This window comes from Manis pentadactyla, chromosome 15, assembly GCF_030020395.1.
Source record: "Manis pentadactyla isolate mManPen7 chromosome 15, mManPen7.hap1, whole genome shotgun sequence".
In the NCBI taxonomy this organism is placed as follows: domain Eukaryota; kingdom Metazoa; phylum Chordata; class Mammalia; order Pholidota; family Manidae; genus Manis; species Manis pentadactyla.
The window spans coordinates 2,978,683-3,546,467 of NC_080033.1; the positions used below are offsets into that span (position 1 = coordinate 2,978,683).

Consider the following 567,785-nt stretch of genomic DNA (forward strand, 5'->3'; position numbering starts at 1 on the left):
CAAAACTTATCTATCAAACTTTACTTTGTTCCGTATTCCAGTCGTGGGAAATTGTATTTATCATTAAACCCTAGCACCAGACTTGAACCATCTTGTAAGCTTGTTCCTATGACTAACTCTGCATAGATACTTTATTCCACATCCAAAACTCCACTCATAACATGTTCCTACTGCACTGTTAGTAGCAGATGGTAGCGAGCATCTTCCTGTCTGTACCTCCTCTCCTCCCCTCCGTTGCCTTGGTTACTTTTGTACACACAGATCTGTTGATACCTCTACTCAAAAAGTTTTGATTACAACCTATTAATTACCTAATTACGATTAAAAGCCTAGCAGGGAATTCCATTCCCTTCACAGTCTGTATCCTCCAGAAAAACACTCTTTTTCTACTCTCGCCCCTCCTGCTGCACAGGCATATAGCTTCCTGGTTCTGCATACTTCTATCTATTTCATAACCCCAAATTTCCTTATTTTGCTCTTTATTCTACTTGAAATATATTTCTCTGCCTCCTCTCCTTCCTTTTCTCTGAGCATGTGCAGGTTAAATGTCATTCACTAGAGTTTAAATTCCATGAGACTAGGAGCGTTTGGTTTATACATTTCTTTGTGCCTGACACCTAGCAGTATGTCCAGCATCTTGGAATACTTGATTTTCAATGGATGAAAAACTTGGTAATGATTCTTCTCATCCTCCCCTGTCATTTGTTTTTCCTTTCTTTAGTCTCACAACACATGATGCTTCTTTCACGGTTTTTATTGTAATGTACCTGAATTCTGGTTAGTATTATAGGTTCTACTTCCCTACTAGTCTCTGTGTCTGTGGGCAGAGGCTGTGCTCGCCTTATCCTGACATCTGCAGCTACAACAGTACATACACAATGTTGAATGACTAACTTGCCACCGACCGATCATGTGGTTCACCCATCACTGCCCAGGTCATTGACCACCACATGTGGCCAGTTCGAACCCTAATGCTGACCTTCCCCTTGAACCACTAATAAGAAATAAAAATGCATAGTAATAAATACATAAAAATATTAAATGATAGAATTTCACAGAAAGCATTTTTGAGCATATGTTAGAAACAAAAGCTATTTAGCAAAAAAAATCGATGTCAAAATAAAAAAACACATAATGAACAATGTGTGAAATTTTATCTTAGTTTAAGTGAAAATACAAAAATCTTCAACAAAGTATTAGCAAACTAAATTCAAAAATATATCAAAAGGATCATCCATCATGATGAAGTACGATTTATTCCAGGGATGCAAGGTTGGTAGAGTATCCACAAATCAATGTGATATACCACATTCATAGAAAAAAGGGATAATAACCATATGATCATCTCAATATGTGCTTAAAAAGCATTTGACAAAATTCAGTATCTGCTCATAATAAAAACTCTCAAGAAGCGGCAGGCAGGGCCTGCGGCGGGGGCGGCGCGGTCCGGGGCCGGGAGGCGCCGGGCGGTGGCCGCGGCGGCGGGGCTCGGGGCGCGGCGGGCCGGGAGCGCGGTGGGTCCGCAGCTGCCGGGCGGCGCGCGCGCTCTGCCCATCGCCGGCTCCGCGGCCGCCGCGCTGCCGCCGGGCGGGGGGCGGGGAGGGGAGGCGCGCGGCGGGGAGAGAGGGACGGAGCGGGGCGGGAACCGCCCTGGGGGGCGGTGCACGAGCCCCGCGCAGGGTCCGACCCCAAGAGCGCGGGAGGAGAAACTCGGGACGAAGGGACGCGAGCCCCCCGCCCCGCCCGCCCGCCTGCCCCCTTCGCGCCTTTTCCTCCCTCGGCTCGGGCTGTGGGTGTCCCAGGCTCGGCTGCAAGCCCGGCATTCAGGGCGCCGGGGATGGTGCTGACCCGGGGGGCGGCCGCGAGCGCGCCCGGCGCCACCGGCCTGAGGCACCTGTGCGCCCACCGAGCGCCGCCGGCTCCATGGCGGCGGCTCCCCAGTCGGGATCCGCAGGCCCTTGCTCTCTCTCTTTCCCTTTCCGGTCAGATTGTGAACATGCATGTGCATCCATGACATCGGTGGGGTCCCCACTATTGCTGTCTGCTTCCCTGGGCGCTCTTTGGCACACGGTGTCCAGCCAGAAGGCGCTGGCAGGGAGCTCAATGCAGGCAACCACCGCCAGCTCCGTGGAGCGGTTGCCCACATGCGGGTGGTGACGTTTGTTTGCGGCCAGGTTGAGCAACAAACAGGGTAAAAACGAAAAAAAAAGCAGAAAGAAGAAAAAGAAAGGAAAAAAAAATACGTCCTAAGCCTGATTGTCTGGGACCACGTTCTCAGTGATTTAGGAAGGTTTTAAGTGTGAAGGGCACAGTGACAGCCCATCACCTTCTGTCTTGGTTTTCCTTCTCCCGTTTCCCAACATCCTAACAAATTAGAGCACGATTTAACATGTTTAATTCAAATATTTCTCAATCATTTTAATACAGAGCTTTTCGTTTTTACCCAAATTCTCCTAGGATTGGACTTGCTTTCCTGTTGTGGATTTTCTTTGCTTTGTTAGATTGTGAACTCATCCTGTTTATTTGCAAACTACAAAGAGTCACATGAAAATAGATACTGTATTGAGAGCCTGTACACACAAGATAGAGGGGGTGAATCCACACAGTCAGTAAATATAAAAACAATTGGCACATTATTGACTGATTTCCATGAACGATAATTTTGTTTCATAATCTTCACGTGGCAGTTGAGGGTAGGCAGGGAGCAAGTAGACAGGTAACATGTATGAAAGATATAATAGAAAAAAAAACTCTCCTCAAATAACAATATATAAAGTGATTAATTATTCCCTGTGAGCACCTTGGAAAGCAAGAATTTCTGATTTTGTTTGTTTGCATGTGTGTACGTGTGTGCGCATGCATGTGTGTGTGTGTGTGTGTGTGTGTGTGTGTGTAGGGTAATTTTAGTAGTCTTTCAGATAGTTAAGTCACTTTTTAAAAGCTTAAAGGATTTTATCCTTTAGAGAAAAAAGACACTTTATTTTACCTGTTTGTCTTGCATAACACATGTACATAATTAAAATAGGTGCACTCTAAATGGTACTTGCATTATGGAGAAACATTTTAAATGCAAAGGCCTACCCAAATACTGATGAAAAGCTTTTAGCTCTTCCCATATGCATTCAGATGAGGAAAAAATAACATTGGTGATGAAGTATGACTTGATGGTCTGGATTTTTTCATCTTGCTAGAATCTTTCCTGGGGAGTCTGCCAATGAAAGTATTTGTTTTCACGTCTACCTGATAATCTGAATGAGACAGGCATCTCTTCATTAAGAGCAACAGATATCAAACTCCTCTAATACACCTCAGGTTTAAGAGGCATATGCTACTGTTCAGATGTTGGTCATTGCATATGCAAATGAACTGTATGCTACTCATAGGAGGAAAATGGTTGTCGAAGACCTATACGTCATTCGACCGTCTCAGTGGCGTCTATATTATGGGCTTGAGCATTTTTACATACAAGTGGTTACTTGGGCAGGGAGTGGTTGCCAAGAATTAAATCTCCATTTTCTCGTCCCTGTTTAAGATATTCCTCACGCTCTCTTTCCTAAGGTAATCCATCTTTGAGAATTCTTGCTATTTTCCTCCTCTACTTGACTATGAAACTGTAAAAACAATATCTGTATAGTCTTTTTATGATTGCAAAAAGGTAAAGAACAAAATGCAAACTAAACTGCCTTAAAGCAAAGCAAAGAGAAGGGGTGGCATTTAGAGCACAGCAAGACAAGTTTCCAACGCCTTACTCCCCAGCTATTTGGCCGGCCAGAGACAAAAACAGGATGATGAAAGATGAAATGGCATTCCTGTTCTCCAGCTGGACGACCTGGATTTCAGTTTAGGTTCTTAGGTGGGGTGAAAACTTTCTGTCACCTCTACCAGTGTTCTCTCCCTGTTATATTTCCTTGTCCTTCCTTCTACATCTGTATTAGTGTTACACTGTTATGCATTAAAACATGGGAAGCAAAATAAATAAAATTAAAAACTTCCTTTTAAACCCTGACCCTTTAAAAACAAAAAACTCTCAAATAAAATGTGTATTTAGGGAGCATACATTAACATAATAAAGACCAAATGCAATAAACCTTAGCTAACATCATACTCATAATGTAGCTTCATAGTATAGTTCGAAGTCAGAGAGTGTGAAACTACCAGGTTTTTTTTTTTTCTCAAGATTGCTGTGGCTATTCAGGGCCTTTTGTGGTTCCACACAAATTTTAGGATCATTTGCTCTAATTCTGTGAAAAAATGCCATTGGTATTTTGACAGGGATTGCATTGAATATGTAGATCACTCTGGACAGTATGGCCATTTTAACAATATTAATTCTTCCTGTCCATGAGCATGGGATATTTTTCCATTTACTTGTGTTGTTTTCAATTTCTTTCCTAAGTTGCCTTATAGTTTTCAGAGCACAGGCCTTTTACTTCCTTGGTTATATATATTCTGAAGTATTTTATACTTTCTGATGCAATTATAAATTGGATTGTTTTCTTACCCTTTCTTTCTGTTAGTTTGTTACTTGTTTATAGAAATACAGCATATTTTGTATACTTATTTTGTATCCTGTGACTTTACTGAATTCAGTTATTAATTCTAGTTGTTTTTGATGTAGTTTTGGGGGTTTCCTATATATATATAATATCATGTCATCTGCAGAAAGTGATGATTTTACTTCTTCCTCAGCAATTTGGATGCCTTTTATTTCCTTTTCTTGTCTGGTTGCTATGGATAGGACTTACAGTAATATATTGAATACAAGTAGTGAAAGTGGGCATCCTTGTCTAATTCCCTATCTTAGAGGAAAAGTTTTTAGCTTTCTGCCATTGAATATGATGTTAGCTGTGCATTTGTCATATATGGCCTCTATTATGTTAAGATATATTCCCTCTATATCCACTTTGTTGAGAGTATTTATGAGGAATAGATAACTGAATTTTGCCAAATGCTTTTTCAGCATTTACTGAGATGATCATATGCCTTTTATCCTTTTTTTTAATGCAGTGCATCACATTAATTGATTTGTGGATATGAACCATCTTTGCATGCCTGGAATAAGTCCTCCTTGGTCATGCTGGATGATCCTGTCAATGTATTTTTTAATAAGGTTTGCCAACATTTTGTTGAGGCTTTTGCATGTATGTTCACCTGGGATATTAGTATGTATTTTCCTTTTTTTCTGTATTGTCTTTGATTTTGGTCTGAAGGTGATGCTGGCCTCTTAGAATGAATTTGGAAGCTTTCCTTCCTCTTCAATTGTTTGGCATAGTTTGATGATAGGTATTAATTCTTCTTTGAGTGTTTGGTTGTATTCTCCTATGAAGCCGTCTGGTTCTGGCTTTTTGTTGGTTGGGAAATTTTTTTTATTACTGATTCATTTTTATTACTAGTAATGAGTCCATTCAGATATTCTATTTTTTCCTGGTTCAGTCCTGAAAGATTGTATGTTTCTGGGTATTTGTCCATTTCTTCTAGGTTTTCTAGTTTGTTGGCATATAGTTTTTCATAGTAATCTCTTACAGCTGTCGTGGTCTCAACTGTAACTTCTATTTCATTTCTGATGTCATTTATGAGTCCCCTTTCTTTTTTCTTGATAAGTCTAGCTAAAGGTTTAATCATTTTGTTTATCTTTTCAAAGAAATAACCCTTAGTTTCATTGACCTGCTGTATATATATATATATTTTTAGTCTCTATTTCATTTATTTCCAATCTGTTATTTATTATTTTCTTCCTCTTAACTTGGAGCATTTTGTTCTTTTTTTCTACCTCTTTGAGGTGTAGGGTTAGATTGTTCACTTGAGATAGGCCTGTAATGGTATAAACTTCTTTCTTAGAACTGGTTTTGCTTTATCCCAAAGATTTTGAATTGTTGTCTTTCTATGTTCATTATTTTCCAAGTATTTCTTTTTATTCCCTCTTTTGATTTCTTCATTGATCCATTGGTTGTTTAGTTGCATGTTTTTTAGTTTCCATGTGTGTGTGATTTTTCCAGTTTTTTTCTTTGTAATTGATTTCCAGTTTTATACCATTGTGGTCAGAAAAGTTGTTTGGTATGGTTTCAGTCTTCAATTTTGAAACTTTTTTTGTGGCTTAACGTGATCTATCCTGGAAAATGTTCCATGTGCACTTCAAAAGGATATGTACTCTGCAGTTTTGGGGATATAATGTTTTGTATACATCTATTAAGCTCATTTGTTCTAATGTGTCATTTTAAGCCACCCTTTACTTATTGATTTTCTTCTAAATAATATTGCCATTACTGTAAATGGGTGTAAAGCTCTCCTACTGTTATAATTACTATCAATTTCTCTTTTTATACATGTTAACATTTGCCTCACATATTTAGGTGCTCCTCTGTTGGGTGTGTAGATATTGACAATTGTTATGTCTTCTTTCTAGATTGAGCCCTTAATCATTATATAATGTCCTTTTTGTCTCGTTATAGTCCTGTTTTAAAGTTTGTTTTGTTCTATATAAGTACTGCTACTCCAGCTTTATTTTAATTTCTATTTGCATAGAATATCTTTTTGCATCCCTTTAATGTCAGTCTGTGTGTTTTTAGGTATGAAGTGTGTATTTTGTAGACAGCAAGTTGAGGGTCCTGTTCTTCTATCTATTCAATCACCCTGTGTCTTTTGATTGGAGCATTTAGTCCATTTACATTGAAAGTGATTTTTGATAGACTTTTACTATTTTGTTAAATGTTTTATGGTTGTTTTGCCAATCTTCTCTAATCCATTCTTCTTATTCTCTTTTCCTTTGTGTGTGATAACTTTCTTTCTTTTTTTATTGATCTATTGTAGGCTTCTGGTTTGACACAGGGCTTATCTATGACATCTTATGTATATAATAGTCTGTTAAGTTGATGGTAACTTAGATTGGAACACATTCTAACATCAGTCCCCTTTTACTTTGCCTCCTCCACATTTTATGTATATGACATCTTCTTTTGCGCCTTTTTATTTAATGATTCCATTGACTAATTTTTAGAAGTGACTGATTTTACTACTATCATCTTTTATCTGCACACTAGCTTTTAAGTGATTGATCTACAGCCTTTGCTATGTGTTCGCTTTTGCCAGTGACATATTTTTATTAATATGCATGGGAAACATAAATGATGTTCTCACCCTGCTCCTTCTGCACTGTCAGTATGGGTGTGGAACATACACAAGATCACTCAGTCTGCTGCAGTCTACACCAGCTACATGAGGGGGAATGTAAACAACGGTACTCACCCTGCTCCCACCTGCACTGTCAATACGGGTTTAGGACAGAAACAGTATCACTCGTGCTGCTTCAGTCTGCACCAGCAATATGGGGAGGAAATGTAAACACTGGTAAACCCTGCCCCTTCTGCAGTAACAATGTGTGGAGGAACATAAATGAGGGTGTGCACTAGCACCTGTAGTCCCAGAGCAAGTTCTAGCAGGTCCCCCAGTGTTTGGTGGGTGCTTTAGTTCTAAAAACGGTTTCTTACATTGATGGTATGGTTGTTCTTTGACCCACAAACTGTGGCTTTTATTCCATTCCCCAGAGAAGGCTATTCTGTGCTCCAGTCCCTCAGCGATATCCTTTCCTAACACAGAGCTGGGCTGGAGGTGGGGCTTCCTCTGCTACGATGTCTCCATCTCACCTGGATTTTTTATGTGGTCTTTTTTTATTCCCTTATTGTGCACTAGGTGTTCATTCAGGCCTCACTCCTTCCTTAGGATAAATTACTCTGTGTATAAGTGTGGAATTGGTGTGTATGTGGGATGAGGTGGGTTCAGACTTTTTCTACACCACTGGGTAGGATCAGTCCCCAAGTGTTTTCATTTGTATGCATTTTTATTTTGAAATTTGGGGGCAAGTATGATTTTACTGTAATTTTTCAAGTTCATTGGAATCATAGGTTTTATTACCTTAATTATGTTAGAAAAATCATGACCTATTTCAGATGAAAACCTTGACTTCTTTTTCATGTCAGAAAAGCTTTGTATACTTCAATTTATTCTGTGTTCTTTTTCAATGACCATATTTTTAAAGCTTTTTATTGTATTTCTAATTTTCTTGTAATCTAGATTATTGTTTATTGATGCACTCAAAAAGGTTGTGTTTCCCCACATATTAGGAGTTCATCTTGCATAACCCCTGGCCTATAGCCAGTTTCCTTGGCAACCATAGACCTAAAATATGGGTCAGCATACTATGGTCTGCAGGCAAAATCAAATGTACAACTTACTTTTGTAAATAAAGTTTTATTTTAATACAGCCATGCTCATTTGATGTTTTGCTTAAGCTAGGCCTGATCTAACATTGTGTGTGTGTGTGCGTGTGTGTGCATGTGTGCGTGTGTGTGGACTTGTGCCCGTGCATTTGTATGTGAGCTATGACCCTTGATCCAAACCTTGGCTTGGCTCCCTTGCCTCTTAAGAACAGGTTCAATGAGTCTGATACTCTATATGCACATTATGTAAACATAGCAGATTATATATTCTGACAGATTTGACTAGTTAGGTCAACACATGCTTATTCATAATAAATTAATGAAAGACTATAAACTTGTTTGTATATAGACAGCCATCTCTACAATAACCATTAATAAACTACCCGGCCAGATAAAGAATCAGTGTCACCTGAAGTTAACTTTGTCTCTCTTTATCCCTCTTCTCTTCTAAGTTCCCAGGCAACAGTTAGTCCTCTGAGACATACAGAATAATGAAATTACAGGTTTTCTAGAACTTAATGTGTGGCTGTTGATTCATAGGTGGGTTCATCTTTCTTTCATATCCACTTTATGGTATAAAATACATGTTTGAAGTAAACATTCTGGTCAAACTCTTTAACTTTTTTTTCCTAAATAAAGGCTTATATACATTGATCTCTTATTCTTACTATGTTCTATAAATATGTTTTCTGTTTGTGGACATTAGAAGGAAACTCTAAAACATTTCCTGCCATTACTATAATTCTTAAGTGCAAATGTTGTTTATTCATTATTAAGAAAGAATTTTTTTCTGATACATAGCTGTAAAATTCTTGAATTTTGCTCCAATGTTTGAAATTAATTTTCAGCTCCTGACGTGTCACACAGAAATTATGAATGCAGGAGATGGCTGTCATCGATCAAGATATAGGAAACCACTAATATGGCATGATTAATTGTCTTTAATATATACTCTTAGATTTCAATTTATACCAAGTTGCAAATGAAAGTCTGTAATAAATGCAGATTGTGGGTAAAATTCTGATTGAGCTCAGTAAGTAGCTTTTGTGCTTTTAATCTTGTTTACCATGTCATGCTAAATATATTAGAGCCATAAACATGATTGGGTATGACATTATATAAAGAGACTTAATCAAATACTAAACATTTAACTTAATTAATTTTATAATTTTCACATGTATGTATAAATTAATGCTTAAGAAACTAAACAATCAAGCATGTACAATTTAGAGGGTTTTTTTTGTTGAAAAATAATTCTCTCACTACTCTTGAAAACCATTATTATTTGACTGAGAATGCATCCTAAAAAATAGATGACTGTTCACTGTGTGTCCTGCCCAACAATCTATGTTGTAAATTTTTGTAAACTTACACTGGGTATATGCAAAGATGAACTGTATATTATTTAAGTATTGTTAGGATTTTTCCTAATCTTAATCCCTTGTATTTATCTCTGAGACCTAAACTCGTATTTTAGTTATTTCATTTATTCTCATCAGAGCCTCCCTCCTACAGATTCTTTACCATCCATCCAGTTTCTACACATTCTGAAGTCCTAGATCAAACTAAACTGCCTCCAGGAGGCTGTCTACCACTATTCACTGTCCATTCCTGAACACAATTTAGCATAAACTAGCAGACTGTGGTGTTGCAGCCATTATACATACAAATAGTGAGTTAATAAAATCTTGATGGATAATCTGCTGTTTTTTGGTAAGATTTGAGTAGTTGTACAAAAGAGTGATTATAGTGATGATTCCACAAACACAGTCTAATATGGAGAAAAATAATTGATAATACAATTTATTAGAGTTACTTAATTTGAGTTCTAAATGAAGCATAAAGATCATTGCAGAGGGACACTGAGCAAATGAACCAGAAGAATAGAAATGGGTAGTCACATTTTTGGTTGCCATAATTTTGGTTATACTGATATTGAGGATGGGATCACAGGGGTGAGAACCTGAGATGCAGTGGTGGTGATATCTAAGTCAGAGTTCAGAATGGGTCACCCATGAGAATATTGTATTTTTCACGCACCCTACTTGATGACCAAGAGGTTAGCATCTGTTGTCATCCTATCTGGTTTCCGCTTTTCTCTGGTTTTGTTCAGCATCTACTATCTTTCTGAAGCTTGTCTGTACTAGGATTTGGTTATTTCTTTTAAATTCAAACACTAGGAAAAATGTGAATGCTTGATTTTTTTTTCCTTTGAAAATAATCCTTCCCCAACAGATGTCTGTAGCTTTTCACTTCCATTATTTTGTAGAAACTATACCCTCTTTTGTTAAAACCATGATGGATTTGTCTGTTTTCTTGGTCTTGCAACTGTTCTTTCAGCCTGATGAGCTCTTTCCTGTTGTCTTTTTACTATATTAATTCTGAAATGAGCATTCCATTCTTTCTGGTTGGAAGAATTCCTGATTTAGTTAAATTTTAAAAATGCACTTTCTCTATTATAGTAAATCACGACATGTTCTATGTTAACTCCTTTTAATATTCCTTTGGCAGTGATTCAGAGACCTCACCATTTAATTACTTCATTCCTTACGTCATGAGGATTGGACTTGCCCTCCTGAGTGGTTTCACTGTTTCCTCCAAGCAAAACCAAAAATTGCACTGAATTATTTTGGTGCAGTAAGATCTCATCAACTTATTAAATTCTTCATTGCTTTTTGTTATTACTTTCCATAATGCTGGTGCTTTTTGTGGCTTCAATTTGGGGCAACTATCAGGAAACGTTATATTTGATAAAACTAAGATAGTCAAAGACATAAGAAACCAAACTAAGAAAACTTACAAATTAAAAAAAAAAAATGATAGCTGTATTCCCGGTAAAGAAATTAAATATAATGAAAATACAGCTCACAAAATTACCCTTCTGGAAAAACAAATCTGATTGTATTATTTTACTGATTTAAAACATTTATGATCATTCAATTATTCCCTATCACCTGAAGTAGTTGTCTATATACAAATGTATTTTTTGGTCCTATACCCACATTCAAAACATCGTATTGAGCAAGCACTTCCAGTATAGGTATATGCATATGTAATTAAGTTATAATCGAATTATTCTACAAATATATTCTTCACAATAATGTACATATATAACTGGAATTTTTAAGGGTAAGACAAATAAATACAAATTAATGTTCCTCTTATTCCCATATTTCCCCACATATTAGGAGTTAATCTTGCATAACGCCAGGCCGATAGCCAGTTTCCTTAGCAACCATAGACCTACAATAGGGGTCAGCATACTATGGTCGGCAGGTAAAATCAAATGTATCACTTATTTTTGTAAATAAAGTTTTATTTAAATACAGCCATGCTCATTTGATGTTTCGCTTAAGCTAGGCCTGATCTAACATTATTTCTAAATGTGACCATGTCTATCTAGATACTATTTGACATTAGAAATTACCCAAATTCTTGAAAGAAAAATTATTAAAAGTTATTAATAACCGAACAGAATATCTAGCACATTTTGTCACAAAAGTTTATAAAGATAGGACCAAATATAAGTTCAGAAGACTATAAAGGCTTTTCTCCGTGACTTATTTCACTACACTTTGGAAAAGAATTTGGAATGGTCAATAATAGTGTAGTTGTGAAACCCATTTACTTAATATTGGATTGAAAGACTCATTTGTTGCTGAGTAGCTCAGAAAAACTTCAAGTATAGACTATTGAGAGAAAATCTGGCAAAACAAATTATCTATATTTTGCTTAAACAAATTATGCTTAAACAACTCAGATAGACCAGAGTTCAGCAAACTTTTTTTCTGTAAAGGGACAGATAATAAATATTTTCAGCTTTGCAGCCCATATAGTCTGTATGTTACTCAACTCAGCTGTTGCAGCACAAAAGCAGCCATAGATAATATGGAAATGAACAAGCATGGCTGTGTTCCAATAAACTTTATTTACAAGAACAGGCACTTTTCCATAGTTTACTGACCCTTTGTATGAACTGAAGTATGAACATCTATAGGCTTCTGTACCCAAGGTATCAACGGTATGTATGATTTAAATATGATTACAGCTCTTTGATTGATTGATCGATCAAACATCTGTTTTTGAGGTTCTGCATCAGAAATGTGTCCAAACTCAAACCTTCCTATAAGTAGTTCTAGAGGCAAAAGCTTGCGTCCTGAAGCATTATCCAAATTAAAGTACGTCCTCAGAGGAGGCATTGGAGATACGGCTTTTAGATCCCAAATGTATAACAGATGACGTGATGACTATAAAACCTGTGTTCTGATTTTTCTTCTGGAAGTTTGAATGTAGGTGTCCCAGAATCTGTGCTCAGATCCATTCTAATAAATAAGCTCACTGCCACCTTCTCCTTTACTCTTATCTGATGTTTAGTTTGGGTTGTGGTTAGCTTGTCAGCTTTTATGTCTTAACAGAAATATGAACACGTACTCATATTCAGATGTAACAAAATTTCTGTGTGTTATCATCTTGAAATGCACCATTGCTAATAACTCTGTCAAGTTCACATAGTTGATAGTCCTTACTGAGTCAAGAAAAAAGCTAGCAATTGAGCTTTGAGAATTCACTAAACCTTTGGATTTAGCTGATATGCTTTGAGAAACTTCTCCCATTGTAGTTGTTTTTGTGCTTTAATCTCACTGTTCTAATTGTGAATGTAAACAGTCTGAGAGAAAGCTCTATTAGGGGTCAAAATGAAAGAAGGACAAATCGCTTTCATGTTCATTCAGTACCCCTTATCAATAACAATAGTAAACAAAGAGGTTCCTGTATTTAGGTAGTCAAAAACAAAATTTTCTACTTAGGAATGTGGATAAAATTTTCTCTTTTTTGAAGATAACTCTGTGTTTGTGTTTATTTGAGTATGTATTCTTTGTGCTTTCCATGGTCATCATTATCTTCCTGACAAAAAGAGCCCCATCCCTGTTTATTCCTGTGTTGCACCTTATTGATTTGCTGTCCTTAGTATTTGTATGTATAGATTACAAACTCTCAATTCATCATAGTGTCTTGTTGGGCTTATAGCTTTAATATGTTAAAGATAATCCTTGTTTGCAGCAGTGGGTGAGACGAGGAGTTATAAAGATGAGCTACTGGGTTGAAGCCAGCCATCTAAATGTTTATCTGTCTAGCTCATTGTGCACAGAGGTCAGGGTCAATGTTAAAAGAAAAAAAAATGATGTCTTCTCTGGTGAAAAAGGAGCTCAGTGCCTTCCCAAAATTCCTGTCAGGTACATAAAAACAGAATCAACTCAAGAAACGTGGGGAAAAAAAAAATCACAGTAATGTCTGTCCTTTTACAAATGATCTGTTTATGCTTTCGTGTTCTCTTGTTTGTATTCTTTGTATTTCATCTTATTTCTGAATCCTTGATATAAAAACAGCCACAATTAAAATAAAATATTAAAATTTTAGTGCATTTGTAACCTTTCTTTTCACTAGTAAACTCAAAGCAAAAATCCCCTAACCAAAAAAGGAAAAGCAAAGTTCCCTTTATTGTACTTGAAAATAAATTACACAATTACAGTTTATTGCTTTGAAAAGTAAAGCAAATACTAAATTCATTGGAAATAACATATGTAGCCACATTCTAAGTGTCATTTCTTACAGGGGCAGAAATTTAGTTATTATAGATGCCACATGAATCAGTAATTAAAATTTGGTTAAGGAAAACCCTCAGAATGCTTGTAACCAGGCTCATGTAATACTGCAGAGCACCTTCTAACTGCACAGCTTACATTCGGGTTAATTGTGGCCCAGACGTTGCCTTAGCTGTTCTACTGTGAAGCTGACACCCACAGTAAGCATTTCATGGCTCAAGATCAAGTGTTACTTAATATTCACCATAGATTTAAAACTACTCAATACAGGTTAATTAAATGTTTCTGGAGTATAGTAAGCTTCATTGTCATCAAAAAGAATTTTCCTTTTATATGAGATAAATTTTAATGTAATTATTAATGTTTTAATCCAAAAACATCGGTTAGTTAAGGCAAAAATTATAGAAATATTACTTAGGAGATATGTGTGCTTTTTAAAAAGAAAGAAAATCAGTGAAATGTTAGAAATAAAGATCGGACTGTGAAGAAAGTATAGAAAGACTTACTGCAGTTGTTGGACCTAAAGGCTGTACCTGGACGATTAAACGCTGATAACGGAAAGAATGCCGAGGATTTTGCTAGGTGTGGAGTGAAAGATGCCTTTACTAAGAGTGAGGTAATGCCTTCACAGTAGAAATGAAGCGCTAGACTACATTTGTTTTGCTTGTGTTTCAACATTTTGGGAATTTTAAAACTGGAAAGAATATTAGACCCATTTAGTTGACAGAAGATGCATCTCAGGTTAAGTGGCATGTAAGAGTTCAGAGCCGTCATCCAATGGAGGGAGTATCAGTTAATACTTTTTTGACTTTACCCCAGCCCTGTGGACTTTGTCATTATTTTAAGAAGAGCTTATCTAAATATTTAGTAAGTTATTATTGTTTATTGGAGAAATGTGTGTGTTTGTGCAGCAGTAGTTGTGCAGCAGTAGATGTGTTGCTGTTTCCTCTGGGCTCCAGCAGTTCCCTCTTTTCAGGTCTAGATGGCATAACGCGTTTTCCACTCTTGTCAGCCTTAGGTGCTTCGCCATCTATCTACTTGCTGTAATAATCTGTTTATTAGAGTCTCCTCATTTGCGTGGCCCCAGCTGAGTGGTCACCTGTTTCTTTCTGTGATTTGGATTACTCCAGCCACAAGGCAGAACAATAAGAACCCAGGAAGGACATAGAAAGAAATCTTTGGGAAGCAAGGCCTAAGTATAAAGTCTATTTTGAAGGAAAATGGAATTAAGCTAGCCTCGGAATTCTTTAAATTTGTATACCAGAAAATAGAGCAGCAAAGTTATAATATACTCAGAAGAAAGTGATACTATGGATTTCATATACAGGAAAAATACTCCTCAACTGTAAAACCTGAACATACATAAAGACTTGAAAAAATTTTTTTCCTCAAGAGTACTTCTTAAGTAAACTACAAGAACTTTAACTATGGGAAATCTCAAGAGACTATGTACAAGATGAGGTTGTGAGCACTAAATATATGAAACTGTGGAATAAGGTTTAAGATATATTTCACTTATAAGGTGATAGAAAAAAATGTAAAAGTGATACACCTCACTATGCCTAAATGATTAAGTTAAAGGAAAATGTGAGAGAAAAAAAGACAGAAAGTAGAAGAAGTTCACTAATTACCTCATCCAAAGTATCTGGAAATAAATAGCTAACATTGGCAATGCAAAGCTAAGTAATAAAAATAATGCTATTTTCTAAAACCAGATGTAGCTAAGAGGTAAGAGACAAAGCAGTAGAGAAAATACAGTAATAATTTTCATGATATAGAATTAATAAAAGACTAATGGTTTTAAATTAAGATATTATCATAAAGATGCTACTACAACAAAATGCAAACTTTCCTAAATATCAGAAAATCTCCATAAAAGAAGAATTTAAGCAAACACACAGCTTAAAAATCAATACAATTTTTTAAAAGTAAATGTAACATGATGCAATATGAAACCGTAATTGGAATAGCAAGTAAGTTTGAATGGGCTAAAATCAATGGGAAACTAATTTCACATTACTTTACAAAGAAAAATCTGACACGAAAAATTCTCCTAAAACATAATTAAAATCTGTACAAGAAAACATACTTTAATGAATAAAATAAATTCTGCAGCTGTACCAAAAAAAGTAAAAATAAAGTTAAGAAAAACAGTATTATATAATAATAAATAAATATTTAGAATATGAAAGACGAAACAGAATCAAACAATAGTTAATTTCAGTTTTTTCACTCATAGATCAACTGAAAAAATAATAGTACAGAACAAAATGACTTAATGCAGTGCTAACTGGTTCTTATATGCATATAATTTACTATGTATAGATTAATGTATTTGTGTATCTGTATATATCTTGTGTAAATATAAAATTTTATATACATAGTATATATAAATATACAATATGCATATTATATAAAACTTCTCTAAAATTGATGTTATAATTTCTTTTAGAGCACAATAAAAATTGATCATATATTAGATCAAAGATAAAATTTTAATATCTATCAAGAGAATATAGAAACTATACTGTGACCATAGATAAATAAAAATGACAGTAGTATAACCAGAAAATAAAATTTCATGCTAACTGTAAATTTTAATACTATGTTTTTTAATAAGGCATGGTTCATGGAGCAAATGTAAAGTAATGTAATAGGAAATCTACAAAATAGATATAATGAATTTAAAAACACTGTATTTAAGAATTTATGGAATATCGCTAAAGGAACACTTGGGAGAAAATAAATAGTCCTCAATACCTAGAGCACTATACAGAAAATAATCATCATTATTTAACATCGACTTGAATACATAGAAATTTAAAGAACAATTTTTAAATTATTAAAAATACTGAAACAGAGTTCCGTGGGTATGAGAAAAAAAGTAAAGCAAGTCAGTTAAGGAGAGAATCAGTAGAGTGCTGTGTGTATTAGAGGAACAGAAAGGAAACGCATGAGACTGTGGCAGTGAACAGAAAGGAGATCAGAAAACAGGAGGTCTGAGAACTAATAGGAGGTGCAGACCATGCAGGGTCTTGCAGGTGATAATAGTAAATTTGACTGTTGTATTTAGAGTAGGTTTCAGGCAAATAGAAATGGAACCCACATCAAAAGTTTCTGCAGCAGTCCAGGGGAGAAATGGTGGCTTTTACCAATGTCGGTTGGCAAATGGAGATGGTGAGCCGCAGTTGACTTCCGGATACATTTGGAAATGGAGCCAATAGGGTTCGTTGTTGGAACCCGTATGGGAAAGGGGAAAGGGCAAAGGTGACGTCATTTGCCTGAACGTGTAGAATGGAGCTGTCAGTGACTGAGATGAAGAAAGTCAGAGAGAGAACTGTGGAAAGAGAGGCCTCCCGACCTCATTGTGAAACAGCTTCATTTTGAGATGCCAGTTTTTTATCCTAGTGCAGATGTCAATTAGGTGATGAAATATGCGGGTCTAGAATTAAGCAGAGAGGCCTAATCTATACACAGAAACTAGGGAATTACTAGCCCACATGGAAAATGCAGTAAGTAAGGGGGAAATTGTGTAAAGTACATACCTGTTGAGTTAAAAAAAAAAATCAGGTGGGGAAGGGATATATAACCATGTTTACTTGTATATGAACACAATTTTTTATAAATATACCTAATAAATCTACATATGGAAATCCATATAACTGCCATTCATTTGATGAGATGGAACTGGGAATGTGTGAGGGCAGGGTTTGCAGGTAGATAATGATTATATATCTTTTAATAATTTAACAAAAATGTAGACATGTGATTGAAGATAATATTGTTTAAATAATTAAATACAAATTAAAGAAATGTATTTATATGAATATTTATATAAATATAAACATATAATAAAATTGAATATGAATTAAAATACAAAGTATTACAACCAAAAATGATAAAATAAAGCATGCGGTGAACTACTACTTTTGTTATAAATCTACCTTGATTTTATTTCCCTAAAATTGCTTTATATGTAGTAAATCAAGCATCATTTACTATAAATTCATAGTTTAAAGTCACTTCAAAAGCTTCTTGATTTATAATACATTTAATGAGATCACGGTAAGAGATATTTCGTAATGGTGTTTATTCAGCTCTTGATCATAAAAAAACCAAACTTTCTTTAAAAAAAAGAAATTTTCAACTCAGGTAAATGATTTTGGATGCAACTGAGTCCTTCTGCTCAAAATGTCATCAGAAATGTTTTTCATTCCCCTGGCTCTGCTTTTGTTTTTTTGTTTGTTTGTTTTTCTTGTCTCAGGTAAGCTCTTTCCTTTTTGTATGTACATATTGGTGAAATGGCTTCTAGCATCTCCAGGTTTCCATGGTTCTTATTGGCTGTGAACCCAAAAGGAATCTTTTCTATATAATTCTGGCAAATTTGCTAGAGAGGAGTCAAATACCTAACCCTGAGTCAGTGTTTGTGTTCAGAAATATAGTGTACGCTGATTCAAAACCTAGAATTCTGTGCAAAGGATTGAGAGTAGGCGAGCCACTGTTCCCCAAGAAAATAAAATGCAAGAGAAAAAAAGAAAAAGTTGATGATCGCTATTACTACCTTTTTATGATGCAATCTCTACAAGCACACATCCTAGTAAAGCGATAGAGATCATTCCTTGGTGGCAGAGTAGAATGTTCAGTTTTCAATTGCTCCCATTTTTTTTCAGACATCCATATCTAAAATGAAAAAAATGATGAATTTTCTTTTGTCAAGGTCATCACATGCCTAGCTTATGATTTACTTTTTCTCTGCCAAGCTAATAGATATGAATAGAAGTTCATGAGCAAGGGAACTGTGACCACCATGAAATTTAAAAGTGATTATTCTGCTAAATCTGAATACTATGCATGGACGAGGTGCAGAGAACACAAGCAGGGCTTTGTACTAAGAATGTATAGTAGAAAATCCTGGTTCAAGATTATTATACATAGAAATGAACATAAATAACTTTTCTGTTCTCCCTGGAAGAAAGATTTAGCTACACGTTACCAATTTAAATGTGTTCACATAACCTTCTTAAGTGAAATGAAACTGCTTCAATTTCAAAGAGCCAAAGGCAAATGCTTCTATTTGCAACAGTCATAATAACAAAACATTTTCCAGTGGAGCCATACTTTAAAGGTAGACTCATATATTCCTTTTGTAATGGATACTGCTTCTTTAAGTAGCAGAAAACAGCTTTAGAGGATAATAGTTGTCTGTATTATCAGGAAATGACTGTCAATCTATCCCAGATCTGTTATTCTGTATTTTGTCCCTTATAAGATAGTACTTTCAGTGAGAATTCTATTTATCTCAAGCCAGAGTGTCAAATCCCTGATGGATAAGAAAGGAATGGTATCTGAGAAAGATATGGACAGATGGATAGATAGGAAAGGAAGGAAATGGAAAAGGAAAGAAGGAAAAGGAGCTTGATGCCAGGAAATTTATGATATGGACTCCCTGTCAATCCGATAGTATTTGTCTTAGTTAATGTCTTAAAACAGTCAATTAAGTGATAATTTCATTTTATTGCTTCATTAGAAGATATCAAACCATTATGAGAGCACGTACTGGGTAACAGAACGTATCACATCTTTGAAATACTTGTCTTTGTCCCCAGTGTCTTTGGTACATGGAGCTGACTGTGAAGGATTAGCTACTAATTTAATTAATCCGAAACTATCACTGCAGCCTTACATGTGTATCTTTATTAATCTCTCATTAGATTGCTGAGTAAACAACAGTTAAAAGAATCAAAAGATTTTCAATTTATTTGACCCCAAACATGCATGTACTTTTCTTGTGTTGGTTAATCCATCTGTTAAATTTTTCTCCCCATACTTACAAAGTAAACTTTGAGGATGTCCTATATATATGTAAAAAAAAAATGCCATCAAGTATCAGGCTAAATGCAAATTTGCTGTAAAGGAAAAGTCAGTTTATTTTTTATTAAGGATCACTGCTTCATCGGAATAAAATCTTTACCTAATCATTGGTTTGTCATTCAATGATGACAAGTTCTCTGGGTTTCTGGTTTAATTCCTGTAACATTATCAAAGCTGAGATTTTAAGAGCTCAGTATCCACACAGTATTGCTCTGCAAGATGTCATTTCAAAAATAAAATGTCTTTTTGACCACCTTGTTTAGTGAAGGGATATTCATGCAATTGGAAGTAGAAAGAACAGAATACTGCTCAGGAAATAAATAATATAAATGCCTACAAACGTATCTCTTTGATCATAAATTGATAAAGGAAATATATTTGGTGAATGCAAGAGAATACTTAATGACTGAAAGAAATCGGAGCTAGGAAATATCACATAATTAACAAAAAATATGATTATGGAGGATGTGGTAAGAGTTATTCTATAGAAAAATGAGAATGGGCTTTAAAGTGAAAAACATGTTTAGAACCTTTATGCCACTTTACTATCTGCATTACTGGGGGACATTTACTAATCTGAATCTCTGTCTCCGTGACTGAAAATGGAATGAAAGGATACAAGAGGCTCCTTTAAGAGTTAAATATAATAATAAAATAAACAAAATGCTAAGCGCAGTGTCTGGGCATTGTATTCGCTTAATAGTTTATTCTCTTCCCCTACAGAAAAAAAAAAAGAAAGAAACAAGCAAATAACATGAAGAGTGTAGCAAATGGAAAAGCTTTCAAGTTTCAATTTCTTAAATTATTATTATTATTTTTCTGAGGCACACATCTTAGTGTACAGCTCGATGAATTTTGACATATACATATACACTCATGTAATAATCATCCTCATCAAGATATCAGACATTCTAATCTTTATTCCTGCTTGACCTATTTCTTCTGTCTCTCTACCTGCCACCCTTATGGCAGCCAACAGTCTCTTCTCTGTGTCTATAAGTCTATTTCTGTTTTGATTTTTATATTCAACATATAATGGAGATCCTATGGTATTTGTCTTTCTTTGCTTGACTTACTTCACTTAGCATGATACCCTCCAGGAATGATGCCCTCTAGGACTAATTGGTTGTCCCAAAAGGCAAGATTTCATTCTTATGGCTGAATAGTATTCCATTGTATATATGTATCTAGTCTTTTTTAGCTATTCATATATCAATTGATGAACTTCTAAGTAATATTGGATACTGGTTCTAGTTTGAATAATCATTATTAGCAATGCCTTTTGTGACTGTATTCATTAAGAGAATTCTATATTAATTATCTGAACTATTACCACTTTTGGGGAGATTATAGAAATAGCTTTACTCTAGAAAACTGAAGATTTTGATCCTAGTTACAATTTTTTCAGCAATCAGTTTATTATTTTCTCTGGTCTTGGTTTCTTAGTGTATAAATTAAAAAAAAATGTAACCCTTCTAGTTGTGAAATTCTGATGTTTTCTATAAGCAAGTCTTAAAGCTGACTTCTAAAATTAATTTTAGAGGGCTTTAAGTTCCTTCTACACTCTGTCACTATTATTTACACTAATTATAAAAAATTCTGGCCCAATAACTTAATAAACATGGTATTAAGCAAACTTTTCTTTCAGAGGTGTGAATCTTTTCACATGTGACTATGAGTCAGTCCTCATGATTGGAGCTTGTGTAGAAGATACACTACAGAGATAAATATTTCAACTCTCTTTGACCCCTTAGCAAAATAAATGAGAGCAATAAAGTTCACCCCTTCAAGTCTTGCTTTGTTATCAAATATTCCCCAAATCATTAAGCCAATAAAAGTGATATAGTCTGTCAGGGGAAAAACAACAGCAAAAATATTTTGTGGGTTTTTTCCCCTTAGGCATTTTAAGAAAACTTCAATTCTAGATGTATGAATGAAATTACTTCTAAAAATTACAAAATTCTACCAGCTCAGAAATATGTGGCTACCTTTAGCAAGAAGTTAGACCACTACCCTAAAAAAATAGTATTAAGCCATTTCATAGTTTTCTTCCCCTCACTATAAACTGAGAAGAAATGTTGACCTCTTCTCTCATGTTTAGTTCAATTCAATTAGATCCATATATGAAAAAAATAAAAGATTAGGTGGTTCCGGGAGTCAACACTTCCTCTCATCAAGTGTGAGGAGACATTGATTAAGAGCCTTCATCACACTGTTTAGTGTACATATACACAATGGAATACTATTCAGCTATAAGAAAGAAACCAATCCCAACATTTTTGCAACAATGTAAATGGAGCTAGAGAGTATTATGCTCAGGAAATAAGTCAGGCAGAGAAAGACAAATACCAAATGATTCCCCTCATTTGTGGAGTATAACAAGCAAAACTGAAGGAACAATATGAGTGTATATCAATAATACCTTAATAAAAAAAAGGAAAAAAAGCCTATGATCATGTTAAGAGATGGGTTTACATGGATCTACATCTAAAACAAATAAGCTACAGATGTTACCCAACCTGCTGTGACCATAAATGAGTGATCCTAAAGTGGAAAAAATCTATTTTAAGATAATTTGTTCGCCGCTCCTTTCATTCATTAACCCATTCATTCATTCATTCATTCATTCCAGTCCTCTTCAACTAGGCTGTTCCTTGAGTATAAAGATTCTGTTTGATGAATACTCTGCCGCTGATACCCAGATCAATCTTAGATACCCAGCAGATGGTCAGAACATGTTTTTTTTTAATGCAGCATGGTAAACAACACCTCAGAATTTTGACCCCTTGCCTCTAAGGAATAGGGAAAAAAGTTCACTTTAACCTTTTGACTTCTTTTTGCCCTTCACCCAAAACTGGGTCACCTGGTGATATCTCATTGCTGATGCAGGGAAAGTGGCTTTGGGGGGCAGGTGGGAGGACAAACTGAGTTCCTACCCTACCAGACTGTGTGCTCCGTTCCAGCCCTTGACAATGTATTCGGTCTCTGTAACTCTTAAATACTTGTGCCTCTGCGGCTTTCTTCATAAGCCTAAGATTCAGCTTTAAATAGACACTTTTTCCATGTGGCAAAAGTAAAAGAACTTAGGGTATTTTCCCCTAAAAATAGCAGCTTGCTCTTCATTAAGCGGCAGTCTACTGCCTGCTCCTGCATTCAGTCCTTTCCCTGGCGACATGTAATATAACAAAGGAAGAGGCCGGTGGTCACAAGCCAGGACATTGCAGGGCTCATTAATTACTTGGAAAATGGTGCCTGGGTTGCAGCCAGAATCCCAAACAAAGAAGGGAAATAGCTCCTATTCTCCTATTGACAAGTTGATGGGTGAGGTAAGAATAAAAATCATCCGGATAAGGAAAGGAGGGAAGAAATCAAATGGAAGCAGTAGTTTTGTTCAAGACCAAATATACCATTAAGACATCTTCCCAACCTCCAGGGCTTTGATTCATCTCAGTTCGGACCATGGAATATCACGATCTGCTCCTGGCCATGAGGTGAACTCGTTCTCTCTAATACAGGCACTGGGGACACCAGTTTAGGAGAAGCGTTGAGTGTGTGGGAGCCTGGGCCAGCGGTCATGGTGTGTATACAAATGGGTTACCCAGAGGCTTCCAAACTGATCTGGTCCTCAGGGCACTATACTGTAAGTATACAAAGTGTTAAATACTCTTTCCCTAGGAAACAGAATCCATAACTTTGGCAAGGCTAGGAATCCTAAACCATCTTAGCAAATGTGTCATAATTAAATGGGAATAGTTTCAAGCAGGAGGAGTCCATTAAGACAAATGTGGATTTCTTAATGTTGATCTTAACAGAGATGATTGAAGAAAAATACACTCAGTGGGTTCAACAAGTGATCTTGGTGTGATTTTTTTTTTTAGCAATGTTCACAAAACTTAATGTGTGACTTCGAATTCTGAGCTCTGCAAAAGACATAGGGAGGTCTGATCATGGAGTACTGTGCTGAAATGAGGCCGTCAGTAATTCATTTCCCAGGTCTGCTTTAAACGGTTCCCAGGATTGAATGGCCACACTGTTCCTGGGCTATAAAGACTGTTGCATTAGGAAGAAAGGAAAATGAAGCGCGCACACACACACACACACACACACACACGTACACTGTCGCCACTGCCACCACTGCCAACTTGCCAACTCCACTAGCACTACAAAACCCCTATAGAAAGAAGATTTTGTGGCTGTTTCATTGCCTATAAACAATACAAAAAGAACTTATTTATTGAAAGAAATAGATACTTCTGGAGTTTGTAGGCAATCTCACGGGCAAGCCATGTCCTCTGGGAGGAGGTCACCAGAACTGCCCACTAACAGTCAGATGTTTAACGTCCCCGACATGGGAAAGCAAAACGGAAATTCAAGTTGCCCTGTAGTCATGCTGGGAGAAGTGCGGCCCAGTCAGGATGCAGGCATTAAAGGAGAAATAAGTTTGGGGTGGGGTGCATATGGAAGAGATGAGAAATAAAATGGCACTATTTCTAGGAAGAGACATGATTAAGTTAAGTAATGGGAGAGGAAGGAGGAAACATACTCAGTCTGCACGGTTGATTTCTGCTCAGCCCGGACAAGTTGAAGGCTAAGTTGTAAATTGGCTGAGCAGGTTCACGTGTAAAAGGAGCTGCCCTTTTCATTTTACTGAAACAAGTGAGTGAGGCTTTGAAACTCATGTGTGCCTGTGGAGTAAACCATCCAATAGTTCTTAAATAACCTCCGTGGTTGTGATGGAATGCTGGGTCTGAGATATAATCAAAAGGATCACTGGAGAAACAGACTAGGAAGCCTAACTGTGACACGTCACCCTGGGACACACTTGGAAGAGCAGGAAAAATCAGATGCAGCGTAAATAGTGTGTGTATGGAAACCATGCTGCGCGCTGCTCCGTCACGGTGCCCATCGGTCTAAGGTGGACAAGCCGAGCTGGTCAGGGGGTCGGGGGGTGGGGGTGGAGGCAGAGGGATGCCCTGAACACCTCGGGGAGGCTAAAGGGAGAGGTGATGGCCCGAGGTCCTCATCCCGATGATACACTGCCTGGCCCCGGTTCACGGCCCAAATCACCACTGCAAGGGGCCCATGTCAGCCCCCGTCTCCCCTTCCTCCTCCTTCTCCTCCTCTTCAAGCTTAAGGGCCTTCGCTGGCCTCTCCTCCCCGTCAGTTCTTTCAACGGGGTCCTGAAGCCGGTGCCGCTTCATGTGGGCATTTTGACTCTTTATCTTGTCAAACACCCTGCAGAGTCAGCAGAGGACACGGGTCAGAGCAGGGGGAAGGTGGGCTGAGGGCCACGGGGACAGAGGGCAGGCTGTGCGGGTGCATCCGGGGACAGGGCTGGTGCCCACCTCTCACACTCCCCACAGGGAAAAGCGCCTTGGCCCTGGACGCGCTCTGGAGGCTCAGGGGTCCGCTTGGGAGCAGCACTTGGGCTGGCGGTGATGACAGATTCTCCCCTGCCACTCTCCGTCTCTGTCTTCAACTCAAGGGTTGGATGGTGGTTGGGTCTCTTCTTAGGGTTGCAAGTGGCCTGCAGAAGGGGCAGAAATGACATCAGGGTGCCGACCTTCCACCCTTCTGAGGGTGATGCTTTCCTCTGTAGGGTCCCCTTCCCCACCCCGACCTGGGTGGTCAGTAGGTCTTCAGACCAGCACTGAACTCCAGTGAGACACCCTTGCCCCAGAATCCCCTACCTTTGCTTCTGTTGGGTCTGCCTCGGCCAGCTTTCTTTTGACCCTCTTTTTCAGTCCTGGGGCCCGAGAAGAGGTAGTAAACCTGACCCTCTTTTTCCAGGTGTAGTAATACTCTACACACTGGGCCACGGTCTTTGTCTGGACCTGATGAAAGAAAACAGCAGCGGGCTTTGGGCACTGCCTCACACGCCCCCTCGCCGTGGGGCTAGGCACTTTCTGAAAGCTCTCCTGGAATGTCTCTCCCCTTGGGCTTGGCACGCCCCTGGGCTACAAGAAGCACAGAAGCACAGAGTCCTGCTGGTGATGAGGTGCTCAGGGTGAGGGTGACGTCGCTGTAGCCAGCACCGTCCAAGCTCTGCACGCTCTCTGAGCCCCAAGTCAATCCCGGGAGGCCTTCCCTATGGGAAGATGTACACGAGGGCTCCCTACACAGGGGCTCACTGTGACGTCAGGCCTAATGGCTATGCATTTACCAGCTGGGACTCCCTGCAGCAGGACGCCCTCATCAGCAGGTACCACACAGCCTTTGCAACAGCCAGGCAGCGCCCTGCAGTGCAGAGGTAGGCGGCCCACGAGAGGAGGAGGGGGTTTTGAGGGCACAGTCGGATCCTCGGGCATTCAGACTCCAACATGTGCTCTCCCCTCACTAAGAATGGACCCCATTAATAATAACTTCTGTAAAAACAAAGCAGAACAGGAAAGTTTAATTGCTCTAGGAAAGCAATTTCTCAGGAAAATTAAATTGGCCATTTAAGATGTGGGGCTCACTTCAGAAAATACTTTCTCCATGTGAAATTTTTTCAGCTCTGTATATCTTCAAAGACTAGGAGCCAGAGTAGTAAATCCCCTGCCTAAGAAATATCACTACGTTAGAAGAAAAAAAAAGAACTTGGACTTCTGCTTCCAAACAAGATGGAGCAGCAGGAGCTACATTGAGCTTCCCACTGAAAACAATGAGAAGAAACGGTCAAAATGTCTGAAATGATGTTTGGTGAGACGCTAGGCAAGCCAAGAACAAGTCTTTCTGAGAGACAGAAGATAAGCCCCTACTGTCCCTACACACTACACCCTGAGAGAGTTTTCAGGCCATGGTCTGGGGAGAGGGGTCCGGGCAGAGCCCGGTGGGCTTCCTGAGCTGAGATGGGAGGGGGGTTCTGGGAGAACAAGGCGGTGAGAGTTCACAGGACAAGGCAGGACAGGGAAGAGAGCTGCACAGATGAAACTACCACAGCTCTGGGGGGCGCTCCCCTCGAGCGTTCAGCAATGTGCTGACCGGCATGTGCATATGAGGTGACCCAAAACTGGGTAAAGAACCACCTGGAAGAAGTAGATGAAAAGGCACTTTCTTGAAAAAGTTCAGTGTACACCTATCATGTGAGCCACTCATTCCTTTCCTAAGTATTTACCACCCGCCCCGCCACCAACACTACTTGGTCATGTAGAGATTTGAATGTGAATGTTCACAGCAGCTTTTTTTATAATTGCAGATACCTGGAAACCACGCAGATGTCCCTCAGTAGGTGAATGATTAAACGAACTGTGTTACATCCACACAATGGAATACTCCTCAGCAAGAAAAAGGGTCCACACAGTAACATGGATGGACCTCAAAATAGTGATGCTGAGTGTAAGAAGCCACACAAGGCAGACAAGCAGTGCACATGCTGCAGGACAGATAGAAAACACTGGAAAATGCAAACTAACTTATAGTGACAGAAAGAAGATAAGGAGGTGATTAGGGAGGGACAGGGGTGGTAGGAAAAAGGGATTTGTCACGGGGGCAGGAGGAACCTTTTGGGGGTGATGAATGTGTTTCTTATCTTGATCATGGTGATGGTTTTGCGGGTATAAACATCAAATCTTACATTTTGGTTACGTGCAGTTTTGTGTGCATCAAGTTAAAAGAACAAAAAACATCAGCAGAAAAGGATGTTCGCATCCTTTTCTAAATACATGTGTATGTGCATGTAAGATCTGTACGGGCAAATGCCTGAGGTGCCCAACCAAAGTCAGAGGTCATCATTCAGAAGTAGGACGACGGGGATGGGTGTGGAGGGCTTTGAGCACGTGATGGCATTTCTGTACTCTCTGGAGTTGTTCACATCAGTGGCTTTATAAACTAAAAGCAGTTTACAGTGTGAACAGCGTGTCACCCAGATAGGCCCTCCAGCTCTAGCTCAGCTCAGCGCTGTGAGATGAGGCCTTGTCTACACCAGCCCACCCACGCACACCTTACCATCTGGTGTATCAAGGAAAAGTTGTTCTTATGAGCCTGGAATGCCTTATTAAACAGCTCCTTCTCTGTGGGGGTCCAGACGTCTGAACCTATCAGAGAAACAGGAGGGAGAAGGACAGTTCTGCGGCCACAGCCGTGGCTGAAATGCAGCCTGCCCTTTTTAAAGCTGTCATTACCGAGTACCAATGATGTGCCAAGAATTCTGTTTTATCTCATACAATCCTTAGAAAAACCTTAGCAGGTTGGGATCAGTACTATCCCCACTTTACAGATGCAATAACAAGGCTTCCATTGATTAACAGATTGCCAACAGGAGGCAGGGATCCCCAGTTGCCTGACACCCAGGCTGGGGTGCTCAGCCACTGCATCTGAGCCTGCCTTCACCTCTCCCCGGCCAGGGGATCCCTTTCCTGGCTGGGCACAGACGGTGAGGGAACCCCTGGAAGGGGGAAGGGAGGACCCAGCCAGGAGAGAGAGGCACCCCCTGAGGTCCCCTGGAGAGGAAAGGCCCTTCTGGAAAGGCAGGAGAAGGAGGGCCCCAAGAGCACACCCAGGGGCACATGCAGAGCCTGCCCCCGAGACCGACTGGCTCCGGGTACTAGCCGGGCACACCCACCCCCACAGCCTCGCTCCAGTACCTGCGTAGTGATAGTTGGCGAGAGGGTGAGTCGGCGGCTTCTGGGGTCCGCTCAGTAGGAGGGTCTCTAGGGCCACCTGGAGTAGGAAGGAAAGCAGGCTACTTTCTGAGGGAGGGAAGGTGAGGTGGAGGCCTCCCTTCATCCCTTCATTCATTACAAAAGCACTGACAGGCCCCCCTAAAGCCTCCCACGCTCCACGGCTACTCAGCGCGTGGTGGGGCCGTGGACTGGCCGCGGCCTGTGAACTGCAGTGGACATGCCGGCTCTGTCACTACGCATACTGCTGAGTGCAGCTGGGGTTTTTCTCAGTAGGGTTTTCTTGATGAAGGAAGCAGTGTGCGGATTTATTCCGGCACCAGCTCCTTCCTTCGTCAAGGACTGGCATTTGGAGGAGCCCTGCCTGTGCCACGCCCCATTGTATTTTCTTCATAGCACTAACCACTAACAATTTTTGAAAACAGATTTCCCTTTGACTGTCCTAAAATTAAAATGTAAGCCCCACAGAGAAGGATTTTGTCTCGCTCACCAGTGTAAACCCGATCGGGACTGGCCGTTGAACCTGCAGGGCCCAGCACAGAATGAAAACGCAGGCCCCTTTTAGAAAATTTGTTAATTTCAAAAATGGTGGAGGCAGAGCATTAGACCGAGGGGGGCCCCAAAGCCAGCCGTGCCCCAGGGCCACGACACTCATGAGGGCCAACAAACATGTGCTGGTTCCTTGGCTGAGCACCTACTCTGCGCCGCCCACTGCCTTGCAACCTGAGGAAAAGTACAGTTGCCAACGCTGACTCCTGGGGCCCTAACTCAGGTGACTTGACCTCCCTTCCCACTACTCAGAGTGGGACTTTTTATTTTCTAAACTTCAGGATGGTCAAGCGGGTCCTCGGAGGAAGCAGATATTTTTGTTGCATCAGGGGTTTTCGTACATGAGTTTTTAATTAAAAAGATAAAGCTCCATCAATAAACCAGATCAGTGCAGGACCTGAGTCAGTCTACTCGACTCCACTCCCCGTGCCCCTGCGATCTCGGAGGAACCTGGTGCTCTGCTGCTGCTCCAGGAAAATAACTGACAAACTGAGACCCATCTACACACTTGCCCTACAACTGACAAGGACATCAACCCCACAGCCACTGGGGAAAAGGATGGGTGGCCTTTCTCAGTTTTCATGAGCCGCAAAGCCCACAGATGGCACATTACATGCACCAGATTCCCAGCCTCAGCAGGGCAGGGTCTTCCCAGGGACCCACCAATCCCGCCCCTGCCTCTAGCTCACCGGGACGTCACCCTGGGCTTCGTGCAGGCAGTGCAGAGCGAGCTCCAGGTTGGTACCCCCTCCTGGCATCGTGCTGGAGCAGGCCAAGTTGCAGAGTTCAGTCACTATTCCCAGCAAACATCCCCAGCCAAGCGTGAGAGATGGGAGACACAGGGAGTCAGTGAATGCCGGGGAGGTCATGTCCCCAAAAGCACAGGGAGGGGCTCCTTGTCCCTGTCTCCCTCACAGGTCCCTGAAAAGCAGGCGGAGGGAAGGACAGGGGGGAAGGGCAGGAACCCTGCTCCTGGAATCTGCTCAGGATAGCCTATCTGGTTACTGCATGAGGAGAATGAGGGGCGGGAGGAGAAGTCCTGGTCCCAGAGCCTGCTACCCCACCCAGGGATACTGCTTCTTGGTCCAGGTGAGACCCGGCAGGAGGAACTCCTTGGAGATGAGGGAAGGGGGGTTACCCTTGGGAATTTGGCCCCCATGTCTCAGCCACCTCTATCCTGTGTTTCTGTATTGATCGTAATATCGTCCCATGGCTTCCAGACGAGAGAAGCTCCATCTTCACCGGTCTCAGCAGGAGGGCGCTCCAGGAGCTCCGGGATCTCAGCCTGAAACTCGCCTCCTATCCTGATGTGTCTGAAATGAGGCCACACACGACACATACACATGTTACTAAGATGGGAAATAAGACGGAGATGTGTGACGTGCCCTGCTCTCAGGCCACAACCCTGCTCTGTGGAAACCTGTCATCTCGCAGATGCATCTGCTGAGTATTCATCACCCCGGACAGACATGGACAAGTGTTCTAGATACCGTCCAGCTACACCCCCTTCCTCCAATTTTCTTTACCACCAGGCTTCTCCCTCAGGTTCCCCTCTAGGGGTCCAGGACAGGGGAGGTGTATGCTGATGCCTGGCATGCTTCTACACCCATGGCCACATCCCCCTAGTCACATTCCATGGATACTCAAGCCTCACATGTGTCATCACCAGTTCTACCTATATCCCCAGGGTCCTGGGCATTTGTCCCCGTGGGCCCAACTATGGGATGCCCAGATAGAAGGAACATTGGAGGAACTTCCCACATACACCCAGAGAAATCTACCACTTCTCTCCCAGAGAGAAGCTAACACCCCTGTGAGGAAGGAGCTCTGGGGGAACACAAGGAGGGTAAGAATATCCCCACTTTGGTAGGACCCCCAGGTTCTAAGTCTGTTCAAACTCACGGTTCAGTGCTGAGCTCCGTGTCATCCTCGAATGCGCAGATGTCAGAAGCGTCATTCACTAGATCTAGAAAACACGCCACAGAAACCTTCAAGAACACGGACTGGAAGGGATGCATGGGCCCCTTCTGCCTGCCTTTGTAGAGCAGCTGAAAGCAGGGTTTCCAAGCTTGCAAGGTCGGGAGCTCCCTCAGAACACTAACAATAGAACTACCATATGATCCAGCAACCCCCCGTGTGGGAATTGACCCAGAAGGACAGAAATCGGGGTCTCAAAGAGACACCTGCACTCCCATGGTCACTGCAACGTGATTCACAATAGCTAAGATGTGGAAACTCCCAAGATGCCCATCGACATATGAATGGGTAAAGCATATGTGGTTTATACATACAATGAATCCTATTTAGCATTGAAAAAAGGACATTTTGCAACATGCAACAACATGGAAGAACCCCTTGAGAACATTAAATGAAATAAGCCAGTCACAGAAAGAGAAATACTGCATGAATGCACTTAACATGTAGTATCTAAAACAGTCAAATCCATATAAAAAGAGAGGAATGGTGATGTCCAGGTTTAGGGTTGTGGGAAATGGGGTGTTACTAACCAAGGAATGTAAAGTCTCAGTTAAGCAAGATGAATAAACTCTAGAGATCTGCTGTATGGCACTGCCAACAATACTATATTGATCACTTAAAAGATTCGTTAGAGGGTAGGTCTTATGTTCACTCTTCTTGTCACAACAATAATTGTTAAAAAGATCATGTGGAAGAGGACTAGGACTTCTGAAAATACAAAGAGTAAAGAATAAAAAAAATACAGAGAGAAAAATAAATGAATGAAGGAAAACGAAGAGCCACAGAGAAATGTGGGACATCAATAAGTGCAGCAACACATGCAATGGGAATACAAGGAGGAGTGGAGAAAGGAACAGAAAAATAAAGTATTTCATGGCAGAAAATGTGCAAAATGTGACCAAAAAACAGTACATACATCCAAGAAACTCTATAAACTCCATGTAGCATAAACACAAAGAGCTCTCCATCTGGGCACATCATAGGCAAAATACTGAAAGCCAAAGATAAAGGGCTTGAAAACAAAAAGAGAAAAATAACGTGATATACATGTACACTCCAGTGAGATTAACAGCTGACTTCTCATCGGACATGACAGCAGTTGGAAGGCAGTGGGACAACATGATCTCATTGCTGGAAGTAAAAACTCAACCAAGAATCTTATATCCAGCAAATTACCTTTCAAAAATGAAGGTGGAAAAAGACATCCTTAGGTAAATAAAAACTGAGGAAACTTGTTGCTAGCACACATATCTTACAAGGAACATTAAAGGGAGAGAATTATTCAGCCATGAAAGGAAATGAAGTTCTGATATACACAACATGGGTGAAACCCTAAGTTTTCATGCTAACTGGAAGAAAACACAAAGAAGCACACATTGTATGATTCCCACTTATATGAAATGTCTAGAAGAGCCAAGCCTACAGGAGAGAAAGTAGATTTGTGGTTACCTACAGCTGGGGACAGGGTCGAGAGGGGAGGGACAAGAGTGACTACTGAGTACAGGGCTCCCTTGGACATGATGAAAATATCCAAAAATTGATGGTAGCAACGGTTGCACACACAGCTCAGTGAAATACCAACTAACAATGTATAGTTTATTTTAAGGGGATGGATTGTATGACATGTGAATTACACATCCACAATGAAAATAAAAACTACAGGAAGTTCTTCAGACTGAAAGAGAATATGACATGAGATGGTAATCTGAATCCAAACAAAGAAACAAAAAACACTGCTAAAGGTACTTATATAGGTAATTATAAACCTCAGTCTAAATGCATAATTTTTCTCTTTTCTTAATTGAACTAAAAAGTAATTGCATAAAACACTACTGTTACAGGCCTGTAATTTATAAACATATATATGACAACAACAGCACAAGAAAGGGGAGACGCATTGGAGTAAAGAAATAGCACTGCATACAGTAACTCAAATCCACAGGAATAAATGAAGAGATGAGAAACGGGAACTAAAAGTGTTATATAACAAACTGTATAAATAATGCTTGCATCCCCTGATTCTCTCAGTTTTTGTTACATAAAACAAAATTGTATAATATAAGAATTGATGTTTTGCTGGGTTTATATACACACACACTCACATAAACATACATATATAAAGTACATATATGAATAATAAGAGCAAGAGGGTTCGGAGAAATAGAGCTGTATAGTAGTAATGTTTCCGTATTTCACTGTAAGTGATGGGAAGGACAGGGAGGAAGGCAGAAACCCTGCTCCTGGGACCTGCTCAGGATGACCTGGATGGTTACTGCCATGAGAAGAATGGCTGGCAGGAGGAGATATCCCGGTCCCACGGCCTGCTACCCCACCCAGGGATACTGCTTCTTGGTCCAGGTGAGAACTGGGAGGAGGAACTCCTTGGAGATGAGGGAAGGGGGGGTACCCTTGGGAATTTGGCCCCCATGTCTCAGCCACCTCTATCCGGTGTTTCTGGATCGCCCGTCACATCGTCCGATGGCTTCCAGACCAGTGAAGCTCCATGTGCAATGGTCTCGGCTGTAGGGCGCTCCTGGAGCTCCGGGATCTCGGCTTGAAACTTCTTTCCTCTCCTGATGCGTCTGAAATGAGGCCACACACGAGACATACACATGTGACTTAATTGGGAAATAAGACGGAGATGTGTGACGTGCCCTGCTCTCAGGCCACAACCCTGCTCTGTGGAAACCTCTGTCATCTCCCAGTTGCATCTGCTGAGTATTCATCACCCCGGACAGACATGGACAAGTGTTCTAGATACCGTCCAGCTACACTCCCTTCCTCCAATTTTCTTTACCACCAGTCTTCTCCCTCAGGTTCCCCTCTAGGGGTCCAGGACAGGGGAGGTGTATGCTGATGCCTGGCATGCTTCTACACCCATGGCCACATCCCTCTAGTCACATTCCATGGATACTCAAGCCTCACATGTGCCTTCACCAGTTCTACCTATATCCCCAGGGTCCTGGGCATTTGTCCCCATGGGCCCAACTATGGGATGCCCAGACAGAATGAATATTGGAAGAACATCCCACATACACCCAGAGAAATCTACCACTTCTCTCCCAGAGAGGAGCTAACGCCCCTGTGAGGAAGGAGCTCTGAGGGCACACAAGGAGGGTAAGAATATCCCCACTTTGGTAGGACCCCCAGGTTCTAAGTCTGTTCAAACTCACATTCGAATGTGGGGCTTGGTGTCATCCGTGATAACATGGTTGCCAGAAGAGTCATCCAGTTGATCTAGAAAACACGCAACAGAAAGCTTCAAGAACACCGACTGGAAGGGATGCAGGGGCCCCTTCTACCTGCTTTTGTAGAGCAGCTGAAAGCAGGGTTTCCAAGCTTGCAAGGATGGGAGCTCCCTCAGAACACTAACAACAGAACTACCGTTTGATCCAGCAACCCCACTTGTGGGTATTGACCCAAAAGGACTAAAATCTGGCTCTCAACGAGACACCTGCACTCCCATGGTCACTGCAACGTGATTCACAATAGTTAAGATGTGGAAACAACCAAGATGCCCATCGACATATGAATGGGTAAAGATTATGTGTTTTAAATGTACAATGGAATCCTATTTAGCCTTAAAAAGAAATTTTGCAATATGCAACAACATGGATGAAGCCCTTGAGGACATTAAATGAAATAAGCCAGTCACAGAAAGAGAAATACTGCATGAATGCACTTAACATGTAGTATCTAAAATACTCAAATCCATATAATCAAAGGGTGGAATGGTGGTGTCCAGGGTTAGGGTTGTGGGAAATGGGGAGTTACTAACCAAGGAATGTAAAGTCTCAGTTAAGCAAGATGAATAAAGTCTAGAGATCTGCTGTACGGCACTGCCAACAATACTACATTGAACACTTAAAAGATTTGTTAGAGGGTAGGTCTTATGTTCACTCTTCTTGTCACAACAAAAATTGTTAAAAAGATCATGTGGAAGAGGACTAGGACTTCTAGAAAGACAAATTGTAAAACAACAAAGTAACCGGTAAAAATTATTTTTAAAGCAGTTAAAGTCTCCAGAAGTTATCCTGAAGGTATACAGCATTTTAAGAAATATTCATTCAGGACAACTGAGTAAATGTCGGTAAGAATAGTGGGTTTGTGGCACCTGAGCCATGACTTGCTCCCTTACCTACCAACCCCATGCACTGTGTATCAGAAGCTCTACTTGGAGGGCTCCACTCCAGGGAGGGGCAGCCAGGGACACAGGGGGTCCCTCTCCTCCCAGCTCTGATGCCTAAAGAGCTAAAGGAAGGTACAATGAAAAATGCTCATCTAAGAGAGAATACTATTAAGAGGTAGAAATTGTTTTTTTAAAGAAACAAATGGAAATCTTGGAGTTAAGATCCATAACCAAAATGCAGATTGGAGCTGGCAGAGGTAACCAGCAGCCAACTTAAAGCGAGATCCATGGAAATTATGGATTTTGAAGAACAGAGAGAAAAATAAATGAATGAAGGAAAACGAAGAGCCACAGAGTAATGTGGGGCATCAATAAGTGCAGCAACACGTGTAATGGGAATACAAGGAGGAGTGGAGAAAGGAACAGAAAAATATTTAAAGTATTTAATAGCAGAAAATGCCCAAAATGTGACCAAAAAACAATACATACATCCAAGAAACTCTATAAATTCCAAGTAGCATAAACACAAAGGGCTCTCCATCTGGACGCATCGTAGGCAAAATACTGAAAGCCAAAGATAAAGATTTTGAAGGCAAAAAGAGAAAAATAACGTGATATACATGTACACTCCAGTAAGATTAACAGCTGACTTCCATCGGACATGATACCAGTTGGAAGGCACTGGGGACAATATGTTCTCATTGCTGGAAGTAAAAACTCAACCAAGAATCTTATATCCAGCAAATTACCTTTCACAAATTAAGGTGAAAACAGACATTCTTAGGTAAATAAAAACTAGGAAACTTGTTGTTAGCAGACATGTCTTACAAGGAACATTAAAGGGAGAGAATTATTCAGCCATGAAAAGATATGAAGTTCTGATATACACAACATGGGTGAAACCCTAAGTTTTCATGCTAACTGGAGGAAAACACAAGGAATCACACATTGTATGATTCTCACTAATAGGAAATGTCCAGAAGAGCCGAGCCTAGAGGACAGAAAGTAGATTCGTGGTTACCTACGGCTGGGGACAGGGCTCCCTTGGGACATGATGAAAATATCCGAAAATTTATGGTAGCAATGGTAGCACAGCTCTGTGAATATACCAACCACCACCCTATTGTGTATTTTAAGGGGATGAATTGTATGACATGTGAATTACACCTCCACAATGCAAATAAATACTACAGGAAGTTCTTCAGACTGAAAAAGAAAATGACATGAGATAGTAATCTGAATCCAAACAAACAAAACACACTGGTAAATGTACTTCTATAGGTAATTATAAAAGTCAGTATAATTGCATATTTTTTCTCTTTTCTTAATTGACTTATAAAGTAATTGCATAAAACACTACTGTTATAGGCCTGTAATTTATAAACATATATACGACAACAACAGCACAACAAAGGGGAGACGCATTGGAGTAAAGAAATAACACTCCATACAGTAACTCAAATCCACAGGAATAAATGAAGAGATGAGAAATGGTAACTAAAAATGTTATATAACAAACTGTATAAAGAATGCTTGCTTTCCTTTATTCTCTCAGTTTTGGTTCCATAATACAAATTCGTATACTGTAAGAATTAATGTATTGCTGGGTTTATACACCCACAAACATACATATGTAATATACATATATAAATAATAAAAGCCAAATGGTTAGGAGAGATTGAGCTCCATAGGAGTAGTGTCTCTGTATTTCACTGTAAGTTATTATACATCTGAAGAGATTCTGATGACATTAAGATGTAATTTTACATTGTAGAGGAACCACTAAGGAAGGATTAAGAAAAACATGAAAAGCTAAAGGAATTAAAATGTTACAATAGAAAATACTTAATATATAAGTAATCCAGAATAGAGGAACATAAGGAGGAAAAGGCAAGGTACATTCAGAAAAGGAAATGCATAAAGGCAAATGTAAACCTCCCTGTATCAATGTAACATTAAATGACACCAGACTGAATAAACCAATCAAAATGCAGAGTTTGTCACATTAGATAAAAAATATACGATCCAACTAATATTATCTATAGGAAACATGGTTTATTAAAAGAAAACACAAGCAGTTTGAAAATACAAGGTCAGAAAATATATACCAAGTAAACAACCTTAAAAGAGGCAGAATGGTACTGTTAGGCTAATTAGACTTTAAAACAAAAAACATAGAGATTATGATAAAATTATTGCAGTGATGATAAATAACATTGTAGTCATATCATGAGAAAAACAATCACTCCATCAGGATGTTATGACAATTATAAGCATATATGCACCTAAAAACAGAGTCCAAAAATACATGAAGCAGAAACTGACACAATTGAGTATGAAATACACAATTCAAAACAATAGTTGGAGATTTCAGTACTTGCAGTAATGGATCGGACAACTACACAGAATGAAACAAGACATAGGTACATTTTTGGTGTGTTCCACCCAACATCAGTAGAATATATTCTTCTCAAGTGCACATGGGACATTCTTCAGGACAGAACATATTGTAGCTCATAAAACATGTCTCAATAAATTTGAAAGGACCAACTTAATACAAAGCATGTTCTCTGACTGCAGTAGAATTACATTAGAAATCAATAAAAGGAGACAATTTGGAAAATTCACAAATATGTGGAAATAAAACAACACACTCCTCAATAATCAGTGTATTTAAGAAGAAATCAAAAGAGAAATTAGGAAATATTTTGAGATAAAGGAAAGAAGAACATAACATACTAAAACTTATGGAATGTGGCTAATGCAGTGCTCCAAGGGAATTTATAGCTGTAACTGTCTGTATCAAAAAAGAAGAAAAATCTAAAATCACTATGGTCAGTTGATTTCCACAAAGGTGCCACACCAGCTCAATGGGGGAAAGAATAATCTCTTTAACAAGCGGTGCTGCAACAACTGATACCCCCACGCAAAAGAATGAATTTAGACTCCTATCTCACATAATATAGAAAAGGTAAGTTAAAATTGATCCAAGACCTAAATGTAAATGTCAAGATCATAAAGCTCTTAGAAGAAAAAGGAGTAAAAGTCAGCATAATTGCATATTTCTTCTCTTTTCTTAACTGACTTAAAGTGACTTTTGGTCAGGCAAAACCGTAGATACAACACTAAAAGCACAAGTGACAAAAAATAAAATCTCTTGTACCACAAATGCCATAAATAAAATGAAAATACAAGACATGATACAGGAGAGAATTCCCAAATCATATATCTAATAAGGGACTTGCATACAGAATATAAAGGGAGCTCTTACAACTCAGTAATACAAAGATAATAACTCGATTTTACAAAGGGGCAAAGGATCTGAATAGACATTTCTGAGAAAATACACAAATGGACAATAAGCACATGGGAAGATATCAACATCATTAGCCATTGGAGAAATACACATCAAAACCACAATGAGATATCTTATGCCCACTAGGAGAGTTATAATTGAAAAAGGTAAGGATCATTGACAAGGATGTGGAAAATTGGAACTTGCGTGCCATGTGCATGGAAATTTATTCCCATGGCTCAGCCTTTTCGGGAAACAGTCTGGCAGTTCCTTCAACTGTTAAACATATTACCAGTGACCCAGCAATTCCACTCCCCAGCATAAGTTCAAGAGAAATGAAAGCCTTTGTCCAACAAAAACTTGTATGTGAATGTTCATAACAGCATTATTCACAACCATTAAAAGATGGAAACAGCCGAAATACCCATCAGCTATAAATGGATAAAATGTTGTGTATCCACACAACGGAATATTATTCAGCCATAAAAAGGATTGAAGCACTGTATACACTGTACCATGGATGAACTTTGAGAACATTATGCTAAATGAACAAACTAAACACCAAATGTCGCATACTGTATGATTCCAATTACATGCAATGTCCAGAGTAGGTGCGTCCATGATGAATAGAGATGATTAGTGGTTGCTCAGGGCTGGGGAGACGGGGGCAGTAGTGGGTGTATGACTGCTAATGCATACAGTGCTGCTTCTGGGGTGATGAAATTGCTCTAAAATTACATAGTGCAATGGATGCACAACTCTGAATTTACTAAAACACATTGTATACTTTAATGGGTGATTCATATGATATGTGAATTATGTGCCAATAAAGCTGCTAACAAAATTTTTCAAAAGGACAGGCAGAAGGGTGGTCAGGCTGAATGGCCTCTATATTTCCCTTCTGCCTGTAAAATTCTCAGCACCTAGAAGGCTGCTGGTTCCACATGGTCCTGGGATACCTCTGAGCAGCCATGGGACCCTCAAGCCAGACACAGCCACAGGCCAGAGAGAACGCCTGGACCAAATGCTACACGTTGAGGTGGATCTGGCCCATTGCAGGCCTGCCGTGTGATGGTCAGAGATGACGGGCCACAGCCTCACTCACCAAGCTTGCTGCTGATGAGTTTGTCAGGACCAGCCTGAGTGGACATGGAACAGAGAGTGCTGGAATCCAGCCCAGACCCCTCCCGGATGGGGCTGAGCACCAGGGGCGGTGTATCGGGAGAGCGCGGGCACAGTCCCTGCAGGGAGTGGTCCCCCAGGAGCACTGGAGACTGCAGGCAGCTCTGGTGGCCTTCTTCAGGGCCCAGACCCCCAGAGGCAGAAGGGGCAGGAGGCAGGAACGATGCCTTGGGTTGGGGGCACTTTCGCTGCTTTCTGGGCTGGCTGGTCTCCTCCCCATCTCTCTCCTCCTGGTCTCCGTCCTGTCCCTGGAGAAGAGAATTCAAAGCCACAGGGGGGTGACTTGGGGCCACATGTGCACAGCTCAGTCTTCAAGGGGGTGCGAGCACCAGCAAGGGCACTTCCCACAGAGCCAGAGGGAAACGTAACACCCAACACCCCTGTCCGAGCCGGGCTCAGCAAGGGAGCCGAGCATGGCCACCACACCCGAGCCAGACCCCGGATTCTTGGCCTGGATGGATGATGCTGGAAGCTTCCTCATGTGACCACCCCCCCAGGGAGAGGCCCTGATACACAGGGTTTTGGAGATGTACGATGCCAGCGTCAACTTGGTAAAAAGACTGGCACTTAGAGATGGGGCCGGAGATGCAGTGCAACAGCATGACAAAATGAAAAATGACCGCAGCTCCGTGAGATGGATAAACGGATCTATGAACCCTGCTGCCCTGCCTGGAGGGCACTTCTCCAGGTGGGACCCTCCAGTACGGGCTGCAATGGCTGATCCCGTGAACTTAACCACCTCCACACAATCTCCCCTCTTTCTGCCAATCTTACTGCTCCTCATCCCCCAAATCTCAGCTCTGACCCCCTCCTCCAGGAAGTCCTCCTTGTCCTCCTCAGGCAGGGTTTCTGGTGTCCCCTCAGTCCCTCTGCTCCCCCTCCCAGCCCAGCCCAGTCTGAGTCCTCACTGCCTGGCATGGGTTCATCTACTTGCATGGACTGGGAGACCCAGGAGGCCAGGCTGGGGCCATCCCTGTCACCACGGTGTCCCCAGCACTGCCCCCACAGGGCCGGCCCAGAAGGTGAATGAATGAATGAACGTGCAAGCCAAGCTGTTCTGGAGAGATTTTTTGTGGCGTCTGGTTTGGGCTCTGCCTATGGCTTCCACTGGCAGGTTGTGCAGGAAGCAGAGGGAAGAAAGTGGTCCAACCAGCACCCACCTTGGCTGTGCTCCCTGGGGGCCGGCTCACTGGGCCCAGAGGCATCCCCAGAGGAGCTGTGCTCATGCCATCTGGGGGCTTCACGGCTCCTGCGGGGCTCTGTGCCTCCACCTCCACCCTCAGCGCCTGACTCAGAGGCTTGAAAAACTCTGTGCCCGACACCTAAACACAGGAAGAGATGGCAGCGTAAGAGCAACCGTAGGCAGGCGGCAGAGGGGACGCTCCAGGCTCAAGCACCGGCCTGCCCCCCAGAGCAGCGCAGCCTGACCCCTGGTCCCTGCCCAGGCTTCCCTGGGGGAAGCCTCCATCCTGAGACCATGACACCCAGCCACTGACTCCCTCCCTGAAAGCCTGTGAGCACCCTGCGAGCACAGAACCTACTGGTCCTGAAACCTTCACCTGCTGGTCCTGGTTCCCTCGAGGTGGCAGCCACTGGTCGTTGGGAAAACACATATGGCTGATTAGCCCCTCCTCTGTATAAAACATCTGGCTGCAGTTCTTGCAGACATACGCGCTCCTTGGCTCTGCCCAGTCTGCAGGGCCTCCATTTTGCTGGTTACTGTGGAGAGACACGGCACGGGGGAAGAACGGGAGAAGGGGACTCCACCCCTGTATTCTCTGTTTTTTTCTTTTTTTTCTTTTATGTCTAATCCACTGACAACTCTCAATGAATCCCCAGAAATGGAGACGATACCCCCTTCCTTCGTGGCCTGGCATGTACCTCTTCATGGCTGAAGCATCCAGAGCTCACTGGCCCAAAGCCAGCACATAAAAGCCCCCAGAGGACTCCCGAGGGGTTGAGCCCCCAGGCCCGGCAGGGAGGGGTTTCTGAACTTACCATCCGCCTGCCGTGCTCTCCTCCTTCACTGGATCGGGGAGCTGGTAGGTATTTCCATCCTGAAGATGAAAATACATCTGAACCAACATATCAAAAATGAGGCATATGCAAGGACTAAAACTACAAGGTGCCGAGAAGAAAACACAGGAGTGACTCCGTGACCTTGGATTAGGCCATGCTTTCTTGGATGACACAGAGAACAAACTGGACTTACCAAAACTTAAAACTTCCCTGCATCAAGGGACACCATCAATAAAGTAAGAACCCACAGAATGGGAGAAAGTCATTACACGTTATACATCTCATAAGGGCCTTGTATGTACAATACATAAAGAACTCTTACAGCCTAACAAAAGTCAAATAACCCGGTTCAAAAATGGGCAAAGGATATGAACAGACACCAAACCGAAGAAGACATGAATGGCCGATAAGCACATGAAAAGATGCTCAGCACCATCAGCCGTTAGAGCCTCGTGAGTCAGACCATCATGAGGCAGCACCTCACACCCACTAGAATGGCTATGGTAAAAAAAAAAAAATTGGACAATAGCAAGTGCTGATGAGGCTGTGGAGAAATTGGAGCCCTCGTACACCGTGGATGGGGATGTGAAATGGTGCAACTGCTTTGGAAAAGCCTGGCAGCTTCTCAGATGGTTAAGCACAGAGCTACCCCATGAACTGATAATCCCACCCCTAGGTCATTCCCAAGAGAAATGAAAATGTATGTCTCCACAAAAACTTGTATGAATGCTCACAGAAGCACTATTCACGATGGCCAAGAAGTGGAAACAACCCAAATGGCCATCAACTGATGAATAAACAAAATGCGATGTATCCACACAATGGAGTATTATTCATACATAAAAAGGAGTGAAGCGTGGCATATGCTACAACATGAATGGACTTTGAAAACATTATGCTGAGTGGAAGAAGGCAGACATGAAAGGCCACAGTGTATGATTTCAATTATATGAAGTGTCCAGAGTAGGCAAATCCATAGAGACAGGGGTAGATTCATGGTGCCAGGGGCTGGGAGGTTATGGGGAGACCTGGGGGGACAACTAAGGGTGCGGGGTTAATTTCTGGGTTGATGAAAAATGTGGTGGAAAAAGTGGTAATGGTGCACAACCTTTGTTAGTACTACTAAAGATCACCAGATGGTGTGATTTAAAATGGTCAATTAGATGGCATATGAATATTAAAGCTGTTTAAAAACAAAGAGGATACAGCTATCAGGCGCTAGACCTGAGCACGTCGCAAAGAGAAGCGGCTGACTGCCTGGTGCCCAGGTCCTCGTGGCCACCACCTGGGAAGGAACCAGGCTAATGCTGCACAAGTGCTGACACATGTAGGCACCCCTGCCCCACAGCCAGAGATGGCATCTCATGCAGGAATACTGAGGGGGAAGGGACTCTACCTTTATATACTCTGAAGAGTTTGAGGGGCAAACTCAGAAGGAAGAGAAGGACAAGAGGAAAACAGGCAGAAAAAACTCAGTGAGGAAAGGTGACACGGGGCGTCCCAGCGACTTTGTAAAGCCTTCATCCTGGCTTTTTTGCGGGGAAGGTTGGTGGGGGGCCATGATGTCTCTGAACCTTCACTTCCCCTCTGTAAAACTGGGTCTGAGGACTCACGGGCACTAAATAAAATGTCTGGACCTCAGAAATTCGGAAACAAGTGATGAGTGAGTCTCTCATCTCACAGCATAAAGTCAGGTACCTGGATCCTGTTGGATATCGTCAGCTTGGACTTTGAGTCCTGCGGGGTGTCCACTGAAGGCCCGGCCGATGAGAAGGAGGCCATGGCCACCTGGCTGGGAGAGGCCTCACAGCGCGTATCCATTTTCACCTTCTCCTTCTGGAAGTCCAAGAAACATTGGGCCCACATGTTGCCAGAGAAGAGCCTGTGGCCTCTGCCCTGGGAGCAGGCCGGGCCCTTTGCACCTTTCATGGCCCCCAAGGCCAGGCCATTCTCCACCTGGGCCTGCTTCCCTGGGAGCTGGGCTCCGGCAGGATTGTCCCCACATAGCTGGGTCTGGCGTGGGCCCCCTGTGGGGAGGATGTCCCCCAGGTCTAAGGGCCCTTTCGTGGATCTCAGCTGCTTGGCCAGAGAGGAGACATCTGCATTCCCAGGGGGTTCCCATGGTACAGGGGCCACTTTTGGTCCTCCCTTCGTGTCCCGTCTATTGCTGCCGGGCAAGGCCTCTCTGGGGAAGGCGGGCGTGGTTTTTCTCTTGTGGGGCGGGGATCCCTCTGGCTCTGGGTTTGCAGGGCCAGGATGGAAGGAGTCAACTGTGGGTGCCAATGGTGGGGGCTGGTGTGGCCGCAGACCCTGCAGTGGCTTCAGCACAGCCTGCTTGCCCTCAGGCACAGCTTGCTGGGAGGAGACCACAGCCACCTGGGAGCCAGAGATGAACACCTGGGACTTGGTGATCATCTGGAGCACCTGCATCTGCCCTTGACTCACCAGACACTCCTGCGACTTCAGGAACAACTGCCCGGAGAGCGGCGTCGTGTTGTCAGACGACAGCCCACTCGGCTTCAGGGCCTCCTGGAGGCCGGGCTCCTCCACATGCTGCCGTGAGCAGGAGTCGCTGTCAGAATTGCTCTTCTTGGAAGCCCTGGTGTCCCCTTCCTCGCCGGCATATCCAGCGCCATCGGAGGCCTCCCCAGGTGCCTTCAGGTCTGTGGGGGGGAGGGGCGGTGCATCCTCCAGACTGGGGCCACCGCTGGGCGAGGGCTCCCCCATCAGGGAGGTGCTGCTGGGCCTGGGCCCAGACTCGGAGCCCTCCTGAGGGGACACGGAAGTGGGCTTCTGGATGGCAAACTCATCATTCCCTTCGCTCTCGGGGCAGCCTGGCAGGTTCCGGAGCCACTGGAAGTTGTGGTTTGAAGGCTCAGCACTGGCAGGCGCTGCCTGGCCTTGGAACAGAGGCAGGCCGGCCGGCAGGGTCCCACCCTCCTGCCCGCTCTCCAGGGTGGGCGGTAGCTGGGGCGGCCGCTCCGACTCAGCTGGGTGTGGACCACCATCCTCTGCTACCCTGGAGTGAATGGCTGTGAACCCAGCGGCGGGCTCCTTCCACAGGGGGTGACACTCCTCAGGAACATCACTGCCCAGGGTCCCTGGGGCCGCTGGGGTGCAGGGGTAGGGCCCCAGTGAGGGTGGGGAGGGACAGGCTGTGTTTTTCCCTTCCCCGTCATCTGAGGGCCCGGCCAGGACCGGGCTGGAAGAAGAGATCTCCTGGTGGACCATGCTGCTTACAATAGAGCGCAGGGGCTCTCGGTTGGGCAAAAGGGGGCCTGGGGACCTGGCTTCTGGAGGCACCAGGGACCGCAGGCCATCCGCAGCAGGCTGGCCGGCCACCTCGTGGGCAGGAGAGGAGTCCCCACAGGCTTCTTCCTCGGGGGGAGCCTCCTTCAAGATGCACAAGCCGTGCTGGACCTCGTAGTGCCGGCGCAGGGAGCGGTCATCACAGTAGCTCTTGCTGCAGCCCTGCTCCCTGCACGCAAAGGGCTTGGTCTTCTGGTGGGTGAGCATGTGCCTAGTCCTGGAGTCACACAAGAGAAGGGAGTCAGAGGTCACTGGGGCTTAGCCTCCCACTGCAGGGTCCTGAGCCTGAATCCCCCAACAGTGCTCCCAAGGGGCAGTGGAACTCAGAACCACAGTTCAGAACCTGCACTCAGCCCCCGGCTACAGTCAAAGCATCTGGAAGGGGTGCCCCTCTCCCTCACCGTTAAGCATACCCCTTATCTGAGAGAAAAATCACCAGAAGTCAGGCCAGAGTTCCCCAGAATGGGTTCCCCAGGAACACCAGCCCTCCCGAGTGGCTCCCCGAGGACGTGGGCTCAGCTGGCAAGTCAGTCCCGACAGAGCACCAGGTGCTTCTTGGAGGTTCAGGGGAGCAAATGTAACAGCCACATAGCAGGTAGATAGATAGAGGGTCATCTGCTTAACCTGCCATGTCTCTGAAAATAGTTGCCCACAGAACTGTTTTTTGAAATAGTTCCTCTTAGTGCCCTCAAGATCCAATTTTGCAGAATACATTTGAGGAAAAGCTCATTTGGGGAGCATCCTGCCTTTAACAAAGGAGTCTTTCCCCTATCATAGAATTCCTATAAGGAGACAGCTGCCTGAAAACCCCCACAGGAAAAAATACAATTTACAGATGGCCAAACAGAACATTCTAGAAAACAGTCAAATGTGCCTCCTATAAAATAAATGAATACAAATATGTCCTATGTTTATGTCATACTTATATCTACATTAATAACATAAACAGATGAGTAAATACCCTCCGCGTTCCCAGCAGCCCTACTCTGGACAGTCCTAACAATGCGGCACATGGGGCATGCTGATAAATGACAGAGCCCTTCCCCAAAGGGCGGCCCTGGCCTCCAGTTGAGGAGAGTGGCAGAGACCCAATCTCCAGCTCCCCTGTTAATCGGTCTGTGACATGAGCAAATCGCTGCCTTTCCCTGGCGGGCGGGTCTTGGCGAGAGGATGAGTGGGAAGGCGGGTCAGTCAAAGCCCTCTGGGAAGGCCAGGAGCATATAAAATGCAATGGACTGCCGACTCCCACTTGCCAGTCTCTTGGTTTGAGGAAGTCTGTCTGTCCTTCCTCACTAGCAAGAAAAGCTTATCATTTACCAGACATTAGGAACAAAAGGAATTCTGCTCCAGACTCCTTATGGGCTTTCTTTTAAAATCAAGAGCTAAAAAAAAAAAATTAGGAGTTAAAAAAGAGAGACAAGTGTTAATGTGCCATTGCCCCATTCTAGACACAGGGATTTTGGAATCTCTCACGCCCTGTGGAGTCCCGGTACATGTTCCTCAAGTAAACACGGGCTGGTTCTCCTCAGGCACCTATTACTGTCTCCAAGTATTTCTCCATAAAGTTAACCCGATTCCCTCCATGACAAAATTGCCTCAGGACATCCTGTCTGCAAATCAAGGCAATGATTTTCTCATTGGTGTGACTTTGGGAGCTCGCAAGGGTGACCTGTTCAGGGCAGTGGCAGACCTGTCCCCAGACACGGAGTCCTCGTCTAAGCACGGGTCACAGGGACCCAACACTGACAGGGTGTGTCAGGCTCATCTGGGAGGTGATGAGAACGACCTAGGAACATGCCCCCTCCTCCCCAGGCCCCTGCACAGATGTTGGTGACCAGACTCCTACATACAGGTGGTCCTTGCGCTTAAAGGCCTTGCTGCAGATTCCGCAAACGTGTTTCCGTTCCTGGCTGTGCGTCAGGTAGTGCTTGCTAAGAGAGCTGGCGCGGCTGAACACCTTCCTGCAGAGGCTACAATCCAGAAGCAGCTTCTGAGGTGAAGTGTGATGCTGCTCTTCTTTCCCTGCGCTCCCGGAGGTGGCCCTGCCTCCTTCGTCACCATCTCTAGGCACCTGAAGCATGGCCAGCCTCAGGTCTAAACAAACAGAAGGAGAAAGCCCACGTTAGAGACACCTGGGGACATGGAAGAGCTCGGCTAAAGCGCTCCCCGACTCTTAGAACCACAGTAGACGCGGGAAGAGAGACCCAGGAACCCTTTCTCCATCTCCAGTACCTTAATTCACAGAGAAAACAAGACGTAGACCGGGTAGTGGGGAGAGAAAGGACCCTGGTCTGGCCACACTGCAGTACAGTGCCCAGTCAGAGGCTCAACTGTGGTCAGTTGTGGCCTGGAAGGATTCTAAGAACCAGGTTGCCGTGGCTGCAGGGGCCTTATGACATCATGGCCCTCTCACAAGGGCAATCCAGAAATACATCATCCAAAACTTACAGAAGTAGAAATCCTTTCTCCCAGCCACTTTTACCTTTGGGTTTTTAAAGGAAATAATGTACACTTATATGAGGAGTTAACTGCAGGGGAATTACCCGCAGCATTGCCTTTCCTGTTAGCACAGCCTGCTACCTGATCAGAGCATGTAGGTGACACCATCATGGTTTAAATGGTCTAGGACATAAGCATTTAAGGTAAAACTGTGGAAAACTATCTGATGACATGAAAGGACATTCATGCATTAATACTAAGAAAAGAGCAGCCTGTTACAAAACGAAATTATCCTAGTCTTTAAAAAAGAAAAATAAATTTTAATAAGAGAACAGAGAGAATTGAATAGACTGATAGGATTATGAGCCAATTTTATTTTCTTCTTCTTCGGTACTGGAATATGTCTCCATGCTTTCTGTGTCCCTTGGTAAAGTGATAAAAGGTATTTTAACAAGTCATGTCACCTGGGGACCAGACTGGGGGTGTGCAGGTGGCAGAGCGGAGGTCTTCAAATATCCCGAGGGCCAGCTTGTGAAGGAAGGAGCAGATTGCTTCTGTCTTGCAGAGGAATGGCTGTCTGCAGAAGCTCCTGTCTGGGACAGAGATAGCTTGGGGTCCAGGAAGCAAGGGAAACTGACCTCAAATCTCCAGAACCTAAGGTTCTGGGAGCCAGGACTCTGCAGGCTCCCTGCTGGGCTCACAGACACTCAGTAACTGTCTCCGGTATGCATGAATCATGGAAGATTTTTCTACCCCTCAGATTGGTCTTCCAGGTGGAGCACACTGCCTCATGAGAGGGCAAGTTCAGAAATCACCATTTATCTGGGACTCTGCAGAGGTGGGATCCAAGAATCCAACAGGCCAGGTTGTGGGGAGTGGAGGGGGCTCAACTTTAGGAGCCAGAGTGCTCAGCCTCTGAGCCTGAGACCCAGCAGAGAGACCGAGCAGGAAGGAGCCTGGGGTGACTAAGGGATAGGGGTGCAGACTGGTTAAGTGGTCTTTGAATACTTAGAATTAACTTAACACAGGCAATTTCCCGCTCTGATTTATCCCTGGAATACCGGGGTCTGGGTCTGGGAGCAGAGCAAACAGCTTCCTTCCCAGCCCCCAAGGTGGGATGAGGTGTTCTCTGTTTGCTAAAGAATAAGTTAAGAATCCTACATTTTTAACTTCCTGGGTATTAAAATACAATCTTTCAGATGGAATCTTTCCTGCCTTTTACTATGTTGTTTAAGGCTGGGCCTGCATGCTACATTAGTTGCCTAGGTTACAGAACTACTTAATTAGGGACCATATAGGTAAACTAGAATGTTTACCTATAGGTAAAGTAAAGATGAATTAAGCTGGGCCTGGAGAAACCTGGACTGGATCACCAACGGAAGAACCAAGCGGCCCTGGGAAGTCTTGGAGTGTTGAGGGTTTATTTTACACCTGCGGGCTCAGAGGGGAGTAATCTCCCAAGGTCTGAGCCCTGAACAAAGGCAAGGGGAGCAATACATATCTTTGTGCTTTCGCGGCTGCAACATTTCTGCAACATTTCTACGTGCACAGCAAACGAGCAAGCAAGGGGGAGTAAGTGCCTGGCAGAGCCGGGAGTGAAGCTCGGGGGAAGTTGAGTTTCTGTTGTCTTTGCGAAGAAGAGCAGCAGAAGGGAGCCACCTGGGCCAGACCGCTGTCCTTGGAAGGCGTTCCCTGTCAGGTACACTGCTCTGACTGCCAACATCCCGCCTTGCTTTTTCCGGAGGTCCTCCCCCTACTCTGACTACACCCACGCTCCCTGTCTCACAAGGACTGGCGATCTGCATCAGCACATGTCTCCGCCCTCCTTGCCAGGTCTCCTCTCTGGAAAAGTCTTTGAACTCAGCGGAGGGTTGAGCTCTGACTCCAGGACGAATGGAGAAGTGCAAATGTGGTTACTGGGGTGTCAGTGTGAAGAACCCCATTCCCCCCAGGTAGACTTTTCGTTTCACATTCTAGTTTGCATGTCCCTCACACACAATTCCAGGGTTTAATTGCATTGCTTAAATTGATTTTAATTGCAGGCAGGTTCCTGGATCCAACCGTGGCCCCACGGTCCTTCCCCCCACCCCTCAAGGTCCTGGTTCCCGGATTGTCAGTTGCTTCAGCTTCACTGGCAGAACTTGCTTCCACCCCGCTGGAAAAAGCTTTTCACTTCAGCTGTCTTCACTGTGAGGAAGAAAACATCTTTCCCAGAGACAATGGTCCTCGCAACTCTGCAACATTGTATCAATAGTCTGAAACATCCAGATAGGTAGGATGCAGACCTTGACGGAAAAAAGAGAAAAAGTTAGTGAACAAGGGACCTGCCAGCAGGGGGCGGGGCTGACCCAGCCCAACTCAGGGCTCGGCCTCACCCGCCCGCCGTCATGCGCAGTCCGTCCCCGCGCACGCCCCGCCCCCAGGTCGCCCGCCTCTTCTTGCCGCGCGCAGGTCCCCGCTGACCTACAAGCTCCCAGCGTGAGGCGGCGGACGCCCGGAAGAGCGTGAGTCCTCCCGCCGTCCGTCCGCCATACGCGGCCCGGGGTCCCTCCGGTCTGTTCCCCGCCCACCACCGTGTTACCTCCGACGTGGCTGCGGCCGCCCACGCGCACCCCTTGCGGTTCACAGTCCCCGTGAGGCTGGGCCCCACCCCTGGCCTCTCTTCCACTCCCGTCTCCCGTCGTTTTCCTGCCTGAATCCCTTCCCTGGCGTCTCGGGCCTCTCGCGTCTGGTGACCCTCCACCGGGGGCTGTGCGGCTCCCGAAGCACAGCGCCGGCCGCCCAGCTCCAGGAGGAGGCCCACCGCGCCCGCCGGTCTCCTGCTGGCCCCTCCGGCCGACCGCCGCCCCCAACCGCCTACCCGCGGCCTCGGGCCGGACCCTCTGCCCCCCAGGCCGCCCCTGCGAGGCGCCTCTTCCCCAGAGCGCGGTGCGGGAGGCGAGCCGGGACGCCTGGGACGCCCGGACTCGAGCCCTGATTCCGCCGACGGTGAACGTGCTCTCCCGGGAGGCCGGCGCCCGGTGCCTCCGCGCCCCTGGGCTCGCGGGCGACGGCGCTCGGAAGAGGCCGGGCCGGAGCGGCGGGGACAGAAGCGGAACGAGTGCGGAGGCCGGGAGGCTGCGGCAGAGCAGGCGCCCGGAGAGGACGGGCGAGCCCGGGAAGGAGCAGGCGTCGGAGCCGGGGAGGCTTAGAGGCTAGCGGGACCTCCGGGTGGAGGTGAGCCCCCGGGGAGGGAGGCCCTTGGGGGGCGGCGGGGAGGAGCTCGGGGGGAGCCCGGGGAGGGTGCGGGCTGGGAGCCATGGCTGCAGGGCGGCGTGGTGCAGGGCCCGAGAGGCCCGGGGCGGCCCGGAGGGCGGAGGAAGGGAGCAGAGCCGCCGGGGGTGCCGGAGAGGGTCGGAGGGCGCGTGACCGCGCGGGAGGGCAGGGGAGTGACTGCGCTGGACAGTGTAAGAGGGCGGGCATGCGGGGAGAGCGGGGACCGTGAGGAAGGCTGGGGAGAAGGGGCAGCAGGAGGGGAACCAGTTGCAGTGTGGGCGGAACAGGGGTGAGAGAAGGCACCGAAGGGAGAGACGGCAGCAAAGGGGAGGGCAACTGAATGAGAAGCAACCCAGCGGAAAAACACAAAATCAAAGAGAAAAAGAAATAGGGAGGTGGATATACAAGATAAAAGATGGTAACACAACATTAGAGTGGCAGGGGTGGAGGCTGACGGGGCGGTGGTGGTGAGGCTCTGGATCCTGGTGATTGCTCAGTGATTCAGTTGTGATACATTGGTGGCTTTAAAAATACATCTAAAATTCGTTTCAGTGGTAGAGATGAGACTGAGAATTGCAAAACTTCTAATAGGCTTGGGCAATTTATATTGTATGTCAGAAAATAGCTTTAATTTGCAACTTTTAGCCTGAGGGCAGTGACCTGACTTGGTCAGTGGTGGGTCACCCCCTTCCGTTTTCCTGGTGTGGGTTAGAGGTTGGGCAAGACAAGTGTGGACGAAACGACTGGCACTGTACGGTGCTCTTTTTAAGGGTACAGTAAAATGACTGCTTTGTTTTTTAGTTTCTTTATAATGGAATTTTATATATGTGTATATATATATATATATATATATATATAGACACTTAACATTTAATTCATAATTTGGTAGTTTGAGATAAATGTTAGTTCTTTCATTTTCTACTTCCTTATGATTCTCAAATAAGTTTTGGTGGCCTTTAATGAACTCATGTCATTCTTTTATCAGGATGATATATTCTTACATTTATTTTTAACATCAAAATGACTTAGACTTGAAAAACTAGACGTCATTTCCTTTTTAAACTTGTTTGTGGTTTAAGTCAGGCCTGCAGTCTCTGTCCCCTCTATCTTCTGTCTTGGACGTGTTCTTTGGTGACCAGTTAATAATTTTAGACTGTTTGATTGGTAGTTGGTAGGGATGTCAGTGATGTTTTAAGAGTCAAAGACTAATTTCACCAGTTTTGTAGTACTCAGTTTTCTTCCGTTTTATGTGATTTATTAACATAGTGAGCTGTGCCCTCAGAGTAGTTGTTCCCCTCTGGTCTCTCTTGTCTTTTTTCTGCAGTGTTGAAGATGTGCCAGATTGACTTGGAAGCTCTGTGCAACAGAGCCCAACTATGTCTGGTGCAGCAATATTCTCAAAAGAAAAACAAAACCGCACCCATGTGTAAAGCTGAAATGAAAAGGAAGCATGCTCAGAACTTACTTCTACAACTTACTCGTTCAGTGTTGTGCACACCTGTAGTCACTTTTTCACAATTCTGCATTTTAAAAACATTTCACAATGACTTTCTGGAAAGGAATTAAGTGTTGGTATCAGAGTGAGAACCTGGATGTGTAATCCTGACTCGTGGATGTTACTTCGGTCAGCAGCCGCAAATGGTGGTATGTGCATCCGAAACACACAAAGGACCCCCGCACACAAACACAGGTCTTCTATGCACTCTATTCTCCCATCTTTAAAAGCAAACGTTATCGCACACACTGCAGCAGTGGGGACCCTGGCTGTCCCCACATCCCTCTTCAGGTCACAGACCCGGTCTTGATCACACCCCATGGAGGCCTGACAGACCTCCCTGCAGCCACCCCCAGCCTCAGGAGAGAAGCTCAGCGCCCTAGTGCTCACTGCTGCACACAGATGACATACCTTAAGGCTGGTCCCGTCTCACCTCCTGGAAGGAGAACCTCTGGTCAGGTGACACTATATAAAGGTTTTCACACCGATAGTAACACGTAACTCGTTTCCAGGAAATAATTGTAAAATATTTTAGAAATACAGAATTGCAAAAACATAGCTATGCATGTGCAAAATATTGAAAGAGTCAGTTGTAATCTCTGAGCAGATTTCTTTTTAATTCACCTTTATTGATGCATAGGTTTTTGGTTCAGAGTGTGCAAGGGCTTCCCAGGAAGGCGGGATCTGAAGAGATGGTGGAGGAACTCACTGGGTGGCCTAAGGAGGTTATTGTCCGCGAGACCCTCCTGAGCAGTGGGCAGCAGGGGACTGTCCTTTCCACACCGGGAGGTCCCCCCATATGGTTGTGGCAAAGGAAGGGAATGCGATGATGACTCTAAGCATTAAAGGGCATGTTTTCCGCATTCAGGATTGGCTTCTAAGAAAGACTCACGTTCCCTGAGGCCAAAGTCTGGAAAAAGAGGAGGAGGATGGCAGAGAAGGAGCCGGGAATGGCTGTTCCTCAGGTAAAGTCCCTACCCTTTGGGTGACCTTCTGTCTGTCCTTCCTGAAGGGCCCTTCCTGGGTCTCCCTGAGCTCTGACCCTGACGGTATTACCCCTGGTCACTCCACTCACCCCTCAGCACCTCTCATCCCCACTTCAGTTCCATGTCAGCTGACCCAGTGACATGGGGCTTGTGTGGGGGATGGGGCGTCAGGGTGGGTGGGCAGCAGGGACGCATCCAGGGCTGCACCTGGATACACCGTCAGCTCTCTGTAGCCCGGATGAAAGAGGCTGCAGGGGGAAGCCACATACTAATGTTCATAAATATGTGGTAAGTTGTGGGAAAGGAGACCAAAGAGGGGAAATCTTTTCAGCCTGATTTTTAATATATTTGAAGCTGGATACGTGAGTCACTGGCTCAAAATCTTCATGATTGGGAAACACCATCAGAGATAGAGGGTGTGGGATTCTATCATGCATTTTAAATTATGGCGTCCACCTTTCCAGCACTAATGGCTCCTGGTCGTGTGCGTGGTAATGACCTGGCTGGGACTTCGGGTAGTTCAGCACTTTGCACGGTACTCCGGGCCGGGTGCATCCTGGGCCGCTCCCCGGGCCTGAAGGAAAGCTTCCATTCTCACTGTTTTATGTGTGCCTTTCCTATAGGGCCCTTGTGTTTACTATTCCTGGTTCCTTCAGTGTTTATCTTCAGTTTGTCAAACGTTGTCAACGACTTTTTTCCCATTAACTGAGATGATTGTGTGTTTCTTTTCCCTTCCTTCCTATTAATGGAGCGCATTAGCATTGAGTGGTTTTTGTATGTTGAATATTCCTAGCCGTGCAGGAATAATTCCACTTGTGGTCTGTACTGGTTTGAATGTGCTGTTGAGTTTTATTTGCTCGTATATTAAGGATTTCTGCATCAATGTTCTTCAGAAATATCGGTCTCTACTCTTCCTGTCTCTTTTTCTGGGTTTGGTGTCAGAATCGTGATTCCATACAAGTGTTTCTGAAGATTTATAGCAGGATTCGTGTTTATTCTTCTGTAAGTATTTGGTAGGCTCCTGGGGAAGCCTTCTGGTCCTGGGTGTGTGTTGGAGGTTTCTGAGGACTGCTTGACTCTCTCTCTTTGTAACTGTTCACATTTTCTTTATTACTTGTTGATGTGGTCTGCGAGATTGTGTGGTTCTCTGAATGTACCCATATTTTCTAGGATATGTAATTTCTTGGCATATAATTGTTCATAGTACTTTCTTATAGAATATTTGCAACATTTCTGTGACACCTGTTGCAGTGTTCCCCTTTCATTTCTGATTTACTTGAGGGCTTATCGCCCTCTCTCTCTCTCTCTCTCTCTCTCTCTGTGTCTCTCTCTCAGCCTAGCTAAATGTTTGTCAATTTCTAAATCTTTCAGAAAACTTGTTCTTGGTCTCTTGATTTTATGTAGTTTTCCTATTCTGTTTCATTTCTCCCTGCTCTGATCTTATTCCTTCTGCTAAATTTTGGTGCAGTTTGTTATTCTTCTGATTTCTTGAGGTATAAAATCCTATTTCTAAAAAAAAAAAAAAAAAATCCTATTTCTGATTGGAGACCACTCCTTTTCTGAAATGTAAGATTTACCACTGCAGGCATCCTCCTCAGTGGTGCCGCCACTACGTCCCGCGAGTTCGCTGTGTTGTATTTCCATTTTTATCGTGATAGTTTTAAAAATCCATGTGATTTCTTCTTTGACAGAAAATCTAAACTTTCAAGTAATTTCAAGTATACACTGTAGTGTGCCAGCGATATTGTAGATCTCCAGAACTTATTTCTCTTGCATAACTAAAACCTTGTACTTTTTGATTGTTGAATGGCATCTCCCCATTTTCTGCTTCCCGCTCCCCTGGCCAATCATGTTGTACCCTCTGATTCTCTAATTTAGACTATTTTAGATTCCACATAAAAGTGTGATTATACAATATTTCTCTTTCAGTATCTGACTTGTTTTAATTAGCATAGTTTTCTCTAAGGCTATACATACTGTCAAATAATGACAGGATTTAACTCTTTTGTAGAGGTGAATAGGATTATATTGTACATATATATAGCATTTTCTTTATCCATTCTTGTGTCACTATTCATTTAAGTTTCTATACTGGTCTACTGTGAACAGTCTTTCGGGGAAAATTCATGGAGTATTGGTATGTCTTTGAGATCCTGATTTCATTTTCCATGGATATAAACCCAGTACTGGGATTAATGGATCACATGGTAGTTCTGTTTTTAATTTTTTGAGAACCCTCCATTATGTTTTCCATAGTGATCATACCCATTTCCATTCCCACCAACACTGTGACAGTGTTTCCTTTTGTTCCACATCCTTACCAGTTTTCATTATCATTTGTGTTTTAATAACAGCCATTTTAACAAGTGTGAAATGGTATGTCATCGTAGTTTTGATTTGCTTTTCCCTGATGATTAGTGATGTTGTGTAACTTTTCTTATACATGTTGACCATTTGTAGGTCTTCTTTGAGAAATGTCTGTTTAGGTCTTTTGCTGATTACTTTTTATTGAGGTGTCACCGATATACAGTCTTATGTTGGCTTCAAATGTACAGTACAGGGGTGCAACAGTTACCCATATTATTATGATTGTTATCTGTCAATGTGGAAAGATGTTCCAGAAACACTGACTGTATTCTCCATGCTGCACTACTGTCTTACATTCTGATTGTGAATTACTGTGCCTCTGTATCCCTCTCGCCCTTCCTCCCACCATCCCCAATTCCTCTCCCTTGGTAACCACTAGTCACTTCTCAGTACGTTTGAGTCTAATGCTGTTTTGTTCCTTCTGTTTTGCTTTCTTTTCTTTCCACAAGTGACTGAAATCATATGGTGTTTGTTTTCCTCCACCTGGCTTATTTCACTGAGTGTAATTCCCTCTAGCTCCATCCATGGTGTTGCAAATGGCAGGATTTCTTTTCTTTTCATGGCCGAATAATATTCCACTGTGTTTATGTCCCACATTTTCTTTATGCACTCATCTACTGATGGACACTTAGGTTGCTTCCATAGCTTGGCTATTGCAAATAGTGCGGCGATAAACATAGGGGTGCATACGTCTTTTTTTAAACTTTATTTTGGTATCATTAATCCACAATTACATGAAGAACATTACGTTTACTAGGCTCCCCCCTTTGCCAGGTCCCCCACACAAACCCCATTACAGTCACTGTCCATCAGCATAGTAAGATGCTGTAGAAACACTAACTTGTCTTCTCTGTGCTGCACAGCCCTCCCCGTGACGCCCCCAACCCCGACATTACACATGCTAATCGTATGCCCCCTTTCTTTTTCTGCACCCATATCCCTCCCTTCCCACCCATGCTCCCCAGTCCCTTTCCCTTTGGTAACTGTTAGTCCATTCTAGGGTTCTGTGAGTCTGAGGCTGTTTTGTTCCTTCAGTTTTTCTTTGTTCTTATACTCCACATATGAGTGAAATCATTTGGTACTTGTCTTTCTCTGTCTGGCTTATTTCACTGAACTTAAGACCCTCTAGCTCCATCCATGTTGTTGCAAATGGTAGGATCTGTCTTCTTCTTATGGCTGAATAATACTCCATTGTGTATATGTACCACATCTTCTTTTTCCATCCATCTACTGATGGACACTTAGGTTGCTTCTGTTTCTTGGCTATTGTAAATAGTGCTGCTATAAACATGGGGGCGTATCTGTCTTTTTCAAACTGGGCTACTGTGCTATTGTTATTTTGATAGGAATTGCATTGACTGCTTTAGGCAGGATGGCCATTTTGACAGTATTAATTCTTCCTATCCATGAGCACGGGATGTGTTTCCATTTATTAGTATCTTCTTTAATTTCTGTCATGAGTGTCTTGTAGTTTGCAGAGTATAGGTCTTTCACTTCGTTAGGTTGATTCCTAGGTATTTTTTTCTTTTTGATGCAATTGGGAATGGAATTGTTTTCCTGATTTCTCTCTCTGTTACTTCATTGTTAGTGTATGGGAATGCCACAGGTTCTGTGTATTAATTTTGTATCCCACACCTTTGCTGAATTCAGATATTAGATCTAGTAGTTTGGGAGTAGGTTCTTTAGGGTTTTTTAAATGTAGAATATCATGTCAAACTGCCCTTTCTTATTTTAAATTCTGTGAAGACAGAGGCTCAGTGCTGCTGAACACCCAGCAGCAACTGAAAGGAAAAGAATAACTATATTGTGAATACAGCAGGTAGAGTGGCATCTGGATACCCTAGTGTCTGGGCTCATGAAGACAAAGGGGCCGACAGTGGGGAAGCAGGAACGCAAAAATGGAAGAGAGGATGTAGAAAGATAGAAAGCTGCTCCCCAAGGCAGGGTTCTTTGGGAAGCTCTGTTCTCAGAAGAAGATCTGGATGAATGGTTGGTCCTCTGAATATGTGGGAGTTGATGGTTCCATCTGCACAGGATGAACACCGTATCTATCCACTTGGTCATGAGTCCAAAGTACAAAACACAGGAGAGATTATAAAAGCTGTTAGTAGGGGGATGTTATTTTGCCAAGCATGCTGGAGCAGTAGCCCAGATCCTTTTCGTTGTGATGTTTGTCTGGCTTCATTCACTGGACACATATATAAAAACAACTCTATTTATAAGCAAGTGCAAAACCCATGGCAGGTCAGTAGAGAAGCCAGTGGAGCTGGGAGCTTTAACTTTAAGCTCTGTCCACATGGGGTTTCTCGAACTTGTTGTGATGGCCTGGATGAGGCTCAGGAGACATACGGTGCTGAGGGCATAACCCTGGCCACTCTGAGCACGGAGAAGTCGGCCTCCAAAGTCACTGAGGAGATGTCTCCTTGTGTGGGAGAGAGTTTTAGAAAGGAGTGCCGAGATATTGGCAAAGGTCAGGAGCCAAATTTGAGGACTTTAACCTGCATCCTCTGAAGTAAGTGATGAAATCATAATAAAAGAGAAATTCCCTAAAATTCCAGCGATGGTCTGTGATAAGCAGATAACCTTTATTGCTAAATCCCTGGGGGCCATGCTGCGACTTCCCAGATACTGATAGTCAGAGTTAGAATATGATGGCACTGCAGGGAAATCAGAGATTTGTGTTACTGTTAACATAACCATTGATATTCACGACTTTTCATTCACAAACACTCATTAAATATATTTTCTGTTAACAAGTGATTTCATAAGTTTATAGATTATGCTTCATATATGATGAAAGTAGACTCACTTGTTACTGATTTGTATGTCACAACTGATTGTATCTTCAACTCTCTAAGTATTGTTGTTGTTATTTTACATATGACGAGACTCTAGGCACAGCATTTAAAACCGTACAGCATTAGAAGCTGTGTTGCAGCATTAGAAGTCAAACCTGTGTTTTCTGGCTTCAAAGACAAGCCTCTTAATCATGCTGCTACATACAGAAAGGTAGTTTTTCTCTTCAAGTTCTCAACATCTCTACTTACTTTTGCTCATGTCTTTCTCCGTTTTTAAGTAGTTTTATCTTCATGAAAAATTGTGATTGTGGCCAATTTGTAATTATGTCTCTAAATTTATTTTATAGGCCGATATTACTTATGAATAAATATTTAAAGGTGCAAATAAGATGATACTGCATTGACTGCCATGAAACCCTTTAGAAAGATTATCCAAGACCAAGTGTTAGGTTTATATGGGCAAGACTGGCTTGATATTCTGATGGGGACAAAAGATGCAATTGTCCTTTTCCAAGGAACAAGTTTGTAATTGCAGCAACAACCAAAATCTGTATATCGTAAAATGATGGGCTGATCTTTGGATTTTGAAACACGTATAAGAGACGAAACACTGTAAATTAGAGGCTAAATTATTATTGATTATATATCATTGATTAATAATGACTGAAACTCTAGAAATAATGTAACAATTATTGAAATAGACTGCATTCAAGAGAAATATTCAAAATAATATACAGAAGGGATGGACATGAATGTATTGAATAAGTTTAACTGGTTGAATCACTGTGCGATTCACCCACCCTGTAAGAATCACAAACATTATTTTTCAGGATAGTAGAGGTATTGATATAAAACTTCCTTTCATGTGATGATTAATAAATATAACTCATAAAAAATTTGTATTTATTTTTATAAATCGTGTATATATACAAAATTAATTAATAATATATGTCTAGGTATTTCTGTAGAGAAATGATGTTTGAGAGGCAATGGCTACAATATAAACATCTTTTTTTCCCCTTAAACTGGGCATATTATGTGATTAATAGATGTAGTTACTGTATCTACAGTGAGGGAAAATCTCTGGTCTACGGATTTTGGTGGAACTATTGTCCCTCTTGAAATCAGGCAATGACTATCTGGGGAGAAGTTTATATGAATGAGGGTTTCAGACCAAAAAAATCTTGAGACTTGGCGGTTTGTAGCTTCAAATGTGCCCAGTGATATTTTTCTGTTAAAAATAAACATTTTAATGTCTACTGTAATCTTTACGTTCGCCTAACATTTACTGAGCCCGTGCTGTGTGCCAGGACCCATGAAGGACACTTTCACATTCATGATCTAGTTTACATCCCCAGCAACCTCATAAAAGACGTCTTGTTTCCTCCACTTTACCAATGAGGAAACTGGAACTTAGAAGGACTAAGCATTAAGGCCAAATGAGAAGAACACCAGGGGTCCAAAGCAGGCGTTGTAGAGCTGGTGGGATCCATTTCCTTGAGGGCCTCATCTTCACGCATTTTACACCCGCTTGTCACTACTCTGTCTGGAGTTGAAGGACCATCTGAGTCCTAGCAAATACCACAGTCAGAATCAAGCCTTCCTTTTGTTTTGCCACAGGCATCTTCATCGGGGCTTATATTCTCCTCCTTGAATTTCCCTTAGGATGAGGTTTTTCCTTTCTCCCAGAAGGCTTACCTGCTCTTCACACAGGTAGGTTCACAGTAGGGCAGCCCCACTAGCCCAGAGAGTCTGAATTCTACAGTGATCTCCAATGAGGCTTTCAAACTGCATGCCACACAGCCCCCTCCGCCTCCTCCCAATGCACACACATTTGCTTTTTGAATAGACTATCAATCAAGCTACAGACTTGCTTTAGAAAAAGAAAAAAAAAATCCCTTGTCAAAAGATCAGAACGAACTGCTTTTCATTTATCTATGCTACATCTAGTTCAATCAGCTGGTGGGGGAGCGATTAAACCCACCGTTCCTATGATTGGTCTGAATGATTTTGTGACTGGATTCTCTTCATCCTCCCAGCTAAACTTGCTGAAACTGTTCCGATTGGGGACCTTGTTATAAACTCTGACTCAACATTTTGCGAGTGAAACCTGGGATGCATAACGCAGCTAAGGACATGCCCTCCTTCCCCTAACAGCCCATTCGGATGTATCTGGCTTCAGATCCTCCACATCCTTCTCGGACTGCAACCAGATGGCTGTGCCTCTGGGACTGCCTCTTCTTAGGAAAGAAACAGCAAAAGCAGTTTCACCCTCCCACCCCCTGGAGCCCCACCATCTCTACCCTCAACCTGCCGTGCATAGGAAAGTTGACTTTCTCCTTTTTCTCTGTTAAGATTTTTCTTTCCTTTTCTTATTCTCTTCTCCTTTTGTATGCTTGATGTAGCCAGGCCTGTTGGCTCTTGAATAGAAGCCCAACTTCAGTATAATGAGAAGCACTGTCAAATTCTGTTGAGTCTTTTAGGAAACACCAAAACTGGACCTTGTGCTAAAGAGAACATCGCAACAATTTTCTCTCCTCATTTACATCCCCATCTACACGCCTCCTGCTCTAACTCTCCCTGAGCTCTTCAAATTCTCCCAGACTCTCCAACCTTGCCCTTGCTGTCTCATCTTTTGCTTCGACCTTTGCTTGCCTTTCACCTCTATCCTTTCATCTTCCAGGGGTAGATGTTTGCTCTCCCCGAAGCACAGTCATCAAGGTCGTTGGTCTTCTCTGTTGTCCTCTGATACCAGTGTACACAAGGCTGCTGCCGTGCATGGCTGAGAGATGGTTCTCCTTAGCAAGAAGGAAAGACAGAGGTTGAATCACTCGTGCTTCCTACTTACACCTTCAGTGGAGGGGTCATTGTGAGACCAGTGTGCCCTGTGTTGCAATGGGCACTGCAAAGTGGATTTTAAGACAGGACTTTGTCCCCCCTTCTGAGATGCTCACTGTCTATGGGGGAGAGAGCCCAGTGGTGATTCCAGTATTGCCTCCTTCTTAGGCTAATTGCATTTAAATGTTAATGAACTAAAATTGGAAGTTCAGTTCCCCGGTCACACAAGCCACATTTCAAGTGTGCGGTAACCGCATATGGCCAGTGGCCGCCCCATCGGACGGCGCAGACACAGAACGCTCCCACATTGCAGAATGTTCCAGGGGACAATGCTGCTCTAGTCATCGCTCCATTTTTCCTATTGAAACAACTGTTTTATGAAAAATTATTTTTATCAGCAGCAACGATTTAGGATTAGTGTCATGTGATAGCAAAAATGGACCATTCCTCCAAGGGCGCCCTGCCCCTCTGGGTCTCCAGGGAGAAGTCAAGCTAAAACCACTTGGCGCTGTCTGATACGGCCTCTCCCCTCCATGGAGGGGGGCAGGAGGCTGGAGACGTTAGCAGAATAGGCGCAAAGGGCATCCCCATTCCTAAGGGGTATACTCTCCCATGGAGGCCTCCATCCACGATTCCTGCAAGGTGAGGGAGCCCTCTCTGCTAGCCATGACTTTTGTACCACCTCTTGTTGGGGACCAGTGGCATTCCTGAGAGATTCATTTGTTGATCTCTGCATTCCTGGGAAGCAGAGACATCACTGTCATTCTTGTCACCCTGGGTCGGAACCAAGCCCCCGAAACCTTGAAGGATCTGTTGAATGTAAATTGAATTAGATTGAATGTTCTATGTCACCAATCACTGCCAGGCACGTGTTTGAAGTCAGTATCTTGGTGAACACTAACAGGGAGCATAGAAATTTTAACCTTTTCAGAAACCTTCTTAGGAATAAATATCTATTCCTCTCCCAGGGGAAGCTGAGAGTAAATAAATAACGCCAGCTCCAAACACCAAGGGGTTATTCTTGGCATCAAGGGGACCTTGTTTGGGACCCATCGGTAATAGGCTTTTCTGTTTCTATTGAAAACGGGCTCTTGATATTTAGCTACTCAGTGTATCTCCTTGGCCATTTTGTTCTGTGTTTGAAATACTACTGATGTGTGTGTTTTGAATAGTAATTTGGACAAAAGATATATTTCCTTTCTCAGAGGAAATAAAACAGATTTGTACACCTGTAGCCCCAGCTGTATGCCCTCATCACCAGTCCAGTTGTACAGCTAAAGGGATCTGAGTGGGGCGACAATGGCATGATTTGCTTAAGAAATAAAGTGGTAGATTACAAAAAAACACCAGATGTGTCAGAGAATTTCATATGTGTCCTATAGCTGCAGTGGTCTGTTTTTAGTAAAGATAGTGGTTGGAGAGGGCAGGAGGGTCATGTGGAGCCCGACACTGAGGGACAATGTCAGGAGAACCCGAGTACCCACAACACGCGCCTTCCCACCTCTCCCGGAGCGCAGGTGGCCTCTCTCTCCTGAGGTCCACCCAGGACAGTTCTGCTGTTCTGAAGGGAGAGATGCCCTTTGAGATTTGCCTAAAAGCTGTCCTGGCCTAGGACAATGAATGTGTATGTTTGTCTTCCATAGCAGATTTGTATCAGTCTATTCCCTCAGTCTCAAGGTAACAAAATGAGTCCTTAAACAAACCCAAAAAGAAAAAAAAAATTTAATAGCAAGATTTTCTGAGATCAATGCCGATTGTTCTAGGCATTGTCATGTTATCAGCTGAGATGAAGAAACAAAAATGAAAACATCTGGGGAAGTGAGGGAATGGCTCAAACATCTGCTTCTCGGCCACACCGTGGATTTGGAGTGGGATGTTTGGGTGAGCACAGGTAGCAGCCACAAGGCTAGGGCAGGACGAGGAAGGGCACACCTGGTGCTGCTCGGCCCAGAGCAGAGCCTCCCTCCGGGCAGGCCCCCAGCCCCCCTGGCAGGGCTGCCCCGGAAGCTGGCCGTGCCGCTCAGCAAGCGGCGGGAATTGTACCCCGCGCTCTGGGATTCGGCCGTGCTCCCCCGTTGTGGCCGGGTCTCCTCTGGCTTCTGGGATCCCGTACTTCCCGCAGACACGTAGGAAGGGCTGAACCACTTTTCTTCATGGATTTCCCCAAGAGTAGCCAATCCTGCGTGTATTATGACCGTTTGTCTGCCTGTACCCTTTTTCCTTCGGCTCTGTCGCGTCACTGATGTGTTGATCTGTTCAAGTCATCCATTGCCCTTTCCTCTCGTTCTTTCGGGCCCCAATTTAAAGATACCATTCTTTTTTCCGCTTCTCTGAATTATTTATAAGAACCCGTAAGCCTTTCCTCCTTAAAGACCACCACGCTAAGGGGCTCCGTAAATGTCCGCCATCAGTCACAACTGCTCTGTGCCCACAGGGGATTAAAACTCTGAAAAGGAAGATCACACCAGCTCTCTTGTACTGGGTGCTGGGGTCCACCCACCGGGACCCCCTTTGGGGACCCTGGCACTCATTCTCCCCACCACCGGGAGTGATGGCTGCAGACGGCTGGCTCTGTAGCCCTCCTGAGGAATTGCCCTCAGCTGAAGGCAGCCTCTTTGCTCCAGGTTGCACCTGCTCCCTGGGGGCAGCTCTTGTCCCATGACTGGCTGATGTCAGGGTATAAAGGCCCCGTCCCCTTGCCGCGATTCATGATGAATTCAGGGACCATCAGCTATGGAACTTTCTCTGGATAAAATGAGACCCTTTAACTATGACATCAGTGTTCAACTTCTCCTTCTACGCAGTTCAGCTTCCCTCACACCAAAACGGGCGCTGTTCCCTACAGGACTCTTTGTCAGACCTCCCGCACGCAAATCTCACCTCAGAGTCTGCTTCCCAGGGAACCTGACCTGTGACACCTTGGTGTGATGGTGATAACGAGGACGGTGGTGGCGGCAACGATAGCTTATGCTCCCCGAGACTTACTGTGCGCGAGGCACTCTATGTTACATGTACTGTCAATGCAATCCACACCAACTCCCCATAGGGTCAATACGTTACTATCCCCTTTTTGAGAGGAGAAAACTAAGGCTTGAGGAGATGGAGCAACCCACCTGAGGAAGAGCCAGAGAGCTAATGCTAAGGATTTAAATTTAACTTTGATGACTGCAGAGAACCATGAGAACAATTCTTTGGGAAAACCTTTCTGGGGTCATTATTTTGACTGCTTGCTTGTCTGTGTGATTGCACACCTCCCGGTGGTGGTGGGGTGAGCACTCTGCCTGCACTTGTACAGAACCACTCATCACTCCGTAATGTAATCAGCTTTTGTGATTCTGTTTCCCCATGAGAATTTTAAGTCCCCCTTAACTGTGGATATCGGACACTTAGTATACACTCAGCATATAGTAAATGCCCACTGAGACAGATGGTCGAGAAGTCTCCTTTTTGTAACTGGGAAAACGGAGTGACAGTCTCACAAGAGGAGAGCAAAGTAATTAGCTAAGAGCACAGTCTCTGCCATCTCACTTCTTGCTTTCACACCTTGGCTTGTGAATGCCTATGGTCTTGGTTTTGCTCTCTGTAAAATGTGGGTAATGTGGTTTATCTCTTAGCATTGTTATGGTTGTTGTACACATTAAATGGTAACCATGCTCATAAAACACTTGATGCCATGCCTGCCATATAGTAAGCACCCTATAAATGTTAGCTGTTACTGAATGTTACAATTACTAGCTACAAATAATTCCTTTTGTCCCTATGCCCTATCATCAGAGAAATTAGAGTGGAGGATTCTGGATATCTGCTAGCGTCTTGGGGTCCCTTCTGTCACAAAGCCCTATGTGAGAATCATGGAAAAGGTCCTCTCTTGGATATTTTTCTTTGTGGGATCAGAAAGCTGATTTTGGGCTAATGGAGCAGTATTTTCAACCCTAAAGGCACATGAGAATATGTGCCTGGGCTAAAAGAGACTCCTGGAGCTGGGGCCAGGATGTGTACACCATTATCACCCTGACACGCATCCAGAAAGTGATTGTACTAGAAGAAGCTCAATCAGGCAGCACCCTCTATGGTCAGGAATTACTGCAATAGGGGAAGGGAAATTGACTGCCATTCCTCACAAACACAGAGGCCTCATGGACTTACTGAGGACTTGTCACACTTGAATTCAGTGTCTTGGAGATGTTTCCGAGAATTGTAAGAGCTCAGGATTTGAAGAAACCTAAAACATGTCACCCAGTCCTGTGTTTTAAATTCCTTCTCTGACATCTTCACAAACACCCTTAGTAACCAGGAAGGTGAAGCCTACCTATAATTTTTATCAGCAATTTGGACATAGAAGTTAATGGCATGATAACCACATTTTCAGAGGACCCAAATCCAGGAGGAGGAGCCAATTTTTTGGATGAAAAAATTAGGATCCAAGAGCAAGCCAAACAAATCGGAATGATGAACCTGATCTAATAAGGCTGCATTTAACAAGGGTAAATATAATCCTTTGGACTAGGATCAAGAAATTCAACTGCTCTAGAGGACAACGAGAGCACTTTTCATTTTCTTATCTATTTAATCATCTATTAATTTTTACCTTGCCTCATTCCAAAAAGGACTTGAAATAGCTTAAAAAGAAACGATACAGCAACAGCTCCTCAAGTGTGTCCCCAGATCAGCAGCAGCAGGACCTGAAAACTTACTAGAAATGCAAATTCATGCACCTCACCCAGACCCACTAAGTCAGAAGAACTTGGGGATAGGGATCCCGCAATCCGTGTTTTAACAAACCTCCTGGAAATTCTGATGCATGATCAAGTTTGAGATCCACCAGAAAAGAGTTTATGATTTAAAAAAATGGAAACTCTTAAGCATTCAGTAAGTTAAGATGAAGTTGAATTTAGAATCACATAGATAATGAATGCCACAGAGCCCTGCAGCTTGGGAGTTTGGTGTGTGTGTGTGTGTGTGTGTGTTTTACAAATTTGGATCGGAGCTTCCTAATAGCCAATGGAAAGAAAGAAATATAATTAGTTTATCCATAGAACTGGGCCTGTAAGACCCCATACAACCAATCTTTGTGTTGAGATTTGAGGAGAAATACTTCTGTCTTTATAAAGAATCAAACGTCTATTGTAACAAATGATGTGCTCAAAGGAAGAAACACGGTGGCTTTCTGAATGTCATTTCTTTGGCTGTCTATCTCTCAGTGGAACCAGTGATGGGGCAAGACGGGATTCCTATTGAGTATGAGTTCAAAATGTGTGCTTCAGCATCAGTAGAGGCTAAGCTGCTGTTCCTCCTACTGTTCTCTGTATGATGGTCTGGCAGTGTTTGGATTCCCATCGTCAGTACTGGGGATCCTGACAACTTGACGAAGGAACGAGATGGCAAGAGATCGAAACTCCTTTCCTATGGGTGACCCCTACCCTCCTTTCACCCGGAGAATGCAATACGGGGGATATTCTCCTTCTCTGCGTGTCTGCTTTGCTAAACTCCTTTGGGCCAATTTTGTCTCAAATTAGAAAATCAGTAAATTATAGCTGGGCTGGTTCTTCTGTCGTCTACTTAGTGGTGTCCTTTAAGAAATCATTTGTGTCTTCTTTGGTATACTTAGCACATCCGAAAGCAACGAACAGATCCCAGGTCACTGAGATTCAGTGACAAGAAGACACAGCAGGCTACCACAGTCTGTAGATAACAGAACGACACCCTACCAGTCAAACACTCAAGCCTGGAAGTCAGGCGAAAAGGGCTTGTGTCACAGTGCAGGAACCTGCTATATGGCCTTGGACTGGTACTTTATTTCCTCTAGGTCTAGCCCTGCTCTTGCACAAGATGAAGACTAAAATGGCCCAGACTTTAATACCTAACATGTAGCATCATCATCACAGCAACACATAAAATGAAGACAGCCAGACATTTCTCATGATATGTTACAAGGCTGACAACCATCACTTAACAGATAACAGGAAATACAGAGGCCAAGGTGAGCTTGCCTTCCTTTAGCTTCGAGACAAGATCTGAGCATCCCGAGTCAGTGTGTTTCCCCAAGACCATCAAGCATCTCTGCCTCTCTGCCCAAGCTTTGATTTGATACTATTTTAAGCAGAGCCACACGATAAAGGACCCCCAGGTGGTGGCCAGAATATGAGAGCAGGGGAGGGCTGCAGAGACTCAGCCCGGGTCCCGCTGCTCAACGACGGCAGTACAGGAACTGGAACCCATGAGGCCTGCATATGTTTCCTTTCTGCACTTTTTCTTAACCTTCTTGCTCCCAAATCTTGAAATTACTGATTTTTAGCAACATTTGATTTCCTTGCATCTGACATTTCATAGTGCATGGGATATACAATAAGCAAGGAGTGTGAAGACCTTGATTCAAATCTCAGCTCCGCCATGTACCTATTATGTTGTCTTTGACAAGTCAGCTTTCTTATCTAAGGCGTCTCAGTATTCACATCTATTGAATGGGAAGAGCAGTAGGTGTACTTCTTGCCTCTCCGGATTATTACAAGGTTGAGGAAGTGTAAACTGTACTCTGTAGTGCAAATGTAAGAAAGCATCAGTTTTCAAAGAGATTGTTCCCACATTTCCCTGCATCTGCTATCACATCCCTCATCTGTCAAGCTTTTCAGGGTCCCTTTCTCAAATCCCTGCCTTCCTTCCTTCAGGATGTTGTATCTCGGGAAATACCCTTTATACCTAGGCTTTCAGTAATAATTTAGTATGAGAGGAAAAACAAAGGCCTTATTTACTGAAATCACACCAATCATCAAGAAAAATAAAATTCCCTAGCAGAACATGGTGTCCAGCACTTTCCAGCACTATTTTCTTTTGCACTGATCCACATAAATATTAGGTAATGTCTGAAGATCACCCACTCTGTAGGTCTGAGTCATCAGGCATAGTCACTACCACCACCCAAAAATTTCTAAATGAACATCAAATTATCCTACAGAATACTGGAAACTATAATTAAGAAGTTGTATAGCTTGATAAGCCCCTGTTTTTTCCTGTTGTGATGGGAAAAAGAAAAGTTCTAAGCAGTTCCAAGTTTAAGTCCATGGCCTCACCATTCACTGTGTGTGTGGCCTTGGACAAATAACTTAGTATCTCTAAACAGTATTATTGGTTTTGTCTGAAAAAACAAAACAAAACATGAGATCAATGATGTCTGTTCAGTAGGTGATTTAGGGTTATTGGTTTAGTACTTGTTTTGGTTTTGTATCTTTTGGTTTCACGAGGCAGAGACCACACACGTCACCCAAAGAAAGAGGTTCTCTTATCAAGGTGTGTGTGAAATAACAAAGGAGCTCTTGGAAATGAGAGCTCGGGAGGCGTGCCGGGGCCTGGCCCCACCGGGCACAGAGACTGGACCTTCCCATTCTCAGTAACTCGGCAATGACATTTCTAAAGTCCACCGCGGTGCAGGCTGTTGGGTTAAGTCCACCGCTCTGAATGTCTTTTCTTTCAATTCCCTCACCTTCTGACTCTTTCACTTAAAGCTTTCTCAGAGCAAAGGTCAGTAGGTCCCTCTAGCTCAATTTTTTATTTTGACATCCTTTCTGATACTAGGCCGTTTTCTTGCTGCATGTTTCCGAATTCATAATTTTGAAAGAACATCCAGTTCTTAGATCAGCTCAATTATTTCATAGTAAGGAGTGGGTCCCTGCTGAGATTATGAATGGCCGCTCCTCCGGTACCGGGCTCGCTGCTGGTGCTGTCAGCTGTCAAAGAGGTAAGTTATAAACATGGGCCCTTGGATGACCCTTTACCAAAGATGGTGGGAAAAGTCCCCACAAAGAGGTCACAGAATGTCTTCTGTTAGCACTTGGGTTCTCGACATGTTTGAATTTGAATCCTAACTTTGACAGGTTCTAAAGACATGACCTTAAGCAACTTACTTAATTTTGCGGAGTCTCAGTTTCCTCATCTGAGAAATGGGTGTAATAGTTCAGGCCTCGTAGGACTATTATTGAGTCTTAAATAACAAAAGCAAAACACTCAGTACAGTTCCTGCCACAAACTGAACCCACAGTAAACGCCAGCTGTGCCCATCCGTGTCAGGATGAGGTGCGCGGGTCGTGCCATGACACAGAGCAGGGACAACATAAATATACTCCATTAGCAGCTGTTTACCCCCTCTTCCAGCTGAGACAAACAGCAATGACCCATCCCCTGTCCCCTGGGATATACCTGCTTCCTGTTTCCTTCCTGAAGATGGGCGGCTGTCCCCAGGATCCTGACGGGATCGCTGCATGCCTCCCCGAGGAAGGGGATGCTACAGGCTTCTGGGAAGCCAGCCTTAGCCCTTCTCACCGGTGTTGAGTAGCTGCCATCACTGGGCCCACCCCATGCTGGGTGGAGGGTGATGAGTACCCAGGATGCAGCCTTCTCCAGGGGCTGGCACATTTACAGAACTGTCAAGTCATTGCTCCTGGCCTTTACCCATCGGGGTCTTGGGAAATCATAGGTTCATCACACAAAGACAAACACAGTGAGCTACAATATGCGTGAAATGGTAGGGAGCGTTTGACTTGGGACGTGGAAATTCCTCTCCCTGTTACACCGTGATGCTGCATTTGTTCAGTTGTGTTGGAAAACCGGCTGTGTCACAGAAGTGATGCTTACAGATAGCTGAAGTTTTCCCATTTCAGGCCTGAAACTATTTTTAACCTTTGTGTAATGGGTCTTCCTACGATGTCTCATGCACTCCTGCCTTCTTACGAGAAGATGCCGACGTAAAGGCTAGCATTTGTTGTACGCACACAGGTACCTGGCACCGTGCATAAGTGCGTAACTCTCGTTAATTTTCCAGACAACCCTGTGACCCTAAAAACAAAGTAGGGCCCTTGTAAGTCTACACATACATTTCAGAAGTATGTCCATGACTCTGAGCATCCCTTGGCTGCCTTTTAAAAGAAGTTAGTACTCAATCAGGCAGTACATATTTTTAAGTATTCATGAATATTCCTTTATTCAAGAGATGCTACTTCTGTACCTAGTCTGTTCCTGTGGGCCTGATGTATGCCCGGCACTCTGGGAGCGAGGAAATAGGAGGCATGTGGCTGCCTCCAAGGACGCACACGTTAGAGATACTGCAACTGGGACAACGTGTGATGCTTGCCTGATTAGTGGGCCAGAAAACCTTGAGAGGGTGATGACTCTTACACCCACCTTTGAAGGAGTCCTCGTCCTCGTCATTAGTCACTCCCCGGGGATAAGGCTGCTGAGCACAGACCGGAGGATGTAGGCAGAGTTAGACGATTCAGGCTCCAAAGAGTGCACGAGAGGAATGGGCAGGCCGTGCGTGAGAAGTAGCTCAGCCATCTTGCTCGGAGGAGAAGCTGTGGCCAGGGGCTCCTGGACCCTGGGCCGGACCAAGGACTTCGGTTTCTATAACCCGAGTCTTTCTTTAGACGGTGGCTAATGAAAGCAGGAAGTACATGAAAACTACACTTGGTGGAAAAAATACACACTCCGTGGGATGTGTTTTCTCATTTGACTAGTGAATAATGTGCCGCGCAGTTTCCAAGAGTAGCTCTCAAAAAAGTAAGAGCCACTGGGAGCATTGATGGCATTATTAATATCAAATAGATGGTTTTCCAAGATGATGACTTTAGTATATTTTAATGATAACTATTTCAAAAGTAATATGTTAATAGAAAATATCTAATTTCTCTTATCCAGAGATAACCAAGAATTTTGAAACCAGCCCCCCAGTATTCCCATATCCACGGGTCCACCCCTTTGAGCCCTCTTCGAGTCACCCTCCTCCAGCTGGAAAAAAATGGGGTCTCTTGGATCACAGTCACCACTCTGGGTGCTGTTTATGGCACCCTGGGCTGGGTTAAGTCTGCGTGATGATTGAGGCGTGACACTTGTTTAGAGACTTTTTAGTGGGACTGTTTTCTCTTTCTTGCTTTCTCAAAGCCTGGCCGATGGCCATCGTGTCTGGCTGCTTTTCCTGTGTCTCCTTATAACATCTTCCTGGCGTATTTTTCACCCTCTTTTAAGTGCTGGAATGGCTAGTGACCAAGCTAGTCAGTTTGTGTTTTCAAACTAAGAGGAAGCAGGCAGTGAGAGGGGACAAAGGCACTGTCTTTGGAGTTCGTGTAAACTGTGCAACTGCTGTTTGGCCTGCCAGGGGAGCTTTACTTGTCTAGAGAGATCATTGTTCTCCTTTATGGATGGCAACTGGCCAAGTGATTAGGCCCATTTTCCAGAAAGAAAAGACAGTAGAGAGGGATGGGGGAGGAGCAAGGGAGGGAGGGGTCCGGAAGGAGAGAAAAGTCGAGCCAGTGAGATTTTTGGCATCTTGTTTTGAATTTCTCTCTTTTCACGCTTGTGGTTCACAGTGGTTTAAACTTCCTGGACATGATGGTGCAACAAGGGAATATCGACAACCCTCCCAAGACTCCCCTGGTGCCGGGGATCAAGTGCTCCGGGATTGCTGAAGCTCTGGGGGACAGCATGAAAGGATACGAGGTAATATTTTGACTTCTGGCTGAAAGAGTAATATTTATCCAGAATCCATTGAGATTATAAAAGACTATACAACAAATGCTTGAAATAATCTATGATGCATGTTATTGTTTTATTAGCTTTATTAACAATGTTTATAAATGATAGGACTTTCTAAATGTCCCGCACCTCTCTTGTGTACCATCTTGGTTGTTTCCGGCAACCATCTGGTGAAGTAGCCAGGGGAATTCTTTACTCACGTTACATAGCTATTAATAAGAGTATTTAGCCTTGGAGTAACTAAGTGTGCACCCTCCCTCCCCTGGCCCATGCCCACCATTGTCTTATCACATCAGGTTCAAAAATCACTTGCAAAACACAAAAGTTGGGGAGAAATAGCCTCTGTATTTTATGATTCGATTCCTTTACATATATACTTAACGTGATGCATTGAAGTGACCATTTATAAATCATTATTCCAGACACTGGGGACGTACCACTTTGAATGGAGATTTTAAAGCCAGAGGACAGAATTGGCCAATGGGTTGATGACTTCTGGAGTGGCGCAATTGATTCAAAGGGTTATTAAATTACTCTGACTATTTTGTACATGTTCAGAATTTTCCATAATAAAAATTTTTAATTGGTGAAAAGATATATGACCCTTCTTACCATTGTTGTACAAATCGAATAGGATCCAGTCTATAAAAACTGTGGGCAAATCAATTGCACAGAATTGCAGCAGTTCTGAGTGAGAAAAGCCAATAGAAATCAGGTCCAAGAGCTCTTGCTTATAACTAAGTGCTTCCCCGGGGAGCGCTGAGTGGAGCTAGCATTTGAGAATCCACCATAACCAGATATTGGGCAAGTTATCTTTTTGAGCCTCACCATAACCCTACAAGGTTAAGGCTGTTATTACCCGCTCAGAGATGAGGTTCAGGAGGGTTCAGCAAGTAATGAGGTTCAGAAGGTCAGAAAGGAGCTAGTAAGAGTTGGACGTGGATTCAAGTCACCAGTCTCTTTACTCTTCCTGCAATGCCATGATCTTCATCCCTACTCTCAGCCTGCAAATGCTGCCATATTAGATGCCGGGAAGAAAACCCTGCAGCGTGCAATGCCAGGGTGCCCTTGGCATTCAGTGTAGCCAAGACTAGACTGCTGTCTCAGTCCTCGTGCACCTGAGCTTCAGTATACTCTGGGAATATCTATATGCTCCAAATTCACTCTGATGAAGGTCTGGAAATCTCATCCCATGCCCTCAGTCTTTTTGTCAGTGGTTTCCAGGTCAAACAGCAGAAAAATGTTAAGAGGAAATAAATGCACTTTTTTTCTTCCCTTTCCTAAGATGTTTACATTTTCTGTCCCCAGGTAAGCAATATAATCAGAGGCAGCACCGTCTCCCTGAAAGAGCTGTGTATCAGAAATACTCTGTGTTCTTCACTCCTCCACATGGTCCCAGAGGACCGCGAGCTCCTCTGTTAATCCTGAGCATGGATAAATAACCCATTATTGCAGAACATTAGAGTGGATTAAGGATGCTGTTGGCCTTGGTTTAGAGGGAGGACTTACTATACTTGATCATATCTATTTTCCCTTATCGAGGTTCTTCTGCTGAGTAGCCCTGGCTTGCTTATTGTCAACCCCCCCTTCACCCCATTCCCCGCTAATGACTTTCAGCTGCACAAATAAAATACAAGAGGCCATCTACAGGTTTCCAGTCGGTGTGATTTGGAAGAAAATCAATACAATTTTCCTTCTATAGTTTTTACATAAGACCTTCCATCAGGCCGGAGGTGGGATTCTGTGTGGCAGAACCCTAAATAGCTCCCTTGGTTTCATCCATTGCAAGGGAGGCTTGAGAAGGTGCTGCCAGGGGTGCAGCAGTAAAAGAAAAATTTGGGCTCAGTCACCCAGAACTCATTTCTGTTTCTTAAAAGAATCAAATAATGAGGTGAAGTTGGATATGTATTTTTTTAAGTTGCCTCCTCCTGGACTCAGCCTGGGGCCGATGCTGTGGCTTAGCCACTTTTGCCATTTTGATAATGAAATGTTAGAGATGGCGCAAAGCTGAACAAGAGACCAGGTGCGGCAGCTCCGGAGGCAGTCGGCTCCTCTGTGCTGTCACGCATCTTGGGGTTTTCATGATCCTGTGCAGCAGAGGATGTCAGGGTCAGACCTCAGTTATCCTCTGGTCTTAAATATCCTCTAAGATGATATTCCTGACAGTCATCATTTGGTCTTTAACCTTTCCAGGAATTGGGACACTCATTGTGCCAGGAGCACAGCCTCTCCTTCCCATCAGTTCTTTCATTAATTAGCTATTCCTTCTGCTTCATGAAATATAGTGGGTCTGTATTTAGCTTTTGATCAGTAAATTGTGAACTCCATGAGATCAGAAACCAAACTGTTCACTTTAAGAGTAACACTGATTGCTCTCTCCTCCTTTTACATGCAACGGTGCGACATGCACTGCATGCATATTATGTTATTTAATCTTCATAAAGACCCTTTCCTAATATTATTCCCATTTTAGAGTTGAGGAAACTGAGATATGAACACTTAAACTAGTATTTCCAGACTGGGTAGGATCCCCTTTTGTACATCCTTATATAACTCTGTCTTCTTGGCAGCACTTATCTCAGGTGTCATGAATTAATTATTTTTATTTGGAATCAGCCTGCCTAGTTTCAAATCCTGGCCCAGCTACTCTTTAGCTACATGACTTGGAGCATGTGCTGTAATCTCTCTTTGCCTCCTTTTAACTGTCTGTGAAATCTATAGTCATCCATCGGTAAACCGGGACTCTTGTGGGATTCATCTCATAGGAGGCTTCTGTTGTTGTTTGTTGAGTAGGGGTAGAGAGAAATGCTAAGCTAAAAGGAAAATAGAACAGGAGAGTCAATTGTAAAAATATACATAAACTAAAACACACATACAGGAAAGCCATTAATTTATGGAGAACTCACTATGACCACAGCAATTTGAAGATTGCATTTGAAAGTCGTAGCACATGCAATTAACTTCAAATAGCAGAACGGTTCAATTTAACTGGCACTCGGCAGCTCATACAAGCTATTGGTAACAGTTCTTGGGTTTGTATTTCCCTTTAATAGTGATCTGTTAGGAAAATACTTAGCAGACCATCATAACCACTTTAAAGGGAAGACTGTTCTTTCTTTTTGCATGGTGTCTGGCTATCTAAAATACTGATAAAAAGTATTCAGCCATGCCTTCAGAGGGGTTCTGTAAGGATTACATGAGTCTGAACATGTGACACCCTTAGACAATGCCTACCATGTAATATGTATCCAAAACATGTTAAAATGTTGTTGCTCACACCTGGTGGCATGCTCCTATTTTTGCCCTAACCTGGTTACTCTGGTTCAGTCTCCTGCCCTTAGGTTTACATGGCTCTTCCGATGCACCATGTGTCACGTCCCCTGCAATTAGTAGTAACCCAGTGCTAACCTTTGATGTAAATAATACAGTGAGTGAGCCTGGCAGGGAAGCTCCCAGGGTGGCGGGGGACAGAGGAGAGTAGGTGACTCCTGGCCTTGCCCATGCATGTTGTCTGTTTATGCTCAAGAAGAGGGTAGAGAACCTGGCCTCCATGGCCCCTGAGAAGTTTTCCTAGATGGGCTTCAGCGTACCCACCCATGCCTTGCAGTTCAGGGCAGGTAAAGGTGTGCATATTTGAGGGTTTCAATGTTTTGTTTTGTTTTTTCTGGGATGGAATCTATATGTTTCATCAGATTCTTAAAGAGTATTTGAGAAATTCCTCTAAACAGATTAAGAAACCTCCATTGACCTTGTGCTTCCCATGCCCAGATTGGGGACCATGTCATGGCATTCGTCAATTACGATGCCTGGGAAGAGGTGGTCTGCACGCCAGTGGAGTTTGTCTACAAGATCCCAGATGTCATGAGCTTCTCTGAGGCTGCTGCGTTCCCCATGATCTTGATCACAGCCTACAAGATGCTCTTCGAAGTTGCCCGCCTCCGGGAGGGGACGTGCGTGCTCGTGCACTCGGCTGGCGGCGGTGTGGTAAGTTGGTGGTGCCTGTGCGTGTGAGTCGTCTTCCTGGAAGTCGTAGCAGTGAGAGTGGAGCAGCAGCTGCCGATGAGATTCCTGGGTGGCATGTCCGTCAGTACGGATGAGCTGTACTGCTCTGGTGAAGGCCACGTGGATGGCGGGGCTCCTATAGGTGACTGTATTGGAGGCAGGGTGAGCCTAGCGCTGGTTTCTCCGGAGTTTGGGAAGGACTCCAAGATGGCACGTGGGGGCTCAGTGGGTGTCACAGGTGGTTTCTATGGAGAAGGGCTCTAAGTCCTGGTGCTCCGATGAACTGTCATGCCAGTCATTGTGAGACGCCTCATCACTCATGTACTGTAAATACTACCTGAAATACCAGAATGGCGGATGATCTACTTTTTCAATAAATTGCCATGGATTTGAGTTAGTTCCCATATTACTGACATCATTATTCATGTGTTCTGTTATATTTTCTTGAGTGGGAGAGAGGTGACTGGAGACTGTACAAGCACACTAGGAATTACACATAAACCCAAGTACCCCGACGAGAGTGAGTGCAGAGGCGAATGTCACCTGTCACATGTGTCTTTGACTAGGGGAAAAATAATGGAAATAAAAATCACCTCTGTGCAGTTCAGGGATGGCAGAAATTTCTTCCATGGTTTGGATGTACGTCAGTGCCAGTTATTCAGCACATGTTGTATGCCTGCCAGAGGCAAGCACTGAGTTCTCATCATGGTCTATTGGCGTTGGAGAAGAATCCTAGTCTTTCTGAGAGTGAGAGGGATTATTCGTGAATTCATCAAGTATTTATTGAGTACATACTATGGGCACAAAGATTAAAAAGAGAATGTCCTGATAACACCATCTAGTAGGGTTTGAGAGCTTCTCAGTGTTGGTGATTCTGTGGTTTGATGAACTCAGAGATGAATTCTTCTGGCTGGGTCTATCTTGAAGATGTTTTCACTGGATGTTTTGTTAACATTGATTTTTTCAATCTTGAATTTCTATAACTATCGAACCACTGCTTGGTATAAAGCACATCGCTGTCTTGGCTTTCCAAGGAGACCAGCTCACACACAGAAACATGAAGGCAAAAAGACATGCAAGCTTTAGAAATTCTTTGAGAGGAATATCTTCAATCATGTTAGCAAAGTCGCTATTGTCTTTTGACCATGAGTAAAGATAAAATAAAAGCTAAATATCCCTCTGCAAAGAAATAGATTTCAGTGCCAGTGAATCTACAAACAGCAAGCAAGCCATTTGAATTGCTGGTATTTATGATCTGAGCGTGCTCAGCGTACAAGTATTAGAGACAAGTATAGAGAACTAGGACTCATACCCTCATCTGGCTGATGCCAAAACCTGTTCTCTTTCCACTTGACCACCCAGGGTGTTGATGGGAGGACGCCTAGTTCTCGGTAGGAGTCAGATAAGTAACTGACTTATAACTGAGAATATGTGAAGCAGAGTGTGAAGTCCACACTATTAGAAGCAATGAAAATAATTTGGGGGAAAGAATGATGAATTCTTTATGGGGAGCGATAGTCTGTCAGCAGAATTCTTATGGATAAGCAGGAGTTTTCTAGGTTGCCAAGAAAAACGCGCAGCAGCCCAAGGAGAGCATGGGGCTGCGGGGATGGGTTAGGTGACGGCAGGGCGAGAGGTGGGCGCGGGTAAGGCACGCGGACCCCGGCCCACCTGGGAGGCCGGCTGAACCACCCTCCCCTCTCCCTCCTCCAGCTCCACTCACTGAATTTTATTCATAACTCTTTGAAAGGATAAGCTGATGGATGAATGGGACCCAAGGTAATACCTAGTAGCAGTTAAGTTGTTTTCATTGTCAATTGACAATTTTTCAAATTTTGTGGATTTTATGAATATTATATATGTGTAAAATGAAGCATGGGAATTGGTTTTTGCTTAATTTTTCTACAAGCATGATGCCAAGTGCCTTGCACTCATTCTTTCTGTACGCTCACAACAACCCTGTGAGGTATATACTGTTATCATCACCCCATGGTGAGACTGAGGAAACTGAGGCTTGCTGAGGGGAAGGCCGTTATCCACAGCTGCATAGTTGGCCAAGACGGAGGCCTTCCACCCCCAGAGGGCTCTTCCACAAAGCCTGTCTTAAACCGCTAAGGCAGGTCAGGAAGCGTGGAGGGAGACAGCAGGGAGAGGCCCAACCCATCCTGCTCATCGCTTCTGCTGCTCTCCTGTTTTTGGAGCGTCAGAGTGGCCTTGCTGCAAGCTGCCTTTTTTGATGGCCTGTAGTGTCATCTTGGCTTCTGAGAAGCCGGCTGAGCAGCAGGAGGGCAGGGGGAAAGCCGTAGGGCGGGCAAGGTGGTGGGTATGCCCCATGCTGGCTGAGAGGGGTGGGCTTGTTACCCCTCTACTTCCTGTCTCTATCAGAAGGTCAGGCCCAGGACGGCTGCCAGATAAGCAGACGTGGATTTTATCTGTCAATTCTTACTTCCCAGGGACTCCCAAGATCTCCCACAAAAAAGGTGTAACCCTTCTGGGGGATCACTTAGATTAGTGGGGCTGAAATCCTGGATTGGAGGTGATTAGGAGATGCATCCCATCAGGAATGCATTAAGGACAGCACGTACCTTAAGCCTCAAAGAAAGTGAGGCCCTGCTCTCTAGAATTCCTGTGATGAGAAACAGGCTCCAAGTTCAACACCAAGACCAGGACTCCCATTTCCAGGGCCAGGCGCCTGCTGCTCAGGGTTGTTCCTCAGCCACAGCATGGAGAGATGACAGGAACTTGAAGTCTGGTGCTATGGAGGGGGGACAGTGGAAGACGGCCTTCCTCTGCCATAAAGTACATGAGGCTGGTGATGGGCCCTATTCATTCGCCCAGCAGGCACTTACTATGTGCCAGGCAGCATGCTAGGTGTCTATAATGCAGTGGCAAATAAAGGAGATAGGCATATAGCCAAATAATCAGTGTAGGTTCATATGTCCATATATTTGTCTATGTATAAATAATATATGCACAAACATGCATATGTATATGTGTATATATTATATATGCATATGGAAAGGATCAACATGCTATCATAGAGAATAAACAGGGAGAAAGACGCACTGAGTGGGTGACATTTAAGCGGAGACAAGGAGGCAGTTCTGTGAAAAGCAAGAAAGCCCATTGCAGGCTGTGAAAGAGCAAACACCCCGAGCAGGGACTGCTGATGGCATGGAGGCACTGGAAGAGGACTGTCCTCCTTGTCTCATCACAGAGTGGGCTTGCTGAGATCTAGCCTGTCACTGAGATAGCCAGGCTTTGAGGCTGACACCCTGGATGCCCACCCCTACCCTCACCCCGAGGCCAGTGCACAGGCCCGGTCCCTGCCTGCAGATTCCTTCAGCTCTCTGCCCAAGGTCATTTCTGGTTTGCAGCTTGGCCCTTGCTTGGGGCAGGCTGGAAATGTGCAGGAGTTAGAACGTCCAGGAGCACCTGTCAACAGGTGAGGGACGGGAGTCGGGGGCAGCCACCGGCTGTGGGGGAAGAACTGGGAAGTGTGGTCTGCGTGATCTCTCAGGGGGTCCCCACCAGAGCTGAGCTCCGCTGGGCACAGGGTAACACATTTTATAGGCTCTCCTCCCTTGCCTGTCTCACTACCACTGCTTCACCTTACTTGCAGGATCAAGTCCCACATAAACCACCTGCACACAAATCTTCATCTTAGGGTCTGCTTTTGGGGAAACCAAAACCCTTTGAACAAGTCCTTCGTGATCAGCCAAAGGTGAACTCAATCACCTTTCCCCACCATCTCTCTGCCAACCCTTTCAGCTCCAGCCATGCCTGTCTGTCATCTCCCCTTGCGGCCACATACTTTGCAACCTGACAGCCTTTGCTAGATTCCCTTATTTTTCTGCCTGGCAACTCCTATTCATCATTTAAATGCTACTTTCCCTTGGAAGCCTTCCCTGCTTTCTCATCTCTACATGTTTGACATTGTTTTACTGATAAACAATGACTTCACCAGACTTCATCCACCCATCCACCCATCCATCCATCCATCCACCCACCCATCCATCCATCCATCCGTCCACCCATCCATCTAACAGATACGTGTTAACTACCTTCTCCATATGCCAGGCACTAGCAAGCTACAGTCACCCACATCCAGGTCTTCTCATCCAGACGGATCTTCTAGAGGTCACAGTGGGTCTTAGACGTGTCTGTGCTTCCAGCACACAGAGCAGAGTCCCGGAAGGAGTGGGTGTTTGCCAATCGTTTGGTCCATTTAAATTGATGAACTTCACCTGTTCCAGGCAGACAGCATCTGTGTAATGATAATGAGGTTCTTAATTACATACAGGAGAGTACATTTATTACGTATGTGGAATTAATAAATGAGTATGTTATCATCAAAATGTGAACTACAGGTAGACACAATTCCATTACTTAAAGTAGCTTGCAAGCCATTAAGTTAGTGGCCGTGTTTGATTTCCCAAATCCAAAAAGTATTCTTCAAAGCAGAAACAGACGGTCCTCCGCAGGCTTTACTTTATCACTCTTGGACGAGTCTGGAATTCCTGCTTTGCTCCCCACATCTTCTCTTTACAACCGTAGTAAGCCATCTGACCTCACACTGGTGGGGGGGCCATATAAAATATATGATCCAATCCTATCTACTGGTAAGACTGTAAAGAAATAATCAGGGAGTTAGTCAAGCAGGGAGCCAATCTGTGTTCAAACACTGCGCATCTGCAGTTTGTTCAACAATGTGCCAGACACAAAGTACCCAGTAGGAGATAAAATGGATTTAGGCACTGCCTTCTGAAGCTTACAAAGATACAAAAGTACAAAGATGTTCACTGAAATATGGCTTATGATAGTACAGCAGTATGATTTTCTAGAAGGCAGGAATTGGTTAAAAGGAATTGTTGTATATCCACACAATAGAATATTCCCCAGCCATTCTAAATGATGATGTTTAAGAATTTTTCATGATCTGCACAAATGCTCACGATATAAGCTTAGAAAGAAAAAAAATCAAGGATATACTCAGTGTGATTCCAAATCTCTGAACAACCAAATATTGATATATTCGTGTTGGAAAACTGCTGGAAGAAAATAAGCCAAGTTACGTAGGGTCCTTGTCTATGAGATGTGGCATTACTTTTGACACAGTTTTCTGTATTTTCCAACTTCACTCTTTTTTTTTTTTTTTTTTTTTAATTATTGAAGGGTAGTTGACAACAGTATTACATTACATTAGTTTCAGGTGTACAACACAGTGATTCAACATTTATATACATGATAATTCTAGGTACCAGGTATCACCATACCAAGGGGTTACAATATTTTGACTATATTCCTTATGCTATACATTACATCCCGGTTACTTATTTATTTTACAATTGGAAGTGTGTTTATATATATATATATATATATATTTTGTGAGGGCGTCTCTCATATTTATTGATCAAATAGTTGTTAACAACAATAAATTTCTGTATAGGGGGGTCAATACTCAATGCACAATCATTAATCCACCCCAAGCCTAATTTTCGTCAGTCTCCAATCTTCTGATGCATAACGAACAAATTCTTACACGGAGAACAAATTCTTACATAGTGAATAAGTTACATGGTGAACAGTGCAAGGGCAGTCATCACAGAAGCTTTTGGTTTTGTTCATGCATTATGAACTATACACAGTCAGTTCAAATATGAATATTCATTTGATTTTTAAATTTGATTTATATGTGGATACCACATTTCTCTATTATTATTATTTTTAATAAAATGCTGAAGTGGTAGGTAGATACGAGATAAAGGTAGAAAACAGAGTTTAGTGTTGTAAGAGAGCAGGTGTCCAACTTCACTCTTTACAGTTGGCATGAACATGTGTTGCTTTCATAATAATACTTTTTAAAAGAGCTCGGTAGAGATCAGAATAGATCCTTCCCCTGTAAAATGTGGCATTTCATTCTCTCATGTATCAGGAGAGTTTACTAATATGCTCAGTTTGCGCCGTGCTTGGGGAAATAATAGCTTCCGTCCTGACAAGAGCCCTTTGGGAATGAGGAAGCGGCAGGACACTCTGGAACTGTGAGCGGCTCACCTTTAGCTCTTGCGTTAATTATGACCTATAAATAACGTAGGGGCCAAAAGCAGTGGGCGTGTGGGAGGAGGAAGGCAGACAAAAGCCAAGCCACCCACCCCTCCCTCTGCCCCCCACGCTCCTGACACATAAACCTATGGTCCCCCAGCTGGGTGGCCTTAATACTGTTCCAGCGTGTTCCTCAAAAGCTTGGCAATAACTGACCCGTGGGTACACTTGACTTTTGCTATAACTGAGGAGACACATCCTGCCTGCCCGTGGGGACATGAGAGAGCTCTAGAATGCACGGTAGCAGGCAACACACCTTGCTGTGAGTAACGGGAGAAGCTTGTTGTCTAAGGAAGGTCACCTATTTACTGGGCCATGCAAGAAATTTATCTTGTGCATACGTGAGAAGAGAGCCCGGTCAGGCCACTAAGGAGTTCCAAAATCAATTGGCAAAGCCAAGGGATGACTGTGGTTGTGCGTAGCAGTGTAATCCTCCCTGCTTTTTTAGTGTTATTCCGGTCCTTTTGATCTATTCAGCCGCTACTCCAAAACTCTGTCATAAGAAAGCAGGCTGCAAACACAGGAACAACTAGTGCCACTCATGCTTGGGTAGTGGGAGGTGCTCTCACCCTGCCACATTTAAGGGGATTTTCCCTCGACCTGCCATTGCCCACTGGACATAGGTCCATTTGCCAGAAAGAGGAGTTGAAGGGGTTCAACATGGTCAGGCTGGGAAAAAGATTTGGGATGCAGAGCAAGTATAAGGGTACGGGACCCATGAGCCTATTGTTTTGAGTGCTATGCCTCCTAGGAGCAAACTCTACAGGGAGGCCGTACGTAGCACAATACAAATAAGACCTTCGACACAATTAGAGTTTCCCGACAAAACAGAATGAGCCGACTTGGGAGGCAATTAGTTGGCCATCTCCGTCTCATCAGCTTTTGTCCTGGAACTATGCCGGGGGGAGCCGAGTCAGGCCTCCTCCCCCAGGCAGGAGGTTGGAGGGTGTGACCCATGGAATGCTTTTAGGTGTCGCGTCTCCGCATTGATGCTTCCCAAGCTCCTCCTGTGTCTCCCTTCTTGTCCCACCAGGTGTGACTGCCTGGTTGGGGATCTTGTGGGAGACACAGAAGAGAACTTGAAGTCCTTCATCATTAGTATTTGCTGGTACCAGGCAGGGTGCTCAGCCCTTTTAGCGTCACGTGCTTTCCTCCCACCTTGAGGAGGGCACCATGACCACGTGTGTGTGACAGCTGACATTCTGAATGCTCACCTGACTTGCCCAATCCAGATGCCAGTAAGTGCGGTCGGGGTACACCTCAGGTAACCCATGTTCAGAACCTGCCGCTTAGTATTGCTAGAGCCTAGCACCATGTGTGGCTCCAAGTGAATGTGCACAGGGCACACTGGTTAATGTGTGTGGCACGTAAGGTTTCTCTGAATGGAACAATGAACATGCAATTTATGGGACAGTGAAAAGGATACCATGAAAGGAATGGGGTGTTGACTCCTGAGATGTGTCATTGAAGAAAGAAATGCAAAGAGATTTTCATCCATTCTATCCCACATTTCATGAACAACTCCTCTATGCCTGGTGGTACGCAGCAGCAGGGGGCGGGGGTACTCAGATAAAGAGGTGATTAAAGACAGCATTAGCCCTGGTGCTGTCACTGTTTAAGTAGAGGAGATGACTTGATAAATGGTATTAACAGTGAAATAATTGTACACTTGTTACATTTACAAGGCAATTCTGTTTACTTTAAAGTTAGTTGTTCCTATGAAATGTCAGGACGAAGCTTTGGGCGGTGAGCTGCTCTTTAAAGACAGCAGGTCTGAGGAGGGAGCCGTAGACAAGGTCGGGGGACAGGACTAAGGATCGCATGGGAAGCCCCAGCTGGAGGCCCGGCCGCTGCCCTTCCCTCCCCTCCAGGGCGGAATAGCAGCGTGCTCCCACCTGGGAGCACTGGATGCCACCTTCCGGCTGTGAGGGGCTCGGCCCCGCCCGGTTTGGAACATCCTTGGAGGATTTGCAGTCACCGAGTCCGGGCGTCTGGTCTCTGAGGGCTGGCAGGGGACAGCAGCGCTTTGGGAGCTCCACCGTTCCATGCCCAGGGCGGGTGCTTGCCGGTGAAGGTGTTGATCATACGGGGGACACCAACACCAAGGTCAGGCTCGTGGTCCTGTCGAGAGGCCTGGCTGATAAAGCGCCTTCACCTAACAGGGACACTCAGAAAAAGGCAAAAAGGTTTGAAACCTGGAGCCAGGGCCCGTCCTTCCTTTCCGGGAACTGTCACATGTTGGATTCACAAACCCCTGTGCTTAGGGAGCAGGCAGTGTCCAGACGGGGAGAGGCAGGAGCAGGGAAGCCTGCACATACTCCCTACGTCCCCACTGTGTGCTCATCCTGTGCAGAGCTTTCTCCATATGGGTCAACTTCACACTCATGACAATCCTGTCGGGCAGGTGGTATTATCCCAAAGTTAGAGGTGAGGCTGTCAGTTCAGAATAAATGGACCACAGCCCCTGAAGGGATGCATGAACCAAGATCCAGGGACCCAAATCCTAGCCTAATGGACGCCTATGCCTTTGCTCTCATCTCTGGCCACCCTGTGAATTCCTTTCCTTGCTTATTATTAGGATGGCCACACCCTCACAGGTAGGGTGACCCGGTTTGCTGCAGTCACTTCCAGGTTCTGCCTGTTGAGTGGGCAAAGTTACTAAAGGCATCCCCCTGTACTCACACAGTTTCCCAATGTAGACAATAGATTGTATGATTTACCTAACAAGTATTTGGTGAAAATGATGCTCTAAACTGTGGGCACAAATTGTAGTGTGGCTGGAAATGTGGATCCGGCGTCCCACTCTCCAAATGTAATCATCCAGGAAATGTATCCAGATGCACCGCATGGAAGGCAGCCAGCCTGGAAGTGGCTCTTCCCCCCCAGGATCGAGAGCCCTGTGAAGAAGTCTTTGCCCTCCGGTGGGCTGGACTGGCTCCCTCGCTGGGATTCCAGCCGCACGGTTGATGGGTGGAAGGCTGTGGGCTATGGGTTGTCCTGTGGCCACCCACGGTCTCTATCAGCTGGGAAGTGGTACTGATGAGAGACCCGTGACTCGTTATGACCCCAAGAGGGTTGGTTAGTGGAGCTGCCCTGTGCATTGGGGCAAGCTGTACGTTGCACAAAACTGCCCAAGCACTGGGGCAAGAGACGGATGCGCTTCCATATTCTTTTAGGAGCAGGTCAGTCAGATGCAGCCGCAAGGGGACAGCAGGAAAGGCTCAGGAAAACCAAGCATGTGATGCTCACAGCTCCTGGAGACAGGAGGGCCAACATGAGCAGGGCCCTGGGGGAAAGTCAGTAGGGCGATCAGGCGGCTGAAGACAGGTGCTGGAGAGGCACTTAGGCCTTGGCCTTTCCTGGGGTTTCTGCAGAAGGCAGCAGGGCTGGGCAGGGTGGGGAGCTTAGGACTGGCCAGCATGAATATTTCAGAGGGGTTTGGGCTATAGGGGTGGTCTCTGCTTGCCTGGTGTCTAGCCCTGGGTTAATGAAGGCAGAGGAATACCGCTTCCTGCCCAGTATGGACTAGATAGAGGAGGTCTGGCTCTGGATTCGGTTTGTTAGCATATCAAAGACATGATCCCAGTGGAGCCCTTTGTTATTTCTAGGAATTGGCTTGCCCAGGGAGAGACAGCCTCTCCCCAGCCAGAAAGGATTTTTAAGATGGCAAAACACCATATAATACAAAGAAAAATTTAAAAATTTATAATACAGATGGCTACACTCCAGTTGCCAGGGCTCACAGCTGTGCCAGCCAGGAGGTAGGTGGCTGGGGAGGGTGGCCATAAATCAAACCCTTCCACCCAGCTCCCTGTCCTGCAGTTGACAATCCTAAATCCCAGAGGGCCTGAGAAAATAAGCTGCTTAGCCTGGAACCCCAGTAGGCTGAAGATCTTAGCATTGCATGTGCACTGTCTAGTGTAAGAGCGGAAGGGCCCTGACCGTTACTGAGCATCTTCTCTGTGCCTGGCATGTACTCTCGTCCATACTAACCAGCACTTGGCACAGTCAGCCCATTTGCCATTGTATAGATGAGACCACTGAGGCTCAGAGAGAGATGACCTATCTTCCCAAAGTCACACAGCCTGTCAGTGGTATAGCAAGGTGTCAAATTCTGGTTTGCCTGATTCAGAAGGTGCTCAACGTCACTAATCATCAGGGAAATGCAAATCAAAATCACCTTACGCCTATTAGGATGGCCATGATTTAAAAAGAAAGTGTTGGTGAGGATGTGGAGAAAAGAGAACCCTTATGTACTATTGCTGAGAATGTAAGTTGGTACAACCCTTATGGAAAACAGTAGGGAGGTGCCTCGCCTCCAAGAACTAAATGCCGTATGATCCAGCACCCTACTTCTGGGTATCCATCCAGAAGAGTTCAAATAAGAACACGGAGGAGATGCGGATGCTCCTAAGTTCACTGCAGCACTGTTTACAAAAGCAAAGACATAGGAACCACTTAAATGTCCATCAGCAGATGAATGGATGAACAGAACAAAACTGGTACAGAAATACAGTGGGCTGTCATTCAGCCTGAAAAAAGAAGGAAGTTCTGCCCTGCCCTTTGCTGCCACATGGGTGAACCTGGAGGGCATTATATGAACTGAAATAAGCCAGACACAGAAAACACATCTTACATGATCCTACTTACACCAGGAATCTAAAATATTCAAACTCATAGAGGGAAAGTAGAATGATGGTCACCAGGGGCTGCGAGGAGATGGAATCGGGCACGTGCTGGTCAAGGGCACATGGTTTCCGTTGTAGGAGATGAGTAAGTCCTACAGACTCTGCACCCCAGGCTTTAGTTAGCACTGCTGCACTGACTGCTGAAACATTTGTGAAGTGGGTCGATTGTATGTTAAATGCTATCACAAAACGGGGGGAAGGAGGACATTTAGAGGTGATGGTGGTTCAGTTGATAGTACTGTTTGCAGTGATGGGAGTATACTTATCTTTAGATTCATGAAGATGTACATATTACATATATACAGCTTTTTCCTCTATTAATCACACTCAGTTTCCTTGGGGCCCCTCTTCTCTTCCCACGTGCTGAGCTGCCGCGTGTCTGGCTCTGAGAGATGCGGTGCTCCAGCTCTTCCCGTTCGGATGAGCAACTCAAGGTGCGAAGGGCTGAAATGGTAGCAGTCCGACCTCCCTCCTGAGCCATCCCTTCTCTACCCAGCACACATCCCTGGTCCCAGCCCTCGATCACCCTCTGACCTCAGGGGTCCTCTTTGACCACTTTGCTCTTTGTTCCCCAAGCTTTTGTCTTTTCTGCTGTTTCCTCCACTCAACACAGTAACTGAGGTCTTTGCAGTGGGCCCAATACTTTGGATACAGAAGGGAATAAGATGTGGTTCCCCCTTAAGGAACTGAATGCCTAGGGGGAGATACAAAAGGAAGAGGTTTTTAAACAGAGAGGAGTGGGAGAGGAAGAGAAAGGAGAGGGGAAGAGAAAAGGGGGGAGACGAGAGTCACAGCACAGAGATGAAGGTGGCTGAGAAATGCTGCGTGTGAGTTTGGGGGCAAAGCTGGAGATAGTTAGTCTTTTGAGGATCTCCAGGAAGGCTTCCCGGAAGAGGTGGCATTGGGGAGCAACGGGGAAGAAAGCCCTGGTGACTCACACTACATGTTGCCTCCTTTGTCCCACACCTGCCCTTGTGAAGTAGACATCATCCCCGATTAAAGAAGAGGAATCTGAAGCTCAGCCGGGTTGGGTGGCAGCTCCAGGACTCGGTCAAGGATGGGAACCAGGAGCGTCAGCTGGCTCTGCAACCTCTGATGGGCCGCATCCCCATTGGCCAGTTTTGGGGGTCAAGAACAAAGAACTTAGCTTACTGACAAGGAGGCTTGGGTTTAAATCCCATCACTTTGGGTTGCTAAGTACTTAACCTTTCTGAGTCTGTTCCAGTTACTGGGAATTAGCAGGATGACCTTGAGTAAGTTCATCTCATCTTTCTGGACTACGCTTCTGATGGGAATACTTCCTGGGTCTACATCTTGATGGGAATACAATGGCGGGAGTGCTTGACAAAGAGTAACTAGGCAGTAAGAGATGGCTCCCCTTCCTTCTCTCCTGTTAGCCTCCAGACCCCTTCTGGTCCCGCATTATGGGGCAGTGGCTAAGGTGCTGAACTTGAAGCATCTAGAGCTTCAGACCTGACCATAGGGAGAGTGGGGGTGGGTGTTTCCTCTTCCTGCATCTCTGACTCCCAGAAGACTGTGTTAGTCATGCCCTGATCTGCAGGATCCCACATACTAAACCACGGGCTTTGATGTCGACCTCAACTAGGACAAGAGGATTGTCACAATGCCATTATCAACCAAATTAGAGGAAGGAAAACTGTACAGAGTGCTGGATCTCAGCATGAGCCACACATTAAAATAACACAGGGAACTTGCAAAATACATACTAATAATCAGGCCCTACCGTGGTTTTAAATAAAACACCTGATGTTAAGGTATTCTGAGCATCATGGGGCTTTAGCGCCTAAATCACGTGGAGTAGAGTGGTGCCATTAAGGGTGATCTGCATCAGTGGTTCTCACCCTGAGCTGCATGAGAATCTTCTGGAAGGCTTGTTAAAACTTGGCTTTCTAAGCCCCACCTGCAGAGTTGCTGACTCTGTAGGTCTGGGCTGGGGCCTGAGAATCTGCCTTTCTAACACTTCTCCAGATTGGATGCTGCTGGTTCTGGCTCTGCATACTGAGAAGCACTGATCTGTATAGTAAATAAAAGAGAAAAAAATAGAACACAATATCTACTAAGACTTACGCAAAAATGCGTCTGCACCCCTGAAGCTTCTTGCTGTTGAAATTCTTAGTACATGTATGTTATAGGGAGTGTCCTCTGTAGTGACAATCAAGATAAAGAAAAGCTGACTGATTCTTAGTGTACTAGGTGAGAACATAGAATATTCTCTCTGCCTTTGATGGGGGGGTCACATAGATCAGCCCACACAGTGGGATTTGCATTCCCTCTCCTTATAACAATTGAGTCAACTGAATTGTTGAGCAGGTAGATGACAGCATCGATCTAAAAATATATAACTTGTCCCAGAGTATTTCTAAACCTGCGTCTAAATCTCAACGTGGAAATGTGGATTGTCATACAAAAAGCAAAGGGCTCAAGTACCCAATGCACTAGATTTTGTAATAACATTCAGGGATCTTTCCTAGTCCCTGTGCCTCTATGCGGGGAAGCAGATGAAAAAGCATACAGACAATTCTTTAGGAGAAAATAAAAAGTCTTACCTCATCATGCCCACCAGTTCATACATTCATACATTCACAAGTTCATTTTGCTAATTCTTTTCCATTCTTTCACTCCGGGAATGGTCTGTGGTTTCCGTGAGCTGTTTAAAAGTGAAGATAACTTTTGGAAGACAGGAACGTAATTCTATTCTAAAAGTCATCTCGGAAATGGTCAAGTTAGCAATAGAAAGTTCCATTTTTCCCTAAACTTAGGGTAATGAGTCAACTTTCACTCTCTGGGAGACTTCTTCAAGCAGCTTTGGCCTCGCCTGGCTGAAGAACCAACCATTGTGACCGAGAAATCAGAGAGCTGGAGAGAGCACAGAGGTCAAGTCCGAGTTCCCATCATCCAGCCTCCCCCCTACATATCCACACACTTTAGTGCATGCCTCTCATTTTCTGCACATTTCAAAAACTGTACTGCACCCGTGTGGTCTTATCCTGGTCACTCAGTGTCGGGATTGGTGTTCTCACCCCTCTGGTTTATATATATCACTGTGCCCTGAATTGTATACTTACTTTATTAGTATCTGTTGCCTCTGTTAGAATGCAAGCTCCTATATGACAGGGACAATATATAACTTGTCTACATTTATCTTTCCTGCACCTCTCATGTCTAATCTACTAGAGGCACTCATTAAATAGCCCTATATTGATGGAATGAATGACTCAATGAAGTAACAGAGATTCAAAGGATGACTGGGAATTAGCCAGGAGACATGATAGGGAAAAGGATTCCAGGCAGGGGAAACTGCATGTGGAAGGGTCCTGTGGTAGGAGAGGAAAGTGTGTTTCCCTATGGTCAAAGCTAGAGTTGCTGTAGATAAAGAGAAACAAGGCTGAGCCTTTTAAGCCATCCATTCTTTGTCTGAAGGAGCTTCTGATACTGAATCCTGAATGCATTGACAGGATCAGCTATTCTGAATTCTTATTTAGGAGGTAACTAGAATTCCAATCAGGCTCAGCCTTAATTCCAGGGCAGTTACAGCTTAAAAGCTACCATTTATTGAGTGCGTAGTATGTACCAGGCAGTGCACTAGGCCTTTTATATAGCTGCATTTTTTTCCTCTAATTATCTGTCTACTGTGCTTAGCTTTTCTGGAATAGCATCTTGCTTTGAACTGCCAGTCTGTCGATAAGAGTCAGATTTCAGGGACCCAAAACAGCTGTCCTGGAACTACTGTCCCTGTTTCTCACTGTCTGTGTGCTGCTTGAGAGGCCCCGACAGCCCTGGAACTTGGACTGAGCTGGCTGAAATCTGTTCACTTGGATGAACCTGAGACAAAGCTGACTTGTCTCAGATCAGTGAAGCCTTCCAGACTGATACCAAGGACCCATGGTTTTCTCTGAGACTTCAGTTCAAAGTCAGCAACTTGAATGCTTAGCTGGATGGGTAAGACAGCTACTAGCAGAGTGGCCTTGGGACCGGGGAAACCTGAGTTGGATGCCCAGCTTTATTACTTCCAAGCCGCAGAACCTTGGACAAGTTTCTTCCCTCCTCTGAGTTTGCATTTTCAGGTGTAAAAGGAACCAATCGTATTTACTCTAAGAGTGTTTTAAGGATGTAATGAAGCAATTTAGCACAGTACCTGGCCCGTGGTGAGACAAAAGGACCACAGCCCCTCTTCTTGCCGTGCTGGTAGCCACAGGGAAGCGAAGCCCAGGCCTGCTGCAGAATTCTCACATTCTACAGAGGGAAAGGAAAATCAGTTGCAAGTACGTGCAGATCTCCATTTGCTGGGCTTGCTGGAGGATGGATCACCTTGTTCATTTCATGTTTTAGGTCCGCAGGTAAGTTGCAAATCCTTTTTATTGAAAATTCATTCTGTCTTCCACAAATGTTTATTGAGTCTGCACAATTTGCTAGGCATGGGGGGAAACAGGGACATATTAGATGGTGATCCTGTACTCACCTTGGGAGTTGGAATAGGGAGAGTAAAGATTTTCTACAAATGGTGAGGGAAAGCACTTTTTTGCTTAAATACAGAACGTTAAGCATTATTTACTTACAAAAATCATTAAGGATCTTGCAAGGGCCTCTCATTGCCTAAGTGAATTAATAGAGAACTAAAAGGGGAGCAGCTGCTGCAAACAGATATGTACCGAACTTGTGTTTTCCTCCTGTTTTTATATAGCAATATAAATTATATATTATATGCATAACACTTGCCTATGCTAATTCGACAAGAATTATATACTATATATGCATATACAACAATTTTATTGGTATACCAATATATAAGTGAAATATAATATGCTATTCTGAATTGTATAAGCATTTGTTTATATACACTAATTATACTAAATATGCATTTGTTTATATACACTAATTATACATTTACATATAATTATACATTGTTCTAATGATATATGATTTATATGATATATAGTATGTGCATATATTTTATAATAATATAGATATAAAAATAACCCAGTTATTTATATCATGTTATTTCACTACCACATGTATCTTTCTCTTTAAAATGGAAATGGTAAAGTTCTGCTTAGGTCAGATACTACGTATGATACATAAATCCATGCTTTATTCCCACTCTGTAATACTAGTGAACATGGAAATCTGCAAAATGATAAGGGGGATCCCCCATTATATCCCACTCTCCGAGTTTCTCAAGCATCCATTCAGCAAGTTTCACCAAACTCCTGTTATGTGCCGGGCTCTGCCCTGGGCACTGGGGTGTGGAGCCAGATGAGGCCTTGGCCGTGACCTCGTGGGGCTCACAGATGGGGGCAGTTGGCCACCTCAGAAGGCTGTGGGTTTGCTGTCCTGGAGGAAGGAGCCACAGACCCACAGATCCACAAAAGCAGCCAAGTGACTTTGCCTGGGACACTGGGAAGGATTTCTAAAACAGGAGATGTCTACAGGGAAGTGGGAAGGACGTGAAGAAGAGAGTGGAATACGGGCCTGCTGTGGAGGGGAAAGGCACGGAGAAAACCAGCGCTGATGCTCACACAGTGGGACACATTCAGGAGGGGGGACTGCAGATGTGCTCCTGCTGATAGGATAAAATACCAAGAAAAGTAGCAGCTGTATTCATAGCGGTCCTGATGGCAAATACTGAGCATCTACTGCCGTCAGCCCCTGGATGCATTAGATCCACGATCCCGCCACGATCTTAGAATACATATGGAATTACACGCCGCATAGTGAGACAAGTGCCCAGAGGATCTGCTCTGTCACTCGAGGCCACTTGGCTGTGAGCACAGAGCTCAGCTGACCAAGGTCTGCTCTATCTTACCCTGGTGGCCTTGGGCCAGGTGCCTGACTCTGCAAACCTCAGCTCCTTCCTCAGGAAACTAGAGCTAACGGCTTGTTCTGCGGGCGCCATGGAAAGAGGGCCGCACAGGGCCGGGGTCATGGCGTATCAGTCAGCAGTGGCTCAAGTTCTGTGATACCGGCCAAGTGAAAGGATCTCAGGGTAAAGGGGCCCACAGGGCTAGATCTGGAGGGCTAGCCTGGGAACAACTGAAGGGTGTGCACTTCATTCTGAGAGCCATGACAGGGATCCTTTGAAACAAGCAGTGAAACGCTCAGTGTTGTATTAAGGAGCCTCACTGTGCCCGCGGTGTGAAGTGCACAGGGACATAGCCAGGCCCATTTGAAGGGCACTGTCCTGAGCCAGGGGAGGAAGTTTGATCATCAGACTGAGAGGTGACAGAGATGCCGAGAGGGAACGACACACTAGCTAGCTGGATGTGGGAGGACAAAGACAGAGGGGTCAGGGTGACCGCCAGGTTCCCGGCTTTAGGGTGACCAGTGTGGTTCCACCCACTGAAGCAGGAAATACAGTAAGAGTCCCCTCAGTTCACTGTTGAAGTCCTAACCCTCAGTACCTCGGAATGCCACCTTATTTGGAGATAGGGCCTTCACAGAGGTAATCGAGTTAAAATGAGGTCATTAGGGGGGCCCTGATTCAGTAGCCTGGTGTCCTCATAAGAAAGGAAATTTGGACACAGGCTGGTGTAGAGGGAAGACCACGGAAAGAGCCCCAGAGAGAAGATGGTCTGTGAAGCCAAGAAGCCGCATCGGCCCCCACCTTCACAGCCACCGGAAGGAAACAGCACTGCTGACATCTTGGCTTTACACTTCCAGCCTCCAGAACCATGGCAGTACCTTTCTGTTGTTTAAACCACCCAGTCTGTGAAGTAATGTGCTGATAGCCATGAGTTTCATTTTGGATCAGTGTTGTTTTTGGATAGGCTTGCCAATAGATACCCAAATGGTAGTTCAATACACAACTACCTGGCCTCCGTGTGGGGGGCTTGGCACTGGAGAGAGATTAAGGTGTGTCATCATTTCTGACACTCCAGCATCTACAGCAGTGTGACTGTACACAATAGGAGTTTGAAAACTAGTCCGGTGGATAAAGGTTTTATTTCCTTAAGACAGAGAGCAGGACGGACTACACAGATACTGGCACTGGTTCTAATCTCCCATCCCAGTACTAACAAGGTTAGCTGAAGCCCTGTTGAATTTCAGAGGATTGCTGCGTTGATGCTGGTATTTATACCCACTAGGAAGGATAGTCCCTTCTTTATTCTCCATAATCAGGGGATAGAAATATTAAGCAAATATCAAAGCTATTCTTAGAACAGAGAACTATAGCCTCTCTGGAGTCTTAGGTTCATGCCATGTTCTGAAATGTTGACCTCCAAGTGAGCCTGTCAGTAACATGTCTATTGTAGGCAGCAACTTAAAAGTCTGCTTATCTTAAAATGTCAAAGTAAGCAGACAGTACGGCCTAACAGAAAATGGCAACAACCGGAAGTCAGGGGACCTTGTTTGAATCTCAGATCTGCCTCTGAAGACCTGGGTCACCTTACCCTTTCTGAGTCCCCTTTTCCTCATCTATAAAACAGTGATGGGAAGGGGGCAACTGGATAATCTTCCAGCTCTGAGATTCTGTGACTCTTTCAGCATTGCCTTTAATTGCTGATTTAATTGTGACTGTGGGGAAGAGACGTTTCCAGAAATTGACCTGCCAACCTGACTTAGTCCACCAACGTGAAGACATGTACATAAGGTGATAGGCAGAAGCTAATGCCCCAGCTGACTTTGGCAGAATAATTTCCCTCCTTAATAATTTCTGCCTCCTTAAGATGGTAGATGGAGCACTGGAAAGACATAGTACATGCTTTGGGAATGCAGCTTAATTATCAGCAAATTGGGTCTAACAAGGTTTCTGAATGCACATGATCACAGGATTTTGTCAAATGACGTAAATTAGTGACCATGTTGAAAAAGGATATGGAAAAACCACCCATTCCTAACTGCATCTGTGATGTCTCTTAGACCATTTAACATTTAAACCTCATCCATTGGCATTTCCTTTGTATCTGGACATGTAAATGGGCATCTCAGCCCTGGCTATGATAACCCACCAGAGGGTACAGATGATTAAGATTTATAGAGTACCTATGAAATGCCACGTTTTGTGTCAAGTGCTTGACCTGTGTTACATATGCCTCCTGTAACCCCCTGTAGCAGAGGCTGTCAGCCATACCGTATCTTCTCTGCACTTAGCCCAGCCTGCTGAAGGTTGCTTACTTAGGGCTTCTGTCCAGCTGCGGGAGCTTTCTTGGCCCATGAGGATGAGCCAGATGTGCACAAGAAAGACTGCCACAGAAGCAACGCTCAACCTATATCGGATGGACATCTGGTGGATAAATACTCCAGCTTCCTCACCACTTGGCTGGGATAACAGGTGTATTCTGCCCTTGCTCATGGAGTTCCCCAGAGGGATTGAGTTGTAGGAACCCCTGGTGGATATGGACTTGATAAAAAGCCTATAATGGCTGCCATCTTTTTCTATCTTGGTATCCTGGCATTTCCTACAATCATATTCCAAATAAAGCACTCTCAGATCCTTGCCTCAGGGTCTGTTTCTCAGGGACCCAAACTAAGATATTCCCTTAGGCCCCCCAAAGGAGGAGGTACCATTATTGCTAATTTATAGATGAGGAACCGAGGCTCAGTGTGGTTACATGAGTTGTTATCTTGGTGCTCGGTTTCGCTGGCTCACACTCACTTTCCTCTACACTAGTGGTTTGCAACTGAGGGAGATTTTTGTCTCCCAGGGGATGTTTTGAAATGTCTGGAGACATTTTTGCTTGTCACAAACTGCGGGTTGCTACTAGCACCTGGTAGGTGGAGGCTAGGATGCTGCTAGACATCAATGCACAGTTCAGCCCCTACAACAAAGACTAATTGAGCTACAAAAGGTGAAGAGTGGCAAAGGTTGAGAAATCCCGCTCTCCACCCAGCAAGCCTGGTGGTTGGGTGGTAGCACTCCTGTGTGACTTTCCTATTGTGTTTCACTTCCAGGGCCAGGCTGTGGCTCAGCTGTGCTCCACTATCCCCAACATGACTATCTTTGGAACGGCTTCCACTTTCAGGCATGAAGCCATCAAAGACTCTGTGACCCACCTCTGTGACAGAAATGCAGACTATGTGCAAGAACTGAAAAGGCAAGGGTTTGCTCCCGGGTGGTCCTTGCTCTTTCCTCTCCTACAGAGCAGTAGCACCCATTTAGAGGGGGGATGACAACAATAATAATAGTAATAACAGGAAACATATATGTTGGGGGCCTGGCATTCCTAGCTCTGTGATGAACACTTCGCATGTATTAGCTCATGTACTTCTCTCAAAAGATAGAGCTTTGCCTGCCTGAAAAACCCTGTTATCCCTGTTTTGGAGAGGATAAAACCAAGGGACAGAGCAGTCCAATAAATCACGAAGCTAGATTATGACCGCTGCTATAACACTACCTTAGCACGGAGAGGCTTATTTCTCAGTCATTCACATAACAACCCAGGGAAATGTAGATTCCAACCTGACTGTGACTGAGAGCCACCAAGGGACCAAACTAGTGACCCAACCAGCTTTGGGTTTTGAACAGTCACTGGTGGTGTGTAGAGAAGGAATGGGAGGTGGGAAGGGCTGCAGGCAGGGAGAGCAGGTGGCTGGCTGCTGTCGGGGGCTAGCAGACGGGGACCCTGATTTAAACCCAATCCCTATTGCACCTGGGATCCCAAAGCCATTGATCACGGCCACGTGTATGTCAACACAGGGAATCAGATGGAAAACCCAGCTGCCACCCCGTTTTCGGGTGATCTGTGTGTGCCACCCTGCTGCTGCTCAGGGCATGAGGCTGACTCTCGGGTTCTGCTTCACTCGGGGCCCCTGAGGGAATTCGAAGATGTCCCAGAGCCACTGTTTGCTTATTTTCATTTTCCAGCCCTGAGCTGTAAGGTGTGAGGGAATTAAGTTGTCCACGAAGCATCATAATAAAGAAACGACTCTCTCCAAATCACACAATAAGATGAAAACTTAAAGGACTAGAGGATGTGGTTGTTTGAGGTGATAGATTCAGACCAGATTAGCGGACGCTTGGGACATTTCTTGGAGAGTCTTCTGATGGTCTATATTTTCAGATCTGCCTTTAAATTTGAAGGTAGATATTTACAAAGAATTTAAGGTTGCCCCAATATTGACTGTGGGATGTGAAAAGAGAGCTTTGAAGCTAGATATTACAAGTTCACCAGCCGTGTCTCAGATGTCTGGAGATTGCAGGCATATTTTCAAGTCTTCCAGGGTAGACCTTTGCCTGCCTTCCGAGCCCTCAGGCAGCCTGCATCTTGCAGCTACAATGTGGAGGATCCAGAAGGAGCCCAGTGCCGCTGGAGGTGGGAGGTTGTGCGAAGTGGTGAGAGGGGACAGTGAGAGGCTGCTGCTCTTCTGAAAAAGTGACCGTCCATAAGCAGGACACTCCTGTCCTCCCCGTTGTCCATGTAGTGCCTCCATCCCCTGTTCCTCCCATCCTTGGTCTGCTGCCTCTAGCCTTTCAATCCATGATGAATGCTGATGTCAGAAAAGCAAAGGGTAACAGCATCTGAGACCCACCTCACCACCACCTTCTTTCAAATGTGACTTACAACACCTCCTGTGCGTCTAAGCAGAGACCCTGGGATTGGACCAAAAATGACTGGGAAGCTGCAAATATGTTTATGCCCTCTGTGGCACTAATCCTTCCCTCAGGAAAGAATCCAAAAGGAGATCAAAGCAACAGGCACACGTTGCCCGTTGCAGAGCTCAGCACGGCTTCTGCATCCCTGTAGTGCTGAGCAGAAGCTGACAGGGTGAATTGTAGCACTGTCTGTAATAGTAAAAATTCAGAACCAGCCCCTATTATCAAGAAAAGGGAAACAGTTCAGTAGATTATGCTACACACACACAGTTGAGTTTATGCCACCCCGAAAAAATGATAATTATGAAGACTCTGTCAGTAAATGAAAAAAAATGCCCCTGGTAGCATATTGAGTAAAAAGACAGAGTGCCAACTTCTAGCTACACTGTGATCACAGCTTTGTATTAATTCTTGGCACATAAGGACATAAAATGAAAGGAGAGGGGGAAAGATCCAGCCACTAGTATGCAGTGGGAGTGGAATACAGAGTGAATCTTCTTTATTTTTTGATCACAGATATGGTTACACTATCTTGGGTGTGATAAACTAGAAAAAAACAATTACCATAACATTTCTTGAGAGGAAAATTCTTTTATAAGCCAGTCAGTTGGTAAGGTTCTTCTGAACAAGTTCTCGGCCTTGACTCAGGCACAGTAAACGGGAAACGTTTATAATATGGACCCAACCTTGACATCACGTGGCCCTTCTCTGGGAAGGAGGGGTGACTGTGCTTGAAACCAAGCAGAAGAGTTCGAAGCCTTAAATCATGTGCATCTGCACACTGTAAGGTCTTTAAACATAAAGAGGAGAGCGACACCAGAGAGAGTGCCGAGGCAGACGCCCCTAAGGGCGTGCTTGCAGGATGGGATGGTTTGCAGAAGGTAGAGGGAGAAGGGGGCGAATCTCAGGCCAGGTAGGTGGGCAGGGGCCAGGCAGGTGGCAACGCCAGGCCTTGCTGGCCTGGCCTCTCATTCTGCTGAGCACCATGTGTAGGGCATTGCATGTGCACCTCAGACAGTCCTACAAGGTGCACATTCCTTACTGTACCTACAAAGAAACTGAGAATCAGTGGAAATTAATGAATGCCTGATCACCTGGAGAGAACAGAGAGAAGGTGAACCAGAAAGGATTTTCAAGAGGGGGGCAGGGCCAGGTACGTGTGGTGCCGTCAACAGTCAACAAATACTAAGGAGAGCCAGGCACCATGCTCAGCACCCTTTGAAAAGCCTGTTGTATGGGGGATGCTATGTTCAGTCATCTGTGAGAAGCCTACTGTGTGCCAGGAACTGTGCTGGATGCTCTGAAATCACCTCACTCCCTGTTGCGAGCTTGGAAGTGATGGTTAAAGCTATGGCACAGATGAGTTCTCAGAGAAAAGGGAATCGAAATAGAGGAATGGAGTGGAGTGGAGTGGACACTCCCAAATATTGGTGGGGGGTGCTGAGAAATGAGGATGACCCCGTGCTTCTGATGAGCTACCTAGCTCTGCTTGTGGTTTTCATGACTATCCCATTCAAAGAACTGCTAAGGTGTGCCTCAGTGTAGTGTGGTTGAGGGAGGCCCCACCCCAAGGCTACTTACGGGGGCCTGGAGCATTTCAAATGGACCAGCCAGTCCCATTCAGTGTGAGCATTGATTGGCCTTGTGCTGACTGAGTGGGGGTGGAGCACTTCAGTTTCCCACCTCCTACCTTAGACCTGAGGGGCATTTCTAACCTCCAAGGAAGCTAACAGATCAAGCATCCTCATCCTTCAAAAGGATGCAATGACAGCAGCCAGGCAAGGAGCAAATTGGTGGCTTCTTTGACAAGCCCTGTTCATGTGCAAAGGGTATCTTACCTGATTCAGCTCTAAAAGTGCTGGCAAAGCATATCTCTTGGCATCTCTGTTTGAAATAATATGGACTCGCTCAGGATAAATATTTTAAAAGATGAAATTTAAGTCAGAATTCTTCAAAGACTGAATTAAACTGACTGCTGTTTGCTAAAGCAATGCTTCCATAATTACACTGGCTTGAACATTCCTGAAGTGGTAAGTTCAGAATAGCGGAAGGGCCACCCACTTTGGAGTTAACCTAGACCGAGGTTTGAATTTCAGGCGTACCAGTTACACAGTCCTGGGCAACGCACTGCATCTGAGAACCTCCATTTCTTCTTCAAAAAATTAAGTTAAAACGCCTGCCTCACAGACTTGTTGTGAGGACTAATTATGAAATGCCTGGGGTGCAGCAGAACTCAGAAAATGTGTTTCCTTTGAAGGAAGCATACATATAGAGACCGGAACACCAGTCTTCAAATGCTTTCTTCATTCCGTTGCATCCATTCACTTTTCATTCATTTACTCCTTCATTCATCCAATCAGTTACTATGCCAGCAAGATAAAGGCTGAAGATACTACAGTAAGCAGCATAAACATGGCCCCTAGATCATGGGACTTACATTTTGGTGGAAGAGACAGTCCATAAATAAGTAAACAAGTAAGTAGAGTGATTACAGCCATGATAGATAATAACTACAACTCTGATAGATATGAGTATAGATACTGAAGCATAAAGGAAGCTAAAAGAGATACTTTGGAGGTGGGGGTTGCCACTTCAGGTGGGGTAGTTAGTTACAACTTTTCTGGTGAAGTCACACATGAGTGAGACCTGAAAGGGGAAAAGAAATCAGCTCTTAAGGAAAACCGGGGAAAAGCTGTTCAGGCAGAGATTATAGCACATGCGAAGGCCCTGAGGTAGAAAAGTTTTAGGGATAGCTAGAAAGTCAGAACGCCTTGAGAAGTTAGTGGGAAGTGAGGATGCGGAAGTGGACAGGAGCTTACAAGTTACCCTGGCTGTGGCCTGCCCTGCATTGCTACAGAACCAGAGTCCACAGGATAGCTACCAAGACCAGGTAAGCAGCTAATGGAGGCGGTATGATGGGCAGTTTGTGCAAGAAAATGTGGACTCACAAGTAGAATGTAGATATGAGGAGCACCAGGCAAGGAGTGGGCAGTTAGGATGGGCAGGTCCTTCGGGGATGCCCTGCAAGGTGTGCACAGCTTAGAATTTGGGAGGCTTCTCCTGAGCACAGGTGGGCATCCTGCAGGCAAGGAGAGAAGTCTTAGGGAAATGGAGTTCAGAGAGAAGACTTGATGGTCTAGGAGGGCTGGTTCGTAGAAGCAGAGCAAGGTCCTATTTCCATAGGAGTAAACAAACTTGGCATAAAAAGGGCCTGGTAGAGATTAGGAAAACAGGAGTATAGTTACTCAGCCCATGACTAAAGGTGGAGATCCAGTCACTGGTTGTGAAGTACCAGGCTATAACCCACCACCAAAGGCTGTGTACTGCACCTCCCACCTCTTTGGCCTAACCTGGCAGCAAGCTCCCTCTCATTTTCTTTACTCCAGCCAAACTGACTGCTTCCCAGTCTTCCTGCTCATCAGGCATCCTCCCACCAAAGGGCCTTTGCACATGCTGTTCCTCCTTCCTGGAACACTATTCCTGCCATCCTACCTGGATAAATCCTCTACTTTGCACTTCCCCAGGGATCCCTTCTATGGCAGGCCTGATTAGGCAAATTCTAGATTTACCCAATCTCATAGTGTATTTATGGCACTAGATGCCATTCAATTTTAGTGTGTAATTATTGGTTAATGTCTGCCAAATGTAAGTTCCAAAAGGGGAGAAATCAAGTCTGAGTGGGCTCACCACTATATCCCCCAGTGCCTAGTGAAGTGCCAGTGGTAAATATTTAATGAAAAAATTAATTATTAATTTTAAAAAAGCTAGTTTGCATGCTAATTTGGCTCCTGAGTAACTGGCTTAGACCAGTTGTTGTCAAGTGTGGAGCCAGAATCAACAGCATCAGCTTCTCTTGGAAACGTACTAGAAATGCAAATCCTTCAGCCTCACGCCAGATCAACTCAATCAGAAGCTAGGGAGAGCGGGGAAGGGAGAGCAAATTGCAGTCTATGTTTTAATGATCCCCCATGAGATTCCAGTGCACACTTATGTTTGAGATCCACTGGCCCAATTCCCTAGTTCTGAATTTACAGGTGGGACTTGAAAGGACGCACAGGCAGATAAGAGCTCTAGTAGGTAGAAGCTAAGCTGATCATTTCTGATGGGCCTTTGTTCCGGGCTGGATTTCAGACTTGACTTGAGGACTTCTATTTATTTTGCTGAATAGAAGTTTGCAAGTTAAATTAACATGCCTTTTAGCTTCACTGAGGAGGGAGATGGAGAGCAATGAAAAGCTGGGCCCTGCTAAATCAGGAGCCCCATGAAGACAGGAAACTTGTTGGTTATGTTTGCTGCTCTCTCTTCAGCACCTTGGACAGAGCCTGGCTCTGGTTCCCAGAACATGCCTGTGGATTTGACTTTCGGTGTGATGGTTATGTGGCTGGCAATAGGCCAAGCATTTCATTTGTCACCTCATTTCATTCTTGACAAAGCAACTTGCTCACGCCACTTCACAAAGGAGGAAACGAAGGCTCTGAAGTTGAGTGAAATGGCTAGACAGCAATTCAAACTGACCGACTCCCAAGCTTGTTCTCCCAACCAGAGGCCGATTCCTAATTATCAGCCACCAGCCAGATTCTGAGCGGTCTCCAACCTTGTGAAATTATTATAGTTATACCCAGGAGGGTAAATCTACTTCTTGGACTCTGGCCCTCTTAATTGCAATTCTGAGAGCTCCCACTGTGATTCTGGGAGTGAACGACAGGACACAAGAAGGGAAAGGGAATGACAGTTTGGACCCTGACAGGTTACAGAATTTTCCTTTGTGTTCACACCATCTAGAATTCCTGCTGAAGGAGTGGACGTTGTTTTGGATTGCCTCTGTGGGGACAACACTGGGAAAGGTCTCAGCCTTCTCAAAACACTGGCAACCTACATTTTATATAGCAAGTGCTCAAGAGAAGCAAGAGACATGGCCAGTGACAGGGGACGCTGCACGTGTGCTTACAGATGAAGGCTCTGGAAAATGAAATATGTTGATATGTTGGGATAATGAGATTGGGGGATTTAATTTTTACATGTTTTCTCTAATATTACTATTGCTGTTATTTTCAATTATTAGAGTAACATATGTGCCTACTCCCCTGTTACCCCCATGAGTACGCCTCATTCTAAGCAGGACAGAGCAAGGCCAAGCCAGTGTAGTTACTAAGCTGGGACTTGACTACAGAAGGTGCTGATGGGAAATATTAGTGGCTTCAAAGGAGGTTCAAAATGAAGGAATGAAGGACTCACAGCTGGATGGGGAGGAGTGGCTAAGATACGAGGATTTTCAGGGAGGTTCTTTAGTCCTGGAGATGAAGGTGCAAAGTGCAGACCCTCCTCCCTTTGACCTACTCCTGTATGTCTCAGTCAAGAAAGAAGCCCTGGATGGTGGGCGCACACATCTGCTTTTGCAGCCACTTATACGCTCTTGGATTTAGGGGGCTTATGAAAGGTTTTCTCCGGCAGAATGAGGTTCCAGAGCTTCCTCTCCCTCTTCTCTTCTGTCACACGCATGCACACATTAGTCGTCATCAAGTAAAAAAAAGCATATCTGAAGCAAGATGTCACATTCTAAAGCTGAATGATACTAAGATTATATGATGTTTCAGATTTTTGGCACCTCTGTCCCCTGTAGGTACAATAGAAAATTAAGCCTTAGCTCTGAACAACTCAGGAAAAAAATACTCATTTCCTTGCTATAAGCTGAGAAGCTTACAAAAGATATTTGAGAAGTACAGATAGTCCAGCATCTTTTTGTCATCATCTTTATGGCAGGTAGAAGGAATAAGCTTCCCACTGCTGAAATGTTCTGGGATTCTCAATAGTGGCCACACATTTCATAGTCTTTGCAGTTGGACACATAATTTAAAAATCACTGCTATTGATAAAAGAAGCTATGAATGTCAAGGCACAATGTAGGGATGGATACTGGATGTGGCTAACATGTGAGTCAAATGCAGATGGATAATTGATTCATCCTTACTTATTTACCAGTTATCATATTGGCAGAATACAACTAGATCATCTCATAAGTACCTAATAGATTACAATCATTCTTGATTGCTAAGTAATCAAAGTCTGGTACCGTAATGTTTGGTGGGAGTTACCCCATAAAAGCAGGAGGAGCAATTAACTAACTTTTTAACACAGGCCAAATAATTAAGTTTAAAAAATTGTATTTTCACTAAGTAACAGTTCTCTGAGAAGGAGTTGCTCCCAATCTTTGGGGAAAGGCAGAAAACTCCTTGAAAAGCCAGCAATATGGTATCTGATGTGTTAAAAGCTCTCTCATCCCCTCTCACCTCCAGGAATCCCACGAAGGGGTCTTTTCTCTTTGTAAAAGCACCTTAGGGATCTTTCCCGACTCTACCTCTCATCCGCCTTCTGAACACTGTTGTTTCCATTAGCAAATCTGTTTCTCACACATTTGCTTCAAGTGGTTTTCACCTTTATGCCTAGACCTCTTTGGAACTAGTATGTTGGTTACACCATTTCCTTGGCTTCTGAACCTGTTTCACCCTCTCCTACTCTTTTATACCCTATTTTTTCCATCCATCTAAATTCTAGCTCAGCCCTACCTCTCATATCACGCAAGTACCTAGCTCCAGTCAGAGTCCAACCTCCTCACTTCTCAAGGAATCAAATTCAAATCATAAAGGAGAATCACACAGGGATTCACTTCTTAGTCTTGAAGAACAGAGCCAACCATTTCAGCAACTCATCATTTTATTATGACCTACATCACCTACAGTTTTGCAACATACCTGTTTCCAAAGTAATGACATGATCACCTTGAGAAATATCACCTCCCCTTTGAGCCAGTGACACGTGGCTAAAATTAAGTCAACTGGACGCCACCCATCCATTTCCCTTTTTCTTCCAAGGCTGGATTACATTTATTTTCAACTTCTTGACCAAAGAACTGCCATTCTTCCATGTGTAGCAAAAGATACTGATTTTCATTAGCAATAGCTTGACTTGGGAATCTTTCATTTGCAGGTTCATCCAATTTGGTGACTGGAGAGACCAAGAGCTTCTTTAGCTTTGCAAAATCAGTAAGTATCTGCGCACGTCGACCGTGCTCTGGTCATGCAGTGATTTGCATGTTGTGAGCTCTCCCATCCAAGGATTTGACCCGATGAACTAAATCATGTTTGTCCCTCATCTGCACCATCCATTTTCAGTAAAACCCGCATTCCTTCCCTTCTCACTACACATGGGCAAGACTGTATATACACTTGGGTTGCTTTTGTCTAAATGAAGCACAGAGATTGTCAGAGAAATTCAAGAAAGCTTCCTTTTCATTTTAACAGAGATGACTTAAGTGTTGGTGTTTTTAATCATTGGTCAAAAATAAACTTAGTATTAGTGCATTTTATGTGCTCCCTGGAAAGACCGACCATTTGGTTTGGCTACTTTCTGCCCAGGTTTCTGGGGATACTTGAAATTTCTCTGTATCTCCATACTTCTGAAGTGGAGATACAAATGGGATCTTACAATTTTAGCTAGCTCTTGGGGTGATTTTTGGACAAAAGCAAGTTCGTGAATCCCTAGTGTAAATAATCATGCTTTGAACACAGTGCTTATTTTGTCTGCAATGAGAGGTAACATCTCTGGGCTTTCACCCCACTAGGAACCTACTCAGATCTACATTCCCACTGAGAGCAACACTTGCTAGAATTAAACCAGTTGGGGCTTGAACTTCAGTTCTTACCCCCACCCCCACAACAGGGGATCGCTGCTTCTCATAAGAGCTTGCTTTTGTCTTGTCTCCTCTCAGCCTCCTAAAGCAGCCAGCGTGACACTGATTGATTCACTTGCTTCACAAGCATCTTCTGAGCACCTACTGTTTGTGGCATGTGCCAGACACCAGGGTATCACAGTCAATGAAATGGGTACATTTTAGACCCCCTGTAACATATCTAATGAGGGAGACAAATGGAAATAAGTACAACATATTAATAAGATGTATATAAATAGTCATAAAACCTCTGCAAGGGATAGAAACGGGCTCTGAAATAGTAAACAGCAGGATGGAGGCATTGTGAATAGGGTGGCCAGGGAAGGCCATAGGAATGGGTATGGAATTTATTCTTAGAGTGTCCATATGCCCCCACATTGCCAACACTGACTGCCAAAAGCGTCACCCCCCAGACATTCCCTGATTCTGGAATGATTAGTGCTCCCTGCCCTGTGACAAGAATTAGAGGACCTGCCTTTGCATTTGAACTTTGAAGTTCAGGTCAAGGATGAGCCCAAGTACAGAATCTGCAGGGGAGCAAGAATAGAATCTAAGGAAGGATGCCATCAGGAGCGTGTTCCCAGCCATCAGGAGCGTGTTCCCTGCCATCAGGAGCGTGTTCCCTGGAGACAGGCTTTGCGCCGCTCACAGCTGTTTCATTGCTGTGGCTGTGATTAACGTGATGCTGACAGCCTGCTGTGGGTAACCAAATTGATCCCAAATTAAATACAGTTGTAAGAAGTGTTTTCCCTTGCTCCCCTAAATGCACAGTCACAACACACAGTGCTAATGAAGTAATTGCAGCGTGCCCAGGTTCCATGAGGGCGCTCACGGAGCTGCCAGGAAGGAGGCTGAGGTTCTCCTGGCTGAAGAGGGAGTCCTGGTTTCCAGGATGCTCTATGTATACTTGGAGGTCAAGAGTGAACAGTGTTGCCTTTCAGAGGCCTGGTCCGTTTATTGGCTGGTCAGTTAGAAGCCAACTGAAGATAGGGCATGCCAAGGAGTGGAATGGTGACTTTGCTCTGGAAGGTTCTAGAAAGGTACTTCCTTTTATCCATTGGAAAAAGGCTTAGAGATTAAAGACATATTTGGCATGACACAGGAATGTCTCCCTTAACCATGTTCCACCTTAAAACTTGTAGAGCTTGTTAAACTCTTTGTCAAACATGCCACTTGCTTTTAGACCATAGTGATGGTGATAATAACAGGTGAAGTTAATGTTTAGAGAGACTCTGACTCCAAATTCAGAGCTCTTACTCACAAAATCAAAACATTTCTTCCAACTTAAGATGATAATATAACAATTTTATTTTGAGAGAGAACCTACTCTATGTCAGACACTGTTCTAAATACTCTGCATGTATTAACACATTTATTCCTCATGACAACCCCATGAGGTACAGAAGGGAAACTGTGCACAGAAAGGTTACCTTATTTGCCTAAAGTTGCACAGCTAGTAAGTAGCAGAACTGGGATTTCAAAACCAGGCATTCAGCTCTTGAACTCACTTAACCACAACTGGGCAGCAATCGTGGGTTCAGCAAGCATTCCTTTCAGGAGCATTGATTGCAGACACCCTGTGAATCAAATTATTAACCATTTCCCTACCTTTGCTTTTGCATAAGCCATTCATGGCCAAATCCATGTCTCCCCAGCCTCCAGGCTGTGGGGAAATGTACACTGGTAAAGAATTTGTGCATGAAACTTACTCCTGTTTTCAACCTTTCTCACACATATTTTGCTAACGATACAATTTTCCCACTTAAAAATATGTCAAGATCTTTTACTTTTGTGAGTCTCCCAATCCTGGGAAATAGCAAGATACAAATAAAGTAAAAGTGTAAATATTATAAATATTCACAAATGACCATCACATTCCTCTTTGCCTTCTACATTAAGCTGATACTAACCATTTCACCTCTTAGAACCCTCTAGAAACTGGAACTTTGAATTCCTAAATTCTAACCAGCACCCAAGGAAATGCATTAAATCAGAACAAAGCAGTTAAATAACCATTTCTGTAGTTTGTTAATGGATTACCTACTTACTTTCTTGTGGGAGATGAGAGACTTGAAAGAGCAGCCATCTTTGCTACTTAAGTGTGTCCCACCTAGCACTTTGGGGCTAGTGACATTTGGGGCTGGATAATTCTTTGTGTGAGGGGCTTTCCTGTGCCTGTAGGATGTTTAGGAGCATCTCTGGCTTCTACCCACTAGATGCCATTAATTTTCCCTCCGGGCATCTCAGCAAAAGAAGGCCCCCAACATTACCATATGTCCCATGGGGGGTCCAACGTCCCCCAGGTGAGAAGCACTGATACGAGGGCCTGGTGGCCCTGCCGTGCTGCTCCCTCTTCCCTTACCCTGCCTCACTCTGCTTCATCTGACGGACTCCTACCCACCTTTGCAGGCTTGCCGCCACTCCCCGCTAGAAAACCCGCTCCTGTAGTCAGAAGCGTCACTCCCACCGAGTCGCCGCCACACTCTGGAACTTCTCTGCCACTCTGCCCCCTTCACCGACCCTGTCACCACCACCACCACCATTCACTAAGCCTAACGCTTTACACTCAATCCTCCCAGGACACCTCGGAGGCAATATCCTGCCACCGTATGCAGCTGAGAAAAATGAATCACAGCCAGTAACAGGGAGCGTGCTGTCGAGCCAGCATTCAGCCCTACAGCTGATGGTGACACTCATCATATGCCTTCATGTTCCAGTGACATAAGGCCTCGTAGTTGTTCCCACCTAGATTCTTCTCATAAGCATCACCGTGCGCTCACAGTAGTGCCTGGCCAAATGGATGCTTAGGAAGATGCGTCAGCAGTTAGAGCTGCCACGTGGCCAGCGGGAACCTGGTCCCTGCAGCCCTGTTCACCCTGCAGCGCAACAAACCCGGCCTGGCCTCGAGTCCTTGTAACGTGGCACCCTCTCTCCTTCCAGGGGTGGCAGGTTGAGAAAGTGAACCCCATCAAGCGGTACGAAGAGAACAGTCATCGCGGGGTTTTCCCTTGTAAATCTGCTCTTCAAACAGGGCCGTGCAGGCCTCATTCGAGGAGTGGTGGACAAGCTCATCGGGCTCTACAACCAGAAGAAGACCAAGCCCGTGGTGGATTCCATATGGGCCCTGGAGGAGGTGAGCATGGCGTTTTTCCCCAGCAAATAATCTCTTCTTTTCCATCTAGGCAGACCTGGGCAGCCAGATACAGTCTTTTAGCAAATGACTATTCTCCAGGTTTGTCTGTTTTAAATGAGAGTCCTAAGAGTCCCTGTCCTATAGGAGAGTGGATGTAAGGAACACCTTAAGGTCTGTGATGGTTCTCCAGCCATGCGCCTCAATATACCATTTTTGCCTTGAACCCTTCCCAGGCGGGCCAGCAAATTCTAGTGGGTGTGTCCAATACAATTCACGTCGGCTACACGGGAGTGTGAACATTGCTACAGAGCCGTTTCGGTCACCTTGTGGGTATATGAGATCCAGGTCAGGGCCGACAGTGGCTCATGGCTGGAACCGGTCTAAACCCAGATGCTCGGCGCCTCCGTGCGGCCTCGCTGGCCAGCTGCCCCACGGGCACTGTATTTATGAATGAATCGCCGGATCTAGTATTGCACTGAGTCTTTTTGTTCACTGATCTGCCAGGAGTTCTTGCATTTGAAAGCATTTCTCGATCACAAAAAAATCAAGAACCCCTAATGGAACCTTGAAGGACAGCGAAGCGGGAACTGGATGTATTACTGGTTTCCGGCACCACAGGAGCAGCCAGGGTCTAGAAAGCCCTTCAGGACAAAGGACACTTTGAGCTCTTGGGAAGCCAGTCACGGCAGCCCTGCAAGGAGGAAATGAAGGGCTGGGGCGTAGGTTTCAAGAGGCGTTTCCTTAAGAAATCTTCTTGTGTCAGGATTTCATGATGTCAGCTTCAGGGAGCCAGGATGCCCCTGGGAAGTACTTTAAAATACGTGGAATATCCTTTTTGTTTGCTTGGCTGGTTTCTGCATTCTGTGTGGTGAGCACCTTACAGTACAAGTGCTTTTTTGTACTTCTGGGAGGCAGGGACACCTTTGAAAAAGCTGAGGAACTTCTGTGCAGCGGATGGTCGGTATTGTCCTGTCAAGAAAGCTGGGGCTGTTTGCCTAAACAGCAGGATTCCGAAAGTCCAAAAGCTTCAATACATACAGAAACCCCCCCCAAATGTTGTGGGGTCACCCTGTAACCTATTAGGACTGGTCCTGCATCTATGGGCCCAGAGTACGCCTGTATCTATGCCTGAGACTGCGGTGTCATGGTCTTTAAAAAACCCAACCATCGAAAACCTTTGTTTATTATGATAAAAGAAACACACGCTCCTTGTAGGGAAGTCCTAAATTAACCAAGAACACAGGGAGAAAATGAACTGCAAGCCCACATTCCAGAGATGGTCAACATTGTGAACATTTTGGTTTGCTTTCTTAGGGTCTCTTTTTCTATTGCAGATGCTCACCGGGATCAGGTCATTGCTAAACTGAATCACATAATCATGCATTCCCTCTGCTGAGTAATTTCCAAGATGGGTAGCCGATTGTAATGCTCTTCTTGAAAATGCTGATTTAATGAGTCAGATATCCATATCGTATTCACTGTGGTACCTCAGTGGTGTAGAGACAGGCTGGACTGCATGGTTACCGGGTTCTAAGTGGTCAGGGAAAAGGGAACACGGAATAGTCAAGACCAAGGCTGAGAGATTAATGCGGCTGTGGGGCAGATGGGGAGGCTTATCCTTAAACCCTGTGTTAAAAAGGACTCAACAGACCTGGTAATATTTAAGTGAGGGGTTGAAATCCAAGAGGGGTCCAGTTGGGCTAGTGGGTCCTTCTTCTAGTATTTGAAATCATTCCCTGGTCATAGAGGTAATTGAGTATCAGCAAATACGTGTTGACTAACTTCTGTGTGCCTAGACTGTGCAGGTGCTGGGGTACAGCGGTGAACAGAGGGTCACCTGGCCTGGGTTCATGGGGCTTACATTCAGAGGGCTGCAAGGGGCAGCAAATACTGATGAGAACAAAAATAAGCAGGGTATTTGCCAATTGTAGTAAGTTCCTGGAAGGAATTAAATAAGGGAATATGTTGGCAAGTAAGGGGAGGGGCAGGCAGTTTGCAATCTCCTTTTCATTATTACCCCCCAGGGAGACAGACTTCCCCCCCTAATCAAACCCCTCTATGAAACAGAAGTATGCCATCTGTGTATATCTATCACTCTACCTACATATCATCCATCTATGTCTTGTATATATATCTTTATATATCTGCTTGCAGATTTATTTATAAGATTTTTTCCATCCTCCAAGAACCAGTCTTTACCCGTTTGAGGGGGTGTCATTCCCACTGAGAATACATGCGGTACAGTGACTTTAGACTTTACAGAACGGCAGGTGTCACTGAGCTGGGACATGAAAGAGGCAAAACACTGGAAAAAGAGCATCGAGGCAGAGAGACGCTCAAGAGCAAAGGGACGAGGAGAGAGAGATCTTGGTGGAGGTGAGGGACAGTGACGTGGCCCCTTCCCAGGGATTACTGTGAGCAAAGGAAGGAGTGGTGCGCAGAGCCTCCGGGTCCGCAGAGGCCAGACAGACGTCTAAGTTCCCATGAGAGGCTGCTGCAGGGTCAGCGGTGCCACATGGTGGTCCCAAGGGTGTCACCCTCCAGGGAAGCAGCAGAAATTGTCAGGCATGGTTCCAGGCTCCAGCTGCAGAAGTCCAATGTCCAGATTTCAATCCAGATGGGAGGGGGCCCTAAACTAAGCTCAGCTCTGAGTAGAGGGGGACCTGGCCAGCTGCAGCTGAGACACGTAAGGCAGCCAAGGGCACGTCAGTGTGGCTCAGCTGAGGACGCAGACCAGAGGTTCTCAGGACCCACAGAGACCAGGGATGGGGCAGCTACAGCCGGCAGCCGTGGCTGACTGAGTAAGGGGTCAGCTGCAAGCGAGTCCGGGGACTTCATTGCAAGCACTTCCCCAGTTCACCCACTTCCTTTCATCTCTGCTCATGGCAGTGTAGCCGGAGCTGGACGTCCCCCCTCCTGCCCGACCCCACAGCGCGCTCTCTGCCCAGCTGCCCTAGTGGGCTCATCACCGCCTCGCCCAGGTCGCCTCCACCCTGCTTAAATCCTCCCACAGCCTAACACTGCCCTGAAACGGCGTCTACATGCCTTTCCCTGCCTGGTGTAGCCCTGCCCAGTCTTAACTCCCGCCCTCTCACCGGCCTCACTCCCCCCACCTCACCTCCGCTATCCCAGCTTCTGTGGCACGCATCTCTGTTCCTGGCACCCACCCAAGGCTTTCCTGTCTTGGGCTTTTGAACCTGTTGCTTCCTCTAGTTTGCACACTCCTCTAGAGTGTCACAGAGCTGCTTGCTTCTCATGCATGTCTCAGCTTCCATGCCACCAATAGAGAGAGGCCCCCCCAAGGCCCCTCCTGAAGGTAGCATCCCCTACAGCCACGTCTGCCCGGGTCATTTGCTCTCCCTTTACCCTGCCGGATATTCTTCATTGCATTATCACTGGTTGAAATGATCTCGTTCATCTGTTGGTTGACTTGGTTAGATTCTGTCTCCCTTCCAGGGGAATGTAAGACCTAAATGAAGAAAGCCCTTGAATGTGCTGCTCGAGATCCCAGTACTTGGTACAGAATAGCTGCTCATTAAACAGGCATACTTGATTAAGTAGGTGAATACAGGAAGATATGACCACTTTAATATTTTCTGCTTGACAGTCAAGTGTTTGTTGAATGAATGAACAAGCTATACTAAAACAAGGTATTACTACTTTAGACAACTTGGGCACAACTCACGTTGTGGCTGACTAATCCTTTCTCTGCATGGTAGTATGTTTAGTGGCATCTCTGTACTTTACCTGTGAGAAGCCTAGAGCATCTCCACCATCAGCTGTGACAATATAAGGTATGTCTAGACATTATCAAATGCCACCCTACTTGGAATGGGGGTGGCGGTGAGGGGGAAAACCTCCCCTAGTTGAGAACTAGTGGTTTAAAAGAAGCCATATGGGTTAAGACAGTCACCAGGAAAACAAAGGAATCCTAGGTCCCACAGCAGGCGAGTCAATCCACAGGGCAGAGACAGACAACTGTTGCCTGTTTGCCAACACGAACGTCCACAGCCACTCTTCGGTAACACCCACCAACTTCCTGAGGGTTCTCTTCTGAAATATTTACAGGCATCTGTTCAGAACTGCAGTTGGGCCAAACTCAGCTATCTGCCAGGCCCACACAGCTCTTCTGGGCTTGGAGAGCTTGAGCATGTTTATGACTTGTGACCCTCAGAAGGAGGATTATAATGTTCCCTCCCCCTACCCTTTGGTGAACGATTTCACCAACTGCTTTTCAGGCCAGTTCTATAATTTCATCTACAGAATATAAAGCCTATAGAGATTAAAAGAAAACTTTCCTGGGCTCTCTGAGCCCTCCAACTACAAGATTTAATAATATCAGAGATATAAAAAGATATATATCTTTTTAGCCATCTGTCCTGACTTTATTGTAAATTTAATACATGAAGCAGAGCGGATATGCCCCAGACCCAGATTTGCTACCAGATATTAAATGTGCAACTGTACTTTAAGATGGAAAAAAGTTAATCTCTCCAAACAGTTCAGAAGTGAGAAAGGGACAAAAAAATACTTATATTTGTCAACCAAGCAGCAGTGACATTATTGAGCACCTGCTGTGTGCTGTACTATTTTAGGATGTCAAGTCTACAGAAGGAATAAGCTTTGTTTCCTGACCCTGGAGATTATGATCTAGTTTCTGAGCAAGACTAAGACCTATGAAACAATGAGAAGTTTAGCGTTCAGTCATGGGGTGTTGTTTTCAGGTGCCACCAGATTTGAAAATGAGAAAGAATGATATTAAGTGAGAGTGAATGTCCAGAGGCGGTTTCAAGCATAAGGTGGGACTTTGTTGAGATTGGAAGGATACAGAGTCAGAGTGAAAAAAATAAAACGAGGTATTACAAGCAGGAGGGACAGTGCGAACCAAATCCCCGAAGTCGGAGCGAGTCTGGGGTGGGTTAGGGCTGACAGGTGTGACCTAACAAAGCAGAGGCGACTGGCTGAGCGGGAGAGGAAATAGGCTGGTTCTGGTCAATGGAGCCGATTCTTGGAGGGCTTTGCTGCCAAGCACAGGAGTCTGAGTTGATATTGTGGGTGAGGGAGGGGGGCTGAGCATTCACCATGTGATCTTTCCATTCTGGAACGAATTCTGGAACGAATGGAATGGGTTTCCACAGAAACCCACCCTGGTCCCAAGCATGACACTGGGAAGGCCCACAGCTGGGGTGTGTGGCCGTGGCCTCCGATTCAGTGTCTTTTCCCACCGGCCATTGAATAGTATGCAGAGGGCCCTGTTCTGAGTGGAAATGGGCTTCCTAAGTTCATTTGTTGAGGCCCCAACCCTCAGGACCTCAGAATGTGATTGTGTTTAGAGAGAAGGCCTTTAAAGAAGTTAAAATGAGGCCTTTGGGTGCCCCTGATTTAATCTGAGTGGTGTCCCTCTAAAAAAGAGGAGAATTAGGATGTACAGACACTGCTGATGCACAGGGGAAAATCCATGTGAGGACTCATGAAAAAATGGCCACCTGCAGGCACAGGAGAGGCCCCGGAATGGAACCAGCCCTGCTGACCCTTGGCCTTGGCCTTCTGGCCTGGAGACTGTGAGGAAGTCGGCTTCTGCTGTTTGAGCCTCCTGGTCCGGGAGCTTTCATTATGGCAGCCTCAGCAAACTGATACAGGGTTGCATGGAGAGCTTGGTGATATAATAAAATAATGAACAATGATCATATATTAATAAAACAATTATAATTAACAATACAATAATTGATATAATTTATTATAAAATAATATCTTCTATTAAAGGCATTATCTACAGTGTTCTATAACATTATTTACATAAACATCTATGATTGAGCTCTGTGATATGCATGGCACTAGCCACATGTGGCTATTTAAATTTTAGTGAATTAAGATTAAGTCAAATTAAAAATCCAGTTCCCTAATTCTATCAGGCATGTTTCAAAGGCCAGTAGCCACACGTGGCCAGAGGTTCCCCTGTGGGACCACGCAGACATGCAAGACGCTCTCATCTGGGCAGGAGTCTCCTGAAGCTGGTCGGTGAGACGATGTCATCCTTCTGTTTGAAGGTAGGAAAAAGCTCACCTCCCAGCAACCTGGCATGATTCGCCTTTTACTAAACTATGTTACCCACGCCCTTCCCTGTGGATCTCTCCTTACCGACCATTGTGAACACCACTATCCAAATGCACTCACTTATTTGATGTAATTGCCCCTAATTCCTCATTATGTGACCCCTGCATTTTTATCTTCATGTTAATAGTCGTGGTTTAATTATATGGGTATCTTTCATCGTATGCCATCGCAAAACTTACACAGAGATTGGTCTGCTTAAAAGAATAAATGAAGGAAAAATCATGTGATGCTGAGCTTGCCAGGCACCCTTATCTGTGTCAGAGCAAAAGGGTGACTTGATAAAAGGAAGATTAATGTTGAACAGCAGCAGCAGAGAAGGTGGAATGACCCAAGAGGCGAGGCTGAGTGGGGGTGTGATTGTCAGTTTCAAAAAGGCTACAGGCTTCAACTCCAGCGCCAGCCTGGGAAGTCTGGAGAGGATGAAGCCAAGCATCTGAAACCGACGCCCAAACTCGAACTCAGAGAAAGACTTAAGAAGAAACCGTGGACATTCCACTTAACTATGGCAGGTGGCAACTGACTGGCATGCACCTCCTTTAAAGGGTTAGATGCTCCTTAGAGGCACAGCTGGGTGTGGGGAGAGTAATTTAAAAGCATCGCTTCAAAGCAGGCAATGTGTGGTGCCCCTGTGCACATCAGTTTGGAGCACGGACTTGGGGCAGCGGGTCTGGCCAGGGGGCCACGGGACACATTTAGGCACGGGAGGTAAGCCCCAGACAGAAGTGGGGGCAGTGGAATAAGAGAGAAGAGGTGTATCTGAGTCACTAGAAACAAAAGCCAAAGGAGAAGCAAGAGTCAGATGACGGTGGTCTTTTCACCCGGGAGGCCGGGAGAGGGGTTGCCGGCACTACCAGTTTAGTCAGCAGCGGCAAGGGCGGAAGCTGCTGTGCAAAAACTGATACGCTTAGACGTGAGTTTGACTTGAAGTGATGGTAAAACGTGCAGGTAGGGCTGTCCACAGGCGATTCGAGCCCACGGTCACGTGGAGATGAGAGGAGAGGGCTGGGTGCTTGTTCCTACCGCCACTGCTAGAGGATTTACTATGGCCCCTCAAGATGGCCACATCCTAATCCTTGAGGTCTTTCAGTGTGTTGCCTTACATGGCAAAAGGGACCTTGCACATGTGGTCAAAGGTTTCATGATAAGATTGCCCTAGATATTTTGGGTGGGCCTGATACAATCCCAAGAGTCTTCATCAGCAGGAGGCAGGCGAGCCAGAGGCAGAGAAGGGGATGCAGCACAGGAGACAGAGCAACGGCGCTGGGACGCGGGGCCACTAGCCAGAGAACGCAGGCGGCTGACGGAAGCGGGAATGGGCTTCTCCTCTAAAGTCTCCATAAGGAACCTGTCCTGCTGACACCTGACTTGAACACAGAGACCCATTTCAGGCTTCTGACCTGCAGAACTGTAAGACAGTCCGTTTGTGTTGTGTTAAGCCACCGAGTTTGTGGTCCTATGTTACAGCAGCAATTGGAAATTAATATGTCATCCAACCAGCACATTCTTGGAAAGGCTGGGCTTTAAAATCCACTTCACAAGTGAGAACACCAGGGCTTGCACTCCAGGAGCAGCCAGGGTGGTGAAGGTGAAGAGCCAGACAATTCCAGTCGCAGAGAGACAGGGGAGAGAGCTGAGTGCATGTGACCTCGGCGTGCACCAAGCCCGGGCAAGGGCCTGGAGGCTGGGGGGAGAGGGGTTGGCATATCCAAGCACAGAAGAAGCTGCATCCAGCCAAGCATAAAGGGGAGGGGAGGGCAGCAAGGCTGGGCCTTGAGGGCAGGGGGGAGGAAACTGGGCAGGCAGATGCTCCCACTAGCTCCAAATACGTTTCTGTTAAGAAAAAACTGATCGCTCTTGCCTTCAAGCCTGTCATTTGGCTGAAAATACATGGCAGAACTGGATTTCCTTGTGAGCCAAGGACAGAGTCGATGGAGGCTGTTCTTGGCTGTGTTTCTAAAAGACCCAGGCAAGATTCTGCTGCTTCCTTAGGTTGGAAATGCCTGCTCGCGTCTGTTTGCCGCCCAAATTGATGGAGGAACCGCATCCCATGTCTTAGTTGCTAGGTGGCACCTGGACTCTTTTCAGGTATTTTCTGAGGCACCTGTGAATGTGTTCACCTAGGATTCTGACTGTTTTATATTCACTAGACCAGACAAGAGGGATACTGTGCTGCAGACCAAGGTCACTTGACTGCTAGAACATAAGGGATGCAGGAACAAAGGTCACGTCCAGGCAGGCGAACGTGCGGTGGATGCTGCCTAAACTTCCACCTTCGGGAACCCACCCTCCTCCCTCTTTACTTGCCCCCCCCCGAGGATGTGGCTCCTGCCACGTCCCCTGCCATTACCAAAGAGTTCATGGTTATTGTGCGATTGAGTCCATGTGTACTGAACTCCTGTAAACTGTCAAGCACTCTGCAAAATGGGGCGTATCATAAAAAGCAGGAGCAACTCGAATCAAATGCGACAATCATTTGAACAGGAGAACAACACAGAGGGCTTCTTAACCTCTCACCTGCTGGCCGTTTGGCCTCTAACCCTTCACTTCTCTGAGCCTTCCTTTCCCCGCCTATAGATAGAACTGACCCTCTCTCCCAGAGCAGCTGTGTATTAGTTTCCGAGGGCTGCCATAGAAAGTGCCGCCAAGGCTCCGTCTGAGGGTTGAGGGAGAATCTTCCAGGCCTCTCCCTGAGTTTCTGGTGGCTTGCTGGCAAGCATTGGTGTCCCTCGGCTTATAGAAGCGTCACCCCCTTCTCTGCCTTCTGTTTCACAGGGGTTCCCTCTGCGTGTTTGCCTCCGCATTTCCCCTTATACATCGTACTGGATTAAGGTCCACCCTACCCCAGTCTGACCTCATCTTAACTAATTACATTGTCAACATGCTGTTTCCAAATAAACTCACATTGTGAGGTTTGGGGGTTAGGACCTCAGGGCAGGGTGGGTGGCTGGGTGAGGCACACTTCAAACCAGAGGATCAACAAGAGAACAGTATGCTGTGAACTGTAGAGGGCTGAAGACTCAAAGTCTGGCACAGGGTTGAAAGGGCCGCCTCCAGAATGGGTTCAAATCCTCCTTCCTTTGCCTCCTTTCCTCCTGTACAGCTATGAGTTCTTGGGTCACTCCACTTCTTTACTAGGCTTTGCTTTCTTCTTCTGTTGAAGGGTCTTAATGGCAGTGCCTACTCTACGGAGTTGTGCAAATGTCATGGGAAGATGCCGGCGAGGTCTCGGGCGCGCCCTGTATGCCATAAAAGTCAGCCTGTGTGACCGTCTCAGTAGGGTTGGGATGGTGGGCCCTGCCTTTCTCTCTTGCAGTTGAGCCTCCCAGGGCTGCTTTCCTCCCTGATCTGCCACTGTCATGATGCCAGCAGGCTTACCGGTGCTCTCGCCTTATGCTTTTGTTAATTCCCAAAGGCATTTGCGGGAGTTGCGTTACGGAACAGAAGCTCTGAGCAGCACAAATGATAACCACATGCTGGTGTGTGGATCCTCGGGTCCTCCAACCATCTCGTCTCTGATTCTTAAACTGATAGCTTGTTTTGGGATGTGCTGCCAGGGAAGTGCCAGGCTCTGGTTAGTCATTTAGTCGGTTCTGAGCAGCTGCCTGTGGAGCCCTGGAGAAGTGACAAAGTAACAATAGTGGCTAGTTTGATGTTCGCACGGTACCAGGCACTGTCCTTAGCATTTTATAGACATTGTTTCATCAGACTCACCGCAGTCCTGCATCCTGCAGGGTTTATTTCCCCATTTTACAGATGAGGAGATTGAGGCTTGGTGAGAGAGTGAAGCGGCCTGGATGAGGTCACACAGCCAAGAAGCGATGGAGTCAAAACTTGACCCTCAGTCTGGCTCCTTCCCAGAGACATGCTCATCACCAGGGCCTCACCCCCCCGGGACAGGGCTGACTCTGCCGCGGTCCCAGCACCCTGCCGGCCCCCTCTCCCCAGTTGGAGGTGCCCTGGTTGAGGGAAAGAGACTGGTTTCCAAGAGCCTGGCTCATCAGTGCCCACCTGCAGGGTGACTTTGATTGCAGGTAACTTTGAATGGCAAACCTTAGTTTTCTGCATCTGTGAAATGGGGCTGATAACCCTTGCTCTCCCTGCCAGTTTTAAAGCCTGTTGCAAAGCCATGTGTAAGCTGAAAACTCCATGCTGTCTAGAAATGCCACCAAGTGGGCGCCTAATACAACTTCCTATGTTTCTTCCCTTCTGCTTCTCTTCCTAAACAGGCGTCATTTGCAGTTTCTCTAGCACACTCACACACATTATCACTCAGTGAGTTTGCTCACCCAGTATCAGCTGGGTGAGGATGGGAATACGGTGATTAAGCCATGTGATACTCACCTCAGCCCTCCGGGACTAGTGTAGTTACGTCCAAGTTTCGGATGGAAAGACTGAGACCAGGAGAGCTGATAGGACTCCACGTGGCAGCACAGATTCCCCGACTCCAAGGTCAGTCCTTGAGCCATTCCGCCTCCCTCTCTGTCTTGCCCCACTGGCTATAAAGTAGGCAGTAGCTGGGCTAATTTCACTACACTTTTATTCGTTGGCATGTGGGCATACTCCACATGACCCCTTTCACTATCCCAGCCACTGAATGCAAGGATGTGCTGGGAAGTCTAAAGGTGACAATGCAAAGAGGCTACCCATCCATGTACCTTCTGTTTGCACAGCATTCTACTTACCTCATGGGCATTGAGCCCCACAGTAAACCCACAGAGGCAGGCCAGGACAGGTGGCACTATACCCATTGTACAGATCTTTAAAAAGAAGGACTGAGGTGATTTGTACGAGGTAGTAGGACCAGGAACCCAAGCCAGGCTGCCTTTCCCGGGGCTCACGTGGTGTCTGGCGAGTACGTGTGCAGCACGTCTGTGTGCTCCTGGCCTATGTGTTTGCCTCATGTCTTTCTTGCAGTCAAGAGAATAAATTATATAAACATCATGTAGCCACAATATCTGACATTTGGAAAATAGAAACAAAGAAAAGAGATCACCTATAATTGTGACAACCTAAACAGTTAATATTTTAATGTACCCCATTCCTAGCTTTATTCTTACACATTTTACACACACACACACACACACACACACTTTTAATTGTGAGTGCCCCAGGTCTGCTCATGAGCTTACGTGAGCAAATTAGGAGTATGTTACGATCCTTGAGTGAGGAGGCACATGATGTCATGACAAAATGGAGCAAGTATTGCTTTGGATCATTGTGGGGTGGGGCTGCAACCCAGAGGCGTTTTGGAGCGGAGGCACTCAGTCCATAACACTTCTTAAATTCCCTAGAGACTTAGAGCAGTTCTTGACTTTTTAACTAGTATACAAATTTTGGGTAAAGAAGTGTGCTTTCAATATTGTTTGGGCTGCACAGGAATTCCATCCTTGACCCTTTTTTTATTTAAGAAAATACTCTTTTCCATTTCCATGTGGTTGGATGCAATCCTTTTTCCTTCACTTGGAAACCAACTTGCACTGATTGGGCACCTCCTATTTACCAAGCCCAGAAGTAGGCCCTGGAGAGGCAGAAGGCGGCGCACTATGAAGGAGGGACAGCGAGGGGTGCCGCAGACATGGAAGTGGGTGATCCGCACTAGTGCTGCCGGCTCACTAGCGGGAGAGGCTCCTGGGAAATGCTGGGGGCAGACAGGAGGAACCCAGCTCTGCTGGAATAGTTACGTGGCTGCAGACCCCCATAAATCACCCTCTGTCTGTTGGGGGGCTGGACTTTATTTGTACTGGGCTTTATGTTTACAAGTTGCCGACAACTTGTAAAGAGAGTCGAATGCTTAGGGGCTCTGAATCTTGAAATAACTTACATGGGACTGAAAAGGGGAACGTGACATTAAGTGTGTTGGCATGGAGAAAGGAAGAAAATAATCTTGAAGGAAGAAAATAATTTGAGGCAGAGTCAAGACAGCACAAGAACAGCTGAGAGGCGATGCCTGACGTTGCCCTCACTGTCCTTCTCTCCTTGCCAAGGTTCTAACTGTATTTCTTAGTCAAGCTGTATTTCTTCAGGTCTTCCCTGGAGGAAGCTTCTAAGAGCACACATGGGCTGGTCCCTGCTACCCCAGCCGAGATCATTTCTCTGTTCAGATCAATTTTATGTTGTTTTCCTGCTACGATTTTGTAGAATCCTCTGTTGCTCTGTTATTTAAAACTTGATTTTGTTTGCCCTGTTTTCTATGTTGGCAGGCTTCCCCGCATCATCATTCTCTGTTTATATCATTCGATGCAGTTTAGGTTTGTTGTGTTTCTGGATCTTCCCTCAGTGTTTTGTGAGTATGACTCAGCCCCTCTCCTATGTCTGTGCTTCCCCGGACGCGGTCATAAGCTTATGAGAGGCCTGCGGTGCTGAGAAGCATGCCTTTGAAAACCCATTCATTAATAATAGCCAGCTTTGCTCACTGCCATTGCAAGCATGTTCTTGGAGCCAGGAGGCAGGGCCCGACACGGCCAGGTTGCACCTGCACGAAGTTGGTCCTAGCAGCAGTAGCTAGAGTGTGAAGAGGACCCGGAAGATTTAAAGTGCTGTACAAGAGGTGTCTGAAGTAATGGAGAAAAGTTTCTTTAATGGCATAAGACACAAAGACTGGTGAAGTGGTACATCCTGCCCATGGTGTGCTGATAAATGTCTCAACAACTGGCCCTGGAAAAGAAAGCCCTGGTATGTTGCATTTGCCAATTGCTGTGGTGTAAATACCCCCCACTGTGGCCAATATCCAGTCACCAGTGTGACATCAGTCGATGCATGGCTGGGAAGAGATGCGGTCAGCTGTGGAAGCTAGCTCCCCTCTTTGCATTCCCTGGCCCCAAGTTCCACAGGCTCGCTGATGATATGATCACTTGGAGGGCGGATTCTGCCAGGCATAAAGCTCAGCTTTGCTAGTCTCCTGTGTGGAAAAACTACTCTCTGGTGTGGCCGTATGTTGCTTGCCCACCTGGTACAATATAACTGCAAGAAACAATCTCAGAACATTCCAGAATTTCACTGAGACTGTATTTTTAAAAAATCAATAGCCAGGCTTCAGGCCTGCCTTGGGTCTCTTTCTGCACAATGCTCTAAGCTTCCTTTAAGCTCTCATTCCCTGGACCCTCATCCCCCAGCTCATGTCCCTCCCATGCGCTTCCCAGCACCCTGTACTTGCAACACTGAGATCTATTGTGTCATTGTCCATATTCCCCAGCAAATGGTAAGCTTCCTAAGGGCAGGGACAGACATTGTGTTTAGTTTTATATTCCAGGCATTTAATTTACTAGCGCAGTGCCCAAAAACCTCATGAATAATGATTCTCTTCTCGACCTCAAGGAGTAGTGCCAAGAGGTGTTTGCCCTGAGCTGGGCAGTTTCGGTCTATCACGAGCAGAAGCAGCAAGTAGCTGCCTTTCCTTCTCACTATCACTGATGAGAGAGAAGGCCTTTAATCACTGCTTAGTGCCTGATGAGACAGAATGGTAATAAAAGCAGAGAGGAGCAAGGGAAGATTGGAATAACCGCTCTGACAACAGTAGAAAACCCATCACAGGGTTCTCGGTGATGAACTGTCAATCACCCAGATCATAGGCGCTCCTGGAGTTCAGAAAAAGCCAGAGGACGTGCAGAAACTGCAGAAGGGCAGGTGCTCATCATCTGCTAGTGATGATCTTTCAGTGGCTCAAAACAAGAAAAGGAGATTAGGATTGAGAGAGAAGAAAGGGAAACAGGAAGATGTGGGCGAAGGATGGTAACAATAATACAAAACATGCATTGAGCACGTACTGTGAGCCGAGCTCATCCCTAAATATTTTATATGCTCCACATTTAATTCTCACGATAACCACAGGAAATAGTTTATATTTTTTATCCTCATTCCACATGAAAGACCACGAGGCACAGAGGAGCAAAGGAACTTGCTCAAGGTCACACAGTAAGGCATGTAAAATAAGATGCTTATTTTTAAAGGTTTTTTTTTTTTTTTTTGAGAGGGCATCTCTTATATTTATTGATCAGATGGTTGTTAACAACAATAAAATTCTGTATAGGGGACTCAGTGCTCAATGCACAATCATTAATCCACCCCAAGCTTAATTCTCGTCAGTCTCCAATCTTCTGAAGCATAACGAACAAGTTCTTACATGGTGAACAAATTCTTACATAGTGAATAAGTTCTTTACATGGTGAACAGTACAACGGCAGTCATCACAGAAACTTTCAGTTTTGATCACGCATTATGAACTATAAACAGGTCAAATATCAATATTCGTTTGATTTTTATACTTGATTTATATGTGAATCCCACATTTCTCCCTTATTATTATTATTATTAATAATAAAATGCTGAAGTGGTAGGTAGATGCAAGTAAAGGTAGAAAACATAGTTTAGTGCTATAAGAGAGCAAATGTAGATGATCAGGTGTGTGCCTGTAGACTAAGTGTTAATCCAAGCAGGACAAGGGCAACAAAACATCCACAGATGCAGAAGATTTCTCTCAAAACAGCGGGGGAGAGGTTCTAAGCCTCACCTCTGTTGATCCCCAATTTCTCACCTGATGGCCCCCCTGCGACTGTGCCTGTCTTAGGTTGTTCCTCCCTTGAGGAATCTTACCCATCTCTGGCTAACCAGTCATCTTCCGGGGCCATACAGGGAAATGTAAAGTTGGTAAGTGAGAGAGAAGCCATATTGTTTGAAAAGGTTAGCTTTTTACTTCTTTGCAGATTTGTGCCCTGTGGCTTCTATGCCCAGCATTTCTCTTGAGGTGTCTTTATCACTTGGAAGAATTATGATACTCGTTAAGTTCGATTTGAGGCACGAATTCTATTTAAGGGTTGTAATTAGGAAGGAAGAAGAAAAGCTATAGAGGTAGCAGATGGAAGAAAACATGGGAAGATTGATTATTTCTTTGACATATCTTCTTGTAGAGTAACTTCAGCATTTATAGGTTTTAAGCTACTACTTAAATTGCGTGCACATATTAACATAATAGGAATACAGTTACATAACCAAAGCAGACCTATAATTACCAGCCATCTCCAGTGAAAGCAAGAAAACCAGTTAGGCAGCCTAGGCATTTGTGAAAACTTATCTATGATATGGTGGATATTGTCCAACTGAACTTGAACAGTCTGAGAGAAATCAGTCAAATTAAAACAACCCATTCCTGGGGACTGTTCACATCCCATATGTTCTTTTAACAGTAGATAGTCTGTAGTTGTAAGATTTTGGAGCGCTGCAACTTGCACTTCTCCAAATTCTTGGTTGAGTTCCAACAGTATAGATCCAGTCAAATTTGTTGTTTTACTGTATGCACAGGCCAGCTTAGATATCTCCTTCTTAATTCCAATGGCAAGTCCAGGAACCGGTGGGATGAATGCAGCTACAACTGCAGCATCGCCTGGATCTTTGTTGAGGTTTTATGATGATCATCTTCTGGTATGACTCTTCCAGAGAGTGCTGATGTTGGAAGTTCTTCTTCATATCGTATCTTAGTTCATTTTCTGGGTAGCCAAATTAGGCTTTGATACTCTGTATAAACACAAACAGACCCTTTGCCCACACTTTGATAGGCCCTTTATACCATTGTGTAGAACTCATTGGAGGTCACCACACAGGAAATGCTTTTTTTTTATCTTTTAAGATAAAGGAATATTATCAGAAAAGTGTACCTCCATAGCCAATCATCTGACACCCTTTAAGTGATCAAAATTAAGGATATTTAAAGCATGCATTAATCTTGATTTACAGTTAGATTTATCCTATCAGGGAGTAATCCCCCTTTTCTTTCTTTCTTTTTTTTTTTTTTGTTATCTTTAATCTACACCTACATGAAGAGTATTATGTTTACTAGGCCCTCCCCTATACCAGGTCCCCCCTATAAACCCCTTTACAGTCACTATCCATCAGCATAGCAAAATGTTATAGAATCACTACTTGTCTTCTCTGTGTTGTACAGCCCTCCCCTTTCTCCCACCCCCCCATGCATGGTAATCTTAATAACCCCCTTCTTTTTACCCCCCCTTATCCCTCCCTACCCACCCATCCTTCCCAGTCCCTTTCCCTTTGGTACCTCTTAGTCCATTCTTGGGTTCTGTGATTGCGCTGCTGTTTTGTTCCTTCAGTTTTTCCTTTGTTCTTATACTCCACAGATGAGTGAAATCATTTGGCACTTGTCTTTCTCTGCCTGGCTTATTTCACTGAGCATAATACCTTCTAGCCCCATCCATGTTATTGCAAATAGTACGATTTGCCCTCTTCTTATGGCTGAGTAGTATTCCATTGTGTATATGTACCACATCTTCTTTAACCGTTCATCTACTGACGGACATTTAGATTGCTTCAAATTCTTGGTTATTGTAAATAGTGCTGTGATAAACATAGGGGTGCATCTGTCTTTCTCAAACTTCATTGCTTCGTTCTTAGGGTAAATTCCTAGGAGTGCAATTCCTGGGTCAAATGGTAAGTCTGTTTTAAGCATTTTGATGAACCTCCATACTGCTTTCCACAATGGTTGAACTAATTTACATTCCCACCAGCAGTGTAGAAGGGTTCCCCTTTCTCCACACCCTCACCAACATTTGTTGTTGTTTGTCTTTTGGATGGCAGTCATCTTTACTGGTGTGAGGTGATACCTCATTGTAGTTTTAATTTGCATTTCTCTGATAATTAGTGATGTGGAGCATCTTTTCATGTGTCTGTTGGCCATCTGTATTTCTTTTTTGGAGAACTGTCTGTTCAGTTCCTCTGCCCATTTTTTAATTGGATTATTTGTTTTTGTTTGTTGAGGCGTGTGAGCTCTTTATATATTTTGGACATCAAGCCTTTATCGGATCTGTCATTTACAAATATATTCTCCCATACTGTAGGGTTCCTTTTTGTTCTATTGATGGTGTCTTTTGCTGTACAGAAGCTTTTCAGCTTAATATAGTCCCACTTGTTCATTTTTGCTGTTCTTTCCCTTGCCCGGGGAGATATGTTCAAGAAGAGGTCACTCATGTTTATGTCTAAGAGGTTCTTGCCTGTGTTTTTTTCTAAGAGTTTAATGGTTCCATGACTTACATTCAGGTTTTTGATCCATTTTAAATTTAATTTTGTATATGGGGTTAGACAATGGTCCAGTTTCATTCTCCTACATGTAGCTATCCAGTTTTGCCAGCACCATCTGTTGAAGAGACTGTCATTTCGCCACTGTATGTCCATGTCTCCTTTATCAAATATTAATTGACCATATATGTTTGGGTTAATGTCTGGAGTTTCTAGTCTGTTCCACTGGTCTGTGGCTCTGTTCTTGTGCCAGTACCAAATTGTCTTGATTACTATGGCTTTGTAGTAGAACTTGTAGTTGGGGAGTGAGATCCCCCCTACTTTATTCTTCTTTCTCAGGATTGCTTTGGCTATTCGGGGTCTTTTGTGTTTTCCATATGAATTTTTGAATTATTTGTTCCAGTTCATTGAAGAATGTTGCTGGTAATTTGATAGGGATTGCATCAAATCTGTATATTGCTTTGGGCAGGATGGCCATTTTGACGATATTAATTCTTCCTAGCCACGAGCATGGGATGAGTTTCCATCAGTTAGTGTCCCCTTTAATTTCTCTTAAGAGTGACTTGTAGTTTTCAGAGTATAGGTCATTAACTTCTTTGGTTAGATTTATTCCTAGGTATTTTATTCTTTTTGATGCAATTGTGAATGGAATTGTTTTCCTGATTTCTCTTTCTATTGGTTCATTGTTAGTGTATAGGAAAGCTACAGATTTCTGTGTGTTAATTTTGTATCCTGCAACTGCTGTATTCCGATATCAGTTCTAGTAGTTTTGGGGTGGAGTCTTTAGGATTTTTTATGTACAATATCATGTCATCTGCAAATAGTGACAGTTTAACTTCTTCTTTACCAATCTGGATTCTTTGTATTTCTTTGTTTTGTCTGATTGCCGTGGCTAGGACCTCCAGTCCTATGTTAAATAGCAGTGGGGAGAGTGGGCATCCCTGTCTAGTTCCCGATCTCAGAGGAAAAGCTTTCAGCTTCTCACTGTTCAGTATAATGTTGGCTATGGGTTTATGATATATGGCCTTTATTATGTTGAGGTACTTGCCCTCTATTCCCATTTTGCTGAGAGTTTTTATCATGAATGGATGTTGAATTTTGTCGGATGCTTTTTCAGCATCTATGGAGATGATCATGTGGTGTTTGTCTTTCTTTTTGTTGATGTGGTGGATGATGTTGATGGATTTTCAAATGTTGTACCATCCTTGAATCCCTGGGATGAATCCCACTTGGTCATGGTGTATGATTCTTTTGATATACTTTTGAATTCGGTTTGCTAATATTTTATTAAGTATTTTTGCATCTACATTCATCAGGGATATTGGTCTGTAATTTTCTTTCTTGGTGGGGTCTTTGCCTGGTTTTGGTATTAGGGTGATGTTGGCTTCATAGAATGAGTTTGGGAGTATTACCTCCTCTTCTATTTTTTGGAAAACTTTAAGGACAATGGGTATTATGTCTTCTCTGTGTGTCTGATAAAATTCTGAGGTAAATCCGTCCAGCCCGGGCGTTTTGTTCTTGGGTAGTTTTTTGATTACCGTTTCAATTTCTTTGCTTGTAATTGGTTTGTTTAACTTTTGTGTTTCTTCCTTGGTCAGTCTTGGAAGGTTGTATTTTTCTAGGAAGTTGTCCATTTCTTCTAGGTTTTCCAGCTTGTGGGCATATAGGTTTTCATAGTATTATCTAATAATTCTTTGTATTTCTGTGGAGTCTGTCGTGATTTTTCCGTTCTCATTTGTGATTCTGTTGATTTGTGTTGATTCTCTTTTTCTCTAAAAGTTTGGCAAGGGGCTTATCTATTTTGTTTATTTTCTCAAAGAACCAGCTCTTGGTTTCATTTATTTTTGCTATTGTTTTATTCTTCTCAACTTTGTTTATTTCTTCTCTGATCTTTATTATGTCCCTCCTTCTGCTGACATTAGGCCTCATTTGTTCTTCTTTTTCCAATTTCGATAATTGTGATGTTAGACTATTCATTTGGGATTGTTCTTGTTTCTTCAAGTGCGCCTGGATCGCTATATACTTTCCTCTTAAGACTGCTTTCGCTGCGTCCCACAGAAGTTGGGGCTTTGTGTTATTGTTGTCATTTGTTTCTATATATTCCTTGATCTCTACTTTAATTTGTTCGTTGATCCATTGATTATTTAGGAGCATGTTGTTAAGCCTACATGTGTTTGTGAGCCTTTCTGTTTTCTTTGTAGAATTTATTTCTAGTTTTATACCTTTGTGGTCTGAACAGTTGGTTGGTAGAATTTCAATATTTTGGATTTTGCTGAGGCTCTTTTTGTGGGCTAGTATGTGGTCTATTCTGGAGAATGTTCCATGTGCACTTGAGGAGAATGTATATCCTGTTGCTTTTGGATGTAGAGTTCTATAGATGTCTATTAGGTCCATCTGCTCTACTGTGTTGTTCAGTGCTTCCGTGTCCTTACTTATTTTCTGCCCGGTGGATCTATCCTTTGGGGTGAGTGGTGTGTTGAAGTCTCCTAAAATGAATGCATTGCAGTCTATTTCCCCCTTTAGTTCTGTTAGTATTTGTTTCACAAATGCTGGTGCTCCTGTGTTGGGTGCATATATATTTAGAATGGTTATATCCTCTTGTTGGACTGAGCCCTTTATCATTATGTAGTGTCCTTCTTTATCTCTTGTTACTTTCTTTGTTTTGAAGTCTATTTTGTCTGATATTAGTACTGCAACCCCTGCTTTCTTCTCGCTGTTGTTTGTTTGAAATATGTTTTTCCACCCCTTGACTTTTAGTCTGTACATGTCTTTGGGTTTGAGGTGAGTTTCTTGTAAGCAGCATATAGATGGGTCTCGCTTTTTTATCCATTCTGTTACTCTGTGTCTTTTGATTGGTGCATTCAGTCCATTTACATTTAGGGTGACTATTGAAAGATATGTACTTACTGCCATTGCAGGCTTTAAATTCGTGGTTACCAAAGGTTCAAGGTTAGCCTCTTTAGTATCTTACTGCCTAACTTAGCTCGCTTATTGAGCTGTTATATACACTGTCTGGAGATTCTTTTCTTCTCTCCCTTCTTGTTCCTCCTCCTCTATTCTTCATATGTTGGATGTTTTGTGTTGTGCTCTTTCTAGGAGTGCTCCCTTCTAGAGCAGTCCCTGTCAGATGTCCTGTAAAGGTGGTTTGTGGGAAGCAAATTCCCTCAGCTTTTGTTTTTCTGGGAATTGTTTAATCCCACCATCATATTTAAATGATAGTCATGCTGGATACAGTATCCTTGGTTCAAGGCCCTTCTGTTTCATTGCATTAAATATATCATGCCATTCTCTTCTGGCCTGTAGGGTTTCTGTCGAGAAGTCTGATGTTAGCCTGATGGGTTTTCCTTTATAGGTGACCTTTTTCTCTCTAGCTGCCTTTAAAACTCTTTCCTTGTCCTTGATCTTTGCCATTTTAATTATTATGTGTCTTGGGGTTGTCCTCCTTGGATCCTTTCTGTTGGGGGTTCTGTGTATTTCCGTGATCTGTTCGATTATTTCCTCCCCCAGTTTGGGGAAGTTTTCAGCAATTATTTCTTCCAAGATACTTTCCATCTCTTTTCCTCTCTCTTCTTCTTCTGGGACCCCTATAATACGGATATTGTTCCTTTTGGATTGGTCACACATTTCTCTTAATATTGTTTCATTCCTGGAGATCCTTTTATCTCTCTCTATGTCAGCTTGTATGCGTTCCTGTTCTCTGGTTTCAATTCCATCAATGGCCTCTTGCATCCTATCCATTCTGCTTATAAACCCTTCCAGAGTTTGTTTCATTTCTGTGATCTCCTTTCTGGCATCTGTGATCTCCCTCCGGACTTCATCCCATTTCTCTTGCGTATTTCTCTGCATCTCTGTCAGCATGTTTATGATTCTTATTTTGAATTCTTTGTCAGGAAGACTGGTTAGGTCTGTCTCCTTCTCTGGTGTTGTCTCTGTGATCTTTGTCTGCCTGTAGCTTTGCCTTTTCATGGTGATAGGAATAGTTTGCAGAGCTGGGGTGAGTGATGGCTGGAACGAATTCCCTTCTTGTTGGTTTGTGGCCCTCCTCTCCTGGGAGAACAGCGACCTCTAGTGGCTTGTGCTGAGCAGCTGCGCGCAGCCAGGGCTTCTGCTTCCTGCCCTGCTGCTATGGAGTTTATCTCTGCTGTTGCTGTGGGCGTGGCCTGGCTCGGGCAGCTACTCCAAAGTGGTGGAGTTGCGTTGGAGGGGGAGCGGCTGGGAGGGTATTTATCTCCATAAGGGGCCTCCCTGCTCCCTGCAGCCCAGGGGATTAGGGTGCCCAGAGATCCCCGGATTTCCTACCTCTGGATTAAGTGTCCCACCCTGCCCCTTTAAAACTTCCAAAAAGCACCCATCAAAACAAAATAACGAGCACAAAAAAATAAAAAATTTAAAATAATGGCCGCTTGTTTTTCTTTATTCTCCGGCGCCAACCTCAGGCATCTGCTCACTGGTCTGTTTCCCTAGTATTGGGGTCCCTATCCCTTTAAGACTTCCAAAAAGCGCTTGCCAAAACAAAACAGAAAGAAAAAAAAAATGGCCACTCGCTTTTCTTTTGTCCTCTAGCGCCAGGCCTCCAGTGCCCGCTCACTGTTCTTGCTGCCCCGATTCCCTAGTATCCAGGGCCCCCTGCGCACGCACTGTGTTTTTGCTCTGGTCTGGGTGGCTGGGGCTGGGTGTTCAGCAGTCCTGGGCTCCCTCCCGCTCTGCCTATTCTTCTCCCGCTGGGAGCTGGGGGGAGGGGCACTCAGGTCCCGCGGGACCGGAGCTTGTATCTTACCCCCTTCACAAGGCTCTGGGTTCTCGCAGGTGTGGGTGTGGTCTGGATGTTGTCCTGTGTCCTCTGGTCTTTATTCTAGGAAGAGTTGTCTTTGTTATGTGTGCGTAGATATATGTGGTTTTGGGAGATTTCCGCTGCTCTAGTCACACCGCCATCTTTGTTCCACCGGGAAATTTTTTTTATTACTGATTCATTTTTATTACTAGTAATGAGTCCATTCAGATATTCTATTTTTTCCTGGTTCAGTCCTGAAATATTGTATGTTTCTGAGTATTTATCCATTTCTACTAGGTTTTCTAGTTTGTTGGCATATAATTTTTCAGAGTAATCTGTTACAGATGTTGTGGTGTCAATTGTAACTTCTATTTCATTTCTGATATCATTTATGAGTCCCCTTTCTTTTTTTCTTGATAAGTCTAGCTAAAGGTTTAATCATTTTGTTTATCTTTTCAAAGAAATAACCCTTAGTTTCATTGACCTGCTGTATATATATATTTATAGTCTCTATTTCATTTATTTCCAGTCTGATATTTCTTATTTTCTTCTTCCTCTTAACTTGGGGCATTTTGTTCTTTCTTTCTACCTCTTTTAGGTGTAGGGTTAGATTGTTCACTTGAGATAGGCCTGTAATGGTATAAACTTCTTTCTTAGAACTGGTTTTGCTTTATCCCAAAGATTTTGAATTGTTGTCTTTCTATGTTCATTATTTTCCAAGTATTTCTTTTTATTCCCTCTTTTGATTTCTTCATTGATCCATTGGTTGTTTAGTAGCATGTTTTTTAGTTCCCATGTGTGTGTGATTTTCCCAGTTTTTTTCTTTGTAATTGATTAATTGATTTCCAGTTTTATACCATTGTGGTCAGAAAAGTTGTTTGGTATGGTTTCAGCCTTAAATTTTGAAACTTTTTTTTGTGGCTTAACGTGATCTATCCTGGAAAATGTTCCATGTGCACTTCAAAAGGATATGTACTCTGCAGTTTTTGGGATATAATGTTTTGTATACATCTATTAAGCTCATTTGTTCTAATGTGTCATTTTAAGCCACCCTTTACTTATTGATTTTCTTCTAAATGATCTTGCCATTACTGTAAATGGGTGTAAAGCTCTCCTACTGTTATTGTTACTATCAATTTCTCTTTTTATACATGTGAATATTTGCCTCATATATTTAGGTGCTCCTCTGTTGGGTGTGTAGATATTGACAATTGTTATGTCTTCTTTCTAGATTGAGCCCTTAGTCATTATATAATGACCTTTTTGTCTCATTATAGTCCTGTTTTAAAGTCTGTTTTGTTCTATGTAAGTACTGCCACTCCAGCTTTATTTTAATTTCTATTTGCATAGAATATCTTTTTGCATCCCTTTAATGTCAGTCTGTGTGTTTTTAGGTATGAAGTGTGTATTTTGTAGACAGCAAGTTGAGGGTCCTGTTCTTCTATCCATTCAATCACCCTGTGTCTTTTGATTGGAGCATTTAGTCCATTTACATCGAAAGTGATTTTTGATAGACTTTTACTATTTTGTTAAATGTTTTATGGTTGTTTTGCCAATCTTCTCTAATCCATTCTTCTTATTCTCTTTTCCTTTGTGTGTGATAACTTTCTTTAGTGTTATCGGTAGATTCCTTTTTTTTTTTTTTTTATTTATCTATTGTAGGCTTCTGGTTTGACACAGGGCTTATCTATGACATCTATATATATAATTGTCTGTTAAGTTGATGGTAACTTAGATTGGAACACATTCTAACATCAGTCCCCTTTTACTTTGCCTCCTCCACATTTTATGTATATGACATCTTCTTTTGCTCCTTTTTATTTAATGATTCCACTGACTAATTTTTAGAAGTGACTGATTTACTACTGTTGTCTTTTATCTGCACACTAGCTTTTAAGTGATTGATCTACAGCCTTTGCTATGTGTTTGCTTTTGCCAGTGACATATTTTTATTAATATGCATGGGAAACATAAATGATGTTCTCACCCTGCTCCTTCTGCACTGTCAGTATGGGTGTGGAACATACACAAGATCACTCAGTCTGCTGCAGTCTACACCAGCTACATGAGGGGGAATGTAAACAACGGTACTCACCCTGCTCCCACCTGCACTGTCAATACGGGTTTAGGACAGAAACAGTATCACTCGTGCTGCTTCAGTCTGCACCAGCAATATGGGGAGGAAATGTAAACACTGGTACTCACCCTGCCCCTTCTGCAGTAACAATGTGTGGAGGAACATAAATGAGGGTGTGCACTAGCACCTGTAGTCCCAGAGCAAGTTCTAGCAGGTCCCCCGGTGTTTGGTGGGTGCATTAGTTCTAAAAACGGTTTCTTACATTGATGGTATGGTTGTTCTTTGACCCACAAACTGTGGCTTTTATTCCATTCCCCGGAGAAGGTTATTCTGTGCTCCAGTCCCTCAGCGATATCCTTTCCTAACACAGAGCTGGGCTGGAGGTGGGGCTTCCTCTGCTACGATGTCTCCATCTCACCTGGATTTTTTATGTGGTCTTTTTTTATTCCCTTATTGTGCACTAGGTGTTCATTCAGGCCTCTTTCCTTCCTTAGGATAAATTACTCTGTGTATAAGTGTGTAATTGGTGTGTATGTGGGATGAGGTGGGTTCAGACTTTTTCTACACCACTGGGTAGGATCAGTCCCCAAGTGTTCTCATTTGTATGCATTTTTATTTTAAAATTTGGGGGCAAGTATGATTTTACTGTAATTTTTCAAGTTCATTAGAATCATAAGTTTTATTACCTTAATTATGTTAGAAGAATCATGACCTATTTCTGATGAAAAATCTTGATTTCTTTTTCATGTCAGAAAAGGTTTGTATACTTCAATTTATTCTGTGTTCTTTTTCAATGACCATATTTTTAAAGCTTTTTATTGTATTTCTAATTTTCCTGTAATCTAGATTATTGTTTATTGATGCACTCAAAAAGGTTGTGTTTCCCCACATATTAGGAGTTCATCTTGCATAACCCCTGGCCTATAGCCAGTTTCCTTGGCAACCATAGACCTAAAATAGGGGTCAGCATACTATGGTCTGCAGGTAAAATCAAATGTACCACTTATTTTTGTAAATAAAGTTTTATTTAAATACAGCCATGCTCGTTTGATGTTTCGCTTAAGCTAGGCCTGATCTAACATTATTTCTAAATGTGACCATGTCTATCTAGATCCTATTTGACATTAGAAATTACCCAAATTCTTGAAAGAAAAATTATTAAAAGTTATTAATAACCGAAAAGAGTATCTAGCACATTTTGTCACATAAGTCTATAAAGATAGGACCAAATGTAAGTTCAGAAGACTCTAAAGGCTTTTCTCCGTGACTTATTTCACTACACTTTGGAAAAGAATTTGGAATGGTCAATAATAGTGTAGTTGTGAAACCCATTTACTTAATATTGGATTGAAAGACTCATTTGTTGCTGAGTAGCTCAGAAAAACTTCAAGTATAGACTATTGAGAGAAAATCTGGCAAAACAAATTATCTATATTTTGCTTAAACAAATTATGCTTAAACAACTCAGATAGACCAGAGTTCAGCAAACCTTTTTTCTGTAAAGGGACAGATAATAAATATTTTCAGCTTTGCAGCCCATATAGTCTGTATGTTACTCAACTCAGCTGTTGCAGCACAAAAGCAGCCATAGATAATATGGAAATGAACAAGCATGGCTGTGTTCCAATAAACTTTATTTACAAAAACAGGCACTTCTCCATAGTTTACTGACCCCTTTTATGAACTGAAGTATGAACATCTATAGGCTTCTGTACCCAAGGTATCAACGGTATGTATGATTTAAATATGATTACAGCTCTTTGATTGATCGATCAAACATCTGTTTTTGAGGTTCTGCATCAGAAATGTGTCCAAACTCAAACCTTCCTATAAGTAGTTCTAGAGGCAAAAGCTTGCGTCCTGAAGCATTATCCAAATTAAAGTACGTCCTCAGAGGAGGCATTGGAGATACGGCTTTTAGATCCCAAATGTATAACAGATGACGTGATGACTATAAAACCTGTGTTCTGATTTTTCTTCTGGAAGTTTGAATGTACGTGTCCCAGAATCTGTGCTCAGATCCATTCCAATAAATCAGCTCACTGCCACCTTCTCCTTTACTCTTATCTGATGTTTACTTAGCTTGGGTTTTGGTTAGCTTGTCAGCTTTTATGTCTTAACAGAAATATGAACACGTACTCATATTCAGATGTAACAAAATTTCTGTGTGTTGTCATCTTGAAATGCACCATTGCTAATAACTCTGTCAAGTTCACATAGTTGATAGTCCTTACTGAGTCAAGAAAAAAGCTAGCAATTGAGCTTTGAGAATTCAGTAAACCTTTGGATTTAGCTGATATGCTTTGAGAAACTTCTCCCATTGTAGTTGTTTTTGTGCTTTAATCTCACTGTTCTAATTGTGAATGTAAACAGTCTGAGAGAAAGCTCTATTAGGGGTCAAAATGAAAGAAGGACAAATCGCTTTCATGTTCATTCAGTAGTCCTTATCAATAACAATAGTAAACAAAGAGGTTCCCGTATTTAGGTAGTCAAAAACAAAATTTTCTACTTAGGAATGTGGATAAAATTTTCTCTTTTTTGAAGATAACTCTGTGGTTGTGTTTATTTGAGTATGTATTCTTTGTGCTTTCCATGGTCATCATTATCTTCCTGACAAAAAGAGTCCCATCCCTGTTTATTCCTGTGTTGCACCTTATTGATTTGCTGTCCTTAGTATTTGTATGTATAGATTACAAACTCTCAATTCATCATAGTGTCTTGGGCTTATAGCTTTAATATTTTAAAGATAATCCTTGTTTGCAGCAGTGGGTGAGACGAGGAGTTATAAAGATGAGCTACTGGGTTGAAGCCAGCCATCTAAATGTTTATCTGTCTAGCTCATTGTGCACAGAGGTCAGGGTCAATGTTAAAAGAAAAAAAAATGATGTCTTCTCTGGTGAAAAAGGAGCTTAGTGCCTTCCAGAAATTCCTGTCAGGTACATAAAAACAGAATCAACTCAAGAAACGTGGGGAAAAAAAATCACAGGAATGTCTGTCCTTTTACAAATGATCTGTTTATGCTTTCGTGTTCTCTTGTTTGTATTCTTTGTATTTCATCTTATTTCTGAATCCTTGATATAAAAACAGCCACAATTAAAATAAAATATTAAAATTTTAGTGCATTTGTAACCTTTCTTTTCACTAGTAAACTCAAAGCAAAAATCCCCTATAACCAAAAAAGGAAAAGCAAAGTTCCCTTTATTGTACTTGAAAATAAATTACACAATTACAGTTTATTGCTTTGAAAAGTAAAGGAAATGCTAAATTCATTGGAAATAACATATGTAGCCACATTCTAAGTGTCATTTCTTACAGGGGCAGAAATTTAGTTATTATTGATGCCACATGAATCAGTAATTAAAATTTGGTTAAGGAAAACCCTCAGAATGCTTGTAACCAGGCTCATGTAATACTGCAGAGCGCCTTCTAACTGCACAGCTTACATTCGGGTTAATTGTGGCCCAGACGTTGCCTTAGCTGTTCTACTGTGAAGCTGACACCCACAGTAAGCATTTCATGGCTCAAGATCAAGTGTTACTTAATATTCACCATAGATTTAAAACTACTCAATACAGGTTAATTAAATGTTTCTGGAGTATAGTAAGCCTCATTGTCATAAAAAAGAATTTTCCTTTTATAATAGATAAATTTTAATGTAATTATTAATGTTGTTTTAATCCAAAAACATCGGTTAGTTAAGGCAAAAATTATAGAAATATTACTTAGGAGATATGTGTGCTTTTTAAAAAGAAAGAAAATCAGTGAAATGTTGGAAATAAAGATCGGACTGTGAAGAAGGTATAGAAAGACTTACTGCAGTTGTTGGACCTAAAGGCTGTACCTGGACGATTACACGCTGATAACAGAAAGGATGCCGAGGATTTTGCTAGGTGTGGAGTGAAAGATGCCTTTACTAAGAGTGAGGTAATGCCTTCACAGTAGAAATGAAGCGCTAGACTACATTTGTTTTGCTTGTGTTTCAACATTTTGGGAATTTTAAAACTGGAAAGAATATTAGACCCATTTAGTTGACAGAAGATGCATCTCAGGTTAAGTGGCATGTAAGAGTTCAGAGCCGTCATCCAATGGAGGGAGTATCAGTTAATACTTTTTTGACTTTACCCCAGCCCTGTGGACTTTGTCATTATTTTAAGAAGAGCTTATCTAAATATTTAGTAAGTTATTATTGTTTATTGGAGAAATGTGTGTGTTTGTGCAGCAGTAGTTGTGCAGCAGTAGATGTGTTGCTGTTTCCTCTGGGCTCCAGCAGTCCCCTCTTTTCAGGTCTAGATGGCATAACGCGTTTTCCACTCTTGTCAGCCTTAGGTGCTTCACCATCTATCTACTTGCTGTAATAATCTGTTTATTAGAGTCTCCTCATTTGCGTGGCCCCATCTGAGTGGTCACCTGTTTCTTTCTGGGATTTGGATTACTCCAGCCACAAGGCAGAACAATAAGAACCCAGGAAGGACATAGAAAGAAATCTTTGGGAAACAAGGCCTAAGTATAAAGTCTATTTTGAAGGAAAATGGAATTAAGCTAGCCTCGGAATTCTTTAAATTTGTATACCAGAAAATAGAGCAGCAAAGTTATAATATACTCAGAAGAAAGTGATACTATGGATTTCATATACAGGAAAAATACTCCGCAACTGTAAAACCTGAACATACATAAAGACTTGAAAAAATTTTTTCCTCAAGAGTACTTCTTAAGTAAACTACAAAAACTTTAACTATGGGAAATCTCAAGAGACTATGTACAAGATGAGGTTGTGAGCACTAAATATATGAAACTGTGGAATAAGGTTTAAGATATATTTCACTTATAAGGTGATAGAAAAAAATGTAAAAGTGATACACCTCACTATGCCTAAATGATTAAGTTAAAGGAAAATGTGAGAGAAAAAAAGACAGAAAGTAGAAAAAGTTCACTAATTACCTCATCCAAAGTATCTGGAAATAAATAGCTAACATTGGCAATGCAAAGCTAAGTAATAAAAATAATGCTATTTTCTAAAACCAGATGTAGCTAAGAGGTAAGAGACAAAGCAGTAGAGAAAATACAGTAATAATTTTCATGATATAGAATTAATAAAAGACTAATGGTTTTAAACTAAGATATTATCATAAAGATGCTACTACAACAAAATGCAAACTTTCCTAAATATCAGAAAATCTCCATAAAAGAAGAATTTAAGCAAACACACAGCTTAAAAATCAATACAATTTTTTAAAAGTAAATGTAACATGATGCAATATGAAACCATAATTGGAATAGCAAGTAAGTTTGAATGGGCTAAAATCAATGGGAAACTAATTTCACATTACTTTACAAAGAAAAATCTGACATGAAATATTCTCCTAAAACATAATTAAAATCTGTACAAGAAAACATACTTTAATGAATAAAAGAAATTCTGCAGCTGTACCAAAAAAAGTAAAAATAAAGTTAAGAAAAACAGTATTATATAATAATAAATAAATATTTAGAATATAAAAGAAGAAACAGAATCAAACAATAGTTAATTTCAGTTTTTTCACTCAGAGATCAACTGAAAAAATAATAGTACAGAACAAAATGACTTAATGCAGTGCTAACTGGTTCTTATATGCATATAATTTACTATGTATAGATTAATGTATTTGTGTATCTGTATATATCTTGTGTAAATATAAAATTTTATATACATAGTATATATAAATATACAATATGCATATTATATAAAACTTCTCTAAAATTGATGTTATAATTTCTTTTAGAGCACAATAAAAATTGATCATATATTAGATCAAAGATAAAATTTTAATATCTATCAAGAGAATATAGAAACTATACTGTGACCATAGATAAATAAAAATGACAGTAGTATAACCAGAAAATAAAATTTCATGCTAACTGTAAATTTTAATACTATGTTTTTTAATAAGTCATGGTTCATGGAGCAAATGTAAAATAATGTAATAGGAAATCTAAAAAATAATATAATGAATTTAAAAACACTGTATTTAAGAATTTATGGAATATCGCTAAAGGAACACGGGAGAAAATAAATAGTCCTCAATACCTAGAGCACTATACAGAAAATAATCATAATTATTTAACATTGATGTGAAAACATAGAAATGTAAAGAACAATTTTAAAATTATTAAAAATACTGAAACAGAGTTCAGTGGGTATGATGAAAGAAGTAAAGCAAGTCAGTTAAGGAGAGAATCAGTAGAGTGCTGTGTGTATTAGAGGAACAGAAAGAAAACGCATGAGACTGTGGCAGTGAACAGAAAGGAGATCAGAAAACAGGAGGTCTGAGAACTAATAGGAGGTGCAGACCATGCAGGGTCTTGCAGGTAATAAGAGTCAATTTGGCTGTTGTATTTAGAGTAGGTTTCAGGCAAATAGAAATGGAACCCACATCAAAAGTTTCTGCAGCAGTCCAGGGGAGAAATGGTGGCTTTTACCAATGTCGGTTGGCAAATGGAGATGGTGAGCCGCAGTTGACTTCCGGATACATTTGGAAATGGAGCCAATAGGGTTCGTTGTTGGAACCCGGATGAGAAAGGGGAAAGGGCAAAGGTGACGTCATTTGTCTGAACGTGTAGAATGGAGCTGTCAGTGACTGAGATGAAGAAAGTCAGAGAGAGAACTGTGGAAAGAGAGGCCTCCCGACCTCGTTGTGAAACAGCTTCATTTTGAGATGCCAGTTTTTTATCCAAGTGCAGATGTCAATTAGGTGATGAAATATGCGGGTCTCGAATTAAGCAGAGAGGCCTAATCTATACACAGAAACTAGGGAATTACTAGCCCACATGGAAAATGCAATAAGTAAGAGGGAAATAGTGTAAAGTACATACCTGTTGAGTTAAAAAAAAAAAATCACGTGGGGAAGGGATATATAACCATGTTTACTTGTATATGAACACAATTTTTTATAAATATACCTAATAAATCTACATATGGAAATCCATGTAACTGCCATTCATTTGATGAGATGGAACTGGGAATGTGTGAGGGCAGGGTTTGCAGATAGATAATGATTATATATCTTTTAATAATTTAACAGAAATTTAGACATGTGATTGCAGGTAATATTGTTTAAATAATTAAATACAAATTAAAGAAATGTATTTATATGAATATTTATATAAATATAAACATAATAAAATTGAATATGAATTAAAATACAAAGTATTACAACCAAAAATAATAAAATAAAGCATGCGGTGAACTACTACTTTTGTTATAAATCTATATTGATTTTATTTCCCTAAAATTGCTTTATATGTAGTAAATCAAGCATCATTTACTATAAATTCATAGTTTAAAGTCACTTCAAAAGCTTCTTGATTTATAATACATTTAATGAGATCACAGTAAGAGATATTTCGTAATGGTGTTTATTCAGCTCTTGATCATAAAAAAACCAAACTTTCTTTAAAAAAAAGAAATTTTCAACTCAGGTAAATGATTTTGGATGCAACTGAGTCCTTCTGCTCAAAATGTCATCAGAAATGTTTTTCTTTCCCCTGGCTCTGCTTTTGTTTTTTGTTTGTTTGTTTTTCTTGTCTCAGGTAAGCTCTTTCCTTTTTGTATGTACATATTGGTGAAATAGCGTCTAGCATCTTCAGGTTTCCATGGTTCTTATTGGCTGTGAACCCAAAAGGAATCTTTTCTATATAAATCTGGCAAATTTGCTAGAGAGGAGTCGAATACCTAACCCTGAGTCAGTGTTTGTGTTCAGAAATATAGTGTACTCTGATTCAAAACCTAGAATTCTGTGCAAAGGATTGAGAGTAGGCGAGCCACTGTTCCCCAACAAAATAAAATGCAAGACAAAAAAAGTTGATGATCGCTATTACTACCTTTTTATGATGCAATCTCTACAAGCACACATGCTAGTAAAGCGATAGAGATCATTCCTTGGTGGCAGAGTAGAATGTTCAGTTTTCAATTGCTCCCATTTTTTTTCAGACATCCATATATAAAATGAAAGAAATGATGAATTTTCTTTTGTCAAGGCCATCACATGCCTAGCTCATGATTTATTTTTTCTCTGCCAACCTAATAGATAGGAATAGAAGTTCATGAGCAAGGGAACTGTGACCACCATGAAATTTAAAAGTGATTATTCTGCGAAATCTGAATACTATGCATGGATGAGGTGCAGAGAACACAAACAGGGCTTTGTACAAAGAATGTATAGTAGGAAATCCTGGTTCAAGATTATTATACATAGAAATGGACATAAATAACTTTTCTGTTCTCCCTGGAAGAAAGATTTAACTACACGTTACCAATTTAAATGTGTTCACATAACCTTCTCAAGTGAAATGAAACTGCTTGAATTTCAAACAGCCAAAGGCAAATGCTTGTATTTGCAACAATCATAATAACAAAACATTTGCCAGTGAAGCCATACTTTAAAGGTAGACTCATATATTCCTTTTGTATTGGATACTGCTTCTTTAAGTAGCAGAAAACAGCTTTAGAGGATAATAGTTGTCTGTATTATCAGGAAATGACTGTCAATCTATCCCAGATCTGTTATTCTGTATTTTATCCCTTATAAGATAGTACTTTCAGTGAGAATTCTATTTATCTCAAGCCAGAGTGTCAAATCCCTCGTGGATAAGAAAGGAATGGTATCTGAGAAAGATATGGACAGATGGATAGATAGGAAAGGAAGGAAAAGGAAAAGGAAAGAAGGAAAAGGAGCTTGATGCCAGGAAATTTATGATATGGACTCCCTGTCAACCCGATAGTATTGGTCTTAGTTAATGTCTTAAAACAGTCAATTTAATGAAGGGATATTCATGCAATTGGAAGTAGAAAGAACAGAGTACTGCTCAGGAAATAAATAATATAAATGCCTACAAACATATCTCTTTGATCATATATTGATAAAGGAAATATATTTGGTGAATGCAAGAGAATACTTAATGACTGAAAGAAATCGGAGCTAGGAAATGTCACATAATTAACAAAAAGTATGATTATGGAGGATGTGGTAAGAGTTATTCTGTAGAAAAATGAGAATGGGCTTTGAAGTAAAAAACATGTTTAGAACCTTTATGCCACTTTACTATCTGCATTATTGGGGGACATTTACTAATCTGAATCTCTGTCTCCGAGACTGAAAATGGAATGAAAGGATACAAGAGGCTCCTTTAAGAGTTAAATATAATAATAAAATAAACAAAATGCTAAGCGCAGTGTCTGGGCATTGTATTCGCTTAATAAGAGTTTATTCTCTTCCCCTACAGAAAAAAAAAAAAAAACGAAACAAGCAAATAATATGAAGAGTATAGCAAATGGAAAAGCTTTCAAGTTTCAGTTTTTTAAATTATTATTATTATTTTTCTGAGGCACACATCTTAGTGTACAGCTCAATGAATTTTGACATATACATATACACTCATGTAATAATCATCCTCATCAAGATATCAGACATTCTAATTTTTATTCCTGCTTGACCTATTTCTCCTGTTTCTCTACCTGCCACCCTTATGGCAGCCAACAGTCTCTTCTCTGTGTCTATAAGTCTATTTCTGTTTTGATTTTTATATTCAACATATAAGGGGGATCCTATGGTATTTGTCTTTCTTTGTTTGATTTACTTCACTTAGCATGATAGCCTCCAGGAATGATACCCTCTAGGACTAATTGGTTGTCCCAAAAGGCAAGATTTCATTCTTATGACTGAATAGTATTCCATTGTACATATGTATCTAGTCTTTTTTAGCTATTCATATATCAATTGATGAACTTCTAAGTAATATTGGATACTGGTTCTAGTTTGAATAATCATTATTAGCAATGCCTTTTGTGACTTTATTCATTAAGAGAATTCTATATTAATTATCTGAACTATTACCACTTTTGGGGGGATTATAGAAATAGCTTTACTCTAGAAAACTGAAGATTTTGATCCTAGTTACAATTTTTTCAGCAATCAGTTTATTATTTTCTCTGGTCTTGGTTTCTTAGTGTATAAATTTAAAAAAAAATGTAACCCTTCTAGTTGTGAAATTCTGATGTTTTCTATAAGCAAGTCTTAAAGCTGACTTCTAAAATTAATTTTAGAGGGCTCTAAGTTCCTTCTACACTCTGTCACTATTATTTACACTAATTATAAAAAATTCTGGCCCAATAACTTAATAAACATGGTATTAAGCAAACTTTTCTTTCAGAGGTGTGAATCTTTTCACATATGACTATGAGTCAGTCCTCATGATTGGAGCTTGTGTAGAAGATACACTACAGAGATAAATATTTCAACTCTCTTTAACCCCTTAGCAAAATAAATGAGAGCAATAAAGTTCACCCCTTCAAGTCTTGCTTTGTTATCAAATATTCCCCAAATCATTAAGCCAATAAAAGTGATATAGTCTGTCAGGGGAAAAACAACAGCAAAAGTATTTTGTGGGTTTTTTCCCCTCAGGCATTTTAAGAAAACTTCAATTCTAGATGTATGAATGAAATTACTTCTAAAAATTACAAAATTCTACCAGCTCAGAAATATGTGGCTACCTTTAGCAAGAAGTTAGACCACTACCCTAAAAAAATAGTATTAAGCCATTTCATAGTTTTCTTCCCCTCACTATAAACTGAGTAGAAATGTTGACCTCTTCTCTCATGTTTAGTTCAATTCAATTAGATCCATATATGAAAAAAATAAAAGATTAGGTGGTTCCGGGAGTCAACACTTCCTCTCATCAAGTGTGAGGAGACATTGATTAAGAGCCTTCGTCACACTGTTTAGTGTACATATACACAATGGAATACTATTCAGCCATAAGAAAGAAACCAATCCCAACATTTTTGCAACAATGTAAATGGAGCTAGAGAGTATTATGCTCAGGAAATAAGTCAGGCAGAGAAAGACAAATACCAAATGATTCCCCTCATTTGTGGAGTATAACAATGAAGCAAAACTGAAGGAACAATATGAGTGTATATCAATAATACCTTAATAAAAAAAAGGAAAAAAGCCTATGATCATGTTAAGAGATTGGGTTTACATGGATCTACATCTAAAACAAATAAGCTACAGATGTTACCCAACCTGCTGTGACCATAAACGAGTGATCCTAAAGTGGAAAAAATCTATTTTAAGATCATTTGTTCGCCGCTCCTTTCATTCATTCACCCATTCATTCATTCATTCATTCATTCCAGTCCTCTTCAACTAGGCTGTTCCTTGAGTATAAAGATTCTGTTTGATGAATACTCTGCCGCTAATACCCAGATCAATCTGAGATACCCAGCAGATGGTCAGAACATGTTTTTTTTAATGCAGCATGGTAAACAACACCTCAGAATTTTGACCCCTTGCCTCTAAGGAATAGGGAAAAAAGTTCACTTTAACCTTTTGACTTCTTTTTGCCCTTCACCCAAAACTGGGTCACCTGGTGATATCTCATTGCTGATGCAGGGAAAGTGGCTTTGGGGGGCAGGTGGGAGGAGAAACTGAGTTCCTACCCTACCAGACTGTGTGCTCCGTTCCAGCCCTTGACAATGTATTCGGTCTCTGTAACTCTTAAATACTTGTGCCTCTGCGGCTTTCTTCATAAGCCTAAGATTCAGCTTTAAATAGACACTTTTTCCATGTGGCAAAAGTAAAAGAACTTAGGGTATTTTCGCCTAAAAATAGCAGCTTGCTCTTCATTAAGCGGCAGTCTACTGCCTGCTCCTGCGTTCAGTCCTTTCCCTGGCGACATGTAATATAACAAAGGAAGAGGCCGGTGGTCACAAGCCAGGACATTGCAGGGCTCATTAATTACTTGGAAAATGGTGCCTGGGTAGCAGCCAGAATCCCAAACAAAGAAGGGAAATAGCTCCTATTCTCCTATTGACAAGTTGATGGGTGAGGTAAGAATGAAAATCATCCGGATAAGAAAAGGGGGGAAGAAATCAAATGGAAGCAGTAGTTTTGTTCAAGACCAAATATGCCATTAAGACATCTTCCCAACTTCCAGGGTTTTGATTCATCTCGGTTGGGACCATGGAATATCACGATCTGCTCCTGGCCATGAGGTGAACTTGTTCTCTCTAATACAGGCACTGGGGACACCAGTTTAGGAGAAGCGTTGAGTGTGTGGGAGCCTGGGCCAGCGGTCATGGTGTGTATACAAATGGGTTACCCAGAGGCTTCCAAACTGATCTGGTCCTCAGGACACTATACTGTAAATATACAAAGTGTTAAATAAATACTCTTTCCCTAGGAAACAGAATCCATAACTTTGGCAAGGCTAGGAATCCTAAACCATCTTAGCAAATGTGTCATAATTAAATGGGAATAGTTTCAAGCAGGAGGAGTCCGTTAAGACAAATGTGGATTTCTTAATGTTGATCTTAACAGAGATGATTGAAGAAAAATACACTCAGTGGGTTCAACAAGTGATCTTGGTGTGATTTTTTTTTTTTTAGCAATGTTCACGAAACGTAACGTGTGACTTCGAATTCTGAGCTCTGCAAAATACATAGGGAGGTCTGATCATGAAGTACTGTGCTGAAATGAGGCCGTCAGTAATTCATTTCCCAGGTCTGCTTTAAACGGTTCCCAGGATTGAATGGCCACACTGTTCCTGGGCTATAAAGACTGTTGCATTAGGAAGAAAGGAAAATGAAGCGCGCACACACACACACACACGTACACTGTCGCCACTGCCACCACTGCCAACTTCCCAACTCCACTAGCACTACAAAACCCCTATAGAAAGAAGATTCTGTGGCTGTTTCATTGCCTATAAAAAATACAAAAAGAACTTATTTATTGAAAGAAATAGATACTTCTGGAGTTTGTAGGCAATCTCACGGGCAAGCCACGTCCTCTGGGAGGAGGTCACCAGAACTGCCCACTAACAGACAGATGTTTAACGTCCCCGACATGGGAAAGCAAAACGGAAATTCAAGTCGCCCTGTAGTCATGCCGGGAGAAGTGCGGCCCAGTCAGGATGCAGGCATTAAAGGAGAAATAAGTTTGGGGTGGGTTGGTTGACTTTGTTTGGGGTGGGGTGCATATGGAAGAGATGAGAAATAAAATGGCACTATTTCTAGGAAGAGACATAACTAAGTTAAGTAATGGGAGAGGAAGGAGGAAACATACTCAGTCTGCACGGTTGATGTCTGCTCAGCCCGGACAAGTTGAAGGCTAAGTTGTAAATTGGCTGAGCAGGTTCACGTGTAAAAGGAGCTGCCCTTTTCATTTTACTGAAACAAGTGAGTGAGGCTTTGAAACTCATGTGTGCCTGTGGAGTAAACCATCCAATAGTTCTTAAATAACCTCCGTGGTTGTGATGGAATGCTGGGTCTGAGATATAATCAAAAGGATCACTGGAGAAACAGACTAGGAATCCTAACTGTGACACGTGACCCTGGGACACACTTGGAAGAGCAGGAAAAATCAGATGCAGCGTAAAGGGTGTGCGTATAGAAACCATGCTGCGTGCTGCTCCGTAACGGTGCCCATCGGTCTAAGGTGGACAAGCTGAGCTGGTGAGGGGTCGGGGGGTGGGGGTGGAGGCAGAGGGATGCCCTGAACACCTCGGGGAGGCTAAAGGGAGAGGTGATGGCCCGAGGTCCTCATCCCGATGATACGCTGCCTGGCCCCGGTTCACGGCCCAAATCACCACTGAAAGGGGCCCATGTCAGCCCCCGTCTCCCCTTCCTCCTCCTTCTCCTCCTCTTCAAGCTTAAGGGCCTTCGCTGGCCTCTCCTCCCCGTCAGTTCTTTCAACGGGGTCCTGAAGCCGGTGTCGCTTCATGTGGGTATTTCGACTCTTTATCTTGTCAAACACCCTGCAGAGTCAGCAGAGGACACGGGTCAGAGCAGGGGGAAGGTGGGCTGAGGGCCACGGGGACAGAGGGCAGGCTGTGCGGGTGCATCCGGGGACAGGGCTGGTGCCCACCTCTCACACTCTCCACAGGGAAAAGCGCCTTGGCCCTGGACGCGCTCCGGAGGCTCAGGGGTCCGCTTGGGAGCAGCACTTGGGCTGGCGGTGATGACAGATTCTCCCCTGCCACTCTCCGTCTCTGTCTTCAACTCAGGGGATGGATGGTGGTTGGGTCTCTTCTTAGGGTTGCAAGTGGCCTGCAGAAGGCGCAGAAATGACATCAGGGTGCCGACCTTCCACCCTTCTGAGGGTGATGCTTTCCTCTGTAGGGGCCTCTTCCCCACCCCGACCTGGGTGGTCAGTAGGTCTTCAGACCAGCACTGAACTCCAGTGAGACACCCTTGCCCCAGAATCCCCTACCTTTGCTTCTGTTGGGTCTGCCTCGGCCAGCTTTCTTTTGACCCTCTTTTTCAGTCCTGGGGCCCGAGAAGAGGTAGTAAACCTGACCCTCTTTTTCCAGGTGTAGTAGTACTCTACACACTGGGCCACGGTCTTTGTCTGGACCTGGTGAAAGAAAACAGCAGCGGGCTTTGGGCACTGCCTCACACGCCCCCTCGCCGTGGGGCTACGCACTTTCTGAAAGCTCTCCTGGAATGTCTCTCCGCTTGGGCTTGGCACGCCCCTGGGCTACAAGAAGCACAGAAGCACAGAGTCCTGCTCAGGGTAAAGCCACCGTAGCCAGCACCGTCCAAGCTCTGCACGCTCTCTGAGCCCCAAGTCAATCCCGGGAGGCCTTCCATATGGGAAGATGTACACGAGGGCTCCCTACACAGGTGCTCACTGTGACGTCAGGCCTAATGGCTATGCATTTACCAGCTGGGACTCCCTGCAGCAGGACGCCCTCATCAGCAGGTACCACACAGCCTTTGCAACAGCCAGGCAGAGCCCTGCAGTGCAGAGGTAGGCGGCCCACGAGAGGAGGGGGGGGTTTTGAGGGCACAGTCCGATCCTTGGGCATTCAGACTCCAACATGTGCTCTTCCCCCACTAAGAATGGACCCCATTAATAATAACTTCTGTAAAAACAAAGCAGAACAGGAAAGTTTAATTGCTCTAGGAAAGCTATTTCTCAGGAAAATTAAATTGGCCATTTAAGATGTGGGGCTCACTTCAGAAAATACTTTCTCCATGTGAAATTTTTTCAGCTCTGTATATCTTCAAAGACTAGGAGACAGAGTAGTAAATCCTCTGCCTAAGAAATATCACTAAGTTAGAAGAAAAAAAAAGAACTTGGACTTCTGCTTCCAAACAAGATGGAGCAGCAGGAGCTACACTGAGCTTCCCACTGAAAACAATGAGAAGAAACGGTCAAAATGTCTGAAATGATGTTTGGTGAGACGCTAGGCAAGCCAAGAACAAGTCTTCCTGAGAGACAGAAAATAAGCCCCCACTGTCCCTACACACTACACCCTGAGAGAGTTTCCAGGCCATGGTCTGGGGAGAGGGGTCCGGGCAGAGCCTGGTGGGCTTCCTGATCTGAGATGGGAGGGGGGTCCTGGGAGAACAAGGCGGTGAGAGTTCACAGGACAAGGCAGGACAGGGAAGAGAGCTGCACAGACGAAACTTCCACAGATCTGGGGGGCGCTCCCCTCGAGCGTTCAGCAATGTGCTGACCAGCATGTGCATATGAGGTGACCCAAAACTGGGTAAAGAACCACCTGGAAGAAGTAGATGAAAAGGCACTTTCTTGAAAAAGTTCAGTGTACACCTATCATGTGAGCCACTCATTCCTTTCCTAAGTATTTACCACCCGCCCCACCACCAACACTACTTGGTCATGTAGAGATTTGAATGTGAATGTTCACAGCAGCTTTTTTTATAATTGCAGATACCTGGAAACCACGCAGATGTCCCTCAGTAGGTGAATGATTAAACGAACTGTGTTACATCCACACAATGGAATACTCCTCAGCAAGAAAAAGGGTCCACACAATAACATGGATGGACCTCAAAATAGTGATGCTGAGTGTAAGAAGCCACACAAGGCAGACAAGCAGTGCACATGCTGCAGGATAGATAGAAAACACTGGAAAATGCAAACTAACTTATAGTGACAGAAAGAAGATAAGGAGGTGATTAGGGACAGGGGTGGTAGGAAAAAGGGATTTATCACGGGGGCAGGAGGAACCTTTTGGGGGTGATAAATGTGTTTCTTATCTTGATCATCGTGATGGTTTTGCAGGTATAAACATCAAATCTTACATTTTGGTTACGTGCAGTTTTGTGTGTATCAAGTTAAAAGAACAAAAAACATCAGCAGACATTAAGTGTAGTATGTTCGCATCCTTTTCTAAATACATGTGTATGTGCACGTAAGATCTGTACGGGCAAATGCCTGAGGTGCCCAACCAAAGTCAGAGGTCATCATTCAGAAGTAAGACGACGGGGATGGGTGTGGAGGGCTTTGAGCACGTGATGGCATTTCTGTACTGTCTGCAGTTGTTCACATCAGTGGCTTTATAAACTACAAGCAGTTTACAGTGTGAACAGCGTGTCACCCAGATAGGCCCTCCAGCTCTAGCTCGGCTCAGCAGTGTGAGATGAGGCCTTGTCTACACCAGCCCACCCACGTACACCTTACCATCTGGTGTATCAAGGAAAAGTTGTTCTTATGAGCCTGGAATGCCTTATTAAACAGCTCCTTCTCTGTGGGGGTCCAGACGTCTGAACCTATCGGAGCAACAGGAGGGAGAAGGACAGTTCTGCGGCCGCAGCCGTGGCTGAAATGCAGCCTGCCCTTTTTAAAGCTGTCATTACCAAGTACCAATGATGTGCCAAGAATTCTGTTTTATCTCATACAATCCTTAGAAAAACCTTAGCAGGTTGGGATCAGTACTATCCCCACTTTACAGATGCAATAACAAGGCTTCCATTGCTTAACAGACTTGCCAACGGGAGACAGGGACCCCCAGTTGCCTGACTCCCAGGCTGGGGTGCTCAACCACTGCATCTGAGCCCGCCTTCACCTCTCCCTGGCCAGGGGATCCCTTTCCTGGCTGGGCACAGACGGTGAGGGAACCCCTGGAAGGGGGAAGGGAGGACCCAGCCAGGAGAGAGAGGCACCCCCTGAGGTCCCCTGGAGAGGAAAGGCCCTTCTGGAAAGGCAGGAGAAGGAGGGCCCCAAGAGCACGCCCAGGGGCACAAGCAGAGCCTGCCGCCGAGACCGACTGGCTCCCGGGCACTAGCCGGGCACACCCACCCCCGCAGCCTCGCTCCAGTACCTGCGTAGTGATAGTTGGCGAGAGGGTGAGTCGGCGGCTTCTGGGGTCCGCTCAGTAGGAGGGTCTCTAGGGCCACCTGGAGTAGGAAGGAAAGCAGGCTACTTTCTGAGGGAGGGAAGGTGAGGTGGAGTCCTGCCTTCATCCCTTCATTCATTTGAAAAGCACTGACAGGCCCCCCTAAAGCCTCCCACGCTCCACGGCTACTCAGCGCGTGGTTGGGCCGTGGAGTGGCCGTGGCCTGTGAACTGCAGTGGACATGCCGGCTCCGTCACTACGCATACTGCTGAGTGCAGCTGGGGTTTTTCTCAGTAGGGTTTTCTCGATGAAGGAAGCAGTGTGCGGATTTATTCCGGCACCAGCTCCTTCCTTCGTCAAGGACTGGCATTTGGAGGAGCCCTGCCTGTGCCACGCCCCATTGTATTTTCTTCATAGCACTAACCACTAACAATTTTTGAAAACAGATTTCCCTTTATCTGTCCTAAAATTAAAATGTAAGCCCCACAGAGAAGGATTTTGTCTCGCTCACCAGTGTAAACCCAATCGGGACTGGCCGTTGAACCTGCAGGGCCCAGCACAGAATGAAAACGCAGGCCCCTTTTAGAAAATTTGTTAATTTCAAAAATGGTGGAGGCAGAGCATTAGACCGAGGGGGGCCCCAAAGCCAGCCATGCCCCAGGGCCACGACACTCATGAGGGCCAACAAACATGTGCTGGTTCCTTGGCTGAGCACCTACTCTGCGCCGCCCACTGCCTTGCAACCTGAGGAAAAGTACAGTTGCCAACACTGACTCCTGGGGCCCTAACTCAGGTGACTTGACCTCCCTTCCCACTACTCAGAGTGGGACTTTTTATTTTCTAAACTTCAGGATGGTCAAGCGGGTCCTCGGAGGAAGCAGATATTTTTGTTGCATCAGGGGTTTTCGTACATGAGTTTTTAATTAAAAAGATAAAGCTCCATCAATAAACCAGATCAGTGCAGGACCTGAGTCAGTCTACTCGGCTCCACTCCCCGTGCCCCTGCGATCTCGGAGGAACCTGGTGCTCTGCTGCTGCTCCAGGTAAATAACTGACTAACTGAGCCCCATCTGCACACTTGCCCTACAACTTACAAGGACATCAACCCCACAGCCACTGGGGAAAAGGATGGGTGGCCTTTCTCAGTTTTCATGAGCCGCAAAGCCCACAGATGGCACGTTACATGCACCAGATCCCCAGCCTCAGCAGGGCAGGGTCTTCCCAGGGACCCACCAATCCCGCCCCTGCCTGTAGCTCACCGGTACGTCACCCTGGGCTTCGTGCAGGCAGTGCAGAGCGAGCTCCAGGTTGGTACCCCCTCCTGGCATCGTGCTGGAGCAGGCCAAGTTGCAGAGTTCAGTCACTGTTCCCAGCAAACGTCCCCAGCCAAGCGTGAGAGATGGGAGACACAGGGAGTCAGTGAATGCCAGGGAGGTCATGTCCCCAAAAGCACAGGGAGGGGCTCCTTGTCCCTGTCTCCCTCACAGGTCCCTGAAAAGCAGGTGAAGGGAAGGACAGGGGGGAAGGGCAGAAACCCTGCTCCTGGCACCTGCTCAGGATAGCCTATCTGGTTACTGCATGAGGAGAATGAGGGGCGGGAGGAGAAGTCCTTGTCCCACAGCCTGCTACCAAAACCAGGGATACTGCTTCTTGGTCCAGGTGAGACCTGGGAGGACGAACTCCTTGGAGATGAGGGAAGGGGGGTTACCCTGGGGAATTTGGCCCCCATGTCTCAGCCACCTCTATCCTGTGTTTCTGGATTGATCGTAATATCGTCCCATGGCTTCCAGACGAGAGAAGCTCCATCTTCACCGGTCTCAGCAGGAGGGCGCTCCAGGAGCTCCGGGATCTCAGCCTGAAACTCGCCTCCAATCCTGATGTGTCTGAAATGAGGCCACACACGAGACATACACATGTGACTAAATTCGGAAATAAGACGGAGATGTGTGACGTGCCCTGCTCTCAGGCCACAACCCTGCTCTGTGGAAACCTGTCATCTCGCAGATGCATCTGCTGAGTATTCGTCACCCCGACAGACATGGACAAGTGTTCTAGATACCGTCCAGCTACACTCTCTTCCTCCAATTTTCTTTACCACCAGGCTTCTCCCTCAGGGGCCCCTCTAGGGGTCCAGGACAGGGGAGGTGTATGCTGATGCCTGGCATGCTTCTACACCCATGGCCACATCCCCCTAGTCCCATTCCATGGATACTCAAGCCTCACATGTGCCATCACCAGTCCTACCTATATCCCCAGGGTCCTGGGCATTTGTCCCCGTGGGCCCAACTATGGGATGCCCAGAAAGAAGGAACATTGGAGGAACTTCCCACATACACCCAGAGAAATCTACCACTTCTCTCCCAGAGAGAAGCTAACACCCCTGTGAGGAAGGAGCTCTGGGGGAACACAAGGAGGGTAAGAATATCCCCACTTTGGTAGGACCCCCAGGTTCTAAGTCTGTTCCAACTCACGGTTCAGTGCTGAGCTCCGTGTCATCCTCGAATGCGCAGATGCCAGAAGCGTCATTCACTAGATCTAGAAAACACGCAACAGAAAGCTTCAAGAACACGGACTGGAAGGGATGCAGGGGCCCCTTCTGCCTGCCTTTGTAGAGCAGCTGAAAGCAGGGTTTCGAAGCTCGCAAGGTCGGGAGCTCCCTCAGAACCCTAACAGTAGAACTACCATATGATCCAGCAACCCCCAGTGTGGGAATTGACCCAGAAGGACAGAAATCGGGGTCTCAAAGAGACACCTGCACTCCCATGGTCACTGCAACGTGATTCACAATAGCTAAGATGTGGAAACTCCCAAGATGCCCATCAACATATGAATGGGTAAAGAATATGTGGTTTATACATACAATGAATCCTATTTAGCATTGAAAAAAGGACATTTTGCAATATGCAACAACATGGATGAACCCTTGAGAACATTAAATGAAATAAGCCAGTCACAGAAAGAGAAATACTGCATGAATGCACTTAACATGTAGTATCTAAAACAGTCAAATCCATATAAAAAGAGAGGAATGGTGATGTCCAGGTTTAGGGTTGTGGGAAATGGGGTGTTACTAACCAAGGAATGTAAAGTCTCAGTTAAGCAAGATGAATAAACTCTAGAGATCTGCTGTATGGCACTGCCAACAATACTATATTGAACACTTAAAAGATTCGTTAGAGGGTAGGTCTTATGTTCACTCTTCTTGTCACAACAATAATTGTTAAAAAGATCATGTGGAAGAGGACTAGGACTTCTGAAAATACAAAGAGTAAAGAATTAAAAAAAATGCAGAGAGAAAAATAAATGAATGAAGGAAAACGAAGAGCCACAGAGAAATGTGGGGCATCAATAAGTGCAGCAACACGTGTAATGGGAATGCAAGGAGGAGTGGAGAAAGGAACAGAAAAATATTTAAAGTATTTAATGGCAGAAAATGTGCAAAATGTGACCAAAAAACAGTACATACATCCAAGAAACTCTATAAACTCCAAGTAGCATAAACATAAAGAGCTCTCCATCTGGGCACATCATAGGCAAAATACTGAAAGCCAAAGATAAAGAGCTTGAAAACAAAAAGAGAAAAATAACGTGATATACATGTACACTCCAGTAAGATTAACAGCTGACTTCTCATCAGACATGACAGCAGTTGGAAGGCAGTGGGACAACATGATCTCATTGCTGGAAGTAAAAACTCAACCAAGAATCTTATATCCAGCAAATTACCTTTCAAAAATGAAGGTGGAAAAAGACATCCTTAGGTAAATAAAAACTGAGGAAACTTGTTGCTAGCACACATATCTTACAAGGAACATTAAAGGGAGAGAATTATTCAGCCATGAAAGGAAATGAAGTTCTGATATACACAACATGGGTGAAACCCTAAGTTTTCATGCTAACTGGAAGAAAACACAAAGAAGCACACATTGTATGATTCCCACTTATATGAAATGTCTAGAAGAGCCGAGCCTACAGGACAGAAAGTAGATTTGTGGTTACCTACAGCTGGGGACAGGGTCGAGAGGGTGGGGACAAGAGTGACTACTGAGTACAGGGCTCCCTTGGACATGATGAAAATATCCAAAAATTGATGGTAGCAACGGTTGCACACACAGCTCAGTGAAATACCAACTAACAATGTATAGTTTATTTTAAGGGGATGAATTGTATGACATGTGAATTACACATCCACAATGAAAATAAATACTACAGGAAGTTCTTCAGACTGAAAGAGAATATGACATGAGATGGTAATCTGAATCCAAACAAAGAAACAAAAAACACTGCTAAAGGTACTTATATATGTAATTATAAACCTCAGTCTAAATGCATACTTTTTCTCTTTTCTTAATTGAACTAAAAAGTAATTGCATAAAACACTACTGTTACAGGCCTGTAATTTATAAACGTATATATGACAACAAGAGCACAAGAAAGGGGAGATGCATTGGAGTAAAGAAATAGCACTGCATACAGTAACTCAAATCCACAGGAATAAATGAAGAGATGAGAAATGGGAACTAAAAATGTTATATAACAAACTGTGTAAATAATGCTTGCATCCCCTGATTCTCTCAGTTTTTGTTACATAAAACAAAATTGTATAATATAAGAATTGATGTTTTGCTGGGTTTATATACACACACACTCACATAAACATACATATATAAAGTACATATATGAATAATAAGAGCAAGAGGGTTCGGAGAAATAGAGCTGTATAGTAGTAATGTTTCCGTATTTCACTGTAAGTGACGGGAGGGACAGGGTGGAAGGCAGAAACCCTACTCCTGGGACCTGCTCAGGATGACCTGGATGGTTACTTCAAGAGAAGAATGGGGGGCAGGAGGAGAAGTCCCGGTCCCACAGCCTGCTACCCCACCCAAGGATACTGCTTCTTGGTCCAGGTGAGAACTGGGAGGAGGAACTCCTTGGAGATGAGGGAAGGGGGGGTACCCTTGGGAATTTGGCCCCCATGTCTCAGCCACCTCTATCCTGTGTTTCTGGATTGCTCATCACATCGTCCCATGGCTTCCAGACCAGAGTAGCTCCATGTTCACTGGTCTCGGCCGGAGGGCGCTCCTGGAGCTCCGGGATCTCGGCTTGAAACTTCTTTCCTCTCCTGATGCGTCTGAAATGAGGCCACACACGAAACATACACATGTGACTAAATTGGGAAATAAGGCGGAGATGTGTGACGTGCCCAGCTCTCAGGCCACAACCCTGCTCTGTGGAAACGTCTGTCATCTCCCAGTTGCATCTGCTGAGTATTCGTCACCCCGGACAGACATGGCCAAGTGTTCTAGATACCGTCCAGCTCCACTCCCTTCCTCCAATTTTCTTTACCACCAGGCTTCTCCCTCAGGGGCCCCTCTAGGGGTCCAGGACAGGGGAGGTGTATGCTGATGCCTGGCATGCTTCTACACCCATGGCCACATCCCTCTAGTCACATTCCATGGATACTCAAGCCTCACATGTGCCTTCACCAGTTCTACCTATATCCCCAGGGTCCTGGGCATTTGTCCCCGTGGGCCCAACTATGGGATGCCCAGACAGAATGAATATTGGAGGAACATCCCACATACACCCAGAGAAATCTACCACTTCTCTCCCAGAGAGAAGCTAACGACCCTGTGAGGAAGGAGCTCTGAGGGCACACAAGGAGGGTAAGAATATCCCCACTTTGGTAGGACCCCCAGGTTCTAAGTCTGTTCAAACTCACATTCGAATGTGGGGCTTGGTGTCATCCGTCATAACATGGTTGCCAGAAGAGTCATCCAGTTGATCTAGAAAACACGCAACAGAAAGCTTCAAGAACACTGACTGGAAGGGATGCAGGGGCCCCTTCTACCTGCTTTTGTAGATCTGCTGAAAGCAGGGTTTCCAAGCTGCAAGGACGGGAGCTCCCTCAGAACACTAACAACAGAACTACCGTTTGATCCAGCAACCCCACTTGTGGGTATTGACCCAAAAGGACTAAAATCGGGCTCTGAACAAGAAACCTGCACTCCCATGTTCACTGCAACGTGATTCACAATAGCTAAGATGTGGAAACAACCAAGATGCCCATCGACATATGAATGGGTAAAGAATATGTGGTTTATACATACAATGGAATCCTATTTAGCCTTGAAAAAAGGGAATTTTGCAATATGCAACAACACGGATGAACCCCTTGAGAACATTAAATGAAATAAGCCAGTCACAGAAAGAGAAATACTGCATGAATACACTTAACATGTAGTATCTAAAGTAGTCAAATCCATATAACCAAAGGGTGGAATGATGTTGGCCAGGGTTAGGGTCGTGGGAAATGGGGAATTACTAAACAAGGTGTATAAAGTCTCAGTTAAGGAAGATGAATAAACTCTAGAGATCTGCTCTGCGGCACTGCCAACAATACTATATTGAACACTTGAAACATCTGTTAGACATTAGGTCTTACGTTAACTCTTCTAGCCACAACAAAAATTGTTAAAAAGATCATGTGGAAGAGGACTAGGAGTTCTAGAAAGACAAATTGTAAATCAACAAAGTAATAGGTAAAAATTATTTTTAAAGCAGTTAAAGTCTCCAGAAGTTATCCTGAAGGTATACAGCATTTTAAGAAATGTTCATTCAGGACAACTGAGTAAATGTCAGTAGGAATAGTGAGTTTGTGGCATCTGAGCCATGACTTGTTCCCTTACCTACCAACCCCATGCACTGTGTATCAGAACCTCTACTTGGAGGGCGCTACTCCAGGGAGGTGTAGCCGGGGACACAGGGGGTCCCTCTCCTCCCAGCTCTCATGCCTAAAGAGCTGAAGGAAGGTAAAATGAAAAATGCTCAACAAAGAGAGAAAACTATTAAGAGGTAGAAATTGTTTTTTTAAAGAAACATGGAAATCTTGGAGTTAAGATCCATGACCAAAATGCAGATTGGAGCTGGCGGAGGTAACCAGCAGCCAACTTAAAGCGAGATCCATGGAAATTATGGATTTTGAAGAACAGAGAGAAAAATAAATGAATGAAGGAAAACGAAGAGCCACAGAGTAATGTGGGGCATCAATAAGTGCAGCAACACGTGTAATGGGAATACAAGGAGGAGTGGAGAAAGGAACAGAAAAATATTTAAAGTATTTAATAGCAGAAAATGCCCAAAATGTGACCAAAAAACAATACATACATCCAAGAAACTCTATAAATTCCAAGTAGCATAAACACAAAGGGCTCTCCATCTGGGCACATCGTAGGCAAAATACTGAAAGCCAAAGATAAAGATTTTGAAGGCAAAAAGAGAAAAATAACATGATATACATGTACACTCCAGTAAGATTAACAGATGACTTCTCATCGGACATGATACCAGTTGGAAGGCAGTGGGGACAACATGTTCTCATTGCTGGAAGTAAAAACTCAACCAAGAATCTTATATCCAGCAAATTACCTTTCACAAATTAAGGTGAAGACAGACATCCTTAGGTAAATAAAAACTGAGGAAACTTGTTGTTAGCAGACATGTCTTACAAGGAACATTAAAGGGAGAGAACTATTCAGCCATGAAAAGATATGAAGTTCTGATATACACAACATGGGTGAAACCCTAAGTTCTCATGCTAACTGGAAGAAAACACAAGGAATCACACATTGTATGATTCTCACTAATAGGAAATGTCCAGAAGAGCCGAGCCTACAGGACAGAAAGTAGATTCGTGGTTACCTACGGCTGGGGACAGGGCTCCCTTGGGACATGATGAAAATATCCGAAAATTGATGGTAGCAATGGTGGCACAGCTCTGTGAATATACCAACCACCACCCTATTGTGTATTTTAAAGGGATGAATTGTATGACATGTGAATTACACCTCCACAATGTAAATAAATACTACAGGAAGTTCTTCAGACTGAAAAAGGAAATGACATGAGATAGTAATCTGAATCCAAACAAAAAACACTGGTAAATGTACTTCTATAGGTAATTATAAAAGTCAGTATAATTGCATATTTTTTCTCTTTTCTTAATTGACTTATAAAGTAATTGCATAAAACACTACTGTTATAGGCCTGTAATTTATAAACATACATACGACAACAACAGCACAACAAAGCGGAGACGCATTGGAGTAAAGAAATAACACTCCATACAGTAACTCAAATCCACAGGAATAAATGAAGAGATGAGAAATGGTAACTAAAAATGTTATATAACAAACTGTATAAAGAATGCTTGCTTTCTTTTATTCTCTCAGTTTTGGTTCCATAATACAAATTCGTATACTGTAAGAATTAATGTATTGCTGGGTTTATACACCCACACACATACATACATAATGTACATATATAAATAATAAAAGCCAAATGGTTAGGAGAGATTGAGCTCCATAGGAGTAGTGTCTCTGTATTTCACTGTAAGTTATTATACATCTGAAGAGATTCTGATGACATTAAGATGTAATTTTACATTGTAGAGGAACCACTAAGGAAGGATTAAGAAAAACATGAAAAGCTAAAGGAGTTAAAATGTTACAATAGAAAATACTTAATACATAAGTAAGCCAGAATAGACGAACATAAGGAGGAAAAGGCAAGGTACATTCAGAAAAGGAAATGCATAAAGGCAAATGTAAACCTCCCTATATCACTGTAACATTAAATGACACCAGACTGAATAAACCAATCAAAATGCAGAGTTTGTCACATTAGATAAAAAAATGTACGATCCAACTAATATTATCTATAGGAAACATGGTTTATTTTAAAAAAACACAAGCAGTTTGAAAATACAAGGTCAGAAAATATATACCAAGTAAACAACCTTAAAAGAGGCAGAATGGTACTGTTAGGCTAATTAGACTTTAAAACAAAAAACATAGAGATTATGACAAAATTATTGCAGTGATGATAAATAACATTGTAGTCATATCATGAGAAAAACAATCACTCCATCAGGATGTTATGACAATTATAAGCATATATGCACCTAAAAACAGAGTCCAAAAATACATGAAGCAGAAACTGACACAATTGAGTATGAAATACACAATTCAAAACAATAGTTGGAGATTTCAGTACTTGTAGTAATGGATCGGACAACCACACAGAATGAAACAAGACATAGGTACATTTTTGGTGTGTTCCACCCAACATCAGTAGAATATATTCTTCTCAAGTGCACATGGGACATTCTTTAGGACAGAACATATTGTAGCTCATAAAACATGTCTCAATAAATTTGAAAGGACCAACTTAATACAAAGCATGTTCTCTGACTGCAGTAGAATTACATTAGAAATCAATAAAAGGAGACAATTTGGAAAATTCACAAATATGTGGAAATAAAACAACACACTCCTCAATAATCAGTGTATTTAAGAAGAAATCAAAAGAGAAATTAGGAAATATTTTGAGATAAAGGAAAGAAGAACATAACATACTAAAACTTATGGAATGTGGCTAATGCAATGCTCCAAGGGAATTTATAGCTGTAACTGTCTGTATCAAAAAAGAAGAAAAATCTAAAATTACTATGGTCAGTTGATTTCCACAAAGGTGCCACACCAGCTCAATGGGGGAAAGAATAATCTCTTTAACAAGCGGTGCTGCAACAACTGATACCCCCACGCAAAAGAATGAATTTAGACTCCTATCTCACATAATATAGAAAAGGTAAGTTAAAATTGATCCAAGACCTAAATGTAAATGTCAAGATCATAAAGCTCTTAGAAGAAAAAGGAGTAAAAGTCAGCATAATTGCATATTTCTTCTCTTTTCTTAACTGACTTAAAGTGACTTTTGGTCAGGCAAAACCGTAGATACAACACTAAAAGCACAAGTGACAAAAAATAAAATCTCTTGTACCACAAATGCCATAAATAAAATGAAAATACAAGACATGATACAGGAGAGAATTCCCAAATCATATATCTAATAAGGGACTTGCATACAGAATATAAACGGAGCTCTTACAACTCAGTAATACAAAGATAATAACTCGATTTTACAAAGGGGCAAAGGATCTGAATAGACATTTCTGAGAAAATACACAAATGGACAATAAGCACATGGGAAGATATCAACATCATTAGCCATTGGAGAAATACACATCAAAACCACAAATAGATATCTTATGCCCACTAGGAGAGTTATAATTGAAAAAGGTAAGGACCGTTGACAAGGATGTGGAAAATTGGAACTTGCATGCCATGTGCATGGAAATTTATTCCCATGGATCAGCCGTTTCAGGAAACAGTCTGGCAGTTCCTTCAACTGTTAAACACAGTTACCCTGTGACCCAGCAGTTCCACTCCCAGGCATAAGCTCAAGAGAAATGAAAGCCTTTGTCCAACAAAAACTTGTATGTGAATGTTCATAACAGCATTATTCACAACCATTAAAATATGGAAACAGCCGAAATACCCATCAGCTATAAATGGATAAAATGTTGTGTATCCACACAACGGAATATTATTCAGCCATAAAAAGGATTGGAGCACTGTATACACTGTAACATGGATGAACTTTGAGAACATTATGCTAAATGAACAAACTAAACACCAAATGTCGCATACTGTATGATTCCAATTACATGCAATGTCCAGAGTAGGTGCATCCATGATGATTAGAGTGATTAGTGGTTGCTCAGGGCTGGGGAGACGGGGGCAGTAGGGGGTGTATGACTGCTAATGGATACAGTGCTGCTTCTGGGGTGATGAAATTGCTCTAAAATTACATAGTGCGATGGATGCACAACTCTGAATTTACTAAAACATTGTATACCTTAATGGGTGATTCATATGGTATGTGAATTATGTGCCAATAAAGCTGCTAACAAAATTTTTCAAAAGGACAGGCAGAAGGGTGGTCAGGCTAAATGGCCTCTATATTTCCCTTCTGCCTGTAAAATTCTCAGCACCTAGAAGGCTGCTGGTTCCACAGGGTCCTGGGATACCTCTGAGCAGCCATGGGACCCTCAAGCCAGACACAGCCACAGGCCAGAGAGAACGCCTGGACCAAATGCTACACGTTGAGGTGGATCTGGCCCATTGCAGGCCTGCCGTGTGATGGTCAGAGATGACGGGCCACAGCCTCACTCACCAAGCTTGCTGCTGATGAGTTTGTCAGGACCAGCCTGAGTGGACATGGAACAGAGAGTGCTGGAATCCAGCCCAGACCCCTCCCGGATGGGGCTGAGCACCAGGGGCGGTGTATCGGGAGAGCGCGGGCACAGTCCCTGCAGGGAGTGGTCCCCCAGAAGCACTGGAGACTGCAGACAGCTCTGGTGGCCTTCTTCAGGGCCCAGCCCCCCAGAAGCAGACGGGGCAGGAGGCAGGAACGATGCCTTGGGTCGGGGGTGCTTTCGCCGCTTTCTGGGCTGGCTGGTCTCCTCTCCATCTCTCTCCTCCTGGTCTCCGTCCTGTCCCTGGAGAAGAGAATTCAAAGCCACAGGGGGGTGACTTGGGGCCACATGTGCACAGCTCAGTCTTCAAGGGGGTGCGAGCACCAGCAAGGGCACTGCCCACAGAGCCAGAGGGAAACGTAACACCCAACACCCCTGTCCGAGCCGGGCTCAGCAAGGGAGCCGAGCATGGCCACCACACCCGAGCCAGACCCCGGATTCTCGGCCTGAATGGATGATGCCAGAAGCTTCCTCATGTGCCCACCCCCCCAGGGAGAGGCCCTGATACACAGGGTTTTGGAGATGTATGAGGCCAACGTCAAGTTGGTAAAAAGACTGGCGCGTAGAGATGGGGCCGGAGATGCAGTGCAACAGCATGACAAAATGAAAAATGACCGCAGCTTCGTGAGATGGATAAACGGATCTATGCACCCTGCCGCCCTGCCTGGAGGGGGCTTCTCCAGGTGGGACCCTCCAGTACGGGCTGCAATGGCTGATCCCGTGAACTTACCCACCTCCACACAATCTCTCCTCTTTCTGCCAATCTTACTGCTCCTCATCCCCCAAGTCTCAGCTCTGACCCCCTCCTCCAGGAAGTCCTCCTCGACCTCATCAGGCAGGGTCTCTGGTGTCCCCTCAGTCCCTCTGCTCCCCCTCCCAGCCCTGCCCAGTCTGAGTCCTCACTGCCTGGCATGGGTTCATCTACTCGCATGGACTGGGAGCCCCAGGAGGCCAGGCTGGGGCCATCCCTGTCACCACGGTGTCCCCAGCACTGCCCCCACAGGGCCGGCCCAGAAGGTGAATGAGTGAATGAACGTGCAAGCCAAGCTGTTCTGGAGAGAAGATTTTTTGTGGTGTCTGGTTTGTGCTTTGCCTATGGCTTCCACTGGCAGGTTGTGCAGGAAGCAGTGGGAAGAAAGTGGACCAACCAGCACCCACCTTGGCTGTGTTCCCTGGGGGCCGGCTCACTGGGCCCACAGGCTCCAACACAGGCATCCCCAGAGGAGCTGTGCTCGTGCTGTCTGGGGGCTTCCCGGCTCCTGGGGGGCTCTGTGCCTCCACCTCCGGCCTCAGCGCCTGACTCAGAGGCTTGAAAAACTCTGTGCCCGACACCTAAATACAGAGAAGAGATGGCAGCGTAAGAGAAACCGTAGGCACCCGGCAGAGGGGACGCTCCAGGCTCAAGCGCGGGCCTGCCGCCCGGAGCAGCACAGCCTGACTCCTGGTCCCTGCCCAGGCTTCCCCGGGAGGACGCCTCCATCCTGAGACAATGACACCCAGCCACTCACTCCCTCCCCCAAAGCCTGTGAGTGCCCTGCGAGACAGAACCTACTGCACCTGTCCCTTCACCTGCTGGTCCTGGTTCCCTCGAGGTGACAGCCACTGGTCGTTGGGAAAACACATATGGCTGGTCAGCCCTTCCTCTGTATAAAACATCTGGCTGCAGTTCTTGCAGACATACGTGATCCTCGGCTCTGCCCAGTCTGCAGGGCCTCCATTTTGCTGGTTACTGTGGAGAGACACGGCAGGAGGGAAGAATGGGAGAAGGGGACTCCACCCTTGTATATTTTGTTTTTTCCTTTTTTTGCTTTCAAGTCTGATCCACTGACAACTCTCGATTAATCCCCAGAAATGGAGATGATACCCCCTTCCTTGGTGGCCTGGCGGGCACCTCTTCAGGGCTGAAGCATCCAGAGCTCACTCGCCCAAGGCCAGCACATAAAAGCCCCCAGAGGACTCCCGAGGGGTTGAGCCCCCAGGCCCGGCAGGGAACGGCTTCTGAACTTACCATCCGCCTGCCATGCTCTCCTCCTTCACTGGATCGGGGAGCCGGTAGGTATTTCCACTCTGAGGATGAAAATACATCTGAGCTGACATATGAAAAATGGGGCAAATGCAAGGACTAAAACTACAAGGTGCCGAGAAGTAACACAGGGGTGGCTCCGTGACCTTGGATTAGGGAATGCTTTCTTGAATGACACAGAAAGAGAACAAACTGGTCTTATCAAAACTTAAATCTTCTCTGCATCAAGGGACACCATTAGGAAAGTAAGAACCCACAGAATGGGAGAAAGTCATTACTTTCTGGGAAGGGTGAACTGTTCAGGGCAGTGTCAGGCCTGTCCCCAGACACGGAGTCCGCGTCTAAGCCCGGGTCACAGGGACCCAACACCGACAGGGTGTGTCGGGCTCATCTGGGAGGCAATGAGAACGACCTAGGAACTCGCCCCCTCTCCCCCAGGCCCCTGCACAGACGTTGGTGACCAGACTCCTACATACAGTTGGTTGTGGCGCTTCAAGGCCTTGCTGCAGATTCCTCAAGCATGTGTCCGTTCCTGGCTGTGCGTCAGGTAGTGCTTGCTCTGGGAGCTGGCGCTGCTCAACACCTTCCCGGGAGGCTGCAGTCCAGAAGCGGGCTCTCAGGCGAAGTGGGGTTCTGCTTTCTGTTCCTCGGGCTCCCAGAGGTGGCCCTGCCTCCTTCATCAGCCTCTCTAGGCACCTTAAGCTTGCCCAGCCTCAGGTCTAAACAAACAGAAGGAGAAAGCCCAGGTTAGAGACACCTGGGGACATGGAAGAGCTGGGCTGAAGCGCCCCCCTGACTCTTAGAACCGCAGGAGGCTTGGGAAGGGAGGCCCAGGAGCCCTTTCTGCACCTCCAGCACCTTAACTCGCAGAGAAAACAAGGCTTAGACTGAAGATTGGGGAGAGAAAGGACCCTGGTCTGGCCACGCTGCCAGACAGTGTCCAGTCAGTGGCCCAACTGTGGTCAGTTGTGGCCTGGAAGGATTCTAAGTTCCAGGTTGCCGTGGCGGCACGGGCCTTATGACATCATGGCTCTCTCACAAGGGCAAACTGGAAATATGTAATCCAAAACTTACAGAAGGATAAATCCTTTCTCCCAGCCACTTTTACCTTAGGTTTGTTTTTTTTACCTTTGGATTTTTGAAGGAAATAATGTAGACTTATATGAGGAGTTAACTGCAAGGGAATTACCCGCAGCATTGCCTTTCCTGTTAGAAACAACCTGCTATCTGATCAGAGAGCATGTAGGTGACACTGTTATGGTTTAAATGGTCTAGGACATAAGCATTTAAGGTAAAACTGTGGAAAACTATCTGATGACCTGAAAGGATATTCATGCCGTAATACATAGAAAAGAACAGCCTGTTACAAAACAAAATTATCCTAGTCTTTAAAAAAGAAAAATAAATTTTAGTAGAGAACAGAGAGAACAGAATAGACTGATGGGATTATGGGCCAATTTTATTTTCTTCTTCTTCGGTACTGGAATATGTTTCCATGCTTTCTGTGTCCCTTGGTAAAGTGATAAAAGGTATTTTAACAAGTCATGTCACCTGAGGACCAGCGGAAGGGACTGGGGGTGTGCAGATGGCAGAGGGGAGGTCTTCAAATATCCCGAGGGCCAGCTTGTGAAGGAAGGAGCAGATTGCTTCTGTCTTGCAGAGGAATGGCTGTCTGCAGAAGATCCTCTCTGGGACAGAGACAGCTTGGGGACCAGGAAGCAAGGGAAACTGACCTCAAATCTCCAGAACCTAAGGCCCTGGGTGCCAGGACTCTGCAGGCTCCCTGCTGGGCTCACAGACACTCAGCAACTGTCCCCGGTATGCATGAATCATGGGAGATTTTTCTACCCGTCAGATTGGTCTTCCAGGTGGAGCACACTGCCTCATGAGAGGGCAAGTTCAGAAATCACCCTTTATCTGGGACTCTGCAGAAGTTGGGTCCAAGAATCCAAAACGCCAGGTTGTGGGGAGCAGAGGGGGCTCGGCTTTAGGAGCCAGAGTGCTCAGCCTCTGAGCCTGAGACCCAGCAGGAAGGAGCCTGGGCAAGGCTCATATTCCTCAAGCAATTGTGGATTAATGATACCAAAATAAAAAGAAAGTGGAGCAACAGAACCCAAGAATGGACTAACCCCCAGCCCCCAGGTCCTCCCTTTCCCTGCTGCCAGTTCTGCTCGCCCCTACCCCTCCCTGCAGGAGCAACTTCGCGGGGGGTGGGGCTGGGGGGGGTGCCCTGCTGACCGGAGGGCGCCTGACCAATTCTGTACCAGAAAAGGAGCTGTGGAGAGAATTACCATTTCCCGTCCACCCCATGCCCTGACCAGCAGTCCAATTACAGACTGCTGGCTGTGCTGTGCTAATTATCACACTGGTGTGCAAACAGGCCCTTATACGCATCCAGGTGGGGATTCTAGTTGACTCCCATTTACCCAACACCCCCCCATCACATTGTTGGGGGAGCATTGTGTATATCCTCTGTCCTTGTCCCCGCCGCGACAAAGAATTGAAGGGCAGAGACAGTGAAGCAGAGTAAAAGTTTTATTTAAAGTAAATTAAAGAGAGAAGAAGTGCAGCAGGCAACCTCAGTAAAGACAGGCGCCCTGAAAGGTTTGGAGAGAGGAAGTTTAAGATTAAAAGGTTAGGCACTTAGCAAGTGCAGACGACCTCAGAGAGAAGACCGCCCTGAAAGGTTTGGGTTTTCCCCCTTTTAAGGATTCTTTAGGAATGTGACTAAGGGCTCGGGTTGCAGATTAAGTGGTCTTTGAATACTTAGAATTAACTTAACACAAGGAAGTTCCTGCTGTGATTTCTCCCTGGAATGACGGCCTCTGGGTTTGGGAGCAGATCAAACAGCTTCCTTCCCAGCCCCCAAGGTGGGATGAGCTGTTCTCTGTTTGCTACAAAGTAAGTTAAGAATCCTACATTTTTAACTTCCTGGGTATTAAAATACAGTCTTTAAGATGGAATCTTTCCTGCCTTCTACTATGTTGTTTAAGGCTGGGCCTGCATGCTAAATTTGTTGCCTAGGTTACAGAACTACTTAATTAGGGAAGGAAGGAGAAAAAAACAGCATATAGGTAAAGGTAAAGATAAAGTAAACTGGGCCTGGAAAAACCTGGACTGGATCACTGACCGAAGAACAAAGCGGCCCTGGGAAGTCTTGGAGTGTTGAGGGTTTATTTTACACAGGCTGGCTCAGAGGGGAGTTGGCTCCCGAGGTCTGAGCCGCGAACAAAGGCAAGGGGAGCAATACAAAACTTTCTGCTTTAGTATCTGCAACATTTCTACGTGCACAGCAAACGAGCCAGCAAGGGGGAGTAACTGCCTGGCAGAGCCGGGTGGGGGAAGTTAAGAGACTTTGTTGTCTTTGCGAAGAAGAGCAGCAGGAGGCAGCCACCTGGGCCAGACCGCTGTCCTTGCAAGGCGTTCCCTGTCAGTTACACTGCTCTGATTGCAAACATCCTGCCTTGCTTTTTCCGGAGGCCCTCCCCCTACTCTGACTACACCCACGCTCCCTGTCTCACAAGGACTGGCGATCTGCATCAGCACATGCCTCCGCCCTCCTCGCCAGGTCTCCTCTCTGGAAAAGTCTTTGAACTCAGCGGAGGGTTGAGCTCTGAATCCAGGATGAATGGAGAAGTACAAGGGCGGTTACTGGGGTGTCAGTGTGAAGAACCCCATTTCCCCCAGGTAGACTTTTCGTTTCATATTCTAGTTTGCATGTCCATCACATTGAATTCCAGGATTTGATTTCATCGCTTAAATTGATTTTAATTGCAGGGGGTTTCTGGATCCAACCACGGCCCCAACGGCCACCCGACCCCCCCACACCCCAAGGTCCTGGTTCCCGGATTCTCAGTTGCTTCAGCCTCACTGGCATAACTTGGGTACATCCCGCTGGAAGAAGCTTTTCACTTGAACTGTTTTCACTGTGAGGGAGAAACCATCTCTCCCAGCGTCAGTGGTCCTCACGACTCTGTAACATTTTATCTTGAACTGTCAGAAACTTAGATACGTAGGATGCAGCCCTTGACGAAAAATGAAAATAGGCTAGTGAACAAGGGACCTGCCAGCAGGGGGCGGGGCTGACCCGCCCGCCGTCATGCGCAGTTCGTCCCTGCGCACGCCCCGCCCCCAGGCCGCCCGCCTCTTCCTGCCTGGCGCAGGTCCCCGCAGATCCCCGAACCGCCCAGCGCGAGGCGGCAGAGGCCCCGAAGAACGTGAGTCCCGCCGCCTTCCGTCCCCCACTCCGGGTCCGGGGTCTCTTCGGACTGTTCCCCGCCCACTACCGTGGTACCTCCAACGTCGCTGCGGGCGCCCGCGCGTACCCCTCGCGGTTCACAGTTCCCGTGAGGCCGAGCCCCGCCCCTGGCCTCGCTTCCACGCGCCTTTTCTGTCGTTTTCCTGCCTGAAGCCTTTCCCTGGCGTCTCAGGCCTCCCGCACCTGGTGACCCTCCACCACGGGCTCTGCGGCTCCCGAAGCGCAGCGCCGGCCACCCAGCTCCAGGAGGAGGCCCACCGCGCCCTCCGGTCTCCCGGTGGCCCCTCCGGCCGACCGCCGCCCCCAACCGCCTCCCCGCGGCCTCAGCCGGGCCCTCTGCCCCCCAGGCCGCCCCTGCAAGGCGCCTCCTCCCCGGACCGCGTTACGGGAGGTGAGACGGGACGCCTGGGGCGCCCGGGCTCGAGCCCCGGATTCCGCCGACGGGTGAACGTGGTCTCCCGGGAGGCCGCGCCCGGTGCCGCCGCGCCCCTGGGCTCGCGGGCGACGACGCTGGGGAGAGGTCGGGCCGGAGCGGCGGGGACAGAAGTGGGACGAGTGCGGTGGCCGGGAGGTTGCGGGAGAGCAGGCGCCCGGAGAGGACGGGCGAGCCTGGGAAGGAGCAGGCGGCGGAGCCGGGAGGCTTAGAAGCCAGCGGGGCCTCCGGGTGGAGGTGAGCCCCCGGGGAGGGAGGCCCTTGGGGGGCGGCGGGGAGGAGCTCGGGGGGAGTCCGGGGTTGGTGCGGGCTGGGAGCCATGGCCGCAGGGCGGCGTGGTGCAGGGCCTGAGAGGACCGGGGCGGCCCGGAGGGCGGAGGAGGGAGGCAGAGCCGCCGGGGGTGCTGGAGAGGGGACGGGGGGCGCGTGACCGCGCGGGAGGGCAGGGGAGTGACTGCGCTGGAGAGTGTAAGAGGGCGGCCGGAGGGCGGGCGGGAATGCGGGGAGAGTGGGGACCGTGAGGAAGGCCGGGGAGAAGGGGCAGCAGGAGGGGAACCAGTTGCAGTGGGCGGAGCAGGGGTGAGAGAAGGCACCGAAGGGAGAGACGGCAGCAAAGGGGAGGGCACCTGAAAGAGCAGCAACCCAGCGGAAAAACAAAATCAAAGAGAAAAAGAAATAGGTGGATATACAAAATGAGAGATGGAAACAACATAAGAGTGGCAGGGGTGGAGGCTCTGGATCCTGATGATTGTTCAGTGATTCAGTTGTGATACATTGGTAGCTTTAAAAATACATCTAAAATTCGTTTCAGTGGTAAAGATAACATTGAGAATTGCAAAACTTCTAATAGGCTTGGGCAATTTATATTGTATGTCAGAAAACAGCTTACATTTGCAACTTCTTTTAGCCTGAGGGCAGTGACCCGACTTCGTCAGTGGTGGGTCACCCCCTTCCGTTTACCTGGTGTGGGTTAGAAGAGGTTGGGCAAGACAGGTGTGGACGAAACGACTGTCACTATACGGTGCTCTTTTTAAGGATACAGTAAAATGACTGCTTTGTTTTTTAGTTTCTTTGTAATGGAATTTTATATATGTACATATATGATATATATAGACACTTAACATTTAATTCATAATTTTGTAGTTTGAGATAAATTTTAGTTCTTTAATTTTCTACTTACTTATGACTCCCAAATAAGTTTTGGTGGCCTTTAATGAACTCATGTCATTCTTTTATCAGGATGATACATTCTAACATTTACTTTTGACATCAAAATGACTTAGACTTGAAAAACTTAAGACATCATTTCCTTTTTCAACTTGTTTGTGGTTTAAGTCAGGCCTGCAGTCTCTGTCCCCTGTATCTTCTGTCTTGGACGTGTTCTTTGGTGACCAGTTAATAATTTTAGACTGATTGGGTAGTTGGTAGGGATGTCAGTGATGTTTTAAGAGTCAAAGACTAATTTAACCAGTTTTGTAGTACTCAGTTTTCTTCCCTTTTATGTGATTTATTAACATAGTGAGCTGTGACCTCAGAGTAGTTGTTCCCCTCTGGCCTCTCGTCTTTTTTCTGCAGTGTTGAAGATGTGCCGGATTGACTTGAAAGCTCTGTGCAAGAGCCCAACTATGTCTGGTGCAGCAATATTCTCAAAACAAAACCACACCCATCTATAAAGCTGAAATGCAAAGGAAATATGTTCAGAACTTATTTCTACAACTTACTCGTTCAGTGTTGTGCACACCTGCAGTCACTTTTTCACAATTCTGCATTTTAAAAACATTTCACAATAACTTTCTGGAAAGGAATTAAGTGTTGGTATCAGGGTGAGAACCTGGATGTGTAATCCTGACTCGAGGATGTTACTTCAGTCAGCAGCCACAAATGGTAGCATGTGCATCTGAAACACACAAAGGACACACAAACACAGGTCTTCTATGCACTCTATTCTCCCATCTTTAAAAGAAAACTTTGACACACAATCTGCAGCAGTGGGGACCCTGGCTGTCCCCACACCTCTCTTCGGGTCACAGACCCAGCCTTGATCACACCCCATGGAGGCCTGACACCCCTCCCTGCAGCCACCCCCAGCCTCCGGAGAGGAGGCTCAGCGCCCTGGTGCTCACTGCTGCACACAGATGACCTACGTTAAGGCTGGTCTCGTCTCACCTCCTGGAAGGAGAACCTCTGGTCAGGTGACACTATATAAAGGTTTTCACACCGATAGTAACACGTAACTCCATTTCCAGGAAATAACTGTTAAAATATTTTAAAAATACAGAATTGCAAAAACATAGCTATAAGTGTGCAAAATACTGAAAGAGAGTCAGTTGTAAGCTCTGAGCAGATTTCTTTTTAATTCACCTTTATTGATGTGTAGGTTTTTGGTGCAGAGTGTGCGAGGGCTTCCCAGGAAGGTGGGATCTGAAGAGATGGTGGAGGAAGTCACTGGGTAGCCTAAGGAGGTTTCTGTCTGCAAGTCCCTCCTGAGCAGTGGGCAGCAGGGACCGTCCTTACCACACTGGGAGGTCCCCCCATGTGGTTGTGGCGAAGGAAGGGAATGTGATGACTCTAAGCATTAAACGGCATGTTTTCCACCTTCAGGATTGGCTTCTAAGAAAGACTCAAGTTCCCTGAGGCCAGAGTCCGGAAAAAGAGGAGGAGGACGGCAGAGAAGGAGCCGGGAATGGCTGTTCCTCAGGTAAAGTCCCTACCCTTTGGGTGACCTTCTGTCTCTCCCGCCTGAAGGGCCCTTCCTGGGTCTCGCTGAGCCCTGACCCTGACTGTGTGACCCCTGGTCACTCCACTCGCCCCTCAGCACCTCTCATCCCCACTTAGGTTCCATGTCAGCTGACCTAGTGACATGGGGCTTGTGCAGGGCTCGCTGGGCATTGTCCTGGGCAGAGCTTCCCACTGTGTGTGGGGGACGGAGCGTTGGGGTGGGTGGGCAGCAGGGACGCGTCCGGGGCTGCACCTGGATGCACCGTCAGCTCTCCGTAGCCCGGATGAAAGAGGCTGCAGGGGGAAGCCGCGTACTAATGTTCATAAATATGTGGTAAGTTGTGAGAAAGGAGACCAAAGAGGGGCAATCTTTTCAGCCTGATTTTTAATATATTTGAAGGTGGTCACGTGAGTCACTGGCTCAAAATCTTCATGATTGGGAAACACCATCAGAGATAGAGGGTGTGGGATCCTATCATGCATTTTAAACTATGGCGTCCACCTTTCCAGCACAGATGGCTCCTGGTCGTGTGCGTGGTAATGACCTGGCTGGGACTTCGGGTAGTTCAGCACTTTGCACGGTACTCCGGGCCGGGTGCATCCTGGGCCGCTCCCCGGGCCTGAAGGAAAGCTTCCATTCTCACTGTTCTGTGTGTGCCTTTCATATAGGGTCCTCGTGTTTACTATTCCTGGTTCCTTCAGTGTTTATTTTCAGTTTGTCAAACGTTGTCAATGACTTTTTCCCCATTAACTGAGATGATTGTGTGTTTCTTTTCCCTTCCTTCCTATTAATGGGGCGCATTAACATTGAGTGGTTTTTGTATGTTGAATATTCCTAGCCGTGCAGGAATAATTCCACTTGTGGTCTGTACTGGTTTGAATGTGCTGTTGAGTTTTCTTTGCTCATATGTTAAGGATTTCTGCGTCAATGTTCTTCAGGAATATCGGTCTCTACTTTTCTTCCTGTGTCTTTTTCTGGGTTCGGTATCAGAATCATGCGATTCCATAGAAGTGTTTCTGAAGATTTATAGCAGGATTCGTGTTTATTCTTCTGTAAGTATTTGGTAGGCTCCTGGGGAAGCCTTCTGGTCCTGGGTGTGTGTTGGAGGTTTCTGAGGACTGCGTGACTCTCGTTGTAACTGTTCGCATTTTCTTTATTACTCGGTGATGTGGTCTGTGAGGTTGTATGTTTCTCTGAATGTACCCATATTTTCTAGGATATGTAATTTCTTGCCATATAATTGTTCATAGTACTTTCTTGTAGACCTTTTTCAACATTTCTGTGACACCTGTTGCAGCGTCCCCCTTTCATTTCTGATTTACTTGAGGGCTGGTTTTCTCTCCCTCCCTCCCTCTCTCTCTCTCTCTCTCCCCCCCTCCCTCCCTCTCTCTCTCTCCCTCCCTCTCTCTCTCTCCTCCCTCTCCCTCCCAGCCTAGAAACATGGTTGTCAATTTCTACATTTTTAGGTAGTTTTCCTATTCCGTTTCATTTCTCCCTGCTCTGATCTTAGTCCTTCTGCTAAATTTTGGTGCAGTTTGTTATTTTTCTGATTTCTTGAGGTATAAAATCCTATTTCTGATTGGAGACCACTCCTTTTCTGTAATGTAAAACTTACCACTGCAGGCATCCTCCTCAGTGCCGCTGTCACTACGTCCCCCCAGTTTGCTGTGTTGTATTTCCATTTTTATCGTGATAGTTTTAAAAATCCATGTGATTTCTTCTTTGACCCATTTATTGCTTAAATATGAGGTGTATCATTTCCACATGTTGTCGAGTTGTCTGTTTTCCCTCTGCTATCTGTTTCTAGCTTCACTGTGGATAGAGAAGATACATATTATTATTTCAATCTTTGGATATTTCTGCTTTGTTTTGTGTCACAACATGTGGCCTGTCCTGCAGAATGTCCCACGTGTACTTGAGCAGAAGGTGCCCTGCGGCTGCGGGGGGGTGTCCTTCCCGGCTGTCGGGCCCGTAGGGCTGTGGAGCCCTGTGAGTCCTCGGGCTCCTCCTTGCCCGTCTGGCTGGTGGTTCTATCCGTGTTAACACTGGGGTGTTGGCCCTCGTACTGTTTCTGCGATGCTGTCTGTCTCTCCGTCCCCTCCTTCTGTGTTTGCTTCATCGCTGTGAGAGTGCGGGCATGTTCATAATGGCTGCATCTTCCTGGGAATGGTCCTTCTTGCCATTCTCCTGTCCTTTGTCTCTTGTGACATCTCCCGTCTGGCCTCTTTCCTGTGCCCTGATACGGCTGCTGCTGCTGTCTGGAGCATCCCGGTGGCATCGAGGATCTTTCCCTCTTGCCTTTTGAGCCTCTCCCTGTCCTGAGATTTGTGCGTCTGTAGTTTGCCTGGACAGGGGTGAATGGCAGGAGCCCTGCGCAGTGCCCTTTTCTCCACCATCATTTCAGAAGAAAAGCACCCAGTGTTGTAGAGATCATGGCGTTTGTTGAAATTTCTAGTGTAATAGTTTTTTTCCCCAATATCCTTTCTTCATGATTTTTCAATTATCCAATAGTTGCTTCTAGTGTTCATTTTTGCGGTCTTTTATTTTTCTTAATGTGATGTAATGTAATGTGTAAAGCTGGTAACTTCCAAAGCTCGAGTTGTTATTAGTGTCGATTTTTTTCCTTGTACTTTGCCTTTTTCCTCCTATTGAATGATGTTGACAAACTAAAAGAAGTACCATTGATTTATTTTCGTTGTCCCAAAGATGGTGAAATACATACACATAAAAATGATGAAAAAAAAACAATCCAAAAACTTGTCGAGAGACACCTTTTCCCATGGCAGATAATTGGTGTATTTGTAGGTACATGTACAAGTACATAGATGTGTAAGATCATTGTTGTTTTAAAAGACATCTTATGGTAAGCAGTTTATATTTTTAGCAATGGAAATTATATCTTCAGTATGTTCCTTGGCCTTATACCTATTTCTTCCACTGTCCTGTTAATTATTTAAATGTATTTTTTGCATGTGTATGTGTGCACGTATAATTTCCTTTTCTGCAGCCCCATGTAGTTAACCTTGAAGTTATTTCCAGTGTCCTCGTGGAGGACCCTCTGTCCGGTTACTTTAGTGCTCTGTTACTTAGCTGTTGGATTCTTTCCATTTAATTCTGAAGGTCGACCACCTGAGTTCAGGCGCTTGCTGTGTTGTTTCTTAGCTGTTGGACCAGAGGCCAGTTCCTTACAGTGTCTGTGACACAGTTTTACCTCTGTAACATAAGATGGGCACAGAACTTCCTCAGACGAACTATTATTGCTGATCATATGTTAGTACATGTAAAGCATTGAGTAGCGCCCAGCATGATAGAAGTGTTAAAGCCTTAAGCCACTGCTCTTGCCGTCCTCACAATGTTTAGTTTAGGTTCCTACTTTTCTTTAAATGTCTCTTGCTTTACTTCATCTACATATGGGACATCACTCATGTAGAACATACCTTTACACTCCTATATAGAGCATCCACTGCTTAGTTTGTATTTCTGTGTTCAATGTGTGGTCCACCAGATTGAGAAGTGCACAGATTTAGAGCACATTGTGGCCTCTTATGGGAAAGCATAAGATATTAATGTTAGAGGCACATAACTTACTCAGAATTCTTATATGCGGATCTGTCAGAACATACAGTTCATCCACATCTCCCCCGACACCTCTGTCTCCTCATTTCATGTGAAGATCTCTCCTCATGCCCCTTCATGAACTGTGTTTTCATTTCAGGGATGGTTGACCTTAAGGGATGTGGCCGTCAGATCTCCCAGGAGGAGTGGGAATGCCTGGATCCTGCTCAGCGGGCCTCGTACCGGGACGTGATGCTGGAGAACTACAGGAACCTGGTGTCCCTGGGTGAGGATGGCGTTCCTGCAGAAGTGGGGATTGGGTATCTCTGCCTTTTTTCTGGTTTGCCCCCAAGGAACCCTCGCAGTGTGCTGCTGAGGCCAAAGCCCCTTAAGTCAGACATGGAGAGCTTCGTAATGTGGCGTCTGCCCTTCACTTTATTCCTTTTTCAGATGACACGTCTGACATAAATATGTGTAAAGCCCTGTGCTGTGCTTTCCAGTAGCCGCTTTCCTGTTTGCTACCTCTCTGCTTTCCATTCAGTAGTTCCGGGAGACACCAGATACCTCACTGTTCCTGTGCATTTAGGAGGCAGGTGGTTGGAGGGGTTTGTGCAATAGGTTTCTAGACCTGTCTGAAATGTCCTTTCTCTACTCAACTGAACCTGGAGCTAGGATTCTAAAAATGCCACAGCATGTCCCATTCCTTTCCTCATAAACTGATTCATGCTGTGGCAAAGTCCATGGAAGGTGTGAACTTGGAAAATCAGGAAATTATGTGCTTTCGAAAAGGCAGAGGATAGGTATTCCTGTTGGACGAGGGAGAAGCAGAGAAGAGGGACGCATTTATGGCCCCCAGGCAGGTCCGAACCCCAGCATGGAAAAGTCTGTGAGGTTTAAGGCTAGAGAACAATCCTTTTTACTTCGTGCTCTGCCTCCAGACCTGCTGGACAGCAGACCTACTTCCGGACCCAGTGTGTCTGGGGTTCTGCCGCACCCTGGGTTCTCCTGGGCTGGGGATGAAAGCCCACAGTTCTTCGGGGAGGCATCTGGCGTGTTGAGTGTGAGGCAGTGCCCTGCACTTTGAAACTGGCCAGGAAGCCCTGATGGCCGCTGACTTTCCTTTCGGGTCATTCTTTGTGCTGACGAAGAGAGCAAGTTTGCAGGCAAGTATCTCAGTGGTCCCATCTTGTAAAGTTCAGTCTTTCTTTTCTCCTTTCCCTTCAGTTCAAACTGACAGTTTTCCTTTTGGTGTAGTTTATTGAGGCCTGTAGTTCAAACCCCTAGTAACCAAACAGTACCTTGGCCACCGCCTTAGTGTTCTCCTGCACATGCTTCCTCATGTTTTTGCAATACGTTAGGCTGAGAATTTCCAAATCTTGATGTTGCTCTTTGCTTCATAACTATCTTCAAGTTATTTCTCTCATCACATTTAAGCACTAGCAGTTGGAGAAACCAACCTCAACTAAAACCCTTGGCTTAGAAGTCTCCTCAGCTAAATATGCCATTTCATTGCTTATAATTTCTGTCTTTTGCTGAACTCTGGCACATGAACACGAGTCAGCCAGGTTCTTTGCCGCTATATAGCAAGGCTTGCCTTTTCTGCACTGTACAATGAAATACTTCTCATTTCCTTCTGTGAGTGCATCAGAATGGACTTTACCGTATTACCACCATTTGATACACGATTAGATACATTCTCTCTAAGAAGAGGGCTGCTTTCTCCACACCTCTCTCCTCTCTGAGCCATCTCCTGAATCACTTTGACTTTGCCTTCATAGGCCTCACCGTAAAGCATGCACCTCAAACGTCCAGTCTTGGCCAATGACCCCATTTAAAGCCGCTTGCACATTTTCAGTATTTCTTAGAGCAGCACCCCCTCCTCGGTACCAATTTCTGTCTTAGTTCATAATGTTACAGCAAAATACCGAAAACTGGGTGGCTTAGGACATTTGTCACATTTGTTTCTCACCATTCTGGGAAGGGAAATCCAAGATAGGGTGCCAGCAGGGTCAGAGGAGGATCCACCTCCTGATTGGGGCTGCTGACTCCTTGTGTCTTCTCGGGGGACAGAGAGAGAGAGGGGGGAGAGAGAGAGAGAGACAGGGCTGGTGCTCCTCCCCCTCGCTGTGACGGCACTGCTGCCATCTGTGGGGACTCCATCCTCACGCCTCCTTACCTCCCAGATGGCCCACCTCCAGACTGGACGTTTGATCACAGCATGTGAATTTAGGGGGATCCACAGGTACTTCCTTAATTGCATATGCAAATTCCATTTTTAGTTTTCAAGGAACTGCTCTACTGCTTCCCATTGCAGCTGCATTTTACTTTTCTTTCCAGATTAAAGAAGAATTCCTAGTTTTTGACATCCTCCTCAGTATTTCTTTCCTGTTTTTTTTTTTTAATAGTAACCATCCTCATACGTGTGAAATGAGAGATTTCTTTGTGGCTATAGCACTTACATTTCTCTACTGGCTAGTGATACTGAACATCCTTTCCTATGTATGTTTGCCATCTGTAAGTCCTGTGTAGAGAAATGTCTATAGGTCCTTTGTCTTTTAATTAGAATCATTGGGGGTTCGGTTTGATTGAGTTGTAGGAGTCTGTGGTGTTGTGATTTATAATCGGAAATATGTATTCGGTACCCATCACCTTTTCTGCTCAAAACTCCTAAAACCCGTGTTTCTTCCTGAATGATAACAGCAGTGGGAACATCTCTTGTTAATATATTTGTTCTCTTGTCCTCAGTTGCTAAAATTCTTTCAGTCATGAAGGTGAAATGGGTGTCTTAGTCATAACAAGTCCCTTTCAGACACATTTGGTAATGAGGTGCATTTTTGGAAATCTCCTAAGGATGGTGGGCTGCTTGCCAGGGAAGCCAACCCTATGGGTACAGGGATCTTCTGGTCCCACCCCCTGACTTCCCGGGAAGAGAGAGAGAGAGACTGGACATTGAGTCCAGTCAACAATGGCCCATGATTTAATTAGTTACTCCTATGTACTGAAGCCTCCATAAAAACCCAAACAGACCCTTTGGAGAGATTGTGCATCGATCAGCACCTGGAGGTCGGGGAGCGGGGTGTGCGGGGAGAGGTCGCAGATGCCTCACAGCCTTTGCCCCTCTTGTGCCCTATGTGTCTCTTTCATCTGGCCTTTCTGGACTTCCCTGAGGGACTGGTAATTGAGTAAGTAAAACGTTTCTGTGAATTCTAAGAAATAATTGAACCAAAGGAAGAGGTTCATTTCAACCTCTACTATACAGCTGTTTGGTCAGAAGTCCAGGAGTGACACTTAGATATGATTGGAATTTGAAGGTGGCCTGGGTCAGGGGCAGCCGTTTATGACTAAGCCTTTGCTTAACTTGTCGTATCTGACACTGTCTCCAGGTAGTGTCCAAATTGAGTTGAATTGCCAGAATTGAGTTGAATTGTAGGGTACCCAGGTTGGGTCAGAGCCCTGCTTGTTGGTGTGGGAATCCCCCGCCCATGGTGGAGAGACCAGACAGTTTCAGGATTCTTTATTCTCAATATTACCCTGCACATGATTTGTAAAATTTTTCTTCCATCCCATATATTACCCTTATTTAACTCTATTGATTGTGTCCTTTTATGTGCTACACTTTCTGATTTTGATGTAGTTCCACTTAACGTGGTTTTCCTTTGTTGGCTGTGCTTTGTGTATTTGACAAATCTTTGCTGAGTCTAATATGAAGCTTTTCCCATTTTCTTCAGGAATTTTATATTTTTAGCTCTTCAGTCTAGGAGGTTGATGACATTTTGAGTTAATTTTTGTATATGGTGTGAGGTAATACTATAACTTCATTCTTTTTTATGTGGATATACAGTGTTCACAGCACCTTTGTGGAATAGCCTGTTTTTCCCCCTTTGAGTGCCCTTCACCACCTTGGGGGACATCGATTTACCACGCGTACAAGAGTGTGTTTCTGATGTGTCTGTTCTGTTCCACTGGTCTCTGTATCTTGTCTTTATACTAGTACCATGTTGTTTTGGTACAGCTTTTTAATACGTTTGGAACTAAGGAAGTATGAGAACTCCAACTTTGTTCTTTTCAAGGTTGTGTTTGCTATTCAGCGGCCCTTGAAATTTCATACAAATCGAGATGGATGGATAGATTTCTTCAAAAGATGCTGTTGGGATTTTGCAGGGATTGCACTATATCTGTCAGTTTTTTAGGTAGTGTGACGTCTAGACAATTTTGAGTCTTCCATCCGTGAACTTGGGATGTATTTGCGTATTTTTGTCTCTAATTGCTTTCAGTCATCTTTTCAGTTTATAGTGTACAGTCTACATCTTTTCAGTTTATAGGCTAAGGTTATGCCAAACTGTTTTATCCTTTTCACTGCTATTGGAAATGGAATTATTTCTTCATTTCCTTTTGGATATATAGAAACAATTTATTTTTCCGTGTTCATATCTTGATTATTTTTTAACTCATCCAATACTTTCTGCAGGTTTTTTTTTTTGGCTGTTGAATCTTCAGGGTTTTCTCTGTTTCCAGTCATATCAGCTGTGAACAGAGATAATTTGCTTCTCCTCTTTCTAGTTGGTTATCTTTTGTTTCTTTATCTTGATTATTTCTTCTGGCTAGGACTTGTGGTACCATTTTCTAGAAATAGGGCAGGCAGCATAGGCTTGTTCCTGATGTTAGAGAGAAGTTTTCACTCTATCATCATTTACTAGGACGTTAGCTGCAAGCTCTTTATGTGTGGCTTATTATGTCAAGGTTTTTAAAATTTTTTTCTGTTCTTAGTTGACTGTGGGTTTTCATCAAAAGGATTATCTGTTGATGTATTCATGAATTTAAATGAATGACCATGAGGGTGTTTTACTAATTCTGTTAATAGGGAGGGAGCATTACATGGAATGATTGTCATATGTTGAACCATCTTTGCTTACCAGGAATATATACCCTCTGGTCATGCTGTACAGTCCTTTTTATGTGCAGTTAAAGATTGTTTACAGTTGTTTTGTTGTTGATTTTTACATCATCCATCAGACATAGTTGAGTATTCTCTTGGGTTTTCTCATTAATCTTGCTGTGGGTTTCTCAATTTTGTCAGTCTTTTCAGGGTACCAGCACTTGATTTGTTGCCAACTGTTAATGAACTTTCATACATTTTTTTGTCTCACTGTTTTGGGGGTAGTCATTTGAGAGCTGCAGCTTTTGGACTAGTTTTATGTAGATTCCTAAATAATTTTTTCTGTGTATATTATTGTTAATTTAGGGTCTCCATGGGTAGTGAGTGCCTGGGGTTTACTGCTCTCCTTTCCTGATGGCCGCATCTTTTTTATTAAAGAGGTTGTGTGAAGAGACTGAGGGATATGAGTTTAAGTATTTACAGAAGCCCAGCAAAACGGACACTATGTTTTTAACAAAAAATAAGGGATCTACCCCTATCACATGTATATGTGAAATTTAAGCTTCTTTTTAAAAACTAAATTGTGTAATTCGTGCTGAAGTGGGATTCCTTTTTGAACTCATTTGGTCGCGTCCTTGAAATGCTCTGACTTGTAAAAAAACCTCATACTAGCTTTGCTTCCCAAATAAACTCTGCCCACCAAGCCAGGAATGAACATTCAGAACCCATCTCCCTACTTTGTTTTACTGGTTGCAAGATTATATTGTCTATGAATGTGTGTGTGTACAATAAACTCATCCATCATTTTTGATGGGTATTTCTTGGTTTTTCTTCCCCAGTCGTGCTGAAAACATTGCCCATATCTCCTGGAATATCTCTATATCTATATGTTTCTCCTGAATATATTCTTAGAAGTGGAGCTCATGGGATATTAATCTTAAAAAGTTTTCATAGCAAACGTTGCAATAGACAAAATCTTCCTCTGCAGCATCACATACCGTCCCTTTTAAATCTCTTCCATCTTTTCCCATGCTTCTAATTCCAAAAGTCAGAAACGGCATATATTCTGCTACTTTTTAAAACAGTTCTTTTCTAAAAAGAATGGTATTTTAGTTGCCCTTGTGTAATTACATTTGTACAGATGTGCAAGCAGAAGCTCTGCTCCCACATGTCCCTTGTCCCTCTGCTCCTCTCCTGCCCTGCCCCAGTGCAGCCCTTTCCCCACGTGGGAGCTCGATCGGGATGAAATACACTGTCGCTTCCTAACACATTAAGTTTCTACTCCCGAGTTCCCAGTTTCCACAGCACTTCTTTTACCCTCTCTCCTCAACAGTGCAGTAAACACACTATAAAAATGTCTCCCCTTTAAAAAAATTTTTATTAAGGTATTATTGATATACACTCTTAAGAAGATTTCACATGAAAAAAAAACATGGTTACTACATTTACCCATATTATTAGGTCCCCCCCATACCCCAATGCAGTCACTGTCCATCAGTGCAGTAAGACGCCAGATTCACTATTTCCCTTCTCTGTGCTACACTGTTTTCCCTGTGATCCCCCACACCACGTTCCCTAAACATAATACCCCTCAATCCCCGTCTCCCTCCCTCCCCACCTGCCCTCCCCCACCCCTCCCCTTTGGTAACCACTAGTCCCTCCTTGGAGTCTTGAGTCTTGCGTCTTGCTGCTATTTTGTTCCCTCAGTTTTCCTTTGTTGTGATACTCCATCATTTGGCACTTGTCTTTCTCTGCCTGAAAAATGCCCCCTTTTTATCCACTGAACAACTTTCTCGAGACATGATGTAATTGGGTATGCACAGGGGTGATGTCTCAGAAACCCTTCATAGGAGGGATGGCTGAGTAATTGTTACTGACTCAGCTCAACTCTTGTATTTCTTCCCTTCAAGTATTTCTTTCTAAACTGGTGGTATTTGTTGTAATCTTTTGTAACCTGTACTGCCTGGGTGGGCAGTCATTTTTTTGTTTTTTAGACTTTTTTTTAAGGTATTGATATACACCCTTATGAAGGTTTCACAGGAAAAAATGTGGTTACTACATCAAGTCCCCCCGTACCCCAAGGCAGTCACTGTCCATCAGTGTAGTAAGATGCCATAGAGTCACTATTTGCATTCTCTGTGCTACGCTGTTTCCCCTGTGATCCCCCACACCATGTGTACTAAACATAATGCCCCTCAATCCCCTTCTCCTTTCCTCCCCACCCGCCCTCCCACACCCCTCCCCTTTGGTAACCACTAGTCCCTTCTTGGAGTCTGTGAGTCTGCTGCTATTTTTGTTCCTTCAGTTTTGCGTTGTTCTTATACTCCACAAACGAGGGAAGTCATTTGGTATTTGTCTTTGTCTGCTTGACTTATTTCACTGAGCATAATACCCTCCAGCTCCATCCATGTTGCTGCAAATGGTAGGATTTTGTTTCTTTCCTATGGCCGAATAGTATTCCATTGTGTATATGTACCACATTTTCTTTATCCATTTACTGATGGACACTTAGGTTGCTTCCATATCTTGGCCATTGTTAATAGTGCTGCGATAAACATAGGGGTGCATATGTCTTCTTGAATCTGAGAAGTTGTTTTCTTTGGGTAAATTCCTAGGAGTGGAATTCCTGGGTTGAATGGTATTTCTGTTTTTAGTTTTTTGAGGAACCTCCATACTGCTTTCCACAATGGTTGAACTAGCTTACACTCCCACCAGCAGTGTAGGAGGGTCCCCCTTTCTCCACATTCTTGCCAGCATTTGTTGCTCCTAGTCTTTTCTGTGTTGGCCATCCTAACTGGTGTGAGGTGATAGCTCATTGTGGTTTTGATCTGCATTTCCCTAATCATTAGCGATGTGGAGCATCTTTTCATGTGCCTGTTGGCCACCTGAATTTCTTCTTTGGAGAACTGTCTGTTCATATCCTCCACCCATTTTTTAATAGGGTTATTTGGTTTTTGGGTGTTGAGGTGTTTGAGTTCTTTATGTATTTTGGATGTTAACCACTTGGTGAATACTTCATTTACAAATATATTCTCTCATGTGGGATGCCTTTTTGTTCTGCTGATGGTATCCTTGTTGTACAGAAGCTTTTTAGCTTGATATAGACCCATTTGTTCATTTTTTATTTTGTTTCCCTTGCCTGAGGAGATACGTTCAGGAAAAAGTTGCTAATGTATATATTCAAGAGATTTTTGCCTATGTTTTCTTCTAAGAGTTTTATGGTTTCACGACTTACATTCAGGTCTTTGATCAATTTTGAGTTTACTTTTGGATATGGGGTTAGACAGACAATAATGCAGTTTAATTCTCTTGCATGTAGCTGTCCAGTTTTGCCAACACCAGCCAGCTTATTCTTTAACTTAACCTATTTGCTGTTTCTTCCTCTTCTTCCAGCTCCTTTATGGAATAACTTTGTAACCAGGGCAGGAGACAAACCTCCAAAGTGTAAATAAACCTACGTGGACAAAGAATGCTGAAGTCTGAACCAACGCAGTCACCTAAATAACCCTCTTCTTAAGACAAAACTTCGAGGGAATTATGAATCACCTGTGTACATGATGCCTTATGCAGACCCTTACCCAAAAGGCCCTATAAAACCCCAGACCCTAAACCCTTAAGTGCACCTCCTCTCTGAGGTTGAGCACACTCCCCTTTCTTTGAGTGTGTTGCTCTCCCTGTTCTACTCCAGATGAGTAGGGAGGGGCTGCTGAGCTCTGATCCGGGTGGGCTCGCAAGTTCCTGCTGCCTGGGTGACCCAGACAGGACTGCAGCTTTATGATTATGCTCTTTAGTAGCCTGCCTGAAAAATGTCCTTTCTTTGCCTTTGGGAAGTTCTCAGAGCATCATGTCACTCCATCCAGTGCTCTGAGGCTCCCCCAAATCCTGGGATGGTAGGGCTTAGTCCCCACGCTGTGCAGATCCAAGCAGACAGTGGACGTCAGGCCACCCTGGCTTTAGGAGTTGGCAGGGGATCTGCCCTATGCGGAGCAGCAGTTCAAGAGCTTCCCTTTTCTTCGTCTATTTTTCCTTCCTCTCTGCTTTAATCAGGCGCACCTGCCTTTATCTATCTTGACTCTAGCCCACTCTTCCCCCGGAGTGTACGCAAATATACCTGCCTTTGTCTGCCTTGACTCTGGCCTGACCCCCACCCCCACCCCCGCCCCTTGAAGTGCTTTCAAATAAAACTTCCATTCTGCTTCACTCCTGTGTCTCCGCCCTTCAGGTCTTTGTTGCGGTGGGACAAGAACCGAGGGGAATGAACTCAACCCACAAAATAATTAAAAACAATTTTTTAGTTGATTTGAATATGCAACCAAGCTTGAAAATCACAGTACTAGACCCTTATCTCTTAAGGGGTTGTCTGGTAATTGTCTGGCCTGGAACAACTGGGGATTTTGTAAAGGATGCTATTTGCTGCAGAGTGTCCTTGGCTGGGTGAAGGAGCCATAGAGTCAGTCCTTAACTTCCTCCTCCATCTGTCACCCCCTGCCCACCCTCCCACGCCCTGTTGCGCCCAATTCTGACTCAGACTGAAGTGTGGGAACCATTGCACCCAACCAGGGGTTGGCAGGTGTTTTCTGTCAAGGCCCCAGTAGTGAACATTTCACCCTCTGAGCAATCTGGTCTCTGTGGCAACTCTTGCCATCATGACATGAAATGAACTATTTCACAGGTAATTTTGTAAATGAACATGCATGGCCATGTTCCAGTGAACCTTTACTTACGGATACTGAAATTTGAATTTTCTGTAACTTCCATGTGTCAGAAAATACTATTTTCTTTCATGCGCTTTCATCCTGTTTGGGGTCCTCCGGGCTTCGTGGGCATGTCTGTCCCCTTGATTGTGGAGAGGGGTTTGCCTGTGTTCAGACTCACCAGATTGTTCACATTCACCGTGTATGGTTCTTTGTAAATCAATTATCCCCCAATAAAGCTGTAAAAAGAATGATTCCTATTCTGATTTTTTCCAACCATATAAAATGCAGTGGAGATGATGGTTGTACAGTGATGTGAAATGTACTCAACGCCACAGAACTTCACACTTGAGAATGGTTAAGATGGTAGATTTATGTTCTATTTACTTTGCCACTAAGAAAAGAAGCAAACAAAAAAAAAAAGCAAAAAAAATGTCAAAATGCAAAATGTAGGGGCTGTACACAAACAGGCGACTTGCCAGATTGGGCTGACCCTGTACTAGGCGGCCAGCTCTTTGACGATGGTTTTAGGATCTTCGCTGTGCACCGAGTCTACAACATAAAACCTGGCACTTAGAAGGATTTAAAGTATATTTGTTTAATCAACAAATAATGAAACCTTTGCCGTGTGACCCTATCATTCTCCCGATAACTTTGGAGGGTCTCAGGCATCGCTGGGCACTTTATGGTCGTGGTTCTGGAGCTGAATGAGTGACACTGTTGAGGTCTCTAGATTCAGGGGGCAGCGGGGCCTTCTGAGTGACACAGGGCCCATCAGCTTCAACTTCAGGACCAGCAGCTCCAGGGGGGACCTCCCCACAGGCAGCTGGAAGTCCTGCTGGCCGGATGAGACGCTGGGCTGCGGTGCATGACATCTGGGGGCCAGGGTTGCATACTCGCTGGGCTGGGTCTCCCTGGGCACTGAGGAGGGCGTCTCAGCCGTCCCCTGGCTGGGGGTGCTGCGGGTCAGCTGGGAGTAGGTGATGTCCTGTGAGCCTACGGCTTCAGAGGCCTAAGGAAGGAAGGGAGGATACGAAACGGTGCTGTACACGGGGCCCCAAGGGGCTGCTGGGGGTGGGGCAGGGGAGGAAACTTACCTGCCCGCGCAGCGGTGCGGCCGCCTCTGGCTGTCTATCTCTCCGGGCAGCATCTAGAGGGTGGAGGAGGGGAATTCTCACCATGGGGTCAGTGTCCTTGAGGCCGAGGCCAGAGCTCCCTCCCCACTGTGAGGACCCCGCAAGAAGGTGGCCATCTGCAAGGGGACCGTTGCCAGGAACCGGAACGCCTGCACCTCCATCTGGGACCCCCAGCCTCCAGAGTGGGAGGAAGAGCACTATTTGTTGTGTAAGTCCCCAGTCTACTGTATTCTGTTGCAGCTGCCAGAACGGACAAGGACAGGTGGTCACATCTCCAGACAGGGCTGTTGGAGGTGATCCCAGGCCTGGCCTCTGACTTCAGTGGGAGCCTGGGGCAGGGCATTATCAAGAACACAGGGCCAGCCAGCAAACCCCAGACCTCCTGCCCCACACTCCCTCTCCCCTCCTCCGGCAAATGCTGCCTCCCATTCCGGCAGCCCTGCGGCCCTGGGGCTCTGGGCAAGCTTGCCGGGCCGGGACCTACTGCATCTCATGGACTTACTGTTCTTGGCTTTGCGCTGGTGGAGGAAAAAGGAAGACGAGGAGGACCACGAGAAGCATGGTGGCCCCTGGGATGGCAATCAGAAGGTTCTGGTGTCTCTCCTGGAAGGTGTGGTTGGACGGCAGGGCTACAGGGAGGACATAGAAAGGAGAATGCGCAGGAAAGCTGTCCCTCACCACGTCCTGGGCCTGTGTGTCCCCTCAGACCCCGTCCACTCCTCTCCAAGCACAGGGCTGTGGTCCCCACTCCCTAGCCAAGGGAGGGGCTCTGAGCCCCTCATTTGCTTGCTCCATGCCGTCATGGCTACGAAAGAGCACTTGGAAACGCGGCCCCATGTGCATCCACACAGGGTCCACACGTGATGGCCCCGGGCACCCCTAGGCCACGCTGGTTCTGTGGCCGCGAACTCAGAATGGAGTTTACACCTTAAAGCCACCGACGTGGATCAAAAGCACTTTGCCACCTGTACCAACAACCTGAATCCACATTTCAGTGCCTGTTCCAGGTGTTTTGTGGGCATGTGGACCACGTTTGCTCACGGCTGGGTATTGTCTGTGGCTGCTTTTGTTTACAGGGCCAGAGGTGAGGACTGGTGAGAGACCAAGAATCCACGAAGCCGCAACACCCACCAGCTGGCCCATCGCACCCTGACCGCCCACCGGGGCAGAGGGAGAGCAAGTCGGAGCCGAGCCGGTGGAGGGAAGGCGACAGTGTGACCACAGCAAGGCTGACGGAGGAGCTCATTTCAGGAATTAAGAACTGAGCGGCTGTGTGGACATTTGTGGACACAGGATGCCTTTGTATTACACAGACGCAGCTGGATTCTCAAAAACCTTTCACGTTTTCTTTTTAACCAAACAGGCAGGGAGCCGGATTTAGCCCTCGGGCCATGGCTTCCAGATCTCTGTCCTAGATTTTGCAGGTCCATGTTGTCCCTGAGGAGTCCCTTCCGTCCACCACAGTGCCTGGGACGTCCACCACTTCCTCCGCAATCCCAGTGCTCATCAATTCTGCACCCGCGTCTCCAGCCTGCCCTCTTCTAGCCCGAGACTTACACAGCCAACCTCCCGTTGCCCATCTCCCTGGGACTCGGGGCTCCAACTCCAAAGCAAAGTCTGACATGAAAGTCCTCACGTGTCTGCCGCCCCGTGAAATGTTCCCCCCAACCTCAGATGGTCTAAAGACCAGCAGGGCGACATAGTGAATTGGCTGCAGATGCAACCCTCATACTCTTTGTGTCAGGGCAGTGTAGGGACAGAGCCTCTAGAGCACAGGGTGAGCCCAGAGCCACCCCCGCCATGATTCTGAGCTGATCCGAGCCTTCTCCCTTCTGGGGGTAGAGCTCAGTGGCTAAGGGCTTATCAGTCCTGGGAGCTCAGGAATATCGGCAACACAGATGGATGGCAAATGGCTTCTGTGGGTCCCAAGGACATTATCTGTGGTCTGAAGACCCCTACCTGCCACGTCCCTTCTCTCCCTGCCTACAGCTTCTGTCTCTGGTACAGAGCCCTTCTTCTGCTCCAAGTCAGAGAAGAGAAAATGGAAACTCCTAAGTCCTCCATCTAAACTCGGTTACTTACCCGTGGACCAACCTGGTCTTGTGGGATTGGGACGCTCAGGAGCTTCTGCAAATGGGGATGAAACAGGAGGGGTTCTCCTTGACCTCTGCTCAGACTTCTTCGATCCAGATGCCTGAGCTCCATGGCCCTACGCCGAGAGTGGCATGTCCACGCCAGCATGTCCCCCACCCGCCTTCCCCCCGCTGACCTGCTTTCTTGCCGCTGACCTGCCTTCCTCCCCTGCCCGCCTTCCCCCTGCTGAACTGCCTTCCCCCACCATCCGCCCTTCCCCCTGCTGACCCACCTTTCTCCCACCACCCACCTTCCCAATCACTGCCCGCACGGGATAGCGTCGTCTCGGGGTCACACGGGCTGATGGGCAGGGCTTCCTCACCTTTGACCACAAGCTGGAACGGGTCACTCGGGTGAGACCACACGAAGGGGTGGTTGTGGAAGGCGCCGTAGCATCTGTTGGTCCCCCCATGTGCGGAGGAGCTGCGCTTCAAGAGGAAGGTGGCCTGGCGTTCGGAGCCCTTGGGGCTGGAGCTTCTGTTCTGGGTGGGGAGAATGCCTTCTTTGGTGAGAGTAAGTATTTCAAACGTGGCTTTGGAGAAACACCGCAGCTCCATGTCGTCTCCTTGAGGCACCACGGTGCCAGGAGCACACGAGAGGGAGGGCTTGCCGAAAGCCCCTGAGGAGGGCGGGTGTTGGTGGCAGGGGCAGCTGCCTCCCTGCAGCTCCCCTCGGCCCCCTGCCCAGGCCAGGCTCCAGTTCCCACCGTCCTTGTCCTGTCCTGAGGGATCCTGGGTCCCTCCCTGGGGACAGAGGTACAGCTGCTCTGTGCTTCCCAGCTCCACGACCGGATTCTTCCCTTGGCGAGGTCGCTTCTGGCTCTGCGGCCCCTGCGGCCCACTCACCGGTCGTCACCAGCTTCAGAGGCTCGCTGAGCCTGGACCAGCAGCCACGGCTCTTGTAGGAACAGCGGTGCGGCCCTGAGCGGTCTCTGTGATCTCTGTGAGATTGACCTCCCCGGACTCCTGTGCTTTCAATCCATCCGTGGGCTCGGGCCATCCTTCTTGAGAAATCCTGAACATTTCCACATCTGCAGCCGCGTGGCACCGGATGGTGACAGGATGCCTAACTGGAATCATGGACCCAGGCCAAGCTGTGATTTGAGGCTGGGGGAGATTTCCTAGAAGAGAGGGCCAGGTCACGGACCTACAGGCGTGTCTGCCCCTCCGCCAGCCTTCCATGCCACCCCTCGTCTTCCAGCCACTGGCTAAGGGCGCTGATAGCTGGCCCAGCAGAGGGGACCTCAGGAGTTTTGAAAGTCTCGCCACCCTGGGCCTGAGCTCCCTGGGCCGCAGACAAGCCTAGAAGGGAAGCGGGTGAGCAGCGGCCAGCCTAGCAGACCGCCGACCTGCCCTCCTGCCCCCTCCCGTTTGGACCCCGACCCCCCTCCAGGGCTCACCAAGACACAGCAGGGTGGGAAGAACCAGGGCCATCTCTCTGGCAAGCGGCACAGCCTCCTAGGAAGCAGGCTTGGGGTCCTCCAGAGGGACAACCGGCAATGTTTGGAGACATGTTGGTTCTCAAAACTGGAGGGTGCTATTGACATCTAGTGAGTAGAGGCAAAGGATGCTGGGAAACGTCCTGCGGGGACGGCCCCTCAGCAAAGAAGCATCCATCTCAAATGTCCATAGTCCTGAGGTTGGGGACCATGGCACCGGTGGTCCAGGAGACAGATGGCGTGTCAGAATTGCCTGGGGAGCTCTGCAAAGCTCCTGATTCCTTCAAACCCACGCCAGACCAATTCAGGATCGCAAGGACAGAGCCCCGGTGATTTCATCGGGAGTCTCATTGTAAAGGTTGAGAACCAGGCAGTGGTAATCATAGTGGGGGCCATTCCACCCTGCAGAGCGAGACCCGCCGCGTCCCAGGGGCCCCACAGGCCCACCGTGGAGCTGGGCCGGGCAGACAGCATTCTTACTAGATGGATGTTTCTTTTACAGGGAATACACGGGCTGCAGTAAGTGAGTACCTATCTCTGAGCCCTAGTCCTTCATCTGTCATTTGGGATGGTATTCTTGATCCCAAAAAACTTAGGCGAAGGAGTGCAGCGTGCTCATGGAATTTACAGGTTTGTTCTTTTCCCCTCAAATACTTGCAGCGACAGCACCAAGGAAGCGGCTGCTGCTCAGCCTGCTGACTTTACTGCAATCCCGCGGTTCTAGGCTGTGGCCTATCAGCCCCTCTCAGGAGATGTCCCTGCTGTTGATCTGGTATTTGGGGCTTATTTCTGGTTCTTTCACGATGTATTTTCCAGGTGGCTGTAGTCACGATCCCAGCCCCAACTTTCTCTTCTATCCCCAAGAGGCGCTTTGGCTGGGAGCCGGTGACCGTTTCTCCCGCAACACGGCCCGGAGAAACCAAAGGTTCAAGCCGCTCCTGAATCCCAGCACGCGCACAGCTAAGGCGTGGGCGGACCGCCGGCGGTGAGGGGCCCCGCGCACCGGGCTCCCGCGACGCCACCACGGAGGCAGGTCCTCGCGCGCGCGCCAGGCAGGCCCTGCCTGGGGCCGACGGCTCCGAGGAGCTGCGGGGCCCGCGGTCGCGCTCCTCCACCGCGTCTGCGGCGACTGGCGGCAGCGGCGCCCGGGCTCCTCGGGAACCAGCGCGAAGGACAGGCTGCTGAGGCCACGCTGCTCATCACCACGCGCCCGGGGATCTTGCTGGAGCGGCCGCTGCTGCCGGTGGGAGGCGGTCCCGCGGGCGCGCCTACCGCGCCACTTGACCGCGTCTTCTGGGGCGGCCTGGGCGCGGCGCCCGCCGTGCGCTCCTGGCGGCCACCTGCGCGCGGAGGCTGCGGGAGGCGCTGCGGGAGGGCGGCCACGCCCCTGCGCCCGGGGTGCTGCCCCTGCGAGTCGCCTGCACGAGTCTCAGCAGCCGCAGCCGCTGCGGGCGCAGCAGGCGATGCGCACGTCCCGGGCGCGTCTCGCGTCTGAGCGGCGGCCGACCTGCAGCGCGCGGCGCTCTGCCTCCGACGCTGTCCGATCTTGCGGAGCGTCTCGCTGCGGGTGCAAAGGGGGTCTTCAGGAGCGGGTGCTGGCCGCGGGACCACCGCTCAGGCCGACAGGTGAGAACCGTGTGCGCCCCTTCCGTCCCGTTGCGGGACAGCCTCCTGCTCCCTGGGGCTCGGGGTCTGGTGTCCCCTCTGGGGGGCCTTCATTGCACAAACACCATTCAGGGCGGGAGGTGTGGCGCTGTGATTAGGAATGGGGGCCCCCCGGAAGCAGGCCCTGTTCTGGTGTTGCAGGTGTGGCTCTGGGAATGGGCTCACTGGACTTTGGACATTTCATGTATTTTCCCTCCCCACCAACTCTGTCTTTGAGAAAACTGTCTCATCATGCTGTGCGTGACGTCCCCGTAACTGCACCAATTTTCATTTCCACCGACAGTGTGTGAGGGTTCCCTTTCCTCCACACGTTCCCCAATACCTTCCTTTTTTTATTTCATGGCAGCTATTCTAACAGGCGTGAGAGGCAATTTCATTGTGATTTTTTTAAATTGAAATATAGTTCATGCACAATATTATGCTGTTTGAGGTGCACAACATAGTGGCTTGACAATTATAAACATTACTAAATGCTCACCATGACTCACAAGGTTACCATCTGTTATGCTACAAAAATAATGGAATATTCCAGTATCTTAAGCAGACTGTATTCCATAGCAGACTACATTCCCTCTGTTGTCCTTTATCCCCCAAATTTATTTTATAACTGGAATTTTGTACCTCTTTGATTTGTATGTCCCTGATGATCAGTGATGTGGAGCATCTTTCATGTGTCTGTTGACCATCTGTATGTCTTTGGAAAAATGCCTATTCAGATCTTCTTCCCATTTTTTAGTCAGGTTTTTTTTCCTACTGAGCTGTATGTGTTTTTTATGTGTTTCGGTATTAACCCCTTATCAGATATGATTTGCACACATTTCCTCCCATCCTGTAGGTCACGTTTTCATCTTGTTGCTGTTTCCATGCTGTGTCGCTTCCAGTTATATGTCTGCTCGCACGTGTGCTGTTCTGCAGGGGCCCGCGTCTGTCTCCATCTCTTCCTCCTAGGTCACAGGAGGGCCGTCTCTCTGTCTCTGGGTGCATCTCTGCTCTGTATTTGGTTAAAAAAGAACCTGAGCGTTCTGGGTGTGGATCACAGCTTCCTGAGTGTCCTCAGTGAGGAATCTTTGTGAGCGAATAATCTATCACCTGTCACCTCCAGGAAGTGGTATTAGTGCAAGCTGGTCTCGTGACAGTGACCCTGGGTGTCTCTAACGTGAGAGCGGTGTTTGAATACCTGAGCAGGCTCTGACCAGCCAGGTGCTCAGAACACAAAGAAATGAGATGGTTCCTCCCTTCCGTGTGTCTACAGGGCAAACTATACGTCACAGTGAGTTGTCATGAAATCTGGCCAGGAGTCTGGATGTTTCCGTACATCTGCTACGGGCCATATTTGAAACAGACTGGAGGAAATAGAGGTGCCTGCATGTCAGGAGACCTGGGAGGGAATTGGGGAAATATTCTAGAGAGCAGATCCAAATTCATGAATAATAGTGTGTTGGTGAGGCAATGGTGAATTCATGACGGAAAATCTGAGTAAGGCAGGTCGCGGCAGGTGTAAAGCGTGATATGGGCCACCGAGGCAGGGGACGATTAGGACATCCTTTTAAACCAACACGGTCAAGGGATGAACTTTCTAAGTCCTGTTCAAAATTACATACAGAACATTGCTGAAACCTTTCCCCGAACAACATGCCTAGAAGGCTTTAATTAAGCCACTGAAAATATCATGCTGTTTACTTGGAGCAAATAGCTGTGCCGAGCATCAGTTGTACCTGCTGACACAGGTGACAGGCAGCTTGCTTGCCTCCGTGCCACGGGGCTTGTGGGTTTGGGGAGGAGGCTATTTCACAACAGGGGGGTGGACTACAGGTTTAGAAGGACTAGATTAGAACAGATTAAGAAGCTTTAAAGAGAGAAGTGAAAATGAAGATCGGAAATAAGAGTGTAGCAGAGGAGGCGGGAATGTGGGCGTCGATTCTATCTTCCCTTCGGAAGGATTAAGCCTGCTTTAAAGAGTCACTTCCTGCTGTGTACATGGGGTAATTTATGAGCTAGATTCATTATCGTGTAACATGAGGTTGATTCCTTCTCTGAAGAAGGTGACACAGACCAGGTGCTAGGAGAATCTTACCTGTTTTTAAAAATGCTGACCTGTTTCTTGAAGCCCAGAGTTTGATTAGAGAAAATCTGTTATATTCCATTTAAGATTTACTTCAATCCCATTTAAAATTCCACAACCATGCTAGATGACAGGAAAATTAAAGATAAAAAAACAACTCTTATGGTCCATACCTTCAAGGAGTCTGTCATTCGCTTGCTAACATATAGACCGTAACTTACGGCGTAAGTGAGAACTGAGCTGTGAAAGGCAGATGCACCGTGGGCACGTGTGAGATGTGACCTCTCCTGACTAGAAGTCAGGAGCCTGCGGGGAAGGGAGGAAGTGCATGCGCGGAATGTGGGAGGAATTAACGGAGGGGATACCGACATGAGGACAGCGACATTTTGTCTGAACGGCGGCTTGAGCAAAACCGAGGGCGTGCCTGCCCGTGCGCCGCCGTCCCCACCCGCCATCCCCTCTGCTGCTGCCACGAGTAGGCCTCCTCTCCTGCCAGCGACCCCTGCAAGCTGCTCTGTGCCGGTGGGCGAGCTAGAAAGTGAGCGGCCGCCCGGACTGGATTCCGTGCTGAGCCGGGGAACGTGTTCCCAACAGAACACGGAGGAGGCTCCGGCCTCTCTTCCCCAGCCGGCTTGTCTGCGCATTGAGTGCTGAATCCCGATGGGAGAGAATCACCCAGAATTGTGTGTCATCCTCCAGCTTACGAACGTGCTATTTCAGATTCGTGTTGCCTGCCTTTTGTGAGTCAGAGCGGCAGTCCGCCCGCCCGACTGTGGCAGCCGCAGACGCATCCAGCGTGGGGCTCCTGGGACCTCCCCGGCTTCCGGGCTCTCCCGAGGGCGCGGATCAGCATCCGCCCCTGGGCACCGTGTTGCCCCCTCGGCGTAGCTGGATTTGCTGGGTTACCTGCGGGGCACCTCCTGATGTAGACACCTGGCCCCCCCCTTTGATCTCCTGCATTTTGCTCCCCTTCTCTCACCCCTGCCTCTCCAGGCTTTGATCACTAGCGCAAGACGGGGTGGGAATGAACAAGCGAGGTGTCTGCAGGGAGCGCGGGCTTCGGAGGTGTTCTCTCCATCTCTGCTCGGGCGGCACTTTCAGAGGCCGGCGGACTGTCACCTTACCGAAGCCTTTGCGGGGACCTCTCTTTTCTCTGATTGTCAACCAGAGGCCGACACACCTGTGCTTGGCCGATGACAGCCTTGGCGATGGTGGGCTGAAACCTCCGTGTGAGGGCTTGAGTTACCCCGAATGTCAGCCACAGACCCTGGCCTGAGTCTGTGCGCACACACCCGTTTCATGTAGACAGATGTGAGGGCACGTGATAAGTCTGATTGAAACCGGCAAGACCTTGGTACAAACTGAGTCCGTAGGACGCGGCCTCATCGTGCCACAGTTAATGCGTTTATCAGGTTACTTTGTGAGCTTGTCAACCTTGGTGTAAACATTGTCTATGACAAGCGTGTGAATCCGTATTCCACGCTGGAGGACAGCGTTCTCCATGGCCACGCCCTTCCTGTCTGTCTGGCTTCCTCTCTGCTTTCTGCCCACCTGGGGGTGCATCTTCAACCAGCCCCTTTCTCAGGTCCCCGAACACGCCCAGCCTGTCTCCACTGCAAGGCCTTTGTTCTCACTGCTTATTGTTTCCTGACTAGCGTGCTCAGCTCCTGCGATCTGCAGGGCTGTCTGCTAATATTTCCCTTCCCACCTTGGTTATTCTGGGGGAGCAAACTAGTTGTGAGGATTCTGAGGTCTTCCACTCTCCTAGTGCACCACGCTCTGTTCTCTGTAAGAAAGAATATATTGGCCGTAAACATCTTCCTGCCCTACCTAGAATGATACAATTTTTTATTTATTTTTTATGGAGGTGAAATTCACATAATGTAAAGGTAATCACCTTTTTTTTTTTTTAAGTGTACAACTCAGTGGCCTTGTGTATACTTAATTTGCAACTCCTACCCCTGCCTAGTTCTGGAATGTTTTCATCACCCCAGGTGGAAATTCCAGACTCACAGACAGTCACCATCCATTCCCCTCAGCCTCCTGGTGACCACAAATCTGCTTTCTGTCTCTTCGGATCTACTTATGCTGTACATTTCATATAAATGGAGTCTTACAATAGGCTTTTGCTTTGGGTTTCTTCAGTTGATAAGTTTTCAAGAGTAAGTATTTCGTTCCTTACATGGTCAAATAATATCCCATTCTATGGCCATACAATAGTTTGTTAATCCGTTTACCCACTGTGTATTTCATTTTGGCCAGGAATTGAATTGATTTTCTGTATCTCCAGTGCCTCCAGAAGGCACCACACCGGTCGAGGGGTCCGCCTGGGTGGCATCAGCTCGCAAGGCTACAGATCAGCTAATAGGTGCTGCGTCTCCCCTACATGGTACCTGCCTCTCTCCTCCACCGGCCAAGGCATCTTTTAGTCTGGAAGGAGCTCTGGGAAAGGGAGGCGATGACAACACACCATGCCTTACTGAGCATAATTAACCTGCTGTAAAGTCTAAAGGAAAACAATCTAATTCTTCTGTACACTGACCCTGAGGCTTCCGATCTTATTCCTTCATTTCACACCTCACGTGCACGTCATTCTGAGGCATCTTCTTCCAGACCTAGGGCATGTCCAGCGCCTCTCCACTGCTGACGCTCTCACCGGAGCCACCAGCGAGCATGCGGGCTGTCACTGAATCTCTGAGCCGGGCTGCAGGTGTGGTTTTGAACCTCGATTTCTTCGAGTCTGTTGTCAACTCATCATCCTGAGGTACCTTTCAAGTTGCAGGCCAGACCCCAGGACCTTTGTGTCCAAAGACTCAAAAGCTCACATCTAGATATAGATAAAACCCTATGATGTACAATAAGCTACAGGACCCTACGGGGTCCTCTTACCAGTTATGAGCCACTCTTTCTGCTCCCCCTTTGCTTGGTATTTCAGCTGCTCTGGCTTATTTCCCCAGTTACTGTAATGGCCTCCTTTCCACCTTCCTTTAGCTCCTTCCCAGGGAGGAATTCACTGACCACAGTCTGCCGGATCCTTCTCTGTGCGGTCTACGTAATCCTATTTATTTTGTCCCAATACCATTATCCTCTGTCTTCAGCACAACACATCCTGACGTCTGATGTCATTAAAATAAGCTCCATGAAGTATATATATTTACTTCATTTCTTTGCTACTGGGTCCCCAGCAAGGAAGAGTGTCTGCAACATGGTCAGTTCTAAATGAGAACTGCGACCTGCGCAGCGAACCAGCGGGTCTGTGCTCTCTCTCTCCGCAGGCTCTGGGGCCGTCCTCCGTGCTGTCAGCATCTTGCACCTGCTCTCGTCAGCAGCCCACGGCCCCGAAGCTCCGGACAGCACGCCTCGGGGCAGAGTGGAGTATTGGTGCTCTTCCGGCTTTCAAACAAAACAATGGCCCCTTAAAGACACTGAGGTTGAAGTGGGATGAATCTAGCGTGGAAATGCAGAAGCTGTGGACGGGGGTGAAGGACCGAACCCAGACGTGACAGCTGAGTGCAGAGACGGCAGGGCAGCAGATCCCCGTGCCGGGGCCCCCTGGCCTGGGCACCCTGACATCATTCTTTAGTCGTTACTAAAGCGCGGGTGCTCTGATATGGCTAAGACATCTCATCAAGGAGACCGGAGGGTCAGATGTCAATTCCAGGGTCAAATGTAGAGCTTGGACAAATAAATCCCCTTTATTTTTATGCTTTTGTCTGGAGTACAGTAACTTCTGCTCAAGCTGCACACCCACTTGATGTCAAGGTGTCTGTTCTCTCTCCCAGGACATAAGGGCAGCAAAGGCACGGCTCGCTGCCCGGAGCTGGCCTTACTAAGGTTCCCGTGATGTCACGTGAACTCCACTCTGGGCGTACTTAGTCCAGGAAAAATATTACAGAATTCACAGGTGACTATGTTGTTTCTTCTATTTTTTGACCCCACCTCAGGTATTTCCTGGCCTAATTTAATGGCTGTCTGATAATCTACATGATCACTGCGGTTTGTGGCTTCTTTAACCCATTTTGTGATCCTCTAACCCAGGAGTTGGTAAATGCTTTCTATAAAGGGCCTGGTATTTCTATAAAGAGAGCTGGTATTTTAGATTTTGCAGGCCATCCGGTCACCGGCAAAGTGACTCAACTTTGCTGTTTTAGCATGAAAACAGCTAGAGATAACACATAAATGAACATATGAAATGTCATTTATAGCAACAGACGATGTCTGACCGATGGGCTGTAGTTTGCTGAGCCCTGTTCTAATCTATCCTGTTACTTACGCAGCACAGACTGATCATGTAAGAGTTCTCTTTAAACTTTCACTGGTTGAACTCATTTGGTAAGCTCATGGGTAAGATTTATGTTAAAACAAAACAGATACAAACACAGTGGAGGGAGACCCTGATGGGGAATATCTGGATCAGACCCTCTGTTGGAGGCTGGGTATTTTAAACCCATTTAATTGAAACTTGTCAGAGACCCCTATGCGCCTCCCCACTCCCCAAGATCATGTTGTCCTCTTATCTATTTATAAGTAAGGAAACACAGGACTCAATGGCCTGATGTGACACAGCCCCTAAGAAGCAGAGCAAGACTCGAATCCAGTGTTCATCAGACAGTAGAGCCCACAGCTTGTGCTGAAGCTCCCTTTGTGCAGAAATTAGAGTCTTGTGGGCTTGGGGGGCAAACCAGCATAGAGGTTAGGACACTGTGGGTCAGTGTCCCATGGACACTGGGCAATGTTTGGAGATATTTTTATTGTCACAACTGGAGGAGGGGCTCCCCTGACACCTAACGGGTGTAGCCCCGGGAAGTGACTAACCTGTCAGGAGGCAGGGGACAGCTCCACAGCAAAGGACACGTCTGGCTCAAAATCTCAGAAGTGCTGAAATCGAGAAACGCTCCAGGCGATCCATCAACAGAAGGGGACAATGGGCCTGGCCGGGGTGCGATTTGGCCCCCAGGGGACACGAGGCAAATGTCTAGAGACATTTTTTTTTTTACACATAACATCCAGTTTACCATTTTCATCATTTCACCGCATACAATCCAGTGGGCTTTTGTACCTTTACGAGACAGTGCCACTGTCACCCCCATCTAGTTGCAGAGCACGCCACCCCGCCCACATGCGCGCGGCTGCTCTCCACCTCTGTGGAGGTGACGGCCCCAGGGACTTGGGGCCAGAAGTGGTTGTGCTACTAGCTTCTAGTGCGCAGTCCGGGGTGCTGCAAGACACCCCACAACACGTGGCAGCCGTGCAACAAACAGTCCAGCGTCCGGAGGTTGAAAACCAGCCACAGGTGGAGAGCAGGTGAGGCCTCCTGTCTGATCCACGTCTTCAGGATGCTGTGCCCTCCCTCTCGCTCCATGCAGGGTAAACAAAGACCCGAGGAGGAGGCTATTTTTCCTACTCTCTCCCCTGCCAGAGAGCAGGTGTGGAGAACCTCAGCCTGGAGGTGTCGGGTGGCCCCACGCCGCAGCCTGCAGCTCCCCCTGCCCACCCTCAGCTCTGCAGGGGCCTGAGGGCCTCAAGGGCTGCAGACTCACATCTCCTCTTGCCACCCTGCTGAGCCTTGGTGAGTCTCAGAGAGAAGGTGAAGGGCCACACTGAGCCTGGAAAAGGGGGAAAGTGGTGAGTTTGGGGCTGACCTCACCAGTCGCCAGGGCTTCTCTTCTGGGCATGGAAGGGGGCTCCTTGTTGAGTACAAGGTGGTTGGGAACACATATTGGGGTTATCAACTCACTTCCCTTATGAAAAGTCTTAGTAGAGGATGGCTAAGACCCAAATCCTGGGGGACTCAGGGCTTGATACTCTTTTGCCCCCCAAAACACTTGCCAGCCCTTCTCCAGCTCATCCTGATTCCAGGACTCCGAGCCAGGGGCCTGTGGGCGCTACATGTCTGATGTGTGTGACTCGCCTTTCCAGCAGGCAGAATAGGGAAGAGAGCAGGGTGGCCATGAGCGCGCTTGGGGTTGTGCCGAGTTAGAGGAACAGCTTTGGTCCAGGTTGGTTGGACGAAGCTGGTAACATAACCTGAACAGCCAGGAAAAAATAATTAGGGGTTCAGAGAAACAGATGTGGGCGCCCAGCTTAGAGAAACCGAAGCCATGGCATTAGATGAGATTGATCCAGACTTGTGTCCAGAGAGAGATGAGTCTCCCGACAGCCCCCCGACTGCCGCTGGGGAGCCCGTGGCGTGCCCGTGTCTTGGAGGAAGTGGTCGGGTACAACCAACAGAGGAACCGACCTCAGAGGAGGTCTGAGAAGGTCCACTGCGTGTTCCAGGAAGCTAGTTTGCGTTTGTCCCAAAAACAGCTTCAGAGGAAGCCCGGGGTGAGAAACCTGTGGTTAAGGAGTGAGCCTCCGGGGAGCAAAGAGCCGGTGTGGGCGATGCCTCGGGGGGTCGGCGCTCAGGGCCCAGGCCAGGAGAGCAGAAGGGGTGGGCTTTCTCCCACAGGAGGGCCGTGTTCTGAGGCTGAGCTCCTGGCCCGCACCTGGGGCTGGGAGGCACATGGTTAAATGCCCAGCGCAGCATCACTGATCATTGCAAGGCTGTAAGGAGCCTCCCTCCATCCTATCCTGTTGGCAAATGAAGGTGGAAACAGCAGGGACGTGTCTTGCCACAGGGGCGCAGGCTCGGTCTGGTCCTTCCCCTGCCTCCTGGCTCTGCGTAGGTGTGTTGTGCAAAAAGAGATGAAGAAACCAGGGAGGGCAGACTTGAGGTCCCGTCTTTCTGCTGCCACTGGGAATAGGGAAGAACCCGGGGCCAGCGCAGAAGGAAGGGCAGCAGGGCTGAGTAGGGGAGGGAGACGCCACCTTCCCTCGTCCCCGTGGAACTGGGGTGCTGTGGTATCGACCTGCAGAGACACATTCTCCAGCCCAGCACCTTGAGAGGAAGGGAGCCAGGCTGGACCCGCCGTGGGTGGGCCCGCTTTGCCAAAATGCTTCAACATATATGCACAATGTAACATCGTTCAGTCGTGAGAAAGAAGGAGATGCTGCCATCCATGGCAACGTGGATGGGCCTGGAGGCCACTGCCAGGTGAGATAAGGCGGACAGAGAAATACCGCGTGACCTCACTTACACGCGGACACACAGAAACAGAGGGGCACCCATGTTTCCCAGGGGCTCGGGAAGGGGAATGGGGAGATGTGGTTTCAGGGCACAAACTTACAACTAGTAAGTGAATTTGTAATTAAATAAATTAGACCTCATGCACCTCCTTGTGATTGTCAACAGCACTGTGTTATAAAGAACAATGCTGCGTGACTGCTGAGGGGCGAGATCTTAACTGTTCCCACCCCAAGAAAAGGAACGCTAATCATCTCACGGGATGGCGGTGCTGGTGGGCTCGTGCCAAGGCGGCAGCGGTGCTGCGGTGTGCCAGCGCGTCCCATCAGCAGGTGTACATCTTAAACTTACACAGTGCTGTATGTCAGTTACAAAATGGAAAATGCTTCTCAGTTTGGGAAGATGGACCCCTTGTTTGTGTCCCTGACTCTGCCCCAAATGTGCCCTCTGCACCTCTCATGGTTCATCCACAACATCACTACCAACCTGACCAACTCCCTCCCTCCCTCCCCCACATCTCCGCTCCCCATGCTTCATCTTGCTGTCTGGAATATAAGCCGTGTTCAGTATTTCAAAAAGAGGAACGCGGCGCCTGTCCATTTGGCCTCGTCCTGTGGACCAGTTCTGCAAGACTGACCTTGGTGAGGAGGAGAGAAGGACCCCAGAGGCAGAGGCGCCTCCCATCCTCTGAGGGGGCCCCTTTGCCCAGGCCAGGCCCCTGCTTCTGTATCTGGACACCAAGGCCCCTCTACCTTACACACTTTGCCCGTGAGACTCTAGATCTCTTGCAGGAAGTTAGGATATGGAAAACCTGGAATGCCACGACGCTCCACGCAAGTCCATCTTATATTGGGATGGGAACTGTAATTTGATATAAACTTAGAAATTCCCAAATCTCAGAACACCTGGAGGAAGAACAGAAGGAAGAAAATTCAGGACTGGGGCCACTGGTAATGAGGTAATAATTGGTGGGATTTTCAGTCCCCTATAGGACAAGGAATCCCCTGTAGACAAGAAAACTGATGTACAGCTTTACACTACAGATGGTAGGAATTCCAGGCGAATTGCACATGCTAGGAGGCAGGGAGCAGCTTCTGTCAGAGCCCTGTGCTGCTTACTCGGTGTTCTTTATATCATCAAATATCCATGTTATCCCTTTGAGGCTGGAATGCATGTTCTCTGATATTTAACAGAAAACTCAGATTTAGAGAATGGATTTGACCTGGGTGAGGGGTCGGAACACTGGGGCGGGTGGGAGGGGCCCATGTAATGGGTATATTCAAGGGCCGATCACGTAGGAATTCTCAGGAGCACAGAGCTCACGGTGCCCGACGGCATTGCAAGGACCATCGTCGGGAGCCTCGAGTCCTAAGCTGTGCTCTGGCCCTGTTTATATACCCGCTGAGTCAACGACCTTTCCTGAGAGCTCTCTCAGCCGCGGGAGCTGGGACACGGCCATCAGATCCGCCGTGATTTAATGCACGTGAGCGCCTGGCAGAGACAGGAAAACGGACACGAATGCCGTGCTGGAGTTCAAGTACCTGCTAGAGAGAAATGGCAGGCGCTCCAGGGGTATGAACGTGGACTCGTAAGTCAAACTGGAAACTTTTTTGGAGGAGATGATATGTACTTGGAGACACGAAGAACAAGGCAAGGTGTGGATGAAGAAGCGAAGCAGACAGAACCTTGGGGTGGCGTAGGGTAGGGGGTCGGCTCGTGGCTGAGATCCGGCGGGGACAGGCTGCCGTAGCTGTGCATCAGTTTTCTTGTCTGCAGCCTGCATCTCCATGACCTGGAGGTTGCCTGTCTGGCTCCTGTTCCATGTGCTAAGAGCCTATTCTGTAAGGGTTGCTAAACATTTTGAATGACATGTTGCAGAGAAAAGACAGAATACATAGGAATAAGGACCCCAGTAGGAAGGCAATATTCCCGTGGCCACGATGTTAATGAAGGAGGTGATATTAGGGGAGACCAGAGGGGTTGAAACTTTGGTTTGCAGTAAGAAGGCACAAAAACACACAGACTCTAGCAGAGATGATGGGATCTGTCTGCAGAAGAAATTTAGCACCCTCTCTCCTGCCCGCTCCAGCATGCTTCGCCAGCCCCCACGCATCTGTCCCAGTGTCCAGCAGTGGCTCCCTCCTCCGAGGGCTCAGTACAGAGCAAACATAGCCCAAGGTCACCACCCAAGGTCACCATCAGCTCTCAGCTCTACTCGGGGCCACCACGTTTCCCGTCATTCGTTCAGGAGTCTTCGTGTTCTGAACCTTCTCCTGCCTTCCCGGCTGGAAGCGGTGTTGGCTTCCTCTCTAGCCCTCTTCCCGCAAAGCCAGTCTTCAGCCAGGAGGCCCCTGAGGGCCATCAGGACCAGGAAAGCCAGGCCAATCCGCAGGAGATTCTGGGCTGTGTGATTCCAGAGGGCAAGGTCTGGGGTCAGAAGAGCAGAGTGCGCGCTGGCAGGGACCCACGACAGGGTGAGTGGCAGGGCGCCTCACTCACCGTGCCCTTGCTGCCCTCTGACCCGCTCCTGCCCAGCTCCTCCCTGGGAGGCCGGCCACCCACTCTCCTTGCTGGAATCCTGCCTCCGTGGTTAACGAGGGCGGGTCCCCCAAGTCTGCAGATGGTGAGGAGCGTGAAGACGTGAGGAAGAAAGCTGGCGTCGGCCTCTTCCATCCCAGCCTCTCCTTCCCTGGGCTACAGTCCCCCACCCCCCACATCCTACAGCTTTTCGAGGTCCCCACCCCACATCCCAGGTCCTGGGGGCTCCATCAGGCGGCTACAGGCCCTAAACGAGCTGCCCGGTGCCCACCATCACCTCCCTGACGTCATTTCCAGACCCACTTTGCTGTTCTTTCATGAGGCTGGCCATCCCTCCGCCTTAGGGCATAGGCACTGGCCAGTCCCTCTTTCTGGAAACTCCTTTCTCCAGCTGGCCACGGGACTGACGCCCTCAACTCCGTCAGATATTTGCTCTGATGCCCCCTTCTCTGTGAAGCCAGTTCAGACGACCCTTGCCCCCTGCCCTCCCAGTCACCTTATCCCTGTTCTGCCTTTTTTCCATATCATCGCCTCCTCGCGTGCTATGCAATCGGTTCCGTTATCCTGACCTGGACTCATGGTCTGCCTTCTGCTGGGCCACACGGGCCCCAGAGGCAGGGCTGCTTGTCTGCCGGGCCGACGGAGCCGCACCTTTCGGCCCATGCTGTGCGCTCAGTGGGTATCCCGAGGGGACAGCACGTTCGCAGGGCCCCTGGGGGTTCGGTTCCTCCCCCCAGGCTAGAAGTCACTGTCACTCACCAGAAGAGGTGAGCTCTGCGGGCGCAAGGCTGCTGTCCCCAGCATCTCCTGGCAATGGGGACAAGGGAGAGCAAGGGTTTGGGCTTTCTCTGGGCTTCCTCCCCCGCGTGGCCCTGTGGCATGTCCTGTGGACCGCCTGCTGCTCCTGTCCCCAGGGGAGGGGCGGATGCGGGCGGCGGGATGTCCCCTCCTGTCCTCCTCTTGCACCTGCCCCTCCGCTGCCGTCCTCGGCGCTGCTGGGGGTCCCAGAAGGACACGGAGAGCACGGGGGGTTTCCTCACCTGTGACCAGGAGCCTCACAGGCTCACTGGGGAAAGACTAGGCGTGGCTGTTGTAGGAACCGAAGCATCTGTACGTCCCTCTGTGGGCCGTGCTCACAAGGCCCAGGAAGAATGCCACCTGGCCACTCCGGTGTCTGCGCTGTGGTGGCCGGGTCGGCCCTCCTTGAGCAGGAAGGAGGTGCTGGTCGCAGTCTCTAGATGGCAGTAGAAGGTCACATTCTCTCCTGAGACCACCTGCGGCCAGGGATGGACTGAGAGCGTGGGGGTGTCATACATTTCTGTGGGGGAAGGTGGCCGGTGGGTAAGGGGCGTCTGTGTCCTTCTGCAATATCTCCCATCCCCTCGTCCACGAGACCCGATGTCGCTCCCCAGAATCCCGGTCTCTTCTCTTTCCTGGCTGCCATGGTCACGGACACACGCTCCATGCTCTCCCCCGTCAAGACTGAGGCGCTTCCAGGGGTGTTTGGGGTGAACTGCTCCCCGTCAGTGGTCCTTAGAGTCAGGTTCCTGGGGCAGCAATGTCAGTGTTGCCCGGGAGCGTGTTAGGAACGAGGATTCCCAGACTCCACCCCAGACCCACTGCATCCAACGTCGGGGTGCAGCAGCCACCTGCGTTCTTAAAAATTGTTACTATTTTCAATTGCTGTAGAATACAGGTAACACGAAATGTGCCACCTTAACCATTTTTAAGTGCACCACCGAGAGGTGTCTAGCACATTCACACCGATGCTCAGCCACCACCGCCACCACCCGTAAGCCTTCTTCTTGTCTTGCAAAACCGAAACCCTGTCCCATTAACCAGTGCCCGCCCTGTCCCAGCCCCTGGCCAGCGCTATTCTACCTTCTGTCCCTATGCAGCTGACTATTCCAGGGACGCCATCAAAGTGGAATCCCACAGTGTCCGTCCTTTAGCAAATGGCTCTGTAGGAGGGGTTCTCATCTAATCACTGGTTGAAGTTGGGAGGCCCAGAGCCCCCAGCCTCATTTTGAGACTCCCCTGAAGGGCCGTCCCAGGCCTGGAGCTCCACACGTGCTGGGCTGGGGTCTCTGGGACACAGCACCGCAGTCCGCCTGCGCCCTCTGCCCGGCCCGCTGCCCTCGCCCTCCTCAGGGGCTGTCTTTGAGGACATGCCCCAGGAGCCCCCTGCACAGAAACATCCACTTCGACCTCTTAGCAGGAGAACCTGCCCTAAGTCACTAGGCCCCTAGGACACAGACGGCAGTCAGTAGGAGACCCCACAGGTCATCACAGGTTACTCAGTCTCTGCGTGGGGCTTGGAGGGGCCCGGAGGGGCCTAGCAAGCAGTGACGCTGCCCCGGATTCAGGCTGAGATGACTCTACGGCTGCAGAACGGGGCGTTTACCTGTTACCACCAGATCCAGGGGGTCACTAGGCTCGGACCACAGCTCCCCACTTTGGTACGAGCAGCTGTACTGCCCCGCAGTGAGGGAGGTCATGGCCGAGAGGGAGAACTTCACTTTGATCATCACTCCAGTGGTTTCTGTCTCTCCAAGGCCACAAGGCATCCCTCGAAATACAACTGGTACTCAACGGCGCCGCGAGCGCCCTGGCACCAGATGGTCACTGGCCTTCCCTTCAGAACCATGAAATTGGGTTGGGCCCAGATGACGGGTTTCCAGAGAGTCTCTGGAAGGGAATCAGAGCCTGGGGTTGCAGACAAAGTCCCCCCCGCCCACCTCTGCCCAGCAACTGGCCCCACGCCCTAACCGGATCCCAGAAGCCGGAGCCCTGGCCTGGCCCCCAGCTGTTGCTCCCGGGAGGATCTTGAACCTGAACCCCCAGGAGTGACTCTGGGGCTTCGAGGGAGGGGCTCACGTGTCTGCCTGCTGATCCTCTGGCTCAGATACAGCCCTGGAAGACAGGCTAGTGAGCTTCGCTGTCTCGCCCACCCAGACCCCTGGGTTCCGTCTCCCTTCCACGCGAGACCTCACCGAGGCAGAGCAGGGCAGCCAGAGCAGAAGGCACGGCACAGATCCTGGCGCAGGTCCTGCCCAGCTGACGTGGAGCAGCCGGCGGCACTCAGCGACCAGGAGGCACAGGATGTGGGGGCTGAAACTAGCACCTGTGACCATGGGGCTTTTCACCAGTCGCAGCTCTCCCCTCCACCTCTGACCGCGGGGCACCAGGAAAGGACATGATTCTCACCGCACAGCCGGTCATATCCGGGGCCCAACCAGGTCTGCGGACAATGGTCTGCCGCACCTGAAACTCATTTCTGGGTCCACTTTTTGAAATGTGGACATTATGTGCAGGGAAGGCATAGGGCAGGGTACAAAGCAAAAACCTTAGAATCACCAAAAAACTGAGGTTGACCTTGGTTTTCCTGTGTACCATGTGTGTAGGTTTGGATAAGGTAACTGGCTTCATCAGAATGGAAGAGATTTGTCGCGTTTCAACAGAACGCTGCTTTTAAACAGAAATGTTCTATTTCTTACCTAAGCACACTCCTTTAGTCTGTTATAAAGCAGACATTAAATATTAAAATCTCAGATATTTTAATATATTTTAAAACTCAAAATGTGCCCATTGTTCTTCTGTTTTAAAGGGTTTAAACAGTTTGTGAAAATGAAACGTATGTCAATTTATATTCTGCCTCACATCCCATGAAAAAAATCTCTGTCCCCAATCTATTTTCTTTTGTTCTTATTTCTGGATGTTGTCAAACATTCTCCATTTACTTTCTTATTTATTTATTTATTTATTTATTTTTTCTGTTTTATTTTATTTTATTTTATTTATTTTTATTTTTATTTTTATTTTTATTGAAGGGTAGTTGACAACAGTATTGCATTACATTAGTTTCAGGTGTACAACACAGTGATTCAACATTTATATACATGATAATTCTAGGTACCAGGTATCACCATACCAAGTTGTTACAATATTTTGACTATATTCCTTATGCTATACATTACATCCCGGTTACTTATTTATTTTACAATTGGAAGTGTGTTTATATATATATATATATATATATATATATATATATATATATATATATTTTGTGAGGGCATCTCTCATATTTATTGATCAAATAGTTGTTAACCACAATAAATTTCTGTATAGGGGGGTCAATACTCAATGCACAATCGTTAATCCACCCCAAGCCTAATTTTCGTCAGCTACTTTCTTATTTATATACAATAAAATTTACTCCTTTGGTGTCCAGTTATATGAGTTTTGATAAATGCATATAGTCCTGTGACCAACACCTTAATCAAAATATAGAACAGTTTCACCCTCGTGTAAGTGAAACCAGTATTATTTGTCTTTGCGTGTCTGGCCTATTTTCTTTGGCCTCGTGTCCTCTGGATTCAGTCATGTGATTGCAAACAACAGCTTTTTCATTCCGTTCTTTTCTTTTGCCTTCAGTCCTCAGCTCCAAATGCCAGAATGCCCCTTCTCCAGCTGGCCAACAGCCATCCAGTCTGCCTGTCTCGAGACTCCACCAGAATGTCTTTACAATATTTTGAGGGGAGGCTTCGTCCTCGTGTGTGTGACGCCGTGCTCAGAAGCCCCCCTGAGGAGGACAAGCTGCAGTGGATCGCTCCCTCTCGGTCAAGAGGAGAGCGTGGACAGCAAACCCCGAGGCAGGCTCTGACCTCAGATCCGGTGCGCGGCTCCCTTGTGGACAGGGCCACCCACCGGACTGTTGCTGCCTTGTCCTCCTACTGGGGGTGTCCAGTATAGGGCTCAACGGGCATGAAGTTGGGGGCTTCTCCAGCTGACTCTCTGTCTTGTGTGATTTGGAGACTTTAGCCTGGAAAGACTTACAGGAAAGACAGTGTGCAGGAAGTGGGTGACAACTCAGGGCCACCCGTCAGTTTCCATGTTGATCACATACAGAGAGAGCAGACACAGAGCACGCCAGTGAGAAACCTGGCTGAACGCTATGGTTTTTCTTTTTGTTGAAGTGTACTTGATTCAAAAGACTGTATTGGTTTTCAGTGTACAACACAGTGGACAGTTATGTGCATAATTAAATCTCAACCCAACTTGTCTAGTTACTATCTGTCAACATACAAAGATGCTACAGAGCTATTGACTATATTCTCTATGCCATACTTTTATCCTTGTGACTAATTTATAGTATGATTGAGATTTTGAGCCCCTTTATCATCGCCTTCACCTGTTCCGCGCACCCATCCCAACCCCTCCCCCATGTGAGCCTCCGGTCACTTCTCAGTGTCTCCGAGTCTCCTGCTGTTTTGTTCATAGATTCCACCTGTGAGTGACATCGTATGATATTTGTCTTTCTGCCTGCCTTATCTCACTAGGCATATACCCATCTGCGGTTTTTGATTGCACTCGGCCTGAGCGGGAGGCAGGGAGAAGATGTGGGACAAGCCCACCTGGAGGTGAGAGCAATGCCCCTGGGCCGAGAGAGTCCATCTGCTCATCTTGTCCCGCCAGACTCCATCCACAGCCTGAAGGGAAGTCGCTAATCAGTCCCTGTCAGGAGAGGGCTCGTTGTCCTTTGGGGATAAAGCAACCCAGGGCATAGAAATAGCTCCCCTGCAGAAAGCTCCCTAGAGACACTGGGATTCTGTTTAAAAGGCTCATTGATATTATGTTCCTGGGAAATTATTTTGCAAGTTGGGACGGAAGTCCCTGGAGTCTGAATCAACCCCCTGGCACCACCGACGATGAAGTTAATCTCTCCACACGTGGTCCTAACTGGGGTCAGCAGGGACTTTAGAGAATGGGTCAAGCCTCTGTGTCCTTAGGGTTTCCTCTCTTACTATTTTAATAATTAATATAGACAGAAAGCAGTTCTATGTCTCAAGTCCTTTGGGGTTGCTAATTCTTCTGTAATAATTTTGGGGTTCTTTGTTTCCGCATGAGGTTTGCAGTACTTACTGATATTCATTTACAGTGAATTTTCCTACCTAAGGGATTCCAGCACCCATGTTTCTGCGCACTGACAGCAGGTCTTGTCTTCCACTCTCTTCTCTGGGGTTTCTCAGATGTCCAGTGGGCTGTAGACAATTTTACATTCATTTACGGGTCTGTTCCCACACAGCTCAGAAAGGAAATTCAATCTCTCATTCTTGTGAAAAGACATCTGTGTTTTGATTTTTCATAAGTCTGCTTCCAGACTTTCCGGCAAAGGCAAGTTTTCTTGTCATTCTGAGATGGTGATCAGAGCAATTCCAGAAATGCTTTTCCTAAGAGGGAAATCCTTGCCAAGACTGCCTTTACACCAGTGTTTTCTCTGGGCAGTGTTAACTCTATGCAGAGGTCTCTGTTCAAAAGACTTGCATCGTGATGTTTTAAGACCAGGTCTGTTTTCTCTGGAAGGTACTGAAACCATACCCCAGCACTTAGACATCATATTCTACCCAGAAGCCAAAAGTTCAGAACTCCATTTAATCAAGATGGTTTGAAGTTTCCATTCTGGGAGTGGGTGAATTCCCTTTTCACTTCCCCCTATTTAAAAAACTTCCTGGCTTTATTAAGGATAATTGACAAATAGAAAATTGTATATATTTAGGGTATACAACATGATGATTTAATATATTTACACATTGTGAAATGATTAATACAATCAAGTTGTTCAACACATTCATCCCTTTCCCTGTTACGGTTTTGATGAATTTGATAAACATTAATACATTCGAGACAAACTGAAGATAATGAGCTGGAATTTCTACAGAGGAAGGGTGAAAAGCAGTCAGCAAGGAGAACTGAGAATGCCTTGCATTATTTTTATCATAGGGAGTGTGATTAGTTAAGCTAAGACTTCACTGAGAATTTAATCACTGACGTCAGAAAGGTGGGAGGTGCAAGCACATCGGCTACACGAAGGGAAATCCCATTTGACCGGTTTGAAGATGGGCCCACGCTTGGTAGCACCTCTCTCCCTCGCCTTCCACACGCGCTGGGGCACTCCGCAAGGTGTCTGCCTGGGGCGCTGAGGGCTTGGTCCAGATCTCCATTCTCTGACATTTCCATCGACTTCAGCTCAGGCCAGGCCGGTCTTCCTTGCGGGAAGCCTGGCGGCGGAGCCAGTGTTCAGCCAGGATGGCCACGAGAGCCACAGGGACCAGCCCTGCCACACCCATGCGGATCCCGGTCTCCATCATGCAGTCTTGGTTCGTGATACGCAGAGATACAATCCAAAGGAGAGGAGCCATCACTGGTCACGCTCCACTCCTTCCCCAGCCCAGGGCCCTGAAAGGGGAGCTCATCTCCCTGTGTGGGGTCCCATCCGACCCCCTCCTCAACAAGCTCCTGCGTTTGTGAGAACCACATGGAGGCCGCCTGCCTGGGTGCGAGGGTGAGGAACGGCGGCCCCTGGGGGAGTCTTGTGCACGGGGAAGGAGGTGGTTTGGGGGATGCTGTGCTAGCTTTTCCTGGCAGAGCACCTGTTTATGTTCTTGCCTGATACCAAGGCCGTGGGCGGCCTGGAGAACCCCAGGGAGGAGGACACAGGGACGGGCTGGGCTGCACCTACCGGTGACCACAAGCTCCAGGGCCTTGCTGGGGGCCGACCACACGTAGGGGCTGCCACTGTACCAACCGTAGCACCTGTAGTTCCCTGAGAAGCTGGGGTTCACAGGACCCACGATGAAGTTGCCGTGGTGTCCCCCGTTTTGGTACTGGGACAAGGCAACTTCTCCATCCTTGGCCAGTGAAAATCTATCAAATGGGACGTGTGCTGAACCGCACTGGAGGGAAACCCTCTCTCCAAGCCTTGCCACGCGGCCTCGATCAGCAGGGAGGAAGGGCTACCATACAAGCCTAAGAGAGGAGAGGGGGGCCCTTCAGCAGGCTCTCCCTCCTTCCCCCTCATCCCTGCCATGCACGCTGGGTCTGCGCAGAGAAGGGGAAACGCAGATGGTCCCTGCTCCAGAGGGACGGGAGCTGTTAGCGTCCTGTTGCACCAGCACAGGATGCACACTCTGCAAACAGGGCTGTGCACACAAGCAGCCTGCAGGCAAGAAGAGATGCCATCTGCGGGAGATGCTGGTCTCTAAAGCCGGACGACACAGATGATTCTGTTCCCAAGTGTAATGCGCGGGATTTCCCCCACCCCATCGAGCAATTCTAAGACACCAGCGGGGCGTCCTACTATTCAGCTCAATTCTGATACTGTCCACATGGAGATCATGTCAGATCCCACGGTGTGAGGGCTCCGTCCTGTAAGACCACCCCCGCTTCGGACACCAGCTGAAAGTCCAGGTGATCCCCTGGGCTTCTGATGGACAGGCTACAAATCAGAAGTTCCCACGACCCTCTCTGGGTGTAATTAACTTGCTAGAGCAGCTCACAGAACTCAGAGAAGCTTTTTACTAGATCACTGGCTTATTATAAAAAGACATAACTCGGGAACTGCAGGCGGAAGAGATGCCGGTGGCCAGGTGAGGGAGATGCACAGGGCCAGGGGGACAGGGCGAGGGGCTTCCAGGCTCCCTGGGCCCACCGCATTCCCCCAGTCTCCACGTGCTCACCACCCTGGAAGCTCTCTGAACCTACTGTCCTTTGGGGTTTTTACGGAGGCTTCATGAAAGAGGTGTGATGTCATGGCCATTGGCGATTTTGTCAACCTCCAGCCCCTCTCCCCTCATGGGGGTGGGACCGAAAGTTCCAACCCTCCAACCCTCGACTCACCTGGCCAGTTCCCCTGGTGACCATCCCCATCTTTAGGTGCTTACCTAACGCCAGTTCATTAGCCTAACAAAAGACACCTTCAGTGCTCTCATCACAGGAAATTCCGATTCTTAGGAACCCAGTGCCAGGAACAAGATGAAGACCAAATATATACTTCTTATCGTACATCACACTGTCACAAATCATATTTTGGCACAAAAAAGGGGGGGTATGGCATCCAAGAGTTTGAGGAGCTATGTGAGGGGCTGAGAGAGGTGACATTGTGTAAAAAGAATGTCAGGAGACAGAAGCACCTGGAAATTCAGGGCCCACCCTCAGAAACACAGGGTCAGGCCACTCTGAGGACAGAGCTTAACACTGAGGGCTGGACTTGTGCCGGGAACATAAGTCCCACGCCGTGCAGTTTTCCTTCCATATGGAAAAGCAAATTTCTGGAGGAGAAACCCAGTGCACACTACCTCAGCCAGGTACTCAGGGCCAGCATCAGCACCCATGTTCCTGGGTGCACGATGTACCCTTCACACAGAGCGGAGACGATGGCACTGAGCTCCTGTGGTCTTCCTCCCAGGATCCCAGAACCCCTGAGCCATCCCGAGGGAAGCATCGGGTGACTTCCAGGAGCCGGGCCCCCTGCAAGTACCTGACCAGTCCTCAAACTGCCCCGGTCGTCAAGGCCAAGGACAGTCTGGCTGGAGCCTAGAGACAGGACAACGCAGTGCCATGTGGGATGGGATCCTGGGACAGGTGAAGGACACTGGGTGGACCCTTAGAAATCCAAGTAAACCGTAGACTGCAGCTCATAATAATGAGTCGATGCTGGTTCATTAGCAGCAAGGCAGGTACCGTAGTCCTGGCAGATGTCACCGTCCCCCATGCCAGCTGCATAGGCTCTTCTACATTTTTCTGTGAATCTGAAACTGTTCTAAGAATAAAGTCTGTGAAGAGATAAAAAAAGGACAATGCATGAGGGCTGGAGACCCCGGCCACCTGCTCCCCTGTCCCCACCAGCTCCAGGGGGTCACTGCGCTCTGACCAGCTGTGCTGTTTCTCGTACCGGCCCTGATAACGCCCCGCGGTGTCTGCGGTTAATGATACATTCAGCCTTCTTCTGAAATCCCAGTTTCTTCTCCACCACCTTGTATGTGGTTTTCCAGGGTCTCCAGTTGGCACAGGAAAGACTCGGGAGTCCCCAGCACAGGACTGTCACAGACTTGTTCCCTGGGACCACAGAACCAGGAGCAGCAGATATGACAGGGACTGCAGAGTCCCCTGCAAGGGAACAGAGCTGGGACTCGGGCGGACCCCCCGGGGAGAAGCCGTGCTTTCCTTCTCGATGGGGGAACACATATAAATTATGGTGTGAAGGACCTGTAATTCCTTCCTTTTTAAAATAGTTTTTTTGGGTGTTTTCTAATTGTGGTAAAGTATATATAACATAAAATTTACCACTTTAACCAGTTTTTAGGCTGCAGCTCAGTGCTGCTAATTACATTCACCATACTGTGCAGCCATGACCTCTATGTTCAGACATTTTTCATGATTCTCAACAGAAACGCTAAGACATGAAGCAACGACTCTCAGCTCTGTCTCCCCTCGGCCACTGGCAGTCTCTAATCTACCCTCTTTCTCTGGGAAGTTGCCTATTTGAGGTACTTATGTCGGTGGAGGAATACGATGTTTGTCTTTCTGCGTCTGGCATATTTCACTTCACGTAACATCCTCAAGATTCATCCATGTTGTAACACGTGTCAGCCTGTCCTTCCTTTTTACACTGAATAATACTCCATTGCTGTGTCTACCACATTTTGATTATCCCCTCCTATCAGTGGATATTTGGGGGGTCTCCACTTTTTGGCTAATGTGAATAATGCTGCTACAAACATCGGAGTACAAATGTGGGTTCAAGTCCCTGCTTTCCATTCCTTTGCTTTTTCACATGTTGGATTGTATAATGATTCTCTGTTTAGATTTTTGAGGAACTGAGTTCCTTCCTTCGCATTCATTTGTTTTTTGTGGTACAGTTCACATAGCATAAAATTTTAGTGTCCAATTCAGTGGCATGTAGTACATTCACAATGTTGTGCGACCGTCACCTCTCTGTAGTTCCATCTCATCACCCCTAAAGGAGACTGCATGCCCGTGAAAGGGTCACCCCCCGTTCTGCTCTCCCCACAGCCCCCAGCAACCACCAGTCCGCCGTGTTTGGCACCAAGTTTGTTTGGTGTCTGGTCGCCATGGTAATCTTCACCAGCATGCAGTTCTGCTCTTCCCTCTAAAGGGAGGGGCTGAGACTTGGAGAAACCATGCCAGTGGTCCCAGAGCACAGACGGAAGGGTTGTCAGATCTGGTTTGGCGACTAGGAAACTCCCTCCAGGCTCTGTGCTGTGCCCCCTGCCAGGTGGGCAGAGCATGCCGTCCTGAAGCAGGTGGAGGAGGCAGTGGACAGGGGTCTGCTGCATAGGGTGACCCGCTCTGTGAGACGGGGCCAGCAGGCTGGCGCCTGCAACCTGACCACTCCAGGGGCAGGACTGAGGACAGACAGGAGTCTGGAAAGGTTTGGGTGTAGAAGGGGGTGCCGTTCAGCTTTTGGCCCCAGTCCATTTGTGCTGACTGGCTTTGAGCAAGTGACTGTGCATTTGGGAAATTTCTGCTCTCAGCGTCAATCCCCAAGCAGAAACTAGCAAATGGGGGTGGGGGCGGAGAGGGGCTCTCAAAGCCGGTTCCCTGTATCGAGGCGTGTCATCTATTCTAGACCTGATGGCGGGGCGCTCAAATGCGGCTCTGGGAAGGAGGACGAGGGGAGCTATCCGTCCCCGAGAATGTTATCATCAAGCAAGACACACCTGCCCTGGCAGTTGCGGAAGCTGCGGACCAGATTCCCCACAGCTTGCAGGGCTGCCTTACAGTCAGTACCATTACCCACCAGTATGTCCGTGCATTTGTGGCTCCAAAGTGCATGGAGGGATGCCTCCACTAACCCAGGCATACTGTTTACTTACTATCGTGACCTAGACCTTCGGTTCTCAACATGGGGCAATTTTACCTCCAAGGGGACAGTTTGGCAATGTCTGGATACATCTTTGGTTGTTACAACTGGGGTGGGAGATAACATGGGCGTCTACTGGGTAAGGACCAGGGGCCCTACAGTGCACAGAACTGCCCCCAAAACAAAGGATTATCTGGTCCCAAACGTCGGTAGTGCTGAGATTGAGAAACTCTGACCTAAACAGACCTGGTGAATATCTTTAATGAGACGATGATGTGGGGAATGTCAGATAATAATTTTAAAATGCACAAGTATATCGCTGTAGATCATGATGTGTGGTCTGCGGTATAAAGACGTGGAATTTGGAGGCCTGGTAACAGATGTGAGGGTCCTGAGGCATGTGAGGATGAGGCCTGACTGCTCAGGCGAAGTGGGCAGCAGGTTTGGGGGACCACGGATGATAACAGAAGGACCTGAGTTAGTAAAACGGAGCAAGTGAGGGAGAAACTAAATCAAGGTCAGCGTGGATGAAGAGCAAAGACGTGGAGGGACAGTGTAAAGTGTGCCAGAGGAGACACAAGGCCAGGCGATGAGGGCTGGGGGAGCCTGGGGAAGTCAGCAGGCTTATCTGAGGATAGATGACTGAGGAGTTTTAAGGGGAGATAAACATATTTATATTTCAAAGGCTACAGTCTTTAGAGGGAGCTGGTAGAGAGGAGATGTGGAGGCACAGGGGGTCACACCCATTAGGAGGCCAAGCCAGTAGCTCGGTGGCACACCTGGTCCTGGTACCACCTGGTGCTCAGCGCTGGGGTGGTGCACAGGAAAACACTGGCTGCACAGTCGGGCTGCCCCAAGGCGACATCCCTTTAAATGAAGTCAAGTGGATAGTCCGGAGAGAACTGGGCTGTGGAAACACGTAGACTCAAAACAGGAAAGGGTCTTTGGCAATGGCAGCGAGCCCCTGACGTCCTTATCCTTCCCCTTGCGAACACTCAGTGAGACACATGGCTTGAGGGGCAGAGACTGACAGGGGCAGAGATCCGCCTGGGTCTGAGCACGCTGTCTGAGGAGTCGGCAGAGGCAGGCCAGGGGGGCGCAGCTCGGCCAACTGGAAGGCGCTCCAACAGGGACTTATCTGTCCCCTCGGTGGACAGTCCCTCCAACCTTCCTGCCCCAGCACACAGGCAGCTGGGGAGACCAAAGGCCGTCTCTCCACTTAGGAGGCCAGAATGTCCTTGGCAGCCCCCAAAAGCACAGAGTCCTCAAGCTAAGAGGGACACCGACTGTGTGGGGGTCCCCCTTCTTCCTGTCTAGCCCACCTGCGTGTCGGACTCACCAGGACAGAGGACGGTGACAGCTCTGGAGGCCATGGCCCGACACGGCCTCGGCCCAGCCCGCCTCCCGCTGTTGCATGTCCGCAGGGTGACAGACGTGGCAGTGAGACCCACGGGAAGTATGAGATCAGGGAATTTCCTCATCTACTGGCGCCTGAGAAACGGTTCCTTCCAGAGAGGCTAGTTGTGGAGAGCTCCCTGGTGGGGCTGAGGGGAGCCCAGCCTCCCTGCTCAGGTTTCACAGGACAAGTGGGTGTTTCCCCAACCAGCGTCTGACGGGGCTCCAATCCTTCTTGGGACCAGATCCCACATTCAAATGGGAGGGCCTCAAGGAGAAGTCGTCAGAATTATTAAGGTATCTCTGACGTCCTGGTGTAAGTTTCTTATTTCAGCCCATGAGAGCAGGTGGTTGTTTAGCCCATCTGATGAACAAAATTATTTACCAGAGTGTTAGTCCGGATGCCCGTTACTTCATGCCGCTTATCCTGTCTTAACCCAGCAGGTGAGATCACTGGTCCTGGCCCGGGCAAGGGGACACTCGCCTTGTCCTCCCACTTACCTGCACTGTAGCATCAGCTTCCCCAAATTCGTCTTGTCTGCCACCTGCCGTAGGCGGAAGAGACGCCTCCACCGCCAGATGCGCCCCATAATCTGTGATCAGGTCATACTGCACGTCAGGGAGGAACGAGGCTGCCCAACGGCTGGCTTTAAAATGGGGAGGTTATTGTACGTGATCTGGGCGGCCCCAGTGGCGATCCCGGGAGAAGGAGGCAGGCAGGGGAGAGGATCCGGCGGGAGGTGTGGGGAGGGGCGTCAGCGCGGCTCTGCGCGAGGGAGCCCTGGCCGGTCATCAGCCCCGAAGGGGGAGGCGGGAGGCCTCGGGCAGGGAAGGCGGGCAGCTCTGGAGGCTGGGGGACGGGACATGCGCTGTCCCGGAGCCCACGAAGGAGGTGCCGCCTGCTGCTGTCTGATTTTAGCCCAGTGAGACCGGCTTCTGACTTCCGACCTCCAGAACTGAAAGATGACTTGAAAAGAAACTGCAGTTTTGCTCCACTAAGCTTGTGGAGACCTGTTACAGCGGCGGAAGGAAAGAAATGCACATGGCGTTCCCATTCCGTGGGGCAGCCCGGAGCGGCTGCATGAGTGCGGAGTCCTTCCTCCGTGGGGGCGAGAGACTGAGTCCCAGCTCGCTGCGTGTCTGGGCACATGGACCCCCTCTAAGCACGGGGCCTCCCCCCCACAGCCGCGCCCTCCCTCTCTCCCTCTCAAGTCCCCGGGAGGCTCATCTCCAGGCAGGCCCGGGGGCGGAGCACGTGTGCAGCATCCCTGAGGGGTCAGGGGGACTCCCGTCGGCTGCCCCGGAGGGGGTCTCTGCTGCAGGAAGTCAGAGGTGAAGCCTCCTCAGGGGCCCCGCGCCCACCCAGGCCCCTCCTGCCCTCGCAGAGCCCGGGCATCAGAGAGGGAAGGGGACAGGCCCGAGGTCACAGAGCAGGAAGGTGGCAGGGCCAACCCTGGAACCCAAGGACCCCCTCTCCTGGGCGCCCACAGCCAGCAAAGGGGTCCTCAGTCACCCTCTGGAGCTGTGGCGCTTGGCTCTGTGGGTGGAAGGGGACCATGTGAAGGAGAGTGGGGAGAAACGGGGCTCCACCTCCCGCCCCCTGGGGCTCCCTCGTCACCTGCGCTGGCTCCTGGGGGTCCGGCCCCCCTTCCCAGAGTCCAGGGGGACTCGACGCTCCCTCTGGGATGTCCATGCGTACGGGGCCTCTGACCCTTGCGTGGGCTGCCCCTGTGCCGCCGGGGCAATCGCCCTGTGGGCGAGGGGTCAGCAAGGGCCCCCAGGAAGCAGACAGTGGTGACGACCCACACGGCCTCTCATCCCCCGAACTGAGCAGGGCCTGCCCTCCTCCGGGGTCCGCCTGGACCGCCTCCTCGTCCGCCTGGACGTGCAGACGCCAGTGCGGCCTCACGTGGGAGGCGAGGGAGGGTCTTGGGGGTGTGTCCTCAGTGCTTTCCCCCTCCCTTCACGGCTGGCTTCCTTCTCCCCAGAATTCCTGTGCAGGACGCCCCTCAGATACGGCCTGAACAGTGCGAACCTCCACACGCGGGCGGGTTGGGGCTTCCTCACCCGGGACAGGAAGGTGCAGCCGGTCACTCTGGGCGGACCACGCGTGGGGAGACGCTGTCCCCTATCCGTCACCTATCAGGGGGTGCGCTCCTGTGGGCTGGGTCGCAGGGCCCGGGGGGGACGCTGCTGGGAGGCCCCCCCTGCGACTCCGCCCTGCAGCCAGCTGGTCGGTTCTCTGCTGGTCGCCCCAGGGCACCCGGGGGGGGGGCTGGGGGACGCGGGTTCTCGCGTTTTCCTAGCAGGAAAGCCGGCTGCCCGGGTGGGGAGGGCTTCTCTCTGAAGAGCCTGCAGCTGGTGGAGAACCCGCCCTCCGCGCTCCCGGCCTGGCGCCCTTCTCTCCTGGCCCCTCCTCCCTCTGTCTCTGACCTCGCCTCGCTTTTATTTCTCTTCCTATTTGTATTTTTTATTCTCTTTGCCTCTCCTCGGGTTGGTTTGGTTTGCTCTGTCATTTTCTTTCACCCCAACTCTCTCATTTTGTGCTGTCCCCATCTTTCTGCATTGCCTGTCATCTGACGCTGTCACCTACCCATCACCTGTCAGCTCTCAGCTCTCATCTCTCTCTCTCATCTGTGTATCTATCTAATCTTCTATCATCTCCATCTCCGTGACTTTCTCTGCCTCTCTTGGGAATCTCTGTCAACCGCCACCCCCCAGTGCCCTCTTTCTCTGTCTTTGTGGCCCTCACTTAGGGGTCTGCTTTCCCCTCCCATCTTTCTCTCCATCTCTGTATCCTCTTCTCTTTCTCTCCACCGTTGTCTTTCTTGTTCCCTGTCTCTGAGCCAGTGTCTCTCTCCCATCCCTCCGGCTCATTCTGTGTGTGTGCACGCGAGTGTGTGTGGCTCATTCTGTGTGCGTGCAGGCATGTGTTTCTGTGTCTCTGCTTTTCACGGACTGATTTCTCTCTGTTGCATCTCTCTGCGGGCTTTGGACCTCAGGAATCCTATAACTTCTGGAGGGACCTGAGACACAATTTTGGGGGACCCATAAAACATGCCCACATACAGGGGCTGGTGCTTGGCTGGCTCCTCCACCCAGGACCATGGTAACCTGGGACACATCCTGGCTCAATCACGTGGAAGGAAGTCATGCCAGAATAAAAACCAAGCGTCTGTAGCACCACATGGCATGAGGACATGGGGCTCACGGGATCAGCCTGGGATGGGCCAGCCTGACCCTGAAACTTAGGGGTCAGGTACCTGGTGTCTTTGGGCCATCCTGGTGGAGAAGAGAGTGTGGAGCTAAGTGGAAACCAAGCTTCTAAACGGCCCCAGGTCTCTGAACAAACAGAGCAGAGAGGCGCCCTCCCCCTGCCATGTGTGCATCTGCCTGCATCTCTCCCTTCGTCCTTATGCCCACTCTGCCCCCTGCCTTCACCTCTGTGCTGTCCTTCATGTGGTCCTGGATGGTCCCCACCCGGCTGTCTCTCTGGATGGAGCCCTCACCCAGCCTGTCGTCATAAGAACCTCACGTTCATCCCTGTCACCTGCTGGGGCTTCCGATACCTGGGACTTGCCTTCTGTACCCCACAGAGGATGGGGAGAGTGTGGACACTCTCACCTGTGACCACGATGTCCAGGGGACCCCTGGGGGCCGACCACACATGGGGGGCATGGCTGAGAGAGCCAAAGCCTCTGTAGGTCCCCAGAAGGGCAGTTGCCACAGGGCCCGTGGAGAGGCTGGCATGGGAGCCCCCGGCACGGAGCTGCCCACCAAGGCCAGGGGCCCCGGACGCTCCATCTCTGTGAAGAATGAAGCTTTCGTACACAGTCTCTGAGCAACACTGCAGGGTCATCACGTACTCTTCCAGGTTGATCAGGGGACCCGGCTGGGCCAAGAGGGAAGGTTTTCTGCAGAAACCGAAGAACATACATCGCATGAGTTTAGGGAAGCCATCCCTCCTCACCACATTCCAGGGGACCCAAAATGGGAGACCCCTGTGTCAGTCTCTCCTCTTCTCTGCGTCTCTGTGTCCCCCTCTGTCTTCTCCCTCCTTTCCTCTGTTTCTCTGCCTCTGGTGGAGCCCAGCTCCATTCCCACGGTGCTCATCTGAGGCATGTTTGCTCTCGACCCATTTCCCACAGAGCCCTTCCTGAGTTCTCCGGTGGGGTCAGGAGAGAGGCCACCGCATGCTGCGGTCAGCCCCGTGTGCACTGGGGCCTCCCCGGCCGCCTTCCCCCAGGCCCTGCGACCCACCCGCTACAGCCCTTCTGGCTGCTCTTCCAGTGGGACGGCAGGAGCCGCGGGCCCCACGGAAATGCTGGCGAGCTTGAGTAGTCATCGCGTCTGTGCCCTGTTGCCCCTGGCACCGCTTGCTTCCCGCACCACAGCTGACACCAGAGCCTCCCACACCCGCTCTCTGAGCACCACAGTCTCCAGGTGCCCTTAGAGCCTGGCTCAGCCAAGGGGAGAGTGGCTGAGGAGGGTCTCTGGACCAGATTTCCCTGGACCCCCCTTTCTTTTTCACAAGGGATTCACCCACAAGGCTCCCTGTGGTAGACCCACCACTCATATTTGGGGTGGATGGCAACCCAAGGTTGGGAGAAGGGGCTCAGCCACTTGTGCACAGATCCTCTGGACCAATAAGAACCCTGGAAAAAAGACTCATAACGGATGATCCATCGCCATCCAAGACCCAGCCTCCCGCTCACGCCCTTGCTTGGCCCACGAGCCTCGCCAGCCAGGCCCGCGCTCGGCTGAGGATGAACTCGGCCATCAGAGCCCACCTTGCTCCCACGGGCAGGGCTCCCTGCTGGGGGAGGCCCAGACTTCCAGGCCAGCACTTCCGCCCTAGCACCCCCTTCCCTTCCTTCCCTTCCAGAACTCACCAAGCCTCCTTGCCAGGCACTCAGTCGCAGGCAGAAAGGTGCACCTTCTGCTGAGCAGTGACCCAGACAAGTTGCCTTTATATTTCAGATGTTTTTTCATTGGTCCATAGAAATGCAACTGATTCCTGTATGTTGATTTTGTATCCTGCAACTTTACTGAATTCATCAATTAGTTCTAGAGTTCTTTTTGCTGGAGTCTTTAGGATTTTCTATATATAATATCATGTCATCTGCAAGCGGAAAGAGTTTTACATCTTTCTTTCTGATTTGGATGCCTTTTATTTCTTTTTTTGCTCTCTCATTTCTCTAGCTAGGATTTCCAGTACTATGTTGAATAAAAGCAAGAGTGGGCATCTTTGCTTTGTTCCTGATCTTAGAGAAAAAGCTTTTGACCTTTAACTGTTGGACATGCTGTTAGCTGTGGGCTTGTCGTATATGGCCATTATTGTGTTGGGGTATGTCCTTCTGCACCCAATTTGTTGAGCATTTTTTCATGAAAGGGAATTGCATTTTGTCAATGCTTTTTGGCATCTGTTGAGATGATCATAAGTTTTATCTTCCATTTTATTAACATGATATATCATATTAATCAATTTGCCTATGTGGAACCCCAGGAGTAAATCCCACTTGATCCTGGTGTATGACCCTTTGAATGTTTCAATGAGTTTGGTTTACTAATATTTTGTTCAGAATTTTTGCATCTATATGTGTACAGTGGTCTGTAATTTTATTTTCTCGTAGTGTCCTTATCTGGCATTCATATCAGGGACTGGCATCATAAAATTAGGGATTTTGTAGTTTGGGATTATTTCCTCTTCAATTATTTGGAAGAGTTTGAGGATGGAGGTGAGAGGACTGGTATTAGTTCTCTAAACATCTAGTAGAATTCTCCACTGAAACCATCCATTCTTGGGTTTCTGTATACTGGGAAGTTTTTTATTCTGATTCAATTTCTTTACTCATATTGGTCTGTTCAGATTTTCTATTTCTTCTTGACCCTCAGTCTTGATAGGTTGTATGTTTCTAATAATTTATCCACATCTTCTCGGTTGTCCTGTTTCTTCATGTGTAAGTGTTTACGGTAGTTTTTCATGATCCTGTGGGTTCCTGTGGTATCACTTACAAAGTATCCTCTCATTTCTGATTTTATTTATTTGAGTCCTCTCATTTATTTCTGAGAAAACAATTTCTCAGATAAAGGTTTGTCAATTTTGTTTATCTTCCTTTGCTAGCTTGGGGAAGCCTTTCTCCTGTGGGTGAAAGTGACCCTGGGTCTAGTAGGGCACGATTTATATTTTGTTTGGGGGTGATGTCACCAAATTCGGGGGGTGGTGGTGATGTCTCTTTGGCTCACCCACTTGGGTGCATGGCATTAACGACTGTGTGGGCCTTAATCGGGTGAGGCGGGGGCGGTCTGTGGGGGCTGTGAGGGCTCTTGGGGTCTTGAGCAGTGCCCCCGGGTCCGGTAGCTCAGGCCTGGAGCGGGCAGCAGCGGCACCTGGGGCTGGGGGTGCGCTTTCCTCACGCTGCCCTGTCTCAGTGGAGGCCAGAGACGGGAGTCGGGTCCCAGCTGGAGGGGCTGATGCTGAGCGTGGGCACAGTGCAGAGGGTGCCAGGGAGTCTTGGCTGGCCTGATGTGGCTGCTAGCATGGCTCCCGGGCACCAGCAGGGGCAGGGAGAGACTCAGAAAGCTGGTGTCGGTGGATGCGAGCACCTTGGCAAAAGCTGGCAAGACCTGCAGAGGCTGTGGCAGCTGCACTGGGCCTTGTGCTCACTGGAGGCAGAATCTGCTGAGAGCACGTCTGCCCCCAAGAGCTTCTGCTTTTCTTCCTCTTTCCCATAGTATTAGTTTTGCCGGTTTGGGCTGGGTGACGTCTTGGGGTCTGCGCACAGCGCCCCTCCTCTTCCTTCCCCGGTGAGACGGGCTCTTTCTAGCTGTAAAGTTCCTTCTTGGCGGTTCAGTGCTCGCTCAGGGGATGGGATGATGCTGCCAAGGGGTGTTGTTTTCCATCTCTTCTTGTGGAGCAATTCTCAGATTTTTTAGTTCCACAGTTGCCAAAACTTCCTAAGTGGAAGTTAAGGTCTCCCAGAGCTGTTTTGTTCATGATAGCAGTTCACTCGTTGATGTTTTCCGGGGTGTGGGGACTCACCCGAGGACCAGGTCTGGGCAGGTGCCCCAGCAGGCCACACCCCTCCCCTCCGGAAATACAGGTGGGGACCCTGAGGACCCAGGCGGGCCCCAGCCTGCTTGTCCAGCTCTGCACCTGTGAGGCGAACAGAGAGAATCAGACGGACAGATCCATGGCCTGGCAGATGAGGGCCTCTGACACAGGAAAGGGGGGCTGATTCTCTCTTACCGGTGTTCTTGTGAATGGGTCCCGGTGCACATGTACACATTTCCTTTAAAGTATATACTTATGATCATCGCCGGGTGTCTCTTACTTTACTGGGTAAGTCAGTCTTCTCTCTAATTGATTCATGTAATTAACACTCCTACAGGGAGCCTATTGGAATTCTGTGTGTCCACTACTCTCTCCCACGATTGATATTCACGGAAACTGTGCCACACCACTGAGTAGGGAAGATCCCCACACATCAAATGGAAGGAAACTCCAGCACAGGCTGGGACTCTCAGGGTGCAACAAGAGGGGTCCCCCTCTGCTTTACTGGTTTGTGAAAGTCAATTCTGTGCATCACTTCCCGACTGCACCAGGGCCTCACACTGGTCCTTAAACTTGGCCACGAAGGGAGCATATACACCAGAGAAATGGGCAAATGCCACGAGTCAGCATTTTTAACAGCAGGTCAGTCCAGCTCTCCTTTCACAGGATGTCTTGGCTCCAGGAGGTATTTCTGAGCAGACTGCACAGCGGCATCTGATGACAAGTGGAAGGCTTGTGGGGCCCAGAGAGGGTGTTAGGGCATCACTTTGGATTTATCTTTATCAGGCTTGATTGTTGTTATTGTTGTGACAATTTATTCAAAGAGATTGCCTGCTCTGCAGTCGAGAGATGGAGATTCCTTGGTGTCCTTCAAGGTATGTATTAACTAGCAATAAATAAAAATTTATCACACAAACACGTACCAGAGCAGATGTGTCTGGCGATGGCGACCCAATCAGCATGCAGGGGATAAGCAGATTCACGGAAATGGGGAGAGACAGGAGCCAGTCAAGACCCTCAGCTGTGGTCGGGAGGGAACATCCTGCAGCTTAATGGCAGAGGAGTCCAGGCATCGTCGCTGCACGTGAGCACCGCCTCCTCCGCCCCACCGTGGCCTGCACACGGCTCACACAGCCTGCGCCCCAGACGCTTCTCCAGAAGCTCCGGGGCACCCAAGGTCACTTCCCAGGCTCTGCCCCCGGGATCCTTGGCTTGTTCTCCTGCGTGGGCCTCCTGGCTGCACCTTGGCGGTTTGCAGGGCCGTGTCGAGCCTGGAACAGCAGCACCCCGAGGACCACCAGGACCACACCAGCCACGCCCATCCGGATGAGATTCCCCACCGTGTAATCCTGGGGGTGAGAGGCTAAGAATTGTGGGCAAAGAGGTCACAGAGGTCAGCACCGACCGCAATCACCCCAGGATCCTGGATGTATACCCTGAGTACCCACATTCCCCTGACAGGATAGGACCCTCGACCCGGCCCCATGGCTGAGAATAGCTCCTGTTCACCTTTCTTGGGGACCGACTGGTTCTGGGATGTTCTGATGGGGTCAGCTGCCCCTGAGGACAGTAAAAAGCGGGGCTGGATGAGGAGTTGAGGAGCCTGGGCTCCGTGGCCTTCCAACCCCCCCCGTTTCTCGTGAGATGCCCTCAAGCCGTCTGACCAGCCCTCCCTCTGCTGCAGGAGGACCCCCTCTGCTCCCATTGGGTTCCTTCAGTCTCCCTGTCTTTCCAATTCATGCTTTGCTTCTGAGTCTGTTTGGAGCAGATGTGGCCCCGAGAGCTCAGGCCTCAGGGGAAAAACGGTCTCGATACAGAAATAACTGAGCTCTTGTCCTGTTTATTCTTGGGTCGGGCACCATGTGAGCTCTCTCTTCTGGATGTGAGAACTTCCCTTCACTCAGCGGCTGGGGACCCAGATCCTAGGCTGAGGGGCTGGCCTCGGGGTCGCCTGAGTGCAGGAGCACAGAGGGTTAGGCTCTGCCCCGGGTCCCCCCACTGCACTCCCACCCCGTTTCCTCACTCTCAGGGCTACATTTTAATCACCACCTGGAGTTGCCCATCTACTTATTCTGCCATTAAATCATACATCACAGAGTCAGGCCTACTCGCAGGGGACACACAGAGACAGATATGCATTTTCTGATGTGTGGTGTTAATTCAGAGGGACATGCAAAGTGAATTTCTGCTTTGTGAGTGTGGTCCTGTGTGCGTCTACCAAGGCAGGCCTGTTGTGAGCAGTGCCACAGACACAGTCACACTTGACATGACATTTAAGCTGATTCCTGAATAAGAGACGGTGCCCGAGAGGGTCGCATGAAGACCCAGACAAGGCACATCGCAGGCTACAGGAAGAGCGGGTCCCCAGACGGGTCTAAGCATGTTCTTCGGGAAGGAAGGAAGTCGTGTCTGCGGGATGGAGGGAGGGGCCAGAGGAGAGGCGGGCGCTGGGCGCTGGGCGCTTGGGGCACGTGAGTCAGACAAGGGGCGCAGGACAGAGGAGGGAGCCCACCCTCCTCCTCCTCCACCTCACCTCTTTCTCACGCCATGAAACTTTGGAAACTGCTACACATATTCAAGGAGAGAAGACTAATCGCTTGTCTTATATCTTAAAAGACTATCTACCTTTCCCATATATAATGTCCAGAAAGAGGAGGGCGCAGTTCTCGTCTTCAAATCATTAAGGCACAGAGAAAATCAGTGCTGTTGGAAAACTGGGTGGGCACAAAAATATAGGGAATCCTTCAAATTGACTCTACCCTTTTGACATAAAAAAAATATTAGAGGTCAATCTTCTTACAGATCTCCATATGAAGCACTGAAATAGGCTTATACTTTTCAGAAACTATGAATGAGTGACAGACATAACCCTGTAGGGTTAGCATCCTAGGATTTGATACCAAAAGACTTCTAAATGTATTTCACCATGATTATAAATCAGAGAAAATGTAATTATTCAGGAGGCATACAATTGTCTGGAAAAGAAATTCACAATTTAGTTTTTCAAGAAGTTTTTTCCCTAAGAAAACCCTGCTGAAACAGAGAAATGAAGAGAAATGGTAAGTCCATAGTGCTGTTGCAGAAAACAGATTTTCCAGTGTGTTTGCCACAGAGTGACTGGGGCTAACCATGGGGATGTTTCCTTAAAATGACACTGTTACATTTAGCATTTTACATTGTCGTCATTATCAAGAGGTATTTGATGTCAGTGAATTTGGTGCACAATGACAAGTGAAATTTGTTTCCTGTGGTTGGTTAAGTGTTATCAGTAAAGCAGTGATCAATTGGAAAGTGATTGATTTCCGAGGGTTCTGGGCAGATGGCAGAACAGGAGGCCACTGTGACAGCCCCCTCCCAGCACACACGCAGGCAGCAACCACACATCAAGAAACTCATTCAGAAAACGACCTGAGGTCCCGCAGAATGGACGTTCCCCAGCTGATGCCACAGAGGAGGCCACACTGACAGTGTAAAAGGGGCAGAGCTGCTTGGGCTCCAAGCCCAACCCAGCCCAGTACCTGGAGGGAAGGAGGCACAGGGGGAAAAGGGATAAAACCCAGGAAACGCTTTGCCTGGTCCTTGAGAGCGCCGCTGGGAAGATGAGCTCCAACAACTTCAGGCTTCAGCCCGCGGGCTTCCCTGCACCCCAGCCTTCTCCTGTGCAGGCACCTCTACAAGCGACTCCCACCCCGGCACACCCGGGGACCAGCCCCACCCTGATGGAGCCCCCAGAGCATCCCCAGCCCCAAGGAGGGGAGGAGGTGGCCCCACTCAGCAGCACACCTATAGGAGAGCCAACCAGGCCTCCCGGGCACCTGGCCAGGAAGAAACCCTCCTCAAAGTGCAGCTGCAGTGGTCAGGCCGCCAGTGCCACCAGCCGGGCAGAGAGGCGGGCTCCCCCACAGCCCACTCGCAGAGTCAGGGCTCAGACACACAGGAGGGTGGAAAGAGCCTGGCAGGGGATCCCCCTGGGGCACCTGGTCCTCATGACAGGGATATTGCCCTTCTGGGCAACACAGGATGCCTATCACATCAGACCACTGCTCTGAAGTCCGGGTGACACTGCCCACCTCCCTGATACATGGAAACAAATGCAGACAGCCAGACAGCATGAGGAGGCAGAGGAACACGGGCCAAGTGAAAGGAGAAGAAAATGCTAGAAGAACTGCTAAATGAGGTGGAGATAAGCAATCTACCTGATAATGAGCTCAAAGTGCTGGTCACAAAGGTGGGGAGAGGAGTGGATGAGCTCAGACAAGATTTCAGGGAAGGGATAGAAATGTAAAAGTGAGTCGCTCAGAGCTCAAGAATATAACTGAAATGAACAGCACAGAGGAGGGACCCCGCTGCAGGTCCGAAGGTGCAGAAGATCGGGGCAGTGATCTGGGAGATGGGGCAGTGGGAGGCACCCAGGCAGGAGAGCAAATGGACAGAAGCATTCAAAAACCTGAGGGGCACGTAAGGAACACCCATGGGACCACAGCAAGGACACTGACACCGGCATTATGGGTAAGAGGAGAGAAAGGGCAGAGGACGTATTTGATGACGTTATACCTGAAAACTCCCCAACCTGGGGAGAGAAACAGGCATCCAGGTCCAGGAGGCAGAGAGAGCCCCAAACAAGATGAAGCCAAGGATCCTCACCAGGACACAAGAAAACTAAAAAGGCAAAGATTTAAGGATGAAAGAAGCACTTTCAAAGCACCAGAAGGAGAGGAGACAGTTCTGGGCCAGGGGAGCCCCATAAGGCTGTCAGCTTATTATCAGCAGAAACTCCACAGCCAGGGCAGAGGGGCTTGATGCACTCACAGGGCTGGAAGGACAAAACCTACATTCAGGACTCCCCTGCCCGCAAGGTCATCGTTCAGATTGGAAAGTGAGAGAGAGTTTTCCAGACAGGCGACAGTTAGAGGGGTTCACCACCGCTACACCGGCCTTACAGAGATGTTAAATGGACTGTTTAACGCGGGGGGGCATAAGGAGACCTAGGAAAATCAGAAAAGGGAAAAATATCACTGGTGGGAAGAGCACGGAAGGTCGCAGATCCATCAGTTACCAGCTAGGATGAAGTTCCAAAGAAATAGTAAAATCACTTCCATACAGTAGGCAAGGGATAAAGAAAATAAAAAGATGTAAGTCATGGCATCATATAGATAAAGAGGAGGGTGAATAATAACAGGGTAGTGCTTGCAGAACGTGTTCAAATGTAACGACCCTCAGCCTAATATAGACGATTCTGTATATGATACATAAAATATGTAAGATGCAATATATGACACACTGTAAATGGCCATGCCACCCCACAATCTACACACGCAGTGCAATCCCTACCCAGATTCCAACGGCATTGAACACGGAGCTGGGGCACATAGTCCCCACTGTGCTTGCAGCCACAGAGCACCCCCAGGGCAGAGCAATCCTGAGGAGGAGGAGCAGAGCTGGAGGGACCACGCTCCCTGGCACAAACGCTACGAAAGGCCTGTGATGATCAAAACACTGTGTGTGGGACTGACCCCAAATATGTAGAATCAAAGCACAAGACTAATAAGAAAACAAATGAAAGCCCTAAACAGACTTACACGTACAGAGAACGATAGGGGGGTCGCCAGAGGGGAGGAGGGTGTGGGGACGGGTGAAATACATGCAGGGGATAAAGAGGGAGAACCTTCCAGTCATAAAATATGTAAGTCGTGGGGATGAAAGGTACAGGACGGGGAACACAGTCGGTAATCCGGGAATCATTGTGTGTGGTGACGGTGGCAAGTGAGCGTTTATAATGCACACGAATGTCAAATCCCCACACCGTAAACCTGTAACTACTATAATATCACATTAACTACTCTTCAAGTTTTCTTAAATGGAAGAGCCCAACTGATTTCTTATGAAGGTAAAATACAAATAAATTTTATAACAAATAAAAATGTAAAATAAATAAAGTGAGGTAACTGAAAATAAAATTAAGTAAAAACCATAAAGAAATCACACAAGTTGCGAGGTTACCTGGAGAGCCAGCCCCGCCCTCCTCGGTCTCGGGGAGCCCTGAGCTGGGAGGCCCAGGGGCGCAGAGGGAGCCCTGCGGGGAGGGACCCATGGCTGCTTCTCTGTAGGACGGCGTCAGGTCGGGCTGAACACCCAGGGCCTCCCCTTCTGATCTGGACTCTAAGGGGTGAGCAGGGCACCCTGACTTCCCACTGTGTCTGCTCACGACTTCCTGGGTCACCCCCACCTCCCTCTACCTGTCCCCACCCCATCTGTGCTGACACTGTAGGATAGGGACCCAGGGGGATGCCTCTCTTCCATCCCTCCTGGGCTAGGCTTCCTCTGAGGACCCCCTGAGCCCCTCATTCATTCCTGGATTGGGACCAGAGCTGACCCAGCTCAGACAGGACAGGACAGGGGCCCCTCACCTGAGACCCGGAGCTCCAGGGGGTCACTGGGCTCCGACCACACCTGGGGACTCTTCCTGAAATAGCCATAGCATCTGAACGTCCACCTGCGGCTGGGGGTCACGGGACCCACGGGGAACAGGGCCTCATTCTGCCTACTGTGGGGTCGCTGTGCGTCCAGGATCCTGGAGGGCTTGTGTTCTTGTATTTGTGTAGATGTATATATCTTGTATAAATATAAAATTTTATATACATAGTATATATAAATATACAATATGCATATTATATAAAACTTCTCTAAAATTGATGTTATAATTTCTTTTAGAGCACAATAAAAATTGTTCATATATTAGATCAAAGATAAAATTTTAATATCAAGAGAATATAGAAACTATACTATGACCATAGATAATTAAAAATGACAGTAGTATAATCAGAAAATAAAATTTCATGCTACCTGTAAATTTTAATACTATGTTTTTTAATAAGTCATGGTTCATGGAACAAATGTAAAATAATGTATTAGGAAATCTAAAAATAGATATAATTAATTAAAAACACTGTATTTAAGAATTTATGGGATATCGCTAAAGGAACACTTGGAAGAAAATAAATAGTCCTCAATACCTAGAGCACAATACAGAAAATAATCATCATTATTTAACATTGACTTGAATACATAGAAATTTAAAGAACAATTTTTAAATTATTAAAAATACTGAAACAGAGTTCCGTGGGTATGAGAAAAAAAGTAAAGCAAGTCAGTTAAGGAGAGAATCAGTAGAGTGCTGTGTGTATTAGAGGAACAGAAAGGAAACGCATGAGACTGTGGCAGTGAACAAAAAGGAGATCAGAAAACAGGAGGTCCGAGAACTAATAGGAGGTGCAGACCATGCAGGGTCTTGCAGGTAATAAGAGTCAAATTGGCTGTTGTATTTAGAATAGGTTTCAGGCAATAGAAAGGGAACCCAGATCAAAAGTTACTGCAGCAGTCCAGGTGAGAAATGGTGGCTTTTACCAATGTCAGTTGGCAAATGGAGATGGTGAGCCGCAGTTGACTTCCGGATACATTTGGAAATGGAGCCAATAGGGTTCGTTGTTGGAACCCGTATGAGAAAGGGGAAAGGGCAAAGGTGACGTCATTTGCCTGAACGTGTAGAATGGAGCTGTCAGTGACTGAGATGAAAGTCAGAGAGAGAACTGTGGAAAGAGAGGCCTCCTGACCTCATTGTGAAACAGCTTCATTTTGAGATGCCAGTTTTTTATCCTAGTGCAGATGTCAATTAGGTGATTAAATATGCGGGTCTAGAATTAAGCAGAGAGGTCTAATCTATACACAGAAACTAGGGAATTACTAGCCCACATGGAAAATGCAATAAGTAAGGGGGAAATTCTGTAAAGTACATAACTGTTGAGTTAAAAAAAAAATCAGATGGGGAAGGGATAGATAACTATGTTTACTTGTATATGAACACAATGTTTTATAAATATACCTAATAAATCTACATACAGAAATCCATATAACTACCATTCATTTGATGAGATGGAACTGGGAATGTGTGAGGGCAGGGTTTGCAGGTAGATAATGATTATATATTTTTAATAATTTAACAAAAATGTAGACATGTGATTGAAGATAATATTGTTTAAATAATTAAATACAAATTAAAGAAATGTATTTATATGAATATTTATATAAATATAAACATATAATAAAATTGAATATGAATTAAAATACAAAGTATTACAACCAAAAATGATAAAATAAAGCATGCGGTGAACTACTACTTTTGTTATAAATCTAGCTTGATTTTATTTCCCTAAAATTGCTTTATATGTAGTAAATCAGGCATCATTTACTATAAATTCATAGTTTAAAGTCACTTCAAAAGCTTCTTGATTTATAATACATTTAATGAGATCACGGTAAGAGATATTTGGTAATGGTGTTTGTTCAGCTCTTAGTCATAAAAAAACCAAACTTTCTTTAAAAAAAAGAAATTTTCAACTCAGGTAAATGATTTTGGATGCAACTGAGTCCTTCTGCTCAAAATGTCATCAGAAATGTTTTTCTTTCCGCTGGCTCTGCTTTTGTTTTTTTGTTTGTTTGTTTTTCTTGTCTCAGGTAAGCTCTTTCCTTTTTGTATGTACATATTGGTGAAATGGCTTCTAGCATCTCCAGGTTTCCATGGTTCTTATTGGCTGTGAACCCAAAAGGAACCTTTTCTATATAATTCTGGCAAATTTGCTAGAGGAGTCAAATACCTAACCCTGAGTCAGTGTTTGTGTTCAGAAATATAGTGTACTCTGATTCAAAACCTAGAATTCTGTGCAAAGGATTGAGAGCAGGTGAGCCACTGTTCCCTAAGAAAATAAATTGCAAGAGAAAAAAAGTTGATGATCGCTATTACTGCCTTTTTATGATGCAATCTCTACAAGCACACATCCTAGTAAAGCGATAGAGATCATTCCTTGGTGGCAGAGTAAAATGTTCAGTTTTCAATTGCTCCCATTTTTTTTCAGACATCCATATCTAAAATGAAAGAAATGATGAATTTTCTTTTGTCAAGGTCATCACATGCCTAGCTTATGATTTACTTTTTCTCTGCCAACCTAATAGATATGAATAGAAGTTCATGAGCAAGGAACTGTGACCACCATGAAATTTAAAAGTGATTATTCTGCGAAATCTGAATACTATGCATGGACGAGGTGCAGAGAACACAAACAGAGCTTTGTACTAAGAATGTATAGTAGAAAATCCTGGTTCAAGATTATTATACATAGAAATGGACATAAATAACTTTTCTGTTCTCCCTGGAAGAAAGATTTAACTACACATTACCAATTTAAATGTGTACACATAACCTTCTCAAGTGAAATGAAACTGCTTGAATTTCAAACAGCCAAAGGCAAATGCTTCTATTTGAAACAATCATAATAACAAAACATTTTCCAGTGGAGCCATACTTTAAAGGTAGACACATATATTCCTTTTGTAATGGATACTGCTTCTTTAAGTAGCAAAAAAAGAGCTTTAGAGGATAATACTTGTCTGTATTATCAGGAAATGACTGTCAATGTATCCCAGATCTGTTATTCTGTATTTTGTCCCTTATAAGATAGTACTTTCAGTGAGAATTCTATTGATCTCAAGCCAGAGTGTCAAATCCCTCGTGGATAAGAAAGGAATGGTATCTGAGAAAGATATGGACAGATGGATAGATAGGAAAGGAAGGAAATGGAAAAGGAAAGAAGGAAAAGGAGCTTGATGCCAGGAAATTTATGATATGGACTCCCTGTCAATCCGATAGTATTTGTCTTACTTAATGTCTTAAAACAGTCAAGTAAGTGATAATTTCCTTTTATTGCTTCATTAGAAGATATCAAACCATTATGAGAGCACGTACTGGGTAACAGAGCATATCACATCTTTGAAGTACTTGTCTTTGTCCCCAGTGTCTTTGGTACATGGAGCTGACTGTGAAGGATTAGCTACTAATTTAATTAATCCAAAACTATCACTGCAGCCTTACATGTGTATCTTTATTAATCTCTCATTAGATTGCTGAGTAAACAACAGTTAAAAGAATCAAAAGATTTTCAATTTATTTTGACCCCAAACGTGCATGTACTTTTCTTGTGTTGGTTAATCCATCTGTTGGGGGGCGGAAGATGGCGGCGTGAGTAGAGCAGCGGAAATCTCCTCCCAAAACAACATATATCTATGAAAATATAACAAAGACAACCCTTCCTAGAATAAAGACCAGAGGACACAGGACAATATCCAGACCACATCCACACCTGAGAGAACCCAGCGCCTCGCGAAGGGGGTAAGATACAAGCCCGGCCCCGCGGGAGCCGAGCGCCCCTCCCCCCAGCTCCCGGCGGGAGAAGAATAGGCAGAGCGGGAGGGAGACGGAGCCCAGGACTGCCGAGCATCCAGCCCGCGCCATCCGGGCCAGAGTGCAGGGCCCTCGATACTGGGAAAACAGGGCAGCAAGAACAGTGAGCAGGCACTGGAGGCTGGGCGACAGAGGACATAAGAAAAGCGCGCGACCATTTTTTTTTTTTTTTTTGCTTTTTTGCTGCTTTGTTTTGGCGAGCGCTTTTTGGAAGTCTTAAAGGGACAGGGACCCCAATACTAGGGAAACAGGGCAGAAAGACCGGTGAGCAGAGGCCTGAGGCTGGCACCGGAGAATAAAGAAAAACGAACGACCACCTTTTTTTTTTAATTAAAAAAAATTTTTTTTTTCTTTTTCTTGTTTTTTTTGTGGTCGTTGCTTTGTTTTGGCGGTGCTTTTTGGAAGTCTTAAAGGGGCAGGGCGGGTCACTTAATCCAGAGGTAGGGAATCCGGGATCTCTGGGCACCCTAACCCCTGGGCTGCAGGGAGCAGGGAGGCCCCTTACGGAGATAAATAGCCTCCCAGCAGCTCCTGCTCCAACGCGACTCCACCATTTTGGAGTAGCTGCCCGAGCCAGGCCACGCCCACAGCAATAGCGGAGATTAACTCCATAGCTGCCGGGCAGGAAGCAGAAACCCTGTCTGCGCGCAGTTGCGCAGCACAAGCCACTAGAGGCCGCTGTTCTCCCAGGAGAGGAGGGCCACAAACCAACAAGAAAGGAAGTCCTTCCAGCCGTCACTCGTCCCAGTTCTGCAGACTATTCCTATCACCATGAAAAGGCAAAGCTACAGGCAGACAAAGATTACAGAGACAACACCAGAGAAGGAGACAGACCTAACCAGTCTTCCTGACAAAGAATTCAAAATAAGAATCATAAACATGCTGACAGAGATGCAGAGAAATACGCAAGAAAAATGGGATGAAGTCCGGAAAGAGATCACAGATGCCAGAAAGGAGATCGCAGAAATGAAACAAACTCTGGAAGGGTTTATAAGCAGAATGGATAGAATGCAAGAGGCCATTGATGGAATTGAAATCAGAGAACAGGAACGCATAGAAGCTGACATAGAGAGAGACAAAAGGATCTCCAGGAATGAAACAATATTAAGAGAACTGTGTGACCAATCTAAAAGGAACAATATCCGTATTATAGGGGTCCCAGAAGAAGAAGAGAGAGGCAAAGAGATGGAAAGTATCTTAGAAGAAATAATTGCTGAAAACTTCCCCACACTGGGGGAGGAAGTAATCAAACAGACCACGGAAATACACAGAACCCCCAACAGAAAGGATCCAAGAAGGGCAACACCAAGACACATAATGATTAAAATGGCAAAGATCAAGGACAAGGAAAGAGTGTTAAAGGCAGCTAGAGAGAAAAAGGTCACCTATAAAGGGAAACCCATCAGGCTAACGTCAGATTTCTCAACAGAAACCCTACAGGCCAGAAGAGAATGGCATGATATATTTAATACAATGAAACAGAAGGGCCTTGAACCAAGGATACTGTATCCAGCACGACTATCATTCAAATATGACGGTGGGATTAAACAATTCCCAGACAAACAAAAGCTGAGGGAATTTGCTTTCCACAAACCACCTCTACAGAACATCTTACAGGGACTGCTCTAGATGGGAGCACTCCTAGAAGGAGCACAGCACAAAACACCCAACATATGAAGAATCAAGGAGGAGGAACAAGAAGGGAGAGAAGAAAAGAATCTCCAGACAGTGTATATAACAGCTCAATAAGCGAGCTAAGTTAGGCAGTAAGATACTAAAGAGGCTAACCTTGAACCTTTGGTAACCACGAATTTAAAGCCTGCAATGGCAATAAGTACATATCTTTCAATAGTCACCCTAAATGTTAATGGGTTGAATGCACCAATCAAAAGACACAGAGTAACAGAATGGATAAAAAAGCAAGACCCATCTATATGCTGCTTACAAGAAACTCACCTCAAACCCAAAGACATGTACAGACTAAAAGTCAAGGGATGGAAAAACATATTTCAAGCAAACAACAGTGAGAAGAAAGCAGGGGTTGCAGTACTAATATCAGACAAAATAGACTTCAAAACAAAGAAAGTAACAAGAGATAAAGAAGGACACTACATAATGATAAAGGGCTCAGTCAAACAAGAGGATATAACCATTCTAAATATATATGCACCCAACACAGGAGCACCAGCATATGTGAAACAAATACTAACAGAACTAAAGGGGGATATAGACTGCAATGCATTCATTCTAGGAGACTTCAACACACCACTCACCCCAAAGGATAGATCCACTGGGCAGAAAATAAGTAAGGACACGGAAGCACTGAACAACACAGTAGAGCAGATGGACCTAATAGACATCTATAGAACTCTACATCCAAAAGCAGCGGGATATACATTCTTCTCAAGTGCACATGGAACATTCTCCAGAATAGACCACATACTAGTCCATCTGTTAAATTTTTCTCCCCATACTTACAAAGTAAACTTTGAGGATGTCCTATATATATATGTTTAAAAAAATGCCATCAAATATCAGGCTAAATGCAAATTTGCTATAAAGGAAAAGTCAGTTTATTTTTTATTAAGGATCACTGCTTCATCGGAAAAAAATCTTTACCTAATCATTGGTTTGTCATTCAATGATGACAAGTTCTCTGGGTTTCTGGTTTAATTCCTGTAACATTATCAAAGCTGAGATTTTAAGAGCTCCGTATCCACACAGTATTGCTCTGCAAGATGTCATTTCAAAAATAAAATGTCTTTTTGACCACCTTGTTTAATGAAGGGATATTCATGCAATTGGAAGTAGAAAGAACAGAATACTGCTCAGGAAATAAATAATATAAATGCCTACAAACATATCTCTTTGTTCATAAATTGATAAAGGAAATATATTTGGTGAATGCAAGAGAATACTTAATGACTGAAAGAAATCAGAGCTAGGAAATATCACATAATTAACAAAAAATATGATTATGGAGGATGTGGTAAGAGTTATTCTATAGAAAAATGAGAATGGGCTTTGACGTAAAAAACATGTTTAGAACCTTTATGCCACTTTACTATCTGCATTATTGGGGGACATTTACTAATCTGAATCTCTGTCTCCGTGACTGAAAATGGAATGAAAGGATACAAGAGGCTCCTTTAAGAGTTAAATATAATAATAAAATAAACAAAATGCTAAGCGCAGTGTCTGGGCATTGTATTCGCTTAATAAGAGTTTATTCTCTTCCCCTACAGAAAAAAAAAAAAAAAGAAACAAGCAAATAACATGAAGAGTATAGCAAATGGAAAAGCTTTCAAGTTTCAGTTTTTTAAATTATTATTTTTCTGAGGCACACATCTTAGTGTACAGCTCGATGAATTTTGACATATACATATACACTCATGTAATAATCATCCTCATCAAGATATCAGACATCCTAATTTTTATTCCTGCTTGACCTATTTCTCCTGTCTCTCTACCTGCCACCCTTATGGCAGCCAACAGTTTCTTCTCTGTGTCTATAAGTCTATTTCTGTTTTGATTTTTATATTCAACATATAAGGGGGATCCTATGGTATTTGTCTTTCTTTGTTTGATTTACTTCACTTAGCATGATAGCCTCCAGGAATGATGCCCTCTAGGACTAATTGGTTGTCCCAAAAGGCAAGATTTCATTCTTATGGCTGAATAGTATTCCATTGTATATATGTATCTAGTCTTTTTTAGCTATTCATATATCAATTGATGAACTTCTAAGTAATATTGGATACTGGTTCTAGTTTGAATAATCATTATTAGCAATGCCTTTTGTGACTTTATTCATTAAGAGAATTCTATATTAATTATCTGAACTATTACCACTTTTGGGGGGATTATAGAAATAGCTTTACTCTAGAAAACTGAAGATTTTGATCTTGTTACAATTTTTTCAGCAATCAGTTTATTATTTTCTCTGGTCTTGGTTTCTTAGTGTATAAATTTAAAAAAAAATGTAACCCTTCTAGTTGTGAAATTCTGATGTTTTCTATAAGCAAGTCTTAAAGCTGACTTCTAAAATTAATTTTAGAGGGCTCTAAGTTCCTTCTACACTCTGTCACTATTATTTACACTAATTATAAAAAATTCTGGCCCAATAACTTAATAAACATGGTATTAAGCAAACTTTTCTTTCAGAGGTGTGAATCTTTTCACATGTGACTATGAGTCAGTCCTCATGATTGGAGCTTGTGTAGAAGATACACTACAGAGATAAATATTTCAACTCTCTTTAACCCCTTAGCAAAATAAATGAGAGCAATAAAGTTCACCCCTTCAAGTCTTGCTTTGTTATCAAATATTCCCCAAATCATTAAGCCAATAAAAGTGATATAGACTGTCAGGGGAAAAACAACAGCAAAAATATTTTGTGGGTTTTTTCCCCTTAGGCATTTTAAGAAAACTTCAATTCTAGATGTATGAATGAAATTCTAAAAATTACAAAATTCTACCAGCTCAGAAATATGTGGCTACCTTTAGCAAGAAGTTAGACCACTACCCTAAAAAAATAGTATTAAGCCATTTCATAGTTTTCTTCCCCTCACTATAAACTGAGAAGAAATGTTGACCTCTTCTCTCATGTTTAGTTAAATTCAATTAGATCCATATATGAAAAAAATAAAAGATTAGGTGGTTCCGGGAGTCAACACTTCCTCTCATCAAGTGTGAGGAGACATTGATTAAGAGCCTTCGTCACACTGTTTAGTGTACATATACACAATGGAATACTATTCAGCCATAAGAAAGAAACCAATCCCAACATTTTTGCAACAATGTAAATGGAGCTAGAGAGTATTATGCTCAGGAAATAAGTCAAGCAGAGAAAGACAAATACCAAATGATTCCCCTCATTTGTGGAGTATAACAATGAAGCAAAACTGAAGGAACAATATGAGTGTATATCAATAATACCTTAATAAAAAAAAGGAAAAAAGCCTATGATCATGTTAAGAGATTGGGTTTACATGGATCTACATCTAAAACAAATAAGCTACAGATGTTACCCAACCTGCTGTGACCATAAACGAGTGATCCTAAAGTGAAAAAAATCCATTTTAAGCTCATTTGTTCACCGCTCCTTTCATTCATTAACCCATTCATTCATTCATTCATTCATTCCAGTCCTTTTCAACTAGGCTGTTCCTTGAGTATAAAGATTCTGTTTGATGAATACTCTGCCGCTAATACCCAGATCAATCTTAGATACCCAGCAGATGGTCAGAACATGTTTTTTTTTAATGCAGCATGGTAAACAACACCTCAGAATTTTGACCCCTTGCCTCTAAGGAATAGGGAAAAAAGTTCACTTTAACCTTTTGACTTCTTTTTGCCCTTCACCCAAAACTGGGTCACCTGGTGATATCTCATTGCTGATGCAGGGAAAGTGGCTTTGGGGGGCAGGTGGGAGGAGAAACTGAGTTCCTACCCTACCAGACTGTGTGCTCCGTTCCAGCCCTTGACAATGTATTCGGTCTCTGTAACTCTTAAATACTTGTGCCTCTGCGGCTTTCTTCATAAGCCTAAGATTCAGCTTTAAATAGACACTTTTTCCATGTGGCAAAAGTAAAAGAACTTAGGGTATTTTCCCCTAAAAATAGCAGCTTGCTCTTCATTAAGCGGCAGTCTACTGCCTGCTCCTGCGTTCAGTCCTTTCCCTGGCGACATGTAATATAACAAAGGAAGAGGCCGGTGGTCACAAGCCAGGACATTGCAGGGCTCATTAATTACTTGGAAAATGGTGCCTGGGTTGCAGCCAGAATCCCAAACAAAGAAGGGAAATAGCTCCTATTCTCCTATTGACAAGTTGATGGGTGAGGTAAGAATGAAAATCATTCGGATAAGGAAAGGGGGGAAGAAATCAAATGGAAGCAGTAGTTTTGTTCAAGACCAAATATACCATTAAGACATATTCCCAACCTCCAGGGCTTTGATTCATCTCAGTTGGGACCATGGAATATCACGATCTGCTCCTGGCCATGAGGTGAACTCGTTCTCTCTAATACAGGCACTGGGGACACCAGTTTAGGAGAAGCGTTGAGTGTGTGGGAGCCTGGGCCAGCGGTCATGGTGTGTATATAAATGGGTTACCCAGAGGCTTCCAAACTGATCTGCTCCTCAGGGCACTGTACTGTAAGTATACAAAGTGTTAAATACTCTTTCCCTAGGAAACAGAATCCATAACTTTGGCAAGACTAGGAATCCTAAACCATCTTAGCAAATGTGTCATAATTAAATGGGAATAATTTCAAGCAGGAGAAGTCCATTAAGACAAATGTGGATTTCTTAATGTTGATCTTAACAGAGATGATTGAAGAAAAATACACTCAGTGGGTTCAACAAGTGATCTTGGTGTGATTTTTTCTTTTTAGCAATGTTCACGAAACTTAACGTGTGACTTCGAATTCTGAGCTCTGCAAAATACATAGGGAGGTGTGATCATGAAGTACTGTGCTGAAATGAGGCCGTCAGTAATTCATTTCCCAGGTCTGCTTTACACGGTTCCCAGGATTGAATGGCCACACTGTTCCTGGGCTATAAAGACTGTTGCATTAGGAAGAAAGGAAAATGAAGCGCACACACACACACACACACGTACACTGTCGCCACTGCCACCACTGCCAACTTCCCAACTCCACTAGCACTACAAAACCCCTATAGAAAGAAGATTTTGTGGCTGTTTCATTGCCTATAAAAAATACAAAATGAACTTATTTATTGAAAGAAATAGATACTTCTGGAGTTTGTAGGCAATCTCACGGGCAAGCCACGTCCTCTGGGAGGAGGTCATCAGAACTGCCCACTAACAGACAGATGTTTAACGTCCCCGACATGGGAAAGCAAAACGGAAATTCAAGTCGCTCTGTAGTCATGCCGGGAGAAGTGCGGCCCAGTCAGGATGCAGGCATTAAAGGAGAAATAAGCTTGGGTGGGTTGGTTGATTTTGTTTGGGGTGGGGTGCATATGGAAGAGATGAGAAATAAAATGGCACTATTTCTAGGAAGAGACATGACTAAGTTAAGTAATGGGAGAGGAAGGAGGAAACATACTCAGTCTGCACGGTTGATTTCTGCTCAGCCCGGACAAGTTGAAGGCTAAGTTGTAAATTGGCTGAGCAGGTTCACGTGTAAAAGGAGCTGCCCTTTTCATTTTACTGAAACAAGTGAGTGAGGCTTTGAAACTCATGTGTGCCTGTGGAGTAAACCATCCAATAGTTCTTAACCTCCGCGGTTGTGATGGAATGCTGGGTCTGAGATATAATCAAAAGGATCACTGGAGAAACAGACTAGGAAGCCTAACTGTGACACGTGACCCTGGGACACACTTGGAAGAGCAGGAAAAATCAGATGCAGCGTAAATGGTGTGCGTATAGAAACCATGCTGCGCGCTGCTCCGTCACGGTGCCCATCGGTCTAAGGTGGACAAGCCGAGCTGGTCAGGGGGTCGGGGGGTGGGGGTGGAGGCAGAGGGATGCCCTGAACACCTCGGGGAGGCTAAAGGGAGAGGTGATGGCCCGAGGTCCTCATCCCGATGATACGCTGCCTGGCCCCGGTTCACGGCCCAAATCACCACTGCAAGGGGCCCATGTCAGCCCCCGTCTCCCCTTCCTCCTCCTCCTCCTCTTCAAGCTTAAGGGCCTTCGCTGGCCTCTCCTCCCCGTCAGTTCTTTCAACGGGGTCCTGAAGCCGGTGTCGCTTCATGTGGGCATTTCGACTCTTTATCTTGTCAAACACCCTGCAGAGTCAGCAGAGGACACGGGTCAGAGCAGGGGGAAGGTGGGCTGAGGGCCACGGGGACAGAGGGCAGGCTGTGCGGGTGCATCCGGGGACAGGGCTGGTGCCCACCTCTCACACTCCCCACAGGGAAAAGCGCCTTGGCCCTGGACGCGCTCAGGAGGCTCAGGGGTCCGCTTGGGAGCAGCACTTGTGCTGGCGGTGATGACAGATTCTCCCCTGCCACTCTCCATCTCTGTCTTCAACTCAGGGGTTGGGTGGTGGTTGGGTCTCTTCTTAGGGTTGCAAGTGGCCTGCAGAAGGGGCAGAAATGACATCAGGGTGCCGACCTTCCACCCTTCTGAGGGTGATGCTTTCCTCTGTAGGGGCCCCTTCCCCACCCCGACCTGGGTGGTCAGTAGGTCTTCAGACCAGCACTGAACTCCAGTGAGACACCCTTGCCCCAGAATCCCCTACCTTTGCTTCTGTTGGGTCTGCCTCGGCCAGCTTTCTTTTGACCCTCTTTTTCAGTCCTGGGGCCCGAGAAGAGGTAGTAAACCTGACCCTCTTTTTCCAGGTGTAGTAGTACTCAACACACTGGGCCACGGTCTTTGTCTGGACCTGGTGAAAGAAAACAGCAGCGGGCTTTGGGCACTGCCTCACACGCCCCCTCGCCGTGGGGCTAGGCACTTTCTGAAAGCTCTCCTGGAATGTCTCTCCGCTTGGGCTTGGCACGCCCCTGGGCTACAAGGAGCACAGAAGCACAGAGTCCTGCTGGTGATGAGGGGCTCAGGGTGAAGCCACCGTAGCCAGCACCGTCCAAGCTCTGCACGCTCTCTGAGCCCCAAGTCAATCCCGGGAGGCCTTCCCTATGGGAAGATGTACACGAGGGCTCCCTACACAGGCGCTCACTGTGACGTCAGGCCTAATGGCTATGCATTTACCACCTGGGACTCCCTGCAGCAGGACGCCCTCATCAGCAGGTACCACACAGCCTTTGCAACAGCCAGGCAGCGCCCTGCAGTGCAGAGGTAGGCGGCCCACGAGAGGAGGAGGGGGTTTTGAGGACACAGTCGGATCCTTGGGCATTCAGACTCCAACATGTGCTCTCCCCCCACTAAGAATGGACCCCATTAATAATAACTTCTGTAAAAACAAAGCAGAACAGGAAAGTTTAATTGCTCTAGGAAAGCAATTTCTCAGGAAAATTAAATTGGCCATTTAAGATGTGGGGCTCACTTCAGAAAATACTTTCTCCATGTGAAATTTTTTCAGCTCTGTATATCTTCAAAGACTAGGAGCCAGAGTAGTAAATCCTCTGCCTAAGAAATATCACTACATTAGAAGAAAAGAAAAGAACTTGGACTTCTGCTTCCAAACAAGATGGAGCAGCAGGAGCTACACTGAGCTTCCCACTGAAAACAATGAGAAGAAACAGTCAAAATGTCTGAAATGATGTTTGGTGAGACGCTAGGCAAGCCAAGAACAAGTCTTTCTGAGAGACAGAAAATAAGCCCCCACTGTCCCTACACACTACACCCTGAGAGAGTTTCCAGGCCATAGTCTGGGGAGAGGGGTCCGGGCAGAGCCTGGTGGGCTTCCTGAGCTGAGATGGGAGGGGGGATTCTGGGAGAACAAGGCGGTGAGAGTTCACAGGACAAGGCAGGACAGGGAAGGGAGCTGCACAGACGAAACTTCCACAGATCTGGGGGGCGCTCCCCTCGAGCGTTCAGCAATGTGCTGACCAGCATGTGCATATGAGGTGACCCAAAAGTGGGTAAAGAACCACCTGGAAGAAGTAGATGTAAAGGCACTTTCTTGAAAAAGTTCAGTGTACACCTATCATGTGAGCCACTCATTCCTTTCCTAAGTATTTACCACCCGCCCCGCCACCAACACTACTTGGTCATGTAGAGATTTGAATGTGAATGTTCACAGCAGCTTTTTTTATAATTGCAGATACCTGGAAACCACGCAGATGTCCCTCAGTAGGTGAATGATTAAACGAACTGTGTTACATCCACACAATGGAATACTCCTCAGCAAGAAAAAGGGTCCACACAGTAACATGGATGGACCTCAAAATAGTGATGCTGAGTGTAAGAAGCCACACAAGGCAGACAAGCAGTGCACATGCTGCAGGATAGATAGAAAACACTGGAAAATGCAAACTAACTTATAGTGACAGAAAGAAGATAAGGAGGTGATTAGGGACAGGGGTGGTAGGAAAAAGGGATTTATCACGGGGGCAGGAGGAACCTTTTGGGGGTGATAAATGTGTTTCTTATCTTGATCATGGTGATGGTTTTGCAGGTATAAACATCAAATCTTACATTTTGGTTACGTGCAGTTTTGTGTGTATCAAGTTAAAAGAACAAAAAACATCAGCAGACATTAAGTGTAGTATGTTCGCATCCTTTTCTAAATACATGTGTATGTGCACGTAAGATCTGTACGGGCAAATGCCTGAGGTGCCCAACCAAAGTCAGAGGTCATCATTCAGAAGTAAGACGACGGGGATGGGTGTGGAGGGCTTTGAGCACGTGATGGCATTTCTGTACTGTCTGCAGTTGTTCACATCAGTGGCTTTATAAACTACAAGCAGTTTACAGTGTGAACAGCGTGTCACCCAGATAGGCCCTCCAGCTCTAGCTCGGCTCAGCGCTGTGAGATGAGGCCTTGTCTACACCAGCCCACCCACGTACACCTTACCATCTGGTGTATCAAGGAAAAGTTGTTCTTATGAGCCTGGAATGCCTTATTAAACAGCTCCTTCTCTGTGGGGGTCCAGACGTCTGTACCTATCGGAGGAACAGGAGGGAGAAGGACAGTTCTGCGGCCGCAGCCGTGGCTGAAATGCAGCCTGCCCTTTTTAAAGCTGTCATTACCGAGTACCAAAGATGTGCCAAGAATTCTTTTTTATCTCATACAATCCTTAGAAAAACCTTAGCAGGTTGGGATTAGTACTATCCCCACTTTACAGAGGCAATAACAAGGCTTCCATTGGTTAACAGACTTGCCAACGGGAGGCAGGGACCCCCAGTTGCCTGACTCCCAGGCTGCGGAGCTCAGCCACTGCATCTGAGCCCGCCTTCACCTCTCCCTGGCCAGGGGATCCCTTTCCTGGCTGGGCACAGACGGTGAGGGAACCCCTGGAAGGGGGAAGGGAGGACCCAGCCAGGAGAGAGAGGCACCCCCTGAGGTCCCCTGGAGAGGAAAGGCCCTTCTGGAAAGGCAGGAGAAGGAGGGCCCCAAAAGCACGCCCAGGGGCACAAGCAGAGCCTGCCGCCGAGACCGACTGGCTCCCGGGCACTAGCCGGGCACACCCACCCCCGCAGCCTCGCTCCGGTACCTGCGTAGTGATAGTTGGCGAGATGGTGAGTCGGCGGCTTCTGGGGTCCGCTCAGTAGGAGGGTCTCTAGGGCCACCTGGAGTAGGAAGGAAAGCAGGCTACTTTCTGAGGGAGGGAAGGTAAGGTGGAGGCCTGCCTTCATCCCTTCATTCATTTGAAAAGCACTGACAGGCCCCCCTAAAGCCTCCCATTCTCTACGGCTAATCAGCGTGTGGTGGGGCCGTGGACTGGCCGCGGCCTGTGAACTGCAGTGGACATGCCGGCTCCGTCACTACGCATACTGCTGAGTGCAGCTGGGGTTTTTCTCAGTAGGGTTTTCTTGATGAAGGAAGCAGTGTGCGGATTTATTCCGGCACCAGCTCCTTCCTTCGTCAAGGACTGGCATTTGGAGGAGCCCTGCCTGTGCCACGCCCCATTGTATTTTCTTCATAGCACTAACCACTAACAATTTTTGAAAACAGATTTCCCTTTGACTGTCCTCAAATTAAAATGTAAGCCCCACAGAGAAGGATTTTATCTCGATCACCAGTTTAAACCCGATCGGGACTGGCCATGGAACCTGCAGGGCCCAGCACAGAATGAAAACACAGGCCCCTTTTAGAAAATTTGTTAATTTCAAAAATGGTGGAGGCAGAGCATTAGACTGAGTGGGGCCCCAAAGCCAGCCGTGCCCCAGGGCCACGACACTCATGAGGGCCAACAAACATGTGCTGGTTCCTTGGCTGAGCACCTACTCTGCGCCGCCCACTGCCTTGCAACCTGAGGAAAAGTACAGTTGCCAACGCTGACTCCTGGGGCCCTAACTCAGGTGACTTGACCTCCCTTCCCACTACTCAGAGTGGGACTTTTTATTTTCTAAACTTCAGGATGGTCAAGCGGGTCCTCGGAGGAAGCAGATATTTTTGTTGCATCAGGGGTTTTCGTACATGAGTTTTTAATTAAAAAGATAAAGCTCCAGCAATAAACCAGATCAGTGCAGGACCTGAGTCAGTCTACTCGACTCCACTCCCCGTGCCCCTGCGATCTCGGAGGAACCTGGTGCTCTGCTGCTGCTCCAGGTAAATAACTGACTAACTGAGCCCCATCTACACACTTGCCCTACAGCTGACAAGGACATCAACCCCACAGCCACTGGGGAAAAGGATGGGTGGCCTTTCTCAGTTTTCATGAGCCGCGAAGGCCACAGATGGCACGTTACATGCACCAGATCCCCAGCCTCAGCAGGGCAGGGTCTTCCCAGGGACCCACCAATCCCGCCCCTGCCTCTAGCTCACCGGGACGTCACCCTGGGCTTCGTGCAGGCAGTGCAGAGCGAGCTCCAGGTTGGTACCACCTCCTGGCATCGTGCTGGAGCAGGCCAAGTTGCAGAGTTCAGTCACTGTTCCCAGCAAACGTCCCCAGCCAAGTGTGAGAAATGGGAGACACAGGGAGTCAGTGAATGCCAGGGAGGACATGTCCCCAAAAGCACAGGGAGGGGCTCCTTGTCCCTGTCTCCCTCACAGGTCCCTGAAAAGCAGGCGGAGGGAAGGACAGGGGGGAAGGGCAGAAACCCTGCTCCTGGCACCAGCTCAGGATGGCCTGGCTGGTTACTGCATGAGGAGAATGAGGGGCGGGATGAAAAGTCCTGGTCCCACAGCCTGCTACCCCACCCAGGGATACTGCTTCTTGGTCCAGGTGAGACCTGGGAGGAGGAACTCCTTGGAGATGAGGGAAGCGGGGTTACCCTGGGGAATTTGGCCCCCATGTCTCAGCCACCTCTATCCGGTGTTTCTGGATTGAACGTAATATCGTCCCATGGCTTCCAGACGAGAGAAGCTCCATCTTCACCGGTCTCAGCAGGAGGGCGCTCCAGGAGCTCCGGGATCTCAGCCTGAAACTCGCCTCCTATCCTGATGTGTCTGAAATGAAGCCACACACGACACATACACGTGTGACTAAATTCGGAAATAAGACGGAGATGTGTGACGTGCCCTGCTCTCAGGCCACAACCCTGCTCTGTGGAAACCTGTCATCTCCCAGATGCATCTGCTTAGTATTCGTCACCCCGACAGACATGGACAAGTGTTCTAGATACCGTCCAGCTCCACTCCCTTCCTCCAATTTTCTTTACCACCAGGCTTCTCCCTCAGGGGCCCCTCTTGGGGTCCAGGACAGGGGAGGTGTATGCTGATGCCTGGCATGCTTCTCCACCCATGGCCACATCCCCCTAGTCACATTCCATGGATACTCAAGCCTCACATGTGCCATCACCAGTTCTACCTATGTCCCCAGGGTCCTGGGCATTTGTCCCCGTGGGCCCAACTATGGGATGCCCAGAAAGAAGGAACATTGGAGGAACTTCCCACATACACCCAGAGAAATCTACCACTTCTCTCCCAGAGAGGAGCTAACACCCCTGTGAGGAAGGAGCTCTGAGGAACACAAGGAGGGTAAGAATATCCCCACTTTGGTAGAACCCCCCAGGTTCTAAGTCTGTTCCAACTCACGGTTCAGTGCTGAGCTCCGTGTCATCCTCGAATGCGCAGATGTCAGAAGCGTCATTCACTAGATCTAGAAAACACGCAACAGAAAGCTTCAAGAACACGGACTGGAAAGGATGCAGGGGCCCCTTCTGCCTGCCTTTGTAGAGCAGCTTAAAGCAGGGTTTCCAAGCTTGCAAGGTCGGAGCTCCCTCAGAACACTAACAATAGAACTACCGTATGATCCAGCAACCCCCCAGTGTGGGAATTTACACAGAAGGACAGAAATCGGGGTCTCAAAGAGACACCTGCACTCCCATGGTCACTGCAACGTGATTCACAATAGCTAAGATGTGGAAACTCCCAAGATGCCCATCGACATGTGAATGGGTAAAGAATATGTGGTTTATACATACAATGAATCCTATTTAGCATTGAAAAAAGGACATTTTGCAATATGCAACAACATGGATGAACCCCTTGAGAACATTAAATGAAATAAGCCAGTCACAGAAAGAGAAATACTGCATGAATGCACTTAACATATAGTATCTAAAATAGTCAAATCCATATAAAAAGAGAGGAATGGTGATGTCCAGGTTTATTGTTGTGAGAAATGGGGTGTTACTAACCAAGGAATGTAAAGTCTCAGTTAAGCAAGATGAATAAACTCTAGAGATCTGCTGTATGGCACTGCCAACAATACTATATTGAACACTTAAAAGATTCGTTAGAGGGTAGGTCTTATGTTCACTCTTCTTGTCACAACAATAATTGTTAAAAAGATCATGTGGAAGAGGACTAGGACTTCTGAAAATACAAAGAGTAAAGAATAAAAAAAAATACAGAGAGAAAAATAAATGAATGAAAGAAAACGAAGAGCCACAGAGAAATGTGGGACATCAATAAGTGCAGCAACACATGCAATGGGAACACAAGGAGGAGTGGAGAAAGGAACAGAAAAATATTTAAAGTATTTAGTGGCAGAAAGTGTGCAAAATGTGACCAAAAAACAGTACATACATCCAAGAAACTCTGTAAACTCCATGTAGCATAAACACAAAGAGCTCTCCATCTGTGCACATCATAGGCAAAATACTGAAAGCCAAAGTTAAAGGGCTTGAAAACAAAAAGAGAAAAATAACGTGATATACATGTACACTCCAGTGAGATTAACAGCTGACTTCTCATCGGACATGACAGCAGTTGGAAGGCAGTGGGACAACATGATCTCATTGCTGGAAGTAAAAACTCAACCAAGAATCTTATATCCAGCAAATTACCTTTCAAAAATGAAGGTGGAAAAAGACATCCTTAGGTAAATAAAAACTGAGGAAACTTGTTGCTAGCACACATATCTTACAAGGAACATTAAAGGGAGAGAATTATTCAGCCATGAAAGGAAATGAAGTTCTGATATACACAACATGGGTGAAACCCTAAGTTTTCATGCTAACTGGAAGAAAACACAAAGAAGCACACATTGTATGATTCCCACTTATATGAAATGTCTAGAAGAGCCAAGCCTACAGGACAGAAAGTAGATTTGTGGTTACCTACAGCTGGGGACAGGGTCGAGAGGGGAGGGACAAGAGTGACTACTGAGTACAGGGCTCCCTTGGACATGATGAAAATATCCAAAAATTGATGGTAGCAACGGTTGCACACACAGCTCAGTGAAATACCAACTAACAATGTATAGTTTATTTTAAGGGAATGAATTTTATGACATGTGAATTACACATCCACAATGAAAATAAAAACTACAGGAAGTTCTTCAGACTGAAAGAGAATATGACATGAGATGGTAATCTGAATCCAAACAAAGAAACAAAAAACACTGCTAAAGGTACTTATATAGGTAATTATAAACCTCAGTCTAAATGCATACTTTTTCTCTTTTCTTAATTGAACTAAAAAGTAATTGCATAAAACACTACTGTTACAGGCCTGTAATTTATAAACATATATACGACAACAACAGCACAACAAAGGGGAGACGCATTGGAGTAAAGAAATAACACTCCATACAGTAACTCAAATCCACAGGAATAAATGAAGAGATGAGAAATGGTAACTAAAAATGTTATATAACAAACTGTATAAAGAATGCTTGCTTTCTTTTATTCTCTCAGTTTTGGTTCCATAATACAAATTCGTATAATGTAAGAATTAATGAATTGCTGGGTTTATACACCCACACACATACATATATAATATACATATATAAATAATAAAAGCCAAATGGTTAGGAGAGATTGAGCTCCATAGGAGTAGTGTCTCTGTATTTCACTGTAAGTTATTATACATCTGAAGAGATTCTGATGACATTAAGATGTAATTTTACATTGTAGAGGAACCACTAAGGAAGGATTAAGAAAAACATGAAAAGCTAAAGGAATTAAAATGTTACAATAGAAAATACTTAATACATAAGTAAGCCCGAATAGAGGAACATAAGGAGGAAAAGGCAAGGTACATTCAGAAAAGGAAATGCATAAAGGCAAATGTAAACCTCCCTATATCAATGTAACATTAAATGACACCAGACTGAATGAACCAATCAAAATGCAGAGTTTGTCACATTAGATAAAAAATGTATGATCCAACTAATATTATCTATAGGAAACATGGTTTATTTAAAAAAAAACACAAGCAGTTTGAAAATACAAGGTCAGAAAATATATACCAAGTAAACAACCTTAAAAGAGGCAGAATGGTACTGTTAGGCTAATCAGACTTTAAAATAAAAAACATAGAGATTATGATAAAATTATTGCAGTGATGATAAATAACATTGTAGTCAAATCATGAGAAAAACAATCACTCCATCAGGATGTTATGACAATTATAAGCATATATGCACCTAAAAACAGAGTCCAAAAATACATGAAGCAGAAACTGACACAATTGAGTATGAAATACACAATTCAAAACAATAGTTGGAGATTTCAGTACTTGCAGTAATGGATCGGACAACCACACAGAATGAAACAAGACATAGGTACATTTTTGGTGTGTTCCACCCAACATCAGTAGAATATATTCTTCTCAAGTGCACATGGGACATTCTTCAGGACAGAACATATTATAGCTCATAAAACACGTCTCAATAAATTTGAAAGGACCAACTTAATACAAAGCATGTTCTCTGACTGCAGTAGAATTACATTAGAAATCAATAAAAGGAGACAATTTGGAAAATTCACAAATATGTGGAAATAAAACAACACACTCCTCAATAATCAGTGTATTTAAGAAGAAATCAAAAGAGAAATTAGGAAATATTTTGAGATAAAGGAAAGAAGAACATAACATACTAAAACTTATGGAATGTGGCTAATGCAATGCTCCAAGGGAACTTATAGCTGTAACTGTCTGTATGAAAAAAGAAGAAAAATCTAAAATCATTATGGTCAGTTGATTTCCACAAAGGTGCCACACCAGCTCAATGGGGGAAAGAATAATCTCTTTAACAAGCGGTGCTGCAACAACTGATATCCCCATGCAAAAGAATGAATTTAGACTCCTATCTCACATAATATAGAAAAGGTAAGTTAAAATTGATCCAAGACCTAAATGTAAAAGTCAAGATCATAAAGCTCTTAGAAGAAAAAGGAGTAAAAGTCAGCATAATTGCATATTTCTTCTCTTTTCTTAACTGACTTAAAGTGACTTTTGGTCAGGCAAAACCGTAGATACAACACCAAAAGCACAAGTGACAAAAAATAAAATCTCTTGTACCACAAATGCCATAAATAAAATGAAAATACAAGACATGATACAGGAGAGAATTCCCAAATCATATATCTAATAAGGGACTTGCATACAGAATATAAACGGAGCTCTTACAACTCAGTAATACAAAGATAATAACTCGATTTTACAAAGGGGCAAAGGATCTGAATAGACATTTCTGAGAAAACACACAAATGGACAATAAGCACATGGGAAGATATCAACATCATTAGCCATTGGAGAAATACACATCAAAACCACAATGAGATATCTTATGCCCACTAGGAGAGTTATAATTGAAAAAGGTAAGGATCATTGACAAGGATGTGGAAAATTGGAACTTGCGTGCCATGTGCATGGAAATTTATTCCCATGGCTCAGCCTTTTCGGGAAACAGTCTGGCAGTTCCTTCAACTGTTAAACATAGTTACCAGTGACCCAGCAATTCCACTCCCCGGCATAAGTTCAAGAGAAATGAAAGCCTTTGTCCAACAAAAACTTGTATGTGAATGTTCATAACAGCATTATTCACAACCATTAAAAGATGGAAACAGCCGAAATACCCATCAGCTATAAATGGATAAAATGTTGTGTATCCACACAACGGAATATTATTCAGCCATAAAAAGGATTGAAGCACTGTATACACTGTACCATGGATGAACTTTGAGAACATTATGCTAAATGAACAAACTAAACACCAAATGTCGCATACTGTATGATTCCAATTACATGCAATGTCCAGAGTAGGTGCGTCCATGATGAATAGAGATGATTAGTGGTTGCTCAGGGCTGGGGAGACGGGGGCAGTAGTGGGTGTATGACTGCTAATGCATACAGTGCTGCTTCTGGGGTGATGAAATTGCTCTAAAATTACATAGTGCAATGGATGCACAACTCTGAATTTACTAAAACACATTGTATACTTTAATGGGTGATTCATATGATATGTGAATTATGTGCCAATAAAGCTGCTAACAAAATTTTTCAAAAGGACAGGCAGAAGTGTGGTCAGGCTAAATGGCCTCTATATTTCCCTTCTGCCTGTAAAATTCTCAGCACCTAGAAGGCTGCTGGTTCCACATGGTCCTGGGATACCTCTGAGCAGCCATGGGACCCTCAAGCCAGACACAGCCACAGGCCAGAGAGAACGCCTGGACCAAATGCTACACGTTGAGGTGGATCTGGCCCATTGCAGGCCTGCCGTGTGATGGTCAGAGATGACGGGCCACAGCCTCACTCACCAAGCTTGCTGCTGATGAGTTTGTCAGGACCAGCCTGAGTGGACATGGAACAGAGAGTGCTGGAATCCAGCCCAGACCCCTCCCGGATGGGGCTGAGCACCAGGGGCGGTGTATCGGGAGAGCGCGGGCACAGTCCCTGCAGGGAGTGGTCCCCCAGGAGCACTGGAGACTGCAGGCAGCTCTGGTGGCCTTCTTCAGGGCCCAGACCCCCAGAGGCAGAAGGGGCAGGAGGCAGGAACGATGCCTTGGGTTGGGGGCACTTTCGCTGCTTTCTGGGCTGGCTGGTCTCCTCCCCATCTCTCTCCTCCTGGTCTCCGTCCTGTCCCTGGAGAAGAGAATTCAAAGCCACAGGGGGGTGACTTGGGGCCACATGTGCACAGCTCAGTCTTTAAGGGGGTGCGAGCACCAGCAAGGGCACTTCCCACAGAGCCAGAGGGAAACGTAACACCCAACACCCCTGTCCGAGCCGGGCTCAGCAAGGGAGCCGAGCATGGCCACCACACCCGAGCCAGACCCCGGATTCTTGGCCTGGATGGATGATGCTGGAAGCTTCCTCATGTGACCACCCCCCCAGGGAGAGGCCGTGATACACAGGGTTTTGGAGATGTACGATGCCAGCGTCAACTTGGTAAAAAGACTGGCACTTAGAGATGGGGCCGGAGATGCAGTGCAACAGCATGACAAAATGAAAAATGACCTCAGCTCCGTGAGATGGATAAACGGATCTATGAACCCTGCTGCCCTGCCTGGAGGGGGCTTCTCCAGTTGGGACCCTCCAGTACGGGCTGCAATGGCTGATCCTGTGAACTTACCCACCTCCACACAATCTCCCCTCTTTCTGCCAATCTTACTGCTCCTCATCCCCCAAATCTCAGCTCTGACCCCCTCCTCCAGGAAGTCCTCCTTGTCCTCCTCAGGCAGGGTTTCTGGTGTCCCCTCAGTCCCTCTGCTCCCCCTCCCAGCCCAGCCCAGTCTGAGTCCTCACTGCCTGGCATGGGTTCATCTACTCGCATGGACTGGGAGCCCCAGGAGGCCAGGCTGGGGCCATCCCTGTCACCACGGTGTCCCCAGCACTGCCCCCACAGGGCCGGCCCAGAAGGTGAATGAATGAATGAACGTGCAAGCCAAGCTGTTCTGGAGAGACTTTTTTTGTGGCGTCTGGTTTGGGCTCTGCCTATGGATTCCACTGGCAGGTTGTGCAGGAAGCAGAGGGAAGAAAGTGGTCCAACCAGGACCCACCTTGGCTGTGCTCCCCGGGGGCCGGCTCACTGGGCCCAGAGGCATCCCCAGAGGAGCTGTGCTCATGCCATCTGGGGGCTTCACGGCTCCTGCGGGGCTCTGTGCCTCCACCTCCACCCTCAGCGCCTGACTCAGAGGCTTGAAAAACTCTGTGCCCGACACCTAAACACAGGAAGAGATGGCAGCGTAAGAGCAACCGTAGGCAGGCGGCAGAGGGGACGCTCCAGGCTCAAGCACCGGCCTGCCCCCCAGAGCAGCGCAGCCTGACCCCTGGTCCCTGCCCAGGCTTCCCTGGGGGAAGCCTCCATCCTGAGACCATGACACCCAGCCACTGACTCCCTCCCTGAAAGCCTGTGAGCACCCTGCGAGCACAGAACCTACTGGTCCTGAAACCTTCACCTGCTGGTCCTGGTTCCCTCGAGGTGGCAGCCACTGGTCGTTGGGAAAACACATATGGCTGATTAGCCCCTCCTCTGTATAAAACATCTGGCTGCAGTTCTTGCAGACATACGCGCTCCTTGGCTCTGCCCAGTCTGCAGGGCCTCCATTTTGCTGGTTACTGTGGAGAGACACGGCACGGGGGAAGAACGGGAGAAGGGGACTCCACCCCTGTATTCTCTGTTTTTTTCTTTTTTTTCTTTTATGTCTAATCCACTGACAACTCTCAATGAATCCCCAGAAATGGAGACGATACCCCCTTCCTTCGTGGCCTGGCATGTACCTCTTCATGGCTGAAGCATCCAGAGCTCACTGGCCCAAAGCCAGCACATAAAAGCCCCCAGAGGACTCCCGAGGGGTTGAGCCGCCAGGCCCGGCAGGGAGGGGTTTCTGAACTTACCATCCGCCTGCCGTGCTCTCCTCCTTCACTGGATCGGGGAGCTGGTAGGTATTTCCATCCTGAAGATGAAAATACATCTGAACCAACATATCAAAAATGAGGCATATGCAAGGACTAAAACTACAAGGTGCCGAGAAGAAAACACAGGAGTGACTCCGTGACCTTGGATTAGGCCATGCTTTCTTGGATGACACAGAGAACAAACTGGACTTACCAAAACTTAAAACTTCCCTGCATCAAGGGACACCATCAATAAAGTAAGAACCCACAGAATGGGAGAAAGTCATTACACGTTATACATCTCATAAGGGCCTTGTATGTACAATACATAAAGAACTCTTACAGCCTAACAAAAGTCAAATAACCCGGTTCAAAAATGGGCAAAGGATATGAACAGACACCAAACCGAAGAAGACATGAATGGCCGATAAGCACATGAAAAGATGCTCAGCACCATCAGCCGTTAGAGCCTCGTGAGTCAGACCATCATGAGGCAGCACCTCACACCCACTAGAATGGCTATGGTAAAAAAAAAAAAATTGGACAATAGCAAGTGCTGATGAGGCTGTGGAGAAATTGGAGCCCTCGTACACCGTGGATGGGGATGTGAAATGGTGCAACTGCTTTGGAAAAGCCTGGCAGCTTCTCAGATGGTTAAGCACAGAGCTACCCCATGAACTGATAATCCCACCCCTAGGTCATTCCCAAGAGAAATGAAAATGTATGTCTCCACAAAAACTTGTATGAATGCTCACAGAAGCACTATTCACGATGGCCAAGAAGTGGAAACAACCCAAATGGCCATCAACTGATGAATAAACAAAATGCGATGTATCCACACAATGGAGTATTATTCATACATAAAAAGGAGTGAAGCGTGGCATATGCTACAACATGAATGGACTTTGAAAACATTATGCTGAGTGGAAGAAGGCAGACATGAAAGGCCACAGTGTATGATTTCAATTATATGAAGTGTCCAGAGTAGGCAAATCCATAGAGACAGGGGTAGATTCATGGTGCCAGGGGCTGGGAGGTTATGGGGAGACCTGGGGGGACAACTAAGGGTGCGGGGTTAATTTCTGGGTTGATGAAAAATGTGGTGGAAAAAGTGGTAATGGTGCACAACCTTTGTTAGTACTACTAAAGATCACCAGATGGTGTGATTTAAAATGGTCAATTAGATGGCATATGAATATTAAAGCTGTTTAAAAACAAAGAGGATACAGCTATCAGGCGCTAGACCTGAGCACGTCGCAAAGAGAAGCGGCTGACCGCCTGGTGCCCAGGTCCTCGTGGCCACCACCTGGGAAGGAACCAGGCTAATGCTGCACAAGTGCTGACACATGTAGGCACCCCTGCCCCACAGCCAGAGATGGCATCTCATGCAGGAATACTGAGGGGGAAGGGACTCTACCTTTATATACTCTGAAGAGTTTGAGGGGCAAACTCAGAAGGAAGAGAAGGACAAGAGGAAAACAGGCAGAAAAAACTCAGTGAGGAAAGGTGACACGGGGCGTCCCAGCGACTTTGCAAAGCCTTCATCCTGGCTTTTTTGCGGGGAAGGTTGGTGGGGGGCCATGATGTCTCTGAACCTTCACTTCCCCTCTGTAAAACTGGGTCTGAGGACTCACGGGCACTAAATAAAATGTCTGGACCTCAGAAATTCGGAAACAAGTGATGAGTGAGTCTCTCATCTCACAGCATAAAGTCAGGTACCTGGATCCTGTTGGATATCGTCAGCTTGGACTTTGAGTCCTGCGGGGTGTCCACTGAAGGCCCGGCCGATGAGAAGGAGGCCATGGCCACCTGGCTGGGAGAGGCCTCACAGCGCGTATCCATTTTCACCTTCTCCTTCTGGAAGTCCAAGAAACATTGGGCCCACATGTTGCCAGAGAAGAGCCTGTGGCCTCTGCCCTGGGAGCAGGCCGGGCCCTTTGCACCTTTCATGGCCCCCAAGGCCAGGCCATTCTCCACCTGGGCCTGCTTCCCTGGGAGCTGGGCTCCGGCAGGATTGTCCCCACATAGCTGGGTCTGGCGTGGGCCCCCTGTGGGGAGGATGTCCCCCAGGTCTAAGGGCCCTTTCGTGGATCTCAGCTGCTTGGCCAGAGAGGAGACATCTGCATTCCCAGGGGGTTCCCATGGTACAGGGGCCACTTTTGGTCCTCCCTTCGTGTCCCGTCTATTGCTGCCGGGCAAGGCCTCTCTGGGGAAGGCGGGCGTGGTTTTTCTCTTGTGGGGCGGGGATCCCTCTGGCTCTGGGTTTGCAGGGCCAGGATGGAAGGAGTCAACTGTGGGTGCCAGTGGTGGGGGCTGGTGTGGCCGCGGCCCCTGCAGTGGCTTCAGCACAGCCTGCTTGCCCTCAGGCACAGCATGCTGGGAGGAGGCCACAGCCACCTGGGAGCCAGAGATGAACACCTGGGACTTGGTGATCATCTGGAGCACCTGCATCTGCCCTTGACTCACCAGACACTCCTGCGACTTCAGGAACACCTGCCCGGAGAGCGGCGTCGTGTTGTCAGACGACAGCCCACTCGGCTTCAGGGCCTCCTGGAGGCCGGGCTCCTCCACATGCTGCCGTGAGCAGGAGTCGCTGTCAGAATTGCTCTTCTTGGAAGCCCTGGTGTCCCCTTCCTCGCCGGCATATCCAGCGCCATCGGAGGCCTCCCCAGGTGCCTTCAGGTCTGTGGGGGGGAGGGGCGGTGCATCCTCCAGACTGGGGCCACCGCTGGGCGAGGGCTCCCCCATCAGGGAGGTGCTGCTGGGCCTGGGCCCAGACTCGGAGCCCTCCTGAGGGGACACGGAAGTGGGCTTCTGGATGGCAAACGCATCATTCCCTTCGCTCTCGGGGCAGCCTGGCAGGTTCTGGAGCCACTGGAAGTTGTGGTTTGAAGGCTCAGCACTGGCAGGCGCTGCCTGGCCTTGGAACAGAGGCAGGCCGGCCGGCAGGGTCCCACGCTCCTGCCCGCTCTCCAGGGTGGGCGGTAGCTGGGGCGGCCGCTCCGACTCAGCTGGGTGTGGACCACCATCCTCTGCTACCCTGGAGTGAATGGCTGTGAACCCAGCGGCGGGCTCCTTCCACAGGGGGTGACACTCCTCAGGAACATCACTGCCCAGGGTCCCTGGGGCCGCTGGGGTGCAGGGGTAGGGCCCCAGTGAGGGTGGGGAGGGACAGGCTGTGTTTTTCCCTTCCCCGTCATCTGAGGGCCCGGCCAGGACCGGGCCGGAAGAAGAGATCTCCTGGTGGACCATGCTGCTTACAATAGAGCGCAGGGGCTCTCGGTTGGGCAAAAGGGGGCCTGGGGACCTGGCTTCTGGAGGCACCAGGGACCGCAGGCCATCCGCAGCAGGCTGGCCGGCCACCTCGTGGGCAGGAGAGGAGTCCCCACAGGCTTCTTCCTCGGGGGGAGCCTCCTTCAAGATGCACAAGCCGTGCCGGACCTCGTAGTGCCGGCGCAGGGAGCGGTCATCACAGTAGCTCTTGCTGCAGCCCTGCTCCCTGCACGCAAAGGGCTTGGTCTTCTGGTGGGTGAGCATGTGCCTAGTCCTGGAGTCACACAAGAGAAGGGAGTCAGAGGTCACTGGGGCTTAGCCTCCCACTGCAGGGTCCTGAGCCTGAATCCCCCAACAGTGCTCCCAAGGGGCAGTGGAACTCAGAACCACAGTTCAGAACCTGCACTCAGCCCCCGGCTACAGTCAAAGCATCTGGAAGGGGTGCCCCTCTCCCTCACCGTTAAGCATACCCCTTATCTGAGAGAAAAATCACCAGAAGTCAGGCCAGAGTTCCCCAGAATGGGTTCCCCAGGAACACCAGCCCTCCCGAGTGGCTCCCCGAGGACGTGGGCTCAGCTGGCAAGTCAGTCCCGACAGAGCACCAGGTGCTTCTTGGAGGTTCAGGGGAGCAAATGTAACAGCCACATAGCAGGTAGATAGATAGAGGGTCATCTGCTTAACCTGCCATGTCTCTGAAAATAGTTGCCCACAGAACTGTTTTTTGAAATAGTTCCTCTTAGTGCCCTCAAGATCCAATTTTGCAGAATACATTTGAGGAAAAGCTCATTTGGGGAGCATCCTGCCTTTAACAAAGGAGTCTTTCCCCTATCATAGAATTCCTATAAGGAGACAGCTGCCTGAAAACCCCCACAGGAAAAAATACAATTTACAGATGGCCAAACAGAACATTCTAGAAAACAGTCAAATGTGCCTCCTATAAAATAAATGAATACAAATATGTCCTATGTTTATGTCATACTTATATCTACATTAATAACCTAAACAGATGTGTAAATACCCTCCGCGTTCCCAGCATCCCTACTCCGGACAGTCCTAACAATGCGGCACATGGGGCATGCTGATAAATGACAGAGCCCTTCTCCAAAGGGCGGCCCTGGCCTCCAGTTGAGGAGAGTGGCAGAGACCCAATCTCCAGCTCCCCTGTTAATCGGTCTGTGACATGAGCAAATCGCTGCCTTTCCCTGGCGGGCGGGTCTTGGCGAGAGGATGAGTGGGAAGGCGGGTCAGTCAAAGCCCTCTGGGAAGGCCAGGAGCATATAAAATGCAATGGACTGCCGACTCCCACTTGCCAGTCTCTTGGTTTGAGGAAGTCTGTCTGTCCTTCCTCACTAGCAAGAAAAGCTTATCATTTACCAGACATTAGGAACAAAAGGAATTCTGCTCCAGACTCCTTATGGGCTTTCTTTTAAAATCAAGAGCTAAAAAAAAAAAATTAGGAGTTAAAAAAGAGAGACAAGTGTTAATGTGCCATTGCCCCATTCTAGGCACAGGGATTTTGGAATCTCTCACGCCCTGTGGAGTCCCGGTACATGTTCCTCAAGTAAACACGGGCTGGTTCTCCTCAGGCACCTATTACTGTCTCCAAATATTTCTCCATAAAGTTAACCCGATTCCCTCCATGACAAAATTGCCTCAGGACATCCTGTCTGCAAATCAAGGCAATGATTTTCTCATTGGTGTGACTTTGGGAGCTCGCAAGGGTGACCTGTTCAGGGCAGTGGCAGACCTGTCCCCAGACACGGAGTCCTCATCTAAGCACGGGTCACAGGGACCCAACACTGACAGGGTGTGTCAGGCTCATCTGGGAGGTGATGAGAATAACCTAGGAACATGCCCCCTCCTCCCCAGGCCCCTGCACAGATGTTGGTGACCAGACTCCTACATACAGGTGGTCCTTGCGCTTAAAGGCCTTGCTGCAGATTCCGCAAACGTGTTTCCGTTCCTGGCTGTGCGTCAGGTAGTGCTTGCTAAGAGAGCTGGCGCGGCTGAACACCTTCCTGCAGAGGCTACAATCCAGAAGCAGCTTCTGAGGTGAAGTGTGATGCTGCTCTTCTTTCCCTGCGCTCCCGGAGGTGGCCCTGCCTCCTTCGTCACCATCTCTAGGCACCTGAAGCATGGCCAGCCTCAGGTCTAAACAAACAGAAGGAGAAAGCCCACGTTAGAGACACCTGGGGACATGGAAGAGCTCGGCTAAAGCGCTCCCCGACTCTTAGAACCACAGTAGACGCGGGAAGAGAGACCCAGGAACCCTTTCTCCATCTCCAGTACCTTAATTCACAGAGAAAACAAGACGTAGACCGGGTAGTGGGGAGAGAAAGGACCCTGGTCTGGCCACACTGCAGTACAGTGCCCAGTCAGAGGCTCAACTGTGGTCAGTTGTGGCCTGGAAGGATTCTAAGAACCAGGTTGCCGTGGCTGCAGGGGCCTTATGACATCATGGCCCTCTCACAAGGGCAATCCAGAAATACATCATCCAAAACTTACAGAAGTAGAAATCCTTTCTCCCAGCCACTTTTACCTTTGGGTTTTTAAAGGAAATAATGTACACTTATATGAGGAGTTAACTGCAGGGGAATTACCCGCAGCATTGCCTTTCCTGTTAGCACAGCCTGCTACCTGATCAGAGCATGTAGGTGACACCATCATGGTTTAAATGGTCTAGGACATAAGCATTTAAGGTAAAACTGTGGAAAACTATCTGATGACATGAAAGGACATTCATGCATTAATACTAAGAAAAGAGCAGCCTGTTACAAAACGAAATTATCCTAGTCTTTAAAAAAGAAAAATAAATTTTAATAAGAGAACAGAGAGAATTGAATAGACTGATAGGATTATGAGCCAATTTTATTTTCTTCTTCTTCGGTACTGGAATATGTCTCCATGCTTTCTGTGTCCCTTGGTAAAGTGATAAAAGGTATTTTAACAAGTCATGTCACCTGGGGACCAGACTGGGGGTGTGCAGGTGGCAGAGCGGAGGTCTTCAAATATCCCGAGGGCCAGCTTGTGAAGGAAGGAGCAGATTGCTTCTGTCTTGCAGAGGAATGGCTGTCTGCAGAAGCTCCTGTCTGGGACAGAGATAGCTTGGGGTCCAGGAAGCAAGGGAAACTGACCTCAAATCTCCAGAACCTAAGGTTCTGGGAGCCAGGACTCTGCAGGCTCCCTGCTGGGCTCACAGACACTCAGTAACTGTCTCCGGTATGCATGAATCATGGAAGATTTTTCTACCCCTCAGATTGGTCTTCTAGGTGGAGCACACTGCCTCATGAGAGGGCAAGTTCAGAAATCACCATTTATCTGGGACTCTGCAGAGGTGGGATCCAAGAATCCAACAGGCCAGGTTGTGGGGAGTGGAGGGGGCTCAACTTTAGGAGCCAGAGTGCTCAGCCTCTGAGCCTGAGACCCAGCAGAGAGACCGAGCAGGAAGGAGCCTGGGGTGACTAAGGGATAGGGGTGCAGACTGGTTAAGTGGTCTTTGAATACTTAGAATTAACTTAACACAGGCAATTTCCCGCTCTGATTTATCCCTGGAATACCGGGGTCTGGGTCTGGGAGCAGAGCAAACAGCTTCCTTCCCAGCCCCCAAGGTGGGATGAGGTGTTCTCTGTTTGCTAAAGAATAAGTTAAGAATCCTACATTTTTAACTTCCTGGGTATTAAAATACAATCTTTCAGATGGAATCTTTCCTGCCTTTTACTATGTTGTTTAAGGCTGGGCCTGCATGCTACATTAGTTGCCTAGGTTACAGAACTACTTAATTAGGGACCATATAGGTAAACTAGAATGTTTACCTATAGGTAAAGTAAAGATGAATTAAGCTGGGCCTGGAGAAACCTGGACTGGATCACCAACGGAAGAGCCAAGCGGCCCTGGGAAGTCTTGGAGTGTTGAGGGTTTATTTTACACCTGCGGGCTCAGAGGGGAGTAATCTCCCAAGGTCTGAGCCCTGAACAAAGGCAAGGGGAGCAATACATATCTTTGTGCTTTCGCGGCTGCAACATTTCTGCAACATTTCTACGTGCACAGCAAACGAGCAAGCAAGGGGGAGTAAGTGCCTGGCAGAGCCGGGAGTGAAGCTCGGGGGAAGTTGAGTTTCTGTTGTCTTTGCGAAGAAGAGCAGCAGAAGGGAGCCACCTGGGCCAGACCGCTGTCCTTGGAAGGCGTTCCCTGTCAGGTACACTGCTCTGACTGCCAACATCCCGCCTTGCTTTTTCCGGAGGTCCTCCCCCTACTCTGACTACACCCACGCTCCCTGTCTCACAAGGACTGGCGATCTGCATCAGCACATGTCTCCGCCCTCCTTGCCAGGTCTCCTCTCTGGAAAAGTCTTTGAACTCAGCGGAGGGTTGAGCTCTGACTCCAGGACGAATGGAGAAGTGCAAATGTGGTTACTGGGGTGTCAGTGTGAAGAACCCCATTCCCCCCAGGTAGACTTTTCGTTTCACATTCTAGTTTGCATGTCCCTCACACACAATTCCAGGGTTTAATTGCATTGCTTAAATTGATTTTAATTGCAGGCAGGTTCCTGGATCCAACCGTGGCCCCACGGTCCTTCCCCCCACCCCTCAAGGTCCTGGTTCCCGGATTGTCAGTTGCTTCAGCTTCACTGGCAGAACTTGCTTCCACCCCGCTGGAAAAAGCTTTTCACTTCAGCTGTCTTCACTGTGAGGAAGAAAACATCTTTCCCAGAGACAATGGTCCTCGCAACTCTGCAACATTGTATCAATAGTCTGAAAAATCCAGATAGGTAGGATGCAGACCTTTACGGAAAAAGGAGAAAAAGTTAGTGAACAAGGGACCTGCCAGCAGGGGGCGGGGCTGACCCAGCCCAACTCAGGGCTCGGCCTCACCCGCCCGCCGTCATGCGCAGTCCGTCCCCGCGCACGCCCCGCCCCCAGGTCGCCCGCCTCTTCTTGCCGCGCGCAGGTCCCCGCTGACCTACAAGCTCCCAGCGTGAGGCGGCGGACGCCCGGAAGAGCGTGAGTCCTCCCGCCGTCCGTCCGCCATACGCGGCCCGGGGTCCCTCCGGTCTGTTCCCCGCCCACCACCGTGTTACCTCCGACGTGGCTGCGGCCGCCCACGCGCACCCCTTGCGGTTCACAGTCCCCGTGAGGCTGGGCCCCGCCCCTGGCCTCTCTTCCACTCCCGTCTCCCGTCGTTTTCCTGCCTGAATCCCTTCCCTGGCGTCTCGGGCCTCTCGCGTCTGGTGACCCTCCACCGGGGGCTGTGCGGCTCCCGAAGCACAGCGCCGGCCGCCCAGCTCCAGGAGGAGGCCCACCGCGCCCGCCGGTCTCCTGCTGGCCCCTCCGGCCGACCGCCGCCCCCAACCGCCTACCCGCTGCCTCGGGCCGGACCCTCTGCCCCCCAGGCCGCCCCTGCGAGGCGCCTCTTCCACAGAGCGCGGTGCGGGAGGCGAGCCGGGACGCCTGGGACGCCCGGACTCGAGCCCTGATTCCGCCGACGGTGAACGTGCTCTCCCGGGAGGCCGGCGCCCGGTGCCTCCGCGCCCCTGGGCTCGCGGGCGACGGCGCTCGGGAGAGGCCGGGCCGGAGCGGCGGGGACAGAAGCGGAACGAGTGCGGAGGCCGGGAGGCTGCGGCAGAGCAGGCGCAAGGAGAGGACGGGCGAGCCCGGGAAGGAGCAGGCGTCGGAGCCGGGGAGGCTTAGAGGCTAGCGGGACCTCCGGGTGGAGGTGAGCCCCCGGAGAGGGAGGCCCTTGGGGGGCGGCGGGGAGGAGCTCGGGGGGAGCCCGGGGAGGGTGCGGGCTGGGAGCCATGGCTGCAGGGCGGCGTGGTGCAGGGCCCGAGAGGCCCGGGGCGGCCCGGAGGGCGGAGGAAGGGAGCAGAGCCGCCGGGGGTGCCGGAGAGGGTCGGAGGGCGCGTGACCGCGCGGGAGGGCAGGGGAGTGACTGCGCTGGACAGTGTAAGAGGGCGGGCATGCGGGGAGAGCGGGGACCGTGAGGAAGGCTGGGGAGAAGGGGCAGCAGGAGGGGAACCAGTTGCAGTGTGGGCGGAACTGGGGTGAGAGAAGGCACCGAAGGGAGAGACGGCAGCAAAGGGGAGGGCAACTGAATGAGAAGCAACCCAGCGGAAAAACACAAAATCAAAGAGAAAAAGAAATAGGGAGGTGGATATACAAGATAAAAGATGGTAACACAACATTAGAGTGGCAGGGGTGGAGGCTGACGGGGCGGTGGTGGTGAGGCTCTGGATCCTGGTGATTGCTCAGTGATTCAGTTGTGATACATTGGTGGCTTTAAAAATACATCTAAAATTCGTTTCAGTGGTAGAGATGAGACTGAGAATTGCAAAACTTCTAATAGGCTTGGGCAATTTATATTGTATGTCAGAAAATAGCTTTAATTTGCAACTTTTAGCCTGAGGGCAGTGACCTGACTTGGTCAGTGGTGGGTCACCCCCTTCCGTTTTCCTGGTGTGGGTTAGAGGTTGGGCAAGACAAGTGTGGACGAAACGACTGGCACTGTACGGTGCTCTTTTTAAGGGTACAGTAAAATGACTGCTTTGTTTTTTAGTTTCTTTATAATGGAATTTTATATATGTGTATATATATATATATATATATATAGACACTTAACATTTAATTCATAATTTGGTAGTTTGAGATAAATGTTAGTTCTTTCATTTTCTACTTCCTTATGATTCTCAAATAAGTTTTGGTGGCCTTTAATGAACTCATGTCATTCTTTTATCAGGATGATATATTCTTGTGAGGGCATCTCTCATATTTATTGATCAAATGGTTGTTAACGACAATAAAATTCTGTATAGGGGAGTCAATGCTCAATGCACAATCATTATTCCACCCCAAGCCTAATTTTTGTCAGTCTCCAATCTTCTGAGGCATAACAAACAAGTTTTTACATGTAGAACAAATTCTTACATAATGAATAAGTTACATAGTGAACAGTACAAGGGCAGTCATCACAGAAACTTTCGGTTTTGCTCATGCATTATGAACTATAAACAGTCAGTTCAAATATGAATACTCATTTGGTTTTTATACTTGATTTATATGTGGATACCACATTTCTCTCTTTATTATTATTATTTTTAATAAAATGCTGAAGTGGTAGGTAGATACAAGATAAAGGTAGAAAACATAGTTTAGTGTTGTAAGAGAGCACATGTAGATGATCAGGTGTGTGCCTGTAGACTATGTGTTAATCCGAGCTAGACCAGGGCAATAAAACATCCACGTATGCAGAAGATTTCTCTCAGAACGGGGGGGTGAGGTTCTAAGCCTCACCTCTGTTGATCCCCAATTTCTCACCTGATGGCCCCCCTGCGACTGTGCCTGTCTTAGGTTGTTCCTCCCTTGAGGAATCTTACCCGTCTCTGGCTAACCAGTCATCTTCCGGGGCCATACAGGGAAATGTGAAGTTGGTAAGTGAGAGAGAAGCCTTATTGTTTGAAAAAGTTAGCTTTTTACTTCTTTGCATATTTATGCCCTGTGGCTTCTATGCCCAGCATTTGTCTTGAGGTATCTTTACCACTTGGAAGGATGATATATTCTTACATTTATTTTTAACATCAAAATGACTTAGACTTGAAAAACTAGACGTCATTTCCTTTTTAAACTTGTTTGTGGTTTAAGTCAGGCCTGCAGTCTCTGTCCCCTCTATCTTCTGTCTTGGACGTGTTCTTTGGTGACCAGTTAATAATTTTAGACTGTTTGATTGGTAGTTGGTAGGGATGTCAGTGATGTTTTAAGAGTCAAAGACTAATTTCACCAGTTTTGTAGTACTCAGTTTTCTTCCGTTTTATGTGATTTATTAACATAGTGAGCTGTGACCTCAGAGTAGTTGTTCCCCTCTGGTCTCTCTTGTCTTTTTTCTGCAGTGTTGAAGATGTGCCAGATTGACTTGGAAGCTCTGTGCAACAGAGCCCAACTATGTCTGGTGCAGCAATATTCTCAAAAGAAAAACAAAACCGCACCCATGTGTAAAGCTGAAATGAAAAGGAAGCATGCTCAGAACTTAACTTCTACAACTTACTCGTTCAGTGTTGTGCACACCTGTAGTCACTTTTTCACAATTCTGCATTTTAAAAACATTTCACAATGACTTTCTGGAAAGGAATTAAGTGTTGGTATCAGAGTGAGAACCTGGATGTGTAATCCTGACTCGTGGATGTTACTTCGGTCAGCAGCCGCAAATGGTGGTATGTGCATCCGAAACACACAAAGGACCCCCGCACACAAACACAGGTCTTCTATGCACTCTATTCTCCCATCTTTAAAAGCAAACGTTATCGCACACACTGCAGCAGTGGGGACCCTGGCTGTCCCCACATCCCTCTTCAGGTCACAGACCCGGTCTTGATCACACCCCATGGAGGCCTGACAGACCTCCCTGCAGCCACCCCCAGCCTCAGGAGAGAAGCTCAGCGCCCTAGTGCTCACTGCTGCACACAGATGACATACCTTAAGGCTGGTCCCGTCTCACCTCCTGGAAGGAGAACCTCTGGTCAGGTGACACTATATAAAGGTTTTCACACCGATAGTAACACGTAACTCGTTTCCAGGAAATAATTGTAAAATATTTTAGAAATACAGAATTGCAAAAACATAGCTATGCATGTGCAAAATATTGAAAGAGTCAGTTGTAATCTCTGAGCAGATTTCTTTTTAATTCACCTTTATTGATGCATAGGTTTTTGGTTCAGAGTGTGCAAGGGCTTCCCAGGAAGGCGGGATCTGAAGAGATGGTGGAGGAACTCACTGGGTGGCCTAAGGAGGTTATTGTCCGCGAGACCCTCCTGAGCAGTGGGCAGCAGGGGACTGTCCTTTCCACACCGGGAGGTCCCCCCATATGGTTGTGGCAAAGGAAGGGAATGCGATGATGACTCTAAGCATTAAAGGGCATGTTTTCCGCATTCAGGATTGGCTTCTAAGAAAGACTCACGTTCCCTGAGGCCAAAGTCTGGAAAAAGAGGAGGAGGATGGCAGAGAAGGAGCCGGGAATGGCTGTTCCTCAGGTAAAGTCCCTACCCTTTGGGTGACCTTCTGTCTGTCCTTCCTGAAGGGCCCTTCCTGGGTCTCCCTGAGCTCTGACCCTGACGGTATTACCCCTGGTCACTCCACTCACCCCTCAGCACCTCTCATCCCCACTTCAGTTCCATGTCAGCTGACCCAGTGACATGGGGCTTGTGTGGGGGATGGGGCGTCAGGGTGGGTGGGCAGCAGGGACGCATCCAGGGCTGCACCTGGATACACCGTCAGCTCTCTGTAGCCCGGATGAAAGAGGCTACAGGGGGAAGCCACATACTAATGTTCATAAATATGTGGTAAGTTGTGGGAAAGGAGACCAAAGAGGGGAAATCTTTTCAGCCTGATTTTTAATATATTTGAAGCTGGACACGTGAGTCACTGGCTCAAAATCTTCATGATTGGGAAACACCATCAGAGATAGAGGGTGTGGGATTCTATCATGCATTTTAAATTATGGCGTCCACCTTTCCAGCACAAATGGCTAATGGTCGTGTGCGTGGTAATGACCTGGCTGGGACTTCGGGTAGTTCAGCACTTTGCACGGTACTCCGGGCCGGGTGCATCCTGGGCCGCTCCCCGGGCCTGAAGGAAAGCTTCCATTCTCACTGTTTTATGTGTGCCTTTCATATAGGGCCCTTGTGTTTACTATTCCTGGTTCCTTCAGTGTTTATCTTCAGTTTGTCAAACGTTGTCAACGACTTTTTTCCCATTAACTGAGATGATTGTGTGTTTCTTTTCCCTTCCTTCCTATTAATGGAGCGCATTAGCATTGAGTGGTTTTTCTATGTTGAATATTCCTAGCCGTGCAGGAATAATTCCACTTGTGGTCTGTACTGGTTTGAATGTGCTGTTGAGTTTTATTTGCTCGTATATTAAGGATTTCTGCATCAATGTTCTTCAGAAATATCGGTCTCTACTCTTCTTCCTGTCTCTTTTTCTGGGTTTGGTGTCAGAATCGTGATTCCATACAAGTGTTTCTGAAGATTTATAGCAGGATTCGTGTTTATTCTTCTGTAAGTATTTGGTAGGCTCCTGGGGAAGCCTTCTGGTCCTGGGTGTGTGTTGGAGGTTTCTGAGGACTGCTTGACTCTCTCTCTTTGTAACTGTTCACATTTTCTTTATTACTTGTTGATGTGGTCTGCGAGATTGTATGGTTCTCTGAATGTACCCATATTTTCTAGGATATGTAATTTCTTGGCATATAATTGTTCATAGTACTTTCTTATAGAATATTTGCAACATTTCTGTGACACCTGTTGCAGTGTTCCCCTTTCATTTCTGATTTACTTGAGGGCTTATCGCCCTCTCTCTCTCTCTCTCTCTCTCTGTGTCTCTCTCTCAGCCTAGCTAAATGTTTGTCAATTTCTAAATCTTTCAGAAAACTTGTTCTTGGTCTCTTGATTTTATGTAGTTTTCCTATTCTGTTTCATTTCTCCCTGCTCTGATCTTATTCCTTCTGCTAAATTTTGGTGCAGTTTGTTATTCTTCTGATTTCTTGAGGTATAAAATCCTATTTCTGATTGGAGACCACTCCTTTTCTGTAATGTAAGACTTACCACTGCAGGCATCCTCCTCAGTGGTGCCGCCACTACGTCCCGCGAGTTCGCTGTGTTGTATTTCCATTTTTATCGTGATAGTTTTAAAAATCCATGTGATTTCTTCTTTGACAGAAAATCTAAACTTTCAAGTAATTTCAAGTATACACTGTAGTGTGCCAGCGATATTGTAGATCTCCAGAACTTATTTCTCTTGCATAACTAAAACCTTGTACTTTTTGATTGTTGAATGGCATCTCCCCATTTTCTGCTTCCCGCTCCCCTGGCCAATCATGTTGTACCCTCTGATTCTCTAATTTAGACTATTTTAGATTCCACATACAAGTGTGATTATACAGTATTTCTCTTTCAGTATCTGACTTGTTTTAATTAGCATAGTTTTCTCTAAGGCTATACATACTGTCAAATAATGACAGGATTTAACTCTTTTGTAGAGGTGAATAGGATTATATTGTACATATATATAGCATTTTCTTTATCCATTCTTGTGTCACTATTCATTTAAGTTTCTATACTGGTCTACTGTGAACAGTCTTTCGGGGAAAATTCATGGAGTATTGGTATGTCTTTGAGATCCTGATTTCATTTTCCATGGATATAAACCCAGTACTGGGATTAATGGATCACATGGTAGTTCTGTTTTTAATTTTTTGAGAACCCTCCATTATGTTTTCCATAGTGATCATACCCATTTCCATTCCCACCAACACTGTGACAGTGTTTCCTTTTGTTCCACATCCTTACCAGTTTTCATTATCATTTGTGTTTTAATAACAGCCATTTTAACAAGTGTGAAATGGTATGTCATCGTAGTTTTGATTTGCTTTTCCCTGATGATTAGTGATGTTGTGTAACTTTTCTTATACATGTTGACCATTTGTAGGTCTTCTTTGAGAAATGTCTGTTTAGGTGTTTTGCTGATTACTTTTTATTGAGGTGTCACCGATATACAGTCTTATGTTGGCTTCAAATGTACAGTACAGGGGTGCAACAGTTACCCATATTATTATGATTGTTATCTGTCAATGTGGAAAGATGTTCCAGAAACACTGACTGTATTCTCCATGCTGCACTACTGTCTTACATTCTGATTGTGAATTACTGTGCCTCTGTATCCCTCTCGCCCTTCCTCCCACCATCCCCAATTCCTCTCCCTTGGTAACCACTAGTCACTTCTCAGTACGTTTGAGTCTAATGCTGTTTTGTTCCTTCTGTTTTGCTTTCTTTTCTTTCCACAAGTGACTGAAATCATATGGTGTTTGTTTTCCTCCACCTGGCTTATTTCACTGAGTGTAATTCCCTCTAGCTCCATCCATGGTGTTGCAAATGGCAGGATTTCTTTTCTTTTCATGGCCGAATAATATTCCACTGTGTTTATGTCCCACATTTTCTTTATGCACTCATCTACTGATGGACACTTAGGTTGCTTCCATAGCTTGGCTATTGCAAATAGTGCGGCGATAAACATAGGGGTGCATACGTCTTTTTTTAAACTTTATTTTGGTATCATTAATCCACAATTACATGAAGAACATTACGTTTACTAGGCTCCCCCCTTTGCCAGGTCCCCCACACAAACCCCATTACAGTCACTGTCCATCAGCATAGTAAGATGCTGTAGAAACACTAACTTGTCTTCTCTGTGCTGCACAGCCCTCCCCGTGACGCCCCCAACCCCGACATTACACATGCTAATCGTATGCCCCCTTTCTTTTTCTGCACCCATATCCCTCCCTTCCCACCCATGCTCCCCAGTCCCTTTCCCTTTGGTAACTGTTAGTCCATTCTAGGGTTCTGTGAGTCTGAGGCTGTTTTGTTCCTTCAGTTTTTCTTTGTTCTTATACTCCACATATGAGTGAAATCATTTGGTACTTGTCTTTCTCTGTCTGGCTTATTTCACTGAACTTAAGACCCTCTAGCTCCATCCATGTTGTTGCAAATGGTAGGATCTGTCTTCTTCTTATGGCTGAATAATACTCCATTGTGTATATGTACCACATCTTCTTTTTCCATCCATCTACTGATGGACACTTAGGTTGCTTCTGTTTCTTGGCTATTGTAAATAGTGCTGCTATAAACATGGGGGCGTATCTGTCTTTTTCAAACTGGGCTACTGTGCTATTGTTATTTTGATAGGAATTGCATTGACTGCTTTAGGCAGGATGGCCATTTTGACAGTATTAATTCTTCCTATCCATGAGCACGGGATGTGTTTCCATTTATTAGTATCTTCTTTAATTTCTCTCATGAGTGTCTTGTAGTTTGCAGAGTATAGGTCTTTCACTTCGTTAGGTTGATTCCTAGGTATTTTTTTCTTTTTGATGCAATTGGGAATGGAATTGTTTTCCTGATTTCTCTCTCTGTTACTTCATTGTTAGTGTATGGGAATGCCACAGGTTCTGTGTATTAATTTTGTATCCCACACCTTTGCTGAATTCAGATATTAGATCTAGTAGTTTGGGAGTAGGTTCTTTAGGGTTTTTTAAATGTAGAATATCATGTCAAACTGCCCTTTCTTATTTTAAATTCTGTGAAGACAGAGGCTCAGTGCTGCTGAACACCCAGCAGCAACTGAAAGGAAAAGAATAACTATATTGTGAATACAGCAGGTAGAGTGGCATCTGGATACCCTAGTGTCTGGGCTCATGAAGACAAAGGGGCCGACAGTGGGGAAGCAGGAACGCAAAAATGGAAGAGAGGATGTAGAAAGATAGAAAGCTGCTCCCCAAGGCAGGGTTCTTTGGGAAGCTCTGTTCTCAGAAGAAGATCTGGATGAATGGTTGGTCCTCTGAATATGTGGGAGTTGATGGTTCCATCTGCACAGGATGAACACCGTATCTATCCACTTGGTCATGAGTCCAAAGTACAAAACACAGGAGAGATTATAAAAGCTGTTAGTAGGGGGATGTTATTTTGCCAAGCATGCTGGAGCAGTAGCTCAGATCCTTTTCGTTGTGATGTTTGTCTGGCTTCATTCACTGGACACATATATAAAAACAACTGTATTTATAAGCAAGTGCAAAACCCATGGCAGGTCAGTAGAGAAGCCAGTGGAGCTGGGAGCTTTAACTTTAAGCTCTGTCCACATGGGGTTTCTGGAACTTGTTGTGATGGCCTGGATGAGGCTCAGGAGACATACGGTGCTGAGGGCATAACCCTGGCCACTCTGAGCACGGAGAAGTCGGCCTCCAAAGTCACTGAGGAGATGCCTCCTTGTGTGGGAGAGAGTTTTAGAAAGGAGTGCCGAGATATTGGCAAAGGTCAGGAGCCAAATTTGAGGACTTTAACCTGCATCCTCTGAAGTAAGTGATGAAATCATAATAAAAGAGAAATTCCCTAAAATTCCAGCGATGGTCTGTGATAAGCAGATAACCTTTATTGCTAAATCCCTGGGGGCCATGCTGCGACTTCCCAGATACTGATAGTCAGAGTTAGAATATGATGGCACTGCAGGGAAATCAGAGATTTGTGTTACTGTTAACATAACCATTGATATTCACGACTTTTCATTCACAAACACTCATTAAATATATTTTCTGTTAACAAGTGATTTCATAAGTTTATAGATTATGCTTCATATATGATGAAAGTAGACTCACTTGTTACTGATTTGTATGTCACAACTGATTGTATCTTCAACTCTCTAAGTATTGTTGTTGTTATTTTACATATGACGAGACTCTAGGCACAGCATTTAAAACCGTACAGCATTAGAAGCTGTGTTGCAGCATTAGAAGCCAAACCTGTGTTTTCTGGCTTCAAAGACAAGCCTCTTAATCATGCTGCTACATACAGAAAGGTAGTTTTTCTCTTCAAGTTCTCAACATCTCTACTTACTTTTGCTCATGTCTTTCTCCGTTTTTAAGTAGTTTTATCTTCATGAAAAATTGTGATTGTGGCCAATTTGTAATTATGTCTCTAAATTTATTTTATAGGCCGATATTACTTATGAATAAATATTTAAAGGTGCAAATAAGATGATACTGCATTGACTGCCATGAAACCCTTTAGAAAGATTATCCAAGACCAAGTGTTAGGTTTATATGGGCAAGACTGGCTTGATATTCTGATGGGGACAAAAGATGCAATTGTCCTTTTCCAAGGAACAAGTTTGTAATTGCAGCAACAACCAAAATCTGTATATCGTAAAATGATGGGCTGATCTTTGGATTTTGAAACACGTATAAGAGACGAAACACTGTAAAATAGAGGCTAAATTATTACTGATTATATATCATTGATTAATAATGACTGAAACTCTAGAAATAATGTAACAATTATTGAAATAGACTGCATTCAAGAGAAATATTCAAAATAATATACAGAAGGGATGGACATGAATGTATTGAATAAGTTTAACTGGTTGAATCACTGTGCGATTCACCCACCCTGTAAGAATCACAAACATTATTTTTCAGGATAGTAGAGGTATTGATATAAAACTTCCTTTCATGTGATGATTAATAAATATAACTCATAAAAAATTTGTATTTATTTTTATAAATCGTGTATATATACAAAATTAATTAATAATATATGTCTAGGTATTTCTGTAGAGAAATGATGTTTGAGAGGCAATGGCTACAATATAAACATCTTTTTTTCCCCTTAAACTGGGCATATTATGTGATTAATAGATGTAGTTACTGTATCTACAGTGAGGGAAAATCTCTGGTCTACGGATTTTGGTGGAACTATTGTCCCTCTTGAAATCAGGCAATGACTGTCTGGGGAGAAGTTTATATGAATGAGGGTTTCAGACCAAAAAAATCTTGAGACTTGGCGGTCTGTAGCTTCAAATGTGCCCAGTGATATTTTTCTGTTAAAAATAAACATTTTAATGTCTACTGTAATCTTTACGTTCGCCTAACATTTACTGAGCCCGTGCTGTGTGCCAGGACCCATGAAGGACACTTTCACATTCATGATCTAGTTTACATCCCCAGCAACCTCATAAAAGACGTCTTGTTTCCTCCACTTTACCAATGAGGAAACTGGAACTTAGAAGGACTAAGCATTAAGGCCAAATGAGAAGAACACCAGGGGTCCAAAGCAGGCGTTGTAGAGCTGGTGGGATCCATTTCCTTGAGGGCCTCATCTTCACGCATTTTACACCCGCTTGTCACTACTCTGTCTGGAGTTGAAGGACCATCTGAGTCCTAGCAAATACCACAGTCAGAATCAAGCCTTCCTTTTGTTTTGCCACAGGCATCTTCATCGGGGCTTATATTCTCCTCCTTGAATTTCCCTTAGGATGAGGTTTTTCCTTTCTCCCAGAAGGCTTACCTGCTCTTCACACAGGTAGGTTCACAGTAGGGCAGCCCCACTAGCCCAGAGAGTCTGAATTCTACAGTGATCTCCAATGAGGCTTTCAAACTGCATGCCACACAGCCCCCTCCGCCTCCTCCCAATGCACACACATTTGCTTTTTGAATAGACTATCAATCAAGCTACAGACTTGCTTTAGAAAAAGAAAAAAAAAATCCCTTGTCAAAAGATCAGAACGAACTGCTTTTCATTTATCTATGCTACATCTAGTTCAATCAGCTGGTGGGGGAGCGATTAAACCCACCATTCCTATGATTGGTCTGAATGATTTTGTGACTGGATTCTCTTCATCCTCCCAGCTAAACTTGCTGAAACTGTTCCGATTGGGGACCTTGTTATAAACTCTGACTCAACATTTTGCGAGTGAAACCTGGGATGCATAACGCAGCTAAGGACGTGCCCTCCTTCCCCTAACAGCCCATTCGGATGTATCTGGCTTCAGATCCTCCACATCCTTCTCGGACTGCAACCAGATGGCTGTGCCTCTGGGACTGCCTCTTCTTAGGAAAGAAACAGCAAAAGCAGTTTCACCCTCCCACCCCCTGGAGCCCCACCATCTCTACCCTCAACCTGCCGTGCATAGGAAAGTTGACTTTCTCCTTTTTCTCTGTTAAGATTTTTCTTTCCTTTTCTTATTCTCTTCTCCTTTTGTATGCTTGATGTAGCCAGGCCTGTTGGCTCTTGAATAGAAGCCCAACTTCAGTATAATGAGAAGCACTGTCAAATTCTGTTGAGTCTTTTAGGAAACACCAAAACTGGACCTTGTGCTAAAGAGAACATCGCAACAATTTTCTCTCCTCATTTACATCCCCATCTACACGCCTCCTGCTCTAACTCTCCCTGAGCTCTTCAAATTCTCCCAGACTCTCCAACCTTGCCCTTGCTGTCTCATCTTTTGCTTCGACCTTTGCTTGCCTTTCACCTCTATCCTTTCATCTTCCAGGGGTAGATGTTTGCTCTCCCCGAAGCACAGTCATCAAGGTCGTTGGTCTTCTCTGTTGTCCTCTGATACCAGTGTACACAAGGCTGCTGCCGTGCATGGCTGAGAGATGGTTCTCCTTAGCAAGAAGGAAAGACAGAGGTTGAATCACTCGTGCTTCCTACTTACACCTTCAGTGGAGGGGTCATTGTGAGACCAGTGTGCCCTGTGTTGCAATGGGCACTGCAAAGTGGATTTTAAGACAGGACTTTGTCCCCCCTTCTGAGATGCTCACTGTCTATGGGGGAGAGAGCCCAGTGGTGATTCCAGTATTGCCTCCTTCTTAGGCTAATTGCATTTAAATGTTAATGAACTAAAATTGGAAGTTCAGTTCCCCGGTCACACAAGCCACATTTCAAGTGTGCGGTAACCGCATATGGCCAGTGGCCGCCCCATCGGACGGCGCAGACACAGAACGCTCCCACATTGCAGAATGTTCCAGGGGACAATGCTGCTCTAGTCATCGCTCCATTTTTCCTATTGAAACAACTGTTTTATGAAAAATTATTTTTATCAGCAGCAACGATTTAGGATTAGTGTCATGTGATAGCAAAAATGGACCATTCCTCCAAGGGCGCCCTGCCCCTCTGGGTCTCCAGGGAGAAGTCAAGCTAAAACCACTTGGCGCTGTCTGATACGGCCTCTCCCCTCCATGGAGGGGGGCAGGAGGCTGGAGACGTTAGCAGAATAGGCGCAAAGGGCATCCCCATTCCTAAGGGGTATACTCTCCCATGGAGGCCTCCATCCACGATTCCTGCAAGGTGAGGGAGCCCTCTCTGCTAGCCATGACTTTTGTACCACCTCTTGTTGGGGACCAGTGGCATTCCTGAGAGATTCATTTGTTGATCTCTGCATTCCTGGGAAGCAGAGACATCACTGTCATTCTTGTCACCCTGGGTCTGAACCAAGCCCCCGAAACCTTGAAGGATCTGTTGAATGTAAATTGAATTAGATTGAATGTTCTATGTCACCAATCACTGCCAGGCACGTGTTTGAAGTCAGTATCTTGGTGAACACTAACAGGGAGCATAGAAATTTTAACCTTTTCAGAAACCTTCTTAGGAATAAATATCTATTCCTCTCCCAGGGGAAGCTGAGAGTAAATAAATAACGCCAGCTCCAAACACCAAGGGGTTATTCTTGGCATCAAGGGGACCTTGTTTGGGACCCATCGGTAATAGGCTTTTCTGTTTCTATTGAAAACGGGCTCTTGATATTTAGCTACTCAGTGTATCTCCTTGGCCATTTTGTTCTGTGTTTGAAATACTACTGATGTGTGTGTTTTGAATAGTAATTTGGACAAAAGATATATTTCCTTTCTCAGAGGAAATAAAACAGATTTGTACACCTGTAGCCCCAGCTGTATGCCCTCATCACCAGTCCAGTTGTACAGCTAAAGGGATCTGAGTGGGGCGACAATGGCATGATTTGCTTAAGAAATAAAGTGGTAGATTACAAAAAAACACCAGATGTGTCAGAGAATTTCATATGTGTCCTATAGCTGCAGTGGTCTGTTTTTAGTAAAGATAGTGGTTGGAGAGGGCAGGAGGGTCATGTGGAGCCCGACACTGAGGGACAATGTCAGGAGAACCCGAGTACCCACAACACGCGCCATCCCACCTCTCCCGGAGCGCAGGTGGCCTCTCTCTCCTGAGGTCCACCCAGGACAGTTCTGCTGTTCTGAAGGGAGAGATGCCCTTTGAGATTTGCCTAAAAGCTGTCCTGGCCTAGGACAATGAATGTGTATGTTTGTCTTCCATAGCAGATTTGTATCAGTCTATTCCCTCAGTCTCAAGGTAACAAAATGAGTCCTTAAACAAACCCAAAAAGAAAAAAAAAATTTAATAGCAAGATTTTCTGAGATCAATGCCGATTGTTCTAGGCATTGTCATGTTATCAGCTGAGATGAAGAAACAAAAATGAAAACATCTGGGGAAGTGAGGGAATGGCTCAAACATCTGCTTCTCGGCCACACCGTGGATTTGGAGTGGGATGTTTGGGTGAGCACAGGTAGCAGCCACAAGGCTAGGGCAGGACGAGGAAGGGCACACCTGGTGCTGCTCGGCCCAGAGCAGAGCCTCCCTCCGGGCAGGCCCCCAGCCCCCCTGGCAGGGCTGCCCCGGAAGCTGGCCGTGCCGCTCAGCAAGCGGCGGGAATTGTACCCCGCGCTCTGGGATTCGGCCGTGCTCCCCCGTTGTGGCCAGGTCTCCTCTGGCTTCTGGGATCCCGTACTTCCCGCAGACACGTAGGAAGGGCTGAACCACTTTTCTTCATGGATTTCCCCAAGAGTTGCCAATCCTGCGTGTATTATGACCGTTTGTCTGCCTGTACCCTTCTCTTTTTCCTTCGGCTCAGTCGCGTCACTGATGTGTTGATCTGTTCAAGTCATCCATTGCCCTTTCCTCTCGTTCTTTCGGGCCCCAATTTAAAGATACCATTTTTTTTCCGCTTCTCTGAATTATTTATAAGAACCCGTAAGCCTTTCCTCCTTAAAGACCACCATGCTAAGGGGCTCCGTAAATGTCCGCCATCAGTCACAACTGCTCTGTGCCCACAGGGGATTAAAACTCTGAAAAGGACGATCAATCCAGCTCTCTTGTACTGGGTGCTGGGGTCCACCCACCGGGACCCCCTTTGGGGACCCTGGCACTCATTCTCCCCACCACCGGGAGTGATGGCTGCGGAAGGCTGGCTCTGTAGCCCTCCTGAGGAATTGCCCTCAGCTGAAGGCAGCCTCTTTGCTCCAGGTTGCACCTGCTCCCTGGGGGCAGCTCTTGTCCCATGACTGGCTGATGCCAGGGTATAAAGGCCCCGTCCCCTTGCCGTGATTCATGATGAATTCAGGGACCATCAGCTATGGAACTTTCTCTGGATAAAATGAGACCCTTTAACTATGACATCAGCGTTCAACTTCTCCTTCTACGCAGTTCAGCTTCCCTCACACCAAAACGGGCGCTGTTCCCTACAGGACTCTTTGTCAGACCTCCCGCACGCAAATCTCACCTCAGAGTCTGCTTCCCAGGGATCCTGACCTGTGACACCTTGGTGTGATGGTGATAATGAGGACGGTGGTGGCGGCAACGATAGCTTATGCTCCCCGAGACTTACTGTGTGCGAGGCACTCTATGTTACATGTACTGTCAATGCAATCCACACCAACTCCCCATAGGGTCAATACGTTACTATCCCCTTTTTGAGAGGAGAAAACTAAGGCTTGAGGAGATGGAGCAACCCACCTGAGGAAGAGCCAGAGAGCTAATGCTAAGGATTTAAATTTAACTTTGATGACTGCAGAGAACCATGAGAACAATTCTTTGGGAAAACCTTTCTGGGGTCATTATTTTGACTGCTTGCTTGTCTGTGTGATTGCACACCTCCCGGTGGTGGTGGGGTGAGCACTCTGCCTGCACTTGTACAGAACCACTCATCACTCCGTAATGTAATCAGCTTTTGTGATTCTGTTTCCCCATGAGAATTTTAAGTCCCCCTTAACTGTGGATATCGCACACTTAGTATACACTCAGCATATAGTAAATGCCCACTGAGACAGATGGGTCGAGAAGTCTCCTTTTTGTAACTGGGAAAACGGAATGACAGTCTCACAAGAGGAGAGCAAAGTAATTAGCTAAGAGCACAGTCTCTGCCGTCTCACTTCTTGCTTTCACACCTTGGCTTATGAATGTCTATGGTCTTGGTTTTGCTCTCTGTAAAATGTGGGTAACGTTTATCTCTTAGCATTGTTATGGTTGTTGTACGCATTAAAACCATGCTCATAAAACACTTGATGCCATGCCTGCCATATAGTAAGCACCCTATAAATGTTAGCTGTTACTGAATGTTACAATTACTAGCTACAAATAATTCCTTTTGTCCCTATGCCCTATCATCAGAGAAATTAGAGTGGAGGATTCTGGATATCTGCTAGCGTCTTGGGGTCCCTTCTGTCACAAGCCCTATGTGAGAATCATGGAAAAGGTCCTCTCTTGGATATTTTTCTTTGTGGGATCAGAAAGCTGATTTTGGGCCAATGGAGCAGTATTTTCAACCCTAAAGGCACATGAGAACATGTGCCTGGGCTAAAAGAGACTCCCGGAGCTGGGGCCAGGATGTGTACAACATTATCACCCTGACACGCATCCAGAAAGTGATTGTACTAGAAGAAGCTCAATCAGGCAGCACCCTCTATGGTCAGGAATTACTGCAATAGGGGAAGGGAAATTGACTGCCATTCCCCACAAACAGAGAGGCCTCATGGACTTACTGAGTACTTGTCACACTTGAATTCAGTGTCTTGGAGATGTTTCCGAGAATTGTAAGAGCTCAGGATTTGAAGAAACCTAAAACATGTCACCCAGTCCTGTGTTTTAAATTCCTTCTCTGACATCTTCACAAACACCCTTAGTAACCAGGAAGGTGAAGCCTACCTATAATTTTTATCAGCAATTTGGACATAGAAGTTAATGGCATGATAACCACATTTTCAGAGGACCCAAATCCAGGAGGAGGAGCCAATTTTTTGGATGAAAAAATTAGGATCCAAGAGCAAGCCAAACAAATCGGAATGATGAACCTGATCTAATAAGGCTGCATTTAACAAGGGTAAATATAATCCTTTGGACTAGGATCAAGAAATTCAACTGCTCTAGAGGACAACGAGAGCACTTTTCATTTTCTTATCTATTTAATCATCATCTATTAATTTTTACCTTGCCTCATTCTAAAAAGGACTTGAAATAGCTTAAAAAGAAACGATACAGCAACAGCTCCTCAAGTGTGTCCCCAGATCAGCAGCAGCAGGACCTGAGAACTTATTAGAAATGCAAATTCATGCACCTCACCCAGACCCACTAAGTCAGAAGAACTTGGGGATAGGGGTCCCGCAATCCGTGTTTTAACAAACCTCCTGGAAATTCTGATGCATGATCAAGTTTGAGATCCACCAGAAAAGAGTTTATGATTTAAGAAAATGGAAACTGAAGCATTCAGTAAGTTAAGATGAAGTTGAATCTAGAATCACATAGAGAATGAATGCCACAGAGCCCTGCAGCTTCGGAGAGAGAGAGAGAGAGAGAGAGAGAGAGTGTGTGTGTGTATGTGTGTGGGAGTTTGGGTGTGTGTGTGTTTGTGTGTGTTTTACAGATTTGGATCCGAGTGTGTGTGTGTGTGTGTGTGTGTCTGTGTGTCTGTGTGTCTGTGTGTTTTACAAATTTGGATCCGAGCTTCCTAATAGCCAATGGAAAGAAAGAAATTTAATTAGTTTATCCATAGAACTGGGCCTGTAAGACCCCATACAACCAATCTTTGTGCTGAGATTTGAGGAGAAATACTTCTGTCTTTATAAAGAATCAAACATCTATTGTAACAAATGATACACTCAAAGGAAGAAACACGGTGGCTTTCTGAATGCCATTTCTTTGGCTGGCTGTCTCTCAACGGAACCAGTGATGGGGCAAGACGGGATTCCTATTGAGTATGAGTTCAAAATGTGTGCTTCAGCATCAGTAGAGGCTAAGCTGCTGTTCCTCCTACTGTTCTCTGTATAATGGTCTGACAACGTTTGGATTCCCATCGTCAGTACTGGGGATCCTGACAACTTGACGAAGGAAAGAGATGGCAAGAGATCGAAACTCCTTTCCTATGGGTGACCCCTAACCCTCCTTTCACCTGGAGAATGCAATACGGGGGATATTCTCCTTCTCTGCGTGTCTGCTTTGCTAAACTCCTTTGGGCCAATTTTGTCTCAAATTAGAAAAACAGTAAATTATAGCTGGGCTGGTTCTCCTGTCATCTACTTAGTGGTGTCCTTTAAGAAATCATTTGTGTCTTCTTTGATATATTGAGCACATCCAAAAGCAACGAACAGATCCCAGATCGCTGAGTTGCGGTGACAAGAAGACACAGCAGCCTACCACAGTTCGTAGATAACAGAACAACACCCTACCAGTCAAACACTCAAGCCTGGAAGTCAGGCGAAAAGGGCTTGTGTCACAGTGCAGGAACCTGCCATATGGCCTTGGACTGGTACTTTATTTCCTCTAGGTCTAGCCCTGCTCTTGCACAAAATGAAGACTAAAATGGCCCAGACTTTAATACTTAACATGTAGCATCATCATCACAGCAACACATAAAATGAAGACAGCCAGACATTTCTCATGAGATTTTACAAGGCTGACAACCATCACTTAACAGATAACAGGAAATATAGAGGCCAAGGTGAGCTTGCCTTCCTTTAGCTTCTAGACAAGATCTAAGCATCCCGAGTCTGTGTTTCCCCAAGACCATCAAGCATCTCTGCCTCTCTGCCTAAGCTTTGATTTGATGCTATTTTAAGCAGAGCCACAGGATAAAGGACCCCCAGGTGGTGGCCAGAGTATGAGAGCAGGGGAGGGCTGCAGAGACTCAGCCCGGGTCCCGCTGCTCAACGACGGCGGTACAGGAACTGGAACCCGTGAGGCCTGCATCTGTCCTTTCTCCAGTTTTTCTTAACCTTCTTGCTCCAAATCTTGAAATTACTGATTTTTAGCAACATTTGATTTCCCTGCATCTGACATTTCATAGTGCATGGGATATACAATAAGCAAGGAGTGTGAAGACCTTGATTCAAATCTCAGCTCCGCCATGTACGTATTATGTTGTCTTTGACAAGTCAGCTTTCTTATCTAAGGTGTCTCAGTATTCACATCTATTGAATGGGAAGAGCAGTAGCTGTACTTCTTGCCTCTCCGGATTATTACAAGGTTGAGGAAGTGTAAACTGTACTCTGTAGTGCAAATGTAAGAAAACATCAGTTTTCAAAGAGATTGTCCCCACATTTCCCTGCATCTGCTATCACATCCCTCATCTGTCAAGCTTTTCAGGGTCCCTTTCTCAAATCCCTGCCTTCCTTCCTTCAGGATGTTGTATCTTGGGAAATACCCTTTATACCTAGGCTTTCAGTAATAATTTAGTATGAGAGGAAAAACAAAGGCCTTATTTACTGAAATCACACCAATCATCAAGAAAAATAAAATTCCCTAGCAGAACATGGTGTCCAGCACTTTCCAGCACTATTTTCTTTTGCACTGATCCACATAAATATTAGGTAATGTCTGAAGATCACCCACTCTGTAGGTCTGAGTCATCAGGCATAGTCACTACCACCACCCAAAAATTCCTAAATGAACATCAAATTATCCTACAGAAGACTGGAAACTATAATTAAGAAGTTGTATAGCTTGATAAGCCCCTGTTTTTTCCTGCTGTGATGGGAAAAAGAAAAGTTCTAAGCAGTTCCAAGTTTAAGTCCATGGCCTCACCATTCACTGTGTGTGTGGCCTTGGACAAATAACTTAGTATCTCTAAACAGTATTATTGGTTTTGTCTGAAAAAACAAAACAAAACATGAGATCAATGATGTCTGTTCAGTAGGTGATTTAGGGTTATTGGTTTAGTATTTGTTTTGGTTTTGTATCTTTTGGTTTCACGAGGCAGAGACCACACACGTCAGCCAAAGAAAGAGGTTCTCTTATCAAGGTGTGTGTGAAATAACAAAGGAGCTCTTGGAAATGAGAGCTCGGGAGGCGTGCCGGGGCCTGGCCCCACCGGGCACAGAGACTGGACCTTCCCGTTCTCAGTAACTCGGCAATGACATTTGTAAAGTCCACCGCGGTGCAGGCTGTTGGGTTAAGTCCACCGCTCTGAATGTCTTTTCTTTCAATTCCCTCACCTTCTGACTCTTTCACTTAATGCTTTCTCAGAGCAAAGGTCAGCAGGTCCCTCTAGCTCAATTTTTTATTTTGACATCCTTTCTCATACTAGGCCGTTTTCTTGCTGCATGTTTCCGAATTCATAATTTTGAAAGAACATCCAGTTCTTAGATCAGCTCAATTATTTCATAGTAAGGAGTGGGTCCCTGCTGAGATTATGAATGGCCGCTCCTCCGGTACCAGGCTCCCTGCTGGTGCTGTCAGCTGTCAAAGAGGTAAGTTATAAACATGGGCCCTTGGATGACCCTTTACCAAAGATGGTGGGAAAAGTCCCCACAAAGAGGTCACAGAATGTCTTCTGTTAGCACTTGGGTTCTCGACATGTTTGAATTTGAATCCTAACTTTGACAGGTTCTAAAGACATGACCTTAAGCAACTTACTTAATTTTGCAGAGTCTCAGTTTCCTCATCTGAGAAATGGGTGTAATAGTTCAGGCCTCGTAGGACTATTATTGAGTCTTAAATAACAAAAGCAAAACACTCAGTACAGTTCCTGCCACAAACTGAACCCACAGTAAACGCCAGCTGTGCCCATCCGTGTCAGGATGAGGTGCGCGGGTAGTGCCATGACACAGAGCAGGGACAACATAAATATACTCCATTAGCAGCTCTTTACCCCCTCTTCCAGCTGAGACAAACAGCACTGACCCATCCCCTGTCCCCTGGGATATACCTGCTTCCTGTTTCCTTCCTGAAGATGGGCGGCTGTCCCCAGGATCCTGACGGGATCGCTGCATGCCTCCCCGAGGAAGGGGATGCTACAGGCTTCTGGGAAGCCAGCCTTAGCCCTTCTCACTGGTGTTGAATAGCTGCCATCACTGGGCCCACCCCATGCTGGGTGGAGGGTGACGAGTACCCAGGATGCAGCCTTCTCCAGGGGCTGGCACATTTACAGAACTGTCAAGTCATTGCTCCTGGCCTTTACCCATCGGGGTCTTGGGAAATCATAGGTTTATCACACAAAGACAAACACAGTGAGCTACAATATGCGTGAAATGGTAGGGAGCGTTTGACTTGGGACGTGGAAATTCCTCTCCCTGTTACACCGTGATGCTGCATTTGTTCAGTTGTGTTGGAAAACCGGCTGTGTCACAGAAGCGATGCTTACAGATAGCTGAAGTTTTCCCATTTCAGGCCTGAAACTATTTTTAACCTTTGTGTAATGGGTCTTCCTACGATGTCTCATGCACTCCTGCCTTCTTACGAGAAGATGCCGACGTAAAGGCTAGCATTTGTTGTACGCACACAGGTACCTGGCACCGTGCATAAGTGCATAACTCTCGTTAATTTTCCAGACAACCCTGTGACCCTAAAAACAAAGTAGGGCCCTTGTAAGTCTACACATACATTTCAGAAGTATGTCCATGACTCTGAGCATCCCTTGGCTGCCTTTTAAAAGAAGTTAGTACTCAATCAGGCAGTACATATTTTTAAGTATTCATGAATATTCCTTTATTCAAGAGATGCTACTTCTGTACCTAGTCTGTTCCTGTGGGCCTGATGTATGCCGGGCACTCTGGGAGCGAGGAAATAGGAGGCATGTGGCTGCCTCCAAGGACGCACACGTTAGAGATACTGCAACTGGGACAACGTGTGATGCTTGCCTGATTAGTGGGCCAGAAAACCTTGAGAGGGTGATGACTCTTACACCCACCTTTCAAGGAGTCCTCGTCCTCGTCATTAGTCACTCCCCGGGGATAAGGCTGCTGAGCACAGACCAGAGGATGTAGGCAGAGTTAGACGATTCAGGCTCCAAAGAGTGCATGAGAGGAATGGGCAGGCCGTGCGTGAGAAGTAGCTCAGCCATCTTGCTCGGAGGAGAAGCTGTGGCCAGGGGCTCCTGGACCCTGGGCCGGACCAAGGACTTCGGTTTCTATGACCTGAGTCTTTCTTTAGACGGTGGCTAATGAAAGCAGGAAGTACATGAAAACTACACTTGGTGGAAAAAGTACACACTCCGTGGGATGTGTTTTGTCATTTGACTAGTGAATAATGTGCCGCGCAGTTTCCAAGAGTAGCTCTCAAAAAAGTAAGAGCCACTGGGAGCATTGATGGCATTATTAATATCAAATAGATGGTTTTCCAAGATGATGACTTTAGTATATTTTAATGATAACTATTTCAAAAGTAATATGTTAATAGAAAATATCTAATTTCTCTTATCCAGAGATAACCAAGAATTTTGAAACCAGCCCCCCAGTATTCCCATATCCACGGGTCCACCCCTTTGAGCCCTCTTCGAGTCACCCTCCTCCAGCTGGAAAAAAATGGGGTCTCTTGGATCACAGTCACCACTCTGGGTGCTGTTTATGGCACCCTGGGCTTGGTTAAGTCTGCGTGATGGTTGAGGCGTGACACTTGTTTAGAGACTTTTTAGTGGGTCTGTTTTCTCTTTCTTGCTTTCTCAAAGCCTGGCCGATGGCCATCGTGTCTGGCTGCTTTTCCTGTGTCTCCTTATAACATCTTCCTGGCGTATTTTTCACCCTCTTTTAAGTGCTGGAATGGCTAGTGACCAAGCTAGTCAGTTTGTGTTTTCAAACTAAGAGGAAGCAGGCAGTGAGAGGGGACAAAGGCACTGTCTTTGGAGTTCGTGTAAACTGTGCAACTGCTGTTTGGCCTGCCAGGGGAGCTTTACTTGTCTAGAGAGATCATTTTTCTCCTTTATGGATGGCAACTGGCCAAGTGATTAGGCCCATTTTCTAGAAAGAAAAGACAGTAGAGAGGGATGGGGGAGGAGCAAGGGAGGGAGGGGTCCGGAAGGAGAGAAAAGTCGAGCCAGTGAGTTTTTTGGCATCTTGTTTTGAATTTCTCTCTTTTCACGCTTGTGGTTCACAGTGGTTTAAACTTCCTGGACCTGATGGTGCAACAAGGGAATATTGACAACCCTCCCAAGACTCCCCTGGTGCCGGGGTTCAAGTGCTCCTGGATTGCTGAAGCTCTGGGGGAACGGCATGAGAGGATACGAGGTAATATTTTGACTTCTGGCTGAAAGAGTAATATTTATCCAGAATCCATTGAGATTATAAAAGACTATACAACAAATGCTTGAAATAATCTATGATGCATGTTATTGTTTTATTAGCTTTATTAACAATGTTTATAAATGATAGGACTTTCTAAATGTCCCGCACCTCTCTTGTGTACCATCTTGGTTGTTTCCGGCAACCATCTGGTGAAGTAGCCAGAGGAATTCTTTACTCACGTTACATAGCTATTAATAAGAGTATTTAGCCTTGGAGTAACTAAGTGTGCACCCTCCCTCCCCTGGCCCATGCCCACCATTGTCTTATCAGGTCAGGTTCAAAAATCACTTGCAAAACACAAAAGTTGGGGAGAAATAGCCTCTGTATTTTATGATTCGATTCCTTTACATATATACTTAACTTGATGCATTGAAGTGACCATTTATAAATCATTATTCCAGACATTGGGGACGTACCACTTTGAATGGAGATTTTAAAGCCAGAGGACAGAATTGGCCAATGGGTTGATGACTTCTGGAGTAGCGCAATTGATTCAAAGGGTTATTAAATTACTCTGACTATCTTGTACATGTTCAAATTTTCCATAATAAAAATTTTTGATCGGTGAAAAGATATATGACCCTTCCTACCATTGTTGTACAAATCAAATAGGATCCAGTCTATAAAAACTGTGGGCAAATCAATTGCACAGAATTGCAGCAGTTCTGAGTGAGAAAAGCCAATAGAAATCACGTCCAAGTGCTCTAGCTTATAACTAAGTGCTTCCCCAGGGAGCGCTGAGTGGAGCTAGCATTTGAGAATCCACCATAACCAGAAATTGGGCAAGTTATCTTTTTGAGCCTCACCACAACCCTACAAGGTTAAGGCTGTTATTACCCGCTCAGAGATGAGGTTCAGGAGGGTTCAGCAAGTAATGAGGTTCAGAAGGTCAGAAAGGAGTTAGTAAGAGTTGGACGTGGATTCAAGTCACCAGTCTCTTTACTCTTCCTGCAATGCCATGATCTTCATCCCTACTCTCAACCTGCAAATGCTGCCATATTAGATGCCGGGAAGAAAACCCTGCAGCGTGCAATGCCAGGGTGCCCTTGGCATTCAGTGTAGCCAAGACTAGACTGCTGTCTCAGTCCTCGTGCACCTGAGCTTCAGTATACTCTGGGAATATCTATATGCTCCAAATTCACTCTGATGAAGGTCTGGAAATCTCATCCCACGCCCTCAGTCTTTTTGTCAGTGGTTTCCAGGTCAAACAGCAGAAAAATGTTAAGAGGAAATAAATGCACTTTTTTTCTTTCCTTTCCTAAGACGTTTACATTTTCTGTCCCCAGGTAAGCAATATAATCAGAGGCAGCACCGTCTCCCTGAAAGAACTATGTATAAGAAATACTCTGTGTTCTCACTCCTCCACATGGTCCCACAGGACCGTGAGCTCCTCTGTTAATCCTGAGCATGGATAAATAACCCATTATTGCAGAACATTAGAGTGGATTAAGGATGCTGTTGGCCTTGGTTTAGAGGGAGGACTTACTATACTTGATCATATCTGTTTTCCCTTATCGAGGTTCTTCTGCTGAGTAGCCCTGGCTTGCTTATTGTCAACCCCCCCTTCACCCCATTCCCCGCTAATGACTTTCAGCTGCACAAATAAAATACAAGAGGCCATCTACAGGTTTCCAGTCGGTGTGATTTGGAAGAAAATCAATACAATTTTCCTTCTATAGTTTTTACATAAGACCTTCCATCAGGCCGGAGGTGGGATTCTGTGTGGCAGAACCCTAAATAGCTCCCTTGGTTTCATCCATTGCAAGGGAGGCTTGAGAAGGTGTTGCCAGGGGTGCAGCAGTAAAAGAAAAATTTGGGCTCAGTCACCCAGAACTCATTTCTGTTTCTTAAAAGAATCAAATAATGAGGTGAAGTTGGATATGTATTTTTTTAAGTTGCCTCCTCCTGGACTCAGCCTGGGGCCGATGCTGTGGCTTAGCCACCTTTGCCATTTTGATAATGAAATGTTAGAGATGGCGCAAAGCTGAACGAGAGACCAGGTGCGGCAGCTCCGGAGGCAGTCGGCTCCTCTGTGCTGTCACGCATCTTGGGGTTTTCATGATCCTGTGCAGCAGAGGATGTCAGGGTCAGACCTCAGTTATCCTCTGGTCTTAAATATCCTCTAAGATGATATTCCTGACAGTCATCATTTGGTCTTTAACCTTTCCAGGAATTGGGACGCTCACTGTGCCAGGAGCACAGCCTCTCCTTCCCATCAGTTCATTCATTAAATAGCTATTCCTTCTGCTTCATGAAATATAGTGGGTCTATATTTAGCTTTTGATCAGTAAATTATGAACTCCATGAGATCAGAAACCAAACTGTTCACTTTAAGAGTAACACTGATTGCTCTCTCCTTCTTTTACATGCATGGTGCCACATGCACTGCATGCGTATTATGTTATTTAATCTTCATAAAGACCCTTTCCTAATTTAGTCCCATTTTAGAGTTGAGGAAACTGAGATATGAACACTTAAACTAATATTCCCAGACTGGGTAGGATCCCCTTTTGTACATCCTTATATAACTCTGTCTTCTTGGCAGCACTTTTGTCAGGTGTAATGAATTAATTATTTTTATTTGGAATCAGCCTGCCTAGATTCAAATCCTGGCCCAGCTACTCTTTAGCTACATGACTTGGAGCATGTGCTGTAATCTCTCATTGTCTCCTTTTAACTGTCTGTAAAATCTATAGTCATCCATCTGTAAAATGGGACTCTTGTGGGATTCATCTCATAGGAGGCTTCTGTTGTTGTTTGTTGAATAGGGGTAGAGAGAAATGCTAAGCTAAAAGGAAAATAGAACAGGAGAGTCAATTGTAAAAATATACGTAAACTAAAACACACATACAGGAAAGCCATTAATTTATGGAGAACTCACTATGACCACAGCAATTTGAAGATTGCATTTGAAAGTTGTAGCACACGCAATTAACTTCAAATAGCAGAACAGTTCAATTTAACTGGCACTCGGCAGCTCAAACAAGCTATTGGTAACAGTTCTTGGGTTTGTATTTCCCTTTAATAGTGATCTGCTAGGAAAATACTTAGGAGACCATCATAACCACTTTAAAGGGAAGACTGTTCTTTCTTTTTTGCATGGTGTCTGGCTATATAAAATACTGATAAAAAGTATTCAGCCATGCCTTCAGAGGGGTTTTGTAAGGATTACATGAGTCTGAACATGTGACACCCTTAGACAATGCCTACCATGTAATATGTATCCAAGACATGTTAAAATGTTCACTGTTGTTGCTCACACCTGGTGGCATGCTCCTATTTTTGCCCTAACCTGGTTACTCTGGTTCAGTCTCCTGCCCTTAGGTTTACATGGCTCTTCCGATGCACCATGTGTCACGTCCCCTGCAATTAGTAGTAACCCAGTGCTCACCTTTGATGTAAATAATACAGTGAGTGAGCCTGGCAGGGAAGCTCCCAGGGTGGCGGGGGACAGAGGAGAGTAGGTGACTCCTGGCCTTGCCCATGCATGTTGTCTGTTTATGCTCAAGAAGAGGGTAGAGAACCCGGCCTCCATGGCCCCTGAGAAGTTTTCCTAGATGGGCTTCAGCGTACCCACCCATGCCTTGCAGTTCAGGGCAGGTAAAGGTGTGCATATTTGAGGGTTTCAATGTTTTGTTTTGTTTTTTCTGGGATGGAATCTATATGTTTCATCAGATTCTTAAAGAGTATTTGAGAAATTCCTCTAAACAGATTAAGAAACCTCCACTGACCTTGTGCTTCCCATGCCCAGATTGGATACCGTGTCATGGCATTCGTCAATTACGATGCCTGGGAAGAGGTGGTCTGCACGCCAGTGGAGTTTGTCTACAAGATCCCAGATGTCATGAGCTTCTCTGAGGCTGCTGCGTTCCCCATGAACTTGGTCACAGCCTACATGATGCTCTTCGAAGTTGCCCGCCTCCAGGAGGGGACGTGCGTGCTCGTGCACTCGGCTGGCGGCGGTGTGGTGAGTTGGTGGTGCCTGTGCGTGTGAGTCGTCTTCCTGGAAGTCGTAGCAGTGAGAGTGGAGCAGCAGCTGCCGATGAGATTCCTGGGTGGCATGTCCGTCAGTACGGATGAGCTGTACTGCTCAGGTGAAGGCCACGTGGATGGCGGGGCTCCTATAGGTGACTGTATTGGAGGCAGGGTGAGCCTAGCGCTGGTTTCTCCGGAGTTTGGGAAGGACTCCAAGATGGCACGTGGGGGCTCAGTGGGTGTCACAGGTGGTTTCTATGGAGAAGGGCTCTAAGTCCTGGTGCTCCGATGAACTGTCATGCCAGTCATTGTGAGACGCCTCATCACTCATGTACTGTAAATACTACCTGAAATACCAGAATGGCGGATGATCTACTTTTTCAATAAATTGCCATGGATTTGAGTTAGTTCCCATATTACTGACATCATTATTCATGTGTTCTGTTATATTTTCTTAAGTGGGAGAGAGGTGACTGGAGACTGTACAAGCACACTAGGAATTACACATAAACCCAAGTACCCCGACGAGAGTGAGTGCAGAGGCGAATGTCACCTGTCACTTGTGTCTTTGACTAGGGGAAAAATAATGGAAATAAAAATCACCTCTGTGCAGTTCAGGGATGGCAGAAATTTCTTCCATGGTTTGGATGTACGTCAGTGCCAGTTATTCAGCACATGTTGTATGCCTGCCAGAGGCAAGCACTGAGTTCTCATCATGGTCTATTGGCATTGGAGAAGAATCCTAGTCTTTCTGAGAGTGAGAGGGATTATTCGTTAATTCATCAAGTATTTATTGAGTACATACTATGGGCACAAAGATTAAAAAGAGAATGTCCTGATAACACCATCTAGTAGGGTTTGAGAGCTTCTCGGTGTTGGTGATTCTGTGGTTTGATGAACTCAGAGATGAATTCTTCTGGCTGGGTCTATGTTGAAGATGTTTTCACTGGATGTTTTGTTAACATTAATTTTTTCATTCTTGAATTTCTATAACTATCGAACCACTGCTTGGTATAAAGCACATCGCTGTCTTGGCTTTCCAAGGAGACCAGCTCACACACAGAAACATGAAGGCAAAAAGACATGCAAGCTTTAGAAATTCTTTGAGAGGAATATCTTCAATCATGTTAGCAAAAGTCGCTATTGTCTTTTGACCATGAGTAAAGATAAAATAAAAGCTAAATATCCCTCTGCAAAGAAATAGATTTCAGTGCCAGTGAATCTACAAACAGCAAGCAAGCCATTTGAATTGCTGGTATTTATGATCTGAGCGTGCTCAGCATACAAGTATTAGAGACAAGTATAGAGAACTAGGACTCATACCCTCATCTGGCTGATGCCAAAACCTGTTCTCTTTCCACTTGACCACCCAGGGTGTTGATGGGAGGACGCCTAGTTCTTGGTAGGAGTCAGATAAGTAACTGACTTATAACTGAGAATATGTGAAGCAGAGTGTGAAGTCCACACTATTAGAAGCAATGAAAATAATTTGGGGGAAAGAATGATGAATTCTTTATGGGGAGCGATAGTCTGTCAGCAGAATTCTTATGGATAAGCAGGAGTTTTCTAGGTTGCCAAGAAAAATGCGCAGCAGCCCAAGGAGAGCATGGGGTTGCGGGGATGGGTTAGGTGACGGCAGGGCGAGAGGTGGGCGCGGGTAAGGCACGCGGACCCCGGCCCACCTGGGAGGCCGGCTGAACCACCCTCCCCTCTCCCTCCTCCAGCTCCACTCACTGAATTTTATTCATAACTCTTTGAAAGGATAAGCTGATGGATGAATGGGACCCAAGGTAATACCTAGTAGCAGTTAAGTTGTTTTCATTGTCAATTGACAATTTTTCAAATTTTGTGGATTTTATGAATATTATATATGTGTAAAATGAAGCATGGGAATTGGTTTTTGCTTAATTTTTCTACAAGCATGATGCCAAGTGCCTTGCACTCATTCTTTCTGTACGCTCACAACAACCCTGTGAGGTATATACTGTTATCATCACCCCATGGTGAGACTGAGGAAACTGAGGCTTGCTGAGGGGAAGGCCGTTATCCACAGCTGCATAGTTGGCCAAGACGGAGGCCTTCCACCCCCAGAGGGCTCTTCCACAAAGCCTGTCTTAAACCGCTAAGGCAGGTCAGGAAGAGTGGAGGGAGACAGCAGGGAGAGGCCCAACCCATCCTGCTCATCGCTTCTGCCTGCTCTCCTGTTTTTGGAGCGTCAGAGTGGCCTTGCTGCAAGCTGCCTTTTTTGATGGCCTGTAGTGTCATCTTGGCTTCTGAGAAGCCGGCTGAGCAGCGGGAGGGCAGGGGGAAAGCCGTAGGGCGGGCAAGGTGGTGGGTATGCCCCATGCTGGCTGAGAGGGGTGGGCATGTTACCCCTCTACTTCCTGTCTCTAACAGAAGGTCAGGCCCAGGACGGCTGCCAGATAAGCAGACGTGGATTTTATCTGTCAATTCTTACTTCCCAGGGACTCCCAAGATCTCCCACAAAAAAGGTGTAACCCTTCTGGGGGATCACTTAGATTAGTGGGGCTGAAATCCTGGATTGGAGGTGATTAGGAGATGCATCCCATCAGGAATGCATTAAGGATGGCAAGTACCTTAAGCCTCAAGGAAAGTGAGGCCCTGCTCTCTAGAATCCCTGTGATGAGAAACAGGCTCCAAGTTCAACACCAAGACCAGGACTCCCATTTCCAGGGCCAGGCGCCTGCTGCTCAGGGTTGTTCCTCAGCCACAGCATGGAGAGATGACAGGAACTTGAAGTCTGGTGCTATGGAGGGGGGACAGTGGAAGACGGCCTTCCTCTGCCATAAAGTACATGAGGCTGGTGATGGGCCCTATTCATTCGCCCAGCAGGCACTTACTATGTGCCAGGCAGCATGCTAGGTGTCTATAATGCAGTGGCAAATAAAGGAGATAGGCATATAGCCAAATAATCAGTGTAGGTTCATATGTCCATATATTTGTCTATGTATAAATAATATATGCACAAACATGCATATGTATATGTGTATATATTATATATGCATATGGAAAGGATCAACATGCTATCATAGAGAATAAACAGGGAGAAAGACGCACTGAGTGGGTGACATTTAAGCGGAGACAAGGAGGCAGTTCTGTGAAAAGTAAGAAAGCCCATTGCAGGCTGTGAAAGAGCAAACACCCCGAGCAGGGACTGCTGATGGCATGGAGGCACTGGAAGAGGACTGTCCTCCTTGTCTCATCACAGAGTGGGCTTGCTGAGATCTAGCCTGTTACTGAGATAGCCAGGCTTTGGGGCTGACACCCTGGATGCCCACCCCTACCCTCACCCCGAGGCCAGTGCACAGGCCCGGTCCCTGCCTGCAGATTCCTTCAGCTCTCTGCGCAAGGTCATTTCTGGTTTGCAGCTTGGCCCTTGCTTGGGGCAGGCTGGAAATGTGCAGGAGTTAGAACGCCCAGGAGCACCTGTCAACAGGTGAGGGACGGGAGTCGGGGGCAGCCACCGGCTGTGGGGGAAGAACTGGGAAGTGTGGTCTGCGTGATCTCTCAGGGGCTCCCCACCAGAGCTGAGCTCCGCTGGGCACAGGGTAACACATTTTATAGGCTCTCCTCCCTTGCCTGTCTCACTACCACTGCTTCACCTTACTTGCAGGATCAAGTCCCACATAAACCACCTGCACACAAATCTTCATCTTAGGGTCTGCTTTTGGGGAAACCAAAACCCTTTGAACAAGTCCTTCGTGATCAGCCAAAGGTGAACTCAATCACCTTTCCCCACCATCTCTCTGCCAACCCTTTCAGCTCCAGCCATGCCTGTCTGTCATCTCCCCTTGCGGCCACATACTTTGCAACCTGACAGCCTTTGCTAGATTCCCTTATTTTTCTGCCTGGCAACTCCTATTCATCATTTAAATGCTACTTTCCCTTGGAAGCCTACCCTGCTTTCTCATCTCTACATGTTTGACATTGTTTTACTGATAAACAATGACTTCACCAGACTTCATCCACCCATCCACCCATCCATCCATCCATCCACCCACCCATCCATCTAACAGATACGTGTTAACTACCTTCTCCATATGCCAGGCACTAGCAAGCTACAGTCACCCACATCCAGGTCTTCTCATCCAGACGAATCTTCTCGAGGTCACAGTGGGTCTTAGACGTGTCTGTGCTTCCAGCACACAGAGCAGAGTCCCGGAAGGAGTGGGTGTTTGCCAATCGTTTGGTCCATTTAAATTGATGAACTTCACCTGTTCCAGGCAGACAGCATCTGTGTAATGATAATGAGGTTCTTAATTACATACAGGAGAGTACATTTATTACATACAGGAGAGTACATTTATTACGTATGTGGAATTAATAAATGAGTATGTTATCATCAAAATGTGAACTACAGGTAGACACAATTCCATTACTTAAAGTAGCTTGCAAGCCATTAAGTTAGTGGCCGTGTTTGATTTCCCAAATCCAAAAAGTATTCTTCAAAGCAGAAACAGACGGTCCTCCGCAGGCTTTACTTTATCACTCTTGGACGAGTCTGGAATTCCTGCTTTGCTCCCCACATCTTCTCTTTACAACCGTAGTAAGCCATCTGACCTCACACTGGTGGGGGGGCCATATAAAATATATGATACAATCCTATCTACTGGTAAGACTGTAAAGAAATAATCAGGGAGTTAGTCAAGCAAGGAGCCAATCTGTGTTCAAACACTGCGCATCTGCAGTTTGTTCAACAATGTGCCAGACACAAAGTACCCAGTAGGAGATAAAATGGATTTAGGCACTGCCTTCTGAAGCTTACAAAGATACAAAAGTACAAAGATGTTCACTGAAATATGGCTTATGATAGTACAGCAGTATGATTTTCTAGAAGGCAGGAATTGGTTAAAAGGAATTGTTGTATATCCACACAATAGAATATTCCCCAGCCATTCTAAATGATGATGTTTAAGAATTTTTCATGATCCGCACAAATGCTCACGATATAAGCTTAGAAAGAAAAAAAAATCAAGGATATACTCAGTGTGATTCCAAATCTCTGAACAAGCAAATATTGATATATTCGTGTTGGAAAACTGCTGGAAGAAAATAAGCCAAGTTACGTAGGGTCCTTGTCTATGAGATGTGGCATTACTTTTGACACAGTTTTCTGTATTTTCCAACTTCACTCTTTTTTTTTTTTTTTTTATTATTGAAGGTTAGTTGACAACAGTATTGCATTACATTAGTTTCAGGTGTACAACACAGTGATTCAACATTTATATACATGATAATTCTAGGTACCAGGTATCACCATACCAAGGGGTTACAATATTTTGACTATATTCCTTATGCTATACATTACATCCCGGTTACTTATTTATTTTACAATTGGAAGTGTGTTTATATATATATATATATATATATATATATATATATATATATATATATTTTGTGAGGGCATCTCTCATATTTATTGATCAAATAGTTGTTAACAACAATAAATTTCTGTATAGGTGGGTCAATACTCAATGCACAATCATTAATCCACCCCAAGCCTAATTTTCGTCAGTCTCCAATCTTCTGATGCATAACGAACAAATTCTTACATGGAGAACAAATTCTTACATAGTGAATAAGTTACATGGTGAACAGTGCAAGGGCAGTCATCACAGAAGCTTTTGGTTTTGTTCATGCATTATGAACTATACACAGTCAGTTCAAATATGAATATTCATTTGATTTTTAAACTTGATTTATATGTGGATACCACATTTCTCTATTATTATTATTTTTAATAAAATGCTGAAGTGGTAGGTAGATACGAGATAAAGGTAGAAAACAGAGTTTAGTGTTGTAAGAGAGCAGGTGTCCAACTTCACTCTTTACAGTTGGCATGAACATGTGTTGCTTTCATAATAATACTTTTTAAAAGAGCTCGGTAGAGATCAGAATAGATCCTTCCCCTGTAAAATGTGGCATTTCATTCTCTCATGTATCAGGAGAGTTTACTAATATGCTCAGTTTGCGCCGTGCTTGGGGAAATAATAGCTTCCATCCTGACAAGAGCCCTTTGGGAATGAGGAAGCGGCAGGACACTCTGGAACTGTGAGCGGCTCACCTTTAGCTCTTGCGTTAATTATGACCTATAAATACGTAGGGGCCAAAAGCAGTGGGCGTGGGGGAGGAGGAAGGCAGACAAAAGCCAAGCCACCCACCCCTCCCTCTGCCCCCCACGCTCCTGACACATAAACCTATGGTCCCCCAGCTGGGTGGCCTTAATACTGTTCCAGCGTGTTCCTCAAAAGCTTGGCAATAACTGACCCGTGGGTACACTTGACTTTTGCTATAACTGAGGAGACACATCCTGCCTGCCCGTGGGGACATGAGAGAGCTCTAGAATGCACGGTAGCAGGCAATACACCTTGCTGTGAGTAACGGGAGAAGCTTGTTGTCTAAGGAAGGTCACCTATTTACTGGGCCATGCAAGAAATTTATCTTGTGCATACGTGAGAAGAGAGCCCGGTCAGGCCACTAAGGAGTTCCAAAATCAATTGGCAAAGCCAAGGGATGACTGTGGTTGTGCGTAGCAGTGTAATCCTCCCTGCTTTTTTAGTGTTATTCCGGTCCTTTTGATCTATTCAGCCGCTACTCCAAAACTCTGTCATAAGAAAGCAGGCTGCAAACACAGGAACAACTAGTGCCACTCATGCTTGGGTAGTGGGAGGTGCTCTCACCCTGCCACATTTAAGGGGATTTTCCCTCGACCTGCCATTGCCCACTGGACATAGGTCCATTTGCCAGAAAGAGGAGTTGAAGGGGTTCAACATGGTCAGGCTGGGAAAAAGATTTGGGATGCAGAGCAAGTATAAGGGGTACGGGACCCATGAGCCTATTGTTTGGAGTGCTGTGCCTCCTAGGAGCAAACTCTACAGGGAGGCCGTACGTAGCACAATACAAATAAGACCTTCGACACAATTAGAGTTTCCCGACAAAACAGAATGAGCCGACTTGGGAGGCAATTAGTTGGCCATCTCCGTCTCATCAGCTTTTGTCCTGGAACTATGCCGGGGGGAGCCGAGTCAGGCCTCCTCCCCCAGGCAGGAGGTTGGAGGGTGTGACCCATGGAATGCTTTTAGGTGTCGCGTCTCCGCATTGATGCTTCCCAAGCTCCTCCTGTGTCTCCCTTCTCGTCCCACCAGGTGTGACTGCCTGGTTGGGGATCTTGTGGGAGACACAGAAGAGAACTTGAAGTCCTTCATCATTAGTATTTGCTGGTACCAGGCAGGGTGCTCAGCCCTTTTAGCGTCACGTGCTTTCCTCCCACTTTGAGGAGGGCACCATGACCACGTGTGTGTGACAGCTGACATTCTGAATGCTCACCTGACTTGCCCAATCCAGATGCCAGTAAGTGCGGTCGGGGTACACCTCAGGTAACCCATGTTCAGAACCTGCCGCTTAGTATTGCTAGAGCCTAGCACCATGTGTGGCTCCAAGTGAATGTGCACAGGGCACACTGGTTAATGTGTGTGGCACGTAAGGTTTCTCTGAATGGAACAATGAACATGCAATTTATGGGACAGTGAAAAGGATACCATGAAAGGAATGGGGTGTTGACTCCTGAGATGTGTCATTGAAGAAAGAAATGCAAAGAGATTTTCATCCATTCTATCCCACATTTCATGAACAACTCCTCTATGCCTGGTGGTACGCAGCAGCAGGGGGCGGGGGTACTCAGATAAAGAGGTGATTAAAGACAGCATTAGCCCTGGTGCTGTCACTGTTTAAGTAGAGGAGATGACTTGATAAATGGTATTAACAGTGAAATAATTGTACACTTGTTACATTTACAAGGCAATTCTGTTTACTTTAAAGTTAGTTGTTCCTATGAAATGTCAGGACGAAGCTTTGGGCGGTGAGCTGCTCTTTAAAGACAGCAGGTCTGAGGAGGGAGCCGTAGACAAGGTCGGGGGACAGGACTAAGGATCGCATGGGAAGCCCCAGCTGGAGGCCCGGCCGCTGCCCTTCCCTCCCCTCCAGGGCGGAATAGCAGCGTGCTCCCACCTGGGAGCACTGGATGCCACCTTCCGGCTGTGAGGGGCTCGGCCCCGCCCGGTTTGGAACATCCGTGGAGGATTTGCAGTCACCGAGTCCGGGCGTCTGGTCTCTGAGGGCTGGCAGGGGACAGCAGCGCTTTGAGAGCTCCACCGTTCCATGCCCAGGGCGGGTGCTTGCCGGTGAAGGTGTTGATCATACGGGGGACACCAACACCAAGGTCAGGCTCGTGGTCCTGTCGAGAGGCCTGGCTGATAAAGCGCCTTCACCTAACAGGGACACTCAGAAAAAGGCAAAAAGGTTTGAAACCTGGAGCCAGGGCCCGTCCTTCCTGCCGGGAACTGTCACATATTGGTTTCACAAACCCCTGTGCTTAGGGAGCAGGCAGTGTCCAGACGGGGAGAGGCAGGAGCAGGGAAGCCTGCACATACTCCCTACGTCCCCACTGTGTGCTCATCCTGTGCAGAGCTTTCTCCATATGGGTCAACTTCACACTCATGACAATCCTGTCGGGCAGGTGGTATTATCCCAAAGTTAGAGGTGAGGCTGTCAGTTCAGAATAAATGGACCACAGCCCCTGAAGGGATGCATGAACCAAGATCCAGGGACCCAAATCCTAGCCTAATGGACGCCTATGCCTTTGCTCTCATCTCTGGCCACCCTGTGAATTCCTTTCCTTGCTTATTATTAGGATGGCCACACCCTCACAGGTAGGGTGACCCGGTTTGCTGCAGTCACTTCCAGGTTCTGCCTGTTGAGTGGGCAAAGTTACTAAAGGCATCCCCCTGTACTCACACAGTTTCCCAATGTAGACAATAGATTGTATGATTTACCTAACAAGTATTTGGTGAAAATGATGCTCTAAACTGTGGGCACAAATTGTAGTGTGGCTGGAAATGTGGATCCGGCGTCCCACTCTCCAAATGTAATCATCCAGGAAATGTATCCAGATGCACCGCATGGAAGGCAGCCAGCCTGGAAGTGGCTCTTCCCCCCCAGGATCGAGAGCCCTGTGAAGAAGTCTTTGCCCTCCGGTGGGCTGGACTGGCTCCCTCGCTGGGATTCCAGCCGCACGGTTGATGGGTGGAAGGCTGTGGGCTATGGGTTGTCCTGTGGCCACCCACGGTCTCTATCAGCTGGGAAGTGGTACTGATGAGAGACCCGTGACTCGTTATGACCCCAAGAGGGTTGGTTAGTGGAGCTGCCCTGTGCATTGGGGCAAGCTGTACGTTGCACAAAACTGCCCAAGCACTGGGGCAAGAGACGGATGCGCTTCCATATTCTTTTAGGAGCAGGTCAGTCAGATGCAGCCGCAAGGGGACAGCAGGAAAGGCTCAGGAAAACCAAGCATGTGATGCTCACAGCTCCTGGAGACAGGAGGGCCAACATGAGCAGGGCCCTGGGGGAAAGTCAGTAGGGCGATCAGGCGGCTGAAGACAGGTGCTGGAGAGGCACTTAGGCCTTGGCCTTTCCTGGGGTTTCTGCAGAAGGCAGCAGGGCAGGGCAGGGTGGGGAGCTTAGGACTGGCCAGCATGAATATTTCAGAGGGGTTTGGGCTATAGGGGTGGTCTCTGCTTGCCTGGTGTCTAGCCCTGGGTTAATGAAGGCAGAGGAATACCGCTTCCTGCCCAGTATGGACTAGATAGAGGAGGTCTGGCTCTGGATTCGGTTTGTTAGCATATCAAAGACATGATCCCAGTGGAGCCCTTTGTTATTTCTAGGAATTGGCTTGCCCAGGGAGAGACAGCCTCTCCCCAGCCAGAAAGGATTTTTAAGATGGCAAAACACCATATAATACAAAGAAAAATTTAAAAATTTATAATACAGATGGCTACACTCCAGTTGCCAGGGCTCACAGCTGTGCCAGCCAGGAGGTAGGTGGCTGGGGAGGGTGGCCATAAATCAAACCCTTCCACCCAGCTCCCTGTCCTGCAGTTGACAATCCTAAATCCCAGAGGGCCTGAGAAAATAAGCTGCTTAGCCTGGAACCCCAGTAGGCTGAAGATCTTAGCATCGCATGTGCACTGTCTAGTGTAAGAGCGGAAGGGCCCTGACCGTTACTGAGCATCTTCTCTGTGCCTGGCATGTACTCTCGTCCATACTAACCAGCACTTGGCACAGTCAGCCCATTTGCCATTGTATAGATGAGACCACTGAGGCTCAGAGAGAGATGACCTATCTTCCCAAAGTCACACAGCCTGTCAGTGGTATAGCAAGGTGTCAAATTCTGGTTTGCCTGATTCAGAAGGTGCTCAACGTCACTAATCATCAGGGAAATGCAAATCAAAATCACCTTACGCCTATTAGGATGGCCATGATTTAAAAAGAAAGTGTTGGTGAGGATGTGGAGAAAAGAGAACCCTTATGTACTATTGTTGAGAATGTAAGTTGGTACAACCCTTATGGAAAACAGTAGGGAGGTGCCTCGCCTCCAAGAACTAAATGCCGTATGATCCAGCACCCTACTTCTGGGTATCCATCCAGAAGAGTTCAAATAAGAACACGGAGGAGATGCGGATGCTCCTAAGTTCACTGCAGCACTGTTTACAAAAGCAAAGACATAGGAACCACTTAAATGTCCATCAGCAGATGAATGGATGAACAGAACAAAACTGGTACAGAAATACAGTGGGCTGTCATTCAGCCTGAAAAAAGAAGGAAGTTCTGCCCTGCCCTTTGCTGCCACATGGGTGAACCTGGAGGGCATTATATGAACTGAAATAAGCCAGACACAGAAAACACATCTTACATGATCCTACTTACACCAGGAATCTAAAATATTCAAACTCATAGAGGGAAAGTAGAATGATGGTCACCAGGGGCTGCGAGGAGATGGAATCGGGCACGTGCTGGTCAAGGGCACATGGTTTCCGTTGTAGGAGATGAGTAAGTCCTACAGACTCTGCACCCCAGGCTTTAGTTAGCACTGCTGCACTGACTGCTGAAACATTTGTGAAGTGGGTCGATTGTATGTTAAATGCTATCACAAAACGGGGGGAAGGAGGACATTTAGAGGTGATGGTGGTTCAGTTGATAGTACTGTTTGCAGTGATGGGAGTATACTTATCTTTAGATTCATGAAGATGTACATATTACATATATACAGCTTTTTCCTCTATTAATCACACTCAGTTTCCTTGGGGCCCCTCTTCTCTTCCCACGTGCTGAGCTGCCGCGTGTCTGGCTCTGAGAGATGCGGTGCTCCAGCTCTTCCCGTTCGGATGAGCAACTCAAGGTGCCAAGGGCTGAAATGGTAGCAGTCCGACCTCCCTCCTGAGCCATCCCTTCTCTACCCAGCACACATCCCTGGTCCCAGCCCTCGATCACCCTCTGACCTCAGGGGTCCTCTTTGACCACTTTGCTCTTTGTTCCCCAAGCTTTTGTCTTTTCTGCTGTTTCCTCCACTCAACACAGTAACTGAGGTCTTTGCAGTGGGCCCAATACTTTGGATACAGAAGGGAATAAGATGTGGTTCCCCCTTAAGGAACTGAATGCCTAGGGGGAGATACAAAAGGAAGAGGTTTTTAAACAGAGGAGTGGGAGAGGAAGAGAAAGAAGAGGGGAAGAGAAAAGGGGGGAGACGAGAGTCACAGCACAGAGATGAAGATGGCTGAGAAATGCTGCGTGTGAGTTTGGGGGCAAAGCTGGAGATAGTTAGTCTTTTGAGGATCTCCAGGAAGGCTGCCCGGAAGAGGTGGCATTGGGGAGCAACGGGGAAGAAAGCCCTGGTGACTCACACTGCATGTTGCCTCCTTTGTCCCACACCTGCCCTTGTGAAGTAGACATCATCCCCGATTAAAGAAGAGGAATCTGAAGCTCAGCCGGGTTGGGTGGCAGCTCTAGGACTCGGTCAAGGATGGGAACCAGGAGCGTCAGCTGGCTCTGCAACCTCTGATGGGCCGCATCCCCATTGGCCAGTTTTGGGGGTCAAGAACAAAGAACTTGGCTTACTGACAAGGAGGCTTGGGTTTAAATCCCATCACTTTGGGTTGCTAAGTACTTAACCTTTCTGAGTCTGTTCCAGTTACTGGGAATTAGCAGGATGACCTTAAGTAAGTTCATCTCATCTTTCTGGACTACGCTTCTGATGGGAATACTTCCTGGGTCTACATCTTCTTGATGGGAATACAATGGAGGGAGTGCTTGACAAAGAGTAACTAGGCAGTAAGAGATGGCTCCCCTTCCTTCTCTCCTGTTAGCCTCCAGACTCCTTCTGGTCCCGCATTATGGGGCAGTGGCTAAGGTGCTGAACTTGAAGCATCTAGAGCTTCAGACCTGACCATAGGGAGAGTGGGGGTGGGTGTTTCCTCTTCCTGCATCTCTGACTCCCAGAAGACTGTGTTAGTCATGCCCTGATCTGCAGGATCCCACATACTTAACCACGGGCTATGATGTCGACCTCAACTAGGACAACAGGATTGTCACAATGCCATTATCAACCAAATTAGAGGAAGGAAAACTGTACAGAGAGCTGGATCTCAGCATGAGCCACACATTAAAATTACTCAGGGAACTTGCAAAATACATACTAATAATCAGGCCCTACCGTGGTTTTAAATAAAACACCTGATGTTAAGGTATTCTGAGCATCATGGGGCTTTAGCGCCTAAATCACGTGGAGTAGAGTGGTGCCATTAAGGGTGATCTACATCAGTGGTTCTCACCCTGAGCTGCATCAGAATCTTCTGGAAGGCTTGTTAAAACTTGGCTTTCTAAGCCCCACGTGCAGAGTTGCTGACTCTGTAGGTCTGGGGTGGGGCCTGAGAATCTGCCTTTCTAACACTTCTCCAGATTGGATGCTGCTGGTTCTGGCTCTGCATACTGAGAAGCACTGATCTGTATAGTAAATAAAAGAGAAAAAAATAGAACACAATATCTACTAAGACTTACGCAAAAATGCGTCTGCACCCCTGAAGCTTCTTGCTGTTGAAATTCTTAGTACATGTATGTTATAGGGAGTGTCCTCTGTAGTGACAATCAAGATAAAGAAAAGCTGACTGATTCTTAGTGTACTAGGTGAGAACATAGAATATTCTCTCTGCCTTTGATGGGGGGGTCACATAGATCAGCCCACACAGTGGGATTTGCATTCCCTCTCCTTATAACAATTGAGTCAACTGAATTGTTGAGCAGGTAGATGACAGCATCGATCTAAAAATATATAACTTGTCCCAGAGTATTTCTAAACCTGCGTCTAAATCTCAACGTGGAAATGTGGATTGTCATACAAAAAGCAAAGGGCTCAAGTACCCAATGCACTAGATTTTGTAATAACATTCAGGGATCTTTCCTAGTCCCTGTGCCTCTATGCGGGGAAGCAGATGAAAAAGCATACAGACAATTCTTTAGGAGAAAATAAAAAGTCTTACCTCATCATGCCCACCAGTTCATACATTCATACATTCACAAGTTCATTTTGCTAATTCTTTTCCATTCTTTCACTCTGGGTATGGTCTGTGGTTTCCGTGAGCTGTTTAAAAGTGAAGATAACTTTTGGAAGACAGGAACATAATTCTATTTTAAAAGTGATCTCGGAAATGGTCAAGTTAGCAATAGAAAGTTCAATTTTTCCCTAAACTTAGGGTAATGAGTCAACTTTCACTCTCTGGGAGGCTTCTTCAAGCAGCTTTGGCCTCGCCTGGCTGAAGAACCAGCCATTGTGACTGAGAAATCAGAGAGCTGGAGAGAGCACAGAGATCAAGCCCAAGTTCCCATCATCCAGCCTCCCCCCTACATACCCACACACTTTAGTGCATGCCTCTCATTTTCTGCACATTTCAAAAACTGTACTGCACCCGTGTGGTCTTATCCTGGTCACTCAGTGTCGGGATTGGTGTTCTCACCCCTCTGGTTTGTATATATCACTGTGCCCTGAATTGTATACTTACTTTATTAGTATCTGTTGCCTCTGTTAGAATGCAAGCTCCTATATGACAGGGACAATATATAACTTGTCTACATTTACCTTTCTTGCACCTCTCATGTCTAATCTACTAGAGGCACTCATTAAATAGCCCTATATTGATGGAATGAATGACTCAATGAAGTAACAGAGATTCCAAGGATGACTGGGAATTAGCCAGGAGACATGATAGGGAAAAGGATTCCAGGCAGGGGAAACTGCATGTGGAAGGGTCCTGTGGTAGGAGAGGAAAGTGTGTTTCCCTATGGTCAAAGCTAGAGTTGCTGCAGATAAAGAGAAACAAGGCTGAGCCTTTTAAGCCATCCATTCTTTGTCTGTCAGTTGAGTTTCTGATACTGAGTCCTGAATGCATTGACAGGATCAGCTATTCTGAATTCTTATTTAGGAGGTAACTAGAATTCCAATCAGGCCCAGCCTTAATTCCAGGGCAGTTACAGCTTAAAAGCTACCATTTATTGAGTACGTAGTATGTACCAGGCACTAGGCCTTTTGTATAGCTGCATTTTTTTCCTCTAATTATCTGTCTACTGTGCTTAGCTTTTCTGGAATAGCATCTTGCTTTGAACTGCCAGTCTGTCGATAAGAGTCAGATTTCAGGGACCCAAAACAGCTGTCCTGTAACTACTGTCCCTGTTTCTCACTGTCTGTGCGCTGCTTGAGAGGCCCCGACAGCCCTGGAACTTGGACTGAGCTGGCTGAAATCTGTTCCCTTGGATGAACCTGAGACAAAGCTGTCTTGTCTCAGATCAGTGAAGCCTTCCAGACTGATACCAAGGACCCATGGTTTTCTCTGAGACTTCAGTTCCAAGTCAGCAACTTGAATGCTTAGCTGGATGGGTAAGACAGCTACTAGCAGAGTGGCCTTGGGACCGGGGAAACCTGAGTTGGATGCCCAGCTTTATTACTTCCAAGCCGCAGAGCCTTGGACAAGTTTCTTCCCTCCTCTGAGTTTGCATTTTCAGGTGTAAAAGGAACCAATCGTATTTACTCTAAGAGTGTTTTAAGGATGTAATGAAGCGATTTAGCACAGTACCTGGCCCGTGGTGAGACAAAAGGCCCACAGCCTCTCTTCTTGCCGTGCTGGTAGCCACAGGGAAGCGAAGCCCAGGCCTGCTGCAGAATGCTCACATTCTACAGAGGGAGAGGAAAATCAGTTGCAAGTATGTGCAGATCTCCATTTGCTGGGCTTGCTGGAGGATGGGTCACCTTGTTCATTTCATGTTTTAGGTCCGCAGGTAAATTGCAAATCCTTTTTATTGAAAATTCATTCTGTCTTCCACAAATGTTTATTGAGTCTGCACAATTTGCTAGGCATGGGGGGAAACAGGGACATATTAGATGGTGATCCTGTACTCACCTTGAGAGTTGGAATAGGGAGAGTAAAGATTTTCTACAAATGGTGAGGGAAAGCACTTTTTTGCTTAAATACAGAACGTTAAGCATTATTTACTTACAAAAATCATTAAGGATCTTGCAAGGGCCTCTCATTGCCTAAGTGAATTAATAGAGAACTAAAAGGGGAGCAGCTGCTGCAAACAGATATGTACCGAACTTGTGTTTTCCTCCTGTTTTTATATAGCAATATAAATTATATATTATATGCATAACACTTGCCTATGCTAATTCGACAAGAATTATATACTATATATGCATATACAACAATTTTATTGGTATACCAATATATAAGTGAAATATAATATGCTATTCTGAATTGTATATGCATTTGTTTATATACACTAATTATACTAAATATGCATTTGTTTATATACACTAATTATACATTTACATATAATTATACATTGTTCTAATGATATATGATTTATATGATATATAGTATGTGCATATATTTTATAATAATATAGATATAAAAATAACCCAGTTATTTATATCATGTTATTTCACTACCACATGTATCTTTCTCTTTAAAATGGAAATGGTAAAGTTCTGCTTAGGTCAGATACTACGTATGATACATAAATCCATGCTTTATTCCCACTCTGTAATACTAGTGAACATGGAAATCTGCAAAATGATAAGGGGGATCTCCCATTATATCCCACTCTCCGAGTTTCTCAAGCATCCATTCAGCAAGTTTCACCAAACTCCTGTTATGTGCCGGGCTCTGCCCTGGGCACTGGGGTGTGGAGCCAGATGAGGCCTTGGCCGTGACCTCGTGGGGCTCACAGATGGGGCAGTTGGCCACCTCAGAAGGCTGTGGGGCTGCTGTCCTGGAGGAAGGATCCACAGACCCACAGATCCACAAAAGCAGCCAAGTGACTTTGCCTGGGACACTGGGAAGGATTTCTAAAACAGGAGATGTCTACAGGGAAGTGGGAAGGACGTGAAGAAGAGAGTGGAATACGGGCCTGCTGTGGAGGGGAAAGGCACGGAGAAAACCAGCGCTGATGTTCACGCAGTGGGGTACATTCAGGAGGGGGGACTGCAGATGTGCTCCTGCTGATAGGATAAAATACCAAGAAAAGTAGCAGCTGTATTCATAGCGGTCCTGATGGCAAATACTGAGCATCTACTGCCGTCAGCCCCTGGATGCATTAGATCCACGATCCCGCCACGATCTTAAAATACATATGGAATTACACGCCGCATAGTGAAACAAGTGCCCAGAGGATCTGCTCTGTCACTCGAGGCCACTTGGCTGTGAGCACAGAGCTCAGCTGACCAAGGTCTGCTCTATCTTACCCTGGTGGCCTTGGGCCAGGTGCCTGACTCTGCAAACCTCAGCTCCTTCCTCAGGAAACTAGAGCTAACGGCTTGTTCTGCGGGCGCCATGGAAAGAGGGCCGCACAGGGCCGGGGTCATGGCGTATCAGTCAGCAGTGGCTCAAGTTCTGTGATACCGGCCAAGTGAAAGGATCTCAGGGTAAAGGGGCCCACAGGGCTAGATCTGGAGGGCTAGCCTGGGAACAACTGAAGGGTGTGCACTTCATTCTGAGAGCCATGACAGGGATCCTTTGAAACAAGCAGTGAAACGCTCAGTGTTGTATTAAGGAGCCTCACTGTGCCCGCGGTGTGAAGTGCACAGGGACATAGCCAGGCCCGTTTGAAGGGCACTGTCCTGAGCCAGGGGAGGAAGTTTGATCATCAGACTGAGAGGTGACAGAGATGCCGAGAGGGAACGACACACTAGCTAGCTGGATGTGGGAGGACAAAGACAGAGGGGTCAGGGTGACCGCCAGGTTCCCGGCTTTAGGGTGACCAGTGTGGTTCCACCCACTGAAGCAGGAAATACAGTAAGAGTCCCCTCAGTTCACTGTTGAAGTCTTAACCCTCAGTACCTCGGAATGCCACCTTATTTGGAGATAGGGCCTTTACAGAGGTAATCGAGTTAAAATGAGGTCATTAGGGGGGCCCTGATTCAGTAGCCTGGTGTCCTCATAAGAAAGGAAATTTGGACACAGGCTGGTGTAGAGGGAAGACCACGGAAAGAGCCCCAGAGAGAAGATGGTCTGTGAAGCCAAGAAGCCGCATTGGCCCCCACCTTCACAGCCACCGGAAGGAAACAGCACTGCTGACATCTTGGCTTTACACTCCCAGCCTCCAGAACCATGGACAGTACCTTTCTGTTGTTTAAACCACCCAGTCTGTGAAGTAATGTGCCGATAGCCATGAGTTTCATTTTGGATCAGTGTTGTTTTTGGATAGGCTTGCCAATAGATACCCAAATGGTAGTTCAATACACAAGTCTGGCCTCCGTGTGGGGGGCTTGGCACTGGAGAGAGATTAAGGTGTGTCATCATTTCTGACACTCCAGCATCTACAGCAGTGTGACTGTACACAATAGGAGTTTGAAAACTAGTCCGGTGGATAAAGGTTATATTTCCTTAAGACAGAGGGCAGGACGGACTACACAGATACTGGCACTGGTTCTAATCTCCCATCCCAGTACTAACAAGGTTAGCTCAAGCCCTGTTGAATTTCAGAGGATTGCTGCGTTGATGCTGGTATTTATACCCACTAGGAAGGATAGTCCCTTCTTTATTCTCCATAATCAGGGGATAGAAATATTAAGCAAATATCAAAGCTATTCTTAGAACAGAGAACTATAGCCTCTCTGGAGTCTTAGGTTCATGCCATGTTCTGAAATGTTGACCTCCAAGTGAGCCTGTCAGTAACATGTCTATTTTAGGCAGCAACTTAAAAGTCTGCTTATCTTAAAATGTCAAAGTAAGCAGACAGTACGGCCTAACAGAAAATGGCAACAACCGGAAGTCAGGGGACCTTGTTTGAATCTCAGATCTGCCTCTGAAGACCTGGGTCACCTTACCCTTTCTGAGTCCCCTTTTCCTCATCTATAAAACAGTGATGGGAAGGGGGCAACTGGATAATCTTCCAGCTCTGAGATTCTGTGACTCTTTCAGCATTGCCTTTAATTGCTGATTTAATTGTGACTGTGGGGAAGAGACGTTTCCAGAAATTGACCTGCCAACCTGATTTAGTCCACCAACGTGAAGACATGTACATAAGGTGATAGGCAGAAGTTAATGCCCCAGCTGACTTTGGCAGAATAATTTCCCTCCTTAATAATTTCTGCCTCCTTAAGATGGTAGATGGAGCACTGGAAAGACATAGTACATGCTTTGGGAATGCAGCTTAATTATCAGCAAATTGGGTCTAACAAGGTTTCTGAATGCACATGATCACAGGATTTTGTCAAATGACGTAAATTAGTGACCATGTTGAAAAAGGATATGGAAAAACCACCCATTCCTAACTGCATCTGTGATGTCTCTTAGACCATTTAACATTTAAACCTCATCCATTGGCATTTCCTTTTGTATCTGGACATGTAACTGGGCATCTCCGCCCTGGCTATGATAACCCACCAGAGGGTACAGATGATTAAGATTTATAGAGTACCTATGAAATGCCACGTTTTGTGTCAAGTGCTTGACCTGTGTTACATATGCCTCATGTAACCCCTGTAGCAGAGGCTGTCAGCCATACCGTATCTTCTCTGCACTTAGCCCAGCCTGCTGAAGGTTGCTTACTTAGGGCTTCTGTCCAGCTGCGGGAGCTTTCTTGGCCCATGAGGATGAGCCAGATGTGCACAAGAAAGACTGCCACAGAAGCAACGCTCAACCTATATCGGATGGACATCTGGTGGATAAATACTCCAGCTTCCTCACCACTTGGCTGGGATAACAGGTGTATTCTACCCTTGCTCATGGAGTTCCCCAGAGGGATTGAGTTGTAGGAACCCCTGGTGGGTATGGACTTGATAAAAAGCCTATAATGGCTGCCATCTTTTTCTATCTTGGTATCCTGGCATTTCCTACAATCATATTCCAAATAAAGCACTCTCAGATCCTTGCCTCAGGGTCTGTTTCTCAGGGACCCAAACTAAGATATTCCCTTAGGCCCCCCAAAGGAGGAGGTACCATTATTGCTAATTTATAGATGAGGAACCGAGGCTCAGTGTGGTTACATGAGTTGTTATCTTGGTGCTCGGTTTCGCTGGCTCACACTCACTTTCCTCTACACTAGTGGTTTCCAACTGAGGGAGATTTTTGTCTCCCAGGGGATGTTTTGAAATGTCTGGAGACATTTTTGCTTGTCACAAACTGCGGGTTGCTACTGGCACCTGGTAGGTGGAGGCTAGGATGCTGCTAGACATCAATGCACAGTTCAGCCCCTACAACAAAGACTAATTGAGCTACAAAAGGTGAAGAGTGGCAAAGGTTGAGAAATCCCGCTCTCCACCCAGCAAGCCTGGTGGTCGGGTGGTAGCACTCCTGTGTGACTTTCCTATTGTGTTTCACTTCCAGGGCCAGGCTGTGGCTCAGCTGTGCTCCACTATCCCCAACGTGACTATCTTTGGAACGGCTTCCACTTTCAGGTATGAAGCCATCAAAGACTCTGTGACCCACCTCTGTGACAGAAATGCAGACTATGTGCAAGAAGTGAAAAGGCAAGGGTTTGCTCCCGGGTGGTCCTTGCTCTTTCCTCTCCTACAGAGCAGTAGCACCCATTTAGAGGGGGGATGACAACAATAATAATAGTAATAACAGGAAACATATATGTTGGGGGCCTGGCATTCCTAGCTCTGTGATGAACACTTTGCATGTATTAGCTCATGTACTTCTCTCAAAAGATAGAGCTTTGCCTGCCTGAAAAACCCTGTTATCCCTGTTTTGGAGAGGATAAAACCAAGGGACAGAGCAGTCCAATAAATCACGAAGCTAGATTATGACCGCTGCTATAACACTACCTTAGCACGGAGAGGCTTATTTCTCAGTCATTCACATAACAACCCAGGGAAATGTAGATTCCAACCTGGCTGTGACTGAGAGCCACCAAGGGACCAAACTAGTGACCCAACCAGCTTTGGGTTTTGAACAGTCACTGGTGGTGTGTAGAGAAGGAATGGGAGGTGGGAAGGGCTGCAGGCAGGGAGAGCAGGCGGCTGGCTGCTGTCGGGGGCTAGCAGAGGGGGACCCTGGTTTAAACCCAATCCCTATTGCACCTGGGATCCCAAAGCCATTGATCACGGCCACGTGTATGTCAACACAGGGAATCCGACGGAAAACCCAGCTGCCACCCCGTTTTCGGGTGATCTGTGTGTGCCACCCAGCTGCTGCTCAGGGCATGAGGCTGAATCTCGGGTTCTGCTTCACTCGGGGCCCCTGAGGGAATTCGGAGATGTCCCAGAGCCACTGTTTGCTTATTTTCATTTTCCAGCCCTGAGCTGTAAGGTGTGAGGGAATTAAGTTGTCCACGAAGCATCATAATAAAGAAACGACTCTCTCCAAATCACACAATAAGATGAAAACTTAAAGGACTAGAGGATGTGGTTGTTTGAGGTGATAGATTCAGACCGGATTAGCGGACGCTTGGGACATTTCTTGGAGAGTCTTCTGATGGTCTATATTTTCAGATCTGCCTTTAAATTTGAAGGTAGATATTTACAAAGAATTTAAGGTTGCCCCAATATTGACTGTGGGATGTGAAAAGAGAGCTTTGAAGCTAGATATTACAAGTTCACCAGCCGTGTCTCAGATGTCTGGAGATTGCAGGCATATTTTCAAGTCTTCCAGGGTAGACCTTTGCCTGCCTTCCGAGCCCTCAGGCAGCCTGCATCTTGCAGCTACAATGTGGAGGATCCGGAAGGAGCCCAGTGCCGCTGGAGGTGGGAGGTTGTGCGAAGTGGTGAGAGGGGACAGTGAGAGGCTGCTGCTCTTCTGAAAAATTGACCGTCCATAAGCAGGACACTCCTGTCCTCCCCGTTGTCCATGTAGTGCCTCCATCCCCTGTTCCTCCCATCCTTGGTCTGCTGCCTCTAGCCTTTCAATCCATGATGAATGCTGATGTCAGAAAAGCAAAGGGTAACAGCATCTGAGACCCACCTCACCACCACCTTCTTTCAAATGTGACTTACAACACCTCCTGTGCGTCTAAGCAGAGACCCTGGGATTGGACCAAAAATGACTGGGAAGCTGCAAATATGTTTATGCCCTCTGTGGCACTAATCCTTCCCTCAGGAAAGAATCCAAAAGGAGATCAAAGCAACAGGCACACGTTGCCCGTTGCAGAGCTCAGCACGGCTTCTGCATCCCTGTAGTGCTGAGCAGAAGCTGACAGGGTGAATTGTAGCACTGTCTGTAATAGCAAAAATTCAGAACCAGCCCCTATTATCACGAAAAGGGAAACAGTTCAGTAGATTATGCTACACACACACAGTTGAGTTTATGCCACCCCGAAAAAATGATAATTATGAAGACTCTGTCAGTAAATGAAAAAAAATGCCCCTGGTAGCATATTGAGTAAAAAGACAGAGTGCCAACTTCTAGCTACACTGTGATCACAGCTTTGTATTAATTCTTGGCACATAAGGACATAAAATGAAAGGAGAGGGGGAAAGATCCAGCCACTAGTATGCAGTGGGAGTGGAATACAGAGTGAATCTTCTTTATTTTTTGATCACAGATATGGTTACACTATCTTGGGTGTGATAAACTAGAAAAAAACAATTACCATAACATTTCTTGAGAGGAAAATTCTTTTATAAGCCAGTCAGTTGGTAAGGTTCTTCTGAACAAGTTCTCGGCCTTGACTCAGGCACAGTAAACGGGAAACGTTTATAATATGGACCCAACCTTGACATCACGTGGCCCTTCTCTGGGAAGGAGGGGTGACTGTGCTTGAAACCAAGCAGAAGAGTTCGAAGCCTTAAATCATGTGCATCTGCACACTGTAAGGTCTTTAAACATAAAGAGGAGAGCCACACCAGAGAGAGTGCCGAGGCAGACGCCCCTAAGGGCGTGCTTGCAGGATGGGATGGTTTGCAGAAGGTAGAGGGAGAAGGGGGCGAATCTCAGGCCAGGTAGGTGGGCAGGGGCCAGGCAGGTGGCAGCGCCAGGCCTTGCTGGCCTGGCCTCTCATTCTGCTGAGCACCATGTGTAGGGCATTGCATGTGCACCTCAGACAGTCCTACAAGGTGCACATTCCTTACTGTACCTACAAAGAAACTGAGAATCAGTGGAAATTAATGAATGCCTGATCACCTGGAGAGAACAGAGAGAAGGTGAACCAGAAAGGATTTTCAAGAGGGGGTCAGGGCCAGGTACGTGTGGTGCCGTCAACAGTCAACAAATACTAAGGAGAGCCAGGCACCATGCTCAGCACCCTTTGAAAAGCCTGTTGTATGGGGGATGCTATGTTCAGTCATCTGTGAGAAGCCTACTGTGTGCCAGGAACTGTGCTGGATGCTCTGAAATCGCCTCACTCCCTGTTGCGAGCTTGGAAGTGATGGTTAAAGCTATGGCACAGATGAGTTCTCAGAGAAAAGGGAATCGAAATAGAGGAATGGAGTGGAGTGGAGTGGACACTCCCAAATATTGGTGGGGGGTGCTGAGAAATGAGGATGACCCCGTGCTTCTGATGAGCTACCTAGCTCTGCTTGTGGTTTTCATGACTATCCCATTCAAAGAACTGCTAAGGTGTGCCTCAGTGTAGTGTGGTTGAGGGAGGCCCCACCCCAAGGCTACTTACGGGGGCCTGGAGCATTTCAAATGGACCAGCCAGTCCCATTCAGTGTGAGCATTGATTGGCCTTGTGCTGACTGAGTGGGGGTGGAGCACTTCAGTTTCCCACCTCCTACCTTAGACCTGAGGGGCATTTCTACCCTCCAAGGAAGCTAACAGATCAAGCATCCTCATCCTTCAAAAGGATGCAATGACAGCAGCCAGGCAAGGAGCAAATTGGTGGCTTCTTTGACAAGCCCTGTTCATGTGCAAAGGGTATCTTACCTGATTCAGCTCTAAAAGTGCTGGCAAAGCATATCTCTTGGCATCACTGTTTGAAATAATATGGACTCGCTCAGGATAAATATTTTAAAAGATGAAATATAAGTCAGAATTCTTCAAAGACTGAATTAAACTGACTGCTGTTTGCTAAAGCAATGCTTCCATAATTACACTGGCTTGAACATTCCTGAAGTGGTAAGTTCAGAATAGCGGAAGGGCCACCCACTTTGGAGTTAACCTAGACCGAGGTTTGAATTTCAGGCGTACCAGTTACACAGTCCTGGGCAACGCACTGCATCTGAGAACCTCCATTTCTTCTTCAAAAAATTAAGTTAAAACGCCTGCCTCACAGACTTGTTGTGAGGACTAATTATGAAATGCCTGGGGTGCAGCAGAACTCAGAAAATGTGTTTCCTTTGAAGGAAGCATACATATAGAGACCGGAACACCAGTCTTCAAATGCTTTCTTCATTCCCTTGCATCCATTCACTTTTCATTCATTTACTCCTTCATTCATCCAATCAGTTACTATGCCAGCAAGATAAAGGCTGAAGATACTACAGTAAGCAGCATAAACATGGCCCCTAGATCATGGGACTTACATTTTGGTGGAAGAGACAGTCCATAAATAAGTAAACAAGTAAGTAGAGTGATTACAGCCATGATAGATAATAACTACAACTCTGATAGATATGAGTATAGATACTGAAGCATAAAGGAAGCTAAAAGAGATACTTTGGAGGTGGGGGTTGCCACTTCAGGTGGGGTAGTTAGTTACAACTTTTCTGGTGAAGTCACACATGAGTGAGACCTGAAAGGGGAAAAGAAATCAGCTCTTAAGGAAAACCGGGGAAAAGCTGTTCAGGCAGAGATTATAGCACATGCGAAGACCCTGAGGTAGAAAAGTTTTAGGGATAGCTAGAAAGTCAGAACGCCTTGAGAAGTTAGTGGGAAGTGAGGATGCGGAAGTGGACAGGAGCTTACAAGTTACCCTGGCTGTGGCCTGCCCTGCATTGCTACAGAACCAGAGTCCACAGGATAGCTACCAAGACCAGGTAAGCAGCTAATGGAGGCGGTATGATGGGCAGTTTGTGCAAGAAAATGTGGACTCACAAGTAGAATGTAGATATGAGGAGCACCAGGCAAGGAGTGGGCAGTTAGGATGGGCAGGTCCTTCGGGGATGCCCTGCAAGGTGTGCACAGCTTAGAATTTGGGAGGCTTCTCCTGAGCACAGGTGGGCATCCTGCAGGCAAGGAGAGAAGTCTTAGGGAAATGGAGTTCAGAGAGAAGACTTGATGGTCTAGGAGGGCTGGTTCGTAGAAGCAGAGCAAGGTCCTATTTCCATAGGAGTAAACAAACTTGGCATAAAAGGGGCCTGGTAGAGATTAGGAAAACAGGAGTATAGTTACTCAGCCCATGACTAAAGGTGGAGATCCAGTCACTGGTTGTGAAGTACCAGGCTATAACCCACCACCAAAGGCTGTGTACTGCACCTCCCACCTCTTTGGCCTAACCTGGCAGCAAGCTCTCTCTCATTTTCTTTACTTCAGCCAAACTGACTGCTTCCCAGTCTTCCTGCTCATCAGCATCCTCCCACCAAAGGGCCTTTGCACATGCTGTTCCTCCTTCCTGGAACACTATTCCTGCCATCCTACCTGGATAAATCCTCTACTTTCCACTTCCCCAGGGATCCCTTCTATGGCAGGCCTGATTAGGCAAATTCTAGATTTACCCAATCTCATAGTGTATTTATGGCACTAGATGCCATTCAATTTCAATGTGTAATTATTGGTTAATGTCTGCCAAATGTAAGTTCCAAAAGGGGAGAAATCAAGTCTGAGTGGGCTCACCACTATATCCCCCAGTGCCTAGTGAAGTGCCAGTGGTAAATATTTAATGAAAAAATTAATTATTAATTTTAAAAAAGCTAGTTTGCATGCTAATTTGGCTCCTGAGTAACTGGCTTAGACCAGTTGTTGTCAAGTGTGGAGCCAGAATCAACAGCATCAGCTTCTCTTGGAAACGTACTAGAAATGCAAATCCTTCAGCCTCACGCCAGATCAACTCAATCAGAAGCTAGGGAGAGCGGGGAAGGGAGAGCAAATTGCAGTCTATGTTTTAATGATCCCCCATGAGATTCCAGTGCACACTTATGTTTGAGATCCACTGGCCCAATTCCCTAGTTCTGAATTTACAGGTGGGACTTGAAAGGACGCACAGGCAGATAAGAGCTCTAGTAGGTAGAAGCTAAGCTGATCATTTCTGATGGGCCTTTGTTCCGGGCTGGATTTCAGACTTGACTTGAGGACTTCTATTTATTTTGCTGAATAGAAGTTTGCAAGTTAAATTAACATGCCTTTTAGCTTCACTGAGGAGGGAGATGGAGAGCAATGAAAAGCTGGGCCCTGCTAAATCAGGAGCCCCATGAAGACAGGAAACTTGTTGGTTATGTTTGCTGCTCTCTCTTCAGCACCTTGGACAGAGCCTGGCTCTGGTTCCCAGAACATGCCTGTGGATTTGACTTTCGGTGTGATGGTTATGTGGCTGGCAATAGGCCAAGCATTTCATTTGTCACCTCATTTCATTCTTGACAAAGCAACTTGCTCACGCCACTTCACAAAGGAGGAAACGAAGGCTCTGAAGTTGAGTGAAATGGCTAGACAGCAATTCAAACTGACGGACTCCCAAGCTTGTTCTCCCAACCGGAGGCCGATTCCTAATTATCAGCCACCAGCCAGATTCTGAGCGGTCTCCAACCTTGTGAAATTATTATAGTTATACCCAGGAGGGTAAATCTACTTCTTGGACTCTGGCCCTCTTTATTGCAATTCTGAGAGCTCCCACTGTGATTCTGGGAGTGAACGACAGGACACAAGAAGGGAAAGGGAATGACAGTTTGGACCCTGACAGGTTACAGAATTTTCCTTTGTGTTCACACCATCTAGAATTCCTGCTGAAGGAGTGGACGTTGTTTTGGATTGCCTCTGTGGGGACAACACTGGGAAAGGTCTCAGCCTTCTCAAAACACTGGGAACCTACATTTTATATAGCAAGTGCTCAAGAGAAGCAGGAGACATGGCCAGTGACAGGGGACGCTGCACGTGTGCTTACAGATGAAGGCTCTGGAAAATGAAATATGTTGATATGTTGGGATAATGAGATTGGGGGATTTAATTTTTACATGTTTTCTCTAATATTACTATTGCTGTTATTTTCAATTATTAGAGTAACATATGTGCCTACTCCCCTGTTACCCCCATGAGTACTCCTCATTCTAAGCAGGACAGAGCAAGGCCAAGCCAGTGTAGTTACTGAGCTGGGACTTGACTACAGAAGGTGCTGATGGGAAATATTAGTGGCTTCAAAGGAGGTTCAAAATGAAGGAATGAAGGACTCACAGCTGGATGGGGAGGAGTGGCTAAGATACGAGGATTTTCAGGGAGGTTCTTTAGTCCTGGAGATGAAGGTGCAAAGTGCAGACCCTCCTCCCTTTGAACTACTCCTGTATGTCTCAGTCAAGAAAGAAGCCCTGGATGGTGGGCGCACACATCTGCTTTTGCAGCCACTTATACGCTCTTGGATTTAGGGGGCTTATGAAAGGTTTTCTCCGGCAGAATGAGGTTCCAGAACTTCCTCTCCCTCTTCTCTTCTGTCACACGCATGCACACATTAGTCGTCATCAAGTAAAAAAAAGCATATCTGAAGCAAGATGTCACATTCTAAAGCTGAATGATACTAAGATTATATGATGTTTCAGATTTTTGGCACCTCTGTCCCCTGTAGGTACAATAGAAAATTAAGCCTTAGCTCTGAACAACTCAGGAAAAAAATACTCATTTCCTTGCTATAAGCTGAGAAGCTTACAAAAGATATTTGAGAAGTACAGATAGTCCAGCATCTTTTTGTCATCATCTTTATGGCAGGTAGAAGGAATAAGCTTCCCACTGCTGAAATGTTCTGGGATTCTCAATAGTGGCCACACATTTCATAGTCTTTGCAGTTGGACACATAATTTTAAAATCACTGCTATTGATAAAAGAAGCTATGAATGTCAAGGCACAATGTAGGGATGGATACTGGATGTGGCTAACATGTGAGTCAAATGCAGATGGATAATTGATTCATCCTTACTTATTTACCAGTTATCATATTGGCAGAATACAACTAGATCATCTCATAAGTACCTAATAGATTACAATCATTCTTGATTGCTAAGTAATCAAAGTCTGGTACCGTAATGTTTGGTGGGAGTTACCCCATAAAAGCAGGAGGAGCAATTAACTAACTTTTTAACACAGGCCAAATAATTAAGTTTAAAAAATTGTATTTTCACTAAGTAACAGTTCTCTGAGAAGGAGTTGCTCCCAATCTTTGGGGAAAGGCAGAAAACTCCTTGAAAAGCCAGCAATATGGTATCTGATGTGTTAAAAGCTCTCTCATCCCTCTCACCTCCAGGAATCCCACGAAGGGGTCTTTTCTCTTTGTAAAAGCACCTTAGGGATCTTTCCCGACTCTACCTCTCATCCGCCTTCTGAACACTGTTGTTTCCATTAGCAAATCTGTTTCTCACACATTTGCTTCAAGTGGTTTTCACCTTTATGCCTAGACCTCTTTGGAACTAGTATGTTGGTTACACCATTTCCTTGGCTTCTGAACCTGTTTCACCCTCTCCTACTCTTTTATACCCTATTTTTTCCATCCATCTAAATTCTAGCTCAGCCCTACCTCTCATATCACGCAAGTACCCAGCTCCAGTCAGAGTCCAACCTCCTCACTTCTCAAGGAATCAAATTCAAATCATAAAGGAGAATCACACAGGGATTCACTTCTTAGTCTTGAAGAACAGAGCCAACCATTTCAGCAACTCATCATTTTATTATGACCTACATCACCTACAGTTTTGCAACATACCTGTTTCCAAAGTAATGACATGATCACCTTGAGAAATATCACCTCCCCTTTGAGCCAGTGACACGTGGCTAAAATTAAGTCAACTGGACGCCACCCATCCATTTCCCTTTTTCTTCCAAGGCTGGATTACATTTATTTTCAACTTCTTGACCAAAGAACTGCCATTCTTCCATGTGTAGCAAAAGATACTGATTTTCATTAGCAATAGCTTGACTTGGGAATCTTTCATTTGCAGGTTCATCCAATTTGGTGACTGGAGAGACCAAGAGCTTCTTTAGCTTTGCAAAATCAGTAAGTATCTGCGCACGTCGACCGTGCTCTGGTCATGCAGTGATTTGCGTGTTGTGAGCTCTCCCATCCAAGGATTTGACCCGATGAACTAAATCATGTTTGTCCCTCATCTGCACCATCCATTTTCAGTAAAACCCGCATTCCTTCCCTTCTCACTACACATGGGCAAGACTGTATATACACTTGGGTTGCTTTTGTCTAAATGAAGCACAGAGATTGTCAGAGAAATTCAAGAAAGCTTCCTTTTCATTTTAACAGAGATGACTTAAGTGTTGGTGTTTTTAATCATTGGTCAAAAATAAACTTAGTATTAGTGCATTTTATGTGCTCCCTGGAAAGACCGACCATTTGGTTTGGCTACTTTCTGCCCAGGTTTCTGGGGATACTTGAAATTTCTCTGTATCTCCATACTTCTGAAGTGGAGATACAAATGGGATCTTACAATTTTAGCTAGCTCTTGGGGTGATTTTTGGACAAAAGCAAGTTCGTGAATCCCTAGTGTAAATAATCATGCTTTGAACACAGTGCTTATTTTGTCTGCAATGAGAGGTAACATCTCTGGGCTTTCACCCCACTAGGAACCTACTCAGATCTACATTCCCACTGAGAGCAACACTTGCTAGAATTAAACCAGTTGGGGCTTGAACTTCAGTTCTTACCCCCACCCCCACAACAGGGGATCGCTGCTTCTCATAAGAGCTTGCTTTTGTCTTGTCTCCTCTCAGCCTCCTAAAGCAGCCAGCGTGACACTGATTGATTCACTTGCTTCACAAGCATCTTCTGAGCACCTACTGTTTGTGGCATGTGCCAGACACCAGGGTATCACAGTCAATGAAATGGGTACATTTTAGACCCCCTGTAACATATCTAATGAGGGAGACAAATGGAAATAAGTACAACATATTAATAAGATGTATATAAATAGTCATAAAACCTCTGCAAGGGATAGAAACGGGCTCTGAAATAGTAAACAGCAGGATGGAGGCATTGTGAATAGGGTGGCCAGGGAAGGCCATAGGAATGGGTATGGAATCTATTCTTAGGGTGTCCATATGCCCCCACATTGCCAACACTGACTGCCAAAAGCGTCACCCCCCAGACATTCCCTGATTCTGGAATGATTAGTGCTCCCTGCCCTGTGACAAAAATTAGAGGACCTGCCTTTGCATTTGAACTTTGAAGTTCAGGTCAAGGATGAGCCCAAGTACAGAATCTGCAGGGGAGCAAGAATAGAATCTAAGGAAGGATGCCATCAGGAGCGTGTTCCCAGCCATCAGGAGCGTGTTCCCTGCCATCAGGAGCGTGTTCCCTGGAGACAGGCTTTGCGCCGCTCACAGCTGTTTCATTGCTGTGGCTGTGATTAACGTGATGCTGACAGCCTGCTGTGGGTAACCAAATTGATCCCAAATTAAATACAGTTGTAAGAAGTGTTTTCCCTTGCTCCCCTAAATGCACAGTCACAACACACAGTGCTAATGAAGTAATTGCAGCGTGCCCAGGTTCCATGAGGGTGCTCACGGAGCAGCCAGGAAGGAGGCTGAGGTTCTCCTGGCTGAAGAGGGAGTCCTGGTTTCCAGGATGCTCTATGTATACTTGGAGGTCAAGAGTGAACAGTGTTGCCTTTCAGAGGCCTGGTCCGTTTATTGGCTGGTCAGTTAGAAGCCAACTGAAGATAGGGCATGCCAAGGAGTGGAATGGTGACTTTGCTCTGGAAGGTTCTAGAAAGGTACTTCCTTTTATCCATTGGAAAAAGGCTTAGAGATTAAAGACATATTTGGCATGACACAGGAATGTCTCCCTTAACCATGTTCCACCTTAAAACTTGTAGAGCTTGTTAAACTCTTTGTCAAACATGCCACTTGCTTTTAGACCATAGTGATGGTGATAATAACAGGTGAAGTTAATGTTTAGAGAGACTCTGACTCCAAATTCAGAGCTCTTACTCACAAAATCAAAACATTTCTTCCAACTTAAGATGATAATATAACAATTTTATTTTGAGAGAGAACCTACTCTATGTCAGACACTGTTCTAAATACTCTGCATGTATTAACACATTTATTCCTCATGACAACCCCATGAGGTACAGAAGGGAAACTGTGCACAGAAAGGTTACCTTATTTGCCTAAAGTTGCACAGCTAGTAAGTAGCAGAACTGGGATTTCAAAACCAGGCATTCAGCTCTTGAACTCACTTAACCACAACTGGGCAGCAATCGTGGGTTCAGCAAGCATTCCTTTCAGGAGCATTGATTGCAGACACCCTGTGAATCAAGTTATTAACCATTTCCCTACCTTTGCTTTTGCATAAGCCATTCATGGCCAAATCCATGTCTCCCCAGCCTCCAGGCTGTGGGGAAATGTACACTGGTAAAGAATTTGTGCATGAAACTTACTCCTGTTTTCAACCTTTCTCACACATATTTTGCTAACGATACAATTTTCCCACTTAAAAATATGTCAAGATCTTTTACTTTTGTGAGTCTCCCAATCCTGGGAAATAGCAAGATACAAATAAAGTAAAAGTGTAAATATTATAAGTATTCACAAATGACCATCACATTCCTCTTTGCCTTCTACATTAAGCTGATACTAACCATTTCACCTCTTAGAACCCTCTAGAAACTGGAACTTTGAATTCCTAAATTCTAACCAGCACCCAAGGAAATGCATTAAATCAGAACAAAGCAGTTAAATAACCATTTCTGTAGTTTGTTAATGGATTACCTACTTACTTTCTTGTGGGAGATGAGAGACTTGAAAGAGCAGCCATCTTTGCTACTTAAGTGTGTCCCACCTAGCACTTTGGGGCTAGTGACATTTGGGGCTGGATAATTCTTTGTGTGAGGGGCTTTCCTGTGCGTGTAGGATGTTTAGGAGCATCTCTGGCTTCTACCCACTAGATGCCATTAATTTTCCCTCCGGGCATCTCAGCAAAAGAAGGCCCCCAACATTACCATATGTCCCATGGGGGGTCCAACGTCCCCCAGGTGAGAAGCACTGATACGAGGGCCTGGTGGCCCTGCCGTGCTGCTCCCTCTTCCCTTACCCTGCCTCTCTCTGCTTCATCTGACGGACTCCTACCCACCTTTGCAGGCTTGCCGCCACTCCCCGCTAGAAAACCCGCTCCTGTAGTCAGAAGCGTCACTCCCACCGAGTCGCCGCCACACTCTGGAACTTCTCTGCCACTCTGCCCCCTTCACCGACCCTGTCACCACCACCACCACCATTCACTAAGCCTAACGCTTTACACTCAATCCTCCCAGGACACCTCGGAGGCAATATCCTGCCACCGTATGCAGCTGAGAAAAATGAATCACAGCCAGTAACAGGGAGCGTGCTGTCGAGCCAGCATTCAGCCCTACAGCTGATGGTGACACTCATCATATGCCTTCATGTTCCAGTGACATAAGGCCTCGTAGTTGTTCCCACCTAGATTCTTCTCATAAGCATCACCGTGCGCTCACAGTAGTGCCTGGCCAAATGGATGCTTAGGAAGATGCGTCAGCAGTTAGAGCTGCCACGTGGCCAGCGGGAACCTGGTCCCTGCAGCCCTGTTCACCCTGCAGCGCAACAAACCCGGCCTGGCCTCGAGTCCTTGTAACGTGGCACCCTCTCTCCTTCCAGGGGTGGCAGGTTGAGAAAGTGAACCCCATCAAGCGGTACGAAGAGAACAGTCATCGCGGGGTTTTCCCTTGTAAATCTGCTCTTCAAACAGGGCCGTGCAGGCCTCATTCGAGGAGTGGTGGACAAGCTCATCGGGCTCTACAACCAGAAGAAGACCAAGCCCGTGGTGGATTCCATATGGGCCCTGGAGGAGGTGAGCATGGCGTTTTTCCCCAGCAAATAATCTCTTCTTTTCCATCTAGGCAGACCTGGGCAGCCAGATACAGTCTTTTAGCAAATGACTATTCTCCAGGTTTGTCTGTTTTAAATGAGAGTCCTAAGAGTCCCTGTCCTATAGGAGAGTGGATGTAAGGAACACCGAACACCTTAAGGTCTGTGATGGTTCTCCAGCCATGCGCCTCAATATACCATTTTTGCCTTGAACCCTTCCCAGGCGGGCCAGCAAATTCTAGTGGGTGTGTCCAATACAATTCACTTCGGCTACACGGGAGTGTGAACATTGCTACAGAGCCGTTTCGGTCACCTTGTGGGTATATGAGATCCAGGTCAGGGCCGACAGTGGCTCATGGCTGGAACCGGTCTAAACCCAGATGCTCGGCGCCTCCGTGCGGCCTCGCTGGCCAGCTGCCCCACGGGCACTGTAATTATGAATGAATCGCCGGATCTAGTATTGCACTGAGTCTTTTTGTTCACTGATCTGCCAGGAGTTCTTGTATTTGAAAGCATTTCTCGATCACAAAAAAATCAAGAACCCCTAATGGAACCTTGAAGGACAGCGAAGCGGGAACTGGATGTATTACTGGTTTCCGGCACCACAGGAGCAGCCAGGGTCTAGAAAGCCCTTCAGGACAAAGGACACTTTGAGCTCTTGGGAAGCCAGTCACGGCAGCCCTGCGAGGAGGAAATGAAGGGCTGGGGCGTAGGTTTCAAGAGGCGTTTCCTTAAGAAATCTTCTTGTGTCAGGATTTCATGATGTCAGCTTCAGGGAGCCAGGATGCCCCTGGGAAGTACTTAAAATACGTGGAATATCCTTTTTGTTTGCTTGGCTGGTTTCTGCATTCTGTGTGGTGAGCACCTTACAGTACAAGTGCTTTTTTGTACTTCTGGGAGGCAGGGACACCTTTGAAAAAGCTGAGGAACTTCTGTGCAGCGGATGGTCGGTATTGTCCTGTCAAGAAAGCTGGGGCTGTTTGCCTAAACAGCAGGATTCCGAAAGTCCAAAAGCTTCAATACATACAGAAACCCCCCCCAAATGTTGTGGGGTCACCCTGTAACCTATTAGGACTGGTCCTGCATCTATGGGCCCAGAGTACGCCTGTATCTATGCCTGAGACTGCGGTGTCATGGTCTTTAAAAAACCCAACCATCGAAAACCTTTGTTTATTATGATAAAAGAAACACACGCTCCTTGTAGGGAAGTCCTAAATTAACCAAGAACACAGGGAGAAAATGAACTGCAAGCCCACATTCCAGAGATGGTCAACATTGTGAACATTTTGGTTTGCTTTCTTAGGGTCTCTTTTTCTATTGCAGATGCTCACCGGGATCAGGTCATTGCTAAACTGAATCACATAATCATGCATTCCCTCTGCTGAGTAATTTCCAAGATGGGTAGCCTATTGTAATGCTCTTCTTGAAAATGCTGATTTAATGAGTCAGATATCCATATCGTATTCACTGTGGTACCTCAGTGGTGTAGAGACAGGCTGGACTGCATGGTTACCGGGTTCTAAGTGGTCAGGGAAAAGGGAACACGGAATAGTCAAGACCAAGGCTGAGAGATTAATGCAGCTGTGGGGCAGATGGGGAGGCTTATCCTTAAACCCTGTGTTAAAAAGGACTCAACAGACCTGGTAATATTTAAGTGAGGGGTTGAAATCCAAGAGGGGTCCAGTTGGGCTAGTGGGTCCTTCTTCTAGTATTTGAAATCATTCCCTGGTCATAGAGGTAATTGAGTATCAGCAAATACGTGTTGACTAACTTCTGTGTGCCTAGACTGTGCAGGTGCTGGGGTACAGCGGTGAACAGAGGGTCACCTGGCCTGGGTTCATGGGGTTTGCATTCAGAGGGCTGTAAGGGGCAGCAAATACTGATGAGAACAAAAATAAGCAGGGTATTTGCCAATTGTAGTAAGTTCCTGGAAGGAATTAAATAAGGGAATATGTTGGCAAGTAAGGGGAGGGGCAGGCAGTTTGCAATCTCCTTTTCATTATTACCCCCCAGGGAGACAGACTTCCCCCCCTAATCAAACCCCTCTATGAAACAGAAGTATGCCATCTGTGTATATCTATCACTCTACCTACATATCATCCATCTATGTCTTGTATATATATTTTTATATATCTGCTTGCAGATTTATTTATAAGATTTTTTCCATCCTCCAAGAACCAGTCTTTACCCGTTTGAGGGGGTGTCATTCCCACTGAGAATGCATGCGGTACAGTGACTTTAGACTTTACAGAACGGCAGGTGTCACTGAGCTGGGACATGAAAGAGGCAAAACACTGGAAAAAGAGCATCGAGGCAGAGACGCTCAAGAGCAAAGGGACGAGGAGAGAGAGATCTTGGTGGATGTGAGGGACAGTGACGTGGCCCCTTCCCAGGGATTACTGTGAGCAAAGGAAGGAGTGGTGCGCAGAGCCTCCGGGTCAGCAGAGGCCAGACAGACGTCTAAGTTCCCATGAGAGGCTGCTGCAGGGTCAGCGGTGCCACATGGTGGTCCCAAGGGTGTCACCCTCCAGGGAAGCAGCAGAAATTGTCAGGCATGGTTCCAGGCTCCAGCTGCAGAAGTCCAATGTCCAGATTTCAATCCAGATGGGAGGGGGCACTAAACTAAGCTCAGCTCTGAGTAGAGGGGGACCTGGCCAGCTGCAGCTGAGACACGTAAGGCAGCCAAGGGCATGTCAGTGTGGCTCAGCTGAGGATGCAGACCAGAGGTTCTCAGGACCCACAGAGACCAGGGATGGGGCAGCTGCAGCCGGCAGCCGTGGCTGACTGAGTTAGGGGTCAGCTGCAAGCGAGTCCGGGGACTTCATTGCAAGCACTTCCCCAGTTCACCCACTTCCTTTCATCTCTGCTCATGGCAGTGTAGCCGGAGCTGGACGTCCCCCCTCCTGCCCGACCCCACAGGGCGCTCTCTGCCCAGCTGCCCGAGTGGGCTCATCACCGCCTCGCCCAGGTCGCCTCCACCCTGCTTAAATCCTCCCACAGCCTAACACTGCCCTGAAACGGCGTCTACATGCCTTTCCCTGCCTGGTGCAGCCCTGCCCAGTCTTAACTCCCGCCCTCTCACCGGCCTCACTCCCCCACCTCACCTCCACTATCCCAGCTTCTGTGGCACGCATCTCTGTTCCTGGCACCCACCCAAGGCTTTCCTGTCTTGGGCTTTTGAACCTGTTGCTTCCTCTAGTTTGCACACTCCTCTAGAGTGTCACAGAGCTGCTTGCTTCTCATGCATGTCTCAGCTTCCATGCCACCAATAGAGAGAGGCCCCCCCAAGGCCCCTCCTGAAGGTAGCATCCCCTACAGCCACGTCTGCCCGGGTCATTTGCTCTCCCTTTACCCTGCCGGATATTCTTCATTGCATTATCACTGGTTGAAATGATCTCGTTCATCTGTTGGTTGACTTGGTTAGATTCTGTCTCCCTTCCAGGGGAATGTAAGACCTAAATGAAGAAAGCCCTTGAATGTGCTGCTCGAGATCCCAGTACTTGGTACAGAATAGCTGCTCATTAAACAGGCATACTTGATTAAGTAAGTGAATACAGGAAGATATGACCACTTTAATATTTTCTGCTTGACAGTCAAGTGTTTGTTGAATGAATGAACCAGCTATACTAAAACAAGGTATTACTACTTTAGACAACTTGGGCACAACTCACGTTGTGGCTGACTAATCCTTTCTCTGCATGGTAGTATGTTTAGTGGCATCTCTGTACTTTACCTGTGAGAAGCCTAGAGCATCTCCACCATCAGCTGTGACAATATAAGGTATGTCTAGACATTATCAAATGCCACCCTACTTGGAATGGGGGTGGCGGTGAGGGGGAAAATCTCCCCTAGTTGAGAACTAGTGGTTTAAAAGAAGCCATATGGGTTAAGACAGTCACCAGGAAAACAAAGGAATCCTAGGTCCCACAGCAGGCGAGTCAATCCACAGGGCAGAGACAGACAACTGTTGCCTGTTTGCCAACACGAACATCCACAGCCACTCTTCGGTAACACCCACCAACTTCCTGAGGGTTCTTTTCTGAAATATTTACAGGCCTCTGTTCAGAACTGCAGTTGGGCCAAACTCAGCTATCTGCCAGGCCCACACAGCTCTTCTGGGCTTGGAGAGCTTGAGCATGTTTATAACTTGTGACCCTCAGAAGGAGGAGTATAATGTTCCCTCCCCCTACCCTTTGGTGAACGATTTCACCAACTGCTTTTCAGGCCAGTTCTATAATTTCATCTACAGAATATAAAGCCTATAGAGATTAAAAGAAAACTTTCCTGGGCTCTCTGAGCCCTCCAACTAGAAGATTTAATAATATCAGAGATATAAAAAGATATATATCTTTTTAGCCATCTGTCCTGACTTTATTGTAAATTTAATACATGAAGCAGAGCGGATATGCCCCAGACCCAGATTTGCTACCAGATATTAAATGTGCAACTGTACTTTAAGATGGAAAAAAGTTAACCTCTCCAAACAGTTCAGAAGTGAGAAAGGGACAAAAAAATACTTATATTTGTCAACCAAGCAGCAGTGACATTATTGAGCACCTGCTGTGTGCTGTACTATTTTAGGATGTCAAGTCTACAGAAGGAATAGGCTTTGTTTCCTGACCCTGGAGTTTATGATCTAGTTTCGGAGCAGCACTAAGACCTATGAAACAATGAGAAGCTTAGTGTTCAGTCATGGGGTGTTGTTTTCAGGTGCCACCGGATTTGAAAATGAGAAAGAATGATATTAAGTGAGAGTGAATGTCCAGAGGCGGTTTCAAGCATAAGGTGGGACTTTGTTGAGATTGGAAGGATACAGAGTCAGAGTGAAAAAAATAAAATGAGGTATTACAAGCAGGAGGGACAGTGCGAACCAAATCCCCGAAGTCGGAGCGAGTCTGGGGTGGGTTAGGGCTGACAGGTGTGACCTAACAAAGCAGAGGCGACTGGCTGAGCGGGAGAGGAAATAGGCTGGTTCTGGTCAATGGAGTCGATTCTTGGAGGGCTTTGCTGCCAAGCACAGGAGTCTGAGTTGATATTGTGGGTGAGGGAGGGGGGCTGAGCATTCACCATGTGATCTTTCCATTCACAGAAGCCCATCCAGGTCCCAAGCATGACACTGGGAAGGCCCACAGCTGGGCTGTGTGGCCATGGCCTCCGATTCAGTGTCTTTTCCCACCGGCCATTGAATAGTATGCAGAGGGCCCTGTTCTGAGTGGAAATGGGCTTCCTAAGTTCATTTGTTGAGGCCCCAACCCTCAGGACCTCAGAATGTGATTGTGTTTAGAGAGAAGGCCTTTAAAGAAGTTAAAATGAGGCCTGTGGGTGCCCCTGATTTAATCTGAGTGGTGTCCCTCTAAAAAAGAGGAGAATTAGGATGTACAGACACTGCTGATGCACAGGGGAAAATCCATGTGAGGACTCATGAAAAAATGGCCACCTGCAGGCACAGAAGATGCTCCGGAATGGAACCAGCCCTGCTGACCCTTGGCCTTGGCCTTCTGGCCTGGAGACTGTGAGGAAGTCAGCTTCTGCTGTTTGAGCCTCCTGGTCCGGGAGCTTTCATTATGGCAGCCTCAGCAAACTGATACAGGGTTGCATGGAGAGCTTGGTGATCTAATAAAATAATGAACAATGATCATATATTAATAAAACAATTATAATTAATAATACAATAATTGATATAATTTATTATAAAATAATATCTTCTATTAAAGGCATTATCTACAGTGTTCTATAACATTATTTACATAAACATCTATGATTGAGCTCTGTGATATGCATGGCACTAGCCACATGTGGCTATTTAAATTTTAGTGAATTAAGATTAAGTCAAATTAAAAATCCAATTCCCTAATTCTATCAGGCATGTTTCAAAGGCCAGTAGCCACACGTGGCCAGAGGTTCCCCTGTGGGACCACGCAGACATGCAAGACGCTCTCATCTGGGCAGGAGTCTCCTGAAGCTGGTCGGTGAGACGATGTCATCCTTCTGTTTGAAGGTAGGAAAAAGCTCGCCTCCCAGCAACCTGGCACGATTCGCCTTTTACTAAACTATGTTACCCACGCCCTTCCCTGTGGATCTCTCTTTACCTGGACCGTTGTGAACATTACTATCCAAATGCACTCACTTATTTGATGTAAGTGCCCCTAATTCCTCATTATGTGACCCCTGCATTTTTATCTTCATGTTAATAGTCGTTTTTTTAATTATATGGGTATCTTTCATCGTATGCCATCGCAAAACTTATACACAGAGATAGGTCTGCTTAAAAGAACAAATAAAGGAAAAATCATGTGATGCTGAGCTTGCCAGTCACCGTTATCTGTGTCAGAGCAAAAGGGTGACTTGATAAAAGGAAGATTAATGTTGAACAGCAGCAGCAGAGAAGGTGGAATGACCCAAGAGGCGAGGCTGAGTGGGGGTGTGATTGTCAGTTTCAAAAAGGCTACAGGCTTCAACTCCAGCGCCAGCCTGGGAAGTCTGGAGAGGATGAAGCCAAGCATCTGAAACCGATGCCCAAACTCGAACTCAGAGAAAGACTTAAGAAGAAACCGTGGACATTCCACTTAACTATGGCAGGTGGCAACAGGCTGGCATGCACCTCCTTTAAAGGGTTAGACGCTCCTTAGAGGCACAGCTGGGTGTGGGGAGAGTAATTTAAAAGCATCGCTTCAAAGCAGGCAATGTGTGGTGCCCCTGTGCACATCAGTTTGGAGCACGGACTTGGGGCAGCGGGTCTGGCCAGGGGGCCACGGGACACATTTAGGCATGGGAGGTAAGCCCCAGACAGAAGTGGGGGCAGTGGAATAAGAGAGAAGAGGTGTATCTGAGTCACTAGAAATAAAAGCCAAAGGAGAAGCAAGAGTCAGAGATGACGGTGGTCTTTTAACCCGGGAGGCCGGGAGAGGGGGTGCCGGCACTACCAGAGAAACAAGAGTCAGATGACGGTGGTCTTTTCACCCTGGAGGCCGGGAGAGGGGGTGCCGGCACTACCAGAGAAGCAAGAGTCAGATGACGGTGGTCTTTTCACCCGGGAGGCCGGGAGAGGGGTTGCCGGCACTACCAGTTTAGTCAGCAGCGGCAAGGGCGGAAGCTGCTGTGCAAAAACTGATACGCTTAGACGTGAGTTTGACTTGAAGTGATGGTAAAACGTGCAGGTAGGGCTGTCCACAGGCGATTCGAGCCCACGGTCACGTGGAGATGAGAGGAGAGGGCTGGGTGCTTGTTCCTACCGCCACTGCTAGAGGATTTACTATGGCCCCTCAAGATGGCCACATCCTAATCCTTGAGGTCTTTCAGTGTGTTGCCTTATATGGCAAAAGGGACCTTGCACATGTGGTCAAAGGTTTCATGATAAGATTGCCCTAGATATTTTGGGTGGGCCTGATACAATCCCAAGAGTCTTCATCAGCAGGAGGCAGGCGAGCCAGAGGCAGAGAAGGGGATGCAGCACAGGAGACAGAGCAACGGCGCTGGGACGCGGGGCCACTAGCCAGAGAACGCAGGCGGCTGACGGAAGCGGGAATGGGCTTCTCCTCTAAAGTCTCCATAAGGAACCTGTCCTGCCGACACCTGACTTGAACACAGAGACCCATTTCAGGCTTCTGACCTGCAGAACTGTAAGACAGTCCGTTTGTGTTGTGTTAAGCCACCGAGTTTGTGGTCCTATATTACAGCAGCAATTGGAAATTAATATGTCATCCAACCAGCACATTCTTGGAAAGGCTGGGCTTTAAAATCCACTTCACAAGTGAGAACACCAGGGCTTGCACTCCAGGAGCAGCCAGGGTGGTGAAGGTGAAGAGCCAGACAATTCCAGTCGCAGAGAGACAGGGGAGAGAGCTGAGTGCATGTGACCTCGGCGTGCACCAAGCCCGGGCAAGGGCCTGGAGGCTGGGGGGAGAGGGGTTGGCATATCCAAGCACAGAAGAAGCTGCATCCAGCCAAGCATAAAGGGGAGGGGAGGGCAGCAAGGCTGGGCCTTGAGGGCAGGGGGGAGGAAACTGGGCAGGCAGATGCTCCCACTAGCTCCAAATACGTTTCTGTTAAGAAAAAACTGATCGCTCTTGCCTTCAAGCCTGTCATTTGGCTGAAAATACATGGCAGAACTGGATTTCCTTGTGAGCCAAGGACAGAGTCGATGGAGGCTGTTCTTGGCTGTGTTTCTAAAAGACCCAGGCAAGATTCTGCTGCTTCCTTAGGTTGGAAATGCCTGCTCGCTTCTGTTTGCCGCCCAAATTGATGGAGGAACCGCATCCTATGTCTTGGTTGCTAGGTGGCACCTGGACTGTTTTCAGGTATTTTCTGAGGCACCTGTGAATGTGTTCATCTTGGATTCTGACCGTTTTATATTCACTAGACCAGACAAGAGGGATACTATGCTGCAGACCAAGGTCACTTGACTGCTAGAACATAAGGGATGCAGGAACAAAGGTCACGTCCAGGCAGGCGAACGTGCGGTGGATGCTGCCTCCACTTCCACCTTCGGGAACCCACCCTCCTCCCTCTTTACTTGCCCCCCCGAGGATGTGGCTCCTGCCACGTCCCCTGCCATTACCAAAGAGTTCATGGTTATTGTGCGACTGGGTCCATGTATACTGAACTCCTGTAAACTGTCAAGCACTCTGCAAAATGGGGCGTATCATAAAAAGCAGGAGCAACTCGAATCAAATGCGACAGTCATTTGAACAGGAGAACAACACAGAGGGCTTCTTAACCTCTCACCTGCTGGCCGTTTGGCCTCTAACCCCTCACTTCTCTGAGCCTTCCTTTCCCCGCCTATAGATAGAACTGACCCTCTCTCCCAGAGCAGCTGTGTATTAGTTTCCGAGGGCTGCCATAGAAAGTGCTGCCAAGGCTCCGTCTGAGGGTTGAGGGAGAATCTTCCAGGCCTCTCCCTGAGTTTCTGGTGGCTTGCTGGCAAGCATTGGTGTCCCTCGGCTTATAGAAGCGTCACCCCCTTCTCTGCCTTCTGTTTCACAGGGGTTCCCTCTGCGTGTCTGCCTCCACATTTCCCCTTATACATCGTACTGGATTAAGGTCCACCCTACCCCAGTCTGACCTCATCTTAACTAATTACATTGTCAACATGCTGTTTCCAAATAAACTCACATTGTGAGGTTTGGGGGTTAGGATCTCAGGGCAGGGTGGGTGGCTGGGTGAGGCACACTTCAAACCAGAGGATCAACAAGAGAACAGTATGCTGTGAACTGTAGAGGGCTGAAGACTCAAAGTCTGGCACAGGGTTGAAAGGGCCGCCTCCAGAATGGGTTCAAATCCTCCTTCCTTTGCCTCCTTTCCTCCTGTACAGCTATGAGTTCTTGGGTCACTCCACTTCTTTTCTAGGCTTTGCTTTCTTCTTCTGTTGAAGGGTCTTAATGGCAGTGCCTACTCTACGGAGTTGTGCAAATGTCATGGGAAGATGCCGGCGAGGTCTCGGGCGCGCCCTGTATGCCATAAAAGTCAGCCTGTGTGACCGTCTCAGTAGGGTTGGGATGGTGGGCCCTGCCTTTCTCTCTTGCAGTTGAGCCTCCCAGGGCTGCTTTCCTCCCTGATCTGCCACTGTCATGATGCCAGCAGGCTTACTGGTGCTCTCGCCTTATGCTTTTGTTAATTCCCAAAGGCATTTGCGGGAGTTGCGTTACGGAACAGAAGCTCTGAGCAGCACAAATGATAACCACATGCTGGTGTGTGGATCCTCAGGTCCTCCAACCATCTCGTCTCTGATTCTTAAACTGATAGCTTGTTTTGGGATGTGCTGCCAGGGAAGTGCCAGGCTCTGGTTAGTCATTTAGTCGGTTCTGAGCAGCTGCCTGTGGAGCCCTGGAGAAGTGACAAAGTAACAATAGTGGCTAGTTTGATGTTCGCACTGTACCAGGCACTGTCCTTAGCATTTTATAGACATTGTTTTGTTTCATCAGACTCACCGCAGTCCTGCATCCTGCAGGGTTTATTTCCCCATTTTACAGATGAGGAGATTGAGGCTTGGTGAGAGAGTGAAGCGGCCTGGATGAGGTCACACAGCCAAGAAGCGATGGAGTCAAAACTTGACCCTCAGTCTGGCTCCTTCCCAGAGACATGCTCATCACCAGGGCCTCACCCCCCCGGGACAGGGCTGACTCTGCCGCGGTCCCAGCACCCTGCCGGCCCCCTCTACCCAGTTGGAGGTGCCCTGGTTGAGGGAAAGAGACTGGTTTCCAAGAGCCTGGCTCATCAGTGCCCACCTGCAGGGTGACTTTGATTGCAGGTAACTTTGAATGGCAAACCTTAGTTTTCTGCATCTGTGAAATGGGGCTGATAACCCTTGCTCTCCCTGCCAGTTTTAAAGCCTGTTGCAAAGCCATGTGTAAGCCGAAAACTCCATGCTGTCTAGAAATGCCACCAAGTGGGCGCCTAATACAACTTCCTATGTTTCTTCCCTTCCGCTTCTCTTCCTAAACAGGCGTCATTTGCAGTTTCTCTAGCACACTCACACACATTATCACTCAGTGAGTTTGCTCACCCAGTATCAGCTGGGTGAGGATGGGAATAAGGTGATTAAGCCATGTGATACTCACCTCAGCCCTCCGGGACTAGTGTAGTTACGTCCAAGTTTCGGATGGAAAGACTGAGACCAGGAGAGCTGATAGGACTCCACGTGGCGGCACAGATTCCCCGACTCCAAGGTCAGTCCTTGAGCCATTCCGCCTCCCTCTCTGTCTTGCCCCAGTGGCTATAAAGTAGGCAGTAGCTGGGCTAATTTCACTACACTTTTATTCGTTGGCATGTGGGCATACTCCACATGACCCCTTTCACTATCCCAGCCACTGAATGCAAGGATGTGCTGGGAAGTCTAAAGGTGACAATGCAAAGAGGCTACCCATCCATATACCTTCTGTTTGCACAGCATTCTACTTACCTCATGGGCATTGAGCCCCACAGTAAACCCACAGAGGCAGGCCAGGACAGGTGGCACTATACCCATTGTACAGATCTTTAAAAAGAAGGACTGAGGTGATTTGTACGAGGTAGTAGGACCAGGAACCCAAGCCAGGCTGCCTTTCCCAGGGCTCACGTGGTGTCTGGCGAGTACGTGTGCAGCACGTCTGTGTGCTCCTGGCCTATGTGTTTGCCTCATGTCTTTCTTGCAGTCAAGAGAATAAATTATATAAACATTATGTAGCCACAATATCTGACATTTGGAAAATAGAAACAAAGAAAAGAGATCACCTATAATTGTGCCAACCTAAACAGTTAATATTTTAATGTACCCCATTCCTAGCTTTATTCTTACACATTTTACACACACACACACACACACACACACACACTTTTAATTGTGAGTGCCCCAGGTCTGCTCATGAGCTTACGTGAGCAAATTAGGAGTATGTTACGATCCTTGAGTGAGGAGGCACATGATGTCATGACAAAATGGAGCAAGTATTGCTTTGGATCATTGTGGGGTGGGGCTGCAACCCAGAGGCGTTTTGGAGCGGAGGCACTCAGTCCATAACACTTCTTAAATTCCCTAGAGACTTAGAGCAGTTCTTGACTTTTTAACTAGTATACAAATTTTGGGTAAAGAAGTGTGCTTTCAATATTGTTTGGGCTGCACAGGAATTCCATCCTTGACCCATTTTTTATTTAAGAAAATACTCTTTTCCATTTCCATGTGGTTGGATGCAATCCTTTTTCCTTCACTTGGAAACCAACTTGCACTGATTGGGCACCTCCTATTTACCAAGCCCAGAAGTAGGCCCTGGAGAGGCAGAAGGCGGCGCACTATGAAGGAGGGCCAGCGAGGGGTGCCGCAGACATGGAAGTGGGTGATCGGCACTAGTGCTGCCGGCTCACTAGCGGGAGAGGCTCCTGGGAAATGCTGGGGGCAGACAGGAGGAACCCAGCTCTGCTGGAATAGTTACATGGCTGCAGACCCCCATAAATCACCCTCTGTCTGTTGGGGGGCTGGACTTTATTTGTACTGGGCTTTATGTTTACAAGTTGCCGACAACTTGTAAAGAGAGTCGAATGCTTAGGGGCTCTGAATCTTGAAATAACTTACATGGGACTGAAAAGGGGAAGGTGACATTAAGTGTGTTGGCATGGAGAAAGGAAGAAAATAATCTTGAAGGAAGAAAATAATTTGAGGCAGAGTCGAGACAGCACAAGAACAGCTGAGAGGCGATGCCTGACGTTGCCCTCACTGTCCTTCTCTCCTTGCCAAGGTTCTAACTGTATTTCTTAGTCAAGTTGTATTTCTTCAGGTCTTCCCTGGAGGAAGCTTCTAAGAGCACACATGGGCTGGTCCCTGCTACCCCAGCCGAGATCATTTCTCTGTTCAGATCAATTTTATGTTGTTTTCCTGCTACGATTTTGTAGAATCCTCTGGTGCTCTGTTATTTAAAACTTGATTTTGTTTGCCCTGTTTTCTATGTTGGCAGGCTTCCCCGCATCATCATTCTCTGTTTATATCATTAGATGCAGTTTAGGTTTGTTGTGTTTCTGGATCTTCCCTCAGTGTTTTGTGAGTATGACTCAGCCCCTCTCCTATGTCTGTGCTTCCCCGAACGCGGTCATAAGCTTATGAGAGGCCTGCGGTGCTGAGAAGCATGCCTTTGAAAACCCATTCATTAATAATAGCCCGCTTTGCTCACTGCCATTGCAAGCATGTTCTTGGAGCCAGGAGGCAGGGCCCGACACGGCCAGGTTGCACCTGCACGAAGTTGGTCCTAGCAGCAGTAGCTAGAGTGTGAAGAGGACCCGGAAGATTTAAAGTGCTGTACAAGAGGTGTCTGAAGTAATGGAGAAAAGTTTCTTTAATGGCATAAGACACAAAGACTGGTGAAGTGGTACATCCTGCCCATGGTGTGCTGATAAATGTCTCAACAACTGGCCCTGGAAAAGAAAGCCCTGGTATGTTGCATTTGCCTATTGCTGTGGTGTAAATACCCCCCACTGTGGCCAATATCCAGTCACCAGTGTGACATCAGTCGATGCACGGCTGGGAAGAGATGCGGTCAGCTGTGGAAGCTAGCTCCCCTCTCTGCATTCCCTGACGCCAAGTTCCACAGGTTCGCTGATGATATGATCACTTGAAGGGCGGATTCTGCCAGGCATAAAGCTCAGCTTTGCTAGTCTCCTGTGTGGAAAAACTACTCTCTGGTGTGGCCGTATGTTGCTTGCCCACCTGGTACAATATAACTGCAAGAAACAATCTCAGAACATTCCAGAATTTTACTATGAGACTGTATTTTTAAAAAATCAATAGCCAGGCTTCAGGCCTGCCTTGGGTCTCTTTCTGCACAATGCTCTAAGCTTCCTTTAAGCTCTCATTCCCTGGACCCTCATCCCCCAGCTCATGTCCCTCCCATGCGCTTCCCAGCACCCTGTACTTGCAACACTGAGATCTATTGTCGAGTCATTGTCCATATTCCCCACCAAATGGTAAGCTTCCTAAGGGCAGGGACAGACATTGTGTTTAGTTTTATATTCCAGGCATTTAATTTACTAGCGCAGTGCCCAAAACCTCATGAATAATGATTCTCTTCTCGACCTCAAGGAGTAGTGCCAAGAGGTGTTTGCCCTGAGCTGGGCAGTTTGGGTCTATCACGAGCAGAAGCAGCAAGTAGCTGCCTTTCTTTCTCACATCACTGATGAGAGAGAAGGCCTTTAATCACTGCTTAGTGCCTGATGAGACAGAATGGTAATAAAAGCAGAGAGGAGCAAGGGAAGATTGGAATAACCGCTCTGACAACAGTAGAAAACCCATCACAGGGTTCTCGGTGATGAACTGTCAATCACCCAGATCATAGGCGCTCCTGGAGTTCAGAAAAAGCCAGAGGACGTGCAGAAACTGCAGACGGGCAGGTGCTCATCATCTGCTAGTGATGATCCTTCAGTGGCTCAAAACAAGAAAAGGAGATTAGGATTGAGAGAGAAGAAAGGGAAACAGGAAGATGTGGGCGAAGGATGGTAACAATAATACAAAACATGCATGGAGCACGTACTGTGAGCCGAGCTCATCCCTAAATATTTTATATGCTCCACATTTAATTCTCACGATAACCAAAGGAAATAGTTTATATTTTTTATCCTCATTCCACATGAAAGACCATGAGGCACAGAGGAGCAAAGGAACTTGCTCAAGGTCACACAGTAAGGCATGTAAAACAAGATGCTTATTTTTAAAGGTTTTTTTCTTTTTTCTGAGAGGGCATCTCTTATATTTATTGATCAGATGGTTGTTAACAACAATAAAATTCTGTATAGGGGACTCAATGCTCAATGCACAATCATTAATCCACCACAAGCCTAATTCTCGTCAGTCTCCAATCTTCTGAAGCATAACAAACAAGTTCTTACGTGGTGAACAAATTCTTCCATAGTGAATAAGTTCTTTACATGGTGAACAGTACAAGAGCAGTCATCACAGAAACTTTCGGTTTTGATCACGCATTATGAACTATAAACAGGTCAAATATGAATATTCGTTTGATTTTTATACTTGATTTATATGTGAATCCCACATTTCTCCCTTATTATTATTATTATTATTAATAAAATGCTGAAGTGGTAGGTAGATGCAAGATAAAGGTAGAAAACATAGTTTAGTGCTGTAAGAGAGCAAATGTAGATGATCAGGTGTGTGCCTGTAGACTAAGTGTTAATCCAAGCTAGACAAGGGCAACAAAACATCCACGGATGCAGAAGATTTCTCTCAAAACAGCGGGGGAGAGGTTCTAAGCCTCACGTCTGTTGATCCCCAATTTCTCACCTGATGGCCCCCCTGCGACTGTGCCTGTCTTAGGTTGTTCCTCCCTTGAGGAATCTTACCCGTCTCTGGCTAACCAGTCATCTTCCGGGGCCATACAGGGAAATGTAAAGTTGGTAAGTGAGAAAGAAGCCATATTGTTTGAAAAGGTTAGCTTTTTACTTCTTTGCAGATTTGTGCCCTGTGGCTTCTATGCCCAACATTTCTCTTGAGGTGTCTTTATCACTTGGAAGAATTATGATACTCGTTAAGTTCGATTTGAGGCACGAATTCTATTTAAGGGTTGTAATTAGGAAGGAAGAAGAAAAGCTATAGAGGTAGCAGATGGAAGAAAACATGGGAAGATTGATTATTTCTTTGACATATCTTCTTGTAGAGTAACTTCAGCATTTATAGGTTTTAAGCTACTACTTAAATTGCGTGCACACATTAACATAATAGGAATACAGTTACATAACCAAAGCAGACCTATAATTACCAGCCATCTCCAGTGAAAGCAAGAAAACCAGTTAGGCAGCCTAGGCATTTGTGAAAACTTATCTATGATATAGTGGATATTGTCCAACTGAACTTGAACAGTCTGAGAGAAATCAGTCAAATTAAAACAACCCATTCCTGGGGACTGTTCACATCCCATATGTTCTTTTAACAGTAGATAGTCTGTAGTTGTAAGATTTTGGAGCGCTGCAACTTGCACTTCTCCTAATTCTTGGTTGAGCTCCAACAGTATAGATCCAGTCAAATTTGTTGTTTTACTGTATGCACAAGCCAGCTTAGATATCTCCTTCTTCATTCCAATGGCAAGTCCAGGAACCGGTGGGATGAATGCAGCTACAACTGCAGCATCACCTGGATCTTTGTTGAGGTTTTTTGATGATCATCTTCTGGTATGACTCTTCCAGAGAGTGCTGATGTTGGAAGTTCTTCTTCATATCGTATCTTAGTTCATTTTCTGGGTAGCCAAATTAGGCTTTGATACTCTGTATAAACACAAACAGACCCTTTGCCCACACTTTGATATGCCCTTTATACCATTGTGTAGAACTTATTGGAGGTCACCACACAGGAAATGCTTTTTTTTTTTCTTTTAAGATAAAGGAATATTATCAGAAAAGTGTACCTCCATAGCCAATCATCTGACACCCTTTAAGTGATCAAAATTAAGGATATTTAAAGCATGCATTAATCTTGATTTACAGTTAGATTTATCCTATCAGGGAGTAATCCCCCTTTTCTTTCTTTCTTTTTTTTTTTTGTTATCTTTAATCTACACTTACATGAAGAATATTATGTTTACTAGGCCCTCCCCTATACCAGGTCGCCCCTATAAACCCCTTTACAGTCACTATCCATCAGCATAGCAAAATGTTGTAGAATCACTACTTGTCTTCTCTGTGTTGTACAGCCCTCCCCTTTCTCCCACCCCCCCATGCATGCTAATCTTAATACCCCCCTTCTTTTTACCCCCCTTACCCTCCCTACCCACCCATCCTTCCCAGTCCCTTTCCCTTTGGTACCTCTTAGTCCATTCTTGGGTTCTGTGATTGCGCTGCTGTTTTGTTCCTTCAGTTTTTCCTTTGTTCTTATACTCCACAGATGAGTGAAATCATTTGGCACTTGTCTTTCTCTGCCTGGCTTATTTCACTGAGCATAATACCTTCTAGCCCCATCCATGTTATTGCAAATAGTAAGATTTGCCCTCTTCTTATGGCTGAGTAGTATTCCATTGTGTATATGTACCACATCTTCTTTAACCATTCATCTACTGACGGACATTTAGATTGCTTCAAATTCTTGGTTATTGTAAATAGTGCTGTGATAAACATAGGGGTGCATCTGTCTTTCTCAAACTTCATTGCTTCGTTCTTAGGGTAAATTCCTAGGAGTGGAATTCCTGGGTCAAATGGTAAGTCTGTTTTAAGCATTTTGATGAACCTCCATACTGCTTTCCACAATGGTTGAACTAATCTACATTCCCACCAGCATTGTAGGAGGGTTCCCCTTTCTCCACACCCTCACCAACATTTGTTGTTGTTTGTCTTTTGGATGGCAGTCATCCTTACTGGTATGAGGTGATACCTCATTGTAGTTTTAATTTGCATTTCTCTGATAATTAGTGATGTGGAGCATCTTTTCATGTGTCTGTTGGCCATCTGTATTTCTTTTTTGGAGAACCATCTGTTCAGTTCCTCTGCCCATTTTTTAATTGGATTATTTGTTTTTGTTTGTTGAGGCGTGTGAGCTCTTTATATATTTTGGACATCAAGCCTTTATCGGATCTGTCATTCACAAATATATTCTCCCATACTGTAGGGTTCCTTTTTGTTCTATTGATGGTGTCTTTTGCTGTACAGAAGCTTTTCCGCTTAATATAGTCCCACTTGTTCATTTTTGCTGTTCTTTCCCTTGCCCGGGGAGATATGTTCAAGAAGAGGTCACTCATGTTTATGTCTAAGAGGTTCTTGCCTGTGTTTTTTTCTAAGAGTTTAATGGTTCCATGACTTACATTCAGGTTTTTGATCCATTTTGAATTTAATTTTGTATATGGGGTTAGACAATGGTCCAGTTTCATTCTCCTACATGTAGCTGTCCAGTTTTGCCAGCACCATCTGTTGAAGAGACTGTCATTTCACCACTGTATGTCCATGTCTCCTTTATCAAATATTAATTGACCATATATGTTTGGGTTAATGTCTGGAGTCTCTAGTCTGTTCCACTGGTCTGTGGCTCTGTTCTTGTGCCAGTACCAAATTGTCTTGATTTCTATGGCTTTGTAGTAGAACTTGAAGTTGGGGAGTGAGATCCCCCCTACTTTATTCTTCTTTCTCAGGATTGCTTTGGCTATTTGGGGTCTTTGGTGTTTCCATATGAATTTTTCAATTATTTGTTCCAGTTCATTGAAGAATGTTGCTGGTAATTTGATAGGGATTGCATCAAATCTGTATATTGCTTTGGGCAGGATGGCCATTTTGACGATATTAATTTTTCCTAGCCACGAGCATGGGATGAGTTTCCATTTGTTAGTGTCCCCTTTAATTTCTCTTCAGAGTGACTTGTAGTTTTCAGAGTATAGGTCATTAACTTCTTTGGTTAGATTTATTCCTAGGTATTTTATTCTTTTTGATGCAATTGTGAATGGAATTGTTTTCCTGATTTCTCTTTCTATTGGTTCATTGTTAGTGTATAGGAAAGCTACAGATTTCTGTGTGTTAATTTTGTATCCTGCAACTGCTGTATTCCGATATCAGTTCTAGTAGTTTTGGGGTGGAGTCTTTAGGATTTTTTATGTACAATATCATGTCATCTGCAAATAGTGACAGTTTAACTTCTTCTTTACCAATCTGGATTCCTTGTATTTCTTTGTTTTGTCTGATTGCCGTGGCTAGGACCTCCAGTACTATGTTAAATAGCAGTGGGGAGAGTGGGCGTCCCTGTCTAGTTCCCGATCTCAGAGCAAAAGCTTTCAGCTTCTCACTGTTCAGTATAATGTTGGCTGTGGGTTTATGATATATGGCCTTTATTATGTTGAGGTACTTGCCCTCTATTCCCATTTGGCTGAGAGTTTTTATCATGCATGGATGTTGAATTTTGTCGGATGCTTTTTCAGCATCTATAGAGATGATCATGTGGTGTTTGTCTTTCTTTTTGTTGATATGGTGGATGATGTTGATGGATTTTCAAAAAATGTTGTACCATCCTTTCATCCCTGTGATGAATCCCACTTGGTCATGGTGTATGATTCTTTTGATATACTTTTGAATTCGGTTTGCTAATATTTTATTAAGTATTTTTGCATCTACATTCATCAGGGATATTGGTCTGTAATTTTCTTTTTTGGTGGGGTCTTTGCCTGGTTTTGGTATTAGGGTGATGTTGGCTTCATAGAATGAGTTTGGGAGTATTACCTCCTCTTCTATTTTTTGGAAAACTTTAAGGAGAATGGGTATTATGTCTTCTCTGTGTGTCTGATAAAATTCTGAGGTAAATCCGTCCAGCCCGGGGGTTTTGTTCTTGGGTAGTTTTTTATTACCATTTCAATTTCTTTGCTTGTAATTGGTTTGTTTAACTTTTGTGTTTCTTCCTTGGTCAGTCTTGGAAGGTTGTATTTTTCTAGGAAGTTGTCCATTTCTTCTAGGTTTTCCAGCTTGTGGGCATATAAGTTTTCATAGTAGTCTCTAATAATTCTTTGTATTTCTGTGGAGTCTGTCGTGATTTTTCCGTTCTCATTTGTGATTCTGTTGATTTGTGTTGATTCTCTTTTTCTCTAAAAGTTTGGCAAGGGGCTTATCTATTTTGTTTATTTTCTCAAAGAACCAGCTCTTGGTTTCATTTATTTTTGCTATTGTTTTATTCTTCTCAACTTTGTTTATTTCTTCTCTGATCTTTATTATGTCCCTCCTTCTGCTGACATTAGGCCTCATTTGTTCTTCTTTTTCCAATTTCGATAATTGTGATGTTAGACTATTCATTTGGGATTGTTCTTGTTTCTTCAAGTGCGCCTGGATCGCTATATACTTTCCTCTTAAGACTGCTTTCGCTGCGTCCCACAGAAGTTGGGGCTTTGTGTTATTGTCGTCATTTGTTTCTATATATTCCTTGATCTCTACTTTAATTTGTTCATTGATCCATTGATTATTTAGGAGCATGTTGTTAAGCCTACATGTGTTTGTGAACCTTTTTGTTTTCTTTGTAGAATTTATTTCTAGTTTTATACCTTTGTGGTCTGAACAGTTGGTTGGTAGAATTTCAATATTTTGGATTTTGCTGAGGCTCTTTTTGTGGGCTAGTATGTGGTCTATTCTGGAGAATGTTCCATGTGCACTTGAGGAGAATGTATAACCTGTTGCTTTTGGATGTAGAGTTCTATAGATGTCTATTAGGTCCATCTGCTCTACTGTGTTGTTCAGTGCTTCCGTGTCCTTACTTATTTTCTGCCCGGTGGATCTATCCTTTGGGGTGAGTGGTGTGTTGAAGTCTCCTAAAATGAATGCATTGCAGTCTATTTCCCCCTTTAGTTCTGTTAGTATTTGTTTCACAAGTGCTGGTGCTCCTGTGTTGGGTGCATATATATTTAGAATGGTTATATCCTCTTGTTGGACTGAGCCCTTTATCATTATGTAGTGTCCTTCTTTATCTCTTGTTACTTTCTTTGTTTTGAAGTCTATTTTGTCTGATATTAGTACTGCAACCCCTGCTTTCTTCTCGCTGTTGTTTGTTTGAAATATGTTTTTCCACCCCTTGACTTTTAGTCTGTACATGTCTTTGGGTTTGAGGTGAGTTTCTTGTAAGCAGCATATAGATGGGTCTCGCTTTTTTATCCATTCTGTTACTCTGTGTCTTTTGATTGGTGCATTCAGTCCATTTACATTTAGGGTGACTATTGAAAGATATGTACTTACTGCCATTGCAGGCTTTAAATTCGTGGTTACCAAAGGTTCAAGGTTAGCCTCTTTAGTATCTTACTGCCTAACTTAGCTCGCTTATTGAGCTGTTATATACACTGTCTGGAGATTCTTTTCTTCTCTCCCTTCTTGTTCCTCCTCCTCTATTCTTCATATGTTGGATGTTTTGTGTTGTGCTCTTTCTAGGAGTGCTCCCTTCTAGAGCAGTCCCTGTCAGATGTCCTGTAAAGGTGGTTTGTGGGAAGCAAATTCCCTCAGCTTTTGTTTTTCTGGGAATTGTTTAATCCCACCATCATATTTAAATGATAGTCATGCTGGATACAGTATCCTTGGTTCAAGGCCCTTCTGTTTCATTGCATTAAATATATCATGCCATTCTCTTCTGGCCTGTAGGGTTTCTGTCGAGAAGTCTGATGTTAGCCTGATGGGTTTTCCTTTATAGGTGACCTTTTTCTCTCTAGCTGCCTTTAAAACTCTTTCCTTGTCCTTGATCTTTGCCATTTTAATTATTATGTGTCTTGGTGTTGTCCTCTTTGGATCCTTTCTGTTGGGGGTTCTGTGTATTTCCGTGATCTGTTCGATTATTTCCTCCCCCAGTTTGGGGAAGTTTTCAGCAATTATTTCTTCCAAGATACTTTCCATCCCTTTTCCTCTCTCTTGTTCTTCTGGTACCCCTATAATATGGATATTGTTCCTTTTGGATTGGTCACACATTTCTCTTAATATTGTTTCATTCCTGGAGATCCTTTTATCTCTCTCTCTGTCAGCTTCTATGCGTTCCTGTTCTCTGGTTTCAATTCCATCAATGGCCTCTTGCATCCTATCCATTCTGCTTATAAACCCTTCCAGAGTTTGTTTCATTTCTGTGATCTCCTTTCTGGCATCTGTGATCTCCCTCCGGACTTCATCCCATTTCTCTTGCGTATTTCTCTGCATCTCTGTCAGCATGTTTATGATTCTTATTTTGAATTCTTTGTCAGGAAGACTGGTTAGGTCTGTCTCCTTCTCTGGTGTTGTCTCTGTGATCTTTGTCTGCCTGTAGCTTTGCCTTTTCATGGTGATAGGAATAGTTTGCAGAGCTGGGGTGAGTGATGGCTGGAACGAATTCCCTTCTTGTTGGTTTGTGGCCCTCCTCTCCTGGGAGAACAGCGACCTCTAGTGGCTTGTGCTGAGCAGCTGCGCGCAGCCAGGGCTTCTGCTTCCTGCCCGGCTGCTATGGAGTTTATCTCTGCTGTTGCTGTGGGCTTGGCCTGGCTTGGGCAGCTGCTCCAAAGTGGTGGAGTCGCGTTGGAGCGGGAGCTGCTGGGAGGCTATTTATCTCCATAAGGGGCCTCCCTGCTCCCTGCAGCCCAGGGGATTAGGGTGCCCAGAGATCCCCGGATTTCCTACCTCTGGATTAAGTGTCCCACCCTGCACCTTTAAGACTTCCAAAAAGCACCCATCAAAACAAAATAACGAGCACAAAAAAATAAAAAATTTAAAATAATGGCCGCATGTTTTTCTTTATTCTCCGGTGCCAACCTCAGGCATCTGCTCACTGGTCTTGCTGCCCTGTTTCCCTAGTATTGGGGTCCCTATCCCTTTAAGACTTCCAAAAAGCGCTCGCCAAAACAAAACAGAAAGAAAAAAAAAATGGCCACTCGCTTTTCTTTTGTACTCTAGCGCCAGGCCTCCAGTGCCCGCTCACTGTTCTTGCTGCCCCGATTCCCTAGTATCCAGGGCCCCCTGCGCACGCACTGTGTTTGTGCTCTGGTCTGGGTGGCTGGGGCTGGGTGTTCAGCAGTCCTGGGCTCCCTCCCGCTCTGCCTATTCTTCTCCCGCTGGGAGCTGGGGGGAGGGGCACTCAGGTCCCACGGGACCGGAGCTTGTATCTTACCCCCTTCACAAGGCTCTGGGTTCTCGCAGGTGTGGGTGTGGTCTGGATGTTGTCCTGTGTCCTCTGGTCTTTATTCTAGGAAGAGTTGTCTTTGTTATGTGTGCGTAGATATATGTGGTTTTGGGAGATTTCCGCTGCTCTAGTCACACCGCCATCTTTGCTCCACCGGGAAATTTTTTTTATTACTGATTCATTTTTATTACTAGTAATGAGTCCATTCAGATATTCTATTTTTTCCTGGTTCAGTCCTGAAATATTGTATGTTTCTGGGTATTTATCCATTTCTACTAGGTTTTCTAGTTTGTTGGCATATAATTTTTCAGAGTAATCTGTTACAGATGTTGTGGTGTCAATTGTAACTTCTATTTCATTTCTGATATCATTTATGAGTCCCCTTTCTTTTTTTCTTGATAAGTCTAGCTAAAGGTTTAATCATTTTGTTTATCTTTTCAAAGAAATAACCCTTAGTTTCATTGACCTGCTGTATATATATATTTATAGTCTCTATTTCATTTATTTCCAGTCTGATATTTCTTATTTTCTTCTTCCTCTTAACTTGGGGCATTTTGTTCTTTCTTTCTACCTCTTTTAGGTGTAGGGTTAGATTGTTCACTTGAGATAGGCCTGTAATGGTATAAACTTCTTTCTTAGAACTGGTTTTGCTTTATCCCAAAGATTTTGAATTGTTGTCTTTCTATGTTCATTATTTTCCAAGTATTTCTTTTGATTTCTTCATTGATCCATTGGTTGTTTAGTAGCATGTTTTTTAGTTCCCATGTGTGTGTGATTTTCCCAGTTTTTTTCTTTGTAATTGATTAATTGATTTCCAGTTTTATACCATTGTGGTCAGAAAAGTTGTTTGGTATGGTTTCAGTCTTAAATTTTGAAACTTTTTTTTGTGGCTTAACGTGATCTATCCTGGAAAATGTTCCATGTGCACTTCAAAAGGATATGTACTCTGCAGTTTTTGGGATATAATGTTTTGTATACATCTATTAAGCTCATTTGTTCTAATGTGTCATTTTAAGCCACCCTTTACTTATTGATTTTCTTCTAAATGATCTTGCCATTACTGTAAATGGGTGTAAAGCTCTCCTACTGTTATTGTTACTATCAATTTCTCTTTTTATACATGTGAATATTTGCCTCATATATTTAGGTGCTCCTCTGTTGGGTGTGTAGATATTGACAATTGTTATGTCTTCTTTCTAGATTGAGCCCTTAATCATTATATAATGTCCTTTTTGTCTCATTATAGTCCTGTTTTAAAGTCTGTTTTGTTCTATGTAAGTAATGCTACTCCAGCTTTATTTTAATTTCTATTTGCATAGAATATCTTTTTGCATCCCTTTAATGTCAGTCTGTGTGTTTTTAGGTATGAAGTGTGTATTTTGTAGACAGCAAGTTGAGGGTCCTGTTCTTCTATCCATTCAATCACCCTGTGTCTTTTGATTGGAGCATTTAGTCCATTTACATTGAAAGTGATTTTTGATAGACTTTTACTATTTTGTTAAATGTTTTATGGTTGTTTTGCCAATCTTCTCTAATCCATTCTTCTTATTCTCTTTTCCTTTGTGTGTGATAACTTTCTTTAGTGTTATCGGTAGATTCCTTTTTTTTTTTTTTTTTTTTATCTATTGTAGGCTTCTGGTTTGACACAGGGCTTATCTATGACATCTATGTATATAATTGTCTGTTAAGAAGTTGACGGTAACTTAGATTGGAACACATTCTAACATCAGTCCCCTTTTACTTTGCCTCCTCCACATTTTATGTATATGACATCTTCTTTTGCTCCTTTTTATTTAATGATTCCACTGACTAATTTTTAGAAGTGACTGATTTACTACTGTTGTCTTTTATCTGCACACTAGCTTTTAAGTGATTGATCTACAGCCTTTGCTATGTGTTTGCTTTTGCCAGTGACATATTTTTATTAATATGCATGGGAAACATAAATGATGTTCTCACCCTGCTCCTTCTGCACTGTCAGTATGGGTGTGGAACATACACAAGATCACTCAGTCTGCTGCAGTCTACACCAGCTACATGAGGGGGAATGTAAACAACGGTACTCACCCTGCTCCCACCTGCACTGTCAATACGGGTTTAGGACAGAAACAGTATCACTCGTGCTGCTTCAGTCTGCACCAGCAATATGGGGAGGAAATGTAAACACTGGTACTCACCCTGCCCCTTCTGCAGTAACAATGTGTGGAGGAACATAAATGAGGGTGTGCACTAGCACCTGTAGTCCCAGAGCAAGTTCTAGCAGGTCCCCCGGTGTTTGGTGGGTGCATTAGTTCTAAAAACGGTTTCTTACATTGATGGTATGGTTGTTCTTTGACCCACAAACTGTGGCTTTTATTCCATTCCCCGGAGAAGGTTATTCTGTGCTCCAGTCCCTCAGCGATATCCTTTCCTAACACAGAGCTGGGCTGGAGGTGGGGCTTCCTCTGCTACGATGTCTCCATCTCACCTGGATTTTTTATGTGGTCTTTTTTTATTCCCTTATTGTGCACTAGGTGTTCATTCAGGCCTCTTTCCTTCCTTAGGATAAATTACTCTGTGTATAAGTGTGGAATTGGTGTGTATGTGGGATGAGGTGGGTTCAGACTTTTTCTACACCACTGGGTAGGATCAGTCCCCAAGTGTTCTCATTTGTATGCATTTTTATTTTAAAATTTGGGGGCAAGTATGATTTTACTGTAATTTTTCAAGTTCATTAGAATCATAAGTTTTATTACCTTAATTATGTTAGAAGAATCATGACCTATTTCTGATGAAAAATCTTGATTTCTTTTTCATGTCAGAAAAGCTTTGTATACTTCAATTTATTCTGTGTTCTTTTTCAATGACCATATTTTTAAAGCTTTTTATTGTATTTCTAATTTTCCTGTAATCTAGATTATTGTTTATTGATGCACTCAAAAAGGTTGTGTTTCCCCACATATTAGGAGTTAATCTTGCATAACCCCTGGCCGATAGCCAGTTTCCTTGGCAACCATAGACCTAAAATAGGGGTCAGCACACTATGGTCTGCAGGTAAAATCAAATGTACCACTTATTTTTGTAAATAAAGTTTTATTTAAATACAGCCATGCTCGTTTGATGTTTCGCTTAAGCTAGGCCTGATCTAACATTATTTCTAAATGTGACCATGTCTATCTAGATCCTATTTGACATTAGAAATTACCCAAATTCTTGAAAGAAAAATTATTAAAAGTTATTAATAACCGAAAAGAGTATCTAGCACATTTTGTCACAAAAGTCTATAAAGATAGGACCAAATATAAGTTCAGAAGACTCTAAAGGCTTTTCTCCGTGACTTATTTCACTACACTTTGGAAAAGAATTTGGAATGGTCAATAATAGTGTAGTTGTGAAACCCATTTACTTAATATTGGATTGAAAGACTCATTTGTTGCTGAGTAGCTCAGAAAAACTTCAAGTATAGACTATTGAGAGAAAATCTGGCAAAACAAATTATCTATATTTTGCTTAAACAAATTATGCTTAAACAACTCAGATAGACCAGAGTTCAGCAAACCTTTTTTCTGTAAAGGGACAGATAATAAATATTTTCAGCTTTGCAGCCCATATAGTCTGTATGTTACTCAACTCAGCTGTTGCAGCACAAAAGCAGCCATAGATAATATGGAAATGAACAAGCATGGCTGTGTTCCAATAAACTTTATTTACAAAAACAGGCACTTCTCCATAGTTTACTGACCCCTTTTATGAACTGAAGTATGAACATCTATAGGCTTCTGTACCCAAGGTATCAACGGTATGTATGATTTAAATATGATTACAGCTCTTTGATTGATTGATCGATCAAACATCTGTTTTTGAGGTTCTGCATCAGAAATGTGTCCAAACTCAAACCTTCCTATAAGTAGTTCTAGAGGCAAAAGCTTGCGTCCTGAAGCATTATCCAAATTAAAGTACGTCCTCAGAGGAGGCATTGGAGATACGGCTTTTAGATCCCAAATGTATAACAGATGACGTGATGACTATAAAACCTGTGTTCTGATTTTTCTTCTGGAAGTTTGAATGTACGTGTCCCAGAATCTGTGCTCAGATCCATTCCAATAAATCAGCTCACTGCCACCTTCTCCTTTACTCTTATCTGATGTTTACTTAGCTTGGGTTTTGGTTAGCTTGTCAGCTTTTATGTCTTAACAGAAATATGAACACGTACTCATATTCAGATGTAACAAAATTTCTGTGTGTTGTCATCTTGAAATGCACCATTGCTAATAACTCTGTCAAGTTCACATAGTTGATAGTCCTTACTGAGTCAAGAAAAAAGCTAGCAATTGAGCTTTGAGAATTCAGTAAACCTTTGGATTTAGCTGATATGCTTTGAGAAACTTCTCCCATTGTAGTTGTTTTTGTGCTTTAATCTCACTGTTCTAATTGTGAATGTAAACAGTCTGAGAGAAAGCTCTATTAGGGGTCAAAATGAAAGAAGGACAAATCGCTTTCATGTTCATTCAGTAGCCCTTATCAATAACAATAGTAAACAAAGAGGTTCCCGTATTTAGGTAGTCAAAAACAAAATTTTCTACTTGGGAATGTGGATAAAATTTTCTCTTTTTTGAAGATAACTCTGTGGTTGTGTTTATTTGAGTATGTATTCTTTGTGCTTTCCATGGTCATCATTATCTTGTGGCAAAAAGAGCCCCATCCCTGTTTATTCCTGTGTTGCACCTTATTGATTTGCTGTCCTTAGACAGTATTTGTATGTATAGATTACAAACTCTCAATTCATCATAGTGTCTTGGGCTTATAGCTTTAATATTTTAAAGATAATCCTTGTTTGCAGCAGTGGGTGAGACGAGGAGTTATAAAGATGAGCTACTGGGTTGAAGCCAGCCATCTAAATGTTTATCTGTCTAGCTCATTGTGCACAGAGGTCAGGGTCAATGTTAAAAGAAAAAAAAATGATGTCTTCTCTGGTGAAAAAGGAGCTTAGTGCCTTCCAGAAATTCCTGTCAGGTACATAAAAACAGAATCAACTCAAGAAACGTGGGGGAAAAAAAATCACAGTAATGTCTGCCCTTTTACAAATGACCTATTTATGCTTTGGTGTTCTCTTGTTTATATTCTTTGTATTTCATCTTATTTCTGAATCCTTGATATAAAAACAGCCACCATTAAAATAAAATATTAAAATTTTAGTGCTTTTGTAACCTTTCTTTTCACAAGTAAACTCAAAGCAAAAATCCCCTATAACCAAAAAAGGAAAAGCAAAGTTCCCTTTATTGTACTTGAAAATAAATTACACAATTACAGTTTATTGCTTTGAAAAGTAAAGGAAATGCTAAATTCATTGGAAATAACATATGTAGCCACATTCTAAGTGTCATTTCTTACAGGGGCAGAAATTTAGTTATTATTGATGCCACATGAATCAGTAATTAAAATTTGGTTAAGGAAAACCCTCAGAATGCTTGTAACCAGGCTCATGTAATACTGCAGAGCGCCTTCTATCTGCACAGCTTACATTTGGGTTAATTGTGGCCCAGACGTTGCCTTAGCTGCTCTGCTGTGAAGCTGACACCCACAGTAAGCATTTCATGGCTCAAGATCAAGTGTTACTTAATATTCACCATAGATTTAAAACTACTCAATACAGGTTAATTAAATGTTTCTTGAGTACAGTAAGCTTCATTGTCATCAAAAAGAATTTTCCTTTTATATGAGATAAATTTTAATGTAATTAGTAATGTTGTTTTAATCCAAAAACATCGGTTAGTTAAGGCAAAAATTATAGAAGTATTACTTAGGAGATATGTGTGCTTTTTAAAAAGAAAGAAAATCAGTGAAATGTTGGAAATAAAGATCGGACTGTGAAGAAAGTATAGAAAGACTTACTGCAGTTGTTGGACCTAAAGGCTGTACCTGGACGATTACACGCTGATAACGGAAAGGAAGCCAAGGATTTTCCTAGGTGTGGAGTGAAAGATGCCTTTACTAAGAGTGAGGTAATGCCTTCATAGTAGAAATGAAGCGCTTGACTACATTTGTTTTGCTTGTGTTTCAACATTTTGGAAATTTTAAAACTGGAAAGAATATTAGACCCATTTAGTTGACAGAAGATGCATCTCAGGTTAAGTGGCATGTAAGAGTTAAGAGCCGTCATCCAATGGAGGGAGTATCAGTTAATACTTTTTTGACTTTACCCCAGCCCTGTGGACTTTGTCATTATTTTAAGAAGAGCTTATCTAAATATTTAGTAAGTTGTTATTGTTTATTGGAGAAATGTGTGTGTTTGTGCAGCAGTAGTTGTGCAGCAGTAGATGTGTTGATGTTTCCTCTGGGCTCCAGCAGTCCCCTCTTTTCAGGTCTAGATGGCATAATGCGTTTTCCACTCTTGTCAGCCTTAGGTGCTTCACCATCTATCTACTTGCTGTAATAATCTGTTTATTAGAGTCTCCTCATTTGCGTGGCCCCATCTGAGTGGTCACCTGTTTCTTTCTGGGATTTGGATTACTCCAGCCACAAGGCAGAACAATAAGAACCCAGGAAGGACATAGAAAGAAATCTTTGGGAAACAAGGCCTAAGTATAAAGTCTATTTTGAAGGAAAATGGAATTAAGCTAGCCTCGGAATTCTTTAAATTTGTATACCAGAAAATAGAGCAGCAAAGTTATAATATACTCAGAAGAAAGTGATACTATGGATTTCATATACAGGAAAAATACTCCTCAACTGTAAAACCTGAACATACATAAAGACTTGAAAAAATTTTTTCCTCAAGAGTACTTCTTAAGTAAACTACAAGAACTTTAACTATGGGAAATCTCAAGAGACTATGTACAAGATGAGGTTGTGAGCACTAAATATATGAAACTGTGGAATAAGGTTTAAGATATATTTCACTTATAAGGTGATAGAAAAAAATGTAAAAGTGATACACCTCACTATGCCTAAATGATTAAGTTAAAGGAAAATGTGAGAGAAAAAAAGACAGAAAGTAGAAAAAGTTCACTAATTACCTTATCCAAAGTATCTGGAAATAAATAGCTAACATTGGCAATGCAAAGCTAAGTAATAAAAATAATGCTATTTTCTAAAACCAGATGTAGCTAAGAGGTAAGAGACAAAGCAGTAGAGAAAATACAGTAATAATTTTCATGATATAGAATTAATAAAAGACTAATGGTTTTAAACTAAGTTATTATCATAAAGATGCTACTACAACGAAATGCAAACTTTCCTAAATATCAGAAAATCTCCATAAAAGAAGAATTTAAGCAAACACACAGCTTAAAAATCAATACAATTTTTTAAAAGTAAATGTAACATGATGCAATATGAAACCATAATTGGAATAGCAAGTAAGTTTGAATGGGCTAAAATCAATGGGAAACTAATTTCATATTACTTTACAAAGAAAAATCTGACATGAAATATTCTCCTAAAACATAATTAAAATCTGTACAAGAAAACATACTTTAATGAATAAAAGAAATTCTGCAGCTGTACCAAAAAAAGTAAAAATAAAGTTAAGAAAAACAGTATTATATAATAATAAATAAATATTTAGAATATAAAAGAAGAAACAGAATCAAACAATAGTTAATTTCAGTTTTTTCACTCAGAGATCAACTGAAAAAATAATAGTACAGAACAAAATGACTTAATGCAGTGCTAACTGGTTCTTATATGCATATAATTTACTATGTATAGATTAATGTATTTGTGTATCTGTATATATCTTGTGTAAATATAAAATTTTATATACATAGTATATATAAATATACAATATGCATATTATATAAAACTTCTCTAAAATTGATGTTATAATTTCTTTTAGAGCACAATAAAAATTGATCATATATTAGATCAAAGATAAAATTTTAATATCTATCAAGAGAATATAGAAACTATACTGTGACCATAGATAAATAAAAATGACAGTAGTATAACCAGAAAATAAAATTTCATGCTAACTGTAAATTTTAATACTATGTTTTTTAATAAGTCATGGTTCATGGAGCAAATGTAAAATAATGTAATAGGAAATCTAAAAAATAATATAATGAATTTAAAAACACTGTATTTAAGAATTTATGGAAAATCGCTAAAGGAACACGGGAGAAAATAAATAGTCCTCAATACCTAGAGCACTATACAGAAAATAATCATAATTATTTAACATTGATGTGAAAACATAGAAATGTAAAGAACAATTTTAAAATTATTAAAAATACTGAAACAGAGTTCAGTGGGTATGATGAAAGAAGTAAAGCAAGTCAGTTAAGGAGAGAATCAGTAGAGTGCTGTGTGTATTAGAGGAACAGAAAGAAAACGCATGAGACTGTGGCAGTGAACAGAAAGGAGATCAGAAAACAGGAGGTCTGAGAACTAATAGGAGGTGCAGACCATGCAGGGTCTTGCAGGTAATAAGAGTCAATTTGGCTGTTGTATTTAGAGTAGGTTTCAGGCAAATAGAAATGGAACCCACATCAAAAGTTTCTGCAGCAGTCCAGGGGAGAAATGGTGGCTTTTACCAATGTCGGTTGGCAAATGGAGATGGTGAGCCGCAGTTGACTTCCGGATACATTTGGAAATGGAGCCAATAGGGTTCGTTGTTGGAACCCGTATGGGAAAGGGGAAAGGGCAAAGGTGACGTCATTTGCCTGAACGTGTAGAATGGAGCTGTCAGTGACTGAGATGAAGAAAGTCAGAGAGAGAACTGTGGAAAGAGAGGCCTCCTGACCTCATTGTTAAACAGCTTCATTTTGAGATGCCAGTTTTTTATCCAAGTGCAGATGTCAATTAGGTGATGAAATATGCGGGTCTCGAATTAAGCAGAGAGGCCTAATCTATACACAGAAACTAGGGAATTACTAGCCCACATGGAAAATGCAATAAGTAAGAGGGAAATAGTGTAAAGTACATACCTGTTGAGTTAAAAAAAAAAAATCAGGTGGGGAAGGGATATATAACCATGTTTACTTGTATATGAACACAATTTTTTATAAATATACCTAATAAATCTACATATGGAAATCCATGTAACTGCCATTCATTTGATGAGATGGAACTGGGAATGTGTGAGGGCAGGGTTTGCAGATAGATAATGATTATATATCTTTTAATAATTTAACAAATTTAGACATGTGATTGCAGGTAATATTGTTTAAATAATTAAATACAAATTAAAGAAATGTATTTATATGAATATTTATATAAATATAAACATATAATAAAATTGAATATGAATTAAAATACAAAGTATTACAACCAAAAATGATAAAATAAAGCATGCGGTGAACTACTACTTTTGTTATAAATCTATATTGATTTTATTTCCCTAAAATTGCTTTATATGTAGTAAATCAAGCATCATTTACTATAAATTCATAGTTTAAAGTCACTTCAAAAGCTTCTTGATTTATAATACATTTAATGAGATCACGGTAAGAGATATTTCGTAATGGTGTTTATTCAGCTCTTGATCATAAAAAAACCAAACTTTCTTTAAAAAAAAGAAATTTTCAACTCAGGTAAATGATTTTGGATGCAACTGAGTCCTTCTGCTCAAAATGTCATCAGAAATGTTTTTCTTTCCCCTGGCTCTGCTTTTGTTTTTTGTTTGTTTGTTTTTCTTGTCTCAGGTAAGCTCTTTCCTTTTTGTATGTACGTATAGGTGAAATAGCGTCTAGCATCTTCAGGTTTCCATGGTTCTTATTGGCTGTGAGCCCAAAAGGAATCTTTTCTATATAATTCTGGCAAATTTGCTAGAGAGGAGTCGAATACCTAACCCTGAGTCAGTGTTTGTGTTCAGAAATATAGTGTACTCTGATTCAAAACCTAGAATTCTGTGCAAAGGATTGAGAGTAGGCGAGCCACTGTTCCCCAAGAAAATAAAATGCAAGAGAAAAAAAGTTGACGATCGCTATTACTACCTTTTTATGATGCAATCTCTACAAGCACACATGCTAGTAAAGCGATAGAGATCATTCCTTGGTGGCAGAGTAGAATGTTCAGTTTTCAATTGCTCCCATTTTTTTTCAGACATCCATATATAAAATGAAAGAAATGATGAATTTTCTTTTGTCAAGGCCATCACATGCCTAGCTCATGATTTATTTTTTCTCTGCCAACCTAATAGATAGGAATAGAAGTTCATGAGCAAGGGAACTGTGACCACCATGAAATTTAAAAGTGATTATTCTGCGAAATCTGAATACTATGCATGGATGAGGTGCAGAGAACACAAACAGGGCTTTGTACAAAGAATGTATAGTAGGAAATCCTGGTTCAAGATTATTATACATAGAAATGGACATAAATAACTTTTCTGTTCTCCCTGGAAGAAAGATTTAACTACACATTACCAATTTAAATGTATTCACATAACCTTCTCAAGTGAAATGAAACTGCTTGAATTTCAAACAGCCAAAGGCAAATGCTTGTATTTGCAACAATCATAATAACAAAACATTTGCCAGTGAAGCCATACTTTAAAGGTAGACTCATATATTCCTTTTGTATTGGATACTGCTTCTTTAAGTAGCAGAAAACAGCTTTAGAGGATAATAGTTGTCTGTATTATCAGGAAATGACTGTCAATCTATCCCAGATCTGTTATTCTGTATTTTGTCCCTTATAAGATAGTACTTTCAGTGAGAATTCTATTTATCTCAAGCCAGAGTGTCAAATCCCTGATGGATAAGAAAGGAATGGTATCTGAGAAAGATATGGACAGATGGATAGATAGGAAAGGAAGGAAAAGGAAAAGGAAAGAAGGAAAAGGAGCTTGATGCCAGGAAATTTATGATATGGACTCCCTGTCAATCGATAGTATTTGTCTTAGTTAATGTCTTAAAACAGTCAATTAAGTGATAATTTCCTTTTATTACTTCATTAGAAGATATCAAACCATTATGACAGCACGTCCTGGGTAACAGAACGTATCACATCTTTGAAGTACTTGTCTTTGTCCCCAGTGTCTTTGGGACATGGAGCTGACTGTGAAGGATTAGCTACTAATTTAATTAATCCGAAACTATCACTGCAGCCTTACATGTGTGTCTTTATTAATTTCTCATTAGATTGCTGAGTAAACAACAGTTAAAAGAATCAAAAGATTCTCAATTTATTTTGACCCCAAACATGCATGTACTTTTCTTGTGTTGGTTAATCCATCTGTTAAATTTTTCTCCCCATACTTACAAAGTAAACTTTGAGGATGTCCTATATATATATATGTTTAAAAAAAATGCCATCAAATATCAGGCTAAATGCAAATTTGCTGTAAAGGAAAAGTCATTTTATTTTTTATTAAGGATCACTGCTTCATCGGAAAAAAATCTTTACCTAATCATTGGTTTGTCATTCAATGATGACAAGTTCTCTGGGTTTCTGGTTTAATTCCTGTAACATTATCAAAGCTGAGATTTTAAGAGCTCAGTATCCACACAGTATTGCTCTGCAAGATGTCATTTCAAAAATAAAATGTCTTTTTGACCACCTTGTTTAATGAAGGGATATTCATGCAATTGGAAGTAGAAAGAACAGAATACTGCTCAGGAAATAAATAATATAAATGCCTACAAACATATCTCTTTGATCATATATTGATAAAGGAAATATATTTGGTGAATGCAAGAGAATACTTAATGACTGAAAGAAATCGGAGCTAGGAAATGTCACATAATTAACAAAAAGTATGATTATGGAGGATGTGGTAAGAGTTATTCTATAGAAAAATGAGAATGGGCTTTGAAGTAAAAAACATGGTTAGAACCTTTATGCCACTTTACTATCTGCATTATTGGGGGACATTTACTAATCTGAATCTCTGTCTCCGTGACTGAAAATGGAATGAAAGGATACAAGAGGCTCCTTTAAGAGTTAAATATAATAATAAAATAAACAAAATGCTAAGCGCAGTGTCTGGGCATTGTATTCGCTTAATAAGAGTTTATTCTCTTCCCCTACAGAAAAAAAAAAAAAACGAAACAAGCAAATAACATGAAAAGTATAGCAAATGGAAAAGCGTTCAAGTTTCAGTTTTTTAAATTATTATTATTATTTTTCTGAGGCACACATCTTAGTGTACAGCTCGATGAATTTTGACATATACATATACACTCATGTAATAATCATCCTCATCAAGATATCAGACATTCTAATTTTTATTCCTGCTTGACCTATTTCTCCTGTTTCTCTACCTGCCACCCTTATGGCAGCCAACAGTGTCTTCTCTGTGTCTATAAGTCTATTTCTGTTTTGATTTTTATATTCAACATATAAGGGGGATCCTATGGTATTTGTCTTTCTTTGCTTGACTTACTTCACTTAGCATGATAGCCTCCAGGAATGATACCCTCTAGGACTAATTGGTTGTCCCAAAAGGCAAGATTTCATTCTTATGGCTGAATAGTATTCCATTGTACATATGTATCTAGTCTTTTTTTAGCTATTCATATATCAATTGATGAACTTCTAAGTAATATTGGATACTGGTTCTAGTTTGAATAATCATTATTATCAATGCCTTTTGTGACTTTATTCATTAAGAGAATTCTATATTAATTATCTGAACTATTACTACTTTTGGGGGGATTATAGAAATAGCTTTACTCTAGAAAACTGAAGATTTTGATCCTAGTTACAATTTTTTCAGCAATCAGTTTATTATTTTCTCTGGTCTTGGTTTCTTAGTGTATAAATTTAAAAAAAAATGTAACCCTTCTAGTTGTGAAATTCTGATGTTTTCTATAAGCAAGTCTTAAAGCTGACTTCTAAAATTAATTTTAGAGGGCTTTAAGTTCCTTCTACACTCTGTCACTATTATTTACACTAATTATAAAAAATTCTGGCCCAATAACTTAATAAACATGGTATTAAGCAAACTTTTCTTTCAGAGGTGTGAATCTTTTCACATGTGACTATGAGTCAGTCCTCATGATTGGAGCTTGTGTAGAAGATACACTACAGAGATAAATATTTCAACTCTCTTTGACCCCTTAGCAAAATAAATGAGAGCAATAAAGTTCACCCCTTCAAGTCTTGCTTTGTTATCAAATATTCCCCAAATCATTAAGCCAATAAAAGTGATATAGTCTGTCAGGGGAAAAACAACAACAAAAATATTTTGTGGGTTTTTTCCCGTCAGACATTTTAAGAAAACTACAATTCTAGATGTATGAATGAAATTACTTCTAAAAATTACAAAATTCTACCAGCTCAGAAATATGTGGCTACCTTTAGCAAGAAGTTAGACCACTACCCTAAAAAAATAGTATTAAGCCATTTCATAGTTTTCTTCCCCTCACTATAAACTGAGAAGAAATGTTGACCTCTTCTCTCATGTTTAGTTAAATTCAATTAGATCCATATATGAAAAAAATAAAAGATTAGGTGGTTCCTGGAGTCAACACTTCCTCTCATCAAGTGTGAGGAGACATTGATTAAGAGCCTTCCTCACACTGTTTAGTGTACATATACACAATGGAATACTATTCAGCCATAAGAAAGAAACCAATCCCAACATTTTTGCAACAATGTAAATGGAGCTAGAGAGTATTATGCTCAGGAAATAAGTCAGGCAGAGAAAGACAAATACCAAATGATTCCCCTCATTTGTGGAGTATAACAATGAAGCAAAACTGAAGGAACAATATGAGTGTATATCAATAATACCTTAATAAAAAAAAGGAAAAAAGCCTATGATCATGTTAAGAGATGGGTTTACATGGATCTACATCTAAAACAAATAAGCTACAGATGTTACCCAACCTGCTGTGACCATAAACGAGTGATCCTAAAGTGAAAAAAATCCATTTTAAGCTCATTTGTTCGCCGCTCTTTTCATTCATTAACCCATTCATTCATTCATTCATTCATTCCAGTCCTTTTCAACTAGGCTGTTCCTTGAGTATAAAGATTCTGTTTGATGAATACTCTGCTGCTAATACCCAGATCAATCTTAGATACCCAGCAGATGGTCAGAACATGTTTTTTTTTAATGCAGCACGGTAAACAACACCTCAAAATTTTGACCCCTTGCCTCTAAGGAATAGGGAAAAAAGTTCACTTTAACCTTTTGACTTCTTTTTGCCCTTCACCCAAAACTGGGTCACCTGGTGATATCTCATTGCTGATGCAGGGAAAGTGGCTTTGGGGGGCAGGTGGGAGGAGAAACTGAGTTCCTACCCTACCAGACTGTGTGCTCCATTCCAGCCCTTGACAATGTATTCGGTCTCTGTAACTCTTAAATACTTGTGCCTCTGTGGCTTTCTTCATAAGCCTAAGATTCAGCTTTAAATAGACACTTTTTCCATGTGGCAAAAGTAAAAGAACTTAGGGTATTTTCCCCTAAAAATAGCAGCTTGCTCTTCATTAAGCGGCAGTCTACTGCCTGCTCCTGCATTCAGTCCTTTCCCTGGCGAGATGTAATATAACAAAGGAAGAGGCCGGTGGTCACAAGCCAGGACATTGCAGGGCTCATTAGTTACTTGGAAAATGGTGCCTGGGTTGCAGTCAGAATCCCAAACAAAGAAAGGAAATAGCTCCTATTCTCCTATTGACAAGTTGATGGGTGAGGTAAGAATGAAAATCATCCGGATAAGGAAAGGGGGGAAGAAATCAAATGGAAGCAGTAGTTTTGTTCAAGACCAAATATACCATTAAGACATCTTCCCAACCTCCAGGGGTTTGATTCATCTCGGTTGGGACCATGGAATATCACGATCTGCTCCTGGCCATGAGGTGAACTCGTTCTCTCTAATACAGGCACTGGGGACACCAGTTTAGGAGAAGCGTTGAGTGTGTGGGAGCCTGGGCCAGCGGTCATGGTGTGTATACAAATGGGTTACCCAGAGGCTTCCAAACTGATCTTCTCCTCAGGGCACTATACTGTAAATATACAAAGTGTTAAATAAATACTCTTTCCCTAGGAAACAGAATCCATAACTTTGGCAAGGCTAGGAATCCTAAACCATCTTAGCAAATATGTCATAATTAAATGGGAATAGTTTCAAGCAGGAGAAGTCCGTTAAGACAAATGTGGATTTCTTAATGTTGATCTTAAAAGAGATGATTGAAGAAAAATACACTCAGTGGGTTCAACAAGTGATCTTGGTGTGATTTTTTTTTTTTTAGCAATGTTCACGAAACATAACGTGTGACTTCGAATTCTGAGCTCTGCAAAATACATAGGGAGGTCTGATCATGAAGTACTGTGCTGAAATGAGGCCGTCAGTAATTCATTTCCCAGGTCTGCTTTAAACGGTTCCCAGGATTGAATGGCCACACTCTTCCTGGGCTATAAAGACTGTTGCATTAGGAAGAAAGGAAAATGAAGCACACACACACACACACGTACACTGTCGCCACTGCCACCACTGCCAACTTCCCAACTCCACTAGCACTACAAAACCCCTATAGAAAGAAGATTCTGTGGCTGTTTCATTGCCTATAAACAATACAAAAAGAACTTATTTATTGAAAGAAATAGATACTTCTGGAGTTTGTATGCAATCTCACAGGCAAGCCATGTCCTCTGGGAGGAGGTCACCAGAACTGCCCACTAACAGTCAGATGTTTAACGTCCCCGACATGGGAAAGCAAAACGGAAATTCAAGTCGCCCTGTAGTCATGCTGGGAGAAGTGCGGCCCAGTCAGGATGTAGGCATTAAAGGAGAAATAAGTTTGGGGTGGGTTGGTTGATTTTGTTTGGGGTGGGGTGCATATGGAAGAGATGAGAAATAAAATGGCACTATTTCTAGGAAGAGACATGACTAAGTTAAGTAATGGGAGAGGAAGGAGGAAACATACTCAGTCTGCACGGTTGATTTCTGCTCAGCCCGGACAAGTTGAAGGCTAAGTTGTAAATTGGCTGAGCAGGTTCACGTGTAAAAGGAGCTGCCCTTTTCATTTTACTGAAACAAGTGAGTGAGGCTTTGAAACTCATGTGTGCCTGTGGAGTAAACCATCCAATAGTTCTTAAATAACCTCCGTGGTTGTGATGGAATGCTGGGTCTGAGATATAATCAAAAGGATCACTGGAGAAACAGACTAGGAAGCCTAACTGTGACACGTGACCCTGGGACACACTTGGAAGAGCAGGAAAAATCAGATGCAGCGTAAATAGTGTGTGTATGGAAACCATGCTGCGCGCTGCTCCGTCACGGTGCCCATCGGTCTAAGGTGGACAAGCTGAGCTGGTCAGGGGGTCGGGGGGTGGGGGTGGAGGCAGAGGGATGCCCTGAACACCTCGGGGAGGCTAAAGGGAGAGGTGATGGCCCGAGGTCCTCATCCCGATGATACGCTGCCTGGCCCTGGTTCACGGCCCAAATCACCACTGCAAGGGGCCCATGTCAGCCCCCGTCTCCCCTTCCTCCTCCTTCTCCTCCTCTTGCAGCTTAAGGGCCTTCGCTGGCCTCTCCTCCCCGTCAGTTCTTTCCACGGGGTCCTGAAGCCGGTGTCGCTTCATGTGGGCATTTCGACTCTTTATCTTGTCAAACACCCTGCAGAGTCAGCAGAGGACACGGGTCAGAGCAGGGGGAAGGTTGGCTGAGGGCCACGGGGACAGAGGGCAGGCTGTGCGGGTGCATCCGGGGACAGGGCTGGTGCCCACCTCTCACACTCCCCACAGGGAAAAGCGCCTTGACCCTGGACGCGCTCCGGAGGATCAGGGGTCCGCTTGGGAGCAGCACTTGGGCTGGCGGTGATGACAGATTCTCCCCTGCCACTCTCCATCTCTGTCTTCAACTCGGGGGTTGGATGGTGGTTGGGTCTCTTCTTAGGGTTGCAAGTGGCCTGCAGAAGGGGCAGAAATGACATCAGGGTGCCGACCTTCCACCCTTCTGAGGGTGATGCTTTCCTTTGTAGGGACCCCTTCCCCACCCCGACCTGGGTGGTCAGTAGGTCTTCAGACCAGCACTGAACTCCAGTGAGACACCCTTGCCCCAGAATCCCCTACCTTTGCTTCTGTTGGGTCTGCCTCGGCCAGCTTTCTTTTGACCCTCTTTTTCAGTCCTGGGGCCCGAGAAGAGGTAGTAAACCTGACCCTCTTTTTCCAGGTGTAGTAGTACTCTACACACTGGGCCACGGTCTTTGTCTGGACCTGATGAAAGAAAACAGCAGCGGGCTTTGGGCACTGCCACACACGCCCCCTCGCCGTGGGGCTAGGCACTTTCTGAAAGCTCTCCAGGAATGTCTCTCCCCTTGGGCTTGGCACGCCCCTGGGCTACAAGAAGCACAGAAGCACCGAGTCCTGCTGGTGATGAGGAGCTCAGGGTGAAGCCACCGTAGCCAGCACCGTCCAGGCTCTGCACGCTCTCTGAGCCCCAAGTCAATCCCGGGAGGCCTTCCCTATGGGAAGATGTACACGAGGGCTCCCTACACAGGTGCTCACTGTGACGTCAGGCCTAATGGCTATGCATTTACCAGCTGGGACTCCCTGCAGCAGGACGCCCTCATCAGCAGGTACCACACAGCCTTTGCAACAGCCAGGCAGAGCCCTGCAGTGCAGAGGTAGGCAGCCCACGAGAGAAGGGGGGGTTTTTGAGGGCACAGTCGGATACTTGGGCATTCAGACTCCAACATGTGCTCTTCCCCCACTAAGAATGGACCCCATTAATAATAACTTCTGTAAAAACAAAGCAGAACAGGAAAGTTTAATTGCTCTAGGAAAGCTATTTCTCAGGAAAATGAAATTGGCCATTCAAGATGTGGGGCTCACTTCAGAAAATCCTTTCTCCATGTGAAATTTTTTCAGCTCTGTATATCTTGAAAGACTAGGATCCAGAGTAGTAAATCCCCTGCCTAAGAAATATCACTACGTTAGAAGAAAAAAAAAGAACTTGGACTTCTGCTTCCAAACAAGATGGAGCAGCAGGAGCTACACTGAGCTTCCCACTGAAAACAATGAGAAGAAACGGTCAAAATGTCTGAAATGATGTTTGGTGAGACGCTAGGCAAGCCAAGAACAAGTCTTTCTGAGAGACAGAAAATAAGCCCCCACTGTCCCTACACACTACACCCTGAGAGAGTTTCCAGGCCATGGTCTGGGGAGAGGGGTCCGGGCAGAGCCCGGTGGGCTTCCTGATCTGAGATGGGAGGGGGGTCCTGGGAGAACAAGGCGGTGAGAGTTCACGGGACAAGGCAGGACAGGGAAGAGAGCTGCACAGACGAAACTTCCACAGATCTGGGGGGCGCTCCCCTCGAGCGTTCAGCAATGTGCTGACCAGCATGTGCATATGAGGTGACCCAAAACTGGGTAAAGAACCCCCTGGAAGAAGTAGATGAAAAGGCACTTTCTTGAAAAAGTTCAGTGTACACCTATCATGTGAGCCACTCATTCCTTTCCTAAGTATTTACCACCTGCCCCGCCACCAACACTACTTGGTCATGTAGAGATTTGAATGTGAATGTTCACAGCAGCTTTTTTTATAATTGCTGATACCTGGAAACCACGCAGATGTCCCTCAGTAGGTGAATGATTAAACAAACTGTGTTACATCCACACAATGGAATACTCCTCAGCAAGAAAAAGGGTCCACACAGTAACATGGATGGACCTCAAAATAGTGATGCTGAGTGTAAGAAGCCACACAAGGCAGACAAGCAGTGCACATGCTGCAGGATAGATAGAAAACACTGGAAAATGCAAACTAACTTATAGTGACAGAAAGAAGATAAGGAGGTGATTAGGGACAGGGGTGGTAGGAAAAAGGGATTTATCACGGGGGCAGGAGGAACCTTTTGGGGGTGATGAATGTGTTTCTTATCTTGATCATGGTGATGGTTTTGCGGGTATAAACATCAAAACTTACATTTTGGTTACGTGCAGTTTTGTGTGTATCAAGTTAAAAGAACAAAAAACATCAGCAGACATTAAGTGTAGTATGTTCGCATCCTTTTCTAAATACACGTGTATGTGCATGTAAGATCTGTACGGGCAAATGCCTGAGGTGCCCAACCAAAGTCAGAGGTCATCATTCAGAAGTAGGACGGCGGGGATGGGTGTGGAGGGCTTTGAGCACGTGATGGCATTTCTGTACTCTCTGGAGTTGTTCACATCAGTGGCTTTATAAACTACAAGCAGTTTACAGTGTGAACAGCGTGTCACCCAGATAGGCCCTCCAGCTCTAGCTCGGCTCAGCGCTGTGAGATGAGGCCTTGTCTACACCAGCCCACCCACGTACACCTTACCATCTGGTGTATCAAGGAAAAGTTGTTCTTATGAGCCTGGAATGCCTTATTAAACAGCTCCTTCTCGGTGGGGGTCCAGACGTCTGAACCTATCGGAGTAACAGGAGGGAGAAGGACAGTTCTGCGGCCACAGCCGTGGCTGAAATGCAGCCTGCCCTTTTTAAAGCTGTCATTACCGAGTACCAATGATGTGCCAAGAATTCTGTTTTATCTCATACAATCCTTAGAAAAACCTTAGCAGGTTGGGATCAGTACTATCCCCACTTTACAGATGCAATAACAAGGCTTCCATTGGTTAACAGACTTGCCAACGGGAGGCAGGGACCCCCAGTTGCCTGACTCCCAGGCTGGGGTGCTCAGCCACTGCATCTGAGCCCGCCTTCACCTCTCCCTGGCCAGGGGATCCCTTTCCTGGCCGGGGACAGACGGTGAGGGAACCCCTGGAAGAGGGAAGGGAGGACCCAGCCAGGAGAGAGAGGCACCCCCTGAGGTCCCCTGGAGAGGAAAGGCCCTTCTGGAAAGGCAGGAGAAGGAGGGCCCCAAGAGCACGCCCAGAGACACAAGCAGAGCCTGCCCCCGAGACCGACTGGCTCCGGGTACTAGCCGGGCACACCCACCCCCGCAGCCTCTCTCCAGTACCTGCGTAGTGATAGTTGGTGAGAGGGTGAGTCGGCGGCTTCTGGGGTCCGCTCAGTAGGAGGGTCTCTAGGGCCACCTGGAGTAGGAAGGAAAGCAGGCTACTTTCTGAGGGAGGGAAGGTGAGGTGGAGGCCTGCCTTCATCCCTTCATTCATTTGAAAAGCACTGACAGGCCCCCCTAAAGCCTCCCACGCTCCACGGCTACTCAGCGCGTGGTGGGGCCGTGGACTGGCCGCGGCCTGTGAACTGCAGTGGACATGCCGGCTCCGTCACTACGCGTACTGCTGAGTGCAGCTGGGGTTTTTCTCAGTAGGGTTTTCTTGATGAAGGAAGCAGTGTGCGGATTTATTCCGGCACCAGCTCCTTCCTTCGTCAAGGACTGGCATTTGGAGGAGCCCTGCCTGTGCCACGCCCCATTGTATTTTCTTTATAGCACTAACCACTAAATATTTTTGAAAACAGATTTCCCTTTGACTGTCCTAAAATTAAAATGTAAGCCCCACAGAGAAGGATTTTGTCTCGCTCACCAGTGTGAACCCGATCGGGACTGGCCGTGGAACCTGCAGGGCCCAGCACAGAATGAAAACGCAGGCCCCTTTTAGAAAAATTGTTAATTTCAAAAAGGTGGAGGCAGAGCATTAGACCGAGTGGGGCCCCAAAGTCAGCCGTGCCCCAGGGCCACGATACTCATGAGGGCCAACAAACATGTGCTGGTTCCTTGGCTGAGCACCTACTCTGCGCCGCCCACTGCCTTGCAACCTGAGGAAAAGTACAGTTGCCAACACTGACTCCTGGGGCCCTAACTCAGGTGACTTGACCTCCCTTCCCACTACTCAGAGTGGGACTTTTTATTTTCTTAACTTCAGGATGGTCAAGCGGGTCCTTGGAGGAAGCAGATATTTTTGTTGCATCAGGGGTTTTCGTACATGGGTTTTTAATTAAAAAGATAAAGCTCCATCAATAAACCAGATCAGTGCAGGACCTGAGTCAGTCTACTCGGCTCCACTCCCCGTGCCCCTGCGATCTCGGAGGAACCTGGTGCTCTGCTGCTGCTCCAGGTAAATAACTGACTAACTGAGCCCCATCTACACACTTGCCCTACAACTGACAAGGACATCAACCCCACAGCCACTGTGGAAAAGGATGGGTGGCCTTTCTCAGTTTTCATGAGCCGCGAAGGCCACAGATGGCACGTTACATGCACCAGATCCCCAGCCTCAGCAGGGCAGGGTCTTCCCAGGGACCCACCAATCCCGCCCCTGCCGCTAGCTCACCGGGACGTCACCCTGGGCTTCGTGCAGGCAGTGCAGAGCGAGCTCCAGGTTGGTGCCCCCTCCTGGCATCGTGCTGGAGCAGGCCAAGTTGCAGAGTTCAGTCACTGTTCCCAGCAAACGTCCCCAGCCACGCGTGAGAGATGGGAGACACAGGGAGTCAGTGAATGCCGGGGAGGACATGTCCCCAAAAGCACAGGGCGGGGCTCCTTGTCCCTGTCTCCCTCACAGGTCCCTGAAAAGCAGGCGAAGGGAAGGACACGGGGGAAGGGCAGAAACCCTGCTCCTGGCACCTGCTCAGGATGGCCTGGCTGGTTACTGCATGAGGAGAATGAGGGGCGGGAGGAGAAGTCCTGGTCCCACAGCCTGCTACCCCACCCAGGGATACTGCTTCTTGGTCCAGGTGAGACCTGGGAGGAGGAACTCTTTGGAGATGAGGGAAGGGGGGTTACTCTTGGGAATTTGGCCCCCATATCTCAGCCACCTCTATCCTGTGTTTCTGGATTGCCCGTAATATCGTTCCATGGCTTCCAGACGAGAGAAGCTCCATCTTCACCGGTCTCAGCAGGAGGGCGCTCCAGGAGCTCCGGGATCTCAGCCTGAAACTCGCCTCCTATCCTGATGTGTCTGAAATGAGGCCACACAGGAGACATACACATGTGAATAAGATGGGAAATAAGACGGAGATGTGTGACGTGCCCTGCTCTCAGGCCACAACCCTGCTCTGTGGAAACCTGTCATCTCCCAGATGCATCTGCTGAGTATTCATCGCCCCGGACAGACATGGACAAGTGTTCTAGATACCGTCCAACTACACTCCCTTCCTCCAATTTTCTTTACCACCAGGCTTCTCCCTCAGGTTCCCCTCTTGGGGTCCAGGACAGGGGAGGTGTATGCTGATGCCTGGCATGCTTCTAAACCCATGGCCACATCCCCCTAGTCACATTCCATGGGTACTCAGGCCTCACATGTGCCTTCACCAGTTCTACCTATATCCCCAGGGTCCTGGGCATTTGTCCCCGTGGGCCCAACTATGGGATGCCCAGAAAGAAGGAACATTGGAGGAACTTCCCACATACACCCAGAGAAATCTACCACTTCTCTCCCAGAGAGAAGCTAACACCCCTGTGAGGAAGGAGCTCTGGGAGAACACAAGGAGGGTAAGAATATCCCCACTTTGGTAGGACACCCAGGTTCTAAGTCTGTTCAAACTCACGGTTCAGTGCTGAGCTCCGTGTCATCCTCGAATGCGCAGATGCCAGAAGCGTCATTCACTAGATCTAGAAAACACACAACAGAAAGCTTCAAGAACACGGACTGGAAGGGATGCAGGGGCCCCTTCTGCCTGCCTTTGTAGAGCAGCTGAAAGCAGGGTTTCCAAGCTTGCAAGGTCGGGAGCTCCCTCAGAACACTAACAATAGAACTACCGTATGATCCAGCAACCTCCCGTGTGGGAATTGACCCAGAAGGACAGAAATCGGGCTCTCAATGAGACACCTGCACTCCCATGGTCACTGCAACGTGATTCACAATAGCTAAGATGTGGAAACTCCCAAGATGCCCATCGACATATGAATGGGTAAAGCATATGTGGTTTATACATACAATGAATCCTATTTAGCATTGAAAAAAGGACATTTTGCAATATGCAACAACATGGATGAACCCTTGAGAACATTAAATGAAATAAGCCAGTCACAGAAAGAGAAATACTGCATGAATGCACTTAACATGTAGTATCTAAAATAGTCAAATCCATATAAAAAGAGAGGAATGGTGATGTCCAGGTTTAGGGTTGTGGGAAATGGGGTGTTACTAACCAAGGAATGTAAAGTCTCAGTTAAGCAAGATGAATAAACTCTAGAGATCTGCTGTATGGCACTGCCAACAATACTATATTGAACACTTAAAAGATTCGTTAGAGGGTAGGTCTTATGTTCACTCTTCTTGTCACAACAATAATTGTTAATAAGATTATGTGGAAGAGGACTAGGACTTCTGAAAATACAAAGAGTAAAGAATAAAAAAAAAATACAGAGAGACAAATAAATGAATGAAGGAAAACGAAGAGCCACAGAGAATTGTGGGACATTTATAAGTGCAGCAACACGTGCAATGGGAATACAAGGAGGAGTGGAGAAAGGAACAGAAAAATATTTAAAGTATTTAATGGCAGAAAATGTGCAAAATGTGACCAAAAAACAGTACATACATCCAAGAAACTCTATAAACTCCAAGTAGCATAAACACAAAGAGCTCTCCATCTGGGCACATCATAAGCAAAATACTGAAAGCCAAAGATAAAGAGCTTGAAAACAAAAAGAGAAAAATAACGTGATATACACGTACACTCCAGTGAGATTAACAGCTGACTTCTCATCGGACATGACAGCAGTTGGAAGGCAGTGGGACAACATGATCTCATTGCTGGAAGTAAAAACTCAACCAAGAATCTTATATCCAGCAAATTACCTTTCAAAAATGAAGGTGGAAAAAGACATCCTTAGGTAAATAAAAACTGAGGAAACTTGTTGCTAGCACACATATCTTACAAGGAACATTAAAGGGAGAGAATTATTCAGCCATGAAAGGAAATGAAGTTCTGATATACACAACATGGGTGAAACCCTAAATTTTCATGCTAACTGGAAGAAAACACAAAGAAGCACACATTGTATGATTCCCACTTATATGAAATGTCTAGAAGAGCCAAGCCTACAGGACAGAAAGTAGATTTGTGGTTCCCTACAGCTGGGTACAGGGTCGAGAGGGGAGGGACAAGAGTGACTACTGAGTACAGGGCTCCCTTGGACATGATGAAAATATCCAAAAATTGATGGTAGCAACGGTTGCACACACAGCTCAGTGAAATACCAACTAACAATGTATAGTTTATTTTAAGGGGATGAATTGTATGACATGTGAATTACACATCCACAATGAAAATAAATACTACAGGAAGTTCTTCAGACTGAAAGAGAATATGACATGAGATGGTAATCTGAATCCAAACAAAGAAACAAAAAACACTGCTAAAGGTACTTATATAGGTAATTATAAACCTCAGTCTAAATGCATACTTTTTCTCTTTTCTTAATTGAACTAAAAAGTAATTGCATAAAACACTACTGTTACAGGCCTGTAATTTATAAACATATATATGACAACAACAGCACAAGAAAGGGGAGATGCATTGGAGTAAAGAAATAGCACTGCATACAGTAACTCAAATCCACAGGAATAAATGAAGAGATGAGAAATGGGAACTAAAAATGTTATATAACAAACTGTATAAATAATGCTTGCATCCCCTGATTCTCTCAGTTTTTGTTACATAAAACAAAATTGTATAATATAAGAATTGATATTTTGCTGGGTTTATATACACACACACTCACATAAACATACATATATAAAGTACATATATGAATAATAAGAGCAAGAGGGTTCAGAGAAATAGAGCTGTATAGTAGTAATGTTTCCGTATTTCACTGTATGTGACGGGAGGGACAGGGGGAAAGGCAGAAACCCTACTCCTCGGACCTGCTCAGGATGACCTCGATGGTTACTGCATGAGGAGAATGGGGGGCGGGAGGAGACGTCCCGGTCCCACAGCCTGCTACCCCACCCAGGGATACTGCTTCTTGGTCCACGTGAGACCTGGGAGGAGGAACTCCTTGGAGATGAGGGAAGGGGGGGTACCCTTGGGAATTTGGCCCCCATGTCTCAGCCACCTCTATCCGGTGTTTCTGGATCGCCCGTCACATCGTCCGATGGCTTCCAGACCAGTGAAGCTCCATGTGCAATGTTCTTGGCTGTAGGGCGCTCCTGGAGCTCTGGGATCTCGGCTTGAAACTTCTTTCCTCTCCTGATGCGTCTGAAATGAGGCCACACACGAGACATACACATGTGACTAAATTCGGAAATAAGACGGAGATGTGTGACGTGCCCAGCTCTCAGGCCACAACCCTGCTCTGTGGAAATGTCTGTCATCTCCCAGTTGCATCTGCTGAGTATTCATCACCCCGGACAGACATGGAAAGTGTTCTAGATACCGTCCAGCTCCACTCCCTTCCTCCAATTTTCTTTACCACCAGGCTTCTCCCTCAGGTTCCCCTCTAGGGGTCCAGGACAGGGGAGGTGTATGCTGATGCCTGGCATGCTTCTACACCCATGGCCACATCCCTCTAGTCACATTCCATGGATACTCAAGCCTGACATGTGCCTTCACCAGTTCTACCTATGTCCCCAGAGTCCTGGGCATTTGTCCCCGTGGGCCCAACTATGGGATGCCCAGAAAGAAGGAACATTGGAGGAACTTCCCACATACACCCAGAGAAATCTACCACTTCTCTCCCAGAGAGGAGCTAACGCCCCTGTGAGGAAGGAGCTCTGAGGGCACACAAGGAGGGTAAGAATATCCCCACTTTGGTAGGACCCCCAGGTTCTAAGTCTGTTCAAACTCACATTCGAATGTGGGGCTTGGTGTCATCCGTGATAACATGGTTGCCAGAAGAGTCATCCAGTTGATCTAGAAAACACGCAACAGAAAGCTTCAAGAACACGGACTGGAAGGAATGCAGGGGCCCCTTCTGCCTGCCTTTGTAGAGCAGCTGAAAGCAGGGTTTCCAAGCTTGCAAGGACGGGAGCTCCCTCAGAACACTAACAACAGAACTACCGTTTGATCCAGCACCCCCACTTGTGGGTATTGACCCAAAAGGACTAAAATCGGGCTCTCAACGAGACACCTGCACTCCCATGGTCACTGCAACGTGATTCACAATAGCTAAGATGTGGAAACAACCAAGATGCCCATCGACATATGAATGGGTAAAGAATATGTGGTTTATACATACAATGGAACCCTATTTAGCCTTGAAAAAAGGGAATTTTGCAATATGCAACAACACGGATGAACCCCTTGAGAACATTAAATGAAATAAGCCAGTCACAGAAAGAGAAATACTGCATGAATACACTTAACATGTAGTATCTAAAGTAGTCAAATCCATATAACCAAAGGGTGGAATGGTGTTGGCCAGGGTTAGGGTCGTGGGAAATGGGGAGTTACTAAGCAAGGTGTATAAAGTCTCAGTTAAAGAAGATGAATAAACTCTAGAGATCTGCTGTGCGGCACTGCCAACAATACTATATTGAACACTTAAAACATCTGTTAGACATTAGGTCTTACGTTAACTATTCTCGCCACAACAAAAATTGTTAAAAAGATCATGTGGAAGAGGACTAGGAGTTCTAGATAGACAAATTGTAAATCAACAAAGTAACAGGTAAAAATTATTTTTAAAGCAGTTAAAGTCTCCAGAAGTTATCCTGAAGGTATACAGCATTTTAAGAAATATTCATTCAGGACAACTGAGTAAATGTCAGTAAGAATAGTGAGTTTGTGGCACCTGAGCCATGACTTGCTCCCTTACCTACCAACCCCATGCACTGTGTATCAGAAGCTCTACTTGGAGGGCTCTACTCCAGGGAGGGGCAGCCAGGGACACAGGGGGTCCCTCTCCTCCCAGCTCTCATGCCTAAAGAGCTAAAGGAAGGTACAACGAAAAATCCTCATCAAAGAGAGAATACTATTAAGAGGTAGAAATTGTTTTAAAAAAAAAGAGAACCAAATGGAAATTTTGGAGTTAAGAAAGGACAATAACCAAAATGTAGATTTGAGCTGGCAGAGGAAACCAGCAGCCGACTTAAAGTGAGATCCATGGAGATTATGGATTTTGAAGAACAGAGAGAAAAATAAATGAATGAAGGAAAACGAAGAGCCACAGAGTAATGTGGGGCATCAATAAGTGCAGCAACACGTGTAATGGGAATACAAGGAGGAGTGGAGAAAGGAACAGAAAAATATTTAAAGTATTTAATAGCAGAAAATGCCCAAAATGTGACCAAAAAACAATACATACATCCAAGAAACTCTATAAATTCCAAGTAGCATAAACACAAAGGGCTCTCCATCTGGACGCATCGTAGGCAAAATACTGAAAGCCAAAGATAAAGATTTTGAAGGCAAAAAGAGAAAAATAACGTGATATACATGTACACTCCAGTAAGATTAACAGCTGACTTCTCATCGGACATGATACCAGTTGGAAGGCAGTGGGGACAACATGTTCTCATTGCTGGAAGTAAAAACTCAACCAAGAATCTTATATCCAGCAAATTACCTTTCACAAATTAAGGTGAAAACAGACATCCTTAGGTAAATAAAAACTGAGGAAACTTGTTGTTAGCAGACATGTCTTACAAGGAACATTAAAGGGAGAGAATTATTCAGCCATGAAAAGATATGAAGTTCTGATATACACAACATGGGTGAAACCCTAAGTTTTCATGCTAACTGGAAGAAAACACAAGGAATCACACATTGTATGATTCTCACTAATAGGAAATGTCCAGAAGAGCCGAGCCTACAGGACAGAAAGTAGATTCGTGGTTACCTACTGCTGGGGACAGAGCTCCCTTGGGACATGATGAAAATATCCGAAAATTGATGGTAGCAATGGTAGCACAGCTCTGTGAATATACCAACCACCACCCTATTGTGTATTTTAAGGGGATGATTTGTATGACATGTGAATTACACCTCCACAATGTAAATAAATACTACAGGAAGTTCTTCAGACTGAAAAAGAAAATGACATGAGATAGTAATCTGAATCCAAACAAACAAAACACACTGGTAAATGTACTTCTATAGGTAATTATAAAAGTCAGTATAATTGCATATTTTTTCTCTTTTCTTAATTGACTTATAAAGTAATTGCATAAAACACTACTGTTATAGGCCTGTAATTTATAAACATATATACGACAACAACAGCACAACAAAGGGGAGATGCATTGGAGTAAAGAAATAACACTCCATACAGTAACTCAAATCCACAGGAATAAATGAAGAGATGAGAAATGGTAACTAAAAATGTTATATAACAAACTGTATAAAGAATGCTTGCTTTCCTTTATTCTCTCAGTTTTGGTTCCATAATACAAATTCGTATACTGTAAGAATTAATGTATTGCTGGGTTTATACACCCACACACATACATATATAATATACATATATAAATAATAAAAGCCAAATGGTTAGGAGAGATTGACCTCCATAGGAGTAGTGTCTCTGTATTTCACTGTAAGTTATTATACATCTGAAGAGATTCTGATGACATTAAGATGTAATTTTACATTGTAGAGGAACCACTAAGGAAGGATTAAGAAAAACATGAAAAGCTAAAGGAATTAAAATGTTACAATAGAAAATACTTAATACATAAGTAAGCCAGAATAGAGGAACATAAGGAGGAAAAGGCAAGGTACATTCAGAAAAGGAAATGCATAAAGGCAAATGTAAACCTCCCTATATCAATGTAACATTAAATGACACCAGACTGAATAAACCAATCAAAATGCAGAGTTTGTCACATTAGATAAAAAATGTATGATCCAACTAATATTATCTATAGGAAACATGGTTTATTTTAAAAAAACACAAGCAGTTTGAAAATACAAGGTCAGAAAATATATACCAAGTAAACAACCTTAAAAGAGGCAGAATGGTACTGTTAGGCTAATTAGACTTTAAAACAAAAAACATAGAGATTATGACAAAATTATTGCAGTGATGATAAATAACATTGTAGTCATATCATGAGAAAAACAATCACTCCATCAGGATGTTATGACAATTATAAGCATATATGCACCTAAAAACAGAGTCCAAAAATACATGAAGCAGAAACTGACACAATTGAGTATGAAATACACAATTCAAAACAATAGTTGGAGATTTCAGTACTTGCAGTAATGGATCGGACAACCACACAGAATGAAACAAGACATAGGTACATTTTTGGTGTGTTCCACCCAACATCAGTAGAATATATTCTTCTCAAGTGCACATGGGACATTCTTCAGGACAGAACATATTGTAGCTCATAAAACATGTCTCAATAAATTTGAAAGGACCAACTTAATACAAAGCATGTTCTCTGACTGCAGTAGAATTACATTAGAAATCAATAAAAGGAGACAATTTGGAAAATTCACAAATATGTGGAAATAAAACAACACACTCCTCAATAATCAGTGTATTTAAGAAGAAATCAAAAGAGAAATTAGGAAATATTTTGAGATAAAGGAAAGAAGAACATAACATACTAAAACTTATGGAATGTGGCTAATGCAATGCTCCAAGGGAACTTATAGCTGTAACTGTCTGTATCAAAAAAGAAGAAAAATCTAAAATCACTATGGTCAGTTGATTTCCACAAAGGTGCCACACCAGCTCAATGGGGGAAAGAATAATCTCTTTAACAAGCGGTGCTGCAACAACTGATATCCCCATGCAAAAGAATGAATTTAGACTCCTATCTCACATAATATAGAAAAGGTAAGTTAAAATTGATCCATGACCTAAATGTAAATGTCAAGATCATAAAGCTCTTAGAAGAAAAAGGAGTAAAAGTCAGCATAATTGCATATTTCTTCTCTTTTCTTAAGTGACTTAAAGTGACTTTTGGTCAGGCAAACGGTAGATACAACACCAAAAGCACAAATGACAAAAAATAAAATCTCTTGTACCACAAATGCCATAAATAAAATGAAAATACAAGACATGATACAGGAGAGAATTCCCAAATCATATATCTAATAAGGGATTTGCATACAGAATATAAAGGGAGCTCTTACAACTCAGTAATACAAAGATAATAACTCGATTTTACAAAGGGGCAAAGGATCTGAATAGACATTTCTGAGAAAATACACAAATGGACAATAAGCACATGGGAAGATATCAACATCATTAGCCATTGGGGAAATGCACATCAAAACCACAATGAGAGATCTTATGCCCTCTAGGAGAGTTATAATTGAAAAAGGTAAGGATCGTTGATAACGATGTGGAAAATTGGAACTTGCGTGCCATGTGCATGGAAATTTATTCCCACGGCTCAGCTGTTTTGGAAAATAGTCTGGCAGTTCCTTCAACTGTTAAACACAGTTACCCTGTGACCCAGCAATTCCACTCCCAGGCATAAGCTCAAGAGAAATGAAAGCCTTTGTCCCACAAAAACTTGTATGTGAATGTTCATAACAGCATTATTCACAACCATTAAAAGATGGAAACAGCCCAAAGACCCATCAGCTATAAATGGATTAAATGCTGTGTATCCACACAACGGAATATTATTCAGCCATAAAAAGGATTGAAGCACTGTATACACTGTACCATGGATGAACTTTGAGAACATTATTCTAAATGAATAAACTAAACGCCAAATGTCACATACTGTATGATTCCAATTACATGCAATGTCCAGAGTAGGTGCGTCCATGATGATTAGAGATGATTAATGGTTGCCCAGGGCTGGGGAGATGGGGGCAGTGGGGGGTGTATGACTGCTAATGGATACAGTGCTGCTTCTGGGGTGATGAAATTGCTCTAAAATTACATAGTGCGATGGATGCACAACTCTGAATTTACTAAAACACATTGTATACCTTAATGGGTGATTCATATGGTATGTGAATTATGTACCAGTAAAGCTGCTAACAAAATTTTTCTAAAGGACAGGCAGAAGTGTGGTCAGGCTAAATGGCCTCTATATTTCCCTTCTGCCTGTAAAATTCTCAGAACCTAGAAGGCTGCTGGTTCCACATGGTCCTGGGATACCTCTGAGCAGCCATGGGACCCTCAAGCCAGACACAGCCACAGGCCAGAGAGAACGCCTGGACCAAATGCTACACGTTGAGTTGGATCTGGCCCATTGCAGGCCTGCCATGTGATGGTCAGAGATGACGGGCCCCAGCCTCACTCACCAAGCTTGCTGTTGATGAGTTTGTCAGGACCAGCCTGAGTGGACATGGAACAGAGAGTGCTGGAATTCAGCCCAGACCCCTCCCGGATGGGGCTGAGCACCAGGGGCGGTGTATCGGGAGAGCGCGGGCACAGTCCCTGCAGGGAGTGGTCCCCCAGGAGCACTGGAGACTGCAGGCAGCTCTGGTGGCCTTCTTCAGGGCCCAGCCCCCCAGAGGCAGAAGGGGCGGGAGGCAGGAACGATGCCTTGGGTCGGGGGCGCTTTCTCCGCTTTCTGGGCTGGCTGGTCTCCTCTCCATCTCTCTCCTCCTGGTCTCCGTCCTGTCCCTGGAGAAGAGAATTCAAAGCCACAGGGGGTTGACTTGGGGCCACATTTGCACAGCTCAGTCTTCAAGGGGGTGCGAGCACCAGCAAGGGCACTGCCCACAGAGCCAGAGGGAAACGTAACACCCAACACCCCTGTCCGAGCCGGGCTCAGCAAGGGAGCCGAGCATGGCCACCACGTCCGAGCCAGACCCCGGATTCTCGGCCTGGATGGATGATGCCGGAAGCTTCCTCATGTGCCCACCCCCCCAGGGAGAGGCCCTGATACAAAGGGTTTTGGAGATGTATGAGGCCAGCGTCAAGTTGGTAAAAAGACTGGTGCGTAGAGATGGGGCCGGAGATGCAGTGCAACAGCATGACAAAATGAAAAATGACCGCAGCTCCGTGAGATGGATAAATGGATCTATGAACCCTGTCGCCCTGCCTGGAGGGGGCTTCTCCAGGTGGGACCCTCCAGTACGGGCTGCAATGGCTGATCCCGTGAACTTACATCTCTTACCCACGTCCACACAATCTCCCCTCTTTCTGCCAATCTTACTGCTCCTCATCCCCCAAGTCTCAGCTCTGACCCCCTCCTCCAGGAAGTCCTCCTTGACCTCCTCAGGCAGGGTCTCTGGTGTCCCCTCAGTCCCTCTGCTCCCCCTCCCAGCCCAGCCCAGTCTGAGTCCTCACTGCCTGGCATCGGTTCATCTACTCGCATGGACTGGGAGCCCCAGGAGGCCAGGCTGGGGCCATCCCTGTCACCACGGTGTCCCCAGCACTGCCCCCACAGGGCCGGCCCAGAAGGTGAATGAATGAATGAACGTGCAAGCCAAACTGTTCTGGAGAGAAGAATTTTATGGCGTCTGGTTTGGGCTTTGCCTATGGCTTCCACTGGCAGGTTGTGCAGGAAGCAGTGGGAAGAAAGTGGACCAACCAGCACCCACCTTGGCTGTGTTCCCTGGGGGCCGGCTCACTGGGCCCACAGGCTTCAACACAGGCATCCCCAGAGGAGCTGTGCTCGTGCTGTCTGGGGGCTTCCCAGCTCCTGGGGGGCTCTGTGCCTCCACCTCCGGCCTCAGCGCCTGACTCAGAGGCTTGAAAAACTCTGTGCCCGACACCTAAATACAGAGAAGAGATGGCAGCGTAAGAGGAACCGTAGGCACCCGGCAGAGGGGACGCTCCAGGCTCAAGCGCGGGCCTGCCGCCCGGAGCAGCGCAGCCTGACTCCTGGTCCCTGCCCAGGCTTCCCCGGGAGGACGCCTCCATCCTGAGACAATGACACCCAGCCACTGACTCCCTCCCCCAAAGCCTGTGAGTGCCCTGCGAGCACAGAAACTACTGTGCGCGCCCCTTCACCTGCTGGTCCTGGTTCGCTCGAGGTGACAGCCACTGGTCGTTGGGAAAACACATATGGCTGGTCAGCCCTTCCTCTGTATAAAACATCTGGCTGCAGTTCTTGCAGACATACGTGATCCTTGGCTCTGCCCAGTCTGCAGGGCCTCCATTTTGCTGGTTACTGTGGAGAGACACGGCAGGAGGGAAGAACGGGAGAAGGGGACTCCACCCTTGTATATTTTGTTTTTTTCTTTTTTTTCTTTCAAGTCTGATCCACTGACAACTCTCGATGAATCCCCAGAAATGGAGACGATACCCCCTTCCTTGGTGGCCTGGCGGGCACCTCTTCAGGGCTGAAGCATCCAGAGCTCACTCGCCCAAGGCCAGCACATAAAAGCCCCCAGAGGACTCCCGAGGGGTTGAGCCCCCAGGCCCGGCAGGGAACGGCTTCTGAACTTACCATCCGCCTGCCATGCTCTCCTCCTTCACTGGATCGGGGAGCCGGTAGGTATTTCCACTCTGAGGATGAAAATACATCTGAGCTGACATATCAAAAATGGGGCAAATGCAAGGACTAAAACTACAAGGTGCTGAGAAGTAACACAGGGGTGGCTCCGTGACCTTGGATTAGGGAATGCTTTCTTGGATGACACAGAAAGAGAACAAACTGGACTTATCAAAACTTAAATCTTCTCTGCATCAAGGGACACCATTAGCAAAGTAAGAACCCACAGAATGGGAGAAAGTCATTACTTTCTGGGAAGGGTGACCTGTTCAGGGCAGTGTCAGGCCTGTCCCCAGACACGGAGTCCGCGTCTAAGCCCGGGTCACAGGGACCCAACACCGACAGGGTGTGTCGGGCTCATCTGGGAGGCGATGAGAACGACCTAGGAACTCGCCCCCTCTCCCCCAGGCCCCTGCACAGACGTTGGTGACCAGACTCCTACATACAGTTGGTTGTGGCGCTTCAAGGCCTTGCTGCAGATTCCTCAAGCATGTTCCCGTTCCTGGCTGTGCGTCAGGTAGTGCTTGCTCCGGGAGCTGGCGCTGCTCAACAACTTCCCGGGAGGCTGCAGTCCAGAAGCGGGCTCTCAGGCGAAGTGGGGTTCTGCTTTCCATTCCTCGGGCTCCCGGAGGTGGCCCTGCCTCCTTCGTCAGCCTCTCTAGGCACCTGAAGCTTGCCCAGCCTCAGGTCTAAACAAACAGAAGGAGAAAGCCCAGGTTAGAGACACCTGGGGACATGGAAGAGCTGGGCTGAAGCGCCCCCCGCCTCTTAGAACCGCAGGAGGCTTGGGAAGGGAGGCCCGGGAGCCCTTTCTGCACCTCCAGCACCTTAACTCGCAGAGAAAACAAGGCTTAGACTGGAGATTGGGGAGAGAAAGGACCCTGGTCTGGCCACGCTGCCAGACAGTGTCCAGTCAGTGGCCCAACTGTGGTCAGTTGTGGCCTGGAAGGATTCTAAGAACCAGGTTGCCGTGGCGGCAGGGGCCTTATGACATCATGGCTCTCTCACAAGGGCAAACCGGAAATATGTAATCCAAAACTTACAGAAGGATAAATCCTTTCTCCCAGCCACTTTTACCTTAGGTGTTTTTTTTTTTCATTTTTTAATTATTTTTTTACCTTTGGGTTTTTGAAGGAAATAATGTAGAGTTATATGAGGAGTTAACTCCAAGGGAATTAGCCGCAGCATTGCCTTTCCTGTTAGAAACAACCTGCTATCTGATCAGAGAGCATGTAGGTGACACTGTTATGGTTTAAATGGTCTAGGACATAAGCATTTAAGGTAAAACTGTGGAAAACTATCTGATGACCTGAAAGGATATTCATGCCTTAATACTGAGAAAAGAACAGCCTGTTACAAAACAAAATTATCCTAGTTTTTAAAAAAGAAAAATAAATTTTAGTAGAGAACAGAGAGAACAGAATAGACTGATGGGATTATGGGCCAATTTTATTTTCTTCTTCTGTACTGGAATATGTTTGCATGCTTTCTGTGTCCCTTGGTAAAGTGATAAAAGGTATTTTAACAAGTCGTGTCACCTGAGGACCAGCGGAAGGGACTGGGGGTGTGCAGATGGCAGAGGGGAGGTCTTCAAATATCCCGAGGGCCAGCTTGTGAAGGAAGGAGCAGATTGCTTCTGTCTTGCAGAGGAATGGCTGTCTGCAGAAGATCCTCTCTGGGACAGAGACAGCTTGGGGACCAGGAAGCAAGGGAAACTGACCTCAAATCTCCAGAACCTAAGGCCCTGGGTGCCAGGACTCTGCAGGCTCCCTGCTGGGCTCACAGACACTCAGCAACTGTCCCCGGTATGCATGAATCATGGGAGATTTTTCTACCCGTCAGATTGGTCTTCCAGGTGGAGCACACTGCCTCATGAGAGGGCAAGTTCAGAAATCACCATTTATCTGGGACTCTGCAGAAGTTGGGGCCAAGAATCCAAAACGCCAGGTTGTGGGGAGCGGAGAGGGCTCAGCTTTCGGAGCCAGAGTGCTCAGCCTCTGAGCCTGAGACCCAGCGGAGAGACCCAGCAGGAAGGAGCCTGGGCAAGGCTCATGTTCCTCAAGCAATTGTAGGTTAATGATACCAAAATAAAAAGAAAGTGGAGCAACAGAACCCAAGAATGGACTAACCCCCAGCCCCCAGGTCCTCCCTTTCCCTGCTGCTAGTTCTGCTCGCCCCTACCCCTCCCTGCAGGAGCAACTTCGCGGGGGGTGGGGGTGGGGGTGGGGTGCCCTGCTGACCGGAGGGCGCCTGACCAATTCTGTACCAGAAAAGGAGCTGTGGAGAGAATTACCATTTCCCGTCCACCCCATGCCCTGACCAGCAGTCCAATTACAGACTGCTGGCTGTGCTGTGCTAATTATCACACTGGTGTGCAAACAGGCCCTTATATGCATCCAGGTGGGGATTCTAGTTGAAGACTCCCATTTACCCAACTCCCCCCCATCACATTGTTGGGGGAGCATTGTGTATATCCTCTGTCCTTGTCCCCGCCGCGACAAATAATTGAAGGGCAGAGACAGTTAGTGAAGCAGAGTAAAAGTTTTATTTAAAGTAAGTTAAAGAGAGAAGAAGTGCAGCAGGCAACTTCAGCAAAGACAGGCGACCTGTAAGGTTTGGAGAGAGGAAGTTTAAGATTAAAAGGTTAGGCACTTAGCAAGTGCAGACGACCTCAGAGAGAGGACCGCCCTGAAAGGTTTGGGTTTCCCCCTTCTAAGGATTCTTTAGGAATGTGACTAAGGGAATACTTAGAATTGACTTAACACAAGGAAGTTCCTGCTGTGATTTCTCCCTGGAATAACGGCCTCTGGGTTTGGGAGCAGATCAAACAGCTTCCTTCCCAGCCCCCAAGGTGGGATGAGCTGTTCTCTGTTTGCTACAAAGTAAGTTAAGAATCCTACATTTTTAACTTCCTGGGTATTAAAATACAGTCTTTAAGATGGAATCTTTCCTGCCTTCTACTATGTTGTTTAAGGCTGGGCCTGCATGCTAAATTTGTTGCCTAGGTTACAGAACTACTTAATTAGGGAAGAAGGAGAAAAAAACAGCATATAGGTAAAGGTAAAGATAAAGTAAACTGGGCCTGGAAAAACCTGGACTGGATCACTGACCGAAGAACAAAGCGGCCCTGGGAAGTCTTGGAGTGTTGAGGGTTTATTTTACACAGGCTGGCTCAGAGGGGAGTTGGCTCCCGAGGTCTGAGCCGCGAACAAAGGCAAGGGGAGGAATACAAAACTTTCTGCTCTCCTATCTGCAACATTTCTACGTGCACAGCAAACGAGCCAGCAAGGGGGAGTAACTGCCTGGCAGAGCCGGGTTGGGGGAAGTTAAGGGACTTTGTTGTCTTTGCGAAGAAGAGCAGCAGGAGGCAGCCACCTGGGCCAGACCGCTGTCCTTGCAAGGCGTTCCCTGTCAGTTACACTGCTCTGATTGCAAACATCCTGCCTTGCTTTTTCCGGAGGCCCTCCCCCTACTCTGACTACACCCACGCTCCCTGTCTCACAAGGCCTGGCGATCTGCATCAGCACATGCCTCTGCCCTCCTCGCCAGGTCTCCTCCCTGGGCAAGTCTTTTTGAACACAGCGGAGGGTTGAGCTCTGAGTCCAGGATGAATGGAGAAGTACAAGGGCGGTTACTGGGGTGTCAGTGTGAAGAACCCCATTTCCCCCAGGTAGACTTTTCGTTTCATATTCTAGTTTGCATGTCCATCACATTGAATTCCAGGATTTGATTTCATCGCTTAAATTGATTTTAATTGCAGGGGGTTTCTGGATCCAACCACGGCCCCAACGGCCACCCGACCCCCCCACGCCCCAAGGTCCTGGTTCCCGGATTCTCAGTTGCTTCAGCCTCACTGGCATAACTTGGGTACATCCCGCTGGAAAAAGCTTTTCACTTGAACTGTTTTCACTGTGAGGGAGAAACCATCTCTCCCAGCGTCAGTGGTCCTCACGACTCTGTAACATTTTATCTTGAACTGTCAGAAACTTAGAGATACGGAGGATCCAGCCCTTGACGAAAAATGAAAATAGTCTAGTGAACAAGGGACCTGCCAGCAGGGGGCGGGGCTGACCGGCCCGCCGTCATGCGCAGTCCGGACCCGCGCACGCCCCGCCCCCAGGTCGCCCGCCTCTTCCTGCCTCGCGCAGGTCCACGCAGACCCCGGAAGCGCCCAGCGCGAGGCGGCAGAGGCCCCGAGGAGCGTGAGTCCCGCCGCTTTCCGACCCCCACACCGGGTCCGGGGTCTCTTCGGACTGTTCCCCGCCCACTACCGTGGTACCTCCGACGTCGTTGCGGGCGCCCGCGCGTACCCCTCGCGGTTCACAGTTCCCGTGAGGCCGAGCCCCGCCCCTGGCCTCGCTTCCACGCGCCTTTTCTGTTGTTTTCCTGCCTGAAGCCGTTCCCTGGCCTCTCAGGCCACCCGCACCTGGTGACCCTCCACCACGGGCTTTGCGGCCCCCGAAGCGCAGCGCCGGCCGCCCAGCTCCAGGAGGAGGTCCACCGCGCCCACCGGTCCACTGCTGGCCGCCCGCCGCCCCTAACCGCCTCCCCTCGGCCTCGGGCCGGGCCCTCTGCCCCCCCAGGCCGCCCTTGCGAGGCGCCTCCTCCCCGGACCGCGGTGCGGGAGGTGAGACGGGACGCCTGGGGCGCCCGGGCTCGAGCCCCGCATTCCGCCGACGGGTGAACGTGCTCTCCCGGGAGGCCGCGCCCGGTGCCGCCGCGCCCCTGGGCTCACGGGCGACGGCGCTGGGGAGAGGTCGGGCCGGAGCGGCGGGGACAAGCGGGACGAGTGCGGAGGCCGGGAAGCTGGAGAGCAGGCGCACGTAGAGGACGGGCGAGCCCGGGAAGGAGCAGGCGGCGGAGCCGGGGAGGCTTAGAAGCCAGCGGGACCTCCGGGTCTAGGTGAGCACCCGGGGAGGGAGGCCCTTGGGGGGGGGAGGCGGGGAGGCCCTTGGGGGGGGGGAGGCGGGGAGGCGCTTGGGGAGGAGTCCGGGGAGGGTGCGGGCTGGGAGCCATGGCCGCAGGGCGGCGTGGTGCAGGGCCCGAGAGGACCGGGGCGGCCCGGAGGGCGGAGGAGGGAGGCAGAGCCGCCGGGGGTGCCGGAGAGGGGACGGGGGGCGCGTGACCGGGCGGGAGAGCAGGGGAGTGACTGCGCAGGAGAGTGAAAGAGGGCGGGCGGGAATGCGGGGACAGTGGGGACCGTGAGGAAGGCCGGGGAGAAGGGGCAGCAGGAGGGGAACCAGTTGCAGTGGGCGGAGCAGGGGTGAGAGAAGGCCGAGAACGGAGAGACGGCAGGAAAGGGGAGGGCACCTGAAAGAGCAGCAACCCAGCGGAAAAATACAAAATCAAAGAGAAAAAGAAATAGGTGGATATACAAAATGAGAGATGGAAACAACATAAGAGTGGCAGGGGTGGAGGCTCTGGATCCTGATGATTGTTCAGTGATTCAGTTGTGATACATTGGTAGCTTTAAAAATACATCTAAAATTCGTTTCAGTGGTAGAGGGAACACTGAGAATTGCAAAACTTCTAATAGGCTTGGGCAATTTATATTGTATGTCAGAAAATAGCTTAAATTTGCAACTTTTAGCCTGAGGGCAGTGACCTGACTTGGTCAGTGGTGGGTCACCCCCTTCCGTTTTCCTGGTGTGAGTTAGAGGTTGGGCAAGACAAGTGTGGACGAAACGACTGTCACTATACGGTGCTCTTTTTAAGGGTACAGTAAAATGACTGCTTTGTTTTTTAGTTTCTTTGTAATGGAATTTTATATATGTACACATATATATATATAGACACTTAACATTTAATTCATAATTTGGTAGTTTGAGATAAATGTTAGTTCTTTCATTTTCTACTTACTTATGATTCCCAAATAAGTTTTGGTGGCCTTTAATGAACTCCTGTCATTCTGTTATGAGTATGATACATTCTGAGATTTACTTTTGACATCAAAATGACTTAGACTTGAAAAACTTAGACATCATTTCCTTTTTCAACTTGTTTGTGGTTTAAGTCAGGCCTGCAGGCTTTGTCCCCTATATCTTCTGTCTTTGGACATGTTCTTTGGTGACCAGTTAATAATTTTAGACTGATTGGATAGTTGGTAGGGATGTCAGTGATGTTTTAAGAGTCAAAGACTAACCAGTTTTGTAGTACTCAGTTTTCTTCCCTTTTATGTGATTTATTAACATAGTGAGCTGTGACCTCAGAGTAGTTGTTCCCCTCTGGTCTCTCGTCTTTTTTCTGCAGTGTTGAAGATGTGCCAATTGACTTGAAAGCTCTGTGCAACAGAGCCCAACTATGTCTGGTGCAGCAATATTCTCAAAACAAAACCACACCCATCTATAAAGCTGAAATGCAAAGAAAATATGTTCAGAACTTATTTCTACAACTTACTCGTTCAGTGTTGTGCACACCTGCAGTCACTTTTTCACAATTCTGCATTTTAAAAACATTTCACAGTAACTTTCTGGAAAGGAATTAAGTGTTGGTATCAGGGTGAGAACCTGGATGTGTAATCCTGACTCGAGGATGTTCCTTCGGTCAGCAGCCACAAATGGTGGTATGTGCATCTGAAACACACAAACACAGGTCTTCTATGCACTCTATTCTCCCATCTTTAAAAGAAAACTTTGATGCACAAACTGCAGCAGTGGGGACCCTGGCTGTCCCCACCCCTCTCTTCAGGTCACAGACCCGGCCTTGATCACACCCCATGGAGGCCTGACACCCCTCCCTGCAGCCACCCCCAGCGCCAGGAGAGGAAGCTCAGCGCCCTTGTGCTCACTGCTGCACACAGATGACATACGTTAAGGCTGGTCCCCTCTCACCACCTGGAAGGAGAACCTCTGGTCAAGTGACACTATATAAAGATTTTCATGCTGATAGTAACACTTAACTCCATTTCCAGGAAATAATTGTTAGAATATTTTAAAAATACAGAATTGCAAAAACAGCTATACGTGTGCAAAATTTTGAAAGAGAGTCAGTTGTAAGCTCTGAGCAGATTTCTTTTTAATTCACCTTTATTGATGCGTAGGTTTTTGGTGCAGAGTGTGCGAGGGCTTCCCAGGAAGTGGGATCTGAAGAGATGGTGGAGGAACTCACTGGGTAGCCTAAGGAGGTTTCTGTCCGCAAGTCCCTCCTGAGCAGTGGGCAGCAGGGACCGTCCTTACCACACTAGGAGGTCCCCCCATGTGGTTGTGGCGAAGGAAGGGAATGCGATGATGACTCTAAGCATTAAACGGCATGTTTTCCACCTTCAGGATTGGCTTCTAAGAAAGACTCATGTTCCCTGAGGCCAGAGTCCGGAAAAAGAGGAGGAGGACGGCAGAAAAGGAGCCGGGAATGGCTGTTCCTCAGGTAAAGTCCCTACCCTTTGGGTGACCTTCTGTCTCTCCCTCCTGAGGGGCCCTTCCTGGGTCTCGCTGACCTCTGACTGACTGCGTGACCCCTGGTCACTCCACTCGCCCCTCAGCACCTCTCATCCCCACTTAGGTTCCATGTCAGCTGACCTAGTGACATGGGGCTTGTGCTGGGCATCGTCCTGGGCAGGACTTACCACTGTGTGTTGGGGACGGAGCGTTGGGGTGGGTGGGCAGCAGGGAGGCGTCTGGGGCTGCGCCTCGATGCACTGTCAGCTCTCCGCAGGCCCAGATGAAAGAGGCTGCAGGGGGAAGCCACGTTCTAATGTTCATAAATATGTGGTAAGTTGTGGGAAAGGAGACTCCCTGATTTTGAGTATATTTGAAGTTGGACATGTGAGTCACTGGCTCAAAATCTTCATGATTGGGAAACACCATCAGAGATAGAGGGTGTGGGATTCTATCATGCATTTTAAACTATGGCGTCCACCTTTCCAGCACAGATGGCTCCTGGTCGTGTGCGTGGTAGTGACCTGGCTTGGACTTCTGGTACTTCAGCACTTTGCACGGTACTCCGTGCCGGGTGCATCCTGGGCCACTCCCCGGGCTTGAAGGAAAGCTTCCATTCTCACTGTTCTGTGTGTGCCTTTCATATAGGGCCCTCGTGTTTACTATTCCTGGTTCCTTCAGTGTTTATCTTCAGAGTTTGTCAAACGTTGTCAACGACTTTTTCCCCATTAACTAAGATGATTGTGTGTTTCTTTTCCCTTCCTTCCTATTGGAGTGCATTAACATTGAGTGGTTTTTGTATGTTGAATATTCCTAGCCGTACAGGAATAATTCCACTTGTGGTCTGTACTGGATTTAATGTGCTGTTGAGTTTCATTTGCTCGTATGTTAAGGATTTTTGCATCGATGTTCTTCAGGAATATCGGTCTCTACTTTTCTTCCTGTGTCTTTTTCTGGGTTCCATAGAAGTGTTTCTGAAGATTTATAGCAGGATTCGTGTTTATTCTTCTGTAAGTATTTGGTAGGCTCCTGGGGAAGCCTTCTGGTCCTGGGTGTGTGTTGGAGGTTTCTGAGGACTGCTTGACTCTCTAGTTGTAACTGTTCACATTTTCTTTATTACTCGGTGATACGGTCTGTGAGGTTGTATGTTTCTCTGAATGTACCCATATTTTCTAGGATATGTAATTTCTTGCCATATAATTGCTCATAGTACTTTCTTGTAGACCTTTTTCAACATTTCTGTGACACCTGTTGCAGCGTCCCCCTTTCATTTCTGATTTACTTGAGAGCTGGTGTTCTCTCTCTCTCTCTCTCTCTCTCTCTCTCTCTCTCTCTCTCTGTCTCTCTCTCAGCCTAGCAAAATGTTTGTCAATTTCTATATCTTTCAGAAAACCTGTTCTTGGTCTCTTGAGTTTTAGGTAGTTTTCCTATTCTCTTTCATTTCTCCCTGCTCTGTCTGATCTTAGTCCTTCTGCTAAATTTTGGTGCAGTTTGTTATTTTTCTGATTTCTTGAGGTATAAAATCCTATTTCTGATTGGAGACCACTCCTTTTCTGTACTGTAAGACTTACCACTGCAGGCATCCTCCTCAGTGCCGCCGTCACTGTGTCCCCCCAGGTTCGCTGTGTTGTATTTCCGTTTTTATCGTGATAGTTTTAAAAAGCCATGTGATTTCTTCTTTGATCCATTTATTGCTTAAATATGAGGTGTATCATTTCCACATGTTGCCGAGTTGTCTCTTTTCCCTCTGCTATCTGTTTCTAGCTTCACTGTGAATAGAGAAGATACATACTATTATTTCAATCTTTGGACATTTCTGGTTTGTTTTGTGTCACAACATGTGACCTGTCCTGCAGAATGTCCCACGTGTGCTTGCGTAGAAGGTGCCCTGCAGCTGCGGGGGGGTGTCCTTCCCGGCTGTTGGGCCCGTCGGGCTCCTCCTTGCCCGTCTGGTTGTTCTGTCCATATTAACACTGGGGTGTTGGCCCTCATACTGTTTCTGCGATGCTGTCTGTCTCTCCGTCCCCTCCTTCTGTGTTTGCTTCATCGCTGTGAGAGTGCGGGCATGTTCATAATGGCTGCATCTTCCTGGGAATGGTCCCTCTTGCCATTCTACTGCCCTTTGTCTCTTGTGACATCTCCCGTCTGGCCTCTTTCCTGTGCCCTGATACGGCTGCTGCTGCTGTCTGGAGCATCCCGGTGGCATCGAGGATCTTTCCCTCTTTCCTTTTGAGCCTCTCCCTGTCCTGAGATTCATGCGTCTGTAGTTTGCTTGGACAGGGGTGAATGGCAGGAGCCCTGGGCAGTGCCCTTTTCTCCACCATCATTTCAGAAGAAAAGTGCCCAGTGTTGTAGAGATCATGGCGTTTGTTGAAATTTCTAGTGTAATAACAGTTTTTTTCCCCAATATCCTTTCTTCATGATTTTTCAATTATTCAGTAGTTGTTTCTAGTGTTCATTTTTTGGTCTTTTTTTTTTCTTAATGAGCTGTAGTGTAATGTGTAAAGCTGACAACTTCCAAAGCTCGAGTCATTATTAGTGCAGTAAACAGTCTATTGAAATTTGAGTGGATAAAATTGCATATTTGTATATGGGTATTTTATAGGGAATAAAGTATTGTCAGTTTTTTTCCTTGTACTTTCCCCTTGTCCTCCTACTGAATGATGTTGACAAACTGAAATAAGTACCATTGATTTATTTTCATTTTCCCAAAGATGGTGAAATACATACATATAAAAATGTTGATGAAAAAAAAACAATCCAAAAATTAGTTAAGATGCACCTTTTCCCATGGCAGGTAATTGGTGTATTTGTAGGTACATGTACAAGTACATAGATGTGCAAGACCATTGTTGTTTTAAAAGACACCTTATGGTAAACAAGTTTATATTTTTAGCAATGGATATATATATGGATATATATATAGATATAATTATCTTCAGTATGTTCCTTGGCCTTATACCTATTTCTTCCACTGTCCTGTTAATTATTTAAATGTACTTTTTGCATGCGTATGTGTGCACGTATAATTTACTTTTCTGCAGTCCCATGTAGTTAACCTTGAAGTTATTTCCAGTTTCCTGGTGGAGGACCCTCTGTCCGTGTACTTTAGTGCTCTGTTACTTAGCTGTTGGATTCTTTCTGTTTAATTGTAAAGGTCAACCACCTGAGTTCAGGCGCTTGCTGTGTTGTTTCTTAGCTGTTGGACCAGAGGCCAGTTCCTCACAGTGGCTGTGACACTGTTTTACCTCTGTAACATAGGATGGGCACAGAACTTCCTCAGATGAACTATTAATGCTGATAACGTTAGTACATGTAAAGCATTGAGTAGCGCCCAGCATGATAGAAGTGTTAAAGCCTTTAAGCCTCTGCTCTTGCTGTCATTGCAATGTTTAGGTTCCTACTTTTCTTTAAAGGCTCTGTGAACTGTGTCGTCTCTGAGGACACGTCTCCTGATTTACTTCGTCTACATATGGGACATCACTCATGAAGAACGTAGTATCTGACACTTAGATATAGTGCACCCAGTGTTGAATTTGTATTTGTGTGTTTCATGTATTATCCCGCCAGATTGAGAAGTGTACAGATGAGGAGCACATCCTAGGGAAAAGCATAATATATTAATATTAGAGCCACATAACTTACTCAGAATTCTTATATGCGGATCTGTCAGAACATACAGTTCATCCACATCTCCCCCGACACCTCTGTCTCCTCATTTCATGTGAGGAGCTCTCCTCATGCCCCTTCATGAAATGTGTTTTCATTTCAGGGACGGTTGACCTTCAGGAATGTGGCCGTCAGATTTTCCCAGGAGGAGTGGGAATGCCTGGACCCACATGTACGAGGTTCAGTGGGCCTCGTACCGGGACGTGATGCTGGAGAACTACAGGAACCTGATTTACCTGGGTGAGGATGGCGTTCCTGCAGAAGTGGGGATTGGGTATCTCTGCCTTTTCTCTCGTTTGCCCCCAAGGAACCCTCGCAGTGTGCTGCTGAGGCCAAAGCCCCTTCCACTCAGACATAAGAGAGCTTAGTAATGTGGCATCTGCACTTTCACTTTACTCCTTTTTCAAATGACACGTCTGAGATAAGTATGTGTAAAGCCCTGTGCTGTGCTTTCCAGTAGCCACTTTTCTGTTTGCTACCTCTCTGCTTTCCATTCAGTAGTTCTCGAAAGATACTAGATATCTCACTGTTCCTGTGCATTCAGGCGGCAGGTGATTGCAAGAGTTTGTGCAATAGGTTTCTAGACCTGTCTGAAATGTCCTTTCTCTACTCACCTGAACCTGGAGCTAGGATTCTAAAAATGCCACAGCATGTCCCATTCCTTTCCTCATAAACTGATTCATGCTGTGGCAAAGTCCATGGAAGGTGTGAACTTGGAAAATGAGGAAATAATCTCCTTTCCCAAACCCAGGGGTAGAAAAGGCAGAGGATAGGTATTCCTGTTGGACGAGGGAGCAGAGAAGGATGCATTTATGGCCCCCAGGCAGGTCCAAACACCAGCATGGAAAAGTCCGTGAGGTTTAAGGCTAGAGAACAATCCTTTTTACTTCGTGCTCTGCCTCCAGACCTGCTGGACAGCAGACCTACTTCCGGACCCAGTGTGTCTGGGGTTCTGCCACACCCTGGGTTCTCCTGGGCTGGGGATGAAAGCCCACAGTTCTTCGGGGAGGCATCTGGCGTGTTGAGTGTGAGGCAGTGTCCTGCACTTTGAAACTGGCCAGGAAGCCCTGATGGCCGCTGACTTGCCTTTCGGGTCATTCTTCGTGCTGACGAAGAGAGCAAGTTTGCAGTCAAGTATCTCAGTGGTCCTGTCTTGTAAAGTTCAATCTTTGTTTTCTCTCCCCTTTCCCTTCAGTTCAAACTGACAGTTTTCCTTTTGGTGTAGTTTATTGAGGCCTGTAGTTCAAACCCCTAGTAACCAAGCAGTACCTTGGCCACCGCCTTTGTGTTCTCCTGCACATACTTCCTCATGTTTTTGCAATACATTAGGCTGAGGATTTCCAAATTTTGATGTTGCTCTTTGCCTCATAACTATCTTCAAGTTATTTCCCTCATCACATTTAACAGCTAGCAGTTGGAGAAACCAACCTCTACTAAAACCCTTGGCTTAGAAGTCTCCTCAGCTAAATATGCCATTTCATTGCTTATAATTTCTGTCTTTTGCTGAACTCTGGCACATGAACACGAGTCAGCCGGGTTCTTTGCCGCTATATAGCAAGGCTTGCCTTTTCTGCCTTGTACAATAAAATACTTCTCATTTCCTTCTGTGAGTGCATCAGAATGGACTTTACCATATTACCACCATTTGATACACGATTAGATACATTCTCTCTAAGAAGAGGGCTGCTTTCTCTACACCTCTCTCCTCTCTGAGCCATCTCCAGAAGCACATTTAACTTTGCCTTCATAAGCCTCAGCGTAAAGCATGCACCTCAAAACATCCAGTCTTGGCTGATGACCCTGTTTAAAGCCGCTTGCACATTTTCAGTATTTCTTAGAGCAGCACCCACTCCTCGGTACCAATTTGTGTCTTAGTCAGTCATAATGTTACAGCAAAATTCCAAAAACTGGGTGGCTTAGGACATTTGTCACATTTGTTTCTCACCATTCTGGGGATGGGAAATCCAAGATAGGGTGCCAGCAGGGTCAGAGGAGGATCCACCTCCTGATTGGGGCTGCTGACTCCTCGTGTCTTCTCGTGGGAGAAAGAGAGAGAGGGGGCTCGTGCTCTGCCCCCTCGCTGTGACGGCACTGCTGCCATCTGTGGGGACTCCATCCTCATGCCTCCTTACCTCCCAGATGTTCCACTTCCAAACTGGACGTTTGATTTCAACATGTGAATTTAGGGGGATACACATGAACTTCCTTAACTGCTCATGCAAATTCCATTTTTAGTTTTCAAGAAACTGCTCTACTGCTTCCCATTGCAGCTCCCTTTTACTTTTCTTTCCAGATTAAAGAATTCCTATTTTTCGACATCCTTCTCAATATTTCTTTCCTGTTTTTTCTTTTTTTTGTTATCATTAATCTATAATTACATGAAGAACATTATGTTTACTAGACTCCCCTCTTCACCAAGTACCCCCTAAAAACCCAATTTACAGTCACTATCCAACAGCTTAGTAAGATGCTGTAGAATCACTACTTGTCTTCTCTTTGTTGTACAGACCTCCCCGTGCCTCCCCCACATAATACATGCTAATCGTAATGCCCCCTTTCTCTTTCCCCGCCCACCCATCCTCCCCAGTCCCTTTCCCTTTGGTAACTGTTAGTCCATTCTTGGGTTCTGTGATTCTGCTGCTGTTTTGTTCCTTCAGTTTTTCTGTGTTCTTATACTCCACATGAGTGAAATCATTTGGTATTCGTCTTTCTCCACCTGACTTATTTCACTGAGCATAATACCCTCCAGCTCCATCCATGTTGCTGCAAATGGTAGGATTTGTTTCTTTCCTATGGCCGAATAGTATTCCATTGTGTATATGTATCACCTCTTCTTTATCCATTCATCTACTGATGGACACTTAGGTTGCTTCCATTTCTTGGCTATTGTAAATAGTGCTGCAATAAACATAGGGGTGCATCTGTCTTTTCCAAACTGGGCTGCTGCATTTTTAGGGTAAATTTCTAGAAGTGGAATTCCTGGGTCAAATGATATTTCTATTTTGAGCTTTTTGAGGAACCTCCATACTGCTTTCCACAATGGTTGAACTAATTTACATTCCCACCAGCAGTGTAGGAGGGTTCCCATTTCTCCACAACCTCGTCAACATTTGTTGTTGTCTGTCTTTTGGATGGTGGTGATCTTTACTGGTGTGAGGTGATATGTCATTGTGGTTTTAATTTGCATTTCTCTGATGACTAGCAATGTGGAACATCTTTTCATGTGTCTGTTGGCCATTTGAATTTCTTCTTTGGAGAACTGTCCAGCTCCTTTGCCCATTTTTTAATTGGATTATTTGCTTTTTGTTTGATGAGGTGTGTGAGCTCTTTATATATTTTGGATGTCAACCCTTTATCGGATCTGTCATTTACCTTTTTGTTCTGTTGATGGTGTACTTTGCTGCACAGAAGCTTTTCAGCTTTTTATAGTCCCACTTGTTCATTTTTGCTTTTGTTTCCCTTGCCCGGGGAGATAGGTTCATGAAGAAGTCACTCATGTTTATGTCCAAAAGATTTTTGCCTATGTTTTTTTATAAGAGTTTTACGGTTTCATGACTTACATTCAGGGCTTTGATCCATTTCGAGTTTACTTTTGTGTATGGGGTTAGACAGTGATCCAGTTTCATTCTCTTACATGTAGCTGTCCAGTTTTGCCAACACCAGCTGTTGAAGAGACTGTCCTTTCCCCATTGTATGTCCATGGCTTCTTTATTGTATATTAATTGGCCATATATGTTTGGGTTAATGTTTGGAGTCTCTATTCTATTCCACTGGTCTGTGGCTCTGTTCTTGTGCCAGTACCAAATTGTCTTGATTACTGTGGATTTGTAGTAGAGCTTGAAGTTGGGGAACGAGATCCCCCCACTTTATTCTTCCTTCTCAGGATTGCTTTGGCTGTTCAGGGTCTTTGGTGTTTCCATATGAATTTTTGAACTATTTGTTACAGTTCATTGAAGAATGCTGTTGGTAATTTGACAGGGATTGCATTGAATGTGTATATTGTTTTGGGTAGGATGGCCATTTTGGCTATATTAATTCTTCCTAGCCAAGAGCATGGGATGAGTTTCCATTTGTTAGTGTCTTCTATAATTTCTCTTAAGAGTGTCTTATAGTTTTCAGGGTATAGGTTTTCACTTACTTGGTTAGGTTTATTCCTAGGTATTTTATTCTTTTTGATGCCATTGTGAGTGGAATTGTTTTCCTGATTTCTCTTTCTATTAGTTCATTGTTAGTGTATAGGAAAGCAACAGATTTCTGTGTATTAATTTTGTATCCTGCAACTTTGCTGAGTTCCATATTAGTTCTAGTAGAACTGAGTCCTTAGGGTTTTTTATGTGCAATATCATGTCATCTGCAAATAGTGACAATTTAACTTCTTCTTTACCAATCTGGATTCCTTGTATTTCTTTGTTTTGTCTGATTGCCGTGGCTAGGACCTCCAGTACTATGTTGAGTAACAGTGGGGAGAGTGGGCATCCCTGTCTTGTTCCCGATTACAGAGGGAAAGCTTTCAGCTTCGCACTCTTCAGTATGATGTTGGCTGTGGGTTTATCATATATGGCCTTTATTATGTTGAGGTACTTGCCCTCTATGCCCATTTTGTTGAGAGTTTTTATCATGAATGGATGTTGAATTTTGTCAAATGCTTTTTCAGCATCTATGGAGATGATGATGTGGTTTTTTTCCTTTTTATTTATGTGGTGGATTATGTTGATGGATTTTCGATTGTTGTACCATCCGTGCATCCTTGAGATGAATCCCACTTGGTCATGGTGTATGATCCTTTTGATGTATTTTTGAATTCGGTTTGCTAATAATTTTGTTGAGTATTTTTGCATCTATGTTCATCAGGGATATTGGTCTGTAATTTTCTTTTTTGGTAGGGTCTTTGCCTGGTTTTAGTATTAGGGTGATCTTGATTTCATAGAATGAGTTTGGGAGTATTCCCTCTTCTACTTTTTGGAAAACTCTAAGGAAATGGGTATTATATCTTCTCTGTATGTAAGATAAAATTCCAAGGTAAATCCATCTGGCCTGGGGGTTTTGTTCTTGGCTAGTTTTTTGATTACCGATTCAATTTCTTTGCTGGTAATTGGTTTGTTTAGATTTTGTGTTTCTTGCTTGGTCAGTCTTGGAAGGTTGTATTTTTCTAGGAAATTGTCCATTTCTTCTAGGTTTTCCAGCTTATGAGAATATAGGTTTTCATAGTATTCTCTAATAATTCTTTGTATTTCTGTGGGGTCTGTCGTGATTTTTTCCTTTCTCATTTCTGATTCTGTTGATGTGTGTTGATTCTCTTTTTCTCTTAATTAAGTCTGGCTAGAGGCTCATCTATTTTGTTTATTTTCACAAAGAACCAGCTCTTGGTTTCATTGTTTTTTTCCTATTGTTTTATTCTTCTCAATTTTATTTATTCTCTGATCTTTATTATGTCCCTCTTTCTGCTGACTTTAGGCCTCATTTGTTCTTTTTCCAATTTCGATAATTGTGACATTACACTGTTCATTTGGAATTGTTCTTCCTTCTTTAAATATGCCTGGATTGCTGTATACTTTCCTCTTAAGACTGCTTTTGGTGCGTCCCACAGAAGTTGGGGCTTTGTGTTGTTGTCATTTGTTTTCATATATTGCTTGATCTCTATTTTAATTTGGTCGTTGATCCATTGATTATTTACAGGCATGTTGTTAAGCTTCCAAGTGTTTGTGAGCCTTTTTACTTTCTTTGTACAATTTTTTTTTTGTTATCATTTATCTACAATTACATGAAGAACATGTTTACTAGACTCCCCCCTTCACCAAGTACCCCCCATACACCCCATTACAGTCACTATCCATCAGCGTAGAATCACTACTTTTCTTCCCTGTGTTGCACAGCCATCCCCATGGCCCCCCCTACATGCTAATTATACATGCTAATCGTAATGCCCCCTTTCTTCCCCCCCTTATCCCTTCCTTCCCACCCATCCTCCCCAGTCCCTTTCCCTTTGGTAACTGTTAGTCCATTCTTGGGTTCTGTGATTCTGCTGCTGTTTTGTTCCTTCAGTTTTTCTGTGTTCTTATACTCCACATGAGTGAAATCATTTGGTATTCGTCTTTCTCCACCTGACTTATTTCACTGAGCATAATACCCTCCAGCTCCATCCATGTTGCTGCAAATGGTAGGATTTGTTTCTTTCCTATGGCCGAATAGTATTCCATTGTGTATATGTATCACCTCTTCTTTATCCATTCATCTACTGATGGACACTTAGGTTGCTTCCATTTCTTGGCTATTGTAAATAGTGCTGCGATAAACATGGGGGCGCATCTGTCTTTTTCGAACTGGGCTGCTATGCTGTTGGTATTTTGATAGGAATTGCACTGATTGCTTTAGGCAGGATGGCCATTTTGACGATATTAATTTTTCCTGTCCATGAGCACAGGATGTGTTTCCATTTATTGGTATCTTCTTTAATTTCTCTCATGAGTGTCTTGCAGTTTTGAGAATATAGGTCTTTCACTTCCTTGGTTAGGTTGATTCCTAGGTATTTTATTCTTTTTGATGCAATTGTGAATGGAATTGTTTTCTTGATTTTTCTCTCTGTTAGTTCGTTGTTAGTATATAGGAATGCCACAGGTTCTGTGTCTTAATTTTGTATCCCGCACCTTTGCTAAATTCAGATATTAGATCTAGTAGTTTTGGAGTGGAGTCTTTAGGGTTTTTTATGTACAATATTATGTCATCTGCAAACAGGGACAGTTTAACTTCTTCTTTACCAATCTGGATGCCTTTTATTTCTTTGTGTTGTCTGGTTGCTGTGGCTAGGACCTCCAGTACTATGTCGAATAGAAGTGGGGAGAGTGGGCATCCTTGTTCATTATATGTTGAAAAAGTTAAGTAGAGACCTGGGACACAAAAGAGACCCAAATAGAACTCCTAGAGATTAAGATTACAATGTCTGAGATGGAAACTACACTGCAGATTAGATACTGCAGAAGAAAGTATTACTGAACTTAGAAATATAGCAATAAAAATCATCCAAAATGAAACACACAGAAAAAAAAAGAGTCAGTAAAAATGAAAAGAGCATCGGTGACTCCTGGACAGCTGCAGGAAGCCCAGCACCCACTAAGTGGAGCCCTCAAAGGAGAAGGGGGGATGCAAGAAATGTCTGAAGAAACAAGACTGAATTTCCCCAAATTTAAGGAAAACTATAAACCCACAGATATAAGAAGCTCAACAAACTGCAAGCACAAGAAAGAAAAATAAAGAAAGCACACCAAAGCCTATCATAATAAAATTGCTCAAAGCCAGTGATAAAGAGAAATTCTGACAAATAGCCCGCCAGAAAAAAAAAGACATGTTATATGCAGAGGACCAAAGACAACAAAATCTGGAGATTTCTTATTAAAAATAATAAAAGCCAGAAGAAAGTAAATTACATCTTTAAATTACAGGAAAAAAAGCCTGTCAAGCTAGAATTCCACACTTAACAAAAATATCTTTCAGAAATGAAGGCCAAATAAAGGTTCTTTTTTAGCTATACAAAAGCTGAAACAATTCATTATTGGCAAATCTGCACTGTAAGAAATGTTAAATGACTTAACATTTATTTCCTTCTGGAAAATACCAGATGGAAATGTGCATCTACATAAAGGAATGCAGAGCAATGAAAATGAAAGTACATGGGTAACTATATAAGACTTCTTATTATTTAAAGCTCTCTTAAAAATAATTGGGCATTTAAACAAAAATATCAACAATTGTCTAGTGGGGTTTACAACATATATAAAATAAGATGCATAACAACAGTTGTATAAAGGCCAGGAGGAGAAAGTGTAAGTACGCTACTGTTAGGTTTTCATTCTGCACATGAAATGTTATCAAATCACTTGAAGGGAGACTGTGATAAGTTAATGATGCATACTATTAACCCTAAAGCAACCACCAAAATAAAAAAATAGAGTTATAGCCAATAAGCTGACAAAGGAGATAAAACAAATCCTAAAATTTAGTACATTAATTTTTTTTGCCAAAAGAAGGCAGAAAAAGTGGAAAGGGGAAACAAACAACAGATGGGACAAATAGAAAACAAATAGCTAGATGATGGACTTAAACCTAACCATTCAATAACAACATTAAACGTGAATGTTCTAAACACCCTAATTTAAAAGGCTGAATATTTAATAGGAAATAAAAAAGCAACACTGAACACATGTTATTTACAAGAACACACTTTAGCTATAAAGGCTAAATAGTTTAAAAGTGAGATGATGAAAAAGATACAGCATGCTAGCACCCATTTTAAGAAAGCTGGAAAGGTTGGATATACTAACATCAGAAAAAAGTAGCACCTACACATTAAAGGAAATCCAATCAGTTGTGTACAGTTTCCTTCAGATAAAAAGCACAACACAAGTAGATAGTACCTTACATGTCTGAAGTGCAGTATGGTACAGTAGAAGGAACAGTGGATAAGGAATCTGGGGGGAAACAATAACGGTAAATACAGCCTTGCCTTTTAAAAAATCATTTTCTTTTCACAAAGCCTTCAGTCCCCAAAGCCCTTTCCTGTGCTAACTCTGTGACATTGAATAAGTCACACAGTGTTTCTGGACCTTGGTTTCCTTATCTGTAAAATGAAAGGGTTGGACTCTGTTATCTCTAAGGTTCCTTCAGCTTTAAAAGTCTGATAAAAGCGTCATCTACCCTGTGACTTCATGTAAAGACCCAGCTGGGCTACTCCTCCCTGCTTCCCGGTCTGGGCTAACCTGCCACCTCATGCCTTCCAAATATGTGGACAGGAAATGAAAAACTGAAGATTATTTTTTGTGTGTATGGTAGGGTAAGGGGAGCTTAGAAGAGTCTAAAATTAAACAGGATACAATTCTGTAGAAAAGTACAGAGAGTAGGAACTAACTGAGATAGCCAGCAGGGAGCAAAGCACCACAGGCTTTTGACATAGTCTAGACAGGCCCTGGTGGTCAGAATAGATGTCTTTTCATTGTTTCTATTACAGTATGTTTGGTCCTTGGCCAGAAATGTATGGAATGCTTACTGTTTCAAGACACTAGGTTAGGTCCTAAAAATATTGAGAGAAAAGCAAGCTCCATTATTTCGCTAGAATATAATTAAACTTATAACTGCTTTAGGAATTAAGATCAAACAGCTTGCAAAAAAAAGTATAATTAAACTTCTACAATAAATATTGAAGGATTACAGCTGCACATTGAAATTTCTATACATATTTGTTGTTAGGCATTTCTTGAAGAATGAAAACAAAATGCTGTTTTGAGAGCTTGCCAAATTTTTAGTAAAGACAGTATTCTGTATTTGGGGAAAGTGTAATACTGGTATTTTAGGTAAAGTATTGTTTGTCTTTGGGGTTAAATGGTGCTAGATAATTAGGAAAATTATTCTGAACTCATTTAATCACTTGGCATTATTATTCCAAGGCTAACTAGGTTAAAAGATATCTATCTGAAACAGGAAATGAGAACTGTAAAACAACTTTTTCTATTTTGGGATTTGCTTTCAGGCAGATCAACCCTAGGGACCCTGCTCTTCACCTGAGATCACACTGTATGGAATACAATATGTAAAATTTCAGGCTCCTAAACACTTTGAAGTCTGACATGGAAACGAAAGACAGGGTAAGAGGAAAAAACAACTAGAAAAGAATGAAGAATGCTACCAATGGACAGAAATGGAGTCTCTGTGTGGCTGAAAACAGTGATTATATTAGCCAAAGCTACCAGGAAGCTAGAAGGATGGGTGTGTAATTAGACAATGGGAAATCAGTTTTATTTTCTAAGGCAGATCTGCTTAAGATGATGATAAATTTCTGGTTGGATCCCAGGGAGTAAGTTTAAGTGAAGTGAGAGACAAGTAAGTTTAAGTGGGCCTCCTGCCGAAGGAGACCCAACTTATTTAGATAAATCTGTGACTCATGAAACCTTGGTAATATGGTTTAACAATGTGGTATCTATGATTGCTGCCTTTTGGAAATGATCGAACTTTCCCTTGTGGCCTGGTCAGATTTTATCAATTTCCCATGCATATTTGAAGAGCATGTGTATTCCTACTAGGATTGTTTACTGGGGTTGTTTTGCTTTATATTTACACACTCGGAGAACTTTTGTCTTTTAATAAGGTATTTAAACATTTATATTTATTCCGATATGTTTGTGCTTATGCTTGCTTCATTATTCTTTGGTTGCAAGCAACAGCAGAAACCAAGTCTGGTTAATGTGAACAAAAGGCAAAGGTACTGATAGCAGAGAATTGATAGTAAAGCTGGAAGGAGGTGGCAGGGTCTAGTTTCCAAAATAATGCAACAATATCTTCCATCCTACATGCTCCTCTTCAGTGTGATTTAGACACTTCTCCCTTCAAAAATTAGGATAAATGTTTCTCCTTCTTGAATCTAGGTAGATTTGTAACAAATGTCAGAATTGAAGCCAGGTGACTTCTGAGGCTATCATAAAAGGCAACACAGCTTCTGTCTGGTTTTCAGGCGATGTTTATATTGGAACTCAGCACGCATGGCATGAAGAAGCCCCAGCAGTCCATGGAGAGACCAACCTGAAGAGGCACCAAAGCTCCCAGCTATCAGCCTTGGCCGAGCCCTCAGCCAGTAGCCCAACGCCAAACCTGCTAGGTGCGTGAGTGAGCCGTTTTGGAAGTGGGTCCTCCAGCCCTAGGTGACATTCTGGGGAGCAAAAGAGCCTTCCCCTCCACACCCTGCCCAGAGTACAGATTTGTGAGCTAATGAAATACTTGTTTGATTCACTGAGTTTTGAGGTGGTTTGTGACATAGCAGTAGATAGCTTGATTTTATTGCAGAGAACCAAGCTTGGAAATGTGGAGAAAACATGGCAACTTCTGAGAAACAGGAAGGAGGAATGGACTTGTAAACCTTATGGGTTGGGCACCACAACTGGAATGAATGGCTACTACTCGTTTGCAGTCTTATTGTCATTCTTCTTAGTCCCAGGTCTCTGTGAAGAGGCCTTCCGCTGTGCTGACTAAAACACCCACTCACCCTTTGGCTACCAATGGGCAGAAAATGAGAATGACAGCCCCAGTAATCTGTAACCAAGGGGAGAGCGACAGTTAGTCAAAAGGCAATATAAATACAGGAAGTCTTACTAATTTCTATCACTGCTATGACAGATTACTGCAAACTTGGTGGTTTTAACCAACACAAATTTATTACCATACAGTCTGGAGGCCAGAAGTCCAAGTGGGGTGTCCCTGGGCTAAAATCAAGGTGTCAACAGGGCTGTAGTCCTTCTGGAAGCTCTGGCGGTGACTCGGTTTTCTTGCATTTCAACTTCTAGAGAGGCTGCCTGCAATCCTTGGTTTCTGACCCCCTTCCTTCATTTTCAAAGGCAGCATTGTTGCATTGCTCAGTGACTTTCTTCCATGTCGTAACTTCCTCTGACTGACTCTTTTCCTACCTGCCTCTTTCACCTCCCCTTGTGATTACATTAGGGCCACCCTGATAATCCAGGATAATCTCCCCATCTCAAATTGCCTAATTAATCACATCTGCAAGGTCCCTCCTTATTTTTTTTGTATGTCAAATAACTGTATTTGTTTCTCTTTTTTTTATTGAGGTATTATTGATATACACTCTTATGACGGTTTCATAAGAAATTGTGGTTACTACAATCACCCATATTATCAAGTCTCTCCCATACCCCATTGAAGTCACTGTCCATCAGTGTTGTAAGATGCCAGAGTCACTACTTGTCTTCTCTGTGCTACACTGTCTTCCCCGTGAACCCCCACACCATGTGTATTAATCATAATATTCTGCAAGGTCACTCTTTGTAAGGTAATATATTTGCAGGTTCTGGGGATTGAAATGTTGATATCTTTGGGGGGGGACCATTAGTCTACCTACCATAGTATTCAAAAGCAGAATGGATGTTGGGTGGTCCCACCACTCCAAAAATATGTCCTTTACACTCTACATTCTGGTTTGTTTTTTCTCTTCCTCATTTTATTGAATTTATCAAGCTATCCTTGTTCCATTTTTTTCTACTGAAGTAGTTTGCAACTCAAACATCCAGTTTATATTTGCCTATGTGGCACCCTTATATTTATAATGCACACTTGACTTACATTTTTCTGTATGTTTAGATATAGTATCTATGTATTTCCAAATAAGCAAAAATCTTAGCAAGCTTTTCTCTCACTGGGCTCAGTCTTCTAGGGTACCAATTTATCTTCAGTTCAGCCTGTCAGTATAGCATGGTGATTAAGAGCTTGAGTTCAAATCCTGGTTCAGTCATTTATTACTGTGTTGCCTTGAGTAAGTTAATCTTTCCATTCTTCAGTTTACTTAGCTGTAAAATGACTGCCTACTTTGTAAGAGTATAAAGATTAAATATGTTAATATATGAATGTTTGGAAGAGTATCTACATTATAATATTACTACTGTTCAATCTACCCATTTTTAAAATTTCAGTGAACATATTCTAGTTTGTTCTCTGATTTGTTTTCACAATAACTTGGCTTAATGAATGTAAGATCCTCTATTATCCCTGGGAGAATAAAAATATATATATTATAAAACTTCTTTTTGCTATAGGAACAATGACTTTGGGTGTTCGATCTGTATGAGTGAAATTGGTTCCTCTCTATCACAGTAATAGATTTTGAGGAGTGAATGGTGATTTAGGACTTTTCTGCTCCTCTTTGTGTTTGGAAGTCTCATTTGCCTGTCTGGGGCCAGTTCTAATTCTGAGGGTAGTGCTTTGCTGATTGTGGTGGGAAGGGGAGCAGGACAGAGCACGGTGCAGGGCAGGGGATGTGGGAATTTACTTTCTGTGTGTGTATGTGGTCCCACTTCTCCTGGCAGTCTGTGAGCAGCAACTTGGGGTGACACCCCTGTGTCCTTGGCCCAAGGACCCTTAGTCACAAGGACTGAGTGTCAGGGTTTTGGGGGTCTACATGTCTACCTGCTGATTCTCATTACCCTGCTTAATTTTCTTGATATTACTTCTCACCACCTAAAATAATCTTAGTTACTGGTTGTTTATTTATAAGTTTATTATTTGCCTCTGTGAAGGCGAATCCCCAAGGCCTAGTAGTGTGTTTTGCACAGAATAAATGACCTATGTGTATTTGTTGAGTGAATGGAAGATGGAGTAATGTTATTCTTTGGTCATTCACCGTGATGAAAGGGCCTGCTTCTTGCGGCCACTGCCTTTGAGCTTGAAGCTGCCCCGACTCTCACCCTGGTCCCGCCCCGTACCACTTTTGGTTTGTGGCTCTACTAGCAATTCAATCCTGCCTGCTTTACATGATTAGGAATTCCTCTGAATTGCTGAGCCACTGATACTGCCTTGTCTTCTAGAGCTCTAATGAATTTTTAAAACTATCTTTTTTGTTATACCTAGGGATTTGTGGAGAGAGAAAATGTAGTAGCTCCACAAGTAACGTTACGGATTTCCACAGTGTTGTTGCATTGTTCTGCAGGCTTTCAAACTTCATATAAATGATACCAAGTTTTTCAGTCCTTCAGATCACACCAAGAGGAAACACTCACTTTGGTCAAATTTTGAACGTCTTTATGGGCTTTGCTATTCTTGTTTTTAACAAACTAAGGGTAGGCCCTAGGCCAGAAAGAAGCCTGGGGTAGTTAATCATAGCTAGCTAGAATTTAATAATATTGCTCTGTTTTCCATCATATTTAATGGTTTCCTTCTATGTTTTAGGAGTGTTGCTAGCTTTCCATTTGCAGTAGTGATTTATGTTTCCTTAATAAATAAGAAAAAAAAATGTTGATTTAAAGAAAAATACTAAATAAATACCGTACAGGAGGTACACAGAGACAGCAAATAAATTAGGAGTTTGTACTGAAATGGCTAAAATTTGATACACACTTGAACTAAAGGATGATGTTCAAGTTCCTTAATAGGCAGGGAAACCTCTCCGTGCCTGACCTCTGCTTTTCTCCTCAGTCTGGTCACGACTATTCAACTTCAGCGCACAATGCTTGGCGGTTGTTCCTCCCTTTCCAGAGGGAGGTGCCTTGGCTAATGTGATCTCTCCTTTTATGGTATTTCCTGCAGCCTGGAAGCCCCCTCCTCCACCTCTCAGCATCTTGTCAGCGTCCTCGGACCTTTTCCCCTCTTAGTACCGTCACTGAACTGAACTTACAGTTTTCTAATTGAATTTTAAATCCACGGGTAAAATTCAGTGCCCGTGTCAGCATCCTCAAGGCCTGAACAGTTTACTAACGCCGAAAGAAAGATTCATTTGTGATGTTAAAATAAAATAAGGGGTATAAAATGAACGTTCTCCTTAAAAGTTTTTTATTTCATCTTTCATAGTTTGGAATTTTAAAAGTAGGTCTGTCCAGAGATCTAAGTACTTGTTCTTTAATTATTTTTCTTTCAACACTGAGATAATACATTAACTTGTCATCTAGATTAAGGGTAAAAAAGGGATCGCAGAGAAGGGAAAAATAAAAACGATGATGGGAAATAGTAAGTTTTTTACGTCATTTCGACATTACTTGGCTGGCTACTACCTACACCTGGATGCTTTTATTAGAAAACGAGAGCGCAAATCGAGTGTTTTGAGTAACACGTTTAAACGTTTGACCCTTTAATGGCAGAAGCTCCTAAGTAACTGTTGTGGCCATTGGGATGTTGGAACAATTTTCAAGTTTCATGATCCACAATGCATACATACAATAATAACAAAAGCAGAACAGCGCATACCGAATGCTGTTAGACTTATACGTACTGCCGTCGTGATGAAGTAACTGCATTGGCTCCCATTCATATATTCATTCAAAAGCCTTATTCCGAAACTGACATTCACACACGATTAAAAATCCTCAGTGTGCTTGGCCAGAAGTAAATTCTTGTCTTAACAGAGGTGCAGGTGATACTTTCAAAATTACTCCTGTATTTGGGGAAAAGCTCAATTTTAGCCTTTCTTCCTATGTATTTCGCGTGGCCAGGGCCGGAGAGGAAGGGCTTTGTGGGGGTCTGGGGAAGTGACTTCTCACATTTGACTACAGAATGTGATGTATACCGCTGTAAACGTTCAGGCTTTGAACGAGAAAGCGAATGGAGTGAAATCGCTCCCACGCCATGCATCTTGTGTGTTCATCTTACCCGCCAGCCAAACTTTCTCCATCAATCTGGGGAGGTCAACCGCGGAAACGCCTCCTGAAAGGGAAAAGCCAGGGTCCTAAGGTGGTGTGTGCTGCCTTACCCAGCGTTACCTGAAGCATTCAGCTACTTAACCCATATAACAAGCTTCTCGTTTCAATTTGGTCGTTTCCGTGGGGAATTGCGGCAAGGGTAGGTTCTGGGTGTGGCGATGCCAAGAGGAAGCTCACCTCTCATCTTTCCTGCTTCTGGTAACCTTCCCAACGCTAACCCCCGTGATCGGCCCTAAAGACCTGCCAACCAGGATATGGGGGGCTGTGGCCGAACCCGACCCTGCCGCCGCCGCAGACTGCTGAGGCGCGGGACTGGGAACCCTGTGCGAGTGCGCTTCTCCCCCATTCTTCGGCGGCTGGAGGCGGATCCCCTTCCCTGCACGCAAGTCCTTATATGCACCGGTTGCACCAGCCCGCGTTACTCCAGCCCCACAAGTAATTAATGGGGGAGGGAGGGCGTCGCTCTTCTTTTTCTATGGATTTTTTCAGCGCTGGAGCTTTAGAATCCTGACGAGAAACCAGTAGTTGCGATTGAAGGGACATTTTGTTGCAGCGCACGAATTGGATACACATAAAGTCCCTTTGCCCCTACGACAAGCACGGCAGAGTTACGAACAGCTCTTCAGATACAGCCAGAATTACCCGCAAAAAGCCTGGGCAGAAAGGGTGCTCACCCCTCCCCCACCCACGCCGGTGCAGAGGGACCCGGTCAGGACGCGCGGCTTCTCCCCTGCCGGAGACCACGCCCCCTCCGCCGCCTTCCCCCTTCACTCCTCCCAGGAAGCGGTGATAAGACAGTTCTGTGTGGCTCTCCACCCCCATCCCCCGGCAGAGTGGAGGAGTTTTATGTGTCTCATAACAGCCAGTGCAGCCGCCATCCACGCACAAGCAAAGAAGCATGTCCCATTTAAATACACCCACGCAGCCCCAGAGCCCTTAGCCTATCCGGGCGCGCAGCCCACACGCACCGCGGCTCTGAGCTTGGAGATCCGCGCAGGTTGGGCTCGCGGACCCCGCAGACCGACGCGCTGAGGATCAGGATCCGGTGCTGTGGGGCCGGGGTGGTCGGGGGAAGCTGGGCCCGGGGCCTCTGGCGCGACACCCGCATGAGGACGCGAGTGAAATAGACCAAGGTGGAAATTCCCAGGGAGAAGCTTTGGGGTGATTTTGGTCCATTTCTCCGGCAAAGAAGTAGACATGGCGAGCGACTCCCCGGCTCGCAGCCTGGATGAAATCGATCTCTCGGCTCTGAGGGTGAGTAGAACGTGTTTTGTGATTTCTTTCCAGTGGTTCAGGTCAAGGTGAATGGGCTCGGTGCATGGACTGGAGCTGGGGCTGGTGGGTAGAGGCGGGGGAATGCGACGTGGAGGGAACCTGGCTTCTCATGGTGATTCGGTACTGCTAAGGTGCTCTTGGCTGAGCCTGTGCGGTACGGGTCCTCCTTTGGTTGTGGCCGAGGCTCCCCGGAGAGCGAGTGGGACTCGTGCCTGTTTCATCTTAGACCTGTGTGAGAGCATTAAATGAAAGATTCGCGTGTGTGTATACAAGCCCCGTGTGAATACAGTCGTCTTATACCAAGGCGCGAGAGACCCCACGGTCCCTTTCCGCAAAAAGAATAATAGCAGCATGAATAAAGGCAGTGGTCCCTCGCGTTATCCAGATACCTGCAAGATGACATTGTGAGCTGGTTTTAACTCAGCCCTGCCTGTGCATTCTGACTTTGTGGCTGTGACATTTCAGTCTTAATGGCTCAACTTAAGCAGGTGAAAGGGATGTGTTCTCTGCTCTTCCCCAATCAGACCGGAACTCCCGGGAGCGTGTGTGTGTTCTCTGTGTCTGTGGCCAGTCCTTTGTAGAGCACCTACCTCCCCTCAGCCCCAATGGTTTGCGTTTACCTTCACGTGAATTGCTTCAGACACCGTTTCATTGTATTACTAAGACATCACTGTTACAGAAAACATTTTGCTGTTGTTTTGAGATCAGAATATCAGGAATCCCAGTGCAGCCTCGAGTCCCCACCCCCCACCCCTCAATCCCAACACTCTCCTTCGGGGAAGGGGGCAGTGCTTTCTTGCCATTTTAATTAGATGTTGCCTGCCGGGAAGGGGTGAGGGGTGGAGGGGGCCAGCAGCGGGGATCTGAGAAGGGTTTAACACTAATTTAAGGACTGCTTCTTTCTTTCCTGACTCCCCTTTCCCCGCCAAAAAAAAGCAGCTGCATATTCTTGAGGCACGGAGGGTTGGCGAGGGTGAATTGATGCTGGCTCTCAACACGAAGACACACAAGAAGGGTGAAGCTCGGAAGTTCACACGCCCTCCCGAGGAATACATTGTTAGACTGGTGCTAAATCATGGGAATATATACCTGGATCTTCAGTACTTCTAACATTGCCTCCGTCACGGTTATTTTAGAGAGATTCTTTTATGGTCAAAGTGATACTTCTTCTTTAGTCTCATTAATCCTTTCTCTTTATCTTCCCCATTTTTCTTTTAACCCTACTTCTTAATCATTCTATCCAAGTAGTGAGATTTCTGCAAAGCAGTCAAGGGTTTGAGCAGAAATGCCATTCGAAATTTTTTTTTTAAATAGTTGGGCAGCAAAAGCTCATTTATGTTATTACAGAGAGCTGTCTGTTCCCTGGTGCAGACATGCCACATTCAGAATGTGCTGCCCCCTGGCCAGCTGGGGGTGGGAACTGGAAACAGGGTGGGTGCTTTGGCCAAATCTGAGGCTTCCTGCTTTATAGAGTGTGTGCTCATTTGCCCTACTTTCTGCACTGGGAGTTGCTGCCAGTGGGTTTATCAGGTGGATGGATGGCCCAGGCTTGAGGGTAGGGGAAGGTGGCTAAAGGAAGGCTGTGGGGGAGGGGTCTGACAATGGGCAAGGCTTATGATTTTTCCTGAACTAGAATCTGAGCATCTCTTCTCGGTTGGAAAGTGTCTGATGTAATTTTAAGTTGGCCTTGATTGGAGGTATACCTCGTGGGCTCTTGCCTGGGAAAGGTTTTATGAGATGCCAAGCACAGAGCCTGCAGGCTTGTGAGCAACCACCAGGGCTCAGTGGCTGGCCTGCAGTATGATTCACACACGAGAGACCGGCACTCCGGGGCGAAGTATCTTTGCAGGATTCACTGCAGTTGCTCTTTGTGGCCTGTGCTTAGTGCTTTGCCTCTCCTTATGTGCTGGTAGGAGGTGTGGAAAGAGGGAGGGCTACAGCTAGCCCAAGGGTTGGGGAACTGCTGCTGGTGACTTAAATGCGATGTAGAGACAGTTGCATCTCGGAGGGTTGGGGTCTCTGCCCAGTCTTGAGGTGTGTGAGGTGTGGAGGAGGGGAGTTCAGTCCGAAGGCCACACCAGTAATCTCCGCAAATCAGAGGGAAGATCCTCTCTCTCTGTCCTCCCAAATTAGGGGAGGTGGGCACATCTAGATGAGAGGTCTTATTTGTTCCTAAGCCCTCGGGAAAGCCTGCCTGCTGAGAACCTCTGGGGAATGCCTGAGCCCTGAAGTGCAGCCAAGGTCAGTGGCATCTAGGAGAATGTGCAGCAGCCTTACTAGTCCCGCGCTGTTTCAGTGGCCCTTTAATGTACACAGTCAATGCTCTTTTTGTAAATCCTGTGCTCAGTACATTAAAAGCAGTTTCTGTGTGGAGAGGCCTTTATCCTTCTCACTTTGGGTTATCCTTCTCACTTTGGGGGCATATTGTTCTCAGCCAGTGATCCCAGACTGGACCCAGTCTCAATTTTACCCAAATAGCAACAATGCATAATTTAAACCCGAGGAACCAGTGACAGCACTGATCATTTAAATTATGCAAGATTTGATGGTTTTAAAAAATAAGATACAACAGAATCTTCTTTGGTTAGAGAAGAGATGATCTGAAACCAGTTTTATTAGTCCTGATTTTTAGAATTCCGGAGACAAATTAAGTCTTTGGGGAGGGGAATGCCTTCATAGATTTAGAGCTGAAAGAGCCTTAGCCACTCCTTTCTTTTAATAACCTGGGAAGCCCAAGCCCAGAGAGGTGAGCTCTATTGCTTACGGTCACATAGCCCCTCCTTCCTGGGGATGGGGTGGGGAGGTGAGAAGGGTGGTTTGAAGAGAGAATCTAGGTTTCCTGACTTCTCCCTCATTCAATGCTCTTTTCTGTAAGTCACATTGTCTGTGGTTGAATCAGAATTCAATAATACGTTTTCTGCCTGAGCACAAAACATGGTGGAGAGGAATTATATCACCAGGGTCATGTAATTTTATTTATTGAGAATAGAGAAACTGCTTCATGCAGGCTAGCACATAATACATAAAACCATGGAGCTTCAAGGTACCTTTGGAATTCATCTTGGCCAACGCTCCTTCGGTTGCTCCTCTGCAGACAAATGACTGAATCATCTGGGACAGATAGTTGTCTTGCACGGAACCTCTCTCCCTAAGCCATTTCCATCTGAACATGTCCCAAGGGGGCCGGTCTAGATAGACATATTATACAGATGTCTGTGAGGTTTGTGGAGTTCTATGTATGTTTTGTATAGTCTGTGTGGATACATAAATATGTATAGTATTATGGATATATCAACTATCCATGTGGGTGTATGAAATGTGTGTATACATACATAGGCTACAGAAAACATCTATTCATTCAAACCCAGGGTTTGAGTCATCCTTCCTTCAAGACATCACAGTATTAAAAGAAATGAAATTTGCCACCAGTATACCTTATTACATAGGAGGTGAGATGGGCCCAGGAAGCTTTTTGGAGATTAGTGTATATGTGAATCTGAGCACGTTGGCTGTCCTTAACTTGGCCCACAGAGTAAGGCATTCAAGGCCAAGACTGGCTGTTACTGACTTCATACTCTTAGGTTTCTGCCAGGACTCCCACACACTTTTCTATTGAACAGAATTAGATGACCTCTGCTTGTCTTTCCTCCACCCGTCACTCTCTTCTGGGCATAGCTATTTCTTTTTGTATCAAAATCTAGATTTATCAATTGACCTCATCTGGAAGACTGTGGGCATCCTTCCTGCTACACTTTCCATGTTTGTGTTGTAAATGGTGTGGGGATTTCTTTCCGTCCACTCACTAAACTGTGGGCTCCTGAGGCCAGAGGCTAAGTCTTGTTCATCTTTGAGTCCACAGTGTCAGTTAGTTGAGTAAATGAACAAATGCATGAATGAGCAAGTGAGTGAATGGGGTGGACTGCACACTGGGTTCTCTGTGACTTTGGGTAAGTCACTTAACTGTGGTTAACTTAAAAATGGAAATGATCACGACTCCTTGCCTTCCTCTTGTGTTGGTTTTGAAAATCAAAGCATTTACAGCAATACTTTGAAAACTGTAAAGCTCTATGCAAATATGCTATAATCATTCCATGATTAAATAGAACTTTATGGGAAGCTTAATCCCACTAATGTTTGATCTCAATGATTGAACCTAATCAAAACTGTTCGTCCCAAAACTATGTCCGAAGTCTTGCATCTTTTTAATAGTACCTTTTCCTTTTTTTGTGCCAGTATGATCTTGTATGTTTCTTTGATAGCCTGGGTTGACCTTTGCCCCAGTATCAGCATTCATTACACATGAACTGAGCTTAGTTCAGAAGCTTTTTGGAGATTAGCATGCTTCTAAACCAGTATCAAGTATCAGCATTATTCATTAAAACTGTGTTTTTCTTTTTTTAAAAAACATTTTGTTCTCTTTATGGATTAACCATTATTCAAATTAAACACATTTATTATGCCCATTCCTTTTCAAAGTTTGTTGAGAGGTGGGGAAGGGGAGGGTGTCTGAAATGATACACTACTAGTGTAGTGTTTAAAACCTTCTGGTCAGAGGTCTCATGGGCTGAAAGAAATCTCAAAACATTATTAATTCATTACCCCAGAGTGCTTAATTAAATTGGTGTTAAATGAGAGTTTAGTAAAAGTGAATGAATTGATAACAGTATCTTGAAGTGATAATAGCATAGCAGTTTTTTAAAGTAGATACATTTGTTGTTTAGAGATATTAAACAGGTATTTTCTTTGCTATGACATTGCCTCCTAATAAAGTAGGCTGTAGTGGTAGTTATCAGAACGTCATAGAAGTATGCAAAATCATTTTCAGTATTCATTATTAACTGTAGTAATCTTAGTACAAATGCTAGTGTAAGTCGTGGTTTGCTGTTTGCCTAACTATCTACATAGGAAGTTGTGGAATAGTTTGTCAATGAAAGAGTACCCAACACTTTTCCTTCAAGGACCCCTTCCCCCACCGCCTATCTGTAAAGTTCTTTGACATCTTGTAATTTTTTAGTCTTGCCAGTTGGCCTTTTCTTCTTTTTGTGTCTCTGCCCTGGAATTAATCTTCTGTGCCCTTCTTGTTTTACACCATTCCTTCTTTCAGTGGTAGGGGTTCTAAGGTCCACCCAGCACTGAGCTTCTGTGATTTATTCATGGCTGCCATACCCAGCTGAGCACAACCAGTCTCTAGGTCTCTTTCTGATCGAATTTGGATAACCGTGTCTAAGATGCTTTAGTGTCATTGGTTTTTCCATTTCTGTGTGGAAAGTAGCTCTCTGAGAACAGGGCCTCAGATTAACAGTGTACTGAGAATTCCAAGCAAATCTGGGTAATTTTTTTTTTCATCAAAATATAGTTGATATACAATATTATATTGAAGTACACAACATAGTGATTGGATGGTAATCTACATTATTAAATGCTCACCCCAAGTACGGTGTTTACTGTCTGTCAATATATGTGTTATAGAACCTTGACTATGTTCTCTGTGCTCTACTTTCATTCCTGTGGCTACTTTATATTATATATGACTGAGATTTTGGGTGATAATTTTTTAATGAAATTGTATTACAAGGTTCCTAGTGGAGAGAGAGGGGGATTTAAATAGAAAACTTTGAATGAATTCAGCTTGCAATTTCTTCCATTCTGGTTGGAAGCGTATTTCCCCCTAGAGAAAGATGAGTCTCTGCTTTTTACATGCCCAGGCTGTCTTTTTTTTTTTTCTTTTTTTGGTATCATTAATCTACAATTACATGAAGAACATTATGTTTACTAGCCTCCCCGCTTCACCAAGTCCCCCCCACATACCCCTTCACAGTCACTGTCCATCAGCTTAGTAAGATGCTGTAAAATCACTACTTGTCTTCTCTGTGTTGCACAGCCTTCCCCTCCCCCCCACATTATACATGCTAATTGTAAGGCCCCCTTTCTTTTTCCCCACCCTTATCCCTCCCTTCCCACCCATTGTCCCCAGTCCATTTCCCTTTGGTTACTGTTAGTCCATTCTTGGGTTCTGTGATTCTGCTGCTGTTTTGTTTCTTCAGTTTTTCTTTGTTCTTACACTCCACAGATGAGTGAAATCATTTGGTACTTGTATTTCTCCGCCTGGCTTATTTCACTGAGCATAATACCCTCTAGCTCCATCCATGCTGTTGCGAATGGTAGGGTCTGTTTTTTTCTTATGGCTGAGTAATATTCCATTGTATATATGTACCACATTTTCTTTATCCATTCATCTACTGATGGACATTTAGGTTGCTTCCATTTCTTGGCTATTGTAAATAGTGCAGCGATAAACATAGTGGTGCATCTGCCTTTTTCAAACTGGGCTGCTGCATTCTTAGGGTAAATTCCTAGAAGTGGAATTCCTGGGTCAAATGGTATTTCTATTTTGAGCATTCTGAGGAACCTCCATACTGCTTTCCACAATGGTTGAACTAATTTACATTCCCACCAGCAGTGTAGGAGGGTTCCCCTTTCTCCACAAACTCACCAACATTTGTTGTTGTTTATCTTTTTGATGATGGCAATCCTTACTGGTGTGAGGTGATATCTCATTGTGGTTTTAATTTGCATTTCTCTGATGACAAGCAATGTGGAGCATCATTTCATGTGTCTGTTGGCCATCTGAATTTCTTTTTTGGAGAACTGTCTGTTCATTTCCTCTGCCCATTTTTTAATTGGATTATTTGCTTTTTGTTTGTTGAGGTGTGTGAGCTCTTTATATATTTTGGATGTCAATCCTTTATCGTATCTGTCATTTATGAATATATTCTCCCATACTGTAGGATACTTTTTGTTCTATTGATGGTGTCCTTTGCTGTACAGAAGCTTTTTAGCTTGATATAGTCCCACTTGTTCATTTTTGCTTTTGTTTCCCTTGCCCGGGGAGATATGTTCATGAAGAGGTCACTCATGTTTATGTCTATGAGATTTTTGCCTATGTTTTTTTCTAAGAGTTTTATGGTTTCATGACTTACATTCAGGTCTTTGATCCATTTCGAATTTACTTTTGTGTATGGGGTTAGACAGTGATCCAGATTCATTCTCTTACATGTAGCTGTCCAGTTTTGCCAACACCAGCTGTTGAAGAGACTGTCCTTTCCCCATTGTATGTCCATGGCTTCTTTATTGTATATTAATTGGCCATATATGTTTGGGTTAATGTTTGGAGTCTCTATTCTATTCCACTGGTCTGTGGCTCTGTTCTTGTGCCAGTACCAAATTGTCTGGATTACTGTGGCTTTGTAGTAGAGCTTGAAGTTGGGGAACAAGATCCCCCCCTACTTTATTCTTCCTTCTCAGGATTGCTTTGGCTATTCGGGGTCTTTGGTGTTTCCATATAAATATTTGAACTATTTGTTCCAGTTCGTTGAAGAAAGCTGTTGGTAATTTGATAGGGATTACATCGAATCTGTATATGGCTTTGGGCAGGATGGCCATTTTGACGATATTATTTCTTCCTAGCCAGGAGCATGGGATGAGTTTCCATTTGTTAGTGTCCTCTTTAATTTCTCTTAAGAGTGTTTTGTAGTTTTCAGGGTATAGGTCTTTCACTTCCTTGGTTAGGTTTATTCCTAGGTATTTTATTCTTTTTGATGCCATTGTGAATGGAATTGTTTTCCTGATTTCTCTATTAGTTAATTGTTAGTGTATAGGAAAAGCACAGATTTCTGTGTGTTAATTTTGTATCCTGCAACATTGCTGAATTCCGGTATTAGTTCTAATAGTTTTGGAGTGGAGTCTTCAGGGTTTTTTATGTACAATATCATGTTATCTGCAAATAGTGACAGTTTGACTTCTTTACCAATGTGGATTCCTTGTATTTCTTTGTTTTGTCTAATTGCCATGGCTAGGACCTCCAGTACTATGTTAAATAACAGTGGGGAGAGTGGGCATCCCCGTCTTGTTCTCGATCTCACAGGAAAAGCTTTCAGCCTCTCGCTGTTCAGTATGATGTTGGCTGTGGGTTTATCATATATGGCCTTTATTATGTTGAGGTACTTGCCCTCTATGCCCATTTTGTTGAGAGTTTTTATCATGAATGGATGTTGAATTTTGTCAAATGCTTTTTCAGCATCTATGGAGATGATCATGTGGTTTTTGTCCTTCTTTTTGTTGATGTGGTGGATGATGTTGATGGATTTTCGATTGTTGTACCATCCTTGCATCCCTGGGATGAATCCCACTTGGTCATGGTGTATGATCCTCTTGATGTATTTTTGAATTCGGTTTGCTAATATTTTGTGGAGTATTTTTGCATCTACATTCATCAGGGATATTGGTCTGTAGTTTTCTTTTTTAGTGGGGTCTTTGCCTGGTTTTGGTATTAGGGTGATGTTGGCTTTGTAGAATGAGTTTGGGAGTATTCCCTCCTCTTCTATTTTTTGGAAAACTTTAAGGAGAATGGGTATTAGCCCAGGCTGTCTTTAGTTGTCTCAAGGGGGTGTCTTGAAATTCTCAAAACACATTTTATTTCACCCTAATCTTAAAAATCCTTCCTTAATATTTATTGCCTGGCTCCCTGGGCATCACTCCTCCTTGCAGCCGCTGTTGTTCTTCTTCCGTGGGCAGCATTTGGGACAAGACTTGCCTCCTGTGTCTTTACCAGCAGCCTTCTAACTAGTCTCCTTTGAATACTGCAGCCATGTTCATTTTCCTAAAGCAGTTTCAGTCCGGGTATTTCCTTTCATGGCCTTCCCTGACTCCTCACAGTCTGCGGACCAATGACTAGATTCTTCAGCATAGTGTCAAGACCAGCTGGAATCCAGCGGGGCCTCGCCACCACACTCAGCAGCTGAAATGACCCTGCCTTATTCCTGCCCTTCCCCCACAGGAAACAACTTCCTTTTCCCCTGGGATGCCCTCCCTTATTCTCACTTCTGTAACTACAACCCAGCACTAAACATTCCAATGCCACCTATTCCACAAAATTGTTCCTGATTTCTCTTGGAAGTTATCCCTCCGACTTGTAAACCTTCTCAGAACTGACCTCACCTCTTTAGAACACTCAGACCTTAATATCTTGGATTATATATCCACTACTAGTCAGTAAGCTTTCATGAGAGCAATGCAGATATTTGATTTTCTTAGGAATCCTCACCAGGATCAGGCTCCAAGGCCCACAAAATGTAGACTGTGTGTGAATGGAAGCAAAGACTGCTGAATTGTTAAAAATTTGTTGAACTAAAAGAACGCTTCTTCTTGCCCTTAGTTCTTATTATAAAAGTAATACATGGTCATTGCAGAAAGTTTAGAAAATGGAGAGAAAGCAAAAATAATTCATGATTCCCAATGATAACCATGTACACATTTGTGTATATGGCTTAGTAGTTTTTTTGGATGCATAGCTAAATAGATAACTTTAAGAAAATGAAGATCATATTATATATATTATATGCAACTTGTTTTTTTACACTTAACAATCAGCCCTTTTGCATGCTATTAATTTTTTCCTATGGCATAATTTTTAAAATTCTTTACCACGGGGAATTTTAAACAATGTAGAAGTAGAAAGAATATTGGAATGCTCACACATTACTGATGGGAATGTGAAATGGTACAGCCACTTTGGAAAACAGGTTGACAGTTCCTCAAAATGTTGAACATGGAGTCACCATGTTATCTATCAGTTCCACTCCTAGGTATGTACCTAAGAGAATTAAAAACATATATCGCTACAAAAATGTATTTACTACTGTTTATAGTAGATTTGTTCTTAATAGCCAAAAGGAGGAATCAACCCAAATGTCCCATCAACTGATAAAGAATAAATTGAATAAAATATATCCATACAATGGAATATTATTTGGCAATAAGATGACGTGCTAAAGTGCACTATGAGAAGGATGAACATTATACTAAGTGAAAGAAGCCAGACACAAAGGTGACATATGATTCCTGTTCTGAAATCTCCAGAACAGGCAGATCCATAGAGACGGAAAGCACACCAGTGGTTGCTGGAGAGGAGGGAGGAGCATGAGGAGCAAATGCTAATGCCCCAAAGTCAGAGAGTGGTTACAGTGTCTCAGCTGTACTAAAAATCACACTTCACAAGTGTGGATTTTATGGAATATGAATTAAATCTAGATAAAACTGTTTATTGTTAAAACTCTTAGGATAATATAATGAGCCCTATACTTAGCAATTATCCACTCATGCCCAATCTTGCTTTATCTACACCCCATCCACCTCCTCCCCCGAATTATTTTGAAGCATCATATTATTTCAAACCTTATAAATATTTGAATTTGTATCTCTAAAACATAACACTCAAAAATTATGTTATCACATGCCAAAAAATTAGTATGTAATTTTAAATTTCTTTAAATATTCAGCACTGTTCAAATTTGTAATCATATTCTTTTAATGATTGCTTAGCATTTTATTGCGGGAATGTCTCATATTTAACCAATTCCTATTGATGAAGCTTTTGGTTATTTCTCACTTCTCAATTCTTGTAAGCTGTGCTTTGATAAACATCCTTATACATAAGCCTCTGTGTACATCTGTGTTTCCTTAACTTAGAAGTTAATTTTCTATATCTTAAAAGTGCCTTTTACAGTGGAAGTGTATGAATGATCTCTAAGGCTCTTGATGAGGTAGGTGTTTATCATTTTTGGATGAACACATGAGGCTTAGAAGAATCAATTAATTTACCAACGGTCATAGAGCTACAAAATGGCTGAGTCTATGAACGATCTACCCCAAAACCAGTGCCCGTAGTGACCCACATGTCTTTTATTTGACTTACGGACCTTGTTGTGATGCCAGGATTATCTGATGAATTATCTCCCTGGGATCTGTAGATTTCCCAGAAACCTTTCATTTGTGCACAAAAGCTCTTTGATAAACATAGCAGTGTTTCAGGTGTCATTTCCAAGGTATGTCTTCCTTGTGATTTTGTTTTTTAATTAACTAAGGCCAGGTTAGAATATGTTAATTGTTCTTTTTCTTGCCTAAAAGCCTGAAAACAAAATATGAACCATTTTGGATCAGCGGTGATTTCCTCATACATTGTGTGTAAGGGATGCTCACATTTCATCTCTCCCTTTCTCCAGCTCTCCAGTCATCCAATAGGTGTGTTTGAAAGACATGAAATCAGATTCAAAGGTTACCATTTTTAAAGAATTGGAGACCACTAAATTTGTGTTTATCCCAGAAGATAGCAAGATGAGCCACACGACTATATAGCAGGGGCCCTACTCAAGCCTTCATCTGCCAGATAATTATTAAAATCAAAATCTTGAGTTACACTTTTTTTTCAGATGAATTTACATATTTTAAGATTATAGTGGAGAAAATGGAAGATGCTGCTGGCCGCCAGAAGAGTGGACTCCTGTGTTTTGGACCACAATTTACTTTCTACCTGGTTTATAAGTAAGAAATTATTAAAATCAGCACAACTTTGTGGTTGTCATTTTTGTGGAGGTTAATTGCCTTGATTTACTAGATTTTACAAGCTAACCCTCTATTTAAAATGACTATAAATTATTTATGCCTAGGGTAAAAATCCAGAGCTTCACATGGACATTGTTTCATCATTTCTACTTCTAGGTATTTTTTTTTAGCTGCCTGTCATCAAATTATAGCAGTGTGGTGGGTGGAATAGCTTATAAGCGGTAATTGAAAACTGTATTTTTTTTCCTCTTTTTTTATTATTTTGGTATCATTCATCTGCAATTACATGAGAAACATTATGTTTACTACACTCCCCCCATCACCAAGTCCCCCCCACATAACCCATTACAGTCACTGTCCATCAGTGTAGTAAGATACTATAGAATCACTACTTGTCTTCTCTGTGTTGCACAGCCCTCTCCGTGCCGCCCCCCCATTATACATGCTAATCTTAATTCCCCCTTTCTTCCCCTCCCTCCGATCCCTCCTTTCCCACCCATCCTCCCCAGTCCCTTTCCCTTTGGTAACTGTTAGTACATTCTTGGGTTCTGTGAGTCTGCTGCTGTTTTATTCCTTCAGTTTTTGCTTTGTTCTTATACTCCACATATGAGTGAAATCATTTGATACTTGTCTTTCTCCGCCTGGCTTATTTCACTGAGCATAATACCCTATAGCTCCATCCATGTTGTTGCAAGTGGTAGGATTTGTTTTCTTTTTATGGCTGAATAATATTCCATTGTGTATATGTACCACATCTTCTTTATCCATTCATCTACTGATGGACACTTAGGTTGCTTCCATTTCTTGGCTATTGTAAAAAGTGCTGTGATAAACATAGGGGTGCATCTGTCTTTTTCAAACTGGGCTGCTGCATTCTTAAGGTAAATTCCTAGGAGTGGAATTCGTGGGTCAAATGGTATTTCTATTTTGAGCATTCTGAGGAACCTCCATACTGCTTTCCACAATGGTTGAACTAGTTTACATTCCCACCAGCAGTGTAGGAGCGTTCCCCTTTCTCCACATCCTTGCCAACATTTGTTGTTGTTTGTCTTTTGGATGATGGCTATCCTTACTGGTGTGAGGTGATATCTCATTGTGGTTTTAATTTGCATTTCTCTGATGACTAGTGATGTGGAGCATCATTTCATGTGTCTGTTGGCCATCTGAATTTGTTCTTTGGAGAACTGTCTGTTCAGCTCCTCTGCCCATTTTTTAATTGGATTATTTGCTTTTTGTTTGTTGAGATGCATGAGCTCTTTATATATTTTGGATGTCAACCCTTTATCGGATGTGTCATTTATGAATATATTCTCCCATACTGTAGGATGCCTTTTTGTTCTATTGTTGGTGTCCTTTGCTGTACAGAAGCTTTTCAGTTTGATGTAGTCCCACTTGTTCATTTTTGCTTTTGTTTCCCTTGCCCGGGGAGATATGTTCATGAAGAAGTTGCTCATGTTTATGTCCAAGAGATTTTTGCCTATGTTTTCTTCTAAGAGTTTTATGGTTTCATGACTTACATTCAGGTCTTGATGCATTTCAAGTTTACTTTTGTGTATGGGGTTAGACAGTGATCCAGTTTCATTCTTTTACATGTAGCTGTCCAGTTTTGCCAGCACCATCTGTTGAAGAGGCTGTCATTTCCCCATTGTATGTCCATGGCTCCTTCATCATATATTAATTGACTGTATATGTTTGGGTTAATATTTGGACTCTCTATTCTGTTCCACTGGTCTGTGAGTCTGTTCTTGTGCCAGTACCAAATTGTCTTGATTACTGTGGCTTTGTAGTAGAGCTTGAAGTTGGGAAGCAAGATGCCCCCTGCTTTATTCTTCCTTCTCAGGATTGCTTTGGCTATTCGGAGTCTTTTGTGGTTCCATATGAATTTTAAAACTATTTGTTCCAGTTTGTTGAAGAATGTTGTTGGTATTTTGATAGGCATTACATTGAATCTGTAGATTGCTTTACGCAGGATGGCCATTTTGACAATATTAATTCTTCCTAGCCAGGAGCATGGGATGAGTTTCCATTTGTTAGTGTCTTCTTTAATTTCTCTTAAGAGTGTCTTGAACTTTTTAGGGTATAGGTCTTTCACTTCCTTAGTTAGGTTTATTCCTAGGTATTTTATTCTTTTCGATGCCATTGTGAATGAAATTGTTTTCCTGATTTCTCTTTCTGTTAGTTCATCGTTAGTGTATAGGAAAGCAACAGATTTCTGTGTATTAATTTTGTATCCTGTAACTTTGCTGAATTCTGATACTAGTTCTAGTAGTTTTGGAGTGGAGTCTTTAGGGTTTTTTGTGTACAATATCATGTCATCTGCAAATAGTGACAGTTTGACTTCTTCTTTACCAATCTCGATTCCTTGTATTTCTTTGTTTTGTCTAATTGCCATGGCTAGGACCTCCAGTACTACGTTGAATAACAGCAGGGAGAGTGGGCATCCCTGTCTTGTTCCCAATCTCAGAGGAAAAGCTTTCAGCCTCTCGCTGTTCAGTATGATGTTGGCTGTGGGTTTATCATATATGGCCTTTATTATGTTGAGGTACTTGCCCTCTATGCCCATTTTGTTGAGAGTTTTTATCATGAATGGATGTTGAATTTTGTCAAATGCTTTTTCAGCATCTATGGAGATGATCATGTGATTTTTGTCCTTCTTTTTGTTGATGTGGTGGATGATGTTGATGGATTTTCAATTGTTGTACCATCCTTGCATCCCTGGGATGAATCCCACTTGGTCATGGTGTTATGATCCTCTTGATGTATTTTTTAATTCAGTTTGCTAATATTTTGTTGAGTATTTTTGTATCTATGTTCATCAGGGATATTGGTCTGTAATTTTCTTTTTTAGTGGGGTCTTTGCCTGGTTTTGGTATTAGGGTGATGTTGGCTTCATAGAATGAGTATGGGAGTATTCTCTCCTATTTTTTGGAAAACTTTAAGGAGAATGGGTATTATGTCTTCTCTGTGTGTCTGATAAAATTCTGAGGTAAATCCGTCCAGCCCGGGGGTTTTGTTCTTGGGTAGTTTTTTGATTACCGCTTTAATTTCATTTCTGGTCATTGGTGTGTTTAGATTTTCTGTTTCTTTCCGGGTCAGTCTTGGAAGGTTGTATTTTTCTAGGAAGTTGTCCATTTCTTCTAGGATTTCCTGCTTGTTAGCATATAGATTTTCATAGTATTCTCTTATAATTCTTTGTATTTCTGTGGGGGCTGTCGTGATTTTTCCTTTCTCATTTCTGATTCTTTTGATGTGTGCAGATTCTCTTTTTCTCTTAATAAGTCCGGCTAGAGGCTTATCTATTTTGTTTATTTACTCAAAGAACCAGCTCTTGGTTTCATTGTTTTTTTTCTATTTTTTTATTATTCTCAATTTTATTTATTTCTTCTCTGATCTTTATTATGCCCTTCCTTCTGCTGACTTTGGGCCTCATTTGTTCTTCTTTTTCCAATTTCGGTAAGTTTGACTTTAGGCTATTCATTTGGGATTGTTCTTCCTTCTTTAAATATGCCTGGATTGCTATATACTTTCCTCTTAAGATTGCTTTTGCTGCGTCCCACAGAAGTTGGGGCTTTGTGTTGTTATTTGTTTCCATATATTGCTTGATCTCTATTTTAATTTGGTCGTTGATCCATTGACTATTTAGGAGCATGTTGTTAAGCCTCCATGTGTTTGTGAGCCTTTCTGTTTTCTTTGTACAATTTATTTCTAGTTTTATACCTTTGTGGTCTGAAACATTGGTTGGTAGAATTTCAATCTTTTTTAATTTACTGAGGCTCTTTTTGTGGCCTAGTGTGTGGTCTATTCTGGAGAATGTTCCATGTGCACTTGAGAAGAATGTGTATCCTGTTGCTTTTGGATGTAGAGTTCTATAGATGTCTATTAGGTCCATCTGTTCTAGTGTGTTGTTCAGTGCCTCTGTGTCCTTACTTATTTTCTATCTGGTCAATCTATCCTTTGGAGTGAGTGGTGTGTTGAAGTCTCCTAAAATGAATGCATTGCATTCTATTTCCTCCTTTAATTCTGTTAATATTTGTTTCACCTATGCTGGTGCTCCTGTATTGGGTGCATATATATTTATAATAGTTATATCCTCTTGTTGGACTGAGCCCTTTATCATTATATAATGTCCTTCTTTGTCTCTTGTTACTTTCTTTGTTTTGAAGTCTATTTTGTCTGATACTAGTACTGCAACACCTGCTTTTTTCTCCCTATTGTTTGCATGAAATATCTTTTTCCATCCCTTGACTTTTAGTCTGTGCATGTCTTTGGGTTTGAGGTGAGTCTCTTGTAAGCAGCATATAGATGGGTCTTGCTTTTTTATCCATTCAGTACCTCTATGTCTTTTGATTGGTGCATTCAGTCCATTTACATTTAGGGTGATTGTAGATAGATATGTACCTATTGCCATTGCAGGCTTTAGATTCGTGGTTACCAAAGGTTCAAGGTTAGCTTCTTTACTATCTAGCCGTCTAACTTAATTCTCTTCTTAAGCTATTATAAACACAGTCTGATGATTCTTTATTTATCTCCCTTCTTATTCCTCCTCCTCCATTCTTTATATGTTAGGTGTTTTATTCTGTACTCTTTTGTGTTTCCTTTGACTGCTTTTGTGGGTAGTTGATTTTATTTTTTGCCTTTAGTTAGTATTTGGTTTGTTTGCTTCCTTTGGTGTGATTTTATTTTCTCTGTTGACATCTATTTAGCCTTAGGAGTGCTTCCATCTAGAGCAGTCCCTTTAAAATGTCCTGTAGAGGTGGTTTGAGGGAGGCAAATTCCCTCAACTTTTGTTTGGGAATTGTTTAATCCCACCTTCATATTTTAATGATAATCGTGCTGGATACAGTATTCTTGGTTCAAGGCCCTTCTGTTTCACTGCATTAAATATATCATGCTATTCTCTTCTAGCCTGTAAGGTTTCTGTTGAGCAGTCTGATGATAGCCTTGATGGGTTTTCCTTTGTAGGTGACCTTTTTTCTCTCTCTGGCTGCCTTTAATACTCTGTCCTTGTCTTTGATCTTTGCCATTTTAATTATTATATGTCTTGGATCCCTTGTGTCGGGAGTTCTTTGGGTCTCCATGGTCTGAGAGACTATTTCCTCCCCAAGTTTGGGGAAGTTTTCAGCAATTATTTCTTCAAAGACACTTTGTATCCCTTTTTCTCTCTCTTCTGGTACTCCCATAATGCGAACATTGTTCCCTTTGGATTGGTCACACAGTTCTCTTAATATTCTTTCATTCCTGGAGATCCCTTTATCTCTCTCTCCCTCAGGTTCTCTGTATTCCTGTTATCTGATTTCTATTCCATTAACAGCCTTTTGCACCTCATCCAGTCTGCTCTTAAGTCCTTCCAGAGATTGTTTTATTTCTATATTCTCCCTCCCTTCTTGCTCCTTTAGCTCTTGCATATTTCTCTGCAGGTCCATCAGCATGGTTATGACCTTTATTTTGAATTCTTTTTCAGGGAGATTGGTTAAATCTATCTACCCAGGCCCTCTCTCGGGGGTTGTCTGAGTAATTCTGGACTAAACCAAATTCTTCTGCCTTTTCATGGCGATAAAGGTAGCTGTAGGCAGGTAGCATGTGTGTCAGCTGGGAGAACAAAGTCCTTTCCTGTTTGCTGGTCCCCTTGCCCTTCTCTGCTGCCTATCAGTTACCCGCACTCCTGAAGCAGCCTCCGGATTAAACCCCTAAGCTACCGTGGGTGGGGTCGCCGTCAGGGTAGCCCAGAGCCCTGCAGGGAGTGGCAGGTGCGCTGGGTGTGCTCTCCTGTGAGAGCAGTGCCCCTTCGCGCCCTGCCCTGGTTTCTTCTGCCTGCGCTGGGCAGCTTTGCGCCGGCGGTGGCCTTTGGGTCTGGCCCTGGTGGCTGTGCGCTGGGAGGAGATTCTGGGCGGCTGCTGGGTGTGCGGCCACTCCCGGGCTGCTCCACTGCCGCTGCAGGCACACACAGCCACTCTCTGGCTACTGGGCTGCTGTGTCGGGGGCTGTGCCAACCAGGGGAATGACTGGCAGGCTGCTTATTGCCGTGAGGGGCTTCAGAGCTGCGCTGCCGCCCAGGGGGTTAGGGCGCCTGGAGTTCCCCAGGATTCCCAGCTGCTGAGCTGAGTGTGCCGGGACGCTGCCATCCAGTTGTGAGGCCCCTGTTGCTTTAAGACTTTCAAAAAGCACTCACTTTTCTTTTGTCCCAGGGGCGCTGGTTGCGGGGACCCACTCGCAGATTTTGCTTTTCTGTTTCTCTGATATCCAGCACACCGTGCACCATGCGTCTGTGCTCCCAGTGCAGATGACTAGAGCTGGTTGTTTAGCAGTCCTGGGCTCCCACTCCCTCCCCGCTCCAACTCCTTTCCTCCCGCCTGGGAGCTGGGGTGGGAGACGCGCTCGGGTCCCTCCGGGCAGCAGCTTGTATCTTACCCCCTTCGTGAGATGCTGAGTTCTCACAGATGTGGATGTAGCCTGGCTGTTGTACTGTATCCACTGGTCTCTCTTTTAGGAATAGTTATATTTGTTGTATTTTCAAAAATATATATGGTTTTGGGAGGAGATTTCCGCTGCCCTACTCACGCCGCCATCTTGGCTCCTTCTTGACCGCTCTGTCATTTTTAAAATACATTTTGATAGTGCTTATCATCATCAAGCCAGTGGAGGAGAAAAGACAGGCAGAGGCAAGAGAGACCACATCGGTAGGCTTTTATGGCCAAGCCTGGATGGATTGCACATCACTTCCATTCACATTTGATTGGCTAGAAACATGTGTCTATGCCTAACAACAAAGACACAGCATATTGTAGCCTAGCTACATTTTAGGTTTTGGAATACCTAGCCAATCTCTGTCTTACTGAGTTTTATGTGTTTTCAGGTTGTGTAGACAAAAGGTGGATGGCTTAGCAGGCTGTGAAGGTATTAATTCCCAGCAGGCCTTAGCCTCAAACTTCTTCTTCCCTTGGAGGTTAGGTATGTGTGGTAAAGGTACATTGTGTTCTATAATAAAAAAAGAACTTCATACCAGCATCTTTTACTGGTGTAGGTCCTTCAGTAAACATGTGCCAGCAATACTTCACTGACTTTGGGACTGCCGTGGGGAGGAGGTGAAGATACTCTAAAATCAGCTGGTACTAACTGGAACTGATGTGTGTGCCTCTTCCCAACTCTGAGTTTATTGACAGCATACTGGCAGTTTGAAATTGTCCATGGCGATATCACTTACACTAGAGAAATTGGCAAGCACTGCGGTATTTGCCCTAGAGAGCCCGCTGTTGGACATTTACCATCACACGGCTGGATGCCTCTCTTGTTACCCAGTGCTTCATGGTTTGAGATGGCTGGAATGGCTAACAGATAATTTATCCAAGACTGGGAGAGAACAGTCAACAAAAAATTAAATGAACTAAACAAACTCAGGGTAAAAGCATGAAAATTGTCTGGCTTCTCCCTCCTCAGCCTGTGAACAGCCATTTCAGGGATTGTTCCAGGCTCCCCACTGTCTCCATGTGTAGGAAGCCATCTTAGGAGAGGCCCCTTAGCAACTCACAGCTGAGGAGCTTAGCCCCGTGACTGAGAGGTTGTCTTTCCCACCTGCCCACGGCCTCGCTTCTGGGTTCTGCGCTTGCCCCAGTGATTGAGACCGAGATTGCTGTCTCTGTCAGTGAAGCCCTTGGCGCACTACATCTTACCCCACAGACTCCCAATGGGGACTCTGGCAATCCCAACACTAGTCATGGCTCCAGTAGGGTGGGACAGGGGAAAGTCAGGTCAGTTCTGTAAGTGCTACATGTGTTTGCTGGCAGCTCAGGACCAGACAAGGGAGCTGCCTGGTCTTTACTGTTCTCTTATGTCATCGGGCAAAATGCTAACCCTAACCAGGAGGCAGCTGTAATCATGTGGACTCTCTTCTTTTGACCCAGTTTCCTGAACTTCCTAGAGAGAAATACTTCAACAATTAAATTTAACAGTTTTTTTGGGTGCTTATTGGGTGAAAGGTGCTTCAGAGCCTATAAGGGAGACTTTGAAGCTTAAAATCAAATAATGGGGTTTATGCAAGTATCTAACATTCAAGGGTAATTTTGAGAGTAAAACTTAATTAATAAAAAAATAATACTTGCTTATAAGTCCATGTGAGTCCTACCATCCTAGGCATCAATTAATTTTTTTCCTTTTTAATTCAATTTAAAAATTATATATAGTAGGTTGTAGAGCACTGCTGTAGGCACATTTCTCGATACAGACATGATTAAGACATAGTCCCTGTTTTCTAAGGATTTAATATATATAAATAACTAAAGTCAAGATGGTCACAATTACTTTAATAAAAACAGCATTCCTATAAAGAGTGTTTTGAAACTCTTAAGAGGTAGAGATCAATTCTGAGAAGAACTTTCATGGAGGAAATGGCATTTGGTTTTGATCTTAAAGAATGAAAAAAAGATTTTTAATAGATGGACATGTGTATTTCCAGGGTGAAGGCTCAGCTTGAGCACAGGCTTAGAGATATGAGGTGTATGGTGAATTAGGGGGTGTTCATTGGGTAGGTTATGGGAAACCATGTTGAAAAGATAAGTCAGGATCTTATTGTAACAGAGTCTTAGGACCAGACAAGAGAGCTTGAACTCAATGTCGATGATCTAAGTGAAACCAATAATTACTTTCTTTTAAAAAAAATGATTGGCTCTTAGATTATTAGGATGATGGCGCAAGAGGATGAAGAAGGAAAGCAAATTATGAGAATGATGGAAAAATGCAAGCGATGCCTGCTAGAGCTGGCAACACGAGTAGGAAAGTGAACATAGCGAAGCAGAATCGTTAGAGGATTTGAAGACAAGTTTTGAACCCAGACACGTGCAAGCCGAGGTTATCTTTAGGCGAAACCGGAACACAACCCCTCCCTCCCACACGCAGTGAGCCTGCACCGCGCATCAGGTGCCGCGCTCAGAGGGTGCAGGGTCAGTGAGAAACAGTCCCTGAATTCAGCTTAGTAGGAGAGACAGACAGGTGAGCATATAATTGTTGTACCAAGTGCATTTCCAAGATCCAGCTGTGGGGTAAAATAACAGAAACGATGACAACTATCACTTAAAAGAAACCCTTTATGTACCAGACTGTTGTGACCATTTCACATCCATCAACTCATTTAACTCTCCCAGCGGCCCTGTGAAGCAGGAGCTTTGACTATCCCTGTCATGTAGATGAGGAAACTGAGACACTGAGTATGACGTAGCTTTGCCAGGATCACCCAAACAGGCAGTGGTAGAGGTGGAATCAAACCCAAGTGCACAGTCTTGACCACCAGGCCCTGCCAGGAGGGGTTGGGGCACTGGGCCGTGGTGAGGTGGGAGCCAGCAAGGTCGGGAACGGTATTTCCGGAAGTTAAACTAACACACGGAAAGGTATATAGAGCAAGTTCATGGAAGGAGGCTGGAGACTGGAGATGTGTCTCACTTGCCCACCCTTAGGACTACTGCTGTCATATTTAGACGGGGATGTCTCACTAAGGAGATGCTTGTTTTCGGAGCAGTTACCAGGCGCACTCTCTCTCTGGCCTCTTTCCTCTCCATGTCGGCAGACACGCATCTCATGTGTGTTCCATCTCTGGATGAACAGAGAAGTGGGCCTCAAGGAGGCAGATGTAGTTGTACCTTCTAGCTTTTCCACAAAGGGTTCTATTACCCATGGATGTTATGGGAGTGCTGCCCTCTCGCCTCCAACCCTTGGGGAGCTCCCTGTTTGTTGCCTGTCCAGCCCAACTATGGCAGGATCTGCAGCTCCTTCCAGACTTGGAAAGACAGGGTTAGCTAAGGAAAAGTAATCATCTTTGCAGTTTCCAAGCAGGAAATGAATGACTCACAGTGAGTGTGAATATGAGTGTGTGTGTGTGAGTGTGTTTCTACTGAGATGTAGGAAGCAGTGTAGGTGACTGATATGACTGGGGAAGAGGAATTAGAACTTTTTCTAGTTCAGTAGCTCTGAGGTTAACAAAAAAATCTTTGTGGCCCCTGGCTTAGAAGAGCTGCTTTAACTCACCCCTTCCTGTTTCAGCTGTGATTGTCTTACATGCCACCCTCTCTCTGAAGATGAAGGAAATGAAGGACAGTGTAGCTCCAGTCTCCCCAAAACAGGCCATTTTGGTGGCCTTTCCTAGAGGAAGTTAGAAAGCTATGGCTGTGGCTTGTGGAGTAACTATTTCATAATGAGAGAGAAACCACATTTTGAGACAACCAAAAATAATTGCTCTTGTAGCCATGGTTCTGTTTTAAGTGGTACCACTGAATTAAAGCTATCCAAGGAAATGAAATACTGAGGTAGGGACGGGGGTGGGGACGACACAGCGTGATGTATGTTAGCTGAAGTGCTAAACACTCCAATATAACATCAATATATAATTTGTAGGGTTATAAATATTATTGGCATAAATAATTCATGCTGTTGTTTTTAATTCACTTGATTAACAGCGTCTTTGTCGTTTTTATCGGTCATGATGCCATTGCAATCTCTCACATTGTGTTTAAAGAATACTCGGGAGATGTTTCAACTGGGTGTCTGGATGGTATAATGTATTCATTTAGTCAGATGAAGTGAAATGGAGAGTGTTTAATATGCATGTCTGCATTGCACTAGATATTCTAAATAAATGACAGTATTAGTCTTTCATTGTAAGAAAAATTATAGTTTGATTTTTTTCAAGAAGCCAAAATGCAACCGTTTTGTACTTGGAATTACAATTTTTTGAGGTTTTTCAAATGAGCTTTGGAAAGTGATGGAAACTTTTGTATTGAGATGTCAGGAGGTGAACTTGGGTAACTTGCACGAACTAGAGTAAGTGTGAATTGAATTACGCTAGAGGAGAATGTAAAATTGGTTTTGTACTCATTGGGTGAACATGCTTCTGGAAAGTGTAAATTGCAGTGACATAGCCTTTGCATTTTATCCCTCCGTGTGACAGCCGTTGGTCTGGTCCTGCAGCATTGCTGAGAGCTGTCAGCTATCACATTGCAGGCACAGTTCGTTTTGTCCTCTCCCCCTCCTCTTCCTCCTCACCCCTTCCCTGCCTCCCGAGCTCCGATCTTGCCTGCCCAGTGTCTCCTCTGACGGCACGCCACGAGCTCTCTCCCTGCCATTACCTTCCGCCGCACCTTCTCCCAGAAAGAAACCCAGTAGTTCTTCCTGCAGCTGGTATCTGCTTACAGTTAGCTCCCGTGGGGTGACTGAGGTATTTATGTTCAAGTTTGAATGACTGGTGTCAGGAGAAGCCAGAACTGGGCAGTAGTTGGAGAGGGAGAAACATTATATTCGGGACTGCTGCAGTAGGGGAAAAGAGACCGCAGTATAGAACTGGACTCAATTCCCAAGACAAGGACAATGGGGATTTGTAGCCAAGGAGCAGGTTGGGAGGTTGTTGGGTGGCAGATTCCTCAGAGCGTAGGGTAATTCTTGCTATCTGACCTAACAGGGTTCCTGCCGGAGCAGTCCAGGGTCATCAGAGAGTACCTGGGTGTGGGTGGGGGTGAGGAAGGTGATCAGATACCAAGGGTGGGGGATTCTGGCTAAACCAACTTGACAGGATTCCTGCTAACACTGGGCAATGTAAAGATGCACATGTTAGTCCACAAGTTGAGATCCAGTTGGAAAAAGGATACGAAGGCACCTGATTAACATTTGGTTCCGGAGAGACTCATTGCTACAAGCATAATATTCTAAGAGGAAGGGCTGACTGTTAAGTTAGGAGCAAATCAGGCTCAAGTTTGAGCCAGCCTTCTGGGAGAACCCCTCAGAAGGTGGTCCTCACTGTAGCGCAGTGCAACGGAAGAGCCATGTTTGGTTTCTTCTGAGGGAAAGAGAGTAAAGGGAATTGAGGGCTCAGGACATTGTCAAGGTTTGGAACTGCAGAGAGTGGATGTGGGGTCTGTGTCTAACGGCAGACTGTTGAATCCTTAGGCCCTAGGGATCAAAGGGGGAATGCTCAGTAAATTGTTAGATGAATGAATGAATTTCACAGATAAGGAAACCGACACACTGAGAGGTGGGAGAACCCTGCTCTGCTCCCTCACACATGTCAGTTTTATGAAAAATTACCTTTATTTTCCCCGCCTGTCTAAAGCTTACGGTCACTAGATATTTGTCAGTACTTTGCCTCATGGGTGGCCCTGTTATCTATCCACATGGTGAGATAGGTTGATCAACACGAAAGCATTTAGGCTTTGGAATCAGAAGGAGGAAGACGAAGCATTTTACTTGTCATTCTACATAGAACACTGCAGACCCGAGACTTGCCTTGACAGGAAAGGAAGCATCTCTGAACTCACGTCCCCCGTGGCCGGAACACGCCTGCAGTCTGTGACTCCAGCGAGCGGAGAGAGGGCTGCATCAGCCCTGGCGGGGACCCTTCACTCCCTTCATGCTGCCATGCTCCTTTTCTAGATTAACTCTACTCCCTTCACTGGATCTTATTTCATTTTGGAAGAGGTTGGCCCCTTGTTTTCTTTCAGAACCTCCTGAGCCTGGGATCTTTCATACTGTATTTAAACAAGCCGGGTGAGGTGAGCGGCCCGAGCACCAGCGGCTTTGGCCGGCTCTCTGAGAACCTTTCAACTCCTCTAAGCAAGATGTCAATCCTGCGCTTACGGGTGCTGACACCGTGGCTCAGCCCTGCCACAGGGGGGAGCGCTCCTGGAACACCAAGACGGTTTGATCACAGACTCCTTTAGTTCACACCCTGAATACTTTTTCTCTACTGATCCTTAAAAGTGAAAGAGAAAAATAAGTTGCATCCCAAGAAATGTAACATGGATTTATCTGTGCCAGTTTCTTATCACTAGAAAAAGTCTAGTAAAGCTGAAAATGCCATTTGCCATGTCTAGGCTTGTCACTATAAGAGAGGCATTTCAAACAGTAATCTGAGAGTGAAACGTTTTTGGATTTTACACTGGCCAGGCTGTTCTGAACAGACTCTGAGTGAGAATAGTCAAATATGATAATCATCCTCTTTGGGGAACAGAAGGAACCCAGTTTAACTCAAGCTGGACTGATTTTTCAACTTGGAAGACATTGGTTTCTAGTTTCTCAAAGGCCAGAGGAAGGAAGTGTTTTCAAGACATTCAATAATTTATTTCATGTTGTTTTTTCCAAATTTCTATTTGGTTCGCTTTGTGTAAAATGTACTCTTTTCCTGCTAAGACCCAGGTTTTCCCATGTAAGCCTCCAGATTTCACAACTCGGTTGGATTAGACACTTGGCAAATCCCTCAGCAGTGTGGTCGGGCCGCGCTGCCTTCTAAACCAGCGGAGGACATGATCCCGGGACCGAGACCAAGAGGCATTTCAGATCAAGGGGAGCCCAGCCCTGTTCTGTGGGCTTCTGTGCCAGAGCCTTGGGGGCAACCCTCTTAAACTCATTGCTCCCTATTCTGGGAAAAGATGAAGAGACCTAGGTGGGAAGATGCTTCCAGAAGCTTTTTTTTTTTAACACTCCCAAGAATGAGGCCCTAATTTAAACTTTTCTAAAATTTCAAAATATTCAAGAATCCTTTTTCTCCTGAGCAGTTAACCCCTGGGAAGGGTGGTGAAATGACAATTCTTGGAAACCTGGGCAGCTTACATTACTTTCTTACTTTGTAAAATCCATGTCCACAGTCGTTCGTCAACAATCTGATTTATAGACTAGGCACCGCCCTCTTCCCTCCCCTTTTCCTCTTCTCCTCTCTCTTCTCCTGCTTCCTCCCCTGTTTGCTTCCTTTCCCCCTCCTCTGTTCCTTCTCTCTCTCAGCCCTGACAGCTCCCTTGGCTCCTGCCTCCTGATGTCAGATTGTATCCAGCGCATCCTGAACCGGGAGGTGTGTCTAAGGGAGGCTCCGGAGGCCCTCGGGAGCTGCAGGGTTACTGAACAGGCAGTGCACATCTTTATCTGCTAATTCCTGCCCTTTTCAAGTCTTTATAAAGGAAAAACAAGTAGTGCTTCTTTAAAGCAAACATGAGCGATTCAGGCCAATTGTCCAGTTACCTTTGAAGGTCCCCCTTTCCACCAGGTTCAGTTATCCTTGATTAAATTAATGTTGGCGTGTCACATTGGAAGCATTCACGAGAATGAATCACCTTTTTGGGGGTGATCTTAACTACCATGTTCTTGCATCCTTTAACCATTCTCGCATATGTGTTGGTTGGCAGCATTGGCTTGAATCGCACATACAAGGAAATTAGACACTTGAAGAGTGGCATTCTTCCAATTTTTTTTTCCCACCAGACAGTTTTGAAATTTGTGTCTCTACCAAAGTGGGTGCAGGTCTGAGACCACATAGTTCACGGTAATACCTGTTGTGTCATCAAAGACAAAAGAACCAAATTCATCTGAGGAAGCGCTTCTAGCCTGTGGCTTTTCTGAAAAGAGGTCAGTGTAGGTTTTGAAAATGAGCATCCACACGTCTTTTTAAACTGAACATATCTGCTTAGAAATCCTATCCAAACTGAGCCTTAGTCACAGTTCCTCCAGATTTTCTTTTATTATTTAAAATATTTTCAGTATGTGATTCTTCAAATGGCAAGCAGCTGCGCCAGTTTTCTTGAATTGTGATTTGCCAGCATTTTCTTTTGAAAGTAAACTTCACGTGCCATATTCTGCTTCTTGATGCCTATGTTTGGCGAGAATGGGGTTCACTTTCACATTCTCAGATTACACGAGGAGGGGCAGAGGATCCTCCCTTCCTCTACCAAATGGTTAGCGGGCACACGTTCTGTGTGTCAGGCTGTGCGAAGCACTTGCACAGTTGCTGTCCTCATGGCGCTTCCAGTCGTGGTGTTCAGTAAGGTAAGAGGCTCTTCTTAGTAGTTGGTAGTTGTCTGCAGGGCCTCCTGCGACAGCTTCGGAAGGAATGCGTCCTGCCCTCCCGCCTATCAAGAGCCATCTCCCCTCCCTCATGACAGAGCTCTGAAATGCAGTGGGTGAGCCTGGAGAATATTCCACAGCTTTTCTGGGGCTCTCTGTTTCCTCACCTGTAAACTCAGTCGATGTGAATGCATTTCCAAAATCTCCTTGATTTATAAAATGCAGGACTATTGCTTCATTCTTTCATGTTAAGGGATTATCCCCCTTTAAAATACACAATTGTTCTTTAAGTTGTGCCTGTCCATTTATTCCAAAATATAACCAGTTTATGGGTTCTCTTTCCAATTTGAGAGCCTCCTCCTGAGGTGAGAATTGCATAGGGGATGGAACGCATGAGGGAATTGGAGGTGAGGGCAGATGTAGGGGAGGAAGTCCCCCACTGCAGACAAACATCCCCTGTTGCAAAGCTCTCCCAGGCGCTCGTGAGAGCCCCCCCATCTTCTTAGCACATCTCATATGATCTGGCCGCAGCTTTTTCCTCACCAGTGTCACACCCTCTACTCCTTCCTTACCGAAACCACTGTGTTCCCCCAGCGAGACAGGCCACCCCTCTTACTCCCACCAGACCGTCCTACAAGTCTCAGCTTAAGGGTCGCTTCCATCAGGAAGCCCTCCCTGCACCACTGCTCCAGGCCAAGGTGAGAGCCCCTTAGCTGGCCTCCCATAATCTCGGGACTTTTCATCTAATACTGGCTCTTCTCAGAAATAGTTGTAATATCTTTTTACCCCTTCTTGGCTTTCGCTGTCTGTTCACTCCTTGAGGAAAGGAATTGTGCTTTTCATGTATCATTGCATATAGGCGTTGTTCTCCCAGTACTACATGCTCCATAAATATTGGTTGAATGGGTAAAAGAATACGTGGAAGGTTTTAAAGAATTAATATCATCGATATGGCTTTTAAATCACTGAAATTTGAAAGCCGCACTCCCTTTCTTATTTCCTAAAAAGCATTCCTTTCTGTCAACAGAGGTGCAATCTGGCAGTCTGTGTGAGCTTCATGTTTCTCCTAACTATTCCCCTTCCATAACCTCCTCTGATTCTTGATTTATTCCCAAATTTTAAAGCCTTTAGGCATACAAATTCCAATTCATATCTGCCTGTGAACAAGAATTTCTCATGAGTCTCTGGTCACCTGGCAGAGTTTTTACAAATAGCATCCCATCCCTCAACACTGGCTCTCCTACAGAAAACAGTATTTAAATGTGCTTCCACGAGATTCTCATACTTTTTGAGCTAGGACGTACTTTAGCATTTATGTCACCAAACTCACTTGTTTTTAAGTCTGGAAATGTGTCTTGCCAGTGGAGTTCAGACCCGGGCAACTTCACTATGGATTCAGTGTGACCAAAGAAATGACAGTAGAACGTTCTTGGGGTGGAAGGGTTATACCCAACTTTATTTCCACGGTGGCAGGTCAATCACTAAAATCCAATCCACTCAGAGCAAGTCTGCATGCAGCAAGCCAGTCTCTGCCTCTGGGCCTTTCTGCCCGCACAGCCGTCCTCTCGGCCTCTGTCCTCAGCATTGTCACCACTCCAGCCTCTGCTCTGCTCTCCTGCAGGCTTGCAGCCATATCACCGTGTCTCACAGAGCACTGGGCGGAGCTCTTTATGGAGTCCGTAACAACATATAGCCCACACATGTGTAGGGAGCTCGCCAACCAGGGCCAGGTGAGAATCCTGGCCGTAGGAGCCTTCACTTTCTCCACAGAATGGTATGGCAGCTTTTCAAGGTGACAGAGGTTTATCTGGAGTCCCAACTTGGTTGTTGAAGTTGCATGTGTCAGATGTGGGTATAAGATCTGGCAACATAAGAGGGGCTGTTGGAGGAAACTTTTTCTAGAAGGCCTTGGGCAGATCTCACCTGCTATCTCTTGGCCAGAATGGGTCGCATCCGCCCCTTAAACAGTAACCTGCAAGAGGCCTAGGATTATCAAGATAAGTCAGGATTTATACCTGAACTTGGAATTGCATAATTTCATTGAGGGGTGGGTACTAGAACAAAACTGGTCTTCCTTTATTGAGGAAGAATGGGAGAATAATTTTTTTTGGTGGGCAACTGACTACATAGGAACAAGACCTTGCACTCAAATTCCTTTGTAATTCTCCACGGATGTATTACTACACCTGCTTTCCACAGTGCTTCGAGCACAGGGCTATGCGAATGCTGCGCCCCTTGGAAAGCCAGGTGGAATTATTTCAAGTCTGGGCACGGGTGGCTTCATTTTTCCCTCGTTGATTCTGCCCTGAATGCCTGAGAGAAGTTGCTTTCAGACGTTTATCTTTCATCTTAAGGAGTATTTTTAAGAAGTGAGTTAGGATCTTTGGTTTTATTTATGGGCTCTGGGGGCAAACAGAAAAATTGAAATGTGAAATGCCAGCTTTTGTTCTTCCTGTCAATGTCCAGGTGAAAGTGATGAAGAATGGCACAGGAGAGGAGGTGGGGTGGGGTGGGGTGTGATGGGGGGGCCAGGAGGAAGACGGGCAGAAGCTAAATCTGGTCACTTTATTAAGAGGTCAGTGAAGTCAAGTAGAGCAGACAGTTTTACAGACAGAGCTGAGGAAAGCTACCTCTAGGCCCGCCTACCCTCTGAGATGTTCAGTCAGCACAGCAGGGACGAATCCTGCAGAGAGGTCCGCGGCCAGAGGAGCCAGACCGTGGTCCTCTTCTCGCTGCCATTGACTCCACTGCTGGGTTAGGACTGAAGAGGGTAAAATCAGCAGGACTCTTGTTTGACCCCCATCATTCATTCATTCATCTTCTTGTTATCCAGGAATCAGCTCGAATGTTACCTCTTTGGAGAGACTTTTTCTTCCCAAATCCATGTAAAATTTTGTGTCTGATCCTCCCTAGATCCCCCTGCCCTTGTGTTTTGACACCTGTTTTATTTTCTGAATACCACTTACCTTGATCTGAAATAGTCTTCATTTGTGTACTTACTCATATAATTTTATTAGGACAGAGTTCTTGTTTGCTTCACCTATTGGCGTAGCTCTAACACCTAGAACAATAGGTGTTCAACTGTTGAATAGATGAGTCATACTTAATAGAAGGAGGTCATACTTTACACAAAGAAGACAGGGAAGTGTGGATAAAATGAGAGTTCCTGTGGCCAGGATTCTCCCCTGGCCCTGGTTGACTAGCTCACTGCACACCTCTGGGCAATACATGGCTGTTGACTCTATATAAAGAGCTCCGCCCAGTGCTCTGTGCGTGACACGGTGGCACAGCTACAAGGCCGCCGGGGAGCAGAGCAGAGGCTGGAGAGGTGGCAGCGCTAAGGACGGCTGGGCGGGCAGAGAGGCCCAGAGGCAGAGACCGGCTTGCTGCACGCAGACTCTCGGAGTGGATGGGATTCTAGTGACTGACCTGCCACCGTGGAAATAAAGTTGGGTATAACCCTTTCACCCCAAGAACGTTCTACTGTAATTTGGTCACGCTGAATCCATAGTGAACTTTCCCAGGGCTGAAACCCATTGGCAAAACAGGAAGTAAAGTGGATCTCTTTACCCTTGGTATGACATGGCCATCATTGATTTTAACAAGAATGATACTCATTTATACATCCATCCACCCAATAAACATTTTTTTGATTACTTACCAGGAAATATCCTTGGTACTGGGCTCCCTTTGGAAAGTATGTTGATATTTAAGAGGGGAGACAGACATGCAAAGAAATACATATGCAGGTTTCATGATTAAAATTACATACAGGAAAGGAGGCAACAATTGATTCTGTTCAGGAAGAAATGTGAGGAAGATTTGTACATAGGAAGTAATGCTTGGGCTAGATTGTGAAATATATGTGACTGTTTACCAAGCAGAAACAAGAAAAGGTGGGGGCGGGGGTGGGCAGTGGAGAGAAATCCTAGCCGGGAAATCGGCATGAGCAGAGCTGTCACGGTACAGCGTCACCTGGAAGGCAGGAGAAATGCTTTAGGCCCAAATGGCCAGAGTGGCCTCAGAGGGCGAAGGCGTGGGGAGGCGACACGGCCCCAAGGCTGAGCTGGACAGCCAGGCAAAGGCCCTGTGGGGAGGGCCTAGGAAATTTGACTTTTATCCATCAAATAGATATGAAGACAATATGAAGAATTACCAGGAAATTTTAAACTAAGCAATGTATTTGTCAGTGTTGTGTCTTAGAGACATCGTTTATGAAAATCTGATGGTTAGATAGGAATAGCTTAATCCCTATTGGTTAGATCAATAGCTTCTCACACTGCCCCGTGTTGATTTATGGGCCATCGTCTACCTGGTAGGAAGCTTCCAGTGGCAGCTGTCCTTTTCTCTTCTCTCCATGCTCCTCTCCTCTTCTCTCCTCTCTTCCCTTCCCCTCCCCTCTTCTCCCTTTTTTAAATCAGTGCTTTTGATGAAGACATTGGAAGCCTGGATAGGGAATTTATAAATGAAAGCAAAGTGATAGGAATCACTAATCTATAGTTTGATACAATCAAATTTATTTTAATGGGGTGGAAGCAAAGTGAAGTAAGGTAACACTGCCCCCAGAGGCAAATGTGACACCCTGAAACAAAGAGAGCAAGTCAGGAGAGGGAGAGAGGAAGCCTTACAAGTAACTCTTCTGAAAAATACCTCCGTGTCATCTGCCTCAGAGGAGGGGACAGCCCTGCCCGCTTGTGCCCAGCAGTAAGTTGGGTTTGGGTCTCCACACCTTAGGAGGCCTATTCACCATGTGGAGTTACTTCCAGTGGAAGAAAACAGCGAAAATGGTGTAGAGTCTGGGCTCCGTGAGATAATACAAGCAATAAAGAAACTAGAGATAATTATCTGGGAAAAAGGTACCTCATCTAAGACATGAGATCTATCTGTAAATGTTTGAAAACATGGAAGAGAGTTTGGAAAGAATTGGGATGATTTAGTGAGTCAGTAGAAATTCTCTGAGGGTCTGTGGTGTCAGGGGGTCTGTTCTGGAGACTGGGAAGAATAGTTCCCGGTTACGGCGCTCTACGTCTGTTGGTGGTTGGATAGATGTAAATGTATTTCGGTGTGCCTGCTGAATGGGAGACGAGAGAAGACAAGAGTGGACACATATTGGGGCTCCATTATAAAGGAACCCTCATGTCATGGGAAAGTGCAATCCCAGATGTGTCATGTCTGCTGTGTTTCATGTGTTAGCTTCCTTTTCTGTGTTTACTTTGGAATGCAGTTGTAGGCCAAAGAGAGGTGCATTCAGAGTAAGGAGCTCTGGGTCAGGTAGGGGGGCCCTGCCACTTACTATTAAGAGACTTGTAGTGTCTGAGTCTCAGCTCCACAAGTAGCATCCTATGTTGAATGGGAAGTTCGACTCCCAGTGACCTCCCCAATCCCTTAGCTCCACATAGTCTCATTGAGTCTCTGTGTCTGTTGGAAATGGTGATGGAGGAAACGTTATTTGTGGTGTAAGGTCTTCCTAGCATTTGCTACAAAGACGGGATTCCGTATTGGATATATATCTTGTCCTGTTTCATGTAATACAAGAGATTACATGAAAATCTGTTAGTTTTGAGGGTTGACTTGAGTAGAGGTATGTTTAGTCAATATTCAGGTGCTGAATACCTCCAATATGGGTATGCTTATTTGCAGATAATGAGTTGAGATGAAGATTCATGTACTTTAACATAATTGGGTCATGTGCATAATATGTTTTCATGCAACTAATTTCCCCTCACCAAACCTGAAGTTTTAAAATGAAAATGCTGTAATAAAATTGCTGGAGTTGGTACATAAAAATAAGTAAGCTAACTTCTTTAGTATCTCCCTAAAGTGTACCTGTCCCTGTTTTGGGTCCTTTATTATGTGCAACTTATTTCATAAACATAGAATCCCTAAGAACTAAGTACCGATGAGGATCTGAGGCTCACAGAAATCGCATAGCTTCCCCAGACTCACAGGGCTTAGTAACCAGCAGACCAGGGATTTAACCCAGATCTGGGACCTCCAAGCCTTTGTCTTTTCCATTCCAATGAGTAAAGAAAGCTTCAGGAATGCAACTGGGAAGACGAAGGCTACCCCTGGGACCTACTGGGATCTCTTGAGGTTTACACTGTTAATGAAAGCAGTCAGAATTATATTGCAGAATTTTACCATTACATGTCTAGCTGTCCTTAAATGAGCACTTTTTCAAGGAGATAAGAATATTGGTAGACAGATAGACAGATAATAGGCAAATGGGTGCATTGTATGTGTGGATGGACAAACTGACAGACAGTTGTATGTATTTGCGCTTGTGCAAGTTTAGGTTAAAGTTACAAGTATATATGCTGAGTTGCCAAGCTTACTGTTGTCATCGCTTCTCTTGAGCACCGAGTGGAAGGCAGTTTGTGAGAAGGATTTGTAATCTTTTTTGTGTATCATACATGCTTCTCTGAAACTCTTATGATGACGTTTTTAATTCCATCGGTCCCCTCCCTCCCTATTCCTTTGTGAAATATGCTAGGCTAAAGGCAGGCTGGCTGTCCCCAAGCTGAGTGTCCCTCCCAGGGGTGCTGAGGAAGCCGGTGGTGGGCTCTAAGGTGGCTCCTCCTCCTCCTCCCGCGACCCGACCACCCTGGCCGCCCAGCCACCGCCCCACCAGAGAAAGGGCTCCCATCAATTCTTACTTAAATCTGAAAACATCCAGAAGCCATCACGTTTACCTTTGCTTAACAAAGAATAAACAGGCTGTTCAGGACTTGCTCTAGCAGCGGAGGAGACCCTGCACAGCGGTCCTGTTACAATGGACAGACTGTGTCTTACTTGTTGCTGAGTCTCCAGCACTTAACATCCTGCCCTGCTCGTAGTGGGCCTTTGATGGAGGAGGAAAGGAAAGCAGACAGAAATCTCTGTAATATACAATTCATAGGCTTCCAAATAATGTATTATTCGTGGTCCTAGATTTTAAATAAAACGCCTAATGTGGAATCACCCTTAGTCTAGCAAACAATCTGAAAGTAAAAATCTGCAGTATTTCAGCAGTGATCCTAGTTAGCTGGTAAGAAGTTATTCAGTAATATCCTTAAAGCAGTTTGGAAAAACATCCCATTTGACCCAAAGGAATTTCATAAAGCATTTTAGCCACTAAAGGAAAGAAACGTTCTACTGCATTTTGAAAATGTTGTATGAGCCCATTTGTTTAAACTAAACACTGAAGTGCTTTAGATTTTAATGAACCTAACTGCAAATTTAGCTAAAAACAACTCATTGGGAACCAGATGGTGCAGCCACCATTGTGAGCTGGCTCAAGTCTTGTTTTCTAATGTGCACGTCCATTTAGCTCCCCAGAACTCTCAGAGCAAAGAGGCTATTAATTCTGGGAACCTCTGTACCCTAGTCACCCTCTCCATTCCATCCAGCCAAATTAACCCATCCTTCCCCTCTTTGAAATTCATGCTTCCAGTAAAGTGTGTGTGTGTGTGTGTGTGTGTGTGCGCTTCCAGTAAAGTAAGTGTGTGTGTGTGTGTGTGCGCGCGTGCATGCTTCCAGTAAAGTAAGTGTGTGTGTGTGTGTGTGTGTGTGCACGTGTGTGCGTGCGTGCACACGCACGCACGCCTTTGGAAGGAGGAGCAGTTGGAAAGGGATGCTGCCTCCCCAGGTTTTCATCTCTTTACATGGCATGGGGCAGCCCAGCCCTGCACTGCAGATGAACATTTCCAGGGTTTTAGCTAATGAGGACAAGAAGAAAAACGTAAAGCCTGTCAGGCACACACAGCGAGTTATATCTTGACTGCACCTCTCAGAGCACTGGGTGAGGGGCGAGGGCAGTGAGACAGACAATGTAAAACTCAGAACTATGGTTCTGTGATGCTGTAGAGAGTGCCTGACTGAAAAGTATGAAAACTGTGTGCTTCTCGGTTGTGAGCACAACTTTCTAATTTTTGCCTTAACCTCTGTGGATTGTTGGTGTTTAGCCAGGTTGGTTAGACAGTTTGTTTTCTCTGTGCTCCTTCCATATGGTAATCGACTGTGTCATTCCTGTCCGTTTATGGGTACTTGGGTCTTTTCCTAAGTCCACATGCGTGAAGCAAATGGTAAGTCATAGGATTCTTTCAACCCTCTTTGTTCCAGGGCTTAATGTTAGAAGCTCATTACATCTTTGATAATCTGGGTTGGACTCCGATGAGGGTCAGCATGTGGCCACCAGGCAAAAATTTCAGAGGTAATTATCAGCTGCCAGTTGACAACTGCCAGTTCTTCCTTAATGCCAAAATCTGAGGCGTTTTCCATCATCTGTGAGATACGTCTCTGATGGTGGCCCATGAATGACTGCCTTCTGGTTAAAGATGATGTTTAAATGTTAGATCTGTGCATACAACTTGACGTCAGCACTCTGCCTGAACGTAAGCCCTACATCTAAGACATGTTCCCTAACTGTTTATTAAACACTGTGTGCCAGGTGCACAGTCCCCCTCCCAGCACATGGTTAATGACTTTGTGGGACATAAACTGTACACGTGAAAATCACAAACAGGTCATTACAATACATTACAAGACCAACATACTCTTGGAGAATTTAAAAGTGATATGTGTGTGTGTGTGTGTGTGTGTGTGCGCGTGCGCGCGCATGCCCCTGCGCGCATGACAGTGAACTGAGCTGTACAAGGAGTAGACAAAGAACTGGTTACTGAAATTGTAAGATGATGATCAGCCAATTGTCTTAGCTTCCGCTTCACCAGGAAGATACGTGCCACTGCCACAGTTTCTGAAAGCAGGAAAACAGAAGGAAACCTGACGGGAACTAGGTGAAATGGGCAGAAAGGGAGCAAGACAAGGCCCTGTGTCCTGGAAGACAGAGAGGAGTCCTTGTGGGCTGGGTTGGAAAGAACTTCCCTTTTGCCTCTTGTGAGTGGGAACTCAGCTGCCCCTCGTCCAGAGGAGTCTGGGCTTTGCCATCCCTCCGGGCAGCCGGGCAGTGGCAGCAGGCACCTCGTTCTGAGGGCTGGGGCCCTATGGGCCCTCCTGTCTTTGGCTGACAGCGCACTGGAAATAGGTGAGGGGAATTAGAGAACAGCTGGAGGGAGAAACAAGTGAGTCATCCTCCTGTCTCCTAGGCCTTTATCATCTGCATTTTCCCTGGAAAGTGGATTCAGGTCCATCAGGAAACCATTAGTGGGCTAGTGCGGCTAGTTAAGGGTTCCTCATTAATCCATGTGGGCTCTTTGAGTGTGCATTTCCTTTGTTCTGTTCCTCCACAGTGGTGGGAGTTCTAGATAAAATATTAGTCTTTAAGGTTTTTTTATCATTTCCAGTTGCAGAGATACTAAGCATTATGGTCAAGAAGCCTTGGTACAGCTATATTTTACTGCCCACATGTCTTCCCAGAGATGACACATACGGTTTTCATTTTGCTGCTATTTTTCTTCATGAGAATTGAGGGCATCATTCATCTCTGGTGAGAAAAGGAAGACAAGGGGATAAAGTGCCCGTCAGTGAGCACAAGATGATGTGCTTGTCTCTGGTGGTAGGGGACAAGCTGCGAATGCAGAAACCAAGCCAGGTTCTCCGACTGGGAGCTCTGGAATGAGATTCATCTGCAGGGAAAGCAGAAGCCCCGCCAGCAGTTAGGCCCGCAGAGGTGTTGGGAGAGGCTGTGGCTGTCAGCAGACGTGGAATTCAGTCCCCACGGACAGGGAATGCCATCCCAGAGTCTGGGCTGGGACGCAGGAGCAGGGATGGCTGCCCTCCAGAACGTCACGTCAAGTACGGCTTAGATTCTGGCCAAGATGAGCGGGGTGTCAGTGCCGCGGGGGAGGGTGCCCTGGGCGGGAGCTTCTCTGGCTCTCAGCTGCCAGTGGGAACCCTGGCTGGGCTTTACAAGAGCCACGGGATTCTCCACACCTGAGATGTCCAGTATGCTTTTATTGTCACCAAAATGTTATTTTCCATCTGAGAAGCTAGATCACAGGACAGAGTGCCGTGATGAGCATAAATACAATTAAATTAAAATATAGTAATAATGATGTTATCCTGTCCTGAGTTTCTGCTTTGTGTTTTACACAGACTCTCTCCCAGCTCCTATATGAGACACGGGTTCTGTTATTCTTAGATGAGGAGACTGGGGTTTAAATTGGTTAAAGTGCCAGGCTCATGTGGCTGTTGGGGTTGGAGGTGGGGTTTGAACTCCTGTAATGCTAAGTAGCTGCGCATGCTCCCATAATGGGAGGCCTATCACAGCACTTAAACCTCTTTTTATGTTGAGCATGGGGATAAGGAATTCCGTGCTCGTGCAGCAAATACCCCAGTCCTTCCAGCACAGCGCCCCGAGTCCTCACACATTCCAGGACCCCAGCGGAATGCCATACGATGGTGAACCGCGCCTTGAGACCAGATACACCTAGGGCTGCCTCCTCCGTGACTTCAGTTGTCTCCAGGCCATCTCAGAGCAGCCAGGCAACATCTCAGCCCCTTCTTTAGAACTGGAACTTGCTTCTTAAGTTTAAAGAGAGACACAAAGGACATTCAGATCGGGGGAAGTTGAAGTGTCTCTCAGCACAAGAGGTTTTTTTTCCTGATTTTTCACACCAAACTGAAAAAAAAAAAATGCTGTCAAACACCCATCCCTAGGGAAGTGCCGAGGACGCTCTCTGCAGGATGGAGTTGCTTCCAAATGCCCTTCTGGCATCACAAAGAAGCCCAGGCATCAGAGTGGGGTGATGGGGCTCCATCTCCCCCCACTGGTGGTAATAAATGGTTCTCGTATGTGTCAGTAGGAAGGAGTCACGTGACCACTCAGCTAGTCAATCTCTTTAAAGTTCTATCTGAACTTGAAACTTAGTTCAAATTGGCGAGAGGGGAATGTAGTATTCCTGAGATGTTCATGAACTAGCTCTGCGTGAGTGTTCACGGCTAGCCATTTGTCTTCGTGTCTGTGGCTTTCATTTTTGAGTGTTCGTGAAGTATTGCAGAGAAGAGTTTTGCAAGTATCTCATTTGGTTAAGAAGATAGAAGATAGTGACTCACTTGGTTAAAAGTATTGCAGAAAAGAGTTCCCCGAAGTCTCACATTGGGAGACCAGGCTGTTCTCCAGCAAAATGTTCTGCCTTTCTTGACTGTACCACATAAGTGAATTAACCTCTTTACAGATTTTTTCCTTTTCCTTATTTTAATTCTCAATTGGTATTTCTCCAGGCCCTGGGCCTTGGGAATTACAGCATCATTTGTTGAATTTCCGGCAGTGTGAGAATTTCTAATCGTTCTCTCTCAGTTCTCTTGGGTGGTAAAGCAGGCATAAGAGGCAGAGAAAATAACTGAGGAAGAAAGAAAACAAGACTTGGAAATATCCTGAAGCAACAGCCGTGCTCAAAACAGGCAAAGTCGGGAGGCAGTGAGTCCTCTTCCTTTCTCCTTGTCAGCAGTTGTGTTTGCCTTCTTTTTCTCTGGTGACAAAGTAGTAAATGCCTGTCTTACTGGCTGCTCGGAATACTTTGTTGTGCAATCCTCCTACTCTCTGTGCTTCTGTAGACGCCTTCCTTCTCCTCCTTCCTCGGTAACTCTGTCCTTCTCCCCCCCCTCCCCACTCTGCGCTGCCCGTACGCCCTCAGAATATGAACCCACGGAGATAGGACACATTTCAAAACCGCTGAGGGCTTAGAAAGTACAGAGCGAACTCTTGTCATGTTCAGTGTCCTTCTAACAGAGGGAAGCGCCGTGCTGCAGCCACCCCTGTGGTCTCTGAAGGGCCCCCTGGATCTGAGCCCCGACACCTGAGGATGTACAACAGACTCAGCTTCATCCGTTTGGGCCCGTGATGCAAAACATTCCTCTGCCTGTGTGCAGGCCCCTCAGCTTGACTTCATCTCATCTGCCGACTTCTCAGATAACTTTATATTTATTGTGGCTTTTGAAGAGGTGTTATGCTGGATAAGTACTTAGGCTACCAGTGAAGACCTTTTTGGAAATCTGCCGCAGCCAAGATGCATTCAAATCTGTTGACGAGCTGGTGATGTATAGGTAGTGAATAGAAAAATAGTCAAAGCTTGTATCTGGAGTTTACAAAACAGGGAACTTCAGAAATGATTTGTAGTTTAATTCTGAAACTGTGTGCGTTGTAGGTAAACCGTGGAATATTACTTACAACCAGACAGCTTTAGCAAAGGTACTGTTTCCTCATGGACTGTGAAGGGATAAAACCTGAGGAATCTTTTTGGTTTTTTTGAACCTGGCCTTTTCCATAAGCCAAAGGAGTCACTAATCATTTCTTTGCCCATATTAGGTGTTGCTGGCCAGAGGTTTCAAGAACTTGACTCCTTTTTTTCTAAGTTGAATTGGCATCAAATATAACATATTGCAACTTCAAAATCAACTCAGCAGAATAAGATGTAGTTATGGACCAAAAATTAGGGAATGAGGGGTAGGCACTGCAAATTCAAAGTGATTTTCAGATACATTCAAAATGGCTTTCTGATTTTGAATCTTTGAAAAAGCCATATAATTAATCGTCATATTAAATCCCATTTTATTTTGCTTCTCAGAACACAATTCCCAAAGCCATTACCATATTCCAAATGAGAACATATTTAACTTGCTTATTCAAAAAGAGGGAAAATCAGATCATATTTTCTCAGATGGCTTTTCTGTGTTTGTATGTTGCATGTCACTTGTTTCTGATTATGAAATAGTATTAAAACATCGGGTCTCTGCTGTGTTATCTACCCACAAACTTTGTCACAAATGATGGATTAATGCTATAAAACTAGGATTTCCATTTAGACTTTAAAACTTAGTTATAAAGTGATGGATAGATATATGTGTCTGTATTAGTCAGCAGTTGAGAACTGTTTTTGTTCATCCAGTAATAGGAATTTGATTAGTAATACTATCATTGTTTCCCACCAAAAGAGAGGTTTATGGGATTATTATTAATATCAGCACAGTGCCAAATTTCTGGGTGCTGCTTTTATCTAATTTATTTTATAAAGCCGTTACTTAAATAATGGAAGACTAACTAGTTATCTCCTTTGTTCTGCTGACTTTTCCAGAAGTATTAATGAGTAGGATAAAGGCATATCCTGCTATTGTCCAATCTTCAATAACTAAGTTTTGACTCTATTCTGTGGGTTTTGTTCTTTAAGGGACAGGATGACTAATTCGCTTGGTGAGAGTTCCCTCTGGGGAGGACGGGGGAGGCTTGCCGCTCGCATCTGCCCTCGGTCCGGCGCCTTGCCGGCCTAAACTACTTCTCAGTTGTGATAGCTGGAAGAATTAAAAAAAAAGAACCTGTCTTCTGATTTCTTATGTCCTTGAGATCAGATCTATGAGGAATGGGGCTAAAACAGCCATTTGGTCTCAGGCTAAAGGTGAGGGTGGGTGAAAAGGTTTTGGTTTTAGCTGCAGTTACCAGACAAACCAGGTCTTGGAGTGGAAGTCGAGCCTCAGTGAGATGCCTGGTATCCGAGACCTCCCCAGCCCCTCTCAGGCCTCCAGACAGAGGACGCTGAAGTCCTGGTCTAGTGGAAATCTACTCCCGCTGCTGCGCAGCAGCGAGGAAGAGGCCTCCTCCTGCCCCGGGGGAGCTGGGCCTTCGGTGATGAGAAATCCTTCCCCACCCCTCACTCACCTAACTTCCCATTAAATGCCCCCCTTCTCTCCCTTACGTGGTGAGACCCCAGCTGTAGATGTGCACATTCTGGGGGAACTGGCGGATGCCACCAGGACCAGTGCTCCCCTAACCCACTGTCCGTTCCCTTTGGTGCCTCAAGAAGCAAACTAACCAAGCTGCTTTCTTACATCAAAATAACTTTGTGAAGTCAAAGAACCAGTTCTGTGCAGTGATGTGCAATATTACTCGAATTTAATTCACACTGGCAGGCCACATCCTTGCTTCAGGACTTTACCTCCTGTGGATAAAATGAGAGTTCCTGTGGCCAGGATTCTCCCCTGGCCCTGGTTGACTAGCTCACTGCACACCTGTGGGCAACACATGGCTGTTGACTCTATATAAAGAACTCAGCCCAGTGCTCTGGGCATGTCACAGTGGAATGGCTGCAAGGCTGCAGGGAGCAGAGCGGAGGCTGGAGTGGTGACAGCACCGAGGACGGCTGTGCTGGATGACTGTGCGGGTAGAGAGGCCCAGAGGACGGCTGTGCGGGACGGCTGTGTAGGCAGAGGGACCCAGAGGATGGCTGTGCGGGCAGAGGGGCCCAGAGGATGGCTGTGCGGGCAGAGGGGCCCAGAGGCAGAGATTGGCTTGCTGCATGCAGACTGGCTCTGAGTGAACGGGATTTTAGTGATTGACCTGCTACTGTGGAAATAAAGTTGGGTATAACCCTTTCACCCCAAGAACATTTTACTGTCATTTTCTTCAGTCACATTGAATCCATAGCAAACTTGCCTGGGGCTGGAACCCATTGGCAAGACACCTCCTAAGTGGGGAGAGCACTGCAGTGTTAGCACAGTTGTGTTTAATATGCAGGCCACCTACCTTGAATTATCAGAAGATAAACGGAAGCGTATGATCTCTTAGGTACAATATTGTACACCACATGCCCGTTCTTTGCATGATATTGTTTATCTCTTCTCCTCTCCTCTCCTCCCACCCCCAGTCTTTAATATCACCTGCCTACATAAGTTAGCATGCTAATTTTCCACCAGTTGCCCAGCCCTCTTTGGTTTCCTTGTTCTTATCTGCAGAGCGTTTAACTTGAGTTAAATTCTGAGCCTAAGCCAGCCATTTATTTAATACCACCTGAATGCCCAGCACTAGGCTGGACCAACCGGTGAGCGTAACACAGCTGTGGAAGCCTTTTCTCGCCCATAAACTGCTTAATGTGAAGTCGTATTTTTGAAACAAACAAGATGTAAAAAAAAAAAATCAGACATTCTCTAACAAATGAGTATGTTTTAATATCCAGAGGCATGTGTGGAAGGCAGTTTCACGATGATTTAAACATCAATGGTGTTAGTGCCTAGAGACAAAGTTCATTTTGAGTGCAAGTCTCCATTGTTAAATAAAATTGGGCATATTATTTATGGTAGATATCAAATAGTGTAGGTAGGCAATTCAGGTTCTTGATAATTTAAGACCCAGCTAAGCACATATATTTTCTGGGTCTCAGTTAAATGAAAAAACCTCACAATAAGGAGCATCTGGCTATGCCCCACCCCTGCCCGACGCTGCCAACCTGCCCTGACCAGCAGGAGTTATCTGAGGACAGTGCGTGGAAGGTTGATAACTGCTGTGGACTTTTCCTACTTCTCATTTGTGGGCCCAGCTCTCGCTGAGTGTCATCAGAATCATCGCCCGAATGTGTTCTGACATCACCTCGGGCCTCACACGGCGGGAGTGACCGGCCTCATGCTAGTGCAGACCAAAGTCTCGACACTCTTGGAATTACCATTTTTTAAAGGACTCACCACTTCTTCCTCCTCTAGGACGTTTACATATCTGTGCCCTGGTCTCTGCTGTTTTCTTGGTCTTTCCAGACCATATGCACATTCCAAAATGTGCTCTGTTTTGGGCTCATGTCTGATAGGTCATTGCCCACCTTTAAACTACTTAGCAGTGGACATAAATAGGTGGCAACTTTTGTTGGGGTTTGACTGGTTTTCCTGCTGCTGTTTAGATGAGCTTCAACAATTCTTTGGCCACACAAACACTTTCAGATACACAGATCACATTACACTCACGGTCATTAGTTGTTCGGTGCCTTTCAACAATATACATCGTATCCAGCAGTGGTCTCGGACACCAGCAATGATGACTGCAGAGGAATCTAAGGAAAAGGCCCATCTCCAACATGGAAGTCAGAAATCCCAAATGTAAAGTAATAGTGGAAATGTGTAGCATTTTTAGAGCATTACACACTTTCCAGACTTGCATATGTCAGTTCATTTAATTCTTACAACGGCCCTAGGTGTCATTCTGGCTTTACCTGTGGCAGCTGAGGCCCAGCGGGATTGGAGTGGTTTGCCCAGGGTCCCCCAGCTCCCGGGTGTATGTAGTGCCTGTGGAGAACCAAAGGTCTCTGGCCACAGAGGCATCGGGCTCCCAGCGCCCTCAGCTGGAGTAGCTGGAGTCCTTGCTTTTCTCGGAGTTGGCTGCATGGCCTTGGAGAAGGGTAGAAGGGGTCTGCCTGTGGGCACAGGTTTTTCTAACAGCCCCAGCATTCCTTTTTCCTGTTCTCTCAGATCTACCAGTTTTGAGCACTAAGACTGAAGAAAAGGCGTAATCCAGATTTCCAGGAATCCTTGTCCCTGAACACCTTGGGGAACCAGGGCTTGGTTACATCTACAGTTTTGACTATATTCACAACCTCCCCTCTGTCAACAGCAGTTTCCCAGGCAAACGGGGCCAGTCGGGCTCCCCAAGGCCCTCCCGAGAAGGGGAGGGTGTGACGCCGCCTGGAAGCCCAGCTCCCCAGCAGGCCGGGGGGGCAGCCTCCGTGCAGGGAAAGCCCAGGGCGGCTCCCTGAGCTCGTGACATCTGAGCTGTAGAGAAGTTGGGTGAAGTTTGGTGGGGAAGTCGTAAAGTCAGAGACGTGGAGAGGCCATGTGGGCGTGGCGAAGAGCCTGGCCTTACCAGCATGTGTCTTGTGGCAGTGCCTCCCTCTGCTCATCCATGGAATGGGGGTGATAACACCACCTGTTTTACACGGGTGATGAGGGGATTATGTAGTAATCAATGTAAAGTTCTAACCTGGCAAATAAGTACTCGAGAGAAACAAGCTATTAGCGACTAGGTTAGTGAGAAACAGAAGAACTAGGGATAGTCTAGGTAGGTTGGCTTGGATGTCTCCAGCTGACCACAGTGACCCTGCCTGCTTCAAGGGTGGGTGACATCAATAGCTATGGAATAATGGTGTGTGAGAATGTGTGAATAGCAGGCTTTCCTGCAGGCCCCTCACTTTAATATATAGTAAGGGGCAGGAATAGCTAATGTCATAGTTAGCAAATAATTGACATGTTTCCATTTATCTTTTGTAATGAATTATTCAAGATTGAATTATGCTAACGTTTACTACTGTAACTCTATTTGAATATGCCTGTAAATGTGAAAAGTCCTAAGGGCTGCCCAGAATGGGGTTTAGCACTATCTGCCCTGGGCCACGAACACGGCATTTCTACCCCAGTCTTGCATCCTCACCCTCCTTAGATTGCCTGGCAGTGGTCATGAGTCCCTGCGTGATTCTTCCTCAAAGAAAATCGACGTTTCCATTTGAACAAATATGAGCTTCACGTGTGGGTATATGCCTCTGTCTACCTGGTCAGAGAATACGTGATGTGCCCTCTCTGTTCTCTAAATCACCCTAATGCATCTGGTCACGTACAGGTTGTGGGTACAGAGTGTAGTGAAATAATGGCCACCGCGCTTCAGGCTGGATTTATGCTTCATGAGCTAAAATGATTCTTAACTATTTTTGTTGCCACATTAGATAGCCATTCACTTTTAATGCATTTCTAATAAGAAAACACTATGCAAAGATGTATTTTAGCAGAATTTTATAAGCCCTCTATGCTAGAGGTAATAACCAGCATCCTGGAAATAAACTGTCACTTTTCACTTGCATTTTAAGCCAGATTAATACCTTCCTTTCATTAATGACGTGGTCCTAGACTGAAAGCAAAATCACTGTCCATTTATTTCTTATTCAAAGGTTGGAAGAAAAGGTACCAAACAAAATGATTTTGTATAAAAAGATTCTGGGTTCTGGCAGCAAAGGTCTGGATTAAAGCCTCGGCCTGCCGTTCACCAGCTGTGACTCGGGATGCTGCCGAATCTTTGGCTTGGTAGTGAAACGGGATCATATTGATGCTAGAGCTGTAACGACATCTCACCCTTGTGATTCACACCCTGGATTTGTCTTGACAGGTGTGTTCTGCTTTTAAAATCTTAAATCTACAGCATCTCAATCTCAGAACACAGCCTCTGGCCCTTGGCGTTGATACTCTCTCCTGTCCTGCACACCTGCTCTTTGTTGTTGAACAAACCTCTCTTGTCTCTTCTGTCGGTCCGTTCCCGTGCAGTTCTAACAACTTGTCCACTCCTCTGGGGGCTCCACAATTCCTTAATTTAGTGATTTGAAGCCAACTTGCGCTGTCTCCTTCATCCCTTGCTCTTCCAGAACATCCACCTTGGAGACCCCTTATCCAAAGTCAGTCCAGCCGTTGGCTTTCTTTTGCTGCATTTGGGCCGCACAGCACAGCCCAGGGAAGAGAGCAGCGCCTCACCCAGCGAGCGGCCCAGTGCTACGTCCCAGCCGACGCTGTCTGTCCTGGCTCAGTTTCTTCTCCTGCTCCCTAGAAGAGTCCATCCAAACCTTCACTTCTTTCCCGTCCCACTACCCCTGCCTTTGCTGCTCTGCAGGTGACCTTTCCTCCTGCCTTTATGAGAAAGTGGGGCCCTCGGACAGCTCTCCGCAATGCCTCACTCCCCCTCCACACCCCGCAGCGCCCCCCCACCCTGTTCTCGTCCCCGCCCTGCCTCGGTGCGGGACTTTCCTGTTCAAGGCTCATGCTCCTCCGTGGGCGTGGGCCCCCTCCTCCTCCTGTTTCTGGTCTCTCCCACCGTTTTCTCAGGATTGCCTCTTTCTTCTCAGCACACAGATATTTTCAAATGAGGTCTTAGTATCAGTTGCCAACTCTTTCCAGACAGCCAACTTTTTTCTACTTCTTTGTCTCCACTTTGCCACCTTCCATTGTTAACTTCCCTCCGTACAATCTGGCCTCCGTCCCTGCCTGGTGATCCCTCTTGCTCTCCAGGGCCTCGGAACCGCCAGAGCCAACAGGCCTCTCCAGTCCTCGTGCCCCTGGGTCTCCCATGGCATCTGGTTCTGACTCTGCCCTCCTTCATGAAAGTCGTCACAGCCTCTGCTCTGAAACGTCCTCCTTCCTTGACTTCCAGTGACATTGTGGCTTTCTCTTTGCCCGCCATCTAGCTGTTTTTCCTTAGTGTCCTCTGTGAGTCCTTCTCTTTCCTGAGACCTGCTGGCCCCCTGGAGCTCAGCCCCTTCACCTGGGATGCCTGACGGCTACATCTGTCTGGATGTCTGCCTGGGCCCTGAGAACTTCGTACGTCCCAAATTGAAGTCATGTTCTTCCCCCTCCATGTTTCCCCCTGAGTAGAGTGTCTCAGCGGAGGTGCCCTTATCCACCCAGATGCACCCCAGAACCATCAGCTTCTTCTGGAGTCCTTCTCTCTCAGTCTCCAGCGCCCCATAAAAAGTCTGGTTGAGGCTTGTTTCTTTGTTTATTCCTTGGATCCATTCTCTTCTCTCTGCACAGACTTTGTTTCACATTTTGACTAGTTTAATAGGCTACAAATCTTGGGGGAGATGGATGAAGTGCAGCCCCACAGCTGAGGGCAGTGGGGGGGTGGGGAGGGGAGAGGAAGATGGTCATGGGGTGTCCTTTCTGGAATCCCGTCTGATCCTGTGACTCCGGTGTAAACCCTTTGGTGTCACACTCCTTAGTATGATAGGGAGCTCTTCTTGGCTGGGATCCTGTCTGTTTTCCAGCCTCGTTTCTTGCTGTTTTCCATAAATAGTGATGCCACAGCCATACACTGATTCTGGCCCTTCCTAGTATGTTACCCAGTACCTTTATTCTCAGTGCCTTAGACACGCTTCTCTTTTCCTGACCTGGTCCCTCGGTTCAATTATGACTGAATCAGTCTTACCTTTGCTCCTATTCCTGTCCAACCCAGTCCAAGTTGTCTACTCCAGCACCTATTCTGGGTAATGTTTGGGCATCTGTCCATCATGATATCAGTTTCTCCAGCTGAGAGTTTCTGGAAACTCCCTTTTGAGAAGTCACAGCTAAAAATCCAAGATGTTGAGAGAGAAACTAGTGCTAGAAAGACTATGGGTGCAAGTGAATTCTTGAAAACCTTGAGAAATATTTTTTATTTACTAAAAGGAAGCAATGTAATAAGGTGCCATTAAGTCAAATGAACACCAGTGCTATCTATCTTATATAACTTAAGTAGTAGTTAAGATGCTACACCTCTTAAATAGTGGATATTTTGGACAAGTCATGGAATCTCTTTGTGCCTTAGTCTCCTTGTCTGTAAAATGAGGATAAGAATAGTAATACCTGTCTTAGCTTTTTATGACAAGTTGATGTATGTAAAATGCTTTAAATAGTGCCTGACATAGTAAGCACTAAGTAGGTATTAGCTATTAATAGTCATTTTACTTACCAGCTATGATGGCTACACACTGCTTATTGTTTTTACTGAAGTGATTAGAATCTGTCTTGTTTTGAGGTATGAATATGCAGACACATTTTCTTTGACTGGTTCTCTATCCAAGTGTTCACTGGGGTCTAATTTATTTCTTGTAGTTGTTGAGTCGTCATCCTAGTTTCCAATGTTGTCTCAAAGATGCACCCTTTTTCTGACTTGGGAAGAGTTTTGGGGTGATGTGTGTCTAAGCAAGCTCAGCTCGGGGCAGTCCAGCGTCCACTCCTCAGCTCCCTTCCCAGAGCAGAACAGCCTGGCCGGCTTCACGGCCTCCCCTGCACCAGGCGCGCCGTCTCCCCCACTCGCCCACCCTCAGCCCCCTTCACACAAGAGCTCTTCGCCCTCTGCCTGAAGGTCCACAGGCCAGTTTTCTTTGCCTCGGCTTCCTTTATGTTTTCAAGGCTGCCTTAACATAAACACAAATTCTGCTCCTCTTCTCCCCACCTCCACTTATCTTTTTCTTACAATTTCCAGCCAGACTTGATGTTCACTTACTTATATTAAAATAGTCACAATACTAAAAATGTATAATGAAGGAAAGCCATGACTGTAAGTTCCAGGAGGGCAGGAAATACATTTTATTCCTGTTTGTATTCGAGTAGGCACCCAAAGGGAGTTATCAGAAGCAAATGAGACGGCCTACAGGAAATAAGTGTATAAATGGTAAAAATCACTACACAGATGTTAAAGTCTAATCTAGCCTTCCTCTCTTCCATTATGGAGTACATCCTCATACCAAGATTGTGAGGATCTAATTTATTTTTTGTAAAAGTACCTTAAAGAAGTGTCTCACCTTCTTAGGTGACCCTTTAGTCACCTTCATAAATGGATAAGAAAATTAAAAGTTTGTACCATGGTTGAAATCTATTTTTTCTCTTATTTTTAGTACAAAAAGGTGATTGACTGTTTTAATGACATTCATGTATTTAACGTCTGTCGTGTCGTTATTCTCCGGCTGTGGCGTCACGGCCGTGTGGACGCCTTGCCCCGGGAGCTCCTGCCGCCCGGCCGTCCAGACCACTCTCCCAGAGTCCTCCGAACGCCCTCACTTCTCTGCAGGTGGCGGAGTTTGTGTTAATTATGTCTTTACTGAAGTGCAGTGTTGAAGAGTGAAAGTGTAAGGTTTTGTTTTATAGGACCCAAGTCCCTACACAGCTGGTTACTTTATGCACAATGAAGGGAGACCTTGGACAGATCGGAAGTACTGTGCCCATTTAGTCCAGCTCCCTCTTCCCAATCATTTCCTTCAATACCATTTTTCCTAAGAGTATCTGAGAATATTGGCAATCCAGGAAAAAAGTTCATAAGCAATAACTGCTGTATTTAAATGCAAAATAGGAGGCTTATAGAGATCTTTCTAAGTAGTTTTCTTGCTCCTTTTTCAGAATCTTATAGTACTTTCAGGTATCTTGCTGAAATCCAGACAAGCTCCTATGATATATTTAGAAAGAACTAGTACGTTTTTGTTACCTAATTGCCATTACATTAATTTTTCTAGTAAGTGAAATATATATCAGATATGGGTGTGTCGATTAATAAAATACAATCATAATATTCATTTCCATGTGACTTGTAATACATAGGCCAGTAGATTAAATTTCAAGTTGAAAATGTGATATTTTTCTTAATAGTATATTCACCTAAAGCTGTGGCAGAAATAGTATGTGACCAGACCTGGAAGTGATTTTGTCCTGGCAAATATAAATTGGAATGCAGGGAGTCCCCTTTTTTTGTCATCATTTGTTAAACTCTGAGAAAACATTTTCCCCCCAGGATAAGTGGGTATATTTGAGAATGATCAACATGTTGATTATTTGAGTAGAAGAGTATCTTTGCTGAGACTAGGACAGCAATAAACACAAAGTTAAAGTTGTATCATGGACTTAAAAAGACAGCATCTCTTGAATGTGTGTACATTCAAGAGATGTGGTACATATACACAATGGAATATTATTCAGCCATATGAAGAAAACCAATCCTACCATTTGCAACAACATGGACGGAGCTAGAGGGTATTATGCTGAGTGAAATAAGCCGGGGGAGAAAGACAAATACCAAATGATTTCACTTATATGTGGAGTATAAGAACAAAGACAAAACTGAAGGAGCAAAACAGCAGCAGACTCACAGAACCCAAGAATTGACTAACACTTACCAAACGCAAAGGGACTGAGAAGGGTGGGTGCGGAAGAAGGGAGGGAGAAGGGGAATAAGGGGCATTACGATTAGCACACATAATGTGGGGGGGTGCACAGGGAAAACAGTAAACCACAGAGAAGACAAGTAGTGACTCTAGCATCTTACTATGCTGATGGACAGTGACTGTAAAGGGGTATGTGGTGGGGACGTGATAATGGGGGGAACCTAGTAACCACACTGTTGCTCATGTGATTGTATATTAATACCAAAATAATACGGAAGGTGGAGCATAACTCCTTCCTCCTTAAGTGGCTTCCTGTACAGTATGGGGAGGAAGACTGAGTTGAGGGTGGAAAAACCTGACAAGCGTCGCCAGCCCCGTGGCTGAGGCTCACACCAGCAGGAATGAATCACCACATTGACACATGCACCCCTGATAACACATGATGACAGTGACCCTTCACCTCTGTGGTCTTCCAGTTTAATCATGAGAAAAACACACAATTCCAACTGAGGCACAATCTCCAAAATACCTGACCAGGATGTCTCAAAGCCGTCAAGGCATCCGAAACAAGGAAAGCCTGAGAAACTGTCACAGCTGTCAGAAAACAGCATAAAACCTAAATGTGATTTACTCCCACCAGGAGGTTTAAAGCATTTTCACAGCGAGGTATTAACAAAGGGCCCCGCGGTGGAAGCTGCTCAGGCTGAGAGTCGTGTGGGAACTGATAAGGGCCTGGCGCTACCTGGCTGAGGTTTCTAAATGTACCAATAGGAAAGATGCAACTGGCTTAGGCGACGTCGGGGAAAGAATGTGAACCCTGCAGTACTCAGCCAACGAGGAACCAGGGCAGGGACTCGCGCACTAGGAGGTAAATCACTGGGGCCAAACTCCCCAGGGGTGCCTGCCCACCAGACTCCCAATCCTGCAAGACCGACATTAAAGCCTCGCTCCGCTGTCCTCTTTCTCTCCGTGTCCACTTACTGAATTTGGACCAGTGAGTGGGTTTCTCACAGCGTGACCCATCAGTAAGTCTGAGTCTCCTGAGGCGCATCCCTAATCCCTGAGTTTCTGTCCCTCTTTACGGCTACCCAGCCCAGGCCACCGTCATCTCTGAGAGCCTCTGTCACCTCTCCAGGCTTGCCGTCTTGCCTCCTGCAACCTCGGCACAGCAGCCACAGAGCTTTTAACCCTCCGCTAGTTCCCGTGGCAGAGTCAGCACTTGCCATGCCGGGGCCTGGAATCCAGACCGTGGCCTCAGCAGCCTCCTCCGGGTGGCCTGCCCTGGCCGTCCCCCTAACGCCATCGGCCACACCCTGGTCACTCTTTAGAATTTGAGCCCCTGCCTTATTTTCCTCCTGTCACCTTGTGGTGGACGCAAGGGCTGCCGACCCAGTAGTCACTCATGCCTCCTCTTCTTTTCCTGGCAGAAAGAATTTCCGCTTCCGTCAGGTGGCAGGAAACCTGAGCGAAGATGCTGGTTTCCCCCGGTCCTGAGGAGACCTTGGATATCGGGATGACTGCGGCCATATCGCTTCCTACTGCCAGGGATCAGTTTAGAAGAAGCATGGGCCCCAGTCCTGACCAATGGACCCAGAGGCATTCTTCTGGAGACCGTTACAAGCTCTCCCCGCTCTTAAGAAGGGACAAGACGAAGGAGGGAGGAACGTGCTCTTTCCTGTGCCCTCTGGTTTGGACCTCGGGGCAGGAGGGGGTGATCCTCGTCCCCGCTGCGATCCACATGCTGAGCTGACCGCTGCTGGGAGACCCTGACTTCACCCCGGACACACTGGAACCCCCGTCATGTCCTGACTTCTGGTCACTACGCTGCTGACTCTTCTGTCCTTATGGCCCAAAGCAATAGCTAAAACCACCTCTTTGCTTATTTATTCCTGCTGCTCTCCTGCTCCTAAAATGTGAGCTCCCTGAGGGGAGCACCTGGGTCCCTCCTGTGTCGCTGTGTGCCCCCTGCATGGACTGGGCGCTGACACACACTGCAGTGGGCACCTCAGGGCCGGCTCCCAGAATGTATGTGGACCCGGTCTCTCCAGGGCAGAAACTCAGCTCACGCGTTTCTGGGGTGCTGGCGAGTGGCAGGAGCCCTAAAGCCTTCGCTGGCTCAACAGGCCAGAGAAGCCAGAAGATAGCTGCTTAAGAACACAATTTAATAGGGTTTACAGATTGACATGGACAAAAAAAACCTAACAATGTACCAAGTCATTGCCATACTAGGGGCTAAATGAAGAGGGCACAGTCTCCTGATGAGGAGTCTGACATGTTGGGCGATCCAGAAGTATTTTCCCACTGGGTGTCCACGCCTCGGCCTTCTCTAACAGATGTAACAAAACCCCAAAATCAAGGCAAAGATTGGTGAGGACTCAGATCTAACATGTTTCCCCACACAAGGCCCCCTGCTCCGGAGAATAGAAGGGGAGAGACTATTGACCTAAAGAGAACAGAGCCTCTGGCACCAGCTGGCAAGGATGTCACCATAATCCGATGACAGTGCTCTGCCTGTTGATGGCCAATGCCCGCTGTGTGTGCAAGCTGCGCTGGTCAGTGGGGGGCAGTGGGGGTGGAGGCAGAGGGATGCCCCGAACACCTCGGGGAGGCTGAAGGGAGAGGTGGCAGGGCCTGAGGTCCTCATCCCGATGATGTGCTGCCTGCTGCCTGGCCCCGGCTCACGGCCCAGATCACCCCTGCAAGGGGCCCATGTCAGCCCCCGTCTCCCCTTCCTCCTCCTCCTCTTCCAGCTTAAGGGCCTTCGCTGGCCTCTCCTCCCCATCAGTTGTTTCCACGGGGTCCTGAAGCCGGTGCCGCTTCATGTGGGCATTGCGACTACAGATCTTATCAAACACCCTGCAGAGTCAGCAGAGGACACGGGTCAGAGCAGGGGGAAGGTGGGCTGAGGGCCACGGGGACAGAGGGCAGGCTGTGCGGGTGCATCCAGGGACAGGGCTGGTGCCCACCTCTCACACTCCCCACAGGGAAAAGCGCCTCGGCCCTGTATACTCCCCAGAGGCTCAGGGATCCTCTTGGGACCAGCATTTGGGCTTGCGTTGACCATGGATTCTCTCCTACTCCCCAGAGGCTCAGGGGTCCTCTTGGGACCAGCATTTGGGCTTGCGTTGACCATGGATTCTCTCCTACTCCCCAGAGGCTCAGGGGTCCTCTTGGGACCAGCATTTGGGCTTGCATTGACCATGGATTCTCTCCTACAACTCTTGGTCTCTATCTTGAACTCAGGGGTTGGACGGCATTTGGGTCACTTCTGAGGGCTGCAAGTGGCCTGCACGAGGGGCAGAAATCACATCAGGGTGCCGACCTTCCACCCTTCTGAGGGAGATGCTTCCTCTGTAGGGGCCCCTTCCCCACCCCGACCTGGGTGATCAATAGCTATACAGACCAGCACTGAACTCCAGTGAGACCCCCTTGCCTCAGAATCCCCTACCTTTGGTTCTGTTGGGTCTGCCTCGCCCAGCTTTCTTTTGACCCTCTTTTTCAGTCCTGGGGCCCGAGAGGAGGTAGTAAACCTGACCCACTTTTTCCAGGTGTAGTAATATTCTACACACTGGGCCACGGTCTTTCTCTGGACCTGGTGAAAGAAAACAGCAGCGGGCTTTGGGCACTGCCTCACACGCCCCCTCGCCGTGGGGCTAGGCACTTTCTGAAAGCTCTCCTGGAATGTCTCTCCCCTTGGGCTTGGCACGCCCCTGGGCTACAAGAAGCACAGAAGCACAGAGTCCTGCTGGTGATGAGGTGCTCAGGGTGAGGGTGACGTCGCTGTAGCCAGCACCGTCCAAGCTCTGCACGCTCTCTGAGCCCCAAGTCAATCCCGGGAGGCTTTCCCTACGGGAAGATGTACACGAGGGCTCCCTACACAGGTGCTCACTGTGACGTCAGGCCTAATGGCTATGCATTTACCAGCTGGGACTCCCTGCAGCAGGACGCCCTCATCAGCAGGTACCACAAAGCCTTTGCAACAGCCAGGCAGAGCCCTGCAGTGCAGAGGTAGGCGGTCCACGAGAAGAGGAGGGGGTTTTGAGGGCACAGTCGGATACTTGGGCATTCAGACCCCACCATGTGCTCTCCCCCCACTAAGAATGGACCCCATTAATAATAACTTCTGTAAAAATAAAGCAGAACAGGAAAGTTTAATTGCTATAGGAAGGCGATTTCTCAGGAAAATTAAATTGGCCATTTAAGATGTGGGGCTCACTTCAGAAAATACTTTCTCCATGTGAAAGTTTTTCAGCTCTGTATATCTTCAAAGACTAGGAGCCAGAGTAGTAAATCCCCTGCCTAAGAAATATCACTACGTTAGAAGAAAAAGAACTTGGACTTCTGCTTCCAAACAAGATGGAGCAGCAGGAGCTACACTGAGCTTCCCACTGAAAACAATGAGAAGAAACAGTCAAAATGTCTGAAATGATGTTTGGTGAGACGCTAGGCAAGCCAAGAACAAGTCTTTCTGAGAGACAGAAAATAAGCCCCCACTGTCCCTACACACTACACCCTGAGAGAGTTTCCAGGCCACGGCCTGGGGAGAGGGGTCCGGGCAGAGCCCGGTGGGCTTCCTGAGCTGAGATGGGAGGGGGGTTCTGGGAGAACAAGGCGGTGAGAGTTCACAGGACAAGGCAGGACAGGGAAGAGCTGCTCAGAAGAAACTTCCAAAGATCTGGGGGGGCGCTCCCCTCCAGCATTCAGCAGCGTGCTGACCAGCATGGGCATATGAGGTGGCCCAAAACTGGGTAAAGAACCGCCTGGAAGAAGTAGACGAAAAGGCACCTCACACAGGGCCAGGAATAGCACCTGGTTTCCACCCACTGGAGTGGGAAAAAACTCATAGTTCATGGGACATTGATAGAGAAATGAGGAGGGTTTTGCCTCCATAATGAGGAATAATTAGCTCTAGACAAAAATGTTCCAATTTAAACAAATCCAAAACCAGTACCCAAAAGGAACAAGTTGTTTTCAAGTAACCATGTATCAGAACAAAGTTCAAGAATACTTGTTAACACAAAAATATCCAGCACTCAACAAGCTAAAGTCACAATGCCAGGAATCCACTGAAAAACTACCAGGCATGGAAAGCAGAAAAATATGACATATAATCAATCCATCAAAATCATCCCAGAGTGGACACAGATGTTAGAATTAGCAGGAAAGGGCACTAAAAGTCATTATAATTGTACGTTATATGTTGAAAAAGTTAAATAGAGACATGGGACACAAAAGAGACCCAAATAGGACTCCTAGAGGTTAAAATTACAATGTCTGAGATGAAAACTACACTGCAGGTTAGATACTGCAGAAGAAAGGATTACTGAACCTGGAAATATAGCAATAAAAGTCATCCAAAATGAAACAGAGAAAAGAAGAGTCAGGAAAATTGAAAAGAGCATCGGTGACTCCCGGACAGCTGCAGGAAGCCCAGCACCCACTATGTGGAGCCCCCAAAGGAGAAGGGGGGGATGCAAGAAATGTTTGAAGAAACAAGACAATTTCCCCAAATTTAAGGAAAACTGTAAACCCACAGATACAAGAAGCTCAACAAACTGCAAGCACAAGAAAGAAAAATGAAGAAAGCACACCAAAGCCCATCATAATAAAATTGCTCAAAGCCAGTGATAAAGAGAAATTCTGACAAATAGCCCGCCAGAAAAAAAAAGACATGTTATATGCAGAGGACCAAAAGACAAGGAAATCTGGAGATTTCTTGTTAAAAATAAGAAAAACCAGAAGAAAGTAAATTACCTCTTTAAATTACAGGGAAAAGACCTGTCAAGCTAGAATTCCACACTTAACAAAGATATCTTTCAGAAATCAAGGCCAAATAAAGGTTCTTTTTTAGCTATACAAAAGCTGGAAGAATTCATTATTGGCCAATCTGCACTTTAAGAAATGTTAAATGACTTACATTTATTACTTTCTGGAAAATGATACCAGATGGAAATGTGCATCTACATAAAGGAATGCAGAGCAATGGAAATGTAAGTACATGGGTAACTATATAAGACTCATTATTTAAAGCTCTCTAAAAATAATTGACCATTTAAACAAAAATAACAACACTGTATAGTGGGGTTTATAATATATGTAAAATAAAATGCATAACAACAATTGTATAAAGGCCAGGAGTAGAAATGTAAGTACACTACTGGAAGGTTTTCATTGTGTACATGAAATGCTATCAAATCACTTGAAGGGAGACTGTGGTAAGTTAATGATGCATACTATTAACCACCAAAGCAACCTAAATGATGCATACTAAAGCAACCACCAAAATAATAAAATACAGAGTTATAGCCAATAAGCTGACAAAGGAGATAAAACAGAATCCTAAAATTTACTATATTAATTTTTTCTGCCAAAAGAAGGCAGAAAAAGTGGAAAGGGGAAACAAACAACAGATGGGACAAATAGAAAACAAATAGCAAGATGATGGACTTAAACCTAACCATTCAATAACAACATTAAACATGAATGTTCTAAACACCCTAATTTAAAAGGCTAAATATTTAATAGGAAATAAAAAAGCAAAACCGAACACATATTATTTACAAGAACACACTTTAGCTATAAAGGCTAAATAGTTTAAAAGTGAAATGAAGAAAAACGATATAGCATGCTAGCACCCATTTTAAGAAAGCTGGAGAGGTTGGATATACTAATACCAGCAAAAAGTAGATTTCAGAGCAAATAGTACTTCCAGAGATAAAGTAAATAATTTCATAATGATAAAAGTGTCAATTAAGCAAGAAGACATAAGAATCCTAAAAGTTTATATGTCTACATCAGGGCTTCAAAATATATGAAGCAAAAAATTATAGAACTTTGGGGAAAAATAGACCCATAATTATAGGAAAACATTTTAATATCCCATTCTCAACAATTGCTGCAACAATTAGACAGTAAAGGGGTGGAAGACCTAAACCACACTCTGAGCCACAACGAACTCTCATTTACAGAGCTCCACTCACCCACAGCAGGTACACCTCCTTCAAGTGCACAAAGAACACTTACCAAGAGGTAGACCATGTTCTGGACTATAAAAAGGGATCAATAAATTTAAAAGGATTAAAGTCATGCAAAGTATTTCTCTGGTCACAATGGCATTAACTGAAAAATCAGTTAACTGAAGAACTATGCAAATGCCTCAAATATGTGGAGACTAACACACTTCTAAATATTCATAGTTCAAAAAAGACATCAAAAGGAAAATGAAGTATTTTGAATTGAATAAAAACGAAAACCCAAAATAAGGAAACTTACCAAAGAAGTACTTTGAGGGAAACTTACAGCACTACAAATTCATGTTTGGGAAGAAGAAAGGTCTGAAATCAATGAGCTCAGCTTCCATTTTCAGAAACTAGTAAAAGAAGAGCAATTTAAACACAAAGCAAACAGAAGAAACTGCAGAATAAATAAAAGAGAAAAACCAGGAAGCCAAAACTTTTTTTTCAAGAAAATCAGTAAAATTGATAAGCCTTTAGTCAAATCAGAATAAAAAGATATATTACCGATACCAGGAATGAGAGAGGCGCTATCACTATAGTCTATAAATTCAAAAAGAATATAAGAATATAATAAACAACTTTATGCTAATACTTCAGACAACTTAGAAGAAATGTACAAAAGTCCTTGAAAGATAAAAACTACCAATGTTCACTCAAAAGGCCATTGATAACCTGAGTAGCCATATATCTATTAAATAAGTTGAATTTGTACTTCAAAACCTCCCCACAAAGAAAGCTGCAGGCCACATATTTAAGGAAGGAAGAAGGAAACCAATTCTAAACAAACTCTTCCAAAAAAAATTGAAGTGGAGGGAACACTTCTGAACTCATTCTACAAGGTCAGCACTACCCCCATCCCAAAGCCAGATAAACGCACCGCAGGAGAGACAGCTACAGGCCAGTACCCACCATGGACACGGGGGAAATTCCAGAGACAGTTTTAACAAATAGAATCCAACAATACATATAAGAAGAACCCACACATATACAGCCAACTGCTATCTGACACGGTACAAAGGCAGCTGAGTGGAGAAAATATGGCCTCTTCAACAAAAGGCACTGGAACAACTAAATATCCACAGGAAAAGATGGAACTGCAATCCATACCATGCCCTACATACAAAAACTAACCCCGAAAGGACTGTACATCTATATGTAAAGCCTAAAACTATAAAGCTTCTAGAAGAAGACAGAGGAAAAGCTCTGTGACGTTGGGTTACGCAAAGATTTCTTAGATACAAAACCAAAATACAGGGATGGGTGCGGAGGGCTTTGAGCATGTGATGGCATTTCTGTACTATCTGGAGTTCACATCAATGACTTTCTAAAATTACCAACTGTTTACAGTGTGAACAGTGTGTCACCCCGATAGGCCCTCCAGCTCTAGCTCGGCTCAGCAGTGTGAGACGAGGCCTTGTCTACACCAGTCCACCCACGTACACCTTACCATCTTGTGTATCAAGTAAAAGTTCTTCTTGTGAGCACGGAATGCTTTATTAAAGAGAATCTTCTCCTTGGAGGTCCAGACGTCTGAAACTATCAGAGAAACAGGAGGGGGAGAAAAAGGACAGTTCTGCAGCCGCAGCCATGGCGGAAATGCAGCCTGCCCTTTTTAAAGCTGCCATGACTGAGTACCAAGTATGTGCAAGAATTCTGTTTTATCTCATACAATCCTTAGAAAAACCTTAGCAGGTTGGGATCAGTACTATCCCCACTTTAAAGATGCAATAACAAGGCGTCCATTGGTTAAGAGACTTGCCAACGGGAGGCAGGGACCCCCAGTTGCCTGACTCCCAGGCTGGGGTGCTCAGCCACTGCATCTGAGCCCGCCTGCACCTCTCCCTGGCCAGGGGATCCCTTTCCTGGCTGGGCACAGACGGTGAGGGAACCCCTGGAAGGGGGAAGGGAGGACCCAGCCAGGAGAGAGAGGCACCCCCTGAGGTCCCCTGGAGAGGAAAGGCCCTTCTGGAAAGGCAGGAGAAGGAGGGCCCCAAGAGCACGCCCAGGGGCACAAGCAGAGCCTGCCGCCGAGACTTGACTGGCTCCCGGGCACTAGCCGGGCACACCCACCCCCGCAGCCTCGCTCCAGTACCTGCGTAGTGATAATCAGCCAGCAGGTGAGTTGGTGGCTTCTGGGGTCCGCTGAGTAAGAGGGTCTCTAGCGCCACCTGGAGCAGGAAGGAAAGCAGGCTACTTTCTGAGGGAGCGAAGGTGAGGTGGAGGCCTGCCTTCATCCCTTCATTCATTTGAAAAGCACTGACAGGCCCCCCTAAAGCCTCTCTCGCTCCACGGCTACTCAGAGCGTGGTGGGGCCGTGGACTGGCCGCGGCCTGCGAACTGCATGCGGACGTATAGTCAATTAATATATGATAAAGGAGCCATGGACATACAATGGAGAAATGACAGCCTCTTCAATAGCTGGTGTTGGCAAAGCTGGACAGCTACATGTAAGAAAATGAAACTGGATTATTGTATAACCCCATCCACAAAAATAAATTCAAAATGGATCAAAGACCTGAATGTAACTCATGAAACCATAAAACTCTTAGAAAAAAACAGGCAAAAATCTCTTGGACATAAACATGAGCAACTTCTTCATGAACATATCTCCCCGGGCAAGGGAAACAAAAGCAAAAATGAACAAGTGGGACTACATCAAACTGAAAAGCTTCTGTACAGCAAAGGACACCAACAATAGAACAAAAAGGCATCCTACAGTATGGGAGAATATATTCATAAATGACACATCTTATAAAGGGTTGACATCCAAAATATATAAAGAGCTCACACACCTCAACAAACAAAAAGCAAATAATCCAATTAAAAAATGGGCAGAGTCGCTGAACAGACAGTTCTCCAAAGAAAAAAATTCAGATGGCAAACAGACACATGAAAAGATGGTCCACATCACTAGTCATCAGAGAAATGCAAATTAAAACCACAATGTGATATCACCTCACATCACCTCACTAGTTAGAATCACCACCATCCAAAAGACAACAACGTATGTTGGCAAAGATGTGGAGAAAGGGGAACCCTCCGACACTGCTGGTGGGAATGTAAATTAGTTCAACCATTGTGGAAAGCAGTATGGTTCCTCAAAATAGAAATACCATTTGACCCAGGAATTCCACTCCTAGGAATTTACCCTAAGAATGCAGCAGCCCAGTTTGAAAAAGACAGATGCACCCCTATGTTTATGGCAGCACTATTCACAATAGCCAAGAAATGGAAGCAACCTAAGTGTCCATCAGTAGATGAATGGATAAAGAAGATGTGGTACATATACACAATGGAATATTATTCAGCCATAAGAGGAAAACACATCCTACCATTTGCAACAACATGGATGGAGCTAGAGGGTGTTATGCTCAGTGAAATAAGCCAGGCAGAGAAAGACAAGTACCAAATGATTTCACTCATATGTGGAGTATAAGAACAAAAGAAAACTGAAGGAACAAAACGGCAGAATCACAGAACCCAAGAATGGACCAACAGTTACCAAAGGGAAAGGGACTGGGGAGGGTGGGTGGGGAGGGAGGGATAAGGGGTGGGATAAGAGAAAGGGGGCATTACGATTAGCATGTATAATATGGGGGTGGGCACAAGGAGGGCTGTACAACACAGAAGACAAGTAGTGACTCTACAACATCTTACTATGCTGATGGACAGTGGCTGCAATGGGGTATGTGGGGGCAACTTGGTGAAGGGGGGAGTCTAGTAAACATAATGTTCTTCATGTAATTGTAGATTAATGATACCAAAAAAAAAAAAGAAGTGGAGCAACAGAACCCAAGAATGGACTAACAGTTACCGAAGGGAAAGGGACTGGGGAGGGTGGGTGCAGAGAGAGGGAGGGGAATAAGGGGCATTACGATTAGCACACATAATGTGGGTGGGGCGGCGCACGGGGAAGGCAGTACAACACAGAAGACGTAGTGACTCTGTAGCATCTTACGCTGATGGACAGTGACTGTAAGGGGGTATGTGGGGGGAAGTTGATAATGGGGGGAGCCTCGTAACCACACTGTTGCTCATGTGATTGTATATTAATACCAAAATAATACAGAAGGTGGAGCACAACTCCTTCCTCCTTAAGTGGCTTCCTGTACAGTATGGGGAGGAAGACTGAGTTGAGGGTGGAAAAACCTGACAAGCGTCGCCAGCCAGGTGGCCGAGGCTCACACCAGCAGGGATGAATCACCACATTGACACATGCACCCCTGATAACACATGATGACAGTGACCCTTCACCTCTGTGGTCTTCCAGTTTAATCATGAGAAAAACACAATTCCAACTGAGGCACAATCTCCAAAATACCTGACCAGGATGTCTCAAACCCGTCAAGGCATCCGAAACAAGGAAAGCCTGAGAAACTGTCACAGCTGTCAGAAAACAGCATAAAACCTAAATGTGATTTACTCCCACCAGGAGGTTTAAAGCATTTTCACAGTGAGGTATTAACAAAGGGCCCCGCGGTGGAAGCTGCTCAGGCTGAGAGTCGGGTGGGAACTGATAAGGGCCTGGCGCTACCTGGTCGAGGTTTTTAAATGTACCAATAGGAAAGATGCAACTGGCTTAGGCGACGTCGGGGAAAGAATGTGAACCCTGCAGTACTCAGCCAACGAGGAACCAGGGCAGGGACTCGCGCACTAGGAGGTAAATCACTGGGGCCAAACTCCCCAGGGGTGCCTGCCCACCAGACTCCCAATCCTGCAAGACCGTCATTAAAGCCTCGCTCCGCTGTCCTCTTTCTCTCCGTGTCCACTCACTGAATTTGGACCAGTGAGTGGGTTTCTCACAATGTTAACAGGGGTTTGCTGCCAGTTAAAATTTAGCTAAACCCAGATGAGCCTTTTCCGAAGTTGCTCCAGTATCCATTGCAAACAGAGCAGAGTGTCTGTCATCCTGAATTCTTTCCCATAAAAATAATTTTTTTTTCTTTTTCCAAAAGGCTTTGTAGTAACTTAATTCTTTCAAAGAGCTATCTGATCTATTTCCCACCAAAGTGTTCAAGATCGCCGTGCTTTTATGCCACACTCTAACCTTCATATTTGGGGGATCTAGCCACAGTCCTATCCAATACACCAACTAATGCCAAACCCATCACTGTAATGTTCTGCCGCCTTCTCTATTCCTATTCAAGTAATCACCCAATTTTTATTTGCTTTCGTAAACCCAGGTCTCCAATACACCCAGACCAGGATTCCGGAGGCACAGTCTGATAGACCCCTGTCTGTCCTCTCTTGTCCTCTAAATAAGTTTTGATGACATTGAGTTTCTTAGCCTCTCACTCATTAAGAGTATGTAAACAAGACCCTATAATTCTGCTTTTCATCTCTGGCTTATTATAGCCATGTGGATAAAGTGAAGGTGCCTACGGCCAGGAGTCTCACCTGGCCCTGGTTGGCTGGCTCACTACACACGTGTGGGTAATATGTTGTTACTAACTTTATATAAAGAGCTCTGCCTAGTCCTCTGGGTGACACGGTCACATGGCTGCACAGCTGCAGAGTAGCAGAGACTGGAGTGGTGGCAGCCCCAAGGACAGAGACTAAGACCGCTCCGGGGGCAGAGAGGCCCAGAGGACAGCGGAGAGGGCGGAGAGGGCCAGAGGCAGAGACCGGCTGCCTGCAGACTTGCTCTGAGTGGACGGGATTCTAGTGATTGACCTACCACCGTGGGAATAAGGTTGGGCATAAACCCTTTCACCCCTAGAATGCTCCATTGTCATTTTTTGGTCTCATTGAATCCATAATGACCTTGCCCGGGGCTGAAACCCATTGACAAGACAAGCCAATAAACTTCTAAATCAAATAATTATACTTATTTTGATTCCATTATCTAAGATGGATGTTAAGTCTTGATTCTGTCACTAGACCTGCCATAGTTTCACAATATATTCCTGTCCAGAAATCTGAGTCAGGGTCCCCCCACGAAAACAGAAATCACTTTAAGTATTTACAACAGAGGGAACTTTAATATGGGGGATTGGCTACACGCGCAACAGAGAGCCAAGGATCAAGCAGAGGATGGCGGGCAACCATGCCTACCCTTCCACGGGGAGGAAAGGCAGATGGTGCCAGCAGAGCCCAGGGAGGGAGGCATTGCTGAACACTGGAAACGGTTTCCCGTGAATGCTTGCCCTAAAGTCCCCGGATTTCTCTTTGGACATCCCTGACTGGTGGACAGGGGCAGGGGAGACGGAGATTCAGCTGCTGGCCAAGGCGGGGGGCAGGGAAAGGAGACACCCTGGCTCCCTTGGCTCCCTTCCAGGGTTCTGCCCACGTGCCCTCTAGGCTGAATCAAGCCCAAAGCCAGCTGACATTGGAGCCTGGGAAACACAGCCTGCAGTAGTCAGTCCCCTAAGTATAGAGCAGAGAAGGGGAGAGAGGGTGCCTGAGCCCCAGTCCCTCCCACCCACGCCACCCTCTCCTGTCCCAGTTCGTGGATCCAGTGTCCCATGATATGCATAATATTTCAAGGTACTTGCTCAAGGGGGCCATTAGGATGTGCATCGTGTGGACTGGCTCAGTGGAATGAAATTCCTGCCGTCACGGGGCTGCATGTTCTACAGGCTGTTTCACCGTGGATGGGGTTTTGTCTTTGTTCTCAGAACCGCCTGAAATGAAGAAGCCGCTCTAACCACCCAGCTGACACTCAGCTCTGATATCGCAGCCATCAGCTGGAAGAGCCCGTTTCTTTTACAACTGCCCACCTCAAGCTGGTGGATCTGCTTCCTGAGAGGGTCCCCTGAGGGCACTTGGCCGCTCCCGGGCAATTACTCAATCGCTGGCAGTGTCTAATTCTTTATCATCAAGGCAAGGCCAGAGGAATCGTATACCTAGCTGGGTTTCAATAAAAATTTTACCCATTCTAAAGCTCCATGCCAGATTTCCCATCTTAAGAGAGCAAATCCTGGAGATGCTATTAATCATGTTTCTGTAGTTCTGCAAGTCTAGAAACATCCCTCAACCCGAGCTCTAAGAGGTTCAGTGTTAGAAAGAACACATTCCCATGAATGCTTCCCCTAAAGTCCCCGGTCAATTCTCAGAACTCAAGGATTGCTCACCCTTAGACAATCTGACCAGGAGTTTCCTCATTCGTACAACGTAGAAGTGGCTTTGCAAGGGGTCTGTAACAAGACCTGCAGGGAACTGGCCTCTCATCCCAACTTCCCGAAGGCTCACAGCCCACCAGTGGGGTCCAAATCCATTCCGGGACAGAGCAGGAATATGTGAGATTAGCTTCATAATAAAAAAGGACCGATTTATAAGAAATCAAATTGGATCCTTGACTCCTCCAGCGTCCTGTTCCTGGTCCACCCCTTGAAGTACAACATGAACTTTGGTTTTAGGCCGTATAAATGGTATCGCTCTCTTGCTTGACTTATTTACGGGACTCTTCGTCTTCCTTCTAATTTTTAGTAGTTGCTTATTTATAATATTTGTAGGAGCAATGGCATTTATGAGTAGTTCTTTTCTACTTTTCACTCTTATTTTCTCACCCAAGTAAAACAGTGCAAATCCCTACACTTTATTTAGTTTAGTTCACAAAAATCAGTTTGGAAAAACTTACAGTTTTTATTCAACAGGTATTGTTTCTTTAAGCCTTCTGCAACTGTTAGCGGACTAGTTACAGAACTAGTTTGTTTTGACAGAAAGACTCATTTGGCTACTTATTTATTGAATTGCCTGCTTTACTTGCCCTTTGGTCCCTCATTTTCACAAAAAGAAGCTCTGATTAATTTTTCCCGTTGGGGTATCATTTTTATTCAAGAACCCTTGAAAAAGACGTGTTGGCAATCAGCCATCGTCAGCTACCCTCTGTGAGCGACCCCAAGATTCTGGCTCATCACTGTTTTTCCATCTCCGCTTTTGAAACATCTCTTCTGGTTTATTTACGTTGAAGTCAGGTTGATGGGCCAACGTGCCGTTACAATCAGCTGAGAGCTTTTCTGAGCACCCGGAGGGACAGTGCTTTTAGGCCTGAGGGACGCACCGTGAAGAAGGCTGGACCTGGAGAGTTGGCATCTCTTCTCCCAGTTTCTGTCCCTCCTTGACCCTGACCGGATGGAGGGCTGAGCTCTCCCTCCCCCAGATGGCATAGCTGCCAAGCTTCCTGCTAGGGCCGGATCTGAAAACCCTGTGCGATTTAAGGTTTTCTGCTCATTTTTCTTCCTTCTTTCTTTCCCCATTTCCTTGTTGGAACTTAATATTCTCTTAATGGAATAAATGTTTTAAGTTTTTGTTGTTGTTGTTCTTCCCCTGTCAATTTGCAGTTTGAAGACACACGGTGGATAGTAACCCCCGTCACATCCTGGGAAATGCTGAATGAGAGCTGATATTAGGGCAGTAAGATGAGCTCCGGACTGGCCACTAAATGACAGCAGTTTAGACACAGGGAGGAGATACTTTCCAGCCTTTCCCAGAAATGACTTAAGTAGGGTAGAAAAACTTCCACTGAGAAACTTGGCTATAGACGATTATCCTGTATAACAGAATATAGAAATCCTACAGAAACTATTAGCAAACAAAATCACAGTGGTTTACAAAATCAGTACACCAAAAAAAATTCATGAGTATTGTATAACAGAACGAAAGGATTACTCAGTGTTAGGGGCCCTGGGCAGGAGACCTTCTGGAACCTGCCTGCACAGATGCCGCCCGGCACAGACAGACGCCTGCCACTGGGGAGGAGGCTGGTTCATATGCGCGCAGCAGACCACTCTTAGTCAAGTGCTGCACGTACATTTAAGGACAGGAAGGGGTCCCACCCACTCACTGTGCTTCTGTAACATTTACTTAGATCTTAATATCTCCGCCTTCTCTCTCCCACCTTCCCAATCTTTTCACTGTGACATGGGGAGGGGCCGACAGAGAGCAGACGGGCACATCTAACAATACCCATTACTATCCCATCACACAAGATACCAGCAATGGGGACAGTCAAATCGTAGTACAAAACACAGACGGAGCATTTACCTGGACAAGGAGCCCTGCAGCGGGCTGCCTTGCAGCCTGATGGATGGATCCCAAAGGCCAGCCTCCTGCTCCACCCCTTTTTTTGTTCTGCTGGCAGAGTGTCTGCAGCCCCCCTGCACTTCTAGAATATGCTGCAACTTCACAATTGCCCCCAAGTAACTGAGGAGTGATGCACAGTCCAGGTCTGGAGGTGGATGGAGATGGGGAGTGGAGGGAGATTTTGAACCTTCCAGGTCAGAGGAATATGGGAAATCTAGAAAAAGCCGGTGTTTGGTGGGCAGCTTACCAAGGAATTATTTCCATCTGGGTTTCCCCCTGGGCAGGGTTCAGAGACTCCAGCTCGAGTGAGCCACAGCTCTGAAAGTTCCCACATAGCATTCACCTGGAGATTTTGAGACAGCTGGGAAGGCGGCAGCCGGTTGGAACTGGCTTAGGAACATTTTTCTAAATGTGTTGGTGTGTTTTTTTCCTACACATAATCACGACCTTTATGCTCCTCCCTCTCTTGAAGCACAGCCGCTTCTGCTGTAACGGGAGACGAGCATTCCCTAGGTGCGAGCGGATGTCAAAGTCGCCGTAAGGTCCCAGGCCCAGTTCTGCAGCTCTGCCGTCAACTGCCCTGGGCCCTAATCAAGAACCAAGGTGCCCAGAATCTTTGGTAAGGGGGCTCCAGCCCTGAGTCCTGCTTAGGGGCTGTCAAATCCCCAGTATACCTCTGGGCCTCAAACTTGATTCTTTCTCCCTAGTCAATTCTTTTTTTTTTTTTTTTAATTCTTATCTTCCTAGCTGTCATCTCTGTAATTCCCCCATGTGACCTCTGACTGCATGGCCATCTCTTTCCCAACCTGCAAATTCCAGACTCTTACCTCTCCCCAGAGCCCTCCCCGCCCCCCAGAGTCAGTGTCAAGTCCACCCTGAGCTGTTTCCGGCCACAGAAGGAGCTCAGTGACGTCGTCTGGCGCACCACGATCAAGACCAGGTGGTAACACTCTCCACACCATTCTGTTTTTCCTCCTGCTGCTTAGGGGCTGTCTTCACTTTGAACTTCTGGCCAAGCTTAAAAGGTGAGAGCAGGTGCTGTGAAGAGAGAGGAGATGGTACTGTGGATGGGGGATGGGGGCTCCCCGAGGTCCTAGACAGGTTCTTGGAGCCCATTCTGCTCTTTCAGACACTGGAGTGTGGCTGTGCCATGAGCACACTTGTGGGCACCAGATCTACAGCCCCTTGGAGCCATGCTGTGATCAGGGACCCTCCTACCCCTAAGCAGACCTGCCTCTGTGGCCCCAAATGCACCTTCTAGCCCTGCTTGCAGCACTGTTTCCCTGAGCCCTTGCCTGGACAGCCAGGCCAGCAACTCAATGTGCATACTGCCCTCTACCTGCCATGCCCATGAACACTTCTGTCCACCGTAACTCCTCACTCATCCCTGTGCTCCAGCGCCCCATTTTCTTTTTGCCTGAAATATCCCAGACTTGTTGCTAAAGAAGACGCAGCCAGGAAACACCGACAGATGCGGGCAAAAAAAAAAAAAATCCCCCAAAGATCAGCAGAGGTGAAGACCAGCAATACCAAAAACATTTAGACAGCATCTCTACTCCACAAACAACAAAAATAAAACTGTGAAACCATCCTTACCCACTCCAGCAAAAGTGATGGAAAAGCTGGCTTCTGCCCTGAGCAGGCTAACAGGAGGGGTCTCAAGTCCACCATCAAGATGGGGTTAGAAAACACCAAGAAGGGATCCACAGTGTCAGAATCTAGATTTCCAAGGCTGCTATCCAACATTGCATAAGAAGTTCTAGCCAGAGAAATTAGGCAAGTTTAAGAAATAAGCACCCAAATTGGCAAGGAGGAAATAAAGCTATCTCTACTTGTAAATGACATGATTTTGTATATAGGAGATACCAAAAAATCTACAAACTATTAGAGCAAATAAAAGAATTCAGCAAAGTTGCAGGATAGAAGAACAACATACAAAAATCAGTTTTCTTTATATACACCAGCAATGAATAACACTAAAGTGAAATTAAGAAAACAGCTCCACTAACAAGAGTATCAAGAAGAATAGGTCATTAGGAATACATTTAACAAAAGGTGCAGAGGAATAATAGTACACTAAAAAGCACAACACATTGTTGAAAGGAATTAAAGAAGCCCTAAATAAATGGAAAGGCATTCTGTGTGCATGGATTGAAGACTTAATATTGTTAAGATACTGATATTCCCCAAAGTGACCTATAGATGCAATACAATCCCTAGCCAATACCAACAGCCTTTTGCAGAAACAGACAAGTTGATCCTAAACTTCATATGAAGTTGCAGGAGTCTAACAATAGACAAAACAACCTCAAAAAACAACAACAAAGTTGGAGGGCAGACATGTCTTCATTTCAAAACTTACCACAAAGCTATGCCAATCAAAAAAGTGTAGTACCAGAGAAGACAATGAGTCTATAACATCCTACTATGTTGATATACAGTGGCCGCAATGGAGGGGGTGAGGGTTTGGTAATACGGGTGAATGTTGACCACTGTTTTGTGTATGTGAAACCATCATAAGTTTGTATATCAATGATACTTGAATAAATAAACAAAAATAAAGAGTGTGGTACCGGCAGAAGGATAGACATGGATCAGTGGAATAGATTTGAGAGTCCAGAAATAAACCTGTGCATCTATAGCTCACTGATTTTTCATAAAGGTGCCAAGATCATTCCATGGGGAAAGAATAGTCTCTTCAACAAATGGTGCTAGACATTTGGACATCCAGATGCAAAAGAATGAAGGTTGATGGAAAGCAATAGGAAGTTCCTCCAAGAGTTCAAAATAGAAATACCTTTTGACCCAGGAATTCCACTTCTAGGAATTTACCCTAAGAATGCAGTAGCCTAGTTTGAAAAAGACACATGCACCCCTACGTTTATTGCAGCACTATTCACAATAGCCAAGACATGGAAGTGACCCAAGTGTCCACCAGTAGATGAATGGATAAAGAAGATGTGGTACATATACATATGGAATATTATTCAGCCATAAGAAGAAAACAAATCCTACCATTTGCAACAACATGGATGGAGCTAGAGGGTATTATGCTCAGTGAAATAAGCCAGGCAGAGAAAGACAAGTATCAAATGATTTCACTCATCTGTGGAGTATAAGAACAAAGGAAAACTGAAGGAACAAAACAGCAGCAGAATCACAGAACCCAAGAATGGACTAACAGTTACCAAAGGGAAAGGGACTGGGGAGGGTGGGTGGGAAGGGAGGGATAAGGGGGGGAGAAGAAGGGAGGCATTATGATTAGCATGTATAATGGGGGGGCACAGGGAGGGCTGTGCAACACAGAGAAGACAGGTAGTGATTTTACAGCATCTTACTACGCTGATGGACAGTGACTGTAATGGGGTTTGTGGGGCAGACTTGGTGAAGGGGGGAGCCTAGTAAACATAATGTTCTTCATGTAATTGTAGATTAATGATACCGAAAATTTAAAAAAATAAAAAATAAAGAATGAAGGTTTACTCTTACCTCACACCATATATAAAAAGTTAACTCAAAATGGATCAAAGACCTAAATATAAAAGCTACAACTATAAAACTCCCAGAAGAAAACATAGGGGGAAGTCTTCACAACATTGGATTTAGCAGTGGATTTTTAGATCTGACATCAAGGGGAAAATGTGGGCAATAGCCTTTATTTTTGTTTTTGCAGGAAGGAATGAGTGAGGCAGGTGAAGCAAGTTAAGCAGATTTAGGTTGACTAGTTTGAATCATTTCAGTGGGCTCTGGGGCACAGGAGCTGTCCCTAGCTGTCTGGTAACTGGCTCTGGAGTGAATAGGCAGGAGACTGGCCAAGAAATAATGACTTGCCAAGTGAGAGCTTGATAAAGGAGGTGGTTTGGGGGTTATGGGCTTTGCATTAAGTGAAAGGTGAAAGTACTTACTACGTGACAAATGATTCTGTAATTGTTTTGTAAATGTTGGCAGAAGACACAAAACACGTGGGTCAGAGACACAGGGCTTTTTGGTCCAAGGAGCACTTCAGAAGTGTGAACATTAACACAATTTGTTTGGATTTCTCTTTATACGCCGTCCATGGGGTTGATGCAGAGGGACTCAGAAGTCTGCTGCATGTACCTCAGGGTGTATCACAGTCAAAGAACACTGAGCCGGGGGAATCCACCACTTTTATACAGGCAGTAAGCTCGCCTTCTCTTTCTCTGGGGGGAAATGCCACTTCCCTCTTCTGGGTTGCTTGCCTGCTGTCAACACAGTCCTAAGACAGGGCCTGGATAGAGAGCAGTCAGGGCTTGGATTTTAGTCATGCACAGCAGGAAGGTATGGACAGGCTCGGCTGCTGCGGACTGCCTCTTTCTGGAGGCCGGGGAGAATCCGTTCCTTGCCTCTTGAAGCTTCAGGTCGGTGCTGGTATCTGGGGCACTGGCTACATCACTCCAACCTCTGCCTCTGTCTTTATTTCACCTCCTCTTCTGTCTGTAGTCAAACATCCCTCTGCTTCCCTCTTACAAGGATATATGAGGTTGTCCTTGGGGCCTACCTGGATAATCCTGGATAACCCCGCCTCAAGATCCTTAACATACTCACATCTGCAAATAGCCTTTCTGGGGCTGTTGTTTTGCCATAGAAAGTAACACGCATAGGTTCCAGGGATCAGGATGTGGGTGCCTTGGGGGTGACCACTTCTCAGCCTACCACTACCATTGCATTAAGAACCTTTCAAAGATACAGTAAAAACAAGTCCTCATCAGTTGGGAGGTTGAAACAAGGACACAGCAAAGATCAATTTAATTCATGGAGTGTCAGAGGGCAGAAGAATTTGGTAAGAGGGCTGAACTTAGGGGAGGCTGGTTCCAGTGGTTCAGCAATATTATCACAGACTTGGTTTCTTTCTGCGTCTTCTCTGCTTTTTGAAGTGTTGACCACACTGGCTTCCTTCGTGGTTTAAAACTGGCTTCCAGAAGTTTCTGTGGTTATAGGCATCCTCCAATAGCGTCTGCTATCTTTCACTCACTCCCTTCTCCACTCCCCAGAATGATCTCTCAAAAGTGCAAAGTAGTTCATATCATTCCCATCCTTATATGCTGTTCTGTGGCTCCCCAGTGCCCACAGCATGAAATCATTGTGCCCAACAAGTCCTGCTGACCTGGACCCCACATGCTCTGTGCAACATCAGCCATTGTAAAGTTCCACACAGTACCCTGCCCCTTCTCGTCTCCATTCCTTTGCTTGTGCTGGTCCCTTTGCGGCAACAGCCTCCTCTCTCTGCACCCAGGCTAACTGTACCTACAGACTCAGATCTAAGGGACTCAGGCGCTGTGTGATCTTCGACAGCAGCGTAAAGCTCAGTAACTCTTGGCTCTTAGTTCTTCATGTTATAGTTGCTATTCCTGTTCTTAGGAGCAAACTCCCTGGGACAGGCAGGCCCCCCAGGAGAATCACAGAACAGGACCCCTGCACGGCTAAAAGGCCGCCCTTTTGACTATAAGCTTAGGGAGAAAGCGCGCCGTGGCGGGTGAGAACAAACGAGGACGGCGCGCCCTCTGTCGGCGAAAAGAGGGGACCGCGGAGAAGGACGCCCCTCCGTTCCCCAACGCCAAGGCCAACCCCAAGGTCAAAGCTGCTGCTGCTGCTTCCTGGGCACCTGTTACCGCCAGGCACACGACAGTCGCGCCACCCTTGTAAAATATAGTGTATCTGGGTTTTTAAAAAATACTTATTCATTTATTTATTACTGCCTGCCCCACTAGAATGTGTGTGCAAGAACTTCAGTTTGTTCACAGCTGAATCCCCAGCCCCTACAGCAGGTAATGGGGCACACAGTAGGTGCTCAATAAACTATGAGGAATGGAATTAGCATCAGTACTGCCCTTGGACTCCGGCCCAAGCCTCCCCGAGGGCAAGGAATCCCCAGGAGTAAGATGTGCCCCTGCCTCTGGACATACACGGGACCTCAGAATTCCCTGAACAGGCAGCCCGTAGCCTCCTTCCAAAACCTGCCTGGGCCTCCTCCCTGAATCAGCAGTGGAGGGGATCAGGGTTCCTCTAAACCCAAGGGGACCCCCGTCAGGAGGCCCCCACGGCGGGATGGGGGAAGAGGATTTAGAAAAGAAGAGGAGTGGGCTGCCAGTTGGGAGCCAGGGGCCTGCTCCCCAGCCGCCTCCGTGCTCCCGAGCAGAACTCCAAGGTGTCCAGGAATTCCAAATCCCAAGGCTTCCCGCCTCCAGGTCCGAGGAACTCGGAAGGGCGTTGTCAGCAGGACGGGAACTGCAAGCACTTGCGAGCAGAGGTCGCTCGGGTTAGCCCAGCAAAGGAGGAGACGCCCGCAGGACGGCCAGGACAGGGACGGAGGAGGGAGCGGAGAGCAGTCTCCTCCCCCGAAGCAGAGGAAAGAGAAATGGGCGCTTATCACGTGAGGTTCGCAAATGACGGAAGGAGGGACCGACCAAACGAATGTGGGAAAAAGCTGCGCCCGCCCCTCCGCCCCCCCCAGCTGCCCCGAGTGAGCCGTGGTCTCTGGCAGAAAGGGAAATCCATTTCGAAATTTCACTAATCTCAATCATTTGGTGGGGACTGTTGCTTTGCACACATCTCTCCGTTTTGTCTTTTTGAAGGTGCTTTGGTGAGGAGGGTAGGTCATCTTTCGTTAAGCGGCTGTTAGCGGGATGTCTAACTGTCCCATATTCAGCGGTATGGGGTACACAGGCCGCTGTCTGCACTCGCGGAGGAACACACATTTACAACGGCCTGAAGAGGGAAGGACTGGCATTCAGTCCATTTCACAGATGGAGAAACCAAGAGTGGCTTCATCTGTGATGTTCACAGGTATTTATTACCAACTATGTGCTAGAAACTGGTGCATGATGGTAAGAGAAAGGGGGAAATTGCCAGCCCCTTCTTTATCTTTAGTGAGGCAGTTGTACATCCTGGAGTATTTGGGACAGTCCACGTACACCTCTTGAGCCAGCATAATTATTCATAGCTTCCTCTCTCTCAAGGGCCATGGTTTGGACAATAAATTATATGCTATGATGGTACTTATAGACCTCACTTGTATTAGAGTTAAGCAAGGAATTACACAGTAGTTAATAACTACAGTTGTGATAAATATGAAGGAGAGGAAATTATGTCGGGACAGCAAAGAAAGGGATCTGTCTCTGAGGAGGTGGCACAGAAGGAATAGTGAGTGACAATTAGGATGGGGTAAGTGAGGAGGGTGAGCATTCCATGCTTGGGGTTGCCAGGGGAAAAACTGAAGATTTTGCACTGTGTTTTAAACTCGTCCTCACTATTGTCACCATTTAATTTGACTTCTATCACTGTTGACACAACAACAAACAAGTGTTTTTTGTTAACTGCAAGAGAATCTGAGTTTTTACACTGGCTGAATGCACTGTAACAGGATCAAAACAAGTCAGGTGATAACTTAAATATTTGAAAATTCAACTTCCTGAAGTATACGGGGACTAAGTCTAATTTCCTCCTATAAAAAAGTACACAACATAATACAGTCTCGGGATTAAAGGCAATATCACAGTTACCCACTGTAGTTTCAGTAAATGCTCACAGGGCACGTCTCAATTTCCGGCTGACAAGATTCAGACTAAACAAAACTCTTAACAAGGGAAGACTTCACCCCATCCAGCTAATGACTATATTCTTAGTATCATTAAGGGATTGGATGTGTAAATACCCCTGTCTTTTTACAAAAGGCTAGCTGAGTGTTTTGTAAGCTTAAAAGTAAGGTGCAAAGTTCCTGAATTTCTTAAGGTTCCTCTGTTTAAAACTTGTACACAGTGTGTACCAAGCCCTCCGGGGGCAGGGTAGTCAAAGCATCTTCAAAGGCAGCAAGAAGGGCAGGGTGGCTGGGGGACTAAGGAAGGGGGTCTCTCGGGAATGAGAGGTGAGGCTGGGGTCAAGGCAGTCCATGTGGTGCCATGGTGAGGAACTTGGGACTCATCTTAAGTGTCATGAGAAGCCACAGAAAAATGTGACTCACTTTTGAGGGTGACCTTTGGGAAAGACCTGATCAGATCTGAGTTGTGGCCTCACAGGGGCCAGGGTGCATTCTGGGAGGTCACCAAGGAAGTGACCCACCTGGGGGAGCAAAATCCAGGTGTGAGGAGATGGTGGTTGGACCAGGGCAGAGAGAGTGGAAACAGCAGCCTAATGCATAGGACATTTAGAAGGTAGTGACATGACTTGGGATGAATTTGACAGTCATTCAGTCATCCCATAAGTATTTATTAAGCACTTGCTATGTGCTGGGTGTTATTTTGGGTGCCAGAAACAAGAAGAGAGAAAGCAAAGGTTGGTCGAGGATGGTGCGCAGAGGTATGGCTTTTGTAACTCCAAGATGATCATATTGTTCCCTTAGACAGGGACTCCTGGCAGAGGGCTGATTTTGGAGGAGCAAATCATGAGCCATTGTGGGAATCTTGCATTTGAGGTGCCTGTGGGACATGCAAGTGGAGTTGTCACATAGATCCGGGTGGATATACTGATCCAGAATTCAGCGGAGAGCTCTGGGCTGGACATAAACATCTGGACATCATCAGCATTTCAGTGGTGGCTGAAGCTATTAGCTGCGTAAGATCACCTGGCAGAAAAGGTCTAGTTTTTACACTGGCTCAGTCTGACAGGGGGCAAAAAGGCCAGCCAGAGAAAAAAGAAAGTCTGGAGTCTTATGACACAGAAGCTAAGGGAAGTGAGCATTTCAAGAAGGAAGCGGCCAACTATGTCAAATGCTGCCCAATTGCCCAAGGTCATCTAGCTAATAAGTGGCAGGGCTAAAATTTAAAACCAGCTCTAATTATTTAATAAATGGCACTGGGACAAATGGCTAGCCATCTGGAGACAAAGTTAAACCACTGCTTCACACTGTATGCAATTATAAAGGTCTAAACATAGAACACAAGATAACGATATTTTTTTTTGAATAGAAGAAATTTTATAATCCTGGTCTGGAAAGATCTTAAAGCAAGGCAGGAAATAAAGAAAACATAAAAGAAAAAAAATAGATTTTGTTAATAGACTGAAGAAAAAGGTCTGCAGCACATTTGACAAACGTAGATTTAATATCCCCCATACACAACAATGGTTGCAACAGGAACATTGACTGGAAGAGATGAACAGGTCAAGAAGATGGATGCAAACAGCCACAAATAAGTCAAGAGCCAATCACCTCTCTGATGTTTGAAGAAATGCAAATAAAACAATGAGATACCATTCCTTGGATTGATAAAGCATTTCACTGACCACATTTTGGAGGAAAATAAATAGTAAAACTTCTGGGGGGTGGTATTTGGTAGTATCTATTAAAATTTTTAATGTAGCTCTATTTCCTGATCTGGGTGCTGGATCCAGGCTTCGGTTTCCGTGCCTGTAAAAGGGGGTCAATGATAATATCTATCCCACAGACCTGTTGGGAGTATGTTTTGAGATAATTCATGAAAAGTACTCAGAGATGGCTGGTGGGCCATGTATGATATCATGGGTCTAAGTATGATCTACCTGGGCATGGCAAATATTGTAGGAAAAAAAAAAAGATTTACCCCTCTGTTCTCATTGGTGACCTCAGACCGGCAGAGCTGGAGGGAATGGGACACAGGCAATTAACATTTTGTATTAATTCAACCTGTTACAGCTAGCAAGTGATACTTTTGTAATTTTTATAAAAAGTCCACTGAAGTAGAAGGAAAGGAGGAAGAGCAAAATGAGGAACCTGCCTTGAACTCACAGGTGCTCTAGGAGGAAGTGGGGAAAGGGGCTTGGGCTGGTCAAAGGCCCCAGGAGAGACTTCTCCCCAGTAGGTGATCCCAAGCCACTGAGTGGCCCTGGGCAAATGACTGTTCCTCTCTTCAGAGTCCCTCCTGTGCAGAATGGAGCTGCCGGGGGCACCCACGTTAAGCACGTTGCTTACTACCAGAGCAGATTTGTGGTACTGTGAGCCAGACATCTTCTAAGGGCTTGCCTCTTGTCAACCTGTTTAATCCCACATCGACTCCTAAGAGTTCGGTACTTTACATTCTCATCCCCATTTTGCAGGTGGGGAAAAGCGAGGCACAGAAAGGTTAGTTCCTGGTGGGAGTTCCCACCTGGAATGTAGCCAGAACTCAAATGCAGGCAGCAAGGCCCTGGACTGGGGCTCTGGACCCCCAGGCTCTACTATCTCCTACATTTCAGCAAGATGACTTCCCCATCCCCAGCCTCAGTTTGCTCCACTGTGAAATGGGCCTCCCAGTACTCACCTCCTCAGTTTGCTGTAAGGGTCAAATGACATGGGGTTTGGGCCTGGGGGAAGTGTTTGTAAAACGGGAGCCTTTGTTACCCCAGGCTGGGCCTCGCTCTCTCTCCCCCATGTTAAGTTCCTGGTGAGTTGTCTGATGCTCCACTGAAAAGAGGGGCAGGGCAAGGAACCAGGTGTTCCAGAAACCCCAGGCGAAGTGCCCAGTGGGCCTGTGTGGCCCTCCCCACCTCCATTCTTGGCTGGGAGAGGGGCCCCCTGGCTTTGTCATGGGCTCACCCCTCCCCACCGGCCCCCTCCAACCACACCGCATCCTGCTGGTGCCCAGCCAGAGGAGGAAGTGGAGTCTGGGGCCCACGGTGACCCGCCCGGGAAGTCCTGCCAGGTGTGAGGCAAGGCCTTCCCTGCCGCTGAGTCCCAGCAGATAAAGGAAGCCCTGCGAGCCTGAGCCCCAAGCCATTCCTGCGCGCCCTGCCTGCCATGTCCCGCAGCTGTGCGCCGTTCACCTGGGCCCTCCTCGCCCTCCTCGGACTTGGGGCACCTCGAGAAGACCCAAACACCTGCTGCCCCATCGTACCCCGGAGGGAGTGGAAGGCCCTGGCGTCCGAGTGCTCCCAGCGCCTGAGCCTGCCTGTGAGATACGTGGTGGTGTCGCACACGGCCGGCAGCAACTGCAACACCCCGGCCTCATGCCTGAAGCAGGTCCAGAATGTGCAGCACTACCACGCGCGGACCCTGGGCTGGTGCGATGTGGGCTACAAGTGAGTGTGGAGGGGAAGCAATGCTGGGGCCGGGCCTGGCAGTGGGGGAGAGAGGCGTGCAGGCCCTGGACACTGCGGGGCAGGTTCTAGAGCCGCCGGGCCGGCCTACTCAACCGCAAGGTGTCCCCGTTTCTCCCCAGAGTGGCCAATAGGGCCGGGCATGCGCAGGCAGCGCAGAGACGCTAGGAGGAGGGCGAAGGGCGGAAGTCCGAGCCCTGCTCCCCGGAGGGACAGACTCTGCTAACACATCTGGAGTCCCCTCAGTCAGGCTGGTACCTTGGCTGGGACGTGGGTAACCAGGCTGGCTAAGTGTGGTTCCAGGAGGGCAGAGGCCTGGGGCGAGTCACCAAGCCCCCGCCGCTGTTTCCTCTCACTCCTCTGCAGTCAGTGGGACAGCGGCTCACTTGATCACCAGACCACCCAATACACGCAAAGCACTGAGGACACCGCCTGGCATGTGGTCAGAGCCCCAGGTCCATGGACTGTTCGGCACCTACTATGTGCCAGGCCGTGTGCCGGTGCCAGGGTGGGGCCAGCCAAGAGCAGTGCAAGGCTAGCCCCAAGGGATCTGGCAGCAGGGAGAAACAGCAAAGTCAACAAAAATGAATCCAGGTGGTGAAAGAAGCAATGGAAAAGAGGAACAGTGAGGTGGCTGTGAGCTGGGGGACAGCGGCGCTGTGAGGCTGAGCGGTCACACCCGAAGGGCAGAGGTCAGGGTGGCTGGAAGTAGTTGGGAGGAGTGATAGGAAATGAGGGAGAGGTCGGCAGGGGCCAGATGGCACGGGGCCTCGGGGGCCACGGTGAGAACTTCAGTCCCACTCTGAGGAAGCCAGGAGCCAGGGGCCGGGGGCGCCTGCTGGGGTGTAAGAAGCTCCCTCTGGCTGCTGTGCCCAGACTGTAGCGGAGGTGTCAGCAAAAACAGGGATGAGGACTGGTTAGGTCCGCCTCTGGGGCCCATACCCACCAGCTCCCTTTTTGGGGTAATTGGCTGGGGTTCAGCACAAGTTTCTGTAGGGAGAGAGAAGGGTTGAACCCTCTAGGCCCTCAGGCCTAGCTCTGCGGCCTCTGGCCTTAATCACCTTACAGGAAGGCAGACTGAAGTCTGTCTCAGATTTTAGGATTCGGAGTCTGAATCAAACATTCCAAATCCCCCTTCCTTGTCCCATCACGTTCTGAGCCTCAGTTTTCTCCCCTGTAAAATGGGCCCGACTGTACCCACGTGGTGAGGCCAGGTGAAGTGAAGTCAGATGTGTTCATCTGATAAATACACAGGGAGCACGGAGTGCCGATTGCTGGGCTGTGGCAAGGCCAGAACTGGCCCACTCCCGGGGGCTGGCGTCACCTCTGGTGTTCCTAGTCTCCTCAGAGCCAGATTCTGAGAGTCTGGCTTCCTAAAGGGCAGATTCAGGACCCAAGATTCAGAAGTGCCACCAGTCTGTGCGTCAGAAGCGACCCCGTGAGCCAGGGGGCTGAGGTGGCAGACACTGCAGCACCGAGATGCTGCCATCCAGTCAATCCCAACACGCCGAGTCAGACTCACTCACGATCTGCCGCCAGGACTGGAAACCTCCAATGGGCAGAATGGGGCCCCCGGGTCTGAGTCTGGTAGTGACACCAACCCCTGAGTCCCTGATCCTGACACTCAGTGTGTGACGGGGAGGGAACCGGAAGCCGGAAGCAGAGCACAAGAGCTTCTCGGTGGAGACTTCTGAGAGGCAGGGGTCTGTGGGGCGTGACCGTGGGCGAATCAAGTCTCTTGCTCTTAAAGTGGGGATGACAACAGTACCTGCCTCTGAGGACTGCAGGTGGGGGACTCAGCAAATCAAGAGCTCAACAAATCCTCCAGGAACGCAGGAGAAAGTGAGGAATCAGATCACGTGGGTGGAGGTCACAGGGACCTGGGTGAAGAATCCTAGCTCCGCCCCTATCAGCTGTGTAACCTCGGACAGGTATCTCTACCTCGCGGATTCTCTATCTACCGAATGGATACAGGAGTGACTCACAGGGCTGCTGTGAGGATGAAAAAAGGTGCATATAGAGCTGCACTCGGCACATGCCAGGCGCCACGGTCATTGTTACTATTGTGGAAGATCAGGTGGTAAGAGGGAGGGTGTTGGGAAATTGTGTACGAGTAGAAGGAACATGGGTGCGGTGAGTAGAGGAGGGAGGAGTCCTCCCCCAGGGAGCCCGCCCTCACTCAGCCAAGCCCACAACCACCCACACAGCTTCCTGATCGGAGAAGACGGGCTCGTGTATGAGGGCCGGGGCTGGGACACCGAGGGCGCCCACACAGGGAGCACCTGGAACCCCATGTCCATCGGCATCTCCTTCATGGGCAACTACATGGGTAAGTGACTGTCCTGTCGCCGGGAGAGGGGGATGACATGGGCTATGGGGATGGCACAGTGCGGTGTGTAGTTGCTGAGAGGCTCTGCCACCTACAACTCTGTGTCTCTGGGCAAGTGACTGCTTTTCTGAGCCTCATTTCCTCCTGTAGATAATGACCACTTTCAACTACAGTTTGGGTGAGGATTAGTTAATCTACCTAAAAGGTCTAGGCCAGTCCATGGCCCCTAAGAAGAGCCTGATAATAGCAGCTATTCTGAGTAGGACCCAGAGGTCTGAGGACTGAGGAGGAAGCAGCAACATTCTTGACAGCGACACTTACTGCGGGCTTGCTCTCGGCCAGGCACCGTTCAGTGGGCTTTATATAAAGTAACTCATTTCACTGTCCCACAGCCCTGGGGACAGGTGCCGTTATTCCCCCCCTTTCCCAGATGAGGAAACTGAGGCAGAGAGAGATTAGGTCACTGCTAGGGAGTGGCAGACCTGGGTCCAGGCCCTGGGGGGCCAGCCGGGAGCACAGTCAGAACCACCACCCCACACGACCTCTGCCCTCCGTGGGAGCCTAACGCCTGCCTCTGCCCCTCCCCCAGAGCGGTCGCCACCACCCCGGGCCCTCAGGGCAGCCCAGAGTCTGCTGGCTTGTGGAGTGGCTCTGGGAGCCCTGAGCCCAAAATACGAGGTCAAAGGACACCGGGATGTGCAGCAGACACTTTCCCCAGGTGACCAGCTCTACGAAATCATCCGGACTTGGCCACACTACAGCGAGTGAGGCCCTTCTACTGTCCAGGCCAGAAATCTCCCTGCCTTCCCCTCGAATAAAGGTGCAGCTCAAACTGTTTCTATGTCCTGCCGCCCACCTCCCCTCTCTCCCTCCCTCCCACCAGACCCCCCGTCTGCCCCACGCCCTAGCACTCTGTCCTCTCTGGTGCTCAGAACCCAGAGGCCCTGACCTTGAACCAAGTCTCCAGAGATCCCAGCTCAGAAACATCCCACTTCAGAACCCACAGATCTCAGGTCAGAGGGCAGGAATCAGCACCAGGTTGGTCCAGATGTCACTGACAGCAACTCGGGGAGGCGGATCCTCCTGGGCAGTGAACCACGCTGCAGGACACCCTCTCTCTACCACACAGCCCAAGACATTCTGTGCAGCACCTCTGCTTGGACCCCTCTGGGGAAGAGCTGCTCACTACCACCCCTCAGAGCACTCCTTTCACTGCTTTGGAGAGAGTGGTTTTTCCTGAGCCTCAGCCCGTCTGCCTCCCAGTCTCAGACATGCCCAGAAATATACCCAGGTCCCATTTACACCCCCAACCAATCCTCATTTCTCCCCATTTCACCCCCCATCTTTCAGTCATAAACTGAGGAATCCCAAAAGCAAATCTGTTTATTTACAAAATACCCTCCTTCCCAGCATGCAATGCCTGGGGGAGAGGCCAGGGTCAAGGCCTCACACACCTGCAGCCCTGTGAGCACCAGATGGGCAGGACCTGGGCCACTGGAAGGACACCCCGGCCGCTGGGCAGGCACACTGAATTCAGGGGTGGGTAGGGGGTGAAGGGTCAGTGCTCCCTCTTCGAGGTCACGAGCGCGTGTCCAGCTGGTTCATATATTCCTGCAAGGCCTTCAGGCGGGCGTCTATTTCTGCCATGTCAGCCGCCTGGTGGTCAGAGCTGTACTCTGTGAGAACAGGTGTGGCTGTGAGGGGCTGAGAGGGCCTGAAACCAGAGGATGTTCCAGGGCCCAGTTTGCTGCCCTTGATACCATCCAGGTTCTGGCACAAGTGAGGAAGGGATGTGGAGTCCCAGGCTCACCTTTCATGGGTACCCAGCCCCCCGAACTGGCCAGGCGTCTCTGACGGCTGCCATGTTCCAGGGGTGTGGACTTCTGCTGCTGGGGAAAACAGGAAAGGGGGTCAGGGAGCATGCGAACCCCACCAGAAATTCTGAACCAGAAGACCTCAGAAAAACAAGAGCTGACACCTAACTGGGTCCTTATTAAATGCCAAATAACCTTGTATCTTCGCCAGAACCCTCTAAGGGGAATACTGTTTAATGGGGATAAATAGGTACAGAGACACTAAGTAACTACCTTGAATCGCACAGATCATGATAGGAAGGGGAGCCAGGTTTTAACACCTGGCAGTTTGAGGCCAGAGCTGGTGCTCTTAAACACCATCCCCTGTCCCCATTCCACCCCATCCCCTCCTCCAATCAATCCAATGACCTCAAAACACTGCATCCAGAGGCATTAAGAGCCTGATCTTCCAGAATGGACTCATGGGTGAAAGGCACGCCGCTTCTGGTGGTTTCGTGCTGTCCCTACCTCCTCCAAGGCCTGAGGAAAGACACTCACCGTATTGGACCCACTCCAGGATGTGGGGCTGGGAGGCTTCCCCCGACGGTGGCGGGAGCTAAGAGGAGGCAGTAATCAAGGACTAATAGGAGGAGTCTTTGGCACCTCCCACCTCGCCCTCCTCTGTGGTTTCAAGGCTCCAGCCTCCACCACCTAATTTCCCTGCGAAAGACTGTTTCCAGTCTCCCCAGACACCCACTGGAGGTGGTCCTTTCCCCAGCCCAAGTTTTACCCTCTAGGGAGGGATTCAGAGAAATCCTCGAACTCGCTGCAGGAGCTGGCGGGCGAGCAGCGGCTGCGGAAACTGTCCACTAGAGGGGGAGAGGGGCGGCGTGAGCCTCCCGCACCGCACGCCCGCCCAGCCCTCTGCTCAGCCCGGCGCGCTTAGCCCAGTACCTGAGGAGCTGCGGTTTCGGGAGCGGTTAACCGCGTCGCCTCGGCCGGTCACGGCAGCTGGGGGCCGAGTCTGGCGCGACCGGGAGATGGACAGCCCATCCCCGCTCCCTCCGCTGCCCAGTCGGTTCCGCTGCTGCTGCCTGGGGGAGAAAAGGAGACCCCCGCCTGTGAGTACAACTAAGGCGAGGAACGGCGTCGCTGCACCCCTATGGGTCACAGCCCGAGGCCGGCGACCCACCTGGGGCCACGAGGCCCAAGAAGGGAAAAAGCGTGCGGAGACAGACCGGGCAGGGGCGGGAGAAACAAGCAAGCAGGGCGGGGGGGCGGGTTGTCAGGCAAGAAGCCTGAGCAGGTGGTGGAAGCGAAGAGACAGAGCAAGTGACCAGCGAGGCAGACAGACTGGACGGGAGCGCAGGCCGGCGGGCCGGGGACGCGGGCGGGTGGGAGGCAATGGGCGCTGACCGCATCTTGCTCTCTCTCTGCTTCTTCTCCCTGGCTTTCACAAAGGCTGTGGGGTCGAAACGGGTCACGCGACCACCTAGGGCGGGGTACGGGCGGGAGGTTGGCGTCCCAGAACCGCGCCTCCACGGCCCTAATCCCGCCCACCGCCTCCCACGGGCAGGGCCCGGCAAGGCCAGCGCAGACCTGGCGGCGACGGCGAGGGGCGGGCGGGGCGGCCTCGACCCCGGCCCCGGCCCCCGCGGCCGCTCTCCTGGGAGGAGGAGCGGATGGCGCAGCGGCCGCGCGATGTGGAGCGCTCCCGGGACGACGAGACCCGATCTTCCGGGGCCGAGAGGAGCACCGCGGGCGGAGTCCGTCTTCTGGGAGCGGAAGACCCACTGTCATTTACCCGTCAGCGGGACCACTCCTATCCCAGGCCTCTCCCTGGATCGCACCATCTCCGAACCTTCGGGTCCATCCTCCCACCGACCTCTAGACACTCACGCCCTGGCACAGGACCCTCACAGACACCCTCTCCAGCTCCACTCCTCTCGGAACCCCACACAACCCCCCAGAAAGAACCCATCTGTCGCTCCCCTACATCCTAACACACCTCCTTTACCGAACCCTTCTTCCCACAGCTCCCAGGACACCTGTCCCAATTCTCCACCACCCACGCCAACAGATGCCAGGGGACGCCCCCCAGATCCCCACCTGCCGGGCCACCCCCTTCCGCCCTGCTCGAGCCTCAGCCCCGCCCCTTCCCAGCTGCTATGTCCAGGCCCTGCGGGGCCCCTCAAGCCTGGTCCGCCTCTCCACGGACCCCGTCGACCGACTCCAACTATGCAAGCCCGTCTCCACGCTCCAGTTGATGAAGTCCCTCCTCCACGGTTCACTTTCCGGTTCCCCCGCCCTCTCCAGCTGCCCTGGCCCCGCCCACCCCGGGCGAGCTCGTCCTCCCTCGGGCCGCCCCTGCACCCCAGGCCCCGCCCACCGGCCCCAAGACCCTGCAGGCGGCCCGCAGCTCCAAGGCCCCACCTGCCCCCGGGCGCGCCCCTCACCCTCTCCTGTACAGCGCCAGCTCTCCGTTCAGCGTCTTCAGCCGCACGCGCAGGCTCCTCTCCGACGCCTTCACCTCCTCGAGCTGCCAGAAGGGGACAGCGGGGCGGAGGTCCAGCCTGAGGGTTGGCCAGGACAGGGGCCGGCCGCACCCCCCCCATCCGCCCGCACTTCACCTCCTTGGCTAGGCGGCGGCAATCCTGGCTGCGCCGGCCAGCCCCGCGGTGCCCGAGGCCGCGCTCCTGCCGCAGCTCCTGCTCCAGGCCGCGCACAAGCCCGCGCAGTGCCTCGACCTCCTGGCGCGCCGCCCGCCCGGCCAGCGCCTCCTCGCGCGTTCGGCCCAACTGGGCCTCCAGTTCCCGCTTCTCAGACGCCAGGCGCAACACCCTAGGAGGGGGTAGAAGGAAGCCAGCGAGAGCCAGAGGGGGTCCTCAACTCCTCCACGGAGGTATGCCACACTTCACCTCCCCCAAAAAGCGGGAACGCGGCCCCACCACTCCCAGCTGCCCCCACGGTCCCACCAGCTCCCCTCTGTTATCTCCCCCATGTGAGAAGGGACATAGTCACCCCACTCACCCCCATCCATCCCATGCCCAGCCCTGTAAGTTTTAATTCCAATATATATTATTCATCTGTCCTCCATACCCTGAAAGACTAGCCCTGAGGTTCTGACCCCAGCCTCCACCCTGGCCTCCCAGATAGGTCCCATCATCTTCCATTTGCCAAAGATTTTTCTAAAATGCAAATCTAATTGGGTCACTATTGCTCTCAAAACACTTCCTTGAGAAAAAGATGTACATGCAAGGACATCACTGCAGCACTATTTGTAATAGCATAAGAGCAGTAATACCAAAACACACATCAGTAGAGAACTAGTTGAATTCCAATGCTACATCCATTAAATTGAATCACACAGCTGTAAAAAGAGGAAGATCTCTATGTCCTGTCACCAAATGATGGCCATAATGTGAGTTTAAAAACAGTACAGAACATGTTTAGTATGCCTCTCTATGTAAAAGAAAAGAGGGGAATTATAAATTATATATGTTCACATTTTCAGACACATATAAGGATAATTTGAAAACTTTAAAAAGTAGGTTACCTATGAGAAAGGTAGAAAACAGAGATGGCAACATGGATACAAGCTGGACCTCTATGAATCACCCTTTTTTAGTTTTAACTTTGGAACTTGAAATATATTTTACGTAAGTTTTAATAAAAGCAATCCCTAAAATTGTAAAAGAAACTGACTCCAACATATCTAACTATATCAAAATTGTTGGATACTGCAGAATTATGTCAAGTAACAAAAGAAACTTATAGCAAGTAGAATATAGCCTAAGGACAAAAAGGACTACAGAGAAATTTTAAACTTCAAGTACTTATATTATTAATAATTATATTGTTATTAGTAGAATAAAGCAAATAAATAATTATGGTACTACTTACACAAATTCATCAGGATGAGAAAAGACAAATCAAAAGTTCAGATAAGCACAGATATCATCTTTCTCTTTCTAAAAATGTATCTACTCTGGCTCTTTTCACTAAAAAGGCTTAAAAGCAATGTCAACCCAATGGCAGTGAGCACCCCTAATGACCAGATTATTGTCTCTAAATGCAATTTCCGACAAAAAGAAACCAGAGCTCCTTGGAAAAATGACTTACACCAGTTCTGAGGCTGGAAAGGCACAAAAAAATCTGAGATATCTTGAGAAGCCAGAAAACAAGGAAGCCACCAAAGATTACTGGGGTCATTTGGAAAAGAGTGGAGGGGCCAACATGCAGGTAATTCCTATGGAACAAAGGTAAGACAATATGAGCATCAGAGAGAACACCTGCAATGAACAGCAGACTAACAACACATCTGTGGCCGGATGAATAACAGCTTCCCAAAATACATCCGTGTCCTAGTCCCTAAAGCCTATGAATGTTACCTTACATGGACAAATTTTATTTTTTAAGACTTTATAGATCTGATCACATTAAGGACCAGTGAGGTGAGGAGATTACTTCGGATTACCAGAGTGAGCCCTAGGTAAAGTCACAAGTATCCTGGTAAGAGAAAGGCTGAGGGAGACGAGCCAGGAGCAGCGAAGGCAATGCAACCACAGAGGCAGAGGCTGGAGTGACGTGGTCACAACTGAACAAAGGAAGCAGATGGAAGCTGAGAGGGGCAAGGAATGGATTCTGCCCTAGAGCCTCGTGGGGAGCACTGCCCGGCTGATACCTTGACCTCAGCCCAGGGAAAGTGATTTTGGACCTCTGACCTCCGGAACCGCAAGAGAATAAATTTCTGTTGTTTTAAACCACCCAGTTGGTGGTCGTTTATCACCACAGCTATAGGAAACCAACTTAACATCGATTAAGTCTAAATTCGGGAGTTCATAATGATAATAAAACACTGATCTCCATGGAGGATGTTGGTTATTCAAGATTCTGTAAGAAGATAAATAAAGGGGAAAAAAATTAAACACTAATCATGCCTTTCTCAGAAGAAATGCACCTCAGGGAAACGAAATAGTTGGTGAGAGAATGATTAATTGAAGAATTCCAGCTAACAAAAGCAGAAAGAATCACAGAATTGGTCAGTAGTTTTTACCAACACCTAATGAAAAGATCCATCTAGCCACTGATCATCAATAGCTACTAAAACTACATATTAACACAGTTGTTCTCACCTTGCTTAAAAATTTCAATCGAGTAGGGATCTGAAAAATATACTAATGCCTACATTTTTGGCAAAATTTGAATCTATCCTTTGCAATCAAGAACAGGGCAAGGATGCCTCCATTTCTTCTCATCACTGTACTGGAGGGCCTACCCAGGGCAATAAGGCAAAAAAAAAGATAAGAATTGAGAAGGAATCAACAAAGCAGTCATTTGCAGGAAATGATTATAAACATTTAAAATAAAAAATCTATAGATAAATTATTAAAAATAGTAAGCCAGAGTTACTAGACACAAAGTCAACATATAAATATCAATTAAACAGTATCAATATGACTTACATTTAAAATAACAATTAACCAAAGTACCCAAAGACATAAAAATCTAACAAAAAGTATGATGGAACAACATTATTGAGACATGAAATGAGACCTAAATGAATGTAGAGATATACTCTGTTTATAGATTGGAATATTCACTAATTATAACGCTCTCCCTAAATTGTGATATAGATTCAATGTAATACCAGTAAACATTTCAACAAATTTTATGTTTTTGAAAAGCAATATTAATTCTAAAATTTATACAGAAAAGCAAACTGCCAAAGAATAACAAAAGAACACTTGAGAAGCCTTACTTTACCCAAAATCAGACTAATTATAAGACTACAGTAATTATAACAATAGCACAAGGACAGACTGTAGAACACAGAACCTCACCTACAGATAAACATGATTTATGATAAGGGTGACACAGGCTAAGCAGGAGGGAAAGGCCACTCTTTTCAATAAACAGCACTGGGATAATTAGTAATCTTATGAAACAATATGAAAGGATATTTACCTCACCAAAAATTAAGTCCAATCGAGTAGGGATCCAATTGAGTGGATTGTAAACAAAATTTGAAAAGCAAAACACAGAAGAGTCATAGATGATATTGGACAATCTCTTCATGACAGTGGGAGAAAGCTGTCTAAGACCACAAAACTACTGACTTCAAAGAAAAATATTTGTACATTGGTCTACATAAAAATTAAGAACTTCTGCTTATAAAAAGACACCACAATTAAGGGAGTGAAAAGGCCAGCTATATAGGGGAGGAGGTTTCTGAAACACGTAAAATCAACAAGAGACTCGTACCCAGACTAAATGAAGAACTCCTGGAAATCAGTAAGGAATAAGATTTCCAGAAGGAAAACAGGCAAGATAGGTGACTAGGCAGGCAACTGACAAAGGAGGAAATCCAGATGGTTGTGGAACACATGAAAACTGACTCAACCTCATCAATAATTCATAAAATGCAAATGAAAACTACCAAGAGTTGCTAGGCTGCTGGGAACTTTCTAAGAAAGGGACCCTGCTCCCACCATCCCATGTCATCAGTCCCAACAGCACGCAGGTAGCACCACCGAGGAAGGTGCCTCGCCAGAAACCTCAATCTGATTGGTTGGCCCGTAGGTTTAACAACCAATTCATGAACCAGGAATATACATTAACCGTGGACGTAAGATCTACAAAACCCAGACTGTGGAAAACTCTACAAGCCAAATAACCTGGCTTCTTCCACAAATAAATGAGGAAAGGTGGGGTGGCAGGGACTGAAATTAATTAAAAGAGATGCAACAAATTGTAACATGGGCTGTGTTTTGGTTCTTATCCTCACAAGCCAATTACAAAAAGACGTTTGTGAGATCATCAGGGAAGTGTCGACACATACACACTAGGTATCAGATGATATTAGGGAATTGCTGTTAATTTTGTCGGACGTGGAACAGCGCTTTTGTTTCTTAAAAATGTCCTTGTATTAAAGATACATACTGAAGTGTTTCAGAGGAGTTATGATGTCTGGGATTTGCCTCTCAGTGGGGAGGGGAGGGTACAGGTCAAATAAAATGGGCAAAACATAAATAACCTTAGAAGTTGGGGCATAAGAACATGCACATTATACTACTGTGTGCTTGGAATTTTTCCTAATAAAACATTTTTATATGCTTTTATGTGTGCTTGGAATTTTTCTGAATAAAACATTTTTTAAAATTCTATGGCTCCTCCATACTCTCTCCAAGGAGCTCTCCATTCAGTCCCTTACAGCTGCCCTCCCCCGACTCCTCTCCACCCACCTCCCGACCCTTGGTGCTCCAGCAAACTTCTCTGCAAATCCAGTTCCCTCCTCCGGGAACACTCTCTCCTCCTTCTCCTGGCAGGTAACTCCACTCCTCCGTCCAACATCACCTTCCTGGGGGAAGCCTTCCTGCCTCCAGCCAGGCTAGGTCATGTCCCTCTGTTCTCTGTCTCCCGGCTCTGTGTACATTTCCTTCCTAGCACCGACCATGGCAGAGCTCGCATTTATCAGTGTGATTATGTGCTTTCTGTCTGGATCCTGACTCCAGCTGTGTGGTCACTATGTAGGAACCCGGGCTCTGTGGCCAGGCTGACTGCATCCAACTCCACTCCACTTATTACACACTGGGTGACCTCGGGCAGTTTCATTTCACATCTCTGTGAAGTGAGATGATTGTAATAATAATAGGTCGTAGGAATCTATGAAGAGTGCTTAGACCATATCTGGCACTGAGTAAGGGCTCAATAAGCAAGAACTAGGGCTGGGCAGTGTGCCTACCACACAGTATGAACTCGATAAGTGTTGGATGAATGAATGAATGAATCCTGGAGCCTTCCCAAACTCCCTAACTCCAAGCTGGGAAGGGAAAGGTAAGAAGCCAATGACCGTGGGATCTCCAGCCCCCTCTCTAGTTTGTGGTTGGTTCCAAAGGGCAGAGGCATCACATTGTTGCCAGCTTGGGACATGCACACACTCACGCACGCACACACATGCACCCAGAAGGCCTGAGGGAAGATTCTGAGGATGAACTGAGGGTAAAACTTATCCTGCTTCCCAGCAGCGCCCGGCCAAGGTCCTCTAGGAAGACACACAGGGTTCTCCAGCCCCTAGGTCCCACTCTTGTTCCCACCCTGTCAGTACTGGGAGCTCAGTCCTGGGCTAGCACCTGCCAATACCTTACTGCTAGCTGCTGGAGAAACAAAAGGGTCTTGGCGCTGGCTGCCTGGATTCTGGGTCTGGCCTGGCCATGTTACTCGCTGTGTGACCTGGGGTAAGTTCTCTAATCTCTCTGGGCCTCAGTTTTCACTTCTGTAAAATGGGGGTGATAGCAGTGCCTACCTTGTGAGGATTGAATGAATTAAATCATAAAATACCGAGCAAAGCCCCTGGCACACAGTTAAATGCTCAATAAATGTTAGTTATGGTTATTATTGTTCTTATTACTAAAAATATTATCAGCCCTCCCCAGTGAGTGGAGCCTCCTTCAAGAAGAGACGAAGTCCCCGACTCAGCATCCCCACAGCCCACAGCAGGCACTCAATTTAGATGCCAAAAGCCCGTGGTTTCTCCACTTTACTCTTTCAGGCCCCTTGTTGTCACCACATCCTGACACAAGGCCTTTGCCCATGCTGTTCCCTCTGTCTAGAACAGTCTTCCCCACCCCTTCCACCTACCCCACCCCAAGACCCCATCAGGTTCCTGCTACAGCCTCCTATAGGCCAGGGTCCCTTTCATGCCTAATCCCATCTCTGTTGGCAAGGATATATTCGGTGGTTATGTGACCAATGCCTGTCTGTCCCCTGGGCTGGCCACTACGTGAACAGCAGGGAGGTGGCCAGCACAAAAGCAGCACTGAGTATGGCCCTGCCTCCCGCCCTGTCTTTGGATATGTTGTTCCCTTTGCCTAAAACACCGTTCCCTTACCAGGCAGGTCACCTCTCCCCTCTGGGCTTCCCCAGCCCCACCCACTATGAATCTTCGCCTTCTGCACACAAATCTGTCTCCCTCATTGGACTGGGTGCCCCAAGAGGCACAGCCAGGGTTGTTCCGGTCATTGCTGTGTCCCCAACACCATCCCACACAAGGTGGACACAGAGGAAGGGCCCGGAATAAATATTTGGTGTCCTCCCAATGGTGTTGGGCACGGAGCCCCGCAGTTCCTGGGGGGTGTGCTCCTCCAGCCCTAACGGCCTTCCCCTCCCAAACTCACTGTTCCCGCAGGTGCCAGATCTCAGTCTCCGGGGCCTGCCGGGCGTCCTGACGGTCTGGCCCGCGGAGGCGGCCCAGCTCCTCCTTCAGTGAGCGGATGATGCCCTGCAGGACCACGGGGTCTGGCTTGCCCTGGTACGGGAGGGGCAGCGGGTAGTGAATCCTGAGGAGGATTAGAACCGTGGCATCTCAGAGGCCAAGAATCCGCTTGCGAGTAACTACCAAACCCTGAGAGCCTTCGAGTATGAAAACACCCAGTTCCCAAAACCTTACATTCCTAAAGGCTTAAATTCTAAACGCCGCTTCCAGCCCCCTCTCTGCCCCCATATCTCTTGACCAGTCAGTCAGCCACCCCAAAACCCTCTTATATAATACTGGTAACACTGGGATTGACAGGTGTGGTGAAGGCTGCCATAACTTCCTTGTCCACACTGCTCGTGGAATGGACGCTGGTTTCAAGCTACTTGCAGCCAAGCAAAACCTTAATTCAGATTCCATACTGGGGGATTCTAGACGGCCTGACCTGGGTCACCCCTTGGCTGGGGAAAGGTAGGGCACCCTGATTAGCTGCCCCACCAGATACTATTCATAGAAGATTGGTAACTTCCCGCTAAGAAATCCAGGAGCTATTAACAAATGGGGCAGATACTGTCCCCTGGTTACCCAACAGCCTTCCCAACTTCCTTCTCCCTTGCCTCCTCCTGTTATGAATAGTAAAAAGCCAGATGCTTTTCCCAGCATCCCTTGCACATGACCACTTACGGCCAAATATTATGGGAAAGGCCATATGGCCATTTCTTGGCCAAATATCATAGGAAATCTGTTGGGAGTCTTCTAGGAACACTTTTTTCCTGATAAAAACAGTAGATAGAACTAGCAAGCACAGCCCTGTTCATCTTTCCTCTTGCTTTGAAACAGATGCAATGCCTGGAGGGCCAGCAGCCATCTTATGACCATGAAGAAATAAGGATGAGGTTAAAAAAACCAGGGATGTCAAAAGAAAAACAGAAACAAAAACAGAAGGAGCCTGAGCCCTAATGAAACTGTTGAGGAGCAGCCACCTACCTAATCATTTTGTTATGTGATAAACTTGTTTAAGGCTCTGGTAATGGCACAGTCTTCTACTTGTAGTCAAACTCAATATTAAATGATACAAACCTCAACACTGAAGATTCCAAAGGCAAGGTTAAGCCCTGAGCACCAGGGGTTCCTGAGCAATATCCACATCCTCTCTCACCTGCCCATCAGCCTGGGCCTGGGGCCAGCCTCTTTTCCCACCTGTCAAACTCCACGGAGTAGATGAGGATCAGGTAGCGCTTGGAGTTGAGCTGGGCCGACCTCGAGGCCAAGGGGCCTGGGCGGCCCCCCATCTTCCGGTTCCGCAGGGACTCCAGATCTGTGTAAGTCAGCAGGTCAAGGGTGACCGACTCACTGCTCTGTTGGGAGAGGATGGAAGGAACTGCCACAAGACCCAACATAGCCATACCGACAACACACCACCCACACACCTGGGCTGCATCCTTTCCGTGGGCTAGCTGCCATTCCTACACCGAGGCTGACACTCAAGATGGCCCTGCCCCAGAGGCCACCACAAGGACACCCTCCTCCCAGGGAGAAACTGCAAAGAACCTGACTGCTCAACCAGAGGGGCAGCTCAGTTCCGTGGCTCTCCGAGTGCTGTCCGCAGACCCCCTGGGAATCTCTGAGACCCTTTCGGGGAGTCCACGAGACCAAAACAATTTGCACCATAATATTAAGATGTCATACGCCTTTTTTGTCATGCTGACATTAGCACGGTGGGCGAAACTGCTGGTGCCCAACAGCAGAAAGCAAGGCCCCAGCTCCAGTGTGCTAACAGCTGCGTTCCCCACTGCCATGCCGCCTCCGTCGCGGACAAGGAGGAAGAAACTCGCAAACAAACAAGACACAGGAAATGAACCGCGGGAATGTTCTCGATGAAGCTCTAAAGGTTATTAAGTTTGTTGAATCTCAACCCTTCAGTACACAGCTTTTCACCATACTGTGTGTCAAATGGGAAGGCCACATTCTGCCACATACCAAAGCGTGACAGTTGCCTCAGGAAAAGCACTGATGTAATCGAGTTTTGAGCTAAATTAGCCAGTTTCTCATGGAACACTATTTTTATTTGCAAGACCAACTGACAGACTGAACTATGGTTATTCAGACTTGGAGGTTCGGCAGGTATTGTCTCAAAAATGAACAAAGGGAGCCTGTCACTTCAAGAAAAACAGCTGACAATATTTGTGGCCAATAATAAAATTCAAACTTCAAAGCAAAAATGACAATTCTGGAAAACTTCTATTTGCCACCGTGCTCAATAGCTTCTCCATGTTGAAAGACTTTCCTGGTGACATGAGTGAGGATATTAGCAAATGTGACTTCCTGATATTGTATAATGAAATGTGTCAACATTTGGAAGATCTGCATAACTTAGTGAACCAATATTTTCCAAATTACCAATGCATGATGTTACAAAATGGTTAAGAGATCCACGTAATGTGCAAGACACATCAAAAGATGTTGATGTATCAGAATATGAAAAATTCACTGATCCTGTTTCAAATTCCCCATTGCAATAATTTTTAAGAAGCTACCAACTGTCCAGTTTTAGTGTGTGAGCAAAGAAGGATATGCATGATTACCTAAAAAAGCTGTTAAGGGGCTCCCTTTTTCAATTAAATGTCTGCATGAGGCAGATTTTTCTGCATATGCTTCAAACAAAACATATCACCACAGATGAAATGCAGAAACATATGAGAATCTAGTAATTTTCTATTAAGAAATTTGCAAAAATGTAAAACATGCTACATTTCTTATTTTTAGAAAACACATTTTTCACAAAAATGTTTAAGGTACTACAACAAACTAAGTTTATTATTTCATTTTTTAATGAATTCATAAATATCTTTAAATTTTTCTCAGTTTTAATTTATACTATGGCAAACAAACATTGATAGCTAAAACCTACAGGCAAAAGCTCTTTGGTGTTTTCAATAATTTTTAAGAGTATAAATGGGTCATGAGGCCAAAAAGTTTGAGAACCACTGAGCTAAATAAACCATGATGCATGGGTACAATGGAATACTAAGCAACCACTAACAAGGATGACAAACCCAAAAGTTGATATTAATAATAATGAAAATAGGCAACAGCTGTATAACACTTAGCAAGAGCCTGGCACTATTCTAAGCTTTTTACTTGGAACTCATTTAATCTTCACAACACTAATGGGGACCACTATCATCCCATGTTACAGTTTGGGATACTAAGGCATGGAGAGGTAACTGGCCAGGGCTCCCAGCCAGTAAGTAGCAGTAACGTGCCTGACCTTAGTCCATGCTCTTGGCCATTATGCTATAGCATCTAAAGATACTAAAATATTAGTCTGGGGTGGGGATAGAAAGGATTACAAGAGACTCGCTTTCTAAGTCACACATTGCTTTAATATTGTCACTGTTCTGTGAATGTATATTTTATCTGTAATCAGAGAAATAATGTAGGTCAGAGTTTTAAAATGACGTCTTGGTTGCACCCGTTACTCTAAATGCCAACCTGATTTTTTTCATATTAATATTTGTAACTTTTCTATGAATACTTTGCTATAAATACTTGATATTATACACTTGTTCAGTTGTCCATCTCTCCCACTAGAATGTTAGCTTCATGAGGACAGGGATTCTCTCCCTTTTGTTCACTGCTGCATTCCCAGTGCTCACCACAGTGCCTGGCACATTGTAGATAGGGGCTCAGAAAATCAAATGAATGATTAGTTATTTTCAGGGATGTGACTGAATTTTTATGAAATATGGTTGAATCTCTTAAAAGCAGGTTACAGAATACCTTGGGAAATCTATCAACTACATACAATTATAGATCTTCAAATGTACACACACACAAACACATGTTCACAAGTGCAAAGAGAAATGAAGAAATGGCTGGAAAGATAGGGAAGCAACATGAGTGGGCCTCAGTAGATGAATGGATAAAGAACAGGTGGTACATATACACAATAGACTATTATTCAGCCATAAGAAGAAAACAAATCCTACCATTTGCAACAACATGGAAGGAGCTAGAGGGTATTATGCTCAGTGAAATAAGCCAGGCGGAGAAAGACAAGTACCAAATGATTTCACTCATCTGTGGAGTGTAAGAACAAAGCAAACACTGAAGGAACAAAACAGCAGCAGACTCACAGAACCCAAGAATGGACTAACAGTTACCAAAGGGAAAGGGACTGAGCAGGGTGGGGGTGGGGGTGGGGGTGGGGGTGGGGGTGGAAAGGGAGGGATAAGGAGATTAAGAGGCATTATGATTAGCACACATAATATGGGGGGGCACAGGGAAGGCAAGTAGTGACTCTATAGCATCTTACTATGCTGATGGACAGTGACTGTAATGGGGTATTGTGGGGGGACTTGATAATTGGGGGAATGTAGTAACCACAATGTTGCCCATGTGAAACCTGAGCATAAGATTGTCTATCAATGATACCTTAATAAAAATGTAAAAAAAAAAAAGAAAAAAGAAACGGCTGGAGTGATTTTCCCAAAAATATTAATAAAATATTACCAGGAGTGAGTACTAGGAGTGGAGTGTTTTTTATTTTCTTCTTTACATTTCTCTGTGACAAGAATGAGAATAACTATCATTAGAATCAGAGTAAGCCATTTACATTTGGAAAAGAGAAGAGAAAGATAGCCCTGTCTCTCCACAGAATGAGAAGGTGAAGGATCTTGCTTCCCTCAGGGGCGTACCTGCCCCCGCCCCACAGGGGATACAGGGGACAGAACCTCCCCCAGCCCCCAACCCCAGCCCCTACCTGGGTGAGGGCCGACTCCAGCATGTTACAGAAGATGTTGAACTGTTTGAAGTTCCCTGTCTTGTGAGTCAAATCTTCAATGACTGGATGAGGAGAAAAGTCCTTCCTGAGGTCTGACCAGTGGCCCAGCCCAAGGACAATGCGTCCAAGCTTTCCGACTCTCCGTGAGTCCAGTGCCTCTGGCCTAACGGACTGTGCACAACCTCCCCCACTTAGAGAGTCTGATCAGGTAGAAAAGGCAGGTGGGCAGGATCCTGGTTGGCCTCATCTTCTGGGAAAAACTGATCCCAGAGAACCACAGGAGAGCCCACCCCAGACGGGCACACTCACAGCTGGCATCAAACTCGCCCCGCCACTGGTCGGCTGTCATCCGGTCCTCCACCTCCAGCTCCAGCACCTGCCCAGACACCACCACCCGCACGGCATGCTCCACACCCCGGAAGACGTAGTCCACCTGCAGGCCGGCTGGCTGGTCCATGGCCAGTGTCGCTGGGGACGGGAATGAGACAGAGATTCAGAGGGGCTGAGTCCAGGCTTTCATATTCATATGCTGACTCCACCCGTTTACCACCTTAAGAAAGAGACTTTGCTGTTCGCTGCCTTGCTTTCCTCATCTGGAAAATGGGTACAATCGGGCACCTACCTCATAGAGTTGCTGTGAGTTACTGAACTGGACAAAATACATAAAAGCACTTAGAACTGTGTCCTGCACATTCCTATGCCAATACGTGCTGGCTACTAGAATATATGACATCTAACAAGAGAATCGTGATTAATACCATTGACAATTTATTAATCTTTACATTCACTAGGTATTCATTCATTCAGACATTTGTGGTGAAAAATCAAGATGGAAAAGGAGGCAGACAGTATTGAGGTCAGGTGGGGCAGAGATTCTAAACAGGGGGTCAGGGCAGGCCTCTCTGAGACGGTGACATTTGGACAGAGCACTGAATGTCTGGGAGCAAGCCACGTGGCTCACCTAGCGGAAGTGCTCCAGGTCAAGAGGGCAGCCAGTGCTGCGGATCATCAACGATACACTTAAATGATTTACAATGAGTTAATGAATTATTAATTAGTCTATTGTAAGCGTGAGCACCTTCCCTTAGCCCAGACGGCTACTACTCACTGTTAGTTTTAAGAGGAGCTGGAGGAGAGGCCCAGGCCTCCACCCTCAGCCTGGATTCTAGGCAGTGGCTCAGAATGGAGCCCCGGGCTATTGGGCTTACAGCCAGGTTCCGCTTTGTGCACATACACCCGCAAGGTACTTAACCCCTCTTGGTGCCAGACTCCTTATCTTTAAAGCTTGTGCCGTCCTGGGTGCTGCGGTTATGATGAGAAGCCAGATTATGCTACTACCCTTAAGAGGACGGCAACAGTCAGAGGTATAAAGATGTCAAATAGTAGAAAAAGGAGATGCTGGGGTGGGGTGGGGTGGGGGTGGGGGTGGGGGTGGGGGGCTCTCTAGCTAAGGTGGCCAGGGAAGGCCTCTCTGAGTGGAGGCCTGGAGCGAGGGAGGGTGAAGGTGACTATCTGGGGGAGGAGTGTCCAGGTACCCAAGAGGAAACAACCAGGCAAAGGCTCCTAGGTGGGATGTTCCCGGTTTGTTCTAGGAACAGCAAGGTCGGCGGGAGGGAAGGAGGGGTTAAGTGATGAGATCAGAGCCACAGTGGACCAGATGCTGTTCCTGCAGACCTGTGTAAGCCCACAGGAGGCCAGCAGTGTTCGTCTTCTTGCATTGGTGTGTTAGGAAATGAGTTAAAGTCCTTGGAGAAACTGAGCGATGCCTGACACACAGCAAGCACTCACACTCACTCATATTGGCATCATCATCATTACTATGGTTATTATTGTTGTTGTTTCTGAGCTTGAAAGGGACTATAAAGACAAGCCCACTCCCTTCCCAGTGTACAAATGGGGAAACTGAGGCTCATCAAGAAAAAGGGTCCTATCCATCGTCCCATAGCTGCTCCAAAGAGACGGCTACCCAGGACTGCCCCCAACCCAGATCATCAGGCCTTCTCCAATGCCTGGTCTCCCTCTTTCCCCCACCCACCTCTTTCAGTCCTTGCATTTTCCCCAGGAAGTCCTTCTTGACATCTGAATACTGGAGAATATAATACTGTGAGGCAGAAAAAGATGAACCCTGACACTTTAGTTCAGTGGTTTTTAATCCTTTTAAGAGTCCTTGAGCCTTTGGGAATCCAATGAGATCTCTGAACCCTACCCAGTTAAATGAACAGGTCCCATAAGCTGTTGCAAGTAATTTCAGGGGTTCCCAGGATCCTGCCCCCAGACCCATCCACAGATCCCTTTCTCAAAGGCCCAAGGACAACGACCTGAACCGCAGAAGTCGTGAGAGGCACCCCTCTGTCTCTACCCAAGCTCTGGTCTCTGGTGCTTTGGAGCAGTTGATAAAATCGGAAAACTACTTCCCCCGAAAAATTCCCACTCTCGCATTGTGCTTTTCTTCTCTGGAGGTTCAGAGGTCGGGGTTTATAATCCCTGGTCAATGGGCAAACAAACAGCTATACATTTCACCACAGACCTCATTCCTTGGTCCCCAAAGCGGGTGCCAGGCAGCGATGGCTCCGCCCCACCGGGTGCCCTAGACCCTGCCCCTCAGCCTCCTCGAGCCAATCAGAGGATGCGCCGTCCCGGTACCAAGGAGATGTGGACACCAGCGGGCATCTGAGCAGCAGGGCAGTTTCACCACGAGATTCTCCACCCTACTCGCGGTACCCAAGTCCCGGGAGGGCACAGAAGAGAAAGGGGGCCGCCCCACCCCATTGCCACTGCCAACCCTGCCCTGCCCTCCTCTTTCCCCACTCCGCCACATACCCCCCACCAGTTCTTACCCCAAGAATAGCAGCCCTTCACTCACACTGCCGTTCCGCATCCAACCGCACTAATGTCATGAGCCTCCACCGCAATCCCCAGATACTTAACCTCTGAATATTCTCCGCGAATTCAACCTTCCCCTTCTACACATCTGCTTCCCACACCTCCACAAACTGCCCGCTCCCACGCCCCGCATCACCTCTTCTAGGCAGGGCGCGAGCGCTCGCAACTGCGGATGGAATATGTCCCACGCCCTTGCCAGCTCGACACTCCCTTCCTGACCCCAGCTCCCCATCTCTCATTCCCCAGACGGCCTCGAGATTCGGGCTCCCTTTCCCTCCCCTCTGCAGAACCCCCCTCCATCAGATTCCAGTCCCGCCCCCCGCTCCTTTCCGAACCAGCCCTCTCCTCCACTCCCCTATCATATCCCTTATTTCCATTCTGCTCTCCCAGTTTGGGCACAAAGGGGCACCCTCCTCCCCACACCAGCCCTCAAGTTCTCCTAGGGGTCTATTCTACCTTAATTTTGCCCCCCCCCCATTATTCTGCCTGGATTCTGCCTGCATATTTGCCCGCGGTTCTACTCCACACACACCCCATTTCAGCCTGCATTCCATCATCCTCATATTTCTCCTGCATTCTGCTCCCACCCAAATTCTAGGTATATCACTCCGCCCAGCCACACGCATTTTTTCACGTCTTTCCTTCAGAGAGCTCTTCCTGAACACCCCCACCAGCACCAATTCCGGGATTCCCCAGGTCCCGAGCCCCTCCTCCCCGCCCACCCCCGCAGATCCCGTCCTTCCACCTGCATCCGCCATCCTTGCCCTGTGACCGGTGGCCCATCCTGGCCGCTGGTTTTGTTCCAATCCCAAGTGTCTTCCCACTCTCCGCCTCAGCTTCTAGACTTCGCAGCACGGCCGGGCCTTCGAGGCCCCGCCCCCGCCAGCCCGTGACGTATGCACTTCAACCTGGCGCGCTCGGCGAGGGCATCCCGGCGCCCCACTCTGGCCCACACACCCGACCCCATTTTCGGGCCTCATGACATCACAGCTTCAGCAGACACGCACGCACACTCACAATTTTCCAGCCTTTGGCCCTCACCCTCTCGTCTCACTAACGTGGCCCCTCTCCGTTTCCAGCGTTACATCTCCGCCCCTGGCTCCTCCTCCCAAATTGTGCTCCCAGATTTAAAATTGCACAGTGCATACCCCAGGGCTGTAGACGAGAATCCTCCACGCTAGGCTCCCGAAAAAAAATCCACATCACCATCTCCCACACCCGACGGTGGGCAAATCACCAGCCCTGGCAGCCCCACCTCTGATGGTTGTTTGCCCATATACTGCAGCCCATCTCCCCACCCCCTCGTACATTCCAGCCTAGCCATGACCTAGCTGGACTCTCCTATGCGGCGCACCCCGCACCGCGCACACACAAGGTCTGCCCTGGGTGACCCCTCCTCGCCCCCACCATATGGGTGAATTTGAGCTGAGCAGAACTCCCTCCCCCTTTGCCCTGCACTCTCCCAGAATATGGACATTATCTTCCACATCGTCCGCCTGGAATGTACAGACACAAAAGCCCCTTAGGACACCCCACAATCCACACCTCCATAGAGCACACAGCAGTCCACCCCCACCCCCACCCCCTGGGGTGTCCAGAACCCCCTCCCCCAATATCCCTCACTATTTTGCCTTAGATAAGAACCAAACACATCTATCAAGCAGTGACTCACCCTTAGTTCCAATCTCTGGTAGGAGTTGTAACCACCCCCACCCCCATTTTACAGAGAATGAAACTGAGGCTTGCCTAGGACCCTGTAGTGAGGTACTGGCACAGTGTCCCCCCACTCATTACCCAGCTGCCTTTCCAAGACCACATTCCGTTTTCTCTCACAACTCTCTGCTCCTTTCCCCGCCAACACTAATCCAAATATGGCCTCACACCTTTACCATGACCCATGCTGCAGGCCGGGGACTCCTGGGTTCAGATCCCAGCTCCACCACTTACCCACAATGTGATCGCAGGCGAGGCCTTTCCCCATCAGTACAATGGGGATAATTAAGAGCTCCCACCTCACAGAGGATTGTTGTGGGGATTAAATTAGTCAATATATAGAAGATGCTTCAAGCAGCACCTGGCACTCGGTCACCTGTTACCATCTGTGCAACCAGTAGTGGTTAGCTGACAGACCAGAAGCCTGTGAGGGCAGAGCCACTTTGATCATTCTTGTATCTTCAGCACCCTGGGCCTGGCACAGATCAGGAACTGCTTGTGAATTAATGCACAACACCAAGAAACAGGGTTCTAAGCACTGGATATACAGCCAAGGTCTTCTCTCCTGAGCTCCCAATCTGTTCCAATGTCACCTCCTACAGGAAGCCTTCCCTGACTCCCTGACTGGGTGAGGGGCTGTCTCAATCACCATAATGTCCCCAACACTGCCCAGCAAGGGGCTGGCCACAGAGGAGTTTAATGAGAGCTCCAGTCCAGGCTCTGAACTGGCCTGTTTCTCAAAGTGAGGGCCACAGAACTTCAGCATCAATACAAGGGCCTGATGAAACTGCAGGAGCCTAGGCATGGTCCCAAACCTACAGAGGCAGAATCTCTGGGTGTGGGCCCAGGAATGTGCATTTCTTACAAGCTCCCCCAGCACTACCTAGATGTGAGGTCTTTAGCCCTCAGTCACCACAGTCTGGTCTGTCACTGTGTTCCTGCCTCTGCCCTTGACCCCACAGTCAGGAGTTCCAAAACAGAAGTCAGATCATGTTGCTCCTCTCTTGAAAGACTGTCGTAGTTCCCACCTCATATAGTAAAAGTCCTTGTCATGCTTACAAAGCCCTGCTGGATCCAGTTCATTACCCTATCTAGGCCCCATCACCCCACCCAGCCCCACAGCCCCACAGCCCTGCCCTATATCACAGGGAGACCCCACAGAAATGGCGGTAATGCTGGTATACTACAAGCAACACCTTTTAAGCACCTGTATGCCCTTCTAGGTGCTGAATTCTATATTCACAAGGAGCCAACACTCTAGAATAGGGGTCTCAGAAGCCCAGTGGATATAAACAAACATTAATATATGTGTGTTATAAAGAAAAATAAACCAGGTAGTCAGGGGCCAGGGAGTAACAGGAACTGTTTTAGCTTGGGTGGCACTGAGGGTCTATCTGTGGAGCTGACATCTGAACAGACTTGAAGGAGGTGGGGGGGGACATGATCCAGACAGAGGGGACAGCGAGGACATTCCCCAGGTGGGAATATATTTGCTACATTGAGGGACGAGGCCGGGGTGGCTGAAGCAGTGTGAGCAAAGTGGAGTGGTAGGATTTTTAGAGAGGGAGTCAGGGGGGCTGGATCCAGCAGGGCTTTGTGAGTGTGACAAGGACTTTTACTATATGAGGTGGGAACTACGACAGTCTCAAGAGAGGAGCAACATGATCTGACTTTTGTTTTGGAACCCCTGGCTGTGGGGTCAAGGGCAGAGGCAGGAACACTGTGACAGACCAGGTAAGAGCAAGAGAGGGCTTGGACCAAACTAGCAGCAAAGGAGGTGGTGACATACGGTTGGATTCCGGATGTGTTTTGACGGTAGGGCTATGAGATTTGCTGATTGACAGATGGTATGTGGGTGAGAGAAAAGGAAGGAGTGAAAGACAACTCCAAGGTTTCTGTCCTGAGTTCCTGGAAGGATGGAATTGCCCTCAGCTGGGTTTGGAAGGGGAAGGGGAAAACTACAAGTTTGGTTTGGGACAAGTCTTTAAATAATGAATGTGAGTTGCACTCCCAAGTGGAGAACTGGCCACTGGGCATTTGAGTCTGGAGTTCAGGGAAGAAATCCACACTGGAGACAGACACTTGCTGATGTCATTTTATAAAGCGCATTTGAAGCCAAGAGATTTGGGGGATGAAGCGGGAGCACAGAGGGTTAAACAACTGGCCAGTAACCAGTGCAGTGATCTTTCACTGGCAGGGCCAGTGGCAAAGCCAACATTCAAACACAGGCACCCCAACGCCCAGCTCACACTCTTAACCACGGTGGGGTTATTTCTAAGTTTAAGGGTTAATTCACATGAAACAGTTAGTAGGTTCCCGGCATCATGTAAGCCCCCAGTACATGCTACGTGCATCACATGCCTTCGCACAAGCGCATAAAGCACACCCTCATCCCCGGAGTCCTCATTCTCTCTCTCAATGTTATTCCACCCAAATCAAAGTTCAGAACTCATCGCAGGGACCTCCGCCCCTCACTGAGCTATTGCCCTCTTTAAACCTCCCATTAAATCACAAGGCTATATTACAAGGGCATTTCTATATTTTACTATCTGCTGTCTCCTGCTTTACACACGTTCCCTAGTGAAGACCCTCCTCCGAAATACAGAACACCCACCACGGCCTCACGTACTGCCCTCTGCCTCATTAAAGCACCTACCCGTGCAAAAGGGCACCGCCCTCCCGATTCCCACACTGCCGGGTCAGCTGTCCGCCGCAGCCCACGCCCCCCGAGAACACCCCCTCCCCACCAGGATCGCCACGCAGGCCCGCGCACCCGCAGCTCCCGTGGCCTCTCACCTTCTCTGCCGACGCCCCTCCTCGTGAACGGTTCAACTGCCGAAGCTCCAGCCCCGCCCCAGGATCCGGCCTGCTCGCTTCTGATTGGCCCTGGCTTACTCATAGGCGCGTTCCTATTAGTCAAAACTGACGCCCGTCGCCCTGGTCCCGCCCCAAGAGAAGAACCCGCCCCCAAAGGTTACAAGTGGCCAACTCGGAAGAGAGTTTCCGAAATGGGTCGGGTCTTCGGTCTCCTCTCCAGTTACTACTGGCTGATACATACTGCCAGTTATTCAAAGAGGCGTATTTGTTTTGTTTTTTGTTTTGTTTTTCCCTCGGAAGGAGAGGAAATGCTGGAAGTAGCCCTTGACTCCGCTGGTCACCCCGCGCGGCATAGTAGGCCGCACCCACCGAGGGGAAGACTGGAGAGGTACAGTCGCCTGCGCATGCGCACAGGAAAGCATTGCCTGCCGGTCCGGCGCCCATTGGAAATGTTGTCAGTCTAAAATCGTGTTGATTTATTGTCGCTCGGTGCTTTCCAAGCCTGTGCTGAGCGCACTAAGGGCCTTGGCTTATTTAAAGTTAACAACGTCCCTGCGATGTAACGGCTAGTATGAGCCACACTTTGCTGCTAAAGAAATAGGCTCAGAGAGGTAGTTACTGGTCTGGGGTCACACAGCTTGAGAACGACCCATATTTTGAGCCAGTGAGTCATCGACGGGGCGGATACAGCTTATAGAATTTGTTGGGGGAGCAGGGGAGGGAAGCGTTAAGAAAAGGGATATAAAGTCACTAACACAAACTCAGGTATAAACATGAAAATGTAGAGTATGAAATAATTATTTTAAAGAGCTGACAAATACCACAAACATTGCAAAATCCTAAAAGATAATGCAATGTTTTAATTAATTTACTGCTTGACACACCTCCGTGGTATGTTTCCCACTTTTTTGGCTGCATGTACTTATTTCATAATATCCTTATCTCCAGAGAAAAGAGTATGTTATCTTTCCTCTAGCATGCTTGAGGGAACTTTTTTTAATCATGATAATTTAGAAAAAGTTTCAGCTTCGTAAGTCAGTATTGGTGATGTCATCTAAAGTTTTTGGAAATTTGAAAACTTCCTTGAAGTTTAACTCATGTTAGCTGTACCTTTTGGAAATTGTTTCCACACACTAGTTTCTGGTCCAGTCCTTTTAATTCTTGATTCACCTCCATTGTTAGGCAGGTGCTTCTAGATTGGGCCACTAGAGGACATGCTCATGCCACAGTACACCTAGTGAGCTAGCACCTTGGACAGTAGGAGCATTCCTGGAAGTCACTCCTACACCAGGACAGCTAGTCAGGTAATTTAAGTGTACCAAAAAGTGTCTATGAACAACATCAAAATATCCCATGAAACCCAACCTAAATGTATCCTCAACTCACCTCTCCTTCAGTCAAACCCCATAAATGCCTGAGGCTACTCCAGCACCATGCATGATAAGAGAAGTGCAATGGGGGAAGTAAAACTGGAAAAAGACCCTTGTATTTTAGTATCCCCCTTTTGCAAATTTTATGAAAATATCAGATCATAGGACCACACTGCTAGGGTCTTGGAAGGGCCTATTCAAATAAGAGGCCCTGAAGCTTACCTGAGATTTATTATAAACCCTCCCTGAACACCAGTCATTATGCATTTATTGAGTATTCACTCTGTGCCTGAGGCTAGTGCCAGAAATGCTGCCCTGAAGAATAATAGCCAGTCCTGACACTGCCACCAACTGGGGATGGGCACCCCTTCCCTCCGTGGGTATGAGTTTTTCCACCTGTAAGCTGAGTATTGCTAAAGGACTAACATTTGGGGCTGTTACGAGGCCGAAGGAGTTCAGAACAAGCCTCCAGGAATGTGCCGCTCTGGCAGGTGGACTATGGAGCTGATGACAACCAAGACCCTGTGGGCTCAAAGAGAAGCTTCTGCCCCTCCCTTAACTACCTGGAAAACTCTAAAAGGGGTCTTTCCCAAAATAAGAGTCATTACCAGAGATAAATTTAAGTCAGTACTCATCCGTACGGCAGGGCGAACATCTAAATACCAAACATCTGTTTTTATTGCCATGTGATCTTGCCGTCCTCCCCATTGAAGCCCCAGGCCTCTACCCCATTCCTTAGCTCAAGATGGCATAGATACCTCATTTTACCTTTCTGTCTTAGAGCCTCTCGTGTATGTATAGTGCCCATACATACAAAATTAAGTTTGATTTTCTCTTTTTAATCTGTCTCACGTCAGTTTGATTCTTAGACTAGAGAGAACCTTGAAAGGTAGAGGAAAAATTTTCCTCCCCAACAAGGCGCAACTATAAAGTTCACACAACAGTCCAGTGAAGAGAGACCTGAATTAGAATCCCAAGGCAGAAGGAAAAAAAAAAAAAAGAATCCCAAGGCTTCCTCTCACCAGCTGTGGGACCTCCCACAAGTCACATCTCTCCCGTGAGTTTCACTTAATCTATAAACAGAGTTCAGCTCATTGGTTGGTTTACCAAGCATTTACTGAGCTTGCTCCAGGCACCTTTCTGGGTGCGCAGGGTAGGTATTATCAGTGACAAGCAGAAAAAAACCCATACCCTAGTGAAAGGGAAACAAGCAATAAAGGAAATAAACCTAGGAATAGGGTGCGACTATCAGCAAGAGGCTCACATAACAGGGGGGCAGATCGCGGGACTTACTGGGGTGAGCCATATGGAGGTCACTGGTAACCTCAAAGGCTGATTTGGTGAAGTGGTGGAGCCAACCCTGATTGCAATGACCCGAGAAGAACTGGAGGAAAGGAACTGGAGACATTAGTACAGATCACTTTTTTTTGAGGGTTTTGTGGTAAAGAGCAGCAAAACATTGCAGCTGTAGCTAGAGGAGGTTGCTAAAGCATGCTTGTGTTAGACTGTGTTTTTCTGCCAACAAGAATGATTCAGAAGAGAGAGAACTGATGATATAGGAGTGGCAGGGGAGAAGTGCTTGATTTATGACCCTGAGTAGGTGAGAGAGGGTGGAATAAAGAGGATTAGAAGGGTTTCTGACGTTAGCAGGAGGGAAGGCGGAGACAGGGTCTCAGGTGCAGGTAGGAGGTAGGTGTCCGGGGAATGTGCACAAAGTTGTCATCGGATGGCTTCCCTTCTCTCCATGAAATGGGAGCAGCGTCAAGGGGGAGAGTGAGGTCTGGGAGCCAGTGGTAGAGGCTGCAGGAGGGAGGAGAAGGTGTGGATTAGTCCTCCAGGAGTGTGGGAGAGTGAATGGGTGTGAGCAGGCAGGCAGCCCCCAGGAGAGTCAGTGATCATGAAATTACAAGAGCCCTGTCTGACTGTCGTGCATCTTTTTGACCAGCCACATTCAGCGGGTGCAGGCACAGAGCAGGAGGAGAGCTGGGTGGGAATTGCCCCCAATCTCATTCACAAAAAAGCTGGGGCCTGGTATCCAGTGAATGCCGGAAAGGAGGGCAACTAACGTAGGTTTAAGTGCTTTGACTTGGGAAACAGAGGGGCTGTGAAAAGAATAAGGATAGGGTTTTATCCAACCCTGTGTCCTTACAGATGGGAAAACAGAGGCCTGGGCAAGTCCCTTGCAGGTTTCACAAACATGAGTTTTTATTGATATGAAGTGCTATCGTTATTATGCTTGTAAAATGTCCCAGTAGCAAACCCATTATCAAATTCGCAGAGGCCATCAGTAGACTTCCCCCACCCACTGTGGACTGGCCTGTCTAATTATTATAGCTGGTTAATACAGAGCATGTGTTAAGCCCTGAAAGGCAGTGAAGTGGTTAATGAACCTGTCTGCCTGGGTCTGAACCCCAGTTCAGCTCCATATAGTCAACTTCTCTGTGTGTCAGTTTTCTCTTCTGTAAAATTGGGGTGATGACAGCATCATGTGCCTCCCGGTATTTTTGTGATGAATAAATGAGTTAATACAGAAATGCCCAGCACAGTGCCTGCCATGGAATAAACACATCTCTTCAACAGTGGCCATTACCAACTAGCAGAATCCTCTTAACAATCTAGGAGGCAGGTACTGTTACGACCCTTCAAAGGCTTACACACACTCACACAGGGAGGCATGAGTTAGTTTGTAGTAAATTCTGGGTAGAAATAAAGATAAACCGAAAGAAGCTAAGCTCTTCTACAGAAGGTAACTACACCCTGTCCGGGACAAAACCCTCCTTCCCCACCTTGACCGCCTTGTTAACAGGTGGCAGAACACGCCCCAACCCCTCCTGCTTAGGGTCAGTCTCCTGCCTTATCAGGGCCAAACAAGATGTAAAAAGCCCAAAAGGCCAACAAGGATTCCAGAGCACTAACATGGGTTGGCACAGGTGCACTAAGACCCAATAGGGAACTCACAGTTACCTTGAGGTTCCTTATACCCTAATTATAATAAATTTACATTGCGGTTTTGCACCACCACTCCCCAACCCCTGAGTTTCCCTTAGGTATTTACGGGTGAGCGCCTGCGCACTAGGAAGAAAGTTATGTAACCTCAAACTGTCCGTCAACATGTCGATTAAATGATGTAAGACGGGGAGGGACGTTCCACCATTTTAAAAACCAACCCTAACCCTAACAGAGGGCTGCTTCTGGCTTCCAGACCACGCGCCGTTTACTCTTCTGCAGAGTGCGTGTACTTTTGCTTTGCTTAATAAACCTTTGCCTCTTAAAACTGTCCTAAGTCTGTCTCTTGATTGAATTCTTTCCTTGAAGAAGATAAAGAGCTGAAGTCTAGATGAACCGGTAATCTTTCTGGTGCCGTGGCTCAGATCGCTCCTGCCGGTAAGTCATGTGCCTCGCCCCCTTGGCTGGAGGCACAACTTTCCTGGCCTCTGAGGGTCCTTTCCCTCCATCGGTCTCTCATGGACAGAAACAGCCGCAACCGGTAGCACTGGTTGAGCACTTAAGTGCCGTTAGGGTAGGTCGGTCGCGGATTGGCAAGATCGCGCTAGGCACCCCCGCGGTCGGTGCAACGGAGGCACGCTGTAGAAACACCCACCTCCAACCCTGCGGCAAATCCCCAGTGTTTAACATGTCCGTACAGGAGGCTTCCTTGCCCGCTACGCCTCTCTGTTTGCTCTCCCTGCCGCCATGCGAGCAGCCTTGCTTAGCTTCGGCTTCCTTACAACCCAGGTATTGTTCCTTTTCTTTGATAGTGGGGCCCAGAAATCTGTTCCCTCCTTCGCCACCGGGCGGACACTCCGCGGACGCTTTGATTGTTGTATTTGTGCTGGACACGAGTGGTTGGGATTCAGCGCCTTTTCTTTCGGTCTCTGGTCGGGGATCAAGCAAATTTCTGCCTTTTTTTCCTGCCTCTTTAAACGTCTCGCTTTTTTTTGCCACTCTGCAAGTAAGACGTGAGGCCTGGGCCCCAGCGTGACTTGGACGGAATGCAAGGGCAATGAGACTGAGGACGTCCTCAGCCTTAGGCTCTACAGACCCCATCCTGTAAAGGATTACAGGGCCAAATCCCCAGATTGGAAACCCTGGCCTTGTGTTTCATCCTTGAGGTCGACCCTAAATAGGGCCAACAGGACTTGAGAGGAGGATGGAATTGGAAAGACGATACCCAGGGGAAGGATTCGCGCCTTCCGGGTGGGGCACACGGTAAGGTGCGCTAAACTGGAGCTCCGGGGGGCAAGGACCGCGACGTGCCGGCCAGTTAGTGGGTGAGGGTCGCCTCGCTCACAAGGGGCTGCAGGGGTGGACTCGAGGTTTGCCTCAAGTCCCTGCACGCATTTGTCTTTTCTCTTTCAGATGGGCAACCAAGTGCCTATTCCTCAGGATTCACCCTTAGGATGCATCTTAAAGAATTGGGCTGAGTTTGATCCCCAATCTTTTGTCATACAGCATGGACACAATATAAACTCGGAGGAGAAATTTGGCCTGTGAATGGGAGTTTAAATTAACAATACCATTCTCCAACTCCATCTTTTCTGCTGAAAGATGGGCAAATGCAGTGAGATTCCTTATATCCGAGCTGTTTTTGTCTTAAGGGAAAACCCTGAGCCCTGCAGGCCTTGCAGGATAGACTCCGCTGTGTCTGCTCTGCTTAATTTGTCTACCAAAGTTCCTCCCCTTCTCCCGGTGATACTAACCATCAGCTGGTGGACCAGCCCCGTCCCCTGGAGCCCCCTTCTAAGACAAAGGAGAGGCCATTACCCCATGGGCCCCTTCTTCACTATACCCAACATTAGAACCCTGTGATGCCTCGCCCCCATACTCAGGGTCCCTGGCTCTTCAAAGCTGTGCCCATTCCAGGAGGTGATCAGACCCTCTGGACTCCCCATGAGGGCAAGGACCCCCCCACTTTCCATGCAGAATCTCAGTCGAATAAAACAGGAGTTACGTAGATTCTCAGATGACCCTGAAAAACATCTAGACCGATTTAGGCACCTGACTGACCTTTGAGTTAACCTGGAAGGACATTTATTTTATCTTTGCTCAGACACTCTCCCAGGCAACTATATATGAAGCCGCCACTCAGCTGGGAGATGGCCAGCAAAGGACGAGCCCCCAGCAATATCCCGTGGGAACAATGGCCGTTCCCCAACCAGGACTGGAATACTTCAGCAGGGCTAACAGCCACTTTCTCTTTTGCCTCGTTGAGGGAATGAAACAGTGTAAAATAAAACCTATTAATTACAGGCAACTGGCCACCACAGGGGCCACAGGAAAATCCACCCTCCTTCTATGCGGCGCTCATAAAACATATTAACGTGGATCCTGATTCAGAGGCCAGGAAGCTAGTCTTAACTATTTTATTACCCAGGCTACCCCAGATACAAGGAGGAAAATACAAAAGATGGCTTCGGGACCAAATACGGCCCCCACCGAACTCCTGAAGGCTGCCTCCTCTGTCTTCTACCACCTAGACAGAGAGGCAGCGGAGAGGGATCAAAAGAAAGAAAAGTATGAAGATAGGAGGCAGGCCCAATTACTGGCAGCATTACAGTCCGACAGCCAACTCCCCATTGCCCCCGAGAGGCCCCCCCACCTCCCACATGTGTTACCACTGTGGGAGGCCAGGACACAAGGATTGCCGGGAGAAAGAGCCGTGTCCCTACTGCAATAAGGTCGGCCACTGGAAATGGGCTGCCCCAAGGTCTGAAGGAACCGTGGGTCGGCCCCTGACCACATCACGGCCCTGAGCTGCAGGGGTCCTCAGCTGCGGCCGCTCCTGAATCAAAGACCATCATCGTGGGGTCGGATCCCAGGGCAACTCTGGACGCAGCAGGTAGGACCGCAAGTTTTCTGTTGGTTACCAGAACCACCTACCCAGTACTAGCTTCTCACCCCTTTGCCTTTCCTCTAAATCCTATCAAGTTGTAGGGGAAGATGGGAAGCCCTTGCTAAAAAAATTTACTCTTCTAAGTTGTTTGCGGGAAGAAATTCTGTTTTTCCCACCAGTTTATAGTCAAGCCTGACTGCCCACTCCCCTCTTGGGGACGGGACATACTTCAAAAGCTGGGAGCCAGTTTGACCTTTGGCTCTGTACCTCAGGCCTTGGGTGCTTGTATGGCAGAAACGTCTGGGATGGTAGGAACTGAGACTGTCCTTGATAAAATTAACCCTGAGGTCTGGGCTAATGAAGTCCTAGGGCGGGCTAAGGATGCACTTCCAGTTAAGATACAAGGACCCCATATATCACCCCAGTAAGAAACAACACCCAATGAAGTCTGAAGCTAAGGCAGTATACTCTAACCCCTTATTAATAAATTCTTAAAAAATGGATTATTGGTATCTTTCAATTCACCTTGGAACACCCCCATTCTCCAATAAAAAAGAGCAATGGTGAATACTGAGTGGTCCAAGATCTCCGAGCCATGAATGAGGCTGTGAGTTCCATCTCTCCGATGGTCCCTAATAGGAGAAATTGCTCCTGATACCCAGTGGTTTTCAGTCCTGGCCCTTAAGGGTGCCCTCTTTTGCATTCCCCTCTGTCAGTCCTCAAAATACCTTTTTGCTTTCTAATGGGCAGTTGGAAGAGGGAAGAACAGCTGACTTGGACCATTGCACCTCAGGGATTTAGGGACAGTCCACACCTATTCGAGCAAACCGTTGCCTGAGACCTAAAAGACTGAACCCTAGAGGAGGGACTGCTTCGACAATACGTAGAGGGTCTACTTTTTGCTCCCCTGCTAAAGAACGGACACAACCACTTGCTGCCTAGACCCTGTATTTCCACAGACAAGGGATATAAGGTTTCTCAAATCAAGGTCTAATCGGTGAGACAAGAAGTCCATTATCTGGGCTTAATTCTAACCTCAGAATGTAAACTTTCCCGGGAAAGGGTACAGGCTACACGGCAGTTGCCTGCATCCTCCACCAGGAAACAGCTTAGGGCCTTCCTGGGTCTTCCTGACTCCTGCAGACTGGATCTAGGATACAGGCTATTGGCAAAACCCCTACATGAAGCCCTAAAGGAAGGGACAGATGGGGACCCCCTCATCTGGGACCCTGAGCAGGAGAAGGCCTTTCATGAATTAAAATTAAAGCTGCTTCAGGCTCCTGCACTTGGCCTACCCAAAACCGATAAGCCCTCCCAACCACATACCACTGGGAAACAGGAAGTAGCCCTGGGAATATTCGCCCAAGCCTTGGGTCCCACCAATGCCCAGTAGCTTATCAAAGAAACTAGATTCGGTGGCACTGGGTTGGCCCTGCTGTTTTCAGGCAGTAGCAGCTTCCGCCCTCTTGGTCATAGAAGCTTCCAAGCTCATTATGGGACAAGCCCCTAGCGGTTTGCACTCCCCACCAGGTAACTAATCTATTAGAACTCAAAGGGCCCCACTGGCACACAGACAGTAGAGTACTGAAATACCAGGTCCTGTTAGAAAATCCTGGTATCTCAGTGCAAGAGGTGTGCGACCTTAAACCCAGTCACACTTATGCCAGTCAGCGGGAAGATACACCGACCCATTCATGCATTGAAACTCTTAACCTGACCTCTGCTAGCAGAAATGACCCAGAAAGTCAGCCTCTAGATACCCCAGAGGTGATCTGGTTCTCAGACGGCAGTAGTTCTATACAGAAGGGACCAAGACATGCCGGATGTGCAATAGTCTCCTCGTATGAGACAACAGAAGCAAAAGCTCTTCCTCCCGCACCTCTGCCCAGCTGGCAGAACTGATTGCTTTAACTAAAGCATTAGAGCTAAAGACAAGAGGGCCACTATTTATACAGATTCTAAGTATGCATCCCCGGGGCTATGTGCCCTAGCTGCCATTTGGAAGAAACAAGGATATTGAACAGCAGAAAACACTCTTGTTAAATATAGACCTCAAATTCTGCCATTGCTGGAGGCAGTTTGTCTACCACAGGAACTCGCTGGGGTGCACTGGAGGGCATATCAGAAAGGACAAGGCGGTGTAGACAAAGGAAATTGCAGAGCTGACCAACAGGCTTGGATGGCTGCCCAAACCAAGGACCCTTTTTTAGGGGCCCTCATCCCTTCCATACCTGCTCTTCTCATAAACCCCATTCTACCCAGGAAGAAGAGGGCTGGGCTCACAAGAAAGGTTACCATCTTAACCCAGAGGGATGGTACACCACGGATGGTGTCTGACACCTTCCCCGGTCTGCACAATGAAAGGTCTAAAAAGCTGTACACGACGCTTGTCATTTTGGGAGTGATGGCCTCCACAAGCTCTGCTGGGGACTATTTACTGGAAAGGGATTATCTGACACTATGAAGGAGGTTTGTCAGGCATGTCCTCTGTGCACTTACACCTCCAGGGGTCAACCCCCCCCTCCATTAACCAACCTGTACAGCATCGGTCGGGGGTCTTACCCAGGGGGGAAGATTGCCAGATGGACTTTACTCAGTTGCCTCTTTGCAGGGGTCTTAAATATCTCTTGCTTTATTTAGACACCTTTACAGGCTGGACTGAAGCTTTCCCGATCCGAACTTTGGAAAAGGCTCAAGAAGTAGCTAAGGCTGTTCTTAAAGAAATCATTCCTAGATTTGGGTTGCCCAGATCATTACAGAGGGATAACAAATAATTCAACAGGTGTCCAAAGGCCTGGGGATTAAATATTTTCTCCATAGGTCCCGGAGGCCCTCAGGGAAAGGGGAATGAGCCAGTCAAACTCTTAAACACAGTCTGAATAAACTCTGCCAAGAAACCTCCCCTCTTGGCTACAGCCCCTTCCAATTGCCTTCCTTAGGATGCGCATGGCCCCAAGGGCCCAATTAAAACCCAGCCCCTTTGAACTCTGGGTACAGGAGACCTTTTCTGTATGCAGACCTCATGGTGGCTCTCGGGGCCTTAGGCCTGGCCCAAAACATAATAACCTTGAGACAACGGGCACTCCAGGCCTGTGCACGTCAGATACTACCCAAGCCTGCTGATCATGATGAATCACCTCATTAAACTACCAAGGAGCCAAGTCCTTATAAAAACTTGGAGGGATGGATCTTGGGGCTCCCAGCTGACCCCCACATGGAAGGGCCCTTTCACAGTGTTAACCCTCTACCCCTACAGCCATCGAAGTACTCGACATTGCTAGCTGGATACGTCACTCGAGTCAAGCTGTGGAGAAGGGCGCCTTCAGAAGAAAACCCCACCACGGAATACATGTGTGGACCTCTAGAAGACCTTAAATTCCTCTTTAGGAGAAGAAACCAACCTAAAGATAAGTAGACGTCCCGGTGTCTGATTGGTATACTGGGCCTAGCTCGGCCTTTACTGGCTGTACTCCACCTCCCAGCTACAAATTGCTCCCACGGGGGTAGAGCTACAAATACCCTTGCCCTACTTAACATGCCCTGATACTTCCTTTTAGTGCGCCAATCCTGTGCGCCCTCAGCCTAACCAGTCAACATCCTTTAACTCCTGTTATAATAAGATAGCCCAGTTAATTCGCACCAATAACTGCCGGGTATGCCCGAAAAGAAAGTCACTAGAAGACGACATCTCCCTAATAGGCCTGCCCTTGTCAGTTATACTAACCCAAGCCCAGTATTCTAGGTTCTCCTACACCACCTATACAGACACTCCAGCAAAAGGGGAAGGACCCTCACCTCTAAATCCCAAATGGTATGGACCAGAGCATACTGGGGAGGCAGGCAAAAATCACTGAAATAACTGGCAAAGCAAGTCTTTGTTCCCAAAATCTGGAAGACATAGGAACCTTCCTGGGATCCCTTAGTATTGCAGTCACACCCTGCAACTTCGATCAGTCACTCCTCATAAGAGACCCACACACTGAGAGTGACACGATACTGATGTATGTTATTTAGACGTGGGGGGAACAGCGAAGCCAGAGCCTCCACATTTCACACCGATTCTATTCTACCCATCAACAACTCTCAGTCAGAAGAAAGTGCCGGGATAGGATTGAGCTGGGATGTCTATTGAGCAATACCAGTAGGTCAGCAGTGGGAGATTCCCACTGCTCTCTTCTAACCCTGTGGTCCGGAACTGGGTGTGTCAGCATCCTTAGCACACCCACAGCACAGCAGACCAGTTTCCACCCAGTCTGTGTAGATGCCTTTTTCAAGGGAACAAGGCCTAGCTCCTTTAAATCCTTGGGAGGCCCTGGGATCGCTCTATTCTAGCTCAATTCTCCACTTTAAAGACCACAGAGAAGTACGCTTGCTTACAAGTGCCTAGCTCGGGTGTATTCTTGAAGGGAACAGATGGTGCTTCCCCAGATGGCCCGAACCTGTACCTAACCTCACCCGTAAGGTAGAGGAGGGTTTGCACCATTGTGTTAGCCCTTCCCACCATCTGAGTCTGCAGCGCCCCTGACTTCCCCTTCCTGGGAAGCATTCCACACCTCGGCTTCTTCCTGAATCCAGCTGTGTACAAGATGACAAGCTCTCGAAATACCCACCTTTGTAGCTCTGGCCACTGACAACCCCACACTTACCCGTAATGGCCTCAGGCACGCCTTTTCCCAGAGCCTTTTCTGATTTGCTGGCTTTTCACAGCTAGAACGAGGCATTAGAAACATTTCACTGATCAAGCAGACCACCTGGAAGGCCACCATTGAGGCCCAGCAGTGAGCCCTAGACTCCCTAGCCCACTAGTCTTACAAAATAGGAGACCCTTAGACGTGCTCGCTATGGAAGCTGAAGCAATCTGTGCCGTGCTAAATTAAACTTAAATGCTGTTTTTACTTAAACGCTTCTGGAAAGGTGGAAAAAAAGACAACATTAAAATTCTTGACAGTCTTCAAGAATTCATGAAAATCAAGCCTCAAATTCTTGGTTAAGAAGGCTACTTGGACCCCTAGCCAATTGGGTCTGACCTTGGGTAACCCCTATAGTTCCATTACTAGTGCTAATACTGATCTGCCTTGTTTGGGCCTTGTCTGTTTAATCTGTTAGAATCCATCAGACTTCAGATGGTCCTCAGCCAAGGGTGTCAGCCAGTCAACGACGCTGTTCTATTGGGGGACCTTTGGATTGACCATCCAGGACAAATGAGCTGAGACCTGACAGTCAGCAAGAGGCAAGACCCTAGAAAAAAACAAAAATCCCTCTACACCGTCAGCAGGAAGTAGCTAGGGAGAAACGATGCCCCTTTTCCCAAAGATTTTGGGGTCCCAACTCTTGAGGGGGAAATGTCAGGTAGTAGCAGTAGGCAGAGGTGAGCAGTCCCGCCCCGTCTTGGACAAGATCCTCCCAGTCCCCACCTATCCCCTTGTCACCAGATGGCAGAACATTCCCCAATCCCCTCCTATTTGTGGTTGGTGTCTTGCCCTATCAGGGCCAAACAAGATGTACAAAGTTCAACAGGGCTTCCAGACCACCAACACAGGTTGACACAGGTGCAATAAGACCCAAGAGGTGACCCAGAGTTTCCTCGGGGTTCATTATGCCCTAATTATAATACATTTACATTGCAGTTTTCCCCTCCACTGCAGCCCTCTCTGGTTTCACTTAGGTACTTACCAGTAAGCCTTTGACACTAGGAAGGTTATATAACCTGAAACTGTCAATCAATATGCCAATCAAATAATGTAAGAAGGGGAGGGACTTTCCACCGTTAAGAAAAACAACCCTAAACCTAATAGAGGGCTGCTGCTAGTTTCCAGACAGCCTGCTCTCCGCCCTTCTTAAGACTGTACTTTCACTTTGCTTAATAAATTCTTGCCTCTTCATCTTACTACACTGATGGACAGTGACTGCATTGGGGTGTGGGTGGGGACTTGATAATATGTGTAAATGCAGTAACCACATTGTTTTTCATGTGAAACCTTCATAAGAGTGTGTATCAATCATACCTTAATAAAAATAAGTTAAAAAATAAATAAATAAAAAATAAATTCCTGCCTCTTCAAACTACTCTGTCTGTTGATTTAATTCTTTCCTTCAAGAAGACAACCGAAGTTCGGGAGATGTATGTGGAAGAATGGGTCACTCGGCACTGATGGTGGGAAGATACAGGTGCATCCTTTATGACAAGCAATCTGGCAATACTTTGAGAAATTAAATATGAGGATGCCTGATAACTCAGTGACCCCTTGGACTCTCCAGGATCCACATGTGAAGTCTATATGAGGATGAGCACTGAATACAGTTTAGGCAGCATGGAGTTGGAGGGAATTCGTCATCCATCATTAAGGCTTCAGAAATGGAATGTGGAGTACCCCGCAGCAATATACTAAAGAGAGAAGCTAATGTCAAGGAACTGCTTAGTAAATGTCCGGTGCTAAATGCTTTAACGTGACAGTGTGCAACGAGCCATTATTTAACAATCCCAGCAAGTGAAGCCCAGAGAGGTTAAGTAACTTGCCCAAGGTCACTGAGCAATTGAGCAGCCTGACCAGGACTTAAACCCAAGCCACCTCTCAGAGTCCTCATCAAGAGCTAGAAATAAACATAGCCACCTAGAGAGCTTTCAGAAAGCACAATGAAAGAAAGATCATGAGGTTTGTAGCTTGGTGACATTTTTGCAAATTTAGAACACATACAACAAAACTACTTTAAGGATACATATACATGGATCTTATTCAAAGATAAGGATTGGAGGCCAGATATTAAGCATGCTAGAGTGGGTTCCTCTGGAAGTGAGGGAGATGCAGGGAGGAAATTACTAAAATTAAATTCAATCAAAGATGATTGCATAAAATCAGTCTGTGCACTAGAGAAGCATCAAGATTCCTGGGGAGGGAGGAGATGGCAGGGAGGTACCTTGAAGAAATTAGGCTGAGAGGACAGGGCAACAGAAGGGGAGGCAGCAAGGGAAAGTTGTTAAGAGGCTAACCCCTGCAGCCATGCTGCCAGGGTGCAAATCCCAGCTCTAGCAGAAGTGACTTAACCTCCCTGGGCCTTAGTTTCCCTGTCCATAATATTTATAAACTACACTCTGCTGCAGACAGGTACACAGTAAGCTCCTTTTTCCACCAGAAATGTTTATTACTCCTCAGTGTGGTTACAGAGATCCCATTTTGATCTCTCTTGGATACAATGCAGTGTGTGATCTGACTTGTCTTTTAAAAGGATGACTCTGGTGCTGTCGAAAGGATGGGCAAAGGGGGAAATGGGGGAGCCCAGGAAAAGGATCCTGGGAGATCTGGGGGTGCGGGTGGGAGGGGGCAGATAACTCGGACCTGGGCAAGATGGGGTCAGATTTGCCATCAAAGGCACTGCAGAAAAGGTTTTCTGATGGATTGAATGTAGGTGTGGGGGAAACGAAGTATCAAGGGTGGAGACAAGGTTTTTGGCCTGAGCAACTGGAAGAGTTTGGAATTTATCCCAGAGGCTGTAGGAAGTCATAGGAAGATGTTGAGGCTGGGGGGAGGGGAGGCAGTCTGATGCCATAATCACTAAGGAAGCAGCCAGGACCGGGAACACAGGTCTGAGAGGCCCCAGGCACGGATTCTAGTCCTGGTTCAGCCCCAACTCACTGTGAGCTTCTCAGCAAAATAAAACTGTTCTCTGAACCTCCATTTTCCCATCCAACAAAGAGGCTGTTAGAAATAAAAGACCCTTATATGGTCCCTTCAGGGCACGTATTTTTGCCCCAAGATTCTCTGACTCAAATATCCCCAGGATCAGATATAAACACAATCATTATTCAAGGTCAGACCTCTTTTCATCCTTCTGTCTGAAGCCCATCCTTGCCCCACTGGACAGGACATGGCATTTCCCTGGTCTGGATGCCTAGAGGATAGAGTCAGTGGCAATGGTAGGTAATACTTTTTGAGCACATATTCTGTGCGAAGATGTGAGCACATGGCGCAGTCTGAGCACGTAGCACAGTCACTCTCTCCTGCTGAGCCCAGGCAAGAACCCTGAGAGGCAGGTACTTAATTATGATCCCATTTGCAAATGGGGAAACTGAGGGTCCGGAGAAGTGAAATGACTGCCTGAAGTCACATGGAAATCCAGGATCCCAGTGATGTCTTCCCACCCCCACTGATGTCTTTCACCCTGGTCCTGCCACTGGTACCTCTCACTGGATGGTCACAATCACCTTCCCATCAGGCTCCTTACTTCTACCCCCGCTCCTGACATGGTGTTTTGCACACGAAGCCAGAAGGATCTTGTGGTGAAACCTAAGTCAGCTCATATTCTTCCGCACTAAACTCTCCCATGGTTCCCATTTCAGAGTCAAAGCTAAGTCTACAGTGGCCCTCAAGGCCCCACACACCTGCTCTCTCTGCCTAACTCCCTGGCTTCATCCCTCGCACTCTCCCAACCCCCATTCTTCTCTAGCGTCCCTGGGCAACTCTTTCTTCCTCTAACATGCCAGGTACACTCCTTGCCTCAGGGCCTTTGCACCTGTTCTTCCCTCTGCCTGGACCACTCTTCTCCCAGAGACCCACGTGGCCCACTCCCTCTCCTCCTTCAGATCTCTGCTCAAATGTTACCTCCTCAGTGGGACCTTCCCTGTCTACTATATTTAAAACTTCATAAAAAAAAAAAAACACTTCAGTCCCTGTACTCCACTACCCTGTACCCCCTCTCCCTCATTCCCCCTCTCTGACGTATTTTTCTTCATGGCATTTATCATCATCCAACCTATGATATGTTTTACCTCTTTTGCTAGTTTATTGTCCAGCTCCCTAGCATGTGAGCTCATGAGGTCAGGATTTTGTGTCTGTGGTGTTTGCTGAAGTATCTCCAGTGCCTAGAACAGCACCCAAACACACAGCCAGTGCTCCGTAAATATTTTTGTCAGTTGGATGAGTTAGGATCTGTCCTCAGGGTCAATGCTTGGGACCGCCATCCACTGTGTCCATACACTGCGCCAACTGCTTTATGCCTTGGCTTCCGATCATCTGTCTCCATCTCCCCTGCCTCTGACGGGGTTCAGGCAAAGAACCCCTCCTTCCTGGAGTCTGTCCTGGCTTTATCTCATCCCCCAGTCTGGTCCCTTCCCCTCATTGCCCCTTTGATGCCCAAGTGACTCGTGTGCTTAAAATCCTCCAATGATTTCACCTCGTAACTGCCACACCAGGATTCTTCATACTCTTGGTCTCAACTGATAGTGGACTGTGAAAATCAACCAACGCTTTTCAGTAGGCTAAACGTAAATCAGCAACTGAGCACATAGCACAGTCGGTGCACATAGGCTAAGGTATAGGTGAAGTAGGTTTCACAGAACTTCGGTTTCAGTGTTACATGCACTGAATCGTGATATAAGTGTTTTCTCACTGTGGGTCAGAAAAGTTTGCAAAACCCTGCCCTACACAATCCTGCCTCTCCGAAATCCCATGTACAGACTAGATGGATGTTGTTAGCATCTGCTCAGACTTCCCTCTTCTCTGGGACCCATGCCAAGCAGTTTTACCTGCTTTGGGGCTTGAACTGATTGGCACATCTTAAGCACCATTGTGATTCCCCACTGACAGATGGAGCTACTGAGGCTCCAACTGGAGATAGCTCATGCCTGAGGTCACCTGGCTGGAAAGGAGAAGAGCAGGGCTTGAGCCCCAGCCAACCTCCCTCCTGAGCCTGCCCACTTGCCCTGCCTCTCCTAATTTGCTGCCCACCCCCACAGAGCACCCAGGTCTGCCAGCCGGCCCTCAGAGCCCCCAGGCACAACCTGCCTTCTAGGCCGTCCAACACCGCAGCTGGCAGTATTATTTGAACCCCCATTTGCAGGCTTGAAAACTGAGACTAAGCAGCATTTCCAAGAACTCCCCGTTCTATCACACTTCTCCAAACCCCCCTGTTTAAGAGGCAGGGGAGAGAAATGGCTAAGAACATGTCTTTGACTGCCTGGGTTCAAACCCCACATTTCAAAATTTTATAGCTGTGAGATCCCAGACCAAGCTCCCTGGGCCTCAATTTCTTTTTCTGCAAAATAGGAATAACAACAGTAGCTACCCATGAGGCCATGCTTAAGATTAAATAAGTTGGAATACATGCAAAGTTCTTAGATCAGTGGCCATACCCCTCTGCTGAGAATTGTCCCAGCAGCCCTATGTAATTAGACTACGATTTGCCCCCCAGCTTTGTCACAGAGAGGGGGAGGCCCTTGACTGAGCTCATACAGATAGAAAGTGGGAGAGTCAGAACGTAAATGCAATGTGCCTGAGCTTTTAAGCACTGAGTCACATAATCCTTTGGGGTATTAGTACTGATGGCAACAGCAGTAACATTTTCCGAATTAAGGGACATGAGCCTCAGAGAGGGTAAGGACATGCCCAAGTCTCACAACTTGTAAATGGCAGAGCTAGGATTCGAACCCAGGCTTGTGTGTGTCCAGACGCGGGCTGACCTTTGCCCCATGAGCCCCCTCCATAAAGCTCTGAGGGAACAGGAGGAAAAAGCAAGTTGAGGGCTGCCCTTGCCCCAGCACCGTCCGGTGGTCTTGGATCCCTGGCTCCAGCCCCTGCCCAGCCTAGGCTAACTCCTTCCCTAAACACTCTGGGGTAGGGGTACTGGGGTAACACAGATGATGGCAGAGGGTGCAGTTGCCCCCTCAACTGGCCTCTGATTGGGGCTCTGCAGTCCCCCAGGATTTGGTGCTTGGAAAGCTGACGTTCAGTTGCTATGGCAATGGGTTTGGGGCGGTTGCCATAGCAGCAAAACTAGCCTGGGTTTAAAAATATCTAGGAGGAGGTTTGTGTTTGTGTGTGAGTGTGAGTGCGTGACCACCCGTGCTGTTGTGTGTGTCCAAATGGGAGGGCTTGGTGGGGGGTACAGCTGGGGCTGCAGGATGACTCGGTGGGGGCTGAGCAGCACACGGGACTCCATGTGTGCCGTGTGTATCACTGAGTGGTCTGTGAGGTACCATGCATTTTGCACAGTAGACTACCAGGGCCATGTGTCTAAATGTGTGTGATCACCCACACTTCTATATTTTCGTAGAAGACATGACTGAGTCTGTTTATCAGTCTATATATCACATGTCACTAACATGTATGCCTTATGTAACATAGGCTGCTTATGCCCTGTGGCTTGGATCATATACTTGTAACTTCTCAGCGTGTGTGTGGCCAAGTGTGGAGTTGTTTTGACTCTGAATATGTGCACCCGGGGCATACTCAGATGTTAGATGTTCAGTGTGTGTCTATCTATTTGTCCTAGAGAGCCTGTGGTGTGGCTTTGGGTCTGCACGACCAAATGTGTGTTCATTATGCATTATGGGTGAGTGTGTGTGTGTGTGTGTGTGTGTCTGTGTGCATGTCTGCCTGTGCCCCATATGTAATATGGGGTGTGCCTGAATGAAACTGTTGAAAGTGTGCGCCTGTGGGTCTGCAGGAGGGCCTGTGTGACCGTGTGTGTGTGTTGTGGGGGGAGCTTCACACCCTACTCCATGGATGTTGGGATACGTACTTGTGTGCCGTGAGTGTATGTGATTAAAAGGTCTGAAAGGTGTGGATCTCGGCCTGACCCCAGTATCTTCCTGGATCCCTCTCGCCTCATCCCTGTCTCCATGGCGACCAGCTTCTCAGCTCCCTCCAGGAAGATGGAGTGGGAGGATCCAGACTGCACTGGACCACAACCCCCTTCAATCCCCTTTGGTTCTGGGGACAATGGGGGGAGGGGACAGATGGGCAGCCACCTTATCCACCCCAGGCCATCTGCTACCCTCCCCATCCAGGGACCTGAGACTACAGCAAGAGAGGGCCAGGACTAGGATGGAGCAGAGGAAGAGACCCCCTAACCCCAGCTGCCAGAGTTACTCCCATTCAGCCTCCTTTGAGCCTAACTTTGCTTCTGGCTGACCCAGGAAGGAAAGAATCTTTGGGGACCAGGAATCCAGGGAGAAGAAAGTTCATGTATCAGAGAACATTGAATATTTGCAATGATCCACTCCAAGAAAGGGCTCCCTACTTCCAATGACTTCAGGCTCTGAAGTTAAACTTGTCTTGTGTTCAACTCTCAGTTGACCCTCTGCCTAACTCTGTGCCCTTGGACAAGCCACACTCCACCTTCCTGGGCCTCCATTTTGTCATCTGAAAATCAGATTTTCTTCATGACATAAATAGTAATACTCTACAAAGGCCAAGACTGTTTTGTTCTGTCGTATCCCAGCATTTGTGACAATGCTGGCGCTTAGTAGGTGGTTCATAAGTGCTGTTGATTGATTTTTGAGTGCCAGCTGGGTGCTAGGCTTGGTAGCATTTGCTTTAACCCTGATGTTCATTGAACTCAATCCCCTGAGCCCTTGTACTACCCCTGTGTTGATTCTTGAAGAAGTCGATGAAAGAGTTGAGGGGGAACTTCCCAGCTGTCAGGGGTGGGAGATACGTGAAACGGGACTTACTTTGACCAAGTGATGGCAACTCACTAAGGCTCAGTTTCTTCATCTGTAAAAGGGGATAGTAAGATTGCCTCACAGAGTTGGTTGTTCTGTGGGATTAAATGCGATTACGTTTATGAAGCTTACTTAGTTTACCTGGAACGTAGTAAGTGCTCAATAAACGTTCGTTACAGGTGAGGGGTGGGAATGGTATGGAGGAGCCCAGGGTCCCGAGGGCAGTCTAGGGGAGCCCAACCCAGAGGGGCGTAGCCCAGGCTTCAAGGGCAGGCCAATGGGACCGCGGAAGGGCGTGGTCCTACCGGCATGGGCGTGCCCTCTCGCGGGTGGGAGGGGCCAGGCCGCTTTGGGAGCCTCCGGGAAGAAGATGCTCGGGCCAACAGCCTCCGCCAGCCCCGCCGCCGCTGCCGCCCGTGCCCGCCGCCCCCCGGGTCCCCACTAGCGGCCGCCTCCGCCTCCCACCTCCGGCCGCGCTCCTCCGGCCCCCCGCCCCGAACAGGGTCTGGGGGGCTCGGCCCTCCGTCCCAGGGTGCAAAGAAGGGGGTCCCGTCCCCCAAGTGGCGCAGCTAGTCCCCGGCATCTGTGATCTTGAGAGAGACCCCACCCCTCAGTTCTCTACGGGCCGTATTGGAGACCCCCTCTGCTCCCCATCCTGCTCACATCCGCTCTCCAGCCTCTGTCAGCACCCCCTCCCCGAACCAGTTCCCTCCCCAACCCCTCCCCGGGGTTCCCCCTCCCCCACACCTCCGCCGCCGCCCCCTCCCCCCTCCCACATCCCCTTCCCTCCCCTCCCCCGCCCCCCGCCCCCACTCCCCGCCCCCCCCGACCATGAGGATGATGGCCGCCGGCGCGGTGCACGGCCTCTTCACGGCCTCCGCGGCCCCGCAGCCGCCGCCGCCCCCGCCGCCGCCGCCGCCGCCGCAACCCCAGCCTCCCCAGCAGCCGTCGCCGCCGCCACAGCAGCCGCCGCCGCCGCCGCCGCAGCCGCCGCAGCAGCAGCAGCCGCCGCCCCAGGCCCCCCCCATGGAGCCCGAGGCCCCGGATTCCCGTAAGAGGCCCCTCGAAACGCCCCCCGAGGTGGTCTGCACCAAGCGCAGCAACACGGGAGGTGAGAAAGGGCTGCGGCTCGGTGGCGGGGAGCGGGCAGGGGGCCTCGCCTTTCTCCATCCTCCTCCCCCGCCATGGCAGGTGCAAGGGCTCTGGAGAGGCGAAGGACGACCCTCCCTAGACCCGGGGACCAAGAGGGGACTTGGGGAGGGGGCCGGATCGCCACCACCTTTCGCCGCTGCCCAGGGCTGGGAGCTTTGTTTGCGAAGAGAGGGGGTGGGGGGGAGGGGTGGTGAGTGTCCTTGGGGGGGGCGCAAAGGATGGGGGGCGTGGGTCCCTCCGTGCGGGTGTCTCTCTGTCCTTGAGGGGTGTGTGATGTGACTGACCCTTTCGGGGCAGGGGTGTCCCTGGACTGGCGTGTCCTGGGCGGGCAGGGGAAGGACTAGAGGAGGCCTGTGGACCTGGAGCTTCCCAGCCGCCCTCCTGGGGGATGTCCTGAGCAAGGGTTGTCCCAGAGGGAGGTATGTGTGGGCCATGGGCGGGATTGTGCGTGGGGACAAGCTGGGTGGGTGTGTTGGGTGGAATGGAGGAAAGGGTGGGTGTGTAAAGCCAGGTGGGAGAATGTGTGGCTGGGACAAGGGTGTGTGTGGGCCCTGTAAGGCCTGGATATGTGACATTAGGGATCATGGATGTGACAGGAAATCGTGCGTGTGTATGTATGTGTGTATGTGTAAGAGAGAGTGAACTGAGAGGGGCTAGCTCCATGTTTAAGACCCTTGACGGGGTATCTGTAACAAGGAAAGTATGTGCATGTCACCCCAGAGGGGGCTGTGGCAGTGTATGTCACAGAAGTGAGAGGGTGTGTGTGACATGCAAGGGGGTGTGTGGGGGACGCTGAATGGGCCAGCTCTGGGAGCCATGAGAGCTGTGTGGATGGCGGAAGGCAGTAGCCGAGTGTGTGTGACACAGGCGTGTCTGGGGTGGGGTGGCAGCAGGAGAAGCTGGTGAGGGTATGTGACAAGAAAAGGGTGTGGGTGTGACTCCAGAGAGGCTGTGGCTGGGTGTGACACATGGAGGTGTGCAACAGTGACATCAGAGGGGGTGTGTTCGACAGGGAAGGTGGGTGTATGATGGGAGAGGCTGGGGCTGTGGATGAACTGCACGAGGGTGTGTAACGAGGAGAGGGAAGGATGGATGCCCGTGTGACAGGGAACAGGGAACGTGTGCATGTGACAAGCACAGGGTGTGAAAAGAGAAGGGGCGTGTGTGTGTGTGTGTGTGTGTGTCTCCCAAGGTTGTATATATGTGTAGCAATGGGAGGGCCGTGTGTAAAATGGATGAGTGTGTCACAGATGTAGGAATGATTGTATGACACAAGTGTGCGTGTGTGTGTGTGATGGCTGCGTGTTTGACAACACAGAAGGTGTGTGTGTAAGACAGGAGGGACCCTCACTTGTGTGTGTGACCTGAGCTGTGTGTACCAGAGAATAATAAAAGACAAGCCGGGAACTCTGGGAGCTTGTCTTGCAGAGGGGACTGGAAGAGCATTTGTTGGGGTCCTCAGAGCCCAGCCCATTAGCCCCTGAAAGGAGGGAGACCCCAGAACAGACAAGGCCCTCCCAGCGGTCACCTTGGCCCAAATCTCTGCTTCCTCTGGCCTTTTCCTCCGGATGGGAGAGAGATGACCTCAGGCAGAGCGCACCATTCCGGGCACTGTAGCTGGTGGGGTGGGGACCTGCCACCTCCTTCCCTCCTAGGAACACAAGCTGAGTCTCTTCCTCTTATCCCAGCCCCCTGGCCCTGTCCAGGTGGGACAGAAATGTGGGACCCCCTGGCTGCCTGTGAGGGTGTCCAGCAGAAACTGGAGGAAAGGGAAGTCGGGGGAGGGGGTGGGAGGGAATTTCCTGTCCCTCTTCCTGCTCCCCCACCCCCAGCACACACATGAATGTGTCCCCGCAGACTTCCTTCCCTCCTTCCTGCCTCACTGCCATTCCCAGCCCTGGAGAGGTTTGGGGACCCAGGTGGCAGTCCACACGCAGCCCCCTGGTGGGGGTGGGGGGTGTCTCATCCTTCTCTTAAAGGGGCTGAGTGGCCCCAAATCTCATCACTCAGAGCCACACAGCCTAACAATGGTGATGCTGCCAAGGACAGTCTAGTCCAAGTGCTCAGTACCTGCTGGGAGTCAGGCTCTGAGATGCAGGTTCATCCCCCAGCAACCCTCAGGGGAGGTGGTTTGAGCTTTTCCAGAGGAGGAAAGCAGGCTCAGTGAAACGAAGCCACTTGCCTAGAGCCACAGAGCTCATGAGCGGTGAAGCTGGCATCTGTCAAACACCGAACTGCCCGGCTTTGCAGCTCATGTGCTTAACCACTGTGCGTCCCGCCTCCCTCAGCAGCAGGGAAACTAGGATGAGCCCTTAGGGGCCCTCTCCTTCAGACTTTTCCACCTCTCCTCCCAGTGACCCGTGGGGAAACTGAGGCCTGGAGATGCAGAAGGACTGCCCTCCATTTACAGAAACATACAGAGCTGGGCAAAGGTCCAGAACTTCCATCTCCAGATTGAGGGGACCCCTCAGTAATGCTCTCCTGATTGTGGGATGCTGGTCAGCCTCACCCCTTTTCTGAGCCTCAGTGTCACCACCTGCCAAGTGGGGAAATACAATAATCAGAACAATAATAATAACAGCTAGCAATATTATTGCTTAATGCCTGACATGTAACATTTCATTTAATTCTCCCAACACTCTGTGATATAATAATAATAAATTATAATAATCTCTAGCATTTATGGTCTATAGTGCTCTGGGAAGTATTATGGAAAATGCTTGGCAGGGTCCAATTATTTAATCTTCACAATTGGATTATGTTACCCATTGATTACAGATGACGAACCGAGAGACAGAGAGGTTATGTCATCTCCCCGAGGTTGGTCAGCTAATAAGAGGCAGAGCTGGGAGTTGAACTGGGAAGACTGACTCCACTGTGTGGCTAGACACTATAGTGAACCCTGTTTTCAGCAGAGGAAACTGAGGCTCAGAGGGGTGAGAGACTTTTCTGGGGTGAGAGTCATGGCCGAGTGAGCAGATTGAGCTCCTGCCCAAGGTGCCAAGCTGCCACTTGTGCCCATCCTCGGGGGCTGACGGAGGTGGCTTCTGGGCACCACACAGGGCAGGCAGCCGCTCCTGGGAAGGAGACAGGCACCAAGGACAGGAATAGTTGTGTGAAAAGGCTGGATGGAAACTCCAGTTCGGAAGTCACTGGGGAAACAGGTGACCCACTGGTGGGACAGTTAATGTGAGTCTCCCTTGAGTACACGTGATAACTTGTAAGGTGCCACTAGACTGGCCCCCATGTATTCCCACCTCTCCTGACTATATTCTCACCTCTGTCACCCCCATATATACAGAAATAGCAGCTTCTCGTCCCCGTACACACACCTCACCCCCACTGTAGCTCACACCAGCTAGGTCTTGCTCCCAATATCACTCAGTCGTTAACACACAGATAGTGTCACAGAGGTCAGAGCCCTAGAGTGAGACCTTCCAGGGTTCATCTCATCAAAGCTACGCTCTTGGTGTGGGACCCTCAGGCAAGTTATTTCTGTGCTCTAAGCCTCAGTCTCCTCATCTGGAAAAAGGGAACCATAAGACCTACCTCACCGTTTCTGGGCTGTGACGTGGGTTAAAGGAGACTGTGTATGTGAAGCACGTAGCCTAGGGCCTGGCAGATGGTGCACTCTATAAACAAAACCTGCCACCCTTACTCTTACCAGTACCCCCTGAGGATGTCATAGTCCAGTCTCACCATCCAGCAGGGATTCGCCACAAAGAAATCATATGCACCCACCTTTCTCACTCAGAGACAGTGTCACAACTCAAAGACAGCCTCACACCTTCCCTTCAGAAGCACGCCCCAGTTGTATTACATTTCTCACGCGAACGGGCAACACCGGTGTTCACAGAAGGACTTCCCGCGCCTGACGTCCCACCGTCCTCAACCACATGGCTCCCACACTGCAGCGCCACCGTCTCTGCGACGACATCGACACCACAGAAGCCTGTTCACATCTCCACAGAACACATCAACACTTCCACCCTGACCCCCAGACAGGACCAGATACCCTGAGTGCAACACCCCAACTTTGGTTTTCCCCAGACATACAGTTACCAGACCAACACCCCTTACAACGGACACTCCTTCAGCTCTGTTGTCATTAATGACCCCCCTCCACTCCAGACCAGAGCCGCCTTTCCCAGTCGACTCTGTCAGTAAAGAATGCCACTCCTACCACCGCACCCCAAATTACTTATGGGGCAGGGATGTATTTGTTGCTTTTCGGAAACCTCCCGAAGCATTTCTGAGGATGGTGAGCATAAACAGGAATGGGAGAGGAGAGACTCAAGGTGACCAGGAGAGGAGAGACCGCCCCTTCCTGAAGTGGGAAATGCCTGAAACTGCGGCAGGAGGGAAACTGAAGTTGTCGTCTTTAGCCCTTCAGTCCTGGTCACAGGTAGAGAGAGCTGCCTGCACCCAAAGGGGAGAGCTAAGTGTGTGAGGGATGGGGTGGTAGGTGGGCACAGAGTTTTGGCATCTAGATTCTACTTACGTAGAAGGAAGAACTTTTCACAGGCAGAGCCTTGGTTGCCCAAACAAGGCTGGAGCGTGTGAGGCCTGGGGGCTCCGGGTTCAGCTGAGGGCACGTGTGCCCTCTTGCTGCAAGGCAGGCTGGGAAAGAGGCCTGACTTCTTCCCTGGGGAAGGGGGACTCAACATGGTGGGAAATGCCCCCAAACAGGAAGGACACGCAGAAGATTCTAAAGCGGAGCAGAGCAGTGTGGTGGGCAGTGGGGAATCTTGGGACCTAAGAGTTCTGAGCGCCTGCAGGCCAGAGATCTCAACTGGTCACTCTCCATGGAGACTGGCCCGAGGAGGGGCTCCCTATTTCTACTAGCCTGATACAGGGACCACGGAGCATCTACAAGGTGGTCTAAGGGGGTCAACAGACAAAATTTTGGCCATTGTGTTTATATTATATGCTTTAGGGGGAGGGACATAACCAGCCCTTCAAATTCTGATTATAAGCAGTGATTTTTATAAGTCCTCTTCAAAGAGATGCATTTAAATGTAGGAACTGGACCACCTGTCTTGTTCCCTCCTTTATCCCAGCACCTAAAACAAGGCCTGGCACGTAGTGGGCACTCAGGAAGGACTTGGAGGAAAGAGGAGAAGGGAGGAAATAACAGTACAGAGGGATGCCACAGGATAAAATTCAAGAAGGTGATGAGGAAAAATGGAGCTGGTTGTTGAGGCCCGGGTAGGGGAGCAGCATCTCACCTCTGTCAGTGTTCCTCTCAGAGAAGCAGAGAAAGTCCTGGGCAGCCCCTGGGGAAGACAGTGACCCCAGTGAGGTTTCCCCTTCTCCTACTTTTCCACAAACCCACAAACCTCGAGAGCTCCTTTCCTGGTGCCAGACACTGTAAGAACTTTGCTTGTGTTGAGGAATTAGGTCATAATAATAATGACCATGATACCAAATGTTTCTCAAATGCTCTTAGTGCTCAAGACCATTCTAAGTACTTTACAGCTTATTGTTATTTAATTACAGTAGCCCTATGAGGCAGTGCTGTAGTGTGCCCATTTTACAGGTGAGAAAAGTGAGGCCCAAAGACAGGCAGTGACTTGCCCAGGGCCACACAGCCTGTCAGTGACAAAAGTCACTCCCGCCTGGGGCTCTCTTCTGCCCTTACCTAGGGAGATGCTCAGACAAAGCCTGGGGAAGTGTGAGACAGTGTGCTTAAAATGGGGTGTGTGGGGGACATGCCCAGTTCTCTGCAGAGCAAATGAATCCCAGGGGGAAGAGTCCCTGGCTGGAAAGAAGGTAGGAAATGAAGTCAAAGAAGCAGAGAGAGGATGGCATCCTTCTGAGAACACCCTCCTCGCCTTTCTGAGCCTTGCAGAGATGAAAAACTGCCCTCCCCGCCCCCATCTCTGTGACAGGTTTATGGGAGGAGACAGGCAAGGGGCTACCTTTGTGAGCCCAGAGAAGAAAGTGAATTCACGGGGGGTCCGATGATTGATGGGAAGGCTCCCTGGGAGGCTAATGACCTAATAGGTTTAATGGTCTGATTAGGCAAGTGTAAGAGGATTGCCTTGGGCTCAGGGAAACTCCTTAATTCTGCACCCCTCCCCAGGCCTGCAAACCCACATCCAGCCCCTCGCCCTGGAACTCCCATCTTAACCCATCAGGGAACTCAGAACCTTCAATCTTGAGGCGTCACGTGGAAATGGGCAGGGCCTACGCTGCCCTGCCCCCACTTTTACCAGAGCAGTTTCCCTTCTATCTGCTCTGTATGTTGGGGTTTCATATGAGACATCAAAAATAGGTTTCCTTTGCTTAAAAGAAAAAATTGAAAAACCACTGGGGGGTTGGTTTAAGACCTTAAGCTTTGGAAGCAGAATGACCTGGCTCCTCCCTTCCTTTCTCGGGTGTTTATTGCGTGCCTACCATGTGCTGGGCACTACACGAGTCCCTGGATCGCAAGGGTGAGCTCTAGTGACAAAAATCACATGACTGCTGTGGTACATTGCTCTGAAGACAAGGAGCGGGGGTCCATCCCCTCTTCAGAGTTAAAGGAAAGCTTCAGGGGGAAAAGCAGTATTTGCATGGGGACTTGAAAGACAAGAGGAATTCACTGGGGAGGGGAGTTCCAGGCAAAGAGAATGTGCAAAGGCCCTGAGGTGGGAGGGAGGAGGAAATATTTGAGGAACAAAAGGGAAAGTGTCTTGTGAGAATAGAGGAAGATGAGGATGTGAGACTGGAAAGGTGGATGGTGCCAAATCACAGGTTATACTGAGAAAGCTCTCGAACTCCTATCCCGGGAGGACTTAGGGGCAGCAATTTGGTTGAGGTTGGAGGGGTTAGGCATGTGCCTTGAAGCTGCATTAACAAAAAGACTGGTCCACAACAAAGAGTGGACACAGCCCCACCAACAGCTGGCACCACCTTACTGCCTCTGCGCTTGGAGACCGTCCTCGAGCACCTGGTGTTGTCCACCAGCAGTAGAGTGTTAAACAAGAGAGGGCTGACAAGGAAGCAGGATTGCACTGAATCTCATGGCAGCCACTGTCGTGGTGCCCTTGGGCTGATGACCTTGGGCTGGTGCTTTCACTTTCTGCCTCAGTTTCCTCTGGGGTAAAAATGGCTCAGCCTGCCCACCTCATGGGGAGGCTGTGAGGAGTGGATGAGGTCAAGCTTGAGCCTAGCGACACTGGGTCGATAGTGAGGTTGAGAAGTCCGAGTCCAGCCCTCCTCTGCTCGGTGCTGCCACCACCAATCAGATCCAGGCAGGCTCACTGCCGTCACCTCCTTGCTGGGCCCTGCTCTCAGGCGGCAGAGGGATCTTCCTGAAACCCAAGGCAGACCACATCCCTCGTCTGCTCAGAGCCCTCCCACGGCTCCCATCTCACTGGGAGTAAAAACCAAAGACTTCACCGTGGCCCACAGCCTCAGCACCCCGTCATTACCACCACCCCTCCCAGCCTTCATCTCCTCCCGCTGCCCTCCTGTCCCCAGCCACCAGCCACCTCACTCTCCCTCAAACAACCCAGTCACAATCGTACCCCAGGGACTTTGCACTTGCTCTTCTTCCACGTAGCCACATCGTTCCCTCCTGCACAGCCTGGAGACAGTGGATCATAATGGTCTGGAGCGTGGACTCTAAAGCCAGTTTGGGTTCAGATCTCAGCCCTGCATCTAGTAGCTATGCGAACTGGGGCAATTATTTCACCTTTGTTTCCTCATCTGTAGAATGGAGGCTTTTTTAAGTACTGGTCTTACAGCATCGGTATGAAAATGAACTGGTATTTGCAGAGAACAGTATCTAGCACGTATTAGGTGCTGTAGAAGTGTTTGATAAAGAATGCCACGTTCTTGGGGAGGGCTTTCCTGGCCGCTGGATCTGGCATTGCACCCACTATGTTCCTCAACCCCCTTTCTGCCTCTTGCTTTCTTAGTAGTTACCACCATCTGACATAAAACATACTGTCTGTGTCCCCCCCTTGTAGAAGAATGAGCTTTTGGCTGAATCACTAAAATTCTTTTGGCCTTATTTGCCTCATTTGCCCACAAAATCAGGGAGCTGTGTCTGTTTTCTTCATGGCTGTTTCACTAGACCGGTGCCAGTGCATTGTAGCAGGTGCTCAGTAACTATTTGTGGAATGAATGAACGAATGAGTGATTTGCATTATTTTCCTTACTACTATTCTCGTGGTCATTGCTCCTATTTGTTACTGTGATCCAGCATTTTCCTGTGCCCACCCCATGCCCCTGCCTCCCTGGGGGTCGCCTCCAGAAGTGAAGACCCCTCCCTCTTGATTCCCCTCCCTGCTGTGTGCCCCTGCAGAGGAAGGCGAATACTTCCTGAAGGTGCTGATCCCCAGCTACGCAGCAGGCTCCATCATTGGCAAGGGCGGGCAGACCATCGTGCAGCTGCAGAAGGAGACAGGAGCCACCATCAAGCTCTCCAAGTCCAAAGACTTCTATCCGGGTGAGCCTGGTCTCGGGACTCTGCCCTAGACTTGTCCCTCCCTCCTGGGCCCACGAGGAGGGGGAAGGGCTGCCCTAGGAGCAGTGATAGGGTGGGGAACCGCCCCTCCCCCCTAAGGGGATGTGGCTGCCCTTGGCCCCAGGGGCCAGGCCCGAGCAGATGGGGGTGGGGGCAGGGCAGGACAATGACTGCTGCATATTCATGAGCTCATTTGCATGATGCGCTGGCAGATGTGCCCCTTCCCACACACCTGCCCCTCTGGGTCAGTTGGAGAAGCTGGAGGGGGTGGACAGGGAGGCAGGTGTCAGGGCATCCCCTGGGACTTGGGGGGCCAGGCATCCATGTTACTACCCCACTCCTTTACCCTCACTCTTTCCCTTTGGATTCTCTGTCACCCCATCTTGCCCGATCTGAGTCTTGCTGGTTTTCTGTGTCTGTCACTTTCCACACGTCTTTTTCATTCTGTCTTGGGCTTTCTTGCTCCCTTAGTCTCCATTCCCATCGGCCTCGGACTCCTGCTCTTTTTGCTTCTGTCTTTCCGGTTCTGCCTGGATGGTCCCCATCTCTTGTCTTCTCAGGCTCCCATCCTCCCTGTCTCCCCATCTTTTCCTTTCCCTCCGCCTCTCATAATCTCACATTTTTCTTCCTCTTGCTCTCTCACGCTCCCTTTCTTCTCAATCATCCACTCAGCCCATACGTAGTAGCACCGCTTAGTAGGGTCATCCCACCTGGGATTGCCCTCATTTCCTCCTGCCTGTGCTTGTTCATCTCTCCCTGTGTATTTCTTTCTCCTAAGTCTCAGCTCCTTCGTGTAGTTTTTTCCCCTCTCTCCAAACCCAGTCCTTTTTGTACCTCTCCTCTGACTCTCTCTCCCCAACCATACATTTTTCAAGACCCCTCCACTCTGTCTAATACCCCTCAATATCTCTCACCCACCATATCTCCTTACCAAGACAATGCCTGTGCTAGGCATCTAGGAATCCAGGGAAGGTCCCCTGAATTGCATCCTTGGTCCAGCGCAGGTTCTAGTTCATTCTTAATCCCCTTGGATTTTTTAGGTCAAACACCAGAACTGGAGCCCAGGGTCAAGACACATTATATCCTCTCTCTCTCCTCCCTCCACCCGCCTGCCTCCATCTCACTAAGCAGCTTTGGCAAGAGGTTTAGAGAACAGTCCAGGGAACCAGGCACCCCACCCCTTCTCTCTTCCACCCTGGCCCAGTTTTCCCCCATATGCCTCTAGCCCACAAGATACAGATAAGACCGCTGTTTGGGACATTCATCTGAGGACACTTAGTTCTTTACCCTGGGATCACATTCTGTGACATGAGACATGTCATCCCATCCCAATTCAGTGACACATCCTATAGGCCAGGCAACTGAGAACGCCAGAGGTTGGGACAGTCCGTGGCTTTCCTGGGCCAAAGACTATTGAGATAAGCCACGTGAACCAGCATCTCTCCCCAGGACAGGCATCCAGCTCCCTTCTGCACTCCTGACCATACGGCATGTGCCAGTTCCTGGCTCAAGAGATGCAGGACACAGCCCCCTGCTTCCTAGTCCCATCCCTAGGACTTCCCTCCACTCCTGACTGACACCCTTTCATTCATTCATTCAACACATATTCTCTGCACACCTTCCAGCCCTGTGCTGGACAGAGATGGGGACACATCAGTTACTGAGATTCCCTGCCTTTGCCCTCACAGATCTCAGAACCCAGGAGGGAAGACAGACCCAGCACCAGTGGTGGCCTAGAATGGTCAGGGCTGGGATAAGGAAGCCAGAGGATGGTGGGAGCCCAGACAGGGCACCCAGCCTGCCCTGGGGAAGTCAGGGAGGGCTTCCTAGAGGAGGAACCCAGAGCAATAAGTAAGAGTGAGGTAGACAGACAGCAGGGAAGGGTGCTCTAGGAAGATGAAATCACGTGTTCAGAGGCTAGAGGGGTAGTTTGTATAGGGTGACTGAAGCGTAGAGAAGAAATGAGAAGTGCCTGGTGAAATTGCGAGGGTCCTCTATGCCCTGTAGGTTCACACACACACACACACACACATACACACAAACTGCACTTGTGAGTCTACGACATAAAACAAAAATCTACCTGGCCCTTAACCCCAAGGGAGGGGCAGAATACACAAAGGATGTCCTCTTTTGGTACAGGAAACCCCAGGCCCCAGGTTGAATCCTTCCAGGTCATATATGGAAAAATCCAGACCCAGAAAGAGGCAGGTACCAGCCCAAGGCCACATATACTCCTGTACACCCACCCAGACACTAATGATTCTGAGCCTCTCTGATTTTGAGCATCTGCCTTGACGCTCTGGGTCCTATCCCCAGAAGACATATGCTTTTAAAAAAATTGTATTGATTAATAACGTATTTGCACTAAAGTGCAAAATCTTAAGTGACTGCTTAATGTGCATGCACATTCTTTTTTACCATAAAAAATGCAGAGGAAAATTGCAATCATTTTATGTGTTCCCTCAGCACACACACTACAAGCACCCCAAATTTAGCACAGGGGGTTCAGGAGCTAAAAATCCAGACCCTGAAACCATATACCTAAGTTCAAAACCCTAATGTTTTGTGCCTGACTCAGTGAACCTGGCCAGATCCCAAGCCTCCTCTGTACCTCAGTGTCCTTGGCAGTAAATCGGGAATAACAGTATTGCTCACCTCATATGTTAAGTGACAAAAAATATATGAAGTGCTTAGAATGGTGCCTAGTGCTTGGTATTATATAAGCACCAGCTGTTATTATTGGACTTTCTTTCGTGGTTTAACTGGGCCCACAAAGCTCCTGTGGGTTCTAGTTAAGAGCTACGGGGGGTGGGAGATCACAGACTCCCTGAGCTGGACAGGAACCTTGCAAAGATAGACTGGTCACTTCAGTCAGGCTCTCCCTGGGGCCACCCTGCCCCCCCAGTTCCCACCCTGACCCACACCCTTTCCTATTTACACCCAGACGGAGGCAGCCTGCCCGCTGACTCACCCTTGGCTCAGACCAACCCATTGTTCTGGAGTGAAGGGGAACAAGAGTGAGGAACAGTGGCCCAAAGGAGGGTCAGCTACAGAAGTCACCCAAGACAGTGACACCCAGACACATGGCAAGCCTGGCATGCAGACCGAGCAATGGCGAGCAGGTGGTGGCACCAGCCTGCTGTACTGGAATGCCCACAGTACAGTGGACACTCACCTCAAGTGTCCCAGACATGCGGGCGCATAGAACCTGGCACACATTCAAGACCTTGTACAGACCCAGGGAGCTAAGCCATCCTGCAGACAGCCCCACTCAGGGAGAAAGACGTGCAGGCTGCACACAGCAGACGTGCTCAGCTCACCCTGCCGCTCACATTCTCCCACCAGCCAGTCCTGGTAGTCTCCTTTGTCTGGCTGTAATGTGTACACCCAGACACACACACGATCACTTGGTCCTCCAGTCTTACATCCTGACACTTGAGTCTGCCTCTCCATGTCCCTCTTTCTCACATTGACACACACCAGTCATAGAGTCTTGTCCGTCTGTCCGTCTCCTGTGTACACACTCATACACATCTGCACTAATACCACACCCCTAGAGGTGTCTGGCTGTCTCCTTTACTCACTTTCCCTGTACACACCATGCACCAACACACTCACCGTCATACCGTGTCAATGCGCATACATTTGTTATACAACCTAGATGCCATTTCGTGAGGTGGTTTCTTTCTCTCAAACTCTCCTGCACCCTCAGTCTCACACATAGCGTACATAACCTTGAACATCGTCGTGACCCCACAGTCTTTCCCATGCAGAAGAGTGCCACAAGCATCCTTGCTCGAGTCACTATGTCATATGGTCTGTTTATATCTCAGCTTCTCCTGTTCTTTCTTATACACACATACACAGGTAAAGATAATTTACCCACTCCTGCCCAAGTGTATACATGCATGCGTGTGCATGCACACACACACACACACCACTCACCCAAACAGCTTCACAGATATACTCACACTGGTCACAGTGTCATCCAGATTCTCCCTCCCATACACATATATCCCAACACCACTCAGTTAGGTTCTCTTCTCCCTGCTGCCCCTCCCACTCCCTGCCCAGTCCATATACACACACAGTAAGGATGCCTAGGTCAGAACCACAGCCAATATCTGGAAAATCTCCAGCAAAGGCACTCACCCCACCCTCTCTTCTACATCCCCCAATTCCCACTCTTCCACAGTTCCCTTTGACCCACTCTGCTCTCCCCTGTCCACACCTCTGCCCGCCCCCACCCCTCAGCCCTCCATCTGGTGGGTCCAGGCAGGCACTCAGGCCTCTCTTTGGCTTCCCCCATCCCCCAGCCCTTCCCCATCCTCTCCAAAAGCCCAGAGGCCTTCGCTGCAGGCTTTCAGGGGTTGCCATGGCAACGGGGCCTCGTCCCTCATCCCCCTGGGGGTGGGCTGAGGACCGGGCCAGCCAGACCGATAAGGGGGTTCCAGTTACTGTGGCAACCGTTGCAGGCCTGAGCTCTCAGCTTCTAGAAGGGGGGTGAGGGGGAATCGAGTGAATGGTTGCCAAAGCAACCGGGAGCCGGCAAAGACTGGGAAGAAGCAGCTGAGCCCTGTCTCCCCTGCCCAGGGCTGCTGTGGGCATCGCAGAGCACTTAAGCATCATTCTTCCATCCCCTGGGGTTGTTTTTGGAAGGGAGATAAAGGACAGATTATAAAACTGGGATTCCATGCGCTCTCCCAGCTACCCAGCATGGCCTGGGAGCCCATGTCAGCTTGCCCAGGCTTAACATGTGACCTGGGGCCAGTTTAAGTCCAGTCTATGGACATCAATTTTCTCTTACGATTAAATGGGGCCTGTCTTTCAAGAATGTCCCCATTCCTGTCTGATAAATGTGCCCTCTCCCTTGCTCAACAGGAACCACAGAGCGAGTATGCCTGGTACAGGGCACAGCAGAGGCCTTGAATGCTGTGCACAGTTTTATTGCTGAGAAGGTCCGAGAAATCCCACAAGCGATGACCAAGCCTGAAGTGGTCAACATCCTTCAACCCCAAACCACAATGAACCCTGACAGAGCCAAGCAGGTCAGCAGGGCCAGAGACGGGGTTTCTGTAAAGCTGGTGAGCTTCTGGAGAAGACAGTTCTCCCACATCTCAGTACTAATGGGGGTTCAATGGAATAATGCTGATAAAACGTTTATTCAAGTACAGGGTATTGGTTAATAGTATTAGGGAGTCAGCCTAGGGACTCCAGATCTCTTGGGCCTGATTCAGAGAGTGAAGGTCTGGGGAAATTTGGCCCAGACCCCACTGTGTATCCCTCCTTCCTCGGATCTTCAAGATCCTCTCCTCCCTTCTGTCTCATCCTGGTGTCTCAGAGGAACCTACTTCCCGCTTCCTGTTCTCACCGGAAGTGACCTCAATGATAGCCCATTCATATCCAGAAGAGTTTAGAAATGGCCTCATGCTCTCTCTATCCATCAATTACTGAATGGGAGTAGCCACCATTTTGGAGAAATGGTGTTTTGTTAGTGAGAGAGGGGGCAGATCTCTGTCCTACACAGCCCTCTCTTGGAGAGATGGAAGGAGGAGGGTAATGCCTCTCCTTGCCTCAGCTACAGGAGAGTGGTGGCGTAGGGGTGTGGTAGGGGGTGGACCAATCGCTTTCCGGTGCTCTCCGGTTGCCATGACCAAATGTGCCAGGACAGGTGGGCTTGCTGCAAAGCCCCTGGCTGTGCTGCCAGAATAAGAGGTGAAGGGGAGGGGAGCGCTCCCGGCTGCGCACGCCCATTTTCTCTCCCATATACATGTGCACACACAGGAGAAGCCCCAGGCAGGCTGACAGGTCACTTGTGAGGCCTCCCTAACCTCTGCCTAGAGGCAAAGATGAGAGAGAGGCCCTCGGTAAGAGGAACTTGGAATTCTTGGGAATTCTTGCTGCCCTGAGGTGGGGGAGACCACGGACCTGAGTTCCGCTAAGCTCATGAAGGAGTGGTGGGCGGAAAGCCCTGAAGAAGGCTGCCTAGCCAATCAGTCCCAAAAGAGTCTGAAGGCTTGGAGCGGCAGTGCGGGTGCTGTCCTTGGTGCTGAAGCGGCTCCGCCAGGCCTCTTCCAAATCCCTTTCCACCAGGAGGCCACAGTTTACCCAGTTTACAGGAAAGTGGGAATATTGCCTCTTCCCTCTGCCTTGGTCACAGCCACAAAGGGCTTAGGGTTCGTTAAGATCTTGCACATTTGACTGAGAAAATGGGGTCAGTGCTATCTGCCCCTCAGTCTCAAGTCTCATCCCCTGCGGAGATAGTGGAGTCAAAAGGTTATAGAGTCAGGATTTTTCTTCTGCCTTGTTACTAGGGGGCTCCAAAGAATGAGAGAGACCATGGCTGAAGGTTTAGTCTCTGGAATCTTACTCTGTTGAGTTGAATCTTACTCTGATACTTCCTACGTGAGTGACCTTGAGCAAGTGCCTTGATTTCTCCATGCCTCACTTTTCTCATTTGTCAAGTGAGCTTCATTATGGTACCTGCTTGAGGCCGGGGGTTAGTGTGTTTTAAAAGCACTGAACACATGTGCCTAGACAGTTTTCAAAGAACGTTAGCTGTTGTGATTATTGTGACAGGATTTTTGAGTCAGGAGACAGGCCTCCTCCCTTTCTACCCTGGACTTGCTGTGTTACTCTGGATCCTCTTCCTTCTGCAAGTCCCAGTTTCCCTTCCCTTACAGCACAGAAGCTGGGCCAAACCAGGGATTATAAATTGAAATGCCTCCAGGATTCAGAAAGGGAATGGAAAGGACTGATGTCTATGGCCTACTCATAGAGATGTAATGCCGTCCCTAAAAGGGGCAGCTGCTACTCAGTTTCATTCGGTTCTTGCCTTTTGGGAATGTGGACATAATGTTGCTACATCTTCCAAGCTTTTCAAAAGAAGCCAGAAATATTTGAAATCAACTAGTTTTTAAAGGTTGGTTCAGTTTCACTATGTGGTTGTAGACTGGCTGTTGTCTGGGGACCACCATTTTGCCACCTCTAGACTAGACTGGTAGTTTTCAACCCTGTCTGGTATCTGAATCATCTAAGTACCTTAAAAGCAGATTCCTGGGTCCCAGCCTGGAAACACTGGATCATAATTTCTGGGGATAAGGACTGGGAATCCAACCATGGACTGTGGCCTGGGATCATATCCTGGCTCCACTATTCACTCTCTGTGTAGCCTTGAGCAAGTTCCTTAACCTCTCTGTGCCTTCCTTTCCCAATCCATAAAAATGTGCTAATAATAGTACCTCCCTTATAGGGTTGTTGTGAAGATTAAGTAAGTTACTATATGCAAGTGTTGAGAAAAGTGTCTGGCAAATGGTAAGCACTGTTAGCTACTGCTGCTATATTATTATTACTGTTAGTGTTTGAAAATCTCCACAGACTTGTAAATCACTGGGACAGATGGTCTCTGAGGTCTTCCTAGCTCTAAAACTCCCACAATTCTATAGCTCTGGGATTCCAAGACTCTAGGCATACATTATTCGAAGATACTACTATCCAGTATCCTGGGACTCTAGGATTCTGTGATTCCTCACCTGCGATCTCTCAAGATGCTGTGCTTCTATAATTCAGACCCGTTATGAAGGCAACTACCATTTCTGAGGGCTTCCCATGTGTCGGGCACTAGGCAGTCACTGAAGTCATTGAGTAGCCTCGACTACTGTATGGAATAGCTGTGGTTTTGTCATTGTTGGAGTTGAGGAAACTGAGGCACAGAGCGAGCAAAGGCGTTTGCTCTCACCGTTTCTTGGTGAACACCATTACTTGGGTGGAAATGTTCCATCCTTCCCCCTTTCCTCTGAAATACTGAGGCTGTGAGATCTGGTTTTGTACATCTGTTCAAGCCCCTTGACTTGTCACTTTTTTTCCTGATGATTTTTGAAAATATAACAGCTATATTAAGATATAATTCATATACTTTAAAGTTCACCATTTTAATGTATACAATTCAGTGGTTTTTAGTATAGTCACCAAGTGGTGTGGTGATCACTGTATCTAATTCCAAAACGTTTTCACCACCCCAAAAAAGAAGCCCTATACCCAATAACAGTCACACTCCATCCTCCCAGCTCCCCCTCCCAGCCCCTTCCAACCACTAATCTACTTCTGATGTCTGTGGATTTACCTATTCTGGATATTTTATATAAATTGAATGATAGAATATGTGGCCTTTTGTGTCTGGCTTCTTTCCCTTAGCATAATATTTCAAGATTCATCCATATTGTAATATATCAAAATTCCATTCCTTTTTATGGTCAAATACCATTTCATTATATAGATATATTACGAGAGTGATGTAATAATCCATTATATGAGTGAATGGATTATTTGTCCATTAGTTGACAGACGTTTTAGCTATTATGAGTAATGCTACTATGAACATATGTGTGGACATATGTTTCTAGTTCAGGGGTAGATTCCTGGGTCATATGATAAATCTATGTTACATTTTTCGAAAAACTGCCAGACTGTTTTCTAACATGGCCATACCACAAATAGGGGATTTAAATCCAGGTCTGCCCACTGTATCAATGACAACAAACATTTCTTGAGTACCTACGCTGGGCACATACAAGTTGCATATTCATGTGGTACCTATGTTTGGGATAGAGTAGGTGCTCAGCAAACGTTGCTTGTTTGAGTGACTAGATGATGACATGCCCACAAGGGCTGAGCAGGAATATACCTAAGGGGATATAGCCAGATGTGTCCTGGCAGTGGTAAGTTCTGTGAGTCACCAGAAGGGCAGCCATAGCTGTTTTGGCTCAATGTGGCTGTGCTTGAATCTCAAGCTCATTGCTTCATGAATGATCTCAGTTAGGCCTCACGATAATACTATAGAGGAGGTATGGATATCCCCATTTTACAGATGAGAAAACTGAGTCTCTAAGAGATTAGGTCCCTTATCCAGCATCAGTAGTGGAGCCAGGATTCAAACCTGAGCAGGTGTCTCCAGAGTCCAAGGCATCTTTTCAGGGATTTGTGTGCACAGACTGCAGACTGGTGGCCCACCTGCTACACAGTGGTTCTTAGACATTTTGAAGAGGTGCCAATATTGAAAACCTAAGATGCTGCACATTTTACAAATCAGAATTTCCAGTTAACCAGAAAAGTCAGATTAGGCTGAGTCTGGTTACCCAAATGCACAGCACCCTACCACAAATGTATACACACATACACACACACACACCACCAGGTGAGATACACCTGGCTGCCTCCACTTGATACCATTCCTGCTTGGTCCTGTGGCTGTGTCATCAGTCATTCTGTCACCCAACCGTTCATTCACCCACCCTCAGCTCACTGTGTTGTCAGCACTCTTCTAGGCACTGAGAACCCGGTAGTGAACAATACAGACAAAAATCTCTACCCTTGTGGATCTTAAATTCTTTCATGGGGAAACAGAAAATAAACAAGTAAATAAGTAAATGTATAGGATGTCAGAGAGTGAAAATACAGAAGAAAAATACAGAGAAGCGGGTAAAGGAATATTGGGTCGTATTTTTTTTCTCCAAACTTTCTATTTTGAAAATGTTTAAAGAATAGTACCATAAACTCCCTATATACTGCACTTAGATTCCCCCATGGTTAGCATTTGCTTTATTTCTTTACACACTCACACACACACACACTGGTTGGTCTTTTTTCTTCCTTTTTATTGGTTTAGGGTTTTCTTGCTGATCCATTTGGAAAAAATAGACCTCATAACTGTTCACCCCCACATACTTCAGCATATATCTGCCAAGAATAAAGGTAGTCTCCTATATTATTACATTATTATTATCACACCTACAGAAATTTACACTAATTCCATAGTATTATTTAATAAAAAGTACATAATCAAGTTGCCACAAAATATTCTTTATAACTAAGGGTATTTTCCTATCCAAGATTCATTCAGTGCTCATGCATTGCGTTTGGGTGTTATACCTCACTAGTGTTTTGGTAGCCTAGGATAGATTGTGAAGGCAGAGCCAAAAGAATTGCTGATTGGATATTGAGTATGAGTAACGACAGGACCCCTAAGTCTTGGGCCTGGCTGGTAGATGGGTGCATTGTCCCTGTGCTGAAAGGCCAACCATGGTAGAAATACATGTGAGAAGCAAGAGGAGGAGCTCCATTGTGGATGCACTAAGTTTGAAGTGACATTCAGCCTCGTGCTAGAGATGTGAGGTTAGCAGTTGGATATGAGTCTGGAGGTGTCTGTGCTAGAGACATAAAATAAACAAACAGGGAAGGCCTCTTGGAGGAGGTGCATATGTGCAAAGACCTGAATGAAGAGAAGGGTGAGCCTACTTTTCTGGGAAAGAGCGGTCCGGGTGAGGGCCAGCAGGTACAGAGGCCCTGAGTCTGGACTGAACTTGGAGAAACAGGAGGGAGTCCAGTGTGTCTGCAGTGGAGTCACAGAGGGAGGGAAGGGAAGAGTTGAAATCAAAGGGCTCAACAGGAAACAGAGCACGTAGCACAGCAGCTGTCAGACTTGTCAGTGTCCTCTTCTCCTACAAACATTTTCCCATGCCCACTTTACTCTCTGGAATTAGGCAGATAATATAGATAAAAAACATCTGAAATCATTTGATTTCTTTAACAGTCTTATTGAGATAGAGTTCACATACACACGATTCACTCATTTAAAGTATGCAGTTCAGTGGTTTTATGTTTAGTTGTGTGTCCAACATCACAGTCAATTTTAGAACATTTTATTTCCTTAAAAAGAAATCTTGATCCCCTTAGCTACCACCCCTCAGTCCCTCCCTGTGCACCCACCCCTAGTCCTAAGCCACCATCAATCTACTTTCTGTCTTTATAGATCTGAACATTCATATAAATGGAATCATACAGTATGCAGTCTTTGTGCCTGGCTTTGTTCACACGGCAGAACATGTTCTGGGTTCACCCATGTTGCAGCAGGCATCAGTACTTGGTTCACTTAAATTGACTGCCAAGTAATATTCCATTGTACAGATGTTCATTTTCTTTACCCTATAAGGCTTTTTTAAATAAAATAAAAAGAAGGTGATTTGTGGTAAAGTAAGATGAATTTTAATGTGTTTCAAATTCCCAGCCAGGACCAGAGTGGAAGAAATAAGGACATAATCAGCGGCTCAAATGTGACGTAGCCTGAGGGAGGAGACAGTGGCGAAATCAGTAGTCTGGAGTGTTGGAGACTTAAATGATACAAGTGGCATTACTACCGATGTCATGGCATTCTAAAACGATGAATGACTCTTGGTAAAGTTCAGAACAAAACAAAGTACAATCTTCCCTGGAGTTATTGATAGCTGCATCCCTGGAAGTTTCCAATTTAAAACCATGTCAACAAATCCTTGGTACTTACATGTATCATGGAGTTCAGTTCTGGTCTCAGATTTATGATCAGACTTTTCACCAAATGAATGCCGGGGACATTCAAAAGTCATATAGTACCTGGGCTAGTTCCTGCTTGTGAGGAACTGATTCCATGTTAAGGAGTACAGACATCTGTGGTCCTCCCCACTGATTGTCCTCGGTTGTTAACTGCAACAAAAACTGCTCCCCTTTCCCGAACACCCCTGGGGTCTGGCTTGGGCGTGGAGAGGCGAGGCAGAGGTGAGTTCTTCAGCGGGTAGAATCCACAGGTCTGAGGGGAATGGTAAGGATGGAGAAGAAATTTATGTGTAAAAATGCTCTCAGAGATGTGAAAGGAGACATTTAATTTTTAAATACCCACACTGGAATTGACATTAATCAGATTTGTGGCTGCAAGGAATGGGCTGCTCTGCAGCAGAGATCAGTTTTCTCACCGCCTTCTCAGACATAAGGTTTTATTCGCTTCATTTTATAGATAAAACAACAGTAGTACATTGCTAAGGCTGCCATAACAGAGTGCCACAGACGGAGTGGCTTAAACACCAGAAATTCATTTTCTCACGATTCTGGAGGCTGGAAGTTTGAAATCAAGGTGTCAGCAGGGCTGGTTTCTTGGCTCGTAGATAGCCACCTTCCGTGTCTTCACATGGTCTCCGGCCCTCCCTCTCTCCCCATGTGTGTCTGTCCCCCAGTCTCCTCCTCTTATAAGGACACAAGTCATACTAGATTAGGGCCTACCCTCAAGGCCTCATTTACCCTTGACTGCCTCTTTAAAGACCCTACTTCCAAATACAATCATATTCTGAGGTCCTGGGAGTTAGAATTGAACATATGACTGGGGGTGGTGGGGTTACAGTTCAGCCCAGAACAACAACGAAGAGGTTAAGTGAGAGTGAGGTGGCTGTGTCCAGGGTGGAAAGCACAACAGATCCCAGGAATCCAGGAGGCTGGATTTCACCTTCTCCACTATCTGGGTGACCTTGGGGCAAGTCCCTTGACCCCTTAGGCCTTAAATGGCTCACCTGTAAAGTGAGACTGATGATGTCTTTTCTGGGCCTGGAGTCAGAGTACGTAATGATACAGAAGGCAGGGGCACCAGTGAAAGCTTGCAGCAGAGTCCTGGAGACCCCCACTGGGTCAGCTTTTAAGCCTGTAAGTTGCTGGATGGAAGGTCCCAGGGGCCCCAGGGGCATGGGACAGGTAGCTGAGAGGCTACTGAGGGGACCTGGAGTACTCTTTGCTTATAGCCACTGTGGGAGTATTTCAGTACTTTTAGGCAGGTCTGTACTGGTGCATACCAAGGGGGAGGCCTCATTTTGGACACGTGAGAGCCGGGACAGGAATGACTTGTGATGACCAAGGCCTAGACTAACGTTACCTTTCAGTGTCCAATTACCACTCAAAGACCCTCCCTCTTGCTCCACAACAGGCCAAGCTGATCGTCCCCAACAGCACAGCAGGCCTGATCATCGGCAAGGGCGGCGCAACAGTGAAAGCCGTGATGGAACAGTCTGGAGCCTGGGTGCAGCTGTCCCAGAAGCCAGAGGGCATCAACCTGCAGGAGCGTGTGGTGACAGTCAGCGGGGAACCCGAGCAGGTGCACAAAGCCGTGAGCGCCATCGTGCAGAAGGTACAGGAAGACCCCCAGAGCAGCAGCTGCCTCAACATCAGCTACGCCAACGTGGCCGGCCCCGTGGCCAACTCCAACCCCACCGGCTCGCCGTACGCCAGCCCCGCAGACGTGCTGCCTGCTGCTGCCGCCGCCTCAGCTGCCGCCGCCTCTGGCCTCTTAGGCCCTGCAGGGTTGGCAGGTGTGGGTGCCTTTCCCGCTGCCCTGCCCGCCTTCTCGGGCACCGACCTGCTGGCCATCAGCACGGCGCTTAACACGCTGGCCAGTTATGGCTACAACACCAACTCCCTCGGCCTGGGCCTCAACTCGGCCGCAGCCTCCGGGGTCCTGGCCGCCGTGGCCGCTGGTGCAAACCCTGCTGCGGCCGCTGCTGCCAACCTCCTGGCTTCCTACGCGGGTGAGGCAGGGGCCGGGCCTGCCGGAGGGGCCGCCCCACCTCCGCCCCCGCCCCCCGGAGCCCTGGGGTCCTTTGCATTGGCCGCGGCTGCCAACGGCTACCTCGGGGCCGGGGCAGGTGGAGGGGCAGGCGGAGGGGGTGGCCCGCTGGTGGCCGCGGCAGCCGCGGCAGGGGCCGCTGGGGGCTTCCTGACGGCAGAAAAGTTGGCAGCTGAGAGTGCCAAGGAGCTGGTGGAGATTGCGGTGCCTGAGAACCTGGTGGGAGCCATCCTGGGCAAGGGGGGCAAGACGTTGGTGGAGTACCAGGAGCTGACAGGCGCCCGCATCCAGATCTCCAAGAAGGGCGAGTTCCTGCCAGGCACGCGGAACCGGCGGGTCACCATCACGGGCAGCCCCGCGGCCACGCAAGCCGCTCAATACCTCATCAGCCAGCGGGTCACCTACGAGCAGGGAGTGAGGGCCTCAAACCCCCAGAAAGTGGGATGAGGCCTGTGGTGTATGCTCCCGCCCTCCTCCCTGTCCCCCCTCCCCCTCCGCCCCCCTCTCCCCCCCAGCTCCTGACCTCAGCTCGGTGTGGTCCTCCTGGGGTGGGGCTGGGGTAGGCCTGACGGCACCCGCCCCCTACTGGTAGTCATAGGCAGGATCGAGAGATGGCTGGGGGTGGGCCCAGAAGCTCCCTCCCCGGCCCTGAACGGACCCCTTCTTCCCTCCTCCCTATGCTTGACTGGGCCTGACCCTCCTCTTCCAGGCCCCGGGTCTGTGTGATATCTGTATATATTGCATTTTGTTGATTTTAATAGAAAACAAAGCGTTATTTTCTCTTTCTTTCCCTCCTTTTTTTTTTTTTCCTTTTTCTTTTCTTTCCTTTTTTTTTTTCCTTTTGTCTTTGGTAAGGATTTTTCCCCCTTCATAAGTTTTTGTTTCAGTATGGGAGGGGAGGGAGCCTCTGGGTCACCTAGAATGAGGGGCCTCCCCAAAACAACACCTCTCCTGCTTTCAGTTCCAGATCTGAGGCAAGTGACGGGAGTAGAGGTAGCAGAGGTGTCTGAGCCAAAATGAGGCATCTGGAGTGGGAACCCCGGAGTTCCCAGATTTTCTCAGCTACTCACCCCCCACCGGAGTTGCCCCTCCTAGATGGGACGTTTCTCTTTGTTTGTTGTCAGGTTATATTTGGGGCGGGGTGCTGCTGGGAAGGAGACCAGCTCTGGGATTGCGCCAGTCCCATGGGCAAGACTGGCAAGACTTGTGAGAGGCTGGAACAACTTCCTGTAGCATCCCCTGTGGCTTTTCCTAGAGTAATGGGAATGATGTGATGTCACAGGAAGTAGCTCCCCAGGGGTCACTTCCTGTGATGATAGGAAAGACAGGTACTTCCTCCGATGTCTCAGTGAGCCTTCCTTGAGGGTTATTTCAGTGACATCATGGGGGCAGGTACTTCCTGTAGTATCTCCGGGCTCTTTCCTGTGATGTCACTGGGATAAAGCATGCACTTCCTGAATTGGGCCGTGGTCACTGACCTACCTTCCTCCATCCACATCCCTCTGTGGTGAGTCTTGGCCAGGAGGTCTTCCTAGGAGGAGAATGAGGAGTGAGACTTGGATCAATCTGGAGGACTCTAAGGAAAAGGACCCAGTATTGTCAGGGTCACCTCCATCCAAACACACCAAGTCTGTAACTCAACCTGGCAGGGAAGGGTGTGGGTGATGGAGCTAGTGAAAATTGTTAAAGACCCCCCCATTCCCACCCCACCCACCTTCTTGTGTGCATGCTTGTGTCTGCGTGGCTTTGTTTCATTGAGTCCGGCGAGCCAAATGTGTTATGGCTCTGTCAGGCCCTTATGGCCCAGTGTAGAGGTCAGAGAGCTGTGGTAGGGTCCCTTGAGCCGGATGCTTCTAATGGTCTAATGGCTTGTGGTTTCCAGCAAGCTGGAGTACTTCAGCAGCATCTGATGGGTCAGAAAGTCTTGGTGCTCTCACCAGTGGCTCCAAGGAGCTAGAATGTTCTGATGGAGTCTGCCCAGTCAGACCGTCCTAAGAGCTGGTTGGTCAGCTCCAAGGCCTTGTTGGCAAGCTGAGATTGCAGTTCCTGACGACCTTATGGACTTGGGATAGCTGAGACCCGCCTCTTCCCCTGTCTGTCTCCCCTCCCCCTTGAAGACCCTGCTTCCTCCAACTCTAAGCAGGGCCCCAGCGCCCTGATTCCATCATCAGCATCTCTGGGGGAGGGGCATCCCATGCCCAACCCTCTCCCCCATTTGTTCCCCTCCTAGGTCTTCCAGACCCTTCTCTCCATGGCTTTGGGGAAATCCGGCCTGCTCTCTCTTTCTCTCCCAAAAAAAAGGAGGAAAGAAAAGCCAGAGACAATTCCCACCCCTAAAGCCTAAGAGACCCCTGTCCCTCGCTAGAGAGCCACCCCCAAATCAAAATGTGAAAAATCCCTAGAAAGCAATAGCCTTCAAGGTACCTTGCACTGAATCTCCCACCCCAGACCTTCCACCTGTTGGGAGGCTGTAGCTTGGGCACTAGGGTGACATTTTCCATGCCCTCTTCATCTCTAGGGTGGCCCCATTTCTCCATCACCTACTTCCCATCGCTGCTGCCCCCGCCCCTAATCTCCAGACTGAACCCAGATGGAGATCTGAGTGCCAAAACAATTCTTGATGTAACTTTGTACATATCTTCTGCAGTTGGGGGCTCCTGGTGGAGGTGGCCCTGTGGGTCACTCCCTTCCGCCTCTCAAAAGACCTTACAGTATTTCACAGTATCTCCACCTACATGTGGATATTGCAGTATCTAGCCAGAATATCTCCCCTACAACTCCCCAGGCCCCCATAAGGAAAGAAAGGAGCCAGGGAAAGGTAAAGTAAGGTCTGGGAGTGGAGAGGTGGGATTTGAAGGCACTCATTTACATATCATTTGCATCCTCAGCCGCCCTTGTCAGATGCTTACTGCAGACCCATTCCTGGAAGCCTGGGTCCCAGTCAGCGGGGTCCAGTACTCTTCTCGCACAGACACATCTCCGGAGGCTGGGCCTCCTGAAAAGTGTTCCCTTGGGGTATCTGTGTGACACCCCCTCCCTATTCACATTTCTTGGGGACCACCTACCCCACCAGCCAGGGCTATCTGAAAGATAGTTTGCTAGCTCAGTGAGCTAGTTCACTCCCCACGGTGAGTGGAGAGCCACACACCTTTCCCCATTTTACCCTAGGACACTCACTCTACCATCCTCCCCATCCTTGGAAAGTTCCTTCTGCAATCTGACCTCAATCCTTTGTGCTGCAGTTTGTCCAGAGGGGACACAGATGTGGGGTCAGGGATGGAGACCATTGAAAAACTCATTGCCTCTTTTTCTCCCCTCTTCCCTGTTAGCCAGTCAGATCTCAGAGACTGAGTGGCCTCCTTGCACCCTGCTCTTCAGCACCCAGTAGGTGCTTAGTGTTTGCTGCATTAAACTGTCTCGCTGTTCCTTCCCATTTGCCCTCCAGCTCCCAACACCTTCCCCTAGTGTCTCCCTCTTTCTGTGGCTCCCTATGGCTTCCTACTTTCTCTCCCTGTGGCTTCCAGTGTCACCTGTCCTGTCTCTATCTTTGTGTCTGTCTGTCCCTCTCTCCTCAACTCTCTCCACTCTCCCATTTCCCAATTAATTAAAAAAAAGTGCCAAACTTCCTTGGAACTGAGCCGCTCTGGGGGGAGGGAACCTCAGATAGAGGGGAGGAAATGGGACCGTCTCTCTCTGAGGAGGCCCCTAAGAGGCATTGAAAAAGTCTGTAGACACTTTGCTAAATTGGGTCCCCCTTCCTCACCCCTCCAGCCCTGAGTTTTTCTTAGAATCTTTGTAAGAAACAAGAAAAAGAAAAAAAAAAAACACCCCTTCAGCTAACCCGTAACCTTTTGAATCCCCCCCAGATTCTACCAGCCGGGGAGAACCCCACTTGCCTCCTTTGGGCAAATCTGTAGACACTGAAGAGACAGAGAGAGAAACCCAAACCCTCTTCTGCTGGCCCGAAGGATGGTGCCCGCTGGATTCAGGAGAAGGACCTCAAAGCACTTACGAGAAGAAGGGGTTCAATGTGCCAAATTCACCTCCTCCATCCCCCTCTCGGGGGGCTCTGAGCCAACCTGCCCCAGCCACCTTCCTCTGCCCGGTCCCAGCCATCTCTAACTTGGGCAAAGAGGCTTCGCTGCAATAATTATTAAGGGATAGTCGGCAAAGACCGTGCCGTCTTCATCTGCCCTAACGCCTGCCCTGGACTTGAAGGTGGGAATTAATGAGAATCCCAAATGGAGTTTGGTTAAGAGTAGATTTATAGAAGGTTGGGGACCTATACTTGGAAGAATACGGTACCGCTTTTCAGAGTGGTATTTCATCTCCCCTTCTTACCCCGCAAATCCCCGATAACCCCGTGTTCTGTTTCTCCTCATTCGTCCATCCCACACCCTCCTTATTTTGTTTCTGAATGGTAGCGTACTGTTTGGAAAGTAAGAGAATTCCCGAGTTTGATCATTGCTGTTCCAAGACCAGAATTAGAGGTGATAGACTGAGCCTTGGAAAAAGTATTAACCAAGAGTGGCGATGAGCAAGGCAGTTGGGGCGTCCAGGCTGCTGCTGGCCGCAGGCGTATCGCGACAGCCAGGCAGGCCTTCGCTGTGAGCCACGCACCTGCCCGCCCGTCCGGAGGCCCAAGGCCGGCCGCCGCGAAAGCCTGAACTGGGTGTCGCGACGGGGAGAACGGGATCGCGGTGCCCAAGTTCGGGCACTGCGGGCCGGGGACGCTGGCGTGGGGGCTCTCGTGGAGTCGCGCCAGCCAGGGCAGCCCTCGCGATCCCTCCCCGCTGCAGGCAGCTGTCTGGACGGCCCGGGGGAGAGGGCTTCGCTCCGCGGCGCCGCTGCTGGTGTGCGTGGTCGGCCTCGGTGCCCTCCGCCAGGCGCGTTGGGGTTCGCTGGATGGCAGGGAGGGACGGGGGAAGTCTGCGGTGGTGGGGGTGGTGAAGGCTGCTGGTGTTCACCCCCTTCTCAGCCAGTCCAGGACACTTGGCTCCCAGAGATGATGCGGGGCGGGGGGCCGCCTAATCCCCCTCCCCTCCCCTCTTCTCTCCCTCACCCCCCTCCCAAAACCACCAACCTCTCATCTTCTAAGTGACTCCATCACCACCGGCCACCGGGACCTGCGGCCTCATTGCTCCAGCCCGCCCCACTCGACCGCCAGGCTCGCCCATCGAACTCCGATTAACCCTTTCTGTGTTCATCCCACGGAAAACTGTGTGTCCGGCGGCGGGGAGGTGGGGAGGCGGGGAGGCGAGAGGCATAGCTACCTTTCCTCCATCTCCTCCCACCGCCCACGCCTCCCCACCCCATCCCATGCCCCCGCATCCCTCACCCCTAGGGTCCTCCCCGCCCTGGGGATGGAGACCCTATAAATACCTACGCTGTTCGGCTTTATCCCTTTCAAAGGTGGGGCCGGGGACGTGGCCTCCTTCCAGTGGAGTGCTCACTCTGGCCCCCTCTTTCTGTGCCCCCCACTCAACTCCCCACCCTTTCATTGTAAATAGTCACTTTTGTACTGGGTTTGAGCCAGGGGATGTGGGGAGTCATTTTTTTTCTTTGTGTTGGCATCTCAGGCCACTGGAGGCATGGCTCACATCCTGGTTTGGTTTGGGAGAAGCCCAAGATTTTTGTTGTTGTTGTCCCCTCCCCTGCCCACCAGTGCTAAGGATTTCAAGTATCAGTATATCCCTAGAGGGATGGGCAGGGTGGTGGAGGAGGGATGGAAAGGTGTCCAATGGGATGATTTGTTTCCTCCACCTACGAAGTGGTTTCGTCCTCCCAAGTCTTGAGGAGCCTCAGTGAGATAACGGCGTCAAAAGAGAATCTCTTCCCACTTTTCTCTATCTGGGACAGATAGGGTAGAAGGATGGGTTGGGGGTATGGCTGTCTTCAGAGAACTGATTGCTAAATCCTTATTAGGACCTTAAGCTAGCCTCTCCCAGGCTTGTTCTCTCCCTTGGAAAACGGGACTGGAGGACCTGTAAGGTCCCACGGGTGTTCCCAATCCTCAGATCAAAGGCCTGAGCCCAGGGCTGGCCCCGTGCCTGCTGCCCGACCCCCACATTCCATCTCTTGGGCCCAGACTATCCACCATGTGGCCATGCCTCCAGTGCCTCCATTCAATCCCTCTAACTGATTCCTTCCATCCTCTAGACCAGAGACGCCGCCCACCTCCTCCCCACCACCCCAGAAGCTCCTGGCTGGGGCCCACTGCCCTCTCCTCTCCCCCTCCCTGCATTGCCATGCCTGGGCCACGCCCACCCACCCCTCCTCACCCCAGTGTCCGTCGTGTGACCTAGTGCACCATGTATTAGCTTCCATGGCCCCTACCCCGGCCCCCACCACACCCCCTTTCCCCCGCCTTCTCCTTCGGCGATTTCACCTTTTTTTGCCGCGATAAACGCCATCTCAGCATCTGTGTCTAATGTTGTCTTTTTTGCTTGACATCACACACTCCTTAACCCATCCCCTTCCCTCTCCCTCCTCCCTGCACCTCCACCTTCATCCTAGATTCTTTCCCCCTCTCCCCTGGGGCTCTGGGCATCTAGGGGAGGCGGGGAGATCCCTGAGGATGGCCCAGGAGAGGGAAGGAGGGGAGGGGTGAATTGTTCTCTGGACTGGGTGAGCTCCCAAAGCAAGTGTGTCTGAGGGTAGCAGGAGTCCCAGGTTTAGCTTCTAGGGCCTCAGTGACCACTCAGGAGGGTGGATACCGCCACCACTATGCCACTTGCCACCACCCACACAGCACCACAATCCAGAAACAATCCAGAAACGCTCCTGGACACACATCCCCACACAAGGTACTGTAAATGCACAACCCCAAGCAAAATCAGGATAGCCTAGGGTTAAAGCATTGGAGTCAAAGGGGTGGTCTGGGTTCAGGGCCCAGTGCCTCTATGTAACCCCAGGACTTCAGCCCTCTGAGCCTCCATCTCCCTATCTGGAAAGTGGAGATGTTTTTAATGTTACTTCTATGGTTTACACTAGGGTTCAATACACCATTCACTTTTTTTAAATTACTGAAGACCTACTATGCGTAAGGCACCCTTCTAGAGGCTGGGGATAAAGCAGTTAACAAAAAAGACCCAAACATCTCTGCCTTCACTGAGCACACGTTCTACAGGGATCTGGAAATTCTTCCTCAGCACCTGAGACTAAAACCAATTCAGAGGTTGCAAACTGTCAGCCAGCGGGCACATCTGGTGCATAACATAATCTCGTTTGGCCTAAACAGTGTTTTGTGTGAATTTGGGGTCAGCATTTGTGCTTGGGAGACCTCTGAAAATGTGGGTTTCCAGTCCTTAAGAAATGAGATATGCATCTGTGGGTGGTGATTGCCACCTGACCCTCATTGGCTGGAATATCGCAGTTCCTGCCCATCAGCCATTTGTGTTACATGCCTGACCCCTGGACACATTTGTGTTTACAACCCGTGTGGTAAATGTTTGATAGGAATGTCCTTCCTCCCTCTGGGTCTCAGTCTTCACATCTGGAGAATACCCTACAATGCTGCACTTAGCTTCTGGAATATTCCAGAAAGATTCCACAAGTGAATCACCCCATCAGTGACACAGAGTTGATGCTTGGTATGTAGTGGTCACTGGAGAGACCCCTTCAGCTGAAAAATAACAGTAACATGATTCTAGAGAAGGACAGAAACCAAGCGAAGGGGACAGGAGGAAAAAGGAGACTGAGGCTAGGACAAAGCCAGAAAGAGACAGCAATGGGGATGAAGGGCAGACATGGAGAGGAGCTTCAAGTGCTTGGGGTGTGTGTTTTCATTCATTCACTCACTCATGCAGTCAAGAAACACTTTTTCAGCACTTGCTATGTTCTCAGGCCTAGGAACGTGTCAACAACCATGGCATTGTCTCTCATGTTTGCTGCCCACAAGCCATGTCCCCAACTCTCAGCACACAGTAGGTGTACAAAAGCCTCCCATCCTGTGTGCTACAGGCATTTCTGGTCCTGGCTTGTGGTATTCAGAAATATCACCAAGCCAGGCCGTTTTCAGGAAAAGTAGGAGAATTTTCCACCAGGAAGCTGGGAACTTAACTTGGGAAGGATCCGGGGGAGAGGGGAGAGTTTAGCCTCTCTTCTGCTGTGTGACTTTGGGAAACTCTCATGACCTCTCTGGCCCAGGAGATGGAAAGGAAAGGAGATGAGGTCAGGATGCAGGTGAGTAATGGGGTATTCCTAACTCCCTCCAAGCCTTCTCCCTTGGTGAGGGGTGGGGGTAAGGGGAATTGTAGGGGTGGGGCCTCAATGAGAAGAGAAATGAAGAAAAGATGGAGGAGTTGCTTGGAAGAAAGAGATGGTCCTGGAGACAGGGCTGGGTGGGAGGACGGAGAAGGAAGAGGGTCCAGGTGGCTCTGAGAAGCCATAGCACATGGGAACACGGTCATTAAGAGAACAGAGAAGGCAGAGATTGGCCTGGCAGGGAGGGAAAGACATATACAGGAAATGGAATAAAGGCAGAAGCAGGACAGAGCTGGAGATAGATTTGCCAGATACAATAGGTCTGGTGAGATAGGAATTTCAGAATTTTTTTTTAATTTTCTTAAATACAACCAGATCCCATGCAATATTGGGGCCATATTTATACTAAAATACTGTTGCTTATCTAAAATTCAAATGTAACTGGGCATCCTGTATTTTATCTGGCAAACCTAGATGGTGGAGAACAAAGATCTGAGGGGCAACAGTAAAGCCAGGAGAGGTAGTCAGAGGAGCCAGATCATCCGAGCCCAGTATCTGGAACCCTAAATCTGCAAGCCTAGTGCACCACCCCCTCCCTGCCCCTCAGTTTCCCTTTCTCTTGCAGACCTTGTTAGGAGTTAGACCACTCCTCTTAGCTCCTCAGTTTTCCTCTACCCTCAGGAATCTGCCTCAGACATCAAAAGTGGTGTAGTCACCCCTTCCCAAGTCACGTGGGCTGGTCTCTGGGAGCAGGGCCTAGCCTGAGAAGTAAGTGACAGAGGTGGCAGGTGCATTCAGGGGTACCGCTCCTGCTTCCGTCGGGGTGGTTGAAGCTTGGGGCTGGGAGCAGGTATTGGGAAAAAGGCATTCTAACTGAAGAACGCTCTATCAGAGGGCCAGGCCTTGGAGGATCTGGCAAGTCAGGGTCCCCGATGTCTCCTTCTGCTTCCAGAAGTTTAATCTGTTGTGCCTTCCAGAGAAGTTTAATCTCTTAAGGGTTCTCTCTACCAGCACTCCCACTCCAACATTCTGGGGAGCACTCTGTCACCGTTTGTGGCCCCCTGCCCTTGCCTCTTCTTCCGTTCCTCTCTGCCTAGGTTTACCTTCATTATTTCTCTGGGGGTCTGTCTCATCACATCTTTCTCCTTACAAAGCCTGTTGTTGTTTTTTGGTAATCTCATCCCATTGCATCCCTGCAGGATTCTGTCTCTCACCTTGTCTCCGCTGGGGAATGGGGTCTCTGAGTGCCTTTCTGAATCACTTTCCCTTTGTCTGCCCGTGTCTCCATCTTCCTTGCTGTCGGTATACCTGTTACTGCTCAGTGGCAGCGGACAGAATCCACTAAGGTCCTGTTAAGGGACACAGAGCCCGTCAGAAGAAAGACTCTAGATTGAGCTTCGAGTGAACTCCCAAACTCACCACCCAGAAGAGGCCGCCAGGAATTACTCCTTCCCTGCATGATCAGGAAGCCGGTCACTGGCTGCGCAACCACACCGGGTCACTGGCATCTTCGGTGGCTTCTGTCCAGGCTTACCTTGGTTAGAAATTCAAGCGTCCCGGGAAGACATCTGATTGGTGGAACCTAAACCTCCTCCGAGCTCTCAGTACACAGGCATTCTGGGAAATGTAGTTTTTCGCTTGCTAGCCTCTGCGGTCACAATCAGGTTCAGTTAGAGTGGAATAGTCACTATAAGGAGCACGTATTGAGGGGCCCTTTTCTCCCCATTTTTGCACGCGCTTCCTCTGTTCACTTCTGCTTCCATCAGCATGTGTTTCTCACTTTCAATCTTTCTGTTTGTCTCCCTTCTTTTGCCTCTTTGTCACTATCCGGTTTTATGTCAGTCCTGCCCTCTCTATGGCCTTCTTTGTCCTCTCCCGCTCTGGCTGTACGACCAGTGCAGAGCCCCACAGTCTCCTTGTCTTCCCCTCATCCCTATCCCCAGTTGCAGCTCCAGTATAGAGGGTGTCTCCCTCTTGGTCCCCATTCTCTGCTGAACTGGAGGCTCAGAATTGTAAGGGAGGGAAGATGTGGATGTCTGCTGGTTCCAGAGACAGGCCAGGAAGAGAACCCAGGCTTCGGCATTTCTCAGCTGCTTTCCCTGCAGGGGGGCAAGTCCAGTCCCTGCAGGTGGGCAACATGAATTGAAAGTTTGGCAAGTTCATGGCCAGAGCTGGAGGGGCCACAGGGATTTGGGGACAGAGCCAGGCCCCCTTGTAGCCAGATGTCATTAGAAGTGACTACCTCAACACTCTCTCCTCTTCACTGCTCTTCCTCTTACCCAACAATCTTAGAACTGCAGGGAAATGGAGCTTCACGTCCTTCTCAGGAAGCATGGGGTCATTCAAAAAGTATTTATTAAGCACCCACTATGTGCCAGACACTATTCTAGATCTTAGGTAACAAGTGAGAACAAATTTCCCTATCCTGGGGAGCTTACACTCTACTGGGGGAAGCAGACAAAACAAGGTAAATAAGTAGATGATACAGTATACTAGATGATAATACAGGTCATATAGAAAAATAAACCAGAAAAGGGAAATAGTGCTGGAAGAGAAGGACATTACAATTTTCAGTAAGGTGAATGGAAAGGCTTACTGAAAACATGACATGTAATGACCTGAAGGAGAGGTGGGAGTGGGCATGTGGATATCTGGGGAAAGAGCATTCCAGGCAGAAGTACAAAGGCCCTGGGATGTGCCTGGAGTATGTGTGGAATAGCAAGGAGGCAAGAGTGGATGAAGCAGAGTGTGAGCTATTTAGCGTCCTGGGCATCAATGTAGGACTTTGAATTTTACTCCTAGTGAGACAGAAGCCATGGGAGGTTTCTGAGAGGAGAGATGTGAGCTGATTCAGGTTTTAACAAGATCCCTCCGGTCATTGTGTGGAAAAAATTCTGTAGGGGATTGGGGCTCAAAGGATGGCATAAAGAGGGAGCCCAGTGAGAGGGTGACTGCAGTAGTCCAGGCAGGAGATGATGGTGGCTGGAACAGATGGGGACAGGAGAGGTGGAGAGGAATGGTTGGTTACTGATGGAATCTGAAGGTAGCACTGACAGCATTTGCTGGCAGACTGGATGTGGGGAGTGAAAGAGAAAGAAGGGCCAAGGATGATTCCGTATCGCGTAAAGCTCTAAGGACTGGACTTTGGTTCCAATTAGGATTAGACATTAAGAATCAGGCTAAGGCTAAGATTAAGGATCAATAGCAATTAGTGTCAGTAGAGTTTGGTTTGGGGTTAAAGACAGGATTGAGACTCAGGTAAAGATGAGAACTAGTCCTGGTGTTTGGGTTATGGCCATAGTTAAGGTTAGGGTTAAGTGATAGGATCAGTGTAAAGATTAGGTGTAGAGTTAATATTTTAGTTAGAGCTAGGATCAAAATCGAGGCTAGAAATTATGGCTAAGGTCAGGGATGAGTTTGGAACTAGGACTGGATTGGGGTTATCATTGAGATCAAGGTCAGAATCTCTGGTCAAGACCAAGGTTAAGGTATAGACCTGGGGTATGAGTGGGTCATGATCATCAGATTTACGGTTAAGGTTAGCATCAGAGACAAGTTCATTAGAGATAGAATTTAGCCAATTTGGGGATCGTGGCTAAGAATGGGCCTAGGTTTAGGGGGATTTAGGGAGACAGTGCTGGGACTATCAGACAAGCCAAAATTGGGTTTATAACAAAGACAGAGTTAGGGATTTACCTGAGGTCTGAGTCATGTTAGGTCAAAGGCAGAGTTAAAACCGAGATTGGGGTAGGTTTTCCTTTAAATGTTGACTCAGCTTTTGGCGGGATGTGGGTTGGGTTAAGGTTCTGGTTTAGTTAGGACTAATCTCCTCATGTTAGAGGACATTGTCCAAACACTGGATATGGATGTGCATTACAGATTCAAGAATTTTCGTGCTGGAGTCCCATAAGCTTTCTGTGTGGGAATGTAGGTTGGGAATGGTACTAGGTAACAAACCCTGTAACAAACCCTGACATTTCAGTGGCTTAAGAAAACAGGTCAGTTCCTGCTCACACAAGACAAATGCAGGTTTAAAGCAGGAGATGTCCCTACTTGGGCTTCACCATCGTCAATGCCTGTGGCCTAAAGAAGGGGAAGGGAAGATGGAGAAGCCTTCTTAACTTCTGTCAGCCTAGAAGCGACACAGTACCTCTGCTAATCTTCCATTGGGAAATACTAGTCACATGGCTCATACCAGTGATGCAGAAGGGCACTCTGGGACTGATGAGGAGAAAAAGGAATTGGCAGCTTTATCCCTGGACTTGGAGGGCTGAGAACAGGAATGTCCACAAGTTCAGACGGATGGCAGAGAGAGTGAGAAAGCAGAGAAACTCAGAGACAGAGCAATGAGGGCAGGACAGAGACTCTGAAAGACTAGTGGGCAGAGACACAAGGGAGAGGGGGAGATGGAGACCTAGAGAGACAGGGGACCCAGAGACCCAGAGGGAAGGGAGACAGAGATCAAGAGAGAAAGAAAAAGGAAACCTAAAATAGAGAAATCCAGGGAGGGGTGGAGGCAGAGCCCAGAAACCCCCTCTTCATCCTCACTGGAGCCACTGTCCTCTGTCTACACTCACTGAAGCAGGACCCCCACCCGGCTTGTTTTGAGTGATGTCTGTATGTAGTTCATTTGTCGATTTTAATTGTCATTTCTTTTATTTTCCTTTTTTATCTTTTCAAGTTTTGTATCTTAGAGGGGAGGGAAGGAACCACTCCACTTCTAATCATCCCTCTAAAAAAACAAAACAAGCGTAACACCTTTTCCTCTCGTAGAGTCCAGAAATTCAGTAGAACTTTGAGGGTGAATGTAGCAGACAAGTCGCCTTTGGTAAGGGAAAGCCCCACATTACGCCCAGGTGCCTTCGGCTCTTTTCTCCCCACCAGAAAGTTGATCCCCAGAGATGTTTTTGAAAGACAGATCACTTAGGGACAAAGTAGGTAGGGGTGGGCAGAGGTATTCGGATCGCGTGACCCTCTCAGTCTCCCACGAGGCCGGGAAATGATGTGGCCCTAGGGCAGAATGTACCTCGCCAATTTCCGGTAGGCAAGACCTTTCTGGGGGCCAATAAAGTCTCCAGGACTCACACCCCTCCACAATCTAGTGACTACTCAAGGTCTACGGCATTGAGGGGGCGGGACGGGATGCTCGACCCGACGAGGAGGAGGGGCGTGGCTATAGCAGGAGGGGCGGGAGGCGTGGCTTCTGCGGGTGGCTGGGGCGGGGAATCAGACCTGGAATTGACAGGGTGATGTGACGGCCCCAAACCTGGGGTTGACGGGGAGGAGGGGCTGTCCTAGGCGTGTGGGCGTGACGACGGAAAGATGGCTTCCGGGAGAGGGGAGACAGCTAACGCTCTTTAGATCGGGATTGGAGGGCTGAGGGGGAGAGGGTGTGGTTCCGGGGCACGGCCTGGTTCGCTCAGGGGCGGCGGGGAGGATGCTGAGTGGTAATCTGGTAACTTACCTGCTGGGAGCAGAACCCCCGGAAGGTAGCGAGGTGGCTCCTCCAGAAGCTCAGGAATACTCAAGATGGCAAACAGTAATACCCAATGGGCACCCAGTGAAGCTGATGGAATATCACCCTATATGAAATTCAGCTGATGGAATATCAAGACACAACTAAATCCAATCGGCCACCCTTAAGAATCCCCTCACCATAGGCTGCGCCCTATGCCCAGCACCTAACATGCACCATCTTCTTGAATCCTCGCAACACCTGATAAGGTAGAAATTGTGATTATCTCCATTTTAAAGATACGGAAAAGGAGGCACAGAGACACTTAAGTAACTTGGCCAGAGTGGCCCACCTAGTGAGACATGAGCTGAAGCCATGCAGCCTCCTTCCTGAGCCTGTGCTCTGATTTACTAAGACTCAAACACTCCCAGAGACCCTAGGAGCAGACGCAATGAAACAAGCCACAGATGCCCACAAAGCATACCCAGACTGAATGATCCTGTCCCTGTGCCCACCTTGCCAGCTTTGGGATCCCCAACCCAGCCCCACCCAAGGCTGGGGTCCTAACGTGACCTGACAGTGAGAGCCCTTGTTTTGTCCACCTTTCCTGGCCCAGCTGGGGTCAAATAACCCACCAGAGGTCTGGCCACTGAGCCTGAAACCCCTGGAAAGACCCAGGAGGGACTTCCAGGGGTCCTTGACCGATGAGATTGAGTTAATTTGGAGGGAGCCCTGGCCTAACAGCTAAGAAAAGAGACTTGGGGTTTGTCACCCTTCCACTGTCGTTGGCTACTTATGTCATCGTGAGAAAAGCAGTTCTCTTCTCCGGTTCTGATTTCCCATCTGTAGAATGGGGATCATCAAGGACCTTGCTCTTTGTATTGTTGTGAAGCCTGAGTTACCTGCTTATAAAGCACTCAGAACAGAGCCTGGCCAGACTAAGTGGCCTATAGGTGCTAATTATTACAATCTCCCTGTCTGAGGGCTGTGGCATAGACCAAACCAGACAGTCTGGACCTGAGCATACAGTGAACCCATTGAAATCGCACACGAAGTTGCATGTTTACATACAGCTTTTATCAGATTCCCCAATGGGTCCCCCAAATGGTGAAAGAAACACAGAGAAAGGCAGAGACAAAGAGATGTCGCTCTCTACAGCGGGGGACCTCAGATCCCATCACTCTCTGTTTCCAACCCCTCTCCCACACCCATCCCAGTGGCTTCCCATGTAAAGTCCACGCTGCCCACTGTGGTCTGGAAAGGCCCCTCCACCAGCCAACTCACCAGCTTGACCTTGAGGGGACCCGGGTTCAACTTCACTTGCTTTCCTTGCCTTCCACCCACAGCCCTCTCTCCGCCCATCACATACCAAATTTTGTCTTGCCTCAGGGACCTTTACATTTGCTTTCCCCTTCTTTCCAACTGGAAACACCCCTAATCCTGTGGGGTGTTAACCTAAATAATAGCCACACAACCCACCCCACCCCAGAGTCTCTTTAATGAATACCCTGCTTTAGAGTCTGCAGAGCACTTAACACCATTCATCCCTTCACTCTGAGCTCTCTTTATCGAACGTGTGTGCCAGGTGCTGCGCTAGGCAGAAACCCAGCGGCCAACCAGACCAAGTCCCTGCCTTCACAGAACACATACCCGGAACCTCATCAGACTGTTAGTTTGTTCTGCTGTTCTGTTGCCCTCCTCCCCCACCCCACCCCTGACTAGAAAGTTTGCTCCTGGGGAGCCAGGAGCATTCCTGTCTCTTTCTGTCTACTGGTAATTTAGCATGAACAAAATGTTGGAAATGTATCCTAAACAGGGACTTCACACAGTCTCAAAGCTCCATCCCACAGATTGCCTAGTAATTACGCAGGGGAGAAGGCACACACCCAGCAGTGAGATGGGTGCAGGCTGCCTTAACAGAGGATCCAAGTCGGCGTCCCCTGACCAGCCTAACTGACATCGTGTCCCCACAATGTGACACGCCTCCCTGAACGGAAGGACAGGATAGCGCCTATGCACTATGACTGCCCCAAATGCATGCATCTATTCATGAGGAACTGTCAGACAAATCCAAACCGAGGGACACTCCACCGTAAACACCTGGCCTTCTTTTAAAAGACAGTCATGGAAACAAAAAACAAAAGGGAAGGAACTGTTCTAGACTTTTAAAAGAGACTGAGACACTGTAACTCAGTGTAGCAGGGATCCTGAGTTGAAGCCTGCATTTAAAGAAGCAGAAAAAAAAAACCCCACTACTATAAAAGACATTATTGGAATGAGTAGGGAGATTTTGAATATGTGTATTTGATCCTAGCAGCCTAGCTGTGTTAAGTTCCCTGCACTGCATCCCTGTACTGGTGGGGTTTAGGAGAGTGTGCTCCTTGTTCGAAGGTGGTGCATGTTGGAACACTGACCAAAATGTCGTGATGTCTGGAACTCTCAAATGTTCAACCACAAAAAAAATCACTTTATTATATATAAATATAATATTTACATAAAATTTGTAATGAAAAGTTTCATACACACACACATCTGTGAGAGAGAGAGCACAAATGTGGCAAATGTTAAAAACTGGTGCCTCAAGTTGTAGGCGGTTTGGTTGTACTATGTTGCAACTTATCTATAGGTTTGAAAAATAAAACAATTGGGAGGAGAATGCATCAAGGACCTTGCTCTATAAAGGTAGGCTATAGTATCCATGTGTGAAATTGTATATGGCGGGGGTGGCTTTTCCTAGGGAGTAGCCACAGCTTTCATTAGATTCTCAGTTAAACTGACAACCCAGGAAGATTCTACAGACAGGAGACCCTTTCTACAGAGGGCCTCTCACTTAAGGAGCACAGACTTTTGACAAGGTGGTCAGGTTCCCCTGAGGTTGCCCATAAAAATCTTGGATGTCCATGAATATTTTAGGGGAATGGACCCACAGTTGCAAGATGATTCTGAATGGGGAGCACCCCTCAAATGATATACCAATGCCTGGTCCGTATGAGTGATGTCCAAAACAGAGGTGTGTAAAATGACCCAGCAGGAGGGCAGAAGAAAACACTAGAATCTGGCCTGACTGGTGATTGTTATCTAGTCTTTTTTAATTTCTGAATTTTTCAGATGATGTGTAAATTTCTAATGCACATAAAGTATCAGTAGAGGTAAAAACTACGTATGTAATTTGTAAATAAACATACCCAGTGGTGCTTGCCTGAAAATGTTTTTATTGATGCCATAGGGATTATAAAACAACTGGGGAAAACTGGAATGATTTGAAATTTGAATACTTAATAATATTAAGGAATTATGATTACTTTTTAGGTATAATATTGTATCTCTAATATTGTTATGCTTTCAAACAATCTTATTTAGAATTACACACTGAAGTATTTATGGTCAAAATGATAATTACGGGTGGGATTTGCTTTAAATAATCTAGCAGATGTGGGAGACATGGTGGGAACAGAGATGAAACAAGAAGGGCCACATGTTCTATTATAGTGGAGGCTTTATGATGGATACATTTGGTTTCACCATTTCCTCTACTTCCCATGTATGTGTGTATGTGTTAATCTGTTCGGGCTGCCTTAGCAAAATACCACAGACTTGGTGGCTGAAACAACAGAAATATATTTTCTCACAGTTCCAGAAGCTAGAAGCCCAAGATCAAGTTTCAGCTGATTGGGTTTCTGGTGAAAGCTTCAGACAGGCACCCTCTCATTGTGTTTTCTTCACATGGCCTTTGCTCTGTGCTGGTGGGGAGAGAAAGAGAGAAAGATGGAAACAAGAGGCATAGAGAGGGAGAGAAGAGAGCTCTCTCTTCGTCTTCTAAGGACACCACTTACATCACATTAGGGCCCTATTCTTATGATCTCACTTGAACTTAATCAATTTCCCAAAGACCTCCATCTCCATCCCACTGGGGGTTAGGGATTCAACATATGGTGGGGTGTGGGGGAGGTGCATAATTCAGCCCATAACAGTGTATGTTTGAAATTGTCCAAAAGTGAAATTTTTAAGGAGAATTCTCAAATTTCCATGTGCATCAGAATGCCCCAGAGTGCTGATTAAAAATTCAGGTTTTTTAAGAACCATCCTCAGTAAATGGGACCACAGCACGGGGTTTTACTCAAATGCACACATAATCCTAGAGCCAGAACTTCCCTGATTTCCTGAATTCCTCGTATTTGCTACCACCCCTCCTTACTCCTTGGAGGAAAAAGGAAAAGATCAAAGTGATTGCTTATATTTGTTGAGCACTTAGTAGGTGTCAGAAGCTGTTCTAAGCCCCTATTGACTCCAATTAGCACACATTAACTCCTTTGATCCTTACAACTCCTAAGAGGTGGGTGCAGTTTTTTCCCCCATGTGAGGCACAGCCAGGGATCACGGTCTGACCACAGTAAGTACTGAGAGCGGGATTCAAACATGTGACTCTGGAGCTCATGCTACTGTTGTGCTGACTCTCAGTAAGCTGTGGGCTGTGATGATCTACATTCATTCACACATCTGTGCTATCCATGATATGCAAGGGAACAGAGCCAAGAATGTTTGCTTGACGCTGCCCCATGAGGTTCATGTCTAGTAAATACACTGATAGATAAGCAGGGGAATTACAGATGAAGGAAATAAGAAGGGTGAGAGACAGAGGACCTGGGAAGGTGAGGGCTCTGTGGAGAGCATAGCCATGAAAGGCTGCTTTGGGCTGGACTGAAACTTGGATCATGCTAAGGAGCTGGTCTTACAAAAAAGCAGGAAGAGAAGAGAGGTTTGGGAAGTGGAGACAGCTAGTACAAAGGCCCTGAGGCACATTCTAGGGTCAGAAAGGAGGCCTGAATGGCGAGAGAGAAGTGAGCAGTCTGGGGTAGAGTACTAAGAGATGAGGTCAGAGAGATGACAGTAGGGGTGGTAGGGGTGAGGGGGAGTGTGGACACAGCACTTAGGGACCTGTAGGCATGGCTAAGTTTTGGGACTTTAATCTGAGGTTCACAGAGAATCAGAGAAGATTTTAAGCAGGAGATATGATTCACATTTTAGACCTCTTTCTGCAGCTATGTAGTATCCATTTCCACTTCCTCTGCCCACCCTTCGCCCAGCCACCATCACCTCTCACACAGACTGCATTGGGCTCCCAACTTCTGCCCTCAACTTTACCCCAACCGAGAAGCCAGGGGACTTCCACGTTGAGTCAAGTCACATCCTTCCTCTGCTCAGAACCCTCCCATGGGTCGCACCTCACTCAGAGCAAAGCTAAAATCCTTACAGTAGCCCTTGGCGTCCCACATGATCTCTCACCTCCTCCCACTCTCCCTTTCAATCTACCCAAGCTACAGTATTCCTTGAACACACCAATCATGCTCTGACCTCAGGGCCTTTGCACTGGCTCTTCCTCTATCTGAGACTTCCCCACATATCCACAAGGCTCCCTCTCTCACCTCCTTTAAGACTCTCCCCAAATGTCACCTCCTCCAAGAGGCCTTCCCTGACAATTCTGTATCTCCCTACTCCCCTTTATTTTTTTTTCTACAGTACATAGCCCTACCTGATTTACTATATTTCATTTGTATATCTTATTTGCTATCTGTATAAAATTCCAGCTCCATATATGGGTAAATGCAATAACCACATTGTTTTTCATGTGAAACATTCATAAGAGTGTATATCAATAATACCTTAATTTAAAAAATGCTTAGGTTCAGAAAAAAAAATTCTAGCTCCATGAGGGCAGGGATTTTATAAGTGTCATTCATGGCTGTAGCTTCGGCACCATTCACGCCAGACACCCATTAGGTATTCAGTAAATATTTGTTGAATGAATGAGCAAATTTTCTCCCATCTCTCTGTATCCCTACACCTCTCTGCCTAGCACTCCAGTAAATCTTTAGAGAGGGAATAAAATTAAACATAACAGCTAACACTCAGTAGTACCTATAATAATGACTTTACCTGTGTTGTCAGCTGTCATCCTCAAAGCAGTCCCACACAGGGGGTCTGCAGTGATCTCCCTTTTTGTGAATCAGGGAAAATGGGAGCCCAGACAGATGACATCATTTACTCAAAGCTGCACAGCTTGAAGTGGCAGCGCTGAGATTTCACCCAGGCTCTCTGACAGCAGCGGCCACCCTCCTAACCACCATGCCATGTGTCATGTGACTCTTGTTTTCTGTCTCATTTCCATCTTTCTCTCTGGGAGCCTGTCTCTTTTGATGGCTGTGAGTATGTCCCTCTTCTCTCTCTGCAGACCTAGAATTTGAATCCAGGTTAACTGGATGATATCGATAGATGTCATCTGTCTGGGTCTCAGTTCGCTGCTCTATAGGGTTGTCGTGAGAGTTTCATGACTTCACACAGACCAGCAATAAACAGAAGCTGTAAGGACAATGGCCGTGACCTCCTTGGTCCTGAAGGGCGTCACTTTCCCCTGGTCTCCATCCCCTGTCTTGGTCTCCGCCCAAATGTGTCCGTCTGGGGTCCTTGCCACCTCTCCCTGTGTCTACCCTCTTTCTCAGGGTTTCTCTCCTCCTAACCCTCCCTTGCACCTCGCAGCCCTTCTCTTGACCCATCCCCCTTCCCCTCTCCCCTCCCCTCCCCTCCCCTCCCCTCCCCTCCTCCCCCCACCAGCCAATTTTCTGCCGGCTCCAGGCTCAGGATGAAACTCACAAATAAACAGGACAGCTGTGGAGTCTGGTGGGAAGAGAGCAGTGCTGGCCCCAGTGGGGGTGGAGGTTGTGATCAAGTAAACACCACCGCTGATGAATTTCTCATCAGTATCATCTCTGACTTTCCCTCAGTACGTGGCAGTAACTATACATTGTAGCGGGTTTGCTGTAGGACGGGTGTCCTTCAAACGCTGATCTGAAGGACACCCGGGGGGATAGGAAGAGTAGCTACGGTCCCTATAAAGATTCCTAGAGGAAAACAACTGGAGAAAAAATACATAAGAAAGAAAAAAAACGAAGACCAGACTACGAGCAACTGAAACTGAGAGTCTCCCAGCAGTAGATCGTGAGCGAGGGTCCTGGAACCTCGAAACCCCCACTGCTCCTTGGTCATTCTTACACATCCAGCAGATGCCACTGGGTCCCCAGGTCCCTGCTGTGCCACACCCAGGGAACTCACACTTCCCGAGCTAAAAAAGTTACACTTCCGGTGCCACTTTGCAGAAAGCACTTCGGACAGAGTCCCCATATTCACGCTGCTTCCTTCCCTCAGGAGCCTTGCCCATCACGCGGCAGTTCCTGGTCCCCTCTGCCTTCAAGAATGTCCTTTGCAGTGACTGCGATGGGGTGGGGGGGACATGATCATACGGGTGAACGTTGAACCACAATGCTGCTCGTGTGAAAACTACATAAGATTGTACATCAGTGATACCTCAATTTAAAAAATACAATACACACAAACAAAGAAGAAGAATGCCCTTTGATGGCGTACAGCTCTCTTCTGCTCTCCCTGTGAGAGTCCGCTTGACTCGGATACCCACATCCTTCTTCATTCCCACCTCATTCTGTCCCTACATTTGGCAAGTCCCTCCACTCTCCCCTGCTTTCGTGTAACCACTCTTGCCGGCTATTATAGGGGTGCTGGAGGACGTCCTGGGTCCTGGTTCCACTCCAGCCTACTGCTCACTGTCCAAATAGCCTTGGACAAGCGTCTCAGCCTCTCTGAGCCTCCCATTGTTCATCTGTAAAATGGGGCTATTAATAGATCCCTACTTCACAGGCTCTGAGGAGGATTCAAGGAGATGACACAGATAGAGCCCCGAGCACGGTGCCGTCCCAGAGGAGACATTCAGTATGTAAGTGCCCTTAAGAATCTGCCTTAATTGTGTCTTAATGATTGTAGCTAACATTTAATAAGCACATCCCAGGGGCCAGGCTCTGTGCTATTTACAACTGCAATCACAGTCCATGCTTTGGGTAAAGTTGACTTCATTCCCTTTTGATGAGGAAAGTGAAGCCAGGAGAGGTTAAGTAATAAGCCCACAGTTACTTGGCAAGCAGGTGGTAGAGCCAGGCTTGAACTAGGGCTGATTACTGAGCATTACTGAGCTGAGTACCCCCAGCTAAACTGAGGGGTGTTTTTTGTGCTCAAGTCGCACCACTGCCAATCCAGTGACCCCAAGCTTATAGACAGAGGGGTCTGACTCGCCTCTTCAGGGAGGTGAACCAGCAGCAAACGTCACAGCCCACCTTTGACCATGAGTGCGTTTTTTTCTTCACAGGTTTCCAGAAAGTGCCTGGGGTGCCCTTGAATCCAGGGAACTTGACCAGCATCTACAGCTTTAAAGGACTGAAACCCGGCTCATTCCCACATGAGGGCCTTTTCCACCTCTGTAAATTAAGAAAATAGGATGAACTAGAGAAGACCCTGTGTAGCTTTTGGGTGTATTCATTTATTTGTTCATTCTGTTGAGGGGTATTTATTGAGGCAGCGTAGGGCAGTAGTTAAGGGCAAGGACTTTCGATTCAGTCAGACTCAGGTTGGAATCCCAGCTCTGCCACCTACTGCTTGTGTGACTGTAGACAAGCCACCTAACTTATCTGGGCGTCAGTTGTCACCTTAGCAAGTCAGGAATAATAATAAGTACTGGCTCATAGTACTTAACTGAAGGAAGTGATGAAGGTTAAATGACATGAGATGGATAAGGGGCCTTGTGGGCTCAGCCTCAACCCTGCCTTCGAGGACTTACTGTCCGGAGGGAGAGACAGACCCATCCCCAGTCAGTGACTACTCAGAGTGGGTTGGGAGGGCTTCCTGGAGGAGGAGACATTGGAGCCGAGCAGTGGCATTCATCATAAACATGCAAGACACAGGAATCACCCATGTGAAAGATGGATTTTTGGCAGACATTTAGAATGTGGAAATTTAACATGGTCTGGAGTCAGGTTATTTCCATCTATTCATTCATCCTGCTAATATCCCCTGCTCTGTTCTATGCCCAGCCCTGCGCTGCAACACTTAAGTGATCAAGATGTACCTGGGCTCATAGGAGGTCACAATGCCAATAGGCATAGGCATTATACAACTCAGCTTCAAAAGGAA

General features: G+C 46.2%; 7 protein-coding genes, 3 long non-coding RNA genes, 2 other non-coding genes and 2 pseudogenes across 22 annotated transcripts; 6 read left to right on the forward strand and 8 right to left on the reverse strand.

Moving 5' to 3' along the window:
- Nucleotides 1–29,744: 29,744 nt before the first annotated feature.
- Nucleotides 29,745–46,904, reverse strand: LOC130681105 (zinc finger protein 541-like). Its single transcript, XM_057493296.1, has 8 exons — nucleotides 46,595–46,904; nucleotides 43,134–44,961; nucleotides 41,415–41,473; nucleotides 40,958–41,135; nucleotides 40,577–40,738; nucleotides 39,340–39,664; nucleotides 30,736–30,799; nucleotides 29,745–29,754 (listed from the first exon to the last, which is right to left on the reverse strand). The coding sequence occupies exons 1-8, from the start codon at nucleotides 46,822–46,824 to the stop codon at nucleotides 29,745–29,747; spliced, it is 2,856 nt and encodes a 951-aa protein (XP_057349279.1). The 5' UTR covers nucleotides 46,825–46,904.
- A 2,813-nt stretch (nucleotides 46,905–49,717) lies between these two features.
- Nucleotides 49,718–254,051, forward strand: LOC130681106 (uncharacterized; the record flags this gene model as incomplete). Its single annotated transcript, XM_057493297.1, has 8 exons — nucleotides 49,718–50,399; nucleotides 52,802–52,898; nucleotides 71,275–71,404; nucleotides 75,209–75,424; nucleotides 107,451–107,643; nucleotides 147,344–147,376; nucleotides 149,683–149,794; nucleotides 253,880–254,051. Coding segments are annotated over exons 3-8 (837 nt in total), but the record flags the coding sequence as incomplete, so codon positions are not given.
- On the reverse strand, nucleotides 74,473–74,610 carry LOC130681179 (small nucleolar RNA SNORA15). Its single transcript, XR_008994234.1, has one exon. It is a non-coding gene; the product is annotated as a small nucleolar RNA SNORA15 (small nucleolar RNA).
- On the forward strand, nucleotides 165,766–451,753 carry LOC130680997 (WAS/WASL-interacting protein family member 1-like). 8 transcript variants are annotated; one of them, XM_057492918.1, is made up of 5 exons: nucleotides 165,766–166,581; nucleotides 169,225–169,321; nucleotides 173,058–173,183; nucleotides 398,880–401,239; nucleotides 451,242–451,753. In XM_057492918.1, exons 1-3 carry the CDS (start codon nucleotides 166,032–166,034, stop codon nucleotides 173,065–173,067), a joined length of 657 nt encoding a protein of 218 aa, XP_057348901.1. In that variant the 5' UTR covers nucleotides 165,766–166,031; the 3' UTR covers nucleotides 173,068–173,183; nucleotides 398,880–401,239; nucleotides 451,242–451,753. The 8 variants fall into 8 exon arrangements, 6 of the variants coding, with proteins under 6 accessions (XP_057348901.1, XP_057348900.1, XP_057348899.1 ...); XM_057492917.1 differs by lacking the exon at nucleotides 398,880–401,239; XM_057492916.1 differs by lacking the exons at nucleotides 398,880–401,239; nucleotides 451,242–451,753 and adding an exon at nucleotides 361,384–361,628.
- Nucleotides 200,204–203,727, reverse strand: LOC130681032 (natural cytotoxicity triggering receptor 1-like; annotated as a pseudogene).
- On the reverse strand, nucleotides 212,502–215,750 carry LOC130681000 (uncharacterized). Its single transcript, XR_008994031.1, has 4 exons — nucleotides 215,181–215,750; nucleotides 214,064–214,573; nucleotides 213,507–213,926; nucleotides 212,502–213,074 (listed from the first exon to the last, which is right to left on the reverse strand). It is a non-coding gene; the product is annotated as an uncharacterized LOC130681000 (long non-coding RNA).
- On the reverse strand, nucleotides 254,054–257,398 carry LOC130681107 (zinc finger protein 541-like). Its single transcript, XM_057493298.1, has 3 exons — nucleotides 256,694–257,398; nucleotides 254,092–255,060; nucleotides 254,054–254,060 (listed from the first exon to the last, which is right to left on the reverse strand). The coding sequence occupies exons 1-3, from the start codon at nucleotides 256,921–256,923 to the stop codon at nucleotides 254,054–254,056; spliced, it is 1,206 nt and encodes a 401-aa protein (XP_057349281.1). The 5' UTR covers nucleotides 256,924–257,398.
- On the forward strand, nucleotides 259,708–362,605 carry LOC130680999 (synaptic vesicle membrane protein VAT-1 homolog-like; annotated as a pseudogene).
- On the reverse strand, nucleotides 285,454–285,592 carry LOC130681182 (small nucleolar RNA SNORA15). The gene has a single exon (XR_008994237.1). It is a non-coding gene; the product is annotated as a small nucleolar RNA SNORA15 (small nucleolar RNA).
- Nucleotides 451,754–476,456: 24,703 nt separating the features above from the next.
- PGLYRP1 (peptidoglycan recognition protein 1) lies at nucleotides 476,457–480,024 on the forward strand. Its single transcript, XM_036885550.2, has 3 exons — nucleotides 476,457–476,840; nucleotides 479,066–479,187; nucleotides 479,777–480,024. Exons 1-3 carry the CDS (start codon nucleotides 476,560–476,562, stop codon nucleotides 479,953–479,955), a joined length of 582 nt encoding a protein of 193 aa, XP_036741445.1. The 5' UTR covers nucleotides 476,457–476,559; the 3' UTR covers nucleotides 479,956–480,024.
- A 528-nt stretch (nucleotides 480,025–480,552) lies between these two features.
- Nucleotides 480,553–502,516, reverse strand: CCDC61 (coiled-coil domain containing 61). Of its 4 annotated transcripts, none has more exons than XM_057492760.1 (14): nucleotides 502,412–502,516; nucleotides 495,329–495,487; nucleotides 494,999–495,081; nucleotides 491,434–491,591; nucleotides 490,157–490,318; nucleotides 483,611–483,821; nucleotides 483,437–483,519; nucleotides 482,580–482,755; nucleotides 482,397–482,472; nucleotides 481,935–482,074; nucleotides 481,771–481,849; nucleotides 481,539–481,596; nucleotides 480,998–481,073; nucleotides 480,553–480,863 (listed from the first exon to the last, which is right to left on the reverse strand). In XM_057492760.1, the coding sequence occupies exons 1-14, from the start codon at nucleotides 502,512–502,514 to the stop codon at nucleotides 480,766–480,768; spliced, it is 1,662 nt and encodes a 553-aa protein (XP_057348743.1). In that variant the 5' UTR covers nucleotides 502,515–502,516; the 3' UTR covers nucleotides 480,553–480,765. The 4 variants fall into 4 exon arrangements, with proteins under 4 accessions (XP_057348743.1, XP_036741438.2, XP_036741435.2 ...); XM_036885543.2 differs by having other exon boundaries at nucleotides 480,998–481,076; XM_036885540.2 differs by lacking the exon at nucleotides 502,412–502,516 and adding an exon at nucleotides 498,648–498,764 and having other exon boundaries at nucleotides 480,998–481,076.
- Nucleotides 502,517–507,197: 4,681 nt separating this feature from the next.
- LOC118912615 (uncharacterized) lies at nucleotides 507,198–516,439 on the forward strand. Its single transcript, XR_008993981.1, has 3 exons — nucleotides 507,198–508,011; nucleotides 508,162–509,641; nucleotides 512,892–516,439. It is a non-coding gene; the product is annotated as an uncharacterized LOC118912615 (long non-coding RNA).
- A 5,996-nt stretch (nucleotides 516,440–522,435) lies between these two features.
- On the forward strand, nucleotides 522,436–546,588 carry NOVA2 (NOVA alternative splicing regulator 2). Its single transcript, XM_036885597.2, has 4 exons — nucleotides 522,436–523,185; nucleotides 531,523–531,666; nucleotides 536,566–536,732; nucleotides 544,460–546,588. Exons 1-4 carry the CDS (start codon nucleotides 522,906–522,908, stop codon nucleotides 545,540–545,542), a joined length of 1,674 nt encoding a protein of 557 aa, XP_036741492.2. The 5' UTR covers nucleotides 522,436–522,905; the 3' UTR covers nucleotides 545,543–546,588.
- Nucleotides 542,525–546,614, reverse strand: LOC130680935 (uncharacterized). The gene is made up of 3 exons (XR_008993982.1): nucleotides 546,578–546,614; nucleotides 543,109–543,301; nucleotides 542,525–542,672 (listed from the first exon to the last, which is right to left on the reverse strand). It is a non-coding gene; the product is annotated as an uncharacterized LOC130680935 (long non-coding RNA).
- Between the last annotated feature and the right edge of the window lie 21,171 nt (nucleotides 546,615–567,785).

Bases quoted from the DNA above. Each gene is read 5' to 3' on its own strand.
- LOC130681105 (XM_057493296.1), bottom strand. From the start codon at position 46,824: ATGCTTCAGGTGCCTAGAGATGGTGACGAAGGAGGCAGGGCCACCTCC. The intron at 44,962-46,594 runs GTATGTAGGAGT...GTGTGACTCCAG, and splicing joins TTTAAGCGCAAGGACCACCT to GACTAGGCACATGCTCACCC. The intron at 40,739-40,957 runs GTAGGTTCTGTG...TCCTGTGTTTAG, and splicing joins AGGTGAAGGTTTCAGGACCA to GTGTCGGGCACAGAGTTTTT.
- LOC130680997 (XM_057492918.1), top strand. From the start codon at position 166,032: ATGCGCAGTTCGTCCCTGCGCACGCCCCGCCCCCAGGCCGCCCGCCTC. The intron at 166,582-169,224 runs GTGAGACGGGAC...TTCCACCTTCAG, and splicing joins CCCGGACCGCGTTACGGGAG to GATTGGCTTCTAAGAAAGAC.
- LOC130681107 (XM_057493298.1), bottom strand. From the start codon at position 256,923: ATGCTTCAGGTGCCTAGAGATGGTGACGAAGGAGGCAGGGCCACCTCC. The intron at 255,061-256,693 runs GTATGTAGGAGT...GTGTGACTCCAG, and splicing joins TTTAAGCGCAAGGACCACCT to GACTAGGCACATGCTCACCC.
- PGLYRP1 (XM_036885550.2), top strand. From the start codon at position 476,560: ATGTCCCGCAGCTGTGCGCCGTTCACCTGGGCCCTCCTCGCCCTCCTC. The intron at 476,841-479,065 runs GTGAGTGTGGAG...CCACCCACACAG, and splicing joins TGGTGCGATGTGGGCTACAA to CTTCCTGATCGGAGAAGACG. The intron at 479,188-479,776 runs GTAAGTGACTGT...CCCCTCCCCCAG, and splicing joins CTTCATGGGCAACTACATGG to AGCGGTCGCCACCACCCCGG.
- CCDC61 (XM_036885543.2), bottom strand. From the start codon at position 502,514: ATGAGTAAGCCAGGGCCAATCAGAAGCGAGCAGGCCGGATCCTGGGGC. The intron at 495,082-495,328 runs GTGAGTGTGCCC...CTCCTCATCCAG, and splicing joins GGGCGAGTTTGATGCCAGCT to TCATTGAAGATTTGACTCAC. The intron at 482,473-482,579 runs GTCTGCGCTGGC...ACCCCGCCCTAG, and splicing joins CCCCTCGCCGTCGCCGCCAG to GTGGTCGCGTGACCCGTTTC.
- NOVA2 (XM_036885597.2), top strand. From the start codon at position 522,906: ATGAGGATGATGGCCGCCGGCGCGGTGCACGGCCTCTTCACGGCCTCC. The intron at 523,186-531,522 runs GTGAGAAAGGGC...GTGCCCCTGCAG, and splicing joins CAAGCGCAGCAACACGGGAG to AGGAAGGCGAATACTTCCTG. The intron at 531,667-536,565 runs GTGAGCCTGGTC...CTTGCTCAACAG, and splicing joins GTCCAAAGACTTCTATCCGG to GAACCACAGAGCGAGTATGC.